Consider the following 576716-nt stretch of genomic DNA (forward strand, 5'->3'; position numbering starts at 1 on the left):
CAAAAAAAGAGTCCTCAGGGTGCTAGGTATGATAAATTTTGTAGGAAAATGTATTCCTAATCTTTCAGTGAAAACAACATGTCTGAGAGAAACAATAAAGGACACTGTTGGGCAGAATGGTGGCGCAGTGGTTAGCACTGCTGGCTACGGCACTGAGGACTCGGGTTCGATCCCGGCCCTGGGTCATTGTCCGTGTGGAGTTTGCACATTCTTCTCGTTTCTGCACAGTTTTTACCCCTACAACCCAAAGATGTGCAGGTCATGGTGGATTGGCGATGCTAAATTGCCTCTTAATTAGAAAAAGATAATTGGATACTCTAGATTTTAAAAGAAAAGAAGGACACTGTTTTCCAGTGGTCAGACAGAAGTGGCAAATGTTACAGGAAGCCTTGGCTGCTGCACCTGTGTTCACATTTTTTGATCCTATGAAGAAGACAAAGATATTGACAGATGCGTCGAAAGATGGGTTGGAGCAGTATTGTTGCAGCAAGACAATGATGAGAATTGGCTTCCAATTGCCTATGCTTCAAGGTAAATGACTGACACAGAGCGTAGATATGCTCAAATGGAACACGAATGCTTGGGTTTGATAAATGGAATAAACAAATTCCATGACTACATATATGCCCTACCGACATTGTTCATGGAAACTGACCATAGACCACTTGTGGCGATAGTAAAAAAGAATCTAAATGAGATGTCACCCAGGATACAATGCATGATGACGAAGTTATAAAGATACGATTCTGATCTCATCTACACGCCAGGTAAACATCTCGTCGTAGCAGATGCACTATCTCGTGCTACGGACATGAAAGAAGAGCAACATTTGGATGGGGAAGTACAAGCACAAGTGAATTTTGTGACGGAATCCCTTCCAGTCTCAGATGAGAAGTCAAAATTAATAAGATAGGAAACCACTGAAGGTGAAATCTTATAGAAGATAATAAAATATCTCACAGAGGGATGGCAGAAAGGATCCTGCTCTAACGACTATAATATCAGAGCAGAGTTAAGTGCAGCCAATGGGTTTTTGCAAAGGCAAAATAGAATAGTAATTCCAAAATCATTATGATCAATGATTCTGAAAAAGATTCACGAAGGGCACTTAGACATAGAAAAATTTAAAAGATGAGCCAGGGAGATGATATATTGGCCGGGTATTGATCAAGATATTCAAGACATGATCAAAAATTGTGCAACCTTTCAAAAATTTCAGAACAGACAGCTTACAACAACCTTGCCATACATTCCATTGGAACAGACAAATCAAAAACGTGTGAGGAAGCTCACATCTCAAAAAAGGAGGCAGAAGAGGTGTTATGACAAAATGACAAGAAGGCTACAACCACTAGAAAATGATTACACAGTCAGGGTAGAAGATCCAGATGGAAACGGATGGTTGAAGTGTGCTAAGGTACTACAATCATCAGGTCCTCAATCATATATCATCATTACTGAAGACAGGCAAGTTCGAGGACGAAACAGGAGAGCCTTGCTGAAGATTCAGCAACCCTTTGTCATGGAACCACAAGATGATATTGTAACAAAAGAGAAAATGCTGGAAAATCACAGCAGGTCTGGCAGCATCTGGAGGGAGAGAAAAGAACTAACATTTCGAGGCCAGGTGACCCTTTGTCAAAGCTAAAAGACAGAAAAAGTGGGAAATATTTATACTGTGGAGTGAGAGAATGAACGATGAGTCATAGTCACAGAAACCAAGGGAAACGGGTGCTAATAGCCACAGAAACCAAGGGGAAAGAGTGCTAATGGCAGCCCCCAGAGCGAACAAAAGATATGAAAGGCCAAACTGCACAGAAACTAACATCAGAGGGTAAACTGTGACAGATGTAGATGTGGGGGGAGGGGAAGGGGGAAGCAAAGGGGAGAAAAGGTAAGGAAAGGTGGATAAAATTGGGGAGTAAATATGTATAAAGAAAGACAAGAAAGAAAGAAATGGTAAAAGACAGTTAAAATAAAATGGGATGAAAACAAATGGGTCGAAGTCGGGTAGAGCTAATCATCTGAAGTTGTTGAATTCGATGTTGAGACAGGAAGGCTGTAGCGTGCCTAACCGGGAGATGAGATGTTGTTCCTCCAGTTTGCGTTGAGCTTCACTGGAACATTGCAGCTGGCCAAGGACAGACATGTGGACATGGGAGCAGGGTCTTGTGTTAAATGGCAAGCAATAGGAAGGTCAGCGTCCTGAATGCGCACAGACCGAAGGTGCTCAGCAAAGCGATCACCCAGTCTGCGTTTGGTCTCTCTGATATAGAGGAGACCACATTGGGAGCAGCGAATGCAACAGACCAAATTGAAAGAGGTGCAAGTGAAACGCTGCTTAACCTGGAATGAGTGTTTTGGGCCTGGGATGTTAAGAATGGAAGAGGTAAAGGGGTTGGTGTTACACCTTCTGCAATTGCACGGGAAGGTGCCATGGGTGATGGGAGAGGTGTTGGGTATGATGATATTGTAAGCAATCCAAGGACAACAGAACTAGAGATATCTTAGCATACAGAGCCAGAACAAGGTGAAAATGTACAAAACAAAGAATGGCAGCACGACAAATGAACATCAAGCAAACTCACAGGTCCAACTGATGCTTAGGTCAACAAGAAGCAGTGGAAAACTGGATAGATTGAACTTGTGATGAACTGTAAATATGGAAATAATGAACACATTATGCATATCATGTATATTGTATCTTAAACTGAATAATGTAAGTGAAACTATACATTTCCAAAGGAAAGGGGATGTGATGATATTGTCATGTGAGAGTACCTTTAAGAACTGGATGTTTAAGCATTGTACCTTGAAGAAAACAGTGATGTCATAGAGTAGGTGGAGCTCAGCTCAGTTCAGCCATTTTGAAGTTTCAGTTAAAAAGTGCCTGGCTGGTTTTGCTGAGAGAAGTTAAAAAGTGCCTGGCTGGTTTTGCTGAGAGCAGTTTAAAAGTAGAAAGCCAGTTGGAGCAGTTTGGGTGTGTCTGTGTGTTTCCAAAGAGTTTGCAGGAAGAAAGCAAGGTGCTGTAGCTGAAGTCAACCAAGCATAATATATCTCTGCCATATCTACAGAAAATATATATATCCTTTAACCTGATGTGATACTGTTTAAAGGTGTTAAGTCTCTTGGAAGTTTGAAGGAACAGTTTAAGGAGTTATTTACTGTTGCAATTTTTTCTGAGTTATCTTTGAAGTAAGGGGTGTTAAGAGATCCAATTTTTATTTAAGATGTTAAGCTGAGTTCATGGAATAAACAGTGTTTTGTGTTTAAAAACCCACGGGTCCATAATTGTAATTCCACACCTAGGGGAAAGCCGCGTGCTCGGAAAAGCAACAAATCCATTAAAGGGAGAGGTTGGTTGAACTCCGTGATACATTTTGGGGTTCTGAAAAAGCCTCGCCCATAACAATATGCATAAACAGTCATGTATACAGTGATAGCGAAGACCTTCAACCAGCAGGTGGCAGTAGAGAACAACCATGTGACACTGTTACCTCAGGGAGTTTGAGGATAGACTTCGTAGTGGACAGTCACAATTTGTAGTAGCTCGTAGTTTATTTATTTATTTATTTTTTATTATGAATTTAGAGTACACAATTATTATTTTTTTCCAATTAAGGCGCAATTTAGCGTGGCCAACCCACCTAACCTGCACATCTTTGGGTTGTGGGGGTGAAACCCACGCAGACACGGGGAGGATGTGCAAACTCCACGCGGATAGTGACCCAGGGCCGGGATTCAAACCAGGGTCCTCAGCGCCGCAGGCAGCAATGCTAACCACTGTGCCACGTGCCGCCCTCGTAGTTAATTTATAATAGTCAGTAGTATTTAATAATATTTTTATGGTTTTCTTACCCATGCTATTGTTGAACAATAAAACTTTAACTAGTCTAGAACTAGACATTCTTTAGTGCATTTATCCAAACCGGCCAAGCACCAGAACGTAACACTTACTGTGGTAATATTGGAAAGGAATTGAAAGACATGGGGCAGGATTTTCCGACCCCCCCCCGCCGGGCCGACACCCCGAAGCCCTGATGCCGGCTGCCAAATTCTCCGGCGCCGTTTTTTTGGCGGGTGCGGGAATCGTGTCGCGCCGGTCGGGGTCGTTGGCAGCGGCCTCTGGAGTTCAACACTTTTATCCATGTTTGAACCAAGGCTGAAATGAGGTCAGGAGCTAAGTGGTTCTGGCAGGCTCAAACTGAGTGTCAGTGAGCAGGTTATTGCTAAGCATGTGCCGTTTGATAGCACTGTTGATGACTCCTTCCATCACATTGCTGGTGATGGAGAGTCGACTGATCAGGCGGTAACTGGCCAGTTTGGATTTGTATTGTTTCTTGTGTACAGGACAATTTTCCACATTGTCGGGTCGATGCCAGTGTTGTCGCTGTACAGGAACCGAATGGTTAGAGGTGCGGCAAGCTTTGGAGCACAAGACTTCAGTACTGTTGCTGGAATATTGTCAGGGCCCACGGTCTTTATTGTATTCAGTGCCTTCAGCCGTTTCTTGATGTCATGTGGAGTGAATCGAATAAGCTGAAGACTGGTGTCTGTGATGTTGGGGACCTCCAGAAGAGATGGGATGCTGAAAATGTTGATGTAAATTTAGTTGAAAAGACTGAACTGTGTACCTGTGTTGTGACATTATCACACAAATGTCATAACGCAATAAATGACTTCTTGCGGAAGTGCGATCAGATTTTGTGGCAGTCAAAGTCAGTACCAAACCCTTCCAGTGCAATTTCTATCGTATCAATACAACAACAACTTACATATATGTAGCATCTTTAACTGTGGACTGCATTGTTATGATCAAAACAAATCGCATTCAAGAAAAAAGTAAAGTGGCACCATCATTCCAAAGGTGACAGAAGGCAAAATGTTTTTACACTAACGAGTGGTGATGATCAAGAATCCATTGCATACAAGTGTGGTGGAGGTGGATTTCACCATTGCTTTCAAAAAATAATGACATAATTTTCTGAAGAGAAAAGAATTGCAGGGCTGCAGGTCCAAAGAGCCAACACGAACATGTCGGGTCGAATGGCTTCTTTCTGTGCTGTGCTAGATTCTGTGTTCCAACTTTGTTTGAAAGTGACAGTTTGGCTACAGTTGCTGCTGTCAGGCTTTTGTTTCTAACTGTCCTCTAACAGGTTCTTCTAGTTGTTGAGTGATGCACTATCAATTACGACGAGACGAAAGTAGAATGTAATCGAGGCTTTATTACACAGAGATGTGTGGCCTCCTACAGCAGTTTACGAAATGGCTGCTGTTCGGAGAGCACACACATTTATACTCCGCCTACTGGGTGGAGCCAGCAGGCAGGGATCTACCCCCGTACCTGTAGTACGGGGGCATTACCGTAATACCCATATATACAATCTAATACAACAGTGGTGACTACCACATTCACCCCCTGCGGGGGTGCTGGAAAACTATATACATACAGGTTAGTTTTAAAATTACAGAGATGGTTACAAATTTAGACGATCGGGTGCCTTGATCTGTCGTTGAGAGCACCGCAGTGCTGGTGGCGAGTCAGGCGTCGGCTTGTTCTTTGGTGACTCCGGGAGCGTGTCGAAATCCTCTTCATTCCCAGGTGGGAGTATGGGGAGGACGGATTGTCCTGGAGCAGGGGCTGCAGTGGGGTGTGCCGGGGGAGGGGAGGGTGGCGCCGGGGCTGGGGGGGGGGGGGGGGGGGGGCGGGGGGGAGGGTGAGTGGGGACCCAGCTAGTGCCAGATCCCTGAGGGAGACTGTGTCTTGGCTGCCGTCGGGGTACGCTACGTAGGCATACTGTGGGTTCGCATGGAGTAACTGTACTCTCTGAACCAACGGGTATGCTTTGTGGAGCCGCACGTGCTTGCGGAAGAGAACGGGTCCTGGAGCTGCCAGCCACGTTGGGAGCGAAACCCCGGAGGTGGACTTCCTGGGGAAGGCACAGAGACGTTCATGGGGGGTTTCGTTGGTCGCAGTGCACAGGAGCGTCCGAATGGAGTGAAGTGCATCGGGGAGGACCTCCTGCCAGCAGGCGGCCGGGAGATTTCTGGACCGTAGGGCCAGCTGGACGGCCCTCCACACCGTCCCATTCTCCCACTCCACCTGCCCCTTTCCCCTGGGGTTGTAGCTGGTCGTCCTGCTCGAGGCAATGCCCCTGTTGAGCAGGTACTGGCGCAGCTCCTCGCTCATAAATGAGGATCCCCGGTCGCTGTGGACGTAGGCGGGGAAACCAAACAGAGCGAAGATGGTGTTGAGGGCTTTGATGACGGTGGCGGACATCATATCGGGCCATGGGACGGCGAAGGGGAATCGGAAATACTCGTCGACCACATTAAGAAAGTACGTGTTGCGGTCGGTGGATGGGCGGGGCCCTTTGAAGTCCACGCTTAGGCATTCAAAGGGGCGGGAGGCCTTCACCAGGCGCGCACGGTCTGGCCGGCAGAAGTACGGTTTACACTCCGCGCAGACCTGGCAGTCTCTGGTGATAGCCCTGACTTCCTCGATGGAGTAGGGCAGATTGCGGGTCTTAATGAAGTGGTAAAAGCGGGTGACTCCCGGGTGACAAAGATCGTCGTGCAGGGTCTGGAGTCGGTCCACTTGTCCGCTGGCACATGTACCTCGGGACAGGGCATCGAGGGGCTCGTTGAGCTTTCCAGGGCGATACAAAATCTCGTAATTGTAGGTGGAGAGCTCGATCCTCCACCTCAAGATTTTATCATTTTTGATCTTACCCCGCTGTATGTTGTTAAACATGAAGGCAACCGACCGTTAGTCAGTGAGGAGAGTGAACCTCCTGCCGGCCAGGTAATGCCTCCAATGTCGCACAGCTTCAACGATCGCTTGGGCCTCCTTTTCGACGGAGGAGTGCTGAAATTCAGAGGCATGGAGGGTGCGGGAAAAGAATGCCACGGGCCTGCCTGCCTGGTTGAGGGTGGCGGCCAGAGCGACGTCTGATGCATCGCTCTCGACTTGGAAGGGGAGCGTCTCGTCGACCGCGTGCATCACGGCCTTGGCGATGTCGGCCTTGATACGGTTGAAGGCCTGGTGAGCCTCGGCCGTCAGTGGGAAAGCGGTGGATTGAATGAGTGGGCGGGCCTTGTCCGCATAGTTTGGAACCCACTGGGTGTAATACGAAAAGAACCTAGGCACCGTTTGAGGGCCTTGGGGCAGTGGGGGAGGGGGAGTTCCATGAGGGGGCGCATGCGATCGGCGTCGGGCCCTAGAACTCCGTTCTGAACCACATAGCCGAGTGTGGCGGTGTGGAGAAATTTGGAAAGGTTAGCGTCGTGGTCTTGCTGGTCGTGGCCGCAGATGGTGACGTTGTCCAGGTACAGGAAAGTGGCCTGCAGCCCGTTAGGTCAACCATTTGGTCCATCTCCCGTTGGAAGACCGAGACCACGTTGGTGACGCCGAAGGGAACCCTAAGGAAATGGTAAAGGCGGCCGTCTGTTTCAAATGCAGTGTATGGGCGGTCCGCCTTACGGATGGGGAGCTGGTGGTAGGCAGATTTCAGGTCCACTGTCGAGAAGACCCGGTACTGTGCAATCTGATTGACCATATCAGATATGCGTGGGAGGGGGTACGCGTTGAGCTGCGTGTACCGATTGGTGGTCTGACTGTAGTTAACGACCATCCTGTTTTTCTCCCCCATTTTCACCACTACCACTTGGGCTCTCCAGGGGCTGTTGCTGGCCTCGATGATACCTTCCCGCAGCAGCCGCTGGACCTCAGACCTGATGAAGTTCCTGTCCTGGGCGCTGTACCGTCTGCTCCTGGTGGTGACGGGTTTGCAATCTGGGGTGAGGTTTGCAAACAGGGAAGGCGGGTCGACCTTAAGGGTCGCGAGGCCGCAAACAGTAAGGGGTGGTAGGGGCCCGCCAAATTTCAGGGTTAGGCTATGGAGGTTGCCCTGGAAGTCCAGGCCGAGTAGCAAGGCAGCGCAGAGGTTCGGGAGGACGTAGAGCCGGAAACCGCTGAACTCTACGTCCTGGACAGTGAGAGTGGCGATGCAGTACCCCCAGATCGCCACAGAGTGGGATCCGGAGGCCAGGGAGATTCTTTGGTTAGCGGGGTGTACCGCGAGGGAGCAGCGCCTTACCGTATCGGGGTGGATGAAGCTCTCAGTGCTCCCGAAGTCCAGAAGGCAGGATATCCCGTGCCCGTCGACCTTCACCTTTGTCGAAGCGGTCGCGAGGTTGTGCGGTCGAGACTGGTCGATCGTGACCAAGGCGAGACGCGGCTGGTCGTCGGCGGTTGCAGGCGATGAATGGCCCGGTTAGGTGCCCCACGGGCAGGGGTCCTGAGGCGGGTAAGATGGCGGCGTCCATGGGCTGCACGTGTCCTAGGGCAGGCAAGATGGCGGCGCTTTCAGGCCGACCGTGTCCTGGGGCAGGCAAGATGGCGGTGCCCATTGGTTCTGAAGCAAGCAAGATGGCGGCGACCACGGGCCGCACGTGTTGTGAGTGGAGCAAGATGGCGGCACCCACGGGCCGCAAGTGGTCTGAGGAGAGGAAGATGGTGGCGCCCACTGGCCACACGTGTGGTGTGTCGGGACAATAACGGCGAGTGAGCGGGCCTGGCTCACTGCAGCGAAATGTCCCCTCTTGCCACAGGTCTTGCAGAGCGCGCTCTGTGCGGGGCAGCACTGCCGAGGGTGTTTTGTCTGTCCGCAGAAGTAGCACTTGGGTCCCCTGGGGTTGGTTGGCTGCCGCGCGGCGCAGGCGTGGGGTTGGCTGAGGGCGGTCGCTGATGAGGTCCACGATGGGGTGGCCGCTGGTGGGGTCCATGTTGCACAGGGGGGGTGGGCCGTGCGGTCGGGGGCATAAGCCTGTACGTTGCGTGAGGCGACCGTGAGCGAGAGCACTAGTTTCTTGGTCGTCGCGAGGTCAAGCGTGGCCCTTTCTAAGAGACGCTGGCAGATGTAGTCAGACCCTATGCCCGTAACAAATGCGTCTCTCATTAGCAGGTTCGAATATTCAGTGGCCGAAACGGCCTGACAGTCACAGTCTCTCACCAGGGCGAGCAGGGCGCGCCAGAAATCTTCCACAGACTCACCGGGAAGTTGGTGCCGCGTGGATAGGAGGTGCCTGGTGTAGATCTTGTTGGTCTGCTGAGCGTAATTCTCCTTCAGTATCACCATGGCCTCTGCGTAGGTAGGCGCGACCTGGACGAGGGGAAAAACGTTGGAGCTCAGCCGCGTGTACAGAATCTGGAGCTTCTGTTCTTCTGAGATTGGGTCTGGCGCAGACCCGATGTAAGCTTCAAAGCAAGCTAGCCAATGTTGGAAGTCCTTTTTGGCGTTGTCTGCTTGAGGATGCAGCTGCAGGCAATCTGGCTTGATGGTCCATCTCTGAAAAATTTCTGTGTAATAAATTGATGCACTATCAATTACGACGAGACGAGAGTAGAATATAATCAAGGCTTTATTACACAGAGATGTGTGGCCTCCTACAGCAGCTTACGAAATGGCTGCTGTTCGGAGAGCACACACATTTATACTCCGCCTCCTGGGCAGAGCCAGCAGGCAGGGGTCTACCCCGTACCTGTAGTACAGGGGCCTTACCGTAATACCCATATATACAATATAATACAACAGTGGTGACTATCACATTGAGGTTGTCCTGATCCTTCTGTTTCATCTCGAATAGGAATCACAAATGGCACCCAGGCTGAAAACTGGCCTACTGCTGCTCCTAATTTGTATGTTTGTATGTGATTGAGAGTTACAGATGTATCATCTACCTCAATGATTACTCATTCATCTGCATCAGCTCTTGCTGCTTCGATTAGTGAATTCTCAGCATGGCCATAGATCTGTGTGCGAATACACATCTGAATATTAATGAGGTAGTTGAAGTTCAGCATAATGGTTGCTTCAATCTGATTTTCCAGCATCAGGAATTCAGACACAAGATTATGGCTTGGAGCCCTTGCATAATATTTGCGCTGACTGCTATCATGAGCTTATGATTTGAGCGAATGAGACTGATGAAGATGAGGAGCCGGTTTTTAGTAGTGAAGGCAGGAAGCAGGAACTGAGACTGTTTTTGTCTCAGCAACCCATCTCTGATGGGAAACTGCATACAGTTTAGATTTTCATGGGGAAAAGCCCTTACTTTGATAAGGAGACTGGTTTCCTCTCTTATTAAAGCTAGTAAGAGTAGGAAGGGAGGAGAATCAGAAGAAGTGGGGGACTCATTCAGACACTCACAGCAGCGATCACTGAGGCTGCTGGTTAACCTCAGGGTGCCAGTTTGCGCCAATATCTGCCAATGCACCACTGGGAAGTGAGATGTCGCAGGGGAAGTGGATACCTAGCACCCATGAGGGAGAGGAGGGAGGTCCTCTTCCCAGAGGGTGGCACAAGGAGGCCACCTCATCATGCAGCCAGGGCTCCTCTATCTGTGCAGCACCACCTGCCTCCGGCGTTGCCGGTTTAGCTCACTTGGCTATGTCGTGTTGGGTGTTCCGATACACAAACAAGCCAACACGGATGTAGATGGTACAACTCTGTTTTATTATTCTGTACAACAATAACTATTAACTTCTGGCTGTGGTTCGTACTTCACCAGCTAACCTGTGGACCCAGCCCCAGCACTGTCTCAGTGAGGCACTCAGCACATGGTGTATGTCTGAGTGCCACACTGTGAGCTCTGTGCTCTGAGCTATCACCTGGTAGAATGAGCGGGAACTGTGGTGTTCCCTGTTTTATAGTGCGTGTGCTCTCACTGGTGATTGGCTGCGATGTTGTGTGTGTGTTGGTTGGTCCAACTACCTGTCCATCAGTGTGTGTTAGTGATTGCACCATGATATGTTAATGTGGATATCATGACATCCCCCCTTTTCACAAGAATATGTGCCTATATGCTCATAAATATTGGTGTGTACTGAGTGCATCTGAGTATGTGTGTGCAATATTTACAACATGTACATGAGGCTAAACTATATACATAGGAAGGTGTCCGGTGCAACAGAGCAACGAGGTTGTACCACGAACAAAACAAGTGTGCAAACAGCAAACATCGAAAGAGAACTTCTGGAACAACAAGAAAGAAACACGTTAACAGTATTGCAAAACAATTCAGTGAGTCCAATGTGCAAACAGGCTCATAAGTTCAGTCTATTAGGTGGGCGACGAATTCGGGTTGACCGTTAGGGTGGCACACCATTCATCGCCCAGATTAATGCTGTGCACTGGCATCGGCTGGTGGGTCCGACTTGAGGACATCCGGTTCTTGTTTATTGCCGCAACGCGGAAGGGTTCCCGGTCGTCGGTATCACCGGTCAGCACGTCGTCATGGTATGACTCAGTGTATGGGGGCTGAATGGCCCGCACGTCCCTGCGAGGCTGGCGGAATTGTTGGGAGTTGGCAGGTTGAGCTGCTCAACAGCAGGCGGCGTAGTGGCCCATCCTGCCACAGCGGAGGCATTGTCGCGCTTTGGCCGGACATTGCCGCTTTAAGTGTGCGGATCCACAGTTGCCACACATCGTGACGTCATGGCGTTCGTTGCGCCACCGCGCATGCGCGGTGCGGTCTTGCATAGAGCGCGCTTGCGCGTCCCGTCCCTCTGCGTCGACGTCCCCTCTTTTGGCGCGTACAAGTGCGGGAGGCCTCGGAAAGCGGGCGAAATGGCCGCCCTTGTCCGGGCCGTGGGCCGGGAGAAACTCGATCGACTGGACCCGCTCGGGCTCGTAGGACCCCTACCGTGCCGATTTGGCCGCCTGGAATTGGGAGTACCGGCTGGTCGCGTTTTCGTGGAGGATACAGGTCTCGATGACGGTGGCTAGGGTGAGGCGCTTTATTTTGAGGAGCTGCTTGCGCAGGGTGTCCGAGGTGACCCCAAAAACTATCTGATCCCGAATCATGGAGTCGGAGGTGGCCTCAAAGCCGCAGGACTGCGCGAGGATACGGAGGTGTGTCACATAAGATTGAAAAGGCTCAACCTTACCCTGCAGGCGCTGCTGGAAGAGGTACCTCTCGAAGCTCTCATTCACTTCCACATTGAAGTGTTCCTCAAATTTTAGCAGGACCGTCTTGTACTTTGTCTTGTCCTTGCCTTCCACGAATGCCAGGGAGTTGTAGATGTGGATGGCATGTTGCCCCGCTGTGGAGAGGGGGAGGGCGATCTTCGTGGTGTCTGATGCATTCTCCCTGTCTGTGGCTTCTAGGAAGAGTTGGAAGCGCTGTTTAAACAGCTTCCAGTTGACACCAAGATTTCCAGCGATCCGGAGCGGCTGCGGCGGGCTGATGGTTTCCATGGCGCAGGATGGCGGGTTTCTGAAGAGGTGCAGGTAGGTCTCACAGTCGCTGCCGAGTTTCCAGTCCTGGTATCATGTCGTGTTGGGTGTTCTGATACACAAACAAACCAACACGGTTGTAGATGGTACAACTCTGTTTTATTATTCTGTACAATAATAACTATTAACTTCTGGCTGTGGTTCGTACTTCACCAGCTAGCCTGTGGACCCAGCCCTAACACTATCTTAATGAGGCACTCAGCACATGGTGTATGTCTGAGTGGCACGCTGTGAGCTCTGTGCTCTGAGCTATCTCCTGGTAGAATGAGCGGGAACTGTGGTGTTCCCTGTTTTATAGTGCGTGTGCTCTCACTGGTAATTGGCTGTGATGTTGCGTGTGTGTTGGTTGGTCCAACTACCTGTCCATCAGTGTGTGTGTGTGATTGCACCATGATATGTTAATGTGGATATCATGACAGGCTAGACAGCTGATTTGTGATTCAGAGGAAGACCAGCAGCCCTGGTTCAATTCCCATACTACCTCAGGTTATTGATGAAGGCCTCGCCTTCTCAATGTTGTCCCTCGCCTGAGGTGTGGTGATCCTCAGGTTAAATTACCACCAGTCATCTCTCCCCCTCAAAGGGGAAAGCAGCGTATGGTCATCCGGGACTATGGTGAATTAGTCAGAAGCAAGTTAATGCTGCATCACTGTGACAAAACTGAAGTGTTCTAGCCTCTCTTATGTCAATTATCCTCATCATTTTGATGCATGGTGTGGTGGCAGGGCAGTTTTCTGTGTGTTTTGGAGGTGGGCTCCCTTCTTGTGGAGAGATCCTGCTGGAGGCCTGCATTAGAAGCAGCCCTGCTCCCAGGAAAATTGATCAGTCCAAGAGTGGGGTTAGGGGGATGGAGGGAAATCGCACCTGATTGCTGCTGTTGAGAAGAGGGATACCCAATTCACGCACAAAATGGTATAATTTTAAAAGGAGTAAAGAACAAAGGGATTTTGATGTTCAGATACACAAATATTTAAAAGTGAATGAACAAGGTGACAAAACTGTAAAAGGTCCCATTATGTCTGGAATCATAATTTGTACAAATATTGCATAGGGTACAGTAGCAAAGTAACAACACCAATCCTATGCAAATCATTAATCATCACCCTCCAATTCTGATCAAAGATTACAGACCCAAAATATTACTTTTGTTTTTCTCTGAAGCTGCTTGACCTGCCCAGTGGTTTGCCTTATCAGAACAGATAAGCCCTCTTACTTCAAAGGCAAAATGCTTTGCTTTCAATCCCCTTTCCAGAACAAAGAACAAAGAACAAAGAAATGTACAGCACAGGAACAGGCCCTTCGGCCCTCCAAGCCCGTGCCGACCATACTGCCCGACTAAACTACAATCTTCTACACTTCCTGGGTCCGTATCCTTCTATTCCCATCCTATTCATATATTTGTCAAGATGCCCCTTAAATGTCCCTATCGTCCCTGCCTCCACTACCTCCTCCGGTAGTGAGTTCCAGGCACCCACTACCCTCTGCGTAAAAAACTTGCCTCGTACATCTACTCTAAACTTTGCCCCTCTCACCTTAAACCTATGCCCCCTAGTAATTGACCCCTCTACCCTGGGGAAAAGCCTCTGACTATCCACTCTGTCTATGCCCCTCATAATTTTGTATACCTCTATCAGGTCGCCCCTCAACCTCCTTCGTTCCAGTGAGAACAAACCGAGTTTATTCAATCGCTCCTCATAGCTTATGCCCTCCATACCAGGCAACATTCTGGTAAATCTCTTCTGCACCCTCTCTAAAGCCTCCACATCCTTCTGGTAGTGTGGCGACCAGAATTGAACACTATACTCCAAGTGTGGCCTAACTAAGGTTCTATACAGCTGCAACATGACTTGCCAATTCTTATACTCAATGCCCCGGCCAATGAAGGCAAGCATGCCGTATGCCTTCTTGACTACCTTCTCCACCTGTGTAGCCCCTTTCAGTGATCTGTGGACCTGTACTCCTAGATCTCTTTGACTTTCAATACTCTTGAGGGTTCTACCATTCACTGTATATTCCCTACCTGCATTAGCCCTTCCAAAATGCATTACCTCACATTTGTCCAGGTTAAACTCCATCTGCCATCTCTCCGCCCAAGTCTCCAGACAATCTAAATCCTGCTGTATCCTCAGACAGTCCTCATCGCTATCCGCAATTCCACCAACCTTTGTGTCGTCTGCAAACTTACTAATCAGACCAGTTACATTTTCCTCCAAATCATTTATATATACTACAAAGAGCAAAGGTCCCAGCACTGATCCCTGTGGAACACCACTGGTCACAGCCCTCCAATTAGAAAAGCATCCCTCCATTGCTACCCTCTGCCTTCTATGGCCTAGCCAGTTCTGTATCCACCTTGCCAGTTCACCCCTGATCCCGTGTGACTTCACCTTTTGTACCAGTCTACCATGAGGGACCTTGTCAAAGGCCTTACTGAAGCCCATATAGACAACATCTACTGCCCTACCTGCATCAATCATCTTAGTGACCTCCTCGAAAAACTTTATCAAGTTAGTGAGACACGACCTCCCCTTCACAAAACCGTGCTGCCTCTCACTAATACGTCCATTTGCTTCCAAATGGGAGTAGATCCTGTCTCGAAGAATTCTCTCCAGTAATTTCCCTACCACTGAAGTAAGGCTCACCGGCCTGTAGTTCCCGGGATTATCCCTGCCACCCTTCTTAAACAGAGGAACAACATTGGCTATTCTCCAGTCCTCCGGGACATCCCCTGAAGACAGCGAGGATCCAAAGATTTCTGTCAAGGCCTCAGCAATTTCCTCTCCAGCCTCCTTCAGTATTCTGGGGTAGATCCCAGAAGGTAAACATACGATGCAAACTAATAATTCAATGCAGTAGCGAGAGGTGAAGCATTGCTCAAGATAATTTCGTTGTCTGTAAAAGAAAACATAGCATTATTTAGCGGATTTATCTCAGTGTGCTGACCAGCATTTCCCCAACAAGCCCAAATCAGGTTACTTGGTCATTTATCTGCTATGTTGCCTTGAGACCTTAAACTGTGCAAAATTAACTGCTGTGTATAGATCAATAATGAATTCAAAGAAAGAGAGAAATGCATCGGCTATGTAGTTCCCTGAAACATCCTGAGGAATTCAAAAGTGCTCACTGCTCAGGCCATCCATTGTCACTTTGCTAATGCTCTTTGGGTCTTCAACCTTGCCACCCAAACAATGAAGCCCTCTTCATTCTAATTCCTTATGGAAAAGTATTTTGCTGCTTCCTGATGAACTGGCAACCTTTCTAACTTTTTGCAGATTTAATTTACACTCCTTGGTGACAACAGTTGGAGTTATGTTGTCACAAGGATTTTGTGGTGCCTTGACAGATGAATGACCACCAGGTAGATGAACAAATGAATGGTTTATTAAAGTAAGAAACTATATCCAGAGAGTAAGACAAAAGCTACCATGTTCCAGGAATCCAACCTCTAACTAACTGGGAAACCGTGCTCTGCCCCCAGGGTTCGCATGCTCTGGCCCCATTGGCCAATCGGATCACATAAGCCTCCAAGAACTCACCCACTTATAGGGGTGTGCCATCTCATCCCTTCCTGTTTAAGTTCCTGATTAACATTTTTCAATTAACAAAGGAACAATTCACAAAAATATACATCAAGTGTCTCTCCAAACAGTCTCTTATAATGTAAGTCGGTCAGATGCAATTCACGAACATGTGCCTCAACTGTCGAGGTATCTTCGGTTTGAACCTCAACAGGCTGACTCTTGATTTGCAAAGTTCCGTCCAGGCAGATGGGTTCCTCAGTTCCCCCAGAATATTACTGGGTTCATCCTCGGGGTAGCTTGCTGCGTCATTACTTTCATCCCTCGCCATATCACTAACAAACTTGCTTGGGCCAGTTTGTTGCACTGGTTCTGTGTGCCCTGCTTTTCTCCTCATACGGCCCGGGTATTTTTGTTTAACCTCCTCCCTTGAACATCTACCTCATACAACACTGGACTTGTTTTTGCCACAACCATTCCTGGTAACCAATTTGGGCCAGCACCAAATTCTTTACACATACCAAATCGTCCAATCAAATGTTTTCTTTGAGTTATGGTGTTTTTTCTGTATGTTCTGTTTAGACTCCACCCTCGCCGCCAAATTAAAAAATATATGATCTAGTCATGTTCAAAAGCGCCTGCCCATTAGTAACTCAGTGGGCGTAACACCTGTGGTGACATCAGGCGTAATTTGACAGGTGAGCAGGAACTGGGCCAGTCAGAGTTGTAAAGGGGCTGATGACTATTGTTTCATGGGGGCCTTGAATGTTTGAAGCAGGGTGGTAGGGACCAGTTTGAATATGATGAAAACCATTGGACTTCATCAAATATTGGAACAGTACACGAGTAAAAGCAGTCCCATTATCTGAGACCAGAACCGTGGGCAGTCCAAAGATGTGCAGGTTAGGTGGATGGGCGATGATAAATTGCCCTTAGTGTCAAAAAATGTTAGATGGGGTTGCTGGGTTACGGGGATAGGGTGGAGGTGTGGGCTTGGGTGGGGTGCTCTTTCCTAAGGGCCGATGCAGACTCGATTGGCCTCACTCTGCACTGTAAACATAGAACATAGACATAGAACAGTACAGCACAGAACAGGCCCTTCGGCGCTCGATGTTGTGCCGAGCCTTGTCCGAAACCAAGATCAAGCTGTCCCACTCTCTGTCATTCTAGTGTGCTCCATATGCCTCTCCAATAACCACTTGAAAGTTCCTGAAGTGTCTGACTCCACTATCACAGCAGGCAGTCCATTCCACACCCTAACCACTCTCTGAGTAAAGAACCTACCTCGGACATCCCTCCTATATCTCCCACCCTGAACTTCATAGTTATGTCCCCTTGTAACAGCTACATCCATCCGAGGAAACAGTCTCTGAACGTCCACTCTATCTATCCCCCTCATCATCTTATAAACCTCTATTAAGTCGCCTCTCATCCTCCTCCGCTCCAAAGAGAAAATCCCTAGCTCCCTCACCCTTTCCTCATAAGACCTATCCTCCAAACCAGGCAGCATCCTGGTAAATCTCCTTTGCACCCTTTCCAAGATATCCACATCCTTCCTATAGTGAGGTGACCAGAACTGCACACAATACTCCAAATGTGGTCTCACCAGGGTCATGTACAGTTGCAGCATAACCCCATGGCTCTTAAACTCAAGCCCCCTGTTAATAAACGCTAACACACTATAGACCTTCTTCACGGCTCTATCCACTTGAGTGGCAACCTTCAGAGATCTGTGGCCATGAACCCCAAGATCTCTCTGTTTCTCCACATTCCTCAGAACCCTGGCGTTGACCCTGTAATCCGCATTCAAATTTTTCCTACCAAAATGAATCACCTCGCACCTATCAGGGTTAAACTCCATCTGCCATTTTTTAGCCCAGCTCTGCATCCTATCAATGTCTCTTTGCAGCCTATAACAGCCCTCCACCTCATCCACTACTCCACCAATCTTGGTGTCATCAGCAAATTTACTGACCCACCCTTCAGCCCCCCTCCTCCAAGTCATTGATAAAAATCACAAATAGCAGAGGATCCAGCACTGATCCCTGTGGTACACCGCTGGTAACTGGTCTCCAGTCTGAAAATTTTCCATCCACCACCACCCTCTGTCTTCTATGTGATAGCCAGTTACTTATCCAATTGGCCAAATTTCCCTGTATCCCACACCTCCTTACTTTCTTCATGAGCCGACCATGGGGAACCTTATCAAACGCCTTACTGAAATCCATGTATACGACATCAACTGCTCTACCTTCATCTACACACTTAGTTACCTCCTCAAAGCATTCAATCAAATTTGTGAGGCAAGACTTATCCTTCACGAATCCGTGTTGACTATCCCGTATTAAGCTGCATCTTTCCAAATGGTCATAAATCCTATCCTTCAAGGCCTTTTCCATTAACTTACCGACCACCGAAGTAAGACTAACCGGCCTATAATTACCAGGGTCATTCCTATTCCCTTTCTTAAACAGTGGAACAACATTCGCCACTCTCCAGTCCTCTGGCACTATCCCCGTGGACAGTAAGGACCCAAATATCAAAGCCAAAGGCTCTGCAATCTCACCCCTTGCCTCCCAAAGAATCCTAGGATATATCCCATCTGGCCCAGGGGACTTGTCGACCTTAAGGTTTTTCCAAATTGCTAATACTTCCTTCCTCAGAACATCTACCTTCTCCAGCCTACCCGCCTATATCACACTCTCATCCTCAAAAACATGGCCCCTCTCCTTGGTGAACACTGAAGAAAAGTATTAATTCAATGCCTCTCCTATCTCTTCTGACTCTATGCACAAGTTCCCACTACTGTCCTTGACCGGCCCTAACCTCACCCTGGTCATTCTTTTATTTCTCACATAAGAGTAAAAAGCCTTGGGGCTTTCCTTGATCCGACCCGCCAAGGACTTCTCATGCCCCCTCGTAGCTCTCCTAAGCCCTTTTTTCAGCTCATTCCTTGCTACCTTGTAACCCTCAAGTGACCCAACTGAACCTTGTTTTCTCATCCTTACATACGCTTCCTTTTTCCTCTTGACAAGACATTCAACCTCTTTTGTGAACCATGGTTCCCTCACATGGCCATTTCCTCCCTGCCTGTCAGGGACATACTTATCAAGGACACGCAGTATTTGTTCCTTGAACAAGCTCCACTTTTCATTTGTGCCTTTCCTTGACAGTTTCTATTCCCATCTTATGCTCCCTAATTCTTGCCCAATCGCATCATAATTACCCCTCCCCCAATTATAACATTGCCCTGCCGTATGGCCCTATCCCTCTCCATTGCAATAGTGAAAGACACCGAATTGTGGTCACTATCTCCAAAGTGCTCTCCCACAAACAAATCTAACACTTGGCCCGGTTCATTACCCAGTACCAAATCCAATGTGGCCCCACCTATTGTCGGCCTATCCACATATTGTGTCAGGAAACCCTCCTTCACACACTGTACAAAAACTGCCCCATCCAAACTGTTCGACCAATAGAGGTTCCAATCAACATTTGGAAAGCTAAAGTCACCCATGATAACTACCCTGAGACCTCCACACCTATCCATAATCTGTTTTGCAATGTCTTCCTCCACATCTCTATTACTATTTGGGGGCCTCTAGAAAACTCCTAACAATGTGACCGCTCCTTTCCTATTTCTAACTTCAGCCCATATTACCTCAGTAGGCAGATCCCCCTCGACCTGCCTTTCTGCAGCCGTTAAACTATCCTTGATTAACAATGCTACTCCTTCACCTCTTTTACCACCTTCCCTACTCTTACTGAAACATCTATACCCCAGAACTTCCAACAACCATTCCTGTCCCTGTTCTAACCATGTCTCCGTATGCCCACAACATCGTAGTCCCAGGTACCAATCCACGCACCAAGTTCACCTACCTTATTCCGGATGCTCCTTGCATTGAAGTCGACACACTTCAATCCACCTTCCTGTCTGCCAGTACACCCCTGCGACCTTGATACCCTCCTCAGTACCTCACTACTCTCAACACTGGCTTCTACACTACAACTCGTTTTTCCTTCCCCCTGATAAATTAGTTTAGCAGTGATAAAACCAGCGCCCGTACTACCCATTCCAGCATTTGAGGAACCTTTTACAAAGGTCCTAATCGATTGTGTAGGACCACTTCCTAAAACAAAAAGTGGGAATCAATATCTTTTGACTGTAATGGATGTGTGTACTAGGTTTCCAGAGGCCATTCCAGTACGTAATATTACAGCTAAATAGATTGTGGAGGAGTTACTTAAATTTTTTACTAGATATGGACTACCCACAGAAATTCAATCGGATCAAGGAATGAATTTTACTTCAAAGTTATTCAAAGAAGTTATGAATAGTTCAGGAATAAAACAATTTAAATCAACTGCGTACCATCCAGAATCGCAGGGAGCGTTAGAAAGGTGGCATCAGACATTAAAGACAATGTTGAGGGCGTAGTGTCAAGATTATCCAGAGGATTGGGATAAAGGAATCCCATTCGTATTGTTTGCAATTAGAGATGCACCTAATGAGTCTACCAAATTTAGTCCTTTTGAACTAATTTTTGGTCATGAGGTAAGAGGACCACTTGAATTGATTAAGGAGAAATTGGTGGGTGAGAAATCAGAAATTACACTATTGGATTACGTGTCAAATTTTAGGGAACGATTAAATAGAGCAGGTGAATTGGCGAGACAACATTTGAAAGTTGCACAAAATGTGATGAAACGGGTAGCGGACAAGAAATCCAAAGTTCGTAGTTTTGCCAGTGGGGATAAAGTTTTAGTGTTGTTACCAGTGGTAGGGGAGCCTTTAAAAGCTAGGTTTTGTGGACCGTATCAGGTTGAAAGGAAATTAAGTGAGGTGAATTATGTGGTAAAAACACCAGATAGAAGGAAGACTCACCGAGTGTGTCATGTGAATATGCTTAAAAGGTACTTTGAAAGGGAAAGAGAGAAAAAGGAGGTTTTAATGATTCTAACTCAAAGTGACGAACCAAATCCAGATGACTGTGAATTTGACATACCTCAAAATGAATTGGAAAATGAGGATGTTCTCAAAAATTGTGATGAATTGTTAAGTTACCTTCCAGAGGAAAAACAAACTGACCTGAAAGAGTTATTGATATCACATGGGCAAGTTTGTAGAGATAAATTGGGAAGTACTAAAATGGCTATACATGATGTAGATGTGGGAAATGCTGTTCCGATCAAACAAAATCCATATAGACTTTACCCTTTAAAATTGGCACAGGTTAACAGAGAGATTGAGAGTCTGCTGAAGAATGGCATAGTTGAAGTGGGTTGCAGCCAATGGAGCTCACCCATAGTGTTGGTACCTAGACCAGATGGTACCCAACGGTTGTGTGTGGACTATCGAAAGGTGAATGCAGTTACAGAAACGGACTCTTATCCTATCCCACGTTTGAAGGATTGCATTGAGAAAGTGGGACAATCTGCTTTTATTTCCAACTTCCAGACATGGAAAGAACATTTAAACCATCGTATGGAGTTACTTGCTCGACTTCAGGTGGCGGGTTTGGTGATGAACCTAGCCGAAAGTTAATTTGGAGACGCCCGAATCACTTTCCTTGCGGAGTTTCTGTTATCCTCAAGACAAATGGAAATAATGCGATTTCTTAGCATGACTGAATTTGATCGAACAATTGTACAAAGGTTTTGTGGCGTGATTACTCCACTGATGGAATTGCTGAAGAAACGTCAAAAATATCAATGGTCGGCGGACTTTCAACAGGCATTTGACTGCCTGAAAGCTGTGATCACCAATGCTCCTGTGTTGGAGAATTGCAAGGGGCTCTGTGGTCAGATTGAACTAGAGTATCTGATTCTAAAGAGAATTGCCGAGGAGTAGAGGAATGGATGGATCGTGAAGAGACTTTGTTCAAAGAGACTGGAGGAAGAAGAACAAAGAAAAATGGACTTTATTATTATACCTGTTTGCGTGTGTTGTTTTCTTTAAATGAAAATGTATATTTACTGTGTGCATTTCTTAGTGGATAGTGCAAAATGAAACCATCTTGAAGTTGATGGTTTATTTTTTTTTCTTGGAGTGAGGCGTCATGCGAGAGTGCCTTTAAGAACTGGATGTTTAAGCAATGTACCTTTAAGAAAATAGTGATGTCACAGAGTGGGTGGCGCTCAGTTCAGTTCAACCATTTTGCAGTCTGTGTTTTGCAGGTTTTTAGTTTCAGTTTAAAAGCAGTGTCTGTGTGTGTCCAGAGAGCTGCAAGTTTTGCAGTTTGGTTTTGCTGAGAGCAGCTAAAAAGTGCCTGGCTGGTTTTGCTGAGAGCAGTTTAAAAGTAGAAAGCCAGTTTGCGACAGTCTCTGCCATTCTACAGAATATATATATATATCCTTTAACCTGATGTGATACTGTTTAAAGGTGTTAGGTCTCTTGGAAGTTTGAAGGAACATTTTAAGGAATTATTTACTGTTGCAATATTTTCTGAGTTATCTTTGAAGTAAGGGGTGTTAAGAGATCCAATGTTTATTTAAGATGTTAAGTTGAGTTCATGGAATAAACAGTGTTTTGTGTTTAAAAACCCACGTGTCCACAATTGTAATCCCACACCTAGGGGAAAGCCGCGTGCTCGGAAAAGCAACAAATCCATTAAAGGGAGAGGTTGGTTGAACTGCATGATACATTTTGGGGTTCTGAAAACGCCTCGCCCGTAAGAGGTGTGTCACATTTTACAATGTTTTCATGGCGTTATCCTCTTTTCCCCTATCCTCTTGCTTATCCTTTCATTGTTTTTCTTCGTGTAAACGGAGGCATCAGATATAATGATTAAGCTGATCCAACTGTGTTGGTTTTCTCCTGCATTATTCTGGATTCATGAATGGAGAAATATTCATTCTGTACTGGACCCATTTTGAGGATTTGATGCATTACTTGTAAAATTGGAGAAACTCTAATATCAACATCTAAAACATTTTTTTAATGTTTCAGAATCAGGGGTGAAATTCTCCGGTATCGGCGCGATGTCCACCGACTGGCGCCCAAAACGGCGCAAATCAGTCGGGCATCGCGCCGCCCCAAAGGTGCGGAATGCTCCGCATCTTTAGGGGCCGAGCCCCAACCTTAAGGGGCTAGGCCGGCGCCGGACGAATTTCCGCCCCGCCAGCTGGCGGAAAAGGCCTTTGGTGCCCCGCCAGCTGGCGCGGAAATGACATCTCCGGGCGGCGCATGCGCGGGAGTGTTAGCGGCCGCTGACGGCATCCCCGTGCATGCGCTGTGGAGGGAGTCTCTTCCGCCTCCGCCATGGTGGAGACCGTGGTGAAGGCGGAAGGGAAAGAGTGCCCCCACGGCACAGGCCCACCCGCGGATCGGTGGGCCCCGACCGCGGGCCAGGCCACCGTGGGGGCACCCCCCGGGGCCAGATCGCCCCGCGCCCCCCCCAGGACCCCGGAGCCTGCCTGCGCCGCCTTGTCCTGCCGGTAAGGTAGGTGGTTTAATCTACGCTGGCGGGACAGGCATTTTAGCGGCGGGAATTCGGCCCATTCAGGCCGGAGAATCGCGGAGGGGGGGGCCCGCCAACCGGCGCGGCGCGATTCCCGACCCCGTCGAACCTCCGGTGCCGGAGAATTCGGCAACCGGCGTTGGCGGGATTCACGCCAGCCCCCGGCGATTCTCCGACCCAGCGGGGGGTCGGAGAATCTCGCCCAATGTGTCACTTTGTGGATGAAGTAAAAGTCATACATTCGGAATATAAGCACTTTTGACGATGAACTGATCGTGAAATGGTTGTTGAGACATGACAGCTCTCTGCAAAAACAATTTAGTTTGATCTTCTCCCATGTTTTTTCCCCATAACTTTGCAAGTTGTTTGCCTGCAGGTGCATATCCACCTCTGTTTTGAAAGCCATGATTTAATTTGTCTCCACCACAATCTCAGGCATTGCATTCCAGATCCTAAGCAATTCCTGTGTCAAAAGGTTTTTCCTCATGTCACCTTTGGTTCTTTTGCAGGTTACCTTGAATCTGTGGCCTCTGGTTCATAATACTCCCAGTAATTCTCTCTGTCTATGCTGTCTGTAGCGCACAAAGACTCACGTGAGACGAATAGAGATGAAGTCGATGAGGCTTTATTAAGCGTGACTTGTTCCCCGCAGTTCAGTAGCAGACTGGCCTGCGGGGGAGAACTCCTGGTTCTTATACTCCGCCTTCAGGGCGGAGCTAGAGGTCAACAGCCAACCAGGACCCGGGATCTGTCAGCCAATGACATCACGGCTTCACAGTCCCACATGACCCCTAATGCATACTACCACATTCACCCCTTGTTAAAAATGAACCCGGCGGGGTGGTGCTTCGTATGGTGGTAAGGGTTTACAAGGCTGGTCCTGGGAGGAAAACTTTTGCATGTACAGAGGTTTTTTTGTTTTGAACTATTTACAGTAAAAGAGGGAAAAAGGAAAACGTTCTCGTTACAGTCCACAATATAGTAGTATTACATCGATGCCACGAGTTGGTTGGGCGGTCTGGTCATCCTCGTCGATCGCCTCGGTCCCGGTGGTGCTTGTTCCCGTGTTGTCGTCTCCGGGAGCCTTACGGTTTCTGCTTCCGCTCCACTTCTGGTCGGACCTGGGAGGAGGACCGATCCCCCCGGGAAGGGGGCGCTCGCGGGGTGCGCCGGTGGCAGGGAGGGGGTGATTGGTGTCGGGGGGGTGTGCGTGTTGCCGGCGGGCGCCAGAACTCGCAGGGAGACCGTGTCCTGTCGGCCGTCGGGGTACTCCACGTAAGCGTACTGCGGGTTCGCGTGGAGGGGGCGAACCCTCTCGACCAACGGGTCCGACTTGTGCGCCCACACATGTTTTCGGAGCAGGATGGGTCCTGGGACCGCCAGCCAGGTCGGCAGCGACGTTCCAGAGGAGGACTTCCTGGGGAAGACAAGGAGGCGCTCATGAGGCGTTTGGTTAGTGCTAGTACACAGTAGCGACCGGATGGAGTGGAGAGCGTCCGGGAGGACCTCCTGCCACCGTGAAACTGGGAGGTCCCTGGACCGTAGGGCCAGTAGGACGGTCTTCCAGACCGTGCCGTTCTCCCTCTCTACTTGCCCGTTCCCCCGGGGGTTGTAGCTGGTCGTCCTGCTCGAGGCTATACCGTTGCTGAGCAGGAACTGGCGCAGCTCGTCACTCATAAAGGAGGACCCCCTGTCGCTGTGGACGTATGCGGGGCAACCAAACAGTGTGAATATGGTGTTAAGGGCTTTAATGACTGTGGCCGCTGTCATGTCAGGGCAGGGGATGGCGAAGGGGAAACGGGAGTACTCGTCCACCACGTTCAGGAAGTATATGTTGCGGTCGGTGGAGGGGAGGGGCCCTTTGAAATCCAGACTAAGGCGTTCAAAGGGACGGGAAGCCTTGATCAGGTGTGCACCATCCGGCCTGAAAAAGTGCGGTTTGCACTCTGCGCAGATGTGGCAGTTCCTTGTGACTGTACGGACCTCCTCCACAGAGTAGGGGAGGTTGCGGGACTTTATAAAGTGGTAGAACCGAGTGACCCCCGGGTGGTAGAGGTCCTCGTGGAGGGTTTGGAGGCGGTTAATTTGTGCGTTGGCACATGTGCCGCGGGATAGGGCGTCGGACGGCTCGTTCAGCTTTCCGGGACGGTACATGATCTCATAGTTGAAGATGGAGAGCTCGATCCTCCACCTTAAGATCTTGTCGTTCTTAATTTTGCCCCGCTGTGCATTATCGAACATGAAGGCTACCGACCGTTGGTCCGTGAGGAGAGTGAATCTCCTGCCGGCCAGGCAATGCCTCCAATGTCGCACAGCTTCCACTATGGCTTGGGCTTCCTTTTCGACTGAGGAGTGGCGGATTTCTGAAGCGTGGAGGGTTCGGGAGAAAAAGGCCACGGGCCTGCCCGCTTGGTTAAGGGTGGCCGCTAGAGCTACATCGGAGGCGTCGCTCTCGACCTGGAAGGGGAGGGACTCGTCGATGGCGCGCATCGTGGCCTTTGCGATATCCGCTTTGATGCGGCTGAAGGCCTGGCAAGCCTCTGTCGACAGAGGGAAGGTCGTGGTCTGTATTAGGGGGCGGGCCTTGTCTGCGTACTGGGGGACCCACTGGGCGTAATATGAACAAAACCCCAGGCAGCGTTTTAGGGCTTTTGAGCAGTGCGGAGGGGAAATTTCATGAGGGGGCGCATGCGTTCGAGGTCGGGGCCTATTATCCCATTGCGCACTACATATCCCAAGATGGCTAGCCGGTTTGTGCTAAACACGCACTTGTCCTCGTTGTATGTAAGGTTCAAGGCTTTAGCGGTCTGGAGGAATTTTTGGAGGTTGGCGTCGTGGTCCTGCTGATCGTGGCCGCAGATGGTTACGTTGTCGAGGTACGGGAACGTGGCCTGCAACCCGTGTTGATCAACCATTCGGTCCATCTCTCGTTGGAAGACCAAGACCCCGTTTGTGACGCCAAATGGGACCCTTAGGAAGTGGTATAATCGCCCGTCTGCCTCGAAGGCTGTGTACTTGCGGTCACTTGGGCGGATGGGGAGCTGATGGTAGGCGGACTTGAGGTCCACGGTGGAGAAGACCTTATATTGGGCAATCCGATTGACCATGTCGGATATGCGGGGGAGGGGATACGCATCTAGTTGTGTGTACCTGTTGATGGTCTGGCTATAATCTATGACCATCCTTTGCTTCTCCCCTGTCTTTACTACTACCACCTGTGCTCTCCAGGGACTGTTGTTGGCCTGGATTATGCCTTCCTTCAGTAGCCGCTGGACTTCGGACCGAATGAATGTCCGGTCCTGGGCGCTGTACCGTCTGCTCCTAGTGGCGACGGGTTTGCAATCCGGGGTGAGGTTTGCAAACAAGGATGGGGGCTCAACCTTGAGGGTTGCGAGGCCGCAGATAGTGAGTGGGGGTATTGGGCCGCCGAATTGAAATGTTAGGCTCTGCAGGTTGCACTGGAAATCTAATCCCAGTAATGTGGGCGCGCAGAATTGGGGAAGGACGTAGAGCCTGTAGTTTTTAAACTCCCTCCCTTGCACCGTTAGGGTCACTATGCAGAAGCCTTTAATCTGTACGGAGTGGAATCCTGCAGCTAGGGAAATCTTTTGCGCACTGGGACGGATGGTCAAAAAACAGCGTCTTACAGTGTCGGGGTGGATGAAGCTTTCCGTGCTCCCGGAGTCGACCAGGCATGGTGTCTCGTGCCCGTTTATCAGCACCGTTGTTGTCGTCGTCTGGAGCGTCCGGGGCCGTGCTTGGTCCAGCGTCATTGAGGCCAGACGTGATCGTAGTGCTTGAGCGTCTTCCTCGAACCCCGTGGAGCCGTCGACACTGGGGTCCGTTGTTGCCGTCCAAGATGGCGGCGGGGGTGAACAAAATGGCCACCCCCATGCATCGCACATGGCTGGGGGGTCACAAGATGGCGGCGGGGGTGGACAAAATGGCCGTCCCCATGCGTTGCACAGGTCTGGGGGATCCCAAGATGGCGGCGCCCCTCCTCCCCTCGTGGTGGCCGGGACCCAAAATGGCGGCGCCTGCGGGTCGCACATGGGGCGCTGGGGGGGTTGGGGAGCGTCAGAAATGCGCAGATCGCCTTGTTCTCCGGGGACAGCGGTAGTCGGGACCCAAACTGGTTGCGCCTGTGGGTCGTACATGGGGCGCTGGACAGCGGCGGCCGGGACCCAAACTGGTTGCGCCTGCGGGTCGTACATGGGGCGCTGGGGGGGTTGGGGAGCTTTAGAAGCGCGCAGGAATCCTTGTTCGCCGGGGACAGCGGCGACCTCCCGGGACCGGCACACAGCCGCGAAATGGCCCTGTTCCCCGCAGCTCTTACAAATCGCTGCGCGGGCCGGGCAGCGCTGCCGGGGGTGTTTCGCCTGGCCGCAGAAATAGCAGCGGGCTCCCCCGGGACGGGGGTCCACGGAGCCCAAGGGGCTGCCGCGCGGTCGGGGCCGTAGGCGCGGGCGTTTCGCGCGGCCACATCTAGTGAGGCTGCAAGGGCCCGTGCCTCTGAGAGTCCTAGCGACTCTTTTTCTAAAAGTCTTTGGCGAATTTGGGAGGAGTTCATACCAGCCACAAAAGCATCACGCATCAACATGTCCGTGTGTTCCATCGCGTTTACCGGCGGGCAGCTGCAGGCCCGTCCCAAAATTAGTAGCGCGGCGTAGAAATCATCTATCGATTCTCCGGGACTTTGCCGTCTCGTTGCGAGTTGGTAGCGTGCGTAGATCTGGTTCACTGGGCGAACATAGATGCTTTTTAGTGCTGCGAACGCCGTCTGGTAATCCTCTGCGTCTTCGATGAGAGGGAAAATTTCCTGGGCTTACCCTCGAGTGCAGGACCTGTAGTTTCTGGTCTTCTGTGACTCGGCCCGGGGCCGTTCTGAGGTAGGCCTCGAAACAAGTCTGCCAGTGTTTGAAAACTGCTGCTGAGTTCACTGCGTTGGGGCTGATCCTCAGGCATTCCGGGATGATCCTGAGCTCCATAGTTCTTTTAAGCACGCTTAATAAATTGTAGCGCACAAAGACTCACGTGAGACGAATAGAGATGAAGTCGATGAGGCTTTATTAAGCGTGACTTGTTCCCCGCAGTTCAGTAGCAGACTGGCCTGCGGGGGAGAACTCCTGGTTCTTATACTCCGCCTTCAGGGCGGAGCTAGAGGTCAACAGCCAACCAGGACCCGGCCAATGATATCACGGCTTCACAGTCCCACATGACCCCTAATGCATACTACCACACTGTCTAGGTCCCTCATGATCTTGAAGCCCTATCATGTCACCTTGCAACCTTGTCTTTGCAAGTGGATCGCTAGCATTGGTTGCCAGCACCCCCAACCGTACAAGATGTTCCTCACATCCCCACTCCTACTCACTTGCCATGCATGCCAGACTTCATGACCATCTGACCTGGCACGTGTCCTGCCTCTCTCCATCTGTCTCATTGCAGGACAAATTCCACCAGAACCGGCATGAGAGGGCACAGCCTGCTCAAGTCATGCCCGAGCTCAAGACTTTGAGGAAAGAACCCTTGAGCTGACTGGCGAGGAGCAAGAATGCACTTGTGTAGAGGGAGAGGTGAGGGAAAGAGGCAAATGTAAGAACCATCAATTCATCCAGCCCTGGTGCACGCCACACATGATTTAACTTTGTTCTATCAGTCTGCCCCTGTCCTGCACTAATGCCAACTCACTCCCCCTGCAGGTTAGCCTGGACATCCTTATGTACTTTAGAGCCTACAGATCCGAGGAAGAATTCTCGGACATTAGCATAGCAGAGACGTCACAGCTGTCACTGGCACACTCCGCCAGCGCATATGCTCACACCTCGGTGAGAACAGCTAATAAGCAGCCTTTTGGGTCACAAACTGGTGAGCACATCATAGCTGATAATCCACAGCAGACGGAGGCAGGGATGTCCCAGGGATCCGGCACTCGGAGCGAGCCCACAACTCTGCTGAGCCCCTGGCCAATGACGTGCCCCTGGGTTCAGTTGTCCCACAACTTCTGGAACTACAAAGGCAGACTCATAAATATAAGGAAGTGGTGTCAGCATTCCTCTTCAGACTGCAAGGCCGACTGGAGGAATCCAATCAACTTCTGTTTGAGGAAATGTGCCAGCACTCCAAGGCAATGAGGCCAACACTACGATGATGGCATCCACAGTGGAAACCTTGTTGCAGGACATGCACTCCATGGCGAGGGATGTCCACTCCACTCCATGGTCCAGGTCATGTACTCCATCTCAGAGGGTGTGAGCTATATTGTGGAGGGCTTCAACTGCATGGTGCAGGCATCTGTGGGAATGCACGAGTGTCAGCGGCAAAGGAGGCGGATCTCCTGAATCTCAATCCAGCTGCCCTCTATCCTATGGAGGAGCACAGGGGCCCTGAGCATCCACAGAGAAGAGGATCAGCAAGTGCACAGTCTGGGACCTTCCACCCTGGACATCCCAGAGATGTCCAGCCAATCTGACTCCCCCCTCCCTGTGACCGACACACCTCCAGCCCAATACAGCAAGGAGAGGAGCACTTCAACACCCATGCTACCTGAAAGCAGGCCCAAATACTCAAAGTCCATGCCCCCAATGGACTCCCACCAAGGTCATCTCAAGCAGCAGGGCGTGGAAGTCAGCAGGCCACCTCAACATCAGCTGTGGATCCTGGGAATACACTTAGACAAAGAAAGAAAGAATAGTCACATAGTGGGCACAGGTGAACTTAGGCACGAGGAAAGATAAGTCACATATGTTAGAACCATCTTGTGTAATAAATGTCACGTTGATCACCCATAAAGTGCCTCCCTGCTCTCATTTCTTTGCAGCAAACTCTGCCAGTCCCGGCACAATAATGTCACCACCTTCCCTGATAGGATGGAAGCTCAACGGGTCCCGCTGTGACGACGCAGTACCCGGAATGAACCTGGCACTGCCTCTCAGGCTCCCTCCCCCACCACGGCAGTACTGCCTCCAATTCCCCCCAAACAACACCCGTGCCTCTCAAATCTACCTGCATTCTTTTATCATGAGGAAGCCATCGGCTGGAAGCTTGTGAGTGTCTGTCCACCTCCTTAGTAAGTGGAGGCACACATTGGGATCCCTTAGCCCAAAGGAGGCAGTAGCAGCTGAGATGTATCATTCAGCATCTCCTTTACCCTCAGACCACCCTGTTCAGTGATAGGTCACACTCAAGTTTCTGTCAAGGATGAGTCAAAAAGTTGCTGAGGATAAGAGGAGCATTACTAGAGCATCATGGGTTTTGTGTGGGCCAGGAAGACCCTGAGAGTGAGGAAGGGATTCTTACAGCGTAGCAGGGATAGGGGGGGGGCTGGCACTACCGAGCCTAAGTGAGTATTATTGGGCCGCTAATATTTAAATGGTGAGTAAGTGGATGGGAGAGGAGGAGGGAGCGGCGTGGAAGAGATTAGAGAGGGCGTCCTGTAGGGGGACTAGCCTACAGGCTATGGTGACAGCCCCATTGCCGTTCTCACCGAGGAACTACACCACAAGCCCGGTGGTGGTGGCTACACTGAAGATTTGGGGACAGTGGAGACGGCATAGGGGAAAGACTGGAGCCTTGGGGGGGTCCCCGATAAGAAACAACCATAGGTTTGCCCCGGGGGGAATGGATGGGGGATATGGAATGTGGCAAAGAGCAGGAATAACGCAACTGAAAGATCTGTTTGTGGATGGGAAGTTCGCGAGTCTGGGAGCGCTGACCGAGAAATATGGGTTGCCCCAAGGGAATGCATTCAGGTATATGCAACTGAGGGCTTTTGCGAGGCAACAGGTGAGGGAATTCCCGCAGCTCCCGACACAAGAGGTGCAGGACAGAGTGATCTCAAAGACATGGGTGGGGGATGGTAAGGTGTCAGATATATATAGGGAAATGAGGGACGAAGGGGAGACTATGGTAGATGAACTAAAAGGGAAATGGGAAGAAGAGCTGGGGGAGGAGATCGAGGAGGGGCTGTGGGCAGATGCCCTAAGCAGGGTAAACTCGTCGTCCTCGTGTGCCAGGCTAAGCCTGATTCAGTTTAAGGTATTACACAGGGCACATATGACTGGAGCACGGCTCAGTAAATTTTTTGGGGTGGAGGATAGGTGTGCGAGGTGCTCGAGAAGCCCAGCGAATCATACCCATATGTTTTGGTCATGCCCGGCACTACAGGGGTTTTGGATGGTGGTGACAAAGGTGCTTTCAAAAGTAGTGGGGGTCCGGGTCGAACCAAGCTGGGGGTTGGCTATATTTGGGGTTGCACAAGAGCCGGGAGTGCAGGAGGCGAGAGAGGCCGATGTTTTGGCCTTTGCATCCCTAGTAGCCCGGCGCAGGATATTGTTAATGTGGAAAGAAGCCAAGCCCCCGGGGGTGGAGACCTGGATAAATGACATGGCAGGGTTTATAAAGCTAGAGCGGATTAAGTTCGTTCTAAGGGGGTCGGCTCAAGGGTTCACCAGGCGGTGGCAACCGTTCGTCGAATACCTCGCAGAAAGATAGATGGAATGGAAAAAAGAAGGCAGCAGCAGCAGCCCAGGATCGGGGGGGGGGGGGGAGGGGGGGGGGGAGGAGGAACCAGAAGAACTCTCAGGGTTGTTAATATATACTGTATAATATGTATAGGTCGTTGCTACAGATAATTATATATTGGACTGTTAAATTATATTTTTGGAGAGTGTTACTTGTGATAAGGCAGTTGCCAATTAGGGTTAGTTTTCATTTTTGTTATTTATTATTTATTCATTTTTTTTTTTGTTTTGTTTATAAAATAGGTCATTGTTATTTGTGTTGTTATAATATTGTGTAAAGGATGCACAATGTACTGTGTTGGTTGACCAAAAATTTTCAATAAAATATTTATTAAAAAAAAAGAGGAGCATTACTTTGTCCTCACTGCAAGTCATCATAATTTGTTTGTATCGTCCATCATGGCGCTTTCACGCGCTGCCCACCGAAGGAGTGATCAAGATGATAACCTCCCGTTGGCAGAGCACAAATCTAATGGTGTGCCTATGTGGGGAGCAAACCTGGCCCTTCTAGTCCTGGTCATCCCCAAACCAAGAGGCAATAAGAGCGTCCCTTACCTGTGCCCCATTTGGGCCCAGGCCATCACCCGGAGTCCTTCTTCCACCTTCTCCAGGCGTTGACCTTCATGGTCCTCCTCAACCTCCTCATCCGAGGAGATGTGGTACTCCTGCATCTCCTCCTCATCCAGCACCTTGTCCCGTTGCAATGTCAGGTTGTGGAGAGCGCAGCAGACCACGATGATGCGGGACATCCTCTGGGCACTGTACTGGAGGGTTCGCCCGACTGGTCCAGGCACTGGGACCATATTTTGAGCAGTCCAATCGCGTGCTCGAGCAGCATGCACGTTGATCGCCGAGCCCCGTTGTAGCGAGTCTCGGCGGGTGTTTGGAGCTCCGCACTGGTGTCAGCAGCCACCTCCTCAGGGACTATCCTTTGCCTCCGGGAGCCATCCCTCCAGTTTCTGGTCTCCCTCAAATACAGCAAAGATCTGAGAGTGTCTGAGAATGTAGCTATCATGGACGCTACACAGGAAATGGGCACAGACCTGCATTCTGCATATTGAATGGTCACCATGAGCAGTGTGTTGAAGGAGTGGAATTCCTTCAGGTTGATGTACAGCGGCCCGTGCTGCCTTGGCGAGTGCTGAGCCAGGTGTGTGCAGTCTATGAGACCCTGCACTTCGGGCAAGCCAGCTATTTGTTAGAACCCATGGCTCTGATCTTCTGCTCGACTGGACCTGGTCCAAGTTGATGTACATGCGAGCCCTCGCAAATCTGTCACCTCACATATGCACTTGTGCGCGGCAGACTGGGAAATGCCACACAGGTCACCCAAGCATCCTTGATATGAGCCACTGGCATAGACGTTCAGAGCGGTTGTAACATTCAGGGCCACGGGAAATGGGAGACCTCCCAATCAATGTGGCGGCAACTCCTACATCACCTGGAACTGTAATCCACTGTCCCTAGGGACAGATGCAGTCTTCTCCGGCACTGGACCCCTGACATCTGGAGGTATGATGCTGTCCTCTGGTAGACCCCTGGCCAGTATTGTCTCCTCTGAGCCACCTCCATGTGTGGCCCTGCACCTGCTTGATCTGCAGGCCCTGCTGCCTCCTCCTCTGCAGAACGCTGGTCCTGCCCAAGTGCAGCCGCACATTGACATAATTCCTGTTGTTCTCCAGCAATCAATAGCACTGCCAGCTTGACTGGCTCCACCGTCCTCTTGACCTGATAACTGAAATAAGACAAACAAATGTCAGCAACGAGATGTCCTGACAATGCCGTGATCCATACACCTTTCAGAATTTTAGACGTCCACCCACGCACATCCCCCGATGTGAATGCCTTTCCAATGAACCTCACTCACTCCTCTCTCACACAATGGTCTGTTCCCCAAACCTGCCTTCCCCAACCCCACTTGACAGCTGCACTTCAACTTTGGGAAGCCTCAGCAGCCCGGGTGACTCTCCAAGAATGAGGATTGAGGGCACATGAGTACATTCATTTGACCTGTGTATTGAGTTCCCAGGGATACAAAATGCCACCTGTCATGTTCTGTAATAGTTGACTGATGAGCTCAGTTATACCCTTGCGTCTTGCATTGGGGGCAATATCTTTGTCACCTCTCTGTTACGGAGAGGTGTGTATCAGCCATGGAGTTCAGTGCTTGGGGGCGAAGGCGTCACACAGTCATGCATTGCAATAGTGTCTTAAGCGGCATGATTGACTCATCATGGATGGGTTAGGGATATTAGGGAAGTGGCTTCCCCCTGTGTCAGGTGAGGCTCACCTGATTCATGTCAAGACTGCAATTCACAGACAGCTTCATCCCTATATTTCAATCTCCTTCCCCCAACTTTCACCAGTTGTGGATCAAACGAGCCTCCCAGCGTGAACAGCCAGCCACTCATGATTACATCCCTGATAGCCTGGCCTCTATGATGAGTGGAATTTGACATCCACACACCTCATGCCCTGAGGCTGCACTTTACAACTTGAGGGTAGGGGTTCATTTTGACTCACCTTTTTTCCCCCCGGTGTGAGGGTCCTTTTACCCTCATGAAGCTGTTCACCACCCCATGTCAGAGTCCCCACACTGCCCATACGGCCTAGTTTCTCACAGGAACCACAGTTGCCCCCGATGCTGATCCTGTGATTTATAACGTTCCCACCCACTTCCAGCTGCCACTCCAGAAGGGAAATCTCTCTGAGAGGAGATCACTTAGCCCCAGCAAGGGGGACCAGAGAAGCATTAACTACAGAGCAAGTGCCAGAACTCGAACGCCCGTTAAGGCCCGCTACACCATTCTCCCATCGCACATGCCGAGGCTCAACCCCCTCCCCCCCACGTCCCGATAATCACTTCGCTGGTTCTCCCACATCCTCTCTGGTGCCCCCTTTCCATTAGACACCCTGGAGTTTAATGGTGACTGATGCACGATCAATGACCACTAAAGCGAGGTTGTAGTCCAACTGAAGGCTTTAATAAGCTAGATGTTTCCTCCAGCATCTCAGGTACAGAATGAAGGCTGCTGGGGCGGCACAGGCTCTTATACCCCACCTTGCAGGGCGGAGCTACCATACAGCTTGACCAATAGGAAACATACAATATCTACTAATGATGTTCCAGCATTACCAGGTACCGTAATACCTCTACAGAGACTACCACAGTGATATGAACGCACACCTCCGAAATCCCCTTCGGAGCTAAGGTCACTAGGTCCTTGTTTCCCCCGAACGGGAATGGACATTAACTGTACCTGAACCATCTCCTCTTTAAAGGCTGCCCTTTGTTCCATTACACTTGGGTCAGTCAATTTCATCCCGTTACCTGGCACAGCTCCATTCTCAACTTGCTGAAATTGGCCCTCCTCCAGTTCAGTATTTTGACTGAAGAGTGTTCATTGTTCTTTTCCATAACTATTTTAGACCTTCTGATACTATGATCTCTGCTCTCTAAATGCTCCCCAACTTTATCCGCTCAACTTGCCTCGTTCCTCAGCACCAGATCCAGTAATGCCTCCTTGATCTTTTGATCAGAAATTTAATGATCAAGAAAATCCTCCCACTTCCAAAAATGTTTTGCTTTTCGGCCCTTTAAATTATTATTATTCCACTCTTTCTTAGGATATTTGAACACCCCAATTATCACTGCTCCATATGTCTTGCTGTTCTCTGTAATTTCCTTGTAAATTTTCTCCTTTATATCTTTTCCACTGGTTGGTAGTCAATAGAATACACCTAGTTTTGTAATGGCTCCGACTCTAACATAGATCCTGTCCTTGACCACTCCAGGACATCCTCTCTCTCCAGCACTGTAATATTCTACTTAATTGATATTGCCAGTCCTCTTCCCTTCTTTATTTCCCTTATGTGACAGCATCCACATTGCCAGGATTTATTCCTGCTCTGAGAGCATCAACAAAATGCCAAATCAGCAATGATAAATAGGATTAGGACATTTCTGCCAATTTCTAATTTGATTTTCTGCTCTCAGAGTACATAATAAGTGCAATTTCCCTCTGTCACCTTTATTTTCTCATTTTTTTCAGGGGATGTGGGCATTACTGGCCAGGCCAGCATTTAGTGCTCATCCCTACATGCCCTTGAGAAAGTAGTAGGGAATCACCTTTCTTGAATGGCTGTGGTCCTTCTGGTGTAGGTAGTAATGGAGTTCCATAATTTTCACCCAGTGACAGTGATGAATGCAGGTGGGACCCATTTTGCTTTAGTCATATGACATGCGTGCAATTTCTGAAATGACTAAGTGCTTTAATTTGCTGTCATGACTGGGAATATCTACTGTTGTGTACTCATGTCTGTCTCTTCACAGCAATTTCCAGAACAGCCTCAATGCACCCACTATTTCCTGGATCGCACAGATGCACAGTCACACAGATATCAGGTCACTTCCTGGACATTAGAAAAGGCGATTGGTTTTTGCCCCCTTCTCTAAAGATGTCAGAAATGTAGTAACAATCCTTGTAATTTGCTATCACTCTTCAATTTCACAAACATATATTCACCCTGCATTTGTTATCTGAAAAAAATATATAGCTCTTGAAATCAAGACATGAGTGTGGGATGCCGAGCAGGCTGAGTAGGAATCACGCATGGTAACTCCGTTTTAATTCCCAGGCTTTATTTAACACTGATTGCCCCCTGAAACTGGTTGGAATGACAAAGAGATTGATTGGGCAGATGCCTCCAGAGACATGAGGCAATGGTTTTCAACACAAAGGTAAGTGTTAAATGAGAGTCCGAGGGACATGACAGTCAAGAAGGGAGGAAGCCATGGCAAGGTAGGCACAATATTTCATTGTGGGTCAGGGAAAAGCACTAGATTAGCCATGCCCCTTCTGGTCCTGACCCTGCCTGATACCAAAATTTACTGATGGCACCATGGCACAACACTTGGGGTGCAGCAGCCATCCTTTTCAACATCCATTGTGCCACCAGTGAGAACATCCTGCCATGGACACGCAACTACTCACATGTTCCGTGGAGGTTAATGCGCATACTGAGCATGGACTGCTCCAGGTTACTGAGTGATCCTTGTTCCCATTACAGGAATTCACTGCAAGTGATGCTGCATGTGACTCCACCAGATTGGCTATCTCTCATGGTTTGAGCTCTTGCGGTCAAGCCCCCAAGACAAGTTAATGGACTTCTTCACTTGCAGTGCCTCGGAGAACTCCGCCAGATGTCTACACATCTGCTGCTGCTGGTCCAAATACTGTGTCCCATAAGGGGACTCCTGGGAACCTACCTCTATGCCAGCTGGAGCATCATCATCACTGCCCTTTCCCCTCTGATGGAGACTGTACACAAATGTCTCTGACTCTGACACCTCCTCCTGCATTCTGGTCAGTGTGCAATCAACTCTAAACCCACACCAAATTCCTCAACATGACTAGTATCTGTGTTGGTGGAGACGGGGCTGGTCAGAAGGGATGGTGCTTCCTCTCGTACTCCTCCTGACAGCCGAGGGAATATCCAGCTGTGGGGAATGGGAATACGGTGTGGAATCTGTGAGATTCAATGTCACAACCCACTTGGGGGCCAAGGACTATGCTCTGTACGATACTCCCCCCACTTCACCTCAGAGTATGAATGCCTTTACTACAAGACCTCCATAATGGACAACTGGGGGTATCCAAGATGAAGATGTTTGCCCACAGCTATGTTTGGTGGCAAGGAATAGTCTCGGACATCAAGAAATTGGCCTAGCACTGAGGCCCTTGCCAGGAGAACCAGAAGGCCCCACCTGCCACTCTGATGCACCCTTGGGAGTGGCCTGGGAAACCTTTTTCCCACATCCACATAGACTTTGCCGGCAATGTTCTTCATCATGTTGGATGCCCACTCAAAGTGGCCCGAGGTACACGAGGTGCAGGCCGTGACCACGAAGGCTACAGTCGACAGACTGAGGCACAAGTTCATTATCCGTGGAATACCCGAAGTGTTGGTGTCTGATAGCGGGCGCGGCTTTCACCATCAGGGAGTTTGAGTCATTCGTGGCCTCGAACAGAATCCAACACATGCAGACTGCCCCATATCACCCGGCCTCAAACGGCCAGCCCAAATCTTCAAGCGGGCCATGAAGAAGCTGACCAGCGGCTGGCCCGGTTCCTTTTCAGTTACCAACCGGCCCCCATGCTACCACGGAACTGGCACCAGCAGAGTTACTGATGGGACATTGGCTCAGGACCCACCTCAGCCTCATCATCCCGGGCATAGATCCTTGGGTCCCCAGCGACAGGACCGCTCCGTGATGGACGCTAGTCGGCACAGGCAGCTCATAGATTATCATAGAATTTACAGCGCAGAAGGAGGCCATTCGGCCCATCGAGTCTGCACCGGCTCTTGGAAAGAGCACCCTACCCAAGGTCAACACCTCCACCCAACACTAAGGGAAATTTTGGACACTAAGAGCAGTTTATCATGGCCAATCCACCTAACCTGCACATCTTTGGACTGTGGGAGGAAACCGGAGCACCCGGAGGAAACCCAAGCCCACACGGGGAGAATGTGCAGACTCCGCACAGACAGTGACCCAAGCCGGAATCGAACCTGGGACCCTGGAGCTGTGAAGCAATTGTGCTATCCACAATGATACCGTGCAGCCCAAAGAGCTGCGATGCATTGGCCGGGTACATGACTTCAACCAGGGGATGCTGTGCATGATCAGAATTTCGGCACCAAAACCACAAGGTCCTGGGCATGGTGCTCCAAGAAATTGGTCCGGTTTCCTATTCGGCCCAGGCATAGGGATGAAGCCAGCCGTCATCTAAGCCTCATTAACCGCCGCAGGCAGGGACCACCGGAGCAGACTCAGGATGCACGAGTCCGGGTCGGCTCACGGTCTCTGCCAGCAATTAGATCGTCCCCTAGGGCATCGCCCAGATCGGCGCAGTGTTCACCGTTGCCTCCACCCATCGATACCCAGGAGGCGGAGATGCCGATACCTCCTCGAAAAACTCCAACTCCGACATCGATTCCGGCAAGGACACTGGCCCACTCGACGTAGTCATCCAGCCACAACACCGGCGCCCTTACTGGTCGCATCACCCCCGCCTCGACGCTCCACTCAAAAACGGTGGTCAATGGTGCATTGCACACCTCCCGGGCCCACCCTGCCAATGCCGGACCATTGTCTGGTTCCCAAACGAACAAGGGGGCCTCTGCCTCGGCCAGCAGGCATGGACTTTTCTCCAGACTTGGGGGGTAGGGAGAAAGAGGTGTTACGAGCCCCTTGGAAATCAAGGACTCTGCTCTATACGATTCCCCGCCTTCACCTCAGAGAATGAACTCCCTCGGTAGTTGGAGACGGGGTTTCCCCTAAGCAAGGGGGAAATCTCTCAGTATAAAAACCCCGACCTGGGCGCAGGTCAGAGAGGGTGGCTCTTCGGAAGAGGAGTTGTAGCTTTTGTAATTATTGTGTCTATCGTAATAAACCTTTGTTCATTCCTATCCTACTGTGCATTCCAGCGTCTGTTCCATTAGATACTACAGTCAAGACAGGAGATAACGCAGTTACACTTCATTCTCAACACTCATAAAAGCAGAAGCTTTGGCCTGCAACCCTTCCTTCATGCTCCAGCATGTGCCAAATATCTATTGTGCCTGATAACCTCCAAAGTGCTGAACAATAATCATCACCACCAGTGAAACCGTGTTCAAAGATGCTTTTAACAACATTCCCCTGCTATGGGCAATTCACCATCTCCTGGACTTCCGGTGGTGGCCATGGAGTGAGCGGTCGCACATTTGGTAGCTCCGTACAAGGTGGAATCTTTCGTTCTTTTCCCTGTTTGAGGGGTGGAATTTTGGTTGAAAAGAAGTGTAGGAGTGCCAGGAGAATGTGTAGCTCCTCTGGTGTGGCTGGTGAATGGATCCACGAACTAGGAGTGGGTCAACAAGAAGGGAGCTATTGGAGCAGGAAAATCATCATGTGCCACATGTTAAGATGGCGGAGGGCAAAGGGCCTGTTCTGACCGTCCAGTGGTCAACGGATCAGCTGGTGGACTTTTTAAATGAAAAGTTCAGCCAGCAGAGGAGGGAGGCCCTGGAGGAACTGGCCAAGATGGTGGAGCCACTCAAAGCAGGGATTGACCGAGTGGAGCAGAGGCTGGAGTCCCAGGGCCAGGTGATCCAGAACGTGGAAGAGGTGGTGGGGGAGCACGAGGAGCAGCTGGCCTCATTGGTGGTCGAGGTGGAGGTGATATGGGAGACCCAAAAGAGGCTGAAGGAGAAAATAGAGGATCTGGTAAAATTCTCCAGAATCCAAAACTTACAGTCGTGGGCCGAAGGTATCGAAGGTGCGGCTGCCACCACATATGTGGCCAAAATGCGAGAAAAGCTGATGGGAGAGGGGGCCTTTGACCGGTCCCTGGAGGTTGAGCGAGTGCATAGGGCGTTGATTAGGAGGCCGCAGGTGGGCGAGCCGCTGAGGACGATGGTGGTACGGTTACACCGTTGTTGGACAAGGAAAGGATTCTGCAGTGGGCAAGACAGGCGAGGAAGTTCACCTGGGAGGGAAACGAGCTGCGGGTGTACCGAGACACAGGCGCAGAGCTGGCAAAGAGGTGGGCTGAGTTTAATTGGTTCAAGGCTGCTCTCTTCAAGAAGGGGGTGGAGTTTGGAGAGCTGGACCTGACCTCTGGGTGACTTTCCAGAACCGAAAATACTATTTTGGTACACCAGAGGAAGAATTGGAGTTTTTGAGGAACAATGGACTGGCAGGAGAAGGAGCACACTGAACCTTTGAGGAGGTGTTTCATTTTGATTGTTTCTGGAACACTTTTTCTCTTTTGAAATGTTATGTTGGATTTGGTGGCGAGGTGCTTGGGGAGTATCAAGGGTGAGTGCACCTTTTTTCTGATCGTTTGTTTCTCGAGGAAGTGTGGAGTGGGGGGGTGGAGGGGAATCAGGGGAGTAAAGGATTGGAGATCTTGGGCGGGGGCTGCCAGGCTAGCTGGGTGGGCTAGTTAACCGGAGCACAGTGGGGGATGGTCAGCTGCTTGGTACAGGGGCGGGGGATGGGGTCGTTGTTTTGGTTGAGGTGGGGAGGGGGTGCTGACAAGAGTGCAGTTGTTGTGGCGCAGTTGGAAAGGAGGTGATGATGGTGGACATCTGAGGGTGGGCTTGGAGGGTTGCGTGACACGCGCCGGGTCTGGCCCAAAAAGGGTTGATCGGCAGGGAAGGGGGGGCGGGGAGCCCCCCGACTAGTCTGGTCATGTGGAATGTGAAGGGGCTGAATGAGCCAGTGAAATGGTCACGTGTGTTCGCGCACTTCAGGGGCGGGATTCTCCCACCCCCCGCCGGGTCGGAGAATCCCCAGTGGGAGGCGCGAATCCCACCCCACCGCCCCGACGTCAGCTGCCATATTCTCTGCCGCCATTTTTCGGGCAGGGACGGGATCGCCGCCACGCCGGTCAGGGGCCATTGATAGCGGCCCCCCCCGGCGATTCTCCTGGTCCCGATGGGCCGAGTGGCCATCCAGTTTTGGCCAGTCCGGCCGGCATGAATCACTCACCCCATGCACCGGTGGGACCTGGCAGGTAAGTCGGCGGGAGTGGTCCTCAGGGTGGCAGTGGGGTATCGACCCCGGGGGGGCCACACAGTGGCCTGGCCCGCGATCGGGGCCCACCGATCTGCGGGCGGGCTTGTTCCATGGGGCCACTTTTTCCTTCTGCAACAGGCCCCTGTAGGGCTCCGCCATATTGTCTGGGGGCCGGCGCGGAGAAGAGAACCCCCTCGCATGCGCGAGAATATGTCGGCCGGTCCGCACATGCGTGGAATCACGCCAGCCGTTCTGTGCATGCGTGAACTCGCGCCGTCCCTTTGGCGCTGGCTGGAGCGGTGCCAACCCCTCTGCCCTCCACCTAGCCCCCTAGAAAGGTGAGAATTCCTCATCTTGGTGGGCCGTTGACGCCGGAGTCGTTGGCGCCGGTTTTTCCGGCGGCGTGGGGACTTAGTCCCCAGAAGGGAGGATCCCGGCTGAGGAGTCTGAAGGCGTACTTGGCTTTTCTACCAGAGACGCATTTAAAAATTGGGGACCAGGCAAGGCTGAGGAAAGGATGAGTAGGGCAGCTGTTCCATTCAGGACTGAACATGAAGACGAGGGGGTGGCGGGGCTGGTGAATACGTGGGTGGCGTTCAAGGTGGGAAACATTGTGACAGATTCGGTGGGGGGTGGTGGGCGAGGTTCGTGATGGTTAGTGGGAAGCTGGAGGAGATGCCGCCAGCCTGGTAAATGTTTATGCCCCAAATTGGGATGATGTGGAGTTTATGAGGCGGGTGCTGGGGACGATTCCTGACCTGGACTCGCACCGGTTGATCAAGGGGGGGGAATTTTAACATGGTCATTGAGCCAAGTATGGACCGGTCAAGCCCGAGGTCAGCGAAGGTGTCGGCGGTGGCAAAGAAGCTGAAAGGGTTCATGGAGCATATGGGATGGCAGGTGGACCCATGGAGATTGGAGGTTTGGGAGGCCGAGGGCGAAGCTATTTTCATATTTTTCCCATGTGCACAGGGTGTATTTGCACATTGACTTTTTTGTGGTGGGCAAGCCGTTGTTGACGGGGGTGGTCGATTCGGAGTGTACGCCGATTGTGATCTCAGACCACGCGCCGCACTGGGTGGATTTGCGAGTGGACCGGGGGGGAGGGCGGGCAGTGCCCGCAGTGGAGGCTGGATGTGGGCTGTTGTTAGATGAGATGTGTGAGCGGGAATATCTGTGGGAAGTGCTGGGATGGTTTGGTTTTGGGGACTGGGTCTGGTTGCTGTACAAGGCACCGGTCGCAAATGTGTGGACGAACTGGGTGAGTTCAGGATATTTCCGGTTGCATCATGGGACAAGGCACCGGTGCCCGCTCTTCCCGTTGGTTTTTGCCTTAGCGATAGAGACATTGGCAATGGTGCTTAGAGCGTCGAGGGGCTGGAACGAGATAGTGCGGGGGGTGGGGGGGAATCAAGCACAGGGTTCATTGTGTGCTGACGACTTGCTGTTATATATTTCGGACCCATTGGCGGCATTGGTAGCATGATTGTGTTTTTGGAGGTCTTTGGTCGGTTCTCCTGGTACAAGTTGAATATGAGAAAGGGTGAGGTGTTCCCGATTGAGACCAGTGACCAGGAGAGGAGGTTGGGGCGGGTTTTAGATACCTGGGCAATCAGGTGACGCGGGGTTGGGCGCAGCTACAAAAGTTAAACTTGACTCAGCTGGTGGAGCAGATGAAGGGGGATTTTAAGAGGTGGGATTGGCAGCCACTGTCATTGATGGGTGCAGACAGTGAAAATGACAGTGCTGCCAAGGTTCCTGTTTATATTTCAGAACCTTTCGATCTTTGTCCCAAAGTCATTCTTTAAGGTTAAAGTGTCAATCTCGGGGTTTTTATGGGCGGGCAAGACTCCGCGGGTCAAGATAGGTTTTTTGGAGTGGGGGGCGAGGGGGGTGGGATCGAGGAGTTGGCGCTGTCGAGTATAATTAATTACTACTGGGTGGCAAATATCGTTATGGTCAAGAAATGGGTAGTGGGGGAGGGGTTGGTATGGGGGCGGATGGAGGTGGTTTCTTGTAGGGGAACGAGCTTAAGGGCATTGTTAACATTGTGACTCTGCCATTATTGTGCATCTGCCGTTCTCGCCGACCAGGTACTCCATGAGCCCAGTGGTGATGTCAGCCTTGAGGATATGGGGGCAGTTGAGGCATCATTGGTGACCAAACTCGGTTTGGGCACCAATCTATAATAGTCATAGGTTTGCACCCGGGCGACTGGATGCGACGTTTCGGGGGGGAGGGGAGGGGTGCAGGCGGGAGTTGAGTGATTCAGGGGCCTGTCCATAGGGGGCAGCTTGGCGAAATTTGAGGACCTGGAGGAAAAATATGAGCTGCCCTGAGAAAGTGGCTTTAGGTACTTACAGGGCCGATGGGCCCCGATGGGATACATAAAACAGAGGTGGGAGGAGGAGCTGGGGGGGGGGAGAAGGAGGCCAGGACGTGGAAGGTGGCTCTGCGAAGGGTGAATGCTTCCTCGTCATGTGCACGGCTCAGTCTTAGTCAGTTTAAAGTAGTCCACAGGGCACATATGATGGTGGCAAGAATGAGTAAGTTCTTTGAGGGAGTAGAGGACAGGTGTGGGCGGTGCGCGGGGAGGCCCGTGAATCATGTCCACATGTTTTGGGCATGTCCGAAACTGAAGGGGGTCTGGCAGGGGTTAAGGGGGTTAAAATGGGGAAGGCAGGACGGGGGGAGGAGGTCAGGCGGGCGGGGGTGGGGCATTGTTGGTTATTTATTATGTTTCCCTTTTATAATTTCACTCCTGCTTTCATTTGTTCTATTTGTTTATGCAAATTCCTGAATAATTTTTTTCCAAAAATTCGCCATCTCCTACACATGCCAGGAAAGGGATTCATGCAATCTGCGAAGTTCTCTCCTGGATAAATCCTCACATTTGCACATCCCACCCACTGTCCAGGCCATCGCTTTAGCATTTGGAACTCTCTAAAGACAAACTTAGTGACAATACTTGTACATCCATGTACAAACATAATCCATGTGGCTGGGTGTAAAAGTCAGCATTTAGATGCCATCCCATTTATTCTTGGACATGCAAGAAAGTCATTTCCATTCGATCATTCTTGTTGACGGTGACGTATGAGGCAACTGTGCCCCACCTGATAGCTCTGTCATCTGATGGCAAAATCAATGGCAAATTTATGCTTCACTCAAACAACTCACCTTGCCTAAGGTTGTGAAAGCGCTTGTGGCATTGAATTCATGTTAGGCCATATGCTCCTGATGCACTTACCACTGCAACACTGGCCTTCCACCCTCTTCATGACTGCAGGAGTTTTTACACCTACTGGATAAAGGGAGCACGATTCTCCGCTCCTGCGACTAAGTGCCCACACCGTCGTGAACGCCGTCGAGTTTCACAACGGCGCGAAACGGCCCCGATCGCGATCGATTAAAGGCCCGAAAATGGGCTAGGAGCGGGGCCGCGAGGAACTCGGGGGGCGTGTCGTGAAAGCAGTGTCATCAGCACGCGCCGGGCATTGGCACCACGTAAAAGCGGTGCCGCGTAAATGACGCGGCCGGCGCTGCGTAACTGGCGTCACCCGCGCATGCATGGTTGCCGTCTTCCCCGAGGCTGCCCCACAAGAAGATGTCGGATGGATCTTGCGGGGCGCGGAGGAAAGGAGGTCCTCCTTCAGAGAGGCCAGCCCGCCGATCGGTGGGCATCGATCGCGGGCCAGACCCCATTTGAGGCCCCCCCCGGTGCAGGAACCCCCCTCCCCCCCACAGGCCGTCCGCACAGCGTTCCCGCGCTGTTCCTGCCGGCAGCGACGAGGTGTGGACGGCGCCGGTGGGAACCCGTCATATTGGACAGGCCGCTCGGCCCATCCGGGCCGGAGACTAGCGGGGATAGCGGAGAATCGCCATTTTGGGTGTCTCGGGCAATTCTCCGGCCTGCGCCGTGCAGAACACGACGGGGCCATTCTCGCCGCTTGGGTGAATCGCGGGAGAGTGTCGGATCGGCATCGCGTGGAAAAATGGCGTGCCAGGCGATTCTCCCAACCGGCGCGGGAGCGGAGAATCGCGCCCAGGGTATCCTCCAACCTTTCACATCCTGCACCAGGATCTCCAGGTCCTGAACGCAGAACCTGGGAGCATTTTTTAAAAAATGAATTCTTGAAGTGTGGATATCGCTGACTAGGCCAACATTTGTTGCTCACACCTAATTGCCTTTGTGAAGGTGGTGGTGAGATGCCTTCTTGAGCCGCTGCAGTCCACGTAGTGTAGATACGCCACAGGTGTAATAGGGTCTGAGTTTGAGGATTTTGATCAAGTGACGGTGAAGGGACAGTGATATATTTCCAAGTCAGAATGGTGAGTGGCTTAGAGAAGATTTCCCAAGTTGTGGCGTTCCCAGGTATATGCTGCCCTTGTTCTCCAAGATGGTAGTGGTCGTGGGTTTGGAATGTGCTGCCGAAGGAACCTTCGTGAGTTCCTGCATCGTCTCGATGGCACATACTTTTGCCACTGAGCGTTGGTGGTGGACGGAATGAATGTTAGCGAATGGGTGCCAATAAAGCATTGTCCTGGATGGCAGCAAGCTTTTTGAATGTTGTTGGAGCTTTTCACAGTAACTTCATTTGAAGCCTACTTGTGACAATAAGCGATTTTCATTTCATTTTCATTTCAGCTGCACTCATCCAGGCAAGTGGAGAGTATTCCATTACACTCCTGGCTTGTGCCTTGTAGATTGAAGACAGGCTTTGGGGAGTCAGAAGGTGAGTTACTTGCCATAGGATTCAAGCTTCAGTCCTGCCCTGGTAGGATTTATATAGCTAGTCCAGTTCAGTTTCTGGTCAATGGTGACCCAAAGGATATTGATAGTTGCGCCTTCAGCTGTAGAAATGCCCTTGACTGTCATGGGGCGATAGCTAGATTCTCTTTCTGGAAATGGTCATTGCTTTGTGGTGCGAATGCAACTTGCCACTTGTCAGCCGAGGCTTGGATATTGTCCAGGTCTTACTGCATTTGAACAAATACTGTTTCAGTATCTGGAAGTCACCACTGGCGCTGGACATTGTGCAATCATCAGCAAACATCCCCACTTCTGACTTTATGATGGAGGGAAGGTCATTGATGAAGTAGCTGAAGATGGTTAGGCCTAGGGTACTACTCTGAGGAGCTCCTGCAGCAGGATTGGAATGACTGACCTCCAACAACCAATTCCTTTGTGCCAGGTACGACTCCAACCAGCAGAGGACTTTCCCCTGATTCACATTGACTGCAGTTTTGCCAGTGCTCCTTGATGCCACACTCGGTCAATTGATGCCTTGATGTCAAGGGCAGTCACTCTCACCTTGTCAAGGCATTCAACTCTTTTGTGCGTGTTGAACCAAGGTTGCAATTAGGTCAGAAGCTGAGTGATCGAGGCAAAACCAAACTGGACATCAGTAAGCAGGTTCTTCCTAAGCAAGTGGCACTTGATAGCACTGTTGATGACCCCTTCCATCGCTTGACTGATGATCAAAAGTAGGCTGATCGGGTGGTAATTGGGCAGGTTAAATTTGTCCTGATTTTTGTGTGCAGGACATACCTGAGCAATTTCCCACATTGTCGGTTAGATGCCATGGTTGTAGCTGGCTGGATCAGTTTGGCTAGGGGCGCATCAAGGTTCCAAGTACAAGTCCTCAGTATTGTTATGGGCGAGGCGTTTTCAGAACCCCAAAATGTATCATGGAGTTCAACCAACCTCTCCCTTTAATGTATTTGTTACTTTTCCTAGCACACGGCTTTTTCCCTAGATGTGATATTTCAATTATGGACACGTGGGTTTTTAAACACAAAACAATGTTTATTCCATGATCTCAACTTAACATCTTCAATAAACATTGGATCTCTTAACACCCCTTACTTCAAAGATAACTCAGAAAATATTGCAACAGTAAATCATTCCTTAAAATGTTCCTTCAAACTTCCAAGAGACTTAACACCTTTAAACAAAATCACATCAGGTTAAAGGCTTCACTATTATAAGTTTAAATCACCCAAATGGTCCAGAGATGGTCTTTTATGGCAGACATCACAGCAAACCCAGCTCACTGCAAAACACAGACCCTCACACGCTCTTTTCAAACTGCAAAACTAAAACTAAACTACAAAATGGCTGACCTGAGCTCAGCCCCACCCACTCTCTGACATCACTGTTTTCTTAAAGGTACATTGCTTAAACATCCATGTCTTAAAGGTACCCTCACATGACAGTATTATTACCAGTATATTGTCAGGGCCCATAGCCTTTGCAGTATTCAGTGTCTTCAACAGTTTCTTGATCTCACATGGAGTGAATCGAATTGGCTAATGATTCACATCTGTGATGCTGGGGACCTCCGGAGGACGAGATGGATCATTCACTCGGCACTTATGGCTGAAGATGGTTTCAAATTCTTCAGTTTTTTCTTTTGCACCCTTGTGCTGGGCTTCATCATTGAGGATGGAGATATTTATGGAGCCTCCTCCTTCGGTGAGTTGTTCAATTGTCCACCATCATTCACAACTAAATGTGGCAGGACTACAGAGCTTATATCTGATCCACTGGTTGTGGGTTTGCTCAGCTCGATCTATCACTTGGTACTTCGGAACATAGGAACAAGAGTAGGCCATTCAGCCCCTCCCGCCTGTCCTGCCATTCAATGAGATCATGGCTGATCTGTGACCGAACTCCATATACCTGCCTTTGGCCCATATTCCTTAATCCTTTTATACTTGTGCTGTTGAGCATTAATGTAATTCTGTGTTGCACCTTCACGAGGTTGACACCACATTTTTTTGTTCTGCAAGGCAATGAAGGCTGCTCGTTTTGTTCTGGGAGGTTATGGGCGGGATTCTCCCATTGGGCGGCTAAGTGCCGACGCCGGCGTAAAAATGGGAGTGTTTTACTCCGGCATCGCCGCCCGTTGTGGGACCCCATTCTGCGGCCCACAGTGGGGTAGCATGGGGCTGGAGCGGCCCACGCCACTCCAGCTGCCGATCCCGGCCTGAACCCGGCACCGCGGGATCCGCGCATGTGCAGTTGGGCGGGCCCCAACTAGTGCATGTGCAGTGGCCTTCTTCCCCGCGCTGGACCCGATGCCAAATGGCGCAGGGCTACAGGAGCAAGCGCGGAGGAAAGTAGGCCGGGGGGCAGAGAGGCCGGCCTGCCGATCGGTGGGCCCCATTCGCAGGCCAGGCCACTACGGAGGCCCGCACCGGGGTCGGACCCCCCCCCTCCCCCAGGCCGCCCCTGGCCCCTTCAACGCCGAGGTTCAGCCAGCTCAGAGGATGTTAGAACGGCGCTGGCGGGACTTGGCTTTTTGATGACGGCCGGTCGGCACATCCGGGCCGGAGAATCGGCGTGCCGGCCCGGGGCGGAGAGTCGTCGCATACCCCGACCGGCGCCGCGCCGACCACGCCGGCTTCAATGGCACCAATTCTCCGCTCTGCGATTCGCGCGGCCCACCGGCGATTCCCCGACCCGGCTGGGTGGTTGGCGAATTCCGCCCATATTTGAGTATCATTTTTGCTAAACCAAGCCCTGGTGACAATAATGTTGAAACCCAATGGGCTGGGAAAAGGAGTCTTGCACAGTTGGGCTTTGATACCACCGATCCGAATTGAACTGTATGTGCGAAGATTTCAAATTTGGTCATGAGCTGCATTTGGAATTCCTGGGCGAAATTCTCCGGAAACGGCACGATGTCTGCCGACTGGCGCCCAAAACGGTGCAAATCAGACGGGCATCGCGCCGCCCCAAAGGTGCGGAATGCTCCGCATCTTGGGGGGCCGAGCTCCAACTGTAAGGGGCTAGGTCGGCGCCGGACGAATTTCCGCCCCGCCAGCTGCCGGAAAAGGCCTTTGGTACCCCGCCAGCTGGCGTGGAAATGACATCTCCGGGCGGCGCATGCGCGGGAGCGTCAGCGGCCGCTGACTGCATTCCCGCGCATGCGCAGTGGAGGGAGTCTCTTACGCCTCCGCCATGGTGGAGACCGTGACGGAGGCGGAAGGGAAAGAGTGCCCCCACGGCACAGGCCCGCCCGTGGATCGGTGGGCCCCGATCGCGGGCCAGGCCACCGTGGGCGCACCCCCCGGGGCCAGATCGCCCCGCGCCCCCCCCAGGACCCCGGAGCCCGCTCGCGCCGCCTTGTCCCACCGGTAAGATAGGTGATTTAATCTACGCCGGCGGGACAGGCATTTTAGCGCCGGGACCCCGCCCCACCCGGGCCCGAGAATCGCGGGGGCCCGCCAATCGGCACGGCGCGATTCCCGCCCCCGCCGAATCTCCGGTGCCGGAGACTTCGGCAACCGGCGGGGGCGGGATTCACGCCAGCCCCCGGCGAGTCTCCGACCCATCGGGGGGACGGAGAATCTCGCCCCCTTTCTTCAATTGGCTCTTTTAGGCTGAGGCATTGATCCTTTTTCTTCTTGGACTTTGCAAAGTCTCGGTGCTAGGTGCGTTTTCATTGCTGATCAAACAAGCGAATAATCTCTCCATTAGGTACCAGTGCCCCAGATGGATCGAGTGACACAGAAATACTTTTGATCTTTGACTCAAACAATTGCATAATCCAGGAGATACCAATCTTTGATCTAGGATGCCTCCTCGTGATTTTGCATTTGTCTTTCTTGTGGAAGAGGGTGATTGTTATTGTGAAGTCATGCCAAGCACACTTTGTTAGAAGGAGGATGCCATTTGCATTGGCTTTTCCTACCCCCTCCTATTTCCCAATGGTTTTGCTCCAGGCATCAGTGTCAGAGTCAACTGTGGAATTGAAGTCCTCCAGAACGATGATCGTTTATTTTTGGGGCGATGGCAGTCACCTTCATACAGGTCAGAACAAAACCTTTCCTTAATATCTTCATCAGAGTCATGCATCAAGACATACGCACATGATGATGGTGGCATATTGATTATGGGGGAGCTGTTGGACAAGTGTCATGGGTCTTCCGTTTATACAATTGGGAAGTTCTGGCATCCAAGATTGTATTCCAGATGGCAAAACCAACTCTGAACACAATGCCTGCTGTCAGCCTTTCCTTTACCGTAAAATATATTTTACCTATTAGGATACTAGATCAGAGCCCAATTTTTGTTAGGTGACCGGACCAGAGCCCAATTTGTGTTAAGATACCTGTCCAGACCCCAAATTCTGTCAGGATACTAGACCAGACCCCAATGTTTGTTAGGATAGCAGACTAGACCCCAATTTTTGTTTGGATATGGGACCAGACCCCAATTTGTAAAGCTGTGAGGAAAGGATACATCACCCCAGGAGTGATGACTCTGACCTACATGTTATGTTAAAACAAACTTTAAACTTTAATTTAAACACATAATTAACCACATTAACATCAAAGAAATACCTTTACAATTATCAGTTAAATAGTTCTCAACTAAAAGGAAAAACTTTAACTCACTTTGATACATGCCACTAAATATATTCCAACTAAGGAATCCAATACAGTTCAAAATAAATAAAGTTAGCAATCAGGGTTGTTTGCAGTTCTCTGTGCAGACCTTTGGAGAGAGGCCCTTTTTGGAACAAGCGCAACATCCTTCTGTCTTGTCAGACTCAAATCCAATGGCAAAACTTCCAAAATGAGACCTGGTACCTCCCATTAATTACATCATCTGTATCCCACAAAGATGTCCCATGACCTGCTTAGCCCGGACTAAACACCACTCCCTCATAAATTATCTTCACCCCAGAGAACCTCCTTTCTAAAACAATATTCCATTGGCACCATTAATAGCAGCTCATCGGGATTTATACTAGGGGCTCTGGCTTCAACGCTCTCCACCTTGGACATGCTGACAGGCTGAATTAAGGTGTTTAGCAATCAGTTAGTGGACCTCCACTTATCTTCTACAGATGAGTGCAGATTGTTAAATTGCAGTCTTATTGCAGGGGCTGCCATACAACAGGAATGGAATGGAATTATAGAATAGTTAACAGTACAGGAGGGAATTCAGCCTGTGGTGTCCATGCTGGCTCTCTGAAAGAGAAATTTATCTAATTCCATTTATTTACTGTTATGTATCTGGGAATACATTCCTGCTGGTTTTGCGTCATGTGATACACCAGCAGACTGCGCGGGCTTTGGGCAGATCACCATCTTTGATTGTATGGGCAACACCCCTTCTTAAACATCTTGCCGTGTTTTACAATAATCCAAAGGGTGGGCACCTCCATAACTTTTTTCTTTGCGGTAGCAAAGAAGTATAATATAAATCTCCAATAGCAACACTATGATAAGATCTAGAAAGAAAGTCTTTCTTTGTGTTCTGTCATGTGAGAGTCCTTTTAAGAAAAGTGTGTTTTATCACATGGCTGCAGTGATGCCATTGTGTGGGTGGAGCTGGAATGTGATTCTGCTTTTTACTTTCGTTTTGAGCTGAAAGCAGTTTTTGGCTCTGTGTTTTAGTTTCACTTTCGGTTGGAGAGCTGCATTCAAACCAAGCAGATGTATATTGATCTCTCTCTCTGCAATCTAAAGAATGTCTCCAGATCACTTGATGATTTCAAAGTAATACCTGTTTCTGTAAGGAATGCAAACCTACTGTCTTTGTTAAAAAGGTTTTTTTGACTTATGGATGTTGTTTGGAAAGCTATTAAGTGTTACCTATGGAGGATTGTATCTGTGGGGATTATCAGTGTAGGTAGTTTTAAAAAAAAAAAAATGTATTCTCCTTTTTCACATTTTCTCCCAAATTTACACCCACCAACAATAAACAATAATCAGTAACAAATATGTCAATCCCCATATCAATAACAATGATCCCATCCTCCCACCAAACCCCAAACATTAGCCCGCATGTTCACACAAACAAACGACAAAAAGGAATTAGGGATCACCCATAGTCGCTATTAACACACACAGACCCCCCTCCCCCCAACCCTCCCACCCACACGCCCCAACTAATGTTCGATGTTATCCAGTTCTTGAAAGTGCATAATGAATAATGCCCATGAATTGTAGAATCCCTCCATCCTTCCCCTCAGTTCAAACTTAACCTTCTCAAGAGTCAAGAATTCCAACAGATTCTCCCCGCCACGCCAGGGTACAGGGTGGAGAGGTTGCTCTCCAACCCATCAGGATCCGCCTTCGGGCGATCAACGAGGCGAAGGCTACAACATCTGCCTCCGCACCCGTTTCCAACCCTGGCTGGTCTGACACCCCAAATATGGCCACCCGGGGGCCCGGGTCCAGTTTCACGTGCACCACTTTAGAAATTACCCTACAAATCTCCTTCCAGTAATCCGCTAGCTTTGGACAGGGCCAAAACATATGATGGTGATTAGCGCGCCCCCCCCTCCCCCCCGCAACGTTCACACACATCTTCTACTCCTTCAAACAATCGGCTCATCCTCGCCCTCGCGAGGTGTGCTCTGTATACCACCTTCAGCTGTATCAGCCCCAACCTCGCACACGAGGTGTAGGCATTCATTCTCCGGAGCACCTCACACCAGAACCCCTCCTCCATATCCTCTCCCAACTCTTCCTCCCACTTCGCTTTGATCCCTTCCAGTGGTGCCTTCTCCTCTTCCAAAATAGCTCCATAAACCGTTGACACTACCCACTTCTCCAGTCCCCCTGTTTTTAGCACCTCCTCCAGGATTGTGGAGGCCGGCCCCACCGGGAAGCTCTGTGTCTCCTTTCTGGCAAAATCTCGAACCTGCATGTATCTAAACATTTCCCCCTGCTCCAGCCCATACTACGCTTCCAGCTCCTTCAATCCTGCAAACTGACCCCTAAGAAACAAATCTTTTAGTGTCTTAATCCCCTTCTCCTCCCATTTCCGAAAATTTCCATCCCACCTCCCTGGCTCAAATCTGTGGTTCCCCCTAATCGGCATTTCCCTTGACCCTGCCCCCAATCCAAAGTGTTGGCGAAACAGCCTCCAAATTCTCAATGAAGCTATTATTACCGGACTCCCTGAGTATTTCCCCGGGGCTATTGGGAGCGGCGCTGTTGAGAGTGCTTTCAATCCTGACCTCCTGCACAAATTCCCCTCCATTCTGACCCACTGGAAATCAACCCCTCTGACCCAGCTCTGCACCTTCTCCACATTCGCCGCCCAGTAGTATTACATCAGGGGCGTCATTCTCCGACCCCCCGCCGGGTCGGAGAATGGCCGTTGGCCGCCGTGAATCCCGCCCCCACCCCCGCCGAAGTCTCCGGTACCGGAGATTGGGCGGGGGCGGGAATCGGGCCGTGCCGGTTGGCGGGACCCCCCGCTCAATTATCCGGCCCGGATGGGCCGAAGTCCCGCCCAGAAATTGCCTGTCCCGCCGGCGTAAATCAAAGCTGGTATTTACCGCAGGACAAGGCCGCGTGGGCGGGCTCCGGGGTCCTGGGGGGGGCGCGGGGCGATCTGACCCCGGGGGGTGCCCCCACGGTGGCCTGGCCCGCGATCGGGGCCCACCGATCCGCGGGCGGGCCTGTGCCGTGGGGGCACTCTTTCCCTTCCGCCTCCGCCACGGCCTCCACCATGGCGGAGGAGGAAGTGACTCTCCCCACTGCGCATGCGCGGGAAATTGGCGGCGGCCGCTGACGCTCCCGCGCATGCGCCGCATTTCCGCGCCAGCTGGCGGGGCAACAAACGCCATTTTCGCCAGCTGGCGGGGCGGAAATCCCTCCGCCGCCGGCCTAGCCCCTCAATGTTGGGGCTCAGCCCCCAAAGATGCCAGTGCAATGCCCGTCTGATTGCCGCCGTTGGGGGAGAATTTCGCCCCAGGTTCCGAAGACCCAAACCCCCTGCCTGTCCCACGGTGGAGAGAAAAGTATCCCGAGCTCATGTTGTTTGTGCGGACACTCGCCCTCGGCTCCTTATATAGTAGCTTTACCCAGTTCACAAATCTTGGTCCAATCCCAAACTGCTCCAGAACTGCCATCAAGTACCCCCATTCTACCCGGTCAAACGCCTTCTCAGCGACCAATGCCACAACCACCTCTGTTTCCTTCCCCTCTGCTGGTGCAATAAAAATGTTCAATACTCTTCTAACGTTTGAAAAGAGCTGCCTCCCTCTCACGAACCCCATCTGATCTTCACCTGTCACCTTCGGGAGGCACTCCTCCAGCCTATTTGCCAGTACCTTCGCCAATACTTTTGCGATCACATTCAGAAGCTATATGGGCCTATACAACCCACACTCCGTCGGATCCTTATCTTTTTTTAGCAACAGGGAAATCGATGCCAGCCCAAAGTTTGTGGCAACACCCCCTTCCCTATCGCCTCTTCAAACATCCCCACCATCAGGAATGCCAGCTTATCCTTGAATGTTTTATAATATTCCGCCGGAAACCCATCCAGCGCTGCCACCTTCCCCGACTACATCCTCCCAATCGCATCCTTTATCTCCTGCGCCACTATCGCTCCTTCTAAGGTAGCCCTGTCCCCCTCCCCTAACCTCGGGTACTACAACCAATCTAGAAATTCCTGCATCTCACGGTCTCCCACAGGTGGCTCTGACCTGTACAACCTCTCATAAAATACCTCAAAGGCCTTGTTAATCAGATCCGGAGCCACCACCAACTTCCCTGCCCTGTCCCTCACCTGAACAATTTCCCTTACAACTGCCTCCCTCTGGAGCTGACCTGCTAACTTACTTTATCTTCATGTTCGTAAACTGCACCCCTTGCTCGTCTCAGTTGGCGCACCGCCTTCCTGGTAGATACCCGGTCAAAGCTCGCCTGTAGTTCCTTCTTCTTTTCCAGCTTCGCTGGGTCCCCATCTTCTGCATAACTCCTATCTACTTCCAATCAGTGTTGGTAGTTGATAAGATGTTTACTGTGTGTTTATAAAATGTTATCTGGATTCATAGAATAAACATTGTTTTTGTTTAAAAATACTTTTAGTTCTCTGTTGCATCACACCTGTAAAGTGGGCCCTTGTGCTCTCCATAACCAAAATCTATTCAAAATTGTGGGTCAGGTGAACTCAATGATATACTTTGGGGTTCTCTAAACCCTGGCCCATAATAAATTGGGGGCTTGTGGGATAAAAGTCTATCTTTCGTGATTCCGTTGGCTTAGTAAAGACAGTGAGGGGTGAGCATATTTGTGTTTGCTTTTCAGGTGTGGTATTCCAGTTTAAGTCGAGAGTGTGTTGTGGACAATGGCTCTTTCAGAGGCTCGGAAGTGCTTGGGTGGAGAAGGTCACACGCAGTACCTTACGAACAGAGACTAAACAAAAGGCTTACAGATTTGGCAAAAATATTGCAGTTAGAGTTACCTGACAGCACACAAAAAGAAGAGGTACTTACAGTGGTAGCTGAGTATTTAAAATTGCGTGAGATACAGTTTGACTCATTAGAAATGGCAAAAATTCAGATACAGATTAAATAACTGGAACATGAAAAAGAATTAAAGCAGCTTGAATACGAAAAGAGGGAAAAAGAAAGACTAGCCCTAGCCGAACAAGAAAGAGAAAGGGAGGTACAGATCAGGGAAAAAGAAAAAGAGAGAGAGGAAAGGGGAAAAGAGAGAGAGGAAAAAGAAAAAGAGAGAGAGGATTAGGAAAAAGAGAGAGAGGTTGAACTTCAGAAAATGACCATGAAACATAACAGTCAGTTAAAATTGGTGGAGGTAAAGCGAACCGTACAGTTTGAGAATAGTGATGAGGATCAAGAGAAAGAACGTCATAGTCGAAGGCTTGGTGGGGATCTATTTAAATATGTCCAAGCATTGCCACGGTTTGATGAGAAGAAGGTAGAAGCCTTATTCTTTTCATTTGAGAAGGAGAACAAATGAAATGGCCACAGGACATGTGGGTATTACTGATTCAAACAAGGCTGGTAGGTAGGCCTAGTGAAGTGTTTGCATCACTATCACAGTAGGTATCTGGGACGTATAAGGTGAAAAAAAATCCATCTTGGGTGTATATGAACTGGTGCCTGAAGCCTACAAAGGTTTAGAAATTTAAGGAAAAAACATGATCAAACATACATGGAGTTTGAAAGGATCAAACAGAGTAATTTTGATAGGTGGATAAGGGCCTTGAAAATGGACCAAACGTAGGAAGCTCTCATAGAAAGTATACTTTTGGAGGAGTTTAAAAATTCAATTCCTGATGTAGTGAGAACTCATGTAGAAGAGCAGAGGGTTAAAACTGCGAAGTTAGCAGCAGAAATGGCAGATAATTATGAATTAGTTCATAAATCAAAGCTTGGTTTCCGACATCAGTTTGAGCCTGTGAGGGATAGAAACTGGGGACATGAGAAATACTCAAGTCGTAGAGGTAAAGGAGATCTGATGGGAGATAATAAGGAGGGTGTACCTCAGATTAGAAAGGAAATCCAGGAGGGTGAAAGAGAAATGAAAAGTGTCAAATGTTTTCACTGTAATAAACTAGGCCATGTAAAGTCACAGTGTTGGTGGTTGAAGAAAAGCACTGGGAAGGCTGATGTGATAAAACAGGATAGGTCAGTGGGGTTTGTTAAAGTGGTAAAGGAAAGCCCAAGTGAGGCGAAGGAGGTGCGAAAGATTGTACAGCCTGATCAAAAGGTGATTGATGAGGTGCCAGATCTCTTTAAAGAATTTACTTATGTAGGTAAAATTTACTCAGGTGTGCCAGAAGGAGTACGTAAAGAAGTCACCATTTTAAGAGATACGGGAGCTAATCAATCTTTGATGGTAAGAGTTGGGGAGTTAAATAGTTTGGGAGGAATATTGCCAGAAAAGGTAGTAATATGTAGAATTTGGAGTGAGAAGTGTAGTGCTCCATTATATAAGGTACGGCTGGAAAGTCCAGTGAAGAGTGGTGAAGTGTTAATAGGAGTAATAGAGAAACTATATTGTCTAGGAATACAGAATATCTTGGGTAATGTTATAGCTGGATTGCAGGTGGGAGTGATGCCTACTGTGGTTGATAAGCTTGTGGAAAATCAGAAAACTGAAGTGTTGAAGGACGAATATCCTGGGATTTTTCCGGATTGTGTAGTAACAAGGTTGCAAAGTCACAGGTTAAGACAAGAAGAGAAATCAAAGAGTGAAGATAAAGTTGAAGTTCAATTATCAGAAATGATTTTTGATCAGATGGTTGGAAAAGAACAAGAACAGGTGGAGGATGAGGCGGATATTTATAGTTCAGGAAAATTGGCGGAGATACAACAGAAAGATATAGAAATAAAACGGATGTATCAGAAAGCATACACGGAAGAGGAATCTGGGTGTATACCAGAATGTTATTACCATACAAGTGTTGTCTTGATGAGCAAATGGAGACCTTTACATCTGCATGCGGATGAAAAGTGGGCAGAGGTTCATCAAGTGGTATTGCCAGTAGAGTACAGAAAGGAGGTGTTGCGAGTAGCACATGAGGTACCAGTGGGAGGTCATTTGGGAGTAAGAAAAACTCAAGCTAAAATCCAAAAACATTTTTATTGGCCTGGCCTACATAAAGATGTAGTTAAATTTTGTTGATCATGTCACATATGTCAAGGGATAGGGAAACTTCATACAGTGATAAAACTAGCGCCCTTAATACCCATTCCAGCATTTGAGGAACCTTTTACAAGGGTATTAATTGATTGCATAGGACCACTTCCGAAAATGAAAAGTGGGAATCAATATCTTTTGAATGGTTTCCAGAGGCCATTCCAGTAGCAATATTACAGCTGGAAAGATTGTGGAGGAGTTATTTAAATTCTTTACTGGATATGGACTGTCCACAGAAATACAATCAGATAAAGGATCAAATTTTACTTCAAGGTTATTCAAAGAAGTTATGGATAGTTTAGCAATAAAACAATTTAAATCAACTGCGTACCATCCAGAATCGCAGGGAGCGTTAGAAAGGTGGCATCAGACATTAAAGACAATGTTGAGGGCTTATTGTCAAGATTATCCAGAGGATTGGGATAAAGAAATTCCATTTGTACTGTTTACAATTAGGGATGCACCTAATAAGTCAACCAAATTTAGTCCTTTTGAACTAATATTTGGTCATGAGGTAAGAGGACCACTTAAATTGATTAAGGAAAAATTGGTGAGTGAGCAGTCGGAACTTAGTACATTATTAGATTACGTGTCAAATTTTAGGGAATGATTAAATAGAGCAGTGGAATTGGCTGGACAACATTTAAAGGTTGCACTACGTGATGAAACGGGTAGTGGACAAAAAGCAAAAGTTTGTAGTTTTGCCAGTGGAGAGAAAGTTTTAGTATTGTTACCATCACTCAAAAATAAATTGAAAGGAAATTAAGTGAGGTGAATTATGTGGTAAGAACGCCAGATAGAAGGAAAACTCACCGAGTGTGTCATGTGAGTATGCTTAAAAGGTACTTTGAAAGGGAAGGAGAGCAGAAGAAGGAGGTTTTTCTGATTCTAACTCAAAGTGAAGAACCAAATCCAGATGACTTTGAATTTGTCATCACTCAAATTAAATTGGAAAACGAGGATGTTCTTGAAAATTGGGATAAATTGTTGAGTTATCCTTCCAGTGAAAAAACAAACTGACCTGAAAGTTGTTGATATCACATGGCAAGTTTGTGGAGATAAGTTGGGAAGTACTAAAATGGCTATACATGATGTAGATGTGTGAAACGCTGTTCCAATTAAACAACATCCATTTTGACTTAACCCTTTAAAATTGGCACAGGTTAACAAGGAAATTGAAAGTATGCTTAAAAATGGCATAATTGAAGTGGGTTGCAGCCAATGGAGCTCACCCATAGTGATGGTACCGAAACCGGACTGTACCCAACGGTTGTGTGTGTACTATAGAAAGGTGAATGCAGTTACAAGAACGGACTCTTATCCTATCCCACGTTTGGAGGATTGCATTGAGAAGGTGGGACAATCAGCTTTTATTTCCAAACTGGATTTACTTAAAGGTCACTGGCAGGTACCTTTATCCAAAAGGGCGAAAGAAATTTCAGCTTTTGTGACTGCAGATGGTATATACCAATTCAAAGTTATGCCATTTGGCATGGAAAACGCCCCAGCCACATGGTTAACTAACAAAGTTGTTTCAGGATTATCTAATTGTGTGGTATATATCGACGATCTGGTAATTTAAAGTCATACATGGAAAAACATTTGAAGCATCTGATGGAGTTATTTGATCGACTTCAGGAGGCGGGTTTGGTGGTAAACCTAGCCAAAAGTGAATTTGGAAAAGCCCTTGGCCATACAATTGGACATGGTCGAAAGGTCCCATGGGACGTGAAAACAAAGGTTATTGTGGGGTTCCCAATACCCTCGACATAAAGGGAAGTAATGCGATTTCTTGGCATGAGTGGATTTTACCGGAAATTTGTGCTGAACTTTAGCAGGCTGATTGCTCCACTGACGGACTTGCTAAAGAAGCATCGCAAATTTAAGTGGACAGCGGAGTGTCAACAGGCATTTGACTGTCTGAAGGCTGTGTTAACCAATGCTCCTGTGTTGGAGAATTACAAGGTGCTCTGCGATTGGATTGAACTAAAGTATCTGACCTTAAAGAGAAATGCCAAGGCGTAGAGAAATGGATGGATTGTACAGAGATATTCTTGTCCAAAGAGACTGTCAATCAAGAAGGATTCCAGTTGGAAGAAGCTCTTTTTGGCATTGTGTTTAGTTTCGCTTTCAGTTAGAGAGCTGTATTCAAACCAAGCAGATGTGTATTGATCTCTCTCTCTCTGCCATCTAAAGAATGTCTCCATATCATTTGATGATTTCAAAGTAATACCTGTTTCTGTAAGGAATGCAAACCTACTGTCTTTGTTAAGAAGGGTTTTTGTGACTTATGGATGTTGTTCAGAAAGTTATTAAGGGTTACCTATAGAGTATTGTATCTAACAAAGAACAAAGAACAAAGAAATGTACAGCACAGGAACAGGCCCTTCGGCCCTCCAAGCCTGTGCCGACCAAGCTGCCCGACTAAACTACAATCTTCTACACTTCCTGGGTCTGTATCCCTCTATTCCCATCCTATTCATGTATTTGTCAAGATGCCCCTTAAATGTCACTATCGTCCCTGCTTCCCTCCTCCCGTAGCGAGTTCCAGGCACCCACTACCCTCTGCGTAAAAAACTTGCCTCGTACATCTACTCTAAACCTTGCCCCTCTCACCTTAAACCTATGCCCCCTAGTAATTGACCCCTCTACCCTGGGGAAAAGCCTCTGACTATCCACTCTGTCTATGCCCCTCATAATTTTGTATACCTCTATCAGGTCTCCCCTCAACCTCCTTCATTCCAGTGAGAACAAACCGAGTTTATTCAACCGTTCCTCATAGCTAATGCCCTCCATACCAGGCAACATTCTGGTAAATCTCTTCTGCACCCTCTCTAAAGCCTCCACATCCTTCTGGTAGTGTGGCGACCATAATTGAACACTACACTCCAAGTGTGGCCTAACTAAGATTCTATGCAGCTGCAACATGACTTGCCAATTCTTATACTCAATGCCCCGGCCAATGAAGGCAAGCATGCCGTATGCCTTCTTGACTACCTTCTCCACCTGTGTTGCCCCTTTCAATGACCTGTGGACCTGTACTCCTAGATCTCTCGGACTTTCAATACTCTTGAGGGTTCTACCTTTCACTGTATATTCCCTACCTGCATTAGAACTTCCAAAATGCATTACCTCACATTTTTCCGGATTAAACTCCATCTGCCATCTCTCCGCCCAAGTCTCCAAACAATCTAAATCCTGCTGTATCCTCTGACAGTCCTCATCGCTATCCGCAATTCCACCAACCTTTGTGTCGTCTGCAAACTTACTAATCAGACCAGTTACATTTTCCTCCAAATCATTTATATATACTACAAAGAGCAAAGGTCCCAGGCACTGATCCCTGTGGAACACCACTGGTCACAGCCCTCCAATTAGAAAAGCATCCTTCCATTGCTACTCTCTGCCCTCTATGACCTAGCCAGTTCTGTATCCACCTTGCCAGCTCACCCCTGATCCCGTGTGACTTCACCTTTTGTACTAGTCTACCATGAGGGACCTTGTCAAAGGCCTTACTGAAATCCATATAGACAACATCCACTGCCCTACCTGCATCAATCATCTTAGTGACCTCCTCGAAAAACTCTCTCAAGTTAGTGAGACACGACCTTCCCTTCACAAAACCGTGCTGCCTCTCACTAATACGTCCATTTGCTTCCAAATGGGAGTAGATCCTGTCTCGAAGAATTCTCTCCAGTAATTTCCCTACCACTGAAGTAAGGCTCACCGGCCTGTAGTTCCCGGGATTATCCTTGCTACCCTTCTTAAACAGAGGAACAGCATTGGCTACTCTCCAGTCCTCCGGGACATCCCCTGAAGACAGTGAGGATCCAAAGATTTCTGTCAAGGCCTCAGCAATTTCCTCTCCAGCCTCCTTCAGTATTCTGGGGTAGATCCCATCAGGCCCTGGGGACTTATCTACCTTAATATTTTTTAAGACACCCAACACCTCGTCTTTTTGGATCTCAATGTGACCCAGGCTATCGACACACCCTTCTCCAGACTCAACATCTACCAATTTCTTCTCTTTGGTGAATATTGATGCAAAGTATTCATTTAGTACCTCGCCCATTTCCTCTGGCTCCACACATAGATTCCCTTGCCTATCCTTCAGTGGGCCAACCCTTTCCCTGGCTACCCTCTTGCTTTTTATGTACGTGTAATCTGTGAAGATTATCAGTGTTTATAGTTGATAAGATGTTTACTGTGTGTTTATAAAATGTTAACTGGATTCATAGAATAAACAGTGTGTTTGTTTAAAAATACTTTTAGTTCTCTGTTGCGTCACACCTGTAAAGTGGGCCCTTGTGCTCCCCATAACCAAAATCTATTAAAAGTTGTGGGTCAGGTGAACTCCATGATATACTTTGGTGTTCTCTAAACCCTGGCCCATAATAGTTCAACAATCACTTCTCCAACAACACCACCGTGCTACCTGCATCCCCTTTACAGATTGGTGCAGGCTATAAAACAATAAGTGCAGCATATCAAACAATCTTAACCCCAATTCCAACTTCAGTACTGGGAACTTAATTCTTATCGAACAGATTCCCCTTTTAAAAGAAAAAATTGTCTTTAATTTTGTTGTAAATTTCAATATACCATTAGACAAGTGTATTTTTTTTCTTCTCTGCAATAAATGCACTCTATTTCCCCTTTTTTCACATCTCTCTTCCTTATAGAAAAAAATGCTCCTCACTAATAATTTCTAATAACTTCTTCCAAATAGCCCCTCTTTTTGTCAAACAGTCAGATAATTGCTAACACTATCAATCCACTTGACCTTGTGAATTTTGCTGTTCTCTAGCATCTGTTTTAGTCTCGCTATGTCAACCTGTAGTCTCTTTTCATTGATGCATTTTGTAGAGTGGACATTCTCCTGAAAGGGACTTGCTGTCTATGTCACACTCGTTGTCACAACACTCTGGGGTAGTGTGCAGTCAATTCCAGCTTCACACAGTTGAAATTAACTCCGAATTTCAAAAAATACCCGAAGTCTTTGGTCTTTGGTTGTCCAGTATCTACAGTCACCAGGTTTGTAAATTTAAACACAATTAACTTTTATTCAATGATGTCTTAAAGTATTTTCCAGACGATGGCTGCAAGCGTAGTTATTGTAAAGACTTTCTAAATTGTTGCAATGAAGGAGACATGACAGCCAAACAGCAAAGGGGACACCTGGATATGAACCAGAGACCACTTGATTTGCAGTTGAACATTCTACCACTGAGTTATACCCCCATATAGTTCCACACCCACCTTGAGTTTGAGTTTTCGAAGGAGGGAGGTTCCGTTTGCTGTCCCGGTTTCTCCCCATGTGGGAGAGGTCCGTGATCCCTCCAGTGGGTGACCCTCCTTCTCATTCTTTCTCTGTTCCTCACGAGCTACCCTCCCCCTAAGTGACCTTACACGCCTGCCCTTTTCTGGCCCCCTTCCCCGCCCTCCCTACACTAGCTATCTCTCCCCTCCCCCCGCCCAGGTTGGCTGCTGGTAGCAAACAGGTCTGTGAAGAGGCTTGCGAATTTGTTCCATGTGCTGCGGAATCTCTCCTTGAACCCTCTTATTTCAAATTTAAAAATGTTCAGCCTCAGGAATTCGGCCAGATCTGAGAGCCATTCCGATGCCTTGGGTTGCGCTGCCAACTTCCACCCTAGCAGAGGTCTCCTTCTGGCAGTCAATGAGGCGAAGGCCAGGGTGTCTGCCCCCTTCACTGACCAGGGCTCGGGATGCTCTGACATCCCGAAGACCGGCACAGATGGGCACGGCTCCATCACGAGCCCCACCACCTTGGACCTACGTCCAGAATTCCCTGAATCTGGGTCCAGAACATGTGGGTGTGGTTGGCTAGGCCCCCATGACACCGCTTTCTCTTGTCCTCCACCTCCGGGAAGAACCCGCTTATATATACCTTGGTGAGGTGTGCTCGTGCACGACCTGGAGCTGCATCAGGCTTAGCCCGGCACAGGAGGAGGTGGAGTTGACTCTATGCAGTGCCTCGATCCAGAGTCCTCCCCCTATGTTCATGCCCATTTCCTCCCCCCACTTCCACCTGGTCTCGTCCAGTGGAATCCTGACCTTTTCTACAAGTCATCTATAAATATCTCCACTTTTGACATCTCCTAACCGGTCCAGCCCTATCATCGTGTCCAGGAATGCGTGATCGGGTCTCCGGGGAACCTTTTTGTCTCCTTGCGGAGAAAGTTAAGTAGCTGCAGGTATCTCAACTCGTTCCCTTTCGAGAGTTGGATCCCCTCTGTAAGTTCCCTCAGGGTATCCAATCTGTCATCCAGTACATTTCCCTACTGTCAGCATCCCGCCATTCCCCCCACGTCCGAAGTGTGGCGTCTGTCCTCGCCAGTGTGAACCTGTATGTGTTGCAGATGGGGGCCCCAGCAGATATCTCGCCAAGTTCAAAGTGGAGCCTAAACTGTTTCCACGTCCTTCGGATGGCTACTACCACTGGGGTCTTGGAGTTGTTTGTGCAGGGGGGGCCTGGAGTGGTGTGGTGGCCAGCGCTCAAGAGACAGCCTGTGCAGGTGTCCTCCTCTATTTGAACCCAGTCCACCTCCGGCTCCCTTAGCTATCCCCTCAGCTTCTCCATGTTTGCCGCCCAGTGGTAGAACAGAAGATTCGGTAGGGCCAGGTCTCACACGTACAGCCCTCATTGTACTTAAGTACCCGAGGAGCTCTTCCCCCCAGACAATGGACATGATTAAATTGTCGACCCTGGTGAAGAAGGATTTGGGGATGAAGGTCGGAAGTGATCTAAACACGAAGAGGAATCTAGGCAGCATATTAATTTTGACCGTCTCTACCCTTCCCGCTAGGTAAAGAGGGAGCAAGTCCCATCTCTGCTGGTCCCTCATCACCTCCTCCACCAGGCTGGAGAGGTTCCATCTTTGGAGCCTCTTCTAGGTAAGGGCCACTTGGATCCCCAGGTACCTGAACTTGGTTTGGGTTACTTTAGCGGAAGTTCTTCCAGCTCTGCTCCTCCCTCTTGAGGGGTTACCGGGAAGATTTTGCTCTTTCCTAGGTTGCATTTGTAACTCGATAAGGCACTGAATTCCATGATAAGTCAGGTTCTTTCCCATCCTCGCTAGGGGATTTGACACGTAGAGAAGCAAGTCATCCGCAAAGAGTGGGATTCTATGCTCTCTGCCCCCTCTCCGAATGCCTGCCCACGAATCTGCCGATCTAAAAGCGATAGCCATTGGCTCAATTGCCAACGTGAACATGAATGGAGATAACGGGCACCTTGGTCTGTGGCGGCCGTCTCAAGGTCTCTCACTGTCCACTCTTATGCCTCAGGTCGCTGCTCCATCTTGGCCATTGCAGCCTTCACTGCTGTCTGAACGGCTGCCAGGAGGTCTCTCTTCACTCGTCCTGAGTCTTTGGAGTTTGGAGGTGATGAAATTCATGCATTTCTCCATCAGCGCCGGGGTCTGCGCTGAGAACTCTGGACTCAGCCCTTCCCGGCTCCATGCCACGTCGTGTGACAGCCGGTTCCGAGGCTGAGGCTTTCCTCCCCTCCTCCTTGCTGGTTTTCCTGCTGGGAAATTGGCTCGTTCCCATTTTTTCCCTCCTATTGCTTATCGATGAGATTTGTTTGGATTAGCCTGGGGGTTTGTGGATATTTTTGGTGTTCGTTTATCAGAGGGATTCGTATGAGAGCCACCTTTTGCGTGACCGGTCAGCTCATGGTCGCCAACGGGATTCTTGCCGATGTACTTTTTTTTTTAATAAACATTTTATTGAGGTACTTTTGGTATAGTAACAACAACAAAATAAACAATATACATGAAACCATAAACATAATGCAAAAGCCATTTACCTCTCGTACAGGTCCCAGCCTTATTAACCCCCTACTCTAAGCTACTCTAAACTACTGTGAACAACCTTAAATTGTATCAGGCTGAGCCTGGCACATGTTGCAGACGTGTTGACTCTATTCAACGTGCCCATAGACCATCCTCTATCTCACCTCCCAGCTCCTCCTCCCAATTGCACTCCAGCTCCTCGGTCTGTGTCTCCTCTGACCACATAAGTTCCTAGCAAATGTCCGAGACGCCCCCGCTCCTACTCACCCTCTGGAAACTACCCTGCCCTGAATCCCCCTCAGCGGTAGGAGCGGGAAGGTTGACACCTGTTTACGAAGGAAGTCCCGCACCTGAAGATACCTGAATTTGTTTCCCCTCGCCAACCCAAACTTTGCCTCTAACACCGTCACACTCGGAAAGCTCCCCTCTATAAACATATCCCCCATCCTCTCAATCCCCGCTCTCTGCCATAACCGGAACCCTCCGTCCATACTCCCCGGGGCAAACCGGTGATTATCACAGATTGGGGCCCAAACCGAAGCTCCCACTGCTCCCACATGCCGCCTCCACTGGCTCCAAACTCTCATGGCCGCCACCACCACTGAACTGGTGGAGTACCGTGCCGGCGGGAACGGCAGAGGCGCAGTTACCAACGCCCCGAAACTGGTGCCCTTCCAAGAAGCCGCCTCCATACACACCCGTGCCGACCCCTCCCCCACCACCTTCTTCCTGATCATGGCTATATTAGCCGCCCAGGAATAGTTGCTAAAATTTGGCAGCGCCAGCCCGCCCTCACCTTGACTCTGCTCAAGCATTACCTTCCTTACTCTCGGGGTCTTGCCCACCCAGACAAAGCCCATGATCATTCTGTTAACTTGCTTAAAAAAGGAATAAAATTGGGGAGACACTGAAATACATACAGGAATCTCGGGAGCCACACAATGGGAAGAGTCGAAGGGGAGGCGGGAGTGGCCGGGGTCAGCAGGAGTCAGCTGACTTGCGGAAGTGCAATGGGGGGAGTAAACCAGCTAGGATGGGTCCTAGCCGGGGGGGGTGGGGGGGGGGGGGGGGGGGTAGGAATCGAGTTGCTGCTGCTAAGGTCAAGGAGGAGCTGGAGCGATTGGGGGGGGGGGGGGGGGGGGGGGTCGAGACGGGGGTATGCCGCTGTGGGGAACGGGCCGGGTGTGGGGTGCAGGTGCGTGGCTGGCTGAGGAGGGGTCATGGCTAGTCAGCGGGGGAGGGGGGCGGGTAGCCCCCTGATCCAGCTGATAACCTGGAATGTAAGGGGACTGAATGGGCCAATTAAGCGGGCCCGCATGTTCACGCACCTGAAGGGGCTCAAGGTGGATATGGTTATGCTCCAGGAGACACACCTGAAGGTGGCAGACCAGGTAAGACTGAGGAAAGGGTGGGTAGGTCAGGTGTTTCACTCAGGGCTAGATGCCAAAAATCGAGGGGTGGCGATCTTGGTGGGAAAGAAGGTGTCATTCGAGACGTCGAGCATTGTGGCAGATAATGGCGTTAGGTATATAATGGTAAGTGGTAAGTTGCAGGGAGAGAGGGTGGTACTGGTCAATGTGTATGCTCCGAACTGGGACGATGCGGGTTTTATGCGGCGTATGTTGGGTCAGATCCCAGAATAATGGGGGGAGACTTTAACACGGTGTTGGATCCGGCACTGGATCGCTCCAGGTCTAGGACGGGTAGGAAGCCGGCGGCGGCTAGAGTGTTGAGGGGATTTATGGACCAAATGGGAGGGGTGGACCCTTGGAGATTTGCAAGGCCAGGGGCGAGGGAATTTTCATTCTTCTAACATGTCCATTATTCTCGAATCGACTTTTTCATTTTGAGTAGGGCGCTGATAGCGAGAGTAGAGGATACCGAGTATTCGGCAATAGCCATTTCGGACCACGCCCCGCATTGGGTGGACTTGGAGATGGGGAGGAGAGGGACCAGCGCCCGCTGTGGCGCTTGGAGGTGAGGCTGTTGGCGGACGGGGAGGTGAGCGAGCGGGTCCAAGGAAGTATAGAGAGGCACTTGGAGACCAACGACAACGGGGAGGTCCGGGTGGGGATGGTATGGGAGGCACTGAAGGCGGTGGTGAGGGGAGAGCTGATCTCCATTAGGGCCCACAAGGAGCGGAGGGAGCGAGGGGAGAGGGAGAGGCTGGTGGGGGAGATGGTGAGGGTAGACAGGAGGTATGCGGAAGAGCCTGAGGAAGGATTGTTGAGGAAGAGGCGCAGCCTCCAGGCCGAATTCGACCTGGTGACCACCAGGAAGGCGGAGTTGCAGTGGACGAAGGCCCAGGGGGCGGTCTACGAGTATGGGGAAAAGGCAAGCCGGATGCTGGCGCATCAGCTTCGGAAGCGGGACGCAGCTAGGGAGATCGGGGGAGTTAAGGACAAGGGAGGGAGCGTGGTGGGGTTGGCATCAATGGGGTATTCAGGGACTTCTACGAGGAATTGTACCGATCTGAGCCCCCACGGGAGGAGGGAGGGATGGGCCGTTTCCTGGACCAATTGAGGTTTCCAAAGGTGGAAGAGGGACTGGTGGCCGGACTGGGGGCCCCGATTGGGCTGGAGGAGCTGATCAAAGGGATAGGAAGCATGCAGGCGGGGAAGACACCGGGGCCGGACGGTTTCCCGGTCGAGTTCTATAAAAAATATATGGGCCTGTTGGGCCCACTGTTAGTTCGGACCTTTAATGAGGCAAGGGAGGGGGGGGCTTTGCCCCCGACGATGTCCCGGGCACTGATCTCCTTGATCCTGAAGCGGGACAAGGATCCCCTGCAATGTGGGTCTTACAGACCGATTTCGTTGCTAAATGTAGATGCCAAGGTGCTGGCGAAGGTCTTAGCCACGAGGATTGAGGATTGTGTGCCGCAGATCATCCATGAAGACCAGACAGGGTTTGTGAAGGGGAGACAGTTGAACGCGAATGTGCGGAGGCTTTTGAACGTTATCATGATGCTGGCGAGGGAGGGGGAGGCGGAGATAGTGGTGGCGATGGATGCTGAGAAAGCCTTCGATCGGGTAGAGTGGGGGTACCTGTGGGAGGTGCTGAAGAGGTTCGGGTTTGGGGAGGGGTTTGTCAGGTGGGTTAGGCTGTTGTATGAGGTCCCGATGGCGAGTGTGGCCACAAATAGGAGGAGGTCCGAGTACTTTTGGTTGCACCGAGGGACGAGACAGGGGTGTCCCCTGTCCCCCCTGCTCTTCGCACTGGCGATTGAACCCCTGGCTATGGCACTGAGAGAATCGAGGAACTGGAGGGGGTTGGTGCGGGGTGGGGAGGAGCATAGGGTGTCGCTTTATGCGGACAACCTGCTGCTGTCTGTAGCGGACCCGGTGGGAGGAATGCCAGAAGTAATGAGGATCCTTAGGGAATTCGGGGACTTTTCGGGGTACATGCTCAATATGGGGAAGAGCGAGCTGTTCGTCGTTCAGCTAGGGGACCAGGAGAGGGGGATTGGCGAGCACCCACTAAAAAGGGCGGAGAGGAGCTTCAGATATTTGCGGGTCCAGGTGGCCAGGAGCTGGGGGGCCCTGCATAGGCTTAACTTTACAAGGCTGGTGGAGCAAATGGAGGAGGAGTTCAAGAGGTGGGGCCCGTTGCCACTGTCCTTGGTGGGTATGGTGCAGTCAATCAAAATGACGGTGCTCCCAAGGTTTTTGTTCCTGTTCCAGTGCATCCCCATGTTTATCCCGAAGGCTTTTTTCAGGCGGATTAACAGGAGTATAATGGGGTTTGTGTGGGCGCGAGTGACTCCGAGGGTGAGAAGGGTGTTCCTGGAGCGGAGTAGAGATAGGGGGGTGCTGGCACTGCCCAACCTCTGTGGGTACTACTGAGCCGCCAATGCGACGATGGTGCGCAAGTGGTTGATGGAGGGGGGGGGGGGGCTGCATGGAAGAGGCTGGAGACGGCGTCCTGTGTGGGTACGAATCTGGGGGCGCTGGCAACGGTGCCGCTGCCGCTCCCTCCAAGGAGGTATACCACGAGCCCGGTGGTGGTGGCGGCCTTCAAAATTTGGGGGCAGTGGAGGCGGCATAGGCGGGAAGTTGGGGCCTCGGCGTGGACCCCATTACGGGGGAACCACCGGTTCTCCCCAGGAAGAACAGGTGGACGGTTTTTGGGGTGGCACAGGGCAGGGATACGAAAGTTGGGGGACCCGACTTTGTGGACGGGAAGTTAGCGAGCTTGGGTGAGCTGGAGGAGAAATATGGGCTCCCCCCAGGGAACACCTTCAGGTACTTACAGGTAAGGGCGTTTGCCAGACGGCAGGTGGTGGAATTCCCGCGGCTACTGCCACACACAATACAGGACAGGGTGCTCACGGGGGGGGGAGTGGGGAAGATTTCGGAAACTTACCAGGTGATGCAGGAGGAGGATGAGGCCTCGGTGATGGAGTTGAAATGTAAGTGGGAGGAGGAGTTGGGAGACGAGATCGAAGAGGGGACGTGGGCAGATGCCCTAGGGAGGGTGAATTCTTCCTCTTCGTGTGTGAGGCTCAGCCTCATACAGTTTAAGGTGCTGCACAGGGCACACATGACCGGGACAAGGATGAGCCGGTTCTTTGGGGGTGAGGACAGGTGTGTTAGGTGAAAGGGAGCCCAGCAAATCACACCCATATGTTCTGGGCATGCCCAGCGCTGGAGGAATTTTGGAAGGGCGTAGCGAGGACGGTGTCGAGGGTGGTAGGATCCAGGGTCAGACCGGGCTGGGGGCTCGCAATATTTGGGGTGGCAGAGGAGCCGGGAGTGCAGGAGGCGAAAGAGGCCGGAATTCTGGCCTTTGCGTCCCTGGTAGCCCGGCGAAGGATTGTTCTTCAGTGGAAAGATGCACGGCCCCCAAGCGTGGAATCCTGGATCAGCGATATGGCAGGGTTCATTAAATTGGAGAGTGTGAAATTCGCCTTGAGAGGGTCGGTACAAGGGTTCTTTAGGCGGTGGCAACCGTTCTTAGACTTTCTGGCAGAACGATAGACATTGGTCAATGGCAGCAGCAGCTCGGGGGGGGGGGGGGGGGGGGGTTTACTTTATTTTTGTTTATGTTATTTACACTGGAGGGTCTGAGGGGGTGTATACACCTGTTGTGTTAAGTCGGGGTGTTAATGTTAATTTATTATTTATGTACAGGGGGGAGGGGTTTGGGGGGGTTGCTTTTTTAGATTGTGTTTTGTACTTAATCCTGTTGGGTTCTTTTTTCTTTCTCATTTTGTTATTGATATTTTATGAAAACCTTTAATAAAAATTATTTTTTTTTAAAAAGGAATCTCGGGAGGGCCGTCATCTTTACCTTCACCCAGCCAGAGACAACGGAAGCGCATCCCATCTCCGAAAATCGTTCTTCATTTGGTCCATCAGCTGGGCCAGATTCAATTTATGCAGCTGGTCCCATTCCCGCGCCACTTGGATACCTAGGTACCTAAAGCTTCCCTTTACTAACTTAAACGGCAGCTCTCCCAGTCGCCTCTCCTGTCCCCTCGCCTGGACCACAAACATCTCACTCTTTCCCATATTAAGCTTATACCCCGAAAACCGGCCAAATTCCCCAAAAGTCCTCATGATTTCTTCCAGCCCCTCTATTAGGTCCGAAACGTACAGAAGCAGGTCATCCACATCGAGCGAAATCCTGTGCTCCAACCCAGTCCTCTCCAGCCCCTTGAGGCTCAGAACAATTGCCAACGGCTCCATAGCCAGCGCAAACAACAGTGGGGAGAGGGGGCATCCCTGCCTCGTCCCCCGGTGCAGTCTAAAATAGTCCGATGTAGTCCTATTCATCTGTATACTCACCACAGGAGCCTGATACAGTAACCTGACCCAGTCAATAAAGCCCCGCCCAAATCCGAACCGTCCCAGTACCTCCCACAGATAGTCCCATTCTACCCGATCAAAAGCCTTTTCTGCATCCATTGCGATTACTACCTCCACCTCCCTACCTTCCGGGGGCATCATGATAACATTTAACAGCCTTCTTACATTGGCCACCAACTGCCTGCCCTTAACAAACCCCGTCTGGTCCTCCCCAATAATGTCCTGAACACAGTCCTCAATCCTGGAGGACAAGATTTTGGCCAGCAACTTGGCATCCACATTCAACAGGGAGATCGGCTTGTAGGACCCACACAGCTCCGGGTTCTTGTCCGCTTAAGAATCAGCGAAACCGTTGCCTGTGGCATCGTCGGGGGCAGCACCCCTCTTTCCCTTGCCTCATTGAACATCCTCATCAACACCGGTCCCAATATCCCAGAGAACTTGTTATAAATCTCCACTGGGTACCCGTCCGTCCATCTTTGGGAAATTCAGCCCCTCCTAGAAGTGCCTCATCCCCTCTGGCGCCGCAGGGGGTTCCGACCTGTACAGCCTGCTATAGAAATCCCTAAACGCCTTATTCACCCCTACTGAATCACCAAACAGGTTCCCATCTCCATCCTTTACTTTCCCTAACTCCCTAGCTGCCTCCCTCTTCCTAAGCTGCTGTGCAAGCATTCTGCTGGCCTTCTCTCCATGTTCGTAGATTGCCCCCCTCGCCTTACTCAGCTGCTCCACTGCCCTCCCTGTAGTCAGCAAGCTAAACTCCACCTGTAACCTCCGCCATTCCCTTAAAAACCCTGTCTCAGGGGTCTCCGCATACCTCCAATCAATCTGTAGATCTCCTTTACCAGTCGGTCCGTCTCTGCCCTGTCCACTTTCTCCCTATGGGCCCGTATCGAGATCAGCTCCCCTCTGACCACCGCCTTCAGTGCTTCCCAGACCATCGCTGCTGAAATTTCCCCCGTATCATTGACCTGCAGGTAGCTTTGAATACATTTCTTCAGCCGCTCGCACACCCCTTCATCCACCAAACGTCCCATATCCAACAACCAATGCAGGCGCCGGTTACTGTCTTTACTAACCTGCAGGTCAACCCAGTGCGGAGCATGGTCTGAGATTGTGATCGCCGAGTACCCTGTGTCCACCACCCCTGCCAGTAAGGCCCTGATCAAAATGAAGAAATCAATCCGGGAGTACACTTTATGCACGTGTGAGTAGAAGGAGAACTCCTTCACCCTCGGCAGCCCAAACCTCCATGGATCCACCCCCCCCCCCCCAAACCAGCTCCAGGAACACTCTTAGTTCTTTTGCCATTGCTGGCACCTTGCCCGTTTTCGAGCTTGACCGGTCCAAGCCAGGATCCATAACTGTGTTGAAGTCCCCTCCCATGACCAACCTGTGCGATTCCAGATCCGGTATCTTCCCCAGCATCCTCTTTTTATAAACTCCACATCATCCCAATTTGGCGCATATACATTCACTAATACCACCTGCATCCCCTCCAGTTTCTCACTGACCATAATGTACTGACCCCCCACTTCCGAGACTATTCTACCCGCCTCAAACACCACCCGCTTATTGATCAGGATCGCGACCCCCCCTAGTCTTTGAATCTAAACCCGAGTGAAAGACCTGATTGACCCAGCCTTTCCTCAGTCTAACCTGGTCCGTTACTCAAAGGTGCGTCTCCTGCAACATCACCACGTCTGCCTTCAATCCCCTAAGATGCGCGAACACGTGCCCTTTTGACTGGCCCATTTCACCCTCGAACATTCCAGGTGATCAGCCTAGTTGGGGGGCTCATTGCCCCCACCCCCTCCTCCCACCGATCAGCCATACCCTTTTTTAGGCCCACCTCCAGCCCGTGCTCCGCACCTCCACCGGTCCATCCCCAGGCAGCCCTCACCCCCAACCTCCTCTTTGCCCCTCAGCTCAAGTCCCTCCCTTGTCAGCAGAACATTCGCCCCCCCCCTCCCCCCTAGTAACAACACCCTGTAACCCAACCCCTTTACTAAACCAAACATATGCACACACCCCACTGCGCTTCCGTGAGCTAGCTCGCCCAGGTAGCTTGGTGGCCCCCATCCCCGGCGCCAGACAGTCTCCCACCTATTGTTCCCTGTGTAGGTTAGGTTGACCTGAGATTAGGATAAATGGTGGGCACAACATCATGGGCCGAAGGGCCTGTACTGTGCTGTACTGTTCTATGTTCTATGAAAGGTAAATGTTGCCCTTTTGGAAACTAAAGATACGAAGGGTGGTTAAAAAGTACATCGGCGACTTCCGGTGGCGGCTATGGAGGAGTAAGTCACACATTTCCCACCCTCCCCCCGCTCATACAAACAAACCCCAGCATCAAACAATCCCCACACATTTGCCCAACAGGAAAAACACCAAGATCAAAAACAAGCACACCTCCATCCCCCAACAGTACAAATGAAAACCTGAACTCACTCAGCTCTACCGCTGGTTCCAAACCAATGCAAACGGCAGCACAAACATCTTCCATAAAACGCAAAACGAGTAACTTTCTACAAAAACAGAGAAACAAAAAGGAAAAAAACCAAAAACATGAACGTTGCAGCCAAGTTAAAAAGTTCTCAGTCCTTCGCCAGCCCTTTCTTTTTCGCAAAGTCCAACGCGTCCTCAGGCGACTCGAAGTAGAAGTGCTGATCCTCATGCGTGACCCAGAGACGGGCTGGGTTTAACAGTCCAAAGTTCACCTTTTTCTTAAAAAGGATCGACCTAATCTGGTTGAAGCCTGCTCTCCTCCTGGCCATCTCTACACTCAGGTCCTGGTAAACCCGCAGGATGCATTTGTCCCACTTACAACTCTGTCTGCTTGGCCCACTGTAGAATGTGCTCCTTATCTGAGAACCTGTGGAATCTCACCACCATTGCCCTCGGGGGGCCTCCCATTCGCGGCTTCCTCTCGAGAGCTCTATGAGCCCTATCCACCTCCAAGGGCCAGGAGAATGCCCCATCCCCTATCAGCTTCACAAACATGTCTGCAATGTATGCCCCAGCGTCCGTTCCTTCGGACCCCTCTGGGAGCCCAACGATTCTTTGGTTCTGCCGACAGGACTTGTTTTCAAGGTCCTCCACCTTCTCCAGGAGCTTCTTCTGCTGGTCCCTCAGCATCCCCACCTCCAGCTCCACCGCAGTCTGATGTTCCTCCTGCTCAGCCAGCGCTTTCTCCACCTTCTGGATCGTCTGATCTTGGGCGTCCAATTTATGCTCCAACCGCTCAAACGACTCTTTTATCGGGTCCAAGCAGTCCCGTTTCTGCGTAGCAAAGCCTTCCCGAATGACTTGCATCAGCTGCTCCATAGACTGCTGGGTCGACAAGCCCGAGGTCCGAACCTCTGCCATGCTGTCTTCTGTTGCAGCTACAGCCCAAGCCTTCTCTGTCTTTTTGTTTCTGCCCTTACGGACACTTCTAGTCCTTCTCTCCATGCACCGAAGTAGGAATTCAGTAGACAATTGCACTAACATCCGTTTTAAAATTCAAGTCCGGTAAGAAAACGGGGGAAAGGTCCAAAAATCCGACCAGAGCAGGAGCCACCAAATGTTTGACTTACTCCTCCAGTCGCCGATGTACTTTTTAACCACCCTTCGTATCTTTAGTTTCCAAAAGGGCAACATTTACCTTTCATAGAACATAGAACAGTACAGCACAGTACAGGCCCTTCGGCCCACGATGTTGTGCCCACCATTTCTCCTAATCTAAGTTCAACCTAACCTACATCCCTTCAATTTACTGCTGTCCATGTGCCTGTCCAAGAGTAGCTTAAATGTCCCTAATGACGCAGACTCCACCACCTCTATTTCACCCCCAGGAGAAAAATTATAAATCCTCCAACACTCAAAAATTCACCACAGAGATTACCATAAATCGTGTCACTATAACCAATCAGATTCAGTTGTCTAATGTCACCTAAAGATGGGAATTTCAAAACACAATTCTCCAATTTTAATTTTGACAATGGTTTGATTGATTGACCCATTACTTCAACTTTCGGATTGTTCATTTTAGTGCCTCGTTCAAAATTTCCAAACTGCCGTCCAGTCTGACCAGTTCAGCTGCCCAATTAAATGTCAGGGTTTCTCTTTTTCCATTTTCAAAGCCGTCATATCCTTTTGTGAGGCCCTATCGGGAGTGATTGCTATGGAGTTAATATTCTCCAAATAAGGCAGCTGATGTAGAGTGATATGCGAAACACTCTGCCCAATTTCTAACCTAATGTATTTGGATTGCATTGGATTGGATTTGTTTATTGTCACGTGTACCGAGGTACAGTGAAAAGTATTTTTCTGCGAGCAGCTCAACAGATCATTACGTACATGAGAAGAAAAGGGAATAAAAGAAAATACATAATAGGGCAACACGACATATACAATGCAACTACATAAGCACTGGCATCGGATGAAGCATACAGGGTGCAGTGTTAATGAAATCAGTCCATAAGAGGGTCATTTAGGAGTCTGGTGACAGTGGGGAAGAAGCTGTTTTTGAGTCTGTTCGTGCGTGTTCTCGGACTTCTGTATCTCCTGCCCGATGGAAGAAGTTGGAAGAGTGAGTAAGCCGGGTGGGAGGGATCTTTGATTATACTGCCCGCTTTCCCCAGGCAGCGGGAGGTGTAGATGGAGTCAATGGATGGGAGGCAGGTTTGTGTGATGGACTGGGCGGTGTTCACGACTCTCTGAAGTTTCTTGCGGCCCTGGGCCGAGCAGTTGCCATACCAGGCTGTGATGCAGCCAGATAGGATGCTTTCTATGGTGCACCTGTAAAAGTTGGTAAGAGTCAATGCGGACATGCCGAATTTCCTTAGTTTCCTGAGGAAGTATAGACGCTGTTGTGCTTTCTTGGTGGTAGCGTCGACGTAGCGTTGAATGCGCCAATGGCCTGACTTCCAATCTTGAACTCTGCCCTAAGCCCGTTAATAACAGTGGGCGGGATTCTCCCCTACCCGGCGGGGCAGGGTGTCCGGGCGGGATGGAGTGGTGTGAACCACTCCGGTGTCGGGCCGCACCTTTAGGGGCCAAGGATTTCTCTGCACCTTTAGGGGCCAAGCCCTCACCTTGAGGGGCTAGCCCCGCGCCAGAGTGGTTGGAGCGCCACCAGTAGCGGTAACGCTGTTTGGCGCATGTCAGCCGGGGCCAAAAGGACTTCACCGGACAGCGGAAGTCCGCGCATACGCGGAAGCGTCAGCGGCTGCTGACGTCATCCCCGCGCATGCGCAGGGGGCGGGGTCTCTTCCGCATCGGCCATGGTGAAGGCTGTGGCCGAGGCGGAGGGAAAAGAGTGCCCCCACAGCACAGTCCTGCCCGTGGATCGGTGGGCCCCAATCGCGGGCCAGGCCACCGTGGGGGCACCCCCCCGGGGCCAGATTGCCCCACACCCCCCCCCCAGGACCCCGGAGCCCACCCGCGCCGCCTAGTCCCGCTGGGAAGAGAGATGGTTTGATCCTCGCCGGCGGGACAGGCATTCCAGCAGCGGGACTTCAGCCCATCGCGGGTCGGAGAATCGCCGGGGGGGGGCTCGCCGACTGGCGCAGCGTGGTTCCCGCCCCAGCCGAATATCCGGAGCCGGAGAATTCGGCAACCGGCGAGGGCGGGATTCACGCCAGCCCCCGGCGATTCTCCGACCCGGCGGGAGGTCGGAGAATCCCGCCCAGTATTTTCAAATTCTCTACTACCACCCCACATAAAAATATTTTACATGCATCATGAAGCTTTAACAAAACCGACCTCACTGAGAATTACCAGACTCTGGAGATGCCATTCAACCGGTAGACACATTTATTTTTCTTCCAGAGTACTCCTTCTGTGTTTGATGCCTCTTTCAGAGGATGAAGAAAAATTTCTCTTTGAAGCTGATGTCCCTAACAGATTTAATAGTTATCGACTGAAATTCCCAAGCATTTGTGACTAACAGAGCCACGAAGATCTTCAAAATAACCTTTCCTGCCTTCGGTGAATCTACCCTTAGAACATAGAACATAGAAAAATACAGCACAGAACAGGCCCTTCGGCCCTCGATGTTGTGCCGAACCTTTGTCCTTGATTAATCATAGATTATCATAGAACTTACAGTACAGAAGGAGGCCATTCGGCCCATTGAGTCTGCACAGGTTCCTGGAAAGAGCATCCTACCAAAGATGAACACCTTCACCCTATCCCCATAACCCAGTAACCCCACCCAACACTAAGGGCAATTTTGGACACTAAGGGCAATTTATCATGGCCAATCCACCTAACCTGCACATCTTTGGACTGTGGGTGGAAACCGGAGCACCCGGAGGAATCCCACGCACACACGGGGAGGATGTGCAGACTCCGCACAGACAGTGACCCAAGCCAGAATCAAACCTGGGACCCTGGAGCTGTGAAGCAATTGTGCTATCCACAACGCTACCGTGCTGCCCTTAAGAACAAATTAATCTACATTATATCATTCTACCGTAATCCATGTACCTATCCAATAGCCGCTTGAAGGTCCCTAATGTTTCCGACTCAACTACTTCCACAGGCAGAACATTCCATGCCCCCACTACTCTCTGGGTAAAGAACCTACCTCTGACATCCCTCCTATATCTTCCACCATTCACCTTAAATTTATGTCCCCTTGTAATGGTTTGTTCCACCCGGAGAAAAAGTCTCTGACTGTCTACTCTATCTATTCCCCTGATCATCTTATAAACCTCTATCAAGTTGCCCCTCACCCTTCTCCTTTCTAATGAGAAAAGGCCTAGCACCTTCAACCTTTCCTCGTAAGACCTACTCTCCATTCCAGGCAACATCCTGGTAAATCTTCTTTGCACCTTTTCCAAAGCTTCCACATCCTTCCTAAAATGAGGCAACCAGAACTGCACACAGTTCACCCAAGGTCACCCAAGTTTTCTTCAAAACCTTGTGCCACCAGCTTGGCTTTGGCCTTATAAGTTCCATGAAGAAGCACCTTCTCTATGCATATCCATCTATGAGATAAAATCTGTTGTCCCCTACCTGGGACCATTATGTGCACCCCAATTTTTTTCCAACTTGCAGTTCTTGCCGTTTTGCATTCTCTATTAATTTATCGTCTAATTTGTTGGAAGCCACTAAGATCTCTTGATCATATGGGCTTCATATTCTGTTTCTTGTAGCATTCCAAGTCTGTACCATATTTCTTGACCTTGCCCTCCATCCTGATTTATATCTTGTTCTGGACTGCTATTGCATCACCTCCCCCTCCTATCATGAGATGTCCTTTCAATAGTCCTTGATCGCTTCCTGTGGGCATGTTCACTGATCGACCTACTATGCAAACTGACACTTTGTTTCTGTGCTCTCCATTTTTGTACTTCATGTTCCCAATCCATGGGCCTAACCTCCTTCCCTTTATCTTGTCAATTCAGCCAGTTTTTATATTTTCTACTGGCCTTACCTGCTCTACCAATGATAGCTGCATCCTTCAACTGACTGGCCCTTTCTGGCAAGTATGTCACTTTAGTGCCAACTTTTGGCAGTTGTCCTTTAGAACAATAAGCCTCATCCAGTTCATCAGAATTACTTTGTACGCCTTCAGATATCCTGTCAATTTCCAAGATCTGGTCCTCATAGTTCTGTAACATAGCATCATAGAAAAGTTGTAGCCAGAAGGGGGCCATTCAGCCCATCTTGTCTATGCAACTGAAAGACACTCAGGTGCCCTTTCTAAACCCACCTTCCTGTACTGGTCTATTGCCCTGTAGCTTAGAGCACTCAAGGTGCAGATCCAGGTACCTTTTAAAAGAATTTAGGGTCTCTGTCTCCGCCACCAACTCGGGCAGCGAATTCCAGACTCCCACTACCCTCTGCATAAAAATGTTCTTCCACTTGTCCCCTCTATATCTTCTGCCACTTTTCTTGAATTTATGTCCACTGGTTCTAGAATTCTCCACTAAGGGAAATAATTTTATCCTGTCCACTCTACCTCTTCCCCTCATAATTTTGCACACCTTAATTAAGTCACCATTCTTTGTTCTCAGGAAAATAACCCTAACCTATCTAATCTCTCCACGTAGCTACACTTTTCTAGCCCTGACAACATTCTTGTAAACCTCCTCTGCACTCTCTCCAGAATAATTACGTCCTTCCTGTAATGTGGTGACCAGAACTGCACACAATATTCCATTTGTGGTCTCACCAGTGTCTTATACAATTCCAACATTATATCTTTACTTTTATATTCCATACCTCTGCCAATGAAAACACCACTTGAAACAACTTTCCGATTGCAAGGGCAGCCATCGAACATTACCCTTTGTTACCTGTTGTGAAGCCAACTTTTTATCCAGCTCACCACATTGCCCTCTATCCCATGGGCTTTCACTTTCTTGACCAATCTGGGACTTTGTCAAGCGCCTTACTAAAATCCATGTCTGCAACATCCACTGCACTACCTTCATCACTCTTCTTGTCACTTCCTCAAAGAATTCAATCAAATTTGCGAGGCAAGACCTTCCTTAACAAATCCATGCTGACTATCCCTGACTAATCCATGCTTTTCTATGTGACAGTTAACCCTATCTCAAGATTGATTCTAGTGATTTGCCCACTACTGACGTAAGACTAACTGGCCTATAATTCTTTTGCATTTCCTTCAATCCCTTTTTGAACAATGGGACCACGTTTGCATATCTCCAGTCCACTGTATCCAATGAGGATTGGAAAATCACCCTCAGAGCATCTGCTATCTCCTCCCTGACCACCTTCAGTAGCCTTGGAAACAATCCATCTGGCCCTGGTGACTTATCAACTGCCAAGGATTCCAATCCGATGAGTACTTACTCTCTCTTTATGCTAATCCCATCCAATATCTCAGTGTTCCTCCTGGACTACGATATCTGCATCATCCATTTCCTTTGTAAACACAGAGATAAAATATGAATTTAAAATCCTTCCCATAGCCTCTGCAACAAGTTCCCTGCTTCATCTGATATGTCCCATTCTTTCCTTAACTACCCATTTACCACTAATATATTGGTAAAATATCTTTGGGTTTGTTTAACTTTACTAACTAATCTTTTTTTGTGCTCTCTCTTTTCCTTATTTTCTTTTTGACTTCGCCCCTGCACTTCTTATATTCGTCTAAGCTATCTGCAGCATTTAGTTATTTGTGCCTATCCTTCACTTTCTTTTTCTTCCCCTGAATTCCTCTCGACAACCGGGGGAGGGAGGATCCAGATTTGACAGTGCCACTCTTATTTCTCGAGGGAACATGTCCACTTTGTCCATTTAGGATCTCTCCTTTTAGTGCTTCCCACTGGTTTTCCATTGATTTATCCTCCAGCAATGTTGGCCATATGTTTATGAGAAGTACTTGGCTCCTCAGCATGTTCAATAACCCCTATTGATTCTGAAAACTGTAATCTGTGCCCACCAATCTTAACAAGTGTACCTGAACAGTCTGGTTTCCATGCTACAAACTTATTATTTTACCATCTGTCCCGATAACCATTCCTGGATTTTTCCACTCATTAAATCCATCTCTTTTATAGTACACCATGACCCCATTTGACAAGAGTTTTTGATTGTGCCTGAAAGCTCTGAATTCTTTCTGAGATTTCTCTTTTCAGGAATGCTTTTCTGCCTGCGTGCAGTGCATTCAAATGCTCAGAAATGGTAAAGCTAATCGTAGTCCCCTCCCAAGCTGGAGGATGATCATTCATGACTGAGATAATTTTGGGTTTTCTACGAAAAAAGCAGCTGATATGGGTTGGAGCCTCCTGCCATCTGCAATGAATTCTTTGCCTGGATGGCCCAGGCTAAAGCTGAAGTTCATTTACAAATTGGCCTATCTGCCAAAATTTTACGAAGCATTTAATCAATCACAGCATGATTTATCTTCCATACCCCGTTACTAAATGGGGTTTCTGTAGCTGTATTCATAACTCTCATGTTCATGTTTTAATACATCCCAAAATTCATTGTAAGCAAATTCACCCTCATTATTAATGAGGAACCTTGCCAGTGGCCTCAATCTGATCCCTCTCAATTTTCCATTATTTGTTCCATGATTATTTTATTTACTATGTATAAATGACTAAATCTAATTGCCAAGTCTACAAAGTGTAAAATGAAAATGGGTTGTGGTGGTATTCTTCTAAATTTCTTACATATAATCACCACATCTATCGCTTATCTGTTCACTAAGTTTGGTGTATTCTTCATCTCTTATACACGCATCTCTGAGCAATATTTTTTATGTTTGTGACGATGGATTGGCAAATTGCACACAATCAACTTTTTGTTTTCCAGACCCCTGTTCTCTAATGCTAACAGTACTTCCTTAATTTCTTGACAAGAAAAATTAGAATTAGACAATCGGAAACAATAGTGTCCAGACTGTGTAAACTGTAAGTCCACAGATTTTTCAAAGACAACGGCCTTGTCATTTTCCATGTCAAGTTTCATATGTGCTTTCTTTATCAATGGTTGGCTCAGTAATAAAGGTATTTAGCTGGATACGACATCCATGCGAATCAAAGGATTCCTTTCAGTGAATTTACAAGGAATCACTACATTTTTCAGTGATTTAACGGTATTATCATCCCCAAATCTGAAATTCATGGAACTTCCAAATTTCTTACCCTTGCTCCGATCTTTGGCACTTAAGAGTCCAGGTAATACCTCAACCAGTCTATTCCACATATCGTAGGTGTACATCCGCTGTCTAATACAGCACAATTGAAGGGCTCTGCAACCAGCACCATCATCACAAGACTGAAACCTCTTGTTACTAAAACAATGCATTCTTTTTGGTCAATATTTCCTCATCTTCTTCAGGGCCCTCTGTCTCATGTTTGATTTCAAACACCCTATTATATCACTTAGGATAGTTTATTGCATGATGGAATTTTGAATCACACCTAAAACACCAATTACCACACCCTGGGCATTTCTGGGATCGTTTTCTGCTGAAATTTTGGAATTCAATCCTCCTGCCATACTTGTTAAAGATGTTGCTGTCCTCATTATTTTTAGCAATAAATCTTCTTTCGTATTGATGCTTGCAGCCTATTTCTAGACCACCTCACCATCCCGTTAACATTGTGTCTTCCGGGTGGCAATGGGTCCAGAGGTGGGGGTGGCAATGGGTCCAGAGGTGGGGGTGGCAATGGGTCCAGAGGTGGGGGTGGCAATGGGTCCAGAGGTGGGAGTGGCAATGGAGCCAGAGGTGGGGGTGGCAATGGGTCAGGAGGTGGCGATTTTGGGGATTTCAGAGGCCCTGTAGTCCAGGGGGAGAAATAGGCTGATGTTTTGGCCTTTGCTTCCCTGGTAGCCCGGAGACGAATACTTCTAGCTTGGAGGGACTCAAAGCCCCCAAAGTCGGAAGCCTGGCTGTCAGACATGGCGAGTTTCCTGGGCTTGGATAAAATCAAGTTCGCCTTGAGAGGGTTGTTGTTAGGGTTGGGTTCGCCCGGAGGCGGCAACTGTAGCCATGTAAAATGGCTGAGTCCCGATTAGAATGGCCAAACCCCGATTTAAAATGGCGAACGGAAGAGGCTGATGGGAAAATCAGCCAACAGGACTCAAACAGACAGCTGCAGGTAAAACAGTGTATTCGCCTCTGGGGAAGCCAGACTGAATCGATACCTGCAGCCATCAACATAACAACACCCCAGCCATCTGCATATTAATCAGCAATCCCCGGGAACAATTGATACAAAATAGACACACAAAGCCAACCCAGACCTTTCGGTGCCAGCAGGAGCTGACACAAAGAGAGGTAAATGACCACCCCTCGATCAAGGAATCGCTCCAGCATTGGAGAATATCGAACCAAGTGATTGGGACCAAGGTCCGCCCCGAGAGGCGGGAAGCCCCTGGGGACTATAAGGATAGGGGCCAAGTTCAAATCGACCCTTCTTCTCTTCTCCGCACCCTTCAAGACCCTTCTGCAAGAGAACGTAAGTTTTACTCCAACGATCGCTACCAGACAGGCACTCCTGACTGTCGACCTGTACCAGCTTTTGAATCCCGCAGGCTCAGAACCCATTCGAAAGGCCATTTGTTTCCCTGACCTGATGGGCCATTTCCAAAGTTAAGTATTGGCCTGTTAGTTGTAGGAAGTAGCTTAGAAGTAGAATTAATATATAAGTATTAATTGCTGTATATAATAAATGAGCATTGATTTAACTCTTACTAAGCGGTGTGTTGGATTATTAATCATTACTCGGACTTGAACCACGTGGCGGTATCAGAAAGATACCTGGCGACTCAAGAGCAAAGGTGACAGAATTAGAGCGATTAAACTAAGGCTAAAATGAGCAACATTTTTGCGACTCCGCCGGGACCCGATCTAGAAGTGAAAAACCACTCCGGGAGAACCCAAGAAATTTGAATTAGAAACCCAATTGGAAACAGAAAACCACAAGTGTTCAAGTGGTTCTGATTAATAGTCATAATTCGAAAGTGTGTGTATGCATGCGTAACTGACAGGGCTATAAGGTAAAACTGATAGATTTTTATTGCGTCAAAACTGTCGGAAGTCTGTATTTTCGGAAATTAGCGAAAGCCGTACACACATTTACAACACCGCCTTAGCCCCCTGTTCCAAATTTAGAAGAAGCAGTCGGATATGAAAGATGGCCATGCAGCCAATCCAGCGCCTCATGAACCCTGAGGAATTTGCGGTCACAGTGACCAGCAGCAGTAGAGTGGGACAGTGTCCCATTTGGGATTAGGAAATCCCGAAATATCTCAAGGGCAAAGGATGACCCCTGTGGAATGATTTCTGCGATAATGAGGAATCAGGTCCCAGAAGTAAAGGGCATACTTGGTGGGAGAACCTGAGCGAGATACACAAAAAGAGCTTGGGAAAGGCTCGCAAGCCGATGGCAATCGTGTCCTGTTTGGCACAATTGCGAGGCACAGAGGAGGTCGTCAAGACGCTCCGCAAAGAAGTTGAGGGCATACATCGGATGAGTAAAGTCGATGTGAGCGAAGTTGAGACAGAGAATTTAGAATTAAGGAGGAAATTGGCAGCAAAGGATGAAGAGGTGGCTGACGCCAAACGGGGTCACCAGTCTTGTCTGGCGCATTTAAGCAATTTCCAGTCACAGTATGGAAAGGCCTACCAGGACACGCAACGTGCAGTCCTGGTGAGAAAAGAGACAGAGAAACAGGTAGAGATGCTACAGAATCAGTGTAGTGATCTCAAGGCAGCCTTAAGAGCACTCCAGCTGCCACCACAGAACAAAGACAGAGCACCATATATCATGCAAAGTGCCGGAAGCAGATTGCAGAGCTGCAATCACTGCTTTCTGTTCAGAAAGGTTTTCAGGAAACCTTTGGGGAAAAGTTAGACCAGGAAGATGGCCCTGATTGGGAAGAGTTACAAGAAACAGCGCAGAGATATGTTCAGGGAACATGTGCGCAGGGAAAGACCCAAAAGAGAAAAGCACCCCAACCCCACACACAGCAGGTAGTTCAGGCTCCAATGAACTCTGTAACCACCCACCGCACAGCCACATCGGACGATGCGGAATATCTATAATCCACACCCTTAACAGTGACCCAATTACGGGACTCGTGCAAGAAGATCACACCGTTCCTCCCCACTTCAGACCCCCACCATTTCTTTGCCACAGTTAGACATCAGGCGAACATGTACGGTCTGGATGAGAGGGAGCATGTAAAGCTCATGGTTTTAAGTTTAGATCCGTCGGTAGCAGCAGCCCTTCCCGACCCACAGAATGTAGGAGGAGGCACCCTTGCTGAAATGCATATCGTGATCCTGGATGCGATCGGGTATAACCGGGGTGACCCCGTAGATGGCCTCAATAAATGTAGGCAGAAGAAATCTGAGCACCCCACAGCTTTCGCTGGATGCCTGTGGATTCACTTCGCAGCAGTCTTTGGAGACGTAGACCGTGCCCATTTGTCCCCAGCCAACATGGCCAAACGGACCCGCACCCTTATCTCCCATTCCACAGATGCAGGACAGAAAGCCTGTAATAGTTATGATCCCTCAGAGGAGGCCCATATCGAGAAGTGGGTAGTTAAAAGATTGTCCTGCGTTTGGGAGCAACCTGTTCAGAGTAAACCCACCATTAAAAACACCGAAGAAAAGCAGGCCGCCGCAGACATGCAGGCAGTAAAAGCAACACATCACAACCCCGCCTGGGTAAACGAGGGAAAGAACAGCCCGCCACTCAAGTCACTAGAGTGTTACAACTGCGGACAGTTGGGACATTTCGCAAAAGAGAGCAATGGTCCTAAAAAGCCACAGAGAGCCCAACAGACAGGCACTCTGATTAAGAAAAAGACAGAGCCCATCAATAGCATTAGCGCTCGTTCGGATCATACGGACTTGACCGGAACGGACTGACGGTGTATGGGCTCCCCCAGTTGGGTCTGCGACACCCTTTGGGATAGGTCAGGACGACCCGTAGTTGCAGCGAAAATTCGGGGACAGCCTATCGAATTTCTCTGGGACACAGGAGGGTCCCGCACCACCATAAATTCCTCCACCCTATTTCAAAAAGAAACGTGGCCCACTACAGCCACAATCACCCTCAGCGGATTTACAGGCCACTCACAGCAGGGACACATCACAGCCCCTGTACCCATTCAAATCGGAACAATCACCACCAAACACCCCGTAGTTTTAGTAGACCTGCCCCACACAGCAGAACATATTCTGGGAATTGACTTCATGAATTACCACCACCTTTCATTCGATCCAGTCAACCAGTGTGTCTGGAAGATGGCAAAATCCGCAAGAGCCCCCACAACGCTCAATATAGGCGAATATATGAATAAAATTAGCACCGTAGGCGAATTTTGGTTCAACCCAACCACGCTTCACACGGACAAGCAGGTTAGGGCAGTCCTGCAAAAGAACAGGGCAGCATTTGCGACCCACAAGCACGACTGTGGACGGATGACTGGCTCCATACAAGCAACAGGACCTGACCCTAGACCCCAAAAACAGTACGGATTTCCCCAAGAGGCAGAGGGAGAAATCGTAAAAGTAATAGAGAGCTTATTAGAGCAGGGCGTACTTAGTAGCCTCCACTAATAATGCCCTGATTTGGCCAGTGAGAAAGCCCGATGGATCATGGCGACTGACCATTGATTATCGGGAGCTCAACAAAGTCACCCCCGCAGCAGCCCCCACAGTAGCAACAAGTCCCGAGACCATTCTCAAGCAGGGACTCAATTCCCGCTACTTCACGGTTTTGGACATCAGTAATGGATTCTGGTCCATTCCATTGGCAAAGGCGTGCCAGTACAAATTTGCCTTCACCTTTAAAGCACAGCAGTACACGTGGACATGCCTGCCACAAGGATTCCACAAGTCCCCCTCCATTTTCCACCGACAGCTGGCAAATGGATTAGCAAAATTCTCTCGCCCCGAATGTCTGGTACAGTATGTAGACGATCTACAACTGCAGACAGACACCAAGGAAGAGCACATTGAGCTTCTGTCCGAACTCCTGGAATTGTTACTTTCAATCGGTTGTAAAGTCAATCCCAAAAAGACCCAGATTTTGGAAGAAAAAGTGGTATATTTGGGAACAATTATCACGCATGGTAAAAGCGAGATCGAGCGTAAAAGAATTGACTCGATCGCTAAATTGCCCCTTCCCCAGAATGTTTCAGCCCTCCGGTCGTTTTTAGGACTGGTTGGCTACTGCCGAAACCACATTGACGGTTTCGCCAGCAAGGCAGCGCCCCTCTCAGACCTCCTAAAGAAAGGAGCCCCCTGGGAATGGCTTCCGCAGCATACGGATGCTGTAGACTCTTTAAAACAGGCACTCATAGCAGCCCCCTCACTACAAGTTCCAGACCCGCTTTCCCCTTACGCCATAGAGGTAGCGACCACAGACCGCACCCTTTCAGCCGTGCTCCTCCAGGAACGGCACGACCAGTTAAGGCCCGTAGCTTACGCCTCCCGACTTTTAGATGCTGTGGAGCAGGGATTTTCAGCCTGTGAGAGGCACCTGCTCGCAGTTTTCTGGGCAGTCCAGTACTTTTCATATATTACCGGACTGAACCCCATCACAATTCTGACCGAACACACCCCCACCCAACTTTTACTGGACGGACGACTCAAGGACGGTACAGTAAGCCAAATAAGAGCAGCGAGATGGACCCTTCTCTTGCAGGGACGGGACATCACAGTAAAAATGACAAAGACACACACCTACTTAGCCGACAATTTACAGTACCCCGGAACCCCCCATGAATGTGAGATTATCTCTCCACACCACAATACAGGCCCCTTTATCGCTAAAACACCCCCCCAGAAAGATAGGAAATTCATCTCAGAGCCCCCCGCACACGGACACGTGTGAGCCCATAAAGATTTATGTGGATGGATCATCCACAGTCTTAGATGGGAAGCGCATAACAGGTTGCAGGATTTATGTTGAGGATGCGCAGGGACGCGCCCTTGAGGAAATTGCGTTACAACTACCCGGACACTTAGACGCGCAGGCAGCAGAGCTTGCGGCCATTGCATACATAGTTGAGCACCCAGATTCCTTCCCCAGCCCAGCAGACATATACTCGGACAGCCTTTCTGTCTGTAACAGCCTTACAGAATTTCTGCCCCTGTGGGAAGCAAGAGGATTTGTTTCCACAGGAAACCCCTCCCCTCAGCCCCATTGTTCTGCCATATTTTAGAAAAGGCCCAGAACAGGACTTTTGGGATCATAAAAGTCAGTAGCCACCATCGTTCCTCCCCCCCTGGAAATGTAAAAGCCGTCGCACTGGCTAAGGCAGGTTCTAGACATGGGTATTTTTGGAAACCCCCCGAAAGCGCGCCAGTGAGTGCAGATCAGGTCTCACAGACAAAGATCGAGGATCTAGTAGAGGCCCAGAAGCAGGACAGCAATCTCATGGAGATTGTAAAAGGAAAGTATCCCGCCTCCTACGAGAGGTTTAGAAATACACTGACCACACATGACGGTGTGGTGTTAAAGGACACCCTTTATGTGGTTCCTGAACAGGACAGGAACCAATTGATTTGTTTGTTCCATGACGGTCATGGACATCAGGGAATCGATCCCACTACAGCCCATCTCAAACAGCTTTGTTGGTGGCCAAATTTGAAGGAAGATGTAAGCCATTACATAGAAAATTGTCTTATCTGTGCGCCGAATAACCCCGACAGATATGCCAAAAAGGCCCAACTCAGCCACACCCGACCCGTTAATGGCCCCTGGACTAACCTCCAGATTGATTTTATAGGTCCATTGCCCCCTTGCAGGAATGGCTATAAATATGTACTTGTGGTCATAGACACATTTACAAAATGGGTGGAAGCATTTCCAGCCTGCACAAACACTGCAAAAACCACAGCCAAGATTCTAACCCACCACATCTTTACAAGATGGGGACTCCCCCACAGCACTGAATCGGATCAAGGTTCTCATTTTACGGGACGTGTCATGCAGAACGTCCTCACGATATTTGGTATCACCCAAAAATTCCACATTGCATACCACCCACAGTCGAGTGGTATTGTGGAGCGCATGAATCGGACCCTAAAAAACACCCTCAGAAAAATGGTCCAGCAGACCAACACCACATGGGACTCAGTCCTCCCTATTGCGCTGATGTTTTTGCGTAACACTATTTCTACATCCACAGGTTACATCCTACACACTCTCATGACCGGACGCCCCATGAAAGGGACAGAATACTTGTTAGGTTTAGACCTGACCAGCCCCGAAGTAACGGCCCTCACACACAAGAAAGCCGTGGAGCAATTAGTTGCAAATGTTAAAACGACTCAGTTAGCAGCCGCAGTAAAATTGGGCACCAAAAAGAAACAGAGCAAGGCTTGTTTCGATAAGACAGTGCATGCAACGAAGTACGATATCGGACAGCAAGTCATGCTGTCTGTATATAACCCCAGCACATTCCTGTCACCTAAATACTCGGGTCCGTATTCCATTGCGGACAAATAAGCCCACCCGTTTACAAAATAAAGTACCCCAATGGTAAACCTGCGTGGTTTCATATTAACCAGTTGTAGGTTTATGGAGCACAGTCGAACCACGCACACCATGTCATGCTCGACGCAGGACACCACACCCCGCCCACAGCCAACGTAACCCTACCAACCCCCACCACATCCAGCCCAGCCACGGACTCGACCTCGACTCCACCACCAAAATATACACTCCGCCCCGAAAGGCCCACAAACCGCAGCAGCAGAGACAGTGACTGTGACTCTGACGATAGCCACAGCACCCCTCCCTACTATCCCCATGTAACCGGACCCACACCCAGTGACTCCGACTTCGATCCAAGCGAACCCCCCCCCTGATCACTTTTCAAAATAAACCCCACCACTGACCACCGAACCACACTGACTACACCGATTTTGTCCCCACACAACTAGACACAAATTACTGGCACCGTGACAACTCATACCGACTCGTCCGCAACAACGAGAGCAACCCCAACTCACACCAAGCAGCCCTTTCAGCCCTAATCCACTCCAGAGTTTGGCACCCGGGAGAAGGTGACGACCTCGGGTCTGACTCCCAAACCGCCAACCCCTTTGCGACCCTGTTCGCAACCGAGAACTGAGGTGTCCAGATGATGTTTTAAAGGAACCGCTTGGGAAAAGTGTTGTCCTTCCTGATGGAACCTGCAGAATGTTTTATGTTGTTTGTTAGTTTGTTACATGTGGTATGTACGACAGGAGAATTTTTTCTCACTGCCACACGCCAATTCAGCCAAAACCTCTGAGGACTTGCCCTCAGAGACCCACCGTGGCCAGACGCTTGTTCAGCGGAACTAGCTTATCTGCAGATACTGGTCAACAGACCACACGCTTGTTCAGAGGAACTAGCTTTTCAGCTGATACTTGTTCGGGTATCAGACGCCCGATCGTAACTGCCCTTCTGGTTCGAAGGATAGAACCACTACGGCAGCCCCACCACGATGACTACATTTTTGCCCGTTCTTGTCGGTTGCTCAGGCAGTGGAGAAACGGCTTGTGACCCGCCCTGCCTGGGACCCCCCCGCTGGTCAATCACGCTCGAGTAGGGGAGATACAGCATTGGTAGCCGTCCTACCCGGGGACTCCATCCAAATCTTACCCGTCGCGGCCCATGCGCACCTCATTTGGCATTTTTCATTTCAAAAAGTTTTGTTTGTTTAGGGAACCTTTAGGTTGCCCGCCATCTGCTATTTACATCCTGGAACATTTGGATGGTAAATCAGCACTGGTCCGTCATTGGGAAGTGTGCCGTGTCCTAAAATTTGTTTTTTGAAAAAAATGAGGGAGTCACACATAGTGACCAATTATAAAGGGAATAATTGGCACCAAAGGACAGACACACTAGCATACCAGATATTAAACAAAGATAGTTACAGACTGTGGTGGTATGAATTAGGGGTCATGTGGGACTGTGAAGCCGTGATGCTATTGGCTGACAGATCCCGGGTCCTGGTTGGCTGCTGACTCCTGGCTCCGCCCTGAAGGCGGAGTATAAGAACCCGAGCTTCTCCCCGCCGCTTCACTCTGTTGCTGAACTGCTGGGGACAAGTCTCGCTTAATAAAGCCTGAATCGACTTCATCACTTCTCATCTCTCTCGTAAGTCATTGTGCGCTACAATTTATTCAACGAGCTTAAAAGACTGTGGAGCTCCGGATCGCCCCGGAATGCCTGCGGATCAGCCCCCACGCAGCGAACTCGGCAGCAGTATTTAAACACTGGCAAGCATGTTTTGAAGGCTACCTCCGAACGGCCCCCGGCCGGATCACAGAAGACCAGAAAATGCAGGTCCTGCATTCGAGGGTAAGCCCGGAAATTTACCCTCTCATAAAAGACGCAGAGGATTTCCCGACGGCACTCGCATTACTGAAGGGCATCTACGTTCGGCCCGTTAACCAGGTTGCGCCACCAACTCGCAACGAGACGGCAAAGTCCCGGAGAATCGCCAGAAGAATTCTACGCTGCGCTGCTAATTTTGGGACGGGGCTGCAGCTGCCCGCCGGTGAACGCGATCAAACACACGGACATGCTAATTTGCGATGGTTTTGTGGCAGGTATGAACTCTCCCCAAATCCGCCAAAGACTTTTAGAAAGAGAGTCGCTAGGACTCTCAGCACGGGCCCTTGCAGCTTCCCTAGATGTGGCCTCGCAAAACGCCCGCGTCTACGGCCCCGACCGCGCGGCAGCCCCTTGGGCTCCGTGGACCCCCGTCACGACAAACCCCCCCCCCCCCCTCGCAGGCTTGCGCGGTTAAAGCGGCAGACCATCCCGGGGGGGCCCGCTGCTATTTCTGCGGGCAAGCGAAATACCCCCGGCAGCGCTGCCCGGCCCGCGCAGCTATTTGTAAAAGCTGCGGCAAGAAGGGCCATTACGCGGCAGTGTGCCGGTCCCGGGGGGTCGTCGCAATCCCCGGAGAAGAACGAGCCCAGCATATCTCAAAAGCTCCCCAACCCCCCCCAGCGCCCCATGTGCGACCCGCGGGTGCCGCCATTTTGGGTACCGGGCACCACGAGGGGAGGATGGGCGCTGCCATCTTGTGACCCCCCAGCCACGTGCGATTCATGGGGGCGGCCATTTTGTCCACACCCGACCACGTGCGATCCATGGGGGTGGCCATTTTGTCCACCCCCGACCGCGTGCGATTCATGGACGCCACCACCTTGGTTGACAACAAAGGACCCCAGCATCGACGGCTCCACGGTGTCCGAAGAAGACGGCGCGACACTACTACCACGACTGGCTTCGGTGACTCTGGATCAATCACGGCCCCGGACGCTCCAGACGACGACAACAACGGTGCTGATCAACGGACACGAGACACCATGCCTGATCGACTCCGGGAGCACTGAAAGTTTTATTCACCCAGACACGGTAAGACGTTGTTTTCTGACCATCCATCCAAGCACGCAAAAGATTTCCCTAGCTGCAGGATCCCACTCCGTAGAGATCAAAGGATTCTGCATCGCGAACCTAACGGTGCAATGATGTGGAGATGCCGGCGTTGGACTGGGGTGAGCACAGTATGAAGTCTTACAACACCAGGTTAAAGTCCAACAGGTTTGTTTCGATGTCACTAGCTTTCGGAGCGCTGCTCCTTCCTCAGGTGAATGAAGAGGTCTGTTCACACCTCTTGGTACAATTCACACCTCTTTAACCTGGGGTTACCCCATCTCTGGATCTGTAAAGATTTAATCACCTGCTAATGCTCGCATTCCAAGCATTGTTTGGCATCTTTGAATTTGTCTATATATGTGTTTCTGGAACAGACCTCTTCATTCACCTGAGGAAGGAGCAGCGCTCCGAAAGCTAGTGACATCGAAACAAACCTGTTGGACTTTAACCTGGTGTTGTAAGACTTCGTACTAACGGTGCAAGGGAGGGAGTTTAAGAACTACAGGCTCTACGTCCTTCCACAACTCTGTGCGCCCACATTACTGGGATTAGATTTCCAGTGTAACCTGCAGAGGCTAACATTTCAATTCGGCGGCCCAATACCCCCACTCACTATCTGCGGCCTCGCAACTCTCAAGGTTGAACCGCCGTCCTTGTTTGCAAACCTCACCCCGGATTGCAAACCCGTCGCCACTAGGAGCAGACGGTGCAGCGCCCAGGACCGGATATTTATTCGGTCTGAAGTCCAGCGGTTGCTGAAGGAAGGCATAATCCAGGCCAGCAATAGTCCCTGGAGATCCGACATGGTAAATCGGATTGCCCAGTATAAGGCTTTCTCCACCGTGGACCTCAAGTCCGCCTACCACCAGCTCCCCATCCGCCCAGGTGACCGCAAGTACACAGCCTTCGAGGCAGACGGGCGTCTATACCACTTCCTAAGGGTCCCATTTGGTGTCACAAACGGGGTCTCGGTCTTCCAACGGGAGATGGACCGAATGGTTGACCAGCACGGGTTGCAGGCCACGTTCCCGTATCTCGACAACGTAACCATCTGCGGCCACGATCAGCAGGACCACGACGCCAACCTCCAAAAATTCCTCCAGACCGCTAACGCCCTGAACCTCACATACAACGAGGAAAAGTGCGTTTTTAGCACAAACCGGTTGGCCATCCTGGGATACGTAGTGCGCAATGGGGTAATAGGCCCTGACCCCGAACGCATGCATCCCCTTATGGAATTTCCCCTCCCCCACTGCTCCAAAGCCCTGAAACGTTGCCTGGGTTTCTTTTCATACTACGCCCAGTGGGTCCCCCAGTATGCAGATAAGGCCCGCCCGCTAATACAGTCCACTACCGTCCCCCTGTCGACAGAGGCTCGGCAGGCCTTCAGCCGCATCAAAGCGGATATCGCAAAGGCCACGATGCGCGCCATCGACGAGTCCCTCCCCTTCCAGGTCGAGAGCGACGCATCCGACGTAGCTCTGGCGGCCACCCTTAACCAAGCGGGCAGACCCGTGGCCTTTTTCTCCCGGACCTTGTACGCCTCAGAAATCCGCCACTCCTCAGTGGAAAAGGAAGCCCAAGCCATAGTGGAAGCTGTGCGACATTGGAGGCATTACCTGGCCGGCAGGAGATTCACTCTCCTCACCGACCAACGGTCGGTAGCCTTCATGTTCGATAATGCACAGCGGGGCAAAATTAAAAATGACAAGATCTTAAGGTGGAGGATCGAGCTCTCCACCTTCAACTATGAGATCTTGTACCGTCCCGGAAAGCTGAACGAGCCGTCCGATGCCTTATCCCGCGGCACATGTGCCAACTCACAAATAGACCGCCTCCAAGCCCTCCACGAGGACCTCTGCCACCCGGGGGTCACTCGATTCTACCATTTCGTAAAGTCCCGCAACCTCCCCTACTCTGTGGAGGAGGTCCGTACAGTCACCAGGAACTGCCACATCTGCGCAGAGTGCAAACCGCACTTTTTCAGGCCGGATAGAGCGCACCTGATCAAGGCTTCCCGCCCCTTTGAACGCCTCAGTTTGGATTTCAAAGGGCCCCTCCCCTCCACCGACCGCAACGCATACTTCCTGAACATGGTGGACGAGTACTCTCGTTTCCCCTTCGCTATCCCCTGCCCCGACATGACAGCGGCCACAGTCATTAAAGCCCTTGGCACCATATTCACACTGTTCGGTTGCCCCGCGTATATCCATAGCGACAGGGGGTCCTCCTTCATGAGTGACGAGCTGCGCCAGTTCCTGCTCAGCAAGGGCATAGCCTCGAGCAGGACGACCAGCTACAACCCCCGGGGGAACGGGCAAGTAGAGAGGGAGAACGGCACGGTCTGGAAGACCGTCCTGCTGGCCCTATGGTCCAGGGATCTCCCAGTTTCCCGGTGGCAGGAGGTCCTCCCGGATGCTCTCCACTCCATCCGGTCGCTGCTGTGTACCACCACTAACCAAACGCCTCATGAGCACCTCCTTGTCTTCCCCAGGAAGTCCTCCTCCGGAACGTCGCTGCCGACGTGGCTGGCGGCCCCAGGACCATCTTGCTCCGGAAACATGTGCGGGCGCACAAATCGGACCCGTTGGTCGAGAGGGTTCACCTTCTCCACGCGAACCCGCAGTACGCCTACGTGGCGTACCCCGACGGCCGACAGGACACGGTCTCCCTGCGGGACCTGGCGCCCGCCGGCAACACACACACCCCCCCGACACCGATCATCCCCTCCCTGCCACCGGCGCACCCCGCGACCGCCCCCTTCCCGGGGGGATCGGTCCTCCTCCCGTGCCCGCCCAGGAGTAAAACAGGAACAAACACCGAAACGCTCCCGGAGACAACGCCTGAACAAGCACCTGCACCACCACCGGGGCTGAGGCGATCGGCGAGGAAGACCAGACCGCCCATTCGACTCGTGGCATCCGCGTGACACCAAGAATGTTGTTGTATTGTAACAAAAAAAACATTTTTTTTCTTGCTGATATTGTAAATAATTTCACAAACTTGTACATAGCCCAGTGTAGGGCTAAAACTGTTGTAACATGTCCGAAATTTTCCTTCCAGGGCCAGCCTTGTAAACACCTACCACCATGCGAACCACCACCCCGCCGGGTTCCTTTTTAACAAGGGGTGAATGTGGTGGTATGTATTAGGGGTCATGTGGGACTGTGAAGCCATGATGCTATTGGCTGACAGATCCCGGGTCCTGGTTGGCTGCTGACTCCTGGCTCCGCCCTGAAGGCAGAGTATAAGAACCCGAGCTTTTCCCCGCCGCTTCATTCTGTTGCTGAACTGCTGGGGACAAGTCTCGCTTAATAAAGCCTGAATCGACTTCATCACTTCACGTCTCTCTCGTAAGTCATTGTGCGCTACACAGACACTATGCTTGTTTCTACAGAACTCCAGAAGCTCCAGGACCGGAGAAAATAAAGAGAACACAAAGAAAGAACAGGACCAAGAACAGCCATGAGGACTTCCTTGAAGTGGATCACCCTTGTGCTTTTGGACATTTGGTTGCGTGTGACCGCGAACCCCATGACTTCAAACCCCCCCAGCCGTTAATTTTTCACTGCCCCGCAGTACCCAGAGCCCAGTCACCAGCGACACTACATCTTCTTGGTGTGACAGGTTCATAACCTGGTACTCCCTGTCCTACGTGATCGAAACACTATTAGCGTTGGCGATACTCTGCTGTGTAGTGCAGACTATGCGCCTACGTAAATGGAGAAGGAGAGCCTACCGCGCTCGAACCCCGGTATATAGGATCAGATCCCCTATATTCGGTTACGACCAGACCCCTGACCCCCGCGATCTATAATAAAATAATAAAGTGCATTCACTTGCGTTTATTGTTGTAAATAAAGAGATGTTAAAAAAAAAAATCTTTTTCATGAACAACAAAAAAAAATTGTATGATCCTGAGCTTGACTGCCAAGCCAGGAAAGACTGTATGAAATGTTGTGATTTTTGTTGTATGATTGAGGAAGGTAGGATAATGGAATGTTTAGCCAGTGTAGTATATTAAGGATAAATTAGAGATTCCAAGTTTGTTATTTTGTAATGCATGTCCCTGTCTGACATAGCGCCCTTAGAATTGTGAGTTAAAATTTTTTGTGTATAGCTATGGTCAGTGCAGAGGCCATGTAGGAGGTGTCCCCCCCGGTCAGGGAATGGAAAGTAACAAACATGATGTGATCCTTCACGCTTCGCGTGAGGATCACAAGGAGGAAATGTAGCCATGTAAAATGGCTGACTCCCGATTAGAATGGCCAAACCCCGATTTAAAATGGCGAACGGAAGAGGCTGATGGGAAAATCAGCCAACAGGACTCAAACAGACAGCTGCAGGTAAAACAGTATATTCGCCTCTGGGGAAGCCAGACCGAATCGATACCTGCAGCCATCAACATAACAACACCCCAGCCATCTGCATATTAATCAGCAAACCCCGGGAACAATTGATACAAAATAGACACACAAAGCCAACCCAGACCTTTCGGTGCCAGCAGGAGCTGACACAAAGAGAGGTAAACGACCACCCCTCGATCAAGGAATCGCTCCAGCATCGGAGAATATCGAACCAAGTGATTGGGACCAAGGTCCGCCCCGAGAGGCGGGAAGCCCCTGGGGACTATAAGAATAGGGGCCAAGTTCAAATCGACCCTTCTTCTCCTCTCCGCACCCTTCGAGACCCTTCTGCAAGAGAACGTAAGTTTTACTCCAACGATCGCAACCAGATAGACACTCCTGACTGTCGACCTGTACCAGCTTTTGAATCCCGCAGGCTCAGAACCCATTCGAAAGGCCATTCATTTCCCTGACCTGGTGGGCCATTTCCAAAGTTAAGTATTGGCCTGTTAGTTGTAGGAAGTAGCTTAGAAGTAGAATTAATGTATAAGTATTAATTGCTGTATATAATAAATGAGCATTGATTTAACTCTTACTAAGCGGTGTGTTGGATTATTAATCATTACTCGGACTTGAACCACGTGGCGGTATCAGAAAGATACCTGGCGACTCAAGAGCAAAGGTGACAGAATTAGAGCAATTCAACTAAGGCTAAAACGAGCAACACAACCATTCATTGACTCCTTTGTGGAGAATTAATTGTCATCAGTGGGACGGGGGGGAGGTTAGGGGAATGGAGTATAGGGGGTCAATTAGGCAGATCTGGATGGGACGGGTTACGGCAATTGCACTATGTACTTTGTTTATTGTACAGTCCTTTTGTTTTCTCGTTCTGTAATTCTACTGTTTACAATGCCAAAAAATACCTCATTAAAATTGTTTAGCAAAAAAAAAAAATTATGTGCTCAGCCATTTATCTAAAATGGATTAATATCTTAATTAAACAGCAGATAGGAAAAAAAAAACATTGTGTCTTCCATAGTCTGTCTTCTTGTTGATCGGCCCAGGCTGCTGGGAAGGAATGTTTGGCCTTGACTAGCCTCTGACATTTGTTTTAGCAGGGTTTGTCTTTCTGCAAATCTAACCCCCGTCAAAACCAGAAGCAACTTTAGCACAGTTCAATAATTTCCTCACGAGCACTGATTGAGGAATTTCTTGGTGGAAGTTTTGCAGATTTGCGTACAGTTTGTTCAATTCCATTATGTATTCTTCTAGGGAGTTTTTTTCCATGGAGATTTGCCAAAATCTGACCACTTAATAAGTCTTCCATTTTGTAAATCTTATCCTTGAAAGTTAATCATGCATACAAACGTTAATTTGTGTTTAAACACTCCAGCTCCAACTCAGAAAAAACTTTGCATCTTATTTTGCTTTTTTACAGTAATGAAAGTGCCAAGGCCATTCCTTTTTCTTGGGCAAGGACCAAATCCATGTCCATATGGTAACTTCATTCATCCATTAGTCATAGGATTGACACTCATCAAATAATGGTGGGTAATCATACCCTGATATTTTAAACTTGGATTCAGCCATTTGTTTTGCAAGTTACTCTAAGTCACACTTCAAGGTTAGAATTCGGAATACAATCTTTCGTCTGAAGGAACCTTGGTTTGAAATCCTTTTTATTCACAAGCACTACGCATCCTCTGCTACCATTGTTAAGCTCCGATTATAACAGTGTAATAAAATCTAGAAAGCAAGTTGTGACTGCTTCGACTCCAAGTATATTGGGCGCGATTCTCCGACCCCCCCGCCGGGTCGGAGAATTGCCGGGGGCCGGCGTGACTCCCGCCCCGCCGTGTCCCGAATTCTCTGGCACCGGAGATTCGGCGGGGGCGGGAATCGCGCCGCGCCGGTCGGCGGAAATCCCCCGACGATTCTCCGGTCCACGATGGGCCCAAGTCCCGCCGCTGTCAACCCACGCTAGCCAGCGTGGATTGAACCACCTTTTGAACGGTGGGACAAGGTGGCGCGGGCGGGCTCCGGGGTCCTGGGGGGGGGGCACGGGCCGATCTGGCCCCAGGGGGTGCCCCCACGGTGGCCTGGCCCGCGATCGGGACCCATCGATCCACGGGCGGGCCTGTGCCGTGGGGGCACTCTTTTACTTCCGCCTTCGCCATGGTCTCCACTATGGCGGAGGCGGAAGAGACCCCCTCCACTGCGCATGCGCGGGGATGCCGTGAGCGGCCGCTGACGCTCCCGCGCATGCGCCGCATGGCAAAGTCATTTCCGCGCCAGCTGGAGGGGTACCAAAGGCCTTTCCCGCCAGCTGGTGGGGCGGAAATCAGTCCGGCGCGGGCCTAGCCCCTAAAGGTGAGGGCTTGGCCCCCCAAGATGCGGAGAATTCCGCACCTTTGGGGCGGCGCGATGCCGGACTGATTTGCGCCGTTTTTGGTGCTGGTCGGCGGACATCGCGCCGATTGCGGAGAATCCCGCCCATTGTGTTCAACAATCATTTCTCCAACACCACAGTCCCACCTGTATCACCTTTATATATTGGTGCAGTTTATTAAGCAATTAAAACCCCAATTCTAACTTAAATACTGGGAACTTAACTCTTTCCTAACATATAACGCTGACCTTTTCCAAAGCCCTGTAATTATTTTCCCTTCTGGTACTTATCCAATTGCTCTTTGAAAGCCACAATTGAATATGCCTCCATTACAATCTCAGGCAGTGCCTTCCAGATCCTAACGACTCATTGCATAAAAATATTTTTCTCATGTAACCGTTGGTTCTTTTGCCTGTCATTTTAACTCTGTGTCCTCTCATTCTCAACCCCTCCTCCAGTTGGAATCATTTCTCTCTATCTACATTGTCTAGCTTCCATATAATTCTCTATAAATCTCTATCGAATTTCCCCTCGGCCTTCTGTTCTCCGAGGGGAACAATTCCAGCTTCTCCAATCTATCCACAGAATGGAAGTCCTCATCCCTGGAACCATTCTGTAAATCTCTTCTGCATTTTCTCTAAAGCCTTCCTGAAGTGCGGTGCCTAGAACTGAGCTTGATATTCCAGTTGAGGCTGAAGTAGTGCTTTATAAAGGTTCATTATAGCTTCCTTGCTTTTATACACTATGCTCTGTTTGCAAAACTCAGGACCCTGTATGCCTGTTTAACCACTTTCTTAAACTGCCCTGCCATCTTCAACAATTTCTGCCCAGATATCCCCAGATCTCTTTGTTCCTGTACCCTCCAGTATTGTACACCTTAGTTTACATTGTCTCCTCTCATTCTTTGCATGAAAATGTATCAAACTTCTCTGCCTTAAACTACATCTCCCATTTTTTACACACGCGTGCCCTCTTGAAGTCTATCGGTATCCCTCTCGCAATTCACAATACTACCAAGTTTGTCCTGTGTACCCATATTTAGGTCATTAACATACATCAGTAAGACTTCCAGGTGCGGCGATGACCAGCTGAGTCGCACGTTTCGGCAGCTCCCTGTGAAACGGACTTTTGGGCTCTTGATAGGAGCCCCAACGGCAATTTTAACGGCTGAAAACACCGTGCGGTAAACCAGAAGGGTGTTCCCCCTGGACACGGATGGAAAAAGGAGAGGAAAGTGGCCGGATTGCAGCGGATCCTTTGGAACAACGGCAAGGAAGGCAAGCAGAAACCAAGATGGCGTCGGAAGGTGGCAGTTTCATATGGGGCCCTGAACAACAAGAGTTTTTGAAACGCTGCGTGGAGGAGATAAAAAAGGAAATGAAGAAAGAGTTGTTGGCCCCGATATTACAGGCGATTGAAGGGCTGAAAGAGGAACAAAAGACCCAGGAGCAGGAGCTTCGGGTCGTGAAGGCGAAAGCAGCAGAGAATGAAAACGATATACAGGGTCTGGTGGTGAAGTCGGAGATACAGGAGGCACACCAGAAACGATCTGTGGAGAGGTTGGAGGCACTGGAAAATAACGCAAGGAGGAACAACTTGAGGATTCTTGGCCTTCCTGAAGGTGTGGAGGGGGCGGACGTCGGGGCATATGTGAGCACGATGCTGCACTCGTTAATGGGAGTGGAGGCCCCGACGGGTCCGTTGGAGGTGGAGGGAGCATACCGAGTTATGGTGCGAGGATCGAGAGCAGGAGAAGCTCCCAGAGCCATAGTGGTGAGATTTCTCCGTTTTAAGGATAGAGAAATGGTCCTTAGATGGGCGAAGAAAACTCGGTGTAGTAAATGGGAGAACGCGGTGATCCGCGTCTATCAAGATTGGAGTGCGGAGGTGGCGAGAAGGAGGGCGAGCTTTAATCAGGCCAAAGCGGTACTTCACAAAAAAAAGATAAAGTTTGGAATGCTGCAACCGGCAAGACTGTGGGTCACATATCAAGGGAGGCACCACTACTTTGAGACGGCGGATGAAGCGTGGACTTTTATTGTAGAAGAAAAATTGGAATGATTGGACTACGAAAATGAACGTTTGGACAAAGTGGTGGGACGAGTGGGGGGGGTGCGAAGAGGGATTGTATGATTAATCCTGCGGTATGGTAACTTTTCTTTCTCCCACAGGTGGTGATGGGGGGAGGTGGGGAGGGAGAGGAGATGGGGCGTTGGCCATGGGAGGCGGGGCCGAGGGAGAGGCGCGGGCTTGGTTCCCGCGCTATGATAATTATGGCGGGAATAGAGAAGCAGGAAGGAGGGGGCGCCGCACGGGGCGAGCCGTGATCACGGGGGGAAGCCGAGGTCAGCCAGAGTTTGCTGACTTCTGGGAGCAACATGGGGGGAGTAATTACGCTAGCGGGGGGTCTAGCGGGGGGGGGGGGAGGGGGGAATTACTGGGTTGCTGCTGCTGGGGAAAGGGGGGAGTGGGTACGGGAAAGGATGGGCGGGGGGGCACCGTCTGGGAGAAATACAGCTGCGTGGGAACTGGGCGAGAAGCTGGAAAAAGATGATGGCTAACCGGCAAGGGGGGGGGGTGGGAAGCCCCCCAACTCGGCTGATCACGTGGAACGTGAGGGGGCTTAACGGGCCGATAAAGAGGGCACGAGTACTCGCACACCTTAAGAAACTTAAAGCAGATGTGGTCATGTTACAGGAAACGCACCTGAAACTGATAGATCAGGTTAGGTTGCGCAAAGGATGGGTAGGGCAGGTGTTCCATTCGGGGCTGGATGCGAAAAACAGGGGGGTGGCTATATTAGTGGGGAAGCGGGTAATGTTCGAGGCAAAGACTATAGTGGCGGATAACGGGGGCAGATACGTGATGGTGAGTGGCAAATTACAGGGAGAGATGGTGGTGTTGGTAAACGTGTATGCCCCGAATTGGGACGATGCCAATTTTATGAGGCGAATGCTAGGACGCATCCCAGACCTAGAGACCGGAAAGCTGATAATGGGGGGAGACTTTAACACGGTGTTGGAACCAAGGCTGGATAGGTCGAAGTCCAGGACTGGTAGGAGGCCGGCAGCAGCCAAGGTGCTTAAGGATTTTATGGAGCAGATGGGAGGGGTGGACCCGTGGAGATTCAGTAGACCTAGGAGTAAGGAGTTCTCGTTTTTCTCCTATGTCCATAAAGTCTATTCACGCATAGACTTTTTTGTGTTGGGTAGGGCATTGATCCCGAGGGTGAGGGGAACGGAATATACGGCTATAGCCATTTCGGATCATGTCCCACACTGGGTAGACTTGGAGATAGGGGAGGAAACAAGAGGGCGTCCACCCTGGAGAATGGACATGGGACTAATGGCGGATGAGGGGGTGTGCTTAAGGGTGAGGGGATGCATTGAAAAGTACATGGAACTCAATGATAATGGGGAGGTTCAGGTGGGAGTGGTCTGGGAGGCGTTGAAGGTGGTGGTTAGGGGGGAGCTGATATCAATAAGGACACATAAAGGGAAGCAGGAGAGTAAGGAACGGGAGCGGTTGTTGCAAGAACTTTTGAGGGTGGACAGACAGTATGCGGAAGCACCGGAGGAGGGACTGTATAGGGAAAGGCAAAGGCTGCATGTGGAATTTGACTTGCTGACCACAGGCACTGCAGAGGCACAATGGAGGAAGGCGCAGGGTGTACAGTATGAATATGGAGAGAAGGCGAGCAGATTGCTGGCACACCAATTGAGGAAAAGGGGAGCAGCGAGGGAAATAGGGGGGGTGAGAGACGAAGATGGAGAGACGGAGCGGGGAGCGGAGAGAGTGAATGAAGTGTTTAAGACATTTTATAAAAAATTGTATGAAGCTCAACCCCCGGATGGGAGGGAGAGAATGATGGAGTTTTTGGATGGGCTGGAAATTCCCAAGGTGGAAGAGCAGGAAAGGATGGGATTGGGAGCACAGATCACGGTAGAAGAAGTGGTGAAAAGAATTAGGAACATGCAGACGGGAAAGGCCCCGGGACCGGACGGATTCCCAGTTGAATTTTACAGAAAATATTTGGACTTGCTCGCCCCGCTACTGACGAGGACCTTTAACGAGGCAAAGGAAAGGGGACAACTGCCCCCGACTATGTCAGAAGCAACGATATCGCTTCTTTTAAAGAAGGAAAAGGATCCGCTACAATGCGGGTCCTACAGACCAATCTCCCTCCTCAATGTAGATGCCAAGGTCTTGGCCAAGGTAATGGCAATGAGAATAGAGGAATGTGTCCCGGGGGTGGTTCATGAGGACCAAACTGGGTTTGTGAAGGGGAGACAGTTGAACACGAACATACGGAGGTTGCTAGGGGTAATGATGATGGCCCCACCAGAGGGTGAAACGGAGATAGTAGTGGCGATGGATGCCGAGAAAGCATTTGATAGAGTGGAGTGGGATTATCTGTGGGAGGTGTTGAGGAGATTTGGGTTCGGAGAGGGGTATGTTAGATGGGTGCAGCTGTTGTATAGGGCCCCAGTGGCGAGTGTGGTCACGAATGGACGGGGATCGGCATATTTTCGGCTCCATAGAGGGACAAGGCAGGGATGTCCTCTGTCCCCATTACTGTTTGCACTGGCGATTGAGCCCCTGGCGATAGCGCTGAGAGGTTCCAAGGGATGGAGGGGAATACTTAAGGGAGGAGAAGAACACCGGGTATCTTTATATGCGGATGATCTGCTACTATATGTGGCGGATCCAGCGGAGGGGATGCCAGAAATAATGCGGATACTTGGGGAGTTTGGGGATTTTTCAGGGTATAAATTGAACATGGGGAAGAGTGAGCTGTTTGTGGTGCATCCAGGGGAGCAGAGTAGAGAAATAGAAGACCTACCGTTGAGGAAGGTAACAAGAGACTTTCGTTACCTGGGGATCCAGATAGCTAAGAATTGGGGCACATTGCACAGGCTAAATTTGACGCGGTTGGTGGAACAGATGGAGGAAGATTTCAAGAGATGGGATATGGTAGCATTGTCAATGGCAGGGAGGGTGCAGGCGGTTAAGATGGTGGTCCTCCCGAGATTCCTCTTTGTGTTTCAGTGTCTCCCGGTGGTGATCACGAAGGCTTTTTTCAAAAGGATAGAAAAGAGTATCATGGGTTTTGTTTGGGCCGGGAAGACTCCGAGAGTGAGGAAGGGATTCTTACAGCGTAGTAGGGATAGGGGGGGGGCTGGCACTACCGAGCCTAAGTGAGTATTATTGGGCCGCTAATATTTCAATGGTGAGTAAGTGGATGGGAGAGGAGGAAGGAGCGGCGTGGAAGAGATTAGAGAGGGCGTCCTGTAGGGGGACCAGCCTGCAGGCTATGGTGACAGCCCCATTGCCGTTCTCACCAAGGAATTATACCACGAGTCCAGTGGTGGTAGCTACACTGAAGATTTGGGGACAGTGGAGACGACATAGGGGAAAGACCGGAGCACTGGGGGGGTCCCCGATAAGAAACAACCATAGGTTTGCCCCGGGGGGAATGGATGGGGGATATGGAATTTGGCAAAGAGCAGGTATAACGCAATTGAAAGATCTATTTGTGGATGGGAAGTTTGCGAGTCTGGGAGCGCTGACCGAGAAATATGGGTTGCCCCAAGGGAATGCATTCAGGTACATGCAATTGAGGGCTTTTGCGAGGCAACAGGTGAGGGAATTCCCGCAGCCCCCGACACAAGAGGTGCAGGACAGAGTCATCTCAAAGAAATGGGTGGGGGACGGTAAGGTGTTGGATATATATAGGGAAATGAGAGACGAAGGGGAGACTATGATGGACGAACTAAAAGGGAAATGGGAAGAAGAGCTAGGGGAGGAGATTGAGGAGGGGATGTGGGCAGATGCCCTAAACAGGGTAAACTCGTCGTCCTCGTGCGCCAGGCTAAGCCTGATTCAGTTTAAGGTATTACACAGGGCACATATGACTGGAACACGGCTCAGTAAATTTTTTGGGGTGGAGGATAGGTGTGCGAGGTGCTCGAGAAGCCCAGCGAATCATACCCATATGTTTTGGTCATGCCCGGCACTACAGGGGTTTTGGATGGGGGTGACAAAGGTGCTTTCGAAAGTAGTAGGAGTCCGGGTCGAACCAAGCTGGGGGTTGGCTATATTTGGGGTTGCACAAGAGCCGGGAGTGCAGGAGGCGAAAGAGGCCGCTGTTTTGGCCTTTGCGTCCCTAGTAGCCCGGCGCAGAATATTGCTAATGTGGAAAGAAGCCAAGCCCCCGGGGGTGGAGACCTGGATAAATGATATGGCGGGGTTCATAAAGTTAGAGCGGATTAAGTTCGTCCTAAGGGGGTCGGCTCAAGGGTTTACTAGGCGGTGGCAACCGTTTGTCGAATATCTTGCGGAAAGATAGATAGGGGAGAACAAAGAAGGCAGCAGCAGAGGCCCAGGACTTGGGGGGGGGGGGGGGGGGGGGGGTGGCCTGAGACAAGGCAGTTGCCAATTAGGGCTAGTTTTTATTTTTTGTTATTTAATATTTATTTATTTGTTGTTGTTTTTGTTTAAATTTAAAAAGGTCATTATTATCTGTATTGTTACAATGTTGTGTAAAGGATGCACAATGTACTGTGTTGGTTGACCAAAAATTTTCAATAAAATATTATTTAAAAAAAAAACATACATCAGTAAAATCAGTGGTCCTAGTACTGCGGGACCCCATATACCTTCCTCCAATCCACTGCTGTTTCCTGTCACTTAGCCAACTTTTGTTTGCACTGAGTGCTGAATTTGGTGCTTTTTGAGTGCGATAGTGAGAGTTTGGTGACCGAGGGAGTATAAGGCTTCATTTTTATCTAAAGTTTAGTCTTTCTTTTATTTAGTTAATTAACTTAAAAGTTGCTGTTTGGTTTAGAAGAAGGTGAATTTTCAATCAGCTTTAAACAGGCTTCTACTTCTAGGCACTTGCAGCTGGAGCTTGTTAATTAGTTAATTGGATTAGGCCAGTTTTTCAGAGGCTAGATTCACAGTATAAAAGTGATCCCCTACAGTGCAGACTTTGTTTGCACTGAGTGCTGAATTTGGTGCTTTTTGAGTGCGATAGTGAGAGTTTGGTGACCGAGGGAGTGCTGAATTTGGTGCTTTTTGAGTGCGATAGTGAGAGTTTGGTGACCGAGGGAGTGCTGTATTTTGTGCTTTTTGAGTGCGATAGTGAGAGTTTGGTGACCGAGGGAGTTAGGTGAGGAGGGAGTAAGGTGCTCCTTTCATTTTGTTTCCGACATTTCCGCAAAGAGTGCGAAGAGAGCCAGGAGTTTACAGGAAGTGTAGCTGACTGGGAGCAGAGTCGGAGGGCGGAGATCTAGTTAGTCCACACAGCAGCTATATACTGTAAGGTAAGAGGGTATGGAGGCTAGGCCAGTTACATGCTCCTCCTGTAGGATGTGGGTGGTGAGGGATACCACCGGTGTCCCCACTGACTATACCTGCGGGAAGTGCACCCAACTTCAGCTCCTCAAAGACCGTGTTAGGGAACTGGAGCTGAAGCTGGATGAACTTTGGATCATCCGGGAGGCAGAGGGGGTGATTGAGAAGAGTTACAGGGAGGTAACCACACCCAAGGTACAGGACAAGAATAGCTGGGTTACAGTCAGGGGGAAAAAAACAAACAGGCAGACAGTGCAGGGATCCCTCGTGGCCGTTCCCCTTCAAAACAAGTATACCATTTTGGATGCTGTTGGGGGGGATGACCTACCGGGGGAAGGCCCTAGCGGTCAGGTCTCTGGCACGGAGTCTGGCTCTGGGGCTCAGAAGGGAAGGGGGGAGAATAGAAAAGCAATAGTTGTAGGAGATTCAATGGTTAGGGGAATAGATAGGAGATTCTGTGGTCGCGAGCGAGACTCCCGGAAGGTATGTTGCCTCCCGGGTGCCAGGGCCAGGGATGTCTCGGATCGTGTCTTCAGGATCCTTAAGGGGGAGGGTGAGCAGCCAGAAGTCGTGGTGCACATTGGTACCAACGACATAGGTAGGAAAAGGGGTGTGGAGGTAATAAACAAGTTTAGGGAGTTAGGCTGGAAGTTGAAAGCCAGGACAGACAGAGTTGTCATCTCTGGTTTGTTGCCGGTGCCACATGATAGCGAGTCTAGGAATAGGGAGAGTGCAGTTGAACACGTGGCTGCAGGAATGGTGTAGGAGGGAGGGCTTCAGGTATTTGGATAATTGGAGCGCATTCTGGGGAAGGTGGGACCTGTACAAGCAGGACGGGTTGCATCTGAACCAGAGGGGCACCAATATCCTGGGAGGGAGGTTTGCTAGTACTCTTCGGGAGGGTTTAAACTAATTTGGCAGGGGAATGGGAACCGGATTTGTAGTCCAGCAACTAAGGTAGCCGATATTCAGGACGCCAAAGCGTGTAATGAGGCAGTGGGGAAGGGAACACTGACAAAGGAGAGTATGTGCAGGCACGGAGATGGGTTGAAGTGTGTATACTTCAACGCAAGAAGCATCAGGAATAAGGTGGGTGAATTTAAGGCATGGATCGGTACTTGGGACTACGATGTGGTGGCCATCACGGAAACTTGGATAGAAGAGTGGCAGAAATGGTTGTTGGAGGTCCCTGGTTATAGATGTTTCAATAAGATTAGGGAGGGTGGTAAAAGAGGTGGGGGGGTGGCATTATTAATTCGAGATAGTATAACAGCTGCAGAAAGGCAGTTCGAGGAGTATCACCCTATTGAGGTAGTATGGGTTGAAGTCAGAAATAGGAAAGGAGCAGTCACCTTGTTAGGAGTTTTCTATAGGCCCCCCAATAGTAGCAGAGATGTGGAGGAACAGATTGGGAAACAGATTTTGGAAAGGTGCAGAAGTCACAGGGTAGTAGTCATGGGTGACTTTAACTTCCCAAATATTGAGTGGAAACTCTTTAGATCAAATAGTTTGGATGGGGTGGTGTTTTTGCAGTGTGTCCAGGAAGCTTTTCTAACACAGTATGTAGATTGTCCGACCAGAGGAGGGGCAATATTGGATTTAGTACTGGGTAATGAGCCAGGGCAAGTGATAGATTTGTTAGTGGGGGAGCATTTTGGAGATAGTGACCACAATTCTGTGACTTTCACTTTAGTAATGGAGAGGGATAGGTACGTGCAACAGGGCAAGGTTTACAATTGGGGGAAGGGTAAATACGATGTTGTCAGACAAGAATTGAAGTGCATAAGTTGGGAACATAGGCTGGCAGGGAAGGACACAAATGAAATGTGGAAGTTGTTCAAGGAACAGGTGCTACGTGTCCTTGATATGTATGTCCCTGTCAGGCAGGGAAGAGATGGTCGAGTGAGGGAACCATGGTTGACAAGAGAGGTTGAATGTCTTGTTAAGAGGAAAAAGGTGACTTATGTAAGGCTGAGGAAACAAGGTTCAGACAGGGCATTGGAGGGATACAAGATAGCCAGGAGGGAACTGAAGAAAGGGATTAGGAGAGCTAAGAGAGGGCATGAACAATCTTTGGCGGGTAGGATCAAGGAAAACCCCAAGGCCTTTTACACATATGTGAGAAATATGAGAATGACTAGAGCGAGGGTAGGTCCAATCAAGGACAGTAGCGGGAGATTGTGTATTGAGTCTTAAGAGATAGGAGAGGTCTTGAATGAGTACTTTTCTTCTGTATTTACAAATGAGAGGGGCGATATTGTTGGAGAGGGCAGTGTGAAACAGATTGGTAAGCTCGAGGAAATACTTGTTAGGAAGGAAGATGTGTTGGGCATTTTGAAAAACTTGAGGATAGACAAGTCCCCCGGGCCTGACGGGATATATCCAAGGATTCTATGGGAAGCAAGAGATGAAATTGCAGAGCCGTTGGCAATTATCTTTTCATCCTCACTGTCAACAGGGGTGGTACCAGGGGATTGGAGAGTGGCGAATGTCGTGCCCCTGTTCAAAAAAGGAACTAGGGATAACCCTGGGAATTACAGGCCAGTTAGTCTTACTTCGGTGGTAGGCAAAGTAATGGAAAGGGTACTGAAGGATAGGATTTCTGAGCATCTGGAAAGACACTGCTTGATTAGGGATAGTCAGCACGGATTTGTGAGGGGTAGGTCTTGCCGAACAAATCTTATTGAATTCTTTGAGGAGGTGACCAAGCATGTGGATGAAGGTAAAGCAGTGGATGTAGTGTACATGGATTTTAGTAAGGCATTTGATAAAGTTCCCCATGGTAGGCTTATGCAGAAAGTAAGGAGGCATGGGATAGTGGGAAATTTGGCCAGTTGGATAACAAACTGGCTAACCGATAGAAGTCAGAGAGTGGTGGTGGATGGCAAATATTCAGCCTGGATCCCAGTTACCAGTGGCGTACCGCAGGGATCAGTTCTGGGTCCTCTGCTGTTTGTGATTTTCATTAATGACTTGGATGAGGGAGTTGAAGGGTGGGTCAGTAAATTTGCAGACGATACAAAGATTGGTGGAGTTGTGGATAGTAAGGAGGGCTGTTGTCGGCTGCAAAGAGACATAGATAGGATGCAGAACTGGGCTGAGAAGTGGCAGATGGAGATTAACCCTGAAAAGTGTGAGGTTGTCCATTTTGGAAGGACAAATATGAATGCGGAATACAGGGTTTACGGTAGAGTTCTTGGCAATGTGGAGGAGCAGAGAGATCTTGGGGTCTATGTTCATACATCTTTGAAAGTTGCCACTCAAGTGGATAGAGCTGTGAAGAAGGCCTATGGTGTGCTCGCGTTCATTAACAGAGGGATTGAATTTAAGAGCCGTGAGGTGATGATGCATCTGTACAAAACTTTGGTAAGGCCACATTTGGAGTACTGTGTACAGTTCTGGTCGCCTCATTTTAGGAAGGATGTGGAAGCTCTGGAAAAGGTGCAAAGAAGATTTACCAGGATGTTGCCTGGAATGGAGAGTAGGTCTTACGAGGAAAGGTTGAGGGTGCTCGGCCTTTTCTCATTAGAGCGGAGAAGGATGAGGGGCGACTTGATAGAGGTTTATAAGATGATCAGGGGAATAGATAGAGTAGACAGTCAGAGACTTTTTCCCCGGGTGGAACACACCATTACAAGGGGACATAAATTTAAGGTGAAAGGTGGAAGATATAGGAGGGATATCAGAGGTAGGTTCTTTACCCAGAGAGTAGTGGGGGCATGGAATGCACTGCCTGTGGAAGTAGTTGAGTCGGAAACATTAGGGACCTTCAAGCAGCTATTGGATAGGTACATGGATTACAGTAAAATGATATTGTGTCGATTTATTTGTTCTTAAGGGCAGCAGCACGGTAGCATTGTGGATAGCACAATTGCTTCACAGCTCCATGGTCCCAGGTTCAATTCCGGCTTGGGTCATTGTCTGTGCGGAGTCTGCACGTCCTCCCTGTGTTTTGCGTGGGTTTCCTCCGGGTGCTCCGGTTTCCTCCCACAGTCCAAAGATGTGCGGGTTAGGTGAATTGGCCAATGATAAATTGCCCTTAATGTCCAAATTGCTCTTGGTGTTGGGTGGAGGTGTTGAGTTTGGGTAGGGTGCTCTTTCCAAGAACCGGTGCAGACTCAAAGGGCCGAATGGCCTCCTTCTGCACTGTAAATTCAATGATAATCTATGACAAAGGTTCGGCACAACATCGTGGGCCGAAGGGCCTGTTCTGTGCTGTATTTTCTATGTTCTATGTTCATGTCCATGCAGACATTGCCCTTTCAATTCCATGGGCTTCGACTTTATTGACAATCGTATTCTGTGGCACTTTATCAAACACCTTTCGGCAAATCCACATAAACTACATGAACCACAATACATTTATCAGACATTTCTGTTACCGTATCAAATTAACTCAATCAAGTTAGTTAAACCTTTAACAAATCCATTTGGACTTTCTATAATTAATCTGTACATGTCTAAGTGACTGTTAATTTTGTCCCGGATTACTCTTTCTAAACATTTTAAATGATTGGGCTGTAGTTATTGATTTTTCCTCTTTGACTAAGGGTGTAATATTTTCAATTCTCCTGTCCTCTGGGGCATACCCATATCTAAAGAGACTTGGAAGATTATGGCCAGTACCTCTGCAACTTCCACCTTTATTGCCCTCAGTGTGCGAAAATGCATCCCATTCAAGCTCAGTGACTTATCAATTTTAAGTACAGCAAGTCTATTGCATAGCTCCTCTTTATCAATTTTCAGCCCATTTAGTAACTCAACTACCTTCTCTTTAACAATGACTTTGGCAGCATCATGTTCCTCAGTAAAGACAGATGGAAAGTGATCATATAGTACCTGAGACACGCCCACCACTTCCACAGAAGGCCTTTCTTTTGGGCCCTAATTGTGCCCCCCCCCCCCCCCTTCCAGCTCACTCACTGCATTTACTGATTATACACATATCGAGGACTAATGGATTCCCTTTTAAGCTCATTGCCAATTACTTCTCACCCTCGTTCTTTGGCCCAGTTATTTCTTTTTTCACTTCCTCTGAACTTCCTATCTTCAGCCTGATTCTCACTTGTAATTGACAACCTGACATCTGTCAAATGTACCCTTTGTCTGCTTCATTTACTTTCTATATTTTTTCATCCAGGGTGCTCTGGCTTTGTTTGTCCTGTCTTTCACCATACACTAGGAAGTGTATCTTGACTGTATTCATACCTTATTCTCCCTCAATGGTCATTATTCAATTTACCATTTGCCTGTCAACCTAAGATTCCAATTTACCCAGAACAGAAATATTTTCAACCCACTGAAATTGGCACTCCTCCAATCAAGTATTTTTACTCAAGTTTTTTAAATTCATTCATGGGATGTGGGCATCGCTGGCTGGGCCAGCATTTATTGTTCATCACTGATTGCCCTTTATCTGAGTAGTTTGCTGTTGTGTTCTGTAATATAACCATTGTAATGATGTACACAGAACATATAGTTGTTTAACTATAAAGATGATTTATTAACAAACACATGGAAAGGTAACTAACAAATTATAATACAGACGATGTCTACTAAATGAATTCAATGAATTCTCCTGGAGCTACTCTAATGTGACTATATTTTTGTAAGACTTACTACCGACTGGGTGGTGTCTTGAGTCACGTGATAGATCTCTATCGCTACCAGCTGGTTGGAGGTCACATTGCTAACTATATACAGAACTGCGCACATACATATCACCACACTTGCTACCCCATTTCAGAAGGCATTTACGAGTCAACCACATTGCTCTGGAGTCACATGTAGGCCAGACCAGGGAAGGATGGCAGATTTTCATCCCGAAAGGACATTAGTGAACCAGATGGATTTTTATGCGATTTAGTTTTACACACTAACCTCTTATGTGGGACTTTATCAAAAACTTTCTGAAAATCAAAATACATCACATCCACTGGTTCACCCTTACTTATTCGATTAGTTATCTCCTCAAAAAACTTCAGTAGGTTTGTCAAACACGATTTCCCTTTCATAAATCCATGTTGACTTTGTCTAATCCTGTTGATATTGTGGTCATTTTAAAATCATACTATAGTCAAACCTCAGGAAGTCTGTTGTTCGTAGCCCAGATCGAGCCAGATTTCCGTCACCGTGAGTATCTACTGTTGCCTTATATGGAAACAGGTCTTGTGCAGTCCCCCACACCACCAGAGATGGGACACCTGGGCCGGGCTCAGGTGGCCTGTCAAACAGTCATCAACCGGACCATTGGCTGCTGGGACCCCCCTCCCGAGACCTCATCCACCGGAAGCCAGAGAGGTTTCTAGAAAAGCGAGTGGAGGGGGGATAAAAGTAGACCTCTCAGAGGCACCAGAGATAGAAGGAGCAGAGCAAGCGGAAGAAGCAAAAGAGCAAGCAGAGCAAGCAAAAGAGGCAGAAGGAGCATAAGACAAGCAGAAGACCAGCAAAGGCTCGAAGCAAAGACTCGGAGGAAAGACTTGGTGTGTGAGGTGACCCTGGCCAGACCAGAAGGAAGCATGCAAGCAAGAAACAGCCAGCGAGAATCACCTTTGCAAAGAGGAACCAGAGGGACTCAAGGATCGGATCTACAACTTACCAGACCATTTTTACTGGTAGTGTAGTCGAATCCTGGGTGACTCTTGTATGTATAGTGGGCAATTTATGGGTTAACTATATTTAATAAAATGTGTTGCATTATACCCGTACTTTGTTCTACTCATAAATAAAGACATATGGGTAAACATCAACTAAGGAGCTGGTTGGTATCTGAATTGGATAGATACAATAATATTTTCTAAGTATCCTGTTATCACATCCTTAATAATAGACTCTAGCAATTTCCTTGCTCCTGATTTTTGACCAACCGGCCTGTAATTCCCCGTATTCTCACTCCCTCCTTTTTTAAACAGAAGGGTTATATTTGCCACCCTCCAATCTACCAGGACTGTTCCAGAATATACAGAAGATGACAACCAATGCATCCATTATTTCCATGGCCGCCTCATTTGGCACCCTAGGACGTAGATTATCAGATCCTGCGGATTGGTGACTTTCAGTCTCATTCATTTCTCCAGCACTATTTTTCTAATAATAATAATTTCCTTCAGTCCCTCCTTTTTAATAGACTCTTGATTCCTTAGCATTTCTGGGAAGTTATTTGTGCCTCTCTCCATGAAGACATATTTAAAGTAGTTGTTTTAATTGCTCTGCCATTTCTTGTTCTCTGTCAAACATTCTTCTGTTTCAGACTGTAAGACCTATGTTTGCCTTCACTTATATATTTTTAAAAATATACCTATAAAAGCTTTTGCAGTCTGTTTTTATGTTACATCCATACTCTGGGCATGATTTTCTGCCCTCCGCTGCACCGTGGTTTGTGGAGGGAGAGGCTGCCCATCATTGGCTGATATGGGATCTTCCAGTCCCACTGTTGTCAACAGTGTTTTCCATTGTTTCATACCCTCCATCGACAGGGAACCTGCGGCAGGGGGTTGTGGTCAGCAGGACCAGGAGATTCCGCCGGTGGGAACGGCCAGAATATCCTGCTCTCTATTTTTAACCTCTCAATCAATATCTTTGTTCTTCTTTGCTGAATACTAAACTGCTCCCAATCCTCAGACTTGCTACCTTTTTGAGCAACTTTGTATGACTCCTCTTTGGATCTAAAACTATCCATAATTTATTTTGTAAGCCATAGTTGGGCTGCTTTTCATGGATTTTTTTGCATCAGAAAGATATGTATAATTGTTGCAATGTATACATTCGTTCCTTAAATATTAGACATTGCCTATCCACCGTCTTGCCTTTTAATGAAGTTCCCCAATCTATCTTAGCAAACTCATGCCTTGTACCTTTCTCATTTCCTTTTTTTAGATTTAGGGCCCTAGCTTCAGGTCAGACTTCTTCATTTTCCATCCAAATGAAGAATTTTATCAGGTTATGATAGAGGCCCGATCAAATTTCCTTGTCATGCCATCAGACCTATTTTCCCAATCCAAGAAACATCCATCTCTTCCTACAATCTTCAATTGTCCAACCAAATCTTTTTAGATTTCACCACCACTTCAGCACGAATAACAATGGGCTTTAGTCTTCACAACAAGCCTATTGCTGGCACTTTGTCAAGTGTGTTTGAAAGCCCAAATGTACGACATTCACTGCATTCCTTTAGTTGACACATAACAAAAATTTATTTGAGGAATTTGATTGCTTTCACAAGGCTTTCTCTTTATAAATCAAGGTTCACTGTTTCAGATTTCTCCATGCTGTTCTAAGTGTTCATTAATTTATTCATTATAATGCTATCAGTTTCCCTATTTTTAGCATGAGGTTAATCGGTCAATAATTACTTTCCTTCGCCCTCCACCCTCTTTTAAAAACGGAGCTAGTTTTTGGCACTTTTCAGTCCTTTTATTATTTTTTTCATGGGATGAAAGCAGCTGGCAAGGCCAGCATTTGTTGCTCATTTCTAATTGCCCTTGAGAAAATGGTGGGGAGCCAACTTGTTGAACCGCTGCAGACAATGTGATGCAGGTAAGCCCACAGTTGTTCGGAAGGGAGTTCCAGGATGTTGGTCCAGTGTCAGTGAAAACATTGATAAAGTTCTGAGTCAGAAAGGTGTGTGGCTTTGAGAGGAACGTGCATGTAGTGGTGTTCCCATTAACCTGCTATCTTTGTCCTTCTAGGTGGCAGAGGTTTAGGACGGAACGGTAGCACAGTAGTTAGTACTGTTGCTTCACAGCGCCATTGTCTCAGGTTCGATTCCCAGCTTGGGTCACTGTCTGTGTAGAGTCTGCATGGGTTTCCTCCGGGTGCTCCGGTTTCCTCCCACAAGTCCCAAAAGACGTGCTTGTTAGGTAAATTGGATTTTCTAAATTCTCCCTCAGTGTACCCGAACAGGTGTGGCGACTAGGGGATTTTCACAGTAACTTCATTGCAGTGTTAATATAAGTCCACTTGTGACAATAATAAAGATCATTATTCTGATTATTATGAACGTTACTTGTCACGTATCAGTCCAAGCCTGAATGTTTTCTGTATTTTTCTCCATATTTCACCCATATTTGACCTGATGTCATGAGACTTCATGGGTCCAGAGTCAATGTTGAGAATTCCCAGGGAAACCTCTGTGCTGCAGCCTCTACTGGGTCTATCCTGCCGGTGGGACAGGACATACCCAGTGATGGTGATGGAGGTGCCTGGGATATTGGCTGTATGGTATGATTTGGTGACTATGACTTTCTGGATGTTACTTGACTAGTCTGTGGGACAGCACTTCCAATTATGGGACAAGCTCCCAGATGTTAGAAAGGAGGACATTGAGGGTCAACAGACCTGGACATGCTGTTGTCACTTCCAGTGCCTAGGCCGATGTCGGGTGGGTTATCCAGGATCATTCCTTTTTGACTTTTCTGCATTTGTTTGGGTCAATGAGTGGCTTGCTAAACCATTTTAGAGGGTAGCTAAGAGTCCTTATCCGGCCCTTACCTGGACAATCCAATAATTTAATGGTTACCATTGCTGAGACCAGCTTGAAATACCGATATATTAAATAATTGAGTTTAAATTCCATGAGCTACAATGGTGAGTTTTATACCCATGTGCGAGAGCATTAGCCCAGGACTCTGCATTGCTAGTCCAGCAACATTAACATTCCATCACCATCCCCTTTTGTAAACTTGCCACTTCCAGCGTAGTAAGTCATGATTAATGCTTTTCTTACCTCATTAATTGTTCCAGGAGAATAAACCAGAAGCTGCAGGAAATTCTGTCTTGATTTCTTAAGGGCTTAAGTTCCTGGTGCAGCTTCAAGCAGGGTGTGATTTGTTTATCCTGCACCCAGACAAAATCTTTTGCAAAAAATATCTCTGATTTCAGCCAGAGGGTAAGATACTTTCCTGCTTCTCAATGCAGCTAGAGTGCTATAGTACAAGGTCAGGCAGAGGCATATCTCCCCCACACAATTTGTTAAAATACTTCAACTATTTATGATAAGGAAAGGCTTAATATTTATATTGCAGCAATATCAACTTTTAGATTTTTAGTTTTAACTGAGCTTTTGTTGGAAGAATTTAAATATTAACGCAAAGCAGGCTAGTTTTATTTTCAGTTTTGAGCGTAAAACCTAATTAGAAGCCGGGTCGGGGAGCTGGAGCTGACAAATTGTACAGTGGTCAAAAATGCTTCCTTTGTTAGGTTGGCCCTGAAGAAGCACCTGCCTGAAAAGACCATAGATATGATAAGTTAGGGAGTGTGAATCAATTTAGGGTGTTGGATCTATTCTTGCAAGGACAGGCACATGAGTATTAAAATAAAATTGTGAATTCGGTAATGCTGTGAAACATGTGAATTGCCATCCGCAAGTTGTGAAAAAGGATATAAAAGTCAAACACTTTGAAATTTGACGGCCTGACTCACCAAATACACCATCCTAGGAACTGTGACATGCTTTCAATTTCTCGAGTGAAACTTGCAAGTTCTGGTCCATAAAGTGTAACATGTTATATTTAATTATTGTCAGCAATAATGATATGCTTAATGAATCTGTGAATAACTGACATAAATGTGAGAAACCTATTATTTTTAGGAATAGCTGATCATAACCATCTTCTAATACTTACCATCATTATCCATAAAGTATCAAGGTACCTTAAACACCCCTAGCCCTTCGTCTGCAAGTCTTCCTTTACTCATAGCCTCACATGGTTCCAGCTCACAGAAAGGCATCATCCAATGAGGTCATAATATATAACATATAACTTCCTGTTGCAGACATATGTCATCACACCCATTATGGCTGCATTAAAGGAACTGCATATTAATGCATGTCATGTCAATTAAAAGTAATTTGGCCCTTTCTGCTTTCTTTTTCAGAGGGGAAAAACCAGCAAGAGGTGATGATGGTAAACCTCTGCCTTCTCACCCTCTGTAAGGAGGAAGCATGGAAAGAAGGCCAAAGAAGGTGTCGGAAATGATGGAATAGGAGGGTATGTGGCAGCTATGGGATTGTGATGTTATTCCATTTTTCTTTCAATTCTTTCTACTGTCCCCCACATTCACTGTCACTGAACAAAAGCATGGCATTCCCATGCTGCTCCTGAAGACTCTATCCTGCTCCTCCTATTCCTCATCCACATGCTTCCCTTCGACGTTACTGCCTTAAAATACATTACACTCCACAAGACGCTGATGACACCCAGCTCTGCCCCCCTACACCACTTCTGTCAATCCCTCCACTGCACCTGATTCGTCACGTTGTCTGTCAGAAACCCAATATTGGATATGCAAACACTTTGGCCGGAATTCTCCGGCCATTGAGATTCTCTTTTCGCGCTGGCAGCGCACCCGCACTCATGGGTTTCCCGGCAGCATGTGGTGGATTCAATGGGAAATCCCATTGACAAGCGCCGGAAAGAATCCCGCCACCAGTGACTACCGCACAGCCGAGAAACAGGCAGCTGGTGGACTGGGAAATCCCGCCCTTAATGTGATTAAACATTGGGAAGACTGATGCCATTATCTTTGAACCTCGCCAAAAACTAATTTTCTAGTTACGAATTCAATCACCCTTCTTGGCTTTTGCTTGAGGTTGAACTGCACAGTGTGCAACACTGGTGCCTTATTTGACCCGAAGCTGAGTTTCCAACACCATATCCTCTCCATCACCAAAACCTCTACTTCCACATCTGTAACCCTTCTGCTGCTAAAAACATTATCCATGCCGTTGTTAGCTCCGACTTGACTATTCTAATGTTTGCCTGGCTAGCTTTTCATCTTCCACCCTCCATAAATGACCCCCCCCTCGAAAACCGTAACTGGTGCATCGCCTTTCCTGTGGACAACAGATCAAACTGTGTCTGCTGTTTCATCCTGCTTACCAGGACCTCCGGAGTTGGGTCTTTCGAGTGCCTGCAATCCACCTCCAGAATCTTGTCCACTAGCTGCTGGCGCTCCTCTCTAGACTCCTTATCTACATGTGCTTTGTGTGATATAATCTCCCCTCTAATCACCGGCATCAAGGCCTTCCACAAAATGGAGAGCGAGACCGACCCATTCCTATTATATCCTATGTACCTGTCTGTAGCTTTGGATGTACACCCACAGAACCCCATGTGTGCCAATAACCCCACGTCCAGTCTTCACACCAGGCCCTGAACCAGGCTTACCTCCAACACCAAATCCACCAAATGAGGAGCATGGTCTGAAATGACTATAGCCAAGTACTCTGTTTTCCTCACACGAGAAGAAGGGACCCTCCCACCATGAAAAAGTCTATCCTAGGATATACCTTATGGACTGGGGAAGAAAAGAACAAAAATTCTTTACCCCCCAGGTGTATGAACCTCCACGGGGTTGCCCCTCCATCTCCTTCATAAACACCAACAGCGCCTTCGCCACCCCTGATGGGGGCAATGACTTCTGTTTAGAACAGTCAAGTCTCGGGTCTGACACACAATTTAAATCTCCCCTGGAATCAGCTGGTGTGGGTCCAGGTCTGGTATTGAGGCCAACAGCTTCCTTATAAATGCAATATTATCCCAAATTGGGGCATATACATTTATCAGTATCACTAATTTGCCTGTCAGTGACCCAGTGACCATCACATACCTACCACCCTGATCCACCACAACCTTGTCTGCCAAAAAACGGGCCCATTTATTAATTACAGTTGCCACCCCAGGACCCTACTATCAAAGCCCAAATGACATATCTGCTCACCTAACCCCTCGGGAGCCTGGTCTGGTCCCACCCGCAAGTGGGTCTACTATAAAAACACCGCATCAGCCCGTAAATTCTTCAGGTGCGAGAAAACTCTCGCCCATTTCACTGGACCCCCTAAACCTCTTTTGTTCCAAGAGACAAGTATAATTGGGCACCTCTCACTGCCCACGACCCCAACCCAGAGTCAGCCATTTCCACCATGAAGGAGTATCTAGTCCTTACGCCAAATACCTAGGCTAAGGCCCACCTAAGATGGCCACAAACCTCACCCATAAGGGAAGACAAAGAAAAACTCTTGGTCACTGTCAGATCTCTCTCTTCTTTTTAAACAATCTATTGAAAAATTACCATGTCCTCAGTTGTAAAATCGCTCATGTGGCTTGATTTTCGATTTTTGTCTGATAATTTGTTATATTAAATGCTTTTGTCTGTTTTACTACATTAAAGGTACCATATAAATGCAAGTTGTTTTTGCAGAAAGCTGCATATGTTCTCTGCTCCACAGGAAATCATTCTAATCTATCTTCCATCTGTGGGTGTGCCATAGAAAGAGGACACAGGTGTACATAGAACATAGAAAATACAGCACAGAACAGGCCCTTCGGCCCACGATGTTGTGCCGAACCTTTGTCCTAGATTAATCATAGATTATCATTGAATTTACAGTGCAGAAGGAGGCCACTCGGCCCTTTGAGTCCGCACCGGCTCTTGGAAAGAGCACCCTACCCAAACTCAACACCTTCACCCAACACCAAGGTCAATTTGGACATTAAGGGCAATTTATCATTGGCCAATTCACCTAACCTGCACATCTTTGGATTGTGGGAGGAAACCGGAGCACCCGGAGGAAACCCACGCAGACACGGGGAGGACGTGCAGACTCCGCACAGTCAGTGACCCAAGCCGGAATCGAACCTGGGACCCTGGAGCTGTGAAGCAATTGTGTTATCCACAATGCTACCGTGCTGCCCTTGAGAACAAATAAATATGCCACACGGCACTTACGGGGTAGGAATGATTGTCTTTCCCGTGGTTCATGCGGAGTACGAACGCACCCACTGAGGGGCGGGGGGAACTCCGTTTAGCATTGTATAAAAGGTCGGCCAGTAAGGCACCGACCAGAGAGAGATCTGGTAGGGATGTACCGGGAAGTGTATACACCGTTATTGCAAATAAATCAAAGTTCTTTATTTTACTCAGTTTGGACTCCCCGTGTCCTTTTAAACTGGCGATGAGGAGTATACTGATTTGCTGTTGATGCTGCGAACTCCTCGGCTGAGCCACCTGGTTTCTGGACCCAGGTTTAAAAAAAAAAAAAAAATTTAGAGTACCCAATTAATTTTTTCCAATTAAGGGGCAATTTAGCGTGGCTAATTCTGCACATCTTTGGGTTGTGGGGGTGAAACCCACACAAGCACGGGGAGAATGTGCAAACAACACACGGACAGTGACCCAGAGCTGGGATCGAACCTGGGACCTCGGGGTCATGAGGCAGCAATGCTAACCCTTGCGCCGTGCTGCCCACTCTGGACCCAGGTTTGAACAAATTATTTTGCCATGCCTCTGTTTGGGTGGTTTGACGCAGGTGTTGAAGACTGGAACCAGTACGCAGAAAGGATGCGTTATTTCTTCCAGGCTAACAATATCACTGGGAACGAGGACCAGATGGTCATACTGTTGACGGCCTGCAGGGCGCACAGGTTTTGAGTGATCAGCAGTCTTACTCACCCAGCAGTGCCAAATACACACTTGTTTGATCAACTCATGGCACTTGTGGCACAACACTTTAACCCTACCCTGTCAGTGATTGTTCAAAGGTATCGCTTTAATACGGAGGAGAGGTCCCCTGGTGAGTCCATCACTGAGTTTATATCACGGCTATGGAAGATAGCTGAGTTTTGTCTGCGGTATAAATAATCGAAATGCAAAAAAGAAATTTTTGGCGAAACCTCCCTGACTTTTCAACAGGCGCCGTAGATCTCTTTGTCCCGAGAGAGCGCAAATGCGGCGTTCAAGAAATACAAGGGATAGAGGTGAACATTTTGGGGTGTCACTCCTCACGTGGTATCATTATGACCCGGACTGACCGTTGCAGCAACCCCAGGCTCTGGGCGAAGGGCCAGCCGTTAAGATGTGGGACATCCCCAGACTCGGCTGAAGGGCATTCTTGCCTATGTGCAACGTGTGGGCACCAGTTTAGGTGTAACCGCAAGCAGCAGCAGGGCAGCACTCCAAGCACCATGGTTGAGGTAGGCGTCAGCCTCACATCTAGATGACCAAGAAAAGGCCGAGGATGAGGCCAGGATGCAGATGAACTGTTTGGCAGCACTCCGTGTGGCCCCTATTTGTATTCCGATAAAGGAGAATGGCCATATGCTCCAGATGGAATTGGATATGGGAACTGCCATTTCATTGCTGGTGCAGAGCACCTTTGATCTTATTAAACAGGGTGTGCACACTTTGCCTCTAGCTGACACGGCAGTTCGTTTGGCCCCTTATACTGGGGAAGGACTTAATATTGTGGGGATGACCCTTAACCTGGTAGTTTATGGGCACCAGTCGGTTTGCCTTGATGTTATAACCTGCCTGAATCCTATTGGCTGGGGACAATTGGTTATCCCATGACTCTTGGGGAGTATGAGCTCCTCCAATGAGGGGAGGGGGTGGGGCAATCACTAGTAGTTGCAGCTGTATAAATAGAGCTGGCCAATGTGGAACCGGTTAGAGAAGGAAGTAGCAGTGAATTATTGGTGCTGTGTACATATTGGTGTAAATAAAGTTACTTTCTGTTTGACTCTACAAAAATCGTACTGGATTCTTTGTGGCCCTCACAAAACTTCCTGTAATTGTCGTGAAAGGAAGCAGGCCTAGCCTATTGGGCTGTAATTGTCTTCACCACCTGCAGTTGGATTAGCAACATATACTCCAAGAGGGATCTGGCGGTCTGTGTGAGGTTCTGAGCAAATTACCCAAGGTTTTCCAGCCTGGCTTAGGTACAGTTAAAGGGGCAGTGGCCAAGATTCAGGTGGACCCAGAAGCCCAACTGCGATATTTTCATGCCCACCCAGTTCCCTATGCGTAAGTGGAGAAAATCGAGACTGAACTTCGCCGCTTGGAGAGTTTGGGCATCATTAGACCTGTGTGCTTCGCCAATTGGGAGACACCAGTGATCCCCATCATGAAGCTGAATAACACAGTCCACCTCCGCAGCGACTATAAATTGTCAGTGAACATGGCTTCGAGGTTAGATCATTATCCTTTACCCTGCATCAAGGACCTTTATGTTACATTGGCCGGTGGCTGCAGATTTACGAAATTGAACATGAACAATGTTTATCTCCAGCTTAATAAGCCCTCATGGAAGTCTGTCACCATTAATATGCACAAGGGTCTCTATGAGTACACCCGGCTGCCGTTCAGAATATCCTCAGCATGCACAGTCTTCCAGCGTCTCATGGAGAACATCCTGAGCGGATTGCCGCATGTTGCAGTTTATTTCGACGATATGCGGAACCACCGACCAGGAGCATTTATGAAACTTTGAGGCAGTGTTGAAGCGCTTTCACCAGTTATGAGGTCTGCCCGCTCCCGTGAAGTGCCTGTTTCATGCTAAGGAAGTCATCTATTTGCGGTATCGGGTGGACCAAGATGGCCTGTACCCGGTCGCTGAGAAGATGAGACCCATCAAATTGGCCCCTGCCCCGCGGGATGCCACGGAGCTTCATTCTCTTCTTGGATTGGTCAGTTACTTTGGCAGATTCATATTGAATTTGGTGGCCATCGTGGTGCCCCTTCATTTGCTCCTCAAGAAACACCAGCCTTGGGTGTGGGCAAGGCCCAGGATGAGGCGTTTAGAAGAGTGAAATTGTACTCTTCAGTGGTGTTGACGCATTTCGATCCTTCAAAGCCAACATGAGTTATCTGGTACTGTACAGTGGCCAGCATCGACAGCTATCAAGGGAGTTGAAGGCTTTCTCCTCAAAGATCTTGGAGTTGACCGTCGAAGACGGTATCCTCCTGTGGGGCACGAGGTGGCATGGATGGGTCGGTTTGCGCCAGTCATGAATAAGCGACACGGTGACGGGCAAAGAGTCCATAAAATTCACGACTGCAACAACTTTGTCCGCTGTAGGCGGGCTTGTTGGATTGGATTGGGTTTGTTTATTGTCACGCATACTGAGGTACGGTGAAAAGTATTGTTCTGTATACAGTTCAGACAGATCATTCCATACATGAAAAGAAAATACATAGGGCAAACATAAAATACACAATGTCAATACATAGATACAGACATCGGGTGAAGCATGCAGGAGTGCAGTACTTCTCAGTAGAGAAGATGTATAAAGAGGTCAGTTCAGTCTGCAGAGCAAGATGGCTCAATGCATCAGCATGCGTAAACTACGTCCCTGGAGGGTGCTCGAAAGAGTATTCGTAAGCAGCCAATAATAAGGCCCACCGCTGAATCCTTGTGGAAGCGATTGTTGCGATGGCCTTGTCTTCACGGAAGGGGCCCGACAACGGCAGATGGACTTGAAAGTTTCTCTGGTTATGTTGTATGAACGGGAGCTTTGTATGTTGCAGTGTCAGAGGAACTTTCCATTGATGATGGCACACTTTCAGAGTGAAGGAAGTAGTTGGTTATTACATTAGCCAAATAGAATTATCATGAATGTATCTTATAGTCAGCCAAGGGTGTCCTCTGCATCACATTCAGGGTATTTACTTCTTGTTTTGTGCTGGTTGGGTCTTTTTGCACAACACGCTCTTCCCCAGAAGAGAGTCCTTGTCAGGAAGTCCCCCAGAAGCGAGATCCCTGTCTGGAAGCTAGTGAGCAGTCTAGACAGAGGCATTGAAACAAATTACTGCTTTTTAAAAAAAAAAAGTTTCATTAAAGTTTTTTCAATGAGCGTTACATAACAAAAATAGAAATACAGATAGTAATAAAAAATAACAATAAACATAGCCCACAGCTTACAGTGAAACAGAACGAGGTGGGTTTTGTCTCCATGCCCAACTCACATTGTATCAACAGTACCCCCCACCTGAACCCCCCCCCCCTCCCCCCCAGGATGCTGCTGCTGCTGACACTTACTGCTCCCCTAGAAAGTCAAGGAAAGGTTGCCACCGCCGGGAGAACCCCATCAAGGACCCTCTCAAGGTGAACTTTATTAGCTCCAGGCTGAAGAACCCCGCCATGTCGCTAACCCAGGTCACCACACTCAGGGGTTTCGAGTCCCTCCACATTAACAGAATCCGTCTCCAGGCTACCAGGGAGGCAAAGGCCAGTACCTCGGCCTCTTTCGCTTCCTGCACACTAGGATCCTCCGCCACCCCAAATATCGCTACCGCTGGGCTCGCCTTCACCCGAGCGTCCAAAACCCTAGACATCACCCTTGCAAACCTCTGCCAGAATCCTTTAAGCGTCGGGCATGCCCAAAACATATGGACATGATTCGCCGGACTCCCCGCACACCTCGGGCACCTCTCCTCCACCCAAAAAAACCTACTCATACTTGCCGCCGTTATATGCGCCCGATGCACCACCTTAAACTGGATTAATCCGAGCCTGGCACATGATGAGGAGGAGTTCACCCTGCCCAGGGCATCGGCCCACAGGCCCTCATCCAGCTCTTCGCCCAGCTCCTCCTCCCACTTATTCTTCAACTCTCCCACTGAGGCTTCCTCTACCTCCTGCAGCTCCTGATATATGTCCGACACCTTCCCCTTCCCTCCCCAGACGCCAGACACCACCCTATCCTGGATCCTACATGGGGGCAGCCGCGGGAATGTCCCCACCTGTTTTCTAAGGAAGTCCCGAACCTGAAGGTACCTGAACGCATTCCCCGGGGGCAGGCCTCTCCTCTCCTCCAGCGCCTGCATGCTGGGGAAAACCCCGTCTATAAACAGGTCCCCCATCCTCCTAATACCTGCCCTATACCAGCCTTGGTATCCCCCATCTAACCTACCCGGAGCAAATCTGTGTTTATTCCGTATCGGAGTCCACACCGAGGCCCCCTCCTCTCCCCTGTGTCTCCTCCACTTCCCCCAGATCCTCAGTGCCGCCGTCACCACCGGACTAGTGGTGTATCGCGCCGGCGAGAACGGCAGCGGAGCCGTAACAAGTGCCCCTAGACTGGTGCCCCCCCCCCCCCCCCCCCCACCCCCCCACCCCCCGGCTGCGCTCCAAGAATACCCTTTTGACTCGCGGGGTTTTATTCGCCCACACAAATCCCGTAACATTCCTATTCACCCGCTGAAAGAAGGACTTGGGGATGAAAATGGGGAGGCACTGAAATATGAAGAGGAACCTGGGGAGAACCGTCATCTTCACAGTCTGCACCCGTCCCGCCAAGGGAAGCGGGAGCATATCCCACCTTTTAAACTCTCCCTCCACCTGCTCCACTAGCCGGGTTAAGTTGAGCCTGTGCAGGGCATCCCAGTTCCTGGCCACTTGTATCCACAAGTACCGAAAGCTCCTCTCCACTATCCTGAGCAGGAGCTCCCTCAGTCTCTTCTCCTGGCCCCTACCGTGGACCACGAACAGCTTACTCTTCCCCGCGTTCAACTTATACCCCGAGAACCTCCCGAAGTCCCCCAGGATCCGCATGACCTCCCCCATCCCCTCTTACGGGTCCGAAATATACAACAGCAGGTCATTCGCGTAGAGGGAGACCCGGTGCTCCTCCCCTCCACGCACCAGCCCCCTCCAATCCCCCGAAGTCCTGAGCGCAATGGCCAACGGCTCAATTGCCAGGGCAAACAGCAACAGGGACAGGGGACACACCTGTCTCGTCCCCCGGTGCAGCCTGAAATATTCCGACCTTAGCCGGTTTGTGGACACACTCGCTATAGGGGCCTGGTACAGCAGCTTGACCCACCCTATAAATCCCTCCCCAAATCCCAACCTGCCTAGCGCCTCCCACAGATACTCCCATTCCACCCTGTCAAAGGCCTTCTCCGCGTCCATCGCAGCCACCACCTCCACCTCCCCCCCCCTCCGAGGGTATCATGATAATATTCAGGAGCCTCCTCACATTCGCGTTCAGCTGCCTGCCCTTAACAAAACCCGTCTGGTCCTCCCCAATCACTCCCGGGACACAGTCCTCTATTCTGGTGGTCAGAATTTTTGCCAACAGCTTGGCATCCACGTTCAGGAGCGATATCGGCCTGTAGGACCCACACTGAAGCAGATCCTTCTCCTTCTTCAGGATAAGCGAGATCAATGCCTGCGACATTGTCGGAGGGAGGATCCCTTTCTCCTTTGCCTCATTGAAGTTTCTCATCAGGAGCGGGCTCAGCAGCTCCGAGAACTTCTTATAAAATTCGACGGGAAAGCCGTCCGGGCCCGGGGCCTTGCCCGTCTACCTGCCTGCCAGCCCCCTGACTACCTCCTCCAATCCAATCGGGGCCCCCAGTCCCTCCACTCGCTCTGCTTCCACCCTTGGGAACCTCAACCGGTCCATAAACCGCCTCATCCCTTCCCCCTCCCCTGGGGGTTCCGACTCGTATGACCTTCCGTAGAACTCCCTGAAGACTTCATTGACCCTCTCTGGGCTCAGCACCATGTTGCCTTCCCTATCCCGCACTCCCCCAATCTCTCTGGATGCCTCCCTCCTGCGCAGCTGGTGCGCCAGCATCCTACACACCTTCTCCCCATACTCATAAACTGCCCCCTTCGCTTTCCTCAGCTGCGCCTCCGCCTTCCCCGTGGACAGCAAGTCAAACTCCGCCTGTAATTTCCGGCGCTCGTTCAACAGCTCCCCCTCTGGGGCCTCCTATCTACCCGAAGTATCTCTCCCACCAGTCTCTCCCTCTCCACCCTCTCCTTCTTCTCTCTATGGGACCTAATGGAGGTTAACTCTCCCCTAATGACCGCATTCAGAGCCTCCCAGACTACTGCCACCGTCACCTCTCCTGTGTCATTCGCTCCCACATAATTCTCAATACTCCTCCTTATCCTCCCGCACACCTCTTCGTCCGCCAGCAGCCCCACATTCAGTCGCCAGAGAGGGCGCTGACCCCGTTCCGCCCCCAGTGGCAGGTCCAGCCAGTGCGGGCATGGTCCGAGACTGCAATGGCCGAGTATTCTACCTGCTCCACCCTCGGGATTAACGCCCTACTCAACACAAAGAAGTCTATTCGCGAATAGACTTTATGGACATGGGAGAAAAAGGAAAACTCCTTCGTCCTTGGCCGCGTAAACCTCTAGGGGTCCACTCCCCCCATCTGGCCCATGAACTCCCACAAGGCCCTGGCCGCCGCCGGCCTCTTTCCCGTTCTGGACTTGGAATGATCCAAGCTCGGATCCAAGACCGTATTAAAGTCCCCTCCCATAATCAGGTGACTTATCTCCAAGTCCGGGATCCTACCCAACACGCGCCTCATAAAGACTGCATCGTCCTAGTTCGGGGCATATACATTCACTAACACCACCCGGGGCCCCTGCAGCTTGCTGCTCACCATTATATATCTGCCCCCCTTGTCCGCCACGATGCTCCCCGCCTCAAACGCTACTCGTTTACTGACCAAAATGGCCATTCCTCTGGTCTTTGAGTCTAACCCCGAGTGAAACACCTGTTCCACCCATCCTTTCCTTAGCCTCGTCTGGTCCGTGAACTTTAAGTGCGTCTCTTGCAACATGGCCATGTCCGCCTTCAACCCCTTCAAATGCGAGAACACGCGGGACCGCTTGACCGGCCCATTCAGGCCCCTCATGTTCCACGTGATCAGCCTGGTTGGGGGGGTAACCGCCCCCCCATCCCGCCGACTAGCCATCTCCATTTTTCGGCCAACCGCATGCCCCGCCTCCCTCCTCCAGCTCTCCCCGGCGGCCCACCCCGCCCAACTCTCCATCCATACCCCTCACCTGGCTCCCCTTCAGTCAGCAAAGCAGCACCCCTTCCCCCCCACTTCCCCCCCCCCCCCCCCCCCCTGCCAAGCATCCGCTTAGCTCTGGTTTCCCCCCCCCCCATTGTACTTCCGTGAGTCAGCTCACCCATGCTGACCCCGGCCTCTCCTGCCTCAAAATACCAACCCTTAACTTGTTGCTTCCTTCGGGCCACCCTCCCCCCCCCTCCCCCACAGGGTAGAGAGGCAAGCGCCATCTGGGACCCCCTACCGTGCGCTGGACAGCCCGTCCTGGGCATTTCCCACCCCCTAGCACCGAACACCTGGAAAACAAGCAAAACAAACAACAAAACCCCCAACCAAACTAGCGCAGACATGCCCATAAATGTATGCTTTACCCACCGTCCTCCCCTCGGACCCTCCCCACCCGCACATTTCATCCCCATACAACAGTCCCTGAGTTCAGGTCCAGCTTCTCCTGCCTGATGAACGACCACGCCTCATCTGGGGTATCAAAATAGTGGTGCCTGTCCTGGTATGTTACCCACAGTCTCGCCGGGTGCAGGAGCCCAAACTTCACCCCTTTACCGTGGAGGACCACCTTCGCCCAGTTAAAACCTGCACGCCTCCTCACCAGCTCAGTTCCCAGGTCCTGGTAATCGGATCTCGCCATTCTCCCACTTACTGCTCCGCTCTTTCTTCGCCCATCGCAGGACTTGCTCCTGGTCTGCCAAGCGCTGAAACCGTATCACCATCACCCTCGGTGGCTCGTTTACCCTCGGCTTTCTGGCGAGAACCCTGTGCGCCCCATCCAGCTCCAAGGGCCCCCGCGCCCATCAGCATCCCCAGCATTGTGGCCACGTACATGCTCGCGTCTGCTCCCTCCGCTCCTTCAGGAAGGCCCAGGATCCGCAGATTGTGGCTCCGAGACCTGCACTCAACGTCATCCAGCCTCTCCTGCCATCTCTTATGGAGCGCCTCGTGCGCCTCCACTTTCACCGCCAGGCCCAGGATCTCGTCTTCGTTCTCCGCCACCTTCCTCCTCACCTCCTTGATCTCCTTCTCCTGCGCCTTCTGGGTCACCACAATTCTTTCCATGGAGGCCAGCATCTCCGTTTTCAGCTCCATGAAGCAGTTTTTAAGGAGCTCCTGCTGTTCTCTGGCCCACTGGGCCCACACCTCCCTATCTTCTCCGGCCGCCATTTTGTCCTCCCGGACCTTCTCGACCTTCTTCCCCGGGTTTGCGCGTCTGCCAGCTCCGCTCCTGGTCCTCATCAGCGGGGGGGGCTCTCCCACGTCTGTTCCCATGCCGGTCCCTCCTGTTAATTGCCGCCGCCGCTCCTTTTAGCGGCCCAAAACACCGATCCCGGCAGGAGCTGCCGTTCGCGTGACCTAGCAGGTCATGGCCACTACCGGAAGTTGACATCAAACTCCTGTTTTAACACTCACCAGGCAATACACCTGCTGGTTCAGAGAGAGGAAGCAGCACCTGTCAATCCTGGAAAAAGAAAACCTGTCAATTCCTGGAAAAAGCTGTGTTTAAACCTCCTCAGAATGGCTGCAAGCCATTCATTAATTTCTCTTTGATATTGGCTGTGATTGACAGCTTCCACACACACACGCACACACAGCTGTCAGCATTGCTCCATGCATCTTCTTTCACAGTTGAGTAATGCTGAAGTGTCTAACTGCATTGTTTATAAACATCAATCTTTGATTGACAGCTCCTGGACTACCAGAATTAAGTGTTGTCAATTTCCAGCTGACCACTTCAAAATCACTCAAGTGTGAAGGGAGATGATAGGAAAGCACTTCATTCTGTTTGAGGTTGGCCAGGACATGTCAATCATGGAGCAATGCTGGAGAAATTGTCTGTGGGGTGGGGGGGGGGGGGAATCACTTTTTTTAGGGCATCTCTGGGGGTGGGGGGGGGAATCCCTTTATTTTGTAAGTTCTCTAGTGGGGTCTCTTTATTTAGGGGGTCTCTGTGGGGTGGTGGAGGGTGGGTTTGGTGGGGGTGGGGGGGGTGCACAGGCCCTTTGTCGTCGGGGGGGAAGGGTGGCCTTCGGATGGATTTGCAGTGCAACTGCCTTAAAGAGTTACCCACTTTGCCCACCGCAAGGTCTACCACATCAGGGCCACGCTTGTCAATTGTTGTAGTGATTCTCGCCAACGTGATTCCCAGCCCAAAGGTCTGGAGAATCAAGCGGGCCCGTAGAGTTTGGTGCTCGGCCTGCTGAGTGGGTGCGGGGCATGAACCTCAATCCCGCCACCAGTCGGGGTATGGAAAATCGGAAACGGGAGCTGATCCCGTTTTCTTCACTTCCACGAGATTCTCCGTCTCACCGGGAACTGGCGCTGCGTGGTGGAGAATTTCGCCAAATGTCACAGAACTATCGACTGCCGTTTAAACCCATGTGCTTCACTAATGCCACTTTGCGATGGAAATCTGCCATTCTTACCTGGTCTGGCTCACATGTGACTCCCAATCCTTAGCAATGTGGTTGAACTTTTACTGCCTCTGACGAGGCCTAGCGAGCCATTTAGCTCAAGGGAAATTTGGGATGGGCAACAAATGTTAGCCTTGCCAGTGACACCCGCATCCCAGCAAAGCATAAAGAAAGGAGCTAAAGTAATTAATGTCAGTTAAAATTCTTAAAGGACGACTTCCAGTGGCTACCATGGTGTGAGTGGTCGCACACAGGGCAGCTCCTGCTCAAAGGCATAGGAAAGAGCTCTTTCTACCCAATATTAGGTGTAATTTTGACAAAAAAGATATAGTTGAAGGTCGGAGGAGTAGTTTCTCCCGGGAGTGGTATGTTTGCTGATTACCAAACCCGACAGAAGACGGCGAGAGATCTGGCAAAGAGTTGGAGGAAACCTGTGGCGCAGTAGCCAGTGGAAGAATGGTGGAGGGAAAAGAGTTGGTGCAAGGTGGAAAGCCCCAGATGGAGCAGTTGATGGCTTTTATTAAGGAGGAGTTCTGCCAGCAGAGGAAGGAGATTGGATTGGATTGGATTTGTTTACTGTCATGTGTACCGAGCTACAGTGAAAAGTATTTTTCTGCGAGCTGCTCAAACAGATTATTTAGTACATGAAAATAAAATAAAATAAAAAGAAAATACATAATAGGGCAACGCAAGGTACACAACGTAAATACATAGACACCGGCATTGGGTGAAGCATACAGGAGTGTAGTATTAATCAGGTCAGTTCCATAAGAGGGTCATTTAGGAGTCTGGTAATGGTGGGGAAGATGCTGTTTTTGAATCTGTTCGGCGTGTACTCAAATTTTTGTATCTCCTGCCAGATGGAAGAAGTGGAAGAGTGAATAAGCTGGGTGGGAGGGTCTTTGATTATGCTGCCCATTTTCCCCAGGCAGCAGGAGGTGTGGCTGGAGTCAATGGATGGGAGGTAGGTTCGTGTGTTCATGACACTCTGACGTTTCTTGCGGCCTTGGGCCGTGCAGTTGCCATACTAGGCTGTGATACAGCCAGAAAGGATGCTTTCTATGGTGCATCTGTAAAAGTTGGTAAGAGTCAGTGTGGACATGCTGAATTTCCTTAGTTTCCTGAGGAAGTGTAGGCACAGTTGTGCTTTCTTGGTGGTAGCGTTGACGTGGGTCGACCAGGACAGATTTTTGGAGACAATTTGAAGGAATTTGAAGCTGTTAACTATCTCCATCTCGGCTCCGGTGATGCAGACAAGGGTGTGTACAGTACTTTGTTTCCTGAAGTCAATGACCAGCTCTTTAGTTTTGCTGGCATTGAGGGATAGATTGTTGTCATTGCACCACTCCACTAGGTTCTCTATCTCCCTCCTGTATTCAGACTCGTCGTTATTCGAGATCCGGCCCACTATGGCCGTGTCGTCAGCAAACCTGCAGATGGAGTTAGAACCAAATTTTGCCACGCAGTCATGTGCGTACAGGGAGCATAGGAGGGGGCTAAGTACGCAGCCTTGTGGGTCCCCGGTATTGAGGACTATTATGGAGGATGTGTTGTTTATTCTTACTGATTGTGGTCAGTGGGTCAGAAAGTCGAGGGTCCAGTTGCAGACTGAGGAGCCATGTCCTAGATTTTGGAGCTTTGCTATGGGCTTGGCTGGGATTATGGTGTTGAAGGTGGAGCTGTAGTCAATAAATAGGAGTCTAATGTAGGAGTCTTGTTGCCGAGATGCTCTAGGGATGGGTGTAGGGCCAGGGAGATGGTGTCTGCTGTGGATCGGTTGCGGCGGTATGCGAATTGCAGTGGATCTAGGCATTCTGGGAGTATGGAGTTGATGTGCTTCATGACCAACGTCTCAAAGCACTTCATTACGATTAATGTCAGGGCCACCGGACGGTAGTCATTGAGGCACGTTGCCTGGTCCTTTTTTGGCACCAGTATGACAGTGGTCGTCTTGAAGCAGGTGGGGACCTCGGAGCGGAGGAGGGACAGGTTAAAGATGTCCACGAACACATCTGCCAGCTGGTCCAGGCAGGCTCTGAGTGCACGACACGGGATCCCGTCTGGGCCCGTCCCCTTCCAAGGGTTCACTATCAGGTAGGCCGATCTGACATCAGAAGCTGTGATGGTGGGTATGCGGGAGGATCGCTCAAAGGCCATCGATGGAGCTGTGGCACCCCTAAAGAGCTGGATGGAATGAGTGGAGACGTGTTTGGAGGTGCAGGGCTCACAGATCCGAGAAATTGAAGGAGTGATCTCGAGTGGTGGCACTAGAGGCAGAGGTGGGGCTCTTAGGAGACCGTTTCAAAATGTTGAGAGCAAAGGTGGAGGAGCAGGAGAACACTTTGAGAAGGCAGAACCTGTGAAGAGTGGGCCTGTCTGAAGGAGTGGAAGGTGTGAGTGCCACGAGGTACGTCTGGAAGATGCTGGTGGGGCTGGTGGTGGACGGGGTGCTAGATAAGGCCCCCTGAAGTGGACAGAGCACACAGGTCTCTGAGGCAGAAGCCTAGAGCTGGGGAGCCGCCGCGGACGGTGGTCGTCATACTCCAGAAATCTGTCGAGAAACAGAAGATCTTACGTTGGACCAGGGAGAAGCGCAGCTGCGAATGGAAGGGGAACAAGGTACAAATATATTAGGGCATTGGAGCCAAGTTGGTGAAACGGTGTGCAGGGTTCAACAAGGCCAAGGCAGTGCTGTACCGACAGCGGATCAGGTTTGGGGTGCTCTATCCGGCAAAGTTGTGGGTGACATTTGAAGGCCGGGAATACTACTTCGAGACTCCATAAGTGGCTGAGGACTTCATCAAGGAGCATAAGTTGGGGGAGAACTGAGTGGAACAACGCTGGGGAACTGAGGTGCTGGCATTTTGTAATGGTAGGGAATACGAATAAAGTGGAGGCAGGGATAGTTATTTCGGACCATGCGCCCCATAGGCTGGAGATTCGACTCCGATCGGGACCAGAGCAGTGGCCGTGGTGGAGGTTAGATTCGGGGTTGTTGGCAGATGGAGGCTTTTGTGACAGGCGGTGGGTGATTAAGGATTATGTGGAGTTGATTCAAAATGGGGAGGTGTCGGCGGCCATTTGTTAGGAAGCGTTGAATGCAGAGGTCGTTTTTCAAGGCTCAGGCAGATAGGGAAAGGAGGGAGGAATATAACCATCTAATGAGCGAGATAGTGGAGGTGGATAGGGAGTACTCAAGGGCGCCCACCACGGAGGGATTGGCGAAGAGGAAAGAGTTGCAGGGGCAATTTGATAGGATGACAATGGGGCAGGCGGTAGGACAGATACGTAGGGCAAGGGGAATGTAGCATGAGTATGGGGAGAAGGCGAGCCGCATGCTAGCGCACCAGCCGCGGAGGCAGGGCACGTCCAGGGAAATATTGAGGATACGGACTGGGGCTGGGGATGTGGTGTCGGAGCCGGAGAAGCTAAATGAGGCGTTTAGGGAGTATTACCAGGGATTGTACAAGGCGGACCCGGGGGGACAGGTGGGTTTTTGAACGAGGTGGAATTTCCCCAGTTGGAGGACGTAAAGAGGCAGGTGCTGGAGGATCCCCTGGGTCTGAGGGAGGTGCTGAATAGTATTGGGGTATGAAGTCGGGGAAGGCTCCAGGGCCGAATGGACATTCTGCGGAATTTTATTAGGAGTTCATAGATACATAGATACATAGAAGATAGGAGCAGGATGCCTTTTGGCCCTTCGAGCCTGCTCCGCCATTCATCACGATCATGGCTGATCATCCAACTCAATAGCCTAATCCTGCTTTCTCCCCATAGCCTTTGATCTCATTCGCCCCAAGTGCTATATCCAGCCGCATCTTGAATATATTCAAAGTTTTGGCATCAACTACTTCGTACTACTACTGAGAATGACGAGAGCGAGGGTAGGTCCGATCAAGGACAGTAGCGGGAGATTGTGTATTGAGTCTGAAGAGATAGGAGAGGTCTTGAATGAGTACTTTTCTTCTGTATTTACAAATGAGAGGGGTGATGTTGTTGGAGAGGACAGTGTGAAACAGATTGGTAAGCTCGAGGAAATACTTGTTAGGAAGGAAGATGTGTTGGGCATTTTGAAAAACTTGAGGATAGACAAGTCCCCCGGGCCTGACGGGATATATCCAAGGATTCTATGGGAAGCAAGAGATGAAATTGCAGAGCCGTTGGCAATTATCTTTTCGTCCTCACTGTCAACAGGGGTGGTACCAGGGGATTGGAGAGTGGCGAATGTCGTGCCCCTGTTCAAAAAAGGAACTAGGGATAACCCTGGGAATTACAGGCCAGTTAGTCTTACTTCGGTGGTAGGCAAAGTAATGGAAAGGGTACTGAAGGATAGGATTTCTGAGCATCTGGAAAGACACTGCTTGATTAGGGATAGTCAGCACGGATTTGTGAGGGGTAGGTCTTGCCTTACAAATCTTATTGAATTCTTTGAGGAGGTGACCAAGCATGTGGATGAAGGTAAAGCAGTGGATGTAGTGTACATGGATTTTAGTAAGGCATTTGATAAAGTTCCCCATGGTAGGCTTCTGCACAAAGTAAGGAGGCATGGGATAGTGGGAAATTTGGCCAGTTGGATAACGAACTGGCTAACCGATAGAAGTCAGAGAGTGGTGGTGGATGGCAAATATTCAGCCTGGATCCCAGTTACCAGTGGTGTACCGCAGCCACTCAAGTGGATAGAGCTGTGAAGAAGGCCTATGGTGTGCTCGCGTTCATTAACAGAGGGATTGAATTTAAGAGCCGTGAGGTGATGATGCAGCTGTACAAAACTTTGGTAAGGCCACATTTGGAGTACTGTGTACAGTTCTGGTCGCCTCATTTTAGGAAGGATGTGGAAGCTCTGGAAAAGGTGCAAAGAAGATTTACCAGGATGTTGCCTGGAATGGAGAGTAGGTCTTACGAGGAAAGGTTGAGGGTGCTAGGCCTTTTCTCATTAGAGCGGAGAAGGATGAGGGGCGACTTGATAGAGGTTTATAAGATGATCAGGGGAATAGATAGAGTAGACAGTCAGAGACTTTTTCCCCAGGTGGAACACACCATTACAAGGGGACATAAATTTAAGGTGAAAGGTGGAAGATATAGGAGGGATATCAGAGGTAGGTTCTTTACCCAGAGAGTAGTGGGGGCATGGAATGCACTGCCTGTGGAAGTAGTTGAGTCGGAAACATTAGGGACCTTCAAGCAGCTGTTGGATAGGTACATGGATTACGGGAAAATGATATAGTGTAGATTTATTTGTTCTTAAGGGCAGCACGGTAGCATTGTGGATAGCACAATTGCTTCACAATCCATGGTCCCAGGTTCGATTCCGGCTTGGGTCATTGTCTGTGCGGAGTCTGCACGTCCTCCCCGTGTCTGCGTGGGTTTCCTCCGGGTGCTCCGGTTTCCTCCCACAGTCCAAAGATGTGCGGGTTAGGTGAATTGGCCAATGATAAATTGCCCTTAATGTCCAAATTGCCCTTGGTGTTGGGTGGAGGTGTTGAGTTTGGGTAGGGTGCTCTTTCCAAGAGCTGGTGCAGACTCAAAGGGCCGAATGGCCTCCTTCTGCACTGTAAATTCAATGATAATCTATGATTAATCTAGGACAAAGGTTCGGCACAACATCGTGGGCCGAAGGGCCTGTTCTGTGCTGTATTTTCTATGTTCTATGTTCTATGTTCGTGTGGTAATGAATTCCACAAGCTCACCACTCTTTGTGTGAAGAAATGTCTCCTTATCCCTGTCCAAAATTGTTTGCCCTGAATCCTCAGACTGTAACCCCTGGTTCTGGACACACCCATCATTGGTAACATCTTCCCTGCATCTACCCTGTCTAGTCCTGTTAGAATTTTATAAGTCTCAATGAGATCCCCCCTCATTCTTCTGAACTCCAGCGAGAACAATCCCAACCTAGTCAATCTTGTCGTGATCTGTGCATCTGTACATACATCTGCACATACACCAGGGACTGCAGACAGATGTAACAGCCACAGCATCACTAGAGGGCATCAGAGATGGGTATAAAGGGTCCAGCCCAAGATAGGATCCGCCTCTTTCAGAAGCACAGGGCTAGGGAGCAGCAGCACACAGAGACAGCTCAGCATAGGCAGCTTACCTTAGCTTCACTGGTCATACCTCTTGACTGTATTATATCTAGTTAAGCTCTGGAAACAGAACAAACCTACTGAATAAAGTATTTGTGTTAACTGGAAGTCTACAATCTTTATTCAGACTTAGAGAATAACATATGATACCAGGAGTGATTTCAGAAAGCTAGCTGGACACCAGCAAGAGAAGAAAAACTTAAACCAGATATTCGACTGTGGAAGGCTTCACAGGAAATGGATCCTTGACGGCTAACTGATTTGATGGAACTTGTTGGAACTCCATGGCAGCTGGAAACAGCCAGTAGTTTAAGTTATAACTGGAAAATGTTTGAACAGCTGTTCCAAATATTTATTACAGCTAATGATTTCAGCACTGCCTCTGACGCAACAAAAATAGCCCCACTATTCTCAACAGGAGGGCATGAAGCTAGAGAAATGTATAATTGCTTTAATTACTTCGAAGGTGAAGACAACACCAAAGTAGACGGTTTACTCAAAAAATTTGCTAAACGTTGTAACAGTCAGGCTGGTGCGATGCTGGAAAGATTTAACTCTTGTCAGAGAAACGGAGGGCCGTGCTCTGATTTTATTACAAATCTCAAGTTAATACCTCAAGGCTGTGATTGTGCTGATTTCAGAGACACTGTGATAATGCATCAATTACTTTCTGGACTATCTGATAAAAATTTGAGGGAAGAACTATCACAAAATAAGCATCTAACTCTAGAAACTGCTGTACAAAAATGCCTTGCTTATGAACAAAAATAAAATCAATACTGTCAGTCTTTACAAACACAGAATCAGTGTCTAGAAAAGAAAATTGGAGAAAACGGAGCCAAAACTTACCACGAGGCAGAGGCAGGATTGAAGGAAGTTCTGAGCGGCAACCATCTTGAGAAAGGAGCCGCACATGTGCAGTTGCGAAAAGAGCGCACAGTACAGGAAACTCGTAGTGCGCATGGGCAATCGAGTCCTACGCATGACATCACGAGCGTCATGACGTCAGAGGCCCAGGACCATGCCCACTTAAAAGGGAAATGCACGAAAATGAACAAAAAGAAATTTAAAGCTGCAAAACCCAATTTTCTTGCCTCAAAAGACAGAACAATGCCCAAACGTACACCAGCAGTTGAAAATAACTTTCACAACACCCTGGAACAAGCAGTTATCACCGCCCTAGAAGATGATATGGTCCTTGTAGACTACGACTCAGACGAAGATTTCATCTTGGGAGATGGCCACCCCATGTACCAAATCCGAACCGCAACTAGAGGTGTTGTACCGTGAAGACCCCGACGGTGAGTTCTTCAGATTGGGGAATCTTTAGCCCAGCATATATGACATCCCGATTCATGAGTGCAGGATTATGCTGCGGCCTGACGCCAAGAAACAGAGAGTGGTCCACGCCCCACGAAGGGTCCCAGCCTCCAAAGATGATTTGTTCATTGAACATGAAGAGAACGATCACAACTCCGAAACAGAAAGCGATGATTTGTCCAACGAACAATACACACAATACTGCTCAGACATGGCTGAGTTATTCGGAGATCCTGATCACACGGTTGAAAAGCTCAATATGACTCTTCTCATGGTAGATGAATCCAATACCATGGTGCCATGGCAGATCGTCGGTACATTGGATGACAGCAATGCCCAAGCCGAAGAGAGCACAGAACAACTCCGTTGAGAGAGCACAGATCGACTCTACAGCGAGAACACTGCACGACTCCACAAAGAGAGCGATGACAGACTCCACAGAGAAAGCGATGACAAACTCCACACAGAGAGCGATGAGGGACTCCACAAAGAGAGCGACGCAAGCCTCCACAAAGAGAGTGACGCAAGCCTCCACAGACAGCTCAGTGACAGACTCAAAATGGAAGCGAGCAAACACTCCATAGCGAACGCCATGCATGTGCAAAACCATGAAGATCTATCAAGCTTATTTGAGCCACCAGAAGAAGACACTGAATGTCTACCCACTGTATGTGAGACAAGTGACGAAGAACTCATAATTCCCATACAGGATGTGCAGGATCACAGCGAGACTGACATATCTCAGCTCGTCTGCACAGAAGCACTCAATAATCAGAGGACGGCCACCCACGAGTCCAGAGAGACCACGTCAATTGAAATCTTGAAGATTTTGACTCCAGAAGAGGAGCACCAAGAGTCCAGAGAGACCACGTCAATTGAAATCTTGAAGATTTTGACTCCAGAAGAGGAGCACCAAGAGTCCAGAGAGACCACGTCAATAGAAATCCTGAAGATTTTGACACCAGAAAAGGAGCACAAAGAGATCACAGATGATTCAAATGAACCTGAAATGACTCCAAAATAGGAGCACCAAGAACTCAATGATAATTCAAGTAAACCAGAAATGACTCTAGAGGAGGAGTACCAAGTAAGCAAAGAAGAGGAATCGAATCCACCACAAATGACTGATGTCACCAACATCAATGCAACATCAAATCATTCTCACAATTCTCAAGAAGAAACGCTCAATGTAGCAGATACCACAAAGGACACTGACATCAATAACTGTGACAATGACTCAAATCATCCACATGGCACACTTACTGAGCGCAACAAGAACAACAAAAACCGCAGGAAGCACAGCAGAAACAAGAACAACAGCAACAACAAAAACAACATGCAGCGCAACAAGAACGACAAAAGCAACAAGAAGCATCCCAGAAACAACAAGCATGAGAAGAAAAGGAACAAGAATAAAAGCGAAAACAACGAAAACAGAATCAACAAGTGTGACGAAAATAACAACAAGAACGACAACAACAAGAACGCCAACGAAAACAACCAAGACAGGAACGACAGAAACAACAACAAGAATGACAACAAAAACAACACAGACAGAAGCAACAAAAACAACAACAATGAAACAACGACCTGTACAACATGGTACAACTCTGCACGTGAAGGACAATGCCACAGCACACTGCAAAACAATGACAAGACTACAAACATGCCATGGCATGATAAAGAATCTCACAAATTCACATCTGCTCCAGAACAAACAAGCAAAACAGCTTTCACAAACGATGACATACAGAATCAATACCACAAACACAAGAAAAAGTCGAGGTCAGACAACGGTGAAACACAGAATCGCTTCCTGCAATCAAATGGAACAGGGGAAAAAGGTGTCCACATCATTAAATGACTCATCAGCAAAGCAGCCGAGTCACGTTCCGACATCAACCTAGCTCTGTTATCGTACCGAGCAACCCCATTGAGCTCAGGACTGTCGCCAACGCAAATGCTCTTCGGCAGAGACATCCGGACAACCCTACCGGCAAAGCAATTCCGAGACCCCGGAAATGCACCAGTTCTCGATGACATGCGGGCACTATGCTCCAAACAAAAACTATACTACGATCAACATGCGATCCCACTCAAGCCACTGACAATAGGTGACACCATCAGAATCAGGGACCCAGAAGGCGGATGGTCTGAGTCAGCCACGGTGATCAGGCAGGAGGCACCACGGTCCCAAAGTGTCAAATCGTCTGCGGGAGTGCTTTTTCGCCGTAACCGCTGGGATCTATTGGAGATTCGACCTACAACGTCAGTATTTCCCACACTGGACTTCACCGAGTCCATTTGTCCACAGGATGTTCCTCGCCACACAACCCCAGACAGTACTCTTGATGACATCAAACCATCATCCCTACTACCACCATTAAGACGCTCCAGCAGAAGCCGTAAGGCACCCGACCGGCTAGATTTGTGACGACACTTCAACACACACACAAGACGAACATGGACATTCCTCACGATGGACTCACAACACAGTTAATTGTTTCTGTATTACTTTATCATTTTCACAGTGTGCAGGTTTGCATATTCTCACCACTTGTTATGTAAAGTTTTCTTGAGGCCAGTCTAGAAAACATGTTCAATAAAAGGGGGGGGGGGATATAGTGATCTGTACATCTGTACATACATCTGCACATACACCAGGGACTACAGACAGAATTAACAGCCACAGCATCACTCGAGGGCATCAGAGACGGGTATAAAGGGTCCAGCCCAAGGTAGGATCCGCCTCTTTCAGAAGCACAGGGCCAGGGAGCAGCAACACACAGAGACAGCTCAGCATAGGCAGCTTACCTTAGCTTCACTCGTCATACCTCTTGACTGTATTATATCTAGTTAAGCTTTGGAAACAGAACAAACCCACTGAATAAAGTATTTGTGTTAACTGGAAGTCTACAATCTTTATACAGACTTAGAGAATAACATAAACCTCTCCTCATATGACAGTCCCGCCATCCCTGGAATCAGTCTGGGAAACCTTTGCTGCACTCCCTCGAGAGTAAGAACATCCTTTCTCAGAGCAGGAGACCAAAACTGCACACAATACTCCAAGTGTGGCCTCACCAAGGCCCTGTACAATTGCAGCAACACATCCCTGCTTCTGTACTCAAAACCTCTCGCAATGAAGGCCAACATACCATTAGCCTTCTTTACCGCCTGCTGCACTTGCATGCTTACCTTCAGTGAATGGTGCACAAGGACACCCAGGTCTTGTTGCACACTCCCCTCTCCCAATTTACAACCATTCAGGTAGTAATCTGCCTTCCTGTTTTTGCTTCCAAAGTGAATAACCTCATACTTATCCACTTTGTACTGCATCTGCCATTGCAGATCTGCCCACTCGCCCAACCTGTCCAGATCTTACTGTAGGATCCCTGCATCCTCGTCACAATTCACCCTTCCACCTAATTTGTATCATCTGCAAACTTTGAGATGTTGCATTTTGTTCCCTCATCCAAATCATTAATATAAAATGTGAATAGCTGGGGTCCCAGCACCGATCCCTGTGGTACCCCACTAGTTACTGCCTGCCAATTTGAAAAGGACCCATTAATCCCTACTCTTTGTTTCCTCTTTGAGTTCACGAAGGACCTGGCACCACATGTTTTGGGGGCGTTTAATGAGGTGTTTGAGATGGGGGAGCTGCCGGAGACAATGACGCAGGCAGTGATTATGTTAATCCAGAAAGGGGGAAGGACCCGGTGGAATGTGAACCGTATAGGCCCATATTATCGTTGAATACTGATGTGAAAGTATTGGCTAAGTTGTTGGCGGGAAGGTTGGAGGATTGCGTCCCAGAGGTTGTTGCAGAGGTCTAAACAGGTTTTGTGAAAGGCAGGCATCTCTCGAGCAATATGAGAAGGTTGTTGAATGTAGTCATGAATTTGTCGGGGGCCCTGGTACCGAATGTTGTGGTGTCCATGGACGCGGAGAAGGCATTCAATCAGGTGGGGTGGCGGTACTTATTTGAGGTTCTGGGAAGGTTTGGGTTTGTGGCATGGGTGCGTTTGTTCTATGTGGCATCAAGGGCAAGTGTACAGACAAATGATATGAGCTCCCGGAGTTTTGAACTACACAGGGGAACAAGGCAGGGGTGCCCGCTGTCGCCGTTGTTGTTTGCGCTGGCTATACAGACTTTGGGTCTTAGAGAGTCAGCCGAGTGACAGGGGATTATGAGGGTACAGAGGGAGCATCGGGCGTAGCTCTATGCCGACGACCTATTGTATGTCTCGGGCTCGGTGGGGAGCATGGGAAGGGTCATGAGCCTGCTGGGGAGGTTTGGGGAGTTCTCAGGGTATAAGCTGAATGTTGCGAAAAGTGAAGTGTTCCCGGTGAATGAGTTGGGACGGCAAGCCAATATAGGGGGGGAATGCCATTTAAGGTGGCTAGGGATAGGTTCAGGTATTTGGGGATTCAGGTAGCGACGGAATGAACGATGCTCCACAAGTAGAACTTAGCGAAGCTGGTGGAGGAGGCCAGAGGGGATCTTAAGAGGTGGGATACATTACAATTGATTTTGGCGGGGAGGATCCAAGTTGTAAAAATAAATATTCTGCTGAGGTTCCTGTTTATTTTTCAGACAATCCCAATCTTTATACCAAAGGCCTTCTTTTGGAAGCTCGACATGATTATTTCGTATTTTGTATGGTGACGGCAGTGTTGCCAATGATGGCGAGTAGGTATTCAGGGAGCCCGGCGGTGCAGTCCACTGTGAACATTTGGAACCAGTTGAGGAGGCATTTTAGGATGGAGGGGATGTCGGTGTTAATGCCGTTGTGTGAGAATCATGGGTTTGAGCCGGAGGGGATGGATAGTGTGTATAGAAAGTGGAAGCAAGTGGGGATGGTCAAGGTGAAGGATTTGTATTTGGAGGAAGGGTTTGCCAGTCTGGAGGAGAGGGTAGAACTCCCGAGAGGGACTGAATTCAGGTGCCCATAGGTAAGGGACCTTGCGAGAAAGGTCTGGAAGGTGTTTCCTAGGTTGCCGAGATACACTCTGCTGAAGCGACCTTTGCTTCCGTATGTGGAAGGGGAGGATAGAATTGGAGATATATATAACTGGCTGGGAGAGCAGGGAGGTGAGCAGGTGTGAAGATCAAGGAAAAATGGGAAGGAGAGTTGGGAGGAGAAATCAATTGGGGAGTATGGAGTGAGGCACTGCGCAGGGTAAACTCGACCTCCTCGTGCGCAAGGATAAGCCTGATACAGTTTAAAGTTGTACACAGGGTACATGTAACTCGGGCAAGAATGAGTGGGTTCTTTCAGGGGGTTGCAGATCAGTGTGAGAGGTGTGGGCGGGGGCCAGCGAATCATGCACATATGTTCTGGGCTTGTGAAAATTTGGAGAGATTCTGGGTGGGAGTGGTCGCGGTCTTAGCCAGGATAGTGGAGGAGGAGGTGGACCCGGACCCTTTGGTGGCGATATTTGGTGTTTCTGAAAAGCCGGAGCTCATGGAGAGGAGGAAGGCCGATGCCGTGGCCTTCGCCTCTCTGATTGCCCGGCAACAAATCTTACTGGAGTGGCCGTTGACATTGCCACTGGGGGTAGCGGCCTGGATGTGTGACCTGAACGACTTCCTGTGGCTCGAAAAGATAAAGTATGAGCTAAGGGGCTCAGCAGAAGGGTTTGAGATAAGGTGCGGGTGCTCGTGACTGTGCTTGAGGAGTTGTTCGGCGCGCAGGGGTTGGGTTGAAAAAGGGGAAAAATTGTACAAACTGTATAGTTGAGTGTTGGGAGGCATGTTTCATAATAACATAAGTGCCGAGCAGCTCAGCCTGCCAATTCATATCGCTTCATCCAGCCTCGCAGAAATGTCCGGGCAATTCAACCCACGGTCACCGAGTCCGATGCGGACCTCCCACACAGCAGTGACACCGAGGACCCGAAGGCGCCTTTTCGAGTCGGTGTTGTGACAAAAAACAGGCTGTCCCCGAAGCAAAGACACCAGCCGCTGTCGGTATACAGCATCGATCCAGACGATGAGTGGTGTGCCACCCAGACGGTCAGCTGGTCCCAAATACGATTCCGCCTGGACACTGGTGCCTCCGCCAATCTCATTGCGCGGTCTGACTTCCAAAGCCTTCGTGTCAAGCCAGCCATCCTTCCATCAGCCTGCCAGCTATTGGATTACAATGGCAATGTCATTGCTGCTAGCGGCTCGTGCCAACTTGAAGTGACGCACAGGTCACGCAAAGCCATCCTTCCTTTTGAAATCTTGGCTCCTCGAAAGCCTCCCTGCTTGACGTGCAGGCATGCAAGCTGTTGAACCTAGTTCAGATAATTCACTCTCTCTCTCCTGATGACACGTCTGCCTTTCAGGACACGGACTTCAGGGTGCAACTCGACGCCATCATCGACCAGCACCACGATGTCTTAGAAGGCATGAGCACGCTCCCATATACCTACAAGATCTTATTGAAACAGAATGCCACGCCTGTGGTGCACGCACCTCGCAGGGTCCCAGCACCCCTTAAGGACGACCTCAAGCAACAGCTGCAGGATCTCCAGGACCAAGGAGTGATCTCCAGAGTAACGGAACCAACCGACTGGGTCAGTTCCATGGTATGTGTAAAAAAAGCCTTCCGGCGAATTGAGAATTTGCATTGATCCCAAGGATCTAAATCACAATATCATGAGGGAGCATTATCCAATTCCCAAGTGCGAAGAGATCACATGCGAGATGGCTCGTGCCAAGCTCTTCACCAAACTCGATGCCTCAAAAGGATTCTGGCAAATCCAGCTCGACAAATCCAGCTATGTACATGTACATTCAATACCCCCTTTGGCAGATATTGTTACAACAGGATGCCGTTTGGGATCATATCTGCTTCCATAGGATCATGGAACAAATGATGGAAGGCATTGAAGGTGTTCACATCTATGTCGATGACATAATCATTTGGTCCACCACCCCGCAGGAGCATGTCAGTCGCCTCCAGCGCGTGTTCAAACGTATACGTGAGCAGGGCCTACGCCTCAACAGGGCCAAATGCTCTTTTGGTCAGACGGAACTCAAGTTCCTCGGGGACCACATCTCCCAGTTGGGTGTGCGGCCGGATGCGGACAAGGTAGCTGCCATCACAGCAATGAAAACACCAGAGGACAAGAAGGCGGTCCTCCGATTTCTGGGCATGGTCAACTTTTTAGGGAAGTTCATCCCTAACCTCGCCTCTCATACCACGGCTCTCAGGAACCTGGTCAGGAAGGCGACAGACTTCCAATGGCTCCCTGCCCGAATGGAGAGAACTCAAAATCAAACTCACCACGGCCCCGGTCTTAGCTTTCTTTGATCCAGCAAAAGAGACCAAAATTTCAACCGATGCCAGCCAATCCGGCATTGGGGCAGTGCTCCTTCAACGCAATGAGGCCTCATCATGGGCCCCCGTTGCATATGCGTCACACGCCATGACCCCCACGGAACAGCGCTATGAGCAGATAGAAAAGGAGTGCCTGGGCCTTCTGACCGGTGTGGTTAAGTTTCACGATTATGTGTACGGACTTCCTCAATTCACCGTCGAGACCGACCATTGCCCACTGGTCAATATAATACAGAAAGACTTGAACGACATGACGCCTCGCCTCCAGAGTATTCTTCTCAAGCTCCGGTGATACGACTTCCAGCTGGTATATACCCCAGGCAAAGACCTCATCATTGCTGACGCTCTCTCCAGGGCAGTCAACACTCCGTGTGACCCAGCGGGATTCGCCTGCCAGGTTGACGCCCATGTGGCCTTCGTGGCCTCCAATCTACCTGCCATGGATGAACGCCTCATCCAAATTGCCGCGAGATGGCGGCTGACCCTTTGCTACAGCGTGTCATGTGCCACCTAACGGACGGGTGGCTCAAGGGCCAATGCCCTCAGTTCTATAACATCAGAGATGATCTGGTGGTAGTAGACAGGGGTCTTCTGAAACTGGACCGCATTGTCATCACGCATAGCATGCGCCAGCTCGTCCTGGAACAGCTACACGAGGGCCATCATTGGATCCTGCCCGGTTCTCTCGTGTTTCAGTTTCATACCAAACTTATCTCCCATTGCCTCAGCTATTCAACATGTTCTGTGTCAATTGATTTCCTCTATTATTTTTTTTCACATTGTCATATGATATACGTCTTATGTTATACAACCTCAGTCATGGAACCATCTGTTTCTCTTTGAAGTGCTTTGCCAGTTATTCCATCAGTATTTTCTCCCTCACACACACACTTTTTCCTCCCCTCTTTGCTTTGTTTTGACTCTATTTATATGCTCCTCATTTTCTGTTTGTCAGCTCTGATGAAGGGTCACACCTGAAACATTAACTTTTCTCACACATGTGGTAAACCACGGTATTGCATTGTATGGCATTGTGTTGTGTTGTACATGCCTGCTCTTGTCCAGGCTGGCTCAGCCTGTGGCTCCTCCCCTCGGGCTTATGTATAAAGGTGGCAAGTATCCGCCTCCAACCCAGTTCCGGTCCAGAGGCAGGAGGCTTGCTGTTTAGTGTATTAAAGCCTCAGTTACGTTCATCACTCATCGTGTGCTATTGATGGTGTATCAATTGAATACACGAAACTCCTAAAGATGAACTTATCACTCAAGCCTGAGTGCTTGGAGCTGGACCCACAGGCAGCCGACGCTACAGAAATGTTTGAACACTGGCTAAGCTGCTTCAAAGTGTACCTCACATCCTTCGCCGAAGACTTCACAGACCTCAAGAAGAAGCAGATCCTCCACGCACGGGTGAACCAAAGAATCTTTCTCCTCATCAGGGACGCCCCCTCGTATGCGGACGCAATAACGCTGCTAAAAGGACAATACGTGAAATCCATTAACGAGGTGTATGCTCGGCACCTCCTCGCCACGAGACGGCAACGCCCTGGGGAATCACTTGCAGAATTCCTGCGTGCCCTGCGCATCGTCTGCCGGAACTGTGACAGCCGGGCGATATCGGCTACCCAGCACGTGGAGCTGCTGATCAGGGACGTTTATGTCGCAGGCATGAAGTCTAACTATATCCGCCAGCGAGTACTAGAAGGGGGGACCCTCGGCCTCCCAGAGACAGTATAACGCTCCAACTCGCTGGAGGTGGCCTCCCAGAACATGGGGGCCTACACCTCCGACCGCGCGGCACCCTCGTGGGACTCGTGGGCGCAGCCACCAACCGACCCGGGTGCAACGCAAGCCTACGCCGCGCAGTGGCCCGCCAACGCCGGAGGCCCGAAGTGCTACTTCTGCAGCCAGAGTAATCACCCCAGACAGCACTGCCCGGCACGGAACGCAACTTGTAACAGCTGTGGGAAGAAGGGTCACTTTGCAAAAGCCTGCCAGGCCTGATTTCCCCCTAAGTCTTCTAGGCCAAGCAGCGCGGCCTGCTGCCTGTTGGGTCCGCCCCCAACTGCCTCGGCACCGGCCATGTGCGACCCGTGGGCGCTGCCATCTTCGCCGCCATCTTCAATTTCGGCCTTCACGTGCGACCCACAGGGGCCGCCATCTTGGATGACATCACCGCTGCCACCAGCCACACGCGACCCATGGGGGCCGCCATCATGGACTCCATCGCCGATGCCACCCGCCATGAGCGACCCATGGAGGTCGCCATCTTGGGACCACTCCGCAGCCTCCTGGGAGCCCAGCTCGCCCGACCGTACGTTGGCCACCGCTACCTCCAACCGGCCTACCGACCACCTTCCGAAACTCGCCTCCATCACGCTCGACCAGCCCCGGCCGCACCACCTCGCGAAGTCCACGATGACTGTCCGGATCAACGGGCACGAGACGGCCTGCCTTTTCGACTCCGGGAGCAAAGAGTTTATAACAATTAAAGTTAGTATTATACTTCGCAAAGTATTTTAAGTGGAGCTGCACAAAGCATGCATATAAGAATTTAATGCAGAGCAATATAATTGAGTTACATTATTTGTAAATAATTTATGTTACCTTAAATAATTTAGCAAAGTAAACAATGTTGCACGCTATAATGCTTCCATTATGCTGAAGTTAATTGTTCTTCATAATAGTTGTGTCTGTTGTCTGTGTTTGTCGCTGTATGTTGGGAGTACACTGCAGAATCTTTTCTTGGACATTTTAAAATGAATCAGCGACAGGAACTAGAACTGCCCCTGCCTCCTTAGTTCTTTAATTAACTCAGAGTTCTGAACAATATACAATATTTTAATCATTTGAGATGGAGCTGTTTGTAGTTTGTATGCGTTTGAACCATCAAAATTATATTCATGACAAAAACAAATGACTATTTAACAGCAATCTGAATTCTTACAGCTAAGTATCAAGAGCAACAAATTGAATCCCATCTCTATTTAATCTTTGCTACGTGGAGAGATAACTTAAATCAGTGATATGATAATTCTGCAGCCAGAATGATGTCTTCATCCTGGCTGTTGATGTAAATCTGACAAAAGATATCTTCCCTAAATATTAATCCTGTTTTTCTTCCCGATACTGACAACGCTGCTGAACATTTCCAGCATTCCTGTTTGATTTCAGATTTTCAGCATTTGCAGTACTTTTTAAAATGTACTTTTATTTCAATGTTTTGATTGATTGCAAATTATGTTCCAGGTATTCTAGCCTGGAAGGGACAGCTGATGGGACCTTGGTTCAATGTCTCATAAATGAAGCCACCTCTGACAGCGCAGCACCCATTCCCTCATGATTGTGGATAGCACAATTACTTCACAGCTCCAGGGTCCCAGGTTCGATTCCAGCTTGGGTCACTGTCTGTGCGGAGTCTGCACATCCTCCCCGTGTGTGCGTGGGTTTCCTCCGGGTGCTCCAGTTTCCTCCCACAGTCCAAAGATGTGCAGGTTAGGTGGATTGGCCATGATAAATTGCCCTTAGTGTCCAAAATTGCCCTTAGTGTTGAGTGGGGTTACTGGGTTATGGGGATAGGGTGGAGGTGTTGACCTTGGGTAGGGTGCTCTTTCCAAGAGCCGGTGCAGACTCGATGGGCTGAATGGCTTCCTTCTGCACTGTAAATTCTATGACTCTGTTCTAAGCTGTAATTTCTATAATTGTTATGCCCCAAGGTTCCAACACATGTTCCCTATAAGCTGCTCAAATGGACAGCAATTGTGAAGGTATCATACAGGCTCCTCATCAGATACTACACAGTCCAAAATATGTAAAGATACCACTCATTGAAACATACAGGCTCTGAACACATTTGATCTTTGCTCCATTGGTTCCTGATGATCTCGTTCATAGATGCTGGTTTAACTTGTCTCATATTTCAAACATCTTACCAGTGACTAAATTCCAAAGGCACTTGATTGGCTGTAAAGTGTTTTGGCACATCCTGAAGTCATGAAAGGCACAATATAAATGCAAATCTTTTGTTTTTGTTTCCTTTTTGACTTTCACATATAGTTTGTTGACACCCAGTACTGCCTCTCTGCTACAACTTCCTGGTCACCATTGTGCTGTCCAAATGCAATATCAAGCTGTGGATGAACAAGAACCTCACATCAGCAAGACTGAAATCATCTTGCTCAGCTCCCACAAAAAACTCAACTTGGCACAACTCTCTCTGACAGCTCTCAGAATAAGCCTGATGGTGAGTAATCTCAGTGTCATGTTTGACAAGCCTTGTTAAGCTTAAAGCCAAGATCCTAGCCAACCCATGTTGGCCTATTTGCACTTTACAATCTTGCTTGCATCCATTCTTACTTCACTACTACATTGCTGTAATGTTTATCTATACATTTGTCACCTCCTGACTTGAGTAATCAACCATTCTCCTTGGCAATCTCCCAAGTGCTGTCCTTCACAAATTACAACTCACCCAGAGCTTTGCCACACATATCCTGCTTGATGCACTCACCTGATGAAGGAGCTACGCTCCGAAAGCTAGCAATTCCAAACAAACCTGTTGGACTTGAATCTGGTGTTGTAAGACATCATACTGTGCTCACCCCAGTCCAACACATCTCCATATCACGCAGATCCTGCTTCATTTTATATCCAGTTCCCTTACTGCCCAAGAGCTTGCCAAATTGCTTTGAGTCTCTATAAGACATTTTGAAATTCTTGTCTTCATGAAAAGCTCTGTCCATCCCCTCACTCTCTCCTCTGCAGATTTGTTCATTCCCTCACTCTCTACTCTCTCTATGCAGATCTGTCCATCCCTTCACTTACTCCTCGCTCTCTGCCGATCTGTCCATCCCCTCACTCTCTTTTCTCTGTGAAGATCTGTCCACCGCCTCACCCTCTCCTCTCTCTGCGCAGATCTGTCAATTCCCTCACTCTCTCCTCTCTCTCTGCAGATCTGTCCATCCCCTCACTCTCTCCTCTCTGCGTGAAGATCTGTCCATTCCCTGATTGGCTCACTCTCTTCTTTTAAGTTTTGACCATTCCCTCACTCTCTCCTTTATTGGTAATCGTAGTATTAGTAGAGAAATGGTGGAGAGAATCTTATGGGATTGAAGGCCGATATATCCCCAGGGCCTGATAATCTACATCCCATACTACTTAAGGAAGTGGCTCTAGAAAATGTGCAAGACTCTAGAACAGTTCCTACAGGTTGGAGGGTAGCTAATGTAACCCCACTATTCAAAAAGGGGGATAAAGAGAAAACAGAGATTTATAGACCAGTTAGCCTGACGTCGGTAGTGACGAAAATTCGAGAGTCACTGATCAAAGATTTAATAGATGAGCATTTGGAAAACAGTGACAGGACCAGGCAGAGTCAGCATGGATTTACGAAAGGGAAATCATGCTTCACATATCTACTGGAATTCTTTGAGGTGTAACTAGTAGAGTTGATGAGGGGGAGCCTGTGGCTGTGGTTTATTTGGACTTTCAGAAGACTTTCAACAAAGTCCCACATAACAGATTAGCATGTAACATTAAAGTGAATGGAATTAGGGGTAATGTATTGAGATAGATAGAAAACTAGCAGGCAGGAACCAAAGAGTAGGAATAAACAGGTCTTTTTCTGAATGGCAGGTGGTGGCTAATGGGGTAGCCATAGGCATAGATTATTTTCTAAATGGGGAAATGCTTAGGAAATCAGAAACATATAGGGACTTGGGAGTCCTTGTTCACAATTCTCTTAAGGTTAATGTGCAGGTTCAGTCGGCAGTTAGGAAGGCAAATGCAATGTTAGCATTCATGTCGAGAGGGCTAGAATACAAGATCAGGGATGTACTTCTGAGGCTGTATAAGGCTCTGGTCAGACGTCATTTGGAGTATTGTGAGCTGTTTTGAGCCCCTTACCTAAGGAAGGATGTGCTGGCCTTAGAAAGGGTCCAGAGGAGGTTCACGAATGATTCCTGCAATGAACAACTTGTCGTATGAGGAATGGTTGAGGACTCTGGGTCTGTACTCGTTGGAGTTTAGAAGGATGAGAGGGGATCTAATTGAAACTTACAGGATACTGCGAGGCCTTGATAGAGTGGATGTGGAGAGGATGTTTCCACTTGTAGGGAACCAGAGGACACAATCTCAGACTAAAGGGACGATCCTTTAAAACAAAGATGAGGAGAAATGTCTTCAGCTAGAGGATGGTGAATTTGTGGAACTCTTTGCCGCAGAATGCTGCGGAGGCCAAATCACTGAGTGCCTTTAAGACAGAGATAGATAGTTTCTTGATTAATAAGAGGATCAGGGGTTATGGGGATGAGAAAAATAGCAGCCATGATTGAATGGCGGAGCAGACTCAATGGCCGAGTGGCCTAATTCTGCTCCTATGTCTTATGATCTTATGATCTTATGGTCTCATGGTCTTATGGGTACTGCAGGGATTGGTCCGCGGAGCCCAGCTATTCACAATACATGAATTGGATATTCTGAATTCTCCCTCTGTGTATCTGAATAGGTGCCGGAATGTGGCGACGAGGGGCTTTCCACAGTTACTTCATTGCAGTGTTTATGTAAGCCTACTTGTGACAATATTATATTGTAAGGATCCTTCCTGTTCCTTCTTGTTTATTCCCTGTTGATTTCTTTGCTTTCCCTTTTATTTTATTTCTGCTGTTACATTTTTGCTCCATGGATTGTAATGGACCTGTGACTTTAAGGCAAAGCAGCCTGTAAGAAGCAGCCTTTAATTCAAACAGAAAGATCCAGAAGGCTGTGCAGTTTTAGACTGACATCAGTGATGACTCGGATCGATTAATGTGTCTGGTGGCCAATGAATGGACATAAATGGTGGTGCTCTGTCTGGTGACAGATGGTGATTGGATCTGTTGCCATTGAAATGGTTCAGAGACCTAAAGAGCTTTCAGTTTCACCTTTGGCAGCTAAGGGAGAAAAGCTCTCTTTTTCCCACTCTATTTTCTCCAGAAATAACCAGCAAATTCTCACCAAAAGGTCACTGTGGGAACCAAGTCACTCTGCAGAAAAGGCAGAGATCAGAATCTGACAACTCTGTCAGGCTGATCTGAGGCTCTCCTGGAAAAGCTGTGAGTAAGATATTGCTAACTGCAAGGAAGATCATTATGGGCCAGAGATCAGGAACTTTAAACTACGCTCATACTGTGATGAAAATGCACTGAAGAACTCATCATCTGAAGCAAGGACTCTTATATTTTTGTCCTTAATTCTTATTGTTTTACCCCTTTCCACCCCCTTCATGTTTGTCTGTCATGTGTGTGTGGGCAGAGGATGGGGCAGTTAAAGCAGGAAGTCAAGTTTCAGCTTATCATTGAGCAGCTGTACTTGCTGGGTATTTCATATTTGTTCTTGTTATAAATAAACAGTAATTGTGTTTAAACTTACAAACCTGGTGACTGTGATTATTGGACAGCCAAGAACCAAAGGTTTCAGATATTTTTATAAGAATTATTGGTTGTGTTGTGACTCCAGGATGAGTGGGGCTAGAATTGACTGTGCACTTGCACAGGGTGTAGTCACAATATATGAATGATTTAGATCAAGGAACTGAATATAATATCTTCAAATTTGCAGATGACACAAAGCTGGGTGGGAGGGTGAGCTGTGAAGAGGATACAGATTCATAGAAACTTAGAAAATTCTAATAGGACGAAATAGGGTAGATGAATGAAGGATGTTCCTCATGGTGGTGCCACAACCAGGTGTCACATTCTGAGAATACAGGTTGACCATTTAGGACTGAGATAAGGAGAAATGTCTTCATCCAGACAGTGGTAAGCCTGTACAGTTCACTGCCTCAAGAAGCATATTGAAGCCAAAACATTGTATGTTTTCAAGAAGGAGTTCGGCTCTTGAGGCTAAACGGATCAAAGGATAGGGGGTGGGGAATGGAACAGGTTACTGGGTTGGCTGATAAGGCATGACCATATTGAATGGAGGAACAGGCTCAAAGACACATCTGGCCTACTCCTGCTCCTATGTTCTATGTTTCTATGTGTCTCTGAAGATCTGTCCATCCTCTCACTCTCTCCTCTCTCTGTGCAGATCTGTCCATCCCCTCACTCTCTCCTCTCTCTGTGCAGACCTGTCCATCCCCTCACTCTCTCCTCTCTCTGTGCAGACCTATCCATTCCCTCACTCTCTCCTCCCTTGGTGCAGATCTGTCCATCCCCTCACTGTCTCCTCTCTCTGTGCAGATCTGTCCATCCCCTCACTGTCTCCTCTCTCTGTGCAGATCTGTCCATCCCCTCACTCTCTCCTCCCTCTGTGAAGATCTGTCCATCCCCTCACTCTATCCTCCCTCTGTGAAGATCTGTTCATCCCCTCACTCTCTCCTCTCCCTCTCTCTGTGCAGATCTGTCCATCCCCTCACTCTCTCCTCCCTCTGTGCAGATCTGTCCATCCCCTCACTCTCTCCTCCCTCTGTGCAGACCTGTCCATCCCCTCACTGTCTCCTCTCTCTGTGCAGATCTGTCCATCCTCTCACTCTCTCCTCTCTCTGTGCAGATCTGTCCATCCCCTCACTCTCTCCTCTCTCTGTGCAGATCTGTCCATCCCCTCACTCTGTCCTCTCTCTGTGCATATCTGTCCATCTCCTCACTCTCTCCTCTCTCTGCAGATCTGTCCATCCTCTACCTCTCTCTCCCTTCTGTGAAGATCTGTCCATCACCTCACTCTATCCTCTCTCTGTGCAGATCTGTTCATCCCCTCACTCTCTCCTCCCTCTATGCAGATCTGCCCATCCCATCACTCTCTCCTCCCTCTGTGAAGATCTGTCAATTCCCTCACTCTCTCCTCTCTCTGTGCAGATCTGTCCATTCCCTTACTCTCTCCTCTCTCTGTGTAGATCTGTCCATCCCCTCACTCTCTCCTCTCTCTGTGCAGATCTGTCCATTCCCTTACTCTCTCCTCTCTCTGTGTAGATCTGTCCATTCTCTCACCCTCTCGTCCCTCTGTGTAGATCTGTCCATTCTCTCACCCTCTCGTCCCTCTGTGTAGATCTGTCCATTCCCTCACTCTATCCTCTCTGCAGTTTTGTCCATGCCCTCACTCTTTTATCTCGCCCTTTGTTTCAGTTTATTCCCTCAGCTCTTCTGACCGATCTCCTTTAGTTTCCCTTTTTATCTTTGACTTCAGCTGCGGACTCTTGGGGTGGGATTATCCATTTCTGAGATAAAGTGTTGACGCCAGGGCAGAATTCGTGGATTTTCACGACAGCAAAACTGCCACGAACCTGGACCAATTTAGCGACTGTGGAGGGGCGAGCACCAGCGCCACTTGGAACACAATCGATCCCAATGAAAAACGGTGCGGGATTCACCATGTCCATGATTGACACTCGGGAGGCTGACAAGCTGCAGCCGCATATACACATTACAATCCCACACACACTCATCCCAGCCAACAAGATGGCACTGGTTGTGATGGGTCATAGAATTTACAGAGCAGAAGGAGGCCATTCAGCCCATCAAGTCTGCACCGGCTCTTGGAAAGAGCACCCTACCCAAGGTCACCACCGCCACCCTATCCCTATAACCCAGTAACCCCACCCAACACTAAGGGCAATTTTGGACACTAAGGGCAATTTATCATGGCCAATCCACCTAACCCGCACATCTTTGGATTGTGGGAGGAAACCGGAGCACCCGGTGGAAACCCACGCACACACAGGGAGGATGTGCAGACTCCGCACAGACAGTGACCCAAGCCAGAATCGAACCTGGGACCCTGGAGCTGTGAAGCAATTGTGCTATCCACAAGGCTACCGTGCGTCAGCTGGGGTCAGTGGGCACCTCGGGGGCTGTCCTGGAGGACACCGCTACGACGGTGGCCTTAAGTTCACAGTGGGTTGTCAGCGGCAACGCAACTGCACGGCCCCCTTTCCGGCTGCGGCAATGGTGTTCCGTGTGCACTCTGACCCCACAGCCACCTCCTGGCCAACCCCCGCCACTCCCCCTGGCCCTGTCAGAAGCCCCCCAGCCAGTGGCACAACTGTCAGCAAACTATGGTGATGTTGGACATTTTCCGTAACCCCTCCCTCAGCAGCCACGACGCCTATTTCATGCTTTTTAATAGCACAAGTGATTTCTAGAAGTGATGTTCTCCTGGCATTATGCAGTCAGAACCCTCCTGGAATGCCTCGAACCAAGTTGGCAACTTGATTTTTGACACAGGTTTATGGAATGCTCTCTTTAAGTCTCTCCACCTATGTCTCTCTTGCACCCCTCCCCTTCAATAGTAGTCTCCTCAAAACTTACTTCTGCTTTTCTCTTTAGCTAATTTCTTCAAGTGTTCTCCCAATGCTTTTTAATTTGTCGTAAGTTTTGCTTCTGAGCTATACTCTGATGTTGTATTACTGTAAAAACACTGAAGATCAAATTGTTTTGAGTTGTTGAATCTCTGATTTTTATTCTCTTGAGCACTGTGTGGTATTCCTTACCCTTTTGGTTTGTGAAGGTATTTGCCAAAAAATCACTTACGCAGCCTTATTTCGTTTTCCAACTCTTCTCTTGGACAAGTTATAAGCAGGTTATTCTCTTTATCGAATGCACTCTCCAACCAATGCAATGCCCATCACTTGCAGAAAGCCTCCAGCAGCATCTGCTCCATGGAAGCATATGCTTCCAGTTCAGATTCATGCCCTGCAGATTCCAAAATAACTTTCAAGCTCCTCAGTGGAGCCATAACATTGCCAACACTGGCAAGAGTGTGTATAATTGCAGTGCATCAGTTTTCCTCATAAAATCATAAGAAACAGAAGCAGGAATAGGGGTTGCAGCCCGTTGAGCCTGTTCCACATACAATCAGATCATGGCTAATCTGATTGTGGCCTTAACTCCACTTTTCTGGGACTTCCGGTTGCGGCGATGCCCTGCTAGCCGCACGTTTCGGCGGCTCCAGCTCCAACGGACCTTCGGGCTCTTTTAAGAGCCCCAACGGGACATTTTTGGGCGTCGCAACCTGGTGTGGGGTGAGTGAATAGGGAGTCCCCCCCCCCCCAACGAAAGAGGAAAATATCGGCGGCGGCGGCTGCAGCGCGAGGAATCGTCGACGAAAGGGACAGAAAGGGAGAAGACACAAGATGGTGGCGGAGAAAGCCCAGGCGACATGGGGGCCCGAGCAAGACGAATTTCTGAGACGGTGTGTGGAGCTACTAAAGAGGGAGGTGCTGACCCCGATGCTACAGGCAATTGAGGGGCTCAAGGAGGCACAAAGGACCCAGGAGACAGAGCTCCGCGTGGTGGAGCAGAAGGTGACGGATAATGAGGACGAGATCCTGGGCCTGGCGGTCAAAACACAGACGCACGAGGCACTCCATAAAAAGTGTATTGAAAGGATTGAGGCCCTAGAAAACAGAGCGCGAAGGAAGAACCTTCGGATACTGGGTCTCCCTGAGGGAGTGGAAGGAGCGGACTGTGGAGCTTATGTAAGTACGATGCTAAGCTCATTGATGGGAGCTGAGGCCCCTGCGGGCCCCTTGGAGGTGGAGTGGGCACATCGGATCCCGGCGAGAAGACCAAAAGCGGGAGAACCACCCAGGGCGACAATCGTGCGATTTCACCGCCTTAAAGATAGAGAAGAGGTCCTGAGATGGGCTAAAAAGGTGCGGAGTAGCAGATGGGAGAATGCAGTGGTACGGGTGTACCAGGATTGGAGTGCGGAGGTGGCGAGAAGGAGGGCGAGTTTTAACCGAGCCAAGGAGATGTTACACAAAAAGAAGGTGAAGTTCGGGATGCTGCAGCCGGCACGACTATGGGTCACGTACCAGGAGAGACACCATTATTTCGATACGGCGGAAGAAGCATGAGAAATTGGATCGGAACTGAGGGACTGATACTGTAGGGAATGTTATTGTTATTGTTATGGTTGATGTAAATAGAGAAGTAAATTGGGATGGGGGGAGACATAAGCAAATGTGGGCGCCGGTGAGGGGGGAAATAAGGGACATAGGCGGAGAATGAGGAATGGGAGGGGGAGAGGAAAGGTAGCTGCGCCACAAGAGGCGGGTCAGATAAAGGGATGTTCCCGCGCCAGAAAGATTATGGCGGGAAGACAGGCGCAAGGCGGATGGGAGTTCCCCACACGGGGGGGGGTCAAGGAGTGAGCAGCAGTAGCCGGGGTCAGTTGAAGTCAGCTGACTTGCGGAAGTAATATGGGGGGAGCAATCACGCTAGAAAGGGATCTAGCGGGGGGGGGGGGGGGGGGCGGGGGGGGGGGGGGACAACTGGGTTGCTGCTGCGGAAATCCAAAAGGAAATGGCTAAAGAGTGGGCGGACGGGGATGGAATGCGACGCCTGGGGAGCGAGTGGGAGCGCGGAGGCGGGATATGGGACTGGCCTAGAGAAGGTGATGGCTAGTCGACACGGGAGGGGGGCAGGTAGCCCCCTAGTGAGGCTGATCACGTGGAACGTGAGAGGCCTGAACGGACCGATTAAAAGGGCCCGAGTGCTCACGCACTTGAAAGGACTAAGGGCAGACGTGGCTATGCTCCAAGAGACGCACCTGAAGGTGGCGGACCAAGTTAGGTTAAGGAAAGGATGGGTGGGACAGGTGTTCCACTCAGGACTAGATGCAAAGAATAGAGGGGTGGCCATATTGGTGGGGAAACGGGTAGCATTTGAAGCAAAGAACATCGTAGCAGATAGCGGAGGTAGATATGTAATGGTGAGTGGCAGGCTGGAGGGAATGGAGGTCGTGCTGGTTAATGTATATGCCCCGAATTGGGACGATGCGGAATTTATGAGACGGATGCTGGGTCGTATACCGGACCTGGAGGTAGGAAACTTGATATTGGGAGGGGACTTCAATACCGTGCTGGACCCAGGGCTAGATAGATCCAGATCAAAGAACGGAAGAAGGCCGGCAGCGGCCAAGGTGCTCAAGGGGTTTATGGACCAAATGGGGGGAGTGGATCCATGGCGATTTCTTAGACCGAGGGCCAGGGAGTTCTCCTTCTTCTCCCATGTCCATAAAGTGTGCTTTTTTGTTCTGGGAAGGTCGCTGATCTCAAGGGTGGAAGAAGCTGAGTATTCAGCCATAGCGGTTTCGAACCATGCCCCACACTGGGTGGACCTGGAACTAGGAGAGGAAAGGGAGCAGAGAGCACTCTGGCGATTAGATGTGGGATTGATGGCGGACGAGGGAGTGTGTGCAAGAGTGCGGGGGTGTATTGAGAGATACCTGGAGGTCAATGACGACGGGGAGGTCCGTGTGGGAGTGGTATGGGAAGCACTAAAAGCGGTGGTCAGAGGAGAGCTGATCTCCATTGGGGCCCACAAAGGGAAAACAGAGGCCAAGGAAAGGGAAAGATTACTGGGGGAGATTTTAAGGGTGGACAGGGAATTTGCAGAGACCCCGGAGGAGGGACTTTACAGGGAGAGGAGACGACTCCAGGCGGAGTTTGACCTCCTGACCACCAGAAAGGCGGAGGTGCTGTGGAGGAAGGCACAGGGGAGGAGGTATGAATATGGGGAAATGGCTAGTCGCCTGTTGGCTCATCAGTTGCGAAAGAGGACAGCGGCGAGGGAGATAGGGGGAATTAGAGACGAAAAGGGAGCCACGGTGCGAAGAGCAGGGAAGATAAACGAGGTGTTCAAGACCTTTTATGAGGGACTGTATAGGTCCCAACCCCCAGAGAGAGAGGAGGGGATGCGGCAGATCCTGGATCAATTGAGGTTCCCGAGGGTGGAAGAGCAGGAGGTGGAAGGCCTGGGGGCACCGATTGGGGTGGACGAGGTTATTAAGAGGCTGGGGAACATGCAAGCAGGGAAGGCTCCGGGACCAGACGGGTTCCCGGTGGAATTTTATAGAAAACACGTGGACTTGTTGGCCCCGTTGTTGGTGAGGACGTTCAATGAGGCCAGGGAAGGAGGGACTTTACCCCCGACAATGTCGGAGGCGACGATATCGCTAATTCTGAAGAGGGATAAAGATCCGTTGCAGCGCGGGTCCTATAGACCTATTTCATTATTGAATGTGGACGCCAAATTGCTGGCAAAGGTACTGGCATCGAGGATAGAGGACTGTGTCCCGGGGGTGGCACACGAAGACCAGACAGGGTTCGTAAAGGGGAGACAACTGAATGTGAACGTGCGACGACTATTAGGGGTGATAATGATGACCCCAGTGGAGGGGGAGGCAGAGATAGTGGCGGCAATGGATGCAGAGAAGGCATTTGATAGGGTGGAGTAGGAGTATTTATGGGAGGTGTTAAGGAGGTTTGGGTTCGGGAACGGGTTTATTAGCTGGGTCAAACTTCTTTATGGGGCCCCAACGGCAAGTGTAGTCACGGGTCGGCAAAGATCGGAGTATTTCCGATTATATAGGGGAACAAGACAGGGATGCCCGCTATCTCCACTGTTGTTCGCGTTGGCAATTGAACCTCTGGCCATGGCGTTGAGAGACTCCAGGAAATGGAGAGGGGTGATTAGAGGGGGAGAAGAACACCGAGTCTCGCTATACGCGGATGACCTACTGTTGTATGTGTCGGACCCAGCGGGGGGGATGATAGAGGTTATGCGGATGTTGACGGAGTTCGGAGATTTCTCGGGATATAGGCTTAACATGGGGAAGAGTGAACTATTCGTGATACACCCAGGGGACCAGAGTAGAGAGATAGAAGGCCTGCCTCTAAGGAAAGTGGAAAGAAACTTCCGATACCTGGGGATTCAGATCGCTAGGAGCTGGGGAACCTTGCACAGACTTAATCTGACACGATTGGTAGAACAAATGGAGGAGGACTTCAAGAGGTGGGACATGCAGCCTCTGTCGTTGGCAGGCAGAGTGCAGGCAATTAGGATGATGGTCCTCCCGAGGTTCTTATTTGTATTTCAATGTCTCCCTATACTATATAAAAAAATAGACAGGAGCATCACGAGCTTCGTGTGGGCAGGGAATGTCCCGAGGGTAAGGAGGGGGTTCCTACAACGTAGCAGGGACAGAGGAGGATTGGCGCTACCGAATTTGGGCGAGTACTATTGGGCCGCCAATGTGGCGATGATTCGTAAATGGATGATGGAGGGAGAGGGAGCGGCGTGGAAAAGACTGGAGAGAAAGTCCTGTAAAGAGACGAGCTTAGAGGCGCTGGTGACGGCGCCGCTACCGCTCTCACCAAAAAAGTTTACCACAAACCCGGTGGTGGCGGCAACATTGAATATCTGGGGACAATGGAGGCGACAGAGAGGTGTGCGGGGAGCCCTGGTGGGGTCCCCAATCAGGAACAACCATAGGTTTGCCCCAGGAAGAATGGATGGAGGATTTCAGAGCTGGCACCAGTTGGGAATTAGGAGGGTGGGAGATTTATTTATAGATGGGACGTTTGCGAGCTTGGGAGCATTGGAGGAAAAGTATAAGTTGCCCCGGGGAAACTTCCTTAGATATATGCAGGTACAGTCAACAGGTAAAGGAATTTCCGCTGCTCCCGGTACAGGGGATTCAGGACAGAGTGCTTTCGGGGGTTTGGGTCGGAGAGGGCAAGGTGTCAGAGATATACCGAGAGATGAGAGAAGAGGGGGAGGAGTTGGTGGGCGAATTAAAAGGAAAGCGGGAAGAAGAGCTAGGGGAGGAGATAGAGGAGGGTATGTGGGCTGATGCCCTAAGCAGGGTAAATTCCTCTTCCTCGTGCGCCAGGCTTAGCCTGATTCAATTCAAGGTGCCACATAGAGCACACATAACGGGAGCAAGACTGAGCAGGTTCTTTGGAGTGGAGGACAAGTGTGGGAGGTGCGGCGGAAGCCCGGCAAACCACGCACATATGTTTTGGTCGTGCCCGGCACTGGAGGGGTATTGGAAGGGAGTGACGGGAGTGATTTCTAAGGTGGTGAAGGCCCGGGTCAAACCAGGCTGGGGGCTAGCTCTATTTGGAGTTGCGGATGAGCCGGAAGTGCAGGAGGCGAAAGAGGCCGACGTTGTGGCCTTTGCGTCCCTAGTAGCCCGGCGTAGGATTCTACTCATGTGGAAGGAGGCAAAACCTCCCGGACTGGAGGCCTGGGTAAACGATATGGCGGGGTTCATAAAACTGGAGCAGATAAAGTTTGCCCTGAGAGGATCGGCTCAAGGGTTCACCAGGCGGTGGCAGCCATTCCTCGACTACCTAGGGGAACGTTAGAGGGAAGACAGATGACCAGCAGCAGCAACCCAGGGGGGAGGGGGGGGGGTGGAAGTTTTAGTTTATGTTAAATGATTAGATTAGCATGTTGATTAGCCATTTGTTTATTGTTAAACTTTCTTTACTGTTATGTTTGATCTGTAAAGGGAAAACATTTTGATCGAACAAATTTCAATAAAACATTTTTTTAAAAAAAAAACTCCACTTTTCTGCCTGTTCCTCCATAGCCATTGACTCCCTTATCGATCAAAAATCTGTTTAACTCAGGATTAAATATATTCAATGATCCCAGCCTCCATGGTTCATTGGGGAAGATAAATCCGAACACTAGCACTAAATTCCTCCTCATCTCCATCATATTTTTAAACTGTTCCCCCATGAGGGGAAACATTCTCTGAGCATTTATCTTGTCAAGTCACCTCAGAATCTTAAATTTTTCAAAAGATCATGGTGGCGATTCTTCGATATGGAGGCCAAGTGTTCGCGCCGTCGTGAACGTGGTCGCGTTTCACGACGGCGCGAACAGGGCCCGGGCACGACCTATTCTGGCCCCCACAGGGGGCCAGCGCGGCGCTGGAGCGGTTCATGCCGCTCCAGCGTCCTTACGCGGCACCAAACGGGCGCCGCGCCAACCCGTGCATGCGCAGTCGGGGCAGCTGAATCCTGCGCATGCGCAGGGAATGTCTTACGCACGCCGGCCCCTCACCAACATGGCAGCGGTGTCCTGGGGCCGCGCGAGGAAAGGGGTCGGCCCGGGGGTGGGAGAGGCCGGCCCGCCAATCAGTGGGCCCCGATCGCGGAGACCCCATCGGAGACCACCCCGCTGAAGGAGCCCCCCCCCCTCCCTCCCGCACAGGCCTCCCCCCCCAGCGTTCCCGCAGAGTTCCCACCGGCAGCGACCAGGGGTGGACGGCGCTGGCGGGAACCTGTCGTGTCGTTGCGGCCGCTCGGCCTATCCGGGCCGGAGAATCGTCGCTCGCCGGTTCTCCGAGCTGCCCGGTGCGAATCACGCGCCGCTGGTTTCCGGGGGTGGGGTGGGAGAATCGCGTGCGGGGGTCAGGGCGGCGTGGCGCGATTCGCACGGCGCCCCGGCGATTCTCCCACCCGGCGTGGGGGCGGGGAGAATAGCGCCAATCTCTCATTCTTCTGAACTCCAACGAGCGTAGGTCCAATCTGCTCAATCTTTTCTCATAAGACAGCCCCTTCATCTCAAAAATCAGCCAAGTCAACCTTCTCTGATCTGCTTCCAAGTAAATATATCCCTCCTTAAATAAGGAGACCTAAACTGTGCAGTGTACTCAGGTGTGATCTCACCAGTGCCTTCAACAGCCGCAGGAAGATTTCCCTTCCTGTTTACTCCATCTGGCTTGCAATAAAGGCCAACGTTCCATTTCACTTCCTAATGACTTACTGTACCGGCATGCTGACATTTTGTGATTCATGTACAAGGACAACCAGTACAAGGACACCCAGATCCCTCAATACTGTAGTATTCTGCATTATTACCCAGTTTAAATAATATTCTGCTTTTCTCTTCTTCCTGCCAAAGTGGACAACTTCACAGTTAGAATAATAATAATCTTTATTAGTGTCACAAGTAGGCTTACATTAACACTGCAATGAAGTTACTGTGAAAAGCCCCTATTCACCACATTCTGACGCCTGTTCGGGTACACAGAGGGAGAATTCTGAATGTCCAAATTACCTAGTAGCACGTCTTTTGGGACTTGTGGGAGGAAACCGGAGCACTCGGAGGAAACCCACGCAGACACGGGGAGAACGTGCAAACTCTACACAGACAGTGACCCAAGCCGGGAATCGAACCTGGAACCCTGGAGTTGTGAAACAACAGTGCTAACCACTGTGTTTCCATGCCGCCACATTATACTCCAGCTATCATTTTTTTTGTCTCTGGTTAGAATACCAGACCAGACCCCAACATTTGTTAGGATGCCAGACCAATAACCCCGAACAATTTTTCAGTTTGTAAAACTGTGAGGAAAGGATACTTCATCCCGGGAGTGAAGACTCTGACCAAGAGGTATCTTTAAGATTAAAACAAACTTTAATTTAAACACAGAGTTAACCAAATTCACATCAAAGAAATACCTTTACAATTAACAGTTAAACAGCTCTGAGCTAAGAGGAAAAACTTACTATCTGTATCTGCCACTAATTCCAATTAAGCAACCCAGTACAGATCAAATTCCACTTATAAATAAAGTTAATGAAAGAGGTAACTTGCTTTTCTGTGCAGAGCTTTGGAGAGAGGGACCTTTTCAGGAACAACCTGAAAATCTTCTTTCTTATCAGACCCTTCTGCTCAACATAACTACCACAAATATGAAATATAATATACAACAATTTCTACATTCATCACACTACTCACATAACCTATCCATATCCCTTTGCAGACTTTGTATCCTTCTCACAACTTGCTGTCTACCTATCTTTGTACCATCAGCAAATTTGGCTACAATATGTAACATTATGAGAAATGCACAGAACTGTAAGGGTTAATGTTATGTTTGAATCAACCACTAGACGGAGCTAGATGCAGAACTATGTAAAGGATCAATGCTAAGCGTCCTGGGAGAGTGTTAAGGAGAAGGCTAGGAGAAAGACTGTAGGAAAGCTAGTGTGAGTAAGAGCAGATCTCAGTTATTGTATTAGTGTAGAGATTAGTGGTAGATGAGTGTAGATTGTATATTTATTGTCAATTGTTTTGTTATATAGAAGTAAGAGGTCGAATTCAATTAAGTAGTATAAATAAATATTTAGCTTTGTTTAATACGAAAGCTAGTTTCATAGAATTTACAGTGCAGAAGGAGGCCATTCGGCCCATCGAGTCTGCACCGGCTCTTGGAAAGAGCACCCTACCCAAGGGCAACACCTCCACCTATCCCCATAACCCAGTAACCCCACCCAACACTAAGGGCAATTTTGGACACTAAGGGCAATTTATCATGGCCAATCCACCTAACCTGCACATCTTTGGACTGTGGGAGGAAACCGGAGCACCCGGAGGAAACCCACGCACACACGGGGAGGATGTGCAGACTCCACACAGACAGTGATCCAAGCCGGAATCGAACCTGGGACCCTGGAGCTATGAAGCAATTGTGCTATCCACAATGCTACCGTGCTGCCCTAGTTGTGGTCTTTGTGAACACTTCGCCAACCATCCGAGGATCTGAACCACAAGGAACACCACATGGTACCAGGAGTGTATTTCCAAAGAAATAAGCAATAAGGAACAAGGGAAACAAAAATCTCCACCGATGCCAGAAAATAGGGCATAGGCGCAGTCCTACTTCAAAAAGCTGACCATGGCTAGTGGAAACTCGTAGCATATGCATCTCGCTCAATGACTCCAACAGAGCAATGGTATGTGCAAATACAAAAAGAATGCCTTGGTCTCTTAACTGGCATAGCCAAATTTCATGATTATGTATATGGTTTACCACACTTTGTAGTTGAAACTGATCATAGACCTTTGGTCAACATCATCAAGAAAGGCTTTAACTAGATGTCCCCACGACTTCAGAGAATGATGATGAAGCTATGTAGATACGATTTCACACTAGTCTACATGCCAGGAAAATAATTAATTGTTGCTGATACGTCATCAATGATACAAATAATGTTGATACCATGACTTCAGAAATAGTACACATTTGGGAAGCACAAGCTTCATGTTTTGAAGACATGCTACCACTGTCTGACAACAAGCTACGTCTAAACTGAGAAGAAACAGAGAAGGACTTCACACTTCAAAGGATAATCCAATACCTGAGAGAAGAATGGCCCAATGGCTGTTGTACCAGTTTTCATAGTGTCAAAGATGACCTCACTGTGATCAATGGATTCCTATTTAAAGGAGACAGAATAGTTATTCCCTCCTGCCTATGGAAAGATATCTTGGAACAGATACATGGAGGGCAACAAGGAATTGAAAAATGTCACAGATGAGCAACACAATCTGTGTACTGGCCTGGGATTAACAAGGATGTGGACAATCATGTGCAGGAATGCAGCATTTGTCAGATGCATCAATCCGCACAATGTAAAGAAAGCTTTGAAGAAAATGAAGTAGTCACTTACACATGGTTGAAAATGGAATGGACCTCTTCTATTTCAATGGACATGATTATTTAGTCATTATTGACTACTATTCTAACTATCCTGGGGTTATTACGCTCACAGATTCAACAACTCAATCAGTAATCAGAGCAGCAAAATCTGTATTTACTCGACATGGAATTCCATTGAAAGTTGTTTCCAACAATGGTCCTTGCTTTACCAGCTGGGAATGTCACAATTTGCGGAAAGTTATAATTTCCACCATATAATGTCAAGTCCATTGCACCCAATCCAATGGGAAAGCTGAGAAAGGCGTCTGAATAGTTAAGAAGCTGTTCAGTAAAGCACTAGATGACAACAAAGATGTACGTTAGCACTGTTAACATACAGAGCTACTCCACTGTCATCAGGTTTGTCACCCGCCCAGATGTTGATGGGAAGAAAAATTTGTACGACTCTACCAGAAATCACAATTCCGAATATGGATGAACAAGTACTACATGACAGAATAATGTGACAAAAAAGAAAACAAAAAAGAAAACAATACACATACAAAACCTTTCCCAACATTACTAGAAGATTATGTCAGAATACAGAATCCTAATGGTGGATGGTCACATGTTGCTAAGGTATTACAAGAGACAGCACCAAGATCATAATTGGTACAAACTGAACAAGGCACAATGTTTCGAAGGAATCGAAGAGCATTATTGAAGATAAAGAATTACATTCCGCTTCAAACTCCTAATATTGTTGCTCTTGATTCCATATTCCATAATGACTTTCCAAATCCTTCATTGTCGACAAGAAATCCAGAAAACATGGAAGATGATTTGAGCACTTCAACAAGTATACTAAGAAGATCGACGAGAACAAGAAAACCACCGAATAGACTAAATTTATAATGACATGTTAATAACTATTACCCTGTAATCACTGCTGTGAAATGACATTTAACTTTTGCTATTGAATGTAAAAAAAATAATGATCCATTCTCATTAGTATTATATTCATAAAATGTTAGAAACAGAATTTATAACATTTTTTTCAAAGAAAGGGGGATGTGATATTATGAGAAATGTACAGAACAGTTATGTCCGAATCAACCACTAAAGGGAGCTAGATGCAGAATTATATAAAGCATCGATGCTTTGCCTTCTGAGAGAGTGTTGAGGAGAAGGTTAGGAGAAAGACTGTAGGAAAGCTAGTGTGAGTGAGAGCAGATCATAGTTATTGTATCAGTGTAGACATTAGTGGTAGATGAGTGTAGATTGTATATTTATTGTCAATTGTTTATTATATAGAAGTAAGAGGTTGAATTCAATTAAATAGTATAAATAAATCTTTAGCTTTGTTTAATACAAAAGCTAGTTATGGTCTTTGTGATCACTTTCCCAACCATACTCGGATCTGAACCATAAAGAACACAACACAATACAGTCAGTCTCTTGATTGTAGTCATTATTAGATATTGTAAATAGTTGGGGCCCCAGCAATGCTCCCTGCAGCACTCCACTAGTCACAGTTTGTCAACCGGAAAACATATTTAGCTCAACATCTATTTCCTGTTAATTATTGAACCCTCCATCCCTGTTAATATATCACTCCCGACAGCATGTGCTCTTGTCTGGCGCAGAATCTTTTATGCCTTTTGGAAATCCAAATACACAAAGGGCGCGATTCTCTGGACTTGTTTCGCTTGAGCAAAAGTCCAACAAGGCCGGTCAATAGTGGGAGAGGCCAAAAATGAGAACTGCACCGATCGCCAAACAGTTTGCGATGCAACTGGCTCACCCCCATAGTCGAAATCGAAATCCCATGCACCGTGGCGAGAAGCCAACAATTACCACTTAAGTTTCATTTCCATACAATTAACGAGAGCCACCTCATAGCCAACGGCCCCTGTCATTCATCAGCCTCCCCAGCAAGTGGTCACACTGGCACTGATTAGTATTCCTTTTCAAAAATGTGAACCTGGTTGAAGGCCTTCTGCAGGGAGCCGAGGAGGTGAGTAGCCATCTTTGCTCACAGGCTAAGAGCCCGGGGCACTGGGCTTGCCGCCCCAGTGCCCGGTGGGGGGCACCCTCAGCTGGAGTGGGCCGCAATGCAGGAGAGGGTGGAGTTGGGGGTAGGGAAGGGGGTGGTCCACTGGGAGGGACAACCGTGCAGCTCCACCTTGCCCACCCCTGAATCATGTGTCCTGTTGCGGGAGGAGCAATCCTTGTCCCTGCCTATCTGCCCCACTGACCCCGACTGACTGATCAGACCTCTGGATTTGTGTCAAAAACTATTGCTGAATTGACAATCGTAGTTAAGTGAGCACTTCACACATCCAAAGTGGATTCCCATGGGTGGGCCACGTAGCATGTGGGAATCATTGCCGTGCATCCCAATCAGACTGAGATGTTCCTGAACACTGCAGGAGGTATCACCACACACGCAGCAGCCCAGATCCGAACACCCAGGGGATGGGCCCTACTACCGGGGACATGTCCACGGCTGGATGGTGGGTGAGTGCAATGGGGAATGGACCAGAGCCCGGTCCAGGTAAAGTTATGTGCGGGTTTCAGGGTTACAGGATCTGGGGTCCGTTGGAGGGGGCCCTCTGCGGCATGGGCAGGGCATTCCGAGCGTGGGGATCAATGAGGGAATGGATGGTTGCGGGGTAGGAGCCACCATTGTTTGTCAATCTAGCACCCTCTCCCAATTCCTTACAGATATTGAACGGCATGGACGGTATTTCGGACCCTGCAGACAGGCTGTGCTGCAGGTAGGCCGGACAGCCAGACACCAGAGAAGACGACAGTTGCAGCATCTGCAGAGACTCGAGGCAGCAGCCCATGTGGCAGACTCTGCCCCACGCCCTGAGGACCTGGCCACCCATCAGACCCGGGTAGAAGGATTCTCTGCCATCACCAGGATGCCATATCTCCAGGAGCTGATTGACTGCACGCATGTTGTCTTGCGTGTACCAGGCCAGCTGGGAGTGCCCTATATTAACAGGAAGGGGTTTGACTCCCTGAACATACAGCTCATGTGTGATCATGCAGATGATGCACAAGGGTGTGCATGAAAGTTACATTCTGGGGCAGTCAGACATCACTGGCCTCTTTGGGGACCACCCCAGAATGGCCGACTGGCTCTTGGGGGATAAGTGGTACCCACTGAGGACCTGGTTAATGATGCCAGTACAGAAACTGAAGTGGAGACCCGATACATCGAGATCCATGTGGACACAAGAGCTGTAATTGAGTGGTGCATCGGACTGCTCACAATGCAGTTCCAATGCCTCAACGACCTCTCTGGTGATGCACTGCAGTACACCCCCAGGAGGGTCGGCTGCTTTGTGGTGGTCTGCTGTGTCTTCCACAACCTGGCACAGCAGAGAGGCGACATGCTGGAGGTGGAGGGAGAGGAGCATGTGGCCACCTCCGAGGAAGAGGAGGTGGATGAGGACGAGGGTGATGAGGTGGCGCCGGACCAGCAGGGGCTGGAGGATGATTCCGGGAATGAACCGGGGAAACAGCCAGAGGCTGCAGGACAGGCGGCAGCGGGGAGGGTCCAGCAAGCCTGGAGGGCCAGGGAGGCCCTCAAACTCGCTCACTTCACATAGGAAATGGCGCGGTTCGACATCGATACCTTACACCCCCTCGTCCCACCATTTCCCACCCTCCCAGGGTATACATCACTCCAGGGTGCTGGGGCTGGATCGGCACTGTCAAGGGCAGTGGTGTGATAATAACTCGCAGAGAGATGAGTGCCAGTGCTCCTCAATCTATGTCATAGTCTGACTCCTGCCTGTCTGCTGAGTGCTTGGTCACACCCATTAACTGCATGTGGTGTGCCGGGGGGGGTAGGGGGAGATGACGGGAGAGATGGGCCAAGTGTTCGGACGTCGGCCTCCATTGCGGAAGAAAGTGACAGAGGCACCATACTGGGTGTGGTGAAGGGTGTTTATTTTTCACAGGTGTCCAACAATGCCACACTCGCCCGATGGTGCCATCCCACTCTCCCTTCCACCCTCTCACCCCCCTCATCGCCTGCCTATAACCCCCTCTCATTCCCTTCCCTACTGCCCTCTCAGTGATCCTCAACATACTTTGCCTTCTTTGCTCTACTGCTATGTCGATGTGTGTCCCCAGGATGCACATTGGAATTGCAGGCAGCCAGCTACTTACCAAGTCCCGTGGCCTTTGATGCCCCTGGTAGGCGTCCCGTGTGCTGACTGCAAGACGTGGCCTCATCTGAGGGGTGGAACTCAGGGGAGCTGGTGCCCACCATCACCAGTCCATGGGACGGGTCCGGGTTGACACCCAGATGGTGCCCATAGGGCCGTGGGGTTCAATTTGGGATAAAGGAGCAGTTGGATCGAGCCCCAGCTGCCCCTGTATCACCTGGCTCTGCCAGCCCTGGCGAGTCCCGAATTTCTGTACCATCGTGTTGACACCCTCAGCGATGCTCCTCAGTGACTGAGACGCACTCCGCAGCATCTCGGCAATGCCCACAAATGAATGGGACAAGCTCCGCAGCGCCTTGGCCATTCCCATCTGAGAAAGGGACAAGGCCCACAGCGACTCATCAAGGTCCGCCTTGTACGGGGTCACGTCCCTCAGCGACTCGGACATTCTGCTGAGGCCCTCAGTCATTGCCGTCCCCAACTGTGTGACACCTTGGACACCTTCACGAATACCGCTGACGTCGTGGACCAAGCTCTCCGCTATGTTCGCCATCCCAGCAGTGTTGGCCTCGGCACCACGCATTGCCGGCGATATCTCCTGCACCCGTAGCCTTTGGAACTCCTCCAATCGGCTATGGATTTGCTGTAATGTCGCTGGCATCTCCCTCTGAATGTCCCAGCTGCTCCCTAACGCCTCCATCAGCTCCAGGATGGCATGTTCCATCAGCGCAGTATCTGGCTGGGACCCAGCTGGGTCCTGGGATCCAGGAGACCTCTGACTGCTGTCTTGCCTGGGCACTAGTGCCTCCACCTGATGTGCATCAGCAACTGTGTGGTGCTTATCAGATTGTGCCCCAGAAGTCTGACCACTAACATTGTCCACTGAGGTGCATGTATCAGCACTGGTGGCGAGTGGGGGTGACAGCTACGACACGTCAATCATGGCATCCTCGGAGCTCTCTTCCAAGGTGGTCTCATGGGAGGCTGGGGATGGGGCCACCATGGATGGGCTGGCGCTGTCGGCTGTAGGACCTGTGGGAGAATGGACATTCAGTATGGCATGAACAACTCATGTTCGACAGGTCCTCTGGGTGTGACCCGGTGGATCCTCACCTCTGCGGCTTGCTCTGACCTCCGCACTGGTGACTGCTCTGTCCTCCCCCCCCCCCCCCCCCCCCCCCCCACACCCCCCGCAACCCCATCATCTCCACAGCCCATTCCTCGAAAGTCGTGAAGATTCTTATGTCCGGCTCTGGGCTCTCTCCCGGCGATTGTGGGAGAGTTTCTCCTGCAGAGATACAGAGAGGGCATCGTTAGCAACACGCGTGGTTCACAGTGGTAGAGGGGAAGGTGAAGCAAGGGTTGGGGGTTTGAAGGTAGGGGGGGCACAGGGAGGGTTGGGGGATGCTTGCTAGTGCCGGAAAGGTCTTGCGGGGGAAGGGGCTGGGGAGGGGCGGTGGTGTCAACTCATGCGCGCGGCCCGCTGTAGGTCGTTGACTTTCTTGTGGTACTGGCCAATCCTCCTGGTCACGCTACCCTGAGCTGATGGTCGTTGCCACTTCATCTCAGGTGGCACTCGCTGCCCTGTGGCTCACCCTCCGGGACCCTCAGGGAACAAGACATCTTTATGGCCTCCGCAGGACCGCGTCTCCAAATCTTGGGGCCAGATGTCTCGGCGCCATGGCTGGGAGATGAGTGGGGCTGGCTGTACAAGTGCTGTTTAAGTGCTGCTCGACTTTGTTAGCAGGGGGCTGGCGAGCACGGTTCCCGACGAATCGGCTAGCGAGCCTTCATTTGTGGCATGAAGCACATGGGGCCTTGTTAAGTGGACTAATTAACATTGCATTGCATTGCCGGCCTCGCCGGGTTGAGCGCCGGGAACTCGCGGCAGTACCCTCTCGCTACTACACTTAAAAATCTTTGCGGAGAATCACGCCCTACGTCTACTGATTCCCTTTTATTTACCCTGCTTGGGAATCACCAAAGAACTCAAATACATTTGTCACACATGAATTCCCTTTTGATGTACCATCAATAACGACAGAAGATGAGTTGAGAGTGAAACTGTGGCTTTAATTAGCTTAAAGATACCTGCTGGCAGCCGGCCCCAGACTGAAGGCAGGGCCGGAGGTTGGCCACCTTTATACCTGAGCCCGAGGGGAGGAGCCACAGGCGGAGCCAGCAGGGGCAAGCCCGGGCATGTTACATACAGCAGGTATAATACAATACAGTGGTTTACCACACCTTTCACAAAAATATGTTGACTCCACCTGATTGTATTCTGATTTTCTAAAATATCCTTTCTATTACCTGTTTTAGAATTGAATCTAGCTTTTCCCAATGGCAGATTTTAGATGAACAGGCCTAAAGTTTCTTGCTTGATGTCTCCCTCCTTTCTAGTATGTCACAATATGGCTTTCCACTCTATTGGGACCTTTCCAGAATCTAGGGAATTTTGGAAGATTACAATCAATGCAACAGCTATCTGTGTAGTCACTTCCTTTTAGACCCTCAGATGTGGGCCATCATGTCCACGGACTCATCAGCCTTTAGTCCAGATAGATTTCCTGGTACCCGAGTCTCTCGTGATCATGAATGGTTTAAGTTCCCCCTCCATTTTGCCTCTTGATTTTCTATTATTCTTGAAATGTTCTCTATTGTGAAAACAGATGTAAGATACTTGTTCAACATCTCTGCCATTTCATTGTCTCCCATTATTAATACCCCATTGTCAACTGCTGAGGCACCAATGCCTACTGTAGCTACTCTGTTCCTCTTTATATAACCGTCGAAGTTAATTTTTATATATCTTGATAGTTTTCTCTCATACTCCAATTTCTTTCTTTTTTCACTTATCCATTGCTAATTTTAAAAATTTTCCCAAATTTCCCTAGGGCAGCACGGTAGCCTTGTGGCTAGCACAATTGCTTCACAGCTCCAGGGTCCCAGGTTCGATTCCGGCTTGGGTCACTGTCTGTGCGGAGTCTGCACATCCTCCCCGTGTGTGCGTGGGTTTCCTCCGGGTGCTCCGGTTTCCTCCCACAGTCCAAAGATGTGCAGGTTAGGTGGATTGGCCATGATAAATTGCCCTTAGTGTCCAAAATTGCCATTAGTGTTGGGTGGGGTTACTGGGTTATGGGGATAGGGTAGAGGTGTGGACCTCGGATAGGGTGCTCTTTCCAAGAGCCGGCACAGACTCGATGGGCCAAATGGCCTCCTTCTGCACTGTAAATTCTATGAAATCTATGAAATCTTCTGGGCTACCACTAATCTTTACAGCATTTTCCATCTTTCCTTTCAATTTGATGCCATCCTTTACTTCCTTAATTAGCCGTGGATGGTTCATTCTTTTCATGGTATCTTTCTTTCTCAATGGAATGTCTTTTTGTTGAGAGTTATGAAATATCTCCTTAAATGTCTGCCACTGCTTCTCCACCAGCTTACTTTTTAACCTATGTTCCTTATCCGTGTTCACTAACTCAGTCTTCATACCCTGATAATTGTCTTTATTTAAGCCAAAGACACTAATTTCAAACTCAAATTTCTCACCCTCAAACTGAATGTGAAATTCTGTAATGTTATGATCACTCTTACATTGATGATCCTTTACGATAAGGTTACTAATTAATTATATTTCACTACACATCGCCAAGTGTAAATAATGTGTTGCCTGGTTGATTCCAGAATGTATTGTCCTTAGAAACCTCCCAGACTATACTCTGGGAACATCGTCCAGGCTACTTTTGCCAATTTGAATTATCTAATCTCCCAGGATTATTGCAGTATCTTTCTTGCAAGAGCACATGATTTCCTGTGTATACTTTATTCTACAGTGTAGCTACTGTCAGGGGAATCCATTAACCACTCCCATCTGGGCCTTATTTCCTTTGCTATTTTTTATTTCCGCTCAAACTGATTCTAAATTTTGATCCTTCGAGTCAATATAATTTCTCACTACTGTATTAATCTCATCCTTGATGAACAGAACTGTCATGATATGCGGACACACACAGAATGATATACAGACAAGCAGCTAATGGACACAGAGAACAGGACATGACCAATAAGCAGACAGGACACTCGGGTGGGATCTGACTATAAAAGACACGAGGCACTCACACTCTGCCTCTTTCCACTGATGAACATCAAGAGAGTCAGTCAAGAGTGTTGTTACAATCTCACACCCCCACCACATGGCTAAGAGCTAGTCTAGTCCATTCAGACAGAGTAACCACACTTAAGTTAGCAGAGAGTCGTTTGTTCAATAAACCTGATTGAACTAACTTCAAGGTCTGGAGTATCTTTTTGATCTATGCTGCATACAGTTGCAGCCAGTGTTATACCAGTGCACCTAACACGACAAGAACGACCCCATCTCCTTTTCCGTTCTTCTCGACTTTGCAAAATGTCACATACTCTTAATTATTCAGTTCCCAGGTGGAATAGCTATCATACTAATGTATTCCTGTTTGTGCTATCAATTCATCTATCCTGTTGCGAATTCTGCAAACATTCAGTTCAAGAGACTTTAATTCTGTCTTTTTACCATTTTTCCCTGCTCTCACCTCATTAGCTGTTGTATACTTTTGTTTGTACACCGGCCCCTACCTGTCTCACTCTTGTTATCATTACTGGATCATTACCCTTCACAGGTTCAAACTAAGCTGGTAGTGAAGCGGTGTCAGACATTTAAGGAGATATTTCATAACTCTTGCCTTGTTCCCCTTTTTAACTTTCCAAATCTACCCACGCATGAAGCCTCCTCTCCCACCCTAATTTTTAGTTTAACGCCCTTTCTACAGACCCACTTATATGATTCACCAGTACACATTACCCAGCACGGTTCAGGTAATGGCCGTCCCAACGGTTCAGCTCCCACTTTCCCCAGCACAGGTGCCTGTGTCCCATGAATCAAAAACCACTCCTCCCGTACCAACTTCCGAGCCATGTTGCTCAGGTAGTTCCTGCTTTTTAATTTAGTCTAGCTGCTTCATTTTCCCTCAGTGGAACCTCTTTCTTAGTCTCACCTATGTCATTGGTACCCATGAGCACCACGACAACTTAGTCCTTCCCCTCCCATTCCAAGTTCCTTAACTCTGGCATCGGGCATGTAACACAGCCTTTGGGACTCACGCTTTTGGAGGCAGAGAACAGTATCTATTCTCTGATTGTACTGTCCTCTTCTGCAACTACATGCCGTTTTACTACCCTTGCTTGAATGATTCGCAGCACCACAGTGCTGTGGTCAGTTTGCTCATCCTCGCTGCAGTTCCTACTCTCATTCACAAGTTGCAAGAACCTGGAACCTATTGGAGAATCGCAAGGGTTAAGGCTCCTTCACTGTTACATTCTAGATCCCATATCTGCCTCACTCATAGTCACATCCTTCTGTCACTGACCACAGCCCAAATCTGAAGTAACTAACCTAAGGATGTGTCTCCTCATGGAACAAAATGTCCAGGTAACCCTCCCTCTCCCTGAAGAATTTCCGCGGTTCAGCTTCCAGCTCACCAACTCTGAGCTGAGGTTTCTTGAGCTGCAGACACCAACTGCAGATGCAGCTGCCATGGTTCCAACGGTGCCTCATGCTACAGCTGCAACACATGATCTGCCCTTCGATCTTTATTGTGGTTCATTTAAGTAATTGGGTTTCAAGTTTAGAAATATCACTCGGGCAGCACGGTGGCGCAGTGAGGCTTTGCTGCCTCACGGCACCGAGGTCCCAGGTTTGATCCCAGCTCTGGTTCACTGTCCGTGTGGAGTTTGCGCATTCTCCCCGTGTTTGCATGGGGTTCACCCCCACAACACAAAGATGTGCAGGCTAGGTAGATTGGCCACACTAAATTGCCCCTTAATTGGAAAAAATGAATTGGGTACTCTAAATTTATTTTAAAATGAAAATTATTTTAAAATGAAATATCACTCAACTATAGATATACCATGTTTTTCTTTAAATAATTAAGCTATCAATTTTAATGCAATACTTACATTTCCCCAGCAGTGGTCTAAACTACTGCCCACATTCGATGTTAGAACCTTAAAATCTCAACAAACATCACCTACCTGCTCACTTAATTAAGCATTGAGCACTCACTAACTTCTGGAGGTTGCAAATAAATAGCACCTCCTTCCCTCTCTACATCCAGTTCCCAAGTTAGCACTCGTATTTTGTCATACTTTGTCACGCTCTGGCGCCGTCACACAATGGCATTGTCACACTCTTAGCAAAACCATTCTCCTTTTATAGAGAATAGATGGGTCACACCCAAATTACAACTGCTACATCAGCTTCGCGCTACAGGGATTAGGAGCTCTTCACTTTCAGTTGATTGACAGATAACTGCCATTGCCAGTTACATTATGCTAATTAGGCTCCTTAATTAGCTTGCCGTTTTAAGATTCTAAACCAGAGTTTGACTGCTAATCTAAATTATAGTTTAAGAAAAATTTAGCAGAGAGATTCCCACCTACACCAAATTCCCTAGTTAGCACTTGTACCTCGTTGTACTCAAACCTTGTCACACCTTGTGGTCTGACATTTTACTCAGATACTTTCCAAAAATTACAGTTATGAACATTATAACAAGGACTTCCCTACACTATGGTGGTGACTATACTTTAAATATTTATACTTTAAATGTATTAATTGGCTATAAAGTACTTTGGGATATCCTGACATCAGAAAAGGAACTAGTGAAATGCAAGCTGTTCCTCTTATGTGTCAGCTGTGGCTCAGTTGGCTTTGAATCCCAAGGTCCTGACTTCAGGTTTCACTACAGGACTTAATCACAAACGTCTAGGCCATCACTCCAATTCATTAAAGAGGGAGTACTGCACTGTTGGATGAGCCACCTTTCAGATGAAATATGAAACCTGCTTTCTCAGTCATTTCAAGGAGAACAGCAGAGTTATTCCCAATGCCCTGGGCAATATTGATCCCTCAATCAACATGAGAAAAACAGAATATCTGATCATTAGTAAATTCCTGTGGGGACTTCTGGTCGCGACAATTAGGAGCACATAAGATGGCTCCCGCCATGGACTTTGTTTTTTGGACTTGTTTGTATCTGGTGTATGTTTGGGATTGAGCGGGCTACGGTTGTCGGGGGTAGTGGTGGTTAGGGTAATAGTATGGGGTAATTATGGCCCCCGAGGGTCTTTAAGTATTGTTAGGGTGTTGGGCTTTGGTAACTGTTCCGTTAGGTTGGGGAGTGTTGATTTTTCTTTGTTCTTTGAACATACACTACGGGTGGTTGCCTTTGCTAGCTGTAAAGTTTCAGCTAGTGAATGGGAGTGATGTGGTGGGGGCAGGGGGGGGGGGGGGGGCGGGGAGAGAAGGGGCTGTGGCTTGTTGGAGCTGGATAAGGTTCAGTGAGCCTAGCTTACTTGTTTGGTGGGGGGAGTTGGGAGAGCGGATTTGATTAGATTTATTGTCACGTGTACCGAGGTACAGTGAAAAGTATTGTTCCACGTACAGTCTAGACAGATTGTTCCATACATGAAAAAACACAGGACATACATCAATACACAACGTAAATACATAGACACAGGCATCGTGATGAAGCATTGTCTCTGGAAAGTTTTTTTCAAGATTATGGGTGGCGGGGTAGGGCTAAGGGCTTTTCTGTATCTCGTCTTAGTGGCGGGGTTAGTGGCTTTTGTGGCTGGGCACTATGCCCAGGCCTGCCAGAGGTGGCGATCTTTGTCTTTTATCATTAGGAATTGGTCACAGTCAGGGGGTTTATGGTTAGGGTTTTTTTTCTTCAAGGCTAGGGGTTTGTAAATGGTATTTTGTCTGTATGGATTTGTTTATCTTATGCTTTATAAAATGAAAATTTTAATTAAAATATTTTTTTTAAAAAATTACATTACTGTTTGTGGGCGCTTGCTGTGCATAAATTGGCTGTGGTGTTTCTGGCATTACAACAGTGAGTACACTTCAAAAGTAGTTTATTGGCTGTGGAGTGCTTTGGGGCATCTGGTGGCTGTAACAGGTGCTATACAAATGAAAGTTTTTTCCTCTATGATGTATGATTTATATCTGCACACCATGGCCCAAATATCTCCTGCTTGTAGCCAAACAATATTTGATCTTTACTCTTGGCTTTGACTCCCCAAGTGCAGTTTCACAGGCATTTGACTAATACGAATAAAAGTAGCTTTTACAAGGACAGCTAGCACATTTCACAGAATCATAGAATCATAGAATTTATGACATGGAGACAGGACCTTCGGCCCAATCTCATAGATTATCATAGAATTTATAGTGCAGAAGGAGGCCATTCGGCCCATCGAGTCTGCACCGGCTCTTGGAAAGAGCGCCCTACCCAAGGTCAACACCTCCACCCTATCCCCATAACCCAGTAACCCCACCCAACACTAAGGGCAATTTTGGACACTAAGGGCAATTTACCACGCCAATCCACCTAACCTGCACATCTTTGGACTGTGGGAGGAAACCTGAGCACCCGGAGGAAACCCACGCACACACGGGGAGGATGTGCAGTCTCCGCACAGACAGTGACCCAAGCCGGAATCGAACCTGGGACCCTGGAGCTGGTCCATGCCAACCAAAATGCACATCTAAGCTAACCCCATTTGCCTACATTTGGTATTTGTTTGGCAGTTAGGACAGCAATCCTTGGATTGTGTGCCACTTTGTGCCCTACGTCAGGGCACTCTCAGGATCAGTACAAGAACTGTTCTTGAAGGAAGGCCCCAGTAATAAAATGATTGATAGCTGCCCCAAACTAAAATCAGTGACTGGAACATTTCAAATCTGTATATGTAATATATCCATGTCAGTGGACACATTTACATCCATTCGCCACACTCCAATTATCCATTGGCCTCTCACTCCACTTCAGTGGAAGATTGCACATGCCATATGAAATTGACTAGTTATTAAATAGATGTTGTAGAAATGATGGCAACATGCAATAAATGATATTCCAGGATGACAGATAAGATGAATGAGGGACCATAGTGGAATTTCCTTTAAGTATTCTTAAAATTACGATGGTCCCATTTCAGCTGCCATCTTCATTTTTTAAACCTAATTTCATGCATATCTCCCATAATACAGGACACTGCTAATGCAGCGGAGTGAGTGGCAGCATAAGCACAGTTTTACAGTACTGCAAAAAGCCTAGGTAATAATGTTTTTTGAGAAAGTTCATGACTGCTATGGATTTCTTTTCAAAGAAATGTTTCTTGTGTTTATTTTGTACTTATTAAAGTGAGGTAAGTTGATCCTGTTAAATAAGGTTTTGGAGCCAACAGAGCCAGCACCAAGCACTGCCACATCAATTGTAGCGGTTCGATCCATGGTTAGACAGAGAGCAAAATTCATACTACTTTGCCCCAACTATGCATTTCAGCTCAAACCTCAGATGGACAGCAGCAGCAGCGTCCCAGTTTTACTTTCCCACCCTATGGTCTTCCTAAGTTGCCAATGTATCAAGTGGAGCCAAATTGGGGTTGTTTTAACCATACTTATGTGTGAGTTTTGCACTTATCAAGCTGTGGAATGTTTCCCCCCGATTGTTAGTACCATATATTTCCAGCTGTAGCACAAGTTGATGCAAAATAAAGCTACTTCTTCTTTTTGACCACAATATGCTGCAGCTTCTACTTCGGAAAAGTAACTTTTCTTATATCAAATCTCTTTAATTTTCAAATCTCTTTAATTTGACACATGGGCTAATATGAGAGAGATTGCTAATTTATTGCCAGTTAGATATGGTTGTGTGGCATAGCCCCATTACCATTAGGAACTGGATTGAGGCAGATTAAAATTGTTTCATGTTAGTGCTCTACAAAGAGGATTTTCATGCTATTCATGCAGGGTTCATTTATGGTCACAACCTTTCTTTTCTGTTTGCAGGTGAGGGGTACAGGGACAGGGAAATAGTTGAGCTTGTGTAGGACATTGATTGGCTGTGTTGCATTTACAGTGTTTTGTGCAGTTTTGGGCACGCGTGGATGGGAGGGATGTGGAGATGATGAAGGAGATGGTATTCAGGACTCTGCAGTTGGGAGAGTCTTGAGAGGCTGTGTTATTTTTGTTGGAGCAAGGATATGATCGAGAAATTACCAGGTAGAATTATTTAAGGCAGTGAAGGGGTGAATTGTTTCCACAGATTAGTGGGTCAGTGGCAAGAATGCACAGATTTAAGATAATCAGGATGGGATTTCAGAAGTAGACTGGATGAATCTTTTGCACTGAGCAAAGTTTTTGATGGGAAATTAATGGAGGGCTGCTTGATAATAGAGAATGTTGGATGTGGGGCGTAAACAAGGTGGAGAGATTGGACTGAATGGCTGATGGAGGGAACAATAGGACCCACATTTGTTGGCCCAGTTTCTTTCTGTCTGGTAATGTTCTGTGGTTCCATGAGGTATGCCTGTAATAAACGACCCAGACCTCTTAAGTATTTTTGTGGTCTATATTGTACCTCATGCTTTCTCCTTCGTGCGTACAACACATTCCCAAATTTTTATGCGGGTCATGGTTTGTGCAGTTTTGGCCCTGATTGAAATTGACTAAAATGCACTTTTATGTAAATACAGAATCTTGCACATCGGCTGATCATGGGAAACGACCTGCATTAATACGGCCAATTGAATTTGGAGAGCCTTTCAAGTGAAAACTACTCCATGATTTTGCCAGAGGGTCTCGGAATTAAATTTTGATGGTCCAATTTGTTGGATATCACAACACGAATGGATTAATTTGTTGTGACCAAGTAAAAGGATGAAAGCTTTAGTTCACTGAGGAATACGGCAAGCCCCGGAATATGCGTTAAGTTTATCAATGTGTGGCAGCGGGAATGTAACTTAATTTGCGGGCAATACTTTTTGCTTTCTTGATTGATGGAAAACAATGAAGCCAAGTAGAAAAAAATTGTTCAAATCGCAGTAAAGGAATCAATACCACTGACAGCAGGAGTTCCACTTTAAAGATTTTCTGGTACCCTTCATTTCAGGGTACTATTGATTTATTTCTGAGTTGGCTGAACACACTGAGAATTGTTGGAGATTTTTGGGGATAGCCCTGCCTCGCTGCTGAAAAGCACATGTTGCCTTTCCCCCTCTGCTTGGTGACTGAGCTTTGTGCTGGCTGCAGGCCGGCTTGCTGGGCGCTGATTGGTCGACGCGCTGTCACTCAGGGATTCCCCTGAGCTCTGATTGGATAGTTTGCTATCACTCAGGGGCTGTACAGAGCGTCGATTGGTCAGTGCGCTGTCACCCAAACGCGTTTCCGGTTGCTGATTGGACAGTGCGCTGTCACTCAATGAGGTTTCCAGGGTTTTGCTTGGCCATCCCCCGTCACTCAGGGGCGGTATCGAGCGCTGATTGGCTTTTCCGGGGATTTCCGCTCGCGCTCGGTGACTCGGAACATTTTGTAACAAAAAGCGGAGGAGCTGAGAGTGGAGGAGCCGGGGCTGTGGGGCCTCTGTTCACTAGTACAAGGAGCTGCTGGTGTATCTGTATGTAAACCTCCCAAGCACGGATAGCAGGGCTATCGTTTTAACCCGACGCACTTTATATTCAAATAACTGCACAACAAAAACATCCCCAAACAGGTCTGTGTGTATTTGCGTTTATCCTATGTATGAACTTGGCTGTACGCATAAAACCTAGGGCTGTATTTATATAATAGAGATCTCTGCATAGTCTCCATCCCATCTGCAGTAGTGGCTGTGTTTTTCTCTAGTTTCTCCTGGGGAATGGGGAGCTGCTACTGTGTCCTTCCGATTTGAATCCCAGCTCTTTTTTTATCTTGGGGGGGCGGGGGGGTGGGGAAGCTATTGTCACAGAAGGTTATCGAATTGAATCTATGTCATGGTCGGCACAGGAAAGAGTTCGAATCTCATTTTAATTGTAGTTTGTGATGTAACTTTGACCAATATGTAAGGCCGCACGTTATTGGGAAGGATGGACCCCCCCCCCCCCCCCCCCCAACCTTCTACTGGAATATGCTGTATTAGTGTTTCTTTTGTTTATTCATACCGGTGAAATGTTCCTTGTTTAATATATATCACTGGGCTGGGAATTACTTGGATGTTGTGCCTCTGCTTTCTCACAGCTTGTGGGCTGCAGGATGCTTCTGCCTGTGCAACATGAGCAGAGCTGCCTTTCGCTCCACTGTTGCAGAGTAGGTGAGGAGAAAGCTCGCCAGCAAATGTGTGGGAACACTTTGTTCCCAGGTCCCAGTGAGGAATAGCAGCCGCCTCCTGATCATTGCCGGGGATCTCGCAGTTTCCAAACACAACCTGTGATTTCGCAATGTTTGTCAATACAGTTTTTCGGAAGCAGAGACAGCAGTAAAAGATTGCATTAGGGTGTGAGTAGTCTCAGCTTTTATCTGGTGGTGGGAATTGGTTTGCAGCGCCGAGGCCTGCGAGCACTGGCCAGCGCTTTCCCATCTTTCCTGGCCGCGAATGGGGGGCCGGTGGGGGGAAGGTTGGCACTTGGGTGGCTGGATTTTTTTGTTTTCCATGGGCCTGGTTTGGCTCGAGCTGGCGAACCCCAGCAAGCCCGCCGAGTTGTAAAAGTAAAGAGCATCTAGAAGGATGCCTGACCGGCTGTGAAATCTCATTTATTCTGTTCAACAAGTGAGCTGCTGCCGACTTAGGGCCTGCCTCTCACATTGGATACAAAACCTGTTTCGTGACCGGCCACGGCCTATCCACATATATTAAATGGAGAATAATAAGCAGTTGGTTATGAGACTGTAATCTCATTGAAGGGCTCTTATTGCAGACAGTGCGAAATAATTAATATCTTGTAATGACTCGTGTATCAATATTTTCCAACAAAGGGGCTGGTTTAGCACAGGGCTAAATAGCTGGCTTTTAAAGCAAACCAAGGCAGGCCAGCAGCACGGTTCAATTCCCGCACCAGCCTCCGAATGTGGCGACTAGGGGCTTTTCGCAGTAACTTCATTTGAAGCCTACTTGTGACCAGCGAATTTCATTTCATTCATTTCTCTGCAATTCATGAAAGCAGTTCTGAGTCACTGATGGTTTATCTGACCTCCAAAACCACCATTCATATCAATGATCCTATTTGGTGGACACCCTGCTTTCTCTACAATATCAAGTGACTGATTTAGGGGTATTTGGTGAGGGCACTGTCTTGATGCTGTACCTAAGTTCTGGAATGAAGGGCAATACATTCAACGTTTCCATCCCAAATGTTGCAGTATGAATTTTACAGATACGGTGCTGTAGTCAGGATTGATTGCTTACACATTGGTAGAAGGCAGCGTGACTTGAAAGGCAGCCATCAGTCAGGATACATTTTGGTATGTTCTGTGATGACCTGTAGATCTCATGGGCCAGGTATGTGATGGCTGAGAAGTAATCCAGAGCAAATAACTGATGCAAATGATATAATGAGCTGTGTTATCAAAATGTGGTCTTTTAAAAATTATGCTTCTGTATTTTATGGAGTATTTATTGTAGTTGAGAGTTTGTTTGTTTTAAAAGTTTTGTTGTTTTGAAAGAGGATTATTGATGTGTCCTTTTCCATTTTTTGTTCTTGCTATCCTGTGACTATGAAGTAGAACATGATCAGGTGTTTAAGTTTATTGGGTGAATGTTTGTGAACGCAATAGTCGTTTTAATGTTCATTTAAAAAAACAAGTATGCAGAGGAATCTAAGCCAGTTGGCATATTAGGATGGTTGTTGCTTTGTGTTGTCTCTTTATAACGGAATATTTAGTTCAAGGTTGTACAGGCATGAATTTGTGACTTTGCAACACGTGCCATAGCATGCTGGACAAAGCCATATTTTGGTTTACCAAATAAACATCTAACAAAGCTGACCACAGATGAATTAGCTTGTTTGTGTCTTTTCTACTAGTAAGTATTATGGATTCTTGACCTTGCTTCTAACAATATTAGCTTTAGATCATTTTGCATTACAACATTTTCTGACATATTTTGTCAGACTAATGTGCTACTAATGTGAAAAGGAGTGAACACACATTTTATATTCAGCTAAATAAATCTGCTATACTAAATTTATAGGCTGAGCTACATGCACATATGGATACTTCAAAGGGATTTTTTTTGGGAGGGGCGGTGGCATAGATTCCCAATTTCCACTTTTTCTCCTTTGTTAAAGTTTCTTACTTGGCTGCAGTTGAGGAATAATGGCCGCCGCCCCTTTTTAATGTTGCATTTCCCATCCAGTTTTATCTTCTTGAAGAAGTTGAATCATATGAGGAAATATTTCTATGGATGTTGATGGTTCATTGCCACCTCAAGAACAATTAGTGCTGGGAAGTAAATACTGGCCTCTCCAGCAATGCCAAGATCCTGCAAATGAATTAAAAAAAGATTCTCGTGGTTGTTCTTTTTCGGGAGCTTGGTATAGACTGGATTGATAAGAGATTAAATCATGAGGAATATCACAGTTGAGCATGTCCTTTTGTGTTGACATGTACGTTCCAGTAGTTTTGCTTCTCCCACCCCAGGTGCACTGAAGCAAGTTGGAACATTTCCCAACCTGGCTCAATATCACACATTGAGGTATTCTGAGCCACCAGGGGCTTTTCTTTATAAACAGGCTGCTGTGTATGAGAGAGTGGCTTGTTTCTTCTACAACATTCATCGACAATGTTTAGTTTATCAACCTAAATCTCACAGCCACGTGTTGCGACTTCACAGTGGGGCTCTTATTAATTAAATCTGTATTTGATGAGCAAATAAAATGTTGGATGCTATGCTGACTTTTCATTGTTCTATTTTCTCTGCTTATCTTCAAGGTGATTTTTAAAAAGTCATTGGATAAGAAAATTGATGGGCAGATCAAAGCTTGGATACAAAAATATTTTAAAACTTTCTTCCAGCTGCAATAAAGCAAAATAGATCTGAGGTTTTGTGGATTCACAAGCAATTTCCTTCTAAATTGCTGTAGCCGTGATGGAGGCAGCAGTAGCAGAGGAGATGCAACAGCAGCTGCTGCACTTGAGCTGATGCATTTGTTACTGTGATGGTGGGTTGTGGTGCATGTTTGAGAGAGCGAGAGAATGAGTTTTTCTTTTGGCAGGTAACATGACACTGGAAAACTCTCTTTGGCAGGTAACCTAACACTGACAACAAGGAAGTGAGTGTGGAGTAATGGTTATACATGCAATTAAAGATCAAATAAAGATGATCTACAGGAACTGGTCTTTATAGTCTGGCAGCAGTTCTCTCTCTCTCTCTTTCTCTCTCCACCTCACCCCCCCCCCCCCCCCCCCATTTGTTTCATGTGTATCTTTGTTTGATGTGGGAACTACTTGGTGTTGCTACCAAATTTTAACTAATTTACATGCCAAGCTGAAAAAACAGATGGTGAATCCACCCAGAATTTTTAGGTTCCGAACGCGATATATGATTATGATTTCTCAACTTTGGTTAGCATTTTTAAGTTGTGCACAATGAAATTTGCAAATCACAAATGACAAAACCCCAACAGCAATTGAGTTGCCCAACTAGTTTGCTTGCCATATCATGAAGGTTGAATGTGGAAAAACCTTGATGTGTTTCACATTGAATTCTGTGTTGGGAATGACCTTGGACTCCGATACATGACGTGCAAAGGTTCCAATTTTAAACTGTTTCATTCAGCAGAGTGTGGAAGATTATACAGATGTTCTGACAATGGAGGAGGGAAACTTGTGCATTGAGCTTCATTTTTATCAAAAAAAGTTATTGGTTTGAATGAAATTTATACTCTTAATTTGTAATTTATAAAATACCCACTCTATTGAGCCAGCCAGCAGATTTGATGATGCCCAAGAGCCTACATATTTATTTTAATTCAGAACTTTTTTTTTTTTTTTTTTGCTCAATGTATGTTCAATTGTACTCCCCAATATTATCAAACGGAAATTTTCAAGTTGCTTTTAATCCCAACCAGAATAATGCTTTTGAAATTGAGTTATGGGAATTTATTCATATATTCGGAAACACTAGTTCATGTGCACCACCATAAAAGTTGATTTTATCAATAAACTACTACAAGCGCTTTGTAAGGAATTTAGATGTCTTCTGAAATTGTCACTGTCTCCTCGATGAGCGAAGACATTAAGCAAGCTTGTTTAGTTGACTTGCTGGCTGACATTTTGACAGTTTTTCGATGCCTGTACTCCAAGTAGAGCAAAACGTTGCTTAGCACATTCGGAGGATCTTTTAAAAGGTGCCTCTTTACTGGGAATTTTTTTTGAGCATTTTAACTTGAGCTGTTAAAATTTACTTGCTAAGCAGCCCTTCTTTCTGGAGATTGAAATATTTAGTCACTTTGTGCAGTGCTCTGTGAGGAATTAAAGAAAAGTGGAATTTTTAAAATCCAAATTTATTTATTCATTTCTATTTACTTGACTATAAATTAGTAAACTCGGCAGCAATACCATTTTTATTCTTGTGTGTGCATGGACAATGTTTTTACCTGCTTCTGCAAGAACATTGGGTACCCAAGTCAAATAACTTGGCATTTTGCTGAAGGCAGGGTATATATAGAATGCTTTGTTCTCTGAGGACATCAACTGCTGTATTTAGTTTTGGTCTTGGATGGTTTGTGGGTCTCAATATGTGGTGCTCTGTCTGCATAAGTCACTGACTGTGTAGATATTCTTGGCTGGTGTGTACTACCAAGTCTGTTAGCTTCCCACTTGAATATCCAAGTGATAACACTGATTTAATAACTCATTTTTATTTTATTTTTCAGGTCCTCAACAATTGAATGCACCGGTAGTTTGGAGGAATATCCTGTACAAATGGTGCAATTTGTTCATTGTTATTCTTACCAAGGAAACTTTTGCGAATGGGATGAAAATAATGATTTTTGAATACTCTGCCTGTGATTGAACACCGGTGCTGCTACACTGATTTTATTCCAAATGATGCTTCCGCTGTGGAACTATACAGTCTGAAAGTACATAACCGAGTCCATACAGAAAATTGCCATAAACAGGAACTCGTTATGGAGAAAACTAAAGATAAAGATAAAATGGAAGAAAGACCTAGAGTGGGCAGGAGTGGTGGACGAGGTTCCCACAGTTCTGGTGTTTTAATGGTTGGACCAAACTTCAGGGTTGGAAAAAAGATAGGATGTGGCAATTTTGGAGAACTTAGATTAGGTAAGACGGTCTTCAACTACACAGTTTTTTCACATGCATTTATAATATTTGAATTTCTAGCAGTTATTAAAATGTTGCAATTACTTGGACTTGCAGTTTTGCAGATTATTTTTTTAAACTTGAAAACAGGGGAAAAAAGCTTCATGGTCACAGTGGCCCTGCCGCTCCTCTTTTTCAAATGTCAGTGGTCCAGGTGGGAAGCCAAACCAGATGGTTGTCGGACTATTAACTGCCTGACTTTGTGGCTTCTGCCCCCCCCCCACCCACCCCCTCCATAAGAATGTCACCTCCCAGAGCTGCCAGCCAATCAGTTGGTTGTTTGGCTGCCCTCCAGTCCCAGCAGTGTCACTGGGAATAGTGTGACTGGAATTCCAATAAATAAAAGCAAATTACTGCGGATGCTGGAATCTGAAACGAAAGAGAAAATGTGGGGAAAATCTCAGCAGGCCTGGCAGCATCTGTAGAGAGCGAAAAGAGCTAACGTTTCGAGTCCAATGACTCTTTGTCAAAGCTCGCATTACAAAGCTGGAATTCCAATAGTTCCCCATAATGAACACATTTAGGAGGCTGGGCCCCAGGCCCCTTTGGGATAGCTTTGCTGGGCCTAGTCAGACTGGCCCTGTGTGGTAGCAATAACCATTTGAGATGGGTGGGGGAGGGGAAGAAGACTCCTTCTTCCCAAGGTTTTCCTTGGGCCCTTGCCACATATTGACGCCCCCCCTCCATTGAAACAATTGGGTGGACTACCCAATATCTACCACATTGGTAAAATTCCAGTTAAGGCCAGTAGGTGATGGACACTATGCCCCCTGCCCCCTCTGGGCTCCCTATCATCTCAGTCATGTGTGGAGTTGGTGGAGGCGTTAGCCATAAAATTCCAACTATGGCAAAATGATCTTGCCCACGAGAGTTGGATTTGAAATATACTAGTTCCTGTCTTTCTGACAAAATTGGGTTTTCATTTTGTGTTTTTCAAAAAAAATAATTTTTATTAAGGTTTTCACAAAACATCAACAATAGAATGAAAAAGGAACCCAACAGAATTAAATGCAAAACACAGTAAAATCAACCCCGTGCCCCCTCCCCTGTACATAAATAATAAATTAACACAAAGCAAACATAGCAAATATATACACCCCCTCAGATCCCCCAGTGTAAACAAACAAAAATAAAATAAAGTCCAAGAACAGTTGTCACCGCCTGAAGAACTCTTGTACCGATCCCCTTAAGGCGAATTTCACCCTCCAATTTAATAAACCCCGCCATATTGTTGATCCAGGATTCCACGCTTGGGGGGGGGGGGGGGGGGGGGGCCTCGCATCCCGCCACTGAAGAAGAATCCTTCGGCGGGCTACCAAAGACGCAAAGGCCAGATTGCTGGCCTCTTTCGCCTCCTGCACTCACGGCTCCTCTGCAACCCCAAGTATTGCAAGCCCCCAGCCCGGCCTGACCCTGGGTCCTACCACCCTCAACACTGTCCTCGCTACGCCCTTCCAAAATTCCTCCAGCGCTGGGCATGCCCAGAACATATGGGTGTAATTTGCTGGGCTCCCTGAGCACCTAACACACCTGTCCTCTCCCGCAAAGAACCGGCTCATCCTTGACCAGTCATGTGTGCCCTGTGCAGTACCTTAAACTGTATGAGGCTGAGCCTCGCGCATGATGAGGAAGAGTTCACCCTCCCCAGGGCATCTGCCCACGTCCCTTCCTCAATTTCCTCTCCCAACTCCTCCTCCCACTTATCTTTCAACTCTACCACCGAGGCCTCCTCCTCCTCCTGCATCGCCTGGTAAGTTTCCGAGATCTCCCCCCGCCCCCCGAGAGCACCCTGTTCTGAACAGTGAGTGGCAGTAGCCGCGGGAATTCCACCACTTGCTGCCTGGCAAACACCCTTACCTGTAAATATCTAAAGGTGTTCCCTGGGGAGAGCCCATACTTCTCCAGCTCACCCAGGCTCGCGAGCTTCCTGTCCACAAACAGGTCTCCCAACCTTCATATCCCTGCCCTGTGCCACCCCAAAAACCCTCCATTTATTCTCCCCGGGACAAACCGGTGGTTCCCCCGCATTGGGGTCCACACCGAGGCCCCAGCGTCCCCCCTATGCCGCCTCCACTGCCCCCAGATTTTGAGGGCAGCCGCCACTACTGGGCTTGTGGTATACTTCATTGGAGGGAGCGGCAGCGGCGCCGTTGCCAGTGCCTCCAGATTCGTACCCACACAAGACTCCGTCTCCAGCCTCTTCCATGCAGCCCCCTCCCCCTCCATCACCCACTTGCGCACCATCGGCGCATTGCCGGCCCAGTAGTCCCCACTGACGTTGGGCAGCGCCAGTCTCCCCTATCCCTACTCCGCTCCAGGAACACCCTTCTCACCCTCCGAGTCCCTCGCGCCCACACAAACCCCATTATACTCCTGTTGACGTGCCTAAAAAAGGCTTTCGGGATAAACACTGGGAGGCACTGGAACAGGAACAAAAACCTTGGGAGCTCCGTCATTTTAACTGACTGCACCCTACCCGCCATGGACAACGGCAACGCGTCCCACCTCTTGAACTCCTCCTCCATTTGCTCCGCCAGCCTTGTAAAGTTGAGCCTCTGCAGGGCCCCCCCAGCTCCTGGCCACCTGGACCCCCAAATATCTGAAGCTCCTCTCCACCCTTTTTAGTGGGAGCTCACCAATCCCCCTCTCCTGGTCCCCTGGGTAAACCACGAACAGCTCGCTCTTCCCCATGCTGAGCTTGTACCCCGTAAAATCTCCGAACTCCCTGAGGATCCTCATTACCTCCGGCATTCCCCCCACCGGGTCCGCCACATATAGCAGCAAGTCGTCCGCATAGAGCGACACCCTGTGCTCCTCCCCACCCCGCAGCAACCCCCTCCAGTTCCTTGACTCCCTCAGTGCCATAGCCAGGGGTTCAATCGCCAATGCGAAGAGCAGGGGGGACGGGGGACACCCCTGCCTCGTCCTTCGATGCAACTGAAAGTACTCAGACCTCCTTGTTCGTGGCCACACTCGCCATCGGGACCTCGTACAACAGCCTAACCCACCCGACAAACCCCTCTCCAAACCTAACCTCTTCAGCACCTCCCACAAGTACCCTCACTCTACCCTATCGAAGGCTTTCTCAGCGTCCATCGCCACCACTATCTTCGCCTCCCCCTACCTCGCCGGCATCATGATAACGTTCAGGAGCCTCCGCACATTCGCGTTCAACTGTCTCCCCTTCACAAACCCCCTCTGGTCTTCGTGAATCACCAGCGGCACACAATCCTCAATCCTCGTGGCTAAGACCTTCGCCAGCACCTTGGCATCTACGTTTAGCAACAAAATCGGCCTGTAAGACCCACACTGCAAGGGATCCTTGCCCCGCTTCAGGATCAAGGAGATCAGTGCCCGGGACATCGTCGGGGGGCAAAGACCCCCCTCCCTTGCCTCATTGAAGGCCCTAACTAGCAACGGGCCCAACAGGTCCACATGTATTTTTTGTAGAATTCGACTGGGAAACCGTCTGGCCCCGGTGCCTTCCCCGCCTGCATGCTCCCTATCCATTTGGCCAGCTACTCCAGCCCAATCGGGGCCCCCAATCCCGCCACCAGTCCCTCCTCCACCTTCGGAAACCTCAATTGGTCCAGAAAGCGGCCCATGCCTCCCTCCTCCAGTGCAGGCCCGGACCGATACAATTCCTCATAAAAGTCCCTGAAGACCCCATTGATGCCAACCCCACTCCGCACCACACTCCCTCCCCTGTCCTTAACTCCCCCGATCTCCCTAGCTGTGTCCTGCTTCCGAAGCTGATGCGCCAGCATCCGGCTTGCCTTTTCCCCATACTCATAAATCGCCCCCCCGGACCTTCCTCCACTGCACCTCCACTTTCCTGGTGGTCAACAGGTCGAATTCGGCCTGGAGGCTACGCCTCTTTCTCAACAGTTCCTCCTCCGGCACCTCCGCATGCCTCCTGTCTACCCTCACCATCTCCCCCACCATCCTTTCCCTCTGCCTCTGCTCTCTCCTCTCCTTGTGGGCCCTAAAGGAGATCAGCTCTCCCCTAACCAGTGCCTCCCATACCATCCCCACTCGGACCTCCCCATTATCGTTGGCCTCCAGGTATCTCTCTCTATGCTTCCTCGGACCTGCTAACTCACCACCTCGTCCGCCAACAGCCCAACCTCCAAGCGCCACCACGGCGCTGGTCCCTCTCCTCCCCCAGCCCCCCCTCCCAAATTATCAGGCCCCCCACTTCCAAGTCTGGGATCCGACCCACCATGCGTCGCATAAAACACGCATCGTCCCAGTTTGGGGCATACACGTTGACCAGCACCACCCTCTCCCCTTGCAGCTTACCACTTACCATTACGTACCTACCGCAGTCTGCCACAATGCTCGACGCCTCGAACGACACCTTCTTTCCCACCAAGATCGCCACCCCCCTGATTTTTGGCATCCAGCCCCGAATGAAACACCTGCCCTACCCACCCTTTCCTCTATCTTACCTGGTCTGCCACCTTCAGGTGTGTCTCCTGGAGCAGGACCACATCCGCCTTCAGCCCCTTCAGGTGCGGGAATACCCGGGCCCGCTTGACCGGCCCGTTCAGTCCCCTTACATTCCAGGTTATCAGCCGGATCAGGGGGCTACCCGGCCCCCTCCCCGCCGACTAGCCATAACCCCTCCTCGGCCAGCCATGCGCCTGCACCCCACGGCCGGCCCGTTCCCCACGGCGGCAGACCCCTGTCGTGACCCCCCCTCTACTCGCTCCAGCTCCCCCTCGACCATAGCAGCAACTTGATCCCCCCCCCCCCCCCCCCATTGTGTGACATACCCTCCTCCCCCATTACCCATCCGCCGGCTCTCCACCTCCTCCTTCCATCCCAAGCGCGGGAAACAGCCTGTGCTTTCTACCTACCTGGCCCCGCCACCTCTGACGCAGCTCCTTTTACAGGCCCAGTCCCCTCACCCCCAACTCGGGCATCGCCTTCCCCTGCGGGGCCTCATCCCCCCCCCCCCCCCCCCCCTGCCGGCCATCCACCCCTGCTCCACTTGCTTACCCCCCTCCAAGAGTCCACCCGACAGACCCAACCAAAACAGTGCCCAACCCACCCTAACCACCCACAGCGAACCAAAAAGAAACAAGAGCCAAGGACCCCCCTCAAAATGTAACACATCAACAACAATCCCCAAACGCCCATCCCGACCCTCAATTTGTGTCCAGCTTCTCGGCCTGAACAAAGGCCCACGCCTCCTCCGGAGACTCAAAATAATGGTGCCGGTCCTTGTAGGTGACCCACAGTCGCGCCGGCTGCAGCATGCCAAAATTCACGCCCTTCCTGTGCAGCACCGCCTTCGCTCGATTGTACCCGACCCTATTCTTCGCCACCTCCGCACTCCAGCCCTGGTATATTCGAACCTCCGCGTTCTCCCACCTGCTGTTCCTCTCTTTCTTGGCCCACCTGAGCACGCACTCCCAATCAGCGAACCAATGAAACCCCCCCAGCACCGCCCGCGGAGGCTCGTTAGCCTTGGGCCTTCTCACCAGCACGCTATGGGCCCCTTCCAGCTCCAGGGTCCCCTGAAAGGACCCCGCTCCCATCAGCCAGTTCAACATGGTGACCACATAGGCCCCCACGTCCGGCCCCTCCAGCCTCTCCGGGAGGCCCAGAATCCACAAATTCTTCCACCTCGACTGATTCTCCATCTCCTTGAACTGTTCCTGCCATTTCTTGTGGAGCACCTCGTGCGCCTTTACCGCAAGGCCTAAGATCTCGCCCTCGTTGTCGGAGATCTTTTGTCAGGCCTCGCGGATCGCCGCCGCCTGGGTCTCCAGCAGCTTATCGATAGAAGCCTTCATCGGCTCAAGCAGGTCCGCTTTAATCTTCCTGAAGCAGCGCTGGATAACCTCCTTGTTGCTCCTGCGCCCACTGCATCCACGCTGCCTGGTCCCCGCCCGCCGCCATTTTGCTCTTCTTTCCTCGCACCTTCAGGCCCACCACCACTTTTTTAATTGCCCCACTCCTGGTACAAGTCATATACTGTCGGGGAACTATTGCAATCTTCTTTGCACACCGGGAAACGTCGAAAAAAATTCCGTTGGGGGCCCTGAAAAGAGCCCAAAAGTCAGTTTTTAGCGGGAGCTGCCAAATGTGCGACTTAGCTCCGCATAGCCACAACCGGAAGTCGCTATTTTGTGGATTTTTTTAATGCTACAACTGAACTAAGTGTGTTAAGGATATTTATAGGCCTGTAGGTGCATCAGTGCCAAAATATGTTTTCTGCATCGGTTAAAGATGAACTCTTTCTTTGCAATTCGGAGATCCAGTGAGGAAGGTGAAAAGCTCAAGCGTGGAAAACAATTAGAGGAGAATTAGTCAAAGGGAAATTGAAAGCACTGTATTGCATGAGTTAGTAAATTCATCCATGCAAACTGGATTAGTAAAATGTTGCTTTTATGGTGTTCAAGGGCTTGAAGCAAGTCGAATTTGAGCAGTCTTCATCCAGCTCAGCAAACATGAAACTATCCCAGATTACCCAGATTACCTCTTGTCTAGTATGTAGATTTATAGAGCACGTTTCATGTCCTCCTAAAATTCAGTTGAGCCACTGATGTACGTTTGGAGTGAAATCACTGTTGTAAGGGAGGAAATATGGCAGCAAATTTGCACACCGCAAAATTCTAGAAACAGCAATGTGATTGTTACCAGCTGATGTGATGACTCGGGGATAAATATGGCCCAGGACAATGTGGGAAAACACCACAGCCCTTCTTTGAAACCGTCCCATTGGATCCTCAGTTTTAATGTCCTTTCGGGAAAAACTTTGTTACCCTTGCCTGGCCTGAAAAGGCTTCGCAAACTACTCTGTTCAAGGGAAATTAGGGATGGGCAACAAAGGCTGGCCTTACCAGTGTCACCAGTATCCGTTGAAAGAAGAATAAAAAAGAAAACCACTCTTTCTTTTTTTTTTTTTAAAAAAGGAGCACCTCCAATCGTGCAGCATTCGCTCAGTACTGCATCGGCAGATCAGCCTAGCTTTTGCACTCCAGCTCCTTCAGTGGGGTTTGAACCTACACCTTTCTGGGATTTGAATCCACAACTTTCTATCTTCTATGAGTGTGCTACCACCGAGCCAAGACTGATCTCTGTCCCCAGGACTGTTTGGTCCAGCAGCTCTGGCAATCCGGTCAAGTTCAAACATGTCCGTTCTTTTTATATTTCTTGCTTTATTGGCTTTGGTGTTTGGGAGATGCTGCTTTTACTGCTGCTGCTTTAATGGTGGCTAAAACCTAAATTGGAATACCAAGATCTTTTAATATTCTCAGTTTTGGATGAATCTGAACTATTTGGTACATTGGCTGCCCCAAGTTTAAATCAATTGGGTTCCATGGTGTGCAATTAAGTGAAACACAAGACGAAGCATAGGAACTTGTGATTTAAGGATGTGCTGATTGATTATGGATCTTTACCTTTGCAGCAACGTGACTGTAGATTGAGGTTGGGGACATGCTTTTGGAAAGCTGTGGGGAAATGCAGTCCTGAAAATATTAGATGTGTGATGCCATAGACTTCCCCACCCCCATTCCTCTTGGGAGGTAAGGGTTGGGAATGAGTGTTCAAGGGAGGTGGTGTATTGGGTAGCACAATAACCTCCCAGAGCCTAATTTTGAAAGAAAATCCACCCTACACAGTCGCATTAGAATCATAGAGTCCCTACTGTGCAGAAGGAGATCATTCAGCCCATATGAGCCTGCACCGACTAACCCCTGAGAGAGTTGCCGACCTAGGTCCACTCTCCTGCCTTATGTGTATAACCCCACCCAACCTACACATCTTTGGACTGTGGGAGGAAACCGGAGCACCCAGAGAAAACCCACGCAGACACTGGGTGAGCCTGCAAACTGCACACGCGTTGGGAGAGCCTGCAAACTCTACACAAGGTCGGAATTGAACCTGGGTCCCTGGTGCTGTGAGGCAGCAGTTGTAACCAATGTGTGGGGTGCCACGAACAGCAGACAGATCAATTTGCAACTAATGTTGGCAGAGTCAACCTAGTCACTTGTGGCTCTGGGTGAACAGCCCAATCTTTGGGGCCACAAAAGCAACTGGTGTGGAATGAGAAAATATTATGCTGGTGATGTGTCTAGAAGTGAGATTTGGGAAATTTTCATTGCGTCTTAACTTGTGCTGTATCAGATCTAGGAGAAGGATTTTTAAATTATGATCCAGTTTTCAAACTGCTTAAACTTCTCTTCTGTGGTTTGACTTTGAATACAAGAGCAGGGAGGTATTTCTGAGGCTGTATGAAGCACTGACCAGACCCCATTTGGAGTACTGTGAGCAGTTCTGGGCCCCGTATCTAAGGACGACTGTGCTGGCCTTGGAAAGGGTCCAGAGGAGGTTCACAAGAATGATCCCTGGAATGAAGAGCTTGTTGTATGAGGAACGGTTGAGGTCTCTGGGTCTGTATTCGTTGGTGTTTAGAAGGATGAGGGGGCAATCTTATTGAAACTTGCAGGATACTGCGAGGCCTGGATAGAGTGGACGTGGAGAGAATGTTTCCACTTGTAGGAAAAACTAGAAGCAGAGGACACAATCTCAGAGGAATTTCTTCAGCCAGAGGGTGGTGAATCTGTGGAACGCTTTGCCGCAGAAGGCTGTGGAGGCCAAATCACTGAGTGTCTTTAAAACAGAGATAGATAGGTTCTTGATTAATAAGGGGATCAGGGGTTATGGGGAAAAGGCAGGAGAATGGGGATGAGAAAAATATCAGTCATGATTGACTAGCTGAGCAGACTGGTTGGGCCAAGTGGCCTAATTCTGCACCTATGTCTCGGGGAATTCCTTGTGTTACTACCAAATATGTATGATGTGGAGATGCCAGCTTTGGACTGGGGTGGCCACACAGTAAGAGGTCTTGCAACACCAGGTTAAAGTCCAACTGGTTTATTTGGTTCACCTGATGAAGGAGCTGCCCTCCGAAAGCTAGTGATTCCAAACAAACCTGTTGGACTTTAACCTGGTGTTGTAAGACTTCTTACCAAATATTTAGCCTCTTATTTCTTCTGACTGGTGCCTTTCAGAAAGTATCTCTGATTTGCTGGAAAGTTTAATTTTCTACAATATTTCATGAGGCCAAAAATAATTTTGCTGACTGCCAAACTCATGAATTTAGAAAAATCCATTAAGCGCATATGAAAATTTTACATTTGCATTTTTCTTAAAAGTGGAATTCATGGTATGTTAATAATATAGATTCCATCCGATTCCCTTGGCTATTTCAACCATTGATTAAATCTTTGCAAGATGCGGCAGTAAGTTCTGATAATGATTTCTGTTGATTACAGAATCTAATTTTAGTGGGTATAAATCGTAGCTTACTCTTGCTGTGATCATTCGATTTAAGTAAAGATTTGAACTAATGCAATGTTGATGGACTGGTCTAGTGTGTACTTTTGAACAATGTACATTTTTGTGAATCTGATATTCCTAGTCCCAAATTTTAAAACTTGCATGTGGGTCAAATACAGTTCAGGCATTTTAAAATTACCTCTCTTCTCCCTTTCTTGTAACTTCTTTTAATACTCTAATATAGGGATTCTGTTCTATTCTATGAATGTGTTATCACCTCCCAAATCCATGCTGAATATTTTGCAATTCCATCAAGGTTGAATCCCTTCGAGTTATAATAATAATAATCTTTATTGTCACAAGTAAGCTTACATTAACATTGCAATGAAGTTGCTGTGAAACTCCCATAGTCTCCACACTCGGGTGCCTGTTTGGGTACACTGAGGGAGAATTCAGAATGTCCAGTTCATCTAATAGCACGTCTTTTGGGACTTATGGGGGGAAACTGGAGCACCCTGAGGAAACCGACGCAGACACAGGGAGAACGTGCAGACTCCGCACAGACAGCGATCCAAGCCGGGAATCGGACCCGGGTCCCTGGCGCTGTGAAGCAACAGTGCTAATCACTGTGCTACTGTGCCCCCCACAGTGCTGAAATGCCTTTTGAGTACTAAGTCACACATTCTTTGTGATGGTGACCATGATAAGCTCTTCCTTCTCCTCTTCCTTCTCGACCTGATGGCAGCTTTCGACATGGTTGAACACATCACTCTGTGATACCTCAGATGTGACTGTTTTAATGTTGGGTAGAATGAAGTCATTTGGCCTCTTCTAAATTCTGCCGTAAACCTGGGTGTTGTGTTAAGGTTTAAAGGGGAGGAGACCAAAATTGCTTTACAGGGAAGAACGTTAAAGATGTTCACAGTTGATAACAATGGCAGAAGCTGACCGTGGATAAACTTGGTCTCCAGCCCCAGGAAGGTGTTGAAAATGTTGAGTTTTATAAAAATGACTTATTTGAACTGTCCATTTATTTAATTTCAAGATAGAATGAAGTTGGGGTCAAAGCATTTCTAGAAATCAGCATTTCTACTTGGATACAAAGTCTATGTAGTTCCTGGTGTCATGGGGATGGGCTTTGAGGGAGAAGGGGTCCAAAGGATAGTTAATCAGCATTTCTACTTGGATACAAAGCCTCCATGTAGTTCCTGGTGTCATGGAGATGGGCTTTGAGGAGGAAGAGTGTATAAGAAACTTTGAAGAATTGGATTACAACATTGTCCTAAAAGATATCCTTGGATTGTGAAAATCATTCGCTGGGATAGGGAAAAGAGGGGGAGCAACGAGTGGCAGTAAGTCTCTTTTATAAGGATTGTGCTCCGATTGAAAATACCAGATTTCTGAGGATTTAAAATGAGGCTGAAAGATTCGCCTAGCTTGAGCTGGAGAGTGAATCGCCAGAAAACCCCCTCCATGCAAGGCACTTGTGGGTTTGAACATAACTAGGCTGGGAAACTAAAAGAATGGATGTCAACCCTCTGCTGTTGAGAATCATTTTGGACTGGTTCTGGTAGAATGGAGGGTCTATTTTGGAGACTGTGTGATTGTTACTGGGGAAAGTTCTTTCCTGTACCTTAAAATACAAGGTGCCCACAAAATAATGTTTAGTCAATGTTGCTTTTTTTTTTTTTGCTCGCAAATCTTAAGTTGTAATCACATGGGGAATTTGGATTCCTTTTTTTATAAGTTAATGGTTTCTTTGGGGGATAGTAACAATCTTTCAAAGCCTTTCCAGCATTGTTCGGCTGGGTATGACTGCAACAATTGAAATGTAGCCAGCCAATCACCTGCGATAACGTGTCTTCCCACTTGAACACTATTTCCTCTGGATTTATCCTTTGCCTCCTCCTATTTCTCTTCTACATGCTGCCCCTCAGCAACAACGACTGAAAACGCTGTTCATTTTCATATGCATGCTGATGAAACCCAGCTCTACCGCCACCACTTCTCTACTGCTCCACAGGCTTTAAATGACCAGCAGCTTATCTGCCAGAAATTTCCTCCAACTAAATCCTAGGACGTCTGATGCCACTGATTTTGGTCGTCATCACCCAGAATGCTTTCCTAACCACCAACTCCATTCCTCTCCCTGGCAGCTGTCTGAGACTGCCTATTTCCTGCCATAACATTTGTTTGACTCTGCCCTATCTGCCCTATCCCAACGCCTGTATTGATGAGGCCCTCATTGAAGCCTCTGTTACCTCCTTGACTTGACTATTCCAATGCATTCCTGGCTGACCTCCCACGTTCTCGCCTTGGCCAACTTGAAATGAGTCAAAACTGCTCGTATTGTGCTCACTGACGTACATAGGTTAAGCCACACCTTGGTTTAAACCAAATTAATCCTCGTTTTCAAATCCCTTCCTAGCCTTACTTCCCTCCTTATCGCTACAATCTTTTTCTCGTTTTGACAACTCTCAAATGCCTGAACTCCCCAATTCTGGCTATTTGTGCTTTCCTGGTCTTAATTGCTCCACTATTGGTGACCGTCCCTTCGGTCCCAAGGCCATAAGCTGTGGAATTCCCTTTCAGCCCTCTTCCCTTCCTTGACCATCTCGCTCTCTCGCTCTTCCTCTCTTTTCCCCCCCCCCCTCAAATCTCCTTCAATGGTTCAATGGCTAGCTGAGTAGGGACACTCCAGTGAAGCAACGAGGGACATAGTATTACATAAAACCTTGAGATAAATGCAAGTTATTGTGCATGTCCTGTCCATAACAATGCTGTCAACATCAGGAAGTTCAGGTGTGTAAAATGGCGCAGGGCAGTTTATTAGGAAAGGTGCTGTTTGGAGCAGACATGCTTGACGGTATCTGCAATCTCTGCTATGAAACAATATCCTTCAAGTGCTCTTGAAACCTTGAGAGAAAATTAAACATTTGACTTGGCCTCGTCAGTAAAATGGATCTTTGCTCAGGCTCCTCTTGGAAGTGTGGTGAAGTTTATTTTCCTGTTTACTCTATTATCCATCCTACTACTATTAGCACAACCAAAATTTGCATTTATATTGCCAACTTAAAATAGAAACTGTGTCTTGAGGTGCTTCCCAGATGTGTCGTGGAGAAAATGGACAGGAAATAGGAACAGAAGCTCTATTCAGGGCGACAAGGATGTCACTTTTGCAAGCATTGTGGTTTGGCCTGAGATGATGCCTGAGGAAGAGTGTGGAATTGAGGGCAATGGCATGTAGTCTGTGGAGATGCTAAAGATTATGGCCACTGTCTCCTCTATGTTTAACTGGAAATAAATTGCAGATCATCCAGACTGGATGTGTGATAACAGTGCGGACTGGAGGGTAGCAGTGGAAGAATTACGAGAAATGACAGAGAATTTGAGCAAGGTAAATGTGGAAGCTGACCTCCGGATTGCAGATGATGTCGTCAAGAGGCATTTATGTAGATTAGGAAGATGACTGGACCAAAAACATGGTTGTGGGACCCTGTATGTACATGTTTGGCTTCTGATTTCACCACCACTGTTGGAAACATTCTACTTACTATCAAATAGCTAAGAGTGAAACTAACTGAGGGCTGTCCCACTGAGTTAGTAATGGAGGAGAGATGTCAGAGGGTGATGGTGTGGTTGACTGTCAAGAGGCTGCGGAGAAACTCAAAAACTGTGATCATGTTCACCGATCGTGTAACTTGTGACTTGGCTGTGATGAAAGTGTAACTGGGAGTGTTTTGGTCATGGCAAAATATTATAAAACTTTAGAGAATGAAACCAGATTGCAGATAGGACAGTAGCTTGGAAAGATAGACAGGCCACCGGGTTCGGAGAAGGAGGTGATGATGATGGATTTCAATATATGAGGACCAATACCTGAGGAGAGTGGACCATGTACATTCAGCTAGCGTAGGAGACAGGCGGGATAGTTGGTTGATTATTTCAGTGGGAATGGCATCAAAGGAGCTGACAGTAGGTCTCATGGATGAAACGAGGGCCTGAGAGGAGAGGGGTTGAGATGCAGATTCCGAGCCATGGCAGAGGAACTTCCTTTGTTGTTGTTAGGGTTTTAGCTTGGTCAGCAAGGGGAAAGCAGGGATGAAGTAGCTGATTGGCTGCAATCTTGGTAAAAAGAAAGTCATGTTATTTAAGGATTGGATTGGATTTGATTTGTTTATTGTCACGTGTACGTGTACCGAGCTACAGTGGAAAGTATTTTACTGCGAGCAGCTCAAACAAATCATTTCGTACATGAAAAGAAAATACATAAGGCAACACAAGGTACACAATGTAAATACATATTTACCGGCATCGGGTGAAGCGCACAGGAGTGTAGTATTAATCAGATTAGTCCATAAAAGGGTCGTTTCGGAGTCTGTTAACAGTGGGGAAGAAGCTGTTTTTGAATCTGTGCGTGTTCTCAGACTTCTGTATCTCCTGCCCGATGGAAGAAGTTGGAAGAGTGAGTAAGCCGGGTGGGAGGGGTCTTTGATTATGCTGCCCGCTTCCCCAAGGCAGCGGGAGGTGTAGATGGTCAATGGATGAGTGTCAGGTTCGGAGATGGACTGGGCTGTGTTCACGACTCTCTGAAAGTTTCTTGCAGTCTTGGACCGAGTAGTTGCCATACCAGGCTGTGATGCAGCCCGATGGGATGCTTTCTTGATGCAGGCATGGTGTGTACAGTACTTTGCTTTCTGAAGTCAATGACCAGCTCTTTAGTTTTGCTGGCATTGACGGATAGATTGTCGTTACACCACTAGGTTCTCTATCCCCCTCCTGTATTCTGACTCATTGTTCGAGATCTGTCCCACTATGGTTGTGTCATCAGCAAACTTGTTGATGAAGTTGGAACCAAATTTTGCCACGCAGTTGTGTCTGTATATTGGGGGTATCATAGGGGCCTAAGTACACCGCCTTGTGAGGCCCCAGTATTGAGGACTATCGTGGAGGAGGGGCCAGAGGAGAGAGATTCAAGGATAGGCTTCATAATGGAGGTAAGAAGTTATAAATGGAATGGGGAGTGAGTTTCAATGATGCTTGATGTGTCTTGCAAGATCTGGTGATGTACCATTGAACCAGTTATGTGTCAAGTAGACTCGAGATTGGGAACAAAGAAATGAAAAATTAGCCAGTAGGGTGTTTAAAATTGTAGTTAATATCTTGAGGGGACATGTGTAGAAAGAGGAATGTGGGTGCTGAGTGGTATGAGTATTTGGTTGCAGATTACTTGTCTGTGGTATGAATGCCATGAGATGTGACAAGATGGCTGTGAATCTGGATCTGAGTTTCTCTGGAGGCAGAGAGGTTTACTGAGGACCAACAGTAAAATAAAGAGTATGAGATGAGCTGGGATGGGAATTAAAATTGAGGATCAAGAGTTGTTCAGCACAAAGGGTGAGGGAGGATATTTTTATAAGAAAAGCTGTCTAGAACTTTGTCAGTTATGGACAATGACAATTTTAAAGCCAATGTGAGGACTGGAAAAAGGCCGGAGAGGTGGGTGTGCAGTTGATGTACAGGAGGAGTGCAAGAAGAGACTGAGCTGTGATCAGTTAACAAGGATCATAATGTCACTGATGGGAAGGGGGGAGATGAGGAATCTATCCTGGTGTGGTGGTTTCAGTAAGGGGCTAGATTCAGTCAACGGTCACTCAATAAGCTTGTGAACAGAAAAAGCCCGATTCATGAATGGGGCAGCATTCCAGAAGGAATTGAGATGTGCTGAGATTCACTGGTGCAATACAAGGTGCAGGGTGGGGTGGATGTGGTTAATGAGATGGGAAGGAGATTAGTGCATGTGGTCTCTCTCTGACAGGACCATTTCTGGCTTCCTCCCTATATCCTTGTTACAATGTCTACCTTCTTTCCTTCGGTCCACTGTCCCCATCTGAGCTTGGGAAAGACCCACAACTTGCTTAAAAATGTGCTTTATAGCTCAAAACCCCATTCTCTTCCACATCCCAGCTGAAAACTGCTTTTCCAAACTATTGTAAGCTCTACTTACAATGCATTCATGTTCTGAGAAACATGTGCTTTCTTTCATTTCTCCCAGTATGCAAATTGCATGAAAACCACTTCAGCAAACCTGGTCAACTTTGACCCTGCTTGCTGTGACCAAAACAACCCATCAATTCTCTGATTATTGTGGATTGAAAAATAACTTCAGGCATCTGTCTCCCCCTTTTTCCTCATCTGTTTGAAACAACAGCCCTTATTGAAGTCATGCATGATTATGTAACCATGGTATTTTATTATTCCTCACCGTTGTTAACTTGCAGTCTTTGATCCACGTTTCATTTTCAGATGTAGAATTAATAACCCAGATTTTCAACTCCACATATGAATGGGGTTGAAACCTTGGTAATTAATGCACCTTACTTGCGTTGTCTTTGTGCCCGTTAACAGGCCTGGCGCCTTATTCCCAGCCACGTAGGCACTCCATCAGGGCCTGACTAATTAACACCTGACATCTGCATTTGATCTGCCCAGTTCTAGCTTTGCGAGGAGCAGCAGGCTTAAAATAGGGTTGCCGGCAGTTGGAAAGGTATCATTGTGGGCTGGAAGGAAGACTCTCCTGCTCCTCTGCTCTACAATTTTACTGAGTGCTTACTTGGCTCCCTCTCTCCACCTGGCAGCATTAGTTTACAGTTTGGGTGGGATTTGGGTCTTGTCTATTTAAGTAAGACCCAGAAGTTAAAATGGCCTCTGTCATACATTGGTAAGCTTGATGCTTGCCACAACAGCCTTACACTTAGTCACCTAAGTTTAAAAACCGAGGCCCTTTAAATTTCTGCATGGTCGTTCTCCTTCATACTTCCGTAACCACATCTTGACATGCAACCACACCCAAACATTCTTCCGTGACTTCAACCTCGTACCCCTCCTATCCTGTTCCAATTTCATTTATGGTTGTGCTATTAGCTGATTTCAAGGCCAGAAAACCCTCTGATTCTCCACCTTTTAGGATCCATCTCATTATGACCCAGCACAGTGGATGGCATGGTAGCACATTCGTTAGCACTGTTGCTTCACAGCACCAGGGATCCGGGTTTAATTCCCGGCTTGGGTCACTGTCTGTGCGGAGTCTGCACGTTCTCTCCTCCCACTCCTGAAAGACGTACTTGTCAGGTGAATTGGATATTCTGAATTCTCCCTCAGTGTACCTGAACAGGTGCTGGAATGTGGCAAGAAGGATTTTTTTCACAGGAACTTCATTTCAGTGTTAATGTAAGCCTACCTGTGATACGAATAACTATTGTTATTATTACGCATGGGCAATCTCTTTCTCTATGCCTTGCTGTCTGTTTTTCCTTCTACGCGAGGCCAGTGGTCTTCAACTTAAAGTTGAAGAGCTTGGATACAGAAATTTGCCTAAAAAACTCTGACAAGATGGAAATTCAGTGTTTCTAAACCAGATACTTCGCAAATTGTCAAGTATCTCTGGTAAGGCAGTATGGTGGTGCAGTGGTTAGTATTGCTGCCTCATGGCGCAGTGGTTAGCATTGCTGCCTCACGGCTCTGGGTCACTGTCCTTGTGGAGTTTGCACATTCTCCCCGTGTTTGCGTGGGTTTCACCCCCACAACCCAAAGATGAGCAGAGTAGGTGGATTGGCCACGCTAATTTGTCCCTTAATTTGGAAAAAATGAATTGGGTACTCTAAATTTTACAAGTGTTGAATTTACATATCAATAGAAAAGCAATCTAAATTGAACTAGACCCAACTCTGAATATGTTTCTTGATTTAGAGTTTGTTTTATATCTTATACTTACAGATCAATTGAATTAACACAATTACTGTTAGCTGATCTTTTTAAAAAACAAAACAAAATAGCTTTGAATTGCACACTAAGAATAATTTATCGTCAGCTCTTTTAGAAATATAATACATGAGACTGTAAAACCTGTTCCTTGAACCCAAATATATTATGTCTAACCGTGATGTAGCTGTACCATCTGAACAGGTTTATTGACAACCCGATGTTATTTCTTAATTGAAATCGTAAAGTGCAGTGTAATGATTAGCCTCTTAGTCACAAAATCAGGAGACAGAGGAGAAGTAGGCCATTTGGTCCATTGAGTCTGCTCTGCCATTCAGTGACATCATGGCTGACCTGACATTCCGCAATCCACATTCCAACATTCCAGCCTTATCTCCATAGTCCTCGATCCACTTACTGATTAAAAATCTGTCTATCTCAGCCTTGAACTAACTCCATGAACCAACCTCTCCAGGTATCTACAGTAAAGAATTCCACTACCTTCTGAGAGAAGAAATTCCCTCTCATCTTTGTCTTAAATGGGTGACCCCTTACCCTGAGATTATGCCCTCTGGTCCTAAACACTCCTGCAAGAGGAAACATCCTCTCCACATCTACCATGTCAAGCTGCCGGGAATCCTATACGTGTCTTAATAAGATCGCACCTCATTCTTCTAAACTTCAGTGAGTACAGGTGCAACCTACTGAACCACTCTGCACAAAAAGAAAATCCTTCCATACCCATGACCAACTTCGTGAACCTTTTCTGGACTGCCTCAAATGCCAGTATATCTTTCTTTAGATAAGGGGGCCAAAAGTGTTCACCGTATTCCAGATGTTGTCTAACTCGTGTCTTGTATAGTTTTAGCAGGACTTCCCTATTCTTGTACTCCGTTCTCTTTGAAATAAAGTCGACTTTCCATTTGTCATCCCAATTTCCTGCTGAATTTGCATGCTAGCTTTCTGTGAATTATGCACAAGGACCCCCAAATCCCTCGGTGCAGCAGTTTTCTGTTGACTTTCTTTATTCCATGCATTCCAACCAGAAAAAATAAGATGTTAAGAGCAGCAGGTTGTAGAACCTTGGGCGTGGCAACTGAAGGCACAGCCTTCATGGTGCAAAATTGATGAAGTTCTGAGGTTTGTCGGGCTGAATGAGGTTACAGAGATGTGGAGTGATTTGAAGACTAGAATGAGAATTTAAAATTTGATGCGTTGCTGGACTGGGAGCTTTTGTAGGTCAGCGAGCACAAGTGTAAGGTGAAAGTATGAGATCCGATATGAGCAGCAGATTTTTGGAAGTGTTGCAGTTATGAAGAATGATCCAGAAAAGCATTGGAATAATTGAACATGGAGATAACTTAAAATCTTGGATGAGGGTTTCAGCACCAGATAAACAAAGGCAGGTGCAGAAACTGATGATCTGACTTGAGGCGAGAACAGGTAATGAACCTGCATTGGCGCACCTGGTTCATTTGTAACATCGCACCATATTATTTTTCATGTAGTGAAAGCTGAGATTCGTGAAGATGTTCAAAAATCATGTAAATTGAGCTGTAGCCACGAGATGCTGTCCACTTTGTAAAAAAGGAATGGATATTGTAACTACAGTTCATAGATCATAGAATTTACAGTGCAGAAGGAGGCCATTCAGCCCATCGAGTCTGCACCGGCTCTTGGAAAGAGCACCCTACCCAAGGTCAACACCTCCACCCTATCCCCATAACCCAGTAACCCCACCCAACACTAAGGGCAATTTTGGACACTAAGGGCAATTTATCATGCCCAATCCACCTAACCTGCACATCTTTGGACTGTGGGAGGAAACCGGAGCACCCGGAGGAAACCCACGCGCACACACTGGGAGGATGTGCACACTCCACACAGACAGTGACCCAAGCCGGAATCGAACCTTGGACCCTGGAGCTGTGAAGCAATTGTGCTATCCACAATGCTACCGTGCTGCAGTATGTCTTTTTCTGTGAACCAATTTTCTTTGTGTATTTAAGATGTGAATATTTGGAATGTGTTTTTTGTCTGGTTGCACTCTCTTACTGTGTCACCAAAAATATGCCGGCCAACCTTGAATCAATATATCTGAATATTGCCACATTTGCAGTTTGTTATCTCAAGTGTAAGTCGGGTGAGAGCTTGATCTCTGTGCATTCATTCTAATTGATTGTGGATATCAACTGATGTGATGGCCTGGTGTTAGGAGAAGAATCTTGGAACTGGTGAAGTCATTGCTTCAAATATGTTTATTTAATTTGACGTTTGCTTTTTAAGTCCTATGAATTTCACCTATTCCCCACTCTCTCTCCAGCTTTATCACAGCTTTTCTTTAGTTGCGTTTCATTCCATGGTTTGTACCTGAACTTGCTCAAATAATCCTTCATGTGTGCATGTAGGTGAGTGAGTGTTGGCAGAACATTCAGCAGTGGGTGGCATAAAGTTGAGCCTGACCCTGTACTTTGTCTACAAATACTGGCAGGACTTTGACTTTTCTCTGTCCAAGACCTCTGTTCTAGATTGCGGCGGTCAATCATAGGACTACTTGAACTTGTGTTAGCTGGATCAAGTGTATATCCGTTCCACAGTGGCAGCATATTTATCATGGAGGCTGAGAGGAACATGTGACTTGTTACTTATAAATGTATGTTAATTTCCTTGAGAATCTTTCTCTTGAAGAAGTTCATACTCGTTCATTTTAGGTGGGATATGTACTATTTTAAGGTGAGTGTATGCAGTACACATCCATGTCAATCTGGTATTGCCAGCATTTGTTCTATAGTTTCAGTTTGAATAAATTAGATTACTTTTAAGCACGGTGCACAACTTCACGTGTAGTGATTGTTCGTACAGTCAGCGAGAGTACAGGATAAGATTTGCGTGCCACATTTGAGGATGCACCAAAACACCGCTTCCCCCTATGCCTCCACCACCAGAGGCACCAACCCCAAGGACCCAGTCTCCTTCCGGATACATGATCTGTCTGTACCTTCACAGGAGACGAGCAAGGATTTCTTAATCTCAAAATAACCAAGTACAAAAGAAAACACAACTCCAATAGATTTAATGGGCATTTTCCACCCCCACAAAGAGAAATTGTAAATCCATTCCAAACACCTTTTACACCAAACTACCTACCACCACCCTCTTGTAACATTACTCGTCTTCTAAGGTGCCTAAAAAATGTACTCTCTCATTTTAAAAGCTCGGATTACCACAAATATATATAATGAAACTAAGTAAACACTGCACCACCCTCATGTCATATTCCCAACAGTGATTTTCATCATAACGGGCGACACTTCTGTGCTCATGTCGTACACCCTGTATAGAATAAAAGGCAATAACACTAAACCAGTGATAAAATCATCAAGGGAGCAAAGTTCAGGATTAGTGACGAACTGCAGGATAATATCACCATCCACGGAGCTTGGAAAGGCCAAATGACAGGATCGTCGAGCAACATCCAGAGTTTCACCGAAGCCCCTGCACCTCTGCCATGTTGTTGTCCGGAAGCCATGGTGGTGGGAAACATGAAGCCCCAACTGGTGGCAAAGTCCCATTGCTTCTGGCTACCTACAATCATTCTCGAGGGCAAGATTATGTAAGACCAGTGGTTGCAATCCTCGACTGACCCCAGGCCTCTTAAGACCAGATACAATGTGCTCCATTGCCCTCTCGATTGACTGGATTCTCTCCTCCGCTTCATCCGTTCTCTTTAGGATCTCTAGCAGTTAATTAGTGTGAGCAACAATAATCTGTGCCAGGGAGCAGAAATCGTCATCCAGAACTTCACTCAATGCCAGTCTTCATCTCTACGCCAACGGCATCACCGAAGTGTAGGGCCATTCACCAGTGCCATTGCCACTGTGCACTGGGCTCTGCCCTGACCGCAAAGAACAAAAAAGAACAAGGAACAATACAGCACAGGAACAGGCCCTTCGGCCCTCCAAGCCTGCGCCGACCATGGTACCTACCTAAATTGATAACATCTGTACCTAACGGAGTCCGTATCCTTCCATTCTCACCCTGTTCATATATTTCACTACATGGCCCTTTAAATGCCACTATCGTACCTGCTCCCACCACCTTCCCAGTGCGTTCCATATATTTACTACCCTCTATGGAAAAAAAAACTTGCCTCGCACATCTGTTCTAAACTTTTCCCCATGCACTTTAAACCTATGTCCCTTAGTACTTGACTCTCCTACCCTAGGAAAGAGCATCTGACTATCCACTCTGTCCATGCCATTCATAATCTTGTAGACCTCTAGCAGGTCACCTCTCAACCTCCGTCAGTCCAGTAAGAACAGACCGAGTTTATCTAACCTCTCCTCGGACCAAATGCCATCCATACCAAGCAACTTCCTAGTAAACCGCTTCTGTACCCTCTCCAAAACATCCACATCCTTCTGGTAATGTGTAGACCAGAATTGTGTACACTATTCTAATTGAGGCCTGACTGAGGTCCTGTACAGCTGCAACATGACTTGCCAATTTATATATTCCAATTTTTATATTCAATGCTCCGACCGATGAAGGCCAGCATGCCTTCTTGACCACCTTTTACACGTGTATTGCCATTTTCAATGATCGGTGGACATGCACACCCAGATCTCTCTGCCTGTCAGTACTCGCAAGAGTTGTTTCTTTTGTTGTGCAATTCCTACATGCATTGAACCTTCCAAAGTGCGTTACCTCACACTTGTCCGGATTAAACCCCATCTGCCATTTCTCCTCCCAAGACTCCAACCAGTTTATATCCTGCTGTATCCTCTGACAATCCTCTCCACTATCTGCAACTCCACCAATTTTTGTGCGTCTGCGAACTTGCTCATCAGACCAGCTACATTTTCTTCCAAATCATTTATATACACTACGAACAACAAAGGCCCCAGAACTAATCCCTGTGGTACGCCGTTGGTCACAGCCTTCCACTCAGAAAAGCACCCTTCTACTGCTACCCTCTGTCTTCTGTGCCCAAGCCAGTTCTGTATCCATCTTGCCAGCTCTTCCTCTGATCCCATGTGATTTCACCTTTTGTACCAGTCTACCTTGTCAACTGAAGTCCATGTATACATCTACTGTCTTTCCCTCATCTATCATCTTTGTCACTTCCTCGAAAAACAAATTAGTCAGGCACGACCTCCCCTTCACAAAACCATGCTGTCCATCACTAATGTCCATTTGTTTCCAAATGTGAGTAAATCCTATCCAAGAAACCTTTCCAATAGTTTCCCTACCGTTTCAATTAAACACGGATGATCTTGACTTGACTTGGCATAACCAAAATCTAGCCTGGATCTTACAGGAACGTAGCACAAGACCTACACCACCCAGAATTATTTGACCCTAGTGTGTATCTGAAAAAAACTGATGATTACCACCAGATTACAAACTCAACTACCCCCTTGCTCATCACGTGACCGCCCCCCCCCCTGTTCACCGAGATTTGAATGGCTCGCAGCATCCACTGTGGCTGACTCACTGTGGCGGGATGGGAAATTCTCAGCCAGAGTCGCGGACATCCATGGAAGGATGAACATGGAGGCTGGGAACCAATTCGGAGAAGTATTCTCCAGGAAAAAACATACATTTGTCGAGGGTTCCTCCATGCCTCCATTCTTTCATTGATAAATTTGCTGCCACTTGGAACTGAAATATACTTGTCTCGCTTTCTGATTTTCATAGAATCATAGAATTTACAGTGCAGGAGGCCATTTGGCCCGTCGGGTCTGTACCGGCCCTTGGAACAGCACCCTACTTAAGACCAGATTCCACCCTATCCCCGTAACCCAACCTAACCTTTTGGACACTGGGGCAATTTAGCATGGCCAATCCACCTAACTTGCACATCTTTGGACTGTGGGAGGAAACCGAGCACCCGGAGGAAACCCACGCAGATTCTGGGAGAACGTGCAGACTCCGCACAAACAGTGACCCAAGCCGGGAATTGAACCTGGGGCCCTGCAGCTGTGAAGCAACATTGCTAGCTACCGTGCCGCCCGGTGCTGGGTTGTGACTGAACCCCCACTCCACTTCATCTGGCTGGCTTCATGTGGGGGACAGGCATCTCCTTGTCGCCGGTGATTTTCATTGCTTTGGACCAGTTTTTCTGAGTTGTGCTTTGCTGTATTTGTGAACTGTAGTCTGGATGAGGAAATATTTCATAAATCAGGTTCAAAAAGTCTTGCCCGTGCCGAACTATGGCCCTCCACCAACTCATTCCTAATGACCCCTATTGCCAAGGTAAATATCTGCATCCAGTTTTTCCTATGCCCCTCAATCTCTTCATGATGAGCTATGACAATTCATGCCCATTCATCCACTGTTGTAACCTATAGTGACAATGGGATGTGCGTATCGAGGTTTGACCGAGAACCTATCTATCCATTCGCATACTAAGACCGTTGTGCCCAGGGAAAATATTGCTTTCCTGATCTGCTCTTGCTCTGTGATCTTTTTTGTCAATTTCACGTTTATTTATACCAGTTTCAAGAGCTTGCAGTTTTTGCTGCTGATATGTTAAAGGAGCTGGATGGTTTTCACTTCTATTGACCTGCAGTGAAAGGAATTTTTAATATTTCTAAAAGATTTTTAACACACCTTTTTGTCGCTGTGCATGGCTGGGAGGTGGACGAGTGGCTGTGTGGCGCTTGGGGGGAGGGGGGCAGTTGTGCTTTCCCATCCTTGCGCTGTACAGTCCAACAAACCATGTGTCTTTGTCAGCACTGGCCGTCGGTTGAATGCGTTCGGTCTGCTAAGTGGATGAGCTGACTGGCCATGGCACTGTGGTACAGGAAGCTGTTCAGCTGGGGGAGCACATAGGACTGTAGTGGTACAGGGGGCAGTAAAGTGAGGGGGATTGAATGCTGTACTCCATAGCAAGGAGTGAAAGTCTCAAGATCTGCCTTGCCTGCCTGGTGCCAGGGTTGTGGACAGCTACTCAGGACTGGAGAAGAACTTGCAGTGGGAGGAGGAAGATCCAGTGGTCATGGTCCATGTATGTAACAATGCCATACGTAGAGCATGAAGGGTGAGGAGCTAATCGCCAAATTAAGAAGCGGAATAATTTCTGGATTATAACCTGAGCCACGTGCAAATTGACATTTCCAACTGTGGGTAATTTCTGGATTATAACCTGAGACACATGCAAATTGACATTTCCAAGTGTGGCCTTACTAATGTCTTCAACTTTAGCAAGACGTCCCAACTCATGTAGTCAATGTTCTGACCAATGAAACCAAGCATGTCGAATGGCGCCTTCACCATCCTGTTCACCTGTGACTCTGCTTTCAAGGAGCTATGAACCTGTGCTACTAGATCTCTTTGTTCTCTAACTCCACCCCCCGTCACCCTACCATTAACTGAGTAGTTTACTGCCCCAATTTGATCTATCACATTTATCTGAATTAAACTCCATCTGCCATTCATTGGCCCAATTGATCAAGATCCCGTTGCAATCCCAGATGATCATCTTCACTGTCCACTTGTCATCTGCAAACGTACCAATCATACCTCCTAAATTCTCATCCTAATCATTAATATAAATAACAGTGGATCTAGCACTAATCTCTGAGGCACACCGCTGGTCACAGGCCTCCAGTTTGAAAAACCACCCTCGACAACCACACTTTGTCTTCTGTTGTCAAGTCAATTTTCTATCCAATTGGCTAACTCGCCCTGGATCCTGTAAGATTTAACCCTAAGCAAAAACGTATCATGGCCAAACTCCATGTAAACCACATTCAACTGCACTGCCCTCGTATATCTTCTTGGTTCCCCTTCAAAAAACTGAATCAAATTCGTGAAACACGATTTTCCACTCACAAAACCATATTGCACTATATTCTTTGAGCATAAAGCTAGTAATACGGTAGCATTGTGGATAGCACAATTGCTTCACAGCTCCAGAGTCCCAGGTTTGATTCCGGCTTGGGTCACTGTCTGTGCAGAGTCTGCACATCCTCCCCGTGTGTGCGTAGGTTTCCTCCGGGTGCTCCGGTTTCCTCCCACAGACCAAAGATGTGCAGGTTAGGTGGATTGGCCATGATAAATTGTCCTTGGTGTCCAAAATTGTCCTTAGTGTAGGGTGGGGTTACTGGGTTATGGGGATAGGGTGGAGGTGTTGACCTTGGGTAGGGTGCTCTTTCCAAGAGCCAGTGCAGACTCGTTGGGCCGAATGGCCTCCTTCTGCACTGTAAATTCTATGAAAATACATTGCCACTTATCTTATTGAAAGGATGACGGAGCTTGCAACCTATTAAGTCAGCTGCTTTCTGAGCAATCTCCTGACCATCCAGCTTCTTTTTAACACCCTCCTTACTGATTGCATTAACCTCTGCCTAACTTTTAGAACAGTGTTCATCCTTTTCAAAATAACTGCACTGTTCCACTGATTTGTAAGAAATGAAAGCCCTGCTTATTTATTCTTCAGCTCTGTCCATCCTCCTCTTTCCATATTCCCATAATGTATCTTGTGTTAGGAAAACAAAGATAGTTTTACCGGATTTATATTTGTATTGGTAAACATAAATAAAGACGTTTTTAAGTGGGGTTAATTTCATGTTTCTGTGCCTGGATGGGTAAAACCTATAGTTTCATGCTGGACAAAGGTTTGTGTGGGGCTGGTTAAGTTCCAACTGTGTTTCTATTGTGAATCGAGAGGGCTACAGTGAGGGGAATAAATAAAAGGTAGAAGCATATGGATGTTGCTTAGCAACTTGTAATGCCCAGAAGCTTTTGAGTTTTAATATGATTGTAGTTGGCGACAGTGAGAAAGAAGGCAGCAGCTCTGAGAAGTAGTTGGTTTAACAGGCTGTAGAGGAAACATCTCTCTCCGCTTTGCTAGAAGAAAAGCCATTTGTGGAATAATAGTTAAGAAAACAGATGCCCGTCCGGTTAGTTGAAGTGCCCCAAGAAGTCCGGAGATGAGTGAACAGAGACCAAGGTATGGTTCAGAAGAATTCAAGGGAGAGTAAACAAAGTGTCTGAATTGAAGAGACAATTGCAGTAATTAGGTTTAAAATAGGACAACAGATTTCAGCGGTAGATGACACATTTGATGTCCTTTTGTGAGTAGTTTGCCCAGCAGTCAAGACAACCCAAAGAGGTTGGTGTGAAATCCTGGACTGGGTTCATTGTTGAAAGTGGAGCGCAAGCTTTAAGTGTCATTTGGAAAATGTGTGTTTCTTGAGTGCAAATCGCTCGGGGAAGGCATATTGATGAGAAGATTTTAACGTGTGTTTTTGGGGGTGGAGTTTGAAAGCTCCACCCCCAAATGTGATCATCTGGGGGGATTAGGAGAAAACATTTGTAGACACTAATTTGGGTTCAAAGTGGAGTGTGTGCATTTGACCAGTCACCTTCTGTGCTTAAAAGGAACTTTTTGTGCATGAGACTGTTGTAGCTTAAAATGTACTTGTAATATGTGTTAATCCTAAAGTCTGCGTACAATTGTTAAGAGGGGGGAAAGGAGAGAAAGTAAAGGAGTATTGCATAATCATCCAATATATTCATGTTATTAAAAAATATTTTTGTTCGGTTTTTAATATTCTGGCATCCTATATATCAAACAGAGCATCAAGAACAACCCCCCCCCCCTCCACCGAAACCTCCACCAACCAATAACTCCCCCAGGGACTGGGCTCCAAATCCACATGCAGGATCGCTGACATGGTGCTGAAAAACGACCTTCAAAATTTCTCCCAATTCGGGGCAGGACCGGAACATATGTACATGATTGGCCGGATCTATCCCACTCTGCTTGCAAGTGTCCTCCACCCTCTCAAATAGCTGGCTCATCCTCCACTGAGTCATGTGAACCCTGTGCACAACCTTGTTAACTCCAGCCTCGCACATGAGGTTGAGCAATTTGCCCTCTGCAATGCCTCGCACCATAACCCTTCCTTCAGGGCCATCCCAGTTCCCCCTCCCACTTGAACATCCCCCCCCCCCCCCCCCCCCCCCCCCCCCCCACCCAGCGACACCATATCTTTCTCCTCAAAACTTCTCTAAAACCTCAGATGACCCCCCCCCCCCCCCCCCCCCCACCCAGCGACACCATATCTTTCTCCTCAAAACTTCTCTAAAACCTCAGATGACCCCCCCAACGAGGAGAGCGGCATCACCAACGAGGACTTGTTTGCAAGGTCCCGCATCTGCATATACCTAGGCCACCACCCCACCCTTGTGGAATCCCCGACGTCTCCGTCAACTCCACCCAAACTGCCCTTCCAAAAATAAGTCCTTCATTTCCATCGCCCTCCAGCTACTCCCATCACCAAAACTTAGAATCCAGTCTCGCCGGCTCAAACACATGATTCTCTCAAACCGGCATCGGCTTCAACCCTGCCCCGAACTTAAAATGCTGCTGAAATTGCCTCCATATCTTCAGCGTGGCTACCACCACCAGACTTCCCAAGTGTTTCCCTGGGGCAAATGGAAGTGACGTCGTTGCCAGTTTCCCCAACCCCCTACAAGAGCCTGCCTCTATCCTCACCCACATTGCCTCCGGCTCCCTACCCAACTCTGCACCTTCTCCGCGTTTGCCGTCCATTGGTAATACAAGACCTTTGGTAGAACCAAACTGCCCCTGGACTGTTGCCCTCTCTGCAGCACCATCTTCTGAAACCTTGCAATTTTGAACCCTATAATAAACTCCTTTTGCAAAAAGACTGGTGAACACTGGAATTAAAATAAAAACCGCAGTTAGATATTCATCTGTACCACCTGCCAATGGTGTCTGAGGAGGGGCCGGGGCGGGGGGGGAGGGGTCCGTCCCGTCCCAGTGTTTTCATGTTTAAGAAATGTTTTTTCTTGTTAAAACTAGTTGGCGTCCTGTGACTTTTATATTAATAAAAAAAAAAAAAGTTGCGGTCTTTTGAGGCAGGGTTCCATTCTGGGATCTTCCTGCCCAATTACAACATCAACTGGGATCGTCACACTTGCCACTGATCTCACATTTCTCCCAGAGTCCCCTTTTCAAGCCCTTAAATCAAACATCCAATTTGCCTCTGCCACAAATTGCTGTGGTTAATTCTGGTTTTATATTTATTTTTAGTTTATTTGTTCATGGTATGTGGGCGTTGCTGGCTGCTCCAGCATTTATTGCCCATCCCTATTTGCCCTATACCTGGCAGTTGGAGTCAACCACATTGTTGTAGGCCGGATCAGGTAAGGGTGGCAGATTTCCTTCCCTAAAGGACATTAGTGACCTGGATGGGTTTCATGACGGTCAACAATGGTTTCAAGGTCATCATTAGACATTTAATTCCAGATTTTTATTGAATTCAAATTTTGTCATCTGCCGTGATTGGATTCTGACCTGAGTCCCCAGTAGTTTTATCCTGGGTCTCTGGATTACTAGTCCAGTGACAATACCACTACCTCCATGTAGTTTCCAAGAAAGGGGGGAGCGAACCACAGGCTAGGTAGCCTTGTGTTAGTTGAGAACATGGCTGGAAACTATTATTAAGCTAGTCCTAACAATTCATTTAACGCATAGCATGGTTAGAACAAGTCAACATGGTTTTACTGAGGGGAAATTCTGTTTGACAAATGGATTAGATTTTGAGGATGCAATGAGAAGGGTACATGAAGGTGAGCAGTAGATGTAGTATATTGGCTTTCCAAAAGGTATTCAATGAGGTGCCACACAAGGTTAATCAGCAATTTAAGGGTTCATGGAGATATGGGGTAACGTAGCATGCATTGAGGATTGACTAACCGATAGAAAGCAGAGAGTGGGCATAAATGGGACCTTTTTAAGCTGGCAGGCAGTAATTGGTACAGTGCTGCAGGAATCCATGTTGGGGACTCAGTTTACAATTCTACTAATGGCTTGGATAAAGAGATCGAGTGATGTATTAAAGTTTTTTCTGATGATACCAAGCTAGGTAGGAAGGTCGGCTGCAGGGAGGACACTGGCTGCAAAGAGATATAACAAGATGGTTAAGTGAGTGGGCAACAAAATGACTTGGAGTATAAGGTAGGGAAGTGTAAGTTATTTACTTTGGTCAAAGAACAGAAAAGCTGAATATTTTTTTTTTTTAAAAGTGTGCCACTTGTAAGTGTTGATTGTCAAAGACACTTTGGTGTGCTTGCACAAGGAACGTAAAATGTTAGCAAGCTCCTGCTGCAAGAAATTGGGGATGCAAATGGAATGACAACCTTTTATTGCAAGGGGATTGGAATGCAATAATAAAACCATTGTGGACAGGGTTTTGTTAAGACCATATTTAGATTACTGTGAAATTTTAGTCTCCACATTTAAGAAAGGATGTACTTGCATTGTAGGCGGAACAGTTGAAGGTTTACTCGATTGGTCCCTGGGGTTGTCTTGAAAAACAAAGTAAATTGGGCCTCTTGTTCTCTGGAGTTTAAAAGTATGTGAGGTGATCTCACTGAAACTTATAAGATTCTGAGGGAATTTGATAAGATAAACATAAATGGTTTCCCCTGGTTTGGAAGTCTAAAACAGGCAAAGTCTCAGGATTATGGGCCGATCATTTGCTGAGCTGAGTAGAAAGTTCTTCACTCAAAGGGTTGTGGATCTTTGGAATGATCTTTCCCTGAGGGTTGTGGATGCTCCATTGTTGAATACATTTGAGGCCGAGATGTTTCTGGGATAAAGGCTAACATAACATTAGCATTCCCTTTTTTTTTTGTATAAATTTAGAGTACCCAATTCATTTTTTTCCCCCAATTAAGGGGCAATTTAGCGTGGCCAATCTACCTACCCTGTACATCTCTGAGTTGTGGGAACGAAATCCACGCAAACATGTGGAGAATGTCCAACTCCACATGGAAAGTGACCCGGGGCAGGGATCAAACCTGGGCCCTCGGCACTGTGAGGCAGCAGTGCTAACCACATTAGCGTTCCTAATCATTGCTGTACCTGCATGTTAGCCTTCAGTGGCTTATTGATGAGGGCATCCAGATCCTTTTGTGCATCGACACTTACTAATCTCTTGCCATTTAAGAAATACTCTATGCATCTGTTCCTCCTACCAAGTGGATAACCTCACATTTTTACACATTATCTTCCATCTACCATGATCTTGCCCACTCCCTAAGTCTGTCCAAATTCTCTTGATGCTACTTTTCATCTTCCTCACAACGTACTTTTCCGCCTAGTTTTGAGTCATCTTGATAACTTGGAAATACTACATTTGGTCCCCACATCCAAATTATTGCTGCATGTTGTGAACAGCTGAGGCCCCGAGCACTGATCATTGCAACTTGGGAATAACCTACTTATTCACCAACCCTGAAGCCATGTCAGGACATTACCTCCTATCCCATGTGCTTTAATTTTACTAAGCAAGCTCCCATGGAGGACTTTGGCAAAAATCTCCTGAAACGCTTCAGGGAGTCACAAGGTGAATTCCCTTTCTCTGGCCTGCACTAGTAGCCTCCGTGTTTAATATGACTGGTCCAGTTAAGTTTCTGGTCAGTGGTAACCACCAGGCTATAGATGAAGGGTTTCAGCTATGGTAATCACTTTGGATGCCAAGGGTTAATGGTTGGGCTCTCGCTCTTTCTTTGGAGATGGCCACTGCGTGACACCTTGTGTGGCACAAATGTCACTTGCCACTTAGATGCCCAAGCCCAAACATTGTCCAGATCTTTCTGCTTGCATGAATGGATTGCTTAATTATATGTGGAGTTGAAAATCGAGCTGAACACTTTGCAATCATCAGTGAACATCCTTGTGGCCAAATAATGAAGGGAGGATCAATAATGAAGCAGCAATGACTCTCCTCCCCAAATGGAGTTGGTGAACTGCAAAGCTTTTCTTCAACCTAGTTGTACTGGTGTGAAGGTATTTCATTTAAGAAGTGCGATGTGAAGCAAATATCTGGATAGAAAACAAAATAATTTTCTGAATTAAGAACACAATTGCATTTATAGAGCACATCTTCATGAGCTCCAGATTTCCCTAGTGGTTTTGAGCTAATTAAACACGTTAAAGCTGTGGTACTTTTGTGCGTAAATATTGCTAATACATCTCTTCCTCCTCCTGGGCTGCTGCCCCAGGTTGGCGTTCCTTTTTGATATGTTCACAGCTACTCTCTGTGCTCTTTTGGCATTGTCTGAAGAGCCGATTAAGGAACTTTGGCTTGGCCCTCATCAGCAGAACCTCCAACTGCTCTATTTTCATCTCTAGTTGTCTGAGCGCCGGCATGCCTACTGGAGAATAATTCACCAATCTAGTTCCCATGCTGCTTCCTTGGACTGGACCAGTAGATCGACGCTGTCCATTTCTCTTTCATTCTAGACAGTCTGTTTCCTTGTGAATAGGGTCCTTACAATCCACAGTTTAAATTGTGGATAAGTGCATGAATGCCTTCCTTTGACACTTTACTTACTGGTGGCAGAACCTTGCTTGTTCGCCTTGTCCAACTCCAATCGTAATGATGATTGGGTGGGCCTAATCACCAAATTACGATGTCTTTGTTTCCTCTTCCCAGCTTCCTATTTTTCTGGCACCACCTTCCCCTTTCAGTATTTCACCTTCATAAAATCACAGAAGGAGGTTCTTCATCCTCTTGTCTGTGTGGTTCTCCACTTCCTTTCTCCTGCAGCCCTGTAAATCTATCTTTTCTTCAGATAACTGTCCAATTCTCTTGTGAAAACCACAATGATTCTGCCTCCACTACACTTGCAGGCAGTCCATTCCAGATCCTAACCATTTGCTACCCTTTTTAAAAAATTAAAAAAAAACTTTTTCCTCCCATTGCTATTGCTGCTTTGCCAATCACCTTCATGTTGGTGCCCACTGGTTCTCCATCTTTGGCCTGCAGGAACTGTTTCTTTCTATTTATTCTGTCAAAATCCCTTTATCATTTTTAATACCTCCATCAAATTGACTCTTCTCCAAGACGAACACCCACATATTCTCAAAACTAACCATTTAACTCAAAGTCCCTCCTCCCTAGATTGCCTGTCCGTCTTAAAGTTCTCATTTTCTACTGGCCCCAAGTGCCATTCTTTTGGTATATCATGTTCTTTTCCTTCCTGTCCCTCCATTATGCAACGTTGTTTGATGACTTTGATCTCTGTCTCAATGGACCTGACCTATATTCTCTTTCTCCCCCCCCCCCCCGCCCCATCCCACCTTCCTGCTGATTTCATTGCCCTCCCTAAATCTCTCCATCCATGTAAAGTCTCAGCCCTTTTCAAAGCCACTCCTTTATCTTGCCATTTGTTAAGGAAAAAGGTAATCCTGAACCACCATCTTTTATCTTTGGGGTGCTTGGCATCTGTATTGCACCAGTCAATTTAGTACTTGATTCCACATTTCTCTCAGGATACACTTCACTGGGAACCCAGAGGGTATGAGCAAACGGATGGTTGGATATCATCTCATTGTGCAGTGTTCCTTTCTTTTGTTGAGAGATGCCTTGCATCAACCCAACACGTTCTGCAGTAGGAATTAAGGGTCGGAGATGAAGCTTGCATCTTGATGTGTCCATTTTATTTTGGCACAAAGCGACACCATGCACTACAATTTTGTGGGAGCAGTTGGTGATCTGCTGCTTGATGAATTCAGCTCTGATTTCAGAAAGCTTTATTCTGCGGTGTATTCTGCTTTATTCAGGTGGTCAGCCCCTGTAATGCGAGTGATTATGTATGTTTATCTTTCCTCCTATTCCAGTACACCTCTAGTTCAATTGCTCTTGGCTTCCCGTGGATCAACAGCCTGCACTCTACCTAGTTTTTGCTCCTGAGCCCATAGGAATGGAAAGAAGTGTTTGCATTCTCACGGCTCCTTCACCTCTTTTTGGAAGAACTAAGAATTGTTCACAATATTGTTTACTACAATATTGAGTGTGAGTGGCAGAATTTTTGAAAAATTAAGTCGAGGTATGAACTGAAGTTCTGTTTTGGGGATTTAGAGGATAATGTGCAATAATTGGAATTCTTCAACCTTTGTCGGGAGTGATAATATGCAAAACCTACAAGATCCTTTTCTGTAACTGGAGCACCTTCAGCACATATGTTCAGCTTTGTTCCAGTGCTGTACATACACTGCAGTAGGTCTTGGCATCTGTTCTGTTCCCATTAGTGAAAGGTTCCAAAATGCTCAGTGTTTCATTCAAGTTGCGGTCTGGTTAACATTTTTTAAGGAAGAAGTGTCATTACTTGGAGCATCAATGCCATCTGCAATCTGATTGAGAGGGTGCCAAGATGCAACACCTTCTGTTCCTTATAAAATGCTGATAGGACAACTGAAAATCTTGGATTATATTCCAGAGAATTGTTTAAATAAGAAGTTAAAGTATGTTTCATGGGACCTTGAACATCATAAACAACTGCTAAGATCATTTCATGGGCAACTAGAATACATAGTTTATCCTGAACATTTTCTATCCAGGTGATGCAAGTTGTCTTAATTAGTTCATGACTATATGTAACCTGTTTAATTACAAACCTTGGTGAATTGTTTGCTAAATTGTACTAAATGGGTGAGAAATGTTTGTTAACTTTTTTTGGCATGGACAGCATCTGTCCATGTCAGATCTCGGTTGGTCAGCCAGAAATACGGATTGAACAGAGTGGATTGGTGATTGAAGCATCTAGTTGGACTACAAACTTGCATAGTGAAGGAAAAAGCTCAGAGGTGTGGGGTCTGAAAGGAAATGAGTTGGAGAGCTAGATGGACAGAATCACTTTCGCTTCTTGTGTTTTTTAAAATTAAATTTTAATTGATCCATAGAATCCCAACAGTGCAGAAGAAGTACATTCAGCCCATCAAGCCTGCACCGACACCTTGCCTATGCCCACACCGCTGCTCTATCCCCGTAACCGCGCCCATTGATCATGGCCAATCCTCCAAACCGGCACTTATTTGGACTATGGGAGGAAACCGGAGCACCTGAAGAAAACCCATGCAAACACTGGGAGAACAGTCAACCAAGACTAGATTCGAACCAGGTCCCTGGTGCCATGAGGTAGCACAGCTGACCACTCTACCACCCTGCCGCCACTCATGGTTGCTCTATTTGCGACACATAATTTTTCTCTGCTACTGTACTTTGGAACAGGTGGATGCTTCAGGATTGGTTAACCAGATGGGGGAATATCTTCATTTCAGTAATCATAAAATTTACAGTGCAGAAGGAGGGCATTCGGTCCATCGAGTCTGCACTGACCCTTGGAAAAAGCATCCTACTTAAGCCTCCACCCTATCCCTGTAATCCCACCTAACCTTTTTGGACACTGAGGGGCAATTTATCATCTAACCTGCACATCTTTGGACTGTGGGAGGAAACCAGAGCACCCGGAGGAAACCCACGCAGGCATGGGCAGAAAGTGAAAACTCCACGCAGCCACCCGAGGCCGGAATTGAACTCTGGTCCCTGGAGCTGTGAGGCAGCAGTGCTAATCACTGTGCCACCATGCCGCTGCCCCTGCCAAGCCCTTTCTTTATTTTCCTATCAAATTTAAAGCTAAAACCTGGGACAAATCCCGAGTCTGAGAAATATTTTGCAAAGTTTATCCTCCGAATTTAACACGTCGACTATGATTAAACACCAAAAAATGAATATAACAGTTATGCAATACTTTCCAAGTTGCAACAGTGACCGCTAGTCACAAGTACTTCATTTGGCTTGAAGTGCTTTGAGATGTCGGGTGGTAGTGAAAAGTTTTGTTTCAATGCATGAGATTTTTTTCCAACAATGAGGTGCTCGGCTGAAGTCATTAATGCTTTGTTAATTAATACTTAGAAAAGCTGAGACCGTATTTGAGGGAATTGAGGATTATAAGGATAACTACATAGAAGAGATGATAGAATGCACACAGCATTCAATTATTAGTCAGTCTGGCGGGTCGGGTACAGGCGGTTAAACTGAACGTGTTGCCACGATTCCTGTTTATTTTCCAATGCCTGCCGATTTTCCTGCCAAAGGCTTTTTTCAGAGAGATTGAGGGAAGGAATACTTTGTTCATATGGGGAGGGAAGGTGGCCAGAGTTAGAAAGGGGCTGGTTTGGCACAAGGCTAAATCGCTGGCTTTGAAAGCAGACCAAGGCAGGCCAGCAGCACGGTTCAATTCCCATACCAGCCTCTCCGAATAAGCGCCGGAATGTGGCGACTAGGGGCTTTTCACAGTAACTTCATTTGAAGACTACTTGTGACAATAAGCGATTTTCATTTTCATTTCATTTTTATTCATTCATTTTCAGGTGCTGCTACAGAGGGGAAGGCAGGCAGGGGGTTTGGGTCTTCTGAACCTGATGTAATACTACTGGGCGGCGAATGTGGATAAGGTGCGGAGTTGGGTCAGAGGGATTGATTCCCAGTGGGTCAGAATGGAGGAGAGTTTGTGCAGGGGGTCGGGATTGAAAGCACTAGCAACAGTGCCGCTCCCGATGGCCCCGGGGAAATACTCAGGGAGTCCGGTAATAATAACTTCATTGAGAATTTGGAGGCAGTTTTGCCAACACTTCGGGTTGGGGGCAGGGTCAAGGGAAATGCCGATTCGGGGGAACCACAGATTTGAGACAGGGAAGTGGGATGGAAATTTTCGGAAATGGGAGGAGAAGGGGATTAAGACACTAAAAGATTTGTTTCTTGGGGGTCGGTTTGCAGGATTGAAGGAGCTGGAAGCGTAGTATGGGCTGGAGCAGGGGGAAATGTTTAGATACATGCAGGTTTGAGATTTTGCCAGAAAGGAGATATAGAGCTTCCCGGGCCCTCGGGAGGCCATATTCTGGGTGTCGGACCAGCCAGGGTTGGAACTTGGTGCAGAGGCAGATGTTGTAGCCTTCGCCTCATTGATCACCCGAAGGCGGATCCTGATGGGTTGGAGAGCAACCTCTCCACCCTGTGCCCTGGCATGGCGGGGGGACCTGTTGGAATTCTTGACTCTTGTGAAGGTTAAGTTTGAACTGAGAGGAAGGATGGAGGGGTTCTACAATTCATGGGCATTATTCATTATGCACTTTCAAGAACTGGATAACATCAAACATTAGTTGGGGCGTATGGGTGGGAGGGTTGGGGGGAGGGGGGCTGTGTGTGTTTATGGCGATCTATGGGTGATCCCTAATTCCTTTTCGTCATTTGTTTGTGTGAACATGCGGGCTAATGTTTGTGGTTTGGTAGGAGGATGTGATCGTTGTTATTGATATGGGGATTGACATATTTGTTACTGATTATGGTCTATTGTTGGTGGGTGTAAATGTGGGAGAAAATATGAAAAAGGAGGAGAATAAAAATATTTTAAAAATAAAACCAAAACATCTTGCCTCGCCATTCAGATAGGCCCGAAGTTGGTAAAGCTGCACTGGAATGGACGTTAGCCATTCAGTTCGATGTCCGATCTGCATCAATTCCATTTGCCCCCTTTGGTTTTGTAATCCTTGTCTAATAAATATTAGTCAAAGTAAAATATTGGTGATCATGGTAATTTGAAATCAAAACTGAAAATGCTCCAAAATAGTCAGCAGGCCTGGCAGCATTTGTGAGGAGAGAAAAGCGGATAATCTTCACCTCCACCAACCCGCTCCTTAATCTTCTATACTTGAGGGGATACAAATCTCAAGCAAATGCAAGCTATAAAATTCACTGTGCCACTTTTAAAATTTCTTCCACGGGATGTGCGTGTTGCTGGCAAGGCCAATATTTGATGCCCCTTCTCAACTGTCCTTGAAGGTGGTATTCAGCTGCCTTCTTGATCCAGTGCAATCCATGTGGGGTAGCTGCATCCACAGCGCAATTGGGTTTCAGGCTTTCGACCCATTGACACTGAAGGAATGGTGATATGGTTCCAAGTCCAGATGGTGTGTGGCTTGGAGGGGAACTTGCAGGTGGCGGTGTTCCTTGCACATGCTGCACTCGCCCCTCTGGGTGGAGGCAGTCCCAGGTTTGGAAGGTGCTTTTGAAGGAGGCTTAGTTGTTGCAGTGCATCTTGTTTATGGTATACTCTGCTGTCACAGTGGTGGTGGAGGAGGGAGTGAATGATTAAAGTGGTGGCCAAGTTAAATGTGAAGATGATGCCCCCGTAAGGTAGGGAAGTTGAGGTGGTGGTCGCGATGGACACGGAAAAAGCCTTTGACCGGGTCGAGTGGGATTACTTATGGGAGGTGCTGGAGCGGTTCGGATTTGGAAGGGGCTTTGTTGACTGGGTTAGGTTGCTGTACCGGGCTCCGGTTGCAAGTGTACGGACAAACATGACGACTTCGGACTATTTCAGGCTGCACTAGGGGACGAGGCATGGATGCCTCCTCTCCCCGCTGCTGTTTGCGCTGGCGATGGAGCCGCTGGCAATTGCTCTGAGGGCCTCAAGGGGTTGTTCCGGGGAGGAGGATGGCGGGGGGGGGGGGGGGGGGGGGGTGGTGGTGGTGGAGCACAGTGTCTTGCTGTATGTGGATGACTTACTGCTGTATGTCTCAGACCCAATGGAGGGGATAGAAGAAATTATGGGAATTTTAAGGGAATTTGTCCGGTTTTCGGGGGGGGGGTGGGTCAGCTCAATATGGGGAAGAACAAGATATTTGTGGTCCAGGCGAGAGGTCAGGAGAGGAACTGCCGTTCAGAGTAGTAGGGGACAGTTTCAGGTACCTGGGTATCCAAGTGGCGAGGGATTGGGACAGGCTACATAAATTGAACTTGGCCTGGTTGGTGGATCAGATGAAGGAGGATTTCGGAGATGGGATACACTCCCGTTGTCTTTGGCGAGAAGAGTTCAATCGGTAAAAATGACGGTCCTCCCGAGATTCCTATTCTTTTTCCAATGCACCCCCAATCTTCATCCCGTGGTCCTTTTTTAAGCGGATCAATAGATTATCGTGGGCTTTGTGTGTGTGTGTGTGTGTGTGTGTGTGTGTGTGTGTGTGGGGGGGGGGGGGGGGCGCGCAAGTCCCCGCGAGTGAAGAGGGCAATGCTCGAGCGGAGTGGGGGGGATGGAGGGCTGGCGCTGCCGAATTTTAGCAATTACTACTGGGTGGCTAATATAGCCATGGTGAGGAGGAGGTGGCTGGTGGGGATGAGCTGGCGCATAGAGGTAGCTTCTTGTCAGGGCACAAATCTGGCGTTGGTAACGGCGCCTCTGCCGTTCCTGTCGGCATGGTACTCCAGCAGTCCAGTGGTGGTGGCAGCCCTGAGAGTCTGGGGACAGTGGAGGAGACATGTGGGAGGAGAGGGGGCGTCGGTGTGGACCCCAATCTGCGACAACCATTGGTTTGCCCCGAGGAGGATGAGCGGGGGGGTTCCGAATTTGGCAGCTGTGATTGAGAGGATGGGGTACTTGTTTATAGAGGGAAGCTTCCCGAGCATGAGGGGGCTGGAGGAGAAGTTTGCATTGGCGGGGGGGAAATCAATTTCGATATTTACAGGTACGGGACTTTTTGCGGAAGCAGGTACCAACCTTCCCACTCCTGCTGCTAAGGGGGTTTCAGGACCGGATGGTTTCCAGAGGATGGATAGAACATAGAACATGGAACATTACAGCTCAGTACAGGCCCTTCGGCCCTCGATGTTGCGCCAACCTGTGAAACCACTCTAAAGCCCATCTACACTATTCCCTTATCGTCCATATGTCTATCCAATGAACATTTGAATGCCATTGGCGAGTCCACTACTGTAAGTCAATATGGAATGTCCACAGATGTTTATTGTTACAACCCCAGTTGATATAACAGGACAGGAGTATTTTGTAAACAACTGCCACTGCTCATCAGCTGTCCTGCCTTTTAGCCTTCTTGCCCAGTCTACTCAGGCCAAATCTGTCCTCAAGCCAATGTAATTTCCTTTGTTTAATTCCAGAACACTTTTGTGTGGGACTCTACCTTCTTGCCCCAAACTGAATCTTGAATTCTACCACACTATGGTCAGTACTCCCTAGTGGATCCTTGACTATGAACTCATTAATTATCCCCCATCATTACTGAATATCAAATTGAGAGTAGCCTCCCGAGTTGGTTCCCCAGCATACTATTTCAGGAAACAATCTTTAATACATTCAATGAATTCTGCTCCAGGCTACCCTTGCCAATTTAATTCCTCCAGTCTATGTGCATATTAAAATCACCCATTAATATTGCCGTACCTTCCTTGCAAGCCCCCAGTATTTCCTGGTTTATACTGTGCCCCACTGTAGACCTACTGTTTGGGGACCTATAGATTACTCCTACCAAACACTTCTTCTCTTTGTTATTTCTACTCAGACTAATTCCACACCTTGACCTCCAGTACCTATATCATTTCTCATTATAGCACTGATCCCTTTCCTCACCAGCAGGGCTGCGCCACCTCCTTTTTCCTTTCACCCTATCTTTCTGAAATACTGCATACCCTTCGATATCCAATTCCCAGGTCTCCCTGTAACTACGTTTCAATAATGCCCACCAAGTCATAACCTTTTGTGCCATTAGCTCATTAAGTTTGTTATGAATGCTTCTTGAATTTAGATACAAAGCTTTTAAATTTGTTTCAATGTTAAATTTCCCGACTCTTCTATAATTCCTTGGATGCATAAAGACACTCGCCTGTTCTGTCCCTCACTTTTTTATTTTCTGGTAAACATCCATCACATTGCTAACCTGCACTCTTTACCTCTTTAAATTGGGTTGTCTAGTTTCCCTTACAACCGAACGCCCACCACCATTTACTTTAAAGCCCTATCTACAGCCCTAGTTAAGCGATTTCCCAGGACTCTGGTCCCAGCATGATTCAAATGAAGACCGTCCCTTTAGAACAGGTCCCCTCTTCTCTAGTACTGGTGCCAATGCCCCATGAATGCAAACCCATTTCTCCCACACCAATCTTTGAGACATACGTTTACCTTCGTAATCCAGAGATTATTACCTTTTTGATTTTGCTTTTTAATTTTGCTCCTAGCTGTTCATAATCCCTGAGCAGAACCTTTCCTTGTTCTATCTATATTGTTGGTGCCAACATGGACCAAGACAACTGGACCTTCCTCTGCAGCCCAGATGAGATATCCTGAACCCGAGCACCAGGTCGGCAACACAACCTTCAAGGTTCTCTATCCTGGTCACTGAGAACAGTGTCAATGCCCGTAACTATAAAATCCCTGATTATGACTACATTTATTTTCTCTCACTTGAATGACTCCCTGTACCACAGTGCTGTTGTCAGTTTGCTCAACCTCCCTGCAGTCTCCGTTTCCATCCACACGGGCAAAAACCTCAAACATGTTGGACAAGGATAACGGTTAAGGCTCCGGCAGCCCTACCTCCTGGATCCCTGTACCTGCCTCACTCACAGCAACACCCTTCTGTCCCTGACCACTGGCTGAATTTAAGTTAGTTATCCTAAGGGGTGTGACTGCCTCCTGGAACACTGTCCAGGTACCTCTCCCCCTCCCAATGTGTCACAGTGTCCAAAGCTCAGGCTCCAGCTCATCGACTCTTGAGCCGGAGTTCCTTAAGCAGCCAACACTTACTACAGACATGGTCACTGGGAACAACAATGGGGTCCACCAGCTCCCACATCATGCAGAAACAGCACATCACCTGACTTGCCATCTCTATTTTATTTAATTCGTTTTTAATTTGGTTTTTATACTCAATTTTTATTTTATGAACTGTTTTTTATAATCTCTCCTTATTTTCTCTGTCTGAAAGCAATTTATGAACTGTAATAATGTGGGTTTTCAAATGTAACTCCATTTCCCTATTAGCCAATCAAATCTCAGCCTTTGTGTGATGACACTTCCAGTTTTTTTGTCCCAGTCGGAACTCTGTCAGTTCTTGTGCGTGAGAGATCGCGAGAGTGAAAAAAAACATTGATTAACATGAAAAAAATATTCATTTAACATGAAAAATTGGATTACGATATGCGCCTTTACTCTTTCTCTTCTCTCCCTCCCCATAACAATTACACGTGGGTTTTCTGAATAACGCTGATTACAAAGTACATCTTAATCTACAATGGTCTCATTAACACAGTCCCTTTTTAAAGCCTACAAAAGAATGTGGGCAAATACACTCTCCACTCTGAACTTCAAGTGAATGTTTGTTTGTGCATGTCTCCTCGGAATCCTGAGGAGATAATGTGATTGTTTCCAAACTCCACCCCAAAAACACACTTGAGATCTTCTCTCCTAAGTATGCTTTTCCTTAGCGGTTTGCATTCCAAAATCCAGACCAGGTTTTCCAAATAACACCTTTTTGAACAAAAGTTGGACTGTACTTTTACAGCGAATCCAGTCCAAGATTTCAAACTGGCCCCTTTTTTGGTTTCCTTTGCCTTGACTGCTTCTACACAAACTCTGCGACCCAGGCACCAATTTCCATAATTATTTCAACTCCTGTTCCACAGGCTGTAGTAAAATCTCTTGTCTGAAAATCACTTCAGATATCTTTCTGGCATCTAAGCCGCCTTCTCAGCTTGGTATGTTTTTATTGAGCAGTGCTCTGTTTTGGTACCTTTAACCTCGGACGTCTTGGAAACTTTTCTTCATTCCTCTAATTTCCTTAACTGGCTACTCTTAAATCTATACCTTATTTCTAATGTTTACCAATGCAAATATAAATCCCTTAAAACTGCCTTTGGTTTTTTTAACTTCATTGTAATAATTCCAGGAGTTGTGGAGTGAAAAGCCAAACTAGTTTACTTTAAACTGAAAATAAACCCATAACCATGACAAACAAAAGTAACGTTCCAGCCCAGGACTATTGGGAACTGCTGCCCTGGGTCTGCTAATGAGCCCCAGTTGGGCGGGCCTCTACCTGCTCACCATGGGAACTATTATTTTTCAAAGCCCACGGGGAAATCAATCTATGATTCCCTTGTGGTCCTTGAGGGTTTTCACAGTTATATATAATGTACCATACAGGTTACCTTGTCCAAAATACAACTAGATTCATTGGATCTCACCTCCCTTTGATGAATCTGTGCTGGTTCTTTCTAATATACTTTAAACAATTGAAAGATGTTTGTTTCTGCTGTTCTTTGGCAGTCCAAATCCTCCATGTGAAAAAGAACTTCATGTCACTCCTTACCTTGTTCTACACTCACATATGAATTTAAATTAATTTTCCAGCTTTACCTAACTTGGGCTATTGGAAATCTATTGTACCTCCGAAATTGGGCATCTCTGGAATCAAGGTTGATGAGTGATTTTTCCCAGTTTTTGCTCATAACTGGAACCTCCTAAGACTGGGTGTCAATCTGCCGAAGTGCTTGAGGGCGTGCAGAGAAGAGTCCGTGTTCTGCCTTGGTGACCAGAACTGGACACTGCTTAAGGTGTGGTTTCAGCATTACCTTACATAGTTTAGGTATCATTTCTTCTGGCTCGTATTCTACTGCTTGGGTCAATTGCATATAGTTTTCATCTGACCCTGGAACTGAACATTTACAATGCCTTTCAAACGATAAGCTTTTCTTAGTGAAGCTTCCTAACCACACTGTGGTACGGAACATGGACTGCAGTGATTCAAGAAGACAGTTCACCACTGTCTCAATTTGGGACGGACAACAAATCCTGGCCTAGCCAGTGACAGATGCCCACATCCTGTGAAAGAATAAAAACAACATTAGATGTCGAATTAACCTGCAATTTCTGTTTGCATGTAGCCGTTAGACTTTGTGGTCTTAAAGGGACAGTCCAGATTAAATCTACATTGCTAAAATACAGTAGTTTTATTTTGTTTTTGGTTCATGACTAGCTGATGATGCTTCCTTCCCTAATGGTTGGAAAATGAGATGAGTAAACTCATAGCGTTGCTATCCCATCTGGGCATTTTGAGCTATGTATCTGTCACTGCTAGGAAGCTGATATTCTTGTCACTGTCAGAGGCTATGTCCATTTCTCAGAGAAACATGTTTGTCTGTGTTTCCCAAAGCTGCAGTGTGATTTGTTTACAACATGATTTCAGCATTTGTTACTTCTCCAGAAGAGTCTGTTACAGTCTCAAAATATATTATTTTAATAAATTAAACAAATATAACACATTCTGTGAAAGGTAAAATTCATTCAAGTTTTCCAGTTGAAGGTATTCTGTTTTGTTTCCTTAATAGGATGGTTGAGTGGCAACGTCATGCACTCAATCGCTGATCCGCACCCAAAAGGAATCCAGCCACAGAGAATATATTGTCAACGTGGCTGTTGAGGAATTTTAAATGCTGTGCAGCAAAGTGATCATTGGTCATTGTGGATTTTAATTAACTGCTTCCAAAAGGAGAGGGAGGAGTGGAAATTCTCCTCTCATACATTGAGCAATTTAAAGTCAATTTTTATAATATTGTTGAGTGGGTCGACCCATTCCATTTATAAAAAAAAACAACCAAAAAAACCATCACACCATCACAAGGGAAAACATATATACAATTGCCAACATTTTACTTGCCACATAATATTGACACCTATCTGAATTTCGAAGCACAAACGTACCAGCCCGATGTAGACTTGAAGACCTCTGTCCTACCTATGGTTTTGTCCCCTCTGGACTCCACTCTTGCAGTGCTCTGTAAACCTCTGCTCAGCCGAAACTTTGCTGATGTTATCCTACCTTTCATCCATCCCTCCTCTCCCTGGCTCCCAGTCACCATAAGGTCCCCAATTTACAATTATCATCCCTGTGTTTGATTCCTTTCAAAGCCTTTCCCATATATTCAATATATTTACACTGTAGATAAAGATAAACTATTTTCACTGGTTGGATTCTAAAACTAGGGGCCATAGTCTAAAAATTAGGGCCAGACCATTCAGGAGAGATGTCAGGAAGCGCACCTACACACAAAGGGTGGTAGAGGTTTGGAACTCTCTCCCACAAACTGCAGTTGAATCTAGATCAGTTGTTAATTTTCAATCTGAGATAGTTAGATTTTTGTTAAGCAAAGATATTAAGGGATATGAATGGTTTCTACTATGTTGCAAGTTTTAATCTATTTCCAAGAACACCTGCCAACTCCACAATAGTAGTGAAGGAAAGAATTAATTTGCATTAATATAGTGACCTTCATGATCTTGGGATGCCCGAAAACACTTTTTACAACTAATGCAGGGGAGGCAGCTAGTCTGATGTATGACTGCAGGGAGGTGAGGAGTTAATGAGAAGCAGGGGGAACTTGAGCAGTCAGTGCTATCCAGTCCAGTGAAGGAAGGGAATTGGTTCTGTCACACAAGTGAAGTGAACCAGCATGACAACTGGGTGGGAACCAGGTTTAGAGCAAGTTCAGGATAGTGAAAAGTTCCAAAGAATAAGGAGAACAAAGAACAAAGAAATGTACAGCACAGGAACAGGCCCTTCGGCCCTCCAAGCCCGTGCCGACCATACTGCCCGACTAAACTACAATCTTCTACACTTCCTCGGTCCGTATCCTTCTATTCCCATCCTATTCATATATTTGTCAAGATGCCCCTTAAATGTCCCTATCGTCCCTGCTTCCACTACCTCCTCCGGTAGTGAGTTCCAGGCACCCACTACCCTCTGCGTAAAAAACTTGCCTCGTACATCTACTCTAAACCTTGCCCCTCTCACCTTAAACCTATGCCCCCTAGTAATTGACCCCTCTACCCTGGGGAAAAGCCTCTGACTATCCACTCTGTCTATGCCCCTCATAATTTTGTATACCTCTATCAGGTCGCCCCTCAACCTCCTTCGTTCCAGTGAGAACAAACCGAGTTTATTCAATCGCTCCTCATAGCTTATGCCCTCCATACCAGGCAACATTCTGGTAAATCTCTTCTGCACCCTCTCTAAAGCCTCCACATCCTTCTGGTAGTGTGGCGACCAGAATTGAACACTATACTCCAAGTGTGGCCTAACTAAGGTTCTATACAGCTGCAACATGACTTGCCAATTCTTATACTCAATGCCCCGGCCAATGAAGGCTAGCATGCCGTATGCCTTCTTGACTACCTTCTCCACCTGTGTTGCCCCTTTCAATGACCTGTGGACCTGTACTCCTAGATCTCTTTGACTTTCAATACTCTTGAGGGTTCTACCATTCACTGTATATTCCCTACCTGCATTATCCCTTCCAAAATGCATTACCTCACATTTGTCCGGATTAAACTCCATCTGCCATCTCTCCGCCCAAGTCTCCAGACAATCTAAATCCTGCTGTATCCTCAGACAGTCCTCATCGCTATCCGCAATTCCACCAACCTTTGTGTCGTCTGCAAACTTACTAATCAGACCAGTTACATTTTCCTCCAAATCATTTATATATACTACAAAGAGCAAAGGTCCCAGCACTGATCCCTGTGGAACACCACTGGTCACAGCCCTCCAATTAGAAAAGCATCCCTCCATTGCTACCCTCTGCCTTCTATGGCCTAGCCAGTTCTGTATCCACCTTGCCAGTTCACCCCTGATCCCGTGTGACTTCACCTTTTGTACTAGTCTACCATGAGGGACCTTGTCAAAGGCCTTACTGAAGTCCATATAGACAACATCTACTGCCCTACCTGCATCAATCATCTTAGTGACCTCCTCGAAAAACTCTATCAAGTTAGTGAGACACGACCTCCCCTTCACAAAACCGTGCTGCCTCTCACTAATACGTCCATTTGCTTCCAAATGGGAGTAGATCCTGTCTCGAAGAATTCTCTCCAGTAATTTCCCTACCACTGAAGTAAGGCTCACCGGCCTGTAGTTCCCGGGATTATCCTTGCTACCCTTCTTAAACAGAGGAACACCATTGGCTATTCTCCAGTCCTCCGGGACATCCCCTGAAGACAGCGAGGATCCAAAGATTTCTGTCAAGGCCTCAGCAATTTCCTCTCCAGCCTCCTTCAGTATTCTGGGGTAGATCCCATCAGGCCCTGGGGAGTTATCTACCTTAATATTTTTTAAGACACCCAACACCTCGTCTTTTTGGATCACAATGTGACCCAGGCTATCTACACCCCCTTCTCCAGACTCAACATCTACCAATTCCTTCTCTTTGGTGAATACTGATGCAAAGTATTCATTTAATACCTCGCCCATTTCCTCTGGCTCCACACATAGATTCCCTTGCCTATCCTTCAGTGGGCCAACCCTTTCCCTGGCTACCCTCTTGCTTTTTATGTACGTGTAAAAAGCCTTGGGATTTTCCTTAACCCTATTTGCCAATGACTTTCCCTGACTCCTTCTAGCCCTCCTGACTCCTTGCTTAAGTTCCTTCCTACTTTCCTTATATGCCACACAGGCTTCGTCTGTTCCCAGCCTTTTAGCCCTGACAAATGCCTCCTTTTTCTTTTTGACGAGGCCTACAATATCACTCGTCATCCAAGGTTCCCGAAAATTGCCGTATTTATCTTTCTTCCTCACAGGAACAAGCCTGTCCTGTATTCCTTTCAACTGACACTTGAAAGCCTCCCACATGTCAGATGTTGATTTGCCCTCAAACATCCGCCCCCAATCTATGTTCTTCAGTTCCCGCCTAATATTGTTATAATTAGCCTTCCCCCAATTTAGCACATTCATCCTCGGACCACTCTTATCCTTGTCCACCAGTACTTTAAAACTTACTGAATTGTGGTCACTGTTACCGAAATGCTCCCCTACTGAAACATCTACCACCTGGCCGGGCTCATTCCCCAATACCAGGTCCAGTACTGCCCCTTCCCTAGTTGGACTGTTTACATATTGTTTTAAGAAGCCCTCCTGGATGCTCCTTACAAACTCCGCCCCGTCTAAGCCCCTGGCACTAAGTGAGTCCCAGTCAATATTGGGGAAGTTGAAGTCTCCCATCACCACAACCCTGTTGTTTTTACTCTTTTCCAAAATCTGTCTACCTATCTGCTCCTCTATCTCCCGCTGGCTGTTGGGAGGCCTGTAGTATACCCCCAACATTGTGACTGCACCCTTCTTATTCCTGATCTCTACCCATATAGCCTCACTGCCCTCTGAGGTGTCCTCTCGCAGTATAGCTGTGATATTCTCCCGAACAAGTAGCGCAACTCCGCCTCCCCTTTTACATCCCCCTCTATCCTGCCTGAAACATCTAAATCCTGGAACGTTTAGCTGCCAATCCTGCCCTTCCCTCAACCAGGTCTCTGTAATGGCAACAACATCATAGTTCCAAGTAGTAATCCAAGCTCTAAGTTCATCTGCCTTACCCGTAATGCTCCTTGCATTAAAACATATGCACTTCAGGCCACCAGACCCGCTGTGTTCAGCAACTTCTCCCCGTCTGCTCTGCCTCAGAGCCACACTGTCCCTATTCCCTAGTTCTCCCTCAATGCTCTCACCTTCTGACCTATTGCTCCTGTGCCCACCCCCCTGCCATACTAGTTTAAACCCTCCCGTGTGACACTAACAAACCTCGCGGCCAGGATATTTATGCCTCTCCGGTTTGGATGCAACCCGTCCATCTTATACAGGTCACACCTGCCCCGGAAGAGCTCCCAGTGGTCCAGAAAACGGAAACCCTCCCTCCTACACCAGCTGTTTAGCCACGTGTTTGTCTGCTCTATCTTCCTATTTCTAGCCTCACTGGCACGTGGCACAGGGAGTAATCCCGAGATTACAACCCTCGAGGTCCTGTCTTTTAACTTTCTGCCTAGCTCCCTGAACTCTTGCTGCAGGACCTCATGCCTCTTCCTGCCTATGTCGTTAGTACCAGTATGTACAACGACCTCTGCCTGTTTGCCCTCCCCCTTCAGGATTCCCTCTACCCGTTCGGAGACATCCTGGACCCTGGCACCAGGGAGGCAACATACCATCCTGGAGTCTCTTTCACGTCCACAGAAGCGCCTATCTGTGCCCCTGACTATAGAGTCCCCTATTACTATTACTCTTCTGCGCTTTGACCCTCCCTTCTGAACATCAGAGCCAGCCGTAGTGCCACTGCTCTGGCTGCTGCTGTTTTCCCCTGATAGGCTATCCCCCCCGACAGTATCCAAAGGGGTATATCTGTTCGAGAGGGGGACAACCACAGGGGATTCCTACACTGACTGCCTGCCCTTTCTGGTGGTCACCCATTTCTCTGCCTGCACCTTGGGTGTGACCACATTTACATAACTGCGATCTATGACGCTTTCCGCCACCTGCATGCTCCTAAGTGCATCCAATTGCTGCTCCAACCGAACCATGCGGTCTGTGAGGAGCTGCAGTTGGGTGCACTTTCTGCAGATGAAGCCATCCGGGACGCTGGAAGCCTCCCGGACCTGCCACATCTCACAGTCAGAGCACAGCACCCCTCTAACTGACATTGCGTCAATTAATTAAAATTAAAATTTGTCTTTTTTTTTAAATACTTTTTTTTAAAAATTGCAAAGTTACTGTCAACTATCTGTTTCCTAGCACTAGATTTCTAATAGAAATGCGATAGCTAACTATAATACTCTCCGATCTCTGGCTTAGATATCCTCTAAATTATAATTAAGTTATTATGTTTAATTAGTTCCCAAATACTCAAATTTTTAAAAAAATTTAGGTTCGAATCCCAACCAGCCACTCAGGTCACAGCTTTTCTGTGATGTCACTTCAGTTTCCCCCCGACACACACAATTTGAAAAAAGGTATAAAAGTAAAAATCACTTACTTACCTTCTGAGTGTCTGAGATGTTCTCAGGTTCTCTCGCTGACAGAGACTGCTCCTCCACCACCGATCCTTGACCTGCACAATGCTAATAATATAATAATATAATATGGCACTTACCTTACACCAATGGGTCTTATTATTAGGTTAGAGGAGGAGGGCGGGTGGGAGACACTACACATATAGTTTCCTCTCCACCAGAATTTATTGGTTGGTGGGGGGGGGACTTGCCAGAGGTCGAACTTCCGGTTCCCGCCTTATATAAAAACAAATAAAACAGAAAAGAAGAACAGACACGGGACCAGGCAAGGCTTTTTAAACTAACTACTCACCTCCCAGAAGGCCCCTGCGCACCGCTGCCGCCGAAATCCAAAGGGCTGCTCCTGTAAAGGTAAGGTTTTTAAATACACTACTCACCTCCAAGAAATTGAGCTCCCAAGAGAAGGCCAGCAGAACACAGTAAGTAGACACAGTAAAACCTGGAGTCCAGCTGGAAATCTATCTTTGCTGAGGAAAATCTGTTTGGGGCGCAAGGCAGCAGCAGCATAAAGTGGAGAAACAAGCATTACATTCCCCCCCCCCCCCCCCCCCCCCCCCCCCCCCCCCCCCACAATCCCAGGGTTGCCAACTCTGAATATGTTCCTTGAGACTTTATTATATGACCGACCTGCAACTTCCCTGCTCCAATCCTGTTCCTTTGATTACCCAACATGTCCATCCTCCTCCCATTGCACTTCTTTCCCAAGACAATCGGAAAGTAAATGGATTATTCAACAGGCTGATTCATGACAATCTGTTCAACAGTCTTTTTGTTCAGTCTCATTGTTTTAAAATGAATGAACAGAAGTGCTCAAAGAAACTGATCTGGTAACACACTTTTTAATGCCCTGTGGTATTTCTTCAAACTTGCTTGTAATTGTGCCCTGGAGATTAAACCCCTGGAGACTCCAGTCAAATCGTGCAGGTTTGGCAACCTTGCTCTTGCCCTCTCTTCCACCCATCTTTCTCTGCGCTCATTCCCTCATTCACGTTTTTCATTCCCTACCCTCTTTGGCTCACCCCTGGAGCCTCTTGTTCTCTTTCTCACTTCTTCTGAACACTGTACTAGATTACCCTGTTGCAGTTTTACGGGAGATTGATTTGCACCGGGAATTACCATTTGTCCGAAACAATTTGCTTCAAATTGGCAGAAATTCATTCCGTGTAAGTTTGTTGATGATGATCTGCATCTTTCCCTGAAGAACTAGTTAACCTTTGTGGAGTACTGGGCTGTTTTAAAGAAAGCTGCAAATGTGGGCATGTACAGGCTTGCATCTTGTATTTGTCTGTACATGCATTGTGGTGTTTCTGAATTTTTTGAGCTATCCAAGCATCTGACATAACCTGGCTGACAGTTAAAACCAGCTGCTGACGTGAAGGACTGAGATCGCCCAGAAGCTATGAAGTTTGATTTGACGAGAGTAATGAAAGGAGGGAAAATGGGACGAGATTGGCCATACCGGTGTTAGGAGCCAAATAGCTGTCATCTGGGCTGTACTAACTAATAGCCATGACTTTCTTGTTCTACATTGTGTTGTTGGATATTGTTCACGATGGGTGTTGGACCTGAGCTGTCACTCCACTTTTGATTCACTATCTTAATTGGGACTTGGAGTCAACACTAGGATGCTTTGAATTTAATAACTAAAGGATTTGTGTGCCCCATTTTTATCAATAATAGGAAATGTGGAATGTACATTCCTGTGCAGCAAAGCCATTAAAGCCTGGGTATGTATCTGGGACAATTCAGAGAAACATTTCAAATTGTTTTAAAGATCATGATGTTTGGCAAGTCTGTTGGAACTTGGTAACCATTTCAATTTTGTTGAACTTACCAAGACAAATTTCAGAAAGTGTCAAATCGTCGCAAAATTGGGTCACCTCTAGATGATGGAACAGATTGAAACCATTCGACCAATCGTGTCAGTGCTTGCTTTTTGTGAGCGTAATCCAAAACTAGTCCTGTTTCCTTACCCTCTCCATAAACCTGTATCTTCTGCTTCAAACAGTTTGTCTTGTAAAAGATGCTGTCAGTTTTTGCCTCAACAATGCCTTGTTGCAAATCATTCTGTGCTACAAAATTGATTTTCAAGAAATTCATCTGAACCTCGAGATATTAAATTCATGCCCTGTTATAACCTGCCTGCTTACCATTGGCTGGGGACTAATGACATTACCACAATCCTGTGGGAGTATGAGCTTCCCCAGTGAGGGGGGCGGAGAAATCATTAGCAGACTCCTTGTATAAATAAAGCTGGCCAGTTTGGAACTAGCAGGAAGGAGTAAGCAGCACGTGAGGTTGCTGCTGTTATGTATATGTAAATAAATGGTATTTCTTGTATCCTTGAAACTCGTGCTGGATTCTTTGTGGCCCTCACAAAATGCCCCTTGTCACTGAATGCTCAACGGATGAAATTTCCTTTCCCTACACTCCGTCAAAACTCCTCATTATTTAAAAATCCTCCATTGATTCCCTTAAGACCTATCTTCTCAGCTGCAGTGAAAATACTGCAGTTAAAATGGAGAGCCATTTGATTTATCAGAATTATAATCCTACTGTTTGTTCATTAGTTTCTATGTCTTATGGTACAAGAGTTTCAACCAACTATTCCCAGAAACTTTACTGACTGTTTATTACCCCGACTGCCTTTGCTAAATTTTCCCTTTAATCCCATTTGTACCTGTACCCATTGTGTTTTGCTGTTATGGTGCATTTGAAAGGATTGTTTTGTGTTTACCACCTTTTCAAAAGCTAATGTCCATTCAGTTCTTAATGGTGCTAGTTCTTAATGGTGCTTTGCTTATTAGATGTTAGACATGGCTATGGATGAGCCAGCTAGGAGTTCAGTCTCGCCTAAGGCTTACATGCACTCTGCAATTATTCACATTGAACTACACTGGCCACTGATAACCCCAGGTGCAAACTCTGCCCCACTCTCTTTGTAAGACTTTTAAGTACACATCCATTTATCTCCTCAACCTTTCTATTCTAGGTTGTGTATGCATAGCAGAAATAGTAGGGTTAACAGCACAGGCTACTGAACTCCATAGCTATTACAGACAGTAGAGGAACAGGTCAAACAGCACTGACTGCAAACATATGATGTTTTCATTAAGTTTGTTATAAAATGGTGAGCGGTGGCATGTTTTTCTCCAATCTTCTATTTCTAAGTGATCCAATTTTCAGCAAACATGAGTTGGGATTAACTCTGGTTAGTTTATTTCACAAAACTAGTGTTTGCAATGTCCCACTCCATATTTACACAGTGAGGTGGCAAGGGGTTCCAGATTCCCAAAGCCATAGTCCAGTGAGGAATTATTTCAGTAGGTGTTATGAGTTTGGCTGGCTAGAGACCAGTGTTGTAAGATTCACTTTTCAGGTAGAGTTGCTGTCACAAAATGAAGGCGACACTCTGAGATTGAGTCGGATCTGTCGATAATGGTACAAAATCTTCCAGTGGAGTCCAATTTAGAATCCTAGAACCATAGAGCACAGAAAAGGCCCATCGTGTCTGTGCCCTATCATACACAACCACCTAACCATTCTAATCCCATTCTCCAGCACTTGGCCCATAGCCTTGCATGCTCTGGGATCGCAAAAGCACATCAAAACACTTAATGTTATGAGGATCTCTGCCTCCACTGCCCTTTCAGGCAGCAAGTTCCAATCTCACAACACCCCTTGGGTAATGTTGTTTCTCACATCCCCTCTTAAACGCCCTGCCCCTGCCTTAAATCTGTTTCCCCGGTCATTGAATCATCCACCAAGGGGAAAGGTTTCTTCCTGTCTATCTATGCCCCTCATAATTTGATACATCTCAATCATGCTCTAAGGAAAACAATCCAAGTCTATCCAATCTCTCTTCATAACTAAAACTCTCCAACCCAGGCAACATCCTGGTAAATCTCCTTTGCACCCTTTCCAGTGAGATCACATTTCCCCCTATAATGTGGATTCCAGACATGCACAAAATACTATAGCTGTGGCCTAACAAATGTTTTACATCAAGATCCCTCTGATTCTCGTTGCTTCCCAGGGTCCAGCCGTGTATCATATATTCCCTTGCCTTGTTTGTCCTGCCCAAGTGCATCACCTAGCACTGATCAGGATTGAATTCCATTTGCCACTGATCCACCCATCTGTATCCTCCTGAAATCGAAGGCTATCCTCCTCACTATTTACCACCCCACCAACTTTCGTATCATCTGCAAACCTCGTACATCAACCCTCCTACATCAACCTATCTGCATCAACGGAGCTGAGGTGGAGATGGTTAACAGCTTCAAATTTCTAGGAGTGCACATCACCAAAAATCTGTCCTGGTCCACCCATGTCGACGCTACCACCAAGAAAGCACAACAGCGCCTATACTTCCACAGGAAACTAAGGAAATTCGACATGTCCACATTAACTCTTCCCAACTTTTACAGATGCAGCAGAGAAAGCATCCTATCTGGCTGAATCACAGCCTGGGATGGCAACTGCTCGCCCCAAGACCGCAAGAAACTTCAGAGAGTTGTGAACACAGCCCAGTCCATCACACGAACCTACCTGCTATCCATTGACTCCATCGACACCTCCCGCCGCCTGGGGAAAGCGGGCAGCATAATCAAAGATCCCTCCCACCCGGCTTACTCACTCTTCCAACTTCTTCCATCGGGCAGGAGATACAAAAGTCTGAGAACACGCACAAACAGACTCAAAAACAGCTTCTTCCCCACTGTTACTAGACTCCTAAACGACCCTCTTATGGACTGACCTGATTAATACTACACTCCTGTATGCTTTCCCCGATGCCGGTGTCTATGTATTTACCTTGTGTGGACCTTGTGTTGCCCTTTTATATATTTTATTTTCATGTGCTAAATGATCTGTTTGAGCTGTTCGCAGAAAAATACTTTTCACTGTACCTCGGTGCATGTGACATAAACAAATCCAAATCCTACATTCATATCTAAATTATATCAACCACAAATAGCAAGGGCCCCAACTCTGATCCCTGTAGGACCCCAATGGACACAGGCTTACAGTCAGAAAAACACCCCTCCGCCATTACCACTTGCTTCCTGCCACTCAGCCAATTTTGGATCCAATTTGCTAAATTTCCTTGGATCCTATGGGTTCTCAATCTCAGTCTTTGCTATCAGCCTCCCATGTGGGACATTATTGAAAGCCTTGCTGAAGTCCAAGTAGACTACATGAAACACATTTCCCTCATCCACACACCAGTCACCTCTTGAGAAAATCCAATCCTGTTGATCAGACATGACCTCCCCTTAAAACGATGCCTATTGTTCTTGATTAGTTTCTGCCTCTCCAAATGTTTATTAATTCTGTGTCTCAGAATTGCACTCAATAGTTTCCCCACCATTGAGATTGGACTGACTGGCCTGTAGTTTCCTGCTGTATCCCTCCTGCCCTTCTTGAATAATGGTACCACATTGGCTATCCTCCAGTCCTGTGGCCACCGAGGAATTGAACGTTGTTGCCAGCGCCCCTGCTATTTCCTTACTTGCCTCACTCAACAGCCTGAGTTGCATTTCATCTGGCCCTAGAGATTTGTCTACTTTTAAGAATGTCAGACCACTCAGAACCTACTCTCTATGTTAACCTCTAATTTTATTACAGTCCCAGTCCTTCTCCATGATTTCTATACCCGCTGTCCCTCTCACGACCATTTAGAAACCTACCTACATCCTACGGCTCCACACAAATTACCACTGTGGTCCTTATGGGCCCTACTCTTTCCCCAGTTATCCATTTACCCTTAATGTATTTGTAAAACAGCTTGCCGTTTTCCTTTATTTTACCTGCCAATATTCTTTTATGTCTCCTTTTTGCACTCCTAATTTACTCTTTAAGTTCGGGAACAGTGACCACAATTCAGTAAGTTTTAAAGTGCTGGTGGACAAGGATAAGAGTGGTCCTAGGATGAATGTGCTAAATTGGGGAAGGCTAATTATAACAATATTAGTGGGAACAGAAGAACCTAGATTGGGGGCGGATGTTTGAGGGCAAATGAACATCTGACATGTGGGAGGCTTTCAAGTGTCAGTTGAAAGGAATTCCGGACCGGCATGTTCCTGTGAGGAAGAAGGATAAACACGGCAATTTTCGGGAACCTTGGATAACGAGAGATATTGTAGGCCTCGTCAAAAAGAAAAAGGAGGCATTTGTCAGGGCTAAAAGGCTGGGAACAGACGAAGCCTGTGTGGAATATAAGGAAAGTAGGAAGGAACTTAAGCAAGGAGTCAGGAGGGCTAGAAGGGGTCACAAAAAGTCATTGGCAAATAGGGTTAAGGAAAATCCCAAGTCTTTTTACACGTACATAAAAAGCAAGAGGGTAGCCAGGGAAAGGGTTGGCCCACTGAAGGATAGGCAAGGGAATCTATGTGTGGAGCCAGAGGAAATGGGCGAGGTACTAAATGAATACTTTGCATCAGTATTCACCAAAGAGAATGAATTGGTAGATGTTGAGTCTGGAGAACGGTGTGTAGATAGCCTGGGTCACATTGAGATCCAAAAAGACGAGGTGTTGGGCATCTTAAAAAATATTAAGGTAGATAAGTCCCCAGGGCCTGATGGGACCTACCCCAGAATACTGAAGGAGGCTGGAGAGGAAATTGCTGAGGCCTTGACAGAAATCTTTGGATCCTCGCTGTCTTCAGGTGATGTCCCGGAGGACTGGAGAATAGCCAATGTTGTTCCTCTGTTTAAGAAGGGTAGCAAGGGTAATCCAGGGAACTACAGGCCGGTGAGCCTTACTTCAGTGGTCGGGAAATTACTGGAGAGAATTCTTCGAGACATGATCTACTCCCATTTGGAAGCAAATGGACGTATTAGCGAGGGGCAGCATGGTTTTGTGAAGGGGAGGTCGTTTGAAGTATATATAAATGATTTGGAGGAAAATGTAACTGGTCTGATTAGTAAGTTTGCAGACGACACAAAGGTTGGTGGAATTGTGGATAGCGATGAGGACTGTCGGAGGATACAGCAGGATTTAGATTGTTTGGAGACTTGGGCGGAGAGATGGCAGATGGAGTTTAATCCGGACAAATGTGAGGTAATGCATTTTGGAAGGTCTAATGCAGGTAGGGAATATACAGTGAATGGTAGAACCCTCGAGTATTGAAAGTCCGAGAGATCTAGGAGTACAGGTCCACAGGTCACTGAAAGGGGCATCACAGGTGGAGAAGGTAGTCAAGAAGGCATACAACATGCTTGCCTTCATTGGCCGGGGCATTGAGTATAAGAATTGGCAAGTCATGTTGCAGCTGTATAGAACCTTAGTTAGGCCACACTTGGAGTATAGTGTTCAATTCTGGTCATCACACTACCAGAAGGATGTGGAGGCGTTAGAGAGGGTGCAGAAGAGATTTACCAGAATGTTGCCTGGTATGGAGGGCATTAGCTATGAGGAGTGATTGAATAAACTCGGTTTGTTCTCACTGGAACGAAGGAGGTTGAGGGGCGACCTGATAGAGGTATACAAAATTATGAGGGGCATAGACAGAGTGGATAGTCAGAGGCTTTTCCCCAGGGTAGAGGGGTCAATTACTAGGGGGCATAGGTTTAAGGTGAGAGGGGCAAGGTTTAGAGTAGATGTACGAGGCAAGTTTTTTACACTGAGGATAGTGGGTGCCTGGAACTCGCTACTGGAGGAGGTGGTGGAAGCAGGGACGATAGTGACATTTAAGGGGCATCTTGACAAATACATGAATAGGATGGGAATAGAGGGATACGGACCCAGGAAGTGTAGAAGATTGTAGTTTAGTCGGGCAGCATGGTCGGCATGGGCTTGGAGGGCCGAAGGGCCTGTTCCTGTGCTGTACATTTCTTTGTTCTTTCTTTGTTATTTGTTCTTTGTTCCCTCTTGCACATTTAAAAAAGGCAATAAAAAAAATAATCTTTATTATCTTTATTGTCACAAGTAGGCTTACATTAACATTGCAATGAAGTTACTGTGAAAAGCTCCCAGTCGCCACATTCTGGCACCTGTTTGGGTACATGGAAGGAGAATTCAGAATGTCCAAATGACCTAACAGCACGCCTTTTGGGACTTGTGGGAGGAAAACTGAGCACCTGGAGGAAACCCACGTAAACACGGAGAATGTGCAGACTCCGTACAGACAGTGACCCAAGCCAGGAATCTAACCTGGGACCCTGCTGCTGTGAAGCCATAGCGCTAGCCATTGTGCTACTGTGCTGCCCTGCTTCTGCTGTTCTGAGCCCTTGAAATCTGCCCCATCCCTCAATATCCAGGGTTCACTGGATTTGTTGGTCCTGTCTTTTTCTTGATTGGAACATGTTGACGTGGTGCACTACCTATTTCCTTTTTGACTGCGTCCCACTATTCTGTCGCAGATTTACCGAAAAATTGTCTTCTCCCAGCCCACTCTGGCCAGGTAGGCCAGTTGTCCCCCCCTGGACACAGCCAGCTTCTTTGTGGCTTTTCAGTTGAATGGTTAAACCGCATACTGTACATCTCAAAGGTAATAAATTGATCAAAAGGCCAGAATACTGAAACCTTCTCCATCAAGACTTCAAAAAGGATGTTTATTTAACATCTGGAACTGCCTTTGTTTTCTGGACTGATAATGTCTTAACCACTGTGGATGAAGGGGGTGCCATTGATGTTGAGGGGTTGGTGTTTGGGAAGCCATTGTCTCTGTGGACTCACTGACTCTGTTATCACGATTGGCTTATCAAATGCAAGTGGTCTTCCTGTAGCTCCCTTTGAAATGAGTCTGACCAGTCCCAGGTTGACTGTTCGCAGCTCCTTCAGCATAATGAGGTGTAACATTTCCAAAACTGAAAAGAATTAATTTGTTTTGGAGAGTGCTGGGCATAGCTCTGGCATGGGGTCAATTGTCTTTGTTCCCCAGAAAAGTCCCGCTTGAAAATAAGAAATAGCAATGAAGAGTTTAAAAATATGTAGTATTGGATTTTTGTTCCATGTCAGCGGAACTCAACAAAATTCTATTATCTCATTCTCTTTACAGCTTCCATCTTTTTCCTTATTTTCATTCATTTATGAATTCACTATTGATGGCCATTGTGGCAAGGAACATGCTGCATGTGGTTTATATATATATTTTTTCAATCCCCTCGCCTAGGGTCAGTCTGTAACGTGTTCTCATGTTTTGCTTTCAAAGAATGCTGACCTTTGTTCTGCTGTTAACACATTCTGCTAACTGAGCTGTATGCCACTGTTAATACCTGCCTTAATCTTTTAACATATAATTACCACTTCCTTTGCCTTGTGTCCTTGACATCTTTGTCAAATCTCTCCTGAGCTCCTACTCCCTGACCTTCTATTTTGCTCCACACTGTCGTCTCTTTTTTAAGAAATATTTTTATTCAAATTTTTTACCTATTTTCAACAGACCCCCCCCTTACAGATATAAGAAAAAACAAAGAACATATAAATAAACATCTTATAGCTATGACACGTATTCCCCCAATATACAAGCCCCCCATTAAATCATAATAAACACAGTAGTAAACACAAGTACCCCCCCCCCCCCCCGGGGGGTTGCTGCTGCTGCTGTCCACCTCCTAACGCTCCGCTAGAAAGTCTAGGAACGGTTGCCACCACCTGAAGAACCCTTGAACAGATCCTCTTAAGGCAAATTTTACCCTCTCCAATTTAATGAACCCTGCCATGTCGCCAATCCAGGCTTCCATGCTTGGGGGCCTCGCATCCTTCCACTGTAGCAGAATCCTCCTCCGGGCTACCAGGGACGCAAAGGCCAGAATACCGGCCTCTTTCGCCTCCTACACTCCTGGCTCGTCCGATACCCCAAATAGTGCGAGCCCCCAACTCTGCTTAACCCGGGTGTTCACCACCTTAGACACAGTCCTCGCAACGCCCCTCCAGCGCTGGGCACGCCCAGAACATGTGGGCATGATTTGCTGGGCTCCCCGAACACGTCACACACCTGTCCTCCACTCCAAAAAAACAACTCCGCCTTGCCCCCGTCATCCCGTCATGTGCGCCCTGTGCCGGACCTTAAATTGTATCAGGCTAAGCCTGGCGCAAGAGGAAGAATTTACCCTATCCAGGGCGTCCACCCACGTACCCTCGTCTATCTCCTCCCCCCAGCTCCTCCTCCCATTTTCCTTTCAGCTCCTCCACCGAGGCCTCCTCCTCCTCCTGCATCTCCTGGTAGATCGCCGAGACCTTTCCTTCTCCAACCCACACCCCCGAGAGCACCCTATCCTGGATCCTATGTGCTGGCAGCAGCGGAAATTCCCTCACCTACCGTCTTACAAAAGCCCTTACCTGCATGTACCTGAAGGCATTTCCGGGGGGAGCCCGAATTTCTCCTCCAACTCCCCAAGACGCGCAAACGTCCCATCTATAAACCGGCCCCCCCATCCTTCTAATACCTGCCCTGTGCCAGCTCAGGAACCCCCCATCCATTTTTCCCGGGACAAACCGATGGTTCTCTTGGATCGGGGACCACACCGAAGCCTCTGCCTCCCCCCTGTGGCGTCTCCACTGCCCCCAAATTTTGAGGGTCACCGCCACCACTGGACTCATGGTGTACCTTGTCGGCGGGAGCGGCAGCGATGCCGTCACCAGCGCTCTCAGGCTCGTGCCCACACAGGAAGCCATCTCCAGCCTCTTCCACGCTGCCCCCTCCCCCTCTGTTACCCACTTGTGTATCATCGCCACATTGGCAGCCCAGTAGTACCCACACACATTAGGCTACGCTTGCCCTCCTCTGTCCCTGCTCCATTCTAGAAACACCCTTCTCACCCTCTGGGTCTTTTTTACCCATACAAACCCCAGGATGCTCCTGTTGACCCGCTTAAAAAAGGCCTTGGGGATCAGGATGGGGAGGCACTGGAATATAAAAAGGAACCTCGGGAGCACCGTCATCTTCACCGACTGTACCCTACCCGCCAGGGAGAGTGGCAGCATATCCCACCTTTTAAACTCCTCCTCCATCTGCTCCACCAGCCTCGTCAAGTTGAGCTTGTGTAGGGCCCCCCAGCTCCTGGCCACCTGGATCCCTAGGTACCAAAAGCTCCTTTCTGCCCTCTTCAGTGGAAGCTAGTCTATCCCTCTTCCCTGGTCCCCTGGGTGTATCACGAATAGCTCACTCTTCCCCATGTTGAGCTTATACCCGGAAAAGTCTCAAACTCCGAGGATCTGCATCACCTCCGGCATCCCCCCCCCCCCACCGGGTCCGCCACATACAGTAACAGGTCATCTGCGTACAGTGATACCTGGTGTTTCCCCCCCCCCCCCCCCCCCCCGCTCCAGCCCCCTCCAGTTCCTGGACTCCCTCAAAGCCATCGCCAAAGGTTCAATTGCCAACGCAATTGAATACGGTATTGGATTCAAACCCCTGCCTCGTTCCCTGGTACAGCCGAAAGTATTCCGACCTCCTCCGATTTGTGGCCACACTCTCCACCGGGGCTTTGTACAGTAACATAACTCAACTAACGAACCCCTCCCCGAACCTCCTCAACACTTCCCACAGGTACCCCCACTCCACCCTATCGAAGGTCTTCTCTGCATTCATAGCTGCCACTATCCGCTTCCCCCTCCACTGCAGGCATCATGATTACATTTAGGAGCCTCCGCACATTGGTGTTTAACTGCCTTCCCTTCTCGAAACCCGTCTGGCCCTCGTGGATCACCCCCGGAACACAGTATTCAATTCTAGTAGCCAACACCTTCGCTAACAGCTTCGCATCCACGTTGAGGAGCGAGATTGGCCTATACGACCCACACTGTAAAGGGTCCTTGTCCCGCTTCAAGATCAACGAGATCAGCGCCCTGGACATCGTAGGGGGTAGGGCCCCTCCCTCCCTCGCCTCATTGAAAGTCCTCACTAGTAGTGGGCCCAACAGGTCTATATACGTCCTGTAAAATTCCACCGGGAACCCATCTGGCCCCGGTGCCTTCCCCACCTGCATACTCCCCAGCCCCTTAGTCAGCTCCTCCAGCCCTACCGGTGCCCCAAGCCCCGCCACCTGCCCCTCCTCTACCCTCGAACCTCAGCCGGTCCAGAAAATTACGCATCCCCCATCCTCCGTTGGGGGCTCAGACCTATACAGCCCCTCATAGAAGTCTCTAAATACCCCATTTATTCCAATTGCACTACGCACAGTGTTTCCCCCCCCTTTATCCCTACCTCCCCCAATCTCCCTTGCCGCCTCCCGCTTCCGCAGCTGGCGTGCCAGCATCCGGCTAGCCTTCTCCCCGTATTCATACACCGCCCCTTGCGCCTCCCTCCACTGCACCTCCGCCTTCCTCCACTGCACCTCCGCCTTCTTCCACTGCACCTCCGCCTTCTTGGTAGTCAACAGACCGAACTCGGCCTGGAGGCTTTGTTGCTCCTTGAGTAGTCCCTCCTCGGGGACCTCTGCATACCTCCTATCTACCCTTAAAATCTCCCCCACCAACCTCTCCCTCTCTCTGCTCTCCTTCCCCTCCTTGTGGGCCCTAGTGGAAATTAGCTCTCCCCTAATCACCGCCTTCAGTGCCTCCCAGACCACCCCTACCTGAACCTCCCCATTATCGTTCACCTCTAGGTATCTTTCAATGCACCCCCGGATCCGCCCGCTCACATCCTCATCCATCAGCAAACCCACCTCCAGGCGCCACAGCAGGTGCTGGTCCCTCTTCTCCCCTAGCTCGAGCCCCACCCAGTGCGGGGCAGCTATGGCCGAATACTCCGTGTCCTCCACCCTCGGGATCAGCGCCCTGCTCAGAATGAAGAAGTCAATCAGGGAGTAGGTTTTATGGACGTGGGAGAAGGAGAATTCCCCGGCCTAACAAACCTCCATGGGTCTACTCCTCCCATCTGGTCCATAAACCCCCTCAACACCTTGGCCGCCGCCGGCCCCTTACCCGTCCTGGACCTAGAGCAGCCCAATGCTGGATCCAATACCGTATTAATGTGTCTCCCCCCCCCCCCCCCGTCCCCCATTATCAAGCTCCCTGCCTCCAGGTCCGGAATCCGGCACGACATGCGCCGCATAAATCCGGCATCGTCCCAATTCGGGGCATACACCTTCAAGACCACCCGCACCCCCTGTGGCTTACCGCTCACCATCACGTACCTACTTCCATTGTCTGCCACGATGCTCAGTGCTCAAACGACACCCGCTTCCCCACCAAAATCGCCACCCCTCGATTCTTTGCGTCCAACCCTGAGTGGAAATCCTGCCCTACCCACCCCTTTCTCAGCCTAACCTGGTCTGCTACCCTCAAATGCGTCTCCTGGAGCATGACCACATCTGCCTTCAATCCCTTCAGGCGCGTGAACACAGGGGCCCTCTTGACCGGCCCATTCAGGCCTCTCACATTCCAAGTTATCTGCCGGATCAGGGGGCTGCCCGCGCCCCCCCTCCCCCCTGCCGATTAGCCATCTCCCTTTCTAGGCCAGCCGTGTGCCCGAGCCTCCCGCACTCTCCGTTCCCCCCCAGCGGCAGACCCCCGTCCCGACTCTCTCTTCAGGCTCCAGCTCCCTTTTGGCCAATGCAGCAGCAACCCAGTCTCACCCCCACCCCCGCCCCAGCTAGGTCCCATCCCTAGCTGCGTTGCTCCCCCCATAGCACTCCCGTAAGTCAGCTGACTCCTGCTGACCCCTGCTCCCGCCTCTTCATCGACCCCCCCCCCCCCCCCCAGTGTGAGAATCTCCCACCCCCCCCTCCTGTCCATCAGCGGGCGCTCCTCTCCACCACCCCTCCCCCCTGATCCCGCCCCCTTCCTTCCCTAGCGCGGGGAAAAAAACCGTGCTTTCCACCAAGCCGGCCCCGCCCCCTCAGGTGCAGCTCCCTTTCGCGGCCTGATCCCAGCTCCCCCACCTCGGGCCTCCCCTCTTTCTTCCCCCCCCCCCCCTCCCTAATGGGGTCCCCTCTTCGAACCACCGACGCCCACACTCTCACCAAACCCCCACTACGAACCATTTCACCCAGCACCCAAAATAAAAAAAACCAGTACCAAACAGAACCGAACATCTCTTCTCTCCCCCCCCCCCCCCCCCCCCCCCCAAACACAACAATCACATCAATCCCCTCACGCAACCGACCCTCAATCCGACTCCAACTTTCCGGCCTGAATAAAGGTCCACGCCTCCTCCGGCGTCTCGAAGAAGTGGTGGCGGTCCTTGAAAGTGACCCACAGTCATTCCAAATTTCAACATTCCAAATTTCACCCCCTTCCGATGCAGAGCCGCCTTAGCCCGTTTGTACCCGGCCCTCTTCTTGGCCACCTCCGCGCTCCAGTCCTGGTATATCCACACCTCTGCATTCTCTCACCTGCTGCTCCACTCCTTTGCCCACCTTAGGACACACTCCCTGTCCACGAAGCGGTGGAACTGCACCAGCACCGCCCGCGGCAGCTCGTTGGGCTTGGGCCTCCTTGCCAGGTCTCGGTGGGCCCCCTCCAGCTCCAGGGGCCCCGGGAAGGCCCCCGCGCCCATCAATGTGTTCAGCATCGTGACCACGTATGCTCCAACATCCGACCCCTCCACTCCCTCTGGGAGACCCAGAATCCGCAGGTTCTTCCTCCTCCACCGGTTCTCCATATCCTCGAACTTCTGCCATTTCTTAAGCATCGCCTCGTGCGCCTCTAACTTCACTGCCAGGCCCAAAATCTCGTCCTCGTTCTCCGAGGCCTTTTGCCGCACCTCCCGGATCACCGCCCCTTGGGCCTTCTTGGTCTTGAGCAGCTTGTCTATCAAAGCCTTCATCGGCTCCAACAGCTCTGCCTTCAATTCCGTGAAGCAGCGCTGGAGAAACTCCTGCGACCACTGCGCCCACGCTGCCTGGTCTCCACCCGCCGCCATCTTGGTTTTCCTCCCGCGCACTTTTCGCTGCTCCAAAACTACTTTTTTCACAGCTCCACTCCTGGTCCAATCCATACAGTGCCGGGGAAATATTACTATCACCTTTCCACACTGGGAACCGTCAAACAAATGCCGCTGGGGGCCCTAAAAAGAGCCCAAAAGTCAGTTTCTGTCAGGAGCTGCCGAACATGCGACTTAGCTCCGCATAGCCGCAACCGGAAGTCCACCCTGTCTCGTCAACAGTATGAAAGTATTCCTTATTTCTGCCTCTCTCAACTCTGAAGAGCCGAACAGACTTGAAAGTATTAACTCCTGGTGGCAGCAACTGTGGAGAGAGAAAAACTGAGTTTTTCCAGCATTTTCTATTGATTTTCAGCATTTGCAATATTTTCCTTTATTTGCTGCACATAGTTCTTGAACTATGTGCATCGGCATCCGCCCGGTGCTCAGGTTCACCAGCCAGTTCCAGGGCCCTTTCCTCATGTTCGGTGAGTGGCCTCTCAACAGCGGGGCCTCCTCCAGTCCTCACATGCTCCCTGGTGTTGTGTGCGCGCTTCTCCTGTGGTGGGGGGGGGGGGGGGGTGGTGGCAGGGGTAAAAGGCAACAGTGTTAGACAGGTATTTGAATGCACGCCATCGGTTGCGCGTGTATTGCAGAGGTTAAGGTTAGGGCTGGATTCACTTGGGGATATGGGGGATATGGAGGAGGGGGGATATGGGGGATATGGGGAAGGGGGGGATATGGATATCGGGCAGGGAGGGGGGGGGGGGGGGGCTCACCCTGGCTGCCCTGACGAGATTGTTCACCTTGTGGCACTGGGTGCTTGTCCGTGGTGTCAGGGCCACAGCGCTGACGGCCTCTGCCACCTCCCTCCACAGACGCCGGCTATGGCGTGGGGTGACTCTGCGGCCGTGTCCGGGATACAGGGCCTCCCTCCTCTGCTCCACTGCGTCCAGGAGCGCCTCGATGTCGCGGGACTGGAACCTCGGGGCTGCGCGGCGGGCAGCCATCCGGTCGGGTCTTCTGGTCGGGTGGGGGGAGCAGCGCGTCTTTTGAGCCATTGCGGCGTGAATGACGCCAAGCGGCGTGAACCACATGAGCCAGCGCGAATAGCGTCACGCCGCTGCTAGCCCATTCCGGGCCGGAGAATTAGCAACGTTTGGGGCGGCGCGATGCAGGTGTGATTCGTGCCGTTTTTGGCACTGTCGGCGGACATCGAGCCGATGTCGGAAAATCCCGCCCCTTGTGTCTGTCTTCATAGTTTCATAGAATTTACAGTGCAGAAGGAGGGCATTCGGCCCATCGAGTCTGCCCCGGCTCTTGGAAAGAGCACCCCACCCAAGGTCAACACCTCCACCCTATCCCCATAACCCAACCCAAAGAGCAATTTTGGACACCAAGGGCAACTTATCATGGCCAATCCACCTAACCTGCACATCTTTGGACTGTGGGAGGAAACCGGAGCACCCGGAGGAAACCCACGCACACACAGGGAGGATGTGCAGACTCCGCACAGACAGTGACCCAAGCCGGAATCGAACCTGGGACCCTGGAGCTGTGAAGCAATTGTGCTATCCACAATGCTACCGTGCTGCCCTGTTGAATCCCCAACTAACAACATCCTGGGGAATTACCACTGACCAGAAATTGAACTGGACCAGCCATATAAACACCATGGCTACAAGAGTAGATCAGAGGCTAGGAATTCTGTAGAAAGCATCTCGCCTCCCGACACTCTCCACAACCCCCCCCTTCCCCCCCAGAAAAAAAAAGCCTGTCCACCACATCTACAAGGCACAAACTAGGAGTGTGGTGGAATATTTTCTCCACTTGCCTGGATGAATGCAGCTGAAACAACACTCAAGAAGCTCAATACCATTCAGCTGTCAATGGGATACCAAAACAGCCTACTTCACCCCATCACCACATAAGCACAGTGGCAGCAGTATGTACCACCTATAAGCTGCACTGCAGCAATTAACCAAAGCTCCTTCGACACCACCTTCCAAACCCATGACCTCGAGCACCTAGAAAGGTAAAGGCAGCAGGTGCATGGGAATACTACTACCCGCAAGCTTCCCTCCAAACCACACACCATCCTGACTTGCAACTACATTGTCACTCTCTCACTGACAATGGATCACAATCCTGAAACTCCCTTCTGAACAGTACTGTGGATATACCTACAACACATAGCCTGCAACTGTTCAAAATGGCAGCTCACCACCACCTTCAAGGGTAAAGAAGGATGGATAATAAATGCAAGTCCAGCCAGTGATGCCCATATCCCGTGAATGAATAAGAAAATGAACCTATAGTCGAGCTAGTCTAAACATCAGTTATCAGGATAAATGCTAGAATTGATTATTGTGGAGGTGTAGAAGGACATTTAGAAATTCTTACAACAATCAGGCAGAGTCCATATGGTTTCGTGATCATGTTGAGTGACTTATTGGAGTTCTTTGAGGTACTAGCACGTAACACTGATAAAGGGGAAATAGTGGGTATGGTGTACGCATTTAAGGTGCCACATCAAAGATTACTACACAAAAAAGGAGATTGTGGTGTAGGGGGTTACATTATATAAAAAAAAAGGATTGCTTAATTAACAAGAAACAATAGGTATAAATGGATAATCTTTTGCTTTGATAAGCTGCTGACAAGGAATGCCACGGGGTTCAATGCTAGTCTTCACTGAGGAAGACTCAAATCTTCCAGAAATGGTGATCCAAGGGACTAGAGAAAATGAGGAATTGAAGGAAATTAGAATTTTTATTAAAAGGTTGTATTGGAGAAATTAATGGGACGGAAGGCCGGTAAGTCCCTGGAACCTGATATTCTACATTCCAGAGCTAGCTGTGGTGATGGTGTATGCATCAATCATAACCTAGAAGAATTTTGGAACCGATTCTATAAATTGAATGGTAGTAAATGCTTTGCAACGATTTCTATAAATTGATTATATCGATGATTTGGATGTGGGGACTAAATCTAATATTTCCAAGTTTATGGATGACATAAAGCTGAGTGGGAATTGTTGTGAGAAAATGCCAAGTGACTTCAAAGGGGTTTGCATAGACTTAGCAAATGGACAAGAACATGGCGGATGGAATTATGATGTGGAAAAATGTAAGGTTATACAAGTGAAAGGAGGAACATGTGCAGAGTATTTCTTAAGTGATGAGAGCTCAGAAAGAAAAAGTGCAGTGAGCATTCACCAGACCTGGTTCTGGGAGGTGGAACTGTCCTATGAAGGCTGATTGGGGAAACTGGGCCTGTATTCTCTAATGTGAGGTGATTCCATTGAAGCCTATAAAATACTTAAAGGGGTAGATGCAGGTAAGATGTTTTCCCCCTGGGAACCAAACGACAACATTTCAAAATAAGGGGGAAGTCACTTTGTACCTAAATGAGAAGAAATGTTTTTATAGAGTTGTGAATCTTTGGAATTCTCTACTCCCATGGGTAGTGGAAGCTCCATCATTTGAGTATGTTTAAAGCAGAAATTGATAAGATTTCTAAACACCAAAGGGATAAGGTGACAGTGCGGACAAAAGATATTGAAGAGAATGATCAGCCATGAGGATGCAGTGGGTTTGTGGTAATGTCACTGGACTTGTAATCTAGAGATCTAGAATTAAGGCTCTGGGGCCAACAGTTTAAATGTCACCATGGCAGCTGGTGGTATTTGCATTCAGTTAATCTGGAATTTCAAGCTAGTTTTGGTAATGGTGACCATAAAACAATCGTCAATGGTCCGCTGCCACATCAAAGGTTATTGTGAAAAATAATAGCTCATGCTGTAGGTGGTAACATGTTGGTATGGACAGAAGATTAGCTAGCTAACAGGAAACAGGGTAGTCAGAAATGGGTCTTTTTCTGCTCAGCGGGATGTAACTAGTGGCGTGCCACAGGGATCACAGCCTCAACCTTTTGCGATTTACGTTGTCAGGGAATAGATATAGTTTTAAGGAAGTTTGATTTGTAAGCGTGTGTTAAGCATAACCTGTTGCTTGATGCTTTTCACTTTTAAAAGTTACCTAAAAGTCGGTGGGTTTGTTTAGATGCCTGTATTTAATGAGATTCTTACAACTCAGCAAACACGGGTTGGAAAAAAACTGTATTGTCGTCTAGCAACCATAGAACATAGAACATTACAGCGCAGTACAGGCCCTTCGGTCCTCGACGAGCAGAATCAGTTTGAATGGGACTGGAAAATGTTCCCAGAAGACATTGACGACCAGGAACAAAAAAAAGCAATCTGGGGATAAGGTTCTGTTCAGTAAAATTGAGTGAGAGCAGAATATTATCCCTGCAGGTGCAAGTCTTTTTGAGCACTGGACATGTGCAGCATGTTGCATGCATTGAATTGTGGATCAGAGGTCCACTCTAGCACCCAACAATCAAGTCTAGCATCTGTTTTAACTGCACCCACAATTTTGGCTAACTTTTTTGATTACATCATCTGGGACTGAAAACGAGGTCTGGCTGTCATGGGAAAGGAAAATTTAAATGGATGCAGACAATGAAAGGGAAGAGACCAAGAAACCTCTTTGAATACGCTCAAAAGGCACCATAGCCCATTGGGAGCTTTTACGACGGTTGAACAGGAAAGAGTAAAAAGATAACAGACAAAAATGAAGGGGACAGAAGTCCTGGAACAGTCTCTATCTCTGGGTCAAATATGACACTGAGAACGTAGAATCCCTACAATGCAGAAGGGAGGCCATTCAGCCCATCGAGTCTGCACCGGCCCTTCGAAAGGTGACTCTATCTAGGCCCAATCCCTGACCCTAAGGGTGGGGGGTGGAAGGAGGCATATGTTGGAAGGATTCGTAGGTTGATAATCACCCAGCCACATTGGGAGCACATTTTTTTTGGTCATCCAAGTACGAGAGTGGGACTCGAACCTGGAGCTTCTGACTTGGATGTAGGGATACTACCCACTGCATCACTCGGCCTCCTAGTGGCCTGATTATGTAGCAACTATTCTGATAAATTTATCCTAGTAATACATAGGGGATAAATAGGAGGGAGTCCAGAGTGAAAGTCCGAGGTCCCATGGTAGTATAAAAATGTGTCGATCGGGTGGTGTCGGCATGGAGCATTGGCTCCAACTGTTCTTCCAAGTTTGAAGATCATGAAGAGAGAGTGAAGGCCAGAAGCCACATCAGGGTTTGAGTATTGGAGGATGCACTGATGGGAGGCAGTTCTGTGGGAAAGAAGATCCATGAGGTATACAGATTTGGGGGTAAGATAAACAACAACTAACAATGCTAAGGGTCATCATAATTTTCAGAGGTGACGGAGAAATGCACTTTGTCTCCAGCTAGGAAGTATAATGTGACAAATGCATCGAATAAACGCATCAGGGTAGTTACGAAATGAGAGCAAATATTGAGCAATTCAACTTGTGAAAACAATTTGTTCAAATTCTGATGTTTTAGCCATCCGTCTCTTTTCCTTTTTGCTCAGACTGATGAAGCAGCAGTCCTGTCAGCCTCGATGTAAACATGGCCGACATAACTAAATTATTGGGGCCAGATTGGAGGTCGAGGTGGGGCTACAGATTGGAGGTCGAGGTGGGGCTGCAATGTCGGAATATAAGAAAGTGATCAAAACAGCAACATTGGCTTTCCCAATCTGTGCAGTGGGTGTTCTGAAAGATAACCCCAGCTGGCATCAAAGTCTGCATCAAACCAATTGACTCTGGACATTGACCACCAGAGACCAATTAAACATGAAAGCAGCAAAATGTTGATTAATGCCAGGGAGTAATTCTGTAAGAAGTACACGTCAGTGATACTACTTGCCCTGTGCATGTACTTCAAACAGAATTATTGTCAGCTGAGCGTTTCAAATGAAATGCTAATAGTGAATCTGGATCTAAAGATCTTTAAAATCATGTGAAAGCTAAATATAGTGACATCAAGATTTATATCATGTTGTGATGCTTTCAGTAAAGTCTAAGAGTGGGCATGTGAAATTTTTACTCCACTGCATATTTGGGAGGGGAAGTGGGAGAGACCTGATAGTCCCGATGCAGATTGACAAATTGTGGCTTTCCAAATGCGGAGAGAGCATTTTGAACAATGTAATACGAGAAGAAAATGCCAGAAATGAAAAGACGGTTGCCGGAGATGAAAGTGGGTGGCAATAATTTAAGGTGATGAATTAAAAGCATTGCACAAGAAGTATACAATACAACACAGAAACATATTGGTTTCAGAATGAGTGACTTTGTTGTTTATATTGTACATTTATACTTCTGCTAAATCCTCATCCGTCAGCTCAACAGCGACAGTGGGGCCGAATATAGATTAATACTCGAAATAAGCAGCAATGCTTTTTGTTGGATGCATCCCACAGTCAATGGCCACTTTATTTTCTGATTCATTTCAGTGGGATGAAATGTGACAGCATAAATGTAGGAAGTGGTATGAAAGGAGCAGTTTTAAAACTGAAAATTACTTCAAATTTGAGCTGCTGATTTTTTAACTAGTCCATTTAATCTTCCATAAAGGAAGCTTCTTCGTTCTCTAAAGATGTTCTTCTTTTCTCATCTAAATCACTTGCATTTAACCGTGAATCTGTAGTCTCTTGTCCTTGATCCCTCAACTGTTGTATACAAATCTACTTGGAAACAGAAAATTTACAGCACCGAAGGAGGACATTTGGCCCATCATGCATGTGCTGGCCGATTTCATCCCTTCATGATTTTAAACCTTTCTCATTGCCCCATAATCTGGGGTGGGATGACTAAAGTCTCTAATTTTACACTTTTGCGGGTTTGTTTCTTCACCCCAGGCAGCATCCGGAAATCCTCAAACCTGCACGATACCCTTTCTCAAGTCCTGTTTGTTTCTAATGTATGGAGCCCAGAGTTGTGCGCACAACTCTAACAGGTCTTGTGAAGACATTTATATCAGCTCATATTTACCTCTTGTATTCGTTTGTATTCTTAATTTATTATGGTAAATCATCAAGTTTTCTTCAGCAAACCTGAATTTCTGCCTTCAATGTTCTGTGAACCTGTGTCTCAAAGTCTCTGCTATTCTGAAGTAAGCGTGTTAGCATATAATTGTTGGGAGTTTATTTTTATCCAGCAAGTATTGCTTGACACCATATTTCAACTTTAGCTGCTTTTGTTGCTCATTCTCTGGGTTTATCAATCCTTCTTTGCAGTTTGATTTGATCTGAACATTTAGTAATACCTTCAATTTTATTGTCTCTAAATATTGATGTTCCCTCGAGTCCTGTATCAGTGATTTGAATGTGCACAGTTCACTGTAATGCCTCACCGGGACACTGCTACTGACTTCCAGCTGCTCTAGGCTAAGTTCCAGAACGTCGAATCTTCATCTTCTTCCCAAAAACAATAGCCCATTTTACTCTTCTCCCCTTAATTCCATATCACTTAATCTTCCCTATGAACCTTCCATTTAGGACCTTGCCTGAGACTATGTACTTTACATCAACTGTATTTTCCTCACCTAGATGACTGCCTAAATAATTTAAATTTGTTAAATGTGATCATTCTTTTGAAATCCATGCTGTTTGCATCCATGTAATTTCTCTATCCAGATATTAATTTCATTCTGAATTACTCCTGAAAACTCCTTAAAACCAATGCTAAGGTAATTGACCTCTTAATTACCCAGATTAGAGCTGTCTTAATTTGTAAAAATGCTCAGTGTGGCCCTCTGGCACACACCCATACTCATTAGAACAACAACAACTTGAACTTGTATTGCATTTTTAATACGATTAAATATTCCAAGGCAGAATTTCTTTCCTCTTTAACCTCTGCATCTGAGGACATAATTCATTAGGATTTGTACTTGCTCTTTGATTAATCTAATGTTGTCCAAAATGTTCCATTTGTCTGACATAACATTGGTCACCTTGATCTAAACTACTTTTGGGTTTGTGACTTTTTGATATTTTTCTCTTCAGTGAAGAGTGATATCAAGTAGTTGCACAACTTTCCCTTCATGCTGTTGCTCTTTTTAATGGAATACTATCCCACGAGCGTCACCAATAATGTTGCCAATCGACACCGGAGTAATATTGTTAATTAATAATGATGCTCTTTAGAGTCGCCAGGTATCAAATGATACCACCACAAGGCTTTACCGGATATCGATAAAATGACCACACAACCAGTTAGTCAGTTCAAGTTCAAAGATGGTTTATTTACACACAAGGATTACTTCGACATGCAACACAAAACACTACAAGTTAAACTACACCTAACAACTGCAATAACCTATACTTAACTTCAGGGCAACCGGCTCTATGCAGATGGACAAGGCCTTTGTCCGGATCTTGCGTGGCTGGGTGGAAGAAGTGCCTCTGTTTCTGCTGGGCTCATCCGTCTGGTCGCGATCGTTGGTCTTGAACTTGTCTGTCTGGTCAATATGCTGCACTTGGGTTGGCATAGGCTGGATCCAAGAGAGACCGAGCACATGGCTGCGTCTCTTCTTATCCCTCTGGAATTTTACGCTCTTTGGGGCGGTCCTTATCTTGGACCCAATAATTCGACAGGCTTCGCTCACTGCCTTCGATTTTGGCCAATAAAGGGGTGGGTGCCTTGATGGCTGGGCGTGTCCTTAGCGGTCATTGACTTTGGCTCTTTGGGCTCCCTGAGTAAAGGGAGTGGCGCCGCTTAGTCTGTATCTGTATCGGTTACCTGAGTACAGTTCTTTTGTTCTGGGGAAATGGGCCATTAGAATGCAAACGGGGGGGGGGGGGGTGGTTTCGATCGTGTCTAGCTATCTGGGTTGCAGATACACACACAAGTTCTGAATCCTGGGTTGGCCATAATTCCCATGGTCCTTTGCAGGTGGCCATCTGAGATGGCTACAATGTGTCTCCGTTTGCTCTCAACAATTTATTTTACTGTCACTCTTGTAAAACATTTTGCTGTATCTTTTAATGTTTTTGAAGTTTCTTTCTTCATATAACTTTCCTTGTCCTGCTATTCACCTCTTTTATATTATTCAATTTAACCTTTCCTTTTATTATTCAATGTTAACCTTTTAAGTGCTTCATTATCCAAAACATCATTGCATCCTGAAATTGAGTGTTTTTGGTGGAATATACTGATACTTATTTTGTAAATTTGCACTTTTCTTTAAGAAAAAAAGTGCCATTTCCTGTTTTATGACTTTGTCCAGCTTGTTTCCTCAAGACTCAAAGTCTCCCTGAATCCAATCGGGTGCTTTTTGTACTAACCATTTTCCTTTCTGGTTGGATCTTAAACTTTGCATTGTGGGGCAACACGGTGGCGCAGTGGGTTAGCCCTGCAACCTCACGGCACCAAGGTCCCAGGTTCGATCCCGGCTCTGGGTCACTGTCCGTGTGGAGTTTGCACATTCTCCCCGTGTTTGCGTGGGTTTCTTCCCCACAACCCAAAGATGTGCGGCCACACTAAATTGTCCCTTAATTGGAAAAATGAATTGGGTACTCTAAATTTATTTTTAAAAACTTTGCATTGTGTACAACTGCTCCCAAGATCCTTAGACCAGGTAGACACTTTTGATGTGGCTACCTCATTATAACCAAAGCCAACAATACCTTGACCGCTGTATAATAATAAGGTACCCTGCTGCTGCTCCTTGGGCAGTCCATTGGCAGAGAGTGCTTCCACACTGAGTTCTCAGGTGATTGAGGAGTCAAATGATCGACCTACAGTCTCTGTCACAGGTGGAGCAGTTGGTAGTTAGAGAAGTGAGTGATTGGGGTGCTCGGATTGCCATGTGCCCATTTTTACTGTTGACGCTTGGCCTCTGTTTGCTCTTGGCGATGAAACTCATGTTCAGTTGTTTCTCTGATGCTTTTCCTCCACTTGGGTTGACTTGGGCCAGGTGTCGGTGAGGCTGTTGCACTTTTTCAAGGAGCTCTTGAAGTGTTTCTTGTGCCCTCCTGGGACTCTCTTGTCGTGTCGAAGCTTCAAGTAGCTCAGGAGCTGATCGAGCATAGTCAATGATTTGATGTTGCGGATGTTGATCTGAGCAGGAACACTGGTGCGCCTATCCTGCCAGTGGATTTGAAGGCTCATGCAGAAACCGCATTGGTGGTACTTCAAGGTTTTGAGCTGCCTGCTGCTGCATATAGTCCACGCCCCTGAGCCATATAGGAGGGCGGATATCACTGCTACTCTGCTGCACAATAGCACAGTGGTTAGCACTGTTACTTCACAGTGCCAGGCTGCCGGGTTCGATTCCCGCTTCAGCCACTGTCTGTGCGGAGGCTGCACGTTCTCCCTGTGTCGGCATGGGTTTCCTCCGGGAGCTCTGGTTTCCTACCACAAGTCCCGAAAGACGTGCTTGTTAGGTGAATTGGACATTATGAATTCTCCCTCCATGTACCTGAACAGGTGCCGGTGTGTGGAGACTAGGGGATTTTCACAGTAACTTCATTGCAGTGTTAATGTAAGCCTACTTGTGACAATAATAAAGATTATTATTATTCTTCGCTTGTTGCCCGGTCTGAGGTCCTGACCTTTAGACGCTCACTCTTCCTTGGGCAACTGAAGGCTGCGCTGGCACACTGAAGGCGTTATTGGATCGTCAATGTTGGCCCTTGACAGCATTGGTTTAGGATCCCAAGGTTTTCCAAGGCTGTGTATTTTTATATAAAGGGGTCAGTTAGGTTTTCTTACGGATATTAAGGCCTATGCTCTCCTACGTCTAGGTGAATGTGTTGGCGATAGCTTGGAGCTTGACCTCTTGAGTTTGCGCAGATGCAGGTATGGTTCACATGCTGTAGTTCAGTGGCAAAGGACAGGATGACCTTGCATCTAGCCTGCTGGTGGCAGAGATTGAACAGATTTCCTGTTTAATCTGTAGTTTATCTTCACTCCAGGGAGCTTGCTGAGGGTGAGATGGAGTATTGCAGCAAGGAAGATTGATAAGAATGTTGGTTCGATAAGGCAACTTTGCTTGCTCCAGGCCAAACATGAATTGGGTGTGTGGTGGCATCTGTTGGTCAGGATCACAACTTGCATTTCTTCGCGGAGTAGGCAGGGGACTGTGTCAAAACATTTGGGGGAAGCCGGAACAGAGGAGGACACTGCATAATCCCTTGTGGGTGACAGTGTCGAAGGCCTTTATAAGGTCAAACCAGGCTAGGTCCAAGGGTTTGTGCTGTTCCCTGCATTTCTCTTGCAATTGCCGCGCGGTACAGATAATGTCCGTTGTGACCCTTCGTGGGTGGAATCCATGTTGCGACTCTGGGGGGAGCTCTTCAGCTGCAGGGAGAAGATGATTCAGGATGACTCCTGATGACCTTCCTTGTGGCCGACAGCAGGGAAATTCCTCTGTCGGTACTGCACTCGGACACCTTGCTTGAAGGTGAAACAGACATTTGAGTGAAATAATTTCCCCTCGGCTCAGTCTGAAATAATTGGCCCCTTATCTAGAAACTGTACCCATCTAGATTCCCAATGCCAAGGGAAATGAGCACTTGTGTCCACTGTGCCTCTTGTCCTGGTGTGGTCTCAGCTGAGTCCTGCACATTTGCAGAAGATTTGTTTATTTTGTTTTGTTTGCTGCACTCCATTATCCTTGTAATAAAGGCCAACTTGCAGTTTGCTCCAGCTGCACATTAGCATGTGTTTCTTGTACAAGTTGCACCTAAGTCCCGCTGAACATCTGTCAAGCCATTAAAAAGAAAAATCTGCTTTTCTTTGCGACCAAAGTGAATAGCCTCTCAAACAAACCCCCCAGCTTTGACAAAGAGTTATCAGTACTCTTTTTTTTTTTTTTAAATAATATTTTATTGAAAATTTTTGGTCAACCAACACAGTACATTGTGCATCCTTTACACAACATTGTAACAATACAGATAGTAATGACCTTTTTTAAATTTAAACAAAAACAACAACAAATAAATAAATATTAAATAACAAAAAAAATAAATAAATAAAAACTAGCCCTAATTGGCAACTGCCTTGTCTCAGGCCACCCCCCCCCCCATCCCCCCCCCCCCCCCCCCCCCCAAGTCCTGGGCCGCTGCTGCTGCCTTCTTTGTTCTCCCCTATCTATCTTTCCGCAAGATATTCGACGAACGGTTGCCACCGCCTAGTAAACCCTTGAGCCGACCCCCTTAGGACGAACTTAATCCGCTCTAACTTTATGAACCCCGCCATATCATTTATCCAGGTCTCCACCCCCGGGGGCTTGGCTTCTTTCCACATTAGCAATATTCTGCGCCGGGCTACTAGGGACGCAAAGGCCAAAACATCGGCCTCTTTCGCCTCCTGCACTCCCGGCTCTTGTGCAACCCCAAATATAGCCAACCCCCAGCTTGGTTCGACCCGGACTCCTACTACTTTCGAAAGCACCTTTGTCACCCCCATCCAAAACCCCTGTAGTGCCGGGCATGACCAAAACATATGGGTATGATTCGCTGGGCTTCTCGAGCACCTCGCACACCTATCCTCCACCCCAAAAAATTTACTGAGCCGTGTTCCAGTCATATGTGCCCTGTGTAATACCTTAAACTGAATCAGGCTTAGCCTGGCGCACGAGGACGACGAGTTTACCCTGTTTAGGGCATCTGCCCACATCCCCTCCTCAATCTCCTCCCCTAGCTCTTCTTCCCATTTCCCTTTTAGTTCGTCCATCATAGTCTCCCCTTCGTCTCTCATTTCCCTATATATATCCGACACCTTACCGTCCCCCACCCATTTCTTTGAGATGACTCTGTCCTGCACCTCTTGTGTCGGGAGCTGCGGGAATTCCCTCACCTGCTGCCTCGCAAAAGCCCTCAATTGCATGTACCTGAATGCATTCCCTTGGGGCAACCCATATTTCTCGGTCAGCGCTCCCAGACTCGCAAACTTCCCGTCCACAAATAGATCTTTCAATTGCGTTATACCTGCTCTTTGCCACATTCCATATCCCCCATCCATTCCCCCCGGGGCAAACCTATGGTTGTTTCTTATCGGGGACCCCCCCAGTGCTCCGGTCTTTCCCCTATGTCGTCTCCACTGTCCCCAAATCTTCAGTGTAGCTACCACCACCGGACTCATGGTATAGTTCCTTGGTGAGAACGGCAATGGGGCTGTCACCATAGCCTGCAGGCTGGTCCCCCTACAGGACGCCCTCTCTAATCTCTTCCACGCCGCTCCTTCCTCCTCTCCCATCCACTTACTCACCATTGAAATATTAGCGGCCCAATAATACTCACTTAGGCTCGGTAGTGCCAGCCCCCCCCTATCCCTACTACGCTGTAAGAATCCCTTCCTCACTCTCGGAGTCTTCCCGGCCCAAACAAAACCCATGATACTCTTTTCTATCCTTTTGAAAAAAGCCTTCGTGATCACCACCGGGAGACACTGAAACACAAAAAGGAATCTCGGGAGGACCACCATCTTAACTGCCTGCACCCTCCCTGCCATTGACAATGCTACCATATCCCATCTCTTGAAATCTTCCTCCATCTGTTCCACCAACCGCGTCAAATTTAGCCTGTGCAATGTGCCCCAATTCTTAGCTATCTGGATCCCCAGGTAACGAAAGTCTCTTGTTACCTTCCTCAACGGTAGGTCTTCTATTTCTCTACTCTGCTCCCCTGGATGCACCACAAACAGCTCACTCTTTCCCATGTTCAATTTATACCCTGAAAAATCCCCAAACTCCCCAAGTATCCGCATTATTTCTGGCATCCCCTCCGCTGGATCCGCCACATATAGTAGCAGATCATCCGCATATAAAGATACCCGGTGTTCTTCTCCTCCCCTAAGTATTCCCCTCCATCCCTTGGAACCTCTCAGCGCTATCGCCAGGGGCTCAATCGCCAGTGCAAACAGTAATGGGGACAGAGGACATCCCTGCCTTGTCCCTCTATGGAGCCGAAAATATGCCGATCCCCGTCCATTCGTGACCACACTCGCCACTGGGGCCCTATACAACAGCTGCACCCATCTAACATACCCCTCTCCGAGCCCAAATCTCCTCAACACCTCCCACAGATAATCCCACTCCACTCTATCAAATGCTTTCTCGGCATCCATCGCCACTACTATCTCCGTTTCACCCTCTGGTGGGGCCATCATCATTACCCCTAACAACCTCCGTATGTTCGTGTTCAGCTGTCTCCCCTTCACAAACCCAGTTTGGTCCTCATGAACCACCCCCGGGACACATTCCTGTATTCTCATTGCCATTACCTTGGCCAAGACCTTGGCATCTACATTGAGGAGGGAGATTGGTCTGTAGGACCCGCATTGTAGCGGATCCTTTTCCTTCTTTAAAAGAAGCGATATCGTTGCTTCTGACATAGTCGGGGGCAGTTGTCCCCTTTCCTTTGCCTCGTTGAAGGTCCTCGTCAGTAGCGGGGCGAGCAAGTCCAAATATTTTCTGTAAAATTCAACTGGGAATCAGTCCGGTCCCGGGGCCTTTCCCGTCTGCATGTTCCTAATTCCTTTCACCACTTCTTCTACCGTGATCTGTGCTCCCAATCCCATCCTTTCCTGCTCTTCCACCTTGGGAATTTCCAGCCGATCCAAAAACTCCATCATTCTCTCCCTCCCATCCGGGGGTTGAGCTTCATACAATTTTTTATAAAATGTCTTAAACACTTCATTCACTCTCTCCGCTCCCCGCTCCGTCTCTCCATCTTCGTCTCTCACCCCCCCTATTTCCCTCGCTGCTCCCCTTTTCCTCAATTGGTGTGCCAGCAATCTGCTCGCCTTCTCTCCATATTCATACTGTACACCCTGCGCCTTCCTCCATTGTGCCTCTGCAGTGCCTGTGGTCAGCAAGTCAAATTCCACATGCAGCCTTTGCCTTTCCCTATACAGTCCCTCCTCCGGTGCTTCCGCATACTGTCTGTCCACCCTCAAAAGTTCTTGCAACAACCGCTCCCGTTCCTTACTCTCCTGCTTCCCTTTATGTGTCCTTATTGATATCAGCTCCCCCCTAACCACCGCCTTCAACGCCTCCCAGACCACTCCCACCTGAACCTCCCCATTGTCATTGAGTTCCAAGTACTTTTCAATGCATCCCCTCACCCTTAAGCACACCCCCTCATCCGCCATTAGTCCCATATCCATTCTCCAGGGTGGACGCCCTCTTGTTTCCTCCCCTATCTCCAAGTCTACCCAGTGTGGGGCATGATCCGAAATGGCTATAGCCGTATATTCCGTTCCCCTCACCCTCGGGATCAATGCCCGACCCAACACACAAAAGTCTATGCGTGAATAGACTTTATGGACATAGGAGAAAAACGAGAACTCCTTACTCCTAGGTCTACTGAATCTCCACGGGTCCACCCCTCCCATCTGCTCCATAAAATCCTTAAGCACCTTGGCTGCTGCCGGCCTCCTACCAGTCCTGGACTTCGACCTATCCAGCCTTGGTTCCAACACCGTGTTAAAGTCTCCCCCCATTATCAGCTTTCCGGTCTCCAGGTCTGGGATGCGTCCTAGCATTCGCCTCATAAAATTGGCATCGTCCCAATTCGGGGCATACACGTTTACCAACACCACCATCTCTCCCTGTAATTTGCCACTCACCATCACGTATCTGCCCCCGTTATCCGCCACTATAGTCTTTGCCTCGAACATTACCCGCTTCCCCACTAATATAGCCACCCCCCTGTTTTTCGCATCCAGCCCCGAATGGAACACCTGCCCTACCCATCCTTTGCGCAACCTAACCTGATCTATCAGTTTCAGGTGCGTTTCCTGTAACATGACCACATCTGCTTTAAGTTTCTTAAGGTGTGCGAGTACTCGTGCCCTCTTTATCGGCCCGTTAAGCCCCCTCACGTTCCACGTAATCAGCCGAGTTGGGGGGCTTCCCACCCCCCCCCCCTTGCCGGTTAGCCATCATCTTTTTCCAGCTTCTCGCCCAGTTCCCACGCGGCTGTATTTCTCCCAGACGGTGCCCCCCCGCCCATCCTTTCCCGCACCCACTCCCCCCTTTCCCCAGCAGCAGCAACCCAGTAATTCCCCCTCCCCCCCCCCCCCCCCCCCCCCCCCCCCCCGCTAGCGTAATTACTCCCCCCATGTTGCTCCCAGAAGTCAGCAAACTCTGGCTGACCTCGGCTTCCCCCCGTGATCACGGCTCGCCCCGTGCGGCGCCCCCTCCTTCCTGCTTCTCTATTCCCGCCATAATTATCATAGCGCGGGAACCAAGCCCGCGCCTCTCCCTCGGCCCCGCCTCCCATGGCCAACGCCCCATCTCCTCTCCCTCCCCACCTCCCCCCATCACCACCTGTGGGAGAAAGAAAATTTACCATACCGCAGGATTAATCATACAATCCCTCTTCGCCCCCCCCCCCCCACTCGTCCCACCACTTTGTCCAAACGTTCATTTTCGTAGTCCAATCATTCCAATTTTTCTTCTACAATAAAAGTCCACGCTTCATCCGCCGTCTCAAAGTAGTGGTGCCTCCCTTGATATGTGACCCACAGTCTTGCCGGTTGCAGCATTCCAAACTTTATCTTTTTTTTGTGAAGTACCGCTTTGGCCCGATTAAAGCTCGCCCTCCTTCTCGCCACCTCCGCACTCCAATCTTGATAGACGCGGATCACCGCGTTCTCCCATTTACTACACCGAGTTTTCTTCGCCCATCTAAGGACCATTTCTCTATCCTTAAAACGGAGAAATCTCACCACTATGGCTCTGGGAGCTTCTCCTGCTCTCGGTCCTCGCACCATAACTCGGTATGCTCCCTCCGCCTCCAACGGACCCGTCGGGGCCTCCACTCCCATTAACGAGTGCAGCATCGTGCTCACATATGCCCCGACGTCCGCCCCCTCCACACCTTCAGGAAGGCCAAGAATCCTCAAGTTGTTCCTCCTTGCGTTATTTTCCAGTGCCTCCAACCTCTCCACAGATCGTTTCTGGTGTGCCTCCTGTATCTCCGACTTCACCACCAGGCCCTGTATGTCGTTTTCATTCTCTGCTGCTTTCGCCGTCACGACCCGAAGCTCCTGCTCCTGGGTCTTTTGTTCCTCTTTCAGCCCTTCAATCGCCTGTAGTATCGGGGCCAACAACTCTTTCTTCATTTCCTTTTTTATCTCCTCCACGCAGCATTTCAAAAACTCTTGTTGTTCAGGGCCCCATATGAAACTGCCACCTTCCGACGCCATCTTGGTTTCTGCTTGCCTTCCTTGCCGTTGTTCCAAAGGATCCGCTGCAATCCGGCCACTTTCCTCTCCTTTTTCCATCCGTGTCCAGGGGGAACACCCTTCTGGTTTACCGCACGGTGTTTTCAGCCGTTAAAATTGCCGTTGGGGCTCCTATCAAGAGCCCAAAAGTCCGTTTCACAGGGAGCTGCCAAAACGTGCGACTCAGCTGGTCATCGCCGCACCCGGAAGTCAGTTATCAGTACTCTAAACGTGAGCTCCCTTTTCTCTCCACAGATGCTATCCGACCTGCTGAGATTGTCCAGTGTTTTCTGTTTTTGAATAACTTCACACTGCTCCCCATTATACATCTTCCACCTTGTTGCTCATTTAACCTGCACAGATACAGCATTAGCATGTTGACTTATCCCCACTAACTGCTGAACCCTTTTGCTGCTGAATTTCTAATTGCCATTATTCTATTCTCCCCTTGAATTTTTGTTGGTGTTTTGTTATTTGTTTGATGGTCCTTCCTGGAATCATCTTTATCCCCATAGGAAGCTGGAACTTTAAATGCTTTCGAGAGCAAAGTTCCTTCTGCTCCTGTTCTAACATTTTCTGCTCCCCTTTCCTGACTGTGCCAGTAGCTATCCAACTTTCCTCTGCCACTCCTCGTCTTCGTTCGGTGTGATTGCTTTCAGTCCACTCCCTCCCCTCCCTCCCGGAAAGCATCTCGTGCTCCCTGATGTGTCACCTTAAATTGTGAGATTTTGAGCTTGAACAGTGCGAGTTTGGTGACACTTTTCATGCTGTATTTGCTGTAGTTAATATCTGGTGCTCAAAGCTCTCGCACTTTGCAGGAATGATTCTCCGCTGTCTTTCTCATTTTTAGATTTTAGCTTTTTCTCCTTGAAGGTTGATATTTTTTACATATAATATTGGCAGATCTATTTTAAAATTGCCTTTCCCCTCCCGGATTTCCACTCTCTCTCAAATTTCCATTTTAGATGTTTGTCTGCTCCCTTTGTAGCTCCATTAGGTGCTTGCTTTGTGCTTTTGGTTGAGCTATCACTGTCCCATCACAATATTATTCATTAAAACAACAGCTCCATTTTTCTTGCAGTGCACTTATTGATTTTTGTCAGGTGTAATAAGTTGTAGAGCAGCTTGCTTGTTAAAGCAACAACAACTTGTAACTATACAGTGCCTTTAATGTAATAAAACTCCAAGGTGCTTCTCGGGCATGCTATCAAACAGAATTTGACACATAGCCACAAAAGGTGACATTTGGGTGGTTGGCCAAAACTCGGTCAAAGAGGTACACTTTAAAGCGGAGAACAGCAGAGATATTTAAGGAGGGAATTCCAGAATTGAGGATGTTTGGCTGCTGAAAGTCCAGCCACATTCAGCTTTCCAAAGCAACTGTTTACTTCATGATAACCTGGTTCAATCCTTTTTTTAAAAAAAAAGAGTACCCAATTTTTTTCCCAATTAAGGAGCAATTTAGCGTGGCCAATCCACCTAGCCTGCACATCTTTGGGTTGTGGGGGTGAAACCCACGCAGACGCGGGGGGAATGTGCAAACTCCACACTGATAGTGACCCAGAGCCATGATCGAACCTGGGACCTCGGTGCCGTGAGGCAGCAATGCTAACCACTGCGCCACCGTGCTGCCCCATCTGGTTCAATCCTCATTCGACCACAACATTGTATCCTTCCCACACAAATGCAGGAGATGTAACACCTGTTCTTTTTGCCTCTCTTCACACTGTCTAAGGCTCAAACATTCCCCCTCGTTGGTGCAGAGATTTACATACATCTAATCTAGACTACTGTATTAGAAGATAGGAGGAGCCCATTCATCCCTTTGAACCTCACAATCTGGCCTCTTCTATGCTGGGGAGATCAAACGCAGATTATTGTCACAGCTTTGTGGAACACCTCTTGTCTCGTCCCCAATCACGCTCCTTGTGGCCTTTCATTTTAATTCTCCATCTTTCTGAGGCGCTGACCATCTCTGTCCTCTGCCAACTGCACTGTACAAGTAAAGCTTGAGGAACAGCACCTTGTCCTTCAGTTCGGCACTTTACAATCTTCGTGACATTGACTTCAGCAATTTCAGACCATAATCTCTGTCCTATTTTGTTTCCTTTTCTTGTTTCACTTTGTTTCTTGTGTTGTTTTCTGACAGCAGCACATTATTTCATCCTTTGTTTGTTTTCTTGCCCCTTTGCCATTCAATGTCCAGGTAAAGCATGTCATTCAATTTCTCCTGTCCTTCACCATATCACAAATGTTCCTTTTGTTCTTGTTCTCCCCACACCCTTGCTCAAAACCTCCTACATCTCTAACGTTCCCCTGTTCTGATTCAAGGTCATGAACGGGAAATGATAACTGTTCTCTCTCTGCAGTTGCTGCCTGACATGCTGACCACTTAGCGTTTTCTGTTTTTATTTCCGTTTTCCAGCATCCACAGTATTCTGCTTCTCTTTCAAAAAGTTTTAATATTGAGGCATTGCTTACCCTGCGAGCTAATGTAGGTCATGAGATCAGGTCTGTTGGGCAGATGGGACTTGGGGATTCACAGATTGATGCAAAAGTTGATTGTAGGAGTGTAGGTTTAAAAGAAAATACTAGTCGATCACCCATGGTTTTTAAAGTATTTTTTAAAAGTATGTTTCTCTCTCATTTTTCGATCCTTCTTTCTAAGTTTCTTTCAGTCTTGTGCCTGCTTTCCCTTTCTCTGTGTCTGTCTGTCTCTCTTTTCCCCTGCCCCAACCCCACTCTCTCTGTCTGCCTTTTTTTCTTCTCTTGCCCCCCTCCCCCCACCGAACCCGCTGACTTGTATATCTCTCCTCACTGTGCTCCAATGTTTGTTGCCCTGTGTGCCGCTGTCTAGATCCCGTGCTGTCACGGTTCTCTCTCTCTCTCTCTCTCTCTCTCTCTCTCTCCCTCTCCCCCCCACACACACCACCCCAACAAACAGATTTGCCTCTCCATCTCTGCTCTTTTAGCAAGTTGTTATAACTCCCTTTTCACCCCAAGGTTTTGTTCTCCTTTGGAATGGTTTCCAATTTCTTTTCTCTCCCTATCTGAAATGTCATGGTTTTAAATTGGATATTGCACTTAAATACAAATTGCTGATGTTGTGGGGCACAGAGCAGCGAGAGGGATCTTTGTAACTTGCTCTTCCTTTCACACAGCCTGACTCCTTTCACACAGCCTGACTTACTTATGCTCTCTCACCAACAGAATGTTGAGTGGCAGCAGCACAGAGGAGACCCATTTGGCACCTCATGCCTGTGTAGGGTCTCTGAGTTATTCAGCTAGTCCCACTCCTTACCTTTTCTCTACAGCTTTGCAGGTTTTTCTTGAAACTATAGTGAACAAGGCTAAGGCTCAAGTGCTGGAAAATAGGATTAGACGAGATAGGTGTTTGATGACCGGCGGAGATGCAATGGGCCGAAGGACATCTTTGCTGTAAGATTTTTATGACTATCCAGACTGTAAATTTCTCATTCAGAAAACCAGTGCAGACACTGGCTGATTGGCCTCCTCCTTTGTTACGATTCTGTGAGCATTGTTTTCCTTGCCTGACGGCTACATTCTCTGCCTCATGCCGCCGGTAGTGGTGTTCCCGGTTCGGCAGAGAGTCCAGTGTCGGGGAGAAAAGCGCTGATCTATTTCTCATGCTCCGGGCCCCTACTAACGTTGGGATTGAGGTTTGTGCTTGTATGCCAGAGGGAGGATACAAATGGGTCTTAATTCTCTGCTCCTCTGGGCTGGGAATCAACGTGGGTGAGAATTACTAGAGGTATGGACAAACGTTGCCCTGATATGGTGGACCAGGGACATAATCCCTTAAGGGAGTTGACCCCAAATTCCATCCTTGGGAACCCCCCCCCCCCCCCCCCCCCCCTAAAAGAAAAGAGACCCCTGTCTGGACAGTGGCAGTGAAAGAAATTACTGCTGTAACACTCACCTGGATAATACATCTGCTGACTCACACAGGAAGCACCACCTGTCAATTCCTGGAAAGAAAAACTTGTTAGCTGTGTTTGAATCCCTCAGATTCTTTATATGGCTGGTTTAGCTTAGTGAACTAGATAGCTATGGGTTCAATTCCCATACCAGCTTACCCGAACAGGTGCCGGAATGTGGCGACTAGGTGCTTTTCACAGTAACTTCATACTTGTGACAATAAAAGATTATTATTATTATTATTCATTTTCCTGCTGGGCTGTGATTGACAGCTTCCACGCACTCATAGCTGTCAGCTTTGCCTCATTCATCTTCCTTCACGGTTGAGTAATTCTGAAGTGCTCTAACCTCAATGTTTGTAAGCATCAACTAAGTGCTGACCATTTCAAAATCATTCAGGCACGAGGGAGGTGATTTGAAAGCACTTCACAAGTGACTGGACTGTGGCTTCACAGCGCTAAGGTCCCAGGTTTGATTCCCCACTGGGTCACTGTGCGGAGTCTGCACGTTCTCCCTGTGTCTGCGTGGGTTTCCTCTGGGTGCTCCGGTTTCCTCCCACAGTCCAAAGAAGTGCAGGTTAGGTGGATTGGCCATGATAAATTGCCCTCAAGTGTCCAAAAGGTTAGGAGGGGTTATTGGGTTACGGGGATAGGGTTGAAGTGAGAGCTTACGTGGTCGGTGCTGACTCGATGGGCTGAATGGCCTCCTTCTGCACTGTATGTTCTATGTTCACTCTGTTTGAAGTGGTTGATGGAGACGCGATAGTGGGACTCTCTCTGGAATCCCTCGCCATGCATAAATTTGCATGGAAGGATTAGGAATCGCTTCTTGATCTGAGATCACAAAACTGGTGCAATTCAGCTCGGACAGGCGAACAAAGTCTCCCAAGCTGAGAATTTCACCCATTTTCTCTGTTTCTTCCCCAACCCTGCTTCTTTAGCAGGGCTGGTTTAGCACAGTGGGCTAAGACAGGTGGCTTGTAATACAGAACAAGACCAGCAGCGCGGGTTCAATTCCTGTTCCAGCCTCCCTGAACAGGCGCCGGAATGTGGCGACTAGGGGCTTTTCACAGTAACTTCATTGAAGCCTACTTGTGACAATAAGCAATTATTATATAATTTCTTGATGATTTGGGAACCTGCTTTTTATTTTTGTCTGACTGCACTTAGAAAGAGATTATACTGGAAACGTTTATTATACAGTTTCTTTCTCGTGCAGATGCACCTGAAGGGACAACAGACGTTAAACTTTCATTTTACTTTTGGTTTCACTGCAGGCACTGGAATTCTGTGCAGCTGTACTGGATAAATAGCTTTGCAGAACATAATTCACACAACTTATTGGATTTCCTAACAAATTACACTGTACTAATTTGGAATTATTTTGTTTGTATCCTTTTAAAATGGTTGTAGTTGTTTAGTAGCATCAATTAAGAATGTAAACATTTTGATTGGCAAACTAATTTTGTTCACATTACTGCACTAATGAATCATGAAAATGTTTAAAGGAATCTAATTGTCTTTCTTTTTTTTTCTTCAAGGTAAAAACTTGTACACAAATGAATATGTGGCAATTAAACTGGTAAGTCAGTAATTATTGTTACTGTCCATTAGCTACTGTCATGACTGGATCCATAGTAATTCCTATTTTATTGTTGGATTTCTTTGATGTGAAAGTTGTGCAAGCATTTGCTCAAAAGGCAAAATGTTACAATTTAGCATGCAGTATTCAAAACATGTTGAGATAAAGTTTCAGTGAAACCTTCAGGGATTTTGCTTTAATATTTATTCAGAATTGTTTAAGGGAAGCATTAATGTGGCTGTGCAAGTATTTTCACGGTTAAGTAGATTTTTGCTCCCATGCTCAAAAGTTTGGTCTTCTGACAAAGTTCCTGTGCAAAGCAACAATGGAACGGTCATTGTTGCATTTTAAGTTTCCAAACTGTTGGCCACTCTGGCGATGTTTCATAAATGCATAAAGAACAAGAGAATAACTGGGGAAAGAGTAGGATCCATTAGCGACCAAAAAGGTAATTTGACGTGGAGAAGCAAGAAGTGGACTGCGAACAACATAGTGTTTTGAGAAAGGGGCAGTACGAGTAATTACAGGCCTGTAAGCCTAACCTTGATGGTGGACAAATTATTGGGACACATTCTGGAATACGGTGCAAATTGACAGTTAGCGAGGCACTGATTAATCTAGGGCGGTCAGCACAGTAACAAGGAGGGTTATGAGGGCAACGTGTTGGATTTAAAAAAAGGTTTTTTGACGAGGCCCCACACTGCACACTGGTCAGAAAATTAAACGCTCATGAGGTGCAAGAAAGAGTGGCAAGTTGGATCTAAAATTGGCTCATGGGCAGGAAGGAAGTTGATGAGTATTTTTGTGGCCGAAAGACTGATTACTGTGGGGTTCCAAGGAATCTAGGACTGAGCGCCACGACTAATAATATATACAACAATTTGGATTTCAATGTAAGGGGTCTTTATTAATATGAAGTTTGGATATGTTTCGAAAACTGGCTGTCTGGTTGACGGTGCAAAAGAACGCTGTGGACTGCAGGAAGATATAAATCAACTGGTCGGGTGGGGAGCAAAATGGCAAATGGAATTCAATTCCGAGAAGTATGAAGTATTGCAATTGGAGACCGTAAACACAGCAGGGGAATGGGCAATAAATGGGAGGATTGTGAAAAATGCAGAGGAATAGAAGGTACCAAGAAGTATATACCGATAGATTGAAAAAGGTAACCGGGCAGAGCGATCAGGTGATCAAGAAAGCAGACAGGATTCTTTCCTTTGCTCGACGAGGCTTAGAGTATAGAAGCAGAGGTTATGTTCGCACTGTAGAAAGATACACTAGTTGTACCACAACTGGAATATTGCATTAGTCCGACTGGATTTTCAATAGGATGTAATCATGCTAAAAAGGCTACAGAAGAGATTTTGTGAGCATGTTGCCAGGAATGGAGGATTTTGGCTGTGAGGAAAGATTTGATAGGCTGCGAATGTTTTCTTTGGAGCAGTGGCTGATTGAGGTGTATAAAATGCCTAGCTAGAGTGCATAAGAAGGACTTATTTCTGTTCGCAGAGTGGTCAATAACCGAGGAACATAGATTTAAGGGAACTGACAGAAGGATTAGAGGGAACACGAGGAGTAATATTTTCATCCAGAGGGTGGTGTGAGTCTGGAAGTCACTGCCTGGAAGGGTGGTTGAGGCTGTTGTCCTCATTGCATTTATATATTTTTAAAAAACCTTGCAAGTATGTACATGGAGCGCTGTGATCTTCAAAGCTGCAGACCAAGAGCTGGACGGTGGGATTACATTGGATACCTGTTTTTGCAGCCACCACAGACACGGTGGGTTGAAATGCCTTGGAACTGTCAATCATTTTATGTGTCAACATCTGTGATCAAGACGTCAAGAAGTAGTTTCACTGGGAATCACGCATTTTGATAGCGGGCATCTGAACTCAGGCCAATGTGGAAAGATCAAGCTCATAGATTCAATACAGTTTGGTGTGCCAAGCCACTGTACCAGTTGGCCAGATTTACCGGGTTTTTGAATTAATTGCCCAAACCTGGATATCGATGTGCTGTTTGATGGACCTTGTAGGTGAGGCCTGAATACATTTCCCCTATTAGAATTAGCAGAATAGAAGATATCATTTTGATTTCCCTTTTCCAGAAGCACTCACACTAAATTACAAGATTTCCCCTACCTCCATAGTAATGTCCTCGTACATCTGGATTCGATTACAATTTCTTGTGCTATTTATTGACTTGTTGATGGTTTACTTTTAGCTTTGGGTACTGCAGGTACACAGAAAATGGTAATTTGACATTGCATGGTTTAAAAAAAAAATAAATAAATAATAATTTAGAGTGCTCAATAAGTTTTTTTCCAATTAAGGGGTAACTTAACATGGTCAATCCACCTAACCTGCACATCTTTGGGTTGTCGGGGTGAAACCCACGCAGACGCTGGGAGAATGTGCAAACTCCATACGGACAGTGACCCGGGGCCGGGATCGAACCTGGGATCTCAGTGCTGTGAGGCAGCAGTGCTAACCACTGCGCCACCATGCCGCCTGCAAACACACTGCATGGTTGATGTACATCTATTTTGACCAGCAAATTTTGAAGGATTTGTTTCATTTAGTTAAAAGATCAAAAAGTCAAATTGCATTTCATCACTAAGTTTACTTGTTTGACTGACTGCTTTTTTTTTCTCCAACTAGTTTAGTCATTCACCACCAGATCTGACTGGACCACATAAAAGCAGGTCTTGCTCATTCACTACTCTGGATCAAACTAGAATATGAAGATCGAATAAAATCACTACAGTGCAGAAGAAGGCCATTACACCCATTGAGTCTGCACCGACCCTCTCAAAGAGCATCCTCCCAAGGCTTACCCTATCCCAATAACCCTGCCTAACCTTTTGGACACAAAGGGAGCAATTTATCATGGCTAATCCACATAACCTGCACATCTTTGCATTGTGGGAGGAAACCGGAGCACCCGGAGGAAACTCGCAACGACGCAAAGGGACTGTGCAAGCTCCACACATAGTGACCCAAGGCTGGAATTGAACCCAGAGCCCTGGTTCTGTGAGGCAGCAGTGCTTACCACTGTGCTGCTCCATGATAACCCATGGCTTTTCTACTTTACTGCAAACTGCCTCTTTTTAAAACCCTCTTCAATGATTCCTCCCCTACCCCCTCCATAAGACGTAGGAGCAGAATTAGGTCATTTGGCCCATCTGGTCTGCTCTGCCATTCAATCATGGCTGACATGCTTCTTATCCCCATTCTCCTGCCTTCTGCCCATAACCCTGTTCCCCATATTAATCAAGAACCTATCTATCTCTGCCTTAAAGACACTCAGTGACTCCACAGCCTTCTGCAGCAATGAGTTCCACAGCACCTTCCGGCTGAAGAAATCCCACCTCATTTCTGTTTTAAAGGATCGTTCCTTCAGTCTGAGTCTGTGCCCTCTGGTTGTCGTTTCTCCTGCTGGTGGAAATGTAATTTTAATTTAACAGACTACTCCTCACCCTTCTCACCAGGATGTGAACTGGCCGCTCCATAAACATGTAATATCAACAGCTCTTAACACCTCTCTGTCGCATTGCTCACTCAACCTCCCTCCGCCCACATCTTTCTCACAACATCTCTCTCCATCTCTTTACCACTCTCTCAACATCTCTCTCTACCAGAATAGAATGGCTTCTCAAGACCTTCTCTTTTATACTTTAAAAAAAGTTGAAATCCCACCATAGTCAATTGTTGGAAAATAGCCAGTTGGCCTATAACTTGTCAGTAATGAAATAAGAATTGGCCCATTGGTTTTAAGCTAATTGTGCCTGTTATCTTAATTTTAAAGACTGTGCTTTGTCTCAACTACGGATGAGACTTTCTGGCTGTTCATGTGGGTGGGACAGCAGGATCTTCTGCTCCTGCTGACAGCGCACCCACTCTGTTATGGCTTGCCCAGCGGTGAGGGGTGCATTCAATGGGAAACACCATTGACAATAGCAGAACCAAAAGATCCAATGACAGGCCGCCTTCCACCACCGTGAACACACTGTGGGCTGCTCAGTAAATCCTGCTGCATATCTCTTAACTTGAGGGAGGCCGAGTGTTGGCCAATAATAATTTTTTAAAAATAATCTTTATTGTCACGAGTAGGCTTACATTAACACTGCAATGAAGTTACCTGTGAAAAGCCCCTAGTCGCCACATTCCAGTGCCTTTCCAGGTATGCAGAGGGAGAATTCAGAATGTCCTAATTACCTAACAGCACATCTTTCGGGACTTGTGGGAGGAAACCGGAGCACCCGGAGGAAACCCACGCGGATATGGGGAGAACGTGCAGACTCCGCACAGACAGTGACCCAAGCTGGGAATCGAACCTGGGACCCTGGCGTGGTGAAGCTACAGTGCTAACCACTGTGCTACTGCGCCGCCCACATAATGGGATAACTCCAATAATGGGGTAACATGGCTGTCTGGCATTTAAAGTTGAGACATCTTGGACAGGACATTTATTCCCTGCACTCAATGTTAATAAGTCATGTTATCTTTTTTATTCCTGAGAAGGGCACAAGTTTCTAATTCAAATCTGTATTACTAATCCGAGTGTTAATGCTTTTAATTCATTTACGAGATGTGGGCTTCGCTGGTTGGGCCAACACTTATTGCCCATCCCTAGTTGCCCTTCAGAAGGTGGTGGGCAGTTACCTTCTTGAACCACTGCAACCCCTGAAGTGTAGGTACACCTGCTGTGCATTTAGGGAGGGAGTTCCAGGAGCGACAGTGAAAAAGTCTGATATGTTTCCAAGCCCAAGACAAAATGCTGGAAAATCTCAGCCGGTCTGGCAGCATCTGTCAGGGAGAGAAAAGAGCTAATGTTTTGAGTCCAGGTGACTCTTTTTGTCAAAGATATATTTCGAAGTTTGGGTGCTGAGTGACTTGGAGCGGAACCTCCAGGTCGTGAGGTTCCCAGGTATCTGCTGCCCCTGTCCTTCCTGATGATAGTGGCTTTGGGTTTGGAAGGTGCTATCGAAGGAACCTTGGCGAGTTACTGCAGTGTACCTTGTGGATGATGCATACTGCTGCTACTGTTCGTCGGTGGTGGAGGGTTTGAATGTTTGTCTAATAATGCATTTATAATTATCAGTTGGGAACTTTTGTGTTCCAAATTACATTTCCATTATCTAACATTTATTAATAAATTACTTATTCTTTAATTGTCTCTCAATTAAAGGGATCAATGTTGTCTAAATATCTAAAGTGACTGGTTTCCAATAATGCTGGTTTAGTTTTTATTCAAGTGGCTCCTATCAATATTAGTAAAAAATACTTAAGAACTTATTCATTTAATTTAATTAAAATGATAGTCATACAAAAACTAGTGATTTTGAAACTACCAACTGGGGCCCAGTTAAAACTAACACACAACTCCAGTTTGGATATTCTAAGTAGCCTTCCACCAGAAACAGGCAGACAAACTGATTGATTATTCATCTATAGCCACCCCAAGAGGCATGTTTTGGGCATCTGCTGCCACAATCCCACCCCTTTGTGTGTACATGTCTCTGCCCCTTTCGTTCCATCACTTCTAAATCTTATTCTTCTGTTTTCCCTTCCTCCATCACCATTGTTGCTCTTATTAGCCTTAGTTTATTAGCTCTGATTATGTCACCTTTGCTCACGAGTCGCCAGATATCTTTCTGATGCCGTCACGTGGTTCAAGCTCAAGTTATGATTAATAAGTCAGCACACCGCTTAGTAAGATTGAAATCAACGGTCATTTATTATATACAACAAGTAATGTTTACACAATAATCCTACTATCTATATAGAAACCTTATCACTACTGGCCAATACTTAACTTTAGGAAGGGCCCACCAGGTCAGGGAAACGAATGGCTTATCGAATCGGATCTGGCCCGCGGGATTCAATAGGCTGATACAGGTCGATGGCTAGGAGTCTTTATCGGATAGCGATCGCTGGATTCAAACTTACAGTTGCTGGTTGATGTTCTTGCGAAGGTCTCGAGCAGGCGAAGAAGGGAGAGAGAGCGAGATCTGAACTTGGCCCTTCACTTTATAGGACCCAGGGGCCTCCTGCCTCTCGGGACGGCCCTTGACCCTGAGTCCCAAGTGATTGGACTTGTTCCCAATCACTGCGGCGTTCGATACGTCCAATTGCGAGGCGATTCCCCGATCGGGGGGTGGTCGTTCACCTGCCTTTGTTTCGGCCACTGCAGGCGCCGACAGGTCTGGCCCGATATTCAATTGCTAATATGTTGCAATTGTTCCCGGGGATAGCCGATTAAACTGCAGATGTCTGGGTTGATGGGCTGCTAATAGTCCTGAGTATCGATCTGGGCCGACTTCCCCAGAGCCGAATATGATATTCTGCCTGCAGCTGTCCGTTTGTGTCCTGTTGCCTGCTTTTCCCATCAGCCTTTTCGGTTAGCCATTTTAAATCGGGTTTTGGCCAAATTAATAGGGAATCAGCCATTTTAGGTGGCTACACCATGAACAAGTTCAAGGAATATTACTTAACTGTTCTGCTTGTGATAAGCCTTAAGGTACTTTCTCTCATACTTGTCGGTTTGCAATATTCTATTATCTTTTGTGGCTGTGTGGTATCCTAGCATCTTCAAATAGGAGCTGGGAATTTATAGCAGTGTTTAGCACTGATGCTTCACAGCGCCAGGGTCCCAGATTCGATTCCCAGCTTGGGTCACTGTGCGGAGTCTACACGTTCTCTCTGTCTGCGTGGGTTTCCTCCGGGTGCTTCGGTTTCCTCCCACAAGTCCCGAAAGACGTGCTTGTTAGGTGAATTGGACATTCTGAATTCTCCCTCCGTGTAACCGAATGGGCGCTGGAGTGTGGCGACGAGGGGCTTGTCACAGTAACTTCATTGCAGTGTTAATGTAAGCCTACTTGTGACAATAAAGATTATGAATAAAAAAATAAACCCTGTTTTTCATTATGATGCTGCTCGTTTTAAATTCAAAGCAGGCAAGCTTAAACAATCTTGAGTACAGATGTGTCTATTTCGTTGACCATACTGAAGCAACAACCGTATTCATATCGTGCCTTTAATTTAATTGCGCACTGCGACATTTTACCAATTTCATTGTGTGAATGATCTGAGATTAATTGATGCAACAAGGTGTGAAAATAAATGCAAATATAATCAAGATTTACATATTGAAACAAACTTTTTTTTTTTAAATTTAGGAACCTATGAAATCCCGAGCACCACAACTTCACTTGGAATATAGGTTCTACAAACAGCTGGGATCTGGAGGTAAATGCAGACAGCTAATCTTCACATAATATTTCTAATTTGTTAATGAATGTTCATGAAAAGCTTCTGACATATTATGTTTGGAAAATTGTGATGACTACTGTATGTGTGATTTGATGAGAAGCAATTAGCAGTTTGTTCTTGTCTGAATTATGCTTGAAAAACAATAGTTTAGTTGAGCTGGAGTTGCAGATCATTTATAAATAAAAATATATTCTTCACACTGACCAAGAATGCACATGATAAATAGTTTTGGTTAAGTGTAATCTTTTGTTTGATTTGGTGAAATGTTGTAGATCTGGTTTGGTCATGTTGAGCAAACAGTAGTTTTAAAAGTGCATGTAATATAGTAACATTTTTGGTCTAGGTTCTGTAAGGATTTTCTTGTTAATCCCTTTAATTTTTGTTCTTTTGGCTACTTCAATACCTGTACCTGGGCAATTAATGGAACCTTTGCCTGTAAGATGATTTTCACCTTTAATTTTAAAAACAATAAACCTTCAGGATGCGCTGTTTGCTCTGACATGAGTGATGGCACATCTTAATGGACTTGGCTGTCGGCCAACAGACTTTCAGATTGCTTGGGTTTAGCTGATAATCTATGCTGATTGGTGCTGACTGTTCTGGAATGTTCAGCAAAGACAGGAAAGCTCCATCTTGTTAGTTTTGTTTTGAACAGCAACTGGGAAGGGCATGGGTGGGTGGGTTGGGGGTGGGGGGTGCGGGGAGGTTGGTCACAGCCCTGATCTCTCTCACCTAATTGATTCCTCCTGAAGGTCCAAAGTGAAGACTTTTCTCTCTGCACAGCTAGGTGGAACTACAAAGAAATCCAATCCAGCCACTAGTTGCATGCTGGGCCAGCTGTTTTAAAACCCAACAGCAAATGAAAACGTTAGCTGGGGATCTCTCCAGGAAAACCGATCCAGCCAGCATTTCCTCCCTGTCCAGCCTGTGTTTAATTTCTGAAGGCACAGCTGGAGGGAACACTTTGGGTTTCTCTCCCTGAAATGTTAAGACTTCTCATCTTGTGGAGGCTACTTCTCTGATACTCTGTTTTCCTTAGTAAAGCTAGAGAACTTTCTGGTGGAGTTGGAAACAATACGAATTACACAGGCCTGAGGCTGTTCTTTTGCGTGAAAGCATGGTATAATAGAAGTTAAAATGACTCCACAGAGGGAATTCAACAGCCTGGGAGTTCCGATTGATATTTTCTGCCAGAAGATTCTCGTCAGCAATCCAACCGGTGGTTTTCAATCTCTCCGTTTCCTGGAAGGACAACCTTCTGCTGGAACAACTTCAACATCCGAAGCAAGAACACTCATCTTCCATTTCTTGTTTTAATTCCTAATATTTTTACCCCTCCTCCTCCCTCTGTGTATGCCTGGCTGGTGTGTAATTGGGTAGAGAGTGGGATGAGTAGAAGGGGGGAGTGGTAGATCAGCTGGCTGTTATTCTGTTACCTCTATTTTCGTTATGAATAAACGGCTGTTGTGTTTCACTTGCAAATCTGTTGCCTGTAAATCATTGAAGCAGTCAAGGGTCAAAGATCTCAAACTTAATATGAACTATCGGTTAATTCATTCGTGTTGGGACTCCAGAGTCTGTGGGGCTGGAATTGACCACACACTCGCCCAGGGTATCATAACAGTAGTATAGGTACAAATGTGATTGATCCACTCTGTACACGGAACAATTTACATGATCCGAAGGTTCTGACACTAATCAAACCTTGAAATGGAGCATACCATAATACCATTTGTGGCTCCTAATAAGGAATATGTTATCTGATTTAATCTGTTTGAAAAAGTAGTCTGTTGTAGCAAATAAGCCAATTATTGCCTGTATATAAGATTAGTAGATGCATGAACAGCAGCAGAGGGACTTGGAATTCCACTGAAGCTCAATGTAACTAGCGGATGACAAACTTGTACGATAAATTAAAGCAGGGTTTTCAAACGGGGGTGGGTGGGGGGGGGGCGGGGGTCATGGAGTGATCGGTCATAGCATTCCTGATCGTGGGTGAAATGCCCAATGGCTACGACTGTCTTTTAAGAATGCCAGCCACGACCGATCTTTAAATACGAACGCTAGAGACTTCCCGCCAGAAGCAGCGGCAGAGAGTAGGTCACATGTCTAGCACGCACACTGATGTTGCATGCTCAGTGCTTCCATGCTTTGCATGTGAAATCACGGAGGAGAGATTCCTCCATTTTGTAGCTAGCAGCAAGCAATATCTGAAGATGGGTCATTTTGTTATAATGAAGAGGACCAGAGACACAACAAGCCAGGATCATGCAACTACATCTTTTGGAGAGAGCTGTACAGGAGAGTCCATGATAGGACAAAGAAGTGATTTATACAGAGCTCGAGGGCCTCTGGTGAACAAAGTCTCAAGAAGAAACTCAAATCGGGAGCAAAGTAGTATAAAGATGATTTCTTGAGATATGGCTTTGTTAATTGTGCCTATGCAAATCAGGATGCAAAGCCCATTTGTGTTATATGGAGGGACGTAATGGCAAATAAGAGTTGGATGCTGACTATATCTTGCCTTGCAGACATCATTTAAACGAACTGAACCTCAACTTGCAAGGGAAGTATGATGATTGCTTTCAGTACTGAAGAAATAGATGCTTTCTGAAAGTAATTTAGAGTTTAGCAAGTGTGAGTATAAAGCCAGAACTACATGTTACCTACACTGCTACAACACATTGAAGAAAGTAATGTCAGTAAAGAAACTGACAATAGACTCTCAAGCCTTATTCAGCCGCATCTGGTGCGATAACCGTTTTTGTCACAACTTTCCAGAGAAGTTTCAGATTTTGGAAAAAAGGTGGGTGAAAAATCCTTTTGAGACCCCAGAGTCAATTATTAACTTGGGTCACTCCAAGTTCAGAAGAGACTGAACTTCTGTGCCTCAGCTGTGACAGCACGTTAAAAACACACCACAAGTCCACTAGGCTGTCAAAATTCTGGAGTAGAGACTCCGAGCAGTATCTGTGCTGAGTAAAACAAGCTTGTTGTTGCTATTACCCTTCACAGTGACCTACGTGTGCGAGGTTGGAATTTCCATCCTCTCAAATATGAAGACAACACAAAGGAACTGGCTGATCTCTGCACCTGATATGTGTATTGCCCTCTCCTCCTGTGAACTTGTGATTGGAGTGAGATAGTGAGGACCAAGCAGGCTCATGTGATGCATGGCAGCAGGGTAGCACAGGAGGGTGGTTAACACTGATGCTTCACAGCTTCAGGGTCCCAGGTTTGATTCCTGGCTTGGGTGACTGTGCAGAGTCTGCACGCTCTCCCTGTGTCAGCGTGGGTTTCCTCCGGGTGCTCCGGATTCCTCCCAAAGACCAAAGATGTGCAGGTTAGGTGGATTGGCCATGCTAAATTGCCCTTCGTGTCCAAAAAGGTAACGTGGGGTTACTGGGTTACGGGGATAGGGTGGAGGTATGGGCTTCAGTAGGGTGCTCTTTCCAAGGGCCAGTGCAGACTCAATGAGCCAAATGGCCTCCTGCACTGTAAATCCTATGATTCAAGGATTAGCGAAATTGGTGTGTCGTGAAGGTCGCCTGGCGACGGTCCCCCAGGCCGGCTGGTTGGTAAAAATAGATCCTGGGCAAATACAATTGACAAACACTGAATTAAAAAACTGGGACAGTTTGTAAGTACATTTAAAAGTTGAACACCTGCTTAAAATCTGTAAGGATTGATTTTGTAAATGATGGTAATGGAAATTGGTTAATACTAGTTTCCTCACTGAAATGTAGGTGCTTTTAATGATAGTGACGGTATATGATTGAGCAAATAACATTAATGAATAGTCTCACGTGCAGTGGTGCGGGCTCCTCAGAACTCTGAATTAGCCCAAGTTAAATACAAAATGCCACTGGCGGGAGAAACATTCTTACACTTCTGGTGTTATGATGGCTTATCCTTCCAATCCCAAATATTTTGTCCACTCTATTCCATCTGTACTCCTTTGAATCAGTGTAGGCTTAAGTTCCACTCCCTCTTTGATGTATTTTGGTTTGTTTGGCTCCTCTTCATCACTTTGTTTTTGAAGCTCCAGCTGTGCTCCACATTTTTCCCTTTTTCCACTGTCCTGCCTGGGTATGTCAGTTCCACTCTTGTTCCCCCTTGCAATAATTTTAGGAGTTATCCTGCACCGGTCCTATCTCTTTTCCACTTGTGTAGGGGTAGTGACACATCTGCTGGAGACCTGGATTAAAAGTTGGAAATGAGACTCCAGGCTTTCTTAACTCAGACCAGTAGATAAGCTGACTTTCTGTCAACTGCTCCTGTTGCTTGTATGCAATGATTGAAACTGTAAAGCAACAGAAACAGTGCTCAGAAGATCAATTGATCTGCCAGTAGATGCAAACTATGCACTTAAAACAAATACTGTATCGTCCATTCAGAAGCTTGCACACTAGCCCAACCTCACGTAATAGAGAACAGCATCACTTTCATCTTACCGACTTATTTTCACCTCTGAGTTTCAAACCCTCCAATGCTTATTGTTAAGATCCCAGTTGATGATGTAATTGGCCGGGAAGATCCCAGAATGGAGTCCTGGCTCAAAAGACCGTAATTTTTTAAATCGAACATGGAGGAACAGAATCACAGGATTAGTTTTAACAACCGTAAATAAAAACATTTCTTAAACATGAATAAATGGATTACAATACAACATTCATTTCGCCCCCCCTCCCCCCATGTTAGATGAACAAATAGTTTAACGAGATTGACACGGATGGCACAATACCTTTTTGAAGGTACGATGGTCTGATTCGCACAACAACCTTTTTAAAAACACATTGGCTATGGTCAAACACACTCCAATCTGAATCCAAGTTGGTGTCTGGATTTCTCTTCAACCTCCTCAGATGTTTGTTACATGAGATCTACAATCTACCTAACCTCCATATCGTTGGACTGTGGGAGAAAACGGGAGCACCCGGAGGAAACCCACGCACACACTGGGAAGAAGTGCCAACTCCACACACTCACCCGAGGCTGGAATTGAACCCGGATTCCTGGAGCTCTGAGGCAGCAGTGCTAACCACTGTGCCACAGTGCAGCCCCATCCTGGAACTCCCTCACTGACAGCACTGTGGGTGTACCTACACCTCCAGAACTGCAGCGGTTCAAGAAGACAACTCACTACCACCTTCTCGAGGGATACTAGGGATAGCAATAAATGCTGGCATAACCAGCGACGTCCACATCCCGTAAATGATGTAAAAAAAAAAAAAAAAATGACGACTTAAGATTTTAGGAATATTGGTTTCTAATTACTGAGCAAAGGGTTGACATCCTGAGGTTATCGTGTTTGACTCCAGTGGTCATGTTTTTAAATGAAGGAATCCTGGTTTGCAGGGCTTGGGTGCTTTCAGAAGCTAGAAGGTGAAATTGACCAGAAAAATGTACTTTTCAGTCTGGGCAATGCACTGATCTTTGGCTGGGGAAGTGCCTGGGGAATTCATTCGCTTTTCAGCTTGGTGAGATGATGTCATTGCTGCGTTGAGTTGAGAGATTCCGAGAGATTTTGAGAAAGTTTTGTAGAAGAGCCGGACCACCAGTAAAGGCAGTTTTCTCTCTTGGCAAGATCAGTTTAAAAAAGAGTAATAATAGTTAAAGCATAGTCGTCTTCCCAAGGACAGCTGAAACATAACCAGCTTTTTGAAGTCACCCCTCCCCCCTGCCCCACACAGACATGTCAGCCCACGCATATTGATTGCAAGTGATCAGATTTGAGGGATTCGATCTCATTTGTGAACCTCCTGAGAGCACTGTGAAATGTTTCTGTTGTGGATGTTTGCTCAGGGAGTTGGGGTCAGGACCAGGTTGCTGGCCGATTGCTAATTGATAGTCTTGCGTACAAGATGACTGGCCTGCACTTTAGATTTTGTTCTTGTGTCTGAAGATTGTTTTCAAAGAAGTATTGTCATTGCTGCGTTTTCCACTTCCAGCAATGAGCTATTATTGTTTTTGGAATGAATTTACGAGAGAACTTTTTCTAGGACGATCTTTCAAAATAGATCAAATTTGAATTGCAATTTTGGGCTTAAATGCTGACATCAGCCAATGAAAGGGTGCGCTGTCTCCTTTTGAGTTTGCATTATTGGATAGAACGAATTAAATATGAGCACCTTTAACTTAATTTATTGAAGTCTGAACCACTTCTGGTGGAAAACTGAGAGATGAAGCAAAGGTCTATAAGTTCCAGTTTAATAATCATCATAATTAATCCAGAAATGCATTGTTCCAGTGGCTATTCAATGATGATTGAAGTGTGTTTGAGAACAGCCATCAGGAAATTAAATTTGTTTTGCAATCCAACAATCAAATTTTCCAAGCAGTTTACAGAGAGCTGTCAGTGAGGCCCCAAAGTTACTGCTAACTTAAACATTTAAAAAAAAAAAAAAAAAAATTCCCCAAATAATTTCTTTGAAAGGGGCAGTATCACCGGGAAGGTGAGGCTGGACACAAAGCTGGAATCGAGCTCTCTGGGTCTGTGCTCAGCCTCATAGAAACCCAATGGACTTAATTTTTCACTTAATTTACAAATTCCTGCATGCCCCTTTCTCTTAACACCAAACTAATTTCTGTTTTTCACTGTGATGAACGCTCATTTAGCCAATACAGGTCTGCTAGCCTATTCCGTTCTTTGCACCTTCCCTGATTATACAGAACTCCTTAAAGCACCTCTATTGCATCTTTAATTTCCAGCTTATTCATTATTTTAAAACTCCCCCTCCTATAAGACAACAAGATGTAGGAGCAGAAATAGGCCATTGGGGCCCATCGAGTCTGCGCCATTCAATGAGGTCATGGCTAATTTGATATAGTCCTGAACTCTACTTTCCCACCTTATTCTCATAACACTGGATTCCCTTACTGATTAAAAATCTGTCTGTCTTGGCCTTGAACATACTTAACGACCCGGTCTCTACAGCTCTCTGCGGTAAAGCATTCCACAGATTCTTACCCCTCTGAGAGAAGAAATTCCTCCTCGTCTCTGTCTTAAATGGGTGACCTATTACTTTTTGATTGTACCCTCTGGTCCCAGACTCTCCAAAAAGGGAAAACAACCTCTCTGCATCTACCCAGTCAAGGCCCATGAGATTCTGATGTGTCCAATAAGATTACCTCTCATTATTCTGAACTCTAATGAGTACAGGCCAAACGTATTCAACCTCTACTCATTTAAAAAAAAAACCTCTATACCCGGGTAAACCTGGTGAACCTTCTCTGGATTGTCTCTAATGCTAGTATATCTTTCCTGAGATAAGGACACCAAAACTGTTCATCGTATTCCAGGTGTGGTTGAACTATGCCGTCTATATTTTTTGCAGGTTTTTTGAATTTTATACTATTTTCTCCTCCCACTTGAATGACTCCCTGTGCCACGGTGCTATGGGCTGTTTGCTCATCCTCCCTACAGCCCCCACTCTCGTCCACACAGGGAGCAAGAATCTCAAACTTGTTGGACAAGGGCAGGGGATGAGACTCCTGTAGTGCTGCTTCTTGGATCCCTCTACCTGGCTCACTTGTAGTCGCACCCTCATCTCCCTGACCACTGACCAAATTCAGGTAGTTCATCTAAGGGGTGTGACTCTCTCCTGAAACACAGCAGCCAAGTAACTCTCCCCCTCTCTGATATGTCACAATGTCTGAAGCTTTGACTCCAGCTCATCAACTCTGAGCTGAAGTTCCTCGATCATCTGTTACATATGTGGTTGCTATGAGCAACAATGGGATCTGACAGCTCCCACATTCTCCAGCTACAACACATCGCCTGGCCCTGCATCCCTATTTTATTTGATCAGATTTTCAATTTGTTTTTGATTTTTGATCTTCAGTTTTCACACTTTTTTTCGACCAAGCCTTCATTCTCAAAGCAAGTGCGAAGGTAGAGCAGCATCTATTGTTTTGCAGTGTTTAATGTAAAGCAATATGAGATGTGTCCCTCCCTGCATAAAGAATGCTGGAAATTGCAAATTGTTGTTTAATGATATTAAAAGAACACTACAAGTTTAGCTCAGTGGGCGAGACAGCTGGTTTGTGATGCAGAACAAGGCCAGCAGCACGGTTTCAATTCCCGTACCAACTTACCCGCACAGGCGCTGGAATGTGGCGACTAGGGGCTTTTCACAGTAACTTCATACTTGTGATAATACAAAGTTTATTATTATTATTACTGTATTGTTCACTGAGTATCTGACTGTGCTCATTCTACATGACTGTGTTCATTTGCTATATTACATATTTCAGGATTCTGAAACTGAAAATAATGATTAAAACTGATCATTGAAATAGTTAAATTTTTATTGTTGGGGACTGTATTTATCATTATATCTAAGGCATTTTAATATGTGGGGCAGGTTGAGCCAGAGGTTCTCTTTACTTTTCAGTTATTGTTCATATGTTTATCGTTCATATGTTTGCCTAACTGCCAGTATCATATTTTGAAGAACTGCAAGTTGGAGGGGATATTAGTTATTCAGCTGTATATTGGATCTATTGATGCATTAAGCTGGGACATGTGAATCCGGTTTCATCTGAAAAGGAGGGTAACTCTTTCAGCCAATGGTGACTGTGGTGAGAGAGCAGATCTTTTTAATGTGTGGCAATGACTGGTAGAAGTTCTTTGTGAAGAATTTTCAGATGCAGTGTTTGTGAAGACCTGTGAGCAGTAAAGCTTACAAACCATCTATGTTGGCTTATGTTTGGAAAAAGTGGCAACTCCTGCTTTAAAATCTCTTCATTTTTATTTTAAGTTTGTCTCATTATTTACGATCCAGGTTTGGCATTACCGACCTAGATACCAATATACAGAAATGAGAGGTGAAGTATAGAATCTTACAGAAAGAATGAAGAGAAGTTGGAAATGGAGAGAGAGATGACAAAATGTAAAAATAATCCAAGGACAGTGAGAATGCCAAATGAAGATATGAAGAGTGAAACATAATTAGGATTGGGAGAGAAGAGGATCGAGTTCCAGGAAGAGAGAGTGGCAAAAAGATTTTTTTTGCATTTTTGATGCCACTGTAATTAGCATAATGGACTGTTTTTAAACAATAACATATTTCCTGTCTGATCCATACATAACTATCAATTGGTGCACAGAAAACCTGAAAATAGGAAGTAATTATTAACGTCAGTCCAATGAAACATGGATTTCTTTCTGAGTCAGGGAAAGATTTTTAAAAAAACTTTAGTAAAACAACGTAAATTGCTGCATTTTGGAAATTTCTCCTATCATCACCTGAGAAAAAGCAGAAACACTTTGGAATCAATGAGAAATAATGAGCCTCCCTATCCCAATTTTAGTGTGGCTGACAAAATGTTTTCCTATTGGGACAATTCTGGGTCTCCCATCTACACGCAAGACACTCCCAGGTTCCACTAACTTATTGGTCTCTTTGGAAACTCCCTACCACTGAATGCTTGGTTAACATGTTCACCCAATTGCAGATCAGATGAATTGAATGAATTTCAAATTATTTGACACTACTAGTTCTTCCAGTTGATTGCATTGTCTATCCAGTCAGTGTTGGTTAGGTTTTCTATGCTTTATGTAAATACAAAAATCTAGCTGTTCAAAAAGTAGCAAATATAAATGTGCATCAGAAAAGACCACCTTAAAGATTAAGAGCTGAAGTGCTGTTACATCCTTTGTGATGCAATGCATTTCATTAGTTTTAAATTATGGTTGGACAGAGGGTTAATTACTATTTCTAAAAGGTTAATGTTCTTTGCATAGCCAGTTATTTACCTTTAGTACCATTAGACCCAGAATAAAAGACTTTAACCAGTTTTCGTTCAATAAATGCAAATTATTGGTTTATTATGAAACAAAACTTTTTTTAAACTAGTTGCAAGAACTTTTGTACGCAATTGTACTTGGAAGTATAATTACCCCTTTTTTAAAAATCCCCAATATGTGGACACACTTGACAAGCAGAGATGGGCTTTGGAGAATAGGCTTTATGGCATGAAGGATAAAGTTTGCAGCGTTTAGTCCTGTTGATCTGAAGTCCCCTCATGAAGACAGACCGTTGGACCTGGTGGATGTCTGGAGGTTCTCGCCAATAGAGCTTTGGCATTCAGGAGAATATAGGGCTAAATCAATTAATCTCAGCTTTTCAAATGCAGACAAGATGAGGATTCTCTAGCTGCAGGTTGATACCACACATGGAATTCCAAACAAGGCTGAGTGAATTAGGGCAGTCTTCCTTCTCTGCTTATTTCCCAAATGATTTCAAAAACAACAGGTGAAAACTTAAAACCTATCTCTATCATGTGGTTTCCTATACCAGTTCGCTAACCCCGCCCCAAGTCAGTGAATGTGGTCACAGTTCAAAACAAACAATCGGCTCATTTCCCCCTCGAGTACTGTGCAGGTCAGGTGATTTCTTGGAAAAAGGCAGGCCTTCTACCAGTCCAAAGGTCAACTTGTGATCTTTCTTTTAAATAAACTCCAGGTCAGCATCCAAGGTAGTGCAATGTATTTCCATATCTTTCAAAACTATTTTTTTTTTCTCCCCAAAATGTTATTCAAACACTGTCACCAACAACGCCACTCTCTGCGGATCTCTCACTCTGATCATCAGCCACCCTGGAGACCAATCCTGATCTAAAAGGGGTAGCACCAAGTTTACCTTGGAAGAGACATTAATCTCGTGCTACATAAACTAAAAATCAAGTGTTGGTTAATCTCATCCCACCCTCAATCATGGTGCAGCCAAGCACATGAATGCAACAACTGAGGCTAAAGTATTTGCAGGTACCTTCAGTTTAAAGTGCTGAATATGCAATCCTTCTCTGTCTACTTCTGAGGTTCCTATTTATACTGCCTTTGATATAATGAAACGTCCCAAAGCATTTCACAGGAGTTTATAAAAGAAAGTATGAAACCGGCTGTGTACGGAGTTTTGGGGTCAAATCACCAAAAGCTTGGGCAAAGAGGTAGGGTTTGAGGAGTCTCTGAAAGGTGGAAAGTGAGGTCGGAGATATACAGAGGATATTCCAGAGCAGAGCTTGGGACCGAGGCAGCTGAAAGCATTGCCAACAATGGTGGAAATTGGAATGCACGAGAGGCATCTTGTTGTGCTGTGGAGAGTTGAGATGTGGGGAGGGATGAGGCAAGGGAGGGATATGACAAACAGGATGAAAAGTTTGAAATAAATTCCACAGAGTTTGACCAGGAGCCATTATAGGTCAGCGAACACCGGCATGATTGGGGAATGGAACTTGTGCGAGTTAATAAATGGGTAGCAGCATTCTGATTGATGTTCTGAATGACCTCTTATGGACAGTAGAATATGGTAGACTAGCCTGGAGTGCGTTGGAATAATCAAGTTTAGAGTTAACAAAGGCATGAATGAAGGATTCTGAGGAAGATGAACTGAAACCAGGATGAAGTCAGACGAGTTGCAGAAGTGGAATTAGTCGGTCTTGGTCATCATATGAATTTGAGGTCAGACAGAAGCTCATTGTGGGGTCAGAAAGATCGCAAATAGACTGGCTTAATCTTAGGGCGGCATGGTAGCACAGTTGTTAGCTTACTTCACAGCACGAGGAACCCGGGTTCGATTCCCGGCTTGGGTCACTGTCTGTGTGGAGTCAGCACGTTCTCCCCGTGCCTGTGTGGGTCGCCTCTGGGTGCTCTGGTTTTCTCCCACAAGTCCCAAAAGACGTGCTTGTTGGGTGAATTGGACGTTCTGAATTCTCCCTCGGTGCACTTGAACAGGCACTGGAATGTGGTGACTAGGGGATTTTTATAGTAACTTCGTTGCAGTGTTAATGTAAGCCAACATGTGACACTAATAAATATTATTATTAGACAGGCCGGCGGATCTGTATAGCGTGGAGAACGAAGTTGAAACTGGGTATAACCTAACCTTTCCTTATTAGATAATCTCGCTATTCACCTCCACAATTTCTCCTATTTTTCTATTCTTCCTGCCAAAGTGGACAAATTCACTTTTTCCCACATTATACGTTTGCCAATTTTTCCCCACTCACTTAGTCTATCTCAATCCCTTTGCAGACTAATTATGTCCTCTTGGCAACCTATCTTCCTGCCTTTCTTTGTGTAATCCGCAAATTTAGCTAAGCATATATTCAGTACCTTCAACCAAGGCAAAAATTTAAACCATGCTGTCATGTGAGTGTCCCTTTAAGAAAGGGTTTTCCTTTATCACATGGCTTCAGTGATGTCATTGTGTGGGTGGGGCTGGGCTGTGGCTGTGTGTTTTTGATTTCGCTTTCATTTTGATTTGACTGCTGTGGATTAGGAGAAAGAAGTGCTTTGGCTTGTCTGTATCTATTTTCATTTTAAATATCTGTTACAGTAAAGAAAAAACATTTATGTTACCAAAAACAGTAGGTAGCTATAATCAAAGATATAGTTTGCTTTCCGGAAGGGTTTAAACCTGCTGGTGATACGGGGTCAGAATCTCCGGGAAAGCTAGTCTATTCAAGTGAGAATGCACAGTGCTTGGTCACGCCCTTGAAAAGGAGTTTTTGGTTTATGGGATTTTGTTTTTGAATTGGAACAGTTAAAGGGGAAATAATTAAGGGTTATACATAGATTGCTGTAGTTGTGGGGAGTCTTTCTGTTTGTAATTGATAAAAATTCTTGTGTGTGTTTATATGAATGTTAACTCAGTTCTTGGAGTAAAGCTCAAGTGTTGAGGAAGACTGTTAAATCACACCTGAAGGGAAGGCTCTTGTGCTCACTCTCGTCAAATTCAACATAAAACTTTATAGGTCAGGTGAATATAATACACTTTGGAATTTTTAAACCCTGGCACATAACGCATACTTGAGGGCCTAGCATTGAACCCCGTGGCATTCCTTGCCAGCAGCTTATCAAAGCAAAAGATTATCCATTTATACCTATTGTTTCTTGTTAATTAAGCAATCCTTTTTTTTAATATAATGTAACCCCCTACACCACAATCTCCTTTTTGGTGTAGTAATCTTTGATGTGGCACCTTAAATGCGTACACCATACCCACTATTTCCCCTTTATCCGTGTTAGGTGCTAGTACCTCAAAGAACTCCAATAAGTCACTCAACATGATCACGAAACCATATGGACTCTGCCTGATTGTTGTAAGAATTTCTAAATGTCCTTCTACACCTCCACAATAATCAATTCTAGCATTTATCCTGATAACTGATGTTTAGACTAGCTCGACTATAGGTTCATTTTCTTATTCATTCACGGGATATGGGCATCACTGGCTGGACTTGCATTTATTATCCATCCTTCTTTACCCTTGAAGGTGGTGGTGAGCTGCCATTTTGAACAGTTGCAGGCTATGTGTTGTAGGTATATCCACAGTACTGTTCAGAAGGGAGTTTCAGGATTGTGATCCATTGTCACTCTCTCACTGACAATGTAGTTGCAAGTCAGGATGGTGTGTGGTTTGGAGGGAAGCTTGCGGGTAGTAGTATTCCCATGCACCTGCTGCCTTTACCTTTCTAGGTGCTCGAGGTCATGGGTTTGGAAGGTGGTGTCGAAGGAGCTTTGGTTAATTGCTGCAGTGCATCTTATAGGTGGTACATACTGCTGCCACTGTGCTTATGTGGTGATGGGGTGAAGTAGGCTGCTTTGGTATCCCATTGACAGCTGAATGGTATTGAGCTTCTTGAGTGTTGTTTCAGCTGCATTCATCCAGGCAAGTGGAGAAAATATTCCACCACACTCCTAGTTTGTGCCTTGTAGATGTGGTGGACAGGCTTTTTTTTTCTGGGGGGAAGGGGGGGTTGTGGAGGGTGTCAGGAGGCGAGATGCTTTCTACAGAATTCCTAGCCTCTGATCTACTCTTGTAGCCATGGTGTTTATATGGCTGGTCCAGTTCAATTTCTGGTCAGTGGTAATTCCCCAGGATGTTGTTAGTTGGGGATTCAACTGGGCAGCCCGGTAGCATTGTGGGTAGCACAATTGCTTCACAGCTCCTGGGTCCCAGGTTCAATTCAGTCTTGGGTCACTGTCTGTGCGGAGTCTGCACATCGTCCCTGTGTGTGCGTGGGTTTCCTCCGGGTGCTCCGGTTTCCTCCCACAGTCCAAAGATGTGCAGGTTAGGTGGATTGACCATGATAAATTGCCCTTAGTGTCCAAAAAGGTTAGGAGGGGTTATTGGGTTAGGGAGATAGGGTGGAAGTGAGGGTTTAAGTGGGTCAGTGCAGACTTGATGGGCTGAATGGCCTCGTATGTTCTATGTTCATGACAATATCTTGAATTCAGCACCGACAACTTCAATGAGTTGGGGGTTAGGAGGGAGTGGGTGGCCTTAGAGAACTGGATCAGTGGTGTTTTTTTTTTAAATAAACCTCTTATTGAGGCATTTTTGGTATAGAAACAACAACAAAATAGACGAGATACATGAAACCATAAACATAGTGCAAAAACCATTTACCTTTCCTACAGGACCCACGCTTATTACCCCCCTACTCTAATCTAAACTCCTCCCCCATCTGCTGACGATTAATTTTCTGCAAGGAAGTCAACGAACGGCTGCCACCTCCGGGCGAACCCTAACAGTGACGCTCTCAAGGCAAACTTAATTTTCTCCATACAGAGAAAGCTAGCCATGTCCGATAGCCAGGTCTCAGACTTCGGGGGCTTTGGGCCCCTCCATGCCAATAGTATCCGTCTCCGGGCTACCAGGGAGGCAAAGGCCAGAACATCTACCTCTTTCTCCTCCTGGATTCCCGGATCTTCTGACACCCTGAAAATCGCCACCTCTGGACTCAGCGCCACCCTTGATTTAACACCGTGGACATGACGTCCGCAACCCACTGCCAAAATCCCCGAAGCTTTGGACATGTCCAAAACATATGGACGTGGTTCGCTGGTCCTCCCATGCATTTTGCACACCTGTCGCCAACCCCAAAGAATCTGCTCATCCGGGCCACTGTCATGTGAGCCTGGTGCACAACCTTAAATTGTATCAGGCTGAGCCTGGCACATGTTGCAGACCCGTTGACTCTACTCAACTCGTCTGCCCATAAACCATCCGCTATCTCACCCCCTGCTCCTCCCACTTATGCTTCAGCTCCTCGGTCTGCATCTCCTCCGGCCCCAGAAGCTCCTTGCAGATGTCCGAAATACTCCCCCTCCCTACCCGCCCTTTGGAAATTACCCTGTCCTGAAACCCCCTCAGCCCTAGGAGCGGGAAGGTTCCCACCTGTTTACGAAGGAAGTCCCGCACCTGAAAGTATCTGAATTTGTTTCCCCTCGCCAGCCCAAACTTTTACTCCAGCACCCTTAAACTCGGAAATCTCCCCTCTATGAACACATCCCCCATCCTCTCAATCCCTGCTCTCGCCATACCCAAAACCCCCCATCCATACTCCCTGGGGCAAACCGGTGGTTATCACAAATTGGGGCCCAGACCGATGCTCCCACATGCCGCCTCCACTGGCCCCAAACTCTCAGGGCCGCCACCACCACGGGGCTGGTGGAGTACCGCACCGGCGGCAGAGGCGCAGTTACCAATGCCGCCAGACTGGTGCCCTTACAAGAAGCCGCCTCCATACGCACCCAAGCCGACCCCTCCCCCACCACCCACTTCCTGATCATGGCTATGTCGGCCGCCCAGTAATAATTGCTAAAATCTGGCAGCGCCAGCCCGCCCTCTCCCCAGCTCCGCGCGAGCATTACCTTCCTTACCCGCGGGATCTTGCCTGCCCAGACGAAGTCCGTGATCACTCTGTTGACCCGCTTAAGAAAGGACCGCGAAATAAAAATGGGGAGACACTGAAATACAAAGAGGAATTTCGGGAGGACCATCATTTTCACTGTTTGCACCCTCCCGGCCAGAGACAACAGGAGCGCGTCCCATCTCTGGAAATCGTCCTTCATTTGTCCACTAATGTCCACTAGCCGGGCCAGATTCAGTTTATGCAGCCGGTCCCATTCCCACGCCACTTGGATGCCCAGGTACCTAAAACTACCCCCTACTGATCAAAATGGCAGCTCCCCCAGTCGCCCCTCCTATCCTCTCGCCTGAACCACAAACATCTCACTCTTATCCATATTTAGCTTATATCCCGAAAACCAGCCGAATTCCCCTAAAATCTTCATGATTTCCTCCATCCCTTCTATTGGGTCCGAAACGTACAGAAGCAGGTCATCCACATCGAGCGAAATCCTGTGCTCCAACCCAGTCCTCTCCAGCCCCTTGAGGCTCAGAACAATTGCCAACGGCTCCATAGCCAGCGCAAACAACAGTGGGGAGAGGGGGCATCCCTGCCTCGTCCCCCAGTGCAGTCTAAAATAGTCCGAAGTTGTCCTGTTCGTCCGCACATTTGCCACCGGAGCCTGATACAGTAACCTGACCCAGTCAATAAATCCCGGCTCAAATCCGAACCGTTCCAGTACCTCCCACAGAGAGTCCCATTCTACCCGATCAAAAGCCTTCTCTGCATCCTTTGCGATCACTACCTCCACCTCCCTACCTTCCGGGGGCATCATGATCACATTTACTTACATTGGCCACCAACTGCCTGCCCTTACCAACCCTGTCTGGTTCTCCCCAATAACCTCCGGAACACAGTCCTCAATCCTGGAGGACAAGATTTTGGCCAGCAACTTGGCATCCACATTCAACAGGGAGATCGGCCTGTAGGACCCACACAGCTCCGGGTTCTTGTCCCGCTTAAGAATCAGCGAAATCATTGCCTGTGACATCGTCAGGGGCAGCACCCCTCTTTCCATTGCCTCATTGAACATCCTCAACAACACTGGCCCCAGTATCCCTGAGAACCTTTTTTCGAACTCCACTGGGTGCTCATCCGGACCCGGGGCCTTACCCGCCTGCGTGGCCTTCAAGCCTTCCACTATCTCTTCCAGCCCAACTCGGGGCCCCCAGCCCTTCAACCCGCTCTCTGTACACCATTGGGAAATTCAGCCCCTCCAAGAAGCGCCTCATTCCCTCCGGCCCCGTAGGGGGTTCCGACCTGTACAGCCTGCTGTAAAAATATCTAAACGCCTTATTCACCCCTACCGAATAACCAACCAGGTTCCCCTCACAGTCCTTTACTTTCCCTATCTCCCTAACTGCCTCCCTCTTCCTGAGCTGCTATGCAAGCATTCTGCTGGCCTTCTCTCCATGTTCATAAATCGCCCCCTCGCCTTTGTCAGCTGCTCCTCCGCCCTCCCCGTGGTCAGCAAGCTAAACTCCGCCTGCAGCCTCCGCCGTTTCCTCAGGAGCCCTGCCTCTGGGGTCTCTGAATACCTCCTATCGATCTGTAATATCTCTTTTACCAGTCTGTCCATCTCTGCCCTTCTCCCTATGAACCCGGATCGAGATCAGCTCCCCCCTTACCAACGTCTTCTGTGCTTCCCAAACCAGCGCTGCCGAAGTTTCCCCCGTGTCATTGACCTGCAGGTAGTTCTGAATGCATTTCCTCAGCCGCTCGCACACCCCTTCATGCGCCAAAAGTCCCACATCTAAACTCCAGTGCGGGCGCTGATTACTGTCTTTACTAACCTGCAGGTCAACCCAGTACGGTGCATGGTGTGAGACTGTGATCACCGAATACCCCGTGTCCACTACCCCAGCCAGAAAGACCCTGCTCAAAATGAAGAAATCAATCCGGGAGTACACTTTATGCACGTGTGAGTAGAAGGAGAACTTCACCCTCGGCTGCCCAAATCTCCATGGATCCACCCCCCCATCTGCTCCATGAACCCTCTTGGTTCCTTTGCCATTGCTGGCACCCTGCGCTTTTTCGAGCTTGACCGGTCCAAGCCAGGGTCCATAACTGTATTGAAGTCCCTCCCATGCCCAACCTGTGCGAGTCCAGGTCCGGTATGTTCCCCAGCATCCTATTTTTATAAACACCACATCATCCCAATTTGGCGCATATACATTCACTAACACCACCTGCACCCCCTCCAGTTTCCCACTGACCATAATGTACCGACCTCCCACGTCCGAGACTATTCTACCCGCCTCAAACACCACCCGCTTATTGATCAGGATCGCGACCCCTCTAGTCTTTGAATCTAGTCCCGAGTGAAACACCTGGCCGACCCAGCCTTTCCTCAGTCTAACCTGGTCCGTTACCTTAAAGTGCGCCTGGTGCAACATCACCACGTCCTCCTTCAATCCCCTAACATGCGCGAACACACGTGCCCCTTTGACCGGCCCATTTAACCCTCGAACATTCCAGGTGATCAGCCTAGTTGGGGGGCTCATTGCCCCCCCCCTCCCTCCGCCGATCAGTCATCCCCTTTTTTAGGCCCGCCACCAGCCCGTGATCCGCACCTCCACCAGTCCATCCCCAGGCAGCCCCCGACCTCCTCTCTGTCCCTCAGCCCAAGTCCCTCCCTTGCCAGCAGAACATTCACCTCCCGCCCCCCCCCCCCCTTCCCATAGCAACAACACCCTGTAACCCAATCCCTTTCCTAAACCAAACATATGCACACCCCTCACTGTGCTTCCGAGAGATGGCTCACCCAGCTCGCTTGGTGGCCCCCATCCCCGGTGCCAGATAGTCTCCCACCTATTGTTACCCCCCCCCCCCCCGCTCATACAAACAAACTTCAACATCAAACAGTCCGCACACAATTGCCCAATAGAAAAACACCAAGATCAAAACTAGTACACCACCATCCCCCAACAGTGCAAATGAAAACCTAAACTCACCCAGCAAAAGAGAAACTTTTTACAAAAACAGAGAAACAAAACAGAGAAAACAGAAACACGAACGTTGCAGCCAAGTTCAAAAATTCTCGGTCCTTCGTCAGACTTCTTGCAAAGTCCAACGCGTCGTCAGGCGACTCAAAGGAAAAGTGCTGATCCTCATGCATGACCCAGAGACGGGCTGGGTATAACAGTCCAAACTTCACCTTTTTCTTGAAAAGGATCGCCCTGATCTGATTGAAGCCTGCTCTCCTCCTGGCCACCTCCACACTCAGCTCTTGGTAAACCCGCAGGATGCTATTGTCCCACTTACAGCTCCGTGTCTGCTTGCCCCACTGCAGAATACGCTCCTTATCCGAGAACCTGTGGAATCTCACCACCATAGCCCTCGGGGGATCTCCCATTCGCGGCTTCTTCGTAGGTGCTCTGTGAGGCCTGTCCACCTCCAAGGGCCGGGAGAATGCCCCAACCCCCAGCAGCTTCTCAAACATGTCTGCGACGTATGCCCCAGCGTCCGTTCCTTCGGACCCCTCCGGGAGCCTGACATATTTTCTAGGTCCTCTACCTTCTCCAGAAGCTCTTTTGCTGGTCCCTCAGCATCCCCACCTCCAGCTCCACCGCAGTCTGATGTTTCTCCTGCTCAGCCAGCGCCTTCTCCACCTTCTGGATCGCCCGATCCTGGGCGTCCAACCTGAGCTCCAGCCGTTCAATCGATTCTTTTATCAGGTCCAAGTAGTCCCGTTTCTACGTAGCGAAGCCCTCCTGGATGACTTGCATCAGCTGCTCCATAGACTGTTGGGTCGACAAGCCAGAGGTTCGCCCCTCCGCCATGCTGTCTTCTGTTGCAACTACAGCCCAAGTCTTCTCTGTCTTCTTATTTCTGCCCGTACGAACACTTAGTTCTTTTCTCCATGCACCGAAGTGGGAATTCAGTAGAGAATTCCGTTCTACAGTTCAAGTCCATTAAAAGATCGGGGGGAAAGGTCCAAAAGTCCGATAGAGCGGGAGCCACCAAATGTGCGACTTATTCCTTCATAGTCGCCACCGGAAGTCTGGATCGGTGGTGTTGACAATGCGGTTCTTGGAGGTGGATGGGGGGGGGGGGTTGTAGAACTCTGGGTCCTGGTGCTAGAAGGGAATAGTCACAGTCAGAGGGGGGAGCAGGATGCAGTAGGGTGGCAGGCCTACGGTGAGAGTCTGGTAGGTGAAGGTCTCATTGGTGGTCATAGAGAGGGACAAGATCGGTAGCTAGTTAATAGGAGGGGGCAGTGTCAGGGTGTACATGGGGTTGGTAATGGTTGTCGGCTGTGATAGGAGGAAAGGCATGTGGTGGATGGTGGTAAGGGCCAGGATAACAGTGGGGGAGGTTCAAGGGCGATGGAGGGGGCGAGGAATGGTGATATCAGATTGGTCTGTGGTAATGCTGATGGGTTACAGGGGGAGAGTAGAAGTTGATGGGAGCGAGTTTGAAAGAAGATGAACACCATTTTTCCAAACTGACCTCGACTATGCAGTTAGTCAGGTGTTGAGATCCTCGGTGGCAGGAGGGGCTTTTCAGGTGGGTGGAGTTCAAATCCATTCAAGTGGCTGATTAAAGAGACATTCTAATAATGATGAAGCAACTGGGGGTCAAAGATGCTCAGTTGTGCTCTCCTCTCTCATGATGAAACCCAGTTTGTAGCAGGTTTGTTCGCAATCATGGGTTTCATAACATCGAGATCCCAGCAAGGGGTGGTGCTGCGATTCGTTCTGGGCCATTTGCCATCAGCTACAGTCAGAAGCAGGGAGAGAGGGAGGTGGATCGCTCTAAGGCACACAGCTGGTGGAAGACAGCCAGCTCATGACTCCAAACCACCACCCTACTGGGTGAATGCTCATGGCTAACGAGGCATCATGCGGTTAGTCATTCTATGGTGCCAAGGCAGTGGTCTCTTTGGGTAGAGTTTGGAAGGTAGTGTAAAAAGTCTGTTTGAGGCTTCCTGTGCATTTGATATCATCAGCCTGGTCAAAGAGCAAAGTGTCCACACAATCATGTACGAATGGGAGGAACACCCATCCCTGGTCCTCCAGGATGTCCTTCACCTGGAAGAGATGGGGTGGGGATGCTTTGCCTGGTCCGTGGTCAGATGAAGGGTTTAGTACCTGCCTGCTGGCTTTGAGATGGACCCACAGAAAAGACCATGGGTGGAATTTTCAATTCTGGAGACACAAGTCGGGTGGGAAAGTTGGTGTGATCCCTGCTGGGCGACAGGGCTGTTGAACCTGTGAGACCGTCTGCTTTATAGCTCATTAATTATGCATGTGAAAAGTTCATTGAATTTCGTCCTGGATAGGACATGTTCACGTGATGTATCACTTGTATTTGTTCACTCATCCATGAAACGTTGATGATACACAGGCAACCTTGCCTTGGAGATGGCTGTCATCCAGCTGAGAAGGAGGGCCCGTTGTTGAATGGCACAGGGCCAGGAGGAGCAAGGGCCTGAGCAGTATGCAGCAGCGGGGTCTGTGTAAGGTCAAGGGGCTGGCAAATATCGAATGCTGCAGTAGCGAGCACAGGCCCGATGGATTGCTGGAGGTGCTCTTTTCTAGAAATAAACGAAACGAAAGACCATGTCGGTGCCATCCTTGTATGTCCTGGGATGTGTTTGCTCACATATGCCAGCTTCTCAAATATGAGCTGTGGTTGCAAGGAGTAGAGCCAAGCTCCCGGGCTGCAATGAGTAAATCTCTGTCTGGATGTCCTTTAAAAATGGCACCAAGAGCTTCCGGGTGCGGCTATGCAGAGCTAGGTCGCATATTCGGCAGCTCCTGCTTGGAACGGACTTTTGGGCTCTTTTACAGGGCCCCCACGGCATTTGTTTGACATTTCCCGGTGTGGGAAGAAGGCTGCAATATTCCCCCGACAGCGTCCCCCAGGAAGGGTATATCTCTGGGTTGCCAGACACGGCAGAAAAAGTAAAAGATTTGGCTGCAACTGCAGGATAAACAGGGCCTCTTCCAGCATGCAGGCGGGGGAAGGGCAAGCTTAAAGCTGCAAGTTGACCTGAGGGCCTGTATCAAAGGTGAATTCTAGATGCAGAGGGAACAACTGTGAAAAGACCTCATCAAGGCCACTGAAGGGACTTCCGGTTGCGGTGATGCCTAGCTAGCCGCACGCTTCGGCGACTCCAGCTCCGACGGACCTTCGGGCTCTTTTAAGAGCCCCAACGGGGAATTTTTCGATGACGCAACCCGGTATGGGGTGTGTGAGAAGGGAGTCCCCCCCCAAACGAAGGAGGAAAAAACCAGCGGCGGCGGCTGCAGCGCGAGGAATCGTCGACCAAAGAGACAGAAAGGGAGAAGCACAAGATGGCGGCGGAGAAAGCGCAGGCGACATGGGGGCCTGAGCAGGATGAAATTGTGAGACGGTGCGTGGAGCTGCTGAAGAGGGAGGTGCTGACCCCGTTGCTACAGGCAATTGAGGGGCTCAAGGAGACACAAAAGACTCAGGAGACAGAGCTCCGCGTGGTGGAGCAGAAGGTGACGGGTATTGAGGACGAGATCCTGGGCCTGGCGGTTAAGACACAGACGCACGAGGCACTTCATAAAAAGTGTACTGAAAGGATCGAAGCCCTAGAAAATGGAGCGCGAAGGAAGAACCTTCGGATACTGGGCCTCCCTGAGGGGGTGGAAGGAGTGGACTGTGGAGCGTACGCAAGTACGATGCTGAGCTCACTGATGGGTGCTGAGGCCCCTACGGGCCCCTTGGAGGTGGAGTGGGCAAATCGGATTCCGGCGAGAAGACCAAAAGCGGGAGAACCACCCAGGGCGATAATCGTGCGATTCTACCGCCTTAAGGACAGAGAAGAGGTCCTGAGATGGGCTAAAAAGGTGCGGAGTAGCAGATGGGAGAATGCAGTGGTATGGGTATACCAGGATTGGAGTGCGGAGGTGGCGAGAAGGAGGGCGAGCTTCAACCGAGCCAAAGAGGTATTGCATAAAAGGAAGGTGAAGTTCGGGATGCTGCAGCCGGCAAGACTATGGGTCACGTATCAGGAGAGACACCATTATTTCGAGACGGCGGAGGAAGCATGGATCTTCATCAAAGAAGAGAAATTGTATCGGAACTGAGGGACTGATGCTGCAGGAAATGTTATTGTTAATGTAATGGTTGAAGTTAATTGAGAAGTAAATTGGGAAGGGGGGAGACATTGGGGAAGTGTGGGCGCTGGTGAGGGGGGAAAGACGGGACATAGTTGGAGAATGGGGAAGGGGAGGGGGAGGGGAAAGGGAGCTGCGCCATAAGAGGCGGGTCAGGTAAAAAGATGTTCCCGCGCCAGAAAGAATAAGGCGGGAGGACGGGCGCGGGGCGGATGGGAGTTCCCCACGTGGGGGGGGTCGAGGAGTGAGCAGGAGTAGCCGGGGTCAGTTGAAGTCAGCTGACTTACGGAAGTAATATGGGGGGAGCAATCATGCTAGAAAGAGATCTAGCGGGGAGGGGGGGACAACTGGGTTGCTGCTGCGGAAATCCAAAAGGAAATGGCTAAAGAGTGGGTGGGCGGGGATGGTGTGCGACGCTGGGGGAGCGAGCGGGAGCGCGGAGGCGGGATATGGGACTGGCCTAGAGAAGGTAATGGCTAGTCGACACGAGAGAGGAGCAGGTAGCCCCCTAGTGAGGCTGATCACGTGGAACGTGAGAGGCCTGAACGGACCGATAAAAAGGGCCCGAGTGCTCGCGCATTTGAAAGGACTAAGGGCAGACGTGGTTATGCTCCAAGAGACGCACCTAAAGGTGGCAGACCAAGTTAGGCTAAGGAAAGGATGGGTGGGACAGGTGTTCCACTCAGGACTGGACGCAAAGAATAGAGGGGTGGCCATTTAAAGAATAGAGGGGTGGCCATTTTGGTGAGGAAACGGGTAGCATTTGAAGCAAAGAACATCGTAGCAGATAGCGGAGGTAGATATGTAATGGTGAGTGGCAGGCTGGAGGGAATGGAGGTCGTGTTGGTTAATGTGTATGCCCCAAACTGGGACGATGCGGGATTTATGAGACGGATGCTGGGGCGTATACCGGACCTGGAGGTAGGAAACTTGATTTTAGGAGGGGACTTTAATACGGTGCTGGACCCGGGGCTAGATAGATCCAGCTCAAGGACCGGAAGAAGGCTGGCAGCGGCCAAGGTGCTTAAGGGGTTTATGGACCAAATGGGGAGAGTGGATCCATGGCAATTTCTTAGACCTAGGGCTAGGGAGTTTTCCTCCTTCTCCCATGTCCATAAAGTGTACTCCCGGATAGATTTTTTTGTTTTGGGAAGGTCGTTGATCTCGAGAGTGGAAGAAGCTGAGTACTCAGCCATAGCGGTTTCGGATCATGCCCCACATTGGGTGGACCTGGAATTAGGAGAGGAAAGGGAGCAGAGAACACTCTGGCGATTAGATGTGGGACTGATGGCGGATGAGGGAGTGTGTGCAAGAGTGCGGGGGTGTATTGAGAGATACCTGGAGGTCAATGACGACGGCGAGGTCCCTGTGGGAGTGGTATGGGAAGCACTAAAAGCGGTGGTCAGAGGAGAGCTGATCTCCATTGGGGCCCACAAAAGGAAAACAGAGGCCAAGGAAAGGGAAAGATTACTGGGGGAGATTTTAAGGGTGGATAGGGAATTTGCAGAGACCCCGGAGGAGGAATTGTACAGGGAGAGGAGACGACTCCAGACGGAGTTTGACCTTCTGACCACCAGAAAGGCGGAGGTACTGTGGAGGAAGGCACAGGGGAGGAGGTATGAATATGGGGAAAAGGCTAGTCGCCTGTTGGCTCATCAATTGCGAAAGAGGGCAGCAGCGAGGGAGATAGGAGAAATTAGAGACGAAAGGGGAGACACGGTGCGAAGGGCAGGAAAGATAATTGAGGTGTTCAAGACCTTCTATGAGGAACTGTATAGGTCTCAACCCCCAGAGGGAGAGGAGGGGATGTGGCAGTTCCTGGACCAATTGAGGTTCCCGAAAGTGGAGGAGTGGGGGGTGGTAGGCCTGGGGGCACCGATTGGGGTGGACGAGGTTATTAAGGGACTGGGAAGCAGGGAAGGCCCCAGGACCAGACGGGTTCCCGGTGGAGTATTACAGAAAATATGTGGACTTGTTGGCCCCGTTGATGGCGAGGACGTTCAATGAGGCCAGGGAAGGGGGACTCTACCCCCGACTATGTCGGAGGCGACGATATCGCTAATTTTGAAGAGGGACAAAGATCCGTTGCAGTGCGGGTCCTATAGACCTATTTCACTATTGAACGTGGACACCAAATTGCTGGCAAAGGTACTGGCATTGAGGATAGAGGACTGTGTCCCGGGGGTGGTGCACGAAGACCAGACAGGGTTCGTAAAAGGGAGACAACTGAATGTTAACGTGCGACGACTATTAGGGGTGATAATGATGCCCCCAGTGGAGGGGGAGGCAGAGATAGTGGCAGCAATGGACGCAGAGAAGGCATTTGATAGGGTGGAGTGGGAGTATTTATGGGAAGTGTTAAGGAGGTTTGGGTTTGGGAACGGGTTTATTAGCTGGATTAGACTTCTTTATGGGGCTCCAACGGCAAGCGTAGTTACAGGTCGACATAGATCGGAGTATTTCCGACTATATAGGGGAACAAGACAGGGATGCCCGCTGTCTCCATTGTTGTTCGCGTTGGCAATTGAACCTCTGGCCATGGCGTTGAGAGACTCCAGGAAATGGAGAGGGGTGATTAGAGGGGGAGAAGAACACCGAGTCTCGTTATACGTGGATGACCTATTGTTATACGCGTCGGACCCAGCGGGGGGGGGGGGATGATAGAGGTTATGCGAATTTTGAGGGGGTTCGGGGATTTCTCGGGGTATAGGCTAAACATGGGGAAGAGTGATTTATTTGTGATACATCCAGGGGACCAGAGTAGAGAGATAGAAGGCTTGCCTCTAAGGAAAGTGGAAAGAAACTTCCGATACCTGGGGATTCAGATCGCTAGGAGCTGGGGAACCTTGCACAGACTTAATTTGACACAGTTGGTAGAACAAATGGAGGAGGACTTCAAGAGGTGGGACATGCAGCCTCTATCGCTGGCGGGCAGGGTGCAAGCAATTAAGATGATGGTCCTCCCGAGGTTCTTATTTGTATTTCAATGTCTCCCTATACTAATCACCAAGACCTTTTTTAATAAAATAGACAGGAGCATCACGAGCTTCGTGTGGGCAGGGAAAGTTCCGAGAGTAAGGAGGGGGTTCCTTCAGCGTAGTAGGGACAGAGGAGGATTGGCACTACCGAACTTGGGTGATTATTATTGGGCCGCCAATGTGACAATGATACGTAAATGGATAATGGAGGGTGAGGGAGCGGCGTGGAAAAGACTGGAGAGAAAGTCCTGTAAAGGGACGAGTTTAGAGGCGCTGGTGACGGGGCCGCTACCGATCTCACCTAAAAAGTTTACCACGAACCCGGTGGTGGCGGCAACATTGAATATCTGGGGACAGTGGAGGCGACAGAGAGGGGTGCGGGGAGCCCTGGTGGGGTCCCCAATCAGGAACAACCATAGGTTCGCCCCAGGAAGAATGGATGGAGGATTTCAGAGCTGGTACCAGTTGGGAATTAGGAGGGTGGGAGATTTATTTATAGATGGGACTTTTGCGAGCTTGGGAGCATTGGAGGAAAAGTATAAGTTGCCCCGGGGAAATTTCTTGAGATATATGCAGGTGAGGGCGTTTACTAGACAACAGGTGAGGGAATTTCCGTTGCTCCCGACACAGGGGATACAGGACAGGGTGCTTTCAGGGGTGTGGGTTGGAGAGGGTAAGGTGTCAGAGATTTACCGAGAGATGAGGGAAGAGGGGGAGGAGTCGGTGGGCGAACTAAAAGGAAAGTGGGAAGAAGAACTAGGGGAGGAGATAGAGGAGGGTATGTGGGCTGATGCCCGAAGCAGGGTAAATTCCTCTTCCTCATGCGCCAGGCTTAGCCTGATTCAATTTAAGGTGCTACATAGAGCACACATAACAGGAGCAAGATTGAGCAGCTTCTTTGGAGTGGAGGACAAATGTGGGAGGTGTGGCGGGAGCCCGGCAAACCACGCACATATGTTTTGGGCGTGCCCGGCACTGGAAGGGTATTGGAAGGGAGTGACGGGAGTGATTTCGCGGGTGGTGAAGGCCCGGGTCAAACCAGGCTGGGGGTTAGCTCTATTTAGAGTTGCGGAAGAGCCGGGAGTGCAGGAGGCGAAAGAGGCCGACGTTGTGGCCTTTGCGTCCCTAGTAGCCCGGCGCAGGATCCTACTCATGTGGAAGGAGGCAAAACCCCCCGGACTGGAGGCCTGGGTAAATGATATGGCGGGGTTCATTAAACTGGAGCAGATAAAGTTTGCCCTGAGAGGATCGGCTCAAGGGTTCACCAGGCGGTGGCAGCCATTTCTCGACTACCTAGGGGAACGTTAGAGGGAAGACAGATGACCAGCAGCAGCAACCCAGGGGGAAGGGGGGAGGGGGGGGGGGGTTTAGTTTAGTTTAGGTCAAAGATAAAGGGGTTTTGTTACTTGTGTATTGTTAAAAATTTCTGTCTTGTTATTGTTGCGTTTGCCTTGTAAGAGGGGAAAATTGTTGTTTGGGAAAAATGTTTCAATAAAACATATTTTTTTTTAAAAAATGGCACCAAGAGTTAACGCAGGGCCCTGCCTGCCATGAGATTCACTGAACTTTTCACATGTAATTGATGAGCTAAAAAGCGGAAGTTCTCATGTTCACCAGCCCTGTCATCCAGCAGGGCTCAAACAGACTTTACCGTCCATGACCGAACTTGGTCTCCAGAATGCAAAATTCTACCCATTGTCTTTTCTTTTTTTTTCTTTATAAATTCAGAGTACCCAATTCATTTTTTCCAATTAAGGAGCAATTTAGCATGGCCAATCCACCTAGCCTGCACATCTTTTTGTTGTGGAGGGCGAAACCCATGCAAACACGGGGAGAATGTGCAAACTCCACACAGACAGTGACCCAGAGCCGGGATCGAACCTGGGACCTCAGCGCCATGAGGCAGCAGGGCTAACCCATCCCATTGTCTTTTCTGGGCACTGAAACACAGACTTGTTTTCCTTGATCGATGACTTTCATGTTCGCTAAATGTCGTAAGAAGAATTAATCACTTAATCACAATTCATTTTATTTTCAATGTGCCATTTTTGTGTTTTGTTTCATCTAATGTGTCCAGAAGTCAGCAAAGTTAATAATTTGATTATATTTCCACCTAATTTGCTCGTGCATCTTGCTGCCTTTAGTATGGTTTCTCCATCGCATACTATTACATTAAGAAAAATACTTTCGTGGGTAATCAAAAGTGACAGATTTTGGGGAGCTAGGAAGGGGTGTGGACGATACCTTGACAAATTCTAGGATTTGAGAGAATTTTAATCACTGGCAGATTGTTGGTTTATTTCCTCAAAGCCTAGATTGATCTGACCAAGGACTGCTTTCAGACAAGCCAGTTTTTTTATTTGACTTTATGACCTTGGGTATTCCCGTTCACTTTCGCACTAATTTACCATTTTCGCCTTGAATTCTTGCATTTGCAGCACTCTTAATCAACTTTCCCCCAATGAAAATATCTCGGTGGGCAATCTTGGTTGAAAAATCTCCAAGCTGGGATCTTATCTCCAAATGGGCAAAGGATTTTCAGAGATGCTCACCTTGACTTCTGCTCTTGTATGATCCCTTACCAAAAACAGAAAATTCTGGACCATCTCAGCAGGACTGACTGCATCTGTGGAGAGAGAAGGGAGCTAATGTTTTGAGTCTGGATCACCCTTGGAAAGAGCACGCCTTATCTCGGCCCACGCCTCCACCCTATCCCCGTAACCCAGTAACCCCATCTAACTTTTTGGACGCTTAAGGGGCAATTTAGCATTGCCAATCCACCTAGCCACATTTTTGGACTGTGGGAGGAAACCGGAGTGCCCGGAGGAAAGCCACACAGACTAGGAGAAAGTGCAAACTCCACAGGCAGAGACCTGAATTGTACCCGGCTCTGAGGCAATAGTGCTAATTGGGTACCCTGAATTTATTTTTTTTAAATTGTCACCATCAGGCTTACATTACCACTGCAATGATGTTACTGTGAAAATCCTCTAGTCACCACACTCCGGAGCCTGTTCAGGTACACAGAGGGAGAATTCAGAATGTCCAAATTACCTAACAGCACGTCTTTCGGGACTTGTGGGAGAAAACCGGAGCACCCGGAGGAAACCCACGGAGACACAGGAAGAATGTACAGACTCCGCACAGACAGTGACCCAAGCTGGGAATCGAACTTGGGACCCTGGTGCTGTGAAGCAACAGTGCTAATCACTGTGCCACCGTGCCACCATAACCCGCCACCTTTCCCCCTTGCTACCTCCCTACCTGACCCTCCTGTTAGCTGGCTCTGCTGATAACCGACCTGCTTGCTCCTTATCGCCATCCCGTTCTTGAGTCCCTGCTCTCTGCAAGGGTTTAGGGAAGGTAGTGACAAGTTACGGCAGGCGGGAGAGTCCGGAGGGGTGGCGAGCAGGAGGTGTGACGATGGGGAGACGAAGTAGCACCATAGATGAGTAAGAATTGGTGAGATAGTCAGAGAATATTTGACCAGTTGGGTCCAGACTTGGTGTATCAAAGCCTTATCTGAATGCATTTACACGACCATAATCACAAACGACACCAATAACTTGAAACCTTGTTTTTAATTCAAAAGTTATAATACTTGTTTCTTGCCTCTCCAAAATGCTGAGTATCATTAAAAATTACAGGTCAGGAATGTAAACTACCCTTGGTATATGTTCTGTTATGGGAAGTCATTTTCATTAGTGAATTTATTTAGGAACACGTCGGACTGCTAAATGAGGGATAGTTCAAATATTTTGAAATGGTTTTCAGTATTTTTTAAATTGACTGATTGAAATCATCCAAAATTTGTGGACATAAGCAAAATGCTGTGGATTCTTTCTGTACTTTCCACAGATCCTGCTGAGCTTTTCCAGCATTTTCTGTTTTTGTACCAGACTAACTTGTTTGACTGGATTCTAAATTCCGGTGTTGTTCAAAGATAGTTGTCAAATATTTCTGCATGGCTGTATTTGCGAGCAATGTAACCCAAATTTTATGAACGTCTTATTAACTTCTTTGTCAAACATTCTTATGTAGTTTCTGTTTAGTTTGTTGTTGGCAAGTAAGATCCCGCAGACACATAACTAAAGAGCTGCTTTTAGCAGCAAACTCTTAAAATGTTGCATACAGTAGTTGTTGGATTAAGGTCAAGGTATGAGTTCTGAGTTGATGAGAGAGGGCTCTCTTTTCACTCCGTTCTGAACTCATTCCTTTACACTCAAAACAAAATTGTTTGCCCTGAAGCAAATTGCTCTTTAACATCTGTAGAGTTCTGTTTTTAGCTTGTGCACTTGCTCTTCATCGTTGACATTTTCTCGTGCAATTTTAATCACATCCAGAAACGGGAGAAAATTGTGTTACCTGTGAAGAATGAACTGTAGCATTCTGTGACTTGCCCATATGGGCTTTCCACAGCTTTTGGAGGAGGCATGATGGTCAGAAATGACGTTCAAATGCAATTTCCAAATAATTTGGATTTTGTACATGGGTCCTTTTAAAGCTACCTTTTATCTATTTCTGTGTACCAGTTTTCATATCTGGTCAGGGAGAAAAATCACATCAAAGGACCGATGATGGAACAGGCTCAATTTTTCTTCCATTATAGGTGCATAATTGTGTAATACATTCTCCTGTCTGATTTTCCTCTCTGCTCAGTTTTAAAAAAAAAAAAGGTACCCAATTATTTTTTTCCAATTAAGGGCCAATTTAGCGTGGCCAATCCACCTAACCTGAACATCTTTGGGTTGTGGGGGTGAAACCCATGCAAACACTGTGAGAATGCGCAAACTCCACAAGAACAGTGACCCAGGGTCCTCGACACCATAGCCCCAGTGCTAACGACTTTGCCAAGTGCCGTCCCCCCTCTCTGCTCAGTTGCAGTCGTGTTCAACTGTTAAGGATGAAAATTCCTCCCCACGTCTGCACAAACTCATGGAGTATTATCAAACTTGACAAATAATTTCCTCCGCTCATCTGACTTTCTTTTTGAAAATGGGACCCACTTTTGTGTCGGTGACATTGGATTCTGCACCTACAAACATGCTGCATTTGATGTGGCCATCGCAATGATCTCAAACTTTCGGGATAAAAATCCTGTGATCCAGTTGCACCACTCTCACTTTGGGAGAGAGGAGCTTCCTCGATTCTTAACAGAAATGACATTTAAACAAAGGAGGCTGACATGGTTGGAAATTATGACATGGGCTAGTTGCTGAAAAAACACTGCTGGCAAGTACAGCTGAAGATGGAACACATTGAGGGGGGGAAAATAATCCATTTAGGACTCTTTCCTTACTCCAGGAGATCTGGTTCCCACAGACTTGTGATGAGAGTTCCAGCAACTCGCCTGTCCCGTCTCCTTCCGTTCCTGCCTCAGTCGACTGTGAGTGCTGAAGACATTTGGAGTCTCCTTAAGTGACGGTGTATCAAAGTCTTACCTGAATGCATTTACATGACCATAATCACAAATGACACCAATAACTTGAAACCTTGTTTTTAATTCAAAAATTGTAATACTTGTTTCTTGCCTCTCCAAAATGCTGAGTGTCATTAAAAATAGGGATTAAACATTCTAGTTTGCTCATGGCGCAATGTTGAGCACAGAACAAAAAGCTGGCCTAAGTTCTTGAATAATTATGATCATTAGTTTATGGTAAGTTAATTTCTTAAATACTGTGGTACCCTCAATAACGACGCTTAGAGTGTAAACAGTAAAGAAGGCTTTAATAAACTAAGAACTAGGCTAGAGCCGAGACGTGTGCTAACTGCTGCACTGCCCACAAGGTGGCCCCTTATATACGGCTCACAGATGGGCGGAGGCGGAGTTCCCTAGGGTACCAAGCCCGGTCTTAAAGGGGACATCACCTTACATGATGACAAGGGTACAGTGTTACAGTAACCGTTCATCACATTCACCCCCTGTTTAAAAAAGAGTCTGGCGGGGGTGAAGTGCCATCAATAGGTCCATCCGTCTCGGTGGCCGGTCGACCTCCTCCATTCGGACGGTGGTGCAGCGGCCGGTGGTGCGGCGGACACTGATGTCCTGGTTGAGTGTACATCCAGGAGCACAGCGGTCGGAGCTTCGGTCCGGGTCGGGGCAGGGGAACAGGGCGCAGGGAGCATAGGCGGGGCTGGGGTAGTGGCGCCGGTGCCGGCGGGGTGTGTGAAGGGGGGCGCGCGGTCGGTGCTCACCGACGGGGGGGTGGGTGGGGCCAGGAGGGGGGGGGTGTTGTAAGGGGGGCCGGGTCCTGCAGGGGAGCAGCGCGGGAAGGTGCGTCTGTAGTGGGGCAATCCAGCGGGTGCCAGATCCCGGAGGGAAACCATATCTTGCCTGCCATCGGGGTACTCAACGTAGGCGTAACTGGGGTTGGCGTGGAGTAATCGGACCTTTTCGACCAGGGGGTCCGTTTTATGGCTCCTCGCGTCCCTCCGGAGAACAGGTCCCGGAGCCGTCAGCCAAGGTGGAAGCGAGACCCCGGAGGTAGACTTCCTAGGGAAGACAAACAATTGGTTGTGCGGGGTCTCATTCGTGGCCGTGCAGAGGAGCGACCTAATGGAGTGTCGAGCATCGGGCAGGACCTCCTCCCAGCGGGTAGTTGGGAGACCTCTCGACCGTAGGACCAGAAGGACAGCCTTCCACACTGTCACATTCTCCCTCTCCACTTGCCCGTTTCCCGCGGGTTATAACTGGTCGTTCTGCTCGAGACGATGCCTTTGCTGAGCAGATACTGACGCAGTTCATCGCTCATGAACGATGTACCCCGGTCGCTGTGGATATAAGCGGGGAAACCGAACAGAGTGAATATGCTGTGCAGTGCCTTAATCACGGTGGCTGAGGTCATGTCGGGGCAGGGAATGGCGAATGAGAAACGGGAGAACTCATCGATAACGGTGAGGAAATAGGCATTACGATTGGTGGATGGGAGGGGCCCCTTGAAGTCCACGCTCAGTCGCTCAAAGGGCCCCGAGGCCTTCACGAGCCGAGCCTTGTCTGGCCGGTAGAAGTGCGGTTTGCACTCCGCACAGATCTGGCAGGCCCTGGTCACGGCCTTGACCTTCTTGGTTGAGTAAGTTAGGTTGCGGGACTTGATCAAATGGACGAGCCGGGTAACCCCCGGGTGGCAGAGGTCATTGTGGATGGCTTGCAGGCGGTCGTCCTGCGCGTTGGCGCATGTGCCGCGGGACAGGGCATCTGGGGGCTCGTTGAGCTCCCCTGGACGATACTTGATATCGTACATGTAGGTGGAGAGTTCGATCCTCCACCTCAAAATTTTATCATTTTTTATTTTGCCCCGTTGCGTGTTATCGAACATGTAGGCGACTGACCGTTGGTCGGTGACGAGGGTGAACCTCCTACCGGCTAGGTAGTGCCTCCAGCGCAGCACAGCCTCCACAATGGCTTGTTCCTCCTTCTCGACTGCAGAGTGTCGAACCTCTGAGGTGGTGAGGGTCTGGGAGAAGAACGCTACTGGTCTGCCTGCCTGATGAGGGTAGCAGCCAGGGCATTGTCTGATGCATCGCTCTCTACCTGGAAGGGGATAGTTTCGTCCACCGCGCGCATAGCGTCCTTGGTGATATCGGCCTTGATGCGGTTGAAGGCCAATTGAGCCTCAGCCGAGAGCGGAAATGTGGTGGTCTTTATGAGTTTGTGGGCTTTGTCCGCGTACTTGGGGACCCACTGGGCGTAATAGGAGAAAAGCTCCAAGCACCGTTTGAGGGCCTTGAGGCTGCGGGGGAGGGGGAGTTCCTTATGGGGGCGCATGGGGTCGGGACCTAGGACCCCGTCTTCTATGACATAGCCGAGGATGGCTAGCCGGATTGTGTGGAAAATGCATTTTTCCTCATTATAGGTCAGGTTAAGGGCTCGGGCTTTTCGAGGTTAGCGTTATGGTCCTGCTGGTCATGGCCGCAGATGGTGGCGACAGTCGGGAGTGAGGTTCGCGAATAGCGATGGGGGTACCCCTTTATTTGTACCGAGTGGGACCCGGATGCGAGGGCTATGGTTTGGGACGCGGGATGGGTGCGCAGGGAGCAGCGCCTCAGCGTTTCAGGATGGATAAAGCTCTCCGTGCTCCTGGAGTCGAAGAGGCATGCAGTGTCGCGCCCGTTGACCTGGACCTGCATCATAGAGTTCTGTAGGTGTTTTGGCCGAGTTTGGTCGAGGGTGATCGCGCCCACTCATGGGTAGTCAGAGTCCTCAGCCGAGTCGGACTCGTAAAATGGCCGCCGCCGGCTGCGCGTGTTGGGTCGAGAAGATGGCCGCCGACAAGATGGCCGCTCCCATGATTCGCATGAGGCTGATGACGCGTCAGAAGGGGGCGTGTCGGGTCGGTGCGCAGCCTCATTGCGAGGCCTGCGGGCCTGAGAGCCTGATATTCGGGCCGGCTGTTCTTTGTTCTTCTGGCCAGGCACACCTTCGCAAAATGCCCCTTCCCACAGTCGCTGCAGATCGCGGAGCGGGCTGGGCAGCTTGGGCGTGGGTGCTGTCCCTGCCCGCAGAAGTAGCACGATTCTCCCGAGCGCTGCCAGCAGGTGGAGAGCAGTTGCTTGGCGTGCACCTCGTTGATGGGCTTGACGAACCGCTTGCTGAGTAGCTCGACTGCCTCTTCATAAGTCGTCGCCTTTTCGAGCGTGGCGGAGATTCTGTGACTCACCCGGGCGTGGAGTAGGCGCAGCTTGCGTGGCCCCAGGATGGGAGTCTCTGAGGAGTCCAGGTAAGCCTCGAAGCATTGGAGCCAGTATTTTAAAATTTCCTTTGCCTCCAGTGTCTGTGCTTCCAGGTTGAGCTTCTCTGGTTTTAGGCCTGCGTCCATCCTGAAGTAGTTTAGTTTATTAAACTGTGGTACCCTCAATAACGATGCTTAGAGTGTAAACAGTAAAGAAGGCTTTAATAGACTAAGAACTAGGCTAGAGCCGAGACGTGTGCTAACTGCTGCACTGCCCACAAGGCGGCCCCTTATATGTGGCTCGCAGATGGGCGGAGCCGGAGGCGGAGTTCCCCAGGGTTCCAAGCCCGGTCTTAAAGGGGACATTGCCTTACATGATGACAAGGGTACAGTGTTACAGTAACTGTTCATTACAAATACGTATTGGTATCAGATTATTTATGGCAATGTTTAGCATAGAACAGTGACTCCATGGTGAATGTAATGTTTCAGTGCATGTTTTGTAATGACTGGCATATCCTTTACCAATGAAAGTACAAAATTTTGGTTCAGTTGCAGATTTGTCTTATTTTTAATTTTAGGCACTAAATTGCTCGTAAATAACATGTTGCTAAATTATGCAAAAGTGGTTTTGAATCTTTCAAAGATAAAGCACAAGATAACAAGCCCAATTATTGTGAAATGTGGTATTCAAATTAATGGTTGTAATTAGGGATGCTGAATAGTTGAGACAGCCACTGGGATCATGGAGTGTTTGTTTATTTTCCAATTAACTCATGGATGGGCTTTCTGATTTTTGTGGGGATTATTTTTCCAGCATTTGGATCAAAAAAATCGGCGATTAGCAGTAAGAAGGTGCACGCACCAAACATTTCTGGGCTTCGTTCACAAAAATAGAATAATACTGGATCTCATTTCTCTATAAATGGTTTCCCATCTTTCCATCATTTAATTTTCATAATCCTTTACTGACTTCAGCTCCCAGTCTTAATTTAAAAAAAATCAACAATGTAGATAGCTTCTTTAAAGTAAGAAAGTATCCGAAAGCACCAAAAGGAGCATAATAAAACAAGCTGTGATACCGAGCCACAAAAGGCGAGATTAGGTCACACGATGAACTGCTTGTCAAAGAAGTAGGTTTTTGATGAGTGTCTTGAGGGAGGAAAGCAAGGCAGAAATTTGGAGGGATGCAATCTAGAGTTTAGAGCCTCAGAATCTGAAGGAACAGTCACTGATGATGGCGCACTGATGGAGGGATGCACAGAAGGTCAGAATTAGAGGAGCACAGGTGCCATGGAGAGTTCTGGGGCTTTTTAATTTTCAAATCTGGCACTGCAAAGAAAAAAATGCAGAATTGTCTGCTTGCGAGCATGGTAGATATTGAGTGGTTTAGAATTTCTGGGCAACATTATCCTGTATGCCTGTTACTCCTTCCCTATTTCATTAATGTCACTCTCCTTATGTTGACTTTTGTCTACATCTTGAACCAACACGATACATCTCCCTTCCACCTCGCAACTACCACCTCTTGCCCTCACAAATATTCAATATTCTTTGTTTTCAAACAGCCACCTAGTTTGATTCTAAAAACATTATTTCATTCATCTTCATCCATTGTTGAAGCAGAAAAGCAAGACAACATTAAGAATGACAGATGGTTGCATAGCAACAGAGAAATGTTATTTTACTTTACCTGAGCTGCACTATAGGAGACCAGCTCATCAGGAAGAAAATTCAAACCAAGTGCATCCACAGAACAAAAATATTTTCCGGTCAAATGCATATTCTATCTTTTCTCAGTCATTACTTCATGATGGTTATTATGTTAAAAACACGATATAAATTTAAATCTTGTGCAACAAGTCACCGGTCTATAATGACATACACAGCGGGGTTGAGGTTTATTCCACCCCTCACATAATGGATAAGAGAGAGTCCGGGGTTAAAAATTAAAGTGCAAAATGAAACCCCACGCTCTGCATACGTGCCTGTGCCATTATTATATCATGTTGCCTGTGTCCTGCTCAGTTTGGCTGGGACACTTCATTGTAATATGTGAAGTAGACTCCCACTGTGCAGTTGGGAGCCTAATTTCAGTTTTGCGTTGGCTGGCCTCGGACCACAATAAACCCAGCAGCAAAATAGAAGCTGGTGCAGCAAGATCAAGCAGGTGTATGCTTTCTATTGCACTGCTTGTCAATTAGAGGTGCTTTTCCAAGTAAATCTGCTGTTAATCTTTGCTTCTTCTCACTGCCACGTTTAGAAATTCCCGCCTGCACAAGTGCTTCCCCTGTTCCTCCCTGCCTCTCCACAAATATCAAGGCCAGTTTGTCAGGTTTGCGTCCAGTTGTTGTAGGCAGTATCTTATAATTATTATAACCGAGGTCCTCGCCTCGCTGATTGCTACATCGCGGAAAATAACACCTCGTATGCCAAGCAACCATCATAAATGGTTAGTCTGCATTAGTAAAAACCCTCCGCAATTGGAATGCCTGTCTTTGATGTCTTGTCTTTTAAGACAAACCATAATAGTTTTTGCAACTTTCCTTTATTTGTATATTTTAGCTCTTGTTTGTACATATGTATTGTGCATTGTTGTATAATACATTGTGTATTGTTGGCCATGTTAATGCTTATTTATACATTAGAATTTAGTCGGAGGGTTGAGCTAATTGGTGTCCCCATGCTCCTGATAGAGCATTGTGTATTGAGTCCCAGGATGTATTGCTATATTTCTTAGATGCTCTGGGATAAATGCACGGAACTGCGGTAACATAATGGTATTTTCAGTGAACTGGTATTTTCAGTGATATTGTAATCCCGAGTCCCAGGGGAATGCGCTGGGAACACGAGTATGAATCCCATCATGGCAGATGATGGAATTTGATTACAAAAAAAATCTGGAATCAAAACTCTAATGCCAGCCATGAAACCGTTGGTAGTTGCCAGAAAAACCCAATTGGTTCACCAGTGTCCTCACGTGGTCTGGCCTATATTTCACTACAGCAATGTGGTTGACTCTTAAACTGTCCTCTGAATTGGCCCAGCAAACCACTCCGTTGTCTCAAATCGCTAAAATGTCTCCAAAGAATGAAACTGGACAGATCAACCAAGGCATCGGAAATGACAATGGCAAACCCAGTCACGTTGACTGCCAGGCAGTTAGCACTGCTGCCTCAGCACCAGGGACCTGGGTACGATTCCAGCCTTGGGCGACTGTATGGAGTTTGCACTTTCTTCCCGTGTTGTGGTGGAAAATTAAACAACTCACTGGAAGATGAGGCTCCCTAAGTATCCCCATCTTCAATTATTCAGGGAGCCCAGCACAAAGATGCAAAATACAAGGCTGAAGCATTTGCCACACTTCTGTCAGAAGTGCTGAGTGGATGATCCATTTCGGCATCCTGAGGTCCCCAGCCTCATAGATGCCAGTCTTCAGCTAATTTGATTCACTCCACGTGATATCAAGAATCAACTGGAGATTGCAAAGACGATGAGCCCTGACTATTCCAGCAACAGGACTGATGACCTGTGCTCCAGAACTTGCCCTGACACTAGAGCTAAGCTGTTCCAGTACAGCTACAACACTGGCATCTTCCTGGCAAATTGTAAAATTGTCCAGGTATGTCCTGTTAAAAAGCAAGACAAATCCAGCCAATTAACATCCCATCAATCAGATGACTGAGAGGGTCATCTATAGTGCTATCAAGCTGTACTTAACAACAACCTGCTCACTGATGCTCAGTTTGGATTCTGCCAGGGCCACTCAGCTCCCTATTCATTATTCGGTTTAAGCATGGACAAAAGAATATCGCTGCAGGAGTTCCTCAGGAGAACCCAGGCCCCAATTATCTTCAGCTACTCAATCAATGACACTCCCCCCAAGATAAGTCAATGTGGGGAGGTTTGCCAATGACTGTTCAGCACCATTTGTGGTGACTTGGATACTGAAGCAGTCCATGTTCAAATGCAGCAAGACCTGGACAATATCCAGTCTTGGGTTCACAAGTGACGAGTAACATTCATGCCACACTAGTGCCAGGCTATGACCACCTCCCAACAAGAGAATCAAACCATCTCCTCTTGACGTGCAATGGCATTGCCATCACTGAATCCTCCATTATCAGCATCCTGGGGGTTACCATTGACCAGAAACTAAATTGGCCTATCCATATAAATACTGTCTACAAGAGCAAGTCAGAGAGGCTAGGAATCATGTGGCGAGCAACTCACCTGACTCTCCAGAGCCTGTCCACCATCTACAAGGCAGAAGTCAGGAATGTGATGGAATACTCTCCCCTTGCCTGGACAAGGACAGATCGTCCAACAGCATTCGAGAAGCTTGACATCATCCAGACCAAAGTAGCAGGTTTGATTTTCACCCCATCCACCACCTTAAAAAATCACTCCCTTCGCCACTGATCTGCAACACCCACTGCCGCAACTCATCAAGGCTCTTTAAATAGCATCTTCCAAATCACAGTTCTTATTATCTAGAGCACAGGAGCAGCAGATACATGGAAACACCACCATCTGCAAGTTCCCCGCACAGGAGCAGCAGATACATGGAAACACCACCATCTGCAAGTTCCCCGCTAATTCACTCCCCATCCTGATTTGCAAATGTGACTCCATTCCTTCAATGTCACTGAGTCAAAATCCTGGATCTCTTCCCCCCCCGCCCCCAACCCCCCATAGAACTATTGGTGCACCTATACCACTTGGATTGCAGGGGTTCAAGAAGACTGCTTGCTGCCACCTTCACAAGGGCAATTGGGAATGGGCAGTCAATGCTGGCCTAGCTAGTGATGCCCACTTCCAATGAATACATTTTTTTTCTAGTACTGCGCTTGCTGTTTGTTGTTTCCTGATGTGTGCTGTTTTTAAAAACCTATATTTTCTTGTCTGCATACATGTGCAGCCTGCAAGAAAATGTCAATTAAAATTGCTTTCTAAATGGTATGTTTCTCATGAATCTTATCTTACTCGTGTGTGTGTGGTGTGTATATGTACACTGGAGGATGTTTTGATGGGTTGTAACAACTGTAAAATACTTCTCATCGGTTTCTCTCCCATTCCCTTTTGACTTTTCATGCAGATTTTTAAAAGAAAACTTCAGTCTGGTGCCAGCAACTCTCAGCAAGACGCACGCACTCGGAGTGCCTTTGCTGGGTTCTGGGGGGTTGAGACCTATTTTTCATGGGTCTCCCGATGTGTTATCAGAACGAAGGCCTCCACTGCTGACCTGTTATACAGATTGACCCAAGGCAGTGCATCAGTATGCCGAGCTTGTGTTATAAAATTGTATTATGATGCTGAATGCATGACGTATTAGGCCAGCTCAGTATCTATTCCTGGCTCTGCTTTTCAGTTTTATTTTGAGGATTAATTAAACCGGAATCAAATCTGTATTATCCCTTGACTTTCAATCTCTTGTATATGGGCTGCATGCTGATTCCTGAAGTGGAAACTAGCGTAAATACATTGCTAACTGTGTAAAATGATTTGCATTAGTATTCTTATTAAGTGCTTTTGTAAGCCTCTCTCTGTAATTTTTTTTTGTTTGTTAGCCATTATATGGAAATCTTAAAGTTAGAGGTCAAGCAAGATGTTATTTCCCTAGCAGTCTTCTTCCTCTGAACAAAGTTTGCAAATTTCTGTCTCGACTAGCATTTACAGTTCTTTTATGAATTAGTTGACATTTGGCTGTGCTGAGTGGGTTGTACCTTCTTGGACCAAAGTCCTTGGCAGGTTGACTGGGGTAGTGTTTGCAAGTAGGAATTTCCTGTAACACGATTGAGGTGCATGGTCAGGAGTAAGAGGAAATACATTTATAAACCCACATATATTTATCAATTTCAGTTCTGGTATTTAAAGCATTACATAAAATTCCAAAAGATCGCAGTGGAGACCAGTAATCTGTTTGTTTTATGTTTGGAATATGAAAACCTGGATATTTAATAAAAGAATAAAGCTACGAGATTCACTGTTTAAATCAAAATAATTTTACTGCACAAAAAAAGAAAGATAATGGATCTGAATAGCTGCATTCAATCTTAAATAGTTACTTTAAAGATATTAAAATACAAATGAACTTTAGTTCTAATCTAAAGCAACTCTTTAAATTGCACTTCCTTTTACACCCCCAATAAAATCAAGTCAGAGACTTATCAAACACTAAGATTCGTTGCTTGGTCTGAGTACTGCTTTGAAGATTCTGCAAGTGTTGAGATTTCTGGGGCTTTCGGCCGCGGCTGTTTTAAGCACAGCCACTTCAGTTTGGGTCACTCCTGATTCTAATATTCTTTAATTCTGGAGCTTTGCATCTAAAACCTTTTGCGCTCTCCTGACTCGCGCACTTGCACGCGCACATTTTAAAACTTTTTTTAATCAACATGCACAATTTCACCTGAACTCTGTTTTCCCTTCCACTGCCTATTTACATAAAACCTAAAACTAAACTGCTTGAATATACAACCACACCCAGGAACCTGCTCACCTCCACACTTCAACTTGTTGCCCTTTTTCTTGTTTTTTGTTTCCCAGGCAACTTGGCCACATGATGATTTACTGGAAGCCAGCTGCTTTTTAAAAAGATATCTCGTTCTTAAAAGGACCATCATTCCATATAAAATATAGCTTTTTTTTCTTGCAAAAGCACAGGTGCCATCACAATTTAAAGCATGAAATCAGGCCATTTGGCCCAACTGGTCCATTTTGGAATAAAAACGTGGCACATATGGCAGCATCTGTGGATAGAGAAAGAGTAAATGTTCTGAGTCAAATATTTCTCTGAAGAACTGAGGGAGATAGAAATGCGGTGGGCTTCATACTATTGAAAGGGGGAGGTAGAAGGAAAGGACAGGGGTAAACTATGGATGGGAGAGATTAAATAACAAAGGTGTCATGGAACGAAAGGAAAAAGGGGTGTTGATGGTTGGAGTAAAGAAACAAAACATTCCACAGTACGTGTCAATGGCAGGATTATAGAAAGTACTGTCTGAAAGCAAAAAACAAAATGCTGTCATGCCCTCTGCAAGGAAAAATCAAAATGGAGGACAAGAGTTCATAAGTGCCAAGCCTAAAGATGAGGGCTGCTGTTCCTTTTAAGCCTGCTTCACTGGAGTTTCACTGGAACACTGAAGCAGGCTAAGGACAGAAATGAGAGTGAGAGAGCAAGGTGATAAATTAAAATGTCAGGCAACCGGAATGTTGTGGTCATGCTTGTGGTCTGATTGGCGATGTTCTGGATGTGGTCACCCAGTTTGTTTGTAGACTGCATTATGGGCAGTGACTATTGTATACTAAATTGAAAGAATTGCACGTAAATCGCTGCTTTGCCTGAAAGGAGTTTTTGGGCCTTGAATAGTGAGGCGATAATGGGCATGTGCTACACCTCTTATAATTCCGTGGGTAGGGGATGAGGTGTTGGCGGTGATAGTGGGATAGACCAGTGTTGTGGAAGGAATGGTTACTTCTGAATTCTGTGAGTGCAGGAGAAAATGTTGTTTGGTGGCATCATGCTGGAGGCAACGGAAATAGTAATGGATGATCCTTTGGATGCAGAGGCTAGTGGGATGGAAATTATGGAAAAAGGAAGACACGTTGGAAGCATTGTTGTTGGAAGGTAGCATCAGGCACATGTGACCGATGGAGAAACTGTGAAAATGGAATGGAGTCCTTGCAGGAAGCTGGGTGTGAGGAAGCATAGTCCAGATCGTTATGGGTGTCAGTGAACTTGAAATGAATATTAGAAGGCAGCTGACATTGCAGGCAATCTGTGAAGGGAAGGCAAGCATCAGAGATGGACCATCTGCAGCTGAGAGAAGGGTGAAAACATGAAGCAAAATTGATTAATTTTTCCAGTTCTGGCCGAGAACAGGAAGTGGCACCAATACAGTCATCAATGTAATGGAAAACGAATTATTGAAAAGGGTCCGAGTAGGACTGGAACAAGAAATGTTCCATATGTCCCACAAAAAGTTTGCCTTAACGAAAACCCATGTGAGCACCCATAGCAACATCTTTTATTTGGAGGAAGTGAGAAATGAAAATGAAATGAAAATCGCTTATTGTCACAAGTAGGCTTCAATGAAGTTACTGTGAAAAGCCCCTAGTCGCCACATTCCGGCGCCTGTTCGGGGAGGCTGGTACGGGAATTGAACCGTGCTGCTGGCCTGCCGTGGTCTGCTTTAAAAGCCAGCGATTTAGCCCAGTGAGCTAAACCGGCCCAGACAGGTTAAAGGAGAAATTGTTCAAAGAGCGAATATGTTCAGGAGAGTAATGGTGGATGGGAATTGTCTGGGCCTCTGTTCAAGGAAGAGGAATAGATTCCTCCGACTGTCCTGGTGGGGGCTGAAGGTGTGGAGGGATCAGACGTCCATAATGCTGAGGCAGTTAGGGCCGCGATTGGAAATCCCGAATAATAAGGAAGCATTTGATGCTTAGTTGGATGTCCACAGTGAAAAGGAGGCGGTTAAGGCCAGGAAACTGGGTATTGCTGAAAAGAGACGTGTCGAAGCTTTTTCATCTCCCATTCATCAGGACACTTTGCCTGAATATCAGTACAAGAGGAAAATAATAATGTGAAGAGACTGCTGATTGGTTGGCAAGTAGACTGCCGCACTCTTCATGGCAATGCCTCTGCCAATCCGAGTCCATCTGCCATCTCTCCCTTCAAAAAAAAAGGTGAAGGAACGTATCCTCAATGTTGTTTTGTCATGGGAGTGAGCTTCTGAATAGTTCAATGGCTGAGCAGACTGAGTGGTCTGTAAACCATAGAGTCTGGTTTCATTCTTGATCTGTGTTCAGCGAACTGACCTTGGGGCAGTGTCTATTCCTGAGCAGTTGGAAGAGGAAAATAATCAATTTGGATTCACTCTCCTGATCACTTGTAGTAAAACATGGCAGAAATTCTGCTGTGTGTAGGTACTGGACCGGATTGTAGCAATTGAAGCTCGCACGTGAAGAATGATCACGTTGTCACACATCCGAGGACTGCTAAGTCCATGGTCAATGTGAATGTGTTTCTTTTTGTGAGTTTTACTTTGGTTTACTCTAACGGAGTCCCTACCTTGAGCAGACAAGAGGAAAGCATCAGGAGCATGTAACAGTTAATTCTACACTTATCTCTACTGTTGTCAAATGTTTATTATTATAAACTATAATAACTTGGTTATTTTAATGAAATGCTTCCTTCTGAATGAACTAATTTAGTGCATGCAGTTCTTGAGTAGAATGGTGGGATTATTTGGGGCCTATCAATGCATGATGGTATTTCTGTGTAAGACTGTGAAGAGTAAAGTTGTCTTGTCAGCAGCTCTGTGCTGTTGCCACCGAACAATTTTAAAAAGTGGTCACGCTCTTCAGACAATCAGTTTTGGTCGCTTGTTTGATGTGTAATGAAATTCTTCCTTTCATACTGTGCTGTGGACTAATCCCAGCAAATAAATGCCTTTTAAACTCTCATTCCTGAGGGACAAACAATATGTCTTTTGCAAATTATACTTCTGTGGTGTGTCAGAGAGGCCTAACATGGGAGAATTACTTCCCAGGGATGCAGTATGTTTGACTGTGTTGAGACTCTATTGAGGATAGAAATATACGTGGACTCCACCACCACATTTTCAGTCAATGTTGTGACTAGTCTTGTGGCTTTATGCAGCAACTTTAATGCAAATGTGCAACAACTGTCCAAATTTGGATTCCCTTAATATAGCAGTTTATTTCAGTCAGTTGGCAAGTTCTGGGGTGAGGCAGTTGCATCAAATAGCGTGTTTGATTTGGCCAGTAATGCACCATTAGGATTAATTTGTGCATCAATAGTTATCAGTTGTGTAACTGTTGCCACTGAATGAGTGCTTAAGGGTACATGTGCTTCCATGTTTGCTGTTCATAACATATTTTAGACCATTGAATGCGGATACAAGTTTATGTACACAGATGTGGTAAATCTCCACAGCTTGTCAGGGCTATATGAAAGCTCTTCTTGTCAACTTGCCTTTATTTCTGTTTTCCCCCTGCTATCCTGGTTTGGATGCAATCTTGTGAAAATGACAAACCAGTCTAATGATTTCTGGTGGAAAGAAAAGTCCCCAACCTGAATGGCCTTTCTGTTAATTTGTCAGAAAAAGCAATAGCAGCGTTAAAGATACAAAGCGCCTATTTTGCAAATTAAGTGTCATGACACATGAATTATGTTGCAGCTGGATCATGTGGTTACTTAAAAAGCAGCTTCTCTTACACAACTGTTGCTCTTTATTTTGGCATAGAGTCCCCTTACCCTTTTGTCTGTTGCACTCATATTCTGCCTCTCTACTGATCGTGGAGTCAAACTGGCATTTGTTTTGGAAACATTTTCCTCTTGATGGTTTTGGGTTAAGTCTGCTGCGGCTCAGTCGAATTGAAATGATTGCATGCCAGATTGTGAAATTAATTTCTTAGGAGGCAGCTGCCGGCTGTTATACATCAGTGGCCCTTTATTATATTTTGCCATCTTAATTGGGCAAAAGAAAACAAAGGCAGCGGCAGGTGGTGAAATACAAGGCTGCAATTTGGAGTTAAGTGTTCAATCCATTTTGGTGTTGTAGTTTTTTGTTTCTTTTTCTATTCTTGTTGCAGGTGCACGGCATCTGCCTTCTGTCTTCAATTTGTTTGTTACATCATTTGTTAGAATGTTTTTATTATGTAGATTTGTTGCGATCCCAGTTGGTAGAACTGGACGGGAAGATCCCAGAATGGAACGCTGGCTCAAAAGACCGTAACTTTTTAACTTATGAAAAATGGAGGAACAGTCTCAGGACAGCGAATCACGTTCAACACGCAGAAGAAAAACATTTGTTAAACATGGAAAAGTTGGATTATAATACAATACTCTTTACAAATACACAAATTTAAAGATTAATATGGATTACAAAGTGCATCCATTGCTACAATGATCTCATTAACACACTCCCTTCCAAGCACACAAGATGACTGTAGTCAAATATATATACTCTGCTCTTAATCCAAGTTAGTGGCTGGATTTCTCTTCTGAATTCCCCAGATGATTATCACGTGAGAGTTTTCAAACTCCAGTCCCAAGAATACACTTTCTTTTAAATTAAGCATACTTTCCCGGAACGATTTGCATTCCGAAATCCCGACCAGGTTTCCCAAATAACAAAAACAAAGCTTCCACTACACATTTAGCAGCGATTCCAGTCCTGGGTTTCATGCCAACCCCTTTAGGATTTCCTTGTCCTGACTCCTATTTTAACTGTTCACAATGACTTGAACTCTTGATTCCCAGACTGTATTAAACTTCGATCAAACATTTCATCTACCTCTGAAGTCTGCAGTCCCACTTGAGAAAGGTTCACTCCTCAGTGTCCTGTCTCCAACTGCCATCAAATTAGCTAAACTGAAACTTAAAAGCTTCTCGACCTTACAATGCCCCAATTGCTGAACAAACACTGCTGGTTTATTTAATGTTCCTTGATCTTTTCTGAACAATATCTTGGCCTCTGTTTTCTTAACACCATTCATCTTAGTCATTCTTGCCATCCCAATTCACTGGTTCTCTGGACCATAATGTATTCCTGAGGAAGCTTGCATCTTTGCAGCACCCTTATCCTGACCAGCTTCTCCTCGCAGAGTTGAGAGAAGTTCACTCGCCAATGTCCTGTCTCCAACTGCTCTAGCTTCTGGAACGAAGGAAAGCCCTTCCCCGGGCGGCACTGTGGTGCAGTGGTTAGCACTGCTACATCACAACACTGAGGACCCAGGTTCAATCCTGGCCCTGGGCCATTGGCCGTGTGGAGTTTGTTTGCACATTCTCCCAGTGTCTGCGTGGGTCTCAGCCCCACAACCCAAAGATGTGCAGGGTAGGTGAATTGGCCATGCTAAATTGCCCCTTAATTGGAAAAGAAAAGAATTGGGTACTTTAAATTTATAAAATAAAAGGAAAGCCCTTCCCTCCGGAAAGTGGCCTCCTGTTGCTAACCACCAACTTACTTTTATTTACTCTTCACGCTGTAGCTCTCTCTCAGCACTTTAAAAACCCAGTTGGAACATAACCGACTCCACACATGTAAACATCTTTGTCCAGCCTGAATCGAACTATAGGCTTTACCCTCCAGGCACAGAACAATTAATTTCCCTGTCTGTGCAGAGTCTGCACGTTCTCCCCATGTCGGTGTGGGTTTCTTGTGCTCCAGTTTCCTCCTGCAAGTCCGAAAGACGTGCTGTTAGGCGAATTAGACATTCTGAATTCTTCCTCTGTACCCAAACAGGCGACTAGGGGATTTTCACAGTAACCTCCTTGCAGTGTTAATGTAAGCCTACTTACGACACTAATAAATATTATCATTATCTTATTTCTTATGTTTACCTAAAAAATATAAATCCCTTAACACAACCTTTTGCCCCTAACAAGACACATTTTCAACAAGTAGATTGGTGATGACGAGGTCAACTATATAATTCCTTATCTCTACAACCTCAGCAAGCTTTTGCCATCTCTTGAGATCCTCCTGTTCTGGCCTCTTGTGCACCCCTGATTTTAATCACTTAGCCATTGGTTCTGTGCTTTCTGCTGCCTTGACCTCGAGCTGTAAAATCTCCCCCTCAATCTCCCTACATCCTTGCCTTTCCTTTAAGATGCTTTTTGAAATCTTCCTGTGAGCAAGCTTTTGGTCAACTGTTCTAATGTCTCCTTCTGTGGCTCAGTGCCCAGAAGGTATTTATTGTTGATGCCCTTGTCAAATGACTTGGACATTTGCTATGTTAAAGACGTGAAAAAATACAATCTGTAGTTGGTTCAGTCACTACCTGCTGCTAGTCTAGTCACTCAGGACACATTAGATCTCAACATTGGCATTTGAGAATTTGATTTTTTTTCTAATTCTACCAACCAATCTGATAGATCCTGATTGTATTTTTCAGCACAAGTTCTGCTTTTTGGTGTGAATGGTATTGTGGAAAAGCAAAAAGCCTCTTTTTTTTTTTGTCAACAGCTTGCTAGGTAAATACTTAACTCATGTTTGAAGAGTCACTTAATTGAACCATTAAACTACTGGTAAGTTAACCGTTGGTCAGTTTCGATTGAATTTCATTTATGGTTAATTTAATATCCGTGTTTCACATGAAATTGGCTGTGAATGAGATTCTAACATAACAACTTGCTTCGTATTGATTCGTAACTTTTGTCACTCTGCAATCCAAGTGGGATCATTTACCACAGACTATCCCAGCCCAGAGGTCTACTTTATTCAGTAACTCAAACAACAAACATCCATTTCTAACTGTGTAAGATCCTCAGGACTGGAGAAGATTCCAATGTATGAAATGTATACCATGAAACTCCTTGGAATATGCTGTAGAAGTAGTTGAACATCCTGCTATGTTTCACCTAGCCCGCAGTTCATGCGGGTTCGTACTTGAGCCCTTTTGACCAGTCCTTCAATGATTGATCTAAGGTGGTGTGCGACATAAAGCAAATAAATGTGTTTGAGCCTCAGTTTTGGTTACAGATCTTGTAACCATTTGGAAGAAACTCTTTAAGAACCATGTATTGACCTGACAAGCAAATGTTGTATTTGGCATCAATGGTCAAATTGATTCATTGTGCCTATTCTTCCAATCATATTGAGATCCAAGATATGACCACAGAGTCATATAAACAAGTATATAATTGCATGGGTGAGAAACGCACAGGACTGACTTGTGTAGTAAAGGAACAATTGGCTTTGTCAGATATACACATGAACTTTTTCTGTGCTTCTACATTGATCAAAATAGGCTTGTTCTGATAAGGTGTGCCATAACCCCTGTCTGCAGTATGCTTGGAAAGAGCTCATTAAACTGCATGTATGCAGCATGCTGTAAATCAGAAGCCATCATAGAATCTACAGTGCAGAAGGAGGCCATTCGGATCATCGGGTCTGTACTGGCCCTTGGAAAGAGCAACCCACTGAAGCCCACAGCTCCACCCGATCCCCGTAACCCAGTAACCCCACCTAACCTTTTTTGGGCACTAAGGGCAATTTATTATGGCCAATCCACCTAACCTGCATATTTTTGGACTGTGGGAGGAAACCGGAGCACCCAGAGGAAACCCACACAGACACTGGGAGAACGTGCAGACTCCGCACAGACAGTGACCCAAGCTGGGAATCGAAACTGGGACCCTGGAGCTGTGAAGCAACTGTGCTAACCACTGTGCTACCGTGCTGCTCCTTTGTTCCATTTAGATATGAATCTAACGGATATGAGATGTGTGCTGTAAGAACTAAGCCTATTGAGCTTGTTTTTCGAATGCACCATTATTTTCACTGTACGTTAATCCATAGTCTGAAACTAGGTTCACAGTACACAGAAGATATATGACTTCCACATGCTGAGCTTTGAGTCTGAATGTGTTGTGACCCTGTTTCTGTTGGCAGCAGTGCAGGGCACCAATCAATTCATGTAAATTGAGATTTACTGGGATAAAGTGGGGAATTACTAATAAACACCATTATGACTTAATTTTTGCAAATTTTATATTATATCTATTTTATGGGGCGAGGATCCATTTTTTTCCTTGTAATTCTCATTTGAAGTGAGATGTCTTTGATACAATTGGCAAACAAAACTTCAAGCCCAAATGTTGTAGTGTGTAATTTGTTTGCATTGGATTGACACATTTATGTTCATAATATTTTTGTGTTCCTCTTGCGTATCATTCTCTTTTGGAATTTGGCATTTGGAAATCAGTGGGACTGGGTTTAGCTAAGGAATGCAGGCACCCTGGTGCTAAATTAGGGGAAATGCAGGAACTGTTCTCTCATTGTTTGTTCCACAAAATCGGCTCCCTTAATCCAATGGCATATTTGCATGCTCAAATTGTGTCCTTTGTGCAGTTTGCTGTTGCTGGATCTGTCTGCTGTTAAGTACAGCCTATGAAGGGAGAACCAGGTCTCACCATAGTTGCTCTCTGATAACAGAACAGCACTTTAAATTTGCCACTTCAAGGACATGAATCTCTTCGCTGAGTTCAGTTTTGATACAACTGCAGTACCAGTTCTTGTTGAGTTTAAATTAAGTGAAAGGACAGTTATCCCTGTAGGTCTAATGGGAATGCAACCAGAAGTGGAAGAACTGGAACTGCTGCATGTGTGTTGTCAGCTGCACACTTGCAATGTAGAAATGTTTCCTGGCATGTTTATATGAGATTATTTTGAATCTGTTGCAAGACCACAAGGTTGTATTCAAGGCAACTGTGGTCTGTCTTCATTCTTGTTTGCTGCATGATACATGTTTCCATGGATCCCCTGTGATATCCATAGTGGACAGCTACAGTTACATAAACATTGGGGGGACTATCAGCAATGCATGATGAGTCTTACAGTAAATGTATATAATTTACTGTTTCTGCTCTCACTGCCTTGCAGTCTCTCATGCTCTTGCCTCTGCTGTGCACTCTTGTATTTTTTCTTGCACTATTACACATACTGTCAAAAATGTCTCTTGTGGTTTGCTGTCGGTCTTATTCTGGTGCATTGCTTTGCCCATTCTTGCATTTTTGTACACCCCCACTCCCTGATTTCCTAGTCATATTCTCACTGTTTCTCATCATAGAATGGTTGCAGCAGAGAAGGCCTGTCATGTCCATCAACTTGCTGTTAGAGCAAGCCCCCATCCCCACTCCCTTGCCTTTTCCCGGAGCCCTGCAAATTTTTCCCAGGACTTATCCAATTCTCTTTTGAAAGCGATCGTTAAATCTGTCTCCACCACGTTCTCGGGATTGAATCACTTGCTGTGTGAAAATATTTTCCTCTTTGGTTCTTTTACCATTCACCTAAAATTGGTGGCACCTGGCTTTTCTGTCAGTGGACCAGCCTTTCAAATAATTCGGCTACATGAGCAGGTCAGAGGATAGGAATCCTGCGGTGAGTAACTCACCACCTGACTCCCCTAAGTCTGTCCCTCATCGACAAGGCATAAATCAGGGGTGTGATGGAATACTCTCCACTTGCCTGGATGAGTGCAGCAAACAACACTCAAGAAGCTCAACGCCATCCAGGACAAAGCAGCCTGTTTGATTTGCACCCCTTCCACCACCTTAAACATTCACTTCCTCCACTACCAATGCACAGTGACAGCAGTATGTACCTTCCACAAGATGCTCTACAAAAACTCACCAAGGCTGTTTCGACAGCACTTACCAAACACATGATCACTACCGCCTCAAAAGGACAAGGCCAGCAGAAGCATGGGCACACCACCACCGGCAAGTTCCCCTCCGAGATTCATATCATCCTGAATTGGACCTGTATCATGGTTGCTTTACTGTCATTGGGTCAAAATCCTGGAACTCCCTTCCAAACTGTAGGTGTACCTACACCACATGGACTTCAGTGGTTCAAAAAGGCAGCTCACCACCACCTTTTCACTGGTAATTCGGGGTGGGAAATAAAGGCTGGCCGAGCCAGTGATCGCTCCACCGATTGAGAAAAATTTCTTCCCATCTACTCTATCCAAACCCCCTCATGATTTTGAACATATCTATTAAATCTCCTCTCAACTTTCAACAGGGAGAGTGGCTCCTGATGCTCCACTTTATCCATCCAACTGAAGCCGCTCATTCACAGAACCATTCTTGTGTATCGTTTCTGCATCTTCTCTAATGATTTCACATGCTTCCTGAAGTGTGGTCCCCGGAACTGGGCACAGTACTAGACAGTTCACCATAAATTCCTTGCTTTTCTCCTCTCTGCTCTATTATAAAGTCTAGGATCCCATATCCCTTATTAACCGCTTTCCCAACCTACCCTGCTACCTGCAATGATTTGTGCATATATGCCTGTAGATCCCAGTGCTCCTACATGCACTTTAGAATTTTCTATTGCCCTCGCATTACATTACATCTTCTATAGCTCCACCCCATCCACAAAGTTTATAATTGTTCAACTTCACAGTTTGCAATATTCCAAGTTCTGTGTCACTTGCAGATTTGAAGTCCAGCACACACAAGTCAAGGTCATTAACATAGTTCAAGAAAAGCAATCGTCCTAATACTGACCCAGGGGGTCCCACTGTATTCCTTGCTCTATTCCAAAAATTAATTGTTTACCACTGCTCTGTTTACTCTCACTGTGCAACTTTGTATCCAAGTTGCTACCGCCCCTTTTGTTTCATAGTCTTTAATAATGTGTAATGCTGTTTCACTGAATACTTGCATCCACTGTCTTGTTTTCTTTTGGGCTGCTTTTTCGTATTGTGCCCTATGACATACTCCCTCTCCTTTGCTCTCTCGGGTGTTCTCTCTCTCACTTTTAAGTGCTCTCTTGCACACCTTACTTGCACTTTTGTGCTTGGTTTCTCACTTGCCATCTGTCATGATATTCAGATAAACATATCATGGTGCAAACACACATACACACTGATGGGCAGATCAACGGACCAATCAACACACATGCAACATCACAGCCAATCACCAGTGAGAGCACACGCACTATAAAACGGGGAACACCACAGTTCCCGCTCATTCCAACAGGAGACCGCTCAGGGCACAGAGCTCACAGCGTGCCACTCAGACATACACCATGTGCTGAGTGCCTCTCTAAGATAGTGTTAGGGCTAGGTCCACAGGTTAACGGGTAAATTACGAACCACAGTCATAAGTTTACAGATGTTGTTATCAAGAGTAATAAAACCGAGTTGTACCACCTGCAACCGTGTTGGTTCGTCTGTATAGCGGAACACCCAACACAATACCATCATTTGTACTTTCTCTTTGATGCTTGCATGCGCTTACGCACATCCTCCTCCATCTCTTTACGTGGATGACCTAATCCTTCAGGTGAGCGGTGCGACAGCTGGCAACATTGCAGGTGACTGCAAAGGGAGCAGTAAATTGTCCATTTCTACATCCCGTTAGATTCCAATTGTTTCCTCTTTACCCCTCTTCCAGTGTAGTAGTGGTATTGTCATTGGGCTAGTAATCCGAACACTCTAGTTAAAGCCATTCCTCTTTCCAGCTGGCTCACCTGTTTTCTCATCCAGTCAAGCTGGAGGACCACCTTTAGTGACTTTTCTTTCTGAACCCACACCGATACAGCTGGAAATGCATTGAGTAGTTTGTGTACACTGACCCGGACCTACCTCCCATCACCACCACCAACCCCCTTTACCTGTGCTGTGTCTGATTTTCCACACTGCTCGTCTAATATCCGTTCTGGTTCAGCAGAAATTTGCTTGATCACCTTGTGGGGAAGACTGAAACCATTGTCCTTGATCCCTACCACATATCCTATTCCTCACTGACTCCATCCCTTCCGTTTTCACTGAATAGACCAGACATTGCTGTGTCCTGTTTGAGTGTGAAGTGAGGTCAGACAACATAGCTGCTCCATCACCAACACCATCGATTTCCACCTCCGTAGCATTGCCTATATCTCCACTTTGCTTTAACGCACCTGCTGGAAACTTTATCCTTTTTTACCTATCGCCTTGATTGTTCCAATGCTCTCCTGTCTGGCCTCCCATTTTACATCCTCCATAAACTTTCTCTCAGCCGAATACCGTTGCCACTATCCCAACTTGCACGCAATCTTGTCCACCCATCACCTGTGCGCCCGTGGATCTACATTGCCTCCTAGTCCAGCAGCACTTTGATTGTAAAAATTCTCATTCTTGTTTCCAAATCCCTCCATGGCCTCACCCTTCTCTAACCCTTCCACCTCCTTTTTTTTTTTAACAAACAATTTTATTGAGGTATTTTTTGGCATTGTAAACAGTTACATATAACAGAAATGTGCAAACATCAATATAAAACCAATACTTCAATCAAACCATATTGCACATGCCCGCTCCTCTCCCCTAGACATAACCGCCTATTTATCCCTCCTACTCTTCCCTAATCTCCCCCTCCTTTCAAGCATCGCCTTCTTCACCCGCGGGGATTTTCCCGCCCAGACAAAGCTCATGATGATTTTGCCAGTCCTTTTGAAGAAGGACCGTGGATAACGATCGGGAGGCACTGGAAGATGAACAGAAATCGAGGGATGATTGTCATCTTTACAGTCTGCACCCTCCCCGCCAGTGACAGCGGGAGTGCATCCCATCTCCGAAACTCCCTCTTCATTTGTTCCACCACCCTAGTCAAATTTAACTTATGCAACCTGCCCCAGTCTCGTGCCACCTGTATCCTCAAGTACCGGAAACTTTCCTCCACCAGCCTAAATGGCAGCTCCTTCAGTCTATTCTCCTGGCCCCTTGCCTGCACCACAAACATCTCACTCTTGGCCATATTTAATTTGTACCCTGAAAACCGGCCGAACTTCCTCAATGTTTCCAGTATATTTTCCATCCCGGCCAGTGGGTCCGACACGTACAGGAGCAGGTCGACCGCAAAGAGAGAGACCCTATGTTTCATCCCCCCCCTAGTCATTCCCTTCCACTCCTTCGCAGCTCTCAATGCCATCGCCAATGGCTCTATGGCCAGCGCAAACAGCAACGGGGAGAGTGGGCACCCCTGCCTGGTCCCGCGGTGTAGTCTGAAATAATCTGACATCCTGTTCGTCCTAACGCTAGCTTTTGGGGCCTGGTACAATAGTCTGACCCAATTAACCAGTTCCTGCTTAACCCAAACCGTCCAAGCACCTCCCACAAATAGCCCCACTCCACCCGGTCGAAGGCCTTCTCAGCGTCCATTGCCACCACTACCTCCACCTCCTTGCCTGTCGGGGGCATCATGATCACATTAAGCAATCTTCTCAAGTTAGCTGTCAGCTGCCTGCCTTTCACAAACCCTGTCTGATCGCCCCAATCACCTCCGGTACGCAGTCCTCAATTCTAATTGGCAGGAGCTTGGCATCCACATTGATCAGGGAGATTGGCCTGTATGACCCGCTGGATTCCGGGTCCTTGTCCCGCTTCAGTATCAGCGAGATGGTGGCTTGCGACATCGTCGGTGGCAGGGTCCCTCTGTCCCTTGCCTCATTAAAATCCCTTTTCAGGACCGGTCCCACTATCTCCGAGAACTTCTTGTAAAACTCTACTGGGTATCCATCCGGTCCCGGGGCTTTCCCCGACTGCATGGCCTTTAGGCCCCCCAATACCTCCTCCGCTCTAATCGGGACCCCCAGCCCGTCCACTAGTCCCCTGCCTACTTTTGGGAAGGTTAGTCCATCCAGGAACCTTTTCATCTCCTCCGGCTCTTCCGGGGGTTCTGAAGTGTACAGCTTACTATAGAAGTCCCGAAATACCTTATTCAGTCCTCGACTCTGCTCCCCTCCCCATCAACCACTCTACTTATTTCCCTGGCCGCCTCCCTCTTCCTGAGTTGCTGCGCTAGCAATCTACTGGCCTTCTCCCCATGCTCATACACCACTCCCCTCGCCTTCCTAAGTTGTTCCACGTCCCTACTTGTGGATAGCACCCCCAGTTCCACCTGCAGTCTCCGTCTCTCCCTGAGTAGGACCTCCTCCGGGACCCCACATGCTCCTCGTCTATCCGGTGAATTTCCCTAATCAATCTGCCCATTTCTGCTCTGTCCGCCCTGACCCTGTGAGCCCGAATTGAGATCAGCTCCCCCCTCACTTCTGCCTTCAGCGCCTCCCACAGGATCGCTGCTGAAACCTCCCCCGCATCGTTTACCTGCAAGTAATTTTGCACACACTTCCGAAGTCTCTCACATATCCCCTCCTCCGACAACAGTCCTACGTCTAACCTCCATTGCGGCCGTAACCTCCATTGCGGGCGTTGGTAATTCGCCCCCCCCGACCTGCATGTCCACCCAGTGCGGGGCATGGTCCGAGATAGTGATTGCCGAGTATTCCGCGAGATAGTGATTGCCGAGTATTCTGCCCTTCCACCTCCTTCAACCCAAGAACCCTTCGAGACAACTTTAGGCCTGATGTGTAGACCTGGGGTGGGATTCTTCGCAATCGGCGTGATGTCCGCCGACCGGCGCCAAAAATGTCACGAATCATCCGGCATCGCGCCGCCCCAAAGGTGCGGAATTCTCCACATCTTGAGGGGCCGAGCCCTCACCTTGAGGGGCTAGGCCCGGGCCGGACTGATTTCCGCCCCGCCAGCTGGCGGGAAAGGCCTTTGGTGCCCCGCCAGCTGGCGTGGAAATGACTTTGCCGTGCGGTGCATGCGCGGGAGCGTCAGAGGCCGCTCACGTCATCCCCGCGCATGCGCAGTGGAGGGGGCCTCTTCCGCCTCCGCCATAGTGGAGACCATGGGGAAGGCGGAAGGAAAATAGCGCCCCCATGGCACAGGCCCGCCCGCGGATCGGTGGGCCCCGATCGCGGGCCAGGCCACCGTGGGGGCACCCCCCGGGGCCAGATCGCCCCGCGCCTCCCCCAGGACCCCGGAGCCCGCCCGCGCCGCCTTGTCCCGCCGTTCGAAAGGTGGTTCAATCCACGCCGGCTGGCGTGGGTTGACAGCGGCGGTACTTCGGCCCATCGCGGACCGGAGAATCGCCGGGGGTGGGCCCGCCGACCGGCGTGATTTCCGCCGACCGGCGTGGCATGATTCCCGCCCCCGCTGAATCTCTGGTGGCGGAGAATTTGGGACACGGCGGGGGCGGGATTCACGCCAGCCCCCGGCGATTCTCCGACCCGGTGGGAGGTCGGAGAATCGCACCCCTGGTTTTAATTTGGTGGTTCTACCTTCCGCTGCCAAGACCCTAAGGCCTCGATTCTCTCCATAAATCTCTTCTTCCCCTCCTTATTTCAGGTGCTTCTTAATCTGCCCCTTGATGAAGCTTTTGGTCACTGGCCTTAATGTCTCCTTATTTGGCTTGGTAGTAATTCATGATTCATAATGCTCCTGAGAAGTGCCTTGGGACATTTATACTACATTACAGGAACAATATAATTACGTGTAGTCCGTATGAAGGTGGGGAAGCAGAGCAGGGGTTGACCGGCAGAATGATTATGAAGCTGAACTCCGTTTCCTGTTGCTCAGGTCGGTCACTATTTCAAAGGCACTAGTGGTTGGTAATCCTGTGTACTCTGTTACTGTCCTATTTTTATAATTTGATTTCATAGATTGAGAGTGGTTGCTCATCATTTTGGTTATATAATGTGATTGCAAAGAGAACATTTTGGAACGTAGAAAATAGTCAGCCAATTAGTGAATAGAAGAACAATCAAAATGAACATGAATCCTCAGAAAAAAATGAAGCACCATGCAAGCAGGCACAAAAACAATCAATTGTTTTTCTATGAAGACAAGTATGCTGGGGCTAAAGGGGGAACGTCAGTAAATGCAAGAAAGTTATGTCTGTAATAACCCTTGTCAATATAATCTATTATAGCAGTGCACATGCTATATAATGTCACACTAATAACTACAGTTGCTGACTAAAATTAAACACAACTAATGGTTATGATTATTATCCATATTTGTCTTTGGCTGATTAAAATATGCCATCTATTTGATCTGCCGACTTATGGGATAACGCCATCTGTGTTTGTGGTCGACCAAGGTAATTGTAACCGTCTTGTTATTCACTGGTAATGACGTCTGAGTCGGAGAAATGCAGTTGTGGTAAAAGAATTACCATGTGATTAATTTCAGCTGGCTCTCTCGTAAACTCCATTTTAGCTTGACCGGTAACCACAACATGATTTTATAGTTTATTCGGAAATGTCCCTTGCTGGTCAAGGTCAAGTCATCTGGCATTCAGTCATCTCATGACTGATTTGTATCTCCTCCATATTTAACTGTGGCTCCTAGTTCCTTGACACTCTTGCTTAACTAACATTTATTGCTCTTGTACTTTCCAATTTTTCCAGCTCCAATTGTCCCAGCATCTGCAGTATTTTGGCAGAGAGAAAGAGCTTTAATATCATCTTTTGTTTGGAAAAAGTGCTCCCTGATTTTTGTCCTAAATGGCCTGGCTCTAACTTTCAGGTTGTACCCTTTTCTCTCGATTTTCCCCCATCAAAAGATATAGCTTCTCGGCATCTGTCTTTTCAAATTATTTCAACTTTTTTAACACCTCACACTTCTATGTTCTGTGTAATATGTACTTATTTTTAACTCTCTGAGCATAGTCCATTGAATCTGTGCTGCGTCCCTTCCAAGGCCAGGTACCGTTCCCGAAACTGATTATAGTGCAGATAAACTCTGACCCAAGACTCCGTACACCTGAAACATAAAATCATCTCCTTTGCATTCCAACCCATCTAGATGAATCATAGAATCATTGAATTTACAGTACAGAAGGAGGCCATTCGGCCCATCGAGTCTGCACCGGTTCTTGGAAAGAGCACCCTACCCAAGCCCACACCTCCACCCTATCCCCATACCCCAGGTAGCCCCACCCAACACTAAGGGCAATTTTGGACACTAAGGACAATTTAGCATGGCCAATCCACCTAACCTGCACATCTATGGACTGTGGGAGGAAAGCGGAGCACCCGGAGGAAACCTACGCACACATGGGGAGGATGTGCAGACTCCGCAAAGACAGTGACCCAAGCCGGGATTCGAACCTGGGACCCTGGAGCTGTGAAACAATTGTGCTAACCACAATGCTACCGTGCTGCCAACAAATATCAAATAAAAGGGCTACAAAGCGAAGCCGAACAGTATCTGGCAGCAGCGCACCCCTCCCCGATGAACTCAATGCATTCTATGCTCAGTTCGAGCAGGTAACCAACAAACTGCCGTCGAGTGCCCCAGCAGCCCATAATTCACCCATACCCACCATGACAGCTTCCGAAGTCAGATTGGCCTTCCTGAAAGTGAACCCTCGGAAGGCAACGGGCCCGGACGGGATCCCTGGTCGTGCACTCAGAGCCTGCGCGGCCCAGCTGGCAGAGGTATTCGCGGACATATTTAACCTGTCCCTACTCCACTCCGAGGTCCCCACCTGCTTCAAGAAGACCACCATCATACCGGTACCAAAGAAGAACCAGGCAATGTGCCTCAATGACTACCATCCAGTGGCCCTGACTTCAGTCGTAATGAAGTGCTTCGAGAGGTTGATTATGAAGCGCATCACCTCCATACTCCCAGAACGCCTTGATCCACTGCAATTCGCATACCGCTGCAACCGGTCCACATCAGATACCATTTCCCTGGCCCTACACTCATCCCTAGAGCATCTCGAAAACAAGGACTCCTACATCAGACTCCTATTTATTGACTACAGCTCCGCCTTCAAAACCATAATCCCAGCCAAGCCCATATCAAAGCTCCAAAACCTGGGACTTGGTTCCTCACGCTGCAACTGGATCCTCGATTTTCTGACCAACAGACCACAATCAGTAAGAATGAATAATGACACCTCCTCCACAATAGTCCTCAACACCGGGGCCCCGCAAGGCTGCGTACTTAGCCCCCTACTCTACTCCCTGTACACACACGACTGCGTGGCAAAACGTGGTTCCAACTCCATCTACAAGTTTGCTGACGATACGACCATAGTGGGCCGGATCTCGAATAACGACGAGTCAGAATACAGGCGGGAGATAGAGAACCTAGTGGAGTGGTGTAGCGACAACAATCTCTCCCTCAATGCCAGCAAAACTAAAGAGCTGGTCATTGATTTCAGAAAGCAAAGTACTGTACACACCCCTGTCTGCATCAACGGGGCCAAGGTGGAGATGGTTAGCAGTTTCAAATTCCTAGGGGTGCACATCTCCAAAAATCTGTCCTGGTCCACCCACGTCGACGCTACCACCAAGAAAGCACAACAGCGCCTATACTTCCTCAGGAAACTAAGGAAATTCGGCCTGTCCACATTAACTCTTACCAACTTTTACAGATGCACCGTAGAAAGCATCCTATCGGGCTACATCACAGCCTGGTATGGCAAATGCTCGGCCCAGGACCGCAAGAAACTTCAGGGAGTCCAATCCATCACACGAGCCTGCCTCCCATCCATTGACTCCAACTACACCTCCCGCTGCCTGGGAAAAGTGGGCAGCATAATCAAAGATCCCTCCCACCCGGCTGACTTACTCTTCCAACTTCTTCCATCGGGCAGGAGATACAGAAGTCTGAGAATACGCACGAACAGACTCAAAAACAGCTTCTTCCCCACTGTCACCAGACTCCTAGATGACCCTCTTATGGACTGACCTCATTAACACTACACCCTGTATGCTTCATCCGATGCCAGTGCTTATGTAGTTACATTGTATATGTTGTGTTGCCCTATTATGTATTTTATTTTCTTCCCTTTTCTTCCCATGTATTTAATGATCTGTTGAGCTGCTCGCAGAAAAATACCTTTCACTGTACCTCGGTACACGTGACAATAAACAAATCCAATCCACAGGAACAGGCCCTTTGGCCCTCCAAACCTGCGCCGACCATGCTACCTGTTTAACCTAAAACCTTCTACACTTCCGGGGTCTGTATCCCTCTATTCTCACCCTCTTCATGTATTTGTCAAGGCACCCCTTAAACGACTGTCGTACCTGCTTCCACCACCTCTTCTGGTAGTAAGTTCCAAGCACCCACTGGCCTCTGTTGTTTTAAAAAAAAACTACCCTCGCACATTCCCTCTAAACTTTGCCCCTCGCACGTTAAACGTATGTCCCCTAGTAATTGACTTCCACCCTGGGAAATTACATTGCATTTTGATTTTTTTTTTGTACCAAATTTTGAGAACTTGAACTTTAAAACTTTTATCTCCTCTACTGTTCTTGGTTTTTTACCTTTTAGAAAATATTCTGATCTATCTTGGTCCATATTCACACTTAAAAACCCCGTTATAGTTTTGTCCACTTATTTAATCTGGCAGTTTTATTTGGAAGTTGCTCTCTCTCTTAATTTAGTGTTACCTGCAAAATTTGATGGGCAAATCTCTATTCTTTCATCTGCATCATCACTAAATATTGAGGTTGAGGCCCAGAACAGACCAATGGAGAAAATTAGTGATGATAATCTTTATTGTCACAAGTAGGCGTACATTAACATTGCAACAAAGTTACTGTGAAAATCCCCTAGTCGCCACACCCCGGCGCCTGTTTGGGTACACGGAGGGAGAATTTAGAATGTCCAATTCATCTAACAGCTCATCTTTCAGGACTTGTGGGAGGAAACCGGAGCACCCGGAGGAAACCCACGCAGACACGGGGAGAATGTGCAGACTCTGCATAGACAGTGACCCAAGCCGGGGATCGAACCTGGTACCCTGGGGCTGTGAAGCATCAGTGCTGCCCACTGTGTCCCCTGCCAAACTTGAGTTCATATCTGTTGCCCCACCCTCTAAACTAATTTGGAACCCAGGTCAAAAGACTACTTCCAATTCTGTGCAGCCTCATTTTTGCCAGTGATGATTTGTGTTGAATTTATGGTTGCCTTCTGGAAATCAGTATTAATAAAAATTATTAGCATTCAATCATCTTATTAATGATCTCTTGTAAAAGCTCAACAAATTACCTGGACATGACTTGTAATCAATAAATCCATCAAATTGTCTTTTAGTTTGTCTGATCTGTACAAACTTTTTTTTCTTGCATTTAGTCTTGACACCAGAATCAAACTTCCAGAAAACGTCATCCTAGACGATTTTCAAGACAAACACAAAAGAAAAGTTACGCTTTCCAAATTGATGACAAACTCTCTGCTCCATTGATGGCCATAAAAGAGGGGAGAAAAGAGGCCATAAACACAAAGGAGCAATTAGCATATGAAGGGCTCAAAATTTAATGGCAGTGGCCTTGTCCATTGGCCAGAGAGCTGGTGGTAACCCCATGACAGTCCTTTCCAATAGCCACGATAGGATTAAATGCCTTTATCAGGCAGTCAACTGTTCGTCATCGAGGCTGCCATGCCTTTAAAGGCAAAAAGCCCACTTCCAAGAACTGCTGGTCGATCAAAGGGCTGGCAGCTCTTCAGACCCAGCAGCGCCTCTGGGGATGGTGGCCACTGCTATGATTGCAGGAAGCCCCAGCCAGCAGTATAATTTGAAGACCCAGAAGAGCAGTGAAGTGGCTCACTGGGGCCAGTCTGGCAGACTCTGAGTGGGGGAGTGATACTCTAGCGACCGGGGTGTTTGATCAGGACGTCCCACAGGGAGGCTACCAGGCTATACCATTAATTGGCCACTTCAGCTCTCTCAATTGGCTTCTGAGCAGAGGGCACTCCTCCACCAGCTTGATCACCTGATTAGATGTACCCTGATCTCTGTTTTGTGGTTTTGGGGTCGGTGGGGTGCCTTAAATTCTGCCCATTGTCTGCATCAAAACATGTGAACTGGCTTCGTTATTGGGTTAGCCTGTGTGCCAGAGGCTTCACATACTCTGTAAATTGTGTAAAATACTTCCATTCATGTGATTATTGTCTTCTAATCTTGATGCCAAAGCTTGAAAAGTATGCATTTGATTCACAAAGCAAAACCCACTGGGAACAACTGCTCCATATTTCCCAAATTACTCCGAACAAATTGGGCAAAAAAGGTTAATCTAAGAAATTTGATATTGATTCAGCTAGCATCACTGAAAACAGCTGAAAAATAAACCACTTGCTCTACATGAGGGTGTGATTCTTTTATTTATAAAGTGGGTAAGGGTGGGATTCTTTTATTTATAAAGTGGGTGAGGGAGAGAATCACTAGTCTGCACAGAATGCTTAAGGAAGAACCAGCTAGCACAAACACTAGAGAATTCTGAGAATCCTTAGAATTTTGGAACATCATGGCGACCGAGGAGGAGGAGTTCCAAGGGTAGGTATCAATGATTTGATTTTTAACAAAAGCGGTCTACCCAATTTTTATTCAGGCTATCAATAAGCAAATAAACGAAAGACTAGCGATAGCACAGTAGACTATGACCTCCATTTTTACCATGATGGAGAGGTCCTTTTTCATGTTGAATGATAGAAGCCTGAAAATCCTGACTGGCCCCAAACACTGCCCCTCCCATTTCCAAGGGGGCTGTTTGTGTTTAGCATATGAGTGGTTCACTGAGGCAGGTGGCCATATAAATCATCAGCTCCCTCCACAGAAGTGGGATTTTGGTAGCCCAGGTCTGTGACATTGATGAGGCTTGGCAAGAACCGGTCTGAACTTAGTGGATTTGTTTTGATCGCCTTTGGAGAGTTGAGATGGGCTTTCGATCTGGTCCCAGGACACCTTTCAGAGAGTTAGTGTCCTTTGGGGGTAGTCAGGTGTCTTTTGGGGGGTGGGGGGGGGGGGGAGGAGGAGAGAAGAGATGGATGTACTTCGAAATTGTTTAAAGCAGGCATGAATGTGCCTCAAAAGTCCATAAACTCTAACTGTGAACTCATTGGGACTGTCAACAGACCTGTTAAAGTCAACTTTCAAAACGTATCTGTCACAAGATCCTGCAAAAACTGTTAAGAGGATCTGTCAAAGGAAGCTGTCTGTTGACATAAGGCTGAGGGCTTCCATTACTCGATTCCTACTGCATAATTGGTTTCACAACTATGCATTATCACAGTAGGGTGCTTCCATTTCAGTTTGATTGACAGCTACAAGTGGTTATAGACTCTTTGAAGTGGGGCTTTGTTCTTCCATACTTGTTGTTGGGGATGTATCTTTGAATGCAATGATTGTTATATGGCTTTATTCTGGTATTCCTTTCCTCAGCCTGCCTGCCTCTCTCCTTATGAGGTGCTCTTTAAAACCTACTTTCACCACCCTAAAACTCCTTATGTGGATCATGTCAAATTTTGTTTTATAATTGCACATGTGAAATACCTTGATGTTTTACTGTGTTTGAGGTACTTTATACATACAAGCTGCTAATCAATACTGTTTATAGTTCTGAACACCTTTATCATATCACCTTTTGACCTTCCGTTCACTCGGAAAGGGGGTTTGAGCTTCATCTCACAACTGAGGCCTCTCGATAATTGCCTTGTGAACCTTTTTTGTAGGAGAATGCCTCGAAATCTACCCACTTTTGGTAATATGACCCAAGTGGTTTAGTTTACCATTTTGTATTGAGTGCTCGTGTATGTGGAACCTGGAAGCTCACTTACTTTTGTTACACATCTTCATCGACTTGAACTCTTCCCCCCCCCCCGCAACTAAAGGTTACTTATCTCAGTAATTGTTTTTCATATGTCACTGAAATGTCTTGCCAGCTGCTGCTGCAACCTCCTCCATAAACAATGGAAAGAGGAAAATAATTCAACAAGGATTCCCTTTCCTAATTCCACTGATGCTTGGTGGAAATGCACATACTGTCAAATATCTGAAAGCACACAGAAGGCAAAACTGAGGCTCTCTTTGTGTGTAGAGGTTGGAATAAAAACACAAAATGCTGAAAATACTCAGCAAATCGGGCAGCGTTTGTGGAGCGTGAGCAGTTAACATTTCCGGTCCTTTTCAAAGACACTGCTGGACCTGCTGAGTATTTCCAGCAGTTTCTGTTATTTCAGATTTCCAGCATCTGCAGTTTTTTTCTAGTATTTGTGTTGTTGAGATAATGTTGAATTTGTGCACGGTCTTCTATTAGACCACTGCTGAAGTACTAAGTGGAGCTTTTGGTACATGATTGTAGGAAGAAAATAAGAACACAATGAAAATGTGCAGAGGAGATTTGACATGGTTGCAGAAAAAATGAAGGGAAAGTTTTAAAATATTAAATTCCCTGCTTGAAAAATAAGACTCCTTTTGGATATAGGGTGCAAGCAGTGGAATGGATGAGACGAGGTGCTTCAAATGTGGTGTCGTCTTGATGTGTGACACGACATTTTGTTTTGAATTCTATGTTGGCACTGGGTCATGACAAGATTGTGATCAGTTGACCTGTCATGACTAGATTGTGATCAGTTGACCTGTCTTGACCATATAGACCAATGTGGGTAACCTATGCGAGTGAATGAACCGCATGAGTGGCCGTCCTTTTTCTGTGGGCTGCAAGATTAAAATCAGGCTTGTTCACTGACCATGACCCCCAATAGAATCCCTACAGTGCAGAAGGAGGCCATCGGCCCATTGAGTCTGCAACGATCCACTCCGCCCTATACCCTGAACCTAACCTGCACACAAAGCAATTAGTTATAGTAAATGCTTAGCCATTTGTCCATTAATAGAATTATCATCAATTTCAAATGATTAAAAACAAAATAAATATTTTACACTTGACACAGCGATTAGCACCGCGCAAGGGACCTGGGTTCAATTCTGATCTTGGGTGACTGTCTGTGTGGAGTTTGCATGTTTTCCCCATGTCTGGGTGGGTTTCCTCCATGCACTCTGGTTTCCTCCTACAGCCCAAAGGTATGCAGGTTAGGTGGATTGGCCTTGCTAAAATTGCCCCTTCGTGTCCAAAAGATGTGCAGGTTAGGTGGGATTATGAGGATATAGGGATAGGATGGGGGAGTGGGCCTGGGTGGGGTGCTCTTTCAGAGGGTTGGTGCAGACTCCATGAGCCGAATGGCCGCTTTCTGTACTGTAGGGATTCCATGATACCTTGCTTATTTTACAGGACCCCCACCCCGGCTCTCAGCCTGGCCTGAGAGGACTGGTGAAATCCAGTGCAAATGAGTGAGATGTGTTTTGCAGCTACCCAGGCATGTTTATCTACCTTGGAGGCAGTGAACAATTTATTAACAACTACTGTTTTGTGTATTAACCATATTTTGTCTGGTTGCCTTCTTTGCTAAATTCATAGAACATAGGAGGAAAGTCCATAAAGATCGGCAATATCAATACTGTATTGTTAGATTCTGGCCGCTGACGGTACAGTATTGAAAGTTCTGCTTTCCCAAAACACCTTTATTTTTGTTTTTTAAAACAAAATGGGTCTGGCAGCAGTAACAATTTTTCTCAATTCCTGGCACCCTCTAGTAAAGCAGGGATGACTAACATCTGGAGATGGCACTTCATATTGCTGGAGGTGCTGGTGACTCCTTCAGTTGCAGTGGTGCTGCTTGGAGGCCGGCTTAACTGTATTGCAAACATAGCAGCTGAAAATAAGACACATGAAAAAAGCAAATTGATTGTTATTTGTGCAAATTGTAGGCCCATAGTGCACTTATTCTTCACAGGAACAGCGAGATTAATGTCAAACCCGTGTATTTTCAATCTTACAGTGCTAGTATGTGTTTATCAAGCAGTTATTTCCAAGATATTCACAATAAGAGTTTTGTTTGTTCTGCCTATGTAATTTGCCTGTGAGTTTGGCTGTCACTCCCGAGTCCAGGCTGATGACCCGTACTCCCCTCCACCATACCTTTTTATTTTCTCTTTGCCCCTCATGCCTCTCCCTCTTTATCCTCCTTTAAAATGCCCCTTAACACCTGCCTGTTTGATGATGTTGTTGTCATTGTCCTCGTGTATCCCCTTATGTGGGTCAGTGTTAAATTTTGTTTTGATAATGGTCCTGTGAGGTGCTTTTGGCATGTTGCACCACCTTAAAAATGCTATATAAATGCAACTTTTATTTTTGTCATCAGATTTTATCTAATAACCTTGGTAAGATGGAGAATTTAACCTGTGAGAACTGTGGCTTTACTTCCTGTAATTTGCATGCAGATGCATTGACACCGGAAACAATGCCATTGAAGTTCAGCTTTTATGAATAACTATTAATTCATTCTATTCAGATCAGAGTGATTTGTGTTTGTGTATTTGTATGTGGATAACATGGTAACTGCGCATTCCCCACTGCTGAAGTCAGGTCGCGAGTATTTTTATGTTCATAATGAGATTGCGATCTGAATGACACTGGAACACATACCAACAGTAAGGGGAGGAAGTGAAGCATGATTCCGGACTGCTGTTTGTGGCTGTCGAGTTAAGTGGCAGTTTTGGAACATGTGCTGTTGAATTTTATGCATCACCTGTTTGATCTGCTTGGGATGGTACATAATGTTGCAGGAAGTTAAGCCCTCACCCTTGTTTATTTTAAACTGCTGGCCATTACCTCCATAAATAGCTCCAGCTCCATAATCTCAATATTTCCTGTCCACTTCCTTGTTTTCTCTGGAATGAATTTTATTGTTACCCTGCAACCACAGGAAAGTTCAGGATGCGGGATGTGTTAGAGAGAAACAGGATTCCAGGAGTGACCTTGTTTGTATGCATGCGTTGGGAGTATTTGAAAAAGAGATTTAGCTTTATTTTTGTATGTTTAGGCAATTTCCTCCAGTGTTCATTTAAGCAACAACAGTAACTTAAGATAGCATCTTTAACATAATGAAACATGCCAAGGTGCTTTACAGGAGCATTATAAAATAAAGATTGACACCAAACCACAGAAGGAGATCTTGGGTTAGATGACCCAAAGCTTGGTAAAAGAGATGGGTTTAAAGGAAGAAAGCTTGTTGGACAGGTGTTAGGAGGGAATTCCAGAGCGCTGGGGCCTTGGTAAATGAAGCCACAGCCACCAATACTTGGGCAATTTTGATTAATGTGCAAATAAGAGGAACGCAGATATATTGGAGGGTTATGGGGTTGGATGAGATTATACAGCTAGCAAGGAGGGAATCCTTGGAGGAATTTGAAAATGAGGGTGAGAATTTGAGAATCAAGACATTGGTGCTTGGTCAAGCAGCATGGTCAGCGAGCACAAGGGTAATAGGGGAATGGGACGTGCAGTGAGTTAAGACATGTGCAGCACGGTTTTAGATGACCACATGTTTATTGAGGGTAGAATACAGTAGACCAGCCAAGAATATGTCGGAATAATAAGAGTCCTAACGTAACAAAGGCATGAATGAGGATCTCAGCAGCAAATGAGCTGACCCAGGGATTAAGTCTGGTTATCTGAATTTTGTGGATCTTTCACTTTTGTTGATGAAGTTCAGGATTGAACCTTTAATCGTAAATAAGGCTGGAACTGACCACTTTAATGTGAAATTCATGGCCTCTTTCTGACACTGTACAGACTTAACTGGGTATGTTTCACTTGTGGAATACTGAAAGTGTTACAAGGAAATAGCTTTCTTGGGAGGAGGGAGGATATAAATAGATCTATGGCTAAGAAAAAATTAAATGTCTCTAGGGAACGCTCACCTCCTTTGGGAGTGGGAACAGATGTTGTTTCTCTGTATTGTATTCAGTTACCAAACTAAATGGGAAAACCACAAGAGAGATATGAATGAATGAGGCTATTCGGCCCATCTTAATTCAGCTCTGCACTCGTTCCCCATTCCACTGTTGCATGTTATTATTTCTTATATGATTCCAATAATTTTCACCTCCACCAGTTTTTTCAAACTTCTACTGCAAGTGTTGATCTTTGTGAGAAGATGACTTCCTGATATCAATACTAAAAGTTACCTTAACCAATTTGAACCTGTTTGTATTACTATTTCTATTGCAGGTTAAGCTTTTACACATTTTAATATTTTATACATGTGTATGATCAGCTGTTGGACACCACTTTTCAAGGCTAAAAGCTCAAGTCTCTTGAGACTTTCCCCATAACTCAGCCCATTGACACATGGATCAGCTCTGGCAGTTCTTTGCACAGTCTCTAGTGCTCATATGCTTCCCTTTTTTCTCTCTTGGTGCCTTAATTGGACACAGTACAGAACATGCAGTCTAACTGCACTAATCTATTGTTTTAACTAGGTATTTCATCATTCCATCGTTTTTGCTGACTGCTGCTCTGCTTTGTTGGACTGTTTGAGTCTGCTATAATATCTAGGTGTTCTTTCAATCTCACTTGTAAATATTTCCCCATAAATGGAGTACTTGTGTTGCCTATCACATTTCCTTTTTGGTGCAATTCGTAACACTTTTGCACCTATCTGTATCCCAGTATTGACTATGTTGACTCTTAAGAGCACAATCATGCTTCCTGTTCTCCAATATAGTACAGCTAATAAAATTGGAACATTTTGAAAATATTGCGCTCTAGGCATCATCTTTGTTCAAACTCAGAAACTATTATTAAAAAATCAATTGTTAAATAAATAACTCTTGGATAAAACCTTTCTTTCCTTTGCTGAGGATGCCCAGAAAAGCTTTTGAGGTGTAGTGCCTGTTTTGTAAGTAAGGACAGCAGCCAATTAGGATCACAGCATTGAAAGTGAGGAATCAGTTACTCTATACTTAGTAAAAGCAAATTACTGCGGATGCTGGAATCTGAAACCAAAAGAGAAAATGCTGGAAAATCTCTGCAGGTCTGGCAGTATCTGTAGGGAGAGAAAAGAGCTAATGTTTTGAGTCCAGGTGACCCCTTGCCAAAGCCCAATAGTTAGTTGAGGGGTGAATGGAACAATGAGAGGTCTTTCCTGCATCTCTTCAATTAGGGGCATGTGTCTGTCCATTTGAGCAGGCAACTGCCACCTTGGTTTAACACTTCACCTGAAAGCTGGTATTGTAACACACCATGGCTATTGCACTGGATTAAATTTCAAGTACTAGAGTGTAACTTGAACCCTTGTCGTTTTGGCTTGGAGGGGAATGCCACCACTGATCCCGAATTTACGTTTCATATAAATAATATGCAGATTCTTTGTAGTGTAATTTCTCCTCCCTCTTGAACATGTTGCCTCTTGTCTTTGCAGCCCCACTGCTATCCTAGTTGAGAACGCAAATTCATTATAAAAGAGGGCTTTCTTACACTGGTCGGCTAATTCTGTTAATTCTTTGCCTCTTTTGTTACTATTTTGTTCCATTTTCCAATTCTAAAATTTTTAAGACACTGGCTCAAAATGTCACCGCATGATGAGATGTAAATATGTTAACTCAAACCTCTTCAAATAGTTGACCCCAAGGACATTTTACTCCTGTTCTGTGCCTTGTCCTTGCCTTTTACTATATTTGAATGATATTGGGGATGTTTAGTTGGAAAACTGAAGTCAATGGTGACATTCATCCTTCCTGAAGAGACCATTTTAAATCAATTCTGAGATTAGAGTGTGGAATCTCAGTTTAAGTGGGAATTATTCACCAGATTTACAGTTAATGCTCTGACACTTGATGGGAGTATAGAGTGCTGCAGCTGCTGCACAGTTGTAGGCCTGTTTAGGCAGGTTGCAAAGAGCCCTTGGAGGCACTATGTCCTTGATTAACCTTGCAAACTGTATTATGTGATTATAAGTTGCTAAGTGTTTGGTTTAATGCTAGTTACTAGTGTTGCAGGTGATCAATTGTATTTCTGTTTTTAATTTCTGTTCCCATTTCTTAGTTTTTCCCTTCTATCCTCTATTTACTTCTGTACCGAATACCATATGTCTTGCTGAGTTCTGGCATAAGTTCAGCGTAACTGTACAGTAAATTGAAAGCCCAACTACAAAATCTTTGTTTGTATACAATGCCAGGAACTGGCACCCACACTGCATTTCTTCTGGTTTACAGTGTACAGATCACTGGGTTTCTGCCAGAATACCCTTAAATTATTACATTAAAGGAAAAGCTATTTGTGATTTGAAATGTAAATGCCAGGTGCATAATTTTCACCCCTTGGGGTGATGGGGAGGGGAACTGATTTTTTTTTTTTAAAAGGGAGGAGATGCAAATTTAGTTGATGGTATTTTCTGGGTAGAGTAATATTTGCACTTCTCTATTAAAATAGTTTATTTTTATGAAATGGAAGGCAACTTTAGCTGGAAGTTGATCCTATGGGTTGGTGCTGGCAGCTGGGGATAGTAGTGGTGAACTTAAGGTGGGGGACAAATGTAGGCTAATATTCCGTCTGGCTAAGAATACAAATTACCCAGTGGAGTTCATAAACGTTCATATTTCACTGCAGTGAAGGCAGTGGTGAGCTGACCTAATTTGTTTCGAGCAAGAATTTTGAGTGCTGTAGCAAAATTATTTTATTTGCATGTTTTGTTAGCACATGTTCAGAGTGGCTGCACTTAGGCAACAGGTTCATCTGTGACTGTAAGTAGCAGACAAATCCCCATGTGCGTGGCAGTGGCTATTATTTTTTTCCTCCTTCCTCGCTTGTCTGTAAACACACCAACAACACAATCTAATCTCCCTAGGAAAAGTGAATCAAGACCAAGTGTGTTATTGAAGCAGGAGTAGAGAGCAGCGAGTTTATTGGAGCCAGAGTGTAGGCCATAGGGTGAAGACACAAGTGGATAGTGTTTATGAACATTTGGTGGGGGTAGAGAAAGAGGTGGAAGAGTTTCCCATGGCTGCTTTCCATTGTTAGTTTCAGAATTACTACTCAGTCGATCACTGCAGTTTTCTATAGCTTGGTGTCACAACTAAAAGGGTACAGGATCTGGATTATTTCGGGACTGGGCAGGTCACAGAATTGCAGTGAGTCATGAAGTAATACAGTGCAGGAGGCCATTCAGCCCATTGAGTGTGTTAGCTCAAAGAACAAAGTAAAGTACAGCACAGAAACAGGCCCATCGACCCTCCAAGCCTGCGCCAACCATGCTGCCCGTCTAAACTACAATCTTCTACACTTCCTGGGTCCGTATTCCCATCCTATTCATGTATTTGTCAAGATGCCCCTTAAACGTCACTATCATCCCTGCTTCCACCACCTCCGGCAGCGAGTTCCAGGCACCCACTACCCTCTGAGTAAAAAAAAAAAAAGACTTGCCTCGTACATCTCCTCTAAACCTTGCCCCTCGCACCTTAAACCTATGCCCCCTAGTAATTGACCCCTCTACCTTGGGAAAAAGTCTCCGACTATCCAATCTGTCTATGCCCCTCATAATTTTGTAGACCTGAAACAACCTAGTTTGTCCCATTCCCTGTTCTTTCCCTATATCCTTACAATTTTTCAAGTATTTACCCAATTTCCATTTAAAGGATACCAATGAATTTGTATCCAGCACCCTGTCATGCAGCACATTCCAAATGCTAATTGTTGCATAAAAGTATTTTTCCTCACTTCTGGCGCTCCTACTCAGCACCTTTAAATCTGTGCGTTCTGATTATCAACTCTTCAGACATTGAAAGCGATGTACTTATTTTATCAAGAATACATGATTTTAACCATCTCAAACAAATCTCCTCTTGTCTTTCTTTGCTGTAAGGTGAACAGCTTCTTACTCCGTGCACATAACTGTAATCCGGTAACCTTGAAATAATTCTGATAAATCTCCCTTGTAATCTCTCCAGTATCTTCACATCCTACTTAAAGCGTGGTACCCAGAATTGGACACTCCTTCACCTCGGGCCAAACTAGTGTTCTTTTTAGAGATTTAGTACATCTTCGCAGTTTTTGTACTTTACCGCCATTTATAAAGCTCCAGATTCTATATGCTTTATTAACTGCTTTGAAGGTGGCAGTGCAGATTAATAAAGACTTGATTACAGCAATAACTACATTTCAAAAGCAATTAATTGTGCGATGCTTTGGGATGTTCTGAGGCTGTGAAGGGAGCTTTATAAATGCTGGTCCTTTTGTAATGATCTGAAATCATTTATTTACTGACATCTCATTTGGCTTAGATCGCATTGGAGTTGATGAGCTTGGCCATCATATGCCATAGGATAAAATGGAGGGTTTTTTTCCCTGCAAGATTTTATCTGTACTGACCAAGTTATTGGAGAGAATTAAAAGAATTACTGGGTTGTTTGTATATCCTCCTTTTGCTTGTTATGGATTACATTAGTAGAGGCCAAAGCGCAGATACAAATTGAATTACTGGTATGTACAGCATGCATAATTAATGGATTGAACGCAGGAAAGCGGGCGAAGAAATGGTACAAATGCTGCGCTGCCCTTTTTTTTAAGTATGGTGTTTTGAAAATTATTTTTCTATTTTTCATACTGATTTCAAACCTATTCCAAGGATGTCAAAAATTAGATAAGGGAGCTTAAGAATTTGCTTCACGTGGCCATTCATTCCTGAGAGGTTGGGTCTGAGTCAATTTTGTGTTGCCGGGATACACAGCAGGACCCAGTGAATAATTAATTATTTTTCATCAAATAACATCACATTGGCCACCTGAACAGCTGAGTGCATTTCTCTCTGGTGTGGTTTGCTGACTACTCCAGTGCATGGTTGAGTTTTTTTCTCAACACCTCTTCAGGTGTGGAATGTTGATAATTTTGTTTGCAAGTACTGTCAATCACAGCATACAAGTTGACCAGGTGTAGAAGACAATCCCATTTTTTTCACTGTCAGAATGTTGCATGTTTAGGGCTACACCCACCTTACAAATTGACACATTGGATCAAGCAGGTATATGTGTTGTGATGTTAAGAGGATGCAGAGGAGCTTAAGACTTGCTCACACAGATCAAACCACAGATGGTGACTGAGAATGTAGAAATTGTTATATATTATGGGTGCGATTCTCCCAAAAGGGAACAAAGTCCCCTAGCGAGCACGTTTAGCCGTGTGTTAAACATGGCAAATCAATGCGACTCACGCTGAATAAGGGGCCTGAATGGGGAACGCACGACCAAGGCCGCGCGCAGCCCTGTTTTGTACAGTGAGGAGCTCTGCTCGCCGGAACTCCCCATTGTAGCAAATGCCGTCCCAATCTCCGAGGCCACCGAAACAATTCCCAACCTCTTCTCTTCTCCTCCTCCACTGCCCCAAGCCCACTTGCAATATGGGTGGGTCCCCAGTCTGATTGCACACATATGAAAGAAAATGCCACCTGGGCACCTTGGCAGTGCCATCTGGGCACGTTGGCAGTGCCAGGCTGGCACCCAGGTGGCACCAGCCTGCTCAAAGGGAATGCAGCTTGGAGCTTCTGATCCCCGCGAGATCTCCATGAGCGCCGTTCCGTCTGGTCCATGTTTGCGGGGGCCAGTGCTGAACAGCGCTCGCAGAGGTCTCTGAGGTGAATCCCAAAGCCTCGGGTACCGTGGGAATCTGTACATTCGAGGGAGGCTAGTTGGCTCACTGTAATATGCAGATTTCCTAAAAGGTGCTCCTGGCTATTGTAGGCGGGATTCCAATTGCAATGTCTTGCGAGATTGCGTTTGAACCTCGCGAGGGATTGCAAGCCGGTTAGATCCCGGGAGAGGGCTCTCCCGGCTTTCAGTGGTCACACTGTGCCGCAGGGAGTTTGCGCCGCAGGGAGTTGCTTTTCGGGCACAGAGTGGCTGTTGGATTGCACCCTATATTTCATATTTGTGGCAGTAATGTTATCAATAACCCTGGTTTTACATACAGGCAGTGCGGCTGCGAAAGCTGTAACAAAGGTGTTGTAAAAGAGTGAGGCAATTATTGTTTCTAACCATTTATTTGTTTGCTAATGTTATGATTGCTGGAGATTCCCTGAAGAGTAGATAATTTGAGGAATTGTATTTAGTCCTATCAGCAGGTCATGGAATTAGTGGGATATAGATGATGCAATAGTTTTGCAGTCTGTTATAGGTTATTAAGTTGAACAGTAAGTTCAGGTTTTTACATCTATTTAAGAACTCTAACTCATTACTGATAATTAACTGATAACCCACGGAAAGCAATGGGACCTGATGGAGTCCCTGATTGTGTACGCAGATCCTGCGCGGACTAATTGACGGGTGTGTTTGCAGACATCTTGAACCTCTCCCTACTCTGTTCCGAGGTTCCCACCTGCTCCAGGCAGACCACCATCATAACGGTGCCGAAGAAGAACCAGGCAATGTGTCTCAACACCTAGGTGGCCTTGACCTCTATCATTATGAAGTGCTTCGAGAGGTTGGTCATGAGACACACCAACCCCATACTTCCAGAATGCCTTGATCGACTGCAATTTGCGTACCATCACAATCTGTTCTCAGCAGATGCTATCTCCCTGGCCCTGCACTCGTCCCTGGGGCATCTTGACAACAAGGACTCCTACGACAGACTCCTATTCATTGACTACAGCTCTGCCTTCAACACCACATTCCCAGCCAAGCTCATGTCTAAACTCAAAAACCTAGGACTTGGCTCGTCCCTCTGCAACTGGATCCTCAACTTCCTGACCCATAGACTACAATCAGTAAGGATAAACAACGACACTTCCCGCTAATCCTCAATACAGGGGCCCTGCAAGGCTGTATTCTTAGCCCCCTACTATACTCCTTATACACACAAAGCTGTGTGGCAAAATTCAGCTAAAACACCTCTACATGTTTGCTGATGACATGACCATAGTGGGGTGGTTCTCGAACAACAATGAGTCAGAATACAGGAGAGAGACTGAGAACCTAGTGGCATGGTGTAATGCCAATAATCTCTCCCTCAGTGTCAGCAAAACTAAGGAGCTGGTCCTAGACTTCAGGAAGCGATGTGTCGTTCACCTGTCTGCATTAATGGTGCCGAGGTGGATATCGTTGACCACTTCAAATTCCTGGCTGTGCTCATCAACAATCTGTCCTGGTCCACCCATGTTGTCGCTACAACCAAGAAAGCACAACAGCGCCTGTACTTCCTCAGGAAATAAGGAATGTCCACATTAACTCTTATCAACTTTTACAGATGCACCATAGAAAGCAACCTACCTGGCTGCATCACAGCCTGGTATGGCAACTGCTCGGCTCAGGACCGGAAGAAACTACAGTGAACACAATTCAGTCCATCTTGCGAACCCGCTCTCCTACCCACTGGCTCTGTCTACACCTCCCGATGCCTTGGGAAAGCGGGCAGCATAATCAAAGACGCCTCCCACCCGAGTTATTCTCTCTTCCAACCTCTTCCTTCGACAGAAGATACAAAAGTCCGAGAATGCGCACTGACAGATTAAAAAACAGCTTCTTCCCCGCTGTTACCAGACTCCTAAACGACCCTCTTGTGGACTGAACTGATCTCTCTATGCATCTTCTCTGTTGTGGTTAGCATTATACTCCATGTGCTTCACACAATGTCTGTCTATATATTTACATTGTGTATTTATCATATGTCCTCTGTTTTTTCATGTATGGAACGATCTACCTGGACTTTACACAGAAGAATACTTTTCACTAAGTTGTAAAGCTATTTCTTTGATACTGTGGTGAATTCTGCATTTAAATTAAAGCTTGTTTTAACATAAAAGATACCTATTGGTCAGAGTCAAGCCTCCTGGGGTGAAGTATCCTCTCCTCATAGTTTTACAAATTGAAAAATGGTGTCCTAACAAACCTTGGGGTCTGCTCTGGTATCCTAAAGGTGACCAAGGAACAGAAATAGGTTCTCCTGTACCAACATTGGTGATTTCAATTTTATACTCTGTATAAGTTAACCCCAGTTTTTTTTTTTGGAAGGCTTATCAAAGCTTCATAGGTCGATTTGTACATTGAGATCTATGGAATTTCCGGGCTCTTTGTGGATTTTCTCTCTCTGTCTATTTCCTCATATCAATGCACGTAGCATAACTCATTTTCTCATGTGCAATACCTGATTTGCCTTTATCTTCCAGATTCTAGGTTTGTTTTGTCAATATATACAAAGTAATAAAACCTGGAAAATGTTATAATCCAGGATTATTAATTGACAGTCGTCCTAATATTACCATGTGTGTGATATTGATGTGCCAAAGAAACAAATGGCAAACCAGCACTCATCATTGTTAGCCCAGAAAGTATCTTGAATATGTTAACTTGGGCCATCACAGCACACTGGCCATTTGAGACAAATGTGGAGCAAGAACACCTAACTAGTGCAGATTTTTCTGTAGAGCACTATTGCGCGAGTGCTGCATTTTTGGAGGCACCTACCTTTAGTACATCCACATGTTTGGGGCTGATATAAAAGGCTACGTGCAGGAGAGTTATGCCCAAACTCTTCAATCTGCAATATTAAAAATAAATGAGGTAATTGCTCCATTGCTATCAGTACTGTAGATCACGGTGTATAAGATGACCCGAATGGTTTGCTCCCGAATATTGTGTTTTTGCATAAACCTGGCATATAACTCGACCCCAGTTTTCAACCATAGAACATACAGTGCAGAAGGAGACCATTCAGCCCATTGAGTCTGCACCGACCCACTTAAGCCCGCACTACCTATCCCCTTAACCAAATAACCCCATCTATCCTTTTTGGACACTGAGGGCAATTTAGCATGGCCAATCCACCTAGCCTGCATGTCTTTGGACTGTGGGAGGAAACCAGAGCACCTGGAGGAAACCCACGCAGACATGGGGAAAACATGTAGACTCCACACAGACAGTGACCCAGCAGGGAATCTAACCTGGGACCCTGGCGCTGTGAAGCCACAGTGCTCACCACTATGCTACAGTGCTGCCCACATGCTACAATGCCATTGGTAGTCGGCCTCAATTTGTGACCCCACAAATGCAGGTTTTACTCAGCTGTACTTTCTCACTGCTGCAAGGGTTCGAGCAGACAATGCTGGCTGTGTTCCAAAATTGCATGGCACTTTAAGACATGCCCACATCTCGCATGGTACAGAGCGAAGAGAAATGAGCCTTCTCATTAAAGGAATGCAGTTTGCAACTGGTTCCCAGCTAAGCATTGTAATATTTGTTGACTCATCAAATAATAGTGCTGCAGCAAGGGAATTTAGTGTTATGGAAAATCTGATGCAAGAATGGAAGGGGGAGGAGTCCGGATTGAAGAGGAAGCCTAAGATCAAATGTGCGATCAGAACACAAGGTGACACAGTGGTTAGCAGTGCTGCCTCTCAGCTCCAGGGACCCGGATTCAATTCCGACCATGGGTGACTGTCTGTGCACAGTTTGTGCCTGTGCACAGTTTGTATGTTCTTCCTATGTCTGCGTGGATTTTTTCAGGGTGCTCCGGCTTCCTCTAACCTTCCAAAGATGTGCAGGTTAGATGAATTGGGCATGATAAATTGCCTTGGTGTCCAAAGATGTGGGGGACCAATTGAAAGATATAGGTTTCTTGTCCTAGTGGATGCACATTCCAAATGACTCAAAATCATGAAACTAAAGTCGATGATTACAGAATCGACAATCGAACGTCTGAACAAAGTATTTGCAAGGTTTGTTGAACTGGAACACCTGGTCAGCCATAACGGTGCAGGAAGTGTCTCCAGCTGCAGCTCCTGGAAGCCTGGGTTTTGGAACTGGAGCAGTGGCTGGGGTCACATCGCAGGCTCAGACTACACAGGCAAGAAGAGAATGGGACCACCAGGCAGAGCAAAAGATCTATGCAGGCAATGCAGAAATTTCTTGCGGCCATTCCCCTGCAAAAGAGGGAACACAATTTTTTTGAGAGGGGTGGCCTCCCTGGAAAGCAGCAACAGCCAAATTCATTGCACCTTGTTTGGTTCTGCTGCAAGGGGGAGGAGTAAAACGTGTGTGAATGCAATGATTATAGGGGATTCAATTGTAAGGGGCTGCAAACGAGACTCCAGGATGGTATGTTGCCTCCCCGGTGCTCGGGTCAAGGATGTCTTGGAGCGGTTACAGGGACATTCTGGAGGAGGTGCGTGAGCAGCCGGTGGATCATGGTACAGATCGTACAAATGTCATTGGTTTAAAAAAAAAAAGCTAAGTGCCTAAAATTAGAATATAGGGAGTTAGGAAGAAAGTTGAGAAGTTGGGGCTCTGAGGCAGTGATCTTAGGATTACTACTAGTGCCACGTGCTAGTCAGAGTACAAATAGCAGGAAATAGTGGAGGAATACGTGGCTGAAGAGATGGTGTGGGGGTTGGGGGGGGGGGTCAGATTCCTGGGGCATTGGGACCGGTTCTGGGGGAGGTGGGACCTGTACAAACTGTAATCAGCACGTCTTTCGGGACTTGTGGAAGGAAACTGGAGCACCTGGAGGAAACCCACACAGACATGGGGAGAATGTGCAGACTCCGCACTGACAGTGACCCAAGCCGGGAATCAAACCTGCGACCCTGGCACTGTGAAACAACCGTGCTAACAACTGTGCTACTGTGCCACCTTATTTGAATAGGTGTAAATTGAGAGAGCTGGATACTCAGCGAGACCGTGGTGTCCTTGTACATCAGTCGCTGAAAGTCAGCGCCCAGGAGCAACTGGCAATGAAGACGGTATGTTGGCGTTCATCGTGAGGGAATTTGAGTATAGGGATAGAGACGTTTTACTGCAATTGTATAGGGTATTGGTGAGGCCACATCGAATCATAGAATTTACAGTGCAGACTGAAGCCATTCAGCCCATCTAGTCTGCACCGGCTCTTGGAAAGAGCATCCTACATAAGACCACACCTCCACCCTTTGCCCATAACCCAGTAACCCCACCCAACACCAAGGGCAATTTTGGACACTAAGGACAATTTATCATGGCCAATCCACCTAACCTGCACATCTTTGGACTGTGGGAGGAAACTGGAGCACCCGGAGGAAACCCATGCAGAGCGTGCAGACTCCGCACTGACAGTGGCCCAAGCTGGGAATCGAACCTGGGACCCAGGAGCTGTGAAGCAACTGTGCTAAACACCGTGCTGCTCATATCTGGAGTACTGTGTGCAGTTTTGGTGTTCGTATCTGAGAAAAGATGTCCTTGCTATGGAGGGAGTGCAGCGAAGGTTTATCAGGCTGATTGCTGGGATGGCGGGACTGTCATATGAGGAGAGACTAACTCGGGTAGGATTATATTCATTGGAGTTTAAAAGAGTGAGGGGATCTCATTGACAACTTATAACATTTGGGGCAGCATGGTAGCATGGTGGTTAGCACAATTGCTCCACAGCTCCAGGGTCCCAGGTTCGATTCCCGCTTGGGTCACTGTCTGTGCGGAGTCTGCACATCCTCCCCATGTGTGCGTGGGTTTCCTCCGGGTGCTCTGGTTTCCTCCCACAGTCCAAAGATGATACATTGCCCTTAGTGTCCAAAATTGCCCTTAGTGTTGGGTGGGGTTACTGGGTTATGGGGATAGGGTGGAAGTGTTGACCTTGGGTAGGGTGCTCTTTCCAAGAGCCGGTGCAGACTCGATGGGCCGAATGGCCTCCTTCTGCACTGTAAATTCTATCTGTCTATGAAAATTCTAATAGGATTAGACAGGATAGATTCAGAAAGAATGTTCCCGATGGTGGGGGAGTCCAGAACCAGGGGGCATAGTTTGAGGAAAATGGGTAAACCGTTTGGGACTGAGGTGAGGAGAAATTTCTTCACCCAGAGAGTGGTGAATCTGTGTCATTCACTACCACGGGAAACGTTGTGTTACCAAGAAGGAGCTAGATATACCTCTTGGGCTAAAGGCATTGGGGGAAGGGGAGGCTCGATCAGGGTACTGAACTTGATGGTCAACCATGATCATAATGAATGGCAGAGCAGGCCCGAAGGGCCGAATGGCCTCCCCCTGCTTCTATATTACATGTATATTTCTATTTATGTCCAAGTAATTTGTGGACTGTCGTTGAATCAATGGCATGCAGCATATAAAAACTGCACCCTATCCTTTCATGAAAGGATTGACGGAGAGATTGGGACAGTCATTGAAGCCAGCTATCAAAGGATGAATGACCATTGTCCCAGAGAGTGAACTATTTTCTCATTTGCTGTAGAAATGCTGCCGATGCGACAACCCAAAACACGGCAGCAATGTTGTTTCTAAAGTGGCAGCTCTTACTATCTGACACTTGTACCATAGTGGAGCGACAATAAAACCAAGTTACACGCGATGAACAGACATCGGAACCAAGAGATTTTGAGCATGGAGAGCTTGTTTTAACAAAATCTACACCTCCAATGAGAACTTGTGTATTTCTTATGCGGAGCAAAGAGATTTGACACCGATCAAATCCTCGCAACAAAACGAGAATTTGCAGGTCGATAGCTGAAAGGCCAACATCGGACATTAAATCTTCGGTAAATCCCTGGACCTATGACTGTAACTGAGTAGAGGACAGATTCAACAATAGTTGAAGCAACCACAGCTGTCGAGGCTGAAGGACAACCATGTTCATTGAATGATGTGCCTGAGCCCAGTGTGGAACAGGCTACCGAGAGTGTGAAAACGACAAACCCTGCCTGTGTTTGTTATTGGACTACAGGAGTAAAGGGGGAGGGATGTTGTGTATTGTAACGGATGTCCTTCAATATAGTATGTCATATGATATGTGGCACCTGGGAGATTTCCCTCTTTCACCTCTGACTGTAAGCAAGCAACACTCCTGGAATAAACTCTGACTTCTGGTTAAATAACCAGAGGTGTGGCAAACTGGCTATCTGTTGTCTTTGCTGTGAAGTAAAAGCAAAACGCAATAAAATCTAACACATGTCCGGAAGGATCGTCATCCCCAACTCTCTGTCAGTACCGCTAGCCTACTATCACTTATACGGCATGTAGTTTTTAGTACCGTTCCAAGTTCAGTCTCTGGTTTGTTCTTGGTTTATTCAAGATGGGGATTCTTAGCCTTTTTGAAGTAATCTAATGTGTTGGCAAAACTGTTGAAGCTTGGAAGTTCTCATTGTCTAGCTTAAACATGATGAGCAGGCTACTTGGGTGAGGTAATGCAGGATTGCTGGCACATATCCTGGCACTAGCCACTGCTTTCCGAAGAGAAGGGAAGAAATTTGGTGGGTTGTGGAGATTGAAACATCTTGTACTGTTGGAGCTGCCATCTGGTTAAAGCACTTTGCAGTGATGTGCTGACTACATGTGACTCATACAGTAGGCTGTAGAACAGGGAAAACTGTGGATACATTTTCAACTCCTGGTGTGCTGCAGATTCGTTTCCTTGTCTACGTACGCTTTGTGAGTTGATGCATACACTCATTGCTGGCAGTTCTTCTCAGGACTGATGCATTAAATGATGATCAGTTTAATTGTCAGTTTCCTGGCTTTTGACTGGCTAAGTTACTTGAAAATGGGTTCCATAACTCATCCAATCAAATGACTTGTCACTGAACGTTGGGAGTCTTTCAGCGCCATGACTGGAGCAGCAGTGCAAGAGGTACTCGTCAGCAACACTGATGCAATTCTTACAGAAACTGCTGCTATCAACACTCTGCAGAATGTTTGCGTTAAAACAGAGCTGCAGTGTGGTTCAGAAGGAGTAAAAAGAAAGTGAATGTGGAAAATCTGAAGTATGAAATGGAAAAATTACAGAAGGGGTCAAATCTAGTAGTGCTGGAAGAATGCTGTAACATTAGACCAGAAATGTTTTTTTTAGGGGCTGATTAATTAGCTCTGCATTTTAGAGTCGAGTACACTTGACGATTAGGAGGGGCGATTTACCCTTTTTTTTTTTTAGGAAGAGTGGGTTTGGGTCAGGTTAAAGTCTGAAAAATCTGTTTCCTGATCCGAACCCACCTTCGCCTCAGCTTTTAACAGCGACTGAAAGGTCAGTGGTCAACCAGTCTGCTTTAAGAATGCGGATTTTAATTTTAAATATGATGTTGAGAATGTGAAAAAGCTTTCAGTTTTAACTGTGATGGCCCACCAAGTTTCCCAAACATGGCGAAGTGAGGACACATGACAGTTAGTCCTTTACTCCCTGGATCCAGCTGCCTGCCTGATAATCTTTCCTGATCAGAAATTCTCCACTGACCACCTCACCTACCCAAAGCCCCCCCACCCATCACGTGACAATCTCCCCACCCCCATCACTAGGTCTTTGATCTCCTACTTCCAACCTCCAACCCTGACTGGAAGCCAGCCTGTCAATCATGCTAGTTTCTAAACCCGTGTGGCAAGTCAGGTAAGTAATAACTCAGCCCTAAAAGCACTGGCTGTCTGACCCCAAATGTTGTTTGTGTGAAACTATGCAGTGCGATCCAAATCAAATTCAAATGGAAAGATACAACATAAATGGAGGTCAATCAGCCCATCATATCTCTGCTGGCTCTTTGTTTTTTCTTTTAAAAAAAAATGACTTGCCTCAAGCAATTTTCTGCTCCTTCTCCGTGACCCTGTACATTTATCTCCTTCTGGTATTTATTCAATGGCCCTTTGAAAGTGATTGTTGAATCTGCTTCCACTTGTTTTGGGCAGTGTTCGCCACTCGCTATGTAAGTTTTTTTTTTTTTTTCTTCCTCATGTTGCCTTTGGTTTGTTTGACAATTACTTTAAATCTGCCTCATCTGCTTCCTGTCCTTTCTGCCACTGGAAGCAATTTCTCCTTACTGTCAACTTTGAGAACCTCCATCAAATCTCTCCGTAACCTTCTTTGCTCCAAACAGAACAATGCGAGAAATCTCTCCATATGCCATTCTAATAAATCTCCCAAGGCCTTGACTTCCTTCCTAAAGTGTTCTGTGCAGAATTTACCACAATACTACTCCTCCCTCTGGGGCCTAACCAGTGTTTTAGCATAACTTCCTTGCTTTTGTATTCTGCACCTTTGCGAAAAAAATCATTGGCTTTATAAATAATCTCCTGAACTTGACCTGCTACCTTCCAAGAATTGTGCATGCAAATCCACCGCCTTGTCTGCTCTTGCACCCCTTTTAAACAAAATGTTTATTTTTACACTTGCATCCTCAGTGTTGGTGAAGATTGATGACTGAAATGGGCAGCACGGTCATATAGTGGTTAGCACTGTTGTTTCACTACGCCAGGGTCCCAGGTTCGATTCCCGGCTTGGATCACTGTCTGTGCGGAGTCTGCAAGTTCTCCCCCTGTCGGCGTGGGATTCCTCCAGCTCTGGTTTCCTTCCACAAATCCCGAAAGATGTGCTTGTTAGGTCAATTGGACATTCTGAATTCTCCTTCTGTGTATCCAAACAGGCGCCGGAATGTGGCGACGTGGGGATTTTCACAGTGACTTCATTGCAGTGTTAATGTAAGCCTACTTGTGACAATAATAAAGATTATTGTGAAAAATCTAAATTTGAGGGACTGCTTTCATAGCATTTTAAAAACTGTAGCGCCTCGCCACTTCGACAGTTTAAAGATTGAGTGCACCATAACTGGTCTGTATTTACCTTGGAAATGACAGCTTCTGTCCAGGAAACAAACTTGCAAAAATAAAATGCTGAAAATATACAATAGCTCTATCAACAACAGGTTAGAGGGGAATGCTGGTTAGTATTTTAGGCCCAGACCTTTCCTAGAAAGTCCTTTGTATTTATAACATTTAGTGTTTATATTTTGTTTTTAAATTTGCTAGTTTTCTCTTCCCCCTCTGTTTAAATACAAAGTGCTGCAACTTGTTTGTGAGAAATGACAACTAAGAAAAATGGTCAGTGCAGTACAGGAGCGGGAATGTGACTATAAAAGTCAATACGTTTGATCTGTGCTCGCAACCAGTCGAAAAGCTTGCATCGGGCTTTGTGCCATCATTTAAAGTAGCTGAGAAATGCCCTCCTGTGAATTCATTTTCTCTTTTGAAACAACTTTTATGATGCCTAAAAGGCACTCAACAGTAGGTTTGATTTACAATACTAGCTTGCAGCTTTACAGATCAAATTATATCTACTTGGGCCAATATTCTGATTAAGGTTCCATTTCTCAGCATCTTGGATATTCAGGGGTTAATATTTGCATCCCGTCTTGCTGAATCTGTGCTTTCTAATTTTCCATTTAAAAATGTTGAGGTAGCCTAATTTAATAATGAGAAAAGTGACTTAACAAAGTAATTGGACCAAAAATATGGACTGTCCAAAAAACATCCCCTCTAAAGGAATTGTCCTGTTACAAATAGAATTGTTAACCTCATGATTCTGCCCTGTTAAACATGAGATGTACAATGTTTTCCTTTTTCCCCTCTCCGATTCCAGTGATACGCTGCTCAATTCGGGAGTTTCTTGTCAAAAGTTTGGCTACCTCCTGCCGTCCCAGTCCCACTGCTTGACTCAGTTGCCATCGTGGTGCACTGCACGGGTGCAGAATTAGAATTTTGCTGCCGATATCTACTCTGGTTCAGTGGTGGTGCCGGCTGCACGCTTAAGTTGTCTGCTTTTTATGTCAACTGAACCACACAGCCCATTATTTACAAATAAGATAGTAGGATGCAGAGGTGGAACCTCTCTGCACGCCCTCTTCCCCTCTTATTATCAGAGTTGGATTGTTGTGTTCTGTACAAGGTTCTGGAACCTACCTCTTCATTCACCTGAGGTAGGAGCAGTGCTCCGAAAGCTGCTGATTCGAAACAAACCTGTTGGACTTTAACCTGGTGTTGCAAGACTTCTTACTGTGCTCACCCCAAGTCCAACGCCGGCATCTCCACATCATAACTGACTTATGACTGTGCTGGTGGTGTTTTAAAAGCCCCTCGCTCTCTGACCCAGAGATCAGAGGAATTTGTCAGCACCAAGGTATTAGATACCTTGCCGAATAACCAGATCACATGCCTATGGGTGGCCAACTCAACATGGGACTGTCCAAAATACACATTAAAATTACTGTTCAATATAATTCATCGAAGAATGGTCACCTCCCATTGTAAGATAATGGGCCGTGAATTCCTATTAAGGAATTACATTTGTTAGAGATTCCCTTGCCTGCATGATTTCCATGACACCTTGCACTGCATGTTCCAGGAAATGAGAGGAAATGTCTCGCGATCATGTGGGGATTAATTGAACAGGGCTAGCAATTGTGTATCTCCTTAACCAAACAGACTGAAGAATTGTGAAATGAACAGCACCAGGTATGTCGTAAGTGAGACGAGTGAATACTGTGTCAGTCAGATTTTTAAAAAGAATTGGAGAGAGAAAGAAAGATTGGATTGTGGTTGTGTAGGGGCAGAAAGAAGAGGCGCTTCTTTTTTTAAAGATCTCCCAACAATAAATTAAAACGTATTTAGAACATAGAACATAGAACAGTGCAGCACAGTGCAGGCCCTTCAGCCCACTATGTTGTGCCGACCATTTATCCTAATCTAAGATCAACCTAACCTGCACCCCTTCAATTTACTGCTGTCCATGTGCCTCCCAAGAGTCACTTAAATGCCCCTAATGACTCTGACTCCACTACCTCTGCTGCCAGTGCATTCCACACACCCACCACTCTGTGCAAAGAACCGACCTTTGGCATCTCCCCCATACCTTCCTCCAATCACATTAAAATTATGTCCCCTCGTGACAGCCATATGTCTCTGGCTATCCACTCTATCCATGCCTCTCATCACCTTGTACACCTCTATCAAGTCACCTCTGCCTTCTTCGCTCCAGTAAGAAAAGCCCTCGCTCCCTCAACCTTTCTCCATAAGACATGCCCTCCAGTCCAGGCAGCATCCTGGTAAATCTCCTCTTGTACCCTCTCCAAAGCATCTACATCCTTCCTATAATGAGGCGACCAGAACTGGACACACTATTCCCAGTTTGGTCTAACAAGGGTTTTATAAAGCTGCAGCAAAACCTTGCGACTCTTAAACTCAATCCCCCTATTCATGAAAGCCAACACACCATACGCCTTCTTAACAAACCTATCAACCTGGGTGGCAACTTTGAGGGATCTATGTACATGGACCCCAAGAACCTTCTGTTCCCCCACACTTCCAAGAATCCTGCCTTTAACCCTGTATTCAGCATTCAAATTCGACCTTCCACAATGAATCACTTCATATTTATCTAGGTTGAACTCCATCTGCCACTTCTCAACCCAGCTCTGCATCCTGTCAATGTCCAGTTGTAACCTGCAACAGCCTTCAACACTATCTACAACTCCACCAACCTTCGTGTCATCGGCAAACTTGCTAATCCACCCTTTGACTTCCTCATCCAAGTCATTTAGTAAAACCACAAAGAGCAGAGGCCCCAGAACACATCCCTGCGGGACACCACTGGTCACCGACCTCCAGGCGGAATACTTTGCATCCACTTCCACTCGCTGTCTTCTTTTGGCCAACCAATTCTGTATGCAGACAGCCAGCTTTCCCTGTATCCCATACCCCCTACCCCCTAACTTTCTGAATGAACCTATCATGGGGAACCTTATCAAATGCCTTACAGAAATCCATATACACCACATCCACTGCCCGACCTTCATCAATGTGTCTTGTCACATCCTCAAAGAATTCAATGAGGCTTGTGAGGCATGACCTGCCTCTCACAAAGCCATGCTGACTATCTTTAATTAAACTATGTTTTTCTAAATAATCATAAATCCTATCTCTCAGAATCCTTTCCAATATTTTGCTCACCACAGACTTAAGACTGACTGGTCTGTAATTCCTGGGGATTTCCCTATTCCCTTTCTTGAACAGGGGAACAACATTTGCCTCCCTCCAATCATCTGGTACTACTCCAGTGGAGAGTGAGGAAGCAAAGATCATCGCCAACAGCGCAGCAATCCCCTCCCTCGCTTCCCGTAGTAACCGTGGGTATATCCCGTCAGGCCCAGGAGACTTATCTATCCTGATGCTTTTCAAAATTTCCAGCACATCCTCCTTCTTAATATCAACCTGTTTGAGCCTATTTACCTGGTTCACGCTGTTCTCGTGAGCAAACAAGGTCCTTCTCTCTCGTGAATACTGAAACAAAATATTCATTTAGGGCCTCCCCTATCTCCTCCGACTCTAGGCACAAGTTCCCTCCACAATCCCTGATCGGCCCTACTCTCACTCTGATCATCCTCTTATTTCTCACATAAGTGTAGAACGCCTTGGGGTTTTCCCTAATCCTTCCCGCCAGGGCTTTTTCATGCCCCCTTCTAGTTCTCCTAAGTCCATTTATGAGTTCCTTCCTGGCTACCTTGTAACCCTCTCGAGCCGTGTCAGATCCTTGTTTCCTCAACCTTACGTAAGCTTCCTTCTTCCTCTTGATTAGAAGCTCCACTTCTCTTGTCATCCAAGGCTCCTTCACCTTACCATTCCATCCTCGTCTCAGTGGGACAAAACTATCCAGCACTCGCAGCAACAACCCCCACATTACTGTTGTGCATTTCCCCAAGAACAACTGTTCCCACTTTATGCTCCGCAGCTCCTGTCTAATAACAGTATAATTTCCCCTCCCCCAATTAAACACCTTCCCATACTGTCTGTTCCGATCCCTCCATGACTATGGTAAAGGTCAAGGAGTTGTGGTCACTGTCACCAAAATGCTCTCCCATCGAGACATCTGACACCTGGCCTGGTTTGTTGCCAAGCACCAAATCCAATATGGTCTCCCCCTTAGTCGGCCTTTCTACATATTGAGTCAGGAATCCTGACAAAATCTGTTCCATCCAAACCATTTGCAGTAAGGAGGTTCCAGTCAATATTAGGAAAGTTGAAGTCACCCATGACAACAACTCTGTTACTTCTGCACCTTTCCAAGATCTGCCGCCCAATCTGTTCCTCTATCTCTCTGCTGCTATTGGGGGGTCTATAGAAAACCCCAATAAAGTGACTGCTCCTTTCTTGTTTCTGAGTTCCACCAATACTGACTCAGTACACAAACCCTCCTCGACTACCTTCTTTTCTGCAGCTGTGATACTCCCTAATTAACAGTGCGACTCCCCCCATCTCTTTTACCTCCCTCCCTATTCTTCTTAAAACATCTAAACCCCGGAACATCTAACAACCATTCCGGCCCCTGTGAAATCCATGTCTCTGTAATGGCCACAACATCGTAGCTTGAAGTACTGATCCATGCTCTAAGTTCATCTCCCTTATTCCTGACACTCCTTGCATTGAAACAGACACACTTTAACCCATTCCACTGAGTGCAACTTTGCCCTATAAACTGTCTATCCTTACTCACAGACTCGCTGCAAACTATTTCTGCCTCTTCAACAGCTACCCTATCCTCTGATCCATAGTTCTGCTTTCCATCCCCCTGCCAAACTAGTTTAAACCCTCCCGAAGACCTCTAGCAAACCTCCCGCCCAGGATATTGGTGCCCCTCCAGTTTAGGTGCAATCCGTCCTTCATGTACAGGTCCCTCCTTCCCCAGAAGGTATCCCAATGATCCACATAACTAAAGCCTTCCCTCCTGCATCAGCCCTGTAGCCACGTGTTCAGCTGCACTCGCTCTCTGTTCCTTGCCACACTTGCATGTGGCACCGGAGATTACAATCTGCTTGTCCTGCTCTTTAGCTTCCAACCTAACTCCCTAAAATCACTTTTTTAGATCCTCACCTCTTTTCTTAGCTATCTCGTTGGTGCCTATGTGCACCACGACTTCTGGTAACTCGCCCTACCCCTTAAGAATCCTGTAGACTCGATCGGAGACATCCCTGTCCCTGGCACCAGGGAAGCAACATACCTTCTGGGAGTTTTGTTCTCGACCACAGAATCTCCTATCCGTTCCCCTAAACATTGAGTCTCCTATCACTATTGCTTTTCTATTCTCTTTCCCCCCCCCCCCCCCCTCCCTTCTGAGCCACAGAGCCAGGCTCCGTGCCAGAGATCTGGCCGCTAGGCCCTTCCCCCGGTAGGTCCCCCCCCACGTGCCGTTAGCACCCAAAACGGTATACTTGTTTTGAAGGGGAACGGCCACGAGGGATCCCTGCACTTTCTGCCTGTTCCCTTTCCTTCCCCTGACTGTAACCCAGCTGCTCTTGTCCTGCACCTTGGGTGTGGCTACCTCCCTTAACTCCTCTCTATCACCCCCTTGCCTCCTGGATGATCCGAAGTTCATCCAGCTCCAGTTCCCTAACGCGATCTTGGAGTAGCTGGAGTCGGGTGCACTTCCCGCAGGTCTAGTCAGTGGGGATACCAGTGGTGTCCCTCACCACCCACATCCTACAAGAGGAGCATGCAACTGCCCTAGTTGCCATCCCCTCTGATCTGAATTCCCAAAGAGATTTAAAAGGAAAAAAAAATTCAACACCCGTTAGGCCTTTAAAAAATAAATATACATACTGCTGCTACACTCTCAAGTGAACCCTCTAAAATTAGTGATTCTGTTAAATGATACAAAGATTGCTTGCTGTATTTCTTTATAAATGCTTTGAAAATAGAATTGTTGTGAATCTATCCCTCACCCATTCTTGCCCTTTATCTTCTAGCAGCATTCTGCATGTCTTTATTTGTAGTGTCTAATTTTCATGCTTTTTTAAACTTATTGATAAGATTCTGTCGAACAATGATAGTTGTCATGCACACTGTTAGAAACTCACCAACATCACCACCTACACATTATAGATTGTGTTACGATAAACGTGAGTTAGATACTGTGCACATGTTCCTTCAAGAAATTCATTCAGCTAATTTTACAAATATGAGATTTTATCGGTCTGCGTAACATAAATCCATTTGAATAACACACAAGACTAATGTATTCTTACCATTTTGTGCTCGTTAAGGTAAAGTCAGCCAGTTTGAAAGTGTTTTCACATATCTCAGTGGTGTTGTGATGCTCCCAAACCTTTGACCAGGGTCCCAGAGAGGCAGGTGCAGATGGTTCCAAACACCGGTGCCCAGGGGCTTGGTGTTTTAAATGGAGTTCCCGTCATCCATGCTGAGCAGCCAGAGCTGAGGATCTGGCAGATTGGCTTAAAAGAAAGTTCTGATTTTTCTGAAGCCTGTCAGGTCAGTTTCACTGGTGCTGCGTTGCTCCTTGGAGGTCGGTGGTGGTGTGGGGGTACAGAAACAGGACATTGTATTATGTGAGGAAATAATTTCTGTCTTTTCAATTCCGCTGTCATACTATTTAGCTGCCTCACAGTGCCAGGGGCCCGGGTTCAATTCCAGCCTTGGGTGACTGTGGAGTTTGCAGGTTCTCCCTGTGTCTATATGGATTTCTTCCGGGTGCTCCAGTTTCCTCCTCAGTCCGAAAATGTGCAGGTTGGGTGGAGTTACGGGGATAGGGTGGGGAGTGAATCGAGGGAGGCTCCTCTTTCGGTTGGTAATTGCAGACTTGATCGGCCAAATAGTGGCCCCCCTGCACGGTTCTTCTCTGATTCTATTTCATATCGCATATTTAGAAAATAATGGGGTGGCAAGGTGGAGTAGAGGTTCGCACTGTTGCTTCAGGGCGTCAAGAACCGGCTTCGATCCCGGGTCACTGTCCATGTGGAGTTTGCACATTCTCCCTGTGTCTGGTGGGCACACCCCCATAACCCAAAGATGTGATTGGCTACACTAAATTACCCCTTAATTGGAAAAATTAAAAGAAAATATTTAGAAAATAAAGAACAATCAAGCCATGTTAAAAGCTTCTCTTTAGATAGTTGTAAAGTTTTTTTTTTTTTAATTACCAAGCCAGGGCTCAGAGTGTGGGTCGGGGCGAACCCCTAATCCAGCTCCTCGCCTGCTCCAAAAACCAATTCAAATTGAATCCAATTCATGGTCCCCACAAGAGAGACATATCAAATCTGAGCCAAAAGGCCGAGAAGCGATGATAGTTGTAAAGTTGTTCAGTTATCTGTTCTGAGAGATTAAACTGCATTTATGTCTGATTTCTTTGGTCACTACTTACAGAGCTTGAAATAAACAAAACACAAATACCAAGAAAACTTGAGCACCGTGCTGAATGAAAACATTATGTAAAGAAACAGAGGGGAAACAAATAAATAGAGAGGAATAAGATTAAAAACAGAAAATGCTGGTCAGACTGAGCAGATCCTGCAGCATCTATGGAGACGGGAAGCTCCGGTTAATGGTTCAGGTTTGGAGCTGAAAGGTTCATCTGAACTCCGTTCCATTGACTTAATAGCATTTTGTTCTCTTTAATTTTGTGATTTTCTCATTTGATTTCAGAGTTGCAGATTTGGTATTGAAAGCAGAGTGTGCCGCTCCTTTGATTGACAGCACCCTCTCTCCCATGTGACCCCCTGCAGCATCACTCTCTGTGCTGACGTCATGCTGCCGCTGGAGAGCCTTTGCAGCGGCACTCCCTTAGCAGCAGGCCCGGCCCAGGTGATGCTGCTGCCTTCTTTTCAGTGTCAAGGGATCTAGTAGCTCATTACTGAGAGCATCTGCTTTCGGGGGCGGAGAAGCGGCAGCTGATGAAGTGAACTCATCAATATTTGTGAGCCCGTATTGCAGTCCGGGACTGAGTCTCTGTGAATTTGGACATTGTTAGTGACCCTAAAATTAAAATAACAGACATAAAGTAACCAATAACAGATGAGCGATACAGTTCCTGAGAAGCATATCAAACCGGCCAAATGGCCGCTCCCAGCGTCAGGACCAGCAATATAACCCCCAGCAAGGAGGCAAAACAAGCGCTGACCTTTGTAGTAGAAAGAGGGAGGAGTCATTCAGTCCCGCCAGGCTGACACACTCTTTCAATCAGACCGTGATTGACTCCATCCACCTGCCTTGGCACCAAAATCACACCCTTGAGCAGAAATAATGTCCACATTTCAGATCGGAAATTATTCACTGAGTTAGCATCTGCTGTTTTATATGGGTTTCCCAGTTTCAGCACCCTTTGTATGACTACTATGGTGCCAAGTATAAAACAATTTCCATGTGTACTGAAGGTCAGATGGCAGGAGGAAGATGCAGCTATCTAACCCAATGTTTGAACCAGTGCCTTACTATTTTTTGCTGAAGACTAAATGTTTCAAAATACCACAGGGATCGAAATAGAATGCCTACCGAGACTAATATTTTTCTTTTAAAACTCAGTTTTGATGGCATTTTGGAATTCGATTGATTAATATGAAGAAAAACTAAGTCATAGTAGATGTAGAAATAATATTGGCAATGCATTTTCTTAGAGCTACTGCGCCTCAAATTTTGCCACGACAACTGCTGATTAACATGTTGCCGTAAGTGCTCCACTATCCAGCTGTACTATTAAATAGTTGCAGCGTGAAGGCCCTTCCTTGCTTTGTTTAAACTTGCAAGGAAGGAACCTTTTGTGAAACATGCATTTTCTGAATTGACATTCTTGTTGCTTCTGCTGTGAATGAGCTGGTTGGATTATATTGAATCGCAGGCTTCTTTGTGAATGTCAATTCTGAATGAAGTGGGATGAGTTGCCACACCAATTTCATATCGAACTTTTTGAGCTGACAGAAAGAGAAGCTTTCATATAATTATTCTAGGCTGGCATGCAACCCAAGTCCGGAAGGTCAAATACTAACCCACTGTGGCATCCAGTTATCCAGTCATTTATTTTCATAATTCTGTGCTCACTTTGGCAAATATTTGAAAACTCTCTTTGACCGGTTTTGACAAGCACACCAAACAGGCATGTTTGTATGAAAATCGAGAATTGAGGTGCAATAAGTCATAACATTCCATGATTATGTAATAAAATTATGGTTAGTTTGACTTGTAACCTAAATTGCAAATTACGTAAGAATGTAATTCTACAGAATATACAAATGTAGGTGGAATACTGATTTTTTTTTTTTCCTTTATCCACAGATGGAATTCCTCAGGTTTACTACTTTGGTCCATGTGGAAAATACAATGCTATGGTGCTTGAATTACTGGGACCTAGCTTGGAAGATTTATTTGACCTTTGTGACAGAACCTTTACCCTTAAGACGGTGCTTATGATAGCTATACAGCTAGTAAGTATTCCAATTCTCAACGTTCACTGAAAAAAACGATTTTAATCTGTGATCAATAGACTTACAAATCTGATTTAAATTTCCTGTTTTATGTTTGGTTAAAGTACAAACTAACTCGCTAGTATTGCTTCTGGTGACTTTCTATGATGTTGTGGCCCTATGTTGCATTCTTGCACCAGCAACACTTACTAGTCATGCTCCAGAGTTTGTCTTCACATCCCCACTAAACCTGCTGTACCTTAACGTAAATCCATGCCCCTTGGTCATTGATCCCTCCGCCATGGGGAAAAGTTTCTTCCAGTCTACTCTATCTACGCCCCTCATAATTTTATACATCTCAATTATGTCCCCCCTCAGTCTCCTCTGCTCCAAGTAAAACAATCCAAGTCCATCCAATCTCTCTCAAGGGCAGCACAGTGGTTAGAACAGTTGCTTCACAGTCCCAGAGTCCCAGGTTCGATTCCCGGCTGGGTCACTATCTGTGCGGAGTCTGCATGTTCTCCCCGTGTCTGCGTTGGTTTCCCCCGGGTGCTCCGGTTTCCTCCCACAGTCCAACGACGTGAAGGTTAGGTGGATTGGCCATGATAAATTGCCCTTCGTGCCCAAAAAGGTTAGATGGGGTTATTGGGTTATGGGGATAGGGTGGAAGTGAGGGTTTAAGTGGGTTGGTGCAGACTCGATGGGCCGAAGGCCTCCTTCTGCACTGTATTTTCTGTGTTCTCCCCGTGTCTGTGTGGGTTCCCTCTGAGTGCTCCAGTTTCCTCCCACAGTCCAAAGATGTGCAGGTCAGGTGGATTGGCCATGCTAAATTGCCCTGCGTGACCAAAGATGTGCAGCTTAGGTGAGGTTATGGGCATAGAGCAGAGGCGAGTGGGCATAGGTAGGGTGCTCTTTCAGAGGGTTTGTGCAGACTTGATGGGTCGAATGACCTCCTTCTGTACTTTAGGGATTCTATGATTACCATCCCTGAACTCCCCACCGTCAACATCCTCGGAATTACCTTTGACCAGAAAATGAACTGGTGAGATAAATATTGTGTCTACAAGAGCAAATCAAAGGCTAAGAGTCCTGCTGCGAGTAACTCCCCTCCTGACCGCCCAAAGCCTGCCCACCGCCTACAAGATGCAAGTCAGGTGTGTAATGGAAAACTCTCCACTTGCCTGCATTCGTGCAGCTCCAACAACACTTGAGCAGCTCAACACCATCCAGAACAAAGCAGCTCACCTGATTGCTACCCGATCCACAAACACTCCATCCCTTCACCACCAGTGGATAGTTGCTGCCGTGTGTATCATCTACAAGATGTACAGCAGGAATTCACCAAGAGCAGCAGACATATGGGAATACTGCCACCTGGTGGTTTCCCTACAAGTCACTCACCATCCTGACTTGGAAATATATTGCCGTTCCTTCAATGACCCTGGGTCAAAATCTTGGAATTCTCTCCCTAGCAGCACCGTGGATGTACCTATACCTTGGAAAGCAGCGGTTCCAGAACGCAGCTCACCACCACCTTCTCAAGGGCAATTAGGGATGAGCAATAAATATTGGCCTAGCCAATGACACCCACTTCCTGTAAAACCTAGCTTAAAAATACATACTGCAGTTGTATAGAAGACCTGTCCTGGAGTATTGTACAATATGACCTCCTTGTCTGAGTTGGGATAAACTTGTCATGGAGGGAGTGCAACGGATGTTCACCAAATTAATCCCTGAGATGAAGGGGGATTCTCTTATGAGGAGAGATTCGAGAGACTGGGTCTGTGCTCCCTCGAGTTTTAAGGAATGAGGGGTGACCTCATTGAAACTTACAATATGACAGGTTGGCTGTAGATGGGATGTTTCCTCTGGTGATGAGTCTAAGAGCTGGGGACATAATCACAAAATAAGAGGTCGGCCATTTAAGACTGCGACTAGGAGGTATTTCTCTGAGGGTGGTGAATCTTTGGAATTCTCTACCCAGAGGGCTGTGGAAGCTCAATCATTGAGTATGTTCAAAACAGAAATCGCTAGATTTCTGGATACTAATGATCCATAGAATCCCTGTAGTGCAGAAGGAGGCCACTCAGCCCATCGGGCCTTCATCCACCCTCCGAAAGAGCATTTTACCTAGGCCCAATTCCCCGCCCTATCCCCGTAACCTCGCACATTGATCATGGCCAATCCACCTAACCTGTACATCTTTGGACTGAGGAGCACCTGGAGGAAAACCACACAGACACTGGGAGAAACTGCAAACTCCACGCTGACAGTCACCTAGGCTGGAATTGAACCCTGGTTCCTGGCACTCTGTTGAGACTCTTGCTTTTCCTGATCTAGCTTAATGACCCAGACCTTGGTGTACAGGGAACAAACTCAAAATTTGCAGGCGATAGAAAATTTGGAAGCATTGTAAAGGATGGGGAGGTTGACGGTGTAGAAGTTCAGAAGGGCATAGACAAGTTTGTGGAAAAGACCGACAGGTGATAGAGTTCAATGTGGAGAAATGTGAGGTGATATATTTTAAGAGGAAGAGCATGGAGTGCCAATATAAAATAAAGGCCCTTGCTCTCGAGGGGAGAGGTGGGGTGCAGGTGCAGAGGGACCTCTGTGTCGGTGTGCCTAAAGTGTCAGGACAGGTTGAGCGAGCAGTTAATAAAGCATACATTATCCCAGGCTTGATTGATAGGGGCATAGTGTACGAGCAAGGTTATGTTAAAGTTTTGTAAGTCACTAGTTAGATCTCAGCTGGAGTACTGTGTACACCACATTTTTGGCGAGGTTTGAAGTCATTGGAGAGTGCAGAAGAAGTTTACGAGAATGGTTCCAGAGATGATAAACTTTAGTTTTGAAGATCAATTGTAGAAGTTGGTGCTTTTTCCCTTGGAGAAAAGAAGATGGAGAGGCGATTTATTAACTATTCAAAATCGCGAGGGGCCTGGACAGCGTAGACAGATAGAATCGGGAACAAGAGGCGGCAGATTTAACATAATTGGCAAAAGAGACAAAAGCAATATGAAAAAAAACTGTTTTGCAGCAAGGGCATAGGATCTGGAATACACTACCTCGATGTTTGGTGCAGGCAGATTGAATTGAGGCATTCAGGAGGGAATTGGATGATTGTTTCTTTTCAAATATTCTTCACGGTATTGGAAGAAGGCAAGAAAATGGCACTACGGGGCAGCATGGTGGCGCAGTGGGTTAGCACTGCAGCCTCACAGCGCCGAGGTCCCAGGTTCGATCCCGACTCTGGGTCACTGTCCATGTGGAGTTTGCACATTCTCCCCGTGTTTGCGTGGGTTTCGCCCCACAACCCAAAAATTTGCAAACTAGGTGGATTGGCTGTGCTAAATTGCCCCTTAATTGGAAAAAATGAATTGCGTACTCTAAATTTATATTTAAAAAAAGAAAGAAATTGGCACTAGGTGAAATGCTCAGTTGGAGAGTCAGTGCTCCGACAAGGTGCTGACTGACTGCTTTGTAGCAGTTCTGTGAACCTTTTGTTGGTGTTAGAGTGAAAATAAGGTCTGAGAATGTCTTCAGTTTGCATGCTTGAAAGTGAAGCTAAGTAATTTAAAGCATGGGACTTGTTTAAAAATTGGGAAGCCATGTTGTAAGAGTGAATACTGGGTTCATCGATCATCGGATCCCTGCAGTGCAGAAGGAGGCCATTCAGCCCATCGAGACTGCACCGACTCTCTAACAGAGCACTCCACCCGAGCTCACTTCCCCACCCTATCCCAATAACCCCTTAACCGAACCTGCACATCTCTGGACACAAGGGGCAATTTAGCATGGCCAATCCACCTAACCTGCACATTTTTGGTCTGTGGGAGGAAATCGGAGCACCTGGAGGAAACCCACATAGGTACGGGGCGAAAGTGCAAACTCCACACAGATCATCACCTGAGCTGGGAATAGAACCTGGGTCCCTGGTGCTGTGGTGCTAACCACTGTGCCACCGTGCTGCCTGTGATTGGAAAAAAAATGATAAAGAAAGCTAGGTTAATTGGCATTGGCATTGGTGATTACATGACACTAAACTTAGCCTTTAAAACCCTGAAGCTTGTAAGGAGAACCATAAAAAATGAACATTTCACCACACTGAAGAAGTCCATTTGGTCCATTCCACTTCCTCGAAGAATCCAAAACTAATCTCAATTTCCTGCTCTCATCCCATTTCTCAGAATCATCCTCTACTTCAAATATTAACCCCTATTCCATTTCAAGATACCGTGGACGTTGCCTCAATCGTTCCTTACGAGAAAGCACCTTGTGCTTTATAAAGAAATTTAATTTTTCCACTCTCCAGGAATGATTTTAAATTGCTGACCCCTTAGTCAGTGCCTCACCAACCACAGGAAATGCAATGAATAGGGAAGGTATGAAAATCTTTTGTGGTTTTAAAAAAAATGTCTGTTAAATCTCATCCTTGGCTTTTCTGCTTTGCTTTAATTAATCACAATATCTCCACAGTACTTAATTATACTTTCACTAGAATGATGCTGACGTGAGAATCTATTCTGCATGTACTTCATGGCTTTCTGGTACTTTTCTGTGGTCTAACCACATAGTTCTATAAATGTATCGCCTGTGACTTGCTTCTTATACTTCGTGCCTTTGCTTACAAAGTGCACTGTTGGCCTTTATTATAGCTTCATCTACCTTCAAACTTCAAACAGTTTTGTACTATGAGTCCCAGGGTTCCACTATCATTCCATACCATTTGATATTTACCCCATTAAGTATTTATACTACTTTTCTGTTTTGTTCGTAAAATGAGTTGCTTAACACAGCTTCACATCAAATCTGTGTCCTCCTGCAATATTTTAAAGTTCTTACTGTTCACTATATTGTATACTGTTCACTGTATTCCTATTTCAATCTAAGCAAAATCATTAAACCTAATTGCTTTCTGTCAATCAGCCAACTTTCATCCTCATAGCTGCATTTTCTCTCATACAATATCCCTGAATTTTTGCAGTAAACTTTAATGAATGCATTCTTAAACCCCATCTGCAGTATCTGCATTTCCTTTTATCTATCCTATCGGTTACCTTAACAATGAACACTTTTAGTAAACCTATGCTCTGAACAATGATTCCAAAAATTTCTCAAAATTTCTATCTTGTGTGGATTCCAAGAATTTGCCTCCAACTGATCTTTACAGCGGTGTTTATTTCCAAATTTTTCTCCTTGAACAGCTTGTTATATTTGGCTGTCCTCCAGTACAATGTCATAATTTGTATTTGACTCTCTTCAGTTCATCTGCTGTTGAAGTCCTCATCCATGCCTTTGTTACTTCTAGATTCAACTGTTTCAATGCACTGCTGGCTGGTCTCTTGCATTCCATGCTTAGTAAACTTGAGGTCATTCAAAACTCTTGCCCACGTCTAAACTTACAGCGTGTTCTGTTCCCCTATCACCCTTGTCCTCACTGACCACTGACTCCTTGTTGAGCAATGTCTTGACTTCAAAATTCTTGTCCTTGTTTTCAAATCTTTCCCTCCCCTTTAAACTCCTTCAACCCCACAATCCTCTAAGATATCTGCATTCCTCTTATTCTGACCTATTGTGTATCCCGAATTTTAGTTCTCTAACATAAGCGGCCATGCCTTCAGTTGCCTCGGCCCCAACTCTGGAATACTCTCTTTGTACCCACTGCCTCTCCAACGTGCTTTTGTCCTTTAAGGCACTCCTCAATCTACCTCACTGACTAACTTTTGATCATCTCACCTAATATCATCCTTTTGCATGGCGCGGCCACGGACCCGGCCAATCTGCGGCCGTATTCCCAGATAAAGCCGGGGGCTTTATGCTGTGCGGTTGGCAGCGCCCCACCGGACAGAGGATCGATGCGGTGGTGAGGCCGACTTTCTGGGCGGAAGACCAGTCCGATCCTGCGGACATAGCCACAGGATCGGAGAATCCGCCCCAAGTTATTTCGAAGGAAAATTGAAAAATTGTGAGCATGGTGTCCTCTGTCCTTTTCTGACTTTCTTGAACATGCTGAGTCAGCAGGGCCCAGTGACTTTTGAGAAACTCCTTCCAACGGGGTGTGGATATCTTTGGCTAGACCAGTGTTTTTAATGCCCCTTCCCAGTTGCCTGTGAGAAGGTGATGGTGAGCCATCTTATTGATCCGCTGCTGTCCATGTGGTATAGATCCAGCCTCAATGCTGTTGGGGTGTGTGTGTGTGTGTGTGTGTGTTGGGGAGGGGGGGTTCCAGGATTTTGCCCCAGAGACAGTGAAAGAACGGCAACACTGTTCCAAATCAGGATGGTAAGTGATCTGGAGGGGAACTTGCAGGGGGTGTTCCCATGCATCTACTGTCCTTGTCCTCCTAAGTGGTAGAGATTGCGAGTTTGGAAGGTGCTGTCGATGGAGATTTGGTAAGTGCTGCAGTGCATTTTGTAGATGGTGCACATTGCTGCCACTGTGTCTCAGTGGTGGAGGGAGTGGGCGTTTCGGGTGGTGAATGGGATGCCAATCAAGTGATCTGCTTTGTTCTCGATGGTGTTGAGCTACTTGTGTTGTTGGAGCAACACTCATCCAGGAAGTGGAGAGTATTCCATCATACTCGTGACTTGTATCTTGTAGATGGTGGACAGAATTTGAGGAGTCAGGAATTGAGTTACTTGCCACAGAATTCCCAGCCTCTGACCTGTTCTTGTAGCCATAGTATTTATATGGCTGGTCCAGTTCAGTTTCTGATCAGTGGTAACTCCCCAAGATGTTGGTATTGGGGAATTCAGCAATGGTAATGCCATTGAATGTCAAGGGAAGATGAAGATCTCTCTTGTTCGAGATCGTCATTGCTTGGCATTTATGTGGCACATGTGTTATTTGCCACTTATCAGCCCAAGCTTGAATGTTGTCTGTTTCTTGTTGCATATGGACAGTGTTTCAGTGTCTGAGGAGTCGCGAGTGGTGCTAAACATTATGTACTTATTGTGCTGTGCAATACATAGTGCTTTAGAGGCTTACGTATTTTGAAAGCCAATGAACTTGGCTATGTAGATGACACATATACATTGTTAATGGTATCGTAAAATAGCACTACTTCTGTAGAACTGAAGGTAACCCCTCAGTGCTTTTCAAAACTATGATCTGCATGCACTTTCTTCAAAGCTCATCTTGAAAATAAGTATTCTTGAACTTGTCATGTTTTAACAGCACTGAAGGGAAGGGGAAATGTACTGTTAAAATTAGTCATTTTTTTGAAGTAACAGCATGGCTGCCATTAAATGCCATTGAAGGGGTATATCCAGACTTGAGCTTCTACTTGAGCAGGGAGATACTTTTGTTTCGGAACAAGTTGTTAAAATGCCTACATGAAGCTTTGTTTAATACCTCCCAAACTGTTAAAATTATTGTAACTTCAACAGTGTTTTGTTTTTCTTTCTCGATTGATCCTGGCACATGAATCAAAACCAGTTTGTATGCAGGTGTTGCAAGTGATTTGGAAAGAAAATGGGAGGTTGGCATTTATTGTAAGGGGAATGAAATATAAAAGTAGGGAGGTTTTACTGCAGTTGCACAGTTGGTAAGACTGTACTGAGTACCGTTTTGGTCTCCTTATTCAAGAGAGGATGTAAATACATTAGAAGCAGGTCAGAGAAAGTTCACTTGACCGATCCCTGGTCAGGGAAAGCAGAACTAGGGGGCATAGCCCCAAAATAAGGGGAAGTAGATTTAGGACCGAGTTTAGGAGGAACTTCTTCACCCAAAGGGTTGTGAATCTCTGGAATTCCTTGCCCAGTGAAGCAGTTGAGGCTCCTTCTTTAAACGTTTTTAAGAAAAAGATAGATACCTTTCTAAAGAATAAAGGGATTCGGGGATATGGTGTATGGGCCGGAGTGGAGCTGAGTTCACAAAGATCAGCCATGATCTCATTGAATGGCGGAGCAGGCTCGAGGGGCCAGATGGCCTACTCCTGTTCCTAGTTCTTATGTTCTTATGAACTACAATAAGATATGCAGTGAAGACAACTGGTTAACTATCATTTAACTCCTTACTCCCACTTTGACTTCCCCCACCCTCTACCCACACGCACAAGGTAGACAAACACAGATGAGGGGAAAGGGATGAATAATAATGAGGTTTAAAGTCAAAAGATAAAGCCTTTGCTTCAGATGTTTTTTTTAGCAGCTTTGCTTCAATCCCGGCCTTCAGTTCAAGGCTTTTACTGTGGATTCATTCAGGTATCTGTGGTTTCAGAAATAAACACATTCTCTCTGGAGAAAAAGTAGATTTTTGCCTTTGTCTACAGCCCGTGATGACTTTCCTGTAGATTGATTCAGTCAGGTTTTTTGTGGTTTCAAGAATGCAGTACTCTCAACACAGCTTTCTGGCGAAAGTTATATTTCTCACAGCAACTTTCTGGAGCGAGTTATATTTGGCTCTTGCCACTGCGCTGCCAGAATCAAAACTGAAACCAAATTGAAACCTTGGGACTCTGAAAAATATCTCAGTGGAATAGGATCCAATCACCACCTGTTACCATCTCTGTACCCCATCTCTGGATCTGTAAGGATTTAATCACCTGCTAATGCTCGCATTCCTAGCATTGTTTGGCATCTTTGAATTTGTCTATATATGTGTTTCTGGAACAGACCTCTTCATTCACCTGAGGAAGGAGCAGCGCTCCGAAAGCTAGTGACATTGAAACAAACCTGTTGGACTTTAACCTGGTGTTGTAAGACTTCGTACTACACCTGTTACCAGGCAGAGCCATTCCATTAACCACTAACAATCTATCAAACTGTGTCCCAACCCATCTCTCCGTCACTGCCGGTCGGTTTGCAACTCTAGTTTAAACCAGCACAACCTTCTAGATTCTTCTTATTTGAATTAAAGATACAGGTTTCTTGCCTTAAAAAGACATGTCTGAAAATCATCCACGGATCAAAACTGTAACTGCAAAAATAAAAGAAAGGGGGAATAAGTTAATGAACAGGGAGTAAACCTGAAAGACCCTTACAGCAGGGTCTCCTTTTTTATATATTCGTTCATGGGATGTGGGCATCGTGGTCACGACCAGCATTTGTTACCCATCGCTAATTGAGAAGGTGGCGATCAGCTACCTTCTTGAATCGCTGTAGTCCTTGATTTGTAGGAACACACACTGCTGTTAGGAAAGGAACTCCAGGATTGTCACCCAGCAACAGTGAAGAAAGAGTGATTATAGTTTCAAGTCAGGACATTGTGTTACTTGGCGGGGAACTTGCAGGTGGTGGTTTTCCCATGCATTTGTTGCCCTTGTCATTCTCAGTGGTAGAATTTGAGGGTTTGCAAAGTGCTATGGTCGGAGCCTTCGTGAATTGCTGCAGTGATTCTTGTAGATGGTACACACTGCGGCTACTGTATTGGTAGTGTACGGAGTGAATGTTTAAGGTGGTGGATGGGGTGCCAGTCAAGTCGGCTGCTTTGTCCTGGGTGATGTTCAACTTCTTGAATGTGTTGGAGCTGCACTCATCCAGGCAAGTGAGGTTTATTCCATCACAATCCTGACTTGTGCTTGCACATGGTGAACAGGCTTTGGGGAGTCGGCAAGTGACTTACTCGCTGTAAAATTCCCAACCTCTGACCTACTTTTGGAGCCACAGTATTTATATGGCTGGTCCCGTTCAGTTTCTGGTCAATGGTAACTCCCCAGGATGCTGGTAATGGGGTATTCAGCGATGGTAAAGCCATTGAATGTCAAGGGAAGATGGTGAGATTTTGCCTTGTTGGTGATGGCCATTACCTGGCAGTTGTGTGGGCGCGAATGTCACTTGCCATTTGTCAGCCCAAGCCTGGTTATTGTTTGGGTCTTGCTACATTTGGACATCACGAATGGTGCTGAACATTGTGCACTAATCAGCGAACATCCTACATTTGATTGGATTTGTTTATTGTCACGTGTACCGAGGTACAGCGAAAAGTATTTTTCTGTGAGCAGCTCAACAGATCATTAAGTTCATGGGAAAAAAAGGGAATAAAAGAAAATACATAATAGGGCAACAGAAGGTACACAATGTAACTACATAACACCGGCATCGGATGAAGCATACAGGGTGTAGTGTTAATGAAGTCGGTCCATAAGAGGGTCGTTTAGGAGTCTGCTAACAGCGGGAAAGGAGCAGTTTTTGGGTCTGTTTGGGCATGTTCTCAGACTTCTGTATCTCCTGCCCGATGGAAGAAGTTGGAAGAGTGAGTAAGCCGGGTGGGAGGGGTCTTTGATTATGCTGCCTGCTTTCCCCAGGCAGCGGGAGGTGTAGATGGAGTCAATGGATGGCAGGCAGGTTTGTGTGATGGACTTGGCTGTGTTCATGAGTCTGAGGTTTCTTGTGGTCCTGGGCTGAGCAGTTGCCATACCAGGCTGTGATGCAGCCTGATAGGATGCTTTCTATGGTGCATCTGTAAAAGTTGGTAAGAGTTAATGTGGCCAGGCTGAATTTCCTTAGTTTCCTGAGGAAGTATAGGCGCTGTTGTGCTTTCTTGGTGGTAGCGACGACGTGGGTGGACCAGGACAGATTTTTGGGGATGTGCACCCCTAGGAATTTGAAACTGTTAACCACCTCCACCTCAACCACGTTGATGCTGACAGGGGTGTGCACAGTACTTTGCTTCCTGAAGTTAATGACCAGCTCTTTAGTTTTGCTGGCATTGAGGGAAAGATTGTTGTCGCTGCACCACTCCACGAGGTTCTCTATCTCCCTCCTGTATTCTGACGTCATTATTTGAGATCCGGCCCACTATGGTCGTATCGTCAGCAAACTTGTAGATGGAGTTGGAACCAAATTTTGCCACGCAGTCATGTGTGTATAGGAAGTAGAGTTGTGGGCTAAGTACGCAGCCTTGCAAGCCCTGGTATTGAGGACTATTGTGGAGGAGGTGTTGTTGTTTATTCTTACTGATTGTGGTCTGTGGGTCAGAAAGTCGAGTATCCTGTTGCAGACTGAGGAGCCAAGTCCTAGGTTTTGGAGCTTTGATATGAGCTTGGCTGGGATTACGGTATTGAAGGTGGAGCTGTAGTCAATAAATAGGAGTCTGACCTTATGATGGAGGGAATATCATCATGAAACAGCAGAAGATGGTTGGGGCTGGGACTCTTCCTGAGGAACCTCTACAGTGATGCCCCAGAGCTAAGATGACTGGCCTCCAACAGCCACTACCATCTTCCTTTGTGCCAGGGAATGACTCCAATCAGTGGAGAGTTTTCCCCTTGATTCCCATTGACTCCAATTTTGCTAAGGTTCTTTGATGCAATACTCTGTCAAATACTGCTTTGATGTTAAGGGCAGTCACCTCTCCTCGCCTCTGATGTTCAGCTCTTTTATCCATGTTTGAGTCGGGAGTCGATAATTGCACATCTTTCAGGTAGAAGTAGATTGACTCCCTCATTTGGCACAAATCTAAGGTTAATGGGGTAGGCTGGAATGTGATGTTCAGGCCACAATCCGATCAGCCATGATCTTACTGAGGGGTGGACCAGGTGGAGGGGCTGAATGGCCTATTCCTAATTCGTATGTTCATGACTAATTAGGTCAGAATATTTTGGTACTTTGTTTAAGATTAGAAATTGGCCATGGATAGTATTTAGCATCCGATATGCTGTATCATTTTCAAGGCCTGAAGGAATTTACTTATCAAATTTCTCATCAATACTTAGGAAATTAGAAATACATTGTAAATCTCAACTCCGCTAATGCAAATGTTAGTGTATCCTGTTTTTCTGTTCTGTTGAAATACCCTTGAGCTTTTTTGGAATATAACAACTTGCTCTCATGCCGACACTGCTTGGCCTTGCTGGGTGCAGTTGCTCATAAAATTGGTCACTCAAAGCCATGAATAAAATGGGGGCAATCAAAGCTCTATATTTTTAGTTGTCACCAACTGTTTATAAAAATGTTCCCCACACACATCCATAGAAATACTTTTATTTATGTAGCACCTTCCACAATCTCAGCAAACCCCAAGTGCTTTCCAGCTGATGAATTGATCTGTTTTAATGATGTTGATTAAGGGATAAAAATTGGCCATGACACCAGGGAGAACTTTCCTGCTTTGAAATGGTGCCTTGGCATCTTTTCTGTCTACCAGAGAGCAGACCGGGCCTCGATCCGAAAGATGGCATCTTTGATGTTGCCACACTGGAGTGTCGGTCTGGATTATTTGTTAAAATCACTGGATTAGATCTTGAACCCACACTTTTCAGCTCAAGAGGCTACCACTGACCCACAGCTGACACCTTTCCACAGCAGTATGTTGTCCTCTCGCATGTTAAGCTTGTTAATGTGTGCATCTGTGTTTGTTTAATTGTCATCTGACAACTCGTACTGCTTTACTCTTATTTTTAGAAGGACAGTTTGGGAGAGAAATTTGGGGTCCCGCGGGGTGAGATTTCCAGCTACATACAGTTGCGGGGTTTCGCAAAAATAAATTTTTGGAACTTTTTTGGTGGCACCGCCCTCCTAGTTATTGGAGAGCGGGCTGTTGGTGATGGGACTGCAGGGTGGCGGGGGGGAGGGGGGGGGGCGGGGTCATCTCGACGATGGGAGGATTTTGAAGGAGAATATGGCACCTTCAGAGGGGATTAAGGCTAAGTGGGAAGAGGAGCTGGAGATGGTGCTGGAGGGAGGGGCTGTGGTGTGAGGTGCTGCAGAGAGTGAATGCCTCAACCTTGTGTGTGAGGCTGGCTTTGATGCAGCTAAAGGTAGTGCATGGGGTGCACCTGATGAAGTCGAGGATGAGCTAGTTGTATGAAGGGGGTGAAGGATATTTGTAAGCGGTGTGGGAGGGGTCCAGCCAGTCATGTACATATATTCTGGTCCTGCTCGAAGTTGGAGAAATGTTTGAGGTCTGAGGCAGTCAAGTCAGGCAACCCTGACCTATACAAGAAAGTCAGACATAATCTAAAGAATTCCATCAAAGATGCCAAAAGACAGTACCAGACCAAGATGGAGTCCCAGGCTAGCCACACGGACCCCCGCCGTCTATGGCAAGGTCTGCAAGACATAATGGGCTACAAGATGAAGGCATGTAAAATCGCCGGCTCCAATGCACCCCTCCCTGATGAGCTCAACGCATTCAATGCCCGCTTTGAGCAAGAGGTCAGCGAGAGCGAGCCCTCCACCCCAAAAACCTCGGATGAATTTGTATCTGTGACCACCACTGCAGACGTCCGAGCAGTCTTATCGAAGGTCAACCCACGGAAAGCCACTGGCCCAGATGGGGTACCCGGACGAGCACTCAGGTCTTGCGGGGGTATTCGCAGACATCTTCAACCTCTCTTTACAACAATCTGAGGGTCCCTATCTGCTTCAAGAAGATGACCATCATCCCTGTACCATAAAAAAGCCAAGCAGCGTGCCTTAATGACTATTGTCCGGTGGCTCTGACATCCATCATCATGAAGTGCTTCGAAAGGTTAGTCGTGGCACGAATCAACTCCAGCCTCCCGGATTGCCTTGATCCACTACAGTTCGCCTACCGCTGCAACAGGTCCACAGTGGATGCCATCTCCATGGCCCTGCACTCTACCCTGGAACACCGAGATAACAAAGACACCTATGTCAGACTCCTATTTATCGACTACAGCTCAGCCTTCAACACCATCATTCCTATGAAACTCCTCTCCAAACTCCGTGGCCTTGGCCTCGGCTCCTCCCTCTGCGACTGGATCCTGAACTTTCTAACCCACAGGCCACAATCAGTAAAGATAGGCAGCTACACCTCCTCCACGATCATCCTCAATACCGGTGCCCCACAAGGCTGTGCCCTCAGCCCCCTACTATACTCCTTATACACCTATGACTGTGTGGCCAAATTCCCCTCCAACTCGATTTTCAAATTTGCTGATGACACCACCGTAGTGGGTCAGATTTCAAACAATGATGAGCCAGAATACACGAATGATATAGAGAATCTGTTGAACTGGTGCGACGACATCCCTCAATGTTAACAAAACGAAGGAGATTGTCATCGACTTCAGGAAACGTAGTGGAGAACATGCCCCGTCTACATCAATGGGAACGAAGTAGAAAGGGTCGAGAGCTTCAGGTTTTTAGGTGTCCAGATCACCAACAACCTGTCCTGGTCCCCCCATGCCGACACTATAGTTAAGAAAGTCCACCAACGGCTCTACTTTCTCAGAAGACTAAGGAAATTTGGCATGTCAGCTACGACTCTCACCAACTTCTACAGATGCACCATAGAAAGCATTCTTTCTGGTTGTATCACAGCTTGGTATGGATCCTGCTCTGCCCAAGACCGCAGGAAACTACAAAAGGTTGTGAATGTAACCCAGTCCATGTAGCCTCCCATCCATTGACTCTATCTATAATTCCCGCTGCCTAGGAAAGGCGGCCAGCATAATTAAGGACCCCACGCACCCTGGACCCCGGACATACTCTCTTCCATCGTATTCCGTCAGGAAAAAGATACCATAGTTTGAGGTCATGTATCAACCGACTCAAGAACTGCTTCTTCCCTACTGCCATCAGCCTTTTGAATGGACCTACCTCGTATTAAGTTGATCTCTTCTCCACACCTTGCTATAACAGTAACATTATATTCTGCAGTCTCTCCTTCCTTCCCTCTGTACGGTATGCATTGTTTGTACAGCATGCAAGAAACAATACTTTTCATTGTATACTAATACTGGTTTAGCACAGTGCTAAATTGTTTGCTTTTAAAGCAGACCAAGGCAGGCCAGCAGCACGGTTCAATTCCCGTACCAGCCTCCCCGAACAGGTGCCGGAATGTGGCGACTAGGGGCTTTTCACAGTAACTTCATTTGAAGCCTACTTGTGACAATAAGCGATTTTCATTTTTCTTTTCATTTCATACATGTGACAATAATAAATCAAAATCAAACCAGGTTACTCTTCAGCACCATGTCGGCAGTCTTGCATGTGGATTTAGAACCCAGTCCCCTGAGGGCCACATTCGGGGTGTCAGACTTGCCGGAGTTCCAGACGGGAGTGGGGGCAGACGGTTTAGCCTTTACCTCGTTCATCGCTCACAGGCAGGTTCTGTTTGGGATGGAGGCTAGGGGATTTTTTTTTAATAAACATTTTATTGAGGTATTTTTTGGTATTGTAACAACAACACAATAAACCATGTACATGAAACTATAAACATAGTGCCAAAGCCATCTCCCTCCCTTACAGGTCCCACCTTTATTAACCCCCTACTCTAAGCTAAACTGCTTCTGCTGGCGATTAATTTTCCGCGAAGAAGTCGACAAACGGTTGCCACCTCCGGGTGAACCCTAACAGTGACCCTCTCAAGGCGAACTTGATTTTCTTCAAACAGAGAAAACTAGCCATGTCCGATAGCCAGGTCTCCGACTTTGAGGGCTTTGAGTTCCTCCAAGCTAATAGTATCCATCTCCAGGCTACCAGGGAAGCAAAGGCCAGAACGTCTGCCTCTTTCTCCTCCTAGATTCCCGGGTCTTCCGCCATCCCGAAAATCGCCACCTCTGGACTCAGTGCCACCCTTGTTTTTAACACCGTGGACATGACATCTGCAAACCCCTGCCAAAATCATCTAAGTTTCGGACATGCCCAGAACATGTGGACATGGTTCGCTGGTCCTCCCGCACATTTTGCACACCTGTCCTCCACCCCAAAGAATCTGCTCATCTGGGCCACTGTCATGTGAGCCTGGTGAACACCCTTAAATTGTATCAGGCTGAGCCTGGCACATGTTGCGGACACATTGACTCTACTCAACGTGTCCGCCCACAGACCATCCTCAATCTCTCCTCCACCCAGCTCCTCCTCCCACTTGCGCTTCAGTCTGCGTCTCGTCTGACCCCATAAGTTCCTTATAAATGTCCGAGGCGCTCCCTTCTCCTACCTACCCTCTGGAAACTACCCTGTCCTGAATCCCCCTTAGCGGTAGGAGCGGGAAGGTTGACACCTGTTTACGTAAGAAGTCCTGTATCTGCAGATACCTGAATTTGTTTCTCCTCGCCAACCAAACTCTCCTCCAGCGCCCTCGTACTCGGAAAGCTCCCCTCTAGAAACATATCCCCCATCCTCTCAATCACTGCACTCCGCCATATCTGAAACCCCCCATCCATACTTCCAGGGGCAAACCGGTGATTATTACAGATTGGGGACCAGACCGATATTCCCTCTGCTCTCACATGCCTCCTCCATTGCCCCCAGACTCTTAGGGCCGCCATCACCACGGGGCTGGTGGAGTACCATGCCTGCGGGAACAGCAGAGGCGCAGTTGCCAACGCCCCCAAATTGGTGCCCTTGCATGAAGCCGCCTCCATACGCTCCCATGCCGAACCCCGCCACCCACTTTCTGATCATGGCTATATTCGCCACCCAGTAATAGTTACGAAAATGTGGCAGCGCCAGCCCGCCCTCTCCCCAACTCCGCTCAAGCATTACCTTCCTTACCCGCGGGGTCTTGCCCGCCCAAACAAAGCCAGAGATCACTTTGTTTTACCGTGGAATAAAGATGGGGAGACATTGAAACACGGACAGGAATCTCGGGAGGTCCGTTATCTTCACCGTCTGCACGCTCTCAGCTAATGACAACGGGAGCGTGTCCCATCTCCGAAAATTGTCCTTCATTTGGTCTACTAGCCGGGCCAGATTTAATTTATGCAGCCGGTCCCATTCCCGCGCCACTTGAATGCCTAGGTACTTAAAGCTTCCCCCTGCTAATCTAAACGGCAGCTCCCCCAATCGCCTCTCCTGTCCCCTCGCCTGGATCGCAAACATCTCACTTTTCCCCATGTTTAGCTTACACCCTGAAAACCGGCCAAAACTCCCGTAGAATCCCCATGATGTCCTCCATCCCCTCTAATGAGTCCGATACATACAGAAGCAGGTCATCTGCATAGACTCTGTGCTCCAACCCCCCCCCCCCCTTGAAGCTCTCAGAGCAATTGCCAACGGCTCTATTGCAAGCGCGAACAACAGTGGGGAGAGGGTGCATTGTCCCCCGGTGCAGTCTAAAGTAGTCCTATTCGGCCGTACACTTGCCACAGCAACCTGACCCAGTCAACAAAGCCCCGCCCAGATCTGAACCGTCCCTGTAACTTCCACAGATAACCCCATTCTCCCCGACCAGGAGCCTTTTCTGCATCCATTGCGATCTCTACCTCCACCTCCCTGCCTTCAGGGGGCATCATAATCTCATTTTACAACCTTCTTACATTGGCCACCAACTGCCTATCCTGAACAAACCCCGTCTGGTACTCCCCAATAACGTCCGGAACACAATCCTCAATCCTGGAGGACAACATTTTGGCCGGCAGTTTGGCGTCCACATTCAACAGGATATCGGCCTGTAGGACCCACACAGCTCCGGATTCTTGTCCCGCTTCAGAATCAGCGAAATTGTGGCCTGTAATATCGTCGGGAGCAGCACCCCTCTTTCCCTTGCCTCATTGAACATCCTCATCAACACCGGTCCCAATATCCCAGAGAACTTTTTATAAAACTCCACTGGGTACCCGTCCGGCCCCGGGGCTTTATCCGCCTGCATGGCCTTCAGACCCTCCACTATCACTTCCAACCCGGTGGGGCACCCAGCCCTTCTACCAGCTTCCTGTCCACCTTGGGGAAATTCAGCCCCCGCGAGAAGTGCCTCATCCCCTCCGACCCCGTAGGGGGTTCCGACCTATACAGCCTACTGTAGAAATCCCTAAACGCCTTATTCACCCCTGCTGAATCTCCAACCAGGTTCCCATCTCCGTCATTTACTTTCCCTATCTCCCCTGGCTGCCTCCTTCTTTCTAAGCTGCTGTGCAAGCATTCTGCTGGCCTTCTCTCCATACTCGTAGATCGTCCCCCTCGCCTTTCTCAGCTGCTCTACTGCGCTCCCTGTGGTTAACAAGCCAAACTCCGACTGTAGCCTCCGCCGTTCCCTTAAAAGCCTGCCTCTGCGGTCTCCACATGCCCCCTATTGTTCTGCAGTATCTCCTTAACCAGTCGGTCCATTCCTGTTCAGCTTCTCTCTATGGGCCCGTATCGAGATCAGCTCCCCTCTGACCACCGCCTTCAGTGCTTCCCAGACCATTGCTGCTGAAATTTCGTTCTGAATACATTTCCTCAGCCGCGCGCACACCCCTTCGTCAGCCAAAAGTCCCACATCTCTTCTCCAGTGTGGGCGCTGGTTACTGTCTTTACTAACCTGCAGGTCAACCCAGTGCGGAGCATGGTGAGATTGTGATCGCTGAGTACCCCGTAATACTACCTGCACCCCCTCCAGTTTCCCACTGACCATCATGTACCGACCTCCCACATCCGAGACTATTCTACCCGCCTCAAACACCACCCGCATATTGATCAGGATCGCAACCCCCTCTAGTCTTTGAGTCTAGCCCTGAGTGAAAGACCTGACTTTCCCAGCCTTTCCTCAATCTAATCTGGTCAGTTACTCTGTAAGGTGCGTCTCCTGCAACATTACCACGTCCGCCTTCAGTCCCCTAAGATGCGCGAACACACGTGCCCTCTTGACAGGCCCATTTAACCCTCGAACATTCCAGGTGATCAGCCTAGTTGGGGGACTCATTGCCCCCCCCCTTCGCCGATCAGCCATCCCCTTTTTTGGGCCTGCCTCCAGCCCGTGCTCCGCGCCTCCACCGGCCCGCCCCCAGGCAGCCTCCGCCCCCACCTCACTGTCCCTTCCTCGTCAGCAGAACATCCCCCCCCCCCCCCCCCCCCCCCGGGGATTTAATGGAGTTCTTGCACCTGCAAAACATGAAATTTGTTCTGAGAGGGGTGAGTGAGGGGTTTTGTTTGTACTACATTTAAAAGAGCTGATTAGTGTCAGCTGTTGGGCGGGGGGGAAGGCAAGGTGGGGTAGTTGGTGGGGAGGCATGTTTGGGATTTTGTGTTGATTTTACTTTGTAATGTGTGTTTTAAATGTTTCAAATGTTGAATAAAAGTACATTTACTAAAGTAAATAAAATTGCATTACTTAAAACTCTAACCCATCATTCTGTGATAGAAGCATTTGTGTGGCACGGTAGCACAATGGTTAGCACTTCACACGCAGAGTCCCAGGTTCGATTCCTGGCTTGGATCACTCTGTGCGGAGTATAGACATTCTCTCTGTGTCTGCGTGGGTTTCCTCCAGAGTGCTCCGGTTTTCTCCTAAAAGATGTGCTTGTTAGGTAATTTACACATTCTGAATTCTCTCTTTGTGTACCCGAACAGGCGCCGGAATGTGGCGACTCGGGGATTTTCACAGTAACTTCATTGCAGTGTTGATGTAAGCCTACTTGTGACAATAATAAAGATTATTATTATTAGAAGTTGAAAGTAGAACTTTGAGAAAATCCATCTATATTTCAGGATTTTTAGCATATTTTCAATTCCAATGTCTTTATTGCATATACTTTTTAAAACATGATTTCTGAATATCATTTCATTCAGTATTGGCTTGGAATTAATTAGCAAAGAAATTGATAAATGCTGACCCGGGTAAAAATGGAATTTGAGTGAAGTTTGGTTTCTGCAATATTCAAACCTAGAAATTGTACCTTTATAAAGGAATAAAATGAGAAAACAATGGAGCAACATAGTAACTGAACAGCAGAAAGGTGATGGTGTTTTGTTGGAAAAGCTTCAAATACTGCACGATTAGCGCAGTGGTTAGCACAGTTGCTTTACAACTCCAGGGTCCGAGTTTCAATACTTGGGTCACTGTCTGTGCGGCGTCTGCGTGGGTTTCCTCCGGGTGCTCCGGTTCCCTCCCACAGTCCAGATGTGCAGGTTAGGTGGATTGGCCATGCTAAATTGCCCTTCGTGTCCAAAAAGGTTGGTTGGGGCTCCTGGGTTACGGGGATAGGTTGGAGGTGAGAGCTTAAGTGGGATGCTCTTTCCAAGGGCCGGTGTAGACTCGATGGGCCGATTGGCCTCCTTCTGCACTGCAAATTCTATGAGTCTATGAATATAAAAATTAGAACTTGAGAAATAGGAGCATGAGTGGCCATTCTATCCCTTGAGCCTGCTTCGCCATTCAGTAGGATCATGGCTGATCTGTTTGTGCCCTTAACTCCACTTTCCTGCCTGTCATTCATAACTGTTAACTCCATAAATATAGGGCAGCACGGTGGTGCAGTGGTTAGCATTGTTGCCTCATGGCGCTGAGGTCCGAGGTTTGCTCCCAGCCCTGGGTCACTGACCGTGTGGGGTTTTGCATATTCTCCCCGTGTTTACGTGGGTTTCGCCCCCACAACCCAAAAGATGTGCAGGGTCACTCTAAAATTACCCTTTAATTAGAAAAAATAAATTGGGTACTCTAAATTTATTTTATAAACCGCCAAAAATATGTCTAACTCCGTCTTGGATATATTCAATGAACCAGCCTCCACTATTTGTTCGGGAAGAGAATTCCAAACACTAATGACCCTTTGGGACAAGAAATTCCTCTTCTTCAAAATTTTAAATAGGCAACCCCATATTTTCAAATTGTGCCTCCTGGTTCTAGATTCCCTCACGAGAAGAAACATCCACTTAGCATTTACCCCCACAAGTTCCCTTAGAATCTTTTATGTTTCATTAAGATTATCTCTCATTCTTCTAATGGGTATAGTACCAGCTTTCTCAACCTTTCCTCATAAGCCAAACATCTCCGATCAGGAATCGGCCTACTTTTCTGAACTCCATCCAATGTAATGTATGTCCTCATGTAAGGTGACCAAATTGTACACTATCTTTGGTTTGGTCTCCCAAATCCCCTGTACAGTTGTCAAAAGACTTCCCTGCTTCTATAATCCATTCTCCTTGCAATAAAGGCCAATGTTCCATTTTCTATCCTAATTACTTTCCAAACCTACATGCTGTCTTTTTATTTTTCGTGTACAAGGTCACTCAGATACCCCCTATATTTCAGTGCTCTGCAGGCTCACTACATTGAAATAATGTGCATTTTTGCTCTTCCTGCCAAAGAGGACCACCTCTCATTCCCCCCCATTATACTCCATCTGCCAAATGTTTGCCTACTCACTTAACCTATCTATATTTTTGTGTAGACTTTTTGTATCCTCCTCACAACTTGTTTTGCTACCAAAAAAGCAATTCATAGCAATTTCAAATTGTCCTCACAGAACTCTAATAAATTTGTTGAGAACAATTACCATTCACAAACCATATTGATTTTGTTGGACAAAACATTTCTTCATGAACATATTTTTCTTTGAAAATTTGGAAGGACTTTCCATTGTTTGGAGACTTGGATTTTTTTAAATGAAAAAGTAACAAGTTAACCTTTGGACTGGGAACAAGTATGCCTTGTCCAAGAAATCATGTGACCAACATTGTACTTGAAAGGGGAAGAGCTGAGAGCTTGTTTGCACTGCAATTATTTTAATTGATATAGGGGAGGGGGGACTTGTTAAAAGGCAAAAGACTAGTAATTTACTGGAAATCACATGACTGGTTAGTTTTAAGTTTCAAACTTGTTTTTTGAATTCAATTGGGACTGAACTGAGAAAGTGAGAAAGTTCACATTTTCCTTGGAATCGAGATAGGAATCCTTATCTCAGTGGAACTTGTCTGTCTTTGGGAAACCTGGGAGGCTGAGATAATAAGAATTCATCTGGCCATATTCTGCTCCATGCCAATGCTGCACTGCTGAGAACCTCCAGACGTCTACTGGGACTAGTGATCTGTCTGCACAGGAGGAAACTCCAGATCCACAACTTCGATACCCTAAGAATTTTTCCCCTTTTTTTCAAAGTCTACCCTTCAACTGTCCATCTCTTCAGAGACCCTTACCTCTTTGTTATTTGTGTGTGTGTGCTCTGAGAAGGGATAGATATTTGTACTTTCAGAGAAAAATTGTGTGTTAACCAGTTCTTGCAACTTATTTCAGAAGATAAATTTTGTTTTATAATAATTCAATCATTGAGTTTATTGAAAGAAGCCTGGTTAAAGTCTTTGCTAATTGGCCAATTTGGTGAGTCAATTGAACATTTACATTAATGGTTGTACTGTGGAGTAGCGGGGCTAGATCAACTCTGCACTCTTCCCATCCCGGTTGTAGCAATTTGATCTGATAGTATGATTTTCTAAATGTTCTGCTCCTCCCTCTTTAATAATGGATTCTAGCATTTTCCAAATGATAGGAATTAGGCTAACTGGCCTAATGTTTCCTGCTTTCGGTATCCCTCCTTTCTTGAACCAATGTGTTTGCAGTTTGCTGAGACCTTCCTGGAACCTAGAGAATTTTGGAGGATTACGATCAATGCATCCACTATTTCAGCAGCCACATCTTTTAAGACCCTAGGATGCTGGCCATTCGTTTCAAGGAACTTGTCAGCCTTAAATTCCATCAATTTTCCCATCACTTTTTCTAATGATGCTGATTGTTTTTCCTTCCCTTTGTCTCTTCATTTTCTACTTCTTTTGGTGTCTTTGAGTTTCTTCCCCTCTTTACAAGCATACTTTTATTACACTGATTTGTGCTAAAGAACATGAACACAATGCATGCAATCCATGGTGTTTGTGTTCAGTGTTAACAGTGGGTTATATTTCAAACTTTAATTTTTCTGATCCTTCTTTACGTCATTGTTCAGTGATAGTTTCTTTAAATTTGAAATTCGTGTTCCATTTTCTTCGAGCTGTTGCTTTGCCCAGGTAAATTACTAGACCAGATATGGCGCTCATTTTTTTTACCAAGAGACTGGGCTCTGGACAGCCTGTGAAAGTGCTACAAACACAACCTATGCCACAAATGTTAAAACGGCATCCCACAGATAAGGAACAACTTATGTTTTTTTAAGTGTTAGACTGACGTCACACCTGAGGTCAAACCTAATTTACCAGGATGTTGCCTGGCATGGAGGGCATTAGCTATGAGGAGAGGTTGAATGAACTTGGTTTGTTCTCACTGGAACGAAGGAGGTTGAGGGGCGACCTGATAGAGGTCTACAAAATTATGAGGGGCATCGACAGAGTGGATAGTCAGAGGCTTTTTCCCAGGTTAGAGGGGTCAATTCCTAGGGGGCATAGGTTTAAGGTGCGAGGGGCAAGGTTTAGAGGAGATGTACGAGGCAAGTTTTTTACACAGACGGTAGTGGGTGCCTGGAACTCGCTGCCGGAGGAGATGGTGGAAGCAGGGACGATAGTGACGTTTAAGGAGCATCTTGACAAATACATGAATAGGATGGGAACAGAGGGATACGGACCCCGGAAGTACAGAAGATTTTAGTTTAGACGGGCAGCATGGTCGGCGCAGGCTTGGAGGGCTGAAGGGCCTGTTCCTGTGCTGTACTTTTCTTTGTTCTTCGTATAATGTTTGGTGTTCGAATTCCATGAGCCTTCAGGGGCAATATATCTCAGTGGTGGCACTCTCACTTGGGTCCAAGGTTCAAACCACACTCCGGTGACTTGAGTGCACAACCCAGGCTTTCACTACGGTGCAATATTGAGGGAATGTGGCAGTTTTAGAGTTGCCAGGTTTCCACTAAGATATTCAGCTGAAGCACTGTCCGCCTCTCAAATGGTGTTGCAGCTTCCATTGTACTATTTGAAGTGCAGAAAGGTTTTCCTGGTCTCTTGGTCAATATTGAACCTTCAAATCTTATCATTAAATCCAGCCATGTTATCTCTGTTGTTTAGACTGTAGCATTTCCTGGCATTACAACTGATTACAGCACCTACTTTATTGGCCACAGTATGCTGTGAAATGCCACGGGGCAATGTCAGGCACATATAAATACAAGTACTTTCCTTTCACAATTGTAACTCTGATGGGCATTCAGCAGAATGGCAATCATTTTGGATGAGACCTGGATATGGTGGGACTAGCTCTTGCCCTGGGTTTTTTAGTATGAAACAGCAGCTTGCCAATCACTGGCGTAAGGATCCATTCTTTTTATTCCCTTATATCCCCTTTCTTTTATTTTGCAGTTATAATTTTTAATCCGTGGATGATTAATGGATATGTATCTTTCAGTCAAGCAGAATTAATGGACATGTATCTTTGATGCAAGCATCAGAATTCAGAAGTTATCGGAGAGAATACTAGCTCCTGCTGGTTTGAACAGGAGGCTTCAGACTTGTTGGCACCAAAGAGATGGAGAGAGAGATGGGATGGGGCTCAGTTTGATTGGCTGGCAGCCAGTGAATGGGCCCAAAGGCCATACTCTACCCAGTACCAGATGGTGATTGGATCCTATCCCAGTGGAATGCTTTTCAGAGTCTCAATGAGTTTTCATTTGACTCCTTGCACCTTAGAGAAAAGATCCTACTCTCTTTCCTCCGTGTTTCTCTCTAGAAAGCCCCTGAGTGTTGTATTTCTGGACATGCAGAGTACCTGAATGAATCTATCGACAGGAAAACCAGGACAGGCTGCAAATAAAGACTGGAACTTGCTATTCTCTCTCGTCCGGAAAGGCTGTGATTGTTGTACATCTGGAGTTGCAGTGAACCTGGATGAATGAATCTGCAGAGATGATCATTACAGGCTGCAGATAGAGACTTTAACCTGCAAGCTTGCTCTGTATGAAGGTCTGCTTAAAAACCATCACCTGCAACAAAGACACTTTTATTTACATTTTGCTTCTTATTTTTACCCCTTCCCACCTCTCTGTCTGCCTTGTGTGTGTGTGTGTGTGTGTGTGTGTGTGGGTGGATGTATATAATATATATATCTTTATTTTTTTTTTTATATATATATATATATATATAAAATCTATTGGGGGAATGTTAAAGTGGGGAGTTAGCAATTAGTTAATAGTTAACCAGTTGTATTTGCTGTATAGTTCTTGTTATAAATAAACAGTAATTTTGTTTACATTTACAAACCTGGTGACTAATTATTGGGCAGCCAAGGGCGGATTTTTATAAGAATTATTGGTTACTCCACCTGTCTTGTGACTCTGGAACAAGTGGGGCTGGAATTGACTGCGCACTAGCCCAGTGTGATAACACTGGTGGCCGTATATTTGCTGCATGAGGCTGCCCGCTGATGTTTGTAGGCCTCCGCTTTGTGATTTCAATCATGATTGTGGGCTGGGCTCATGGATGGGGGTGGTGGGGGAATGGTGTGGATAAGGTTGATTTCTTTAAAAGAAACTGCACAATTAAAATTATTTTGCCAGCCTCTACCTGCTGGTATTGCAACAGAAAACCAATTTGCTGACTCCTGTGGGAAGACTCCCTTGATACAACCTAATTGTGACGGACTTAAACTGGGCATCCTCATTCTGACTCCCATGGTCTTGATGGGGTCAAAATTGGAGTCCTGAGCAGGCGTATCCGAGCATGTAAACCGAGATGTACTCCCTACCAATAATTAGACGGTGGTTATTGACCAAGTCAGCAATATTTAATAACTTAATACCTGCAGTGCATTGACCCAGTACCAATAAATCGATTCCATTCAATATATCATGCCATTTGTAATGTGACAAGCACTTGTGGTCACATTTGCGGTCATTGTTGTATAAGTCCCAAATGTTTTGGTATCAGTACTGTTTTCCTGTACAAGAGCATATTTCTGATACTGATGCTTTTGTAGTTGACATATCCATTATTAATGATATATGGTCATTTTATATTTTACTTATTCCCTTCTTTCCTTACTTCCTCCTTCAAAAGATTTCCCGAATGGAGTACGTTCACTCGAAGAACTTGATATACAGAGATGTAAAGCCAGAGAACTTCTTAGTGGGACGACCAGGAAGCAAAAACCAGAATGTAATTCATATAATAGATTTTGGCCTTGCTAAAGAATACATAGACCCAGAAACAAAAAAGCACATCCCTTACAGAGAACACAAGAGCCTTACCGGAACAGCCAGATACATGAGCATAAATACACATTTAGGAAAAGGTAAGTAATCTGGCTTTAATTGCAAAAGTTGTTGATGGCTTCATAACTGACATGTAAAGATTTTTTTAAAATTAGAACATGGAGTTTAATTAGAATTGTGTGTTAGATTGAAAACATGTATTCAAGTTGAGATAAGCTATTACTTGACTTTCATACCTCATTAAAAATATGTTGAAACAAATGCACATTCTGGCTGATGGTAACCAAATCACCGCAAGTGTTGGCATGTAAGTTGACCTCTGAAACCTCCAAAAACGGAGGTCAACTTAGACATCGAGTGTAAGATTGAACAGTGGGTATCGCCATTTTGAAATGTCATCACATCCGAACCAGAGTGAGCGTATTTTAAACTCAGCGCATCTTCACAACGCATCTCCATATTGCTTGATCACTTGCACCGAAATATAAGGTAAGCAAGACAAGGTTGGCATACACGCTGCAATTTACGTTATCTTTATTGGTACAGAAGAAGAAAATTCAGTCATAGTTTAGACCAAATGTTCCTAGAGAATGGAAGTCATATTAAATATTTTCCCCAACATTTGTGGTTTCAGGTGTCAGTAGAATAAATTTCACTGATCCATTCCAGCCATCTGAATTAAAATAACTCGACATATGCAAATGTATTTGTGGCATGCTGCAGAACTTTCTGCAGTCGGCTGTAAATTATCTTTGGAAATATAGTCCGAGGTTTCAAGTGTAAAGTTTAAGCAGATATAATTGAAATGCCAATTAACGGTAGCTAAATTTCAATTATAATCTCTAATCTTAAAGGCAAATTTGTATGTGTGTTTATCAGATACGATGTTACACATTCACATGTACAATCTGACCTCCATGTTCAGATAATACCAGTTTAACTTTTGTGGTTTATAATGTGAGGGGACAGTATATCGAGCTGTCACTATTTACGGATATTTGGTGAGCTGCCTACTTTTACAGTTTCACTGTTCTTCCTGAAAGCCAACCTCTTGACCCCTACAATCAGAAGCTAAAACCAGTACCTGCTGCACGCTTTTTGTCTCCAAGTCACTACAGAACCACATATTAGCAATGCGCCACAATCAAACTGGGTATGCTGTCTGAATTAGCTAACGTCTGGCTAGATTTGCAGTCTAGAACTTAGTCAGCCTGGAATGACCATTACAAAGACTTGGAAATCTACTCTGCAGCTTGTAACTTTAGAAATAAAACTTTAAAAGATTTTAACCAAACTTCACTGCACTCTTGCTAATAGTAAATCATATGATTTATTAGAATAATAAACTCACATGATTGAAATTTGCACAGACTCGCTTCAGACAAAGTTCATGAATAAATTGAAGCCTGCTCTTTCTTTCTCTCTCTAGCTCTCGCTCTCTATCTCTCTCTCTCTCTCTCTCTCTCACACACAATGTTAATGTTTGAAATTCCATGCACTACTTTTCTCCTTTGAGCTGCAGAACGTTTCTTTATGTTTCAAATATTGGTGAAGAATGAACTAATTTGGTCAGAGAAGAAATGTAAATGATTCCCTTGTTTAAAAAGAAGTGGTTCTACAGTAAACAAATAAGATGGTAATTTAAACTTGTTGAAGCAAGACCTCTTTAATAAGGGGTGAGTTCAGGTTGGACTGTGTGATGTATTCATCCAATGCGATGGGAGCGCGCATAGCCTAAAAGAGAGACTGGGCTTTTGTCCCCAACTCTTGGATTTGGAAGTGGAGAAAGTATGGCAGGTGTTGCGACACTGTATATAGTTCTTGTTTGTTGTATCTTTGAATGGGCGCAAAGCGAAAGGTTTTGGAGGTGCCACTCTCTTGGATTCTTGCAAACACAACGAGAGGTTTTTAGAGATGTTATTCATTCAGACTAAGATGGAGAGCTGCAACCTGCGCAAATACCTCACTGCTGATGTCACTACACATCACGTGATGCTTCACCAACAGGGATGTGTTCTCTGATACATAACACCTCTCCCCCTTTACTTATTTAGTGCAATTACAATGACTTAACCTTTGACAACAGACCCTCTGATGCATTATCTCTACGCGTATATATGTTTTGTTCCCTCCTAGCAATCTGTGGTTGTTGTCAGTTGGCAATCTCTGAAATATCAGGTGGGATCAAAACTGTTCTCTGTTTATTTTTGAGCAGCGGATTTGCATGTGAACTTTGTGTGTGGTGTTCTGCTAAGACATTTAAGAATTTGCTTACTCTCTGTGCCAATGTACCGTGGCCCTTCAATGCCTTGGTGGAGTGTTTCAGTGATTGAGCGAAATGTTCGCCCAGCCCATTTGTTGCAAGATGGTACGGAGCTGAATTTATGTGCTGCATATAGCTAAGTCCTCCCTCTAAGTGGACTGAGTACCATTGTCACTTAGAATCAGCTTGAGTGTACCAGATCTTGAGTATTATGTCGAGCTTCTCAATGGTTTCTTCAGTCGTCGTGGATTTCAAGTTCACGACTACTGGCCATTTAGAGTGTGCATCCACAATCACTAGGGACGTGTGAATCTCCATAGTCTGTGTATTCTCTGCCAAGGTTGCGTCAGCCAATCCTACGGATGTAATGGTTGCAAGTGTTTTAGTTTTACACAGGACTGACATTGCCCCAATTTCTCTTCAATTTGAGCATGTAATCCTGGTCACCAAAAATAACTGCGTGCCAGTTCCTTTATCCTCACCACACCATGATGTCCCTGATGTAGTTGGTCAAGGACTTTACTGCATAAGCACGGAGGAATAATCACGAATTCCCCACAAAAGAACTTCATTCTGGACTGTCAAATGAAGTCTTGGTATGGTTTCGGGTTTGAGGTCTGGATTTTTACGATGAGCAGCTGACATCGTTATTTTTGGACCATGTCCATCGCCTTCCACATCACTGGATCATTTCTTGTATACCTCTGTGTTTGAGATGAAGTCACCGATATATTATCCATGAGTAAGAAATACAGGATGTTGACAAAATGTTCTTCAGGTTCTTGCTTGGCTTCTAAAGGCAATTTTGACAAAGCATTAGTGTTTACATTTTGTTCTGACTTAGATATTGGATATCGTACATGTGTGCCAACAAACTCGATGACCATTTTTGTAACCTGCTAACTGCAAAAGAAGGTATACCTTTTAAGGCCCAAATATTGTCAGCCAGGGCCGATGATCCGTTAAAAGAGTAAAATAATAAATAATAATCTTTATTGTCACAAGTAGGCTTACATTAACACTGCAATGAAGCTACTGTGAAAAGCCCCTAGTCGCCATATTCCGGAGCCTGTTCAGGTACACAAAGGGACAATTCAGAACGTACGAATTACCTAACAGCATGTCTTTTGGGACTTGTGGGAGGAACCAGAACACCCAGAGGAATCCCATGCAGCCAAGGGGAGAACATGCCGACTCCACACCGACAGTAACCCAAGGCAAGTCGACTTCACAAACCCCACAGGGTGACACATTGCAGTCAAGTTGTAACTTCAGCTTGGGATTGTAGAGAACCAACAGCCCTGACTCCTGTAAAGCATCTTTTACCTCATTGTACGCACTTCTGCATTCTTCTGACCACTACCATACTTGTTGGCACATAGTGTGCAAAGCCTTCAATCGTATTGCTATGTTCAACATGAATTTACCATAATAATTTATCCATTTTAATTGTTTCACGTTTTGAGGGTGTGGTGCTTCTAAGATTGCTGTCAACTTCTTTGTCTCCTTGTGTAATCCATCTTTGGTGATTGTGATGTGGCCTAGGTCACAAAAGTTGCACTTTTCCTTTTTGAACTTGAGATTAAGGGGGTGCGATTCTCCGCTCCCGTGCCGGTTGGGAGAATCGCCTGGGTCGCCAAATTTTCCCGCGACGCCGGTCCAACGCCCTCCCGCGATTCTTCCAAGCAGCTAGAACAGCCCCGTCGAGTTCTGCGCGGCGCAGGCCGGAGAATCGCCAGAGACACCCAAAATGGCGATTCTCCGGCACCCCTGCTATTCTCAGGCCTGGATAGGCTGAGCGGCCAGCCCAAAATGGCGGGTTCCCCCCGGCGCCGTCCACACCTGTTCGCTGCAGGCAGGAACAGCGCGGGAACGCTGGGGGGGGGACGGCCTGCGGGGGGGGGGGGGGGGGGGGGATCAAATGGGTGTGGCCGGCAATCGGTGCCCACCGATCGTCGGGCCGTCCTCTCTGAAGGAGGATCTCCTTTCTTCCGCAGCCCCGCAAGATCCGTCTGACATCTTCTTGCGGGGCGGACTTGGAGAGGACGGCAACCACACATGCGCGGGTGACGCCAGTTATGCGGCGCCGGCCGCGTCATGTATGCGTCAAGGCCTGGCACGTGTAAATGACGCGGCGCCGCTCCTAGCCCATTATCGGGCCCTGAATCGGTTGGGATAGGGGCCGTTTCGCGCCGTCGTGAACCTCGCCGGCGCGAACACTCTGCCTCCATTTCGGAGAATCCTGCCCAGGTTTTGTAGACATTTCAGAGTAGCTTCCAAGTTTTTCAGATATTCTTGTTCACTCGAACCTTTGAGAGTGTCACCTAAATAACATTGCACCCTATTTAGTCCGCTCAGAATTTGACCCATGGAACATCGGAAAAAGAGCAGGAGCAGATGTTATTACGAAAGGATTTCTTCTGTACTGAAACCGACCTTTGTGCATCATGATAGTGCGGCTGTGATTTTGCAGCCACATTCGTTTGTAAATACGCCTCCGATAGATCAATTTTACTGAATTCCTGTCCTCCAGAAAGTCCAGCAAACAAGTCTTCAATCAGTGGCAGTGGATAGTGATCTGTGCACAATACCAGGTTAATAGTTGTTTTAAAATCTCCACATAGTCTCACTGAGCCATCGTGTTTCAGTATAGGAACTATTGGTGTTGCCCCATCATTGTAACAAGAGGTTCAATGACTCCTGTTTGGACTAGCCTTTCTAGTTCTTCGACTCTTGGCCTGATGATGTACGGTTAGGTTGTAGCTTTGAGACATTTGGTGTAGTGTTTGGTTTGATCATTAATTGTACTTCAACTCCAGTCATTGAGACTAGTGAATCTTCAAACACCTTCTTCTCATTTCTCCAAGAGTTGTTGTAGGTTGTTCTTGGACTCCACTAGTTGATTTACTGCTCCCCAGTTGAGTTTAATCTTTACCAGCCATGCTTTACCCATTAAAGCAGGACAACGTGAAGAGGCAACTCCACCATCTGCCCACTTACTTACACTTTGACCAGAATGTATCCTTTTAATGGTACAGCCTCTTCTGTGTATGCCCTTAGGATCACTTTTGACCGCTTTAAAGGCAGATGTTTCAACTTTTGATTATAAATTGTCTCCCGTATTAATTATACAACTGCACCCATATCCACCTCCATTTTCATTAGTGACCCTCAAGTTTTGGAATTGTCCAGAAACATTGTTGATCACGCTGCACCGATAAGAAGGCTAGTTACCGCTCCTGAAGTTGCTCGGTTACATTGTCTTTTGAGTGGTCTTGAATTTTGTCTCCTAAGTCATAGGCATTTCTCGTCTGTTTAGATGTGTGGTTTTTTTTTTGCACATCCTTGGTGTTGAAGTGTAAAATGCTTTCATCATCTTCCTGACTACGGAGGTGAAACCAAAACCTTTATGCAACTGATATGGAGATGCCGGCGTTGGACTGGGGTAGGCATATTAAGAAATCTTAACACCAGGTTACAGTCCAACAGGTTTGTTTGAAGCCATTAGCTTTCGGAACATAGTGCTCCGAAAGCTGGTGACTCCAAACAAACTTGTTGGACTGGTGTTATAAAACTTCTTACTGTTTCTGCAACTGACAACTGTCTAGCTGAGAAATGCCCTCTTAAAATTTTCATTCATTTGTTATCGGACCTAACTCCTGGTTTTGCAACTGACAACAGTCTAGCTGAGAAATGCCCTATTAAAATCTTCATTCATTTGTTATCGGACTTAACTCCTGGTTTTGTTGGGTGAACGAGTTTTGTAACAGCGTAAATGCTTTATACCCTATCAAATGGAGAAATGTTGAACCTTTAGGTCCTCTGTTGTTTGATTCACTATAATATATAATTGGAACCTTTCCTCATGAGTTCCAAGTCTCTCAATCTTTATTAAATTCTTGCCATTCCGGATCCCGGTTCCTCGGTTCTATACTTCAACCAACTTCGTTCCGGTTCTTTTGGATGTGTGACATAACGATCCCCTTGTCTACAATGCAGCTTACAATTTTTCTGTTTGCCTGACTGTGGTTTGGCTTTTTCCTGAATAGTGGCCTGACAGCATTGGAAGACTTCCTAAATCCCTGTTCTGCAGCCAAGTGCTCGCTCCCTACGTCCCAGACTCTACCCCTTCAACAGCAAGCATGTTTTCAACTGTAGTTCTTCTTTCTTACATTCTGTTCCATTATCTTTTCTTGTTCCAAATCTTAACATCTGTGGCTTGCTTCGTCCGATGTGGGAGACAGTCTGGTCCTGAGAAATTCTCTGCTCTCAACAGTCTCCAGTGATTTTTGTCAACTATTTTTTCCCCAATAATTTATTTGCTTGCCTCAATTCCTAGCCCAATGTTTTCTCTTTTGTTTTAGCTTTACATTGCAGCAAAGTGTAGAGGTATGGAAGTGCCACACTCTTGGATTCTTACAAATATGATGAGGTTTTATTAGGATATTGTTCATACAAACTAAGATGGAGAACAGCAGCTCCTGCAAACTCACTCGGCTGATTTCACTGGATCACGTGACACTGCACCAGGCATGTATTCTCTGATGCATAACAATAGTTAATAGTTGATTATTGACTGGTGATCATCTGGATCATCCCCATTACTACATAAGCTCGCCATTTTATAGAGCGGAAGAGGCTTACATTCTGATTCAAAGCAATTTCAGCAACCAGGAAACTTATTACCATCGTGCCATTTTTCGGTAAGTTTGAACCGTTTGAAGCAAATGAAGATTGGATGCAATATGTAGAGCGTATGCCTTATTTTTTTTTTAGAGTGAACAATATAAAGGAGGAAGAAAAGCAGAGTGTTATCTTGCTTACAACATGCGGCATTCAAACATATGGAATAATAAGATGTTTGACTAACCCAAAGACTCCTGACTCTCAGTAATGTACCACGCTCATGGAGCTGCTCAGCAATCATTGCCATCTAAAACCATCCATCATTTTTTCAGAGGTACAAATTTAATTCAACAGGCAGGACCCCAGGAGTGTCTGTGGCGGACCTTGTTGCAAGGTTAAGGAATATTACGAAGTTGGAGCATCTCTAAATGTTCTGTTGAGAGAAACTAGTAAGTGGGATAAATAACGCAACAATCCAAAAGACATTGCCAGCAGAGTCAGAGTTTGAACTGAAAAAAGGTTGTATCCATGGAAAGGACCGAAAAAGTCGCTTAAGAGTTGCAAGGTGTGCAAGGAGGCGAGGTTCCCAGTTGGGCTGAGAAGCTGCAGGTAACAGAGGCACCAGGTAGATGCTGCCTGTGCAGATGAATGAAGAGTTTTCACTTCAGAAAATTAGTCTAATCTGTCGTCCGATTGGATGAGCCTTTTAGATGTGGGGGAAGGTACATCCTGGGGAAGTGCAGATACCGAGGCAGGGTGTTTCAGGTGTGGCAGAAAAGGTAACTTTAGGCATAGATGCAAGAACAAACAGAGTCTGCCAAGTTCAGAAAGGGGCAGAAGTCTGCGTCAGTCCACTGTATGGGAGGTTGCTTGTCACCAGAGTGGACTGTGGTTAACATTAAACCACATTGAAGTGGGCAAAGTGGCACAGATTAACATAGAATTTACAGTGCCGAAGGAGGCCATTCGGCCCATCGAGACTGCACCGGCTCTTGGAAAGAGCACCCTACCCAAGGTCAACACCTCCACCCGATCCCCATAACCCAGTAACCCCACCCAACACTAAGGGCAATTTTGGACACTAAGGGCAATTTATCATGGCTAATCCACCTAACCTGCACATCTTTGGACTCTGGGAGGAAACCGGAGCATCCGGAGGAAACCCACGCACACACGGGGAGGATGTGCAGACTCCGCACAGACAGTGACCCAAGCCGGGAATCGAACCTGGGACCCTGTAGCTGTGAAGCAATTGTGCTATCCACAATGCTACTGTGCTGCCCCATCAATAACCATCAATAACGCATCAATAACCATGATATTGTTAATGAATGAACGACCACTAAAAATGGAGGTGGACACCACGGCTTCGGCAACTGTCATAGGGGCACAAACTTGTTCACTACTTGCAGGACAGGGTCCAACCGTTGAAGCTGAAAACTACCACAGCCAAGCTAGCTATTCATACGAGAGACGCTTAAAATCAAGTGAACCACGATGACCCTGATCATGCTTACAAATAGCAGTTGGCTCAGCTCCCACTTATTGTCGTGTTCAGACAAGGACCACGGGTCCTTGTCTGAACGGGTGTGACTGGCTCCAACACATTAAGTTGAATTGCATAGAGATATTCAAACTGAGTGAGGGGGGCCTGTACAAGGCCTTCCGAAGGTATACAGGAGTTTTCCAAGAGGAGCTAGGAAAAATAAAAGGGCTACAAACTAAGATATACGTGGATCCCAAAGCCATGCCAGGGTATTATAGGGCAAGATCGACATCCTATTCCATGTTGGGGAAAGTCGAAGTAGAGCTTAAACACAAATTCATGGCATTCAGTTGCATTAAGCATATCAAGACAGCACCCTACCATCCATCCTTTATCTGTTGGGCTGAACGAGCCGTTCGAACGTTCAAATCTGGAATGAAGATGCAGTCACCAGCATCCATGGATAAGAAGATTGCGAGATTTTTGTTATCCTAAAGGATCAACCCGCAAACAATCACTGGTATAGCTCCAGCACAGCTGCTGATGGGATGTTGGTTGTGGATCTGGCTGAGCCTGGTACTTCCAAATTTAATAATAATATTATTTATTAGGTGACAAAAGAGGTTTACATTAACACTGCAATGAAGAGGTTACAGCGAAAATCCCCTAGTCGCCACACTACGGCGCTTGTTCAGGTGCACTGAGGGAGAATTCAGAATGTCCAATTCACCTAGGGTAGAGTCTAGGCAGAGTATACAAAAACATGACTCAAAGTCGGAGAGGACATTTGAAGTGGACGACCCATTTTTGGTAAGGAACTTTGGAAGTGGTCCTAGCTAGGTCTCGGGAATTGTGGTGGCAAAGGCAGTGCCAGTATCCTATGAAGTAAGAGCTCAAGATAAGATCCTGAAGAAACATTTAAACCATTTTGAGAAACAAGAGCCTCCACAAGAGTTGGCAGTGTCATCAGCTTCAAGTATGCCAGCCAGCAGTACTGATCAAAGTAGTGAGAGAACCGAGCAGGCCTTTACAAACCCTTGCCTGTTACTACTGACGAGACAGCACCGGAGGATGTACTTGTACTAGGAGGAGCAGAGAGGGAGGCTGGCCTAATTGAGACAACTCCCATGGAGAGATTGCAGTCAGGGGGGGGGTGTCACCCCTAAATTAAAAGGAAATCCCCTGATAGATTGGGTTTTTAATAATTGTATCGCTGTGTAATGAGGAACTGTAGGGGGAGGGATGTTGAAGTGACCCCTTTAAGGGGCGAGCTCTGGTTGGACTATGTGACCTAGTCATCCAATATGTCGGGATTTTGCGCGGCCTAAAAGAAAGCGGGCTTTTTTTCCTCCGTTCTTGGATTTGGAACACTCTGCATATAGTACATGTTGATAAATAAATAGTTTATTATTGATTATTGACGAACGGTCATCTGGAGTCCCCATTACTACAAAACTTAAAATAGGTTTTGTAACGGTATGGGGAAATCTATACCATTTTGAGACTAAAACTCAAGTCATACCCAGGAGCTCTGGTGTAAGCGCAAAGAGCAACAAAATGGAACAGGCCACGCATGGACTCGGATAATCTACTCAGATGGAGCGAAAGCCTGACCATGGGATTGGGGTTTAACAGTGCAAACGAGAGCCCACTTGATGTTTCTTTCAGGAGCAGACAGAAGAGAGTTGGCTCCGTGCAGTTGAAGTGCAGCCATCAACTTCATGCTTTTGAGGCAGCTGGGGGTCAGGAAAGGGCTGTGATTCAGGGAAGCCCTGGGAGCCATTGGTAGCTTGTGCTGTTTTTTCCACTCGGGAAGCCCAGGAACAGAATTTACTTAGTACAGCATAGGTTCAGGGAAGCTCAGAAGCAGCTGTTGCCAGCATTGTAGTTGAGAAGCTGGGGCTGTGACTGTTCATAGACAATGGAGTGTAATCTGGCCAACACCGGGAGGATGCAGTCTTGTTGGTAGGTAAGCTCAGCTTGAAAAGAAGATCAAGATGGCTGGAACTGGGTGCAGATCTGAGAGAGTTTGAGAATAAGTGTCTTTTGGATGACGATTGTACCCATGGAACTCGGGTAGAGTAGAGCTGCTGTTGACTGGGGATCGGACGTGCTCTTTGAAGGGCAGCACAGTGGTTCGCACTGCTGCCTCACAGGACCAGGGACCCAGGTTTGATTCCGGCCTTGGGTGGAGTTTGCACATTCTTCCAGTGTATGTACGGGTTTCCTCCAGGTGCTCCGGTTTCCTCCTACAGCCCTAAGATTGACCATGCTGAATTGCCTCTTAGCGTCCCATGATGTGTAGGTGAGTTGGGGTTACGAGGGTAGGGTGGGGGAGTGGTTCTAGGTAGGGTGCTCTTTTCAAGGATGGGTGCAGCTTCAATAGGCTGAATGGCCTCCTTCTGTACTATAGGGATTCTATGGCGAGAAGCTGAAATTCCTCATGGCAAAGGGAGTTTTAAACTATTTTAGTGACTCTTTGATGACTGATATGTCATTGGGCTGCTGAGAACTTTTGGGGACCTGCCTTGGTTATGTCTGCTATTTAATGTACAATTTATGGTGTTTACGACCAAACTTTGTGGTGTTTTTGACCAGTTTGTCTTTTAATTAGTGTTTATCTCATGTTAGTCCTAGATGTTGGAATATAAAATAGATAACATTTGCTATTTGCTTTGTAGACTCTTGTAAAATTTCTTCTGTTTTGAAAGTGTGAAATTTTGTGGCTTTATTCTCTTGGTAACTAATTGAGTTTTGTTTTTAAAGTTACTGGTCCTTAGCTGGATCGTCCGGTCTGGGATCATACCAATTGTGAATCTGTCATTTTCTGTTGAATCTTGAATACTTAGTTGAAATTAGTCACAGTTCTCGCATTACTAAGAAGAGATTTTTGCTTTGCACAAATACTGCAGTTGTAGATGGATTCCTACTAGGTATTTTCTGCCCTGCTGCCCATAAAAAAATTAATTGGAAGTGAGGAAAATCCAGTATTTTTCAAATTCAGAACTGCCTATCAAATCAGATTCAAACAAAACCCACAAAGTTGGTTCCTGCCTTTAGAGAGATGGAACAGGATTGCACTTAACGATCACATTATCTGGGTTATTTTCGGTGTGTGAATATGGCTTTTAACCCATAATTACCATGATGGAAACAACAGAAACCATGGCATATCATGGAAGTCACACAATTGTTACAGCGCAGAAGAAGGCCATTTGGCCCATTGAGTCAGCGTCAGCTCTCCAAATGAGCAATTCACCTAGTGCCATTCCCCTGCCTTCTTCCCATAAACCTGCATATTCTTCATTTTCAATTAACAGTCCAATGGAGAAAGGAACTTTGGCAGGGAAAATAATAGCTTGGAGCTCTACAAAATGCAGGAGAGTATGAAAATACAGGAAAGAATACCAATACAGTGCTAGCATGAAATTGGGGTGGGCAAGTAGAGCATTTCTACGAAACATGAAAGGAAGAGAAAAGTTTGCCAGCAAGAACTGAGGAGAGAATGTTTTGATCTTGGGATAGTGAGGGAATCAGGAAAAAATATTAAGGCATCAAAACGACGTGAGACGATCAAGAAACTGCTCAGTTTTTTAAAAACGGGTGTCTGCTGGTGACATTTTACAAGTGACAGGTGAACCTCATGGTGTGCAATCGAATAGCTTCTGAGAAGAAAAGTTTGAACATCCTGTGTGTGTTCTTTCAATAAAATTTTGCGGCGCATGTATAAATGTGCTTCATGCTTAACAATGCTACGGTTCGTGAATATCGTAAAGTGCTGGCTCATTTTCACATCAGGATTTATTTTGCTTGAATCCTCGGCACTTAGGTTGTAAATTTTGCTGTGAATGAATGTTGTTGTGACCTTGGTTTTACTTATAGTAGAACCATCTGAGTACGGGAATATTTTGAGTGGAGGTTTAAAATGGTGACTGGCAGAGTTAACCATGAAATTCTTACATAAAGAAGAAAGGTGATTTGTTTTTAACCAAAGTTATTGTTCTTTGACAAGTGACTATGTTGTCCTTTGTTATCAGATTGTAGCTATATCTCAACTGGCCATGAGTGGTTCCATTCAGAATAATGACAATTAAGTTCGGTATATTGAAAAATAAATGTTTAGCTTACTGTACATAAAATAATTGTTCATAATTGAATAAAAAAGGGTCCTTTTTCTGAATAATAAATGAGGACTATTTATAGAGCCACATTTGGATTGCCTTGGTCATTTTTCAGTGCTATGGGTTATCATAGTTCTTGGGTAGTGGTACTGAGTATGTGCATGCTGGTACTTCAGATTGGAGAAGAACATCGCTGATAAAGCTTTTACAAAATGTTCTTTGTTGACGAGTGCATTTAATTATGTTTTTATTCTTTTCCTTGTCTGGCACATTGTAGAGGTTATTCTTGGATTTTAGTTGCAGTGTTGTGATATTTCCAGTTCTCCAAGACAATTGAGTATGAGTGAAAAACAAATATGTATTAGAAAAGTAAACCATGAAGTGTAATACTGTTGGAAGTATAGGGCCAAATCTTCCGGTCTCCAGATCGTAGGAGATGGGATATACGGCTGAAATTCTGGAACGTGTGAACTTGCATGGGAATTTCCTAGGAAGATCAAACTCTGACTTAGAGTCAGAGACTTCCAGCTGCTCTGCTGTACTTGCCTAGCACCTAGGAAATGTTAGAAATTAAAGCCTAGCCTAACACCTGTGTAACTACACAACCGATCCCCAACCACCTTCCCTGCGATGATCCAGCTGGTTCCCGCCTCACCCCTGCCTGACGACCCATCCAACTACTCTCGCAACCTGAAGCGACCAACAATGCCACCACCCCCACAACCTTATCTGAAAACCCACCCACGTACCTGACTGCCACCCCAACCTGACTATCCCTCCTGCCTGCCCCCCGCAACCTGTGTACCTACTCACCTAACCATTCATCAATATTCAAACTGGATCGTTAAGCTCACCAAACGGCAACTGATGTTTTAAAAAATGTCCTGTCTGCCCACGGTTCTCCTCTACCCCGATGGATGCTGTGCATTTCTGTGAAAGCAGGCCTAGGGAGATGCTAGAAGAAATTCGCAGCAGTGTCATCTAGGAGGAATGTACGAGTACAGTGGCAATTATATGATCATTGCCATTGCTTGGAAGAATGGGCCATAATTGCTACTGAAAGTGAGGACTACTTGACTTTGGAGGTCACTTTGATCCACAGAAGACTATGATTATACTTGTGCTGATCAAAGTAAGATGTGTGTGTGTATATATGCACCATAGAAAGCATCCTATCGAGCTGCATCACAGCCTGGTATGGCAACTGCTCGGCCCAGGACCGCAACAAACTTCAGAGAGTCGTGAACACCGCCCAGTCCATCACACAAACCTGCCTCCCATCCATTGACTCCATCTACACTTCCCGCTGCCTGGGGAAAGCGGGCAGTATAATCAAAGATCCCTCCCACCCGGCTTACTCACCCTTCCAACTTCTTCCATCGGGCAGGAGATACAGAAGTCTGAGAACACGCACGAACAGACTCAAAAACAGCTTCTTCCCCACTGTCACCAGACTCCTAAATGACCCTCTTATGGACTGACCTCATTAACATTACACCCTGTATGCTTCATCCGATGCCTGTGCTTATGTAGTTACATTGTATATGTTGTGTTGCCCTATTATGTATTTTCTTTTATTCCCGTTTCTTCTCATGTACTTAATGATCTGTTGAGCTGCTCGCAGAAAAATACTTTTCACTGTACCTCGGTACACGTGACAATAAACAAATCCAATCCAATCCAATATATATATATATATATATATATATATATGGCAGTGAAGTTGCCTTAAATTTTGTTCACGTTATAAAAATGTTTTTAAATGTTGTCAAGTATCATCATATCCATCAGAATGTAGTTTGGGAAAAATCTGTTTAAATTTAAACATAACAGTAGTATGTGCTGTACAGGCTATCATCACCTGTTAAAAGGGAAGGAGGAGCTGTAAAGAACCAAATATAACTTGTTTTAGAAAATTTTCTCTCTGATATACCACAACATTTGGAACATCCAAGACAACACTATCTTCATATGTAAGAATATTCCATTTATTTGTATGGATGAGCAGATCCAGAAATGAATGCTCTCTTCATTTTAAACCCCTTGGATTCTGCGCAAAGTTGGTGATTTCAACAGAATTTGATTGCGGCTTGTGTTTTAGCCAGTCTTTTGTGATTTAAGTGGCACAGGATCAAAGTCCATCACATATGCTTGGCAAACAAACAACTGAAGTCTTGTTACAAGATCCACAGGGATGAAGGGACACTTTGGGTAACTCTGATTCCAATAGTTAAAATTTCATCCCTCCAAATAGAAGGGCTGATATTATAGAGCTGTTGTTGTTTTTTAATAATCTTTGACTTGGATTTCCCATCCACGGTTGAACTATTTCACCTTCTGGAAGATACCTCGACTGCAGCATTAATTTTTTTCAGTTCTGTATTCTAATATTAGCAAGTGTCCAAGTAGTTTGATGTCCATCTCACCTAAGTTACTATAATCTGTTATCGTGTGTGTGTGTGTGTGTGTGTGTGTAATGAAGGGAAGAGCAAGGAGGAGAGAAAGAGCAAACAAGTCAGAAGAGTGGGAGAGGAGGAGAAGTTGGTGGGAGCAGTGAGTGAAGGAAAGGGATGGGATGGGGGAAGCAGAAGTAATTGTACAAAATCAGGAACTCCATTTATTGCAGAGAATCATTGGCATTAATTCTCTCTCTTTTGTAGGACCACTCATACTGGAGCGCAGCATCATCCACCTGATTTTTTTTTTTGCAGTAGCTAATGTAGCCAACTTTACTTGTTTCTACGCATTGCATGAAAACCGTAGCTGGTACCTGGGATCCCAGTGCCTTCATCCCACCTACTGCTGACCTTTGTGCTCTTCTGCTTCCTCACCTACTGCTCTACCTGTTTCCCTTGTTCAACCTCATTTGCCTAATTTTCTCTGACTAAATGCTGAGTGACCACTCAGTTGCTAACAAACTGTGACTTCACCTTCACAAGATCTTTCCTTGTGCTGCCAGTCTACCCAGAATTCCACATGCCAACATTTTTCTAGGTTGCAGATTAATTCGACTTGTTTAGTATGGACCTTCCCTTGACTTCAAGGAAGGCCCAAATACAGAAAATTAAAGTTGTGGATACATTTTTCCGATACTTTGCATGTACTTTGTGCTCTGAATTCTATTTACCGAATATGCATTACAGAACAGGTTCAAATGCAGCAATTGATTTGGAGATGTTGAGCTAATATTGAAGTGATGAGATAACAGCATCAACTTTCATAACATGCTAAGTATTTCAGTGCTCTTGTGTTTTGTGACATTATTAATTTGTGATGAGAGCCTGCCAGGCAGTTGGTTTTGTGAGAACAGTCCTCCGATTTCATCTCGTTTGGCAGTGAGCCTGAAGTAGAAAGGGGACACACTAAGGTCCACATTGTTTCTCCCTCTTAAATGATCTTGTCATTTTCTATTTGCCCTCGAGCTTATTTTGTTTCAGTAGTAAAATTGTTATATATTAATTTACCTTGTAAATGAATTCTGGTACAACGACTCATTTACTGTAGCCTGCCTAAATGTGGATCTTTTCAACCTCCAATCTGATCTGGATTTGACAGTGCTGAAAGCCTTGAATCGACTGGAAAGGTTTTCACTGGAGGATTGGTTCATGCAACTGGAAAATATATGATTGCAAAATAAAGTACAAAAGTCACTACACCACATTTAAGAATCTTCTGATTATTCCCCAAGAGCATATTAGCAATTCAATTCCGTGGACACCCGAGTGATGCATTGTAAGGTAGTGTCATGTTCACTCTTCACTCCCTGGTCTGCAACAAATTCACATCATACCTGGAACAGCAGTGGCTGACCTAGGGAGGTGCGCATCACCTTGGGCTCTGCTCATCAATGCCCATTGCCTCCTTTTGTTTCATTTGTTGACTGGATGTGGGCATCACTGGGACGGCCAGCACTTATTGCCCATCCCTAATTGCCCTTGAGAAGGTGGCTGCCTTAAGCTTCTGCAGTCCACGTGGTGGAAGTACAGCTGAAAATACGTTGTCAATTTTGGACAAGGCTTGGCTACGCTGTACCAGCAGTCAAATAGTAGCACCCACTCACATACACGACCAGTGAGCATTCAGGCCAGGTCCTGAATGATGATCACCAGCTGTGGAACTGCACCCTAGCAAGGAGTCCCATACCTTCAGGGAAAGTGAGAAAATTGCAAAGGAAATCTAGAGTAATGCAACTGGTTTGGCTCTGACCTGTACCACTTCAAATATAATGAGGGCAGGCTTGAATATATCTGGTGAACAACTGGCTTAGTCACCTTCAAATCAGTCTGTCCTTGGAAACAACCGCCCTATCTTCAACCTACCTTTTCTGTCTTTGAATATGCCACAACCAAGTCCATGACTATCATACCACCGCATTCATGTTTGAACCTCTCCAATCAGATTTTCCATATTTGCCACCGCATTAATACCAGCCAAATATAAGTCATAAATTACTTTGACAGAGACCGCAATATATTTTCCCTTCTCAGCCTCTACAATCTCTGAACCACTTTCCAGTCATTGGTACTGTCCACATTTAAATCTGTGCTTGCTTCTCTTGCCTTGGGAAGACTGAAGCATTGCCTTTGCCCCTTTGCCACTGATCTCCTAGTCATTGTCTCATAATCTGAGCATTCTATTTGATCTCCCAAGCTGTAGCTGGCCCTACATTCCCTTCAGCAAAGACTGCCTACAGCTACTTCCAAACATCGTCTGCATTCACCCTTTCTTCAGCCCATCAGCTGCTGAAATGCTCATTAGTGCCTTTGTCACCTTCACACTCAACTATTTTGATACTCCCTGGCTGGTGTCTCATTCTACACCATTTGCAAATTTCACTTCATTCAGAATCCTGCTATCAGCATTCCATCCCACACCAATTCACATATCTCCATCAGCCTTGTTGTCTCAACCTTGCGTCAGCTCGTGTTGCCCCGTAAGTCTCAATTTTAAAACTTTCATTTAATTTCTCACCAAATCCTTCCCAATTCGACTCTGCATTTCTCCATCTCTGACTAGTGCATCTCCATACCTTTTGCTCCACCTTTGGCAGCTATGAAGTGAACCACCCAGACACACTGCTCTAGAATTCCCATCCTACAGCTCTCCGCTTCCCTCTCCTTGTTGAAGACAATCCTTCACGCCCATCTCTCCAAGTTCTTGTACTGCTCATTTCTGTTGTTTGTCTTATTACAATTCTGTGAAACGTTTGTTTGCTTTAAGTGCTATATAAGTGCAAGTCGTTGTGGTTGATGTTGGAAAAAAGATCTTAATTTGCTGAGAATTATATTAAAGGTCGAATTAAACTGTACCTAAATTTATATTCTGAAGTAAACATTGAATTTTTTACAATATAGTATAAGATAAACTCGGGTCCAGCCTACATGGGAGACTTCCGATGGCGGCCCGCCTGGGGATTTGTCTTTTTGGCCTTTTCTGCCCAATGAGCAGGTGATTTTTGGGAAGAAATTGGTGTAGTTCAAGAGAATTAGATCTCTTCTGGCGAATGATGTCTTGGGGGTGGGTATAACACAAGGCATAAGTCGGGCAAGGGATCTTCATCCAATTCTGAAGTGTCTCGAACCTCGGAAGGGGAAAAAAAATGGCTGAGGTCACTGCTGTAGCTACTTAAAATGGCCAACTCCCGATTCAAAATGGCGAACGGCAAAGGCTGATGGGAAAGTCAGCCAAAAACCAGCAGCTGCAGGTTGGCCGTGTATTTACCTCTGGAAAGGCCAGACCAGCAACCATCAGCATAACAAAACAACAGCCATCTGCATCCTAATGAGCAATCCCCGGGAACAATAAGCAACATTTAGACACACAAAGCAAAGCCAGACCCTTCGGCGCCAGCAGGAGCCTACACGAAAGGAGGTGAACGAGCACCTCAAGACCGCCCATCGATCAGGGAACCGCTCCAGCATTGGAGAAAATCGAACCAAGCGATTGGGACAAAGTCCAATCACTTGGGACCAGGTACAGGGTCCGCCCCGAAAGCTAGGAAGCCCCTGGGAACTATAAGAATTGAGCCCCAAGTTCAAATCGTTCTCTTCTCCATCGCTTCTCCAGCTCTTCAGCAGCTGGTTGAAACTGTAAGTCTTACTTCAATGCTCGCTACGGGATAGGCGCTCCTAGCTATCAATCTGTACCAACTTCGAATCCCGCAGGCTCAGAACCCGAACGAAAGGCCATTTGTTTCCCTGACCTGGTGGGCCAGTTCCAAGTTAAGTATAGGCCTGTTAGTTGTAGAAGTAGCTTAAACGTAGAATTTGTGCATGAGTAGCGATTACTGTGTATAATAAATGTGCTATAATTTAAATCTTACTAATCGGTGTATTGGATTATTGATCATTACTCGGACTTGAACCACGTGGTGGTAACATAAAGATACTTGGCGACTCGAGCAAAGGTAATAAAGTAGAGGAATTAAACTAAGGCAACGTTAGCAACACTGTGGCATCGTTGCCCCCTCAGTGGATGACCGAGAAGTTGGTGGACTTGTTGTCAGGTGAATTTGGGAAACAGCGACATGTCGTTGCTGAGGATCTGATGAAGGCGATTGAGGGGGCACTGGCACCTAATCGTGCGACCTTAGACAGGTTGGAGGAAGGGGGAACGACAATTAAGTTGGAGGAGTCGCTCACTGATCACAGCAATCGGATTGTCTCTTTGGAAGCAGAGATGGCGTTGCTGGCAGAGGAGCGGAAGGCTTAAAGGCCAAAGTCGATCTGGAAAGCCACTCCAAACAACAGAATTTAAGAATCGGTGGGCTGTCAGAGACCTGGATGGTACACACGCCACTGATTACATTTCTAAGATGTTTGGAATATTGGTGGGGGAGGGGTCTTCTCACCCCTCCTGAGTTGGACATCGATCGCTGAAACAGAAGCCCAGATAGGAGGAGCCACCATGAGCAATCATTGTCCTGTTCCATAGTCCTGGATAAGGAGCAGGTCCTGAGATAGGCAAAGGACAATCAAGAGTAGCTGGGAGAACCATCCCATCAGAATATATCAAGACGTCGGGGAAGAGTTGACAAGAAGGCGCAATCCATTTAATAAGGGTAATTTAATAAGGTTATTCACACTATTAGTGTTGCCGAATGTTGCCGATGGAGCAGGCTTCGTTGGAGGACAAGGTTTGGTCTCTTGTGGGGGTGCGGGGGTGGGATGATGAGGCTCTTCACAGGGTCAGTTTCACCCCCCTCATGCGCAAGGTTAAGTTTGATACAGTTCAAGGTGGTGCATATGGTGCACTTCAGGGAGTGTATGAGCGGGTTCTTCATGGGCAGGTGGAGGATAGGTATGAGTGCCTCGTTCCAGCGCTCTGCAAACTTTACGCACCTGTTTTGGTCTTGCCCCATGCTTGTTGATTTTTGGGTCTCCTTTTTGAAACACTGTCAGGGATAAGTGGAGCCGTGCCTGATGGTGGCCATTTTTGGAGTGTCGCAATTGACAGTGCTGTAGGAGGGGAAGAAGGCAGATGTTTTCTATTAACCCAGAGGCGAGTTTTGCTCGTGTGGAGGTCCCAGGCGCTGCCCAAGACTTCGGCTTGTTTAGGGGACCTGGAGAAGGTTAAATATGCCATGACTGGGTCGGTGGATGGGTTTTAACTCAGGGTGGCAGTCGATCATTACCTTTTTAAAGGAGCTGCTTGCGGGGTGGGTGGAGTAGTTTGGTCAGTCTAGTAGGCTCGTTTTTGCAGGTCAGTGGGGTTGGGGGGGTCTCGTGCGCGAGTCTGGGGGGGGGATAGTCGAGGTATGAGACTGTTGGGGTCGGTGGAGTTGCGTCGGGGATATTTTTGGAACAATGAAAATTCTTGAATGAAAGTATTTTTCAAAAAAAGGTCCATCCTACACAAGTTTAGTAATCTCTTCACACTTGTTTTGTTGTGAAATATAATTGACCTCCAAAGCACATTTTCCAGTCAGCTGTCTTATCCCATTCTTTTCACATATTCAGATAATCAGTTCATACTTTCTGTTATCCAGCTGAAAATGAGATCAATGCTATTTTAATTAAGTAGCTTAATTCGATTTACTCCTATTTCCCGTTTAAGTGCTGCCTCTTGAGACATCATTCAAAAGTACATTAAGTTGCAACACATACATTGATGCCATCCAGCCCCACCTCATCACCTGCCTCTCCCAAATTTTCTACTGCCCCTGAATTTGCTACACTATTCCTCCGATTCCTGGTCCTGGTTGAGAGGAATTTCCGACCAACTAAATGTTAAGGTTACCCAAATCATTGTCTTTGGTTCCAAGGTCATTGTCTGACATGAACAAGAGTGTTTGTAACCTTAGTACCCTGTTTGACCCGGAGATGATCTTTCATTACCACTACTCCATTCCACCTCCAAAGCATCACTCATCTCTGTCCCTATTGCAACTAGATCTGAAATCCTCATCTACTTGTTACCTAGATACTTGCCTATTCCATTGCTCGACTTACTGACCTCCACATCTTCCACCTCTGCAAACATCCAAATCTCTACTGCCAGTATCGTAATTTACACCTTGTCATCTTCATCCATCAACTCTGTTGTTGCTAACTTAAACGGGCTCTCAGTCCAACAATGAATGGCTCAATTTTAAAATTCTGATCTTGTTTTTGAATGTCTGTCTGCCCCGATCTGTGCATTTCCCCCCCAATTTTCCAAGATCCTGGAGTTCCAATTCGGGCCTCTTTAGCTGCCTTTAGCTTCTTGGGGCCCTCGGCCTGGAATTCTGTCCCTAAGTCTCCCTACCTCCCGCTTGTCATTTTACGACACCCCCCAAGACCGACCTATTTGACTAAGTTGTCTTAATTTCTCCTTATGTGACTCAGTGTCAAATTTTGTTTGAAGTTCTGTGAAGGATTCTGGGACATTTTGATGTGCTAAATGAATGCAAGTTGTAGTTGGTGTTGTTGCCAGATAACTTGATTTTTGTTTGTTCAGAAAATGACTGCATTAACAACACTAACTCTACTCTACCAGGAGCTCGGGCATTGATTTATCTGCAAATGCAGACAAGCAAGTGTTCTCCCAAAAAACAAAACTATCTTTGTGAAGTACGAAAGGGTTTGCAAATGTTTTGCCTTTAATTGTTTACCGTAGAAATGTTACCATGCAGAAAAGGGCCATTCAGCCCATCGTGTCTGCTCCAGCCAAAAATGAGTGAAAAGAAACTAGCCACTCATTTTAATCTCATTTTCCAGCACCTGGTCCATAATCTTCCAGGTAACAGTACTTCAGATGCAGAACCAGGTATTTTTTTTAATTAGTTGAGCATTTCGGTGTTTACAGTGACTTGTTTGAATTATAACAAATTAGAATACAGTTAGGGTTGTATCGGGTTTTGCTTTAGACTTGTGTGTCACTGCAATGTTATGAAGTTGATAAAAGGCATTGTTGCAGAACGCCAATATCTATCCATAGAGCCAATTTAGTTTCCACTAGCACTCACTTTGATTGTGTGAAGCTTTCAAATGACATGAATGTAGTGACCTATGGGACAGACCTTTTGCCCCTATATTGGGGCAGGAACACAGGCAAGTGCACACAGAATATTGTACTGCTGTCTGTCATGCTGTCTTGCCATCACTGTTCTGACAGGCGGCGATTTTGCAGAGGAGGGATGAAAGGTAGGACACAGCATCCTGTCTGATTTGGATCAAAGGTTAAGTTAAGCTTGTGAACAAGCTTATTGTTGGCTGATTAAGGGCCAGTTTGCTATTTTTGTGAGGGGACATAGATTTTGCAATGGATCTGGAACAGTCCTTGTCGAAGCTGATGGCAATACAGTAGCGAATTTGTCATGGCCATGTCATTCAATTAGGTGGACCCATAAAAAGGGTGCAGAATTGGGAGGGGCACCCACCTATTGGCACATGGGTGCCATTGGGTGAGCAGAGTCAGTGGAGCAAGTGATCAGTGGGTGTTTGATCACTGAAGGAGGTCATGACCCTTCATCATGGAGGTTACTGCAGGGGCAGCTCCAGAAGCTGCTACAAAAACAGTACTGTAATATCTTTGTCACTGAGCCTTGCTGCATAGGTATTCCCCTCAGTCAGAAGGGACAAGGAGGCTAGTAATTATGGTGGACCCTGAGTGAGGCACACGCACCGTCATTAGCGACTGCCGCAGACCTCTGATAACTGGAGGGGATCACTAACTGAGTTTCACTTGGCATCCACTCCATACCTCTTTGCCTCATTGGCATCACTAACTGGTCAGTGGTACAGAGTGTGGCGTGCATACTATTTATCCCAGTGTGCTGCTCCCACTCTCGTGCTGCCGCATTTGACTTGCTATGAGGTTTGGCCCTTTAGTCATTGAAGGAGCTCATACATTCAAAGCTCTAACCTTAGTGGCATACACACTCTAAATGGGCAATTCCATTCTCGGGCCATGACTTTGCACTGCCTCAGGGGGCCCCAATATGTGAATATACATCTCACGCTGCTGGTCAAAGCAGAGTTTGTGACTCAACAAGGTGCACCCAGGTGATTATATGGGCTCTGCTGAAGGGTGCACTTAAATTATGTGACACCGTTAGCTCAGAATATAAAAACAGATAGTAAAGGTTTTGATAAATATATAAAACAAAAAAGAGTGGCTAAGCTGAATATTGGTCCTTTAGAGGGTGAGAAGGGAGATTTAATAATGGGAGAGTAGGAAATGGCTGAGGAATTGAACAGGTTTTTTGGGTCGGTCTTCATAGTGGAAGACACAAATAACATGCCAGTGACTGATAGAAATGAGACTATGACAGGTGAGGACCTTGAGATTATTGTTATCACTAAGGAAATAATGATGGGCAAGCTAATGGGGCTAAAGGTAGACAAGTCTCCTGGCCCTGATATAATGCATCCCAGAGTGCTAAAAGAGGTGGTTAGGGAAATTGTAAATGCACTGGTGATAATTGACCAAAATTCACTGGACTCTGGGGTGGTCCCGACAGATTGGAAATTAGCAAACGTTGACACCACTATTTAAAAAAGGAGGTAGGCAGAAAGCGGGTAATTATAGGCCAGTTTGCTTAACTTCAGTAGTAGGGAAGATGCTGGAATCTATCATCAAGGAAGAAATAGCGAGGCATCTGGATGGAAATTGTCCCATTGGGCAGATGCAGCATGGTTTCATAAAGGGCAGGTCGTGCCTAACTAATTTAGTGGAATTTTTTGAGGACATTACCAGTGCGGTAGATAATGGGGAGCCAATGGATGTGGTATATCTGGATTTCCAGAAAGCCTTTGACAAGGTGCCACACAAAAAGTTGCTGCATAAGATAAATATGCATGGCATGAAGGGTAAAGTAGTAGCATGGATAGTGGATTATTATTAGAAAGCAAAGAGTGGGGATTAATGGGTGTTTCTCTGGTTGGCAATCAGTAGGTAGTGGTATCCCTCAGGGATCAGTGTTGGGCCCACAATTGTTCACAATTTACATAGATGATTTGGAGTTGGGGACCGAATGCAATGTGTCCCAAGTTTGCAAACGACACTAAGATGAGTGGCAAAGCAAAAAGTGCAGAGGATACCGGAAGTCTGCAGAGAGATTTGGATAGGTTAAGTGAATGGGCTAGGGTCTGGCAGATGGAATACAATGTTGACAAATGTGAGGTTATCCATTTTGGTAGGAATAACAGCAAAAGGGATTATTATTTAAATGATAAAATATTAAAACATGCTGCTGTGCAGAGAGACCTGGGTGTGTTAGTGCATGAGTTTCAAAAAGTTGGTTTACAGGTGCAACAGGTGATGAAGAAGGCAAATGGTGTTTTGTCCTTCATTGCTAGAGGGATGGCGTTTAAGACTAGGATGGTTATGCTGCAATTGTATAAGGTGTTAGTGAGGCCACACCCGGAGAATTGTGTTCAATTTTGGTCTCCTTACCTGAGAAAGGACATACTGGCGCTGGAGGGTGTGTAGAGGAGTTTCTCGAGGTTAATCCCAGAGCTGAAGGGGTTGGATTACGAGGAGAGGTTGAGTAGAGTGGGACTGTACTCGTTGGAATTTAGAAGGATGCGGGGGGATCTTACAGAAACATATAAAATTATGAAGGGAATAGATAGGATAGATGCAGGCAGGTTGTTTCCACTCGCGGATGAAAGCAGAACTAGGGGGCATAGCCTCAAAATAAGGGGAAGAGGTTTTAGGACTGAGCTGAGGAGGAACGTCTTCACCCAAAGGGTTGTGAATCTATGGAATTCGCCCAGTGAAGCAGTTGAGGCTCCTTCATTAAATGTTTTTAAGATAAAGATAGATGATTTTTTGAAGAATAAAGGGATTAAGGGTTATGGTGTTCAGGCCAGAAAGTGGAGCTGAGTCCACAAAAGATCAGCCATTGAATGGTGGAGCAGGCTCGAGGAGCCAGATGGCCTACTCCTGCTCCTAGTTCTTATGAAATCATGAGAACCTGCCTCCAACAGCGGATGCCTGCAGAGCTGAGGCTTCCCAATGTAGCTCGGCCATTGGTATGATGCCAGACAAGGTGGATTGCACTCCATCCCCTTCATCTGAAGAATTCAATATCTTTTCACTCTTTCTCCGGGTATTTTCATCTCTCCATCACAAACCTTTTCATCAGTGCCACCCTGGCAATGCCATTGCTGCCTCTTCGATAAGTGAGGTTGGCGAGCTGGAGCACTCCCGTGTGAACACTCTCTCTCCCTTGCATTGTGTATCCCCCTTCTCCTGCTCGAACATGTGCGAGAGACACTAGGACTCTAAAGCTTGCATGTGGGTCAGTAATTACCCTGGTACACAACTCTCCCCTGTTCTGACGTACCGTGCACTCTCTGCCAGACAACACGTGTCCAAAAACGCTGAAGGCATGATTTCCGCAGGTGGGTAGGAAGAGAGGCCCTCCAGAAAGATCCTGTGAAGGGATTGGGAGTAGGTAATGGTGGTTCTGCAGTGAGAGTCTGGATCTGACCAGCTACCCACAGTGCCACAACACACATCTAATGACCTCACCATTTTGGATAAAGTCTGTGAATGTGCTTTCATACTATTCTAAATTGTACAATTCTAAAGGGGCCCGTGGGGAGAGGGGCCCGTGGGGAATATATGTACACAAATTATTGAAGGTGGAAAGAAAGGTTGAGAAAGCAACAAATAAAGTGATTGTGGGCATTATAAATAGGATCAGTTTCAGAATAATGAAAAACTAGTGTCACCGAGTCCACATTTACTCTACAATGGAATGTAAGGTGGTGTGCAAAATGGGCAAACGGCCTAAAGCCTTCCACTGATCTACATTCAAATTATGCCCGTTGTCAGAAACCACAAAGATTACAAACTCAGGCAATCCTAATATTTTCCCAGAGTGATTTTGAACATTAGAGCGAATATATTCTTCTGTCAGAGAATGGTCAGATTTCTCTCCAAAGGAGAGAGTTAGTTAGAAGACCCCATTCTCGGTTAAGAAATGGCATCAATTATTAGCCTAAGAAAAAAAAAATCTCAGGCCGAAGTTTAACTTTAAAATGAGCATCTTGTACTATTCTACTACTCTTCCAAATGAAAATTACATTTGTGTGTTTTTATTTACACACATGTAGTGGGATTGTTGTTTGCTGAACTTAATTTTATTGAAAATTGCCTATTATTCTTCCGGTCTCTTAATATTCAGCAAAGTAAATGCAAGAATTTTTCACATACCTTTTATGTTGCGATGTCACAACTGCTTTTAAAGGTGCTGGAAACTTAAAGGGAAAATATTTTTAATTGTTTGTTTTTAATTAATTTGCAGAACAAAGCAGAAGAGATGACTTGGAAGCATTAGGTCACATGTTCATGTATTTCCTCCGTGGCAGTCTTCCTTGGCAGGGCCTTAAGGCAAGTCTTTTTCCCCTCGCACTCTAGTTTTCAAATCAAAGCCACGAATTACAGATGAGTATTGCCTTGCCAACATTATTGCTGAGTTCACTTCCTTTTCCAGGCGGACACCTTAAAAGAAAGATATCAGAAGATTGGGGACACCAAGCGAGCAACACCAGTCGAAGTATTGTGTGAAAACTTTCCAGGTAATTTTTAGTCACTCAACAGTACCAGGGATTCTCTAGTTTGCCGATGTCTAGACCCAGTTCTGCTGCTGAAGTTCAGCGTTGTTTATTTTCTGCCATAAGACATCCATCTTCTACTGCAATGTGCAGGGTTTATAAGGTTCCCTATTGAAAGCTATTAGTGCTGATGGGGTATCATCACTATCCTATTATGGGGAAAGAAAGGTGATGTAAATAAGATCATGCTATTTTAATTTTAGTATTTCTTTGTCGCAAGTGTTAAGATCTGATTTTTCTCAGGTGTTGAGGTCAGGTTTAATGGTGACCACTTTCTGCTGATCTGGTGTCATCACCCACAAACGCGTGGGTTTCATGAGCTGATGGGATCCTAAGCTGAATGTGATGGATTTTGTGAAGGTTCTTGAGGACTGTTCAAATTGCCAGCTGTCATTGCATTTGTAGTATAGCGAGGCACACACTCAAGCTAGGTTACAAGGTGATTGGCTGTGCAGTTGATGAGAAAATGGATTAAAACAACACCAAGGTTACGATGTAAGAACATCAAAAGTTTGAAATTTTGCAAGTTTTAAAAGCTTGGGTTTTGCCTTGCTGTGCTCCTATGTCTGCTTATCCCATGGGCACTGCAGAAATTGCTGGGTTTGTAAAATCCAATTACTGTTTCTCCTTTGTCTATACCCTGCAGAAAAACATTTTAAACACGTGTATATTTAGAATTTTTTTCATTTGTTCATGGGATGAGGGTGTAGCTGGCAAGGCCAGCATTTATTGCCCATCCTATTTGCCCTCTAAGGTGGTGCTGTGCTGCTTTCTTGAAATGCTGCAATCCATGTGGTGTAGGTACACCCACAGTGCTGTTAAGAAAGAAGTTGACCCAGCGACAGCGAATATTTTTGCAGTTAAAGATATAGTTCCAAGCTAGGATGGTGCGTGGCTTTGAGGGGAACTTGTAGGTGGTGATGTTCCCATGCATTTGGTGTCTTTGTCTAAATGGTAGAGGAGTTGGGGGTTTGGAAGGTGCTGTCAAAGGAGCCTTGGTGAGTTTCTGCAGTGCATCCTGTAAATGGTACACTCTGCTGCCACAGTCCGTGCTGGCAAAGGAAGCGAATGGGTGGATGGGGTGCCAAACAAGCAGGCTGCTTTGTCTTGGTAGGTGGCAAGCTGCCAAAGTGTTGTTGGAGCTGCACTCATCCAAACAAGTGGAGAGCGTTGCATCACACTCCTGACTGGTGCCTTGTAGATTGTGGACGGGTTTTGAGGAGTCGGCAGGTGAGGTAATGGCTGCAGAATTACCAGCCTCCGACTTGCTCCTGTAACCACAGTGATGGTGGAGGGTTCAGTGACGGTAATTTGTTTGAAAGCCATGATATTTAAATTCTCTCTTGTTGGAACTGGTCATTGACTGACGATGGGTGCATATTACTGTGTGTGTACCTACACCACATGGACTGCAGCAGTTCAAGAAGGCAGCTCACCACCCCCTTCTCGGGGGTAATTCGGGATGGACAAAACTAGCGCTTGTGTGGCTCAAATGTTACTTGCCACTTATCAGCCCAACCTGAATATTGTCTAGGTCTTGCTGCATTTGGGCCTAGACTACTTCAGTATCTGAGGAATTGTAAATCGGACCGAACATTGCAATCAACAGCAAATACCTCCAGTTCTGACTGAATGGAGCAATGCTGATAAAGCAGTTGGAGATGGTTGGGCTGAGGACACTATTCCTGAGGAATTTTTGCACTGATGCCCTGGGAGTGTGATGATTGGTCTCCAACAAGCTCCACTATCTTCCTTTGTGCTAGGTATGACTCCAGCCAGAGTTTCCCCCTGATTCCCATTGACTTAATTTTTACTCTGCTCCTTGATGTCATATTCGGTCAAAATACTCCTTGATATCATGGGCAGTCACGCTCACCTCACTTCTGTACTTCAGCTCTTTGGTCCACGTTTGGATCAAGGATATGATCAAGTCTGGGCCCAAACTGCCCCAGGCAGTATCCAAACTGAGCGTCAATGAGCATGTTATTACTGAGTAATTGCCACTTGATAGCGATGTCGACCACATTTTCCATCACTTTGCTGATGATTAAAAGGTTACCGCTTGGGAAGGTAATTGGCCGGATTGGAATTGTCCTGCATTTTGTAGGGAGAACATAACCCGGGCAATTTTCCACATGGAATATGCCAGTGTTATACTGTACTGGAACAGCTTGGCTAGGGACACAGCTAGTTCTGGAATATAAGTCCTCAGTAGTGCAAATGGAATGTTGTCAGGACGAATAGACCTTGCAGTATCCAGTGGCTTCAGCTGTTTCTTGAGTTCCATGTGGATCAAAAGAAATTGGTTGAAGACTGTAATTGAGATGCTGGGGACCACAGGACGAGGCTCCGACGGATCCTCCACTTCTGCTGAGGGTGGCTGGAGCCTTGTCTGTTGCGTTGACTTGCTGGACTGTCCCATCATTGGGGGTGTTTGTGGAGTCTCATTCTCTGGTAAGTTGGTTACTTTTCCACTGCCATTCATGACTCTGGCAGGACTGCAGAGCTTTGATCAGATCTGTTGGTTATTGGGTTACTTAGCTCTGCATAATTGCATGCTGCTTCCGCTGTTGAGCATACCGTGGTCCTGTGTTGTAGCTTCACAGGGTTGGCACCTCATTTTTCAGTACTGCACGTGGCATGCTCTTTGCCACCTCTCATTGAACCAGGGTTGGCTCCCTTGGGTAATGGTCGTGTGTGGGATATGCCAGGCTATGGCATTACAGATTGCGACTGAAAACAATTCTCTGCTGGCAGCCCAGAGAACCTCTTTGATGCCAAATTCTGAGGCGGTTGATCTGTCCTGAATCTGTCCCCTATAGCACGATGATACTGTGGCACAACATGACGGAGGAATCCTCAATGTGCAGGACTTTGTGGCCATACGTAGCCACTGATTAATAGGGTTAGGTGAAAGCTCATTGAAATTGCCCCTGAAAATATATCCAAGTCAAAAATTATAGCTTCAGTTTTATCACTGCTGTCCATGGCAAATTTATCTCACTTTCTGGTGTAATCTAAGTCTTCAAATGTAATCTTATTTATTTTACATCCATGTATATAAATGAAAAAGATATCAGGAATCTGTTGGACACCATATTCATTTAGTCTCCTCAAGACCTCATTCTTGCCTGCCTTTGTAAACTGTGAACCATTTTGGATATAAAATCTCCATCAAAGATGTTAACAATACGACTCTTCCATATTTCCTTTGAATCACCCATGGGAACAGAAAAACAGTTGTGCATGTTATTTTTGGGATTACTTGAAAATTTGCAAAAATACAAGAGGAAAATTTGTATTTATGTTTTTCAATAACATGCTGTGTTCTCAATCTTCTGAAAGTAATGTAAAATATAAGACACTGACAACAATTTTGTCCAATATGAAATCTGAGCAGGGAAAGGATGAAGATAATCCTTTTAATTTGGAGAAAAAATTGTTATTGTTTATAACATGGAATATAAGGATGTCTTCTAATTTATTTATAATTTGTGATATGATTAGAAGCTGTACAACGCCATGAAGAATTTGTACAGATGTGATTTTATTAAAGCCCTCTATTTGCTCGAGTTGTATATTTTAACAAGCATTTTTAATTCAATCTTAAAAGTAGAGAGTATTTGCAATCTGTATTTGCAGATATTTTTCTATTTGGCAAGTCTTATTTGGAGCTCAAAATGACTACTTGATCTTCTCGGTACAACTTCATCACTCATCCTGAATAGAAGTCTTTAAAAAGATATATGACCTAGTATCAAACTGTTGTGTTATTCATTGACAAGAGGACTGATTTGAATTGTTTTCTTAAAACCTACTTTTTTTTTTTTTAAAGTAGCTTCAACTGCGTACCCAGTGTATTGAATTTAAGTTTACAATTGTTTCTGTGGCAATGTTTGGCAGAAAGAAATCAGCGGAGGTAAAAATGTTTTGGCAGAATAGCGAAAATCAGAACTAACCTTCAAGCAAATAAGGTTTTTGAGAAAATGCCAAAATAAACTGGAATTATATTAAAGCTGCATTTGTTACTTTTTCCCCACATCATGAAGAAATTTGAACAGGGTGATATTTAGTGATGCCACGATAAATGTTGAAACTGCCATTTTGTGTTTTCAGAAGAGATGGCCACATACTTGCGTTATGTAAGAAGACTGGACTTCTTTGAGAAACCAGACTATGACTACCTAAGGAAGCTCTTCACAGACTTATTCGATAAGAAGGGTTACATGTTCGATTATGAATATGACTGGATTGGCAAACCGCTTGTAAGACAACAAGTTCACTTATTTACAAATGTTCTTTGTGTCACATGAATATGGCTATTGCAAAATGGAACAGACACCTAAAATATTTCTGGATGGGATTAGAAATCTAGACACAATCTAGACAGAGTTGGCCTCTCCCTGCAACTTTATTAAAGGATGTAATATTTTGAGGTTTGGAATGTAAAGCTTAAGCGACACACACTTGATGTTGACCTAGGGAGAAGTTTAAAAATGAAATTCAGGATCCTGTGTACCATGTTCTGAAAGTCAGACTGTTGACTGTTTGCTGTCTCCTTGCATCCACTGTGGCTTAGCAAAAGTAACTGAGACACACTGCTCGTAAGTGCACTGGGCTTAATTTTCAATCTATTCCATGATAGCTGATCTCAGACAGGACAGCAGTAGAGGAGTTGCAGCTCGAGGTTATAGAGTCCTGAGTTAGAGATTTTTTTCTAATTGCTACTCTGTGATCACAGTTAGAAATGTGCATGTGGATATCCGGTGAAGACCGTGTTTGACTTTGCTGATGGGCGGAATTTACCGGCTGTTCACGTCGGCGGATTTTCCGGTCTCACCAAAGGCTTACGGGTTTCCTGTCGATTAAGGATGCAGTCAAGGGAAATCCTGTTGACAACGGCGGGACCATAAAATCCCACTGATGGTCTGCCTCCAACGCCGAAAAACAATTGGCGGGTTGTGTGGTAAATCCTGTCTGTAATATCCTGCCAGCATTCACTACCAAGTGTCATATAAGAACAATGATTCCTTGGAAGGGTTGCCTGAGGGCCCCTGGCATCCATTGATTTATAACCCAGCTCGTAAGAAAGGAGGAAAATTTAGAGAAAAAACAAGAAATAACAGACTATTATTGTATTATAGTTTATCTTTGGTCTGCTAGTTGTCTGGCACAACAGAAACCCATCACTCTGGTGACAAATCTCCAAACCAAAGTACCGAGGAATCCACGCATAGAATATTTAAGCTTCTTAAATGGAATGTAAAAATATTCTCTCCCTGGTGGGTCACACCTTACTTACCTTAGTTCAATTAATTTAGGTGAAGGTTAGCAAGTGCCAATGATTAGCAATCTTTAACTGTGCAGAATTATTTCTGTAGCATGCTTCACAGCGCCAGGGACCCGGGTCCGATTCCCGGCTTGGGTCGCTGTCTGTGCGAAGTCTGCACGTTCTCCCTTTGTCTGCGTGGGTTTCCTCCGGGCGCTCCGGTTTCCTCCCACAAGTCCCGAAAGATGTGCTTATTGGGTGAATTGGACATTCTGAATTCTCCCTCAGTATATCCAAACAGGCGCCGTAGTGTGGCGATAAGGGGATTTTCACCGTAACTTCATTGCAGTTGATGTAACCCTACTTGTGACACGAATAATGATTATTATTACTCCCGAAAATCAGGCAGTGTTTTCCAATACAGGGCTAGGTAAACATCCCGTTGCTTATCTGGCAAAGGACGCCTTACACAATTGGGAATTGGTTTACAGGGTTACCCGGAGCTGAATTGTCCCAGTTTTACATTACACTTCCAGTGTCATCAACAAGCAAGGCTATCTGGTTGATGACAAATGTTTCTTTGAACACTGCAGAGCTGTTTGGAATGATTCAGAATGATAGAACATGGAAGGTTGAGTCAATTTCAATCTTGCATCACTGGGTGTACCCTGTTTGAACCAGTTCGTCCTGGAAGAAGCTGTACTTGTATTGCATTGTCTGAAGATTCCATAATGCGTTATAATGCTAAGGCATCATTGAACATTTAAATTGCACATTGTAACTACTGCTTTATATGCCATAAAAGTCAGTTGGTTTCCTGGTTCATAATTGCAATGATGAATGATGGTGCAATTCATTACTATTCCTTGGTTAATGTTTATTTGCGTTTGCAATGAATGGATTTTGATGCCAAATACTGCAGTATGAAGAGCTGTCGGTGCTACAGAATGAAATCATTTTTCATACCTTTTTTGTACACACTACTGGGTAAATAGACAGTTTAGAAGTTTTGAAGTTTATGATGGAAGAAAATTTATTTTTCTAACTCCGTCATTTCGGAAAGCAAATCTCTTTCGGCGAACGTCTTGAGTTTCCTAGATCAGTACAAATACATTTCCTATGGCTGGTCATAGTGCGTTTTCCTGAACACCTACCCAAATGATTACAATTTGTGCATCTCCAACAATGCTTTTCTTTAATCTCTTTTCATCCACTTCCTAATTCTAGAATTTCCACTGTGCGGCTCCACTCCTTCCTGTCTGAACATAGCCAGCTCATCCCCAGCAATAACATCTCTCCCAATCCCCATGTTCATCAACATGTTGCCTCAGGTGAAATCATCATCAGGCATTATACAGCGACCATTGTTCTGCCAATGAGATCCAGCTGTACCTTTTTCACCAGTTTCCAATAACCAGTATTGCGACAATTTTTTTTTTTTACCAGTTTCCCAGGAATATATATAGCTGCAAGAGTAGTGTGTTCAGGCAAAAAGATACATTTTCTGGTGAAATAAACTTTTTTTGGACAAGGTCACCAAAAAATGCTAGAAACAGCTGTCGGATTGCACTGTGGAGAGAAATGGACACCCTAACTTTTCAGTTGTGGACCCTTGATGAGCACTGGAAAGAAAATACAGCTGAATCAAACAAAAGGCGGGGGCAGGAAAATCGCATGTATCACTTCTTTCCTGATTCTTCTTGCATCAGTTTTCCTTCAACCAGAAAATGTTTCCCTGCTCAGCTAGCTGCCAGATAATATGCTCAAGCCTCTGGAATGACACGTGAACCTACAACGTTTTGACTCCAAGAGAAATGGAGCTGATCTAGGAAGAAATATAGGGGTACCTGCATAATGTCGCATTCTGGAAATATTCATTGAATGTTGACTGGGGACTTCTTGCATGTTGCAATTTTAAGGCTCACTTCATTATTGACTGAGCGGTGTATATTAATGTTTGGAGGCAAAAGGCAGTATTGTGTATTTCCAATGAATAACAAAGAGCATGACTAAGTATTTTAATTCGGTTCATGTTGGCACTTCAATTCCCTTTATTTCAGATTGTGAAAATTGTTTTCTTTAATTATAGCCCACTCCAGTTGGTTCAGTTCATACAGATAGTGCTCAGACAACAACGCACAGAGATGGTCATCAGTACAGGGATAGAATACAGCAAACCAAAGCTCAGGTAGGTCTGGAAATATCATTTTGATTGAGACTACTATTTGCAACAAGAGCTATTTGAGTTCCTTCTAGAAAATGAAGGTGCTTTTTTGCTGTTTTTATGATATTTATTAGTGCACCAGAATTGTTGGCTTCCAGCCTAGAATAACTGGTAACAACTTTGAAATGAACCTGCTGGATGTGTTACGGTCAAAAGAAAAGATTCCCTGCTGCTGGCCTTGGGGAATCTGACAAGGTTACGTTTGTGTTGCTGTTGATTGCACAAGATTTGCATGAGGAGAACTGATGCCAGAAGAACTGTGACTCAGAAACCGTTAGAAACTGAAAGAGAAACAAGTCAATCAGTGAATGCAGTTCCAGCTACAGATCTACCTTGCGTTGATTGATTATATTATTGTAGTAAACTGGGAGGCATGTTTCAGTTATCTTAGCAATTCAGCTCAGCTGATAGAGTTTGAGCTAAGGTTTGCCGTGGGTCCACTGCTCTGACAATGAGCCATGGGCTGCAAGATAGTTTATTATCAAACACTGGACATAAGTATCCCAGCGTTTCTCTTTGGAAAGTAAGGAAGTTCATTCTTGTTGCCTGATGCTGAACTATAAGCTCTGAACACTTTTCTCCTTCTCTCTCCCCCCCCCCCCCCCCCCCCCCCCCCCCCCCCCGGGCCCCCCAGGCACATGTTTTACATTTGAAATATATATATATAACCGTTTTATATACTTTTATTACATGTTGGATATCATATATATATCTGTTGTAATATTTAGTCTTCTGGACTGGAGGATGGAACAGGGCAGTAGGGGGAGTAATAATGTGCCTGTGAAAAATAGAAATTACCCATTTATTAACTGTGATAGCAGCTGTTATAAGCTCTATGTGGGAGAAAAATCTTTGCCCAAGCAGTAAACTGAAAATGTCTTTTGAATAACAGATTTTTAAGCAAGACCAGTCCACTCCTCAGTACATTTGACACCATGACTTAAGACAGCCTGAATTAAGACAGATGAATTTTGGGAGAAATTGTCTGTCCAAGCGTCAATGGTCACCATTGGAACCAAAGTTAATTATCACCAATGTGACATGGAAAAAATTACTTGAGTTCATAACTTGAGTCTGGTATTTGGTTGAGTCTCTTCAACATGGAGGAGTCCAGTCTCCACTTCACTGCCAGAACTAGTCGTGTATAGGAGAAACCTTTTGCAGGCATTTGTCAAATACAATAGTTAATTTGTGGGTTTTTTTAATGACTTTGTTATGCCTGTCACTTTGTGGCTATATATTCAACTGGATCCTAATTAAAGTAATTGCTGCAATCTGGATGAAATTTCAGATCTGGAAATGGTTGAGTTCCTGTGACATGTTTGTTCCTTTATATTTCAATGAATGGGTTTACTTGAGTTTTGTTTTAATCAAATAAAAAAAGCTTGACACTTGATTTTATTTTTGCCATGAACAGGTTTAGTGAGTCATTTGCATATCTAATTCATGATACACTATGGGCATGAGTTTTAATTATTTAGAAACAAATGGATATGAAGTAACTGCAAATGGAAGGAAGAAGTCTGACTAGCCAATATGAGCCTCTCTGAGCATGACTATAAAGCTGCAAAATGTTCTCAACGGAATGTTTCGAACAATGCATGAAAATGTGTGTGAACCCAAGTGTTACCAAAAGCTCTTCACTTATTTTAAGATTTGAATTAATTTTTTTTGTAAACCTCCAGTTAATGACTCGTTATAGATGCATCAAAAATGACTGAATAATAGTCCTAATGTTTTGGCTTTTCATTTTAGTTGCTACTTTTGTGCTCTATCTGTTAAATTGACAGTTTTATATTTAAAAACAACGATAATACAATACTGCAGTGATTAGGAGAATAAAACCTTATTAGGATTCTGGTTTGTTTATGGGAGAGAGCAATCTTTAATCTACCAACATTGTTGAAGGATGGGCTCGTAAGTAATTATTGTCTTGCATTAATCAGATGTTATTGCAGCATGAATGAAACGTTCATAGCAAAAAGCAACATTTGTAAGCACAGCCGAGAACTGAAATTTGGCAGCAAAGGAAAATCAGCCTGACGCTGAGGTTCAAGAAGACAATTAGGGAAAAGGCAACAGCTGACCAACTGGCCCCTGGTGTCCTTGAATTTTTTTTTTCTTTATTCATTTACAGGGTGTGGGCTTCGCTGGCTAGGCCAGCATTTGTTACCCATCCCTAATTGCCCTTGAGAAGGTGATGATTCAGACTCCACCGCACAATGGAGTAGCAAGTTCTACAAATGTACCACCCTCTCGAGAAGTAGTGCCTCCTCATCTCAGTTTTAAATCTACCACCTCTCAACCTTTATCTGTGACCTCTTGTTCTAGATTGCCCCACAAGGGGGAACATTTGGTCGATATTTACTTTACAAATCCCTTTTTGTACCTCAATCAGATCCCCCCTCATCCTTCTAAGCTCCAGTGAGTATAAGCCTAAACTGTTTAATCTCTCCTCGTACATTAATCCCTTCTTCCCCGGCATCAATCTGGTGAACCTCCTCTGAACTGCTTCCAATGCCACCACATCCTCAAATACGACCAAACTGGACACACTACTCCAGACATGGTCTCACAAACACCTTGCAACCTCGCCTTCTGGATCATTCTTTTACACGGCACCTTGTCAAACGCCTTCTGGAAGTGTAGATATACCACATCCACAGGTTCCCCATTATCTACCTTGCTGGTTACTTCCTCAAAGAACTCAAGCACATTTGTCAAGCATGACTTTTCCTTCATAAGACAATGCAGACAAGGATGGATTGAGCTTTGTCTTTCCAAATGTTCAGTCATCTCCTCCTTCCAGCAACTTCCCCACCACAGAGGTCAAGCTAATCGGTTTTTCTTCTGCCTTTTTTGAATAGGGGTGACATTAGTGTGTTTCAAATCCACCGGAACCTTTCCAGAATTCAGGGAATTTTGAAATATCATAACCAATGCATCTACTATCTCTTGCTGCCACCTCCTTTAATATCTTCGGGCGCAGTCCATCATGTCCTGGAGACTTATCTGCCTTTTGTCCCATTAGTTTGTTTAGTACCTTCTCCCTCGTGATGGTAATTGTAACAAGTTCCTTGAATTAACTGCAGTTCTTGGAAAATGTTTATTACCCTTTAACGTGAAGACCGAGGCAAAATATTGGTTCAGTGTCTCCGCCATCTCTGTGTTCCCCATTATTACCTCACCAGTATCATTCTCGAAAGGGTCAACATTTATGTTAACTATTCTATGGTGTAGGAGGGAGGGTTTTGGATTTCTGGACCATTGGGATCACTTCCGGGGCAGGTGGGACCTGTACAAGAAGGATGGGCTGCATCTAAACTCGAAGGGATGCAAGGAGATCAGGGCTGGGATCTAAATATATAAGGATATGTGTCCTATCGAAAAGACAGGCAAATGGGCATTGTCAGTAAGGAATGAAGTTAAATAAATAACAAGGCACGATATAGGATCAGAAGGCATAGAATCTCTGAGGGTAGAGTTGAGGAATCGCAAAGGTAAAAAGACCCTGATGGGAGTTACGTACAGGCCGTCCAGCAGTAGTCAGGATGTGGGGCAGAAACTAAATCAGGAGATAGAAAAGGCAATATTACAATAATCATGGGGGACTTCAATATCCAGGTGGACTGGGAAAATCCCAAGTGAATCCCAAGAAAAAGAATTTGTGGCATGTCTAAGAGATGTTTTTCTTGAGCAGCTTGTGACAGAGCCTACTAGGGAACAGGAATTCTGGATTTGGCGATGTTTAATGAGGTAGACTTGTTTAGGGAACCTAAGGTGAAGGAACCCTTAGGGAGCAGTGACCACGATATGATAGAATTAACCCTGCAGTTTTGAGAGGGAGAAGCTGGAAACTGATGTAACGCTATTACAATTAAATAAGGGTACCTACAAAGACATGAGGGAGGAGCTGGCCAGAGTTGAGTGGAAAAGGAAATTAGCAAGGAAGACAGTGGAACAGCAATGGCAGGAGTTTTTGGGGGTTATCCGGGAGGCACAAGATAAATTGAATCCCAAGGAGGAGGAAACATGCAAAGGGGAGGAAAAGGCATCCATGGTTGACGAGGGAAGTCAAGGACAGCATAAAAGAAAAAGCATACAAAATGGCGAGTATTAGTGGGAAGCCAGACGATTGGGAATCCTTTAAAAGTGAGCAGAAGGCAACTAAAAAAGCAATAATGGGAGAGAAGATGAAATATGAGTGCAAGCTAGCTAGTAATAGAAAAGAAGCTAGGAAGAGTTTTTTTCAATATATAAAAGGTAATAAGAGAGAGGCAAAAATAGACATTGGACCACTGGAAAACGTGGCTGGAGAAGTAATAATAGCAAACAAAGAAATGGCAGACAAACTGAATAGTTACTTTGCATCAGTCTTCATGGTGGAAGACACCAGAGGGATGCCAGAGCTCGAGGAGAATCGGGGGTGCAGAGGTGAGTGCAGTGACCATCACTAAGGAGAAGGTTCTGGGGAAACTGAAAGGTCTGAAAGTGGATAAATCACCTGGACTGGATGAACTACACCCCAGGGTTCTAAAAGAGATAGCTGAAGAGCTTGTGAAGGCATTGGTGGTGATCTTTCAGGAATCACTAGGCAGCAAGGAGACCAGAGGACTGGAAAGCAGCTAATGTAACATCAATGTTTAAGAAGGGAGGGAGGCAGAAGATGCAAAATTATAGGCTGGTTAGCCTGACTTCGGTCATTGGTAAGATTTTAGAGTCCATTATTAAAGATGAGATCACGGAGTACTTGGAAGTACATGTTAAAATAGGACTGAGTCTGCACGGCTTTGTCAAAGGCAGGTCATGTTTGACAAATCTGTTAGAGTTCTTTGAGGAGGTAACAAGGAAGTTAAACAAAGGTGAACCAGTGGACATGATTTGTTAGATTTCCAGAAGGCCTTTGGCAAGGTGCCGCATATGAGATTGTTAAATAAGTTAAGAGCCCATAGTGTTAAGGGGGAGACCCTGGCATGGATAAAGGATTGGCTAACTGGCAGAAGGCAGAGAATGGGGATAAGGGGGTCTTTTTCAGGATGGCTGGGAGACTGTGTGCCTCTGGGGTCTGTGCTGGGTCCACAACTTTTCACAATATACATTAATGATCTGGAAGAAGGAACTGAAGGCGCTGTTGCTAAGTTTGCAGATTATACAAAGATCAGTAGAGGGACAGGTAGTATTGAGGAAGCAAGGGGGGTGCAGAAGGATTTGGACAGGCTAGGAGAGTGGGCAATGAAGTGGCAGATGAAATACAATTTGGAAACATGCAACGTTTTGCACTTTGGAAGGAGGAATGGAGGCACAGACTATTTTCTAAATGGGGAAATGCTCAGAAAATCAGAAGCACAAAGGACTTGGGAGTTCTTGTTTAAGATTCTTTTAAGGTTAACGTGCAGGTTCAGTCGGCAGTTAGGAAGGCAAATGCAATGTTAGCATTCATGTCAAGACGGCTAAAATACAAGACTAGGGATGCACTTCTGAGGCTGTATAAGGCTCTGGTCAGATCCCTTTTGGAGTATTGTGGGCAGTTTTGGGCTCTGTCTCTAAGAAAGGATGTGCTGGCCTTGGAAAGGGTCCACAAGAATGATCCCTGGATGAAGAGCTTTAAGTATGAGGAACGGTTTGGGTCTGTACTTGGAGTTTAGAAAGATGAGGGGGGATCTTATTGAAACTTGCAGGAGTCTGCAAGGCCTGGGTTGAGTGGATGTTAACAGGATGTTTCCACTTGGCGGAAAAACTCTCAACCAGGGGACACCAAGAGTGAGTAGTTTGTGGTGTCTCGGCTGGGGGTGGGGGCAGGGGTGGAGGGCTTGCCATTCCGTACGGCAGGGACTCATGTTAGGTACCTGGGGGTGCAGGTTGTGGGGGGGCGGGGGGGGGGGCTCCGCGGTTACAGCATTTCTGGTTTGGTGGGGAGAGTGAAAGCTGATCTGACAAGGTGGGATGGTCTCCCTCTGTCACTGGCGGGTCGGGTACAGGCGGTTTAAAATTAGCGTGTTGCCACGATTTCTGTTTATTTTTCAATGCCTGCCGATTTTCCTGCCAAAGGCTTTTTTCAGAGAGATTGAGGGAAGGATTACGTCGTTCATATGGGGATGGAAGGTGGCCAGAGTTAGAAAGGTGCTGCTCCAGAGGGGAAGGCAGGCAGGGGGTTTGGGTCTTCCGAACCTGATGTAATACTACTGGGCGGCGAATGTGGAGAAGGTGCAGAGCTGGATCAGAGGGGTTGATTCCCAGTGGGTCAGAATGGAGGAGAGTTTGTGCAGGGAGTCGGGATTGAAAGCACTAGCAACAGCGCCGTTCCCGATAGACCCGGGGAAATACTCAGGGAGTCCGGTAATAACAGCTTCATTGAGAATTTGGAGGCAGTTTTGCCAACACTTCGGGTTGGGGGCAGGGTCAAGGGAAATGCCGATTTGGGGGAATCACAGATTTGAGCCAGGGATGGAAACTTTTGGAAATGGGAGGAGAAAGGGATCAAGACACTAAAAGATTTGTTTCTTAGGGGTCGATTTGCAGGACTGAAGGAGCTGGAAGTGAAGTATGGGCTGGAGCAGGGGGAAATGTTTAGATACATGCAGCTTCGAGATTTTGCCAGAAAGGAGATATAGAGCTTCCCGGGGGAGCCGGCATCCTCATTGCTGGAGGTGCTGACGACAGGGGGACTGGAGAAGGGGGTAGTGTCAGCGGTTTGCGGAGCTATTTTGGAAGAGGTGAAGGCACCACTGGAAGGGATCAAAGCAAAGTGGGAGGAAGAGCTGGGAGAGGCTATGGAGGAGGGGGTCTGGTGCGAGGTGCTCCGGAGAGTGAATGCCTCTACCTCGTGCGCGAGGTTGGGGCTGATCCAGCTGAAGGTGGTATACAGAGCCATCCTCACGAGGGTGAGGATGAGCCGATTCTTTGAGGGACTGGAAGATGTGTGTGAACGTTGCGCGAGGGGCCCTGCTAATCACGTTCATGTGTTTTGGTCCTGTCCTGGATTACTGGAAGGAGGTTTTTAGGGTAATTTCTAAAGTGGTGCACGTGAAACTGGATCCGGGCCCCCGGGTGGCCATATTCGGGGTGTCGGACCAGCCAGGGTTGGAAACGGGTGCGGAGGCAGATGTTGTAGCCTTCGCCTCGTTGATCGCCCGAAGGTGGATCCTGATAGGTTGGAGAGCAACCTCTCCCCTTGTGCCCTGGCGTCGCGGGGGGACCTGTTGGAATTCTTGACTCTTGAGAAGGTTAGGTTTTAACTGAGGGGAAGAATGGAGAGGTTCTACAATTCATGGGCATTATTCATTATGCACTTTCAAGAACTGGATAACATCGAACATTAGTTGAGGGTTTGTGGGAGGGGGGCAGTGTGTGTTAATGGTGACTATGGGTGATTCCTGATTCCTTTTTCTCATTTGTTTGTGTGAACATTTTTTTTTTTAATTTAGTGTACCCAATTCATTTTTTCCAATTAAGGGGCAATTTATTGTGGCCAATCCACCTACCCTGCACATCTTTGGGTTGTGGGGGCGAAACCCACACAAACACTGGGAGAATGTGCAAACTCCACACGGACAGTGACCCAGAGCCGGGATTGAACCTGGGACCTCGGTGCCGGGAGGCAGCAATGCTAACCACTGCCCCGCCATGCTGCCCTTGTTTATGTGAACATGCGGGCTAATGTTTGGTGGGAGGATAGGATCGTTATTCTTGATATGGGAATTTACATATTTGTTATTGATTATTGTTTATGAGTGTAAATTTTGGAGAAAATGTGAAAAAGGAGGAGAATAAAAAATATTTTTTTTAAAAACAGCGGACACAATGTCAGACTAAAGGGACGATCCTTTAAAACAGATGAGGAGGAATTTCTTCTGTTGTATCTATGGTACTCGTTGCCGCAGAAGGCTTTGGAGGCCAAATCCGTGTCTTCAGGACAGAGATATATAGGTTCTTGATTAATAAGGGGATCAGGGGTTATAGGGAGAAGGCAGGAGAATGGGGATGAGAAAAATATCAGTCACGGCTGACTCGATGGGCCGAGTGGCCTAATTCTGCTCCTATAGTTTTATGGTCTTCTCCTTTATATACTTATAGAAGCTCTTGGTATCAGTGTTTATGTTTTCTGCTAGTTTCCTTTCGTAGTTCATCTTGGCTTTTTTGTTTCTATTTTTAGTAGTTTTTTGCTGACCCCTAAAGTTCTCCCAAGCCTCCAGCTAGTTTTGGCAGTATGGTATGCCCTAATGTTTACCTTTATGTCCTCCTTGATTTGTTTAGCCATGGAACATTTTTCTTCAGTTTACAATTCCTCTTCCTCTCAGGAATATACTTTAATTGAGAGGTGTTTAATATCTTCCTGAACATCCTCCATTGTTCCTCAACTGTCCTACCCTCAATTATTTGTGCCCAGCCGGCCAACTCTTTCCTCAGACCTGTGCAATTACCTCTGCCCAATGCTAAAACTATAGTATAACACTCTGTCCTCTCTCGCACAATCTAAATTAAAGAAAATCTGCAAAATTAGTTACAAATAAATGTTTCTAGAATTAATTTAAAGATGCACTGAAGAATTGTTGAAGGAACTTTGTATCCATACCTCATACATTATTTTTCCTGTGCTGTTAAGTATCTAATTGCCTGAGTTTTAGCCACCCAGCTCCTGTAGTTATCAATGCACTCCAGCTGTGTTGATGATGTTACTGAGCATTCTGTCTGGCTCACCTCCCTGCTCTTTTTACTTGTGCTTTCTAATTCCATGTCTGTTTAGTGATCAATGTGGCAAGTATTCTCAGAATGGGCCAAGATAAGTCGATCTTGTATTCCAATTGTTAAAGTCCGTGAGGAGGACACAGAGCCTGCAAAAGGATTTAGCTTGGTTATATGCATGGGCAGATGGAGTATAATGTAGGAAAATGTGAGCACGTCCACTTAAGCAGGTGGAATATAAAAGCATCATATTATTTAAATGGAGAGAGATTGCAGAACTAGGTACAGAGGGATCTGGATGTCTTGGGACATGAGTCACAAGAAGTTAACATGCAGGTACAAGTGATTAGGAAGGCAAATTGCATGTAGTTCAATGCAAGGGCAGCATGGCAACATAGTGGTTAGCACAGTCGCTTCACAGCTCCAGGGTTCCAGGTTCGATTCCCGGCGTGGGTTACTGTCTGTGTGGAGTCTGCACGTTCTCCCCTTGTCTGTGTGGGTTTCCTCCGGCTGCTCCCGTTTCCTCCCACAGTCCAAAGATGTGCAGGTTAGGTGGATTGGCTATGCTAAATTGCTCTTGGTGTCCAAAAAGGTTGGGTGGGGTTACTGGGTTTCGGGGGATAGAGTGGTGGTGTGAGCTAGGGTAGGGTGCTCTTTCCAAGGGACTCGATGGGCTAAATGGCCTCCTTCTGCACTATCTAAGGGGCATTGAATATAAAAGTAGAGAATGTTTGCTACAATTGTACAAGGCAATGGTGAGACCACACGTGGAGTACTGCATACAGTTTTGGTCTCCTGACTTGAGAAAGGGCATAATTGCATGAGAAGCAGTTTGGAGAAGGCTCACTTGACTCATTCCTGGGATGAAGGGGGTTATCTTATCGGGAAAGGTTGGACAGGTTGGGCCTGTATCCATTGGACTTGATACCAATGAGAGGGTGATGTCCCATATAGAATCCTGAGGGACTTGACAGAATGGCTGCTGAGAGGATGTTTCCCCTTTTGGAAGAGTCGAGACTAAGATGGAGCTGAGGGGAAATTTTTTCTGAGTCCCCTGCTGTCCCAACCCCCAGGAGCAGTGATGGCAGGGTCATTGAATATTTTTAGGACTGAGATAGATTCGTGATTATCAATGGAGTCCGAAGATATAGGCAGTAGATAGGAAAGTGGAGTTGAGGCCACAATCCGAACAGCAATGATCTCATGGCAGAACAGGCTCAAGGGGCTGAACTGTCTATTGCTCCCAATACATACCTTCATATGTTTTTTGACTTGGGATTTTGAAACTTTAATGTGTAACCCACTTTTCTAGTTGTGCCTGATGAATCGTTTACCTTTCTTACATATTTATGATGCCAGGTAAACGATTACTCCCAATATCAACAGCACTCTACGTGTTTGTACGAAGCATCCAGGAGAGCTTCAAACAATATGTAGATAGTCCAATGAGGGAAAGGGCCATACCAGATCTGGTATTGGGAGAATGAGCCTGGCCTTGTGGTCGAAGTTTCAGTAGGGGAGCATTTCAGGAACAGGGCCGGGATTCTCCCCTACCCGGCGAGGCGGGGGGTCCCGGTGGGATGGAGTGGCGGGAATCACTCCGGCGTCGGGCCGCCCCAAACGTGCGGATTTCTCTGCACCTTTAGGGGCCAAGCCCTCAACTTGAGGGGCTAGGCCTGCGCCGGAGTGGTTTGCGCACCACCGGCCGGGAAAGGCATTTGGCGCCACGCCAGCCGGGGCCGAAAGGACTTCGCCGGCCAGCGGAAGTCCGCGCATGCGCGGGAGCGTCAGCGGCTGCTGACGTCATGCGCAGGGAGGGTGTCTCTTATGCATCGGCCACGGTGAATGCTGTGACCGAGGCGGAGGAAAAAGAGTGCCCCCACAGCACAGGCCCGCCCGCGGATCGGTGGGCCCCAGTCGCGGGCCAGGCCACCGTGGGGGCACTCCCCCCCCGGGGCCAGATCGCCCCGCGCGCCCCCCCCCCCCCCCCCCCCCCCCAGGACCCTGGAGCCCGTACACGCCGCCTAGTCCCGCTGGTAAGAGAGGTGGTTTGATTCTCGCCGGCTGGACAGGCATGACAGCAGCGGGACTTCGGTCCATCACGGGCCGGAGAATCGCCGGGGTGGGGGGGGGGGGGGGGGTGCCGACCGGCGCGGCGCGAATCCCACCCCCACCGAGTATCCGGTACCGGAGAATTTGCCACCGGCGGGGGCGGGATTCACGGCAGCCCCCGACGATTCTCTGACCCGGCAGGGGTCGGAGAATCCCGCCCATCTTAACTTAATTCCGTATGTTTTAAGGTACTGTTGGATAAAGATAAGAGTAGTCCTCGGGTGAGGGTGCTAAATTGGGGGAAGGCTAATTATAGCAATATTCGGCAGGAATTGAAGAATCTAGATTGGGGTGAATGCTTGTAAATCAGTATCTGGCATATCTGGCTTTCAAATGTTGATAGGAATTCAGGACCGACATGTTCTGTGAGAAAGTAGGATAATTATGGCAAGTTTTGGGAACCTTGGATAACGAGGGATATTGTGCTCCTCGTCCAAAGATAAAGGAAGCATTTGTAAGGGATAGAAGGCTGGGAACAGACAAACCCCATGAGAAATATAAGGAAAGTAGGAAGTAACTTAAGCAAGGAGTCAGGAAGGCTAAAAAGGTTCATGAAAAGTCATTGGCAATCAGGATTAAGGAAAATCCCAAATCTGAGGGAATGTGTGTGTGAAACCAGAGGAAATGGGTGAGGTACTTAATGAGAACTTTGCATCAGTATTCACTGAAGAGAAGGACTTGGTGGATGATGAGTTTGGGGAAGGGTGGGTAGATAGTCTGGGTCACATTGAAATAAAAAAAGAGGAGGTGTTGGGCATCTTGAAAAACATTGAGACAGGTTAGTCCCCAGTGCCTAATGGGATCTACCCCAGAATACTGAAGGAGGCAAGGGAGGAAATTGCTGGGGCCTTGACAGAAATCTTCGTATCCCCACTGGCTACAGATGACGTCCCAGAGGACTGAAGAAGAACTAATGGTCTTTTGCTTAAGAAGGGTACCAAGGATAATCCAGGAAATTACAAGCCGGTGAGCCTTGCGTCAGTGTTAGGGAAATTATTGGAGAGGATTCTTCGAGACAGGATTTACTCCCATTTGGAAACAAATGGACGTATTAGCGCGGGTCAGCATGGTTTTGTGAAGGGAGGTCGTGGATCGAGTTTTTCGAGGAAGTGACGAAAATTGATGCAGGTAGGGCAGTGGATGTTGTCTGCGTGGACTTCACTAAGGCCTTTGACAAGGTCCCTCATGGCAGACTAGTACAGAAGTTAAAGTCACACGGGATCAGAGGTGAGCTGGTAAAATCGATACAGAACTGGCTCGGTGATAGAAGACAGAGGGTAGCAGTGGAAGGGTGGTTTTCTGAATGGAGGGCTGTGACAAGTGGTGTTCCGCAGGGATCAGTGCTGGGACCATTGCTGTTCGTTGTATAAAATAAATGATTTGGAAGAAAATGTAACTGTTCTGATTAGTAAGTTTGCGGACGACACAAAGATTGGTGGAATTGCAGATAGTGATGAGGACTGTCAGAGGATAGAACATGGTATACTTGGACTTGGACGGACACATGGCAGATGGAGTTTAATCCGGACAAATGTGAGGTAATTCATTTTAGAAGGTCTAATACAGATGGGAAATATATAGAAAATGGCAGAACCCTTAAGAGTATTGATAGGCAGAAGGATCTTGGTGTACAGGTACACAGGTCACTGAAAGTGGCAAAGCCGGTGGAGAAGGTAGTCAAGAAGGCATACGGCACGCTTGCCTTCATTGGCCGGGGCATTGAGTATAAGAATTGGCAAGTCATGTTGCAGCTGTATAGAACCTTAGTTAGGCCACACTTTGAATCTAGTGTTAAATTCTGGTCACTGAACTACCAGGAGGATGTGGATACTTTGGAGAGGGTACAGAAGATGTTTACCAGGATGTTTCCTGGTATGGAGGAGAGGTTGGATAAACTTGGTTTGTTCTCACTGGAATGACAAAATTGTGAGAGACATGGACAGTGTGGATAGTCAGAAGCTTTTTCCCAGAATGGAAGAGTCCGTTACTAGGGGACATAGGTTGAAGGTTCGAGGGCAACGTTTAGAGGAAATGTGCAAGAAAAGCTGTTTACACAGAGGGTAGTGGGTGCCTGGAACTCGCTGCCGGAGGAGGTGGTGAAAGCAAGTAAGATAGTGACGTTTAAGGAGCGTTGTGACAAATACATGAATAGGATGGGAATAGAGGGATACAGACCCCGGAAGTGTAGAAGATTTTAGTTTCGACGGGTAGCACTGTCGGCAGAGGATTGGTACATGAATAGGATGGGAATAGAGGGATACAGACCCTGGAAGTGTAGAAGGTTTTAGGTTAGACGGCAGCATGATCGGCGCAGGGTTGGAGGGCCGTAAGGGCCTGTTCCTGTGCTATAATTTTCCTTGTCAGAAAAGAATGTGCAGTCTAGTCTGACACTAATTCTTATTAAATCTGTCAGAAAGCAACACTCCTTATCCAGCGGTTCCTTTGGATTGAGAATGACTTGCTTCCACTCTAGTTTGATGGGTTCTGAGATGATCGATGCGTCCAATACATGATCTGTAGACCTTGTCAAGTGTGGGACAGGTGGTGCTTGAAGAGGGAAATGTTTAGTTCGGAATTTTGGGCGCTACCTTTGACGTCTTGCCTTCACGCCTGCCCATTGCCGACAAAATCTCCTGTGTTCAGTGCCTTCCCGGATGAACCTTCTCAATGTTGGTTGGTCACAAGCCATCAAGCCATGGTCTCCTGTACATTGGGGAGTATATTTGACCTTGCGTACCGAAAGCGTTTCCGTTGTTCTGGAAATCTTTGGCTGTGGCCGAGTTCCAAGTAGAGCAAATGCTTTGAGAATCTGGTGTCAGGTGCCTGAACGACATGCCCTGCCCAGTGAAACGAGTTTGATTGATCAGTGCCTTGATGCTGGGCATGTTGGCTAACGAGTGGATGTGGCTGTCAGACTGCCTTTCTTCTCATGGGTATTTGGGGATCTTCTGATGGCACCGCTGGTAATACTTCTCCAGTGCTTTGAGGTGCTTACTGTAGGTTCTCCATGTCCCCAAAGTATTCCAGAGAGCACTGCTGCTCGCTTCATGATCTTGGTCTCTGGCTTGAGATCCTGATCTTCAAATACTCTGCTCAGTCAGCTAAAGGCTGAGCTGGCACGTTGGAGGTGATACCTTTGTCGAGAGGAAGCTTCCAGGATAGCATAGTGCTAGTTCTCAATGTACACTGCACCTTGATAGAAAGCCTTGATGATGATTAATTTTGAAATTGCCGTGTTGACGTTCAGTCAGTGCTATTGAATTGATGAAGTAAACGAGTTTCAATGCCATCGGAAATTACATTCTTTCCTATGCCTGGATTGAGCCAAGCAAAGATATGGTCAGTGCAAGATCTGTTCTTCCTTTTCTGAATCTATCATCAGTTGCCCGCGTAAGCCTATTGAGTGTAATGGTACTAAACAATTTACCAGGGACAGAAAATAATGTGACACCTCAGTTGTTGCTTCTGCCCTTCTTCTTGCAAAGCTCGATAGTGATGACTTTTTGCCCAAACTCGGTGCTGCTTCTTTGTCCCCCACGCTAAATTAAATAAAAATAGAATGGAAATCAAATTCCCATCTCCAATTAATTCTGCGCAAATCTGATCTTCAGGTGATTCGTTTTTAAGCTCGACCGGGTGCCTCTAATTTCACTACAATTAGCATCCCGTTCCATCCCGTTCCATCCCGTTCCATCCCGTTCCATGACATTGGTTGATTCTATTGTCTGAAAGTGATATGTTGAAGGATTTTGTGAAAGTGCTTCCCTTCATCTGCATTTTTATACCTTCCAGTTTAGTGACAAGGGAACCGTACTTGTATTTGATAGGACCTTCAAAGGGGCGGCACGGTGGCACAGCGGTTACCACTGCTGCCTCATGGCGCCAGGGACCCGTGTTCAATTCTGGCCTTGGGTAACTGTCTGTGTGGAGTTTACACTTTCTCACCGTGTCTGCGTGGGTTTCCACCGGGCTCCCGTTTCCTCCCACATTGCAAAGATGGGCAGGTTAGGTGAATTGGCCAAGTTACATTGGCCCTTAGTGTCCAAAGATGTGCAGGTTACGGGGACAGGGCGGCAGAGTGGGCTTAGATAGGGTGCTCTTTCAGAGGGTTGGTGCTAACTCAATGGGTCAAATGGCTTCTTCCTGCACTGTAGGAAGTCTGCACTGTAGGAATTTTATGTTCTCGCTGTTCGGTGTAGTATTTAATTTCTATTGCAAGTTTCTTTCCATTCTGAAATGTCTCCACATTTTCCCTTTTACTGCCTTTTCACTTTGTTTGACAATGAAATTTATTTTGTCTTTCCATATTGAGCAGTTAACTGGCTTTGCTTTCCTCCATTTGATATCGTTGGGATCAGATGTGTTGTGTAGATTCAACTTGTCCTTTGCCTTTCAGCATTTGCGTGCCGTGCATTAGTTCTTAGCCACTCCTTGTTTTGCCTTTGGTATATCACTCTAGCAGTTCCACCATCAGTATGTAGCATTTCTTAATGGAAGTGCAACCACCTTCAAAGATACTGGCATGGATAGAGGATTGGCTGACTGGCAGAGAGTGAGGATACAGGGGTCTTTTTCGGGATGGCAGCTGGTGACTAGTGGTGTTCCTCTGGTCGAAGCTGGGACCACAACTTTTCACAATATTCTTTAATGATCTGGAAGAAGGAACTGAAGGCACTGTTGTTAAATTTACGGATGATACAAAGATATGCAGGGAGACAGGGTAGGGGTGAGGAAGCAAGGGGGTTGCAGAAGGACTTGGACAGGCTAGGAGAGTGGGCAAAGAAGTGGCAGTTGTAATACAGTGTGGAACAGTGAGGTTATGCACTTTGGAAGGAAGATTGGAGGCATAGACTTTTTTCAAAATGAGAAAATGCTTAGGAAATCAGAAGCACAAAGGGACTTGAGAGTTCTTGCTCACATTTCTCTTGAGGTTAACGTGCAGGTTCAGTCGGCAGTTAGGAAGGCAAATGCAGTGTTAGCATTTGTGTCGAGAAGGCTGGAATACAAGACCAGGGATGTACTTCTGAGGTTGCATAAGGCTCTGGTCAGATCCCATATGGAGTATTGTGAGCAGTTTTGGGCTCTGTCTCTAAGAAAGTATGTGCTGGCCTTGGAAAGTTCCAGAAGAATGATCCCTGGAATGAAGAACTTGTCACATGAAGAATGGTTGAGGACTCCGGGCCTGAACTCGCTGGAGTTTAGAAGGATGAGGGGGTTGATCTTATTGCAACTGATAGGATACTGCGAAGCCTGGATAGAGTGGACAGAGAGGCATGTTTCCACTAATAGGAAAAAAACAATCAGAGGGCACAACCTCAGACTGAAGGGCCGATCCGTTAAAACTGAGATGAGGAGAAATTTCTTCAGCCAGAGGGTGGTGAATCTGTAGAACTCATTGCCACAAAAGGCTGTGGAGGCCAAATTGCTGAGTCTTTTTTTTTAAAGTTTAGAGTAGCCAATTAATTTTTTCTAATTAAGAGGCCATTTAGCGTGGCCAATCCACCTACCTGCACATCTTTGGATTGTAGGGGCGAATCCCACGAAAACACGGGGAGAATGCAAACTCCACACGGACAGTGACCCAGGGCCGGGATTCAAACCTGGGACCTCGGTGCCATGAGGCAGCAATGCTAACCACTGCGCCACCATGCTGCCTGCACTGAGTGTCTTTAAGACAGAGATAGATCGGTTCTTGATTAATACAGGGATCAGGGGTTATGGGGAAAAGGCAGGAGAATGGGGATGAGAAAATATCAGCCATGATTGAATGGCGGAGCAGACTCGATGGGCCGAGTGGCCTAATTCTGCTCCTATGTTTTACGGTCTTATACATGGTCAAACATAGTGTCCATCTCTGCTGGAATTTAAATTCCACATAGGAAGTTGGGTCATTGAATCTCGCAACATTGATTCTACCTTTTCCGCCTACATTTTACTTTTGATCTCTGTATTACCTTTTCTCATCATCTTTAAAATTTGATTTCCTTAGTCTCAACGTACAGTTGGTGATCACTAACAATGTCAATGTCACAAAAAGCTTGAATAATACACGCAGAGAATTTTAAAAGCTGTTGCTTTGTTCACTGTGGTCAATTTTAAGCGGTGTGTCTGCAATGAGCAGTTTGTTGTTGACGGGTTTCCAGTTCAGAAGGGCATAGTCAAGGTGCCTCGCCACAATAAGTGAGCCCCCTTCCTTACCACCTATTGGAATTTGAGTGCAGAATGATGATCCCTTCTGACAAATCTGAAATATCTTTTCAGTGATGGTTTTCAGTTCTTTTCCACCCAGTCCTATAAAAGGCGGTAATAATCCGCTTTCCTAACCCACGGAAACTGCTATGATTCAGTACTATGGCGAACTTTCATCTGAAAATACCTGCTATGTTTCCGTGAATTTGAATTATGCCATTCTAGACCTGGCAGGTAATTTGCCTGTCATTTTCTTTGTCCATTGTTGATGGGACCATAATGCACTTAATTTTAGTTTCGCAAAGTCAGGTGGTGTTTGTACTGTGAAAACGCGTCAATACAGTTTAATTCCATTGAGCAACCACTGACAGATGTTAAACAGTGAAATTGCAGCTGCTGGAAAGTTTCACAGTTATAAGGTTTACAGCCTGATCCTGTTCTTGTCCTCTATCTGCCATCACCTCCTCTTGGTCTTGAGGTATTCTCAGTTGTTCGAATTGAGTTTAATGAACGCTAAAATTGGGATTTGACCAATCAGTAAAGTGACTAGGATGTTAAGTTACAGGTATTACAGCAAAAAAAAAAGCAGAAGTTATTAAAGATTGTGATCATCAGTTCATAATGCATGAATGTTAATATTATGCTAAGCTCTACAATCATTCTGTTTTAGTTTGTATGTTTTTAGGTTTTGCGGGGTTTTTTTGAACAGCTTTGAGTTGTTTTAATCTTCCCACAGCATGAGGTTTTTAATGAGTTCTTGGGATTTTCTTTCCTTCCTTCCTGTTCCATGCATGCTTTATAAAATAAAAATGGCAGTCAGCAGACCACCGGGGAGCTTGGGACATTCAGCAGACCAACCCCCAGCACTTGAGAGCTCACCTGGCAGCTGACCGACATGGTGGTTCTGTACAGGTATTTTCTGCTACTTTCCCTCTCCACCCTGCATGCTTGTATGATTCATCAAGGAGTCTTGCATATTGTTGCATCCTTCTGTACCTGAAGCAAAAAAATTATTGTGTGGTGTGTGTGCGTGCAACATATGTTACTGTCTTTGTGTGTGTGTGTGTGTGTGTGTCATTTGCTCCCTCCCTGACATTACATATCAAAACAATTAAGTTCTGAACTGTTACAAAATAGATTTTTGTTAAACCAGTCTGAGGCCCTTCAACCCTGCACCTATAAAATACATAACAGCAGTATTCATCACACTTCCGGGCATTTGGAGGCAGTATAGTAATGTTTAGCCAGTGTAACCTGTTTAAATGTAATGCACCAGACAGCATTAAATTGGCTCTGATTTGTTTTCGTCATATTTTAGAAAGAGAATTTAGTTTTTAAATGTTGTTTCACTGGATGTTTTGGAGGATTCCTATGATGTAGTCAATTTGACGGTTGTAATTTTGAATATATGAGCGGAATTCAAGTTGTCAAAAATAATGCTATGGGGTTGCATGGTGCAACATATTTAAACTGTGTTCTGCAATAGAATGGAAGAATGTCTGTTCAGGCGTGATTTCCAGAAGTTGAGATGCCAATTCAATTGTGATTAAGCATCGACTGAAGTTCAGGAGCTTGTACACAATGAAGGTGTTGAAACCTGAACTCAAATTATTGATTATATGGCATCAATATCAGAGACCAGGGTCTTCAGCGTATTGACTTGCACAGAGAAGATACAGAAATACAGAATAACTTTGAATTTTTTATAAATCTCACCATTCCATGCACTGTCTGACTTTTCTATTATCGATCTCCTTGTCTGCACTTGAATTGAAATCTCCCTTTATAAGCTTGTCATGTTATTGCAATGTCCTGCCTGTGGAGGCAAAACATTCAGACTGAATTATGTCTGGATGGTCGGTCCGAAGCGACCCTTGCTCTCTAACTCATTTCATATGGAACATTCAATGCCAGAGCCGGGGAGTTGTAATTATGTGGGGAGAATAGAATCTGGAAAAGCTGGGGTTGTGGTGTTCAAAATCATATAGGGCTCTGGCAGAGTAAATAAAGAGAAACTGTTTCCAGAATGATCAATCATTAGAGGGCAAGGATTTAACATAATTAGGAAATGATTCAGAAGGTGTGCAAGAATTTTATTTTTACGCAGTTATGACCTATAATACAATACTACATCCATATGTATGTTTTGTGCATGTATACATATCTATATACATGATTATATGCGACTATATTTGTGAATACACAATGATTAAATTGTTCTGCCGCTGGAAGATTGAATAAACTTCACAATAGCTAGAGTACAACAATGACATGTAAGGGTAGAAAGTACTTATTATTGCCCAGCACTCCCACTTCTGGATCGTTGAATCCAAAATTAATTTCCAGGTGCATGAGCAGTTTCTGGTTTTTTTTTTCCGGGCTAGTATTGGGTGCTGAGCATGAATGACTCTGGAATGATTAGTGGATGCATGCTTGCCCTTCATATTGAATGCGTGCACCTATTGTGTGTGGAGTGTAGAAACAGCAGTGGCAGTATAAAATTGCAGGTCTATTGCTCTACGCACTACTGTTTTCATATAGTCACGTCACAGATTCATGAAGAATGGGCTTGAAATTGCTTTAAAATATAACACAGTTGAGTGTACTGTTTGTTATGCTGTAGAAACCGAACATATGTGTGATTCGTCAAGAGAAAATTTATCTTTTCTTTGCACGTCCCAGTAGATTTTAAATGGGCATAGAATAGAATTTTTATCATAGAATTTACAGTGCAGAAGGAGGCCATTCGGCCCATCGAGTCTGCACCGGCTCTTGGAAAGAGCGCGCTACCCAAGGTTAACACCTCCACCCTATCCCCATAACCCAGTAACCCCACCCAACACTAAGGGCAATTTTGGACACTAAGGGCAATTTATCATAGCCAATCCACCTAACCTGCACATCTTTGGACTGTGGGAGGAAACCGGAGCACCCAGAGGAAACCCACGCACACACGGGGAGGATGTGCAGACTCCGCACAGACAGTGACCCAAGCCGGAATCGAACCTGGGACCCTGGAGCTGTGAAGCAATTGTGCTATCCACAATGCTTCCGTGCTGCCCGGCAACAGTAACCTATCTCATCACTTACCATGGTGAAACGTTTAGTTTATACTTGAGTATTCACAACTTTAAATGCCATTGATTGCAAGTGTTAATGGGTCAGTGTCTGTTCCCTTTTCTAGGCATTGGTGAATCAACTTGGATTACTTCACCAACAATTAGGATTTCCTTTTTTATAGTGCCTTTTAATGTAGAAAGTTAACCTGTGGAATTTCACAAAGACAAAGAAAATAAAATCAGGTTTGAGCAAACATTTGGTAAAAGAGGGGGATTTTTTTAAAGGAGTGCCTTGCGTAAGGAGAGGAAATTGAGTGGTGGAGGGTCTTGAGCAGGAGCTTCCAGAGTATGGTGTCTCGATGGCTAATGTCATTGCTGCTAATGATGGGGCGAAGAATGGTGGGAATGCACAAGAGACTAGAGTTCTCCAGGACTTGGTGTAGGGCTTGAGCCGGTTACATATATGGGAATGGATGAGGCCATGAAGGAATTTAAGTACTAGGATGAGAATCGTAAACCTGAGGGTTTGGGGAGCTCACAACAGTGCCTCCAACTCTCGGGTCCTATCTCTCTCCGTTTCCCTCTTCTCCTTTCTTAGAAGCCCATTGTTTCATCAACCTTTTAGCCACCTCTCTCAGAATCTCTTTCTTCAGTTCAGCATGAATTTTTCTATGATTTTGCTTATACCTAGCACCTTGAGGCTTTTTTTCTACATTGAAGCATGGTTTAACACAAGTTGTAAATTTTCTGTCAAGCATGGTAACTTCACAATGTGTCCTGGTCTACTAATGGTCTTCAGTGATTTTCCTCTGATGTTATCCGTTCCCATTACCTTCTTGTGGTAACAACATTTTTTTTTTCAGTGACCGTCTTGAGTCAGGAAAGTAGTTGCATAAATAAAATACAGATGTGTTGAGGTAAATTTACCCGTGCAAGGAAAAAGGTTTTAAGTTTAAATCTGGTTTTAATTATCAATTTACTTGAGGGTTTGTTTTCTTTGTAAAGACTGTTATAAATTTGTTACCCATCAACTTGTATCTGACTTGCATTGTCTATGCTCTCTGTTACTCTGTCACTCGCTCTCCTCCCTTCCCCCCTGCCCCTCACCCTCCCTCTCTCTCCCCCTTCCTTTCCTTTCTCTCTCTCTCATTCTGCCTCTCTCTCTCTCTAATTCTTTCGCTCTCACCTTCTGCATAAATATGAATTTTTATTTCTGTTTATAAAATCCATTTCCTGTACCTTCTCGGAGAATTTGGGATGAGTGATAAATGCAGGCGTGGGGAACCCACAAGCCCACTTAGAGATTGGGGCACCCATGCAAAATGGAGGCCCGATTTCTGAGCCGGTCTGGCCAGCGAGTTCAGCTCCCCAATGATGAAAATAATTCTAATTGTGGGCTCACCCAGAAACTCTCCAGGGCACAGAAAAGTATGTGGTTAGATAGCAGTGGGAATCCCGCTGACCAAGCCAGGGAGAAACTCCTAGCAAAACCCGCCGCAAATGACATTATGTATCTAATTAACTACTCCGCAGGGAACCCTCTGGCAATGAATAAAAATCCATTAGCCCAAACATTTTACAATGATTTAATTGCACATGTGGCTCAAACATAGCTGCCTTGCAAACCAGGATTTTTAAAAGCACTACTGCAGCAGTCATACACCCACTAACCCTGGCTTTTAATCCTCACTGCACCAAATACATATCATACAATAGATCTGGAATTCCTACATTCATCACAGGGCCTTATTGGATGCCTCTTGGAAATCCAAGTACACTCCATCTAGTGGTTCTCCTGTGTCCAATGTACTAGTTACATCCTCAAAAAAACTCTTAACTTTAGTAAACAGGATTACCATTTCGGAAAACCATATTAACTTGTTCTAATAATATTATGCTTTTCTAAGTGCATTGTTATGACTTCCCGAATAATAGATTTCAGTACTTTCCCGATGACTGACTGGTGTCAGGATAACTGGTCTGAAGTTGTTTTCTCTCCCCTGTTTTTTCCCTCCCTCCTTTCTTGAATAGCAGTTTTACATTTGCTAATTTCCAGTCTGTTGAGACCATTCCAGAATCTTGAGAATTTTGGAAAATTATACAGTGCATCCACTATCTCTGCAACTTTCTCTTTTAGAAATTTAGGGTGTAGGCTAGCAGATCCTGGGGATTTGTCTCAATTTTAGTCCCCTTCAGTTTCTCCCATACTTTGTCCTGCTGGTGTTAATTACCTTAATGTCTTCACTCTTTTTAGCACCTAAATTGCCTTGTCTCACGCGTGTATAATTGAGTCTTCTACTGTGAAGACAGGCACAAAGTATTTTTCGAATGCCTCTGTTTTCTTGTTCCCCTTGATAATTTCTCCTATCTCTGCTTCTCAGGGACTAACATTGACCCTCTTCCTTTTTATATACTTGTAAAAGCTATGAAGTTTTTACATTCCTGGCTAGTTGACTCATTCTATTTGCTCCCATTTTTATCAACTTTTTTGGTGGACCTTTGCTGGTTTCTAAAATGCTCCTAATCCTCAGACTTACTTACTGTTCTTTGCAACATTATAGACCTCTTTTAATCCATATCCTGTTGAGTAAGCCACAGGTAAATCAGGTAATCTATCTTGCTGAGTTTTTGTTTTTCAATAGAATCTTTAGTGAACATTTTGAACTGTTTCTTTAAATGTTTAAATGTTTCCCACTGTTTATTGACTACCAAACCTTTGGTCTAGTGATCACATCAACCGTGCTCAGCTCATAACTAGGTAATCGACATTGTATAAGTTTGATTCTTGTTCGTGATTGGAGTGCGTTGTTTTGAAATTTAATATAGAATTCACTTGCATTGTGATCTCTACATCCCAGTGGATCTTTTACTCCGATTACTAATTAACCCTTGACTCATTGCACATCACTAGATCTAAAATAGCTTTATCCCTAGTTGGTTACACAACATATTGCTCTGAGAAACTACCATGAAAGCATTTTACAATCTCATCTTCCAGATCACCTTTGCCAATTTGATTGGCCCAATCTATACGAAGATTAAAATTACCCACAACTGTTAAATTGTCTTTGTTACTAGCTCCCGTAATTTATTGTTTAGTGCTCTGTCCAATTGTTTAACTGCTGTTAGGAGGGGCTATAAACTACTCCCACCAGTTTCATGATATGCAGACATGCAGATAACGATATACAGACAGGCAGCTAATGAACACAGAGAATACAACATGATCAATGAGCAGGCAGGACACTCGGATGGTATCTCACTATAAAAGGCACGAGGCACTCACACTCCGCCTCTTTCCACTGATGAACATCTACAGAGTGAGTCAGGGTGTATTTACAGTATCACATCTCCAGCACGTGGCTAAGAGCTAGTCTGGTTCAGTCAGACAGAGTAACCACACTTAGGTTAGCAGAGAGTCGAACTCATAGAGAACTGTGCTACTGGTTCAATGAATCAGATTGAACTAACTTCAAGGTCTGGAGTATCTTTTGGTTAAAGTTGCAGCCGGTGTTATCCCAGAGTACATAACATGACAACCAGCATCTTCTGACCTTGTAATTACTAATCCCCACCCATATTGATTCTACTTGTTGGTTTTCTGAGCCAAGATCTTTTCTCACGAAAGTCCTTATGTCATCTTTTATTATCAGGACTAACCCTCCTCTTTTTCCAATCGCTTTTTCAAAATCTTGTGCACCCTGGAATATTTATTTCCCAACCATCCGTCTCTAAAGTTATGATTAGATGAAATTTTAGAAGTAGAATGCAACCGTTTCCCAGTATTAAACAGGCATGATGATTGCTGCTGATGAGTGACCCCCTTGTGTAAATTGCTTTGGATTTCTCACTATCTGTCGCTTTCGCCTTCTGTAATAGTGTGAATACCCTTTCAAAAGTTAAATCTGTGTTAAATGGCAGATGACTTTGCCTGATTCCATCAATACAATTTTCTTACTTGAAAACTCATTTTTATGATGTAAAGTCTCTCCATTATGGCTTGATTTTTTTAAATGCAGAAGTAGCAAATGGTGGCTGTTTTTATTGCACATCAATCTTTGTTTTTCAGAATCCATTTGACTGAACTGTGAATTTGAATTTTTAAAATGTAGTTAGTTGCAGTTTTATTAATTGGCACAAAATTGCACTTTATCTTTTCCCCCTCCACTTTTTCCTTGCATGTTTGGTAAATTGACCAGAACAAAATGATTTTATGTTTAGGGAGGTGGGAAGAAAGAGTGTAATGTGCAATGTTACATAATTAACAGGGTTTGAGAGAGAATTGAATTTCACACGGAATGACGAGTGGGGAGGTTTTAATAAATTTCAATCTACAAGTGGTTAATTGGCTATGAAAACATAGGGCCAGTTTATATTTTCTTTGATAACTCAGTTTAAAACTTGTGGCAGCCGAACCTTGCACTGGAATATTTTGTTACAAATTTTTAGACCTCGAGAAGTATATAAAAAGCAATCAACATTTTTCTTAAGATGTTTTAACATTTTTTTAATATAACTTTGTGCAACAGCACAAATTCTGGTAACTAATATGGTGTTTACTAGAAAGATAAAATCCTAATGGTTAACATTCCGCTTTCCTGGGTTTGTTAGTTTTCAGGTGTTGCGATGTGATGCTGATTAGCTTAAAATTCCGTCTTTCATGTTCCTTCTGTTTCCATCTGCGATTTGGGAACTTCAAACAACTTCGCTAAAAATGATTTCAACCGCTCAATTTCCAGTCGATCAGTTTGATCTAACAGGATCGATCTCTGGTGCAGCACCAAACAGAAATAACTTTATTAAGCGTGTTCATCGGCACCTCTCACAAAGAACACACTACGCAGACAGAATATTAATGTTTAAATAATCACCTTGTCTTTTTTTTACCAAAAAGGTGGTGGCTCCTCTTTCTTTCATTCCATTGTGTCATTAAATGTCAGGATTTGAAATGGGTTTCATGTCCTTGATCTTTCTCCCCTCCGTGTAACAATGAATTTTTGTAAAAAATGAAGAAAAAGCAGCAGAAATTTGATTGTTAACTGAATATTAGTGGTTGTGATTTTTTTAACTTCTTGTATTTTAAGAGAGAAATTGCCTGTCAGAAATTAAATATTCACACCTTCGGAGGGATTCTTAACTTTGCATTTAGATTAGAAAAGCTGATTAAGTAAATAACTGTACAATTTTGTTCATTCCTGCTGGTTTTGCTTAATTTACAGGTGGTTAGTTCAACAAATGGGGAACTGAATACAGATGATCCGACAGCGGGACACTCCAATGCACCAATCACAGCTCCAGCTGAAGTGGAAGTTATCGATGAAACAAAGTATGTACATGTTTTACTTCATGTCAGTTGCTGTATTTTCACAGACTACAGTTGCTTAAGAATTGTTTCTATAAATTGGAATATTCCATGAAAAAATCCCAAAGGTCTTTACATAACTTCTTCCCAGTCTCTTTTCTGATACAACTGTAATATCTCCCAATCTTTCAAGTTATAGCTTTGTCAATATGCAACAAATCCATTTCTGTGGAACTGAAAAACAAGGGTAATTTTTAATTGTCTTCTAGGCCAATTAAACTACAACAAAAGCAAAATACTGCGGATGCTGGAAATCTGAAATAAAAACAGAAAATGCTGGAAATACTCAGCAGGTCAGGCAGGATCTGTGGAGAGAGAAAGAAAGTTAACGTTTCCGGTCGATGACCTTTCGTCAGAACTGGAAGAAGTTAGCGATGTAACAGCTTTTAAGCAAGTACAGAGGTGGGGAGGAACAGGGGAGTAAAGAACAAAAGGGAAGGTCTGTGATAGGGTGGAAGGTAGGAGTGATTAAATGACAAAAGGGATGATGGTTCAAGGTAAAAGCAGATGCCAATGGGACATAACAAGAAACAAAAGATGGGTATTGAGGAGCTATAATTGCTAAAAACAGAACCATTACCAGCACCTACTGTCCTTAAAATAAAATAAAAATGGGTGAAGATCGGATGTAACTGAAGTCCGTGTTGACTGGGGAAGATTGACAAGTGCCTGATAAAATGTAAGAGACTGTTCCTCAATGTTCCATGAGCTTTATTAGAACAATGGAAAGCTGAAGGCAGAAGAGGTCAGAGTGGGAATGGGGCAAAGAATTAAAATTACAAGTGACCGGATGCTCAAGATCATGCTTGTGGACTAAGCAGAGATGCCCAGAAAAGCAATCATCTAATCTACCTTTGATTTCCCTGATGTGGAGGAGACAGCATTGTGAGAAGCAAATACAATGTACTGAATTGGAAGAAATAGAAGTAAATCTCTGCTTCAGCCGGAATGCCGTATTTGAGGCCCTGGACAGTGGGGAGGGAAGGAATGAAAGATCTGTGTTTGTGCCAGAAGCTACCAATGAAAAGGGTGTGGGTTCGGGGATGGACTAAAGAGTTGGTGCAGGAGGATGAATGGCCCTTTCAGAATGGTGAAGAGGAGGGAAAGCTGTTTGGTGGCGGAAATGGTAGAGGATGATCTGTTAAAAGTGTAGGTTGGTGGGGTTGAAGGTGAGGACAAGGGGGAACTCTATTAATCCTGGAAGGGAAGGGCTGATGTGAGTGCTTACATGTGGGAAACGGGCGACAAGGTCAAAGGTCCTGTCAGTCATGGGGGAGAGGAGTTCTTAGTGTAGAAATAAGAAAACTTATTGCAAGCACTGGTGAGGAAGATGGCATAATCAGCACAGATGGAAAAACTGGGAAAATTGAAAAGAGTCCTTTCAAAAAACGGGATAGGAGGAAGTATAATCAATGTTACTGTCGGAGTTGGTTTGCAGTAGATAATATTTTACAGCCTAGCCCCATAAATGGAAATGGAGAATTCAGTGATGGATTATGTGAAGCAATGAAAGGATGGCAATCGGAAGCAAAGTTCATGCAATTTTCCAGTTTAGGGTGAGAGCAGGAAGCAGCACCAATGGAGTCATTAATAAATTGGGGAAAAGGCCAGGGAGGGAACTGGAAAGTGGAATGTTCCTCTTAATCCTTGAAAGGAAAGCCAAGCTAGCACCCATACAGGTTCCCATAGTGATAGTTTTTAATTGTGGGGAGGGCCGAAAGGCAAATTATACCACAGTTGGCATCAATGTAGAATATCGTGGATGCTGTTAGGAACGGGTTGTAACACTCCTGCATCGATTATCTCATCAGTTGGGTCCAAAATGAAACCAACCAAACTATCCACAACCTGGCTAAATTGACAGAATACCCAAAAATTTGTTTTTGACAGTAAATGATTGATATCAACATTTAAAATTAAAATTTAACTGTGCTGTGTAAAACAAAGTCAACTGTGTAACTTGGTCCACGTTACTTGCAAAAATGTACTTGTCACATAACAATGCCTTAAAGTGTCCTTCAGGTTTGTTTTTTTAGGGACCTTTAATTATTTCCCAGTTAATCGACCGAAGTACAAAACAAAGGGGCCTGGATGCCACACCTGTATAATTGGTCATGTTCTCAAATTCAAATGCTTTGAATCTGAGCTCTGAGCAGTATGTGGAACTAAATTCCTCATTGGCAAAGCAGAAGTACCTGAAGACAAAGTTTAGAAGGTTTTCCTTGTTTAAAGGTTCTGAATCCTGTTAAAAATGGGCTCCCAAGATTCATTCTTGCTTAACTGTAATTTTGGTTCTTTTTAAAAACAAATTTCTTTAGTGTCTGTTGTGTGTTGCTTGTGCAGATCTAAAGCTGTTAGGTTTACATTTTTGAGAGCGGTTTTCTCACTATGGGCTCTGGTTTTGATTCCTTTTTTGTTTCTGTTTGTTTCTTCCCTTTATGTATAGCTGCCAGAAAGTGTTGAACATGTGGTGAGTGGTTTCAGTCTGCAGGCAGACAAGAATAGGTTCAGCTAACGAGAGCTGCCCGGGTCTGTTCCCTAAAAATACCCTAGTTGCTTGGCAATTATTTCCCTAAAAACACCCGAGTTGCTTGGTAATTATTCTACAATGATTAAATTTATACATTGCTTTCAGAATAGCAATTTTGAGAATTCTCAAATATTGATCATTAAGAACTTTTTATTCTTTGGATACGATTTTGAACAGTCCAAATTGGGAGCATAATGACCTGTGACATCTTGTTGTTGAACTATTCTGCTTGCTTTTTAACTTTTCTGCCTTAAATTTGATTTAAGCTTTCATGTATTCTCTAGAGCTGTGTGATGTTGAACTTTTCATGAATTTGTGCTTTTCTGGCACTACACTAGCCTGGAGCTCTCAACTCTTTCGCGCACAGAGCTGATGCTAAATATGTTAGTTTAAACAATTAAAAGATTCAGTCCCTGAGATTGCGAAGAGTTGAGAGCTCTTGACCTTGTGGTGTTTTTGTGCACTGATAATACTCGCTCTGCTTTCCCTCTATCTGCTAGTTTTTGATGCCCTACCCTCCACCGTGTTGCCAGTTGTGAGCTTATTTTTAATGAGCATTGCTCAGTCACCTATTTTCTTCAAGGCTAATAAAGTGTTTTTGGAGATGGACCAAATATGGCATTTCCCTTGAATGGTTTTAAATTACTGTTTCCTAAGGTTTAAGATTTGTTAACCTTTTTTCGATTTCTCGCTTTAAAATGCAGAATCTGATTTGGAGGCCAGGCAGTATTAAATTCCACAGATTTCACTGGTTGCAAGATTTATAATGATGCCACATAAGTTAATGATAGATAATACATTTGTTTCTTGATTGTCTCTTATCACTTGTCAATAAATACCAAGTATTATTGTATTCATGTCCTTAAAACCTTCACATCTTTGTAATCTTGTTCAGTCCTGTACCTCACCACTGCCACCACCACCGCATCTCCCGAGAACTCTCCATTCCTCTGACTATCTGGTGTTTTATGCAACCCCCTCTATTTGCACCACCATTGGCAATCAATGCCGTGAGCCATCTATCTACATTCCATTCATTGCAAGTCCCTTCATAAATCTGTCATGATTGCAATCTCCTCTTCTTGAAGACCCTTCTTTAAAACCTACCTGTTTGGCGAAGTTTTTGATTACAAGTCCTAATATCGCTTTCTTTAGTTCTGTTTGCACCTCCATGATGCACCTGGATTGTTTATGTATGCTTTTATGTCAGTGCATGTACGGTATGTAGCTTTTTAAAAAGTCAAGTACCGTAACTAAAATTCCATTTTGTTACACCAGAAGGAATTTGGCTGCAGTTAATTTCTGTAGTCTCTCTTTTTAAATATTGATACATGGTATATAGAAGGGGAAAGGGAAATTCAATATTACGTTTCCGGCATAATCAATGCTTACTTCTGAAGTCAGTGGCATTATCGGTTAACAAGCGAGCTTTATATTATTGTTGGCCTAGCCACCCCTTCAATGATTTTCTTTGAACAAATGTACAAACATTTCAGACCTTTCTTTGGGTAATTAACTCATTTTGATGGTTAACGGTGGGAGGAACAGGCAAAACTGTTTTATTTTTCATTTGGTCTTGTGCATGAATGAAACTGAGAAAATATTTTCTGGAAGTTTTTTTTTTAGGAATCCATTTTTAGGAATGTATTTAGCCAGTACATTTGATAGGTTTGTTTTTAGTGCCTTGCTGTCAAAAAATGAATGTAAGCAGTGCACTCTTCCAAGTAAGAGAAGATACTTGAACTTTTCATGAATACATATTGAGCTACATTGGATAAAAGTAAATTACTATGGATGCTGGAATCTGAAACGAAAGAGAAAATGCTGGAAAATCTCAGCAAGTCTGGCAGCATCTGTAGGGAGAGAAAAGAGTTAATGTTTCGAGTCCGATGACTCTTTGTCAAAAGCTTTTGACAAAGAGTCATTGGACTCTAAACGTTAGCTCTAGAATCAATAATTAATTTTCTATATATTTTTGTGTAAGCTTGTACAAAAATTCTAGTTGAAAGAGAAAATATGAAGGAATTGACTATACCTTTTGAAAGAATTACAGATTAGTGAATCAGTAGGTTATGTTGTAGGATCTTGTGGTTCTCAATATGGCGTGATCCCTGTCTGTTACAGCTGCCAAGTGGACGCCAGGAATTTTCCATAGGGACGTTAATATTGGAGAGCACAACTTCTTTCCATTTTCTTACACCAAATGGTAACATGGATATAGGATAGTGCAGTTCAGATGTCTTAATGCTAACCTTGAAGAAACCCCTCCTCAACAGTTCAATTTTCCACTTCTCACATCGGTAACTTTAATCCCCCTAAATGAGATAGTTTATTTAATGATAGCTGTGCCAAATTATGATTACATTTGTGCAGCAGAAATATCGACCAGGAACTAAAGCCTACTGCTAAAACATGTTTTGAAGCATCCCCCTGCCAAAGTGGTCGGCAGATTTTTGATTAACGCAAGTTAAATTGGCTGACTTGGAGCTATGAGAATAATATGCCAAGATTTACTGTTCTCTTCTTTCTCACCTAATCCCAAACTTCCGGAAGCTTATCCAGGGAATAGAGGATGACTGGCCACTTTTCCATATCGTCACACCAATGTACTGCTTTGTGAAGCGATATTTAAAAGATTATGCAATCATCGCAGCTCTCAAAATATTAACGTGAATCTCCATCAACTTCACTTGTTGCACTTTTTTGATATTATTCCATGTTACACTTACGCAAATTACTTGTAAAATTGGCATGTGAAAAATTTACCTATGTTTGTGATGCATATAAAACTGGTCACAATCTGCTGAATTAGAGCTTCTGAAAATCTTCTTCCTGTAGAAACATTAACAGAAATGAACAAATGAAAAGAAGAGTTCTGACATAGTATGGCCCTAAAAATCCATGCCAGATTTCTGTTGTAAATGTGCTGGAATGGTAGCAAACGTGACTAGGACCTGATTGTTACATCCAGATCTTTGGTTGGAGTCTAAAGTATCTCCTTGAGCCTATGTGGTAGGACTTCCTGCTTGGAGCCCTAAAGAGAAAGATTCCTTTTTTTTTAATGGAAAGATTTAACATTTCCCCCCTCAGCACCTTACGGATGGGGGCATGATATATTTATTTCTGACAGGCAGGGGGAAATGTGAGTTGTCGCACACACTCCGATGTTGGCATTTTCCATATCTGTGTGACTGATATTCAACTTGCGCATTTGGGTCTAAGACTGGGTCTGCACATTGGTCATTATGAAAGTTCGCAAACTTTTATTTCCTTGCGCTTCTAAAGTTTAAACAATTAAGAAAATATTTTGAAATGTTCGAACCTCCATCAATATTTATGTGCTTGGATAAAGCGGTTGACTTTTTGTGATGATCTGAAGTCTGAAATGAAAAACAAAACTATTGCCGATATAAATGGATTGGTCAGCATCAAAATGAGAGAAATAATCTAATGGGGAGATCCTCTGTCAGAATTGGATTTTGTTTTAACTGAAGAGATTTTGCTATTCAGTCACTTTTATGAAGCGCCCTATTTTAGGTAAAATTTGGACAGGCCTTTGTGCCTGAGTGTATACCGTGGTGATATATTTTGATATTACATATGGATGATTAGTATGACCATTCTGTGCCTTTAAGATAAAAGTTTAAAAAATAGGATGATCTTGTGAGGAGTCGTGTTGAACAGATCAAAGCAGAATAATGAGACATTTGGCATTCCCAGACCATGAAAACAGTAACATAATTAAATTAAATCCAGAACATCCTGATTGTCCGCTAAAACTATGATGGCAGAAACTCCAGAGAAGCAGCATACTTGCTAATTCTTTTGGGTTTCTGCAAAAGTTATTTCAATGTTACTGTGAAGAATCTGGAATGGCCCTCCACTAAAACTCAACCTCTCAAGTAATTTGTCAGTTGCAAGAAACTACCGGGCAGTAAATTCCCATCAAAATAGTTTTATAGTTTGTATTAATTATCCATGATCTAAAAGCAGGACCATACAAAGTATTTAATAACTACATTTCAGTAACATTGAGCATTAATACTTTTGGGAGCGCTAACGTGAGGTGTGATTTATCAGAAAATTACCTATAAAAGGCATGATTTTGGTAAATGGGGCCACATTAAAGTAGGAACACTAATACTCTGCAGAACAATAACCTTAATTGCTTCAAACTTAATAACCCAAATTGAAGCTAATTATTTTTAACTTGAGTTCTGTGCACATCACAACTTGGATTTTCGTTTCTCACCTTTCCAGTGGGTGTGATTTAACAGAAACATTTCTTTTTTTGAATGTAAGTTTAGAGTACCCAATTAATTTTTTCCAATTACGGGGCAATTTAGCATATCCAATCCACCTACCTTGCACATCTTGTGATGTGTGGGTGAAACCCATGCAAACACAGGGAGAATGTGCAAACTCCACACGGACAGTGAGCCAGAGCCGGGATGGAACCTGGGACCTCGCCACCGTGAGACTGCAGTGCTAACCACTGCACCACCGTGCTGCCCTACGGAAACATTTCCAAGTGTCATTTTGGGCGAGTTTGGCTGGGTTTTCTCATGGATCTTTCAGTGTGAGCCACACCGGTATTTACCAACACTTGCGGTATGATTTGATGGCCTCGTCGCACTTGGCAAGAATCCGTTCGATAGCGGGAGGGGTCTAAATTCTGAACATTGCCAGGCGGCAAGCACTTTGCGATTGAACCGGCTCGCTCCTATTGGCGGAATCTGGAACTCTGCTAAGCGCAGCGAGAATCCACTAATCACCACTTAAAGGCCAATTGCCATCGAATTAACAAGATGGTTGCCGTATCTAGCCGCATCCTGGGATCAAACCAGCGAGTCCAGTGAGCGACGATTAATGCTGGTCCACACAAATGAGGACTAGGCAGAACAGCATTTGGCAGTTCTCCCAGGCTGTTGGCCCTTGGGTGGTCAGGGACAGGATGGGGTGGCATTCTTGCTCTCTCCCTGACAGTTTGGCACTGCCAGTCTGGTTAGCAGGAGAAATTCCCAGAGTGTCAGGGCAACAGCACATGGGTGTCAATGCAGCACTGCATGGGTCAGAGCCTGAGGGGAGCAATGCCCATGAAAGGTGGAATGAGATGGGTATGGAGGGGCCTCTTGAAGGTTGGGGGGGGGGGGGGGGGCCGAAACATGGTATGGGACGGCCTGAAAAGGGGGTGTCCCCACTTTGGGGGGGGGGGGGGAAGTCAGAGGTATGCCCATGCGTGTGGAGAATGACATTGGCCGTGGGTCGGGGGGGGGGGGGGGGGGGGGAGACCCACAAGCTCACCTAGCTTGGGGGGTGGGGGGGGACCCACAAGCTCACCTAGCTTGGGGGGTGGGGGGGGACCCACAAGCTCACCTAGCTTGGGCACCTTTCAAAATGGTGGTCCTATCTCTGAAGAGCCAACCTGACCAGCAAGCTCAGCTCCACAGTAATTAAAATAATGGGCTCATCTGGCGAAAACTCACAAGGGCTATGGGGTCTCCCCACTCCCCTTTCGGGTCTTTGGCAGTACCATCCTGATGCTGGCAACCTGGCATTCCCCCTGCCAGGCTGGGAGCAGCCCTGCCCTGTCCACCCAGGTGTCTCCAATGCCCCCCCCCCCCCCCTCCAAGTGCCACTACATCTGGTCCATGTTTGTGTGAACCAGTCCTAAATGGCGCCCAGGTGTGGGCGTTAGTTCCTGGGCCTCATTTAAATATGTATATCTGGATCTCAACCCGTTGGATCTCCCAGTTCTGAGCATCGGGCATTGATGTTTTAATGGCCTTATTGCTGACTCGGGCACGGTGAGGCCATTCGATCACGCTCAGTGTTGCTATTCAAATTGTAATTTGCATTTTCTAAGATCATTACATTAAGTGGGGAAAATGCATTTTCATTTTAGGGCTGCTCTTTACAAATGAGGTGATATGGTACACTGACATCATGGACAGAATTCTGGAAGCCTGTCTGAGGTGGACGGACCTCCATGGAATTTCACACGAGTGACCAGCCTCTGGGCTATTTTTAAGGAGGCACGTTGGGACGAGGTGATCACCTGCCCTCGTGCAGTGGGTAGCTAATTAAGGCCATTCAGGGGTCTTCACGTTAGACTTGCAAGCTTGAAGGATGTCCTACTGGTTATCTAACTATGTGTTCAGAGTTGCTGGGCAATACAAAGAAAGTGAAAGTAAATTTAATGAGTTTGTTACTAATGTCTCCAGTTGTCTCAGAAGCAGTATCCAAAACTCTTGAGTTATGTTGCATGCTACATGTTGCATGACTGGAATTGCAAATGGGATGTTGGCAGTTATTGCAAGGGAATTGGAATATAAAAATAAGGAAGCTTGACTGCAGCTAGCCAGGGCATTAGTGAGATCACATCTGGAATTCTGAGTCCAGTTGTCGACTTATTTGGATATTAATGCAAAGGGTACAGTTCAGAGAAGGTTCACTTGACTCATTCCTGGGGTGAAGGGCTTATAAAGAAAGGTTGAGCAGGTTGGGCCTATACCCATTGGAGTTTAGAAGAATGAGAGGTTATCGCATTGAAACATAGAAGATTCTGAGGGCACTTGATGAGATAGGAGGATGTTTCCACTAGTGGGCAGCACGGTGGCACAGTGGTTAGCATTGTGGCTTCACAGCACCAGGGTCCCAGGTTCGAATTCCCGCTGGGTCACTGTCTGTACAGAGTCTACACGTTCTCCCCGTGTCTGCGTGGGTTTCCTCCTGGTGCTCCGGTTTCCTCCCACAGTCCAAAGACGTGCAGGTTAGGTGGATTGGACATGCTAAATTGTCCTTAGTGTCCAAAAAGTTAGGAGGGGTTATTGGGTTACGGGGGTAGGGTGGGAGTGAGGGCTAAAAGGGGGTTGGTGCAGACGCGATGGGCCGAATGGCCTCCTTCTGCACTGTTTATTCTATGAAACACCGTTTAAAAATTTAAGATGCCGATGAAGAGGTTTTTTTTTCTGACGATCATTAGTCTGTGAACTCTCTTCCCTGTAGAAAGGCTGGTCATTGAATTTATTCAAGTTTGAGTTGGTCTAAGTTTTGATAGAGAAGGGAATTAATGGTACAGTCGGTAAACAGGCAAATGGAGTTGAGATCACAATCAAATCAGTCATGATCTTATCGAATACAGACTTGAAGAAGTGAATCGCCTCTTCCTGCTTACAAATCCTATGCTACAATCTGACCGACATTCCACTGTTTACTCAAGCAAGCAATTTTACCCCCTTCCCAAAGGATACTCAGTGGTATCATGACCGGTCTCTGGAGTTTATTAAATAGGATTCCCAACATAGCCAAGGAGTTCCAGATTGTCTCCACATGGGAATATCTTTCCTATTCATCAGTGCCACCAGAAAAGGATTGCAATCTGTCAACTTTTGGATCGCCTCTGACCAGCATCTCAGTATTTGAAAGGGTACTTACATCCATGCAACTGTCGCAATGAGTTCATTTTAAGGCAGTTTTGGATAGGTCCTGGCTGATGGTGCCTTTTGTGATACGAGCTGAACCTTGATACAATGAGGCTCATACAGAAAGCACCATTTGCATGTTGAAGGCACTTCCAGCACCTGGATAAATCTTCTCAATGCAGTCTCTTGCTAGAGTGTTAGTTGTGTGATTCTGGACTGTTACAAGGAGGTTTAGCATGTGACCCAGCCTGGAAGATTCTAAGGAGAAGCAGCTGTGTCTGCAAAATACATTTCTGAATTATTCTCCTGACTTGGACCTTTTCTTAACAACATATGGTAATAGTTATGTTTACGTCTCCCATTCGTCACTTTCTGCTGTCGATTCTCTGCAGTCAATACCTCATTAAGTTTCTCATGCAAAAAATTATTTGCCCATATTTCTAAAGGTAATAACTGCACACACAACAACTTTTGTATCTACATACTTGAAATACTGAGATTTTGAATATTCCTGCCACTGCTGAGTACTGTGCTTCCTCTTGCCCCAGTGTGAAGTATGAATTAAACCAGACCTCGTGGTTATCTTAGATGGGAATGCATGGGTATCTAGTTGGAGTTTTTTAAGGCTATGATGGTCCACCTATCACATGTAATAAATCATAACATTGATCTTCTGCAGAGTATATCTCCTGCATGCAACCTGCTTCCTTGTCCTTCAATCGCATATGCAATCATCAGAGGAAGCTGGTGAGAGGGTATGCATGTGCTGCTATACTGATGGACAGCAGCATCATAACACATTTCTGACATATGTAACTAATATGGAGAGTTAGCTCTGCCCAGCCATTGACCTGCAGGAAAATAGAGGTCAGTAAAGTTGTAGCAAATTGAACATGGAAGAGACATCCCTCCTCAGTTTGGGACTCCTCAAGCAGCTATAGCAGCTCTCTAATAGAGAAAGAACAAGACGACACCTTGTGTCTCTGCAGCAGATCTCCCTGAAGCTGTTGCATACTCTTTATCTGGCGGTAATGTTGTTAAATTGGTTTTCTGTTCTGCCCATGCTGCTGGTTGACTCTTCCACTTGCAATGCCAATGTCTATGCCAATACTTGATTCTCTACCAACTTTGGGCTTTTAGTTGCAGGTTGTTCATTCTAATTCCCCAGCCAGCTATGTTTTCTTGATCATGTACCACTAACTATTCTTCCTGCTCATTGCATTTATTTATTTTTTTAAATTTAGAGTACCCAATTCATTTTTTCCAATTAAGGGGCAATTTAGCGTGGCCAATCCACCTAGCCTGCACATCTTTTGGGTTTGTGAGGGTGAAACCCACGCAAACACGGGAAGGACGTGCAAACTCCACACGGACAGTGACCCAGAGCCGGGATCGAACCTGGGACCTCAGTGCCGTGAGGCTGCAGGGCTAAACCACTGCGCCACCGTGCTGCCTCCTGCTCATTGCGTTTATATGTCACCTAGAACACTCTCCTCTGGCTCTATGACATCCCCAAAGTGGATGTCAATAAGCTAGACATTGAGAGAGATTCATGAATGCTTACAATAGCCACCATTGTTCGACAATCAAGGGGCCAGCGACTTCTCATGCTATGATCCACCTGAAGGAGAAGAACATTGAGTGCTTTTCGAGTCAGAGATTTACAGCATGGAAACAGGCCCTTCGGCCCAACTTGTCCATGCCGCCCAGTTTTTACTTCTAAGCTAGTCCCAATTGCCCGCATTTGGCTCATAACCCTCTATATCCACCTTTCCCATATAACGGTCCAAATGCTTTTTAAAAGACTAAATTTTACCCGCCTCTGCTACTGCCTCTGGCAGCTCATTCCAGACACTCACCACCCTCTGTGTAAAATAATTGCCCCTCTGGAACCTTTCATATCTCTCCCCTCTTACCTTAAAACCTGTGCCCTCTAGTTTTAGAATATCCTACCTTTGGGAAAAGATGTTGACTACCTACCTTTTCCATATCCTTCATTTTTTCATAGACCTCTATAAGACCCCAAAGCCTCCTACGCTCCAGGGGTCCCAGTCTATCCAGCCTCTCCTTATAACTCAAACTATCAAATCCCGGTAGCATCTTAATAAATCTTTTCTGCACTCTTTCTAGTTTAATAATATCCTTTCTATAATAGGGTGAGCAGAACTGTACATAGTATTCCAAGTTCTGAGGATAAGAGCTTGTATTTCACTTTCCCCAGAAGAAGTGACCTAAGTAGATAAAAGCTGATACTAGGGGGAACTATGCTGCTTAATGGTAGTGTTTCTAACTGTTTGATGAAACCATTATTCTTATCATAGAATCCCTACAGTGCAGGAGCAGGCCATTCATCCCATCAAGTCTTCATTGACCCTCCAAAAGGCTAATTCTCCTGCCCTTTCCCCATAGCCCCACATACCTTTGGATACTAAAGGGCAATTTCAGATGTGCACCAAACCTGCACATCTTTGGTTAAATGTTATCTTTTGGTGCACGAGAATATTTCTAGACTTCAGTCTTATTTAAGATATTTAGCTAAAGTGAATATTTCCCAATTTAAAATTTAATAAAAGCTCTACAACGTGCAAAATTCAATAGGATACAATCCCATCTGGATATGTGGTGAGACGGGAATGATCATGAAGGCAGCATGCATGTTATGAGCTGACCCAAGTGTCATTTCTAGGTTTGGGGTAACTTGACTAAACTCCTGCTGTTGGAATTAGCATTATGCTGTAAGTTTTAGACGTAACCACAGCTTAAAGAGCCAGCGACTGGAAAAATCCTGTTTATTTTTTCCCCACGGCCTCGATGGTAGAGGATGCAAAGCCCATGCTTTATAAATTTAGATGATGAAATACAATTTCAGGGAGTTAGAGCAGGAATGGAGAATCTTTTTCGACCAAATAGATGGAAATTTTCAGTGTGGAAAGTGTCGGCACCAGTAATCCAAGACCATCTATCTGCTCAGTATCAGAGACATTTTCATGGCCATACCGGATCAGACAACACAAGTAGAATCAGTTGGGCTTTCCAAAATTAGATTGTGCAATTTGCTGTCTTCATCTTCTTTTGGAAGTGTTTCAGTTGCTTACTGCTGCTCTTGAGGTAGCATAGTTCTCCCAATATCACAGCTTTCATCTCGTGTCACTCCCCCACAAAGTGAAATGTGACCTGGCACTTGGGAAACCATTTCTCAGTTCTCTTCACCAGGTGTATCAGGGAAAGCAAAGAGCTAGGTTGATTCCTCATCAAGCCCTGCAACAAGCACTGATCACTTTCAGTGGCTAGCTCAGAGACCCCCACAATGAGTGTGTTATTAAATTCACCAGAGGCTATGACCTTCTCTCATTGCCTCCCCCAACTCTCTCCCCCCCCCCCCCCCCCCCAGGGTTGTTTTTTAAATACATTTACAGGATGTGGGCATTGATGGCTAGGCCAGCATTTATTGCCAATTCTATTTGTCCTTGAATGTAGTTGTGAGTTGCCTTCTTGAACCGCTGCAATTCATGTGGTATAGGTACACCCACAGAAATGTTAGGGAGAGTGTTCCAGGATATTTTCTCAGCAACAGTAAAGGAACGGCGTTATACTTCCATGTCAGGATGGTGAGAGGCTTGGAGGGGAACTTCCAAATGGTGGTATTCCCATGTATCTGCTGCTCTTGCCCTTCTAGATGGCAGTGATTGTGGGTTTTGGAAGGTGCTGCCTAATGGTCCTTGGTGAGTTCCTGCGATGCATCTTGTAGATGGTACACAGCTGCTACTGTGCATCAATGGTGGAGGAAATTGCATCAGTGGTGGAGGAAGTCAATGTTTATCGATGGGATGCCAATTGACAATTGTCCTGGAGTGTGTTGAGCTGACTTGAGTGTTGTTGGAGCTGCATACATCCAGGCAAGCGGAGAGTATTCCATTACACACCTGACTTAGAACAAAGAGCAATACAGCACAGGAACGGCTCTTCAGCCTTCCAAGCCTCTACCGGTCATGACCGGTCCCACCCTTGGCCAAAATCCTCAGCACTTCCTAGTGCCTTATCTCTCGATACCCATCCTAACCATGTATTTGTCAAGATGCCTTTTGAACGCCATTAATGTATCTGCTTCCACAACCTCCCCTGGTAGCACGTTCCAGGCACCACGTTACCACTGTAGGGCTTCTATGGATAGTTCTTCTGGTATGTGCAAATTTTAATTGCCCCTGTAGTCCCATTAAGAAAGGAAATGTTGGCCAATTTTCCCATCAGTGATTCCAAATAAGCAATAGCTGATGCAATATCTCCCTTTGGATCTCTGGTTAGGTAAAGCCGAGATCAGCGATGTCTATAATGCAGTATAGTTAAATCGTTTGTGGGGACTCACTGTCTGGATTAATACATAAGAATGGGCAACATTGATGAGAAATTAGAACTATAATCAAAATTATGAAGAAAATTGACAAATTAATGCAGATAAATTGTTGATTATGCTGAGAGGTTCAAATATCCAGAGATAGAAGGTGGGAGTAAGAGGGATGGTCACATAGAACCTTTCCACAATACGGGTATCAAATATGTTTGCAGGAAAGATTAGGCATTTGAAATTGGCTGTTATTCCCACTGCAGTAGCTATCCAATGATAGCTGCTTGAGTGCATCTGTTAACATTTTGTGAGAAAGTTGAAAAAACTGATAAGGGGGGAAAAAAATGGTGAAGCATAAAAAGGAAAATTTCAACCGACTTGTTGTTGAAGGCTTGGATCAGGTATATCCAAGGTTTAGACACCTTCACCCCAACATCTGAAGGGGCCTGAGTGTAGTCATGGTAGAAACTTCATTGAGATGGCTTTTACTTAATTGCTCCTAGTATTTATATGACTGGTCCAGTTAAGTTTCTAGTCAATGGTAAGCCCCCAGGATGATGGGGGACTCAGCAATGGTAATGTCAAGGAGAGATGGTGAGATTGTTAGATCCTGAATTACCTATTCCTGTTTCTGTGTCAGCATAATTTGATTTAAATTGATTTTCTTGGTAGCAAAAGGACAGTATTCATTTTCAGCCGAATTTCCCTCCTTTTTATATTGTGAACCGAAAGCAGCATTCTATTCTGTGTAATTCATTTTCTCCCATGGTTCCATGATGTGCCATGTCGTCTACAATAATGTTTAGAGAACTACCTGGTACATTGTGCTCTATCTAATCCTATAGCAGGTGTTATAGCAATGTTCTAGGAGTCCAAGTATGATCTTAACATTTATGCTTTGAATTATTTCCCAAATCCAGATATCCTGGATGCATATTTTGGGTCATTTTGTTTGTTGTTTTGTTTTATTTTCCTCACCTCCTTCCAGTACCCACCATTTCTCCCTTTCTCCCCTTGTTTTTTCTCCCTCCCTTTCTTCACTTTTTTTTCCCTCTCTCCCTTCTTCCTCCCTTTCCTTTGCTTCCCCTGTTATTATCTTCCCATCAAAGTTTCCATTTTCTTTGTTATTCTCTCCCTTTCTTCGTGCTTTTCTCTTTCCCACTACAAGCCCACTCCTTTCTCTCTCCCTTCTGTTTTCTCCGCCCCTCCCTGCATTATATATCAGGTGTTATTATTCTGCCCACTGATATATTCTGCGCAAATAATTCTGTAATTATCTGATTTGCTTCCTCGTGTTGCCTCTGCCACCGCTCATTTGGTGCAATTTGTGTCGAGCTTCTGAACCCAAAGTGTTATTGTTAATCAGCAACTGTGCCGGTCCCAGCAATTATCTCTAGTTCACCCCATGTGAGCGGCACGGTAACACAGTGGTTAGCACTGTTGCTTCACAGCGCCGTGTTTGAATCCCGGCTTGGGTCACTGTCAGTGCAGAGTCTGCACATTCTCCCCATGTCTGGGTGGGTTTCCTCCGGGTGCTCCGGTTTCCTTCCACAAGGCCCGAAAGATGTGCTGTTAGCTGAATTGGGCATTCTAAATTCTTCTTGTGTACCCGAAAAGGGACCGTAATGTGGCGAGTAGGGGCTTTCCACAGTAACTTTATCGCAGTGTTAATGTAAGCCTACTTGTGACAAAGATTATAATTATTATGTAATACTTCCCTTTTACCCTCCATCACTGCTCTAAGGAACATTTCTTCCCTGTTGCCACACTTTTGCCATTCTGTCTGTTCTACTCGTGCTCACTCCTTCCGTGTGCTTTCTCATTCAATCACCTGCTTACCTCATACCTGCCTCTCCTTTTTCACCCCTTTAACCTCTTACTCCCTCCTACTTCCACCTTTTGGCTGTCATTCTCTTGCAGCCACCATCCTTTTCCTTTCTGGTATGTTGTGCCTTGTTCACAAGTCTTGATCCCTTTCTCCCTATCCCATTGGATTGTCAGACTTGACTCACTTTCTGACAGGCTCGCGGCACTTTATTTAAGAAGCTATTTCTAATTCTGTTCATCTCCTGGTTGTTTTCTGTTCTCCCATTCTGTGTGGTGTACCTAAATACAATCAAAATATAAATCAAGCATCATGAATCTGATTTAAAGCACAAGCACCAATCTATTTCAAGAGTTTTGACCAAGTTATAACTGTGGTTAAATCAATTAGTAGAGTTTTTTTCTACTGTATTTCCTTATTGTGATTTTGTTTTTCTTTCAAACCACCATAGGTGCTGCTGTTTCTTCAAGCGGAGAAAAAGGAAAACTATTCAACGTCACAAATGACTCTGGAAATCGTCTGATCATGGAGAGTTACTTACTTGTTCATCTGCTGTCTCATCGTAAACAAGAAACCAATCATCTCTGCAGTGACAACAGACTTTTATCAAAGGACTTTTTCCTTATGTTTTTTGCCCAGTGATTTGGGTGGTTGTCTTATGTGGGTATTTTTGTTTTTAATTTCGTCAGTCTTCATCTTGAAAACTATGCTTCATCAGAAATGTGTGTGTTCATATTTTGAGGTTGAAAGAGGGACCTCTTGTCAGGGTAATCTATGAAACAAAAACTGTTCACTTGACTTCAACCAAATCAAGCTGCAATTTTTAAAAGAGAGGGTTGCTTTTGTTCCAGCATGTGGAAGGCAGGAATATAGTGTGGCACTTGGTGGTGATAACCTCAGAACAGTTGCAAGTCGAGAATGAATTTTGTCTACACAGGAGCTGCTTGGAATAGATCTGTAGTAACTGCATAGCCAGGTATTTGGTCCGCCAACTGGAGGATCCCAGACATGATTGTCACTGTCAAATGAAGAAACTTGAGGAAAAAAAACATAAAACAAATTCTGAATTGTACATTCACCTTCATTTGTCTTAGTGGAAGACATCGGCACAGAGTTTTCAGTATTAAATTTTATGCTATCTTTATCTGTCTTTTGGAAGTCACTGTCCAGAGGTACTGTGGAAGGAATGGATTGATTCAGCAGCTGATAATTCATGGCTGTTGCACTATTACAGTATATACAACATGAGACAGCTGTAGACATTCATGTGTGCAAACAATACTTGCTTTTTTACCTCCTAATGGAGAAGCAGTGTAGTAGAAAGGGCAGCATGTGCTTATTATATATTATGACATGTTTGTAAAATGTAAACTGTGCTTCCTGATTTATTGTTTGGACAGATTAATGCTGAATATTCTGAGAGTTATGAGAATGAAGGAGGTAAGCGAGGTGTCCTGATCATGCCTTGAAGTATACTACATGGTGAGACATCGAGTAAAGCTGTGATGGTGGATAATGAGAGAAGTGCATCTTGAAGAAATTAATTAGGGCTAAAAGGATTTTAGGCAAGTCCTGGCTAACTTCAATGCATCCTGTACTGCCGGGACAATTGGATGCACTATGTCCAATCCATAATATAGACCTTTGATGAAAAGCTAACATAAGAATGTGAAAGAAATAAGTCAGATAATATTGCCTTTTGCATTTAATAGCTGTGGTACCCAAACTGTGCAGTTGTATGTGAAACATTCCTTTCTTATCGTAATCACAGCTTCATTCTGGAGATGGGTCAGGTACTTGCCCAATAAGCCCTTGAAGTGCCTGCATTTGAACAGACCAGCTGTTCTATAAAACATCTCATTCTGTTTTCCATCCTCTGCTCAACAGTTTGTTTCCACAGACATTTAAATACAATGTTGTGCAGTGTTTATCAACTGTTTTATACACTGTTTTTAGTTTCAATCTTGTGCTGGATATTCTTGACTTTTTTGATCAGCAATGTCGAGTTCTGGATTATGTCTGATGCAATGTATTAAGTTCAAATAATATGTTGCATGCAAACTTCTTCGCGTTTGAGTTGGAAAGACTGGAAGACGAGGCAGAATATTTTAACATGAAACTGCAAATCATAATGGCAGGGAACCACTACTATGTCTGCAGTATTTGACCAAATCCTTTTTTCTTTAATTACATAATGTATGTAAATAAGTACAGTATTATTTCTGTACCTCCATAAATTTGAACATCACTTTCAATTTATTTTAATTGGTAGCATTTTTTTGCCTGTACAGTGTGTACAACATGAAGTTGTCACAAATAGCAAAGAAAGTGTGTTGTATATTAATGTAATTATGGACTGTAATCTTTACAAATGAATCAATCACCTTTCGTTCGCTGCAACGAAGACCAGTGCATCCCCACAAGCTTATCGGCAAAGTTTTGAGTGCTGCATTTAATGCCCAGGAAGGCATTTCTTTCTGGCGATACAAACTGGTCATGGTTGGAAAATGCAGCTGTGTTCCGTTTAGGCCAACAATTTTACGCAGTCACCGCTTTTCTGTCAATACTAATAAAGTGAACTCTGCCTGACTGTACAAGTGATGTAATACATCCCCGTTTCCCAATATGTAACTGAAAAAAATAAAAGTAGTTTTTTTTTTAAATTAGACTGGCAATGTTGTTCATCCCAACATTAAACTATTGTTCTATCTGACCATGCAGTCAGAAGTGCAAAAATGTATCTAAGAACAGGTAGGTGTTCAGAATTTAATCAAATTTAATTGACTTGATTCTGTTGATACCTTCTTTGCCGATTGACTGAAATGTTAGTGAAATGAATAATAGCATTTTTTTTAACTTAATGTGAACTTGTGTGCTGTATGTTGTATGATTTGAAACCCAGACTAGAAAAATCGCTGAGCATGTTTTGTGTTGGCAAAATAATATTTTATAATATTTACTGTAATATATTGTAATTAATGTATTAAATTCATCTTTAAATTATATGAAGAGGATGAACAAAACCATCAGAAAAAGAGCAAATCTGAGACCGGCTACAACATGTGACCGAGTGAAATTTAAAGGTGAAGGGGGGATTGTTTTAGAAGGTGCAATGAGTATGAGCAGGGTGCTAAAATGAAAATGAGCGCTAAGGATTTGATGGGAAAACCATTTGAAGAGTAGCAAGCTAAGGAATTCAAACAACGCATTTTCCGAGTACTTGAAAGTTGAATGTTTGTTAAATCCACTAAAAGGTTTCTAGTATGTCATGTTAGATAGAGCACTCTGAGTGGTCGGAAAGAAAGCCAATAAGATTCTACGGCCAGAGGCCAGATGAATCCAGACTGAATGTTCCTGTCTCACTGTTTGGTTAATGAATTCATGGATTGTGCTTTTGTTCCTATTTTGTTGGCACCACTTGCGCTGTTATATTCCACAGAACATTTTGAAATCTGTTACACCATTTGGTTAAAAAAAACTTTGTGTTGTATATGTTTTCAAAATCATTCTTTAGGTAATATACAAGGTAATATAATATACACACCCAAAGATGCACAGAAAGGGTTGGCAGCAGTAAGTCCATTCTAACCTCAGTAAATTAAATTCTTCCTTAGCACCGTTGGGCATAGATTGGAAAATGTAGGGCCGTAACATCCGGGTTTCCCAGCATCAAATTTGGAGGTGGGGCTACCCCAAAGAAGCGTTGGAGAACCCCTCTCTGAACTTCCCAGTTAAGCATTTAGGGGAATTTTCCAGAAGCGCAACTTCCCCTGAGTAATTGCACTGTTGTAGGAACCATCTCGAAATGTGATTGAAATCGCTAACTTTAGATGTTCCCGCTAGGGTTTCACTAGTAGTTACTTTGAAAAGGTTGCTAATGATGTCTGGGTAACTATTGTAAATACTCAAATCGACCCCCGCAGGGGACTCTTCTCCCCCCCCCCCCCCCCTGACACCGCTGCAGACTCACACACGCAACCAACAAACCACCATGGCATTCCCCACCCACAACAAGCCTTGGGATTCCCCCCCCAGTCCAAATGGGACCCTCATCCCCTCCCCCCAACCACTCACGGTGTGACTTTAACCCTTGCCAACCTGACACAACCCAATCCACTGATGTCTTACCCCCCCCGGTCTGTCAATTTCAATGGGACCATTAAACTTACCGGCTTTACAGCAACTAGTGCAGTAAAAAAGGGGGGCATGAACTCGTTCTTTCTGACTTCGACGCTAGGCTTTGGAGACCGCTGCACTGCCTGGAGCTTGCCTGGCCAGAGTTGGAAGACCAGGCAAGGTGGACACGGAAAATATTGGGTCCAGAAAAGTGGGCACGGACTGGCAATCCGACGATGATTCATGCCATGAGGAAGTTGCGGCCTGTAATTCTCGAGATAAGTAGATTTCTTTTGTTACAAAATGTTCACGGTTGCTTTGTCTTCGGTAGTTTATTGCCATGCTGCTATCAACTGGGCAACAACTGACAATGTAACATAGTAAGTCGTTTCTTGATGCATGTGTTGTGTTATGCTTCTTCACCTAGCATAAGCTGCTTCCTTGATGTATACTCTGACAAAGGAAGGTTCAGACTTGGAGATAGGTTTAACACATTTATTGAACAGTTAACAATTCTACTTGAGTTTTACTCTCCTGCTAATGTAACTCAATCTAACTAACCAGTCTGCTCTAAGCCGTGCGGTGGGTGTGATGCTTCCTGATCTGCCCCTGTGTCTCTGAGTGTCGCCTTGGAAAAGAGAAAGAGCATGTGTGCTCTGTCCTTTTATATGGGTAGCCCCCTTGTGATAGTGTCACCTCTGGGCGTGTCTTGACTGCCCATTGGTCGTGTCCTATCTTACTGACCTATTAGTTGAATGTCTGTGTGTCATTATGTCTTTGGTGCTCCCTCTAGTGTTTATTTAGTCTTAATGTATTTGCATTAACCCCTTGTGTATCTACAGTGTCCTAGTGTATCTACATTAACCCCTTGTGTATTTACAGTGATGCATATCACCACAGCATGTGTTTTGTTTGAGAAAATCATCAGTTTTTGATGTATTGAATAAGGTTGTACAGACAAAAAATGGTTATTTAGTTATTTTACTGCAGAAAGATGCTTTCTGATCAAATATTTTACCATTTCCACTTGATTCACAAGTAATATTTATTCATAATGAGTGATATTTATTGCAAGATCATTTTTTTTTTAAATCCATATCCCGCTAAACTCCCAATTTGTAGTGTGCTATCCTGGATTTATATTAAATTACCAAAATAGCTCAAAGATACAGGAAAGTGAGAGAGCAATGTAGGTTATAAATAAGTGTTAATAAATTCATTAAAATATAAGCACTAAATTATGAGGTCTGTGAATTTCTGTGCTGGTTTGAATTTCTGTGCTGGTTTAATATGAAAATAGCTGCATCGTAAAACATAATTTTCATTGATTGGCCTGAGGTCCTGTGCTACATTATAGGAAAGCAAGGATATTCTGTATTCGCATTGTGATATTCTGTTTTGAAGGGTTTCTTTTCATTTACATTGAATGATGTTCAGAGAAATTTGAAGACGTGCGTAATAATGTGAATTAATATGGAGCGCACGCCCTCTGTGTAAGTACATAATAGCAAATAATAGGTGTCCTGAAATGTGAACTGTTCTGATTTCTCCGGTGCAGTCGAATTGTTCTGAAAGAGAAGTGTTTTTGAAAATTGCACATGGTAAATCAGATCACACTCCACTTAAAATGACAGGACTATATTGTCTTGCAGTAAACAAAATGTTATTCCCGTACTCGGGTGAAACTGTGCCCTGAAAGGCCACAGATTAAATGCAGCCTCCTGTCAATTAGAGTGTAATTTTGTTTTGGTGAGTCAGACAGGGAGAATAGAAAAATGGTGGTCCCGGAGATTAGAACATTTTTTTTTTTTTTTGTGTTGCTTTGCATCGGTAACATGTGCATTGTACAACATCTTTCTTTAATATACAATTGGAATATTCTGGGATATAGATTTGTCACATGTACCCAACTCAAGGAGCCTGCAACATATCAGGACAGCTGATTTATGGTGGCGAATAAATGAAATTAATGTTATTGTTATACAATATCACTAGGATGCTGGTGGTTTTTAATTCAATGATTATGCCAAATTTTGCAAATTGTTGCCTTGATTGTTTTCATTGATTTCGGTTTAATTTTCTAAGCAAAGGATATAGCAAAGGCTTATAGAAAAGATGCTCCTGACAGAAATGAGCTTCAATGTACTTTAATAGCATTGAGAACTTGGTCTTGGGCTTTTCATTGGATCTTAGGATCTCTACAGTGCAGAAGAAGGCCATTCTGCCCATCGAGACTGCACCAACCTTCCGAAAAAGCACCTCACCTAGGCCCACTCCCCCACCCTAACCCCAAAACCCCACCTAACCTACACATCCTCGGACACTAAGAGACAAACGATTAGCATGGCCAATCCACGTAACCTGCACATCTTTGGAATGTGGGAGGAAACTGGAGCGCCCGGAGGCAACCCATGCAGACACTGGGAGAGAGTGCAAACCACATGGGCCGGAATTGAACCTGGGTCCCTGTTGCTGCAAGGCAGCAGTGCTAACCACTGTGCCACACTAAATTGCCGCTTAATTGGAATTTTTAAAAAAACACCCACTGAGGGTAGTGAGACCATAGACACCTGGGAAGTGAAATCTTTAGCTTTTCATAGAATCGCACCAGAATACACCGTTGGGGTGACATTTGAATGGGTGTGCTCTTTTGATTCCAGTTTGAAGGCGTTGGTTTAATTAATGCAAAGGAGCGACCCTATTATTTTGAATACAGTGGCTAACACGAGCAGAGACAAAGACAAATGGAGAAAGTATAGTTCGGGTGTGAAGAAAAGGCAGAAGAAAACAAGGGAGAAAAAATTGATAAAATCTTAAAAGGCGCACTGGAAAAGTTCATGGTTTTTAATTGTTTTGGCCAGTGAGGAAAATGCTGAATTAATAGACTCCAGCAAATGTTCCACAGCTGAGGAAGAGGACAATTCGTGCAAAATGTACACAGGTTGATGAAATAACCAAAACTTCCGATGTTGTTTCCCCTGAAGAAGAAATATGATCCAGTAAATTGGTCAGATTTATTTGACAGATATTTTAGCAGAGAGATGGCCTGTGGAAATAACTGGTAGTGAATATGTCTTCCAAAAAATGAGAATCAACCCTTTTTCAGAAGATTTTTACACATTGAGATGCCAAATGGCAGCCACACTGTCGGAAAGGGTATAAATCAACAAATAATAGGAGCATGTAAAAAGAATAGAACATTAATTATGGGTGACTTGTAAAGTAAAAATGGGAAAATATGTCATTTGAAACATGGAAGTCTGACAAAACCTGACTGAAGGGACATGAGAAAATGTAGGGAAAAATCCCACGAAGGCTTAACAGCAGCAGCAAAAGAAGGTTTTGAATTGCAGATAGCCTTTATCAAACAGCTGTTAAGAAAACAGCTTGTAACTGCTCAAGCTGTAATACTGATGCCTGTTTTCAAGTTAAGGCAGATTGAACTTTTAGATACATGGAGAGAAACAATATTTCGCACCTTTTTCAAGTTAATTATTTTAGTAAGCAGTTATTAAAGAATTGCCAGGATCTTCAGTTGAATTGAGTGACAAATATTTAGGTGTGAAATCCTCCTGACACCAGTTGAATATGGGAAGCCGGAGACGATGTGTCCACGAGAGCACAGGTTAACACCAAATCGGGGTCAGAGTTCTGACAAGCTAAGGGCACTATTTGGTAATAAAGCAACTTTAGAAGTGACAGGAACCAGATGTAACACCCCTCTAGGATCAAAGCACTTCTGAACATTACAAGGGAAAAAATGTAATCGGAGTTCGATGAACTAAAGTCATGCTCAACATGAATACGTAGTCGTTTTAGAAGCAATTAAGATTAATGGTACATTGAACAATCAAGGGCAAAACAAAGTTACTTTACGATAATGTCATATAAACTTAATAACTGCTAGACGGGAAATATAAACCCCAAATCGGTAACAGCCAGCAGAATTAGCTCTCATAGCTGCCCTCGGTCATGGGAAGGATAGAACACAGAAACCGCGCAGAACAGCGAATCCATCAGGAGAAAACCCAAGGGTAAAGAAGAGAGATTGTCAAGGTAGGCCTGAAGGTCTTTTCAACCGACCAGGAGAATCCAGAAGCAAGATCTTTTTACTTTTCTGTAAAGACAGTGATTTTATCTTTTAAAGGGAAAAAAATAATAAAATAACTTCAAGTTTTAACCTGAAACAGTGGTTATTACAAAGTCTACTTTACTTATTTAGCAACGCGGGACCCAGGCTACTAAGTGGTAAGTAGATGAAATTTTCTATGACGATATGGGTTATACCGGGAGATAACTTGAAAATATAGATTGACCCGAATAGCACCCACCTAAGTCTGCACAGGAGTCGGGGAGTGAGAATCCCTGGTCACCATTTAGAATGTCTTCACCCTTTTTGGTGCAGGGGGAATTCTAAGAATAGTGGTGAGTTTTTTACTTCAGAATTTAATCTTCATGTTGCTTGGGTTAATCAAGTTTGAAAGGGTAGCTACGACAAGGAATTCATGGAATGCATGCGGGATAGTTTCACAGAGCAATATGTCATGGAGCCAACCAGGGAACGGACAATCTTGAATCTGGTAATAGGTAATGAGGCAGGTTTAGTAAATGACCTGAGTAAAAGATCCCCTAGGAAATAGTGATCTGAACAAGATAGAATTTAATATTTAGTTTGAGAGTGAGAAACATGGGTCGGAAACAACTGTGTTTAACTTAAATAAAGGGATTACAATGAAACAAGGATAGAGTTCACTAAAGTGGACTGGGTGGACAGATTAGCAGGAAAGAAGCATTTAAGGAGGTAAACAAGCATTTGAGGAGGTAATCATGACTCAGCCAAAATATATCCCAGTAAGGAGAAAAGATTTGAAGAGAGGGATCAACCATCCATGGCTAAAAGGAAGTTAAGAAGAATATTAAGTTGAAAGAAAAAGCATAGAGTCATAGGAGTTTACGGCATGACAACAGGCCCTTCGGCCCAACTTGTCCATGCCGCCCAGTTTTTAAGCACTAAGCATGTCCCAATTGCCCGCATTTGGCCCATATCCCTCTATACCCAGCTTTCCCATGTAACTGTCTTTATTGCTTGACAAAATTGTATCAGCCTCTACTGCTGCCTCTGGCAGCTCATTTTAGACACTCAGCACCCTCTGTGTGGAAAAAATTGCCCCTCTGGACCCTCTCTCCTTAAACCTATGCCCTCTAATTTTAGACTCCCTTACCTTTGGGAAAAGATGTTGACTATCTACCTTATCTATTTTATAGACCTCTATAAGATCACCCCAAGCCTCCTACGCTCCAGGAAAAAAAGTCCCAGTCTATCCAGCCTCTCCTTTATAACTCAAACCATCAAGTCCCGGTATTATCCTAGTAAATCTTTTCTGAACACTTTTTCTAGCTTAATAATATCCTTTCTATAATAGGGTGACCAGAACTGTGCACAGTATTCCAAGTATATAAGGAGGCAAAAGTCAGTGATAGCCCTGAAGACTGGGATAAATTTAGAATCCAGCAAAGGAGGATTATAAAAAGATAATAAAGAGCAAGAAAATGAACTATGAGGACTCACTAGTGAGAAATATAAAAACTGACATGAGCTCCTTTAAATATATAAAAAAGCAGAGAGGTCAAAGTAAACATAGGCCCCTGAGAACATGAATCTGGGAAGATAGTTATGGGAAAAATGAAATGGCAGAGGAGTTATAGATATTTTGAATCAGCCTTTACAGTGGAAGATACTTTGAACATCTCATTAACACTAAAGACTGCGGGGGAGGAATTAACTAACAAGTTCAGAGAAGTAGTACGAGACAAACTAATGGGTTAAAGACAGATAAGTCCCAGCCCTGATGGCTTGCATCCTAGGATCTGAAAAGACGTAGCTACAGAGATGGTGGATGCATTGGTTGTAATTTTCCAAAAATCCTTGGATTCTGGAGAATTGGGAAACTGCCAAAAAGGGAGGAAGGCAAAAAGCTGGTAACGATAGGTCGATTAACCTAACATCTATTGTTGGAAAAATGTTGGAATCCATTATTAAGGAAGTAATAGCACATTTGGAAAATTATATTCTAATGAAAGGGAAATCGTGTCTGACTAATTTAGAGTTTTCCGTATAAGTCTCAACCAGAGTCAATAGAGGGGAACCAGTAGATGTGTTTTATTTGTACTTCCAGAAGGTGTTCAACAAGGTACCTCACAAAAGGTTAAGCCATAAGATAAGATGTGGGAGGTAGTATATTGGCACGGATATAAAATTGGCTATTGAGGAGGAAACGGGGGGGGGGGGGGGGTGCAGATAAGGGGTCTTTTTCAGGTGTTGACCTCTAATTAGTAGGGTTCCACAGTGTTCAGTGCTGGGATTGCAACTGTTTACAATCTAAATGACTCGGAGAAAGTAAGCGAATGTACTGTAGCCAAATTTGCAGACGATAGATAAATAGGTTGAAAGGCAAGTTGCGAGAGGGATACAAACAGTTTGCAACGGGATATTGATAGATTAAGTAAGTGGACAAAAAGTTGGCAAATGGAGTATAATGTTGGAAAATGAGAAGTTGTTCATTTTGGAAGAGCGAACAAAAAATGTGTATTATTTAAATGGTAAAACTGCAGAAAGCTCCAACACAAAGGTACCTGGAGGTACTTGTGCTCGAAATGCAGAAAGCTAGCACACAGGTGCAGCAGGTAATCAGGAAGGCTAATGGAATGTTGGCCTTTGTTTCAAGGGGGTTGAAGTATAAGAGTACGGAAGTCTTGCTGCAACTGTATTCGGTACTGGTGAGACCACAGCTAGAGTACTGTGAGCAGTTTTGGTCCCCTTATTTAAGGAAATATATTACTTCATTGGTGGTGGTTCAGAAAAGGTTTACTAGAATGGAGTAAATTCCTCCCAGTATGGAGGAATTAATAATAATCTTTTTATTGTCACATGTAGGCTTCCATTAACACTGCAATTAAGTTACTGTGCAAAGCACCTAGTCGCCTCATTCCGGCGCCTGTTTGGGTACAATGGAGGGAGAATTCAGAATTCTCAGCTGGTACGAGAATTGAACCAGCGCTGCTGGCCTTTGTTCTGTATCACAAACAAGCTGTCTGGCCCACTGAGCTAAACCAGCTGTCTTACGTGCAAAGGTTAAACAGGTTGAGACTCTGTTCATTGGAATTTAGAAGAATGCAAGGTGATCTTCTTGAAACATAGGATTCTTAAGGGGATTGACAGGATATATGTTGAGAGGACGTTTCCCCCTCTGGTCCTAGACTTTCTCAAGAGGGGATAGTCTCAGAATAAAGAGGTGTCCATTGAAGTTGAGATGAGGATGATTTTTTTCTCTGAGGGTTGAGACTCTGGAACCGTTGCCACTGAAAGATGTGCGAGCAGAGTCCTTGTGTATATTTAAGGCTGAGATAGATTCTTGAACAGCAAGGGAGTGAAAGGTTATGGGGAAAGGGCAGGAAAGTGAATGTAAGGAATGTTGGATCAGTCATGATCATATTGAATGGAGGAGCAGGTTCGAGGGGCCAAATTACCTACTCCTGTTCCTATTTCTTCTGGCGTACTCGAAGAAAGCTGATGCAATTTTTTCTTTCTGCTGCAAATTGTATCACGCAAAACAGCACACAAATTAGTAAAGGAAGGCTGCAATGATGAGAAACATCTCCATGACTGATTACAATCTCATTCATTATTCATTGATATTCATAGATTGCCTACAGTGCAGAAGGAGGCCGTTCAGCCCATCATGTCTGCACTGACCCTCTGGAAGAACACCCATCTAGGTCCACTCCCCCATTCTATCCCTTTAACCCTGCAACCCCAATTAACCTTTGGATACTAAGGGGCAATTTTAACATGGTCAATCCACCTAAGCTGCACATCTTTGGACTGGGAAGAAACAGGAGCACCCAGAGGAACCCCACGCAGACACTGAGAAAGTGCAAACACAACAGAGTCACCCAAGGTTGGAATGAACCCGGGTCCCTGGGGCTGTGAAGCAGCAGTGCTAACCGCCGTGCCATTATCTAATGAGCATATTCAAATTGCAAACGTGGATTGAAATAAAGTGAAGATTCTCTACAATAAAGAATAGATGAGTATGCACAAAGAAATAAACAAGGAGAAGAACCATTGGCAATCTGTCGACACGTATTGGAGCAGTTGTGCAGGACCTAGCTGAGCATAACTCAGCATCTTATGGAACAAATATGCAAGGCTTTATGAACATTACAATAGCAAGTTTCTGGGATTAATGGAGATGATTTTTAATTTAAATCCTATGATGCAAGAATATGTCTGATGCATCAAAACGCTGAAATCCATGACCTAGTATGCAAAATGAGCTCATCTCGATAATAGCGTTGCAGATGAAAAAAACATGGTTGAAAAGGTGAAGACTGCAAAATCCCTTGCAGTTATTCTCGACTGTACTGATCTGAGTCACCAAGAGCAGATGTCCCTTGTACTTTGTTATACTGACATGACTTCTGAAAAAGTGAAGGTAAAGGGGGAATTTTATTAACGGACTTCCGGTTTAAGAGCAAAGCAGACAAGGACCGTCAGAGTCTCTCATTGCTGCGCTATATATACTTGGCCTTTAGATTACTGTTTGTAGGGGGCAGGGATACAACAATAGGGCAAACATGAAGAATCAGGAATGAGGCACACAGGCGAGCATCCTTCAACTCGACCACTGAGCCTTTTTCACTCTAAATCTGGCTTTGAGAGATGGCAAAGTGTAGCTCTAAAGCCATGAAATCCTTTGGAGTTGTGCATCAAATTTACAATATGTTTGCAGCTTCAATATGGATAGCAAATATTGCGAGCGAACGCACCCTCCCTAACTCCAAAGCCATTGTCAGATGGGAGTATCGAGCAGTGCATACAAGCAATCGGTTATCGGAACACCTTGCTAAAGTTGCTGAAGAACGCAAAAAGTCAAAAGTTAGGAGTGAGGCCGAGTTCTTGGTCACCTGTGAACTTACAAATTTTGAATTTTTGTTTGCTGGTTGAATTTGTGGTTGTCTGGTATGACATCAGGCCGTAAACACCTTGAGTAAGGCACTTCAATCCAGGGAAATGCAGCTTGATGTGGCTACTGAAAACCTCACAGGACAACAACTTTCTTCAGAAATACAGGAATATTGGATTTACCTCAGCCAAGAACAGAGCAATAAATAGCAGCTGAAAAGATCGTTAAACCTAAATTCAGCATGTGAACAATGAAAGACAGGTGAGGAGGAGCTGGAGAATTCACCCAAGAAAGTATTTGAAACCAATTACTTTCTGGTCATTGTGGATCTGGCACTCACGTCATGGACCATATAGTTTGAACAAATTCAAAGATGCGCCGGCAATTTAGGTTTTCTGTATGATGAGAAGAAACTCCGGAATGACAGAAGATGACATGAGAAAGCAACATATGGAACTGGGCAATGCATATTCTGATGAAGAATCTCACAACATCAACGGTGCAGACATTTTCTAAAAGCTTCGGATGCTATGAGAACTTGTCCTTGAAGGAACAAGTGCTGCACTTCAAACCCTTCAGTTTCTTAAGACTCTCTGGTTCCTTCACCTGCACAGTAGAAGGGTACAGGATTTTGCTGACAATCTCGGTAGCGCCAGGGGAGCAAGGTAATTTTTCCAGATTGAAAATGATAAAAGAACTACTACCTGAAGGCAACTATGTCTCCGGATCGACTGGGTGAACTGACAATTCGCACCAGGGGGTGGTAACAAAGACCACAATCTGATACAGTTTTCTGCAAAGAAGTTTAGGAAGGCAGATTTCGGAATCTAGGCTGCGCAACACTGATCGTGATAGGTGAGGCTTTAAAATAATTAGGTGGACTTACTTATAATTATGCATCATAAGTATAATATGATTATAACTACATTGTAATTATGTGCCTGGGAGCTATCAATATTTAACCTGCAGGCTGCAGCTTCTCTTCACATCCATTGGAACCGGATTTCACATGTATAAAAACAGGTGCCCACAGTGTGATTTAACCCGAGTCCTGCATTTTCTAGGGAACGCCCTGCCTACGGATATAGTTAATCAATTGAATCAATGCATGGTGTAAGGATCCTTCTGGTGTATTCCTTTATTTCCCTTTTATTTTGCTGTTATTATTTTTGATCCATGGATGATTAATGGACATGTATCTTTAAGTCAAGCAGCAGGATTCAGAAGTTACAGGGGAGGTCACTCTGCTTGTCTCTGCTGGTTTGAACAGGAGGCTGCAGACTTGTCAGCACCAGAGAGAGAGAGACTGGGTGGGACTTTGATTGATTGGCCGTACTCCGCCTAGTCGCAGGTGGTGATTGGATCCTATCCCGGGTGTGTGTGTGCACGTGTACATGTGTCAATCAAACCAGTTACATTTTCCTCCATATATATATATATATATATATATATATCTTACAAACTGGTGAGAGGTTGGTGGACTACCCAGTGATGCTTCATAGAATGCGTACAAAAGCAAATTGGGCTGCTTGGAAAAACCTGCCAGCCTTCAGTGTCTAGGTTCTGACATGATTTGCGGACGACACAAAGGTTGGTGGAATTGCGGATAGCAATGAGGACTGTCAGAGGATACAGCAGGATTTAGATTGTTTGGAGACTTGGATGGAGAGATGGCAGATGGAATTTAATCCGGACAAATGTGAGGTAATGCATTTTGGAAGGTCTAATACAGGTAGGGAACATACAGTGAATATTGGGTTATGGGGATAGGGCAGAAGTGAGGGTTTAAGTGGGTCGGTGCAGACTCGATGGGCTGAATGACCTCCTTCTGCACTATGTTCTTAAAAAAAAAAGATCTAGGTGTACAGGTCCACAGGTCACTGAAAGGGGCAACACAGGTGAAGAAGGTAGTCAAGAAGGCATACGGCATGCTTGCCTTCACTGGCCGGGGCATTGAGTATAAAAATTGGCAAGTCATGTTGCAGCTGTATAGAACCTTAGTTAGGCCACACTTGGAGTATAGTGTTCAATTCTGGTCACCACACTACCAGAAGGATGTGGAGGCTTTAGAGAGGCTGCAGAAGAGATTTACCAGGATGTTGCCTGGCATGGAGGGCATTAGCTATGAGGAGAGGTTGAATGAACTTGGTTTGTTCTCACTGGAACGAAGGAGGTTGAGGGGCGTCCTGATAGATGTCTACAAAATTATGAGGGGCATAGACAGAGTGGATAGTCAGAGACTTTTTCCCGAGTAGAGGGGTCAATTACTAGGGGGCATAGGTTTAAGATGCAAGGGGCAAGATTTAGAGGAGATGTACAAGGCAGGTTTTTTACACAGAGGGTAGTGGGTGCCTGGAACTTGCTGCCAGAGGAGGTGGTGGAAGCAGGGACGATAGTGACATTTAAGGGGCATCTTGACAAATACATGAATAGGATGGGAATAGAGGGATACGGACCCCGGTAGTGTAGAAGATTTTAGTTTAGACGGGCAGCATGGCCGGCGCAGACTTGGAGGACCGAAGGGCCTGTTCCTGTGCTGTACATTTCTTTATTTTTTGTTCATAAGGAATGATCATTTGAGTGAACGTTACTGGGCATCCATGATACCGTACTCCATCATGAATTGGTACATTCAGCAAATGAGGGAAAAATCAAATTGTTCTGCTTCGAGAAACGCTCCTTTTTAGAAAGTCATCTTGGGAAAATGAAAGCCAGTCAATTCATGTAGTTATGCTTCTTTGTTCATTTCTGCAAGTGTATTAGATATAATACAGGATTATTTAGAGTAGGATGTTCCATGCAGAGCAACTGGGGAAACTCGGTGACCTTTTATCCATGTTTAAATTGACAGCTGTGTTCTTTACAGTAGGTAATAGTTTTAAAACCAAGATTTGACTCCTAATAAATTATATTGTGTATCCACTACAGCTTTATATGCATGCTTCCCCCCATACTTATGGCCATATTACTATTATAATATTGTGGGATGTTATGTGCGGCATGGTGGCACAGTGGTTAGCCCTGCTGCCTCACTGCCCGAGGGACCTAGGTTCAATTCCGGCCTTAGGTCACTGTCTGTGCAGCGTATGCACGACCTCCCCGTGTCTAGGTGGGTTTCCTCCGGGTACTCCGGTACATAAGTCTTGAAAGACGTTTTGTAATGTGAATTGGACATTCTGAATTCTCCCTCAGTGTACCTGAACAGGCGCCGCAGTGTGGCGACCAGGGAATTTTCACGGTAACTTCTTTGCAGTGTTAATGTAAGCCTACTTGTGACACTAATAAAAATTATTATTATTAACTGTCAGTACACTCTTCCTAAAAGCCATGCCAACCATTGCGATGACACAAATGCAAATCTCAGAAGTGCATGTTTTAAAATTGATATAACAGAAGTAACTGAAGCTTAGGCTTGCTTACCCGCGCACATTTCCTGCCTATTCTGCTCATTAGCATGGTCTTTCTAATATTGTACTGCTTCATTCCCTGTTGTTATCTGACACTTTAACATGAGATGTCTTCAGAAGGAATAAGCAAGGCTGGCAGAATATGTTTCAAAATCACCAGTTGTTCAGTTAATTGCTTCTCCTGGTAAGAGAGAAACACACAAACTGCATCGAGAGAGATGAAAGAAAATGATTGAGACTGTCAGGCAAAAGTGGTAGAACGGCTATTATACAAAGTGAGACTGGAGAATAAAGATTTATGAAAAATTTGAAAAATAAATTAAAGGAAACATTGAAGAAAACTTGAAAAGCATCCAAGGAGAATGAGAAGTGTGTCCAAGAGGATCCTGGCATAGAGTTTGAGTTGGCAGGGCAGCCCCCCTTCCCCATAACCGCTCACCCCTTCCCTCTCCCACAGTCCTTCACTCCACCTTCCCTTACCATTCCACTCTTTCCTACTACCTCTGAGGGTCATAACTGTATCACCACATGGTGTGGCCCTGGGCTGAGAGTATCAGCAAGTCTTGTCCACGGGATGGACGATGATGATGACTCACTATCCAATGAGCTCTGGTGCTCCTCATCGTTTGAAAAGTCTGACTCCTGCCTTTAGGTTCACATTGCACTGTCCGCCCGGGTGATGCCTGCATGTGGCTGGCCAATCTATCTTCAGGACCACATGTCCTTGGGAGGTGGGTGGGGGTTCTGGGGATGGTAAATGGTTAGGGCTCACTCGCTGGGGATTCTCATTCAAAGCAGGCTCACACTTCTAGCCCTGTGCCATCCTGCTGAGGGTGATACCATGTGCAACGTTCATGTGTCATGGGGGCCCTACCCCGCCCCCATCCTCCAAGCACCTCAACCTGCACATCCTCTGCACCCTGGTCCATCCCAAACACCAATCAGACAGAGGTTAGAGGCAGGTCAGACTGTTGGCACAAAAATCTTTAATGGTGAGTATATACATTGTTGTGCCCCAAACCCTAACTATCAGTTACATGCTACACCTGTGCTAACTCATGTTATCGAACTTTCTTATCTTACATGGCCGACTCCACCTTCTAGATGTAGCCGTAGACCGCACCTAAGACGTGCAAGCGGCCTGCTGCATGGCTTTCCCTCTTGTGATGTCCTTGGCAGCTGTTCTGTGGAGGTCCTGGCCTGGATGGGCCTGACTGATCTTCGAGAGTGACTTTGTACCACCCTGTTCTTTCGCTGCCCATGAGATGCGGCAGGGTCAGTTGGGGGGTTTCAGAAGAGCTAAGGTGTTCCAGCACCTCCTCCGCAGGAGGCAACGGCATGGGCCCCTCCGTCAGTGTGTTCGATGGCCCCTGGGCTGCTCCATAGGACGGAGGTGAAGCTGGAGTGAGTGTCCGGAGACTCCAACATCATCTGGCTTTGCCAGTCCTGGAGACCCGCCCACGTCTGAGCCTTGGTCTCAATGTCTTCAGCCATGGAGCACTGAGACTGGGATATATCTCACTCGCTGACGGAAATGTCCCTCACTGCCTCAGTCATGTCCCGTTGTGACTGGCTAAGATCAGTCAGTGCCTGACAAATGCTCTAAATGTCCTCAGCCCTTCATGAATGGGCCAAATTCTGGATTGCTGCAAAATGGCCATGTGGGCCTCGGGCATGTCTGCCTGTGACTGGGCTCTCCTGTCCTGCTCCTCAGCTATCAACCATACATTGTGCCCCAAATGGGGGCTGTTTAAGGAGCACTTGCTGCGAGTGCTGGGGTTTTGTCCCACTGAGACAAGGAAGGAATGGTAAGGTGAAGGAGCCTTGGATGACAAGAGAAGTGGGGCTTCTAGTCAAGCGGAAGAAGGAAGCTTACATAAGGTTGAGGAAGCAAGGATCTGGCAAGGTTCTAGAGGGTAGCCAGGAAGGAACTCAAAAATGGACTTAGGAGAGCTAGAAGGGGGCAAGAAAAAGCCCTGGTTGAAGGATTAGGGAAAACCCCAAGGCGTTTTACATGTGAGAAATAAGAGGAGGATCAGAGTCAGTCGGGCCGATCAGGGATAGTGGAGGGAACTTGTGCCTAGAGGATGCCGGGGAGGCACGAAATGTATATTTTGCTTCAGTATTCACTGGAGAGAGGGACCTTGTTGCTCGTGAGAACAGTGTGAAACAGGTTAATAGGCTCAAACAGGTTGATATTAAGAAGGAGGATGTACTGGAAATTTTGATATACAAATCCCCTGGGCCAGACTGGATATACCCAAGGTGACTACAGGAAGTGAGGAAGGAGTTTGCTGCGCCATTGGCGATGATCTTTGTGTCCTCACTCTCCATTGGAGTAGTACCGGATGATTGGAGGGAGGCGAATGTTGTTCCCCTGTTCAAAAAAGGGAATAGGGAAATCCCTGGGAATTACAGACCAGTCAGTCTTGCGTCTGTGATGAGCAAAATACCAGAAAGGATTCTGAGAGATAGAATTTATGATTATTTAGAAAAACATAGTTTGATTAAAGATAGTCAGCATGGCTTTGTGAGGGGCAGGTCATGCCTCACAAGCCTCATTAAATTCTTTGAGGATGTGACGAGACACATTGATGAAGGTAGGGCAGTGGATGTGGATTTCAGTAAGGCATTTGATAAGGTTCCCCATGGTAGGCCCATTCAGAAAGTCAGGGGGCATGGGATACAGCGAAATTTGGCTGTCTGGGCGCAGAATTGGCTGGCCGAAAGACGACAGTGAGTGGTAGTGGATGGAAAATATTCCGCCTGGAGGTCGGTGACCAGTGGTGTCCTGCAGGGATCTGTTCTGGGACCTGTGCTCTTTGTGGTTTTTATAAATGTCTTGGATGAGGAAGTGGAAGGGTGGGTTAGTAAGTTTGCTGATGACACAATGGTTGGTGGAGTTGTCAATAGTGTTGAGGGCTGTTGCAGGTTACAACAGGACATTGTCAGGATGCACAGCTGGGTTGAGAAGTGGCAGATGGAGTTCAACCTAGATAAATGTGAAGTGATTCATTGTGCAAGGTCGAATTTGAATGCTGAATACAGAGTTAAAGGCAGGATTCTTGGAAGTGTGGAGGAACAGAAGGATCTTGGGGTTCACGTACATAGAGCCCTCAAAGTTGCCACCCAGGTTGATAGGGTTGTTAAGGCGTATGGTGTGTTGGCTTTCATGAATAGGGGGATTGAGTTTAAGAGCTGCAAGGTTTTGCTGCAACTTTATAAAACCCTGGTTAGGCCACACTTGGAATATTGAGTCCAGTTCTGGTCGCCTCATTATAGGAAGGATGTTCTTATGAAGAAAGGTTGAGGGAGCTAGGGCTTTTCTCATTGGAGTGAAGAAGGCAGAGAGGTGACTTGATAAAGGTGTACAAGGTGATGAGAGGCATGGATAGAGTGGATAGCCAGAGACTTTTCCCCAGGGCGGAAATGGCTGTCATGAGGGGACATAATTTTAAGGTGATTGGAGGAAGGTACAGGGGAGATGTCAGAGGTCGGTTCAGAGTGGTGGGTGCACTGCCAGCGGAGGTGGTGGAGTCAGTCATTAGGGACATTTAAGTGACTCTTGGACAGGCACATGAACAGCAGTAAATTGAAGGGGTGCAGGTTAGGCTGATCTTAGAATGGGATAAGTGGTCGGCACAACATCGTGGGTCGAAGGGCCTGTACTGTACTGTTCTATGTTTTATGTTCGAAGCCTTAGACGTCCTGACCCATGGCTCTAACTTCTTGCCGCAGGTCTTCTGCTGCAGACGGCACCTGTTCAGCGTTGACCTGAGTACTGCGCATTATCAGCAACATCTCCTGCGCATGAAGGCAGTTTGACTCCTCCAACTGTATCTGCAGGTGCTGGAAAATCGCTGACACACTCATAAATTCTGGCTCTGTGTCTGCCTCTCTACCAGTGATGGGATCGTACTTTCCAGACGTGTGATATCTGCCTGAACGATTGATGTTCCCTGGGATTGGGCAGCCCTCCCACCGTCTGCTCCCTTGGGAGGCCCTGCCTCCACCTGTTGTGCTGCAGCATGGGTGACATCCACACCTGAAGTGACCCAGGAGCTTCTTCACTAAAATGTTCCACTGAGGTGACAGTCTCAGTAATGCTAGAGGTTACAAATGACAGCAGTGCCAAGAGGTCTGTGACTTCCCCAGAATGGTGCTTCGGGGTGTACTGGGGATGTGACTGGGGGATAGTGGCCCTGGATAGCCCAGCCTCATCTGATGGTGGTCCTGAAAGGTGAAAGACATGGTGAAATCTCAGGAAGGGGTGGTCTGTGGGAGGGGGGTGACTCACTTACTATAGGGGCATCAGTGTTGCATTAGGCTCTCACTTGTTAGTAACATCCCAAATTCCTTGTCAGCCACTGTCCTTTCCTCCGTCTCACCTGCTAGCTGCATTGCCCTCTCTTCAGCTGGAGTGTGCACCCACAGTTCAGGAATGCCTTCTCCAGCCTTTTAGCGCCCGCACCAATTATGGGCCGCCTTATTTTTGGGGACACAAAGGACAGAGTGAAACGTTGGCGGCGATTTCTATAGGGGCTCTGTAGCTGGTGGCATGTGTGTACAAAGCTGGCCAGAAATACATGTGTTGGGGTTTGGTGGAGGGTGGGTTGTAAGGGAGATGCAGGCAGATGGGGTGTGGTTGGCCTCTCCGAGTTTGAGGGGCGATTCCAGAGGCACAGAGGTGGTAACTCATTCAAGCTGCCCTGAGGAGATCATCTTTTTGTGGCGCTGAGTCCAGTCCTCCTCGTCAGGCTGGCAGCACTGACCACCTCTTCCACCTTCTCCCAGGCACTGCTGCTGCTGATGGCAGGTTTTAATCTCTGCCCCACCCTGAGGACGAGGGTGCCCTCCTCTCCTCCACCGCATACATCCTACTGTCCATTTCAGTTTCACAAAATTTAAGCAGTTCCAGCTTGTCGGGCTCTTTAGCGATAATTCCGGCCCCAGTGAATCAGATGCCAGCGGGAATGGGAATTGCTCACAATTCACATGGGTAGAGTGCTGGTCTATGTGCACGTCCGGAATTGGTAAATGAATAGCACCCCCAACGGAAACATGAATCGCATTCAGTTCAGTTCCGGCAGAAACACTTAGAGCTGGATTCTCTGTTTCAACGGCTAAGTGCAGGCACCAGCGGAGCATGTTTGGTCGGCGCGAAACGCTCACCAATTCTGGGACCAGTGAGGGGCTAGTACCGCCGGTGGGTGAAACTCCTGCCTCCCACATTGAAAACAGCCAGGTCCCGGGCCATGCATGCGCACGTCTAACGACCTGCAGCAGTCGCACCGATGGCGGCGGCCGTGCATGGGCCCGACCCTGCAACCCACCCCCTACCAGTACCCCCGGCCAGCAGCACGGATCTGGGCCGAGTGTGGCGGTGCTTGACGCAGTCCGCAGCCTCCACACCGGGTTCCTGCACAACTGAAACCACACGTCCCGCGCCGTTGGGAACTCAGTTCACCAGGAGCGGAGCATCACGGCTGGGCCGGACGATGATGCGTCAACGCCGTTGCAACGCGCGTGTCGCGATAATGCCATTTCCGAGGGGGCAGAGCATGGCTGACCGGTGCCGGCCCCGATTTCAGCATCGGAGCACATTCTCCGCCCGATCTGCGAACACTATTTTAGCATCGGGCAATGGAGAACGCAGCCCCTGATTTGCCTAGTTCTCAAGACATAAGTAATACTAATAGAACTCTTTTGATACGCATTGAGAGCCATGAGACTAAAGTAACCTTGAATTGATTTTAATCCTTTATCTTTCATAAATATAAAGAATTAAAATTTTCAGCTAGGAAAGATCTACACTTGGTCACAATTTATAGAAATGGAGCATTCAAGCATAGTGTAGAAAGGTGCCCAGATAAAAGTACCGTACCTGAAGCACATAGCATACGACACAACATAGAACATACAGTGCATTCGGCCTATCAAGTCTGCACCGACCCACTTAAGCCCTCACTTCCACCCTCACCCCGTAACCCAATAACCCCTAACCTTTTTGATCACTAAGGGCAATTTATCATGGCCAATCCACCTAACTTGCACGTTTTTGGACTGTGAGAGGAAACTCCGGAGCACCCGGAGGAAACCCACGCAGACACGGGACGAACGCGCAGACTCCGCACAGTGACCCAGTGTGAAATCGAACCTGGGACCCTGGCACTGTGAAGCCACAGTGCTATCCATTTGTGCTCCAATGCTGCCCTATATATATATATATATATATATAAAACTGTAATTACTCTGATTTATTTAGCACCTATTGATGTAGTGAGATGTTTCAAGGTGCTTCGTAGATGCGTGATCAGACCTAACCAAAAAATATATATTGGACCCAATTTTAACTGTGTAACTGAATAGGATTTGAGCGATTTTAAGATCCGATCCATTAAGACAGGTGACAAAAAGTATAGTCAAGGAGTGTTTTTAATGTTAGTAATGGAGAACGGCAATGACAAAAGTGAACATGGGACTATTAAAGATAGATACAGACAAGACAATAAAGAGATCCTCTTCTCAGTGGTGGAAGAGGGAGAAAATGCCAGGAAACTAGAAATAGGCCAAGGGGTTAGTCGATTTAATGTAAGTTTGCTTTTAAGGAAAGGGTAATGGAGAAACTAAAGTGACTTAACATAGAAAACTGACCAAGATCGGGCTACTTCTGAGCTTTTAAAATAAAAAGCGAGCAAATTGAAGTTGCCTTGGTCATAACTTTCCAAAATCGCAGAAGTTGTGAATTTATAACTGTTACTTCAGAAGGAGGGGAAGAAGAAATTAAGTAACCACCAACCTGGCAGTTTAGTTTCAAGTTTGAGGGGGTTTTGGGGATCTTGCCTGAAGAGACAGAAGAGCACACAAAAAGAGTTAACATGAATTTATGAAGTGCAAGTCATTCCTGATTGGTCTGGTTAAAGTTTTGATCAACAGACTGGGAGAGAATGATGTCTCGATGGGGCTAGAGGGTGGTGGCTGGCAGCAGACTGCGGGATTGAATATGGAGGCAGGAGGATCACACCACACTTAGATCAGAATATTTTTAACACGTACCTTGTTAATTGTGCCCTGCAGTTGACTCTTTAAGGAATCCACCTATTAGGCCACATATTGGACCTGGTTTACCGGAATGCACCTGATGTGGTGACAGTTGCATTCAGGGCAATCAAATTAATAGAGGGAGCCTCAAACCATTGTTAGATTCCTTATTTGGCTATGCAATGGGCCTAATGTTTGTTTCACACTTAGACCCTGGACACCTTTTTGCTTACTTGCACCAATGGTGGGCAGCGAACTTCGGATTTGTATATTGTGTGCTTCCTGCCCTGAATATTGGAGGATAATATTCACTTAATGCTCGAAAACAAGTGTGGTGCCATATAATTTCTAGGCTTAATTTCAGGGTCCCAGGTTCGATTCCACACTGGGTCACTGTGCGGAGTCTGCACGTTCGTCCCGTGTCTGCGTGGGTTTCCTCCGGGTGCTCCGGAGTTTCCTCCCACAGTCCAAAAACGTGCAAGTTAGGTGTTCCATATCAGCTGGATATCAGCTTTTACCATGTTTATTAATTACTTGGATGAAAGAATATAGAGTTGTATATCCAAGTTTGCAAATGACATGGGGCACTGTAAGGGCCTTTCTTCTTGATTCCCTTAATTTCTATTTCTTTTACTTTGTCTTTATCACTTTTGGTCCAAGAAACTTTAATGGAGACATACCTTTAAGTCAAGCAGAGGATATGAGGAACTCAATTTTCAAAGTAGTCCACTGTGCCACAGTAGGTTTTAAATTTTGAAACGTAGAACCCAGACTTTATGGCACTCGAGAGATTGGAGTTGGCTGTTCGATTGGTTGACCGGTGGCTAAGGATTGACCAGCGACAGTATTCTGCCTGGCAACAGACAGCGATTGGGTCCTGCCAGTTGTTTTTTTCAGAGGAGCTAGCAGAAAGAAAGCTTTTAAACTCTTGAGAGGAGAATCTGTGTGTTACTCTCTCTGTAAAATGTTTCCTGCCTGCTGTTCGAGTCTGCAGAGAAATCTTGAGACCCTGAAGGCCTAGACTGAAGGAAAATCAAACTGGAAGACGTCCATCTGAAGCAGAGATGCTTATCCTTTAACTTTTAGTATTTTTTTACACCCCTCTTTCCACTCTGTTTGTTGTGCATGTAGAGGATGTGGTGAGTTAAAGAGGGCGGGGTTGGAGATTAGTTAGTTAACCAGTTGCATTTGTTGCTTATTTAATTATAGTTACTGTTATTAATTATGAGGGAGCCCAGAGTATATATCTGCTTGGGAACAAAAACCGTATAGAGTGGTTGCTGAAAAAAAAGTTGAAGACAAATTTAGGATTTCGCCCATTTGGAACACCATCCTAATGGAAGGTATTATTGAGAAGAATTATCATTTTTATTATTTTACAGGCAATAGAGGATATCTCCAGACCAGAGGAAAAATAGTTCCACATTTGTTACTTTGTGCATTTAAGGCATGAGTGGAATGCTGACAAACTCTCATAATATCCAATCTGAAAGGAGCAACAAGAAAATAACTTGCTCCCCTGGTGTTTGAGTTGGTATTTGCGATGCTGAACTATACAAATCCGAATGATCCGGGTTTAATCCTCCATAAATATTGAATTAATGATCTCAACTAGGTCAGCAGTTAGGGTGCTAACATTGGCTTCATTACCCTCATAGCTATGGCAAGACCAGCGCTCCAGATCTTGAAGTAGTTGTCCTTTTGGAAAGTGTAAATTGGTATTTTGGGTAAGGATAGAAAAAAATTATGATTTTCACAGACAAATAAAGTGCCAAAACCATATCTTGACTGCATATTTCATGTTGTGTACTTTGGATAAGAAAAGATCATGAGGCTAATGCAGCCTTACTGGAAATCCTTTTTGAAATCATTCCTTACTGGAGTCATCTCCATAACCCTATAATTTCTTCCTCTGTCTCCTGGGAGCAGCAATGAAAGCGACCTGGAGTCATTCAGGAAATAACTGAGAAAACAATCCCATTCCACCACATTGCCCCCCCCCCCCCCCCCCCATCCAATGAGAAACTCTAGGCTTGGCTATTATTCAAAATCTCAGTTTCCCACTTAAATTACATACATAATGTCTTTGTGTATATAATAGTCTTTCTATCTAATTCCTGAACAGCAAGGCAATAAAAGATCCCAATTTAATGCTGAACTATTCTTTGGTAGGATGCCTTTGCGTATGTAGTGTGTGTGTTGTAGTTATTATTCTCCTGGGAGATGACGCAAGCTCAAAATTATTCACTTTGGATTGCGAAATCCGAATCCTGAGGGTGTAAAAGACAATGTATAAACACAATTCTTCTTTTATGATGGGGAAGAATGAACCCATATCCTACCACATTAATACATTGCATCAAAGTTGCAATGTCCTGTACTTTAGAAGGCTCTGGTCAGACGCCATTTGGAGGATTGTGAGCAGTTTTGGGCCCCGTATCTAAGGAAGGATGTGCTGGCCTTGGAAAGGGTCGAGAGGAGGTTCACTAGAATGATTCCTGGAATGAAGAGCTTGTCATATGAGGAATGGTTGAGGACTCTGGGACTATACTCGTTGGAGTTTAGAAGGATGAGGGGGGATCTTATTAAAACTTACAGTTTACTGGTCGGCCTGGATAAAGTGGACCTGTAAAGCATGTTTCCACTAGTAGGAAAAACTAGAAGCAGACTAAAGGGACGATAGAGATGAGGAGGAATTTCTTCAGCCAGAGGGTGGTGAATCTGTGGGACTCTTTGCCCACAAGGCTGTGGAGGCGAAATCACTGAGTATCTTTAAGACAGAGATAGATAGGTTTTTGATCAATAAGGAGCTCGGGGGTTATGGGGAGAAGGCAGGAGAATGGAGATGAGAAAAATATCAGCCATGGTTGAACGGCAGAGCAGACACCATGCGCCTTGTGACCTAATTCTGCTCCTATATCTATGGTCTATTTGCTGTTTTTCATCTTTGCATCTTCTCATGGACAGTTTATAATGTGCCACTGATTGACAGCCGAGGCAATAGGAACACATTTTGCAAAGCTTGGTATTTTGCAGTACACACCTTAATCTAGATTAGTCTTGGGCTTGCAACCAAAAAGATGCAATACAATGCATCTGGATTGTATTATCCTTTCCATTTTATTCTTTAGTGCTGAAGCTGTTGAAAACATTTCCATCATCTCCTTTAGATTTACAATATTTGCCATTGCTAGAGCCAAGTCAATCCCTTCATTTAATTGCTGTTGGTTTTTCCTCTCCTGATTGTTTTTCCCCTGAGAATATATTGCATATTTTCTTTGAATACACATATTAAGTTAATAATCACTATACTGCATCAGATCCATGTAAAATAAATTTATAGCCTTAAAAGTTTTATTTTTCAAGCAAGCAAGTACTGGCAGGAGCAGAATTCCAAGAGTTCATTAATTTAAATGCTCCAAAATGCATGGTTAATTTTAAGTGTCATCATCAGTGTAAAACATTATTTAAAAATACACCTTCCAGAAAATAATTGAGTTAAAGTAAATATATTCTGAAGATGGGAAAGCTCCAGAAATATTGTTTTGTCATTCCTTTGCACATCACTTGTAATTTTAAAAAAATTTAAGCCATCCACTGATTCAAGAGGGAAAACTGCAATAGACCTCTAGAATTTGTGATGTGGAGTGGTTCACATTTCTCACCTAATGTATATATTACTCTGATGCTCACACTGACTCATTGACAAACTGGCGGGGATTTGCTTTTGTTTTTCCTCTGGAAATATATGCTCCAGTCCCCAACCATTGAAAAATATGGCATGATTCAGGGTGACTTTCAGATTTTCATGCGAGGTATGGGTAAGTACAAGCCTCCACTCCATCTTTCTCTTTTGTCTCTGCTGAAAACAAGACTTCAGAACTTGGTTTCCGATAACTCACAGTTCAACATTGCATCATCCCCTGACCAGATACAACTTGGTGATATGGTGGTCCTTTACGAATAGTTCTTGGATGGTCCACTCATTTATGAGTTATTGATCATGTCGTCATCTGTTGGACATAGCAAGATTATCCATGTCGTTCTGTGAATACTTAGTAATGTTCATATCTAATTACTGTTGAAATTACTTTTTTTTAAAAATATATTTATTAAAGTTTTTTAACACAATTTTTCTCCCTTACAAACAATAACCCCCCCCCCCCCCCGTAACAAAGAAAAACGAGAAATCGCGCAGAGCAAGATATATACATGGCAAAATGATATATTTACACAGCTTTGTACACTGGCCCTCACCCGTACGTGCCAGTTTCCCCAACCCTTCATGTTATCTCTTGCTCAACCACCCTCCCAGGCAGTCCCCCCTTTCTCCCCCCCCCCCCCCCCCTCGCTCCCCTCCCAGGATTTCCCCCACTTCTTTCAACTCCTGGTGTATTTCCGACACCTTGCCCTCCCCGACCCATACACCCGAGATCACCCTATCTTGAACTTCTTGTGCCGGGAGCAACTGGAATTCCCTCACCTGTCGCCTCACAAACGCCCTCACCTGCATATATCTAAAGGCATTTCCCGGGGGTAACTCTAACTTCTCCTCCAGTGCCCCTAGGCTCGCAAACGTCCCGTCGATGAACAGGTCCCCCATTCTTCCAATCCCCGCCCGATGCCAGCTCTGGAATCCCCCCCTGTCCATCTTCCCCGGGACAAACCGGTGGTTACCCCTGACCGGGGACCACACCGATGCTCCCATTGCACCCCGGTGCCGTCTCCACTGGCCCCAGATCCTTAGCGTTGCCGCCACCAACGAGCTCGTGGTATACTTTGTCGGCGGTAGCGGTGCCGTCGCCAACGCCCCCAGGCTCGTTCCTTTACAGGACACCATCACCATCCTCTTCCATGCCGCCCCCTCTCCCTCCATAACCCACTTGCGGATCATCGCCACATTTGCTGCCCAGTAGTAACTCCCCAGGTTTGGCAGCGCCAACCCTCCTCGGTCCCTACTGCGTTCCAGGAACCCTCTCCTTACTCTCGGGGTCTTATTTGCCCACACAAACCCCATAATACTCCTGCCTACTCTCTTAAAAAAGGCCTTAGTGATCACGATGGGAAGGCACTGAAACAGAAACCTCGGAAGGACCACCATTTTGACCGACTGCACTCTACCCGCCAGCGAGAGCGGTAACATGTCCCATCTTTTGAAATCCTCCTTCATTTGCTCCACCAACCTCGTCAGATTATGTAGGGTCCCCCAACTCCTGGCTATCTGGATCCCCAGATACCGAAAGCTCCCCTCCGCCCTCCTGAGCGGCAGGTCCCCTATCCCTCTTTCTTGGTCCCCCGCCTGTAATACAAAGAGCTCACTCTTCCCTACATTGAGTTTATAGCCCGAAAACTCCCCAAACTCCCTTAGAGTCTGCATGACCTCCACCATCCCTTCCATTGGATCCGCCACGTACAGCAACAGGTCATCCGCATATAGCGACACCCGATGCTCTTCTCCCCCTCGGACCACCCCCCTCCATTTATTAGACTCCCTCAATGACATGGCCAATGGTTCGATCGCCAATGCGAACAACAGGGGGGACAGGGGTCACCCCTGCCTCGTCCCTCGGTACAGTTGAAGGTACTCCGACCTCCGCCGGTTCGTCACTACACTCGCCATCGGGGCTCTGTAAAGGAGCTTAACCCAATTGATAAACCCTACCCCGAACCTACGCAGCACCTCCCAGAGGTACTCCCACTCTACTCAGTCAAAGGCCTTCTCCGCGTCGATAGCTGCCACTATCTCCGCCTCTCCCTCCTCCGATGGCATCATTATCACGTTTAAGAGCCGCCGCACATTGGTGTTTAGTTGCCTGCCCTTTACAAATCCCGTCTGGTCCTCGTGGATTACCCCCGGGACACAATCCTCGATCCTCGTGGCCAGCACTTTTGCCAGCAACTTTGCATCCACATTGAGGAGCGAGATCGGCCTGTACGATCCACATTGCAGTGGGTCCTTGTCCCGCTTTAGGATCAAAGAAATTGTCGCTTCCGACATTGTCGGGGGCAGGGTCCCCTCCTCTCTTGCCTCATTAAAGGTCCTCACCAGTAGCGGGGCCAACAGGTCTGCGTACTTCCTGTAGAACTCCACCGGGAATCCGTACGGTCCCGGGGCCTTCCCCGCCTGCATGCTCCCCAAACCCTTGCTCAGCTCCTCCAACCCAATTGGTGCCCCCAAACAAGCCACCTCTTGCTCCTCCACCTTCGGGAATCTCAGCTGATCTAGGAATCGTCTCATCCCCTCTTCCCCCGCTGGGGGCTGGGATCTGTACAGCTCTTCGTAAAAGGCCTTGAATACCTCGTTTATTTTTGTTGCACTCCGAACCGTGGCTCCCCTTCCATCTTTGACTCCCCCTATTTCCCTCGCTGCCATCCTCTTACGGAGCTGGTGTGCCAGCATCCGACTAGACTTTTCCCCATACTCGTAGGTCGCCCCCTGCGCTTTCCTCCACTGTGCCTCCGCCTTCCCTGTGGTCAACAGGTCAAACTCCGTCTGGAGCCGTCGTCTTTCCCCAAGTAATCTTTCCTCCGGGGCCTCTGCGTATCTCCTGTCCACTCTCAAAATCTCCCCCACTAACCTCTCCCTTTCCATACCCTCTGTCTTCTCCCTATGAGCCCTAATGGAAATTAGCCCTCCCCCTGATCACCGCCTTCAACGCCTCCCATACCACCCCCACCCGCACCTCCCCGTTGTCGTTGGCCTCCAAGTACCTTTCAATACACCCCCTCACCTTTCCACACACCACCTCATCCGCCAGCAGTCCCACATCCAGCCACCACAACGGGCTTTGGTCCCTCTCCTCTCCCAGCTCCAGTTCCACCCAGTGCGGGGCATGGTCCGAAACGGCTATAGCCGAATACTCCGTCCCCTCCACCCTCGGGATGAGCGCCCTACCCAGAACAAAGAAATCTATCCGGGAGTAGGCTTTGTATACATGGGAGAAGAAAGAAAATTCCCTGGCCTGCGGCCTTGCAAACCGCCATGGGTCCACTCCCCCCATCTGATCCATAAACCCCTTAAGTACCTTGGCCGCTGCCGGCCTCTTTCCAGTCCTTGATTTGGAGCGGTCCAGTGCTGGATCCAACACTGTATTGAATTCCCCTCCCATTATCAGGCCTCCTATCTCCAGGTCCGGAATGCGCCCCAACATGCGCTTCATGAATCCTGCATCATCCCAGTTCGGGGCATATACATTTACCAACACCACCCACGTCCCTTGCAGCCTACCGCTCACCATTACATATCGCCCTCCATTGTCCGCTACAATAGTCTTGGCCTCAAATGACACCCGCTTTCCTACCAATATTGCCACCCCTCTATTCTTCGCGTCCAGTCCCGAGTGGAATACCTGTCCTACCCATCCCTTTCTTAACCTGACCTGGTCTGCCACCATCAGATGTGTCTCTTGGAGCATGGCCACGTCTGCCTTCAGTCCCTTTAAGTGCGCGAACACTCGGGCCCTCTTCACCGGCCCATTCAGGCCCCTCACATTCCACGTTATCAGCCGGATTGGAGGGGCTCTCGCCCCGCCGACTAGCCATCTCCTTTTCTGGGCCAGTCCCGTGCCCACGCCTCCCTCACCGTCCACTCCCCCAGAGGGGGGACCCCCGTCCCGACCACCTCTTCTGTGTCCCATTCCCTTTCGGCCAGTGCAGCAGCAACCCTTTTTCCCCCTCCCCTCTCCCCTCCCCCCCCCCCCCCCCGCCAGACCCGTCTAGCTTTTTTGCTCCCCCATGTCACTCCCGTAAGTCAGCTGACGCCTGCTGACCCCGGCTTCCCCCGCCGTCCCATTGACCTCCCCGCGTGGGAGTCTCCCAATCCATATGCATTCCTTCGTTCCCCTTCCCGCCTTTCTTCCCGCGTGCGGGAAAAAACCCCGCGCTTGCCAAAGCCCGCTCCACCCCCTCTGGCGCAGCTCCTGTCGCGGCCTTGTATCTCTCCCCCAGCCCATGTAACATTTCCTGCGCGTGATTGACCCCCTATATACAACAACCATCACACATCAAACCCCAAAACATCCCCCCCCACCCTCACAAACCCTCAGTTAGAGTCCAACTTTTCGGCTTGTACAAAGGTCCACGCCTCTTCAGGCGTTTCGAAGTAATAGTGTTGGCCCTTGTATGTGACCCACAGTCGCGCTGGCTGCAGCATTCCGAATTTCACTTCGCCGCATTGGCCCGGTTGAAACCCGCTCTCCACTTTGCAACCTCCGTGCTCCAGTCCGGGTATATTCGGATCTCTGCATTGTCCCACTTACTGCTCCGCTCCTTCTTGGCCCATCTCAGGACCCACTCTCTGTCCGTCAACCGGTGGAACCTCACCACCATCGCCCTTGGCGGCTCATTTGCCTGGGGCTTCGTCAGCACCCGATGTGCCCCGTCCAACTCCAGCGGCCTCGAAGGAGCCTTCGTGCCCATCATCGCCTCGAGCATCGTGCTCGCGTATGCCCCGGCATCAGCTCCCTCCACTCCCTCAGGGAGACCCAGGATTTGCAGATTCTCCTTGACCTGTTCTCCAGGTCTTCGAGTCTTCCCGCCCACCTCTTGTGTAGCGCCTCGTTCTGCTCCACTCTCACCGCCAGGCCCACGAGCTCGTTCTGACTGACTCTTTTCTGTACCTCCTGGATCTTAGCTTCGTGGGCCTTCTGCGTGATCCCGAGTCCTTCAATTGCCGAAAGCATAGGCGCCAACATCTCTTTGCGCATCTCCTCGCGCTGCTCCTCGAAGCAGCGCTTGATGAACTCCTGCAGCTCCCCTTTGTCCCTGGCCGCCGCCATTTTGTTTTCTTTCCCTCGCTTCTCCCGTTGCTCCAGTGCCGCTCCTTTGGTCGTTACACTTTTGGTCCGTTTCATAGAAGTTGGCAGTGTTTGCTTCACCAGTCTGCCCCAAAAAGTCTATGGAAACTCCTAAAAAAGGTCTGAGAGTCGGCTCCAGACGGGAGCTGCCGAATGCGTGACCTACTCCGCCACCAGAAGCCTCGTCCCTGCTTCTTCAATGGCCCTGGTAGTTCTTTTCCCAGTTGTTCACTCTGCTGCTAGAATTCACCTTTGATAGAGTCAAGCCAGATTGCAGCTTTAAACTTGCCTGCATGCTGGAAGAGGCCCTCTGTGGTGGTATGTATTAGGGGTCATGTGGGACTGTGAAGCCATGATGCTATTGGCTGACAGATCCTGGGTCCTGGTAGGCTGCTGACTCCTGGCTCCGCCCTGAAGGCGGAGTATAAGAACCCGATCTTCTCCCCGCTGCTTCATTCTGTTGCTGAACTGCTGGGGACAAGTCTCGCTTAATAAAGCCTCAATCGACTTCATCACTTCTCATCTCTCTCGTAAGTCATTGTACGCTACAATTTATTAAGCGAGCTTAAAGGACTATGGAGCTCCGGATCGCCCCGGAATGCCTGCGGATCAGCCCCCACGAAGCGAACTCGGCAGCAGTATTTAAACACTGGCAAGCATGTTTTGAAGGCTACCTCCGAACGGCCCCCGGCCGGATCACAGAAGACCAGAAAATGCAGGTCCTGCATTCGAGGGTAAGCCCGGAAATTTACCCTCTCTTAGAAGACGCAGAGGATTTCCCGACGGCGCTCGCATTACTGAAGAGCATCTACGTTCGCCCCGTGAACCAGGTCTACGCGCGCTACCAACTCGCAACGAGACGGCAAAGTCCCGGAGAATCGCTAGAAGAATTCTACGCCGCGCTGCTAATTTTGGGACGGTGCTGCAGCTGCCCGCCGGTGAACGCGATCGAACACACGGACATGCTAATTCGCAATGCTTTTGTGGCAGGTATGAACTCTCCCCAAATCCGCCAAAGACTTTTAGAAAGAGAGTCGTTAGGACTCTGAGGCACGGGCCATTGCAGCTTCCCTAGATGTGGCCTCGCAAAACGCCCGCGCCTACGCCCCCGACCGCGCGGCAGCCTCTTGGGCTCCGTGGACGCCCGTCGCGACAACCCCCCCCCCCCCCACAGGCTTGCGCGGTTAAAGCGCCAGACCATCCCGGGGGGGCCCACTGCTATTTCTGCGGGCAAGCGAAACACCCCCGGCAGCGCTGCCTGGCCTGCGCAGCTATTTGTAAAAGCTGTGGCAAGAAGGGCCATTACGCGGCTGTGTGCCGGTCCCGGGGGGTCGCCGCAATCCCCGGAGAAGAACGAGCCCAGCATAGCCCAAACGCTCCCCAACCCCCCCAGCGCCCCATGTGCGACCCGCGGGTGCCGCCATTTTGGGTCCCGGGCACCACGAGGAGAGGATGGGCGCTGCCATCTTGTGACCCCCCCAGCCACGTGCGATTCATGGGGCGGCCATTTTGCCCACCCCCGACCACGTGCGATCCATGGGGGTGGCCATTTTGTCCACCCTCGGCCGCGTGCGATTCATGGACGCCGCCATCTTGGATGACAACGAAGGACCCCAGCATCAACTGCTCCACGGGGTCCGAAGAAGACGCCGCGACACTACTACCACGGCTGGCTTCGGTGACTCTGGATCAATCACGGCCCCGGACGCTCCAGACGACGACAACAATGGTGCTGATCAACGGACACGAGACATCATGCTTGATCGACTCCGGGAGCACCGAAAGTTTCATCCACCCCGACACGGTAAGACGCTGTTTTCTGACCATCCATCTAAGTACGCAAAAGATTTCCCTAGCTGCAGGATCCCACTCCGTAGAGATCAAAGGATTCTGCATCGCGAACCTAACGGTGCAAGGGAGGGAGTTTAAAAACTACAGGTTCTACGTCCTTCCCCAACTCTGCGCGCCCACATTACTGGGATTAGATTTCCAGTGTAACCTGCAGAGCCTAACATTTCAATTCGGCGGCCCAATACCCCCACTCACTATCTGCGGCCTCGCAACTCTCAAGGTTGAACCGCTGTCCTTGTTTGCAAACCTCACCCCGGATTGCAAACCCGTCGCCACTAGGAGCAGACGGTACAGCGCCCAGGACCGGATATTTATTCGGTCTTAAGTCCAGCGGTTGCTGAAGGAAGGCATAATCCAGTCCAGGAATAGTCCCTGGAGAGCCCAGGTGGTAGTAGTAAAGACCGGGGAGAAGCAAAGGATGGTCATAGACTATAGCCAGACCATCAACAGGTACACACAGCTAGATGCGTACCCTCTCCCCCGCATATCCGACATGGTAAATCGGATTGCCCAGTATAAGGTTTTCTCCACCGTGGACCTCAAGTCCGCCTACCACCAGCCCCCCATCCGCCCAGGTGACCGCAAGTACACAGCCTTCGAGGCAGACGGGCGTCTATACCACTTCCTAAGGGTCCCATTTGGTGTCACGAACGGGGTCTCGGTCTTCCAACGGGAGATGGACCGAATGGTTGACCAGCACGGGTTGCAGGCCACGTTCCCGTATCTCGACAACGTAACCATCTGCGGCCACGATCAGCAGGACCACGACGCCAACCTCCAAAAATTCCTCCAGACCGCTAACGCCCTGAACCTCACAACGAGGAAAAGTGCGTTTTTAGCACAAACCGGTTGGCCATCCTGGGATACGTAGTGCGCAATGGGATAATAGGCCCCGACCCCGAACGCATGCGCCCCCTTATGGAATTTCCCCTCCCCCACTGCTCCAAAGCCCTGAAACGTTGCCTGGGTTTCTTTTCATATTACGCCCAGTGGGTCCCCCAGTATGCAGACAAGGCCCACCCGCTAATACAGACCACTACCTTCCCCCTGTCGACAGAGGCTCGGCAGGCCTTCAGCCGCATCAAAGCGGATATCGCAAAGGCCACGATGCGCGCCATCGACGAGTCCCTCCCCTTCCAGGTCGAGAGCGACGCCTCCGACGTAGCTCTGGCGGCCACCCTTAACCAAGCGGGCAGACCCGTGGCCTTTTTCTCCCGAACCCTCCACGCCTCAGAAATCCGCCACTCCTCAGTGGAAAAGGAAGCCCAAGCCATAGTGGAAGCTGTGCGACATTGGAGGCATTACCTGGCCGGCAGGAGATTCACTCTCCTCACCGACCAACGGTCGGTAGCCTTCATGTTCGATAATGCACAGCGGGGCAAAATTAAAAATGACAAGCTCTTAAGGTGGAGGATCGAGCTCTCCACCTTCAACTAGGAGATCTTGTACCGTCCCGGAAAGCTGAACGAGCCGTCCGATGCCCTATCCCGCGGCACATGTGCCAACGCACAAATGGACCGCCTCCAAGCCCTCCACGAGGACCTCTGCCACCCGGGGGTCACTCGGTTCTACCATTTCATAAAGTCCCGCAACCTCCCCTACTCTGTGGAGGAGGTCCGTACAGTCACCAGGAACTGCCACATCTGCGCAGAGTGCAAACAGCACTTTTTCAGGCCGGATAGAGCGCACCTGATCAAGGCTTCCCGCCCCTTTGAACGCCTCAGTTTGGATTTCAAAGGGCCCCTCCCCTCCACCGACCGCAACGCATACTTCCTGAACGTGGTGGACGAGTACTCCCGCTTCCCCTTCGCCATCCCCTGCCCTGACATGACAGCGGCCACAGTCATTAAAGCCCTTGGCACCATATTCACACTGTTCGGTTGCCCCGCATATATCCATAGCAACAGGGTGTCCTCCTTCATGAGTGACGAGCTGCGCCAGTTCCTGCTCAGCAAGGGCATAGCCTCGAGCAGGACGACCAGCTACAACCCCCGGGGGAACGGGCAAGGAGAGAGGGAGAACGGCACGGTCTGGAAGACCGTCCTGCTGGCCCTACGGTCCAGTGATCTCCCAGTTTCCCGGTGGCAGGAGGTCCTCCCGGATGCTCTTCACTCCATCCGGTCGCTGCTGTGTACCACCACTAACCAAACGCCTCATGAGCGCCTCCTTGTCTTCCCCAGGAAGTCCTCCTCCGGAACGTCACTGCCGACCTGGCTGGCGGCCCCATGACCCATCTTGCTCCGGAAACATGTGCGGGCGCACAAATCGGACCCGTTGGTCGAGAGGGTTCACCTTCTCCACGCGAACCCGCAGTACGCCTACGTGGCGTACCCCGACGGCCGACAGGACACGGTCTCCCTGCGGGACCTGCCGCCCGCCGGCAACACACACACCCCCCCCAACACCAATCATCCCCTCCCTATCACCGGCGCACCCCGCGACCGCCCCGTTCCCGGGAGGATCGGTCCTTCTCCCGTGCCCGCCCAGTAGTGAAACAGGAACGAACACCGAAACGCTCCCGGAGACGACAACGCCTGAACAAGCACCTGCACCACCACCGGGGCTGAGGCATTCGACGAGGAAGACCAGACCGCCCGCTCGACTCGTGGCATCCGCGTGACACCAAGAATGTTGTTGGATTGTAACAAAAAAAAAAAAATGTTTTCTCTTATAATTTTTTGAATAGTTTCACAAACTTTGTACATAGCCCAGTGTAGGGCTAAAACTGTAGTAACATGTCCGAAGTTTTCCTCCCAGGACCAGCCTTGTAAACCCCTACCACCATGCGAACCACCACCCCGCCGGGTTCCTTTTTAACAAGGGGTGAATGTGGTGGTATGAATTAGGGGTCATGTGGGACTGTGAAGCCGTGATGCTAGTGGCTGACAGACCCCGGGTCCTGGTTGGCTGCTGACTCCTGGCTCCGCCCTGAAGGCGGAGTCCAAGAACCCGAGCTTCTCCCCGCCGCTTCATTCTGTTGCTGAACTGCTGGGGACAAGTCTTGCTTAATAAAGCCTCAATCGACTTCATCACTTCTCGTCTCTCTCGTAAGTCATTGTGCGCTACACTCTCATCTACTGCTGCAGCACAAGCCAAATCTTTCACTGTTTCTGCCGGGTCTGGTAGCCAAATGACACAACACTCCTGGGGGACACTGTCAGGGGAATGCTGCAGCCTTCTTCCCACACCGGGAAATGTCAAACAAATGCCGTGGGGGCCCTGTAAAAGAGCCCAAAAGTCCGTTCCAAGCGGGAGCTGCCGACTATGCGACCTAGCTCTGCATAGCCGCACCCGGAAGTCTCTGTTGAAATTACTAATGTATCAACAGAGAAGTTTTCTTTTATTCATTTATGAGTGCCCATCCCTAGTTGCCCTGGCAAAGGTGGTGGTGAGCTGCCTTCTTGATCTGCTGCAGTCGCTGTGTTGTAGGTACACCCAATGTGCTGTTAGGGAGGGAATTACAGAATTTTGACCCGTGGGGGTGAAGGAAAGGGATTTCCAAGTCAGGATGGTGAGTGGTCATAGTATCAGAGAATCTACAGTGCAGAAGGAGGCCATTCGGCCCAACAAGTCTCCACCGGCCCTTGGAAAGAGCACCCTACTTAAGTCCATACCTCCACCCTGGGTGCAGATCTTAACTTGTGCATCCTTCAAAATAATATATAGCAGCATTCCTCCCCCTGTTTTCCCAGCGCACTGAACAAACCCCCAACTCCCGCCACCATCACATGGGCACTCTTGACCACCTCCTTAGTCTAAACACGCAGTGAACACTACCAGGGTTGCAATCTTGCTGTACATTCCTCCTCACCCTAGCCTCTAATTCCTTGCATTCATTCCTCAGCCTACAATGCTCCTTATGTTTTCACACTTCAGCATCAATCCTGACTCTACCTTCCTCATTTCCTGATAATCAACCTTTCCACCCTGGGGCAAAATTCTCCGTTATCGGCGCGAAGTCCGCCGATCGGCGCAAAAAGCGTCGCAAATCCGACTTGCGTCACGTCGGAAAAATGGGTCAAAAGTCTCCGGCCCGAAATGGGCTAGCAGCGACGTGACGGGATCCGCGCTTACGCACGTGGTTGACGCCGTGCAGCAGCATACACGCCGCACGGCGTGACGGCTCATAACGACGTGGTGCTCCCCCCCACCCGACCGGAACACCCGACTGGATGGCTGGCTGCCGCTCAGCACCGAGATTCGAGTCACGGGATGTGGAGGCGCTCCTGGACGCAGTGGAGCAGAGGAGGGAGGCCCTGTATCCCGGGCACGGCCGCAGAGTTGCCCCACGCCACAGCCGGCGTCTGTGGAGGGAGGTGGCAGAGGTCGTCACCGCTGTGGCCCTGACACCACGGACAGGCACCCAGTGCCACAAGAAGGTGAACGAACTCGTCAGAGCAGGCAGGGTGAGCCTCCCCCATATCCCCCCCATCTCCCATATCCCCCTCCCCATATCCCCCCCCTCCGCATATCCCCCCTCCGCATATCCCCCTCCGCATATCCCCCTCCGCATATCCCCCTCCCCATATCCCCCCTCCCCATATCCCCCCTCCCCATATCCCCCCTCCCCATATCCCCCCTCCCCATATCCCCCCTCCCCATATCCCCCCTCCCCATATCCCCCCCCCATGTCCCCCCTCCCCATGTCCCCCCTCCCCCATATCCCCCCTCCCCCATATCCCCCCTCCCCCATATCCCCCCTCCCCATATCCCCCCTCCCCATATCCCCCTCCCCATATCCCCCCTCCCCATATCCCCCCTCCCCCATATCCCCCCTCCCCCATATCCCCCCTCCCCCATATCCCCCTCCCCCATATCCCCCGCCCCCATATACCCCCTCCCCATATCCCCCTCCCCATATCCCCCCTCCCCATATCCCCCCTCCCCCATATACCCCCTCCCCCATATACCCCCTCCCCCATATCCCCCCTCCCCCATATCCCCCCTCCCCCATATCCCCCCTCCCCCATATCCCCCCTCCCCCATATCCCCCCTCCCCCATATCCCCCCTCCCCCATATCCCCCCTCCCCCATATCCCCCCTCCCCCATATCCCCCCTCCCCATATCCCCCCTCCCCATATCCCCCCTCCCCCATACCCCCCTCCCCCATACCCCCCTCCCCCATACCCCCCTCCCCCATATGCCCCTCCCCCATACCCCCCTCCCCCATACCCCCTTCCCCATACCCCCCTCCCCCATACCCCCCTCCCCATATCCCCCCTCCCCCATATCTCCCCCATATCCCCCCTACCCCATATCTCCCCCATATCCCCCCTTCCCCCATATCTCCCCCATATCCCCCCTCCCCCATATCCCCCCTCCCCCATATCTCCCCCATATCCCCCTCCCCATATCTCCCCATGTCCCCCTCCCCATATCTCCCCATGTCCCCCCTCCCCCATGTCCCCCCTCCCCCATGTCCCCCCTCCCCCATATCCCCCCTGCCCCATATCCCCCCCATCTCCCATATCCCCCCTCCCCCATATCCCCCCCATCTCCCATATCCCCCCATCTCCCATATCCCCCTCCCCCATATCCCCCCTCCGCATATCCCCCTCCGCATATCCCCCCTCCCCATATCCCCCCTCCCCATATCCCCCCTCCCCATATCCCCCCTCCCCATATCCCCCTCCCCATGTCCCCCCTCCCCCATATCCCCCCTCCCCCATATCCCCCCTCCCCCATATCCCCCCTCCCCATATCCCCCCTCCCCATATCCCCCCTCCCCCATATCCCCCCTCCCCCATACCCCCCTCCCCCATACCCCCCCTCCCCCATACCCCCCCTCCCCCATACCCCCCTCCCCCATACCCCCTCCCCCATACCCCCCTCCCCCATATCCCCCCTCCCCCATATCCCCCCTCCCCCATATCCCCCCTCCCCCATATCCCCCCTCCCCATATCCCCATATCCCCCTCCCCCATATCCCCCCTCCCCCATATCCCCTTCCCCCATATCCCCCTCCCCCTATATCCCCCTCCCCCTATCCCCTCCCCCATATCCCCCCTCCCCCATATCCCCCCTCCCCCATATCCCCCCTCCCCCATATCCCCCCTCCCCCATATCCCCCCCTCCCCCATATTCCCCCTCCCCCATATTCCCCCTCCCCCATATCCCCCCTCCCCCATATTCCCCCCCTCCCCCATATTCCCCCCTCCCCCATATTCCCCCCTCCCCCATATTCCCCCCCTCCCCCATATTCCCCCCTCCCCCATATTCCCCCCCTCCCCCATATTCCCCCCCTCCCCCATATTCCCCCCCTCCCCCATATTCCCCCCCTCCCCCATATCCCCAAGTGAATCCAGCCCTAACCTTAACCTCTGCAATGCACGCAGTGCCACTACCCAGGACACCCTTACCCAGGACACCCCTACCCGGGTCAGCCCTGCCCAGGACACCCCTACCCGGGACAGCACTACCCAGGAAGACGAAATACCGGACAGTGACTCAGAGTGGATGGGTGGAGACGAACCCCCACCCCAAAGTGCCATGGACTCAGAGTGGGACGAAGAGCACGACACAGCGCCACTGCTGCACCAACACCGTCCACCATCGCAGAAACACTCACCTCGGTTGGGCACTTTAGTGATGAGGCGTCTGGTACACTCACTGGTGCGCACAACACAGCCGTCCCGGTACAGCAGGTGGAAGTAGGAGCAGCAGAGGGGCCGTGCGGTCCGAGGGCAGCCCAGCCCAAGCGAACATCTGCCGCCCAGATGGATCCCGGGTTCCTGGAGTTACCACACCCACCCATAGATCCGATGCAACCACCGACCCGGAGACGAGCGAAGAGGGTGACGGCCGGCTTGCGGCGGCTGCAGTCGCAGGTGGAGGAGTCCACCCACGTCCAGGAGCTGGAAGTGGTGCCGGTCATGCGTGCCACCCAGGCCGACACCGCACGGGTGGCGTCCGCGGTGGAGGCAATGGGTGCGACGGTGTCAGACATGGGGAACGGTTTGCGAGGCCTGGGGCTTTCCGTGCAGGCGGCGTCTGTGGCCCAGGACATGGCTGCCCTCTCACAGGAGGTCATGAGCCAGTGCCAGCGCCAGATGGCAGAGGCGCTCAACACCATGGCCCAGTCTCAGCAGTCCATAGCCCAGTCCCTGCAGGCCATGGCCCAGTCTCATCAGGCCATGGCCCAGTCTCTGCAGGCCATCGCTGAGGGCATCGGCGCCAGTGGCCATGTGCGAGCCGGCGTCGCACTGTCACAGACAGGGTTTGCCAACCCCCTGAGCTCCATGGCTGCAAACCTGCAGACGCCTGTCGATACCAGCACGGGCCTCCAGGACTGGCAGCGCCAGATGTCTGGGGGGCGTCGGATGGCCAGTCCGTTCGCATCCCCCACCCATGTAGAGGCCTGGGGGCCATCGGGCACCCCGAGGGAGGAGGAGGTGGTGTGGTCCGTCCCGGCTCCCCCTGCAGGGGAGGTCCCGGAACACCGCGACACCTCGGACTCTCCCCCCCCCCCCCCCGAGGTCCCGGAACACCGCGACACCTCGGACTCCTCTTTCCCCCCCCCCCCCCCCTTCCGTCCCAGGTGCATCGGGTGGGCAACGGGCAGGACAGGCTGGCAGCTTGCCATCCCAGTCGCCCGGGCCGCAGCCTGGCCCATCTAGGCCAGGACGCCCCAGGAAACGGCCGCCAAAGGGATCCCGTGTCAGAGGGCAGGAATCACAGGAGTCCACCTCCAGTTCTGCTGGACCGTCTGGGGAACCAGCCCGTAAGGCCAAACAATTAGACACTGAGTAAGTTGGCACGGGTGCAGGGCACAGATGAGTTTTAGGGGCTAGGGCACGTGCATGAACTCCTTTGATTATTAAAGTCAATGTTACACCTACAGAAGCTGCCTTTGTGCTCTGTCCAAAGCGTGCGGGGGTGTCATGTACGTTGAGCGCAAGTGTGTGTGTGAGGGGTGGTCTTACCCCAGCCCCAGTTGAGTCTGCCCCCTTCCCCCTGGGCCGCCATCAACATCCCCCCGGGCAGAGGACGGGACCGTGCGCTGCAGTGTCACAGCCGCATGCAGGGATGGTCCGGGTGGATGGTGGTACTGTGGCCATGGGTCAGACATAGTCCAACGATGTGGAGCCAGGAGCTCACCGCAGGGCGGGTTGTCATCATCCTCCATGGCCTGCAATAGACACGCGTCCACCTGCAACTGTGTAAGCCCGGCCGTTGTGCCGCAGGTGGATCGGCAATGTGGGGGGGGGTGGTGTGCATGCGGGTGGGGTGGGTGGGGTTGGGGAGGGGGGTGAGGGTGCTGGGTGGGTGGATGGGTGGGGGGTGTGGGTGGTCGGCTGTTGCCATGGTCTGTGGTCTGTGGCCATACTACCCGATTCCCACGCCCATCTAGTCAGTAAAGCGGGCGGCTATCAGTCTGTCCCGTGCCTGCTGGGCCAGCCGGTAACGGTGGACAGCCACCCGCCTGTGTCTACCCCGTCTGCCCTGACCATTGCCCCCATCCCCCTCATCTGGGGAGGACTGCGCCTCTTCCTGCTGCTCCTCCACTCCGCCCTCCTCTGCCTGCGGCACATCGCCCCTCTGTTGGGCTATGTTGTGCAGGACGCAGCACACCACAATGATGTGGCCGACCCTATCTGACCGATACTGGAGGGCGCCCCCAGAGAGGTCCAGGCACCTGAAACGCATCTTCAGCACGCCAAAGCACCTCTCTATCACTCCCCTTGTCGCTACATGGGCATCATTGTAGCGGTTCTCCGCCTCATTGCGTGGCCTCCGTACAGGCGTCATCAGCCACGATCGCAATTGGTAGCCCCTGTCGCCCAGCAACCAGTCCCTCAGCCGGGGATGGCGTCCCTCGTACATGCCGGGGATGGATGACCGCGACAACACGTATGTGTCGTGTACACTGCCTGGGTAACGGGCGCAGACCTGCAGGATCATCATGCGGTGGTCGCAGACCACCTGTATGTTCATCGAATAGGTCCCCTTCCTATTGGTGAACACGGCCCTGTTATCTGCAGGTGGCCGCACGGCGACGTGCATCCCATCGATCGCGCCCTGGACCATGGGGAACCCGGCCACGGCAGAGAAGCCCACGGCCTGGGCATCTTGGCTGGCCCGGTCCACAGGGAAGCGGATGTAGCGGTGCGCCATGGCATATAGGGCATCTGTCACTGCCCGGATGCACCGATGTCTGCGATATGTCGGACAGGTCCCCACTCGGTGCCTGCAATGACCCCGTTGCATAAAGTTCAGGGCAACCGTAACCTTGACGGACACGGGGAGAGGGTGTCCCCCGCCAGTGCCACGCGGTGACAGGTGTGCCAGCAGGTGGCAGATGTGTGCCACGGTTTCCCGCCTCATCCGGAGTCTCCTCCTGCATTCCCGGTCCGTGAGGTCCTGGTATGACTGCCGGGGCCGGTACACACGGGGCGCCCTCGGGTGCCTCTGTTGCCGTGGGGCCGCGACGTCCTCCTCCCCCTCCTCGTCCTGTCGGTCAGGTGTCCCTCCAGCCTGGGCGGCAGCCGCCTGCTCCTCTGCGGCAGCCTGCGCCGCCTCTCTGGCACGCTCCTCCTCCTCCTCCTCCTCATCCAGGGCAACATAGACATTAGCGGCTGCTGCCACGGCGGCCAACATCGCTGGGTGATCTGAAATCATGACGGCCTGGTTTGGGGGGGGGGGGGAACGACGACATGTCATCATCGCCCATATCCCCTCCTTCCCCCCAGCCAGGTGGCATGGACTGCATGGGTCCAACTGTTGGAGGCTGGCACCTGGCCAGGTGGACCAACTCACTTGCCCCCCCAACCTCCTCCCCGGCACAGACCCGCCATCCCGCTCCCCGGCACGGACCCCCCATCCCCCTCCCCGGCACTGACTCCCCCATCCTCCTCCCCGGCACGGGCCCCCTATCCCCCTCCCCGGCACGGACCCCCCCTCCCCGGCACCAGACCCCCCCCCATCCTCCTCCCCGGCACGGGCCCCCCCCCCCATCCCCCTCCCCGGCACGGACTCCCCATCCCCCTCCCCGGCACGACCCCCCCATCCTCCTCCCCGGCACGGACCCCCCCCATCTCCTCACCGGCACGGGCCCCCCATCCCCCTCCCCAGCACGGACCCCCCATCCTCCTCCCCGGCACGGACCCCAACCTCCTCCCAGGCACGGATGCCCCATCCCCCTCCCTCGCACGGAACCCCCCATCCCCCTCCCCGGCACGGAACCCCCCATCCCCCTCCCCGGCACGGACCCCCCCCCATCCCCCTCCCCGGCACGGACCCCCCCCATCCCCCTCCCCGGCACGGACCCCCCATCCCCCTCCCTGGCACGGCCCCCCCCATCCCCCTCCCCGGCACGGGCCCCCCACCCATCCCCCTCCCTGGCACGGACCCCCCATCCCCCTACCTGGCACGGACCCCCCATCCCCCTCCCCGGCACGGACTCCCCCATCCTCCTCCCCGGCACGGACCCCCCCCTCCCCGGCACGGACCACCCCATCCTCCTCCCCGGCACGGGCACCCCCTCCCCGGCACGGACCACCCCATCCTCCTCCCCGGCACGGGCACCCCCCCCGCCATCCCCCTCCCCGGCACGGGCCCCCCCCATCCCCCTCCCCGGCACGGACCCCCCCATCCCCCTCCCCGGCACGGATCCCCCCATCCTCCTCCCCGGCACGGACCCCCCCATCCTCCTCTCCGGCACGGGCCCCCCATCCCCCACCCCGGCACGGACCCCAACCTCCTCCCCGGCACGGTCCCCCCATCACCCTCCCCGGCACGGACCCCCCCATCCCCCTCCCCGGCACTGACCCCCCCCAACCTCCTGCCCGGCACGGACCTCAAACTCCTCCCCGGCACGGACCCCCCCATCCCCCTCCCCGGCACGGACCCCCCCTCCCCGGCACGGACCCCCCCTCCCCGGCTCGGATACCCCCTCCCCGGCACGGACCCCCCATCCCCCTCCCCGGCACGGACCCCCCCATCCCCCTCCCCGGCACGGACCCCCCCCATCCCCCTCCCCGGCACGGACCCCCCCATCCCCCTCCCCGGCACGGACCCCCCCATCCCCCTCCCCGGCACGGACCCCCCCATCCCCCTCCCCGGCACGGACCCCCCCCCCCCATCCCCCTCCCCGGCACGGACCCGCCCATCCTCCCCCCGGCATGGACCCCCCCATCCTCCCCCCCGGCATGAACCCCCCCATCCTCCTCCCCGGCACGGGCCCCCCCATCCTCCTCCCCGGCACGGGCCCCCCATCCCCCTCCCCGGCACAGACCCCCCCTCCCCGGCACGGACCCCCCCCATCCTCCTCCCCGGCACAGACCCCAACCTCCTCCCCGGCACGGACCCCCCATCCCCCTCCCCGGCACGGGCCCCCCCCCCCACGCCATCCCTCTCCCCGGCACGGACCCCCCCCATCCCCCTCCCCGGCACGGACCCGCCCATCCTCCCCCCGGCATGGACCCCCCCATCCTCCTCCCCGGCACGGGCCCCCCCATCCTCCTCCCCGGCACGGGCCCCCCATCCCCCTCCCCGGCACAGACCCCCCCTCCCCGGCACGGACCCCCCCCCCCATCCTCCTCCCCGGCACAGACCCCAACCTCCTCCCCGGCACGGACCCCCCATCCCCCTCCCTGGCACGGGCCCCCCCACGCCATCCCCCTCCCCGGCACGGGCCCCCCCCCCATCCCCCTCCCCGCCACGGACCCCCCCATCCTCCTCCCCGGCACGGACCTCCCCATACTCCACCCCGGCACGGACCCCCCATCCCCCTCCCTGGCACGGACCCCCCATCCCCCTCCCCGGCACGGACCCCCCCATCCCATAGATATGGTTTCTACAGTAGCCAACCAGTCCTAGAAATGACCGGAGGGCTGTTACACTATGGGGAAGGGGCAATTTGATGATTGAGTCAATTCTCTTTTGCTCGATCTCACGTTTACCATGTGTGATTACTGTACCCAAGTAAATCACGTTTTCCTGCAAAATCTGGGCCTTCTTGGGGTTCACTTTACAGCCAATCTGTTGTAGGAGTCCTAAAAGTTTGTCAAGAAGCAGAATGTGCTCTCCCTTTGTGTCCGTCTGTAGTAGCAGATCATCTACATATTGGACCAGACAATCGGGTCGGGAAAATGTTGCTGATCCATTTGCCAGCTGTCGGTTGAAAATAGAGGGGGAATTGTGGGAGCCTTGTGGAAGGCACGTCCACATATTGTTGTCCCTGGAATGTGAATGCGAATTTATATTGGCACGCTTTATCCAATGGAATGGACCAAAAGCCGTTGCTAATGTCCAAAACCGAATTTTTTTTTTGACTGTAGTCCCTGTTCAGCATGGTCTCGGGACTCGTGGCTACGGTGGGGGCTGCTACTGGGGTTACTTTGTTCAGTTCTCGGTAATCAATGGTCAGTCGCCATGATCCATCGGGTTTCCTGACTGGCCAAATTGGTGCGTTGTTTGTGGAGGCTACTGATCTGAGTATGCCTTGATCAAGCAAAACTCTGTATTACCTTTGAGATTGCTCCCTCTGCTTCTTGGGGAAAACCGTACTGCTTTTCGGGTCTGGGGTCGGGACCTGTAATATTCACTAAGCCAGCGATCTTGCCACAGTCGTGCTTGTGCTGTGCAAATGCTGCTTTGTGTTGCTTCAGGACTTCTCTAACTTGTTTGTCCTGATTAATGGCTCGAGGGTCGAACCAGAAGTCTCCTACTGCGCTGATTCTATTTTCATTCTCTCCAACTGTGAGCGTGGCGGGGGCTCGTGCTGCCTTTGCCATTCTCCACACACATTTATTTACCGGATCAAATGATAGATTGTGGGAGCACATGAAGTTAACTCCTAAGATGTGTTCGGCTGTCTGGGGTAGATCGACCAGAACTACGGGGTGTTTAGTTTTAATGTTCCCTATCTGGATTGCTACAGGGAATGTGATGTGTCCCTGCTGTAAATGACCTGTAAAACCGCTGAGTGTAATGGTGTCTGTCGTGGGCCACATGTCTCCCCGAAACATTGTGGAGGAATTGAGCGTGGTGCAGGACCCTACTGTGTCCCAAAGGAATTCTACGGGGTGTCCCCGGATTGTGCCTGCCACTACCGGTCTACCGGACTTGTCCCAAAGGGTGTCGCAGACCCAAGTTGGGGAGCCTGAACACCGTCAGTCGGTGCCGTTCATATCTGCATTCTCAGAACGGGCGCAAACGCTGTGGATTGGCTTTGCCCTATTCTTATTTAGGGTGCCTGTCTGTTGGTTTCTCTGCTGCTTCTGGGGCGCATTGCACTCTCGTGCGTAGTGTCCTAATTGTCCACAATTGTAACACTCCTGGGATTTGGGTTGCTGTGGGCTGTTCCTGCCCTCATTTACCCATGCGGGGTACTGGTGCGTCCTAACTGGATGCATGTCTGCCTGTACTTTCTCTGCTCTACCAAATGCTGTTTTGCCTTGGATGGACTGTTCCTAAGTGTGGGACAATCTTTTCAAAACCCATTTCTCGTTGTGGGCCTCGTCTGAGGGGTTGTAATTTGCGCAAGCTCTCTGTCCTGCCTCTGTCGCATGAGAGACGAGGATGCGATTCTATTTTGCCATATTATCTGGGGTCAAATGGGCGCGGGCTAACTCTCCAAATACCGCTGTAAAATGAATACACAAACATCCAACAAACGCTGTGGGGTGCTCTGTCTTTTTCTGCCTCCATTTGTTTAGGTCTTCTACGGGGTCTCCTTTGTAATAGCCGATCGCATCTAGGATCGCTGTGTGCATTTCTTGGAGTGTGCCTCCTCCTACATTCCGTGGGTCGGGAAGGTATGCCACGACTGAAGGGCCGAGGCTTAAAACTGTGAGCTTCACTTGCTCCTTTTCATCCAGGCCGTACTTGGTCGCCTGCTGTTTTACCCTTGCAAAGAACTGGTGGGGGTCCGATGTGGGTAGGAATGGTGTAATTTTATCACACGCGTCCCGTAATTGGGTTACGGTTAACGGGGTCGTGTACAGGAAATCTGGGCCTCCTTCTGTTGTGGTTCTGCGCTGTGTGGTTACAGGGTTCATAGGGGTGTGTTCTGCCTGTGCAGTCGGGGGTTGGTGTGCTTTTCGTTTCTGGGGTTTTTCCTGTGTACATGTCCCATGTACATATCAGTGGGCAGTCTCATTTAACTCCTGCCAATCGGGGCCGTTTTCCTGGTCTAACTGGGGTCCAAACGTGCTCTGAAACCCATTCTGAACAGAAAGCAGAGATTGCAATTCTGCATTTTGCTGCCGGCACTTTGCGTGATCTACCGAGCTCTCCCTTTTGTTCCGTCGTGGAAGTGTGGAGTGCCCGTAGGGCTGCTTTTAAGTCATTGCACTGTTTCTGCAACTGCTCAACCTGTTGTTCAGTTTCCTGTCTTACCAAGACCGCGCGTTGCGTGCCTTGGTAGGTCTTATCATATTGGGTCTGAAAACTACTCAAATGGGCGAGACAAGACTGGTGTGCCCACTTGGCATCAGCCATCTCTTTGTCCCTCGCTGCTAACTGCTCTTAATTCCCTGTTCTCCTTCTCAAATTTGCTCACATCTCCTTCACTATTCCTGTCTCTCTCTTCAATCTCTCTCCGGAGCGTCCTAACGACCTCCTCTGTGCCTCGCAATTGTGCCAAGCAGGACACGATTGCCATCGGCTTGCGAGCTTTCCCTAAGCTCTTCTTGTGGATCTCTGTCAGGTTCTCCCACCAAGTATGCCCTATACTTCCGGGACCTGTTTCATCATTGGTGCAGAATTCACTCCAAAGGGGCCATCCTTTCCCTTTGAAATATTTCCTGATCTCCTCTTCCCTTCCGTGACACTGTCCTACTCTACTGGTCGCTGCGACCTCGAATTCCTGGGGGTTCATAAGGCGTTCCATTGCCTTCATTGCTATTTTCTCTATCTCTGGGTTCTCTACTGAATTTGGAACAGGGGGTGATAAAGTGGTGATGTAAACACGGGTACAGCTTACGCTAATTTCCAGCCTACAAAACTCCCGACAGTTTCACGCAACAAAATCTCTCAGGTTTACCTTATATCCCTGTTAGTACGCATGCATTAACACACTTCCGAATCTTGGAGGTTTGATCAGTATCGTTCTTACACTTGTGGTTTTTCTGTTTCCAATTGGATTCAAATTCAAATTTGGGTACTCGGAGTGACTAGGCCACATCTCGGTCGAGTCCCGTCAGAGGTCGCCAGTAAATGTTGCTCTCTTTGGTTGGCTCTGAATATGGCAGTCAATCCATTAATTCCTTAATTCTAATTACGTTTGCTCTAGAGTCGCCAGGTATCTTTCGATACCGCCACAAGGTTCAAACCCGAATACTGATCAAAGACTCGATACACCAGTTAGTTAGTTCAAAGTCAATACTATTTATTTACACACACAGTAATATCTTCTCATGCATGAAATTCTACAGACTAAACTATCACTACTGCTAAAGCCTATACTTAGCTTCGGGCGCCCACTCAGTCAGAGGAACAATGGCCGTTGTTCGGTTCTGAGGCTACTGGGGTCGAAGTGGTAGAGGGGAAACAGCTAAGGTCGTTCGTCTGGTAGCGAGCGTTGACCTTGGACTTACTTGCTTCTGGTGCAGCTGGTGGACGTGTCTCTCCGCTGTGAGAGCCAAGTCCAAGAGAGTGATTCTCTCTTGGGGCCTTATACCCGAAGGGGCTTTGCGCGCTTTTGGGTGGGTCTTGAACTTGGCCCCAATTAATTGGACCGCATCTTGATCATCCGCATTGATCTTGACCAATAAAGGGGTGGGTGCCCTGATGGCTGGGCGTGTCCTCGGTGGCAGTTGACCTGCTTTTCTGCTTTCGGTTTGGGGAACTGGCGCCGCGAGGTCTGGAGCCAGATCGGTTACTTAAGTACCTCCCTTTGTTCCCGGAGATGGGCCATCCATATGCTAATGGGCCTACAGTTTCAGTCTTGTCTGGGAGCTGTGGCTCCAATATGCAGACAGCCTGCTTACTTTCTTAGCATTGTCCATTTTTCCCTGCAATCTTTGCAAATGTCCATTTTGTATTCTGGAAGTGGCCATCCCAGATGGCTGCACCCTTATCTAAGGAAAGATGTACTGCCATTGGAAGGAGTCCAGAGGAAGTTCACCAGGTTGATCCCGGATGAGGAGGGATTTTTTATGAGTAGAGGTTGAGTAGATTGGGCCTGTACTCATTGGAGTTTAGGAGAATGAGAGGAGACATATAAGATTCTCCGGGGGCTTGACAGGATAGATGCTGAGAGGTTTCTTTGTGGGTGAATCTATAATAATAATCTTTATTGTCACAAGTAGGCTTACATTAGCACTGCAGTGAAGTTACTGTGAAAATCCCCGAGTTGCCACACTACGGCGCCTGTTTGGGTACACAGAGGGATAATTCAGAATGTCCAATTCACCTAACAGCACGTTTTTCAGGACTGAGGTCAGCACTGTTGTATTACAGCGCCAGGGTCCCAGGTTCAATTCCCGGCTTGGGTCACTGTCTGTGTGGGGTCTGCACGTTCTCAGCGTGCCTGCATGGGTTTCCTCTGGGTGATCCGGTTTCCTCCCACAAGTCCCGAAAGACGTGCAGTTATTGGATATTCTGTTATTGCAGTCATTGGACAAGCCTACTTGTGACAATAAAGATTATTATTATAATTTATCATGGCCAATCCAGCTAACTTGCACATCTTTGGACTGTGGGAGGAAACCAGAGCACCCGGAGGAAACCCACAGAAACCATAAGACATGGAGCAGAATTATGCCACTCGGCCCATCGAGTCTGCTCTGCCATTCAATCATGGCTGATATTTTCTCAACCCCATTCTCCTGCCATCTCCCCATAACCCCTGATCCCCTTATTAATCAAGAACCTATCCAACTCTGTTTTAAAGGCACTCCGTGATTTGGCCTCCACAACCTTCTGCGGCAAAGGGTTCTACAGATTCACCACCCACTGGCTGAAGAAATTCCTCCTCATCTCTGTTTTAAAGGATCGTCCCTTTAGTCTAAGATGGTGTCCTCTGGTTCTAGTTTTTCCCACAAGTGGAAACATCCTCTCCACGTCCACTCTATCCAGGCCACGCAGTATCCTGTAAGTTTCAATAAGATCCCCCCTCCTCCTTCTGAACTCCAACGAATACAGACCCAGAGTCCTCAACCGTTCCTCATACGACAAGCTCTTCATTCCAGGGATCATTCTTGTGAACCTGCTCTGGACCCTTCCCAAGGCCAGAACATCTTTCATTAGATACGGACCCAAAACTGCTCATAACACTCAGTATTTTTATTAAAGTTTTGCAAATTTTTTCATAATAAACAATAGTAATAATACTAACACAACAAAATAGAGTGAACATTAACATAGTGCAGAAAGAGAATATACAATAGCAATTAACTAGAACATAGAACGATACAGCGCAGTACAGGCCCTTCGGCCCACGATGTTGCACCGAAACAAAAGCCATCTAACCTACACTATGCCATTATCATCCATATGCTTATCCAATAAACTTTTAAATGCCCTCAATGTTGGCGAGTTCACTACTGTTGCAGGTAGGGCATTCCACGGCCTCACCACTCTTTGCGTAAAGAACCTACCTCTGACCTCTGTCCTATATCTATTACCCCTCAGTTTAAAGCTATGTCCCCTCGTGCCAGCCATTTCCATCCGCGGGAGAAGGCTCTCACTGTCCACCCTATCTAACCCCCTGATCATTTTGTATGCCTCTATTAAGTCTCCTCTTAACCTTCTCTCCAACGAAAACAACCTCAAGTCCATCAACCTTTCCTCATAAGACTTTCCCTCCATACCAGGCAACATCCTGGTAAATCTCCTCTGCACCCGCTCCAAAGCCTCCAAGTCCTTCCTATAATGCGGTGACCAGAACTGTACACAATACTCCAAATGCGGCCGTACCAGAGTTCTGTACAGCTGCAACATGACCTCCTGACTCCGGAACTCAATCCCTCTACCAATAAAGGCCAACACTCCATAGGCCTTCTTCACAACCCTATCAACCTGGGTGGCAACTTTCAGGGTTCTATGTACATGGACACCTAGATCCCTCTGCTCATCCACACTTCCAAGAACTTTACCATTAGCCAAATATTCCGCATTCCTGTTATTCCTTCCAAAGTGAATCACCTCACACTTCTCTACATTAAACTCCATTTGCCACCTCTCAGCCCAGCTCTGCAGCTTATCTATGTCCCTCTGTAACCTGCTACATCCTTCCACACTGTCGACAACACCACCGACTTTAGTGTCGTCTTCAAATTTACTCACCCACCCTTCTGCGCCTTCCTCTAGGTCATTGATAAAAATGACAAACAGCAACGGCCCCAGAACAGATCCTTGTGGTACGCCACTTGTAACTAGACGTTCCCCCACGCGTTTCAGTCTTCCCACACCCTCCCAACAGAACACTCACCCCCCCCCCCCCCACCCCCCTATGGATTGCTGCCGCTGCTGACATTTTAATTTTTCCCGAGAAAGTCGATGAATGGTTTTATGCACCCGCTCAACAGCAGCAACTCTGTACACTTGGCAACATTATTTATACACATAAGTAGGCATCTGATTGTGGTATTGTCCCTTGCTTCTCCCGGACGGATTTTGCTGCCGCTGTCGTCTCGTGCTCACTTCCGCTTCAGCGGCCCTCCCGTCTTCCCCGTTTTCTCTGTCCCTGTGGATGCCAAGTTTGTTAACGTTTCCCTGCCTCCCCTTCCACCTCCCTGGCTCTCCTCTATTGTTCCCTGTCTCTTCCCTCTACCCCCCTCCCTCCACTTCTGCCCCCCCCTCCCCCCCGTGGTTCGCCTTTCCTTCCTCTTAGATTTAGCTGCCCCCCACCCCCTCTCCCGGTCCGCTGTTTCTTGGCTACCTGGCTATTCTTCTGCTTGTTCGTTGGCCTCAAAACAGGTCCCGGAACAATTGGGTGAATGGCTCTCATGTTCTGTGGAAGCCGTCGTCTGGCCCTCGGATGGCAAATTTGATTTTCTCCATTTGGAGAGATTCCGAGAGGTCGGACAGCCAGTCTGCAGCTTTGGGTGGTGCTGCTGACTGCCAGCCGAACAGGTTCTACGGCGGGCGATCAGGGAGGCAAATGCAAGGACATCTGCCCGCCTCCCCAGGAATAGATCTGGCTGGTCTGAAACCCCGAAGACCGCCACTTTCGGGCATGGCTGCACCCTCACCCCCACCACTTTGGACATTGCTGTCCAAAGAAGAAGGCTGTCCAGTACCCTGCAAGTTTGGGGCAAGACCAGAACAGGTAGGCGTGGTTGGCCAGGCCTCCTTGCCACCGTTCACATCTCTCCTCCACCTCCGGGAAGAACCGACTCATACGAGTTCGTTAAGTGGGCTCTATATACCACTTTTAGTTGTGTCAGGCTGAGCCTTGCGCACGTGGAGGTGGAGTTGACCCTATGCAGTGCTTCGCTCCAGAATCTCCACCCTATTTCGATCCCCAGGTCCTCTTCCCACTTCATTCTTGTTGCGTCCAGTACGGTGTCGGCCCCTTCTACCAGGCGGTCATACATGTTGCTACAGTTTCCTTTATCTAGTATGCTTGCGTCCAGTAACTCTTCCAGTAGTGTCTGCCGTGGTGGTTGTGGGTATGTCCTTCTCTCCTTTCGTAGGAAGTTTTTTTAGTTGCAGGTACCTTCGCTCGTTTCCCCTGGCTAGCTGGAATTTCTCTCAGTTTATCCAGTGTTACGATCCTGCCGTCAGTGTATGGGTCCCTGACTGTCAGTGTCCCCTGTCCTGTCTCCACCTTTTGAAGGTGGTGCCAGTCAGCGCTGGCGTGAACCTATGGTTGTTGCAGATGGGAGCTTTACCCGACATTTTGGTCAGGCCAAATTGCTGCCGTAGTTGGTTCCAGGACTGGAGGGTGGCTATTACCACCGGGCTGCTGGAGTGTTTTTTGGGTGGGGGTGGGGATGGGAGTGCCACCGTGGCGAGGGCCCAGAGGGAGGGCCCCCTGCAGGAGACCTCCTCCGCGCGCACCGATTCGGCTTCTGGCTCCTTGATCCATCCCCTTACACGCTCGGCCGTCGCTGCCCAGCGGTACAATTGTAGGTTTAGAAGGGCAAGCCCTCCTAAATTTCGCGGAATTTATGCCGGGCTTGTTTAAACGGCAGTCCCGTTAGTGCTGCCCCACCTACTTGTGGGTGTACCGGGAAGATCTCACTTTCGCTCATGTTGAGTTTGTAGCCCCGAGAAGGCGCCAAACTCTTTCAGGAGTGCTGCGATCTCATCTTTAATAACAGATTCTAAAATCTTACCAATGACCGAAGTCGGGCTAACCGGCCTATAATTTCCCGGCTTCTGCCTACGTCCCTTCTTAAACAGTGGTGTACATTATCCACTTTCCAGTTCTCTGGGCCCCTTGCTGCCTCCAGTGATTCCTGAAAGATCACCATCAATACCTCCACAATTTCCTCAGCTATCTCTTTTAGAACCCTGGGGTGTAGTCCATCCAGTCCAGGTGACTTATCCACCTTCAGACATTTCAGTTTCCCCCAAACCTTCTCCTTAGTGATGGCCACTGCACTGACCTCTGCCCCCTGATTCTCCTGGAGCTCTGGCATCCCACTGGTGTCTTCCACCGTAAAGACTGATGCAAAGTAACTATTTAGTTCGTCTGCCATTTCTTTGTTCCCTATTCTTACTTCTCCAGCCACATTTTCCAGTGGTTCAATGTCTACTTTTGCCTCTCTCTTACCTTTTATATATTGAAAGAAACTATTTCTATCTTCTTTTATATTACTAGCTAGCTTGCACTCATATTTCATCTTCTCCCCCCTTATTGCTTTTTTAGTTGTCCTCTGTTCGTTTTTAAATGATTCCCATACCTCTGGCTTCCCACTAATCCTCGCCACTTTGTATGCTTTTTCTTTTTCTTTTATGCTGTCCTTGACTTCCCTCATAAACCATGGATGTCTTGTCCTGCCCTTAACATGTTTCCTCCTCCTTGGGATGAATTTCTGTTGTACCTCCCGAATAACCCCCCAAAACTCCTGCCATTGCTGTTCCACTGTCTTCCCTGCTTGTCTCCTTTTCCAATCAACTCTGGCCAGCTCCTTCCTCGTGTCTTTGTAGTTACCCTTATTTAATTGTAATACCGTTACATCTGACTCCAGCTTCTCCCTCTCAAACTGCCGGGTAAATTCTATCATATTGTGATCACTGATCCCTAAGGGTTCCTTCACCTTAAGATCCCTAATCAAGTCTACCTCATTACACTTCACCAAATCCAGAATTGCCTGTTCGCTTGTGGGCTCTACCACAAGCTGCTCCAAAAAACCATCTCTTAAACATTCCACAAATTCCTTTTCTTGGGATCCAATACCAACCCGATTTTCCCAGTCCATGTGCATATTGAAGTCGCCCATGATTATTGTGATATTGCCTTTTTTACATGCTTTCTCGATCTTCTGATTTATTTTCTGCCCCAAATTCTGACTACTGCTAGGAGGCCTGTAGATAACTCCCATCAGGGTCTTTTTACCTTTGCGATTCTTCAACTCTACCCACAGAAACACAGAGATAACGTATAAACTCCACACAGACTGTCACCCAAGGCTGGAATTGAGCCCAGGTCCCTGCGCTTAGACTGCAGTGCTAATCACTGTGCTACCATGCTGCCTTTAGCTTGGACTCAGCTGGCAACAGTGCTGCATCCCGGTTCGGTTTGGCACATGAGGTAACCCTGAGTCCAAGTAAAAAGTTGTTGATGACCTCACCGGACAAGGACTTCAAAATGTAAGTCCTCTCCTGCCCTTAGCCGGAGAATTTGATGAAGTTAAGGACACTTGGATTTCACTTTGGGGCCAATCAGCAATCTGATTGTAAGTTATGTTCAAAGCTTTATTTTGTAATTTGTAAGTAAACTGATTTTAAACAACTGAAAATTATTTTTAAAAATAAATAAATTTAGAGTATCCAATTCTTTTTTTTCCCTATTAAGGGGCAATTTAGCGTGGTCAATTCACCTACCCTGCACATCTTTTTGGGTTGTGGCGGTGAACCCACACAGACACAGGGAGGATGTACAACTCCACACAGACGGGGGCCGGGATCAAACCTGGGTTCTCGGGGCCATGAGGTAGCAGTGCTAGCCATTGTGCTACCCCTTGAAAATGATTTTTTTTAAACTATACACAATCCGTTTGTGGTAGTGTGCCCCTTTAAGGGGGTGAGTTGCTGGAGGGTAATGTGACCCAATTGGCCAATGGGGCTGGAGCGTGCAAACCATGCAGGCGGAGCAAGGATTTGCAGTCAGTTAGGAGCTTGGAGGCTTGGAACATGGTCGGTTTTATCTCACTCTCTGTATAGAGTTTCTTACTCTAATAAATCATTTATTTGTTAATCCATCTGGTGATCGCCCATCTGTCAGGATATTACATTGACGGTGAGGATCAATCGGGGTACCTTCCTGCTGTACCGAAAATCGAGGGAGCAGAATTTCTGTGAAAATTTCTCCATCGAAGCAAACTCGTTTCACAGTCCATGAGTGGCAATGTCCCTTTTTGGTCAACTGCCCCCATACGGAGCAATGGGTACTATATGTGAAGCCTCTCCGTTACTTTTTCAAGGCAAATTAAATCTGGGGGTGCGGCGTTCGGGGGGCAGCGGGTAATTCTGCTAATGGCCTGCAGGGCTCCCATTTGCAACCTAATTAGGAATTTGATGCCTCCAGATGCCCAGACCTAAACATTGGAGGAGTTGGTGGAGTTAGGCAAGGCTCTTATCGCCTGAAGCCCTTGATAATAATAGTGTTACAAGTTCAGTTTGACAGGGGAGATTATCGCAGCATTCGTGGTGCGCCTGAAACTAACGGCTGAATGATGCAAGTTTGGGTCTGCACCAAATGAGATGTTGAGGGACACGCTGGTTTGTGGTTTTAATGACACGGCCATGAAAAAATAATTTGTTAGCAAAGGCAGAGGGTGCCAAGAAGACATGAGAGGTCACCTAGGCTATGGAAAGTGCTGAGGGGGTAATGGAGTTGCAGAGAGTGCAAGCAGGGCAGATCCACTAGGTTTGGCGGGAAGTCGCTGGCAGTCGTGGCATCGAGGATGAAGACACAAAGTAATGAGCAAAGAAACTCAGAACTGAAGAGCATGCAGAGAGATAGCAATTTGGTCCACAGACCAGGAGCCATGGAGAATGCTGCCAGTGTGGGGGGAGATCATCCTCTGGAAAGATGTACATTCAAGGAAGCTGCATGTTACGACTGCAATAGGCGGGGGCACATTAGGAGAAAATGCCAGACTGGGCAGAGCCCACAGGGGGCCATCAAAATAAAACAAACTCCAGTACACAGTGTTGAGAATAACCCTGTAAACTGATCTGAAATATACAGTTCAAAGAACATAAAGATGGTCAAGTCATCCCCAAGTATGACTGTACTCATGGTAAATGGTCAGGTGCTTATAATGGAGATGGACATGGGTGTCTCCACTATAGCTATAGTTGAACGAATGTATTGTTATTTACAAGGTGAGGTACAGCCCCTGAATTTAAGGAGCACGTCAGCCAGGCTAGCCATGTATACTGGGGAAGCTTTAAGAATCCTAGGAATGACCACAACATCCGTAAGCTACCGGTAACAGTCCGCTCAACTGCTCCCAATAGTAGTGGGGGTAAAGAGCCAAGTCTAATGGTCTGGAATTAGCCCATCATAAATTAAATTGGTTGGAGATCTTTGGAAGAGCACTCTGTCTAGGCCCACTCCCCCACACTATCCCCATAACCCCACCTAACCTGTACATCCCTGGACACTGAGGGGCAATTTATCATGGTCAATCTAGCTCACTTGCACATCTTTGGACTATGGGAGGAAACCAGAGCATCCGGATGAAACCCACGCAGGCATGGGGAGAACGTGCAAACTCCACACACACAGTCACCCAAGGCCGGAATGAACCCAGCTCCCTGATTCTGTGAGGCAGCAGTGCTAACCACTGTGCCATTATGCTGCCCCACAGGTGCCACACCCACCAGCTGCTGATGGGCAGACCCATCAGCAAGCGATTGGATCTTATTTTTCAAAATTTGGTGGAATTTTGGCGGAAAGGGTTGAGACTAAACAAAATGAACAGAAAAGACACGATTCAAAAAGAGTTGAAAGAACATTTGTGGTGGGTGATTTAGTTTAGGTGAAGAATTTTGGTGCAGGCCATAATTGGGTTCCAGAAATTGAACAGGTTCAGTATCATACAAGATAAAAGTACAAGGAGGAGGTCAAAAGAAACACTTTGACGACTTGAGGAAAAGAGAACTGCATACTGAACTAATGGGACAATCTGGCCCTAGTAGACTTGTCAGCGAGATGGATGCGGATGAAAGTAATGCCGGAGCAAGCTGCCCCCAGAGGACAAAACCAGTATTGTTTCCAGGTGAACCGACACAACTACGTGTATGGATGCAGCTTCACCTATCGAGAGTCAGCTCATTGAGAGCCAAAAACGAGCCGCCTCTACTGCAGAAGCACCAGTCAGTGAATTACGTCGCTCTCAAAGAATCAAGGTGTCTCCTGACCGACTGATTCTGTAAGAGACCGTGGTTGAGAGATGATTGTTGTACATTTTTGAAACTGGTTCCTTTGTTATTTGAAAATTTGCATCAGGGTTTTAAAGGGGGTGGTCTGGTAGCATGCTGCTTTAAGGAGATGAGCCCTGGAGGGTCATGTGACTCAATTGGCCAATGGGGCCGGAGCATGCGAGCAGCTTCTCAGTCAGTTAGGAGTTTGGAGACTTGGAACGTGGTAGCTTTTATCTCACTTTCTGCACATAGTTTCTCACTTTAATAAACCATTTGTTTGTTAAGCCATCTGGTGGCTTCCTGTCTGTCAGGATATTACGCATTTATTATGTTGTTGCACAGCAGTGGTCAGTTCCTTAATAAATTACAAGTTAATATTTAAGAGTTTTCTAAAATGTACCTTTAGGTGTTCTTGTGTCTTAATTTTCAGAGACTCCTCGAAGACCCGCGTGCAATTAACAGAAACATGCCATGGTGATTAATTCAATCGGTGTGGTCAGTTTTGAGGGTGGAGCCTGCTTCTAGCAGTATGTATTTAAAACTAACACAAAAGCTCACAGAAGCTCGATTTGAGCTGATTATAACTTGCACTTGAAACACCTCAATCTTTATAGCTGGTTTAGTTAATTTTACAGGAACGACAGAGGTGGGGTTGGGGGTGGGACCCAGGGACCGTCCCAATGTGCCCTCGCAGAGACTCCTGTCCAAGAGCTACTGGGTGGGAATGGTGTGGCTTTAAGACAGTAAGTGGAGTTGTCCTCATTTTAACCTGTGCTTTGCAAACTAAAATTGTCCATGAAGCACTTTCATATGCTTCTACCAAGTATAAGAAAGCACTAACTAGTTTCACCATGGGTGATAGGTCCCTTGAATTAATATTGCATTGACCCAGATTTAATTTCAATTGAATGCACCAATTTACTTTTACAGTTTTTCTCTCTCGCTGACTCCATTCACTGCTCCTGCCTGTAGGTAGTGCTATTATAGCAGTTAATGCAGAGAAACCTAATTGTTGCAAAATCTGGCCGATCTGAATGCAATTAGTGCTAAAGGCCACCAACCTTTCAGGAGCAACTCATTAACAGCGAATGACACTGCTAGGTCTGTATCATCCTATCTTAATCTGTGACACATCAGATTTAAAAAGGAACAAAATACTTAGAAAATATATAACCAGACGTGGAATGTCATAGTTAAACAATTTTCCTCTTCCTGCTTTAATTAGCTGCATTAATTACGCTGGCTTTAAGTGCAGTGAATCAGCAATCTGCTTGATTTGAATCAGTGCGGTGCTTGCTTTATAAGGCTGACCCTAGCCTAACTGCTAGATCTTTTTTAAGATAAAGGAGACAGGAGTCCTATTAGCAGGCCTGCTGAATCTCTCATTTTCGGGGTGAGATGAGACACAAGAATGTTGGTTTTTGTGTCAATGAATTCACTCTTCAAAATACAACACAAATTTAATCTCTAATGTACCTCACACGTTTGTGCTCTTAAATAGCTTCACTATGATATTACAGTTGTAAGACAAGCACAAGAGATGGAAGGCATCTTTACTAATGAATGCATCGTGTCCCATAATGTTTGGGTTCCAATTTGGTGTCTTCCCTGTGCCAAGACTGGTCACTCGTTTGGCAGATTGTTTGATATGGCGGGAAAGCTGTTCAAAAAATCCTCAACCTAGGCCCAAATGTGCCAAATTAGCTTGCCACTTCTCGTGTGCTACCTACCACGCTGAACATCACCCTTTTGTGCAATAAATGATTTATTCTTGCAGAGAGATATTTTGTCCACCTGCACATTTCCAAAAGGTGTTTCTTTTTTCTGCTAGAGTATTGTGCTCGTGTTGAATTTTTCAAATGAATCTGCAAGTAGTATCTGTCATGATATTCAAACATACATCATAACACATACATAATGATAGACAGACCAACAGACCAATTAGCGCACACAACACGACAGCCAATCACAGACAAGAGCAGACATAGTATAAGACAAGAAACACGACACCTCCTGGCCAGTCCATCTGGAGACAGCACAGGGCCAGGACCTCATTAGCAAGACACTCACACAGCCACAACGTGCTGAGTACCAAGTCAGATGTGTAAATAGTTAGTTGGAATAAAACTGCGTTGTACCAATCGCAACCGTGTTGGTTTGTCTGTACCTCAGAGCACCCAACACCTCAGTATCTTTGTCATTAGTCCTTAACTTGTCAGAAACTCCTAACCGTTTTGATGATCAATTTCAGGAATCTAGATGAATCAATTACATGTGCTGAACTTAAACCAATGATCTGTATGGGTATGTTGCAGGTCTGTGCACAACAGCACTGCAGTCTAGAAACTGTAAGGTACATCGGCCTCCATAGGAACCCACATTGGGCACCAATCTAAAAGACTTGCATTTATATACAGTTTTTACAGCCACATCTCAAGACACTTTACAACCAATTGGCGAACAAAGAGCAATGTGATAATGACCGGATAATCTGCTTTTGTGATGTTTATTGAGGGATAAATATTGGCAAGGACACCAGGGATAACTCCCCTTTCCTTTGAAATAGTGTCATGGTATCTTTTATATCCACCAAGCAGGCAAGTGGAGATTTGGTTTAATGGCCCATCCAAAAGACAGCACATCCAACAGTGCAGTGTTCCCTCAGTATTGTACTGGAGTGTCATCCTTGATATCTGTGCTCAAGGGGAGCTTGTAGATGTCCTGCACTTGCATTTCTAGAAGGCATTTGATAAGGTGCTGCATCAAAGGTTGTTGCAGAAAATAAAAGCTCATGGTGTAGGGGGTAACATATTGTCATACCAATCGAAGGTAGGCTCACTAGCTGAAAACATATGCAAAATTGTGTCTTTGCCGATTAGCAGGATGTGACAAGTGGAGTCCTGCAGGTATCTCTGCTGGGGCCAAACCTTTTACAATTTACATCAAGAACTCAATTGAGGGGAGCAAAGGCATGGTAGCTAAATTTGCCAACGACGCAAAGATAGGTAGGAAAGTATGCTGCGACAAAGTCATAAGGAGTTTGCAGATTAATATAGATAGGCTGAGTGAGTGGGCAAATGTCTGGCAGATGGCATATCGTGTGGAAAAAAGTAATTTTTTTCCCTTTAGCAGGAAGAATAAAAAGCAAAGTATTACTTAAATGGAGACAGCAGAATTCTGAGGTGCACAAGGATCTAGCTGTTTAAGTGCATGAGTCACAAAACGTTAGGATGCAGGTACAGCAAGTAATTAAGAAGGCTATTGGAACGCTATCCTTCATTATGAGAGGCATTGAACATAAAAGTAAAAATGTTATGCTTCAGTTATACAGGGTATTGATGAGACCGCATCTTGAATATTGTGTGCACTTTTGGTCTTGTTTATTCAAATTTCAAATCTCTTCTCGCGCCGAGTCAGCACTAGTCAGTATTCAGTATTAAGTCAGACCTTTGTCTATTTCCATAGTTATTCCTGGAACAGGTCGCTAGTCTGTCGCCAGAGCTTCTAGATTGAGGGATGCCAGTCCGCATCAAGTGTGGCTGACCAGGAGTTTCTCCAGCTCTTACCGTTAGCCATTGATGTGTTGGAAGGATTTGCAGGTTGGCACTCAGCCTGTTTGGTCATGTTATGAACGTACTATTGGCCACAAAGTCCTGGTGTAGGAATCGAATTTGGAGTTTTTGGTTCAGAGGCAGGGACGCTACCTATTGCTCCATAAGAGCTCCCTCCTTATTTACGGAAGGTTGTAAATGCATTGAAGGTGGTTCAGAGGAGGTTTATTAAATTGATATCTGGAATGAGCGGGTTGTCTTATGAGGATAGGTTGTACAAGTTGGGCTTGTTTCTGTCATAATAACACCAGTCTATCATGGTGCAGACACACACACACACTGATGGACATGCAGTGGGACCAATCAGCATACACAACATTGCAGCCAATCACCAGTGAGAGCACACACACTATAAAGACAGGGGACAGGAGAGTTCCCGCTCATTCTAGTAGCAGCCAGCTCGGAGCACAGAGCTCACAGCCTGCAACACAGACATTCACCATGTGCTGAGTGCATCACCTGGTTAGGACTAGGCAAGGGACAACAGTTAAAGCTGGTACTGCATTTACCCACAGTTCAAGTATGTTAATATAGTTAACCTTATAATAAAATAGAGTTGCATCACTTCCAGTGTTGGTGACCTGTTTGTGATCCAGAACACCCAACACATTATGGTACAAGGAATGGTTGCATACTAGCACGTCTGAGACCCACCTGCCACTAATCAGCCTTCCGGCATCCTGAAGTATGGAGAACATCAACCCGCCGCTCCGCATCACCAGCACCTCAGCATACAGTAACAACCAGCAACGATACCCAGGCAAAATGTTCTAGATCCGGGTTCCGCAGCAGCTCCAGTGCCACGGCGATCTCCGTGAAAGCTGGCGGGCATTCCGGCAAAAGTTTGAAATCTTCCTGCTGGCAGCCGGACTAGAAGACCTGGCCGATCCTGAAAAACAGAGCTTCTCCTCCCCATCGCCGGTGCCAGAGCAGAAGAAATCTTTTTAAAAATTCAAGTTCTCCAAGGGGCAAAACAGGAGCGACTTCCAGGCAGTCCTGGACAAATTTGGCAAATACTGTGAGGAAAACACACTCCAACCAGCAAGGAATGGAAAGAGAAGCGCCAGTACTCACCTCGAGGCCGAAATCCCGGAGCAGAGAACGATTTTGGTCGGCGGCCATCTTTCTAAAGGGACTGCACTTGCGCAGTTGCGCGATGCCGCGCAGGCGTAATCACGAAAATGGCCATCATTAAAGGAACCGCAGATCTGCGCATGTGCAAACGCCTCCTACGTGCTACGTCACGCGCGTCGTGACGTCAGAGACCCCGGACCACGCCCATTTAAAGGGGAAACGTCCCAAATCAAAGAAAAAATCTTTTAAAGCTGTAAAACAACCTTCCTTCACCCGGAATGACAGCACAATGCCTCAAATTGAACCAGGAAATGAAATAAACCTCCGAAGAACCCCGCAACAAGCAGTTACCTACCCCTAAACCGAGTCCGATTCCGACTTCCCGCAGACCAGTGACACCGAGGACCCGAGGGAGCCTTTTCGAGTCGCTGTTATAACAAAGAAACGGCTGTCCCCGAATCAAAACCACCAGCCGCTGTCGGTGCACAGCATTGATCCAGACAATGAGTGGTGTGCCACCCTGACGGTCAACCGATCCCAGATTCAATTCCGCCTGGACACTGGTGCTTCCGCTAATCTCCTAGCGTGGTCAGCCTTTCAGACCCTTGGGGTTCAACCAACCATTCTTCCGTCGACCTGCCAACTAATGGACGACAATGCCAACGTCATTCCTGCTACCGGTTCATGCCAACTCGAAGTGACGCACAACTCGCAAAAAGCCATCCTTCCCTTCGAGATCGTGGGCTCCTCGAAGGGCTCCCTGCTAGGTGCACAGGCGTGCAAACTCCTAAACCTCGTTCAACGAGTACACTCTCTCTCCAGAGGACACGTCTGCCTTCCAGGATGCGGACTTCAGGGCGCAACTAAATGCCATCATCGACTAGCACCACAACGTTTTCGAAGGCATGGGCATGCTTCCATACACTTACAAAACCCTGCTCAAACAAGACGCCACGCCTGTGGTTCATGCACCTCGCAGAGTCCCAGCACCCCTCAAGGACCGCCTCAAGCAGCAGCTGCAGGACCTCCAGGACCAAGGAGTACTCTCCAGAGTGATGGAACCAACTGACTGGGTCAGTTCCATGGTGTGCGTAAAGAAGCCCTCCGGCGAGCTCTGGATCTGCATTGACCCAAAGGATCTGAATCACAACATAATGAGGGAGCATTACCCTATCCCCAAGCGCGAGGAGATCACGTGCGAGATGGCTCGGGCCAACATCTTCACCAAACTTGACGTCTCGAAAGGATTCTGGCAAATTCAACTAGACAGGTCCAGCAAAAGCTGTGTACCTTTAATACCCCGTTTGGCAGATACTGCTACAACAGGATGCCGTTTGGGATTATATCGGCATCAGAAGTATTCCACCGGATCATGGAGCAAATGATGGAGGGCATTGAGGGTGTGCGCGTCTATGTTGACGACATCATCATTTGGTCCACCACCCATATGCAGGAGCATATCAGTAGCCTCCAGCGCGTTTTCAAACGAATACGGGACCAAGGCCTTCGCCTCAACAGAGCCAAATGTTCCTTTGGCCAGACTGAACTCAAGTTCCTAGGGAACCACATCTCGCGGTTGGGTGTGCGGCCGGATGCGGACAAGGTGGCAGCCATTACGGCCATGCAGAAGCCAGCGGATAAGAAGGCGGTCCTCCGATTTTTGGCATGGTCAACTTCCTGGGGAAGATCATCCCCAACCTCTCCTCCCATACCACAGCTCTCCGGAACCTGGTCAGGAGGACGACAGACTTCCAATGGCTTCCCGCCCACAAGCGTGAATGGTAGGAGCTTAAGACCAAGATTACCACAGCCCGGTATTGGCATTTTTTGATCCCACGAAGGAAACAAAAATTTCAACGGATGCCAGCTAATCCGGCATTGGGGCGGTGCTCCTGCAACGCGATGAGGCCTCATCATGGCCCCCCCGTTGCATATGCGTCACGTGCCATGACCCCCACGGAACAGCGCCACGCGCAGATCGAAAAGGAGTGCCTGGGCCTGTTGACTGGGGGCGACAAATTTCATGATTACGTGTACGGCCTCCCCCAATTCACTGTCGAGACCGACCATCGCCTGCTGGTCAACATTATACAAAAAGATCTGAATGATATGACCCCTCGCCTCCAGCGCATTCTGCTTAAACTCCGGCGGTATGATTTCCAGCTCCTATACACCCCGGGCAAGAACCTGATCATAGCCGACGCTCTGTCCAGGGCAGTCAACACCCCGTGTGACCCAGAGGGGTTCGTCTGCCAGGTTGATGCCCATGTGGCCTTCAAGGCCTCCAATCTGCCGGCCACGGATGAACGCCTTATGCACATTCGCCACGAGACTGCGGCTGACCCCCTACTACAGCATGTCATGCGCCACATGACGGACGGGTGGCTCAAGAACCAATGCCCGCAGTTCTACAATATCAGAGACGATCTGGCAGTAGTCGATGGTGTCCTCCTGAAGCTGGACCGCATCGTGATACCGCACAGCATGCGCCAGTTCATTTTGGAACAGCTACACGAGGGCCATCTCGGCGTGGAGAAGTGCCGACGGAGAGACCGAGAGGCTGTGTACTGGCCCGGCATCAATGAGGACATCGTCAACACAGTGCTCAACAGCCCCACCTGTCAGCGGTTCCAGCTGGCCCAACCACGTGAGACCCTACAGCCCCATGAGTTGGTCACGTCCCCTTGGTCTAAGGTAGGCGTTGACCTGTTCCATGCGCTCGGCAAGGACTTTGTTCTGATTGTAGACTATTTTTCGAACTACCCGGAGGTCGTATGCCTGCACGACATCACATCATCGGCGGTCATCCGTGCCTGCAAGGAGACCTTTGCTCGTCACGGCATCCCACTCACTGTGATGTCGGACAATGGCCCCTGCTTCGTGAGCCAGGAATGGTCCAACTTTGCCAGCAGGTGCAACTTTGTGCATGTGACATCCAGTCCCCTGCACCCTCAATCCAATGGCAAAGCGGAAAAGGGCGTCCACATCGTCAAATGGCTCCTCTGCAAGGCTGCCGATGCAGGATCTGACTTCTACCTCGCCTTGCTGGCCTATCGTTCGGCCCCACTCTCCATGGGCCTGTTGCCAGCCCAGCTGCTCATGCATCGCACTCTCAAGACCACGGTGCCGTCCATTCACGTCCCAGACCTCGACCACGTTCCGGTCCTTCAGCGGACGCAACAGTCTCGTGCACAACACAAGGCGACGCATGACGCTCGGGTGACTGATCTCCCTGCTCTGGCGCCGGATGACAACGTCTGCATCCATCTTCCGGAGGGTGGCTGGTCTGCAACTGCTGTGGTTCTTCGGCAGGTGGCTCCCCGTTCGTTCCTGGTTCGTCTGCCAGATGGTTCCATTCGCCGCCGCAATCGGCGTGCCCTTAGTCTCATTCCACGCTCGCTACGTGATCCTCCACCGGTGCCACGCCCTCCTGTTGTCCCCAACCTGGACTATGTGGAGATTCCGAATACTCTGCATCCTCCTCACTCTGCAGTGGCCCAGCCCGTTCCTCAGCCGGTGGCTCCTGACCCACCCTTGAGACGGTCAACCAGAATTCGTCGCCCACCTCAGAGACTTGACTTATGAGTTTTACGATGTTGGACTCTTTGATCTGTTCTGTTATCCTGTTTCATCGTTCCAGTATTTGTATATAATGTTCATTTTGTTGTTGGTGTGACACCCTATTTCTCGGCACTAGGCTCCTTCCCGTGTAAATAGATTAGCGTCATGTAAATAACATGCACACACACAGTCCGGTACATTCACTACACAATATTTATTGTCACGCAGGCACATATTCTTTATATAAAAGGGGGGATGTCATAATATACACCAGTATATCATGGTGCAGACACACACACACAGACACACTGATGGACATGCAGTGGGACCAATCAGCATACACAACACCGCAGCCAATCACCAGTGAGAGCACACGCACGATGAAGTCAGGAGAGTTCCGGCTAATTCTAGTAGCAGCCAGCTCGGAGCACAGAGCTCACAGCCTGCAACACAGACATTCACCATGTGCTGAGTGCATCACCTGGTTAGGACTAGGCAAGGGTCAACAGTTAAAGCTGGTCTTGCATTTACCCACAGTTCAAGTATGTTAATATCGTTAACCTTATAATAAAATAAAGTTGCACCACTTCCAGTGTTGGTAACCTGTTTGTGATCCAGAACACCCAACACATCAGTTTCCACTAGAGTTTGAGAGTGAGGGGAGATCTGATTGAATTATATAAGATCCCAAATGGTCTTGATAAGGTGGGCGTGGTAAGGATGTTTCCTCTTATGCTTGTCTCCAAAGCCAGGGGGGCACAGCGTTAAAATTAGAGTTACCCTTTAGACAGAGATGAGAATTGTTTTCTGAGGGTTGTATGACGTTAAAACTCTGTGCCTCAGAAGGCAGTGGAAGTGTGGTCATTGAATATTTATAAGGTAGAGATAGATAGATCCTTGTTAGGCAATGTAATCGGGTGTTATCAGGGGTTGATGAAAATTTGGAACTCAGCACAAACAGATTAACCATGATCTTATTGAATGGTGAAGCAGGTTGGAGAAGCCGAATGGCCGACCACTTCGATTTTGTATGTTTGTAAGGTCCTATGTTGCCTATTGTACCTTTGTCAACCGCATTCCAACACTTTGCATTGCAAAAATATTTTGAGCTGATCATTAAGCGGAAAATCTACCTTCAGGGCCAAATGGACTGTTTCTGTGATGTTGACTCTATGGTATTGTGTGTAAAACTACACATTTACATTTGTTCCAGAAATATTAGGGCCATTGTAATGCTTGGATTGAAGCAGTTTTAGTGTGCAAACTATATTTTACTATCATTCTTAAATACAGAATGGCTACCATATGCACCTCTATATCATGGGTTAAGCATCCTATTAGTGTAAATTATTATTTTTTTTTAAGAATATTTTATTAAACATTTTTGGTCAACCATCACAGTACATTGTGTATCCTTTACACAATAATATAACAGTATAAATAACAATGACCTGTTTTATAAACAAAGAATAAATAATATATAACAAAAACGAAAACTAAAACTAAATGGCAACTGCCTTGTCTCAGATAAACACTCTCCAAAAATATGGTTTAACAATCCAATATACAATTATTTATAGCAACGACCTATACATATTATACATATATATTAATAACCCTGAGACTCCTTCTGGTTCCTCCCCCCCCCCCCGCCCCCCCGGGCTGCTGCTGCTGCCTTCTTCTTTTCCATTCCCTCTATCTTTCTGTGAGGTATTCGACGAACGGTTGCCACCGCCTGGTGAACCCTTGAGCCGAACCCCTTAGGACGAACTTAATCCGTTCCAGCTTTATAAACCCTGCCATGTCATTTATCCAGGTCTCCACCACCGGGGGCTTGGCTTCCTTCCACATCAACAGTATCCTGCGTCGGGCTACTAGGGACGCAAAGGCCAAAACATCGGCCTCTCTCGCCTCCTGCACTCACGGCTCTTGTGCAACCCCAAATATAGCCAACCCCCAGCTTGGTTCGACCTGGACCCCCACTACTTTCGAAAGCACCTTTGTCACCCCCACCCAGAACCCCTGTAGTGCCGGACATGACCAGAACATGTGGGTGTGATTCGCTGGGCTTCTCGAGCATCTCGCACACCTATCCTCTACCCCCAAAAATTTACTGAGCCGTGCTCCAGTCATATGCGCCCTGTGTAACACCTTAAATTGAATCAGGCTTAGCCTGGCACACGAGGACGATGAGTTTACCCTACTTAGGGCATCCGCCCACAGCCCCTCCTCAATCTCCTCCCCCAGCTCTTCTTCCCATTTCCCTTTCAGCTCATCTACCATAATCTCCCCCTCGTCCCTCGTTTCCCTATATATATCTGACACCTTACCGTCCCCCACTCATGTCTTTGAGATTACTCTGTCCTGCACCTCATGCGTCGGGAGCTGCGGGAATTCCCTCACCTGCTGCCTCGCAAAAGCCCTCAGTTGCATATACCGGAATGCATTCCCTTGGGGCAACCCATATTTCTCGGTCAGCGCTCCCAGACTTGCGAACTTCCCATCCACAAACAGATCTTTCAGTTGCGTTACTCCTGCTCTTTGCCATATTCCAAATCCCCCATCCATTCTCCCCGGGGCAAACCTATGGTTGTTTCTTATCGGGGACCCCACCAAGGCTCCCGTCTTTCCCCTATGCCGTCTCCACTGTCCCCAAATTTTCAAAGTCGCCACCACCACCGAGCTTGTGGTGTATTTCTTCGGTGAGAACGGCAATGGGGCCGTCACCATAGCTTGTAGGCTAGTCCTCCTACAGGACGCCCTCTCCAATCTCTTCCACGCCGCTCCCACCTCTTCCTCCATCCACTTACTCACCATTGAGATATTGGCGGCCCAGTAGTACTCACTTAGGCTCGGTAGTGCCAGCCCCCCCCTATCCCTACTACGCTGTAAGAATCCCTTCCTCACTCTCGGGGTCTTCCCGGCCCACACAAAACTCATGATACTCTTTTCGATCCTTTTGAAAAAAGCCTTCGTGATCACCACCGGGAGGCACTGAAACACAAAGAGGAATCTCGGGAGGACTACCATTTTAACTGCCTGCACCCTCCCTGCCAGTGACAGGGATACCATGTCCCATCTCTTGAAGTCCTCCTCCATTTGTTCCACCAATCGCGTTAAATTTAACCTATGCAATGTACCCCAATTCTTGGCTATCTGGATCCCCAAGTAACGAAAGTCCCTTGTTACCTTCCTCAGCGGAAAGTCCTCTATTTCTCTGCTCTGCTCCCCTGGATGCACCACAAACAACTCACTTTTCCCCATGTTCAGTTTATATCCTAAGAATTCTCCAAACTCCCGAAGTGTCCGCATTATCTCTGGCATCCCCTCCGCCGGGTCCGCTACATGTAACAACAAATCATCCGCATACAGAGATACCCGGTGTTCTTCTCCTCCTCTAAGTACTCCCCTCCACTTCTTGGCACCCCTCAATGCTATTGCCAGGGGCTCAATCGCCAGTGCAAACAGTAATGGGGACAGAGGGCATCCCTGCCTTGTCCCTCTATGGAGCCGAAAGTATGCAGATCCCCGTCCATTCGTGACCACACTCGCCACTGGGGCCCTATACAACAGCTGCACCCATCCAACATACTCATCTCCAAAACCAAATCTCCTCAGCACCTCCCACAAATAATCCCACTCCACTCTATCAAATGCTTTCTCGGCATCCATCGCCACCACTATCTCCGCTTCCCCCTCTGGTGGGGGCATCATCATTACCCCTAGCAGCCTCCGTATATTCGTATTCAGCTGTCTCCCCTTCACAAACCCAGTTTGGTCCTCATGGACCACCCTCGGGACACAATCCTCTATCCTCATTGCCATTACCTTGGCCAGAATCTTAGCGTCTACATTTAGGAGGGAAATAGGTCTATAGGACCCTGCGGGTCCTTTTCCTTCTTTAGGAGAAGCGATATCGTTGCCTCAGACATAGTCGGGGGCAGCTGTCCCCTTTCCTTTGCCTCATTAAAGGTCCTCATCAGTAGCGGGGCGAGCAAGTCCACATATTTCCTGTAAAATTCAACTGGGAATCCATCCGGTCCTGGAGCCTTCCCCGCCTGCATGCTCCTAATTCCTTTAACTACTTCCTCTATTTCAATCTGTGCTCCCAGTCCCACCCTTTCCTGCTCCTCAACCTTGGGAAATTCCAGCCGGTCCAGAAAGCCCATCATTCTCTCCCTCCCATCCGGGGGTTGAGCTTCGTATAATTTTTTATAAAATGCCTTGAACACTCCATTCACTCTCTCCGCTCCCCGCTCCATCTCTCCTTCCTCATCCCTCACTCCCCCTATTTCCCTCGCTGCTCCCCTTTTCCTCAATTGGTGGGCCAGCAACCTGCTCGCCTTCTCCCCATATTCGTACTGTACACCCTGTGCCTTCCTCCACTGTGCCTCTGCAGTACCCGTTGTCAGCAAGTCAAATTCTACGTGTAGCCTTTGCCTTTCCCTGTACAGTCCCTCCTCCGGTGCCTCCGCATATTGCCTGTCCACCCTCAGAAGTTCTTGCAGCAACCGCTCCCGTTCCCTACTCTCCTGCTTTCCTTTATGTGCCCTTGTTGATATCAGCTCCCCTCTAACCACTGCCTTCAGCGCCTCCCAGACCACTCCCATCTGGACCTCCCCATTGTCATTGAGTTCCAAGTACTTTTCAATGCACCCCCTCACCCTTAAACACACACCCTCATCTGCCATTAGTCCCATGTCCATTCTCCAGGGTGGGCGCCCTTCTGTTCCTCCCCTATCTCTAAGTCCACCCAATATGGAGCGTGATCCGAAATGGCTATAGCCGTATAGTCCGTTCCCCTCACCTTCGGGATCAACGCCCTTCCCAAAACAAAAAAGTCTATTCGCGAATAGACTTTGTGGACATAGGAGAAAAACTAAAACCCCTTACTCCTAGGTCTGCTAAATCTCCACGGGTCTACTCCTCCCATCTGCTCCATAAAATCTTTAAGCACCTTGGCTGCTGCCGGCCTCCTTCCAGTCCTGGACCTCGACCTGTCCAGCCCTGGTTCCAACACCGTATTGAAATCTCCCCCCATTACCAACTTTCCCACCTCTAGGTCCGGGATGCGTCCTAGCATACGCCTCATAAAATTGGCATCATCCCAGTTCGGGGCATATACGTTTACCAAAACCACCGTCTCCCCCTGTATTTTGCCACTCACCATCACGTATCTGCCCCCGCTATCCGCCACTATAGTCTTTGCCTCAAACATTACCCGCTTCCCCACTAATATAGCCACCCCCCTGTTTTTCGCATCTTGCCCCGAATGGAACACCTGCCCCACCCAACCTTTGCGTAGTCTCACCTGGTCTATCAGTTTCAAGTGCGTTTCCTGTAACATTACCACGTCTGCCTTAAGTTTCTTAAGGTGTGTGAGTACCCATGCCCTCTTTATCGGCCCGTTCAGCCCTCTCACGTTCCACGTGATCAGCCGGGTTGGGGGGCTTTTTACCCCCCCCACCCCCTTGTCGATTCGCCATCCCCTTTTTCCAGCTCCTCACCCGGTTCCCACGCAGCTGTGTCCCCCCCAGGCGGTGCCCCCCCGCCCGTCCCACCCCATACCAGCTCCCCCCTCTCCCCAGCAGCAGCAGCCCAATAATTCCCCCCTCCCACCCCCCCCCCCCCCCGCTAGATCCCCCACTAGCGTAGTTACGCCCCCCATGTTGCTCCCAGAAGTCAGCAAACTCTGGCCGACCTCGGCTTCCCCCCGTGACCTCGGCTCGCACCGTGCGATGCCCCCTCCTTCCTGCTTCCCTATTCCCGCCATGATTATCATAGCGCGGGAACCGAGCCCGCGCTTCCCCCTTGGCCCCGCCCGCAATGGCCAACGCCCCATCTCTTCCGCCTCCTTTCCTCCCCCCACCACCTCCTGTGGAAGAGAGAAAAGTTACCACATCGCAGGATTAATAACATAAAACTCCTCTTTCCCCCCTTCTTCGCCCCCCCATACTCGCCCCACCACTTTGTTTCAAACGTTCTTTTTTTTAATAACCCGCTCATTCCAATTTTTCTTCCACGATAAAAGTCCACGCCTCATCCGCCGTCTCAAAGTAGTGGTGCCTCCCTTGATATGTGACCCACAGTCTTGCCGGTTGCAGCATTCCGAATTTTATCTTTTTGTGAAGCACCGCCTTGGCCCGATTAAAGCTCGCCCTCCTTCTCGCCACCTCCGCACTCCAGTCTTGGTATACGCGGATCACCGCGTTCTCCCACTTACTGCTCCGAGTTTTCTTTGCCCATCTAAGGACCATCTCTCTGTCCTTAAAACGGAGGAATCTCACCACTATGGCTCTAGGAATTTCTCCTACTCTCAGTCCTCGCGCCATCACTCGGTATTCTCCCTCCACCTCCAGCGGACCCGCCGGGGCCTCCGCTCCCATTAACGAGTGCAGCATCGTGCTCACATATGCCCCGACGTCCGCTCCCTCCGCACCTTCAGGAAGGCCAAGAATTCTTAGGTTGTTCCTCCTCGCGTTGTTCTCCAGCGCCTCCAGCCTTTCCACACATCGTTTATGGTGTGCCTCGTGCATCTCCGTCTTCACCACCAGGCCCTGTATGTCGTCCTCATTCTCGGCAGCCTTTGCCTTCACGACCCGAAGCTCCCGCTCCTGGGTCTTTTGCTCCTCCTTCGATCCTCCCTTCGATCGCCTGTAATATCGGGGCCAACAGCTCCTTCTTCATTTCCTTTTTGAGTTCTTCCACGCAGCGTTTCAAAAACTCGTGTTGTTCAGGGCCCCATATTAAACTGCCACCTTCCGAAGCCATCTTGGTTTTTGCTTGCCTTCCTTGCCGCTGCTCTAAAGGATCCACCGCAATCCGGCCACCTTCCTCTCCTTTTTCCATCCGTATCCAGGGGGGATTCCCTTCTGGTTCACCGCACAGTACTTTTAGCCGTTAAAATTGCCGTTGGGGCTCTTATTAAGAGCCCAAAAGTCCGTTATACCGGGAGCTGCCGAAACGTGCGACTCAGCTGGTCATCGCCGCACCCGGAAGTTCCATTTGTGTAAATTTTGGTGCGAAAGTGCTTCTGGAACCCCTTGCTTGCCAGTTTGGATTTGCTCCTTGACATAGTTAAAAACTAACATATTCTATTTTCTGGCATACATCATAGATCCTTCAGAATTGAGAATTTACAGACCCTTCAGATATCAGGGATGGGTTCTAGCCGATAACCAAAGTTAAGTACATTATTTCCTCCAAAATCAACATTGGAACGTGGCACAGGCAAATACAATTTTGTTAATAGTGTTAACAGTCACATCTGTTTAACACAAGTCATTTGAAGCAAGATTAGATGTTTTTAAAAAGATTAACTCTGGAGGGCAGTGTTCACCATCTTTTAGTTAACTTGCTACCATTAAATGTCTTGAAAATAACATGTGGATGAGGCCATTTCCACCTGCAATTCTTGACTTCATTACAGTTGTGTTAATGTAAAAGATTGATAATGTGCAAAATCTGCTTATAACTGCTGAATATGGCCACCTATCACCCCAATTAGCCTTGGTATTGATCAGGGGATGAGCAATCTTGGGCTGAAAATGAGGTTGGTTGAACTGACAGCAGCTATTGTAATGCAGAGGAGAGCGATGCAACTTGACCTTTTTGGGAGCTGTGGTATTTTCTGTAGAGCATGTTAGAAAATGTTACAAGCCTGCAGTCTTTCTTAATGTTTCTGTAATATCGTCATATCTCATTCTGTTTTCAAATTTGGATCAAAAATCAATATTTGTATGCACAAAGATTCTTGCATCATAAACAGATGTGCTTTTAAAAAGGGGATTGAGGCTCTGCTACTAAATGGAAATGTTTTAAAATTACAATTGAATTACAGCATTCCATCAGACGTCCCATAATCAAAAGTGAAAGGTGTCCTTCAATAAGATTTCATTTAGTCATTGCTGTTGTATACACTCCTAATGTTATCACTCACCGTCTGATATGTTTAAACAGCTGACTATTGCTGGGGCAATTTGTTCTGATTTTGTAACTAAATTTATTTTTCCGAATGGATTTGTAGACATAGCAGTTAGTGACCTTTAATCAATGTGATATCAGTGGCTGGTCCTGCGCGAGTCTACTGAATTGTATTAAATTCTTGATCTTCTTGAACAATGCTGAAAAATGCAGGCACTGATTATTTTTTTTTTATGAAACATTTTATTGAGGCATTTATCATTTTAACATTTTAACATATAAACATTCTAAATAACAACGGTCGGACACATGCAAAAACACCACAGTAACATACCCAACTTCCCCCCCGCCCTAACTCCTAGCTACCCATATATTAGATTCCCTGCCCTTATTCTCCACTTCCATGCTCCCCCCCCCCCCCCCCATTTCCCCCCTCCGTCTGCTGACACAGGCACTGATTCTTTAAGATTTGATTATGAAACCACAGCATTGTTTGATATTGCATCATAACCCATAACTTGATACTTGTAGGAATAATTTAATCCATTCAATGCTGCAGCTGTAATATTGATTTCTCGTTCCACATCATGGCAGTGCCTTCCTTTGCATCTGTCACATTATTTAAGCAGCAGGCTAAGGTTCAGTGCCTTTACAGCCATGGTGATTGTTATTGTTCTATCCGCAGGCAGTGTCATGACCTCTTTGAATTTTGTTAGCAAATCCGGTTTCTTTGTTATCAGTAATTGCTAACCCATTTAATTTATACATATTCATGTTGATGCAAAGTATAATCAGCCACAAAAATCATACAAAAGTAAGATGTAATATGCATGCTTTTGCTGGTGGCGGCAGGATTTTTGAGACTCCCTTCAGTGGAAACAATGAAGAATATGCTGATAATATTGCATCGATTAAAATGACACAATTCTTTATGGCATGTCATCAGGCTGTGCCCCTGTCCTTTCAAAAATATGATTTTTCAACTTTCAACTGCCTGGAAATTTTGCACTTTGGAATGTGGCAGAACAAACTACTTAAAAATGCAAGGCCACCTTGCATGAAGGTGAAAACAAACAAACCAGTCTCACAATTATGAAGAGAGTCATGTCCTATAGTTCAGAGATTCATCGAAACTCGTCGCTGTCTAAGGAAGACATTGAAGTGCAAAGGACTGGTTATTAACATGACGGCTGCCACATACCAATACATCCAAAACCCCTTGAAAATACGCAATGGGTGAAGTATAACAGGCCAGGCCACAACCCTGCAGAGGGATTGCAAGAAGGTTTTTAGCAGAGGAAACAGACTGACAGCTGGGCTCTTGCCTCTCCCTCCTCAGCAGCAGCCCGAGCCCTCAAAGAATATCCGAGGTTGAAGGGTCTCCTGAAGAACCATCACAGCATTCACCCACGACCTCCTCCAGTGCAGAAAAACATACAGCTGTGGGGCACAGTTCTAGATTGGACGCAGGGTAATTTTCTAGAGAACACCTCAGTACTTGGAGGGCTGGTGGAGACCAACCACCCCCTCAGTTCCATTCTGATGCTGAGCCTCTGGAAGTGGCTGCCAGCTCACTGGTGCAGACTCAATGACAGGCAGAGGAACATCAGGCAGCAATTTAAATGTGACTCAGCAGCCTGGAGCGAACGATGGAGGAGTCCATCTGTGTTCTGTTGAATGTCATGGCTTTGACATGCGAGCACTTTGAGGCCACCATAGGAAGATTGGTGACCATCATGGAGACCTTAGTCTAGCAGGTCTTGCTGGATTTGTGCTTGGCCCTCACTTCATGGCCATGCACCCTGGTGGATACCATCATGGGCAACATGGGGATCGGATTGGATTTGTTTATTGTCACATGTACCGAGGTACAGTGAAAAGTATTTTTCTACGAACAGCTCAACAGATCAGTATATGAAAAGAAAATACATAATAAGGCAACACAAGGTACACAATGTAAATACATAGACACAGGCATCTGGTGAAGCATACAGGAGTTAGAGTATTAATCAGATCAGTTGATAAAGAGGGTCATTTAGGAGTCTGGTAACAGCAGGGAAGAAGTTGATTTTGAATCTGTTCGTCTATGTTCTCAGACTTCTGTATCTCCTGCCCGATGGAAGAAGTTGGAAGAGTGAGTAAGCAGGGTGGGAGGGATCGTTGATCATACTGCCCGCTTTCCACAGGCAGCGGGAGGTGTAGATGGAGTCAATGGATGGCAGGCAGGTTCGTGTGATGGACTGGGCGGTGTTCACGACTCTCTGAATTTTCTTGCGATCTTGGGCCGAGCAGTTGCCATACCAGGCTGTGATGCAGCCCGATAGGATGCTTTCTATGGTGCAATTGTAAACGTTGGTAGGAGTTAATGTGGACATGCCGAATTTCCTTAGTTTCCTGAGAAAGTATAGGTGCTGTTGTGCTTTCTTGGTGGTAGCGTCGACGTGGATGGACCAGGACAGATTGTTGGTGATGTGCACACCGAGGAATTTGAAACTGCTAACCATCTCCACCTCGGCCCCGTTGATGCAGACAGGGGTGTGTACAGTACTTTGCTTTCTGAAATCAATGACCAGCTCTTTAGTTTTGCTGGCATTGAGAGATAGATTGTTGTCGCTGCACCACTCCACTAGGTTCTCTATCTCCCTCCTGTATTCTGACTCGTTGTTATTCGAGATCTGGCCCACTATGGTCGTATCGTCAGCAAACTTGTAGATGGAGTTGGAACCAAATTTTGCCACGCAGTCGTGTGTGTACAGGGAGTAGAGTAGGGGGCTAAGTACGCAGCCTTGTGGGGTCCCAGTATTGAGGACTATTGTGGAGGAGGTGTTGTTGTTTATTCTTTTTTTAAATAAATTTAGAGTACCCAATTTTCTTTCCAATTAAGGGGCAATTTAGCATGGCCAATCCACCTACCCTGCATATTTTTTGGGTTGTGGGGGTGATATGCACACAGACACGGGGAGAATGTGCAAACTCCACACGGACAGTGACACAGGGCCAGGATTGAACCCGGGACCTCGGTGCCTTAAAGCAGCAGTGTTATCCACTGCGCCACCATGCTGCCCGTTGTTGTTTCTTCTTACTGATTGTGGTCTTGTGGGTCAGAAAGTCGAGGATCCAGTTGTAGAGTGAGGACCCAAGTCTTAGGTTTTGGAGCTTTGATATGAGCTTGGCTTGGATTATGATGTTGAAGGCCGAGCTGTAGTCAATAAATAGGAGTCTGATGTAGGAGTCCTTGTTGTCGAGATGCTCCAGGGATGAGTGTAGGGCCAGCGAGATGACGTCTGCTGTGGACCGGTTGCCACGGTATGCGAAGTGCAGTGGATCAAGGCGTTCTGGGAGTATGGAGTTGATGCGCTTCATGACCAAGCTCTCAAAGCTCTTCATTCCGATTGATGTCAGGGCCACCGGATGGTAGTCATTGATGCATGTTGCCTGGTTCTTCTTTGGCTGTATGATGGTGGGCTTCTTGAAGCAAGTGGGGACCTCGGAGCAGAGCAGGGACAGGTTGAATTGAGGGAGAGATTGTTGTCGTTACACCACTCCACTCAGTTCTCTAACTCCCTCCTGCATTCTGACTCGTCGTTGTTTGAGATCCGACCCACTATGGTCCATCTGCCAGTTGGTCCACGCAGTTTAGCACAGGGCGAAAGAGCTGGCTTTCAAAGCAGACCAAGGCAGGCCAGCAGCACGGTTCAATCCCCGTACCAGCCTCCCCGAACAGGCGCCGGAATGTGGCGACTAGGGGCTTTTCACAGTAACTTCATTTGAAGCCTACTTGTGACAATAAGCAATTTTCATTTCATTTCATTTAGGTTGGTTCCTGATTTCTTAAATATGGACCAGTTCACTGTCTCCAAGCAGTCATGAAGGAGCGCTTCTGTTTCTTTGGGCCAGCAGTGCATGACCTTCTTATCCGGATTCTTCCACTTAAGTTTCTGCTTGTATGCTGGGAGAAGGAGCACCATCTGTGGTCTGATTTTCCAAATTGCGGTGGGGGGTTGGAATGGTAGTGCCCTTGATTTTTGTGTAGCAGTGGCCAAGAATTCTGTCGCCCCCCCCTGGTGGAACAGGAGATGTGTTGGTGGAATTTTGGCAGTACGCTCTTGAGGTAGGCATTGTTGAAGTCCCCAGCCATGATGAACAAGGCCTCTGGGTGTTCTGTTTCATTGTTATTTATAACTGTGTACAGTTTGTCCAGCCCCGCCTTCACTTCTGCCTGGGGTGGGATGTAAACTGTTGTGATAGTGGCTGAAGTGAACTCACGTGGAAGGTAGTATGGACGGCACTTCACAGTCAGGTACTCCAGGTCTGGGAGCAGTAGGTCAACAGGGTCGCCATATCCAAGCACCAGGAGGAGTTGATGAGGAGGCAAAACCCTCCACCCTTTGCTTGGCCTGATGATGTGGGGCAGTCCGCCCAATGAATTGAGAAGCCTTCAGGTTGTATGGCACCTTGGAGGCACCAGGAGGCACCTTGATCTCCCTCGTAAACAAGCACCTGCAGGGAGGATTAGCATCTGCCGGGCACCTCGGGGGCCTCGGCCCTGGATACTCCAAGGTGCAGCTGCTCAGGACCCCCTCTGCCTGTGTTAACCCACTACAGCAGTACAGACCACCAAGGACGGTTCTACTCCTGAGCAGGAAACTCTGATGCAATCTTGGGAAGCCGAAGATAACTGTGTGAAGTCGGTGAATTTTGGAACCGGTCTATCTTCGCCTACAGCAAACCTGACATACTGATGGGCCTTCATTTCATTTCATTTTTGTAAAGGGCATAGTCACCTCCTTTATGCAGCGATCAGTGTTGTGGACTGGGAGATGCCACACAGATCCCATGTTGGTCCGTGGAAAGACCCAGAGGAAAATACATTGAGTGTCACCTTCAAGGCCATGGGAAGGGGAAAACCTCCAACCACATGTCGCATCAGGTGTTCACAAAGAATGTGGCAAATGTGATGTACGAGATCTCTGGACAATCATAGCTGCCTGTCACTCATGTTGGAGACTCTGACGGTAAACCCTCGGTGCTGTCTGAGTCTCTTCTGCTCACCCTCCTGTTCAGGTTCAATTGGCCATGCCCCCCAGGTGGTATCCCCATTTGCAGCTGGTCCTGCTGACACCTCTCTTTCACCTCCTCCATTTAATGAGGACTCTGAGAAACACTACAATGAGTCTTGGCTCTATTAGTCCTTGTGCCTTTGTTCTGGAATTAAACATTGAGGACAACGATGGTTAAAGGGTGCAGAAAGGGAAGCTGCAATTGAGAGACCAATGGAAGATGTGGGATTCCACCGCTTTAGGACCATTAATTTCATTGTGCCTGATGCAGCCTCACCCCTGAGATACTGGAACACACCTAGAGGTGAGCAACACTCTGTTCCAGCGATGTGACACCTGAAACCCTGAGGGGGGTGATAAGTTGTGAATGAAATTATTGAACCAAACTAGCTCTGCCATTCTTTGAAGTGGCATCCAATGATCTTTCACTTGCTCCTCGTGGAATCCGTTTGGTCAATGTTGAATGGCATTCATTGTTCACCGGTGACTTTCCTTCACTGATGCAATGGCAGATAGGTGCCACCCTCACTATTGCTTTCACTGTCGAAAGTTGCTTTAGCACCTTATAATGTGTCAATGTGAGAATTGTGAGGCTATTGATAATAATAGTTGCTTATTGTCACAGGTAGGCTTCAATGAAGTTACTGTGAAAAGCCCCTAGTTGCCACATTCCGGCGCCTGTTCGGGGAGGCTGGTATGGGAATTGAACCCGTGCTGCCGCCTTGTTCTGCATTACAAGCCAGTTATTTAGCCCAGTATGCTAAACAGCCACTGATTGAGTTCCATCTATGCCTTCCAAACGCTGAATGAAATGATTGCTTTCTGTTATTTCCTGGACAATGAGGTCTCTCTCTCCTTTGTTACTGACCTAGATCCTGTCCATTGTAGTGGCACCAACAAGGGAGTGTGCATCCCAAAAAGGAGCCCCATAGCTCAGCTTAGCGGTCCTCCCACACTGCCCCACGCCCTGCCTGAACAGGACCAATCTTACTTTTGCTTTTGCACGACATCATTGTTCTAGGATTTCAAGATGGTGCTGCTGCACCTGTACGTCAGGACCTAGTTTGGCCTTCAGTCCCTCACTGTCCGCATGCCTCCGATTTACCTAGAGACTTATGACGTGCAGGTAGAACTATCTTGTTATTCGCCAGCCTTCCCCACTAATACTGGATCCCATCTTTGTATTGGTGGGCATTCTGACCTCCCCCTGAGCCCATCACTTGCAAAGCACCATGTAGACCTCTACCCACTCTGCCTGCAGGCTGCACGCACTGTTGCATACTGAGATGCATGCTCTCTCTACATCCCCCATGAGAGTTTCACATACCCATCCCCCTCTTTCTCCCCCTCACCTTACAGGCTGCAGATGCTCTCAGTGACCATTACCATTCTGCCTGCAGCCCAATACAGAGCCCACCAAGCCCACGATATTGACTGTAGAACCGCCCTGCATACCAAGCTGTGTTTTTTCCCTGTGGAGCACACAGCCCTTGCCCCTCCCTGCAGCTTGGGTGCACCATGCTCCTAATGATTGTTCTGGCTGCATGGCTACTGGACTTCTGCACTGTTTCTTTTCTCTGATTTCTGACTGTGAGAACATAGAACATAGAACATTACAACGCAGTGCAGGCCTTTCGGCCCTCGATGTTGCGCCGACCTGTGAAACCACTCTAAAGCCCATCTACACTATACCCTTATCGTCCATATGTCTATCCAATGACCATTTGAATGCCCTTAGTGTTGGGAGTCCACTACTGTTGCAGGCAGGGCATTCCACGCCCTTACTACTCTCTGAGTAAAGAACCTGCCTCTGACATCTGTCCTATATCTATCTCCCCTCAATTTAAAGGGGCAGCACGGTAGCATTGTGGATAGCACAATTGCTTCACAGCTCCAAGGTCCCAGGTTCGATTCCGGCTTGGGTCACTGTCTGTGCGGAGTCTGCACGTCCTCCCTGTGTGTGCGTGGGTTTCCTCCGGGTGCTCCGGTTTACTCCCACAGTCCAAAGATGTGCAGGTTAGGTGGATTGGCCATGATAAATTGCCCTTAGTGTCCAAAATTGCCCTTAGTGTTGGGTGGGGTTACTGGGTTATGGGGATAGGGTGGAGATGATGACCTTAGGTAGGGTGCTCTTTCCAATAGCCGGTGCAGACTCGATGGGCCGAATGGCCTCCTTCTGCACTGTAAATTCTATGAAATTCTATGAAAGCTATGTCCCCTTGTGCTAGACATCACCATCCGAGGAAAAAGGCTCTCACTGTCCACCTTATCTAATCCACTGATCATCTTGTATGCCTCAATTAAGTCACCTCTTAACCTTCTCTCTCACGAAAACAGCCTCGAGTCCCTTAGCATTCCCTCATAAGATCTTCCCTCCATACCAGGCAACATTCTGGTAAATCTCCTCTGCACCCTTTCCAATGCTTCCACATCCTTCCTATAATGCGGCGACCAGAATTACACGCAATACTCCAAATGCGGCCGCACCAGAGTTTTGTACAGCTGCAACATGACCTCATGGCTCCGAAACTCAATCCCTCTACCAATAAAAGCTAACACACCGTACGCTTTCTTAACAACCCTTTCAACCTGGGTGGCAACTTTCAGGGATCTATGTACACGGACACCGAGATCTCTCTGCTCATCCACACTACCAAGAATCTTACCATTAGCCCAGTACTCTGTCTTCCTGTTATTCCTTCCAAAATGAGTCACCTCACACTTTTCTGCATTCAACTCCATTTGCCACCTCTCAGCCCAGCGCTGCAGCTTATCTATCTCCCTCTGTAACTTGTAACATCCTTCCGCACTGTCCACAACTCCACCGACTTTAGTATCATCTGCAAATTTGCTCACCCATCCTTCTGCGCCCTTTTCCAGGTCATTTATAAAAATGACAAACAGCAGTGGCCACAAAACAGATCCTTGTGGTACACCACTCGTAACTGGACTCCAGTCTGAACATTTCCCATCAACCACCACCCTTTGTCTTCTTCCAGCTAGCCAATTTCTGATCCAAACTGCTAAATTACCCTGAATCCCATGCCTCCATATTTTCTGCAGTAGCCTACGTGGGGAACTTTATCAAACGCTTTACTGAAATCCATATACACCACATCAACTGCTTTACCCTCATCCACCTGTTTGGTCAACTTCTCAAAGAACTCAATAAGGTTTGTGAGGCATGACCTACCCTTCACAAAACTGTGTTGACCATCTCTAATCAAATTATTCCTTTCCAGATGATTATACATCCTATGTCTTATAAACCTTTCCAAGACTTTGCCCACAACAGAAGTAAGGCTCTCTGGTCTATAGTTACCGGGGTTGTCTCTACTCCCCTTCTTGAACAAAGGGACAACATTTGCTATCCTCCAGTCTTCTGGCACTATTCCTGTAGACAAAGATGACTTGAAGATCAAAGCCAAAGGCTCAGCAATCTCCTCCCTAGCTTCCCAGAGAATCCGAGGATAAATCCCATCCAGCCCAGGGGACTTATCTATTTTCACACTTTCCAGAATTGCTAACACCTCCTTATGAACTTTAAGCCCTTCTAGTCTAGTAGCCTGAATCTCAGCATTCTCCTCGACAACATTGTCTTTTTCCTGTGTGAATACTGACGAAAAATATTAATTTAGCACCGCTCCTATCTCCTCGGACTCCAAGCACAACTTCCCACTACTGTCCTTGACTGGTCTTACTCTTACCCGAGCCATTCTTTTATTCCTGACATATCTATAGAAAGCTTTAGGGTTATCCTTGATCCTACCTGCCAAAGACTTCTCATGTCCCTTCCTGGTTCTTCTTAGCTCTCTCTTTAGGTCCTTCCTAGCTAACTTGTAACTCTCGAGCGCCCTTACTGAACCTTCATGTCTCATCTTTACATAAGCCTCCTTCTTCCTCTTGACAAGTGTTTTGACTGCCTTAGTAAACCACGGTTCCCTTGCTCGACCACTTCCTCCCTGCCTGACAGGTACATACTTATCAAGGACACGCAGTAGCTGCTCCTTGAACAAGCTCCACCTTTCCATTGTGCCCATCCCCTACAGTTTTCCTCTCCATTCGATGCATCCTAAGTCTTGCCTTATCGCATCATAATTGCCTTTCCCCCAGATATAACTCTTGCCCTGCGGTATATACCTATCCCTTTCCATCACTAAAGTAAATGTAATCGAATTGTGGTCACTATCACCAAAGTGCTCACCTACCTCCAAATCTAACACCTGTCCTGGTTCATTACCCAGTACCAAATCCAATACAGCCTCGCCTCTCGTTGGCCTTTCTACAGACTGTGTCAGGAAACCCTCCTACACATATTGGACAAAAACGGACCCATCTAAAGTACTCTAACTATAGCGTTTCCAGTCAATATTTGGAAAGTTAAAGTCCCCCATAACAACTACCCTGTGGCTTTCGCTCCTATCCACAATCATCTTTGCAATCCTTTCCTCTACCTCTCTGGAACTTTTCGGAGGCCTATAGAAAACCCCTAACAGGGTGACCTCTCCTTTCCTGTTTCTAACCTCAGCCCATACTACCTCAATTGACGAGTCCTCATCAAACGTCCTTTCTGCCACCGTAATACTGTCCTTGACTAACAATGCTACCCCTCCCCCTCTTTTAGCTCCTTCCCTGCGCTTACTGAAATATCTAAACCCCGGAACCTGCAACAACCATTCCTGTCCCTGCTCTATCCATGTCTCCGAAATGGCCACAACATCGAAGTCCAAGGTACCAACCCATGCCGCAAGTTCACCCACCTTATTCCGGATGCTCCTGGCATTGAAGAAGACACACTTTAAACCACCTTCTTGCCTGCCGGTACACTCCTGCAACTTTAAAACCTTACTCATGACCTCACTACTCTCAACGCCCTGGATACTGGAGCTATAATTCAGGTTCCCAAGCCCCTGCTGAACTAGTTTAAACTCTCCCGAATAGCATTAGCATATTTCCCCCCCCAGGATATTGGTACCCCTCTGGTCCAGGTGTAGACCATCCCATTTGTAGAGGTCCCACCGACCCCAGAATGAGCCCCAGTTATCCAGAAATCTGAAACCCTCCCTCTTGGATGGTGTGTTGCTTCCCGGGTGCCAGGGTCAAGGTTATCCCAGAGCGGCTGCGGAACATTCTCACGGGGGAGGAGGAGCAGCCAGAAGTTGTTGCGCATGCTGGCACAAATGATGTAAATAGAAAAAGGGATGAGGTCCTGAGGAGTGATTATAGAGAGCTCAGAAAAAGTTTAAAAAGCAGGGCCTCAAGGGTTGTAATCTCTGGATTATTTCCAGTGCCACTGACAGTAAAAACAGGAGAATATGGCAGATGAATGCGTGGCTAAAGAATTGATGCAGGGGGCAGGGATTCAGATTCTTAGATCATTGGGGTCTTTTCTGGGGCAGAAGATCGTTTAAGAGGGACGGGTTGCACCTGAACTGGAGGGGGGCAAATATCCTGGGGGATAAATTAGTTAGTGCTACAAGGGAGGGTTTAATATAGTTTGGCAGTTGGGTGGGATCCTCAGCAGCAGGTAAGCAGGGCAAGCAACAGAGATGACCGTGGGGGACCACTTTGGGTCCAGTGACCATAGTTCTATTAATTAAAAAAATAAAAATTTAGAGTACCCAATTAATTTTTTTCCAATTAAGGGGCAATTTAGCATGTTCAATCCACCTACCTTGTACATCTTTGGGTTGTGGGGGCGAAACCCACACAAACACGGGGAGAATGTGCAAACTCCACACGGACAGTGACCCAGAGCCGGGGTCAAACCTGGGACCTCGGCGCTGTGAGACTGCAATGCTAACCACTGTGCCACCTTGCTGCCCCTTAGTTCTATTAATTTTAAAATATAAACCAAAACTGGTCCACAGGTGCAAGTTCTAAATTGGGGCAAGGTGAATTTTGATGGAATTCGGCAGGAGCTTGCAAGGGTTGATTGGTGTAACTTTTTTTTTTGTTGAAAACATTTTATGAAGACATTTATGATTTTATAATAACATACAAATATAAACATAATTCAGTAAATAACACCCGCCCCCTCCAACCAACAACCACACCTATCCAATATTGCTTATACACCCAATTCCCCAGTCCCACCACCTCATTTCGCTGATCCCGTCTAAACTAAACTAAGCTAATTCCCCCTATCACAACCACCCTTCCTATTATATCTGCTTTCCCCGAAAAACTATATTAGTTTTCCCCGAAGAAGTCACTAAACTGCTGCCACCTCCGGACGAACCCTAACATTGATCCGCTCACGGCGAACTTGATTTTCTCCAGCCTGAGAAACCCAGCCATGTCACTAACCCATACCCCCGATTTTGGGGGCTCCGAGTCCCTCCATGATAATAGGATCCGTCTCGGGCTACCAAGGAGGCAAAGGCCAAAACGTCAGCCTCTCTCGCCCCCTGGACTCCCGGGTCTTCCGGCACTCCAAAAATCGCCACCTCTGGACTTGGCTCCACCCTTGTTTTTAGCACCATGGACATGACATACGCAAATCCCTGCCAGAATCTCCTAAGCCGGACATGCCCAGAACATGTGGACATGATTTGCAGGCCCTCCCACACACCTCACACGCCTGTCCTCCACCCTGTCAAGAAACCTGCTCATCCGTACCACCGCCATGTATGCCCGTTGAACCACCTTGAATTGTATCAGGCTGAGCCTGGCATATGATGAGGACGTGTTGACTCTACTCAGAGCATCCTCCCACAGACCCACCTCTAGCTCAGTACCCAGCTCATCTTCCCACTTGCACTTTACCTCCCCTATCTGGGTTCCCTCCCACTCCATGAGCTCTTTATAGATTTTCGAGACCTTCCCTTCCCCCACTCTTGTTTTTGAAACTACCGTATCCTGTATCCACTGGGGCAGTAGAAACAGAAAGGTTGAGACCTGTCTTCATACAAAGTCTCTCACCTGCAGATAGCGAAACCCATTCCCACCCGCAGTGCAAACTCCTCCTCCAAATCCTCCAAACAAGGAAAGCTCCCATCGATAAACCGATCCCCCAGCCTCTCAATCCCTGCCCTTTGCCAACTCCAAACCCCCCCCCCCCAAATCCCTTCCCGGGACAAACGGGTGATTACCACAAATTGGAGCCCACATCGACATTCCCTGCACTCCCATATGTTTCTGCCACTGTCCCCATACCCTCAGAGCTGCCATCGCCACGGATCTTGTGGAGTATCGAGCCGGCAAGAATGGCAGAGGTGCCGTTACCAGTGCCCCTAAACTTGTGCCCCGACATGATGCCGCCTCCATCCGCTCCCATACCGACCCCTCCCCCACTACCCACTTCCTATTATATCTGGTCATGTTGCAGCTGTACAAAACCCTGGTGCGGCCGCATTTGGAGTATTGAGTGCAGTTCTGGTCGCCGCATTATAGGAAGGATGTGGAAGCATTGGAAAGGGTGCAGAGGAGATTTACCAGAATGTTGCCTGGTATGGAGGGAAGATCTTATGAGGAAAGGCTGAGGGACTTGAGGCTGTTTTCGTTAGAGAGAAGAAGGTTAAGAGTTGACTTAATTGAGCCATACAAGATGATCAGAGGATTGGCTAGGGTGGACAATGAGAGCCTTTTTCCTCGGATGGTGATGTCTAGCACGAGGGGACATAGCTTTAAATTGAGGGGAGATAGATATAGGACAGATGTCAGAGCTAGGTTCTTTACTCGGAGAGTAGTAAGGGCGTGGAATGCCCTGCCTGCAACAGTAGTGGACTCGCCAACACTACGGGCATTCAAATGGTCATTGGATAGACATATGGACGATAAGGGAATAGTGTAGATGGGCTTTAGAGTGGTTTCACAGGTCGGCGCAACATCGAGGGCCGAAGGGCCTGTGCTGCGCTGTTATGTTCTATGTTCTATCATGGCTATATTTGCTGACCAGTAATAATTCCTAAAACTTGGTAAAGCCCGCATATAACGAGACCCTATACTCCAATGTGTCCCCCCGGACTAACCCCTCCCAGTCCTTTGACGCTCTCAGCGCCATCGCCAATGGCTCTACAGCCAAGGCAAATAACAGTGGGGAGAGTGGACATCCCTGCCTCGTCCCCCTGCTCAGTCTAAAACAGTCCGAACTCACTTGATTTGTCCGCACACTCGCCACCAGTGCCGGGTGCAGCAACCGGACCCAGTCTACAAAGCCCTACCCAAACCCAAACTGCCACAGGATCTCCCACAGATACTTCCACTCCACCCAGTCAAAGGCCTTCTCTGCACCCATAGCAGCCACTACCTCTAGCTCCCTACCCTCGGAGGGCATCATTCCAACATTCAATAGCCTTCTAACGTTGGCCGTTAACTGCCTTCCTTTGACAAATCCTGTCTGATCCTCCCCTATCACCCCCAGAACACAATCCTCTCTTCTCTAGGCCAAAATCTTGCCCAGCAATTTGGCTTCTACATTTAGTAAGGAGATTGATCTGTACGACCCGTATTGTTCTGGGTCCTTCTCCCACCTCAGAATCAATGAGATCAAAGCCTGTGACATTGTTGGGGAAGAACACCTCGCTCCCTAGCCTCGTTAAATGCCCCCAACAGCAATGGACTCAGCACTCCAGAAAACGTCTTATGAGCAGATAGGGGGGGGGGGGGGGGGGGTGGGGAGAGGGACCACTGCCAGCCCTCAATATCGGGCCCGCTCAAAATGGCTGCCCGATGCCAGGGTTTTGACAGAATCTGGCAAACTCTCCTCTGTGGATTAAGCAGTATGGTAAAGGCCACGGAATCACACCTGAGCGCTGCTTCTAGAGCCAGCAGAGACCAGGAGTGAATCTCTGCTGGCAGGGCACTTAGCCCATCATTAGTCCTGAAAACAGCCAATTCCAGAATGGGATAAACATCCCTTTTTGAAGTCTTTGTGGAGAAGGAAAGTCACATGGCCCAAGACTCTGGCCCTTGGGACAGTTTAACATTACCTCTCTGAGCTACCAACTAGAAAGCTACAAAGAGGCTGGCTCTATCCAGGGAGGATAACTGGTGAATGCATTACGGCAACCATTCACCACCGTATTGCATTGTACTATGTTGTTGCCCTTGTGGGCTCCACCTATGGACCATTGTATCACATAACACCGCACTATATCATGTTGGTGCCCTTGTGGGCTCCGCCCCTGGCTCTGCCCCCACCTTGGGGGAGGTATATAGATCTGCTGCCCTGCAGGCGGCTCTCAGTGCATAGCAGTCGTAGGCAGGCATGGTTCTAGCTGATTAAAACCACTGTTCACTTCAACTCTCCGTCTCGTGTGACTTGATGGTCGCATCAATTTAATCAGCTACAACATCGCGATGGAAGCAAACCTCAAACCTGATCGACCGGAACGCGACTCACAGGCCGCTGAAGCCAAAGGGATTTTTTTGCACTGGCTCAGCTGTTTTGAGGCCTATCTTGCCGCCTCCTCCTCGCCCTCTGTCACCGAAGAACAGAAACTGAGCCTCCTCCACGCCCGGATGAGCCACAGAATCTCCGCGCAGATCGAGGAAGCAACCATGTACGCAGGTGCGGTCGCGATCCTGAAAAGGCAATACATGAGGCCGATGAACAAAGTGTTCGCGCAGCGTCTCCTCACCATTCGCCGGCAACGCCCCGGGGAATCGCTGGAGGAATATCTACGCGACCTGAAAGTCCTCGCGCGAAGATGCAACTACAAGGCCGTCACGGCCCCACAACACCTGGAACTCTCCATCCGGGATGCCGACGTGGCTGGAGTCTGGTTCAACTACGCCAGATACCGCCTGCTCGGGAAGGGCGCCTTCGAACTAGAAGAGACGGTAAAACTATCCACCTCCCTAGAAGTAGCGTTCCGGAGCCTCAATGCTTTCTCCTCCGATCACGCCACTCCCTCGTGGACACCCGACCAGAGGGTGTCCCAGGCCTGTGCTGCGCAGCTGCCCGCCCAACCCAGGGGAGCTGCCCTGCTATTTCTGCGGCCAGCACCAGCACCCCAGGCAGCGTTGCCCTGCTCGGAACGCGACCTGTAGCGACTGCGGCAAGAAAGGACACTTTGCCAAAGTTTGCCTGGCCAGGTCCAAAACCTCTAAATCACAGGCCCGACCTTCAGGCTCACAGGCCCGCAGACCCCGCAGCGTGTCTGCATGCCTACCGGCTTCACCCCCTCTGGACGCGTCATCTGCCTCGTGTTGTCAGTGGGGGCAGCCATCTTTGGCTATACCCAACACGTACGACTCACAGGGGCCGCCATCTTGGTCGCCCTCTCCCACAAGGCCTGCCATGTGCGACTCATGGGGGCCGCCAGCTTGACTGCCATCTTCATCTCCGCCCGACACGTGTGACCGGCGGGGGCCGCCATCTTGGTCGCCATCTTCATCGCCGCCCGACTCGTGCAACCGACAGGGGCAGCCATCTTGGGACCACTCCACCACCTCCGACCACGCCGGCTACCCGCAACTCGGCACGGTCACTCTTGACCAGCACCTCAGGAACTCGATGATGACCGTCCGGGGCAATGGGTCAATGGCCCTGTCCATTTGACTCCGGGAGCACGGAGAGCTTCGTACACCCAGACACGGTAAGGTGCCATTCTCTCCGAATTTCCCCCACATTCCAAACAATCTCTCTCGCTTCCGGATCGCATTCAGTGCAGATCCAGGGGTACTGTGTCGCGAACCTCGCGATACAGGGCGCCGAGTACACTGATTTTAAACTATATATTCTCCCCGATCTCTGCGCTCCTCTCCTGTTGGGATTGGACTTCCAGTGCAACCTCAGGAGCCTGAATCTGAAGTTCGGCGGGCCCTTACCCCCTCTCACCATATGTAGCCTCGCGACCCAAAAGGTCGACCCTCCCCCGCTCTTCGCGAACCTCACCGCCGACTGTAGACCCGTCGCCACCAGGAGCATGCGGTACAGTATCCAGGACAGGACTTTTATCAAGTCCGAGGTCCAGCGTCTCTTGAGGGAGGGGATCATCGAGGCCAGGAACAGCCCCTGGAGAGCCCAGGTGGTGGTCGTCCGGACTGGGGAGATGAACTGGGTGGTTGTAGACTACAGCCAAACCATAAACTGGTACACGCACCTCGATGTGTACCCCCTTCCCCGGATAGCGGACATGGTGAATCAGATTGCACACTACCGGGTGTTCTCCACGGTAGATCTGAAGTCCGCATGCCATCAGCTCCCAATCCGCCTGGAGGATCGCCACGACACGGCCTTTGAGGCAGACGGCCGCCTCTTCCACTTCCTCCAGGTCCCCTTCAGCGTCACCAACGGGGTCTCGGTCTGCCAAAGAACGATGGACGGAATGGTGGACCAGTACGGGCAGTGGGCCACATTTCCGTAGTTGGACAACATAACCATCTGCGGCCATGACCAGCAGGACCACGACGCCGACCTTCAGAAGTTTCTCCAAACTGCCCAAGCCCTCAACCTCACTTATAACCAGGAGAAATGCGTTTTCCGCACAACCCGACTGGCCATCCTCGGCTGTGTCGTGGAAAACGGAGTCCTAGGGCCTGACCCCCTCTGCATGCTCTCCCTGACAGTGCCCCCTCCCCCTCTGCCCCAAGGCCCTGAAAAGATGCCTCGGGTTCTTTTCCTATTATGCCCAGTGGGTCCCTAACTATGCGGACAAAGCCCGCCCACTGATCAAAGCCACCATCTTCCCACTGACGGCTGACGCCCACCAGGCCTTCAGCCGCATCAAGGCAGATATTGCCAAAACAGCGATGCGCGCGGTAGACGAGTCTACCCCGTTCCAGGTAGAGAGCGACGCATCAGAGATCGCCCTCGCCGCTACCCTTAACCATGCGGGCAGGCCCGTAGCCTTTTTCTCCCGTACCCTCAACGCCTCCAACATTCAACACTCCTCAGTCGAAAAAGAAGCCCAAGCCATCGTGGAAGCTGTACGGCATTGGAGGCACTACCTCGCTGGTAGGAGGTTTACCCTCATCACCGACCTATGGTCGGTTGCCTTCATGTTCGACAACACACAGCGGGGCAAGATCAAGAATGATAAAATCTTGAGATGGAGGATCGAACTCTCCACCTATAATTATGATATCGTGTATCGTCCTGGGAAGCTCAATGAGCCCCCAGATGCCCTGTCCCGCGGCACATGCGCCAGTGCGCAAGATGACCGACACAATGACCTCTGCCACCCGGGAGTCATCCGGCTTCTCCACTACATCAAGGCCCGCAACCTGTCCTACTCCACCGAGGAGGTCAGGGACATGACCAGGGACTGCCAAATCTGCGTGGATTGTAAGCCGCACTTCTATCGATCAGACAAGGCCCACCTGGTAAAGGCATCCCGCCCCTTCAAGCACCTCAGCACCGACTTCAAAGGGCCTCTCCCCTCTACCAACCGCAACGCATATTTTCTCAACGTCGTTGACGAGTACACCCGCTTCCCCTTTGCAATCCCTTGCCCCAACATGACCGCGGCCACAGTCATTGATGTGTTAGGCAGGTCTGTTCGGTGTGGTCTGCACTTGATGCAGCGATGCGAGAAACAGACCTCCAACACTGTAGAAGATCCAACACGGTTTTATTGAACAATAGAACTAACATACATATTTAACTGTGTGTCGACACTCTACTGAACTAACTGGAGACCTTGTAGTAGCCTGACCAGACTCACTAGCTACCGCATGGTGTTTGCACTGTGCTAGCTCGTGGACTCTGACTGTCTCAGTGGCTGGGTCCAGAGAGAGCGGGAAACCTAGTGCCCTCTGGCTTTATAGTGGTGGTGTCCTGTCTGGTGATTGGCTGCACTGTGTTGTGTGCTTACTGGTCATCCTGTGTGTCAATCACTGCCTGTCTGCATCTCATTATATACATTACGTGGATATTATGACAGTCACTAAGGCCCTGCATAGTATCTTCACCCTGTTCGGTTTCCCCACTTAGGTCCACAGTGACCGGGGCTCCTCGTTTATGAGCGACGAACTGCGTCAGTACCTGCTCAGTAAGGGCTTCGCCTCGAGCAGGACTACCAGTTACAACCCCCGAGGAAACGGACAGGTGGAGAGGGAGAACGCGATGGTATGGAAGGCCGTCCTCCTGGCCCTACGGTCTAGGAGTCTCCCAGTTTCCCGCTGGCAGGAGATCCTCCCCGATGCGCTCCACTCCATTAGGTCACTCCTTTGCACAGCCATGATCGAGACCCCTCATGACCGCCTATTTGTTTTCCCTCGGAAATCCACCTCCGGGGTCTCGCTTCCGGCCTGGCTAACAACACCGGAGGCCGTACTCCTCCGAAAACACGTGAGGAACCATATGTCTGACCCCCTGGTCGAGAGAGTCCAGCTCCTTCGCGCCAACCCCCAGTTTGCCTACGTGGCCCGATGGCCGACAAGATACGGTCTCCCTCCGGGACCTGGCACCCGCAGGATCCTCTACAACCATCATCTACCCCCCCCAACCTACACCAAACAGCGCCCCCACCCCTGCATGGCCTACACCACCCCCCCTCCCTCCTACACCCCTTCTCCCCCATTGCCGACCTACAGGGATGAAGCTCCAGAAGACACGCTCCTGGAGTCAACACCCGTGCCCGCATCGACGAGTTCAACACCCGTGCCCGCAGTGAAACCAGAGCTCAGACGATCACAGCGCACGATCAAGGCGCCAGACAGACTCAACCTGTGAGCCACTTCAACCCCGCTGGATTTCAATTTTTTAACAGGGGGTGAATGTGGTGAATGTATTACGGCAACCATTCACCACTGTATTGCATTGTACTATGTTGTTGCCCTTGTGGGCTCCACCAATGGACCATTGTGTCACATTACACCGCACTGTATCATGTTGGTGCCCTTGTGGACTCCGTCCCTAGCTCCACCTGTCTTGGGGGAGGTATATAGATCTGCTGCCCTGCAGGCGGCTCTCAGTGCAGAGCAGTCGCAGGCACAGTTCCAGCTGATTAAAACCACTGTTCACTTCAACTCTCCGTCTCGTGTGAATTGATGGTCGCATCAATAACCAGCCCATCTGACCTGACTCTGGATGAATTTGTATCATTACCTACAGAATCAGCACAATCTCTGCGTGCCTCCTTCATCTTGAGACATGAACACCACCTGTAAAACAAATCTTACAACACCAGGCTCCAGCCAGCCGAACGTGAAATGCCTACTGTAAATTATTCCCTATTGGACCCTGACTTCGGGTCTCTGCAACTCACGTGAACCAATATTCAGTTTTTCTGTAGTCCTTTTACCATGCACTTTTCTTTCTCTATCCATTCTTTACGGTGTTAACGTGGAGTGGAACATTGCTGACACTCTTTTTTTGCAGGTTTTGAATGTGTGAAATAAGATAACCTTCTGAGTTAATCCACACTCGGGTTTGCCATGGATTATTAATAAAGCTAGATCACACACAAGCCAAGGGGTTGTAAAACATATGCCACTGCTTATTCCTGAAAACAAACAAATTCATGACACCTTCAGCTTAACAGACAAATGTTAAGAGGGAAATCAGTGCATTTGAACTGGGCCCCTCCCAACTGTAATAGTAGGCAAGACAGAAATAGCATAATGTAAAACTGTGACAGGATGTGCATGTTATATGCTCAATTTTTAATATCGACACCAAGGTGTCAGATTGTGCTTCACTGTGTGCGAGTGAGCTTAACAGCGAATGGAATGCTGAGTCAGGTTTGATGTAATACAGTTCTGGCATTGAATTTAGAGATGATAGATCTTTTCCTAACGAAACGTTCTGTGCCACTGAGGATTTTTATTAATGCATATGCTCATTAAACACCCATTATTTTCAAAGATATTCTTAGCAAGTCCTGAAAGGACTGCATGCAATGGCTCATCTATCAATGTTTCTGAAAACTGATTATGGTCACAGTATATTAACCGCATGAATGAAATGCGTCGGACTTTCAAACCATTACACAAGTAAATATTCAATCAGATGTTTCCACATTATGAAAAATGTACACAAATATTTGTGAGTTTCAGTTGAAAAACGTTTATTTGTAGATGCAATGTGTTTTCATATGTATTGAACGAGGGTCCACAGCCAGCCTGCCAACAATATCATACTTCAATTGATGCCTTGTACATGTGAGGAGAATGTGCAGCCATAATCTGAAAATTTAAGGGATAATTTTGACCATGTCTCTAATGGAGAGCTCTAATCGCCTAGGAATCGTGTCTAGTGTGCACCCAAGTTTCCAACACGTCCTCCTGGTAGGAAAGCCTCTCCAGCAGTACAATTCGGCCAGAAAATGACTCCTTAAGCCTCTGTTCATATTGGGAGCGATAGCAAAATAAGAATCCATGCTGCTTCTTGACACTTTAAAAATCTTTTTATTCCTATTTATCTTTTACTGAAAATGTCAAAGGTATTAATACTTTTTAACACCTAAACCCAAAAGCAGCTGATGTGTTCTGACTTACAGTCCAACTGAGAACTAGAAAAACTCATCCAACCAATGTAACCGTGTTCCCTCAAAAGGCACCCAAGGCTGACGTTCACCCTCTTTGATTGTCTTATCTCATTACAAACAATTCGTGATTCTCAGTCCATTTTCCTTCAGTTGTTAGTCGTAACTTGGTGGATGGTCTTTAGTTAGATATGATGTCACTGACCACAGATATTGAGAATGTCAGTGGTATGATGGCGTAGTGATAATGTCACTTGATTAGTAACCCAAAGGCCCAAGCTTATGTTCTGGGGGCCATGGATTGAATTTCCACCATGGCAGCTGGTGGAATTAAAATTCAAGTGCTTCACCTGGAATTGAAAGCTTGACTCCATAATGGTGACCATGACAACTATCATTGATGGTTGTAAAAAGAAACTATCTGGTTCACTAAATGGAATCTGCTGTCCTTATCTGATCTGCCCTATATGTGACTCCAGGCCCATCACAACTTGGTTGAGTTTTAACTGCCCTTTGAATTGGCCTGGCAAGTCACCCAATTCAAGAGCAATTAGGGATGGCCACGGAATGCTGCCCATGCTAGCAACACCCATATCCCATGAAAGAATAGAAATAAATAAAATTAATAAGTACTTCTGCTTCCTAACAGCACAAGAAATGGGCAATAAATGATTTAAAATACAAAAATTGAATGGACAGCTGAGAGGAATATGAGTTTTTATTTAAAGGAACTTGCTTGTACCACTGGAGTTTTCCTCCTTTTTAATGTTCACTAATGCTGACAATTATGTTTTTGGTTAATCATTGCTTATTTTTTCTTCTTAAATCTTTTATGTTTCATTTCTCATAGATTTTTATTTTATTTCTTAACATGATTATTGTGACATTATGTACCATACAATTTAACAGCTCTAATGTTATCCTATGGATTATGTCAAGCAGAATTGTGATGATGCATTTATACGAAACACAATAAACATCATTTTCTAACTGGATATAAAAAAATTGCTTTGTGCATTAATTCCAATTATGCTTCATAAGGGCCATTGCCATAACAACATAATCTAGTGTCAAACATCTGACTTTTTTTAATAAACAAGATATGATTCCATCATATTGTCCTCAAACTGGAAGTAGAACAAATTAAAATTGTAATGCACTCCTTCTGAAATATTTAATTGCATATTTTATCTGTTTGCTCAAAATTGTTGATGAGGTTAAAAGTCATCAAGCTATTCAGAAAATCTCGCTCTATTCTATCAATATAGATACGTTTCCCTCATAGTATAGTTATCAGATTTCTTTCCCCCAAAAAACAATTGCAAGCTATTCCTGTAAGAACTGGCAGAACTCATTTTCACAGACAATGGCATGGAAATGTCATTTTATTAAACATGCTTTTTGAGTGGGCAAATTTAGTGATGGCTAAATTTATTTTGATTTCAGATAACATAATCCACAAACAAGAGATCTTTATGCACGGAATGTAAGCTACATCCAGTGTGTGAAATATTGGACAGAGGGAATCAAAATTTGACACACAGCTAAATAATGTTTTTTTTTTACAAATCCACCTTGTTGGATGCAGTTGACACGAAAATTAGGTAATGGGATGATACAGCAATGACAGCATCTGTTTGATGCTGTAGGTAGGTTGATGTACTATTATCATAAATTTAAATATTAATTAAAACACTGTCCTCGGGGGACAATCCACCTTTTGGGTCTGAATCATCCTTACAAAATATTGAGCAACATGAGTAAATTACCATTCAGGCTTCAAGATTCTCTATGAATATAATATGCCTAATTATTGACATTCATGTCATATCATGTACAATTTGGTACTTTTACACTTTGGAGTGATTGTAGCCAGTCTCTGGGGTACTGAGTAGTCTACAACTTGCAATCTTACTCCGACTGCTGCCAACATTTGCACAGAATGCTGCCAACAGCAGCGATCTCCAACCTTTTTAAACATAAGATCATCTTTAGAATCTAAATGCAGCACTAGATTTACTCTTAAATTTAATTTACAAAAGCCCCCAAAAACATGTCAAGTCCATTGTTTTGTTCAAACCTCTGCTGAAACTTTGCTGTCAGTTCTCCAATGTCCACTTGCAGAAAGGGATTTGAGACAAACATGGTAATTTGTTCCATCTTGACTACCTCCTAAAGTTGTTGAATTCCTTTTTCAATTTGTTCGGGTGGTCACAGTTTGTTTGGATGGAACCCTTTCTGTTGACCTGTTGTTTAGTTTTCCCAAATCTGGAGAAGTGCTTAGTAATTTTGTTATTTTACTGAGAGGACCACAGGCCCAGTATCAACTTGAATGTATTCACTGCGCTGATCATGTCCCTCCCTTGCAGTTTGTGATTCAGCTCGTTCAAATTTGCACTTGTGTCCGTAAGAAACGGCAAGTCTAGCAACCACGCATTATCTGACAGCTCGCTGTACACTTCATTTCTTGATTTAAGAAAGGTGACAATTTCTGGGAGCAGATCTAAAAATCTCTGAAGGACTGTTCATTAACTGAACCACCCCATATCTGCATGAAGAATTAATTCATCGTAGGTGGCTTCAAGCTCATCGAGTAACGATTTAAACAAGCGATGTCATAGAGCTCTGGCATGAATTGAGTTGATGATCTTGACAAAACCTGTAATTACATGAGAAAAGTCAATAACCTTGCTTTCTATCACTTGTTGCTGGATTGCACAGTGCTAATTGACAAAGGAGGGGAATCCAGGATCATTCCTCCAGAAGCCTGCATTGACATCCAGCATTGACGGTGCGCCATCAGTGGTGATTGAAACCAGTTTTTTGATCATAATGTTTTTCTCAGTCACATACCATTTAAATTCATTGTAGACATACTTGAGTCTTGTCCATTCTTTGAGTGGCAACAGTGAGAAAGTCTTGCTTTGTTGTTGAGTGTTTTAATGCCATGCGACCAAAATCAATCAGCAGGGCTGTATCCGTCAAGTCTAATGATTCAACAAACTGCTGTGAGAAACATTCACAACCTGATAGGTTTTGGTGTATTTGTTGAGACGTGTCCTCAGACAATGAGTCTACCCTTCTGGCTACTGTCTAAGTACCAAGCGGCATGCTCTTGATGGCTGCTGTAATTTAATCTTTGTTTTTAAAGTCTTTGAACAAGATGTTGGCAGGCTCCTTGATAACTTCACCACCGGTGAATGGTTTCTTATGTTTTGGCAGCAGATGTGTAATGCCTGGCAGTTGTTGCTGGTTGTCACTGTTCGCTGAGTTACAACTATATGGATTTAACAGTTCACTCCTAGAATCATGTTTTGTTATGCTCTTGACGTAGCATAAGCTGCTTCCTTGATGTGCACTCTGACAAAGGAAGGTTCAGACTTGGAGATAGCTTTAACACGTTTATTAAACTATTAACAATTCTCCTACTTGGATTCGACGCTACTGTTAATCCTGCTATAGCTACTCAGACTGACTAACCAGTCTGCTGCAATCCACGTGGTGGGAGTGATGTGTAATCAACCCTGTGTCTGTACTCACTGAGAGTCTCCACTGGAAAGAGACTGAGCATGTGTGATTTGTCCTTTTATATGGGTTGGTGTAATGCCCTCCTGTGGTAGTGTCACCTCTGTGTGTACCTTGAATGCCCATTGGTTGTGTCCTATCTTACTGACCTATTAGTTGACTGTCAGTGTGTCATGTCTCTGGTGCTCCCTCTAGTGTCTAACTAAGTGTAGTGTATGTACATTAACCCTTTGTGTACTTAGTGATGTATATCACCACATCCCCCCTTTTTTCATGTTACATATTTTCTGGACAGTGTTAAAGAAAATTGAACAAACTAGGTAGATTAGTGATACTCTGTAAAAGTTATGATAACAGTGATCATTAAACAATAAGTCCAAATCATATGCATGAGTCCAAAGTTCATTAATTATTATGGTCGAGTGTCTTGTTTGGTTGGTGAGTTGGTGATGTTGATGGTGGCATTGCATTGTAAACACCATCAGTGTCCCTGTGCTGAAGGAACCAAGAAGTGGCCACATCACTTTGTTGTCGGATTTGGACTCTTTTTTTTTTTTTTTTTTCGATGCTTATGGTTGTAATTCTTGATGGCATCTGTCCTGAAAGCCAGGTTGCCTGTTGCTAGTGCAGCAAACGTGAATTGGTAAGATGCATCATCCTGCCATGGCATGTCATTGTACTGAGCTGAGCAGTAACAATGTCCCTCATTTGCAGAGTTGTACCATGTCATACCAGTCGTAGTTCCATTGGTGTTGTTTTTGTCATGCTTGTTGTCGACATTGTTGCCTTTGGTACGCTTCTTGCTATTGTCTTTGATGTTGTTGTTGTGTTGATTGGTTTTGTTGTCGTGTTTGCTGCGCTCAAGGACCACACTCTATAATACGACTCCTTCACACAGTTACTCATGTCAGTGTCCTTTGTGGCATCTGCTGTCTCCTTGAGCGTGCCATCACTGAGTTTGCGGCACTCCCTGTCTGGAGTCATGTTCGGCTTACTTGAATCAGCTTTGGCTTCTGGATGCTCCCCGTCTGGAGTCTGGGCTGTTTCACCTAAGTCAGTTTTGGTTTGTCGATGCTCCCCGTCTGGAGCCCTTTCTGGTTCACCTGAATCAGCTTTGGTTTCTTGATGCTCCCCGTCCAGAGTCACTGCAGGTTCACTTGCATCTTCTGAGATTTTGTGATGCTCTCCATCCGGAGTCAAAACAGTCAGGAATGCATTTGTTTGCGGAGAGACTCGAGCGAGTGAGTTTTGAAGTAACGTGGTGTCACCGGAGTCACCAGTAGTCTCATTGTGATTGTCGAGTGCCTCTGTACATTCTAGCTGAGGTCTGTCACGTTGCACATCTGGTATGGGAAGTGGGATACCGTCGTCACTTGTCTCGCATACAGTGGGTAGAGCCTCAGTGTCTTCTTGTCGTTCACTTGAGCTGGGTAGACTGTCAGAGTCTTCTTCTGGTGGCTCAAATAATCTGGGTGGACTGTCATAGTCTGCTTGCTGTACACTTAAGTGTGGTAGACTGTCAGAGTCTTCATCTTGTTCACTGGAGCGTGGTAGACTGTCATAGTCTTTCTGTTGTTCACTTGAGCATGGCAGACTTGCATTGTCTGCTGCTGGTTGCTCAGAGGAGGTTGCTAGACCCTCATGGTCTTGTTCATGCAAGGACTGCGCTTTGGAGTCTTGCATTGCTTCTATCGTGGAGGCTGTCCAAGAGCTCGCTGTAGAGGCTTGTGTCGCTCCCTCTGTGGAGTCTTGCAGTGTTCCTTGTGTGGAATCGTGCATTAATCGCTCTGTGGCAACTGTCATCACTTCTTGTTCATGCAAGGACTGCGCTCTGGAGTCTTGCGTTGCTTTTATCTTGGAGTCTGTCTACGAGCTCTCTGTGGAGGCTTGTGTCACTCGAGTCACTTCTTGGTCAGGCAAGGACTGTACTGTGGAGTCTTGCATCGCTTTCTGTGTGGAGGCTGGGACCCTTCATGGTGCGTGGACCACTTTCTGTGTAGAGTCGGGGACCCTTCGGTGCGTGGACCACTCACTGTGTGGCAGCAGGCCACTCTATGTGGGCTTGTACCGCTCTCTTGGTGTCAGGCCGCAGCATAATCCTGCACTCATGAGTCGGGATGTCATATCTGCTGGGCTGAAGATCCTCAAATCCGAAGAACTCGCCGTCGGGGTCGTCAATGTACAACACGTCTAGCTGTGGATCGGATTTGGTACTGGGGTAGCGTCCCAAGGTGAAAGCTTTGTCTGAGTCATTGTCTTCCAAGACCATATCATCACATTTTGTGTCGGAGCTGGCACTGGGCTCGCAATGTCCAAAGAAGAATTCAAGGTCTGAGTCATAGTCTTCAAGGACTGTATCATCTCTTTGGGCAGTGCTAACTGCTTGTTGCAGGGTTCTGCGGAGGTTACTTTCAGCTACTGGTCGAATTTCAGAAATTGGGATGTCGTTCCAGGTGAAAGAATCTGGTTTTGAGGCTTTAAATTATTGTTTGGGGTTTTTTGGACATTTCCCCTTTAAGTGGGCGTGGTCCGGGGCCTCTGACATCATGACGTTTGTGACGTAGTGCGTAGGAAGTGATTGCGCATGTGCAGATCGCTGTTCCTTTACTTGGGGCCTTTTTCGCAATGGCACAGGCGCGGCTTCTCGCGCATGCGCAAACGGACCTTCCCGTTCTGTGCGCTCTTCGCGCAACTGCGCATGTGCATCACCTTTTCCAAGATGGCTGCAATTCAAAACTGCCATTCGTTGCTGCAAGCCTACCTCGCGGTGAGTTTTGGCGCCTCTTTTACCTTTTCTTATTGTATGTTCCTTGCAGAATTCTTGGAACTTGTCCAGGACTGCCTGGAAATCGCTCTTGCTTTGCCCCTTTGAGTATTGGAAGATTTCAGCTGCTTCTGGACCCGCGATGGTAAGTAGAAATTTTATTTTCTCTGCATCCGTCACGCCATCTAGGTTGGACGCTACCAGGTCTCGAATCTCTGCCGGAACCAACGCCAGTTTTCACTGAGATTGCCTTGGTACTGGAGCGGTTGTGGAACCGGAATCCCGAACATCATCTTGCCTGGCTGTTGTTGCTGGTTATCACTGTTCGCTGAGTTGCAACTATTTGAATTTAACAGTTCACTCCTGGAATCATGTTTTGTTATGCTCTTGACGTAGCATAAGCTGCTTCCTTGATGTGCACTCTGACAAAGGAAGGTTCAGACTTGGAGATAGCTTTAGCACGTTTATTAAACTATTAACAATTCTCCTACTTGGTTTCAACACTACTGTTAATCCTGCTATAGCTACTCAGATTGACTAACCAGTCTGCTACAATCCACATGGTGGGAGTGATGTGTAATCAACCCTGTGTCTGTACTCACTAAGAGTCTCCACTGGAAAGAGACTGAGCATGTGTGATGTGTCCTTTTATACGAGTTGGTGTAATGCCCTCCTGTGTTAGTGTCACCTGTGTGTGTATCTTGAATGCCCATTGGTCGTGTCCTATCTTACTGACCTATTGGTTGACTGTCAGTGTGTCATGTCTCTGGTGCTCCCTCTAGTGTCTAACTAAGTGTAGTGTATGTACATTAACCCTTTGTATACACAGTGATGGATATCACCACAGAGTCCACCCTTCTGGCTACTGTTAAAGTACCAAGCGGCATGCTCTTGATGGCTGCTGTAATTTAATCTTTGTTTTGAAAGTCTTTGAACAAGATGTTGGCAGGCTCCTTGATAACTTCACCATCGGTGAATGCTTTCTTATGTTTTGGCAGCAGGTGTGTAATGCAAAAATTCGCCTCTTTGCTAGCCTTGCCTTTAACCACAGGTTTTGAAAAGAGTGACAGTGGAGCTTTCAAAATTCTCTTTGATTTCCCCCCCCCCCCCCCCAACCCCCCCCCCCCCCCCCCCCCCCCCACCCCAGCTTTTTTCATCCAAATCGCACTGTTAAAAGAGAAATTCTCTTGAAATCTTGCAGGCATTGACTTGTGATGCTGTTCCAAATGACCTCTTTTATTCATGGTTAAACTTCAGTGATAAATGATCTTGGACGTGATTCAGTGACTACGTTGAACCTGACGGGGATCCGGGTGCTCCAGGTGAATAGTGGAAGAGGGCAAAATCAAGATTCACCCTGCTCGCTCCCGATGACGAATTCTGAATCTTGTCCAAAAACGGCGAGATTACCATTAATAATGATATTGAAATTGAAT

The 576716-nt window shown here is 47.0% G+C and overlaps 1 protein-coding gene across 9 annotated transcripts; it reads left to right on the forward strand.

Annotated features, from left to right (window-relative positions):
* Positions 1 to 117314: 117314 nt before the first annotated feature.
* On the forward strand, positions 117315 to 476379 carry LOC140429491 (casein kinase I). 9 transcript variants are annotated; one of them, XM_072516548.1, is made up of 15 exons: positions 117315 to 117392; positions 149218 to 149404; positions 186276 to 186687; positions 272705 to 272745; positions 279926 to 279995; positions 372301 to 372449; positions 398000 to 398234; positions 424389 to 424474; positions 424578 to 424662; positions 428815 to 428963; positions 432057 to 432155; positions 449991 to 450086; positions 457453 to 457559; positions 460042 to 460065; positions 474168 to 476379. In XM_072516548.1, the coding sequence occupies exons 3-15, from the start codon at positions 186531 to 186533 to the stop codon at positions 474220 to 474222; spliced, it is 1353 nt and encodes a 450-aa protein (XP_072372649.1). In that variant the 5' UTR covers positions 117315 to 117392; positions 149218 to 149404; positions 186276 to 186530; the 3' UTR covers positions 474223 to 476379. The 9 variants fall into 9 exon arrangements, with proteins under 9 accessions (XP_072372649.1, XP_072372648.1, XP_072372651.1 ...); XM_072516547.1 differs by lacking the exons at positions 117315 to 117392; positions 149218 to 149404 and adding an exon at positions 180961 to 181138; XM_072516550.1 differs by lacking the exons at positions 117315 to 117392; positions 149218 to 149404 and adding an exon at positions 180961 to 181138 and having other exon boundaries at positions 428818 to 428963.
* Positions 476380 to 576716: the final 100337 nt, after the last annotated feature.

The sequence above is a fragment of the Scyliorhinus torazame genome, chromosome 9, assembly GCF_047496885.1.
Source record: "Scyliorhinus torazame isolate Kashiwa2021f chromosome 9, sScyTor2.1, whole genome shotgun sequence".
Lineage (NCBI taxonomy): Eukaryota > Metazoa > Chordata > Chondrichthyes > Carcharhiniformes > Scyliorhinidae > Scyliorhinus > Scyliorhinus torazame.

Coding starts and splice junctions, on each gene's coding strand:
- LOC140429491 (XM_072516548.1), top strand. CDS start 186,531: ATGGAGAAAACTAAAGATAAAGATAAAATGGAAGAAAGACCTAGAGTG. Junction 424,663..428,814: donor ATTGTGTGAAAACTTTCCAG/GTAATTTTTAGT, acceptor TTGTGTTTTCAG/AAGAGATGGCCACATACTTG. Junction 432,156..449,990: donor TACAGCAAACCAAAGCTCAG/GTAGGTCTGGAA, acceptor TAAAAATGGCAG/TCAGCAGACCACCGGGGAGC.